Here is a 444,976-nt window from a genome sequence, read left to right on the forward strand (position 1 = left end):
CTGTGACACTTCCACTGTCTACAGAGAGGGATTTGAAGAAGAAAAAACTGAAAAAAGTCAAAGCTTTATGTACACTGTCCTTTTCAGCTACTTCTAAAGACTGTTCTTCAATCATTCTATACAAGTGTCCACACTCACATATTCGCATATATATATACCTGGATATATATTCCTCCCGCATTCAAGGACGGTAACTAACTTTTAGAAAATATTAATGTGAAAATCTGAAGTACAATGTGAAATGTGATTTGCATTGTTGTAAATGTAAGGCACATTAAGGCACCAAGTGCACATTTATAATATCACACACTGTAATGAATAATCTCAATGGATGAATTGTCTTATATTAAATATAAGTGTTGCAGTAATTTTACCATATTATATGTATGCATATTTTGTATATCAAGTTCAAGTTCACTTTATTTGTATAGCACATTTACAACAGCCACTTGACTGACCAAAGTGCTTTACAGAACAACCAGATTAAAATATAGTAAGACCTGCATAACAACACATAAAACACAAATAAGAGCAGCAAAGCTAAGCAAAACCTTAAAACCGGAGTGACAAAGCAGTATCAGACTCAAATATAAAATAGTAAAACGGGAGTAGCAAATATTGTCAGACTCAAATATAGAATGGAAAAACAGGGGTGGCAAAACAATATATATTTATTTATGTATATATATTAATCATGTTTTTGCCTTCATTCATTGACTTGACCTGCAATGACAAATTCATTTAGAAAATTAATTGTTATATTCCATGCAGACTCGCCATTAATATAAACAGAACCGCTACATGCAAACCATTAGCAAAACACGGTTTAAAATAATTCTAGATAGTAGGACTTTATCTTCTTACAAATGTCTCAGTTCATGAGAAATTCATGATTCTTTCTCTAGTCTGATGTCATTTTTCCCTGCGTTCACTCCTACACTTTTAATGAGACACATTTCATCTCCCACTGACATCACAGAAGCTCAATCAACGTTCATTATTTTCGATCTGCCTTTTTATCATAAAAATGAAAGTTATCTCTCTATTTTCCCACTCGTTTGCTCTCATCTCACTCCTTCATTGAGGGGAGGAGAGTGAGATGGAGGGACAGATTAAGCTCCTGATGTGGGAATTAGCTTGTGATGCGATATCTGGGCTTGTGAGATCACAATGGTTACGTTATGTGCGTCTCTGTGTGTTTTTCAGAGCCGGCTTGTAATTGGAGCCTTGTGCATGGGATTCCTGATTGATGCACAGGGTGACTCGTAAAACAAATTAACCTCTGCAAGGTCATGCCACCCTGACAGTGACAAGAGACGGAGATAATGGGAGAGGGAGAGGAAACTGATTTGGCTGGAGCCTTTTAATTAAGTTAGCACACTCTTGATGTATTATTGTTTTAAACATTTATGCTTCTGGCATATGTCTTTATCCAAAGTGACTTTAAGAACATGTGTATTCCATAAGAATCAAACCCATGACTTTCTGTTGCTAGCGCTGCACTGTACCAGTTGAGCTACATGATGAACTTTCGGCATTGTGTCTTTAAAGAAGTAATTCATCAAAAAAAATGTATTACATAATTATTTTCTCAGCCTCATTGTTTGATATTTTTTTTTTTGCTGTTTAACGTCACTGATCACGAATGCATTGGCTCTTTATTTGCATTGCTATAATTTTGTAAATTATAAGGGATGCAATAAAATAGAATTTATTGAAATATGGTTAAAATATATATATTTATATAAATAGTAACTGATTTTATTATACAATGATTGATTGGTTTAATTTATTACAAACGTTATATGTAAATTATATTTAACCCAATTATATATAATTATATATATCCCTAAGAATATTCATTACATTCATTGATAAACATTAAATAAATTTTTTTTATTAAAGTTAATTTAGTGGAGTATATATATATATCCTTAGAATTAATTACTTGCTTTTTTAAACTATATAAACAATATCTTAAAGGGGTCATGAACTGGATTGTTTTATTATTTTATAATGTTGCCTGGGGTGCCCTTATAATGTTAGTATGATTTTTACATCAAAAATTGTCATAATTTATAAATAAAAGCCATTTTTCCAAGCCTGATTTATCCTCTTTGACGTCATAGTTCCCCACTTTGAAAAACGAGTCGTTTGCTGAGCCTGATGTCTATAAAAGCTTTTATTGGACTAACAAAGTAGTTTTCAGTTCTGAAACTTACAGGATATTATTATAGTATGATGATCTCTTATATGTCAAAAGCTCAAGGAAATTTTGATTTCTCAGTTCATCACCCCTTTAAAATACATTTAATAAAAATATATTTTTACTCTTTAATTTTGAGTCACTATATGCTATTGTATGCTTTCAGAAGCCTTGGAGCACAGTGCGCTCACGTGGACCGCTTTTTGTATTATATTATATTATATTTTTTTATAATATTGTATCTTAAATCTCATTTTGCGTTCCACCGTCATGAGGGTGAGTAAATGACTATTCCTTCTACTTCTCTTTTTTTAATCATCGCTAAACATTTTCCTCACCATTAATCAGGTGCTTTAACACAAACTATTGGCAATTAGTATAGCAGTGAGAAATCCACATTAACTAAACGGCCGAGATGTACGACACTCCAGGGAGGACCCACAATGCAACAGGGGTCAGCGTATGAGACTGGCACGGTGTTCGTAATTGACCACCGTGGCGGCCGAGAAATGTTCTCTAATAACCGGTGAATATACATAGAACGACCCCGCCACTGGAGACAGATAGACCTAATGAAACGTGGATAAAGATAGAAACACAATCTCGCAGGAGTCGGGAGGACAGAGGACAATGTCTCTGACTAAGGGAGAAGGTGAACCTTCCTGTTGAAAGAGAGAGAGAGAAAATCACAATCTTTCTGTGAGGGAGAGCTGTGTGTCCCCGGGGGTCTCTGGTATTGGTTAAGCAGTAAGAGGGTGAAATATGGGCTGTTTGGGGTGTTAAATTCAGGAGTTTTCTTCTTCGGCTCAGCCCATAGCCCAGGGATGAAGGACACCTTGTGACGAGTCTTAGTTAATTAGCCAAGTGAGTGGATGTGTGTTAGAGCTTCCATTAGATACTATCACTAGAAGAACTGATGTGTGAGATTAGAGTAGAGAGAGAGAGAGAGAGAGAGAGAGAGAGAGAGAGAGAGAGAGAGAGAGAGAGAGAGAGAGAGAGAGAGAGAGAGAGAGAGAGAGTGACCGGACTAGTATCACAGCCTCTTCAAAAGCTGTAATCTCACTTGTTTCCACTGAATATTAAATTCCTGCTGAGGTGGTTGGAATTGGTGCAATTTCATTAGCATTAAATGAGATCATGGACATATATATATATATATATATATATATATATATATATATATATATATATATATATACATATATAACTTAAAGGTGCTCTAAGCGATGTCACACGTTTTTAGGCCAACATTTTTTTTTGTCACATCCAGCAAACATCTCCTCACTATCCGCTAGCTGCCTGTCCCATGAACACACTGTAAAAAAACACAGTCTCTGTAGACAGCCCAGGCTCCACAAACGGCAAGAAAAACAAATTGGCCCAGCCTGGACCACGAAACATAACAAACTGTGTTCCAGCCAATAACCGACAAGAATGATTTGGGGGTGGGGGTTGGGGGGTTAGTGCGCGTGCACATGAAGGGGGGTGTGTGGGGAGTGGAGGAGCGAGAAGCATGAAGAGGGAAGTTAGTTAGAGGAGAGATGTCCTAGACAACGACAACGACTAACGTTAAAAATGTATATTCTTGAGAATTTTGATATGGCCGACACATGACCAGAGAGACGACGTTCCGATGATCAAATAACAAAGAAGAGGGAAAAGGAGAAGGAATGCGCGAAGTCCCGAATTTACATCGGAAAAGCGTTCAAAAGGTGGCGAGAACTCCGCCGGCAGAAGGGCTTCCAATCCGACATTCAGGTGGCTCTGTTTTTGCTGGACAGGTGGGTAAATCCAGTTTGGTTTTTCTAAATGGTTCATGACTGTTTCAGGAAGCACGGAAGGGAGGGGGAGGGGACGGGATGAGGAGGAGGGAGGGTCGTGCTAGCCTCCGTTTTGTTTGACAATACTTTGAACGTCAACAAGAAGTGACTTCACCCAACATCGCTTAGAGCACCTTTAACATCTGCAAAGATCATCTGCAAACATCTGCAAAGATTGAAAACTGGTGCAGTAAATATGTCCATAATGTTGGAGGTGTGAATGAATTCATAAATATGTACAATGTAAATGCTGAAAATGTCCCGGCCCCAAACTGAAATTAAAACAATGATTGGTTGTGAAGCAATCCCACTCCAGCTGTCTTGAGCACGAGACCATGTACATCAAAAGATTAGTCGTGTAGTTTGGCTTTTTTTCCATGTCGGCATCATCTTCAGTGCTTCATGTGTTTGTTTGATTTTCATTCATTGTGATGACAGGCGTCTTACTAGCGACTAATCGCTGGTCAAATAGTAGCTGATTCTTTGTGTTTGTTCCTGTGTGTGCGCACGCATGCGTGTGTGTGTCTGTTTGTGTGGTGAAGACTGAAGAGTGAGACCCCGTCGCTCTTTCACCTTATTTTCAAAGTTCGAGTATGTCTAATCAAAGTCTCTTGAGCACAATAGGCATCTCTCTCGGCTGATGCATAAGAATTGTATTATACTTTTTTTCTCATGAACAATTATTAGTTGATTGCATCACTGAAGAGCTTTTTATTTTATTTTTTATTATTATTATTATAAAAAAATTGTATTACTATAATTTTAGTAAAAAAAAATATTTTATTGTATTATTGTATTTTTTTTATTTATTTAAATTTTTTTTATTTAATTATTTAATTACTTTACTTTACTTTACTAATTGATCTACCTTACAATCGTCTCTGTATATTACTGAGTTGCAGAAAGTATTTTAACATTGAAAATTACACACTTCAGCTTTAAGAAAGTCTTAAATATGCTGCTATTATATATTTAGTTTAGGTACAATTCTCACACACAGCATGTGCACACACACACGGGAGCGAACGCTCGTGGATTGCGAATGTGAATGCTGGAGTGGGAGATGCCTGCTGTTCTGACGAGAGAGTGTGTTTCAAAGAAACATCTTTTCTCTCTGATTGTCTGAATACTGATGCACAGAACTTTCTCAAAGGCTTTCGCTACAGTGTGATGTGTTTCTTTAATGAACCAGTGAGACATCACATGCACTTCGCTTTATGTCAACCAGTCACATTCAGACTCATTTTCAGCCTGTTGAATATTTCAACTGTTGCACTAGTACAGGAGTGTCAACTATAAGTCAACAGTAAATAGTGCTATTAGTTTGACTTAACTTTATTGCAGGAAGTTTGTGTCCAAGATATTTCAGCAGTGTTACATGAGGTTTACGGACCAATAATAATAGTTGAGTCAGCACTCCAGTTCTGTATCAGAGTTAAAAATGACGCAATCATCAGAAAATGCTGTTGGACTGCAGAGATCTTCCCTGTCCACAAACATGATTCAATATAACTCCATTTCCGATACAGATGACTCTTATGACCTGGTTCTTTTAATTAATAATTCCAAAATAAGTAATTTTGCTCTGAACATTGCCCTGAATGTTTAAAAAAATTACAACTTTAGTTGAAAGTTCTTACATGTGACAGCAAAATTAATATTATAACTGAAAAATAATAAAAAATGTAATCAATAACTTTCAAATATAAAAAAAAGAACATAATACTCAAATGAATCAGTATCGAATTAGAATTTAATTTAATCAGGGAATTAACAAATGAACAGTATAACTGAAATATACACAAATCAATCAGAATCAAGTGAGAATTGAATTGAACAAACTTGTGAATCAAAACGAACATTATCACTGAAATATTCTGAAATGAATCAGAATCTAATCAGCCTAAAAATCAGCCTGAAATACAGCCTACCTAAACGAATAAGAATTGAAACACTAATTGAATCAACAACTTGTGAATCAAAACAAACATAATAATTGAAATAAACTTAAATGAATCAGAATCAAATAAGAATTTAACTGAATCAGGAGCTTGCGAATCAAGATGAACATAATAAATGAAACAGTCTACCCAAATGAATCAGGATTGAAACACAATGTAATTGAATCAAGAACTTGTGAATCAAAACAAACTCAGTTTTTTATAACTGAAAGATACCAAAGGAATCAGAATTTAAGCAGAATTTAATTGAATCAAGAGTCATAATAGTCAAAGCAGGAAATCTGTGACTCAAGTTGTGTTTTCAAGTTGTGACTATTTTTTTTTAGAATAGCAGAAGCTGGTAGATGCTGTGACTACCATTCTGCATCTTGTTTCTCATTTGATGGCCATTTAAAAGTAGCTGTATTGATTTCTGACATTTTCTTTGAAAAGCTCTAAAGCGTGAAATGGACTCATGAAGTCTTTGTATTTAAAACTGAACGACCACTTGAAGGAGGTTAAAGAAAACCAGCATTGGTGATTCAAAAGCTGAAAGGGTTGATGTAGGAATGGAGAGAGAGAACAGGAATGAAAGGGAGAGATCATCAGTAACTTCTGTCAACACCAGTGTCTAGGGACGCACCAGTAGAGAATTTAAATCAATAAGGGCAGTTTCTTCATGCACACAGAAGCTTCTAAGATATTGAGTGGTAATTCGTACCAAATCTCTCAATGGGATAGGGGTTTCGATTCTTGAAAATCGAACCCTTCACAAGTCTTTTCGTTTCTCGCTGACTAATATCTGAAAATATCTCTTCCAAATGTTTTGGCCTCCCACCCACAGCTCCGTTTCTTCAGCAGCTGTCAAAAGTTGATGTTGTAGTGCATTATGGGAATGAGGTAAACAGCAGAGCTGATGTTTACAACGTTAGCTGCCACGCTAGTTTGGTGACAGCTGCTGTCCCCGCACTCGTTACTGAGCGCTTAAGATACAAACTCAGTAATTCACCCTATTTTCACCATTTCCTGAAGGAAAAAATATCTAAACATCTAAAATGACGAACAGCCAAACCATCCGCATTCGTTGTAGCAACACCATGCCATCATGACTGTTCGAGGAAAGACTGACAAAATTTGAGGGGCACCTGATGCCCGTTCAGTGTGTGTGTGTGTGTGTGTGTGTGTGTGGGTGAACGAGGAGGCGGAGGTTTTGTTACTATCACCATTTCTTCACAGTGGACAAGTGATTAAAGTTAATGCCCCATTCAAACTGCATTCATAAACTATAAGGTGCATTAAACATCTGCCAGTTATGTGTTTAGGCTGTGATATTGACATTATACTTTAAATTATCTGCCGATTATACAGTCTTCAGATGACAGAAAATTGAAATCTCAATATTTCAGCACATCATTCAGCTTTTAAAGGTTATTCCTAGTTTCCATGATAGTGCCTTTGTTCTGGATATGGTGAGACGTGACACTGTGAGTGGGTTTGTGATGGTGTACTTGGAAATTAAGTGTACATGGCAAAAAACTCTTTCATAATTATTTTAATAAAAATATAAATCAATATCTGTGAATTAACAACTAAAAGGAATAGGACAGAAGAATGAGGGGCTGTCAGTGAAGCTTAACTTGTATTTAACCCTGGATATTTCTTTAAGAAAAAGTGTTTTTAACATCCAGTTGACATTTACCTGTATGTGTGTGTGTGTGTGTGTGTGTGTATATATATATATACAGTATACACACACACACACACACACACACACACACACACACACACACACACACACACACACACACACACACACACACACACACACACACACACACACACACACACACACACACACACACACACACACACACACACACACACACACACACACACATATATAAATATACATATATATATATATATATATATATATATATATATACACATATGTGTGTATGTTATTTATTTTATTATGTATTTATTTGTTTTGTATTTAATACATTTTTTTATTAATATTTGTAAAATATTTGTTGTGTTAAGGAGCGGTCACACTAGACTTTAAGCATGATACATTTCTTCGGACAAACCAACGGTCATATTGCATCATGCTCAAACAGACATTCAACAAATAATAATATATCCAAACTGTAAAAATATACAATCTCCTCCACTTTCCTGCAGCGCTATGCTACGATCTTCTGTCGGTCGCACATCTTAACGTTAAATGACTTCGCAGGTCAGAGTTCACCAAACTTGAGCTTTGCAACCCTGCGAAACTTCTTTGAATGAGCTTGCGTTTCCGGTCCGTTATGAATGGAGGTCAATGGAACAAAAAGTATAACCGCATAATTGTGTCTGATAATTGACTCAACAGTGTGTACGATGATTTACATGTCTTTAATCTTCATTAAGTCTTGCCATTTGTGTCTCATACTGTTTTTTTAAAGCTTCTTATGCCTTCAGGGTTACATTTTTAGATATTCTGTTTTAAAGAACCATGTTTTTGGGGGGTCAGATGAAACCAGCATAATTATTCAGCGTTTCCTTTTCATTTAGTCAAGTAATAATTCAGGAAACTCAATGACTAATTGACTTTGAATATATCTATAGGCTCATCCCTAGTAGATGGGCTTGAAGTGCTGGAAGAGAGATTGAATGATCTGTGCTGAATTCATTTGAAAAGCATCAGCCTGTTCTGAGAGGTCTGACAGAAATAAAGGGTCCACTTTTTTGTTGTTGTCATTTTCACAGGCAGAAATGAAGTGGAAAATAATGGTACGACATTGGATAATCCTTCAAATTCAATCTAGTTCCCCTCTTAAAGCACTGTACAATCCTGGCGCCGTATTAGTCCTGTCAAGGGCCATCACATTTACTATACCATACATCCCTGTAGAGGAGAATTGTTTTGCAATCCCTCTCTCTTGTTCATTCTCTCTCACCCCTCTGGCTACTAGTGAATAACACCAAGGGAATTGGATGAAACGAATGTCTTTTTTCTTTTCTTATTTGTTTCATCTGGCACATTTGTACTTTTCGAATGATGGACGCTTCCTGTCTCTTTCAGTCCTCCTCCTTTGTCATTTGCCCACCCTCCTTTTTCCAGTCGTCAGCTTTTTTGACAGCTTTCTGAAGATTTTTTTTTTTGCTTTGCACAGTGCGTTGATGGCGAGGCAAAGTTCAGGCGTGCAGAAAGGCAATATTAGCTGGAAATTGGAAAGAATTCATCCGTGCTGCTTCAGAATGAATTGAAACCTAGTCCCCTCTGCCGTATTGATTTCTTCTCCTTTTTGGCACAGCCTTTTTTGTTGTTTCCTCTCACCCTTTTTTTCTTCAGACCACCCTAACCCTCTTCCCCCCTGCCACAAAAACATTTGTTTGTCCCACGGACACCATAAGGGCACTGGCACTAGTTCACAGATTGACGGCTGGACCACTCAGAGTCAGGATAATACAAAAAACATGTTTGAACTGAACTCTTTCTTTAGTTGAAGCAATATTTTGGGTTAAACTCAACCGACAGCAAACCCCTAGGTTACAGTAAAGCACTTATAATGGAGGTGAATGGGGCCAATTGGTAAATGTTAAAATACTCAGTGTTTTAGTTTAGCTACAAGATTTAAACAATGTGTTAACATGATTTTTGTGTGATTTTTGTGACATTTCTGCTTTTAAATCATCCAAAAATTGGCCCCATTCACTTCCATAGTAAGTGCCTCTTCGTAACCTTGATATATATGACACACACATGTGCAGGCTGATAGGTCCTTAACTCTGCTTACAATCACATCATTCTCTATAGGACACAGCTGATTGGTTCCTGCTGTATCAGTAGCCAATGAGCTCGCTGCTCAGCATTTGCTGTAGCAGTTGCAGCGTGCTTTCAGAAACCCTCCACCTTCCCCAGCTCCACCTGTATAGATCTGCTACGGGTAATTCACGTATGCTATATTGTACAGCAGCAGCATGTCTTACTTGCTCACAGCAGCGTGTTGTGTGTGTATTGGCAGCAGCAATAACAACAGTTGCAATAACAGCAGCGTAGCGGATCTCTTCCGCCAAGACCAAACATATCAACATTGCCATATCCATTACCATGCCAAACACTCAAGAGAGCTGTCATGAGAGAGCCCACAGTATTCCTTTAATGCCAAAAGACACAACTACCAGCACACAGTTAACCTTAAAGCAGTAATTTGCATGATTTATTTGCGCCACATTGCATGCTGGGAACCAGAGTCCTGCTGTGTAAAATGAGCGAATAATATAGGCTCAGTTGGAGGTTTCTGGCTTCACCGCTGGTTTATCCCAGATGATGAAGTACAAAGAGTCTGACCTTTGCTCTCTGACTGACGGTTCAAGTGCAGCCAAAGCGTGATATATTGGGCTTATTTTTAGCTGTGCCTTGACAGTGGAGGTGACCAGATGAAGGACACAGCTCATCATTACAGTGGCACTGCTGTTGTTGATTTCTCCTATTAGACTCCACCGTCTGCCTGATCTGCCGTGATGGAGAGGAGCGGAGCTGCGTTTACCACTCATTCGCTTTCTCATTTCAGAGATGGACAAATTCCCCACAGTACGGCAGATTGCCGCTTCTTTTTGGAGGGCGAAAGATCATCTTTCTTTCTCTGCGCTTTCTCTCCTGTGAGCTCTTTCCTTCTCGCCCTCTCGTTCTGTCTCTCTCTCACCCTGTATTTGAATGAAAGTGAAAAGCTATTAGCTTAATAGTTTAATCAGGTAGTTTAGGTACGCCGGCTCCTTCATGGTTCACCTGTGGCCTTGATTAAGCATTGTTTACCTGCGTTGAGGCTAGCGTCGGCAGATTGGAGGCTGTCTCTGATGTCTAAATATAGCGTGTCGGTTCACGCGATGTCAGGCTGAGAGATGCTTTGTTCTCGTCAAATGTGCCATTTTGAAATGTAATGGCAGGTGACTGGCAAATCTGAGTGTTTTAATAGTCATTTGCAGATGGTTGGAACATGAAGAGCATTCATTCATTTTGTAGACACATGTTTAGTAGGAGTGTAGCTGTACCCATCACGGTACGGACGTCACGGTTCGGTGCATACAGTCACTCACAGGCGATCCATACTCCAATCCAGAAGGGGGTGCACGCGGTAATGCAACGCTGTTTGATAACCGCCACCGCAGGAAAAAGATCAGAAGAAGAAGAGATGATCTATGCACCAATCAAAAACAAGAGTTGAGATTGCACGCAAGAGCTTGCTAGTAGCCTGTAAGCTGAGTTTTGATGAGTTATTGTGACGCGCTCCACAAGCTTCGTTCGTTTTCTTTATTTTATAAAAGCATAATGTTTTGTTTTTATTGTGTGTGTCATCGAAGGATGTCTCACTCTTATCTGTATGACCATAAATGAGAGAGTATTTTAAGTTGTATCCGCAGTTTTGTACTACACATGAGATGCTTTTCAGTTTTGTAGCTGATTGTGACCAAATACCTTTTGGTTTTTTTCAACCCTACAAAAAATATGACCTGTGCAAGAGCGCATTCTGTTTACTGCTTAGTGCTTAATACACTAAACGAGGCTGTACTGTACCAATTAGGGGGGACTGAATGCCGCTAGGTGGAACAAACTGTAATTTGCACTACTGTCTGTTCAAAATGTATGAAAAGAAATAGCATTAAGTATTTGTTGCTTTTTCCTGTTGTACCGAACTCGTATCAAACCGTGACCCCAAAACCGAGGTATGTACCGAACCGTGACTTCTGTACCATTACACCCCTAATGTTTAGCCTTAGCAAGAAAAAAGAGTCAGCCTTTTTTATCTTATTGTTTGCGCTGTGCCGTGCACTCTCTCTCTCATGATCTATTGTTTGCATTATTCATTGTATTTATACAGTTGAGGAGCATAAAAAATCACAGACAACATTGTGACTTATACTGTTATACCCCTAATGTCTAGCCTATTGCAAGAAAAAAAGAGCCAGCCTTTTTTCCCCCCTAGAAGTGCTAAAAATATAATTTTGACCCCTGAATGCTAATGTGGATGGAAATGATGATGCCTTGGGAATTTTAATATACACTGTTGACAAATTAATCTAGTGAGAATTTAAACAGTGGGAATGTATTTTTTCTAAAAGTTCTCAGGGTCAGAAGTGCCCGTACTTGAAGAAACACACTTATGATGAAATATGTTACTTGGTTCTGAATATGTGGCTACTTTTAAATGACCACAATTCCCATTAAATTGTGTAGTTACTGCATCAACCAGCAGGGCCTAACAGGGCTATGCTAACCCTCAAAACCTTGACTGCTTGATCTAAACTAAGATTAGCTCCGAATTGTTTCTGTGAACTCTGTTTGCTTACATGGTCGTCATTTGCAGCTGACAAATGGGGTATTTAGCGTGACCGTTCTTAACGCAGTCCTGCTCATAAGGAGCTGATGTATGGGATAATAATATCAACAGGCGGAGGAATAAAATACGCCTCTTTTCTCATGCTCTCTCGCTCACAGAATCATAAGATATGTGTATCGAGCCAGGCTGTTATTACAGGCTTAATAATTAAGCAATATTTTCCAATCAGCCAAAGCTGACAGTGTCTGGCTAACGATTTAGCCGCTGAACTACCCTGACTGAGGTGTGATGCATCATGGGATATGCCATAGTCAGGATTAGAGTGAGTTAAAAGATCTGTGAAATTATAATTGGCATACGGTGGGGTGGAGGGGGGGACAGGAAATATGTGAAGGACAAAAAAACATTTGAGGACGGGTGCAACATGGTTTAACCTGGACATCCAATATTGATTCTTATCTTTATTCTCACCCACACTTACATTTGCAAACATTTTGCAGCTTTTTAGCAACCGCAAAAATGCTTTGAATACACAGCAAGGTCAGATGTCTCGGCGCATTCTTCCTTTAATCCAGCGTCTGACCTGACCTTTTCCTGTCATGTACCAGAAAATCGATCCCTCCAGCGTATTTCCACAAAAACTCCATCATATTCGCTTTGTTATTGCCTGTGCGGGGCTTTATATATGTGTGGATACCGGCTACAACAAGCACTGTGGTCCGTGTCAGCATGAGATCTCTGTAAAGCTCTCATTTCTGTTGTTTTACTGAGAAAGAGATGAGAAGGGATCTATGGCTCGTTCATGACCCCAGACAGTGAGCCCGCCCTGGGCTTCAGCACTTGAGACGGACCCTTAAGCTCAGAGCTGTTTGCTGGAGGGCTTGGAGATAAAATGACAGATTACGAGAAGCTCTCACACATGCTGTCTAGAGGATGGTGCTTAAAGCCAAGAGTCATTCTGACCAAACCGGCAACGACATCAATTTATCATCCAGTAATTTGTTTTATTTTATTCTCAATTTGTCACGTGAGTTAAATTTTGCATTGTTTAGTTTATTTCAGAATGTTTCAAGTTTGAATATTTTAGCTAAAATGAATGTGGTATCTGAGCAAGTTTTGTCATGCCCCAGTGCACATGTTGAGTTAGTCTCACAGAAATATATTCACTACAGTCTGAGGACTGTTATTCATAATTCTTCGTGCGTTTTCACTGTCAATGAATAGTCTCTGTTATGTCCTGGTGCATTGTGGGAAATGCACATGCTGCTTGGTCGTTGTTTCATCAGCATTTCAATTCAGCATGCCAGCCCCCCTGAAAATGGTTATTTGATTCAAGACAATGCGAGAATCCTTTTGAGTTTGTCAAGGTGAATGTGGCAGAGATCTCATTGTTTGCGCTGTGCTGTGCATTTGGCTCTTTCTCTCATGATCTATTGTTTGTATTATTCATTATATTCATACAGCTGAGGAGCCTAAACAATCACAGACTACATCGTAAGCCCCAAAACAGTCTTCCCAAAAGGGTTTCGCATGTCAAGGACATCTGAGGTCATTATATCAAGATTGTCAGTTATAAAACAAATGTAACTTATAACAATAAAACATGCATAGAAGAAAGTGGAAAAATATATATAAATATATATATATAAACCGTGCTGGGTGTAATGTATTTCTAAGTATGTTCTAAATAAGTTCTTAATTACTGTAATTCAATTACTTTTCCCTTAAAGTAAGGGATTACTCTTAATTTTTCTGTAATTTAATTACTGTTACTTCTGATGTAATTGCATTAAATTCTGTATAGACGACAGAACAGTTCTATATAAAACAATAGTGGATTTAACATAACAATTTAACCATATAATTTTATACATTATACGTGAATGAGGGTATAATAGATTCATTGATATGTGAATATATCCAGAACTGACAGAGCCTATCTGCCTGTCTATTGATGTAAGGGAGAATCCTAGCTTGAAGCTTTTAATATGAACCAGTGACCTGAAGAGCAGGTCCACTATTAGTGATGAGGGTTAAAAGGCCGGGAGATGACAAGGAATAAAAGCACTTATGGCAGCCCTGCCTGTGACGTGACGATCAATACATTGAAAAAGAGGTGTTTAGTTTCACTTTAGTTCAGAGCCAGGAAAAAATGGAATCAATCTTTGGACAACAAACCTGCAGTTTAAAGAACATTTGCAATTAAAGGAACAGTCCATCCAAAATTGACATCCATACATCTCTCCTGCACTATATTGCAAGTCTTCTGAAGCAATATCATATAATTTAGCGAGGAACAGGCTAAAATGTTATTCTTGGAAAATATTGACAGCGACAATTCGCGAATAAATCATTATTTTCAGTCGGATCTTTTTAATGAATCGTTGTATCCAGCTTGCAAAACCAATCAAAGTCCTTTGTTCATTTATGAATGGTTGTTTTGAGTATGACCGTTTCAATGAATTGTCACAGAAGAGTGGAATTCTCGCACTCCTCTAAGTGGACTGTATTGGTGGAGTAATGTAAGGAATAGTGAATGAGGGTATAGGGGGTGATTTCAAACACAACCCCAGTTTACTTAACCAGTTTTGTTTGTTCCTGAATCAGACTCATCCAGTTCTTAACTGACAAAGTGACTCAATTTGGCTATTACTTTTATCCACAATTATGCCTTCTGTCCGTTTTCCCAAAGCATCTGGAGCCACCAATACCAGCGTTCCCAGAGATTCAACTAATCACACTTCGATTAGTGCACAGTGAGTCTTTTTGTTAATAGATGTGGGTGCGCAGTCCACTGAAGGTCTTGTTTTTGTTCAGCTTGTCAAAATATAACAGTAAAACGAGAAAAAAATATTTAGCAAGAAATGAACAAAGCAATAGCTCAATTTTTTTTCCAGCTCTGTCTCCCCAATCCCCCCCTCTCTAATAAAGTATCAGTATTTACCACAGAACTGTTGACAGAGGTAGGAAAAGCTATATTTCTATATAGCTATATTGCTAAAGCAATTTCGTCTGGCTAGTGAAAGGTGGGCTTGTCACGGTTTAAAATATGACTGCAGAGACCATAGCCCCACATCTATTTATGAAGCCCGATGGTAACAAGAGATGGTGGGGAATGTCACGTTCCACCCTACAGAGTACAGACAAATATGCGAGTTGTAGGTGTAAAGGTTGTTGTAAAAGACTGTCAGACGTAGGAGTATCGTTAATAATTAGAGGCAGGAAGTTTGAAGGTGAGGGATGCAATAACTGAGGTTTGAACTGAATATGTGGCATGTAAAATTAGCAGTGAGCTATGAAAGAGGTTGAAGGGCATTTTCAGAGACAACTTTTGTGGAGAATATAAAGAGACTGCGATTCTTTTCATCTCTGGTCAAACTTCAACAGAGGCTTTCATGAACGACAGCTTTGATTATGCGCTATATAACATGAATTTTCGTTTTATTGTAGGCTTTATTGACCTTATATATGCAGCTGCTGTGAGTTTTGTAATGTTACACATAATCAAATTTTGTCTCATTGCTGGACCCTTGAGAGCTGAATAGCTTCTGGTCTTTGGCATGTGTTGGAATGTAATTAAACAAGCCACAAAGCTTGTTCTGTTCTTTCATGTTCCCCTTTTCTCAACGGATCACATACTTTGACAATCGGCGGACATGTTTTGCTGCAACATTCTGCACTAAGGTGTATGATTTTGCCACAGATGTCAATGGCAAGTGAATCGATAACATGCATTATTGTTAAAAAATTATAATAATTGGAACAAGTCTCTTATGCTCACCAAGACTGCATTTATTTGATCAAATATGCTGTGATATTGTGAAATATTATTAATTATCTTTTTTTTATTTAATATCTTTTAAAATGTAATTTATTCCTGTGATGGCAAAGCTAAATTTCCAGCAATAGTCATTCTTGCACACAACTGGCCTTTTATTTTGGACATGGAAAGTCACATTTGATAAACAGCATATTAATGACCATATGTACTGTACCTATGTAGCCACGGCCTAGTGGTTAGCTTGGATGCAGTGACACATCGAGTAGTGTGTGTTCCTGTGGCAGTTTGAGTTTGAGTCCACCTTACATCATTTCCATCCACTCTATGAAAGTGTCCAAAAATACCCCCCAAAAATCTGTTTTTTTTTTCTCCTGGAAGACAGATCAACAGACAGATAGACAGATTGGTGTTAAGAGTTAAGCTGTGTCCTATTATATCAGGATGTAGCCTCCCTTGCAGAAGTTGTAGTAATGAGCGTGTATCTATAGTAACGGACACAGACGTACAGGCCTTTGGGAATGGACTTGGTTGCATTTGTGCCGAAATCATGTTCCTCATTATGGCACTGATTGAACGAGTGCTGATTGTGGAAATGAAAAATCAATACGACTAGAGGATTGAATAAGGGAGGAACTGAAGAAGACGAGCTACAGAGATCCTACACAAATCAGATGTTTCTGATTCAGTTGTGATTCTAATTAACGTGAGTGTTTGAAATGTGTATGAAAGTGCTCCGAATCGCAACGCTGGGCCGTTGCAGGATTAATGACGTGACCTTTGAAGAGCCGGGCTGTGATTTCCAGTGTATTTACGATCATTAGGGTTTCACTTCACGCCCGCGCTCCCAGAATAGATGCAAAAAGACTGGAAAGAAAGGAATGGGCAGGGTTAGCCATATCAAGATGCAAATCCCACAATAATAATTTCTCATTGCGCAAAAGTAGCAGCTATGAGCACCTCAGCCGTCCATCCCATGATGCACTGCAACCTTCCACTAACAATAACGACCCATTTGGCCTGGCTCTTTCACCCAGCTCTGCCCACATTAGCCTTAAACCCTGACCAACACACAGCGCTCTGATCTGGTCTCAGACGGTGAAGCCTCAAGCTCTCGGCAGTGTGTAAAGAGAGGCCTCCATGTCTGGCACGAGTCATGTTTTCTCCTGACCTGGACATGGACCTTTGAGCAGTTATTAAAAATATGCAAAGATTATTCTTGCTTTTATTTTCTCCATCTTTTGTGTTTTATTTCCTTCCTCGTTCTCTGTATTGCTGTCTTGAAGTCATGTCAGATTGTTTTTATTTATAAGATGAACGGTATCATAATGCGGTTCTTACCAGTAGCCTTTTGTGTCTATGTCAATTAAAGACTCATGGAAGAAGCTAATTGATATTGGTCCTCCTAATTAAGTTTTAATTGTCTATATTGACTATACTCTAGTTTTATTAGGAAAATACCACTCATTTAGCTGTTTTCACAACAAAATAATTTCACATCATTCTCTGAGGCTTCACGAGAAAGGCAAAATACATAAATCATCAGCTGCACACTTGGCTAATGCACTTTCTTTGCTCTTCAGGTTGTCATATTAAAACTAAGACAACTCCTATTTTGTCAGGAAGTGAAACAAATAGAAAGAAACTCAGAAAAGGGCGCTTCAGAGCATGAGAACTTAAAGCATGTTTCCTGTCATGTATTATTCATAAAAATGGACTTTTGAGATTGTTGTCTTTTTTCAGGATATATTTGGGAACAGATGTTTTTCTTCACAAAGTTACACCTTAGATTAATGGATTAAAACTTGACAACATGAAACGTCAATGATTTTATTAAATGCTATTCTAGCTTCCATGTTTTCAATTTAAGCTTCTGCCCAGATAGATAAATAGATAGAGAGCAATTAAACCATTTATTAATATAAAAAATGTATGCAGCGTTCTCTCCTTACTCCTGAACTGAGCTGGTTTCACTCATGAAAAAATAATTCCGAAACCCTGTCACATTAGTCGTGTAGAGCCAAATGGACTTGGCAGCTCTCCACTATTGAGCACCAGGCTGTATTTGGTGCAATACAGGGCCTTTTGCATAATTGGGACATATTTTAAATGCGTATTTGTTAACACCCTCATCTCTGGCATTTAGCGATTGTGAATCATTCACTAGATGAATACAGGCAGTAATTTCTGAAAGTCTTTCTCATTTATTTACCATCGTTGGCTCCTGGCTCTCCTCCCGGTGCTCTATTGGCCGCTGCCAGTTTCTTAATTTGTATTTCTGCGCACCAGTGCGTTTTTGGCTGGTTTGGGTTTGTTATAAATAAAAATAAAGAAAGAAAAGGCAAATTGGCAGAAAGTGAGGATCCATCTAATTATAGATCCCTTTTTCCCCCCTTTCTTTTTTTGTGATTCACAGATTGTTTCTCTCCACACACCACCACCTCCTCTTGCTTGCTCTGTCTGTTTAACATGCTTACCTGAAAAAACACCCGCTTTGATCAGATCTGTCACTTCAGTGCTTTAAGAGTATCCTAGTGTGAGAGACTCCACTCTGTTTGTTTCTATTTTTAACACAGCTTGATAAAACTGTTAATTTGTAGCACATGCAACAACCTCTAGGGCCTCACACCTCATCCACACGGAGAGTGGAGTGTGTGTATACAGTCATATTATATGTCAAATACAGAATAAACAGGATCACTATAATTATACAAACTTCAATGCAGATTGATTCTATCAGTAGGGCCGTTTCGCAAAGAACACGCTTTTGCTGTTAAAAACATGAGACAGAGGTCAGTGGAACCTGAAAAAGAAAGAAAGAAAAGGCAAATTGTGCATACTTTTTTCTAAAGTACATACTTTTTTTTTATTTGAGCGCTGCTTTTTAGAATGGCGTGTCATGCGCAGTATGCTGACAAAAACGTGAGACGCAAGAGACCCATCTAGCGCGTGTTTATGGAAAGTAACGCAGTTGAATGTGTAAGGGTGGATCTCCTGCAGGGGTTCAGTCTGCAAGACTGCCGAACGACTAAAGAAACGTTATTAGCAAGATGGTAGAAAACTGTACACTTCTTGTCTATTACCACCCACTGCTACTTATACCAACAACGGAAATAAGCACAGATACAATAGATTAATATGTAGGAGAGCATTGCTATAGAGCGTGACAATATTGTATTGCAATATGTAGCACTTCAAAGTCAATACCAAATCAAAACTAATTAGCACATTATTTGCAATTGAAAAGTTTTAATGACAAAATATGGTTATGGTTACACTTAAAATAGTTATATATAAAATATATGTATGAGATGATGATACCATTAATCTTACCCAGCATATATGTAAAATGTTACCAGAAAAAATGAATTTTTGCCTCTTGTTAAATTCAATGAATTAAAATAAGCAAAAGTAACACGATTGTTTAATATTTTGTCACAACTTAATTTAATTGTGTTCAATCAACCTAATATACACTCACCTAAAGGATTATTAGGAACACCTGTTCAATTTCTCATTAATGGAATTATCTAATCCACCAATCACATGGCAGTTGCTTCAATGCATTTAGGGGTGTGGTCCTGGTCAAGACAATCTCCTGAACTCCAAACTGAATGTCAGAATGGGAAAGAAAGGTGATTTAAGCAATTTTGAGCGTGGCATGGTTGTTGGTGCCAGATGGGCCGGTCTGAGTATTTCACAATCTGCTCAGTTACTGGGATTTTCACGCACAACCATTTATAGGGTTTACAAAGAATGGTGTGAAAAGGGAAAAACATCCAGTATGCGACAGTCCTGTGGGCGAAAATGCCTTGTTGATGCTAGAGGTCAGAGGAGAATGGGCCGTCTGATTCAAGCTGATAGAAGAGCAACTTTGACTGAAATAACCACTCGTTACAACCGAGGTATGCAGCAAAGCATTTGTGAAGCCACAACACGCACAACCTTGAGGCGGATGGGCTACAACAGCAGAAGACCCCACCGGGTACAACTCATCTCCACTACAAATAGGAAAAAGAGGCTACAATTTGCACGAGCTCACCAAAATTGGACTGTTGAAGACTGGAAAAATGTTGCCTGGTCTGATGAGTCTCGATTTCTGTTGAGACATTCAGATGGTAGAGTCAGAATTTGGCGGAAACAGAATGAGAACATGGATCCATCATGCCTTGTTACCACTGTGCAGGCTGGTGGTGGTGGTGTAATGGTGTGGGGGATGTTTTCTTGGCACACTTTAGGCCCCTTAGTGCCAATTGGGCATCGTTTAAATGCCACGGCCTACCTGAGCATTGTTTCTGACCATGTCCATCCCTTTATGACCACCATGTACCCATCCTCTGATGGCTACTTCCAGCAGGATAATGCACCATGTCACAAAGCTCGAATCATTTCAAATTGGTTTCTTGAACATGACAATGAGTTCACTGTACTAAAATGGCCCCCACAGTCACCAGATCTCAACCCAATAGAGCATCTTTGGGATGTGGTGGAACGGGAGCTTCGTGCCCTGGATGTGCATCCCACAAATCTCCATCAACTGCAAGATGCTATCCTATCAATATGGGCCAACATTTCTAAAGAATGCTTTCAGCACCTTGTTGAATCAATGCCACGTAGAATTAAGGCAGTTCTGAAGGCGAAAGGGGGTCAAACACAGTATTAGTATGGTGTTCCTAATAATCCTTTAGGTGAGTGTATTTAAAACTGAAGTTTACTTAATTAATTTGTGTGAAAACTACATGAATCATTTTTTTTGACAACTAACTGGGCAGTGGATCTGTAGTTCCCAGCATGCTTTGCAAGGGACTGCATTAGGAGGGTAAATTTAGGGATTAAAGTGTTATTTTATGTGTTTTTCTGTAAATGGAAAGATGTTGTTAGTTAATGTTAGTGTTTAATATTCAGTTATGTTAATGAATTTTGTGGTTACCATTATGCAGAAGAGTGGCGACTGTGTTTAGTTTAGGGCTGTGAGCACTCAGTCTACACTATATATGCATTAAACCTCACTGGAAGACTTGCATAAGTAATATTCAATATTACTATGTAAAAAGAGGTTTTAATTAAATTGAATACCTAGTGACTATCATTGGAAATAACTGTATAGTCAAATTATCTAAAATTCTAATGTTGGTGATTTTAGGCCGGGCAAAGATTAATTGTAGTTAACCTGATTTTGTTGGAAAAATGTCATTCATTTTCGTGGAAAAGTTTTCCTTAATTTAATCAAGTTTGTTCAACAGCTTATTTTTTGGAGAGAGAGAGAGAGAGAGAGAGAGAGAGAGAGAGAGAGACAAAGAAAAGAGGAGGCAAAGGGAGAGAGCCCCAAGAAAGGGACCCAGAGAATAAAAGAGGCAGAGCAACAGTTACAATCTTGTTTTATCCTTTCCCTGACCATGTGACTTTAACCCAAACGTTCACCGTTCAAACTGACCAGTCAGATAATTACAACTTTCCCCATTGTACTAAAGGTGTGACAATTCATAGACCCCCCAAAGTACACACATCTTGGCCTATAGGCCTTGATCGCTATCATCAGCCCCTCTGTGTCTTTAGGAACTCCAAATGGTCCTTGTGGTAGAAAGAGGGGGTGGAAAACAGTAAAGCAAATGTCTTCGTTCATTTCAAATATCTTGGATTATTTTCAATCCTACAAATGGAAAAACATGTTCTGTGAGAACGGCCTCTTATGTCTCTGGCTCGCAGTCCTGAAGCTTTCTTGTATGAGTCACAGCAACATGCACCATCCTAACGGGAAGCTCTTGCATTTAATAATGCATTTCATTTGTATTTGCAGTGAGTGACCCGTGAAGAACCGTGCAAAAGGTTGTTAATGTTTCAATGGAGATCACAGTTTCATATTTCAAGTTCTGAACTGAATTTGCATTCCATATTATGACAGAAACAGTTTAATTACAGACAGCCTTTCAGTTTCCCTTTTATTAATTCCTTCAATTACCTTACAGCTGCTTTCTCTTTGATCACATTAGAGCCGACAACAAAATTATCAGCTCTTTTCTAGCCCTTACAAACTAGGTCGTACGGTTAAAGAGTGTGTGCTTGTTGGGTGTAAGAGCCCTTTAACATTTGTCTTTGAAAGTGAAGTGTTTAATATCTTTTGATATTACAATATTTTCTCCTGTTTCATCTTATGCAGACTAGTAAGTGCTTTTTTATTTTTTTTAGGCTCATTCCCCTGAAGAGTGTGTACAGTGTGATGCTTTTGAAACATGGGGATTACACCTATGTATTTTTTTTAACCAATTTTAGGATTGTATTTGTGAAATGCATGCCAAAAAATTGGTTTTATTTTTTAGTTATTTGTTTATTTGTTTCATAATTTTTTTTTTTTTCACTCTGCAATAGCTAATTTTGATTTCTTTTTAAATAAACATAATATTATTTAGCCTATATATATATTTTAATATTACACTTTTTAATATATTAATTTATAATAAATATTTTCATTTTAATATTGTACACATTTTAGTAATGTTAACATACTAATTTATTTGTGGCCCTTTTTATTTTAGTTAGTTTGAGTCATAAAATGTATTTTAGTTAAAGTTCAGTTTTTCTCAGTTATGATAATTGTTGAAATAGGTGGAATTATAGTTAAATTGTTGAAAGATTGTCTCCTCTGATTTTTATTAGTTGTCCATGTGAACCAAAAGTTTTTTCCTCAAGAACCTCTACCAGGTTTGAGTATAAGAAAACCCCTTCTGCTTAATATCCGCAGGCTTTGTGTCTGTAAGATGCACTGCTGCAGAAGCTGTAGGATTTCTGTGATGTATGTGAGAGTGTGTGTGTTTTTGAGATGGGGTAGTCGGCTCTTTCTGGCCCCTGTGGTGGCGGCTCAGCGGGCCTGGGACATAACAGATGTAGTCTTTATGTTTACATCTCTGGAGGCCGCACACACATACACAACACGCCGACTGCACTGTCAGTAGAGAGAGAGTGAGAGAGAGAGATAAAGAGTCCACTGTGCTTGTGCTTATCAGTCCATGTGCATCCGTCTCACCGCTGACAGCCGGAGTAAGATAATTAAACTTCTCCCAGATAACTTCAATGCGTCACACTCGTTTATTTTCCTTCTGATTCGTTGTGATACGTCTGCATGTGCATAACACGTAGTGCTGCGAGTGTGCTGAAGTCGTGTTTAGATTTGTGTGTGTGTTATTTGTGTAGCAAGCAGATCTAGTTTTGTTTTAAAGCCGTACGGTCTTTCTGCACATGCCGGGACAGTTTTCTTTTTGATGCGTTGCTCTCTCTCTCCCAATTATTTTAGGCCCACCTCATGCCGCATATTTCGTTTTATGTGTCCATATTAAAGCAATAATTCATCAGTTTTCCATTTAATGGGATAATTCATCCCTAATTCATTTACTTTCCCTCATGTCCTTTGAAACGTGTGTGACTGGCTACTACAGTAGCGCATCAGTGCCAAAAAAAAAAAAAAAACCCATTAAAAAGTATTTGAATGGAGAATAACTTTTTAAATTAGCTGGTAGGAGTTACATTAGCGCGTAATTAGTTTCATTAGTAGCTTGCAGTAAAACATTAGATTTCTCATTATGTAAACGTACATTTAACATATGGTGTATTTCCAAAAACATTTAAAGGTTATTGATAATCAATGTGTAAAATACCGCCTATAGACATTTGTGTTAATTTATAATGTTTACATCACTGTTAATTTAGTTTTATTGATATACTATTAAAGTGTTTAATATTTTTAATTATATTTTTTTATATATATTTTAAGTTTTCATTTTAATATTAGTAATTTTATGTGATTTTGTCATTTATAGTTTTTTATTATTTCTATTTAGCTATTAATTTTAGATTTAATTTAAGTACTTTAATAATTTTTGTAATTTTAGTACTTTAACTAATTTTATTTTGGTTATGTGTATATATGCATATATGCCATGTGTGTACATGTACATATATATGTACATACATATACATATATACATATACTGTATATGTACACACATGTGGCATATATACATACAGTATACATAACCAAAATAAAATACAAAAATGAAAAACTTAAATGAAAATTATACCACAAAATGGTACACATATATTGTACACACTTAATTTCCCAGAATGTCCCCCAGTCTTTAACCCTTAAACTGGCAATGTGATCTGGGTGTAACATAGTTTTTGTCGTCTTTTTTGGGGCGTAAGAATGATTTTTTTCATCAAATCCTTTTATCATTTATCACAGCCTGGTCTGTCTTGAGTATGCTGGTCACATGATTTGTTTAAAAAAAAATTGTGATTAATTAGTCAGCCTGACCTAAATCCAACATGGCTGCCAGTGGTGCAGGACATTCAGATTTTGAGATAAGTTAGTAAATATATATTAAAATAACTTTTCTTTTGAAAAAATAATACTAACACTGCTAACATTAATTATGAACATTGTCTTAAGGTGCTGAAAAAGAAAATTTATAAAAATTTTGTTCATGTTGTTATTTAGCACGTTTTGAAATATATGTTACACCTGAGTCACATTGCCACTTTTGGGTATAAAAAAGGGTTTAACTTTGTATTCATTTTTGTAACAATCTTTGTATTCTGAGTTTTTATTTTTATTTTTATTTTTTTTATTTTTTTACAAATTATAAAATGTACAGGTTAAACTGATACAGCCTGTCTGTCTTGAGTATGCTGGTCACATGATTTGCTTCAAGTTATCTGTGATCAATTAGTCAGCCTGACCTAAATCCATTTTTTTTTTACCATTTTACCAATTTTTTTTAACCATTTTTATGGTAACGCAAGGTCCGATTTCAAAACGGTTTTCACAGGCTGAATCTTGAGTTTGTCAATGATATATAATATGTCAACATTATATGAGTTGAAGTATAGGATATAATTGTTTTAAACATGCAATGGACATGCAGTTACAGTTATAGATTTGGTCCTTTTTTTATACCCTACAGGCAATGTGATCTGGGAGTCACAACTCATAAAATCAAAAATACATAACATTTTTCAAAAATTATTTTGGATATGATTTACTTAAGTCCAGATGATATAAAAAATGACATGAAATTATTTGTTGCTTATCATTTTCTATTCTTGCCTGTTTAACGGTTAAAACTGGAGCCACTTACAAGAAGTAACTTACAAGTTGTTTTGTGTTGATGAAATCAATTCAGATTCCAAACTCATGAAATGAACTGAAAGAGTTGGTTCTTGAATTCAAAATTTTGACCCTGCGGTCGATGTGGTTGCCTGTAAAAGCTCTTTTTTGTCCATTTCATACTCACCCCCCCTCTCGTATTCACTATACAAAAGTATTGATCTGTTTTCTGTAGTTCTTGGCAGGGGTGAATGTTACAACGACAGATGCCACTCTCTGTAAACACTGAACAGTTCATGACGCAGAGACAGAAAGGAGGCTCTGCATGATCTATTCACACATGCTTGTATATGTTGGCTTGCATGTCGGCGAGAGAGATTTACAGAACTGTAAAGCCACATCATCTGCTGTTTATAGCCAAGTTCTGTCATCCACAGATCACTTATCTGTGAACTCTTATCTGTTATCTCTGAACTCTGTGCTCCCTGTGCACTTCTCTGTTTGTCGGTCAAACCATCTGGCTTTCTGTAATCCTCATCACAAACTTTGAAAAACACAACCAAGGCCTTTGACAACCCTTCTGATGGCATTTTCCGTTTGTACTCTTTGCAAAAAGGTCAGTCATATTTCCCCATGTTTCCCTTCAGCCAATCAAAGTTCTCTGAGAATCCATTAAACAACAGATCAAGTTTAAAAAACTTAGAGAGAGTCATTAAAAGAAAAAACGTATAGGCTTTCATCATATTAGTCAGAGAAACAAACACTGGCTGCGCACAAAGAGAATTAATGGAAGAACAAGAAGGGGTTTTATAAAATAAAGGGATTTTTATTAAACTTTAAAGGGGTCATATCATGAAGAATCCAAATTCCTTGTTCTTCTCATAAAATTTTTTCAATATTTTGAAGTTTGAAACTGCTGAAAGCTGCTAAGACTTTTGACAAATGGATGTTATCGCTTCGGGTTCTGGCTTCAAAATTATGTGAAAATAGTCTTGCTTTATCGTTCACATAAAACAGTACATTGATTTAAATTGTGTAAGACAGGTTTTGCTTGGAAAGCCAATATGCGAGGGGGGCGTGAAGGAGGAGTGGTTTACACCTGAGAATACAATGTCCCACCCACTTTGCATAATTAGCCATTCATTCAGGTGTGACACTGACTGAGCCACAATGCAAGGACAAAAGATATATTTAGAAGAAGGCTTTTATTGACCATTTAAGATTTTGCTTACATCTATCTTGTAAATATGTTTTGCTATTTTATTAAAAAGGTTACAATTACAACAATAATTACAATTTCAACAATATTTCAAGTGTACTCTTTCTTTGTAAAAAAATGATTATAGGCCTACATTTTATCATATGTATTCATTAGTTTGAATATAGCCAACATTGGAACAGCTAACATCTTAGTTGATGACGTTATTTTTGACAAAAATAGTATTATATATATATATATATATATATATATATAGAACATATGAGCAGAAATTGCTAAACAAAAGCTTATTTGATGTGGCTGTATATTCTACAGTAAATAAAAAAATAATCAGTCGGCTATAAACAAAGCAATTGTGAGCGATAAATAAACAAAAGTAAAGGCAGGTATCTCACAGTAAATGCTTATGCCCCGTTGATGCGGGCTCTAAGCAAATCAAATGTGAGCAAAAAAAATCATAAAAAATCATATCAGAATGATTTCTGAACTCTGATGGTTAGTGGAAGGTGGTCAGCAGAGCACACACATCTGAACACAGTCACACATCTTTATGCCACTCTTGAAAACAGTTCCTGTTCAGTTGAAGACATAAGTGAACATTGCATGCCTGGCATTTCCATGGTGTTAATTGCTTTTTACCACGCACTGCTTTGCAATGCACACATGAGCGGCGACCAACTGTGGCAACATCCCTGTCATCTGAAGTCAGCTCAGCTCCTGGAACCGGTACATGGTCAATATTGGTCCGTTTTGGTGCCGTTTTCTGTGATACACCACAGAGCTCTGTGATAAGTTGCTCCATAAACTCTTTATGGGACAAGTTACCATGTAGCTCTTTGTGCACAATGAAAGAGTTGGTGGAAGCAATGTCCAAGAAGTGTAGAAAAATCTTTCTGTACCACTTCATGGTTTTGTGCTGTGTTGTGTAATACTGTATCAGCTGATCAGACAGGTCAATTAGTTGTTGTATTCAGTCACAGGTGCAGGACATGGAAATGTCTTTGTCCTCCATGTATCTTGCGTTTTCACCCTCCTCTGCGCAGTGTCTCCTGTATAAGCAGGATGGATGGTAGAACAGACAGATACCTCTCGTGTGTCCATCCACTTCACAAATACAAGAGGACCATCGCGAATCCACCTGATGGATCCCCTGGCAGATTTTTTAGAGAGTGAATTAGCTGCATTCCGAGGGCAGTCCTTCCTGTTGTCCCTGTAAGTCCCACATGCACCAAACTTCATTGCAAACAAGTCTTTGAGGAGCTTTGGACTTGTATAAAAATTGTCCATGTACACATGGACCATGGTACCCAGAACCCAAAAATGTGTGGTCTAAAAGAGATGTTACAGCATCATATGAAAGTCCATGGCCTGTGGGAAAGTTGTTCTTTCCTGTGTACACAGAAAAGTCCACAGTGTATCCATTCGATGAGTCTGCAAGAACAAACAACTTGAAACCCCATCTGGTTGGCTTGGCTTTCATGTACTGCGTCATACCTGTGTGTGCTTTGCATGCCACCATTCTTTCATCCACAGCTAAGGTTTTTAGGATGATAGATGGATTTACAAGCCTGACGGATCGTGTCCATGAGGTTTGACCCTGCAAAGACGGTCATGTTCAGGTGTGCCCCTCTTTCTGTCATTATCCATATCTGCATCTGGGTGACTCATGTGCACATTCCATGAAATGATGCGGTATCTGTCCCGGGACATAACTGTAGCTGGAAAGGGTACGGAGAAAACACTGCTTTGCCGCCAGTAGTCGCTGATGGAGCTGACCTTCACCATGGCCATGTAAAATAGCAACCCAATGTATCTATACATCTCACTGATGCTGACATCTGTCCATTTATATTTGCTGCCCTTTGCAGTTGCCTTGGCAGCCTGAGCATTGGTGTTGTGGCACAGAGTTGAGACAGCACTTTCTGAAAAAAATTGTTTGAATAGACTCATGGGTGAATGTGAGTCAACAGGGCTCAGTTGTGGTCCAGTGTCCCGTGCAGGACGGAAGCGCACAGTCTGTGGAACCATGTCAACATCAGTCTCTGTTTTCCATGCCAGAGTGGACTGCCTGTTGCTTGCCTGCTTGTTTGCCTTGGCTCTCTTCGGGACAGGTGCTTGGACATGTTCATTGTCACATCTGTAAAAAAAAACACACACAAAAAAACAAAAAAAACACGTGAGCATGCTGATAACACAATCAAAGAAATTGTATTATCATTATCGATCACTAATGGCCATGGATAAAAAAAGACAACGTTTTTTTGTCATTTCACACAAGAATAGGTAGGCTACTTTTATATTATGACGCTGTAAACACAATCAGGCTACATTTCATCTGTAAAATATTACGTCTATGCACTTACTCAGTATGATTCTCGATGGCACTGAGAACTGAACGACACCTGCGTGCCCCTCTGCGGGGTGCTGGAGAAGGAGAGCTTGACACATTCCTAAAAAAACAACAACAAAGTAAAAATTTGGTGATCTGAAACTTGTGGTGAGTTAATACGGGTGAAGTATGAGGGATACTATAGTTTCTAAACACGAGAAGAACTAACTAAAGTAAAAAACAGTGAAAAGTTGATGCTGTTCCTGGCTGTGTAGCACCTACAGCTCTGTATTTTATTCTAAAGAATGATAAATGAGCAGCTACTGAAGTTTAATTTGATCTTTAAAAAAAAAAAGTCATTATATTTCAGTGCAAAATGTTTCATGAATCTGTCACAATATAATTTATTTAATGTTATTGAAGGATGAGCCAGCACAAACCATACTTAAGTCATAAAGATGCTTCCTAAATATGGCCTGTTTAATTGTATCAATCAGTGAGAGGGTGGAAAACAGTCATTTCAAACAAAGTATATGACCTCAGTCAAATCAGTACTTAAAAATGTGCCATATCCTTTTAGAGGAGGCATTTGTGCTAATCATTTGCAGATCATGACCAGATGTCCTGCAGGACAGAGCTGTCATTCTCTGGGGGAAGATGGGTCGAACGCTGGTTCAGTGCTTCGGTGAGGAGTGAATGATAAATGATGACTTTCAATGGAAGAGAGCAAATCAATCCAAATCATTTTAGAAACCTTTCATCGGCGTTTCATCAACGTCTCAGAGGGCAAAGGCGGAACAGACAGAGAGAAATGGAGGGCTGAAAACAGCTAAATCACAGCCCGAAAATGCTCTTTATTGCAAACCCAGAAGGGTCAACAAGTTCTGGATGAAATGCATTGTTCCCCGATTAGATTCCTCAGCTTGAATATGATTGACATAGCAAAGAGAGTAGAAGAAGGGGAGGCCAGGAACAATTGTGATGTTTTTCCACGTTTTCCTCTATAACTCTATTGTTTTGGGGGCATTTTAATCTCTTTAGTGAAATATTAACCTGCTGCATCTCATAAGAAAACACCTCAAAGTAATACTATCAATTTTAATACTGAGTAGTTTTCTCTTTTATTTGGTAGGTATAATTTTACCTGTCATGAATACTGTGTGTTTAAAGCAAAAGTGGGACCTACATTACAATTATTAGCCAATATGGATTCTCATTCCCAGCTCATTTTGATGTCATATTTCAAAGTGAAACTGGATTTTCAATAAGAGATGAAAAAGCAGCATTTAATAGATTTATCCACCAATAACTGACTGGATGGTGAAAAGTGGTGGTATACCTACCAAATGTTACAGTGTATTAGAGGGACAAAATGTACATAATTTAGAGAAAAAGTAAGATATTATATATTTTGGTTTTAAAGATTATGAAAAAAAAAGGAAAAAAAAAAGAGTAATCTATGTATAAATATTATTATGATATGTTGATTTAGTGCTCAAGACATAGAACTTAAAATGTTAAGTTCATTGAAGCCCCTTGAATTTAAACTACATTAAACTGACTTAAATCGAGTTGAATCTCGTATAATTTATTTAAAAAAGGTTGAAATTGCTTGACTTATTTTGATCAGTTCAAATAACTTAAACGATATAGATTTTTTTTTTTTTTTTTTTACAGTGTGAGCACCAAATGTCATTGTTGAAAATGTTTTGCTGTGTTGCTTAATATTTTTTTCAGGAATCCAGGCAATTATTTATTTAGGAAGCAATTGGATTGCCATTGAAGTCCAGCAGTCTGGATGTTTTTGGCAGACCTGTTTTGCTAAATAAATCATGTTTTAATCTCTTATGAATTGGGTGAACAGGTGTTTGTGCTGATGTACTGTATGAATATAGAATAACGAACTCTGCAGGAAACACTGGTCTGCCGTGCAGGAATCGAGCCACATTCACCAACCTCTGCCAGAGCTGAAACCCGCTGCCATAAAACCACTGAGAGCTAAGCAGCTCTATACTTTCATCTTCTCTTTTCCCAGTCTTAACTCCCTCTTTCTTTCTTACGCTCTCGTTGCCCAGTTGTTTCTACCACGACACACAGTTCAGGCTGTTGTTTGTGTGGATGAGTAATACTGGTCATTGGAGGAAGGCCAAAGAGTGGTTATAATTAAGAAAGCACAGCTCATGACACAGACAGCACTGCTGGCACACATCCTCGCTCCTGGATCCTCCGGGGGGCTCTTCCTGAATGTGTTTTCTTGACTAATTGCCCAAAACTCCTGTATAGGAGTGTTTTTCTATGTGCTATGGGCATGTTTATGTCCTAGGGATTGCTTACTTACAGTATATAAATTTAACAGATATCAATCTTGTTGTCGTCGATGGGCTTGGAAACTTTAACCATGCGAGTCTCATTTATTTTTTGGTACTCTTTAAATGCCTTAATGACTCATCATTGTTTATCCTTTTAATCTTTAATTAAAAAAATAATAAAATCACAAAAATCTAACCTCTGTATATATGGATTATTTTATATAGCGAAAATAATCGCTATAATCGCTTCAATCACATTATGAAATAAATGTGGGGTTTTTTTCTAATACACGTTGGCCACAATTCTTGGTACACTTATAAATTATTATAAGTAAAATATATCTGAATTATATTCATCTTCACATTTTTTAACACACCAGGGTGACTAGGAACAAAGGCACATTAGGTAAAACCAAAGAAAATAGTTCTAATGTGCAGCAAAAGATTGTTGAGCTTCACTAAATGGAAAGTGGCTGTAATTGCAAAAAATTCCCATTTACACCATCATGCCAATAATTAAGAAGTTCCAAACATCAGGAAATGTTACGAATGTGCCTGGAGAGATGATTTGTGTCTATATTGTCTTAATGCACGGCAAGGAGGAAAGTTTAAATGTCGACCAAAGACTCTCCAAATATCATTCGGTTATTTGAATTGAATTGATACTGGAGAATTGCAGAAAATAGCTGAGTCTTGGGGTCAGAAACCCTCAAATATATATCAAACAGCACCTACATCACCACATGTTGTTTGGGAGGCTTTCAATAAAAATCCTCCTCGCTCATCCAAAAACAAACTCCAGCATATTCAGTTGTCAGACACGACTGGAACTTCAAAAGGGACCGGATTCCACAGTCAGATGACAAACTAACAAAAGAGCTTTTTGGCAGCAAACCCACCAGATGGGCTTGGTGCACACAGGGATAAAAAGTATCCCATGCCCACTGTTAAATATACAGCTGGATCTTTAATATTTTGGGCTTATTTTTTTTGCCGGACGTCCTTCACATCTTGTTCAGATACATAGCGTCATGAATTCTATCAAATAGTAGTATGCAGTAGTAGTTTACAGTGATAGTATCCTGCCATGTACCCGTTTGCATGTACAATGGACCATAAGTACACAATGAACAATGCACTGGCACAAACCACCAATGATGTATGAAAATTTTATGTGAATTTTATCCAAAAATCCCCATTTTTGGTGTGTGCAAAACAAGACGGAGCTAAACAATATATGCAAAGAAAGAAAACAAAAGAAGAACAAACTGCTCCAGTGTGAAGCGGCAGCATTAAATAAACTTGCATTTATGTAATAGGTATGAGTGTAAAGTCCCGGTGATAAACAACAGTCAGCAAAATAAACAAGAACTAGGGATGGAACAATAGTTAAGTGTTTTTTTGATCTGATTCAGACATGTTTCACTAATGTGGAAAGTTGGTATTATAAAAGAAATTATAAGACTGTTTTTTGTTTTATATTCATTAACAATAATAGATAATTTGATCAATCATTTAACAACTTCATTTAACATCATTAGTTTATAATAAATGTCACATCTAGCTTGGTCCTTATTTAATGAAGTGAAATATTTCCAGATGATGCCGAATTTTTCTTTCATTACCTCTGATCTCTCTCCGACTGCTTGACTGCTTTTCAATGTTTCCGCTCATGTGAAGGAAAATCTTACATAACTTTGCAGACAATTTCCCCACACTTTAATGCATTCATTTTAATGTTTGAAAATGAGTTTAAAAAACACATGTAGGATCATTCTTCTTCTTCTTTTTTTTTTTTTTTTTTTTTGATTCAAGGTCGACGTTCCGGCCTGATTATGGAGGTCTTGTATTATTTTGTTAGTTCTCAGTGGAAATCACAACTTGCGGAGTTAATGCAGACAGTATTCTTGCATTAGCATGGCAGATGTGTACTTGATACTAAGAAAGAATATGAGGAAGGGGGATCCTCTGGGAAATTAAACATTTGTTTATGATGTTTACTCTTTAGAGACGTTTTTTTTCATATCTAATGTCATGAATATATTTATGTGAAAACCTGTTGTGTGTGTTTGTATTCAGCAATGACATGTAAACACAATGGCAAAATGTTTGTCCCTTACAACATTTCTTTTATGCTATTTTATGTTGTTCATCCCATCAAAAAAAGTTATTTTTCAAAAACTAGATGTCATTGGCTGCTGCCTACATACTGTATGCAGCTACCTTTTAAAGTCGAATGGATTTTGATTGGCTATCAATATTTTATCATCAGAAATTGTTCTGAAAGTGATTTAAACATATCGTATCATATCATATTCCTTCCATCCATCCATCCATCCATCCATCCATCCATCCATCCATCCATCCATCCATCCATCCATCCATCCATCCATCCATCCATCCATCCATCCGTAATCACGGATATAGCTTGAATGTACATTATATCATACATATCATATATTTTTTACAGTGATCGTCACAATGTATTATATATAATCATGTATAATGTTCCTTAGAGTAGTGTTAGTACACAGTATAATTAGGCCCAAGTAAAGACTTTGTTAGTCTATGTGGTTCAGTTGGTTTTGGAGCAGAGCAAATGTGTCTCATGACCCCCCTCCAAGGTCCTGTTCCATATTTTCTAATTAATTGCACTTTAGTTTGTGTTTGCTCTTATAAATATTGCATCTATACTTGTTTCTGCTAGTGAGCTTATTAATGGATGCTGCTATTTACAGAGTTATGGGGTCTGGAGTCGTTTGTTGTTGTGTTTCTGTACACAATCTGATCCACACAGACTGTGGAGTGACCCACTAACACATCTATGGCTAAGAATAGCATCTTCGTGCTAAAAGTGGTCTCTCTTGAGCAGACACACCGCGGCTAGACTAGCTGAACCTTGTTCTGTCATGTGGACTTTGTGGGATTTAATTAATGAGAAGTCGGCCGTGTAGATCTCGCAGATTGAGTTAGACAATTAAGACAGACAATGCTCTCTGGATGGATTGGTATCTGTACATGATTCACCGTGATCTTCTATATGCGCCGCATTCAGGTCGACCGTAAAGGCTCCAGTTCTACCCATAATGCATTCAGGGAGGATGAAATTTTAACGATGCTCATTCTCCCGGCAGACTTTCCCCTTCCATACACACACACTTTGAAGTTTGGCAGGTGTTGTGTGTTGGAAAGTTGTCTGAATGCATGTCTGTGCCTGAATGTGTCCTGTCTAAAATCACACAAACACACCATGTACTGCTGGTACTACTGTGACAGTCTCTGTTTCCATTTCTTTTCTCGTGTACATGAATCTCTTCACTGCTCTCGGGTATAAATGGCCCATCTGCTCATCCTCTGGGATCCAACACTGGTTCTCTGTGAGATTTGTGTCGGTGTCCGTATTTCTGCGCCCCTGAACAGCAATTTTCATTCTGTATCCTGGACAAAAAGGAATTGATAGTCTTTCTGGAGGGTGGAGCACTGAGTGCAGGCTGCGCATGTTATTATCTGCCTATACTGAATTGCATCTGTACAGTTCGTACATTTCAACAATTGAAAGTGGAAGAATGGTAGATGCCTTTATAGACAGTATGTGAGGTGCTGTTTTTACACAAACATACCTGGAAACACTTTTGGATTCAAGCAGAGAGGTTCAATTTATTTTGAGCTCAATCCAAATGGATCTAGAAGCTTACGGTCCATAGGGTCACAACCCTCCACACTCCGTTCGTATTCTCAAACCGTCGAAAGCAATATTGTACGGTGACCGGGAGGGGACATGTTCGGTTCACTTAGTTTTGTCGTGGCCACAACATATAAACTCGTGGGAACGTCATAATATCTCGTGGGCACGAGATCGTATGTTGAGCGAACGACATCCGTTTATCGTGGCCACGACTTAATATGTTGAGGGAACGGCATCCGTTTATCGTGGCTGCCAGTTTTATAACATGTGGGAACCGAATCTTCACACGCGATACGGGCTCCTCCTTTTACCCTGGTCATAATTAGGGCCCGAGCACCGATGGTGTGAGGACCCTCTTGGAATTGCTCTGTTTATTATTATTATTCTTCTCCGCATTTAATTGCATTTTTGAGGGCCTAAACATGCTCGAAAACTCACAAAACTTTGCACACGCGTCAGAACTGGCGAAAATTTACATCTGATATAGGTTTCAGAATTGGACGGGGCAAAATGGCTCGATAGCGCCACCTATAAAAGTTCAACGGAGTGCGCCTCCCGCAACGTTCCACGTACGTGCACAAAATTCGGTACATACATGTAATGACCTAATACCTACAAAAAAGTCTCTTGGAGCATAGCCCTAAACACAACAGGAAGTCAGCCATTTTGAACTTCCTCTCAGATTTTTGTGCAGTTTTTGCCATTTTCAGGCCTCGTACTTTAACGAACTCCTCCTACAGTTTTAATCTGATCATCTTCAAATTTGGTGAGTGTAATCTTAAGGCCTTTGCGACGTTAAATTGCGAAGATCTTGAGTTTTCGTCGAAGGGCGGGTCCTCGGCGGCCTGACAAATTTCGATGTTTCGCCATGAAACAGGAAGTTGCTGTAACTCAGGCATGGAATGTCCAATCTGCCCCAAACTTCACACGTTTGATAAGCGTTCTGTCCTGAACACATGACCATGCTCATATTCAGTTACAGTCATAGCGCCACCTGCTGGCAACAGGAAGTGACATGTTTAACACTGTTATGGACTCCTAATAACATATAAAAAAGTGCCAGCAAGTGCTAAACATGCTAACAACATACTAGAAGCATGCTAAAACATGCTAGCAAACTCTTAGCTAAGTGCTAAAGCATGCTATTATTGCAATTAAATAGGAAGTTGCTGTAACTCAGGCATGGAATGTCCAATCTGCCCCAAACTTCACACGTTTGATAAGAGTCATGGCCTGAACACATCTACATGAGAATATTCAGTTATAGTAATAGCGCCACCTGCTGTCAACAGGAAGTGACATGTTTAACACTGTTGTGGTCTCCTAATAACATATAAAAAAGAGCCAGCAAGTGCTAAACAGGTTAGCAACATACTAGAAACATGCTAGTAAACACTTAGCTAAGTGCTAAAGCATGCTATTACTGCAATTAAATAGGAATTTGTTGTAACTCAGGCATGGAATGTCCAATCTACCCCAAACTTCACACGTTTGATAAGAATCATGGCCTGAACACATGTCTATGCTCAAATTCAGTTATAGTAATAGCGCCACCTACTGGTAACAGGAAGTGACATGTTTAACACGTTGATGCCGTTCTAGCAACATGTTAAAAATGCCATTGAGTTCTAAACATGCTAGAAACATATTAAAACATGCTAGCAATACTTAGCTAAGTGCTAAAGCATGCTAATTCAATGAAACAGGACTTTGTTGTTACTCAAGAAGGCAATGTACAATCTACCCCAAACTTCACACGTTTGATAAGAGTTATCTCTTGAACACATGTCCATGCTCATATTTAGTTATAGTCATAGCGCCACCTGCTGGCAACAGGAAGTGACGTTTAACACTGTTCTTGACTCCTAATAACATATAAAAAAATGCCAGTAGGTGCTAAACATCCTACCAACATACTAGAGACATGCTAAAACATACTAGCAAACACTTAGCTAAGTGCTAAAGAATGATATTACTGCAATTAAATATGAATTTGCTGTAACTCAGGCATGAAATGTCCAATCTGCCCCAAACTTCACACTTTTGATAAGCGTTCTGTCCTGAACACATGACCATGCTTATATTCAGTTACAGTCATAGCGCCACCTGCTGGCAACAGGAAGTGACATGTTTAACACTGTTATGGACTCCTAATAACATATAAAAAAGTGCCAGCAAGTGTTAAACATGCTAACAACATACTAGAAACATGCTAAAACATGCTAGCAAACTCTTAGCTAAGTGCTAAAGCATGCTATTATTGCAATTAAATAGGAATTTGCTGTAACTCAGGCATGGAATGTCCAATCTGCCCCAAACTTCACACTTTTAATAAGAGTCATGGCCTGAACACATCTACATGAGAATGTTCAGTTATAGTAATAGCGCCACCTACTGGCAACAGGAAGTGACATGTTTAACACGTTGATGCCGTTCTAGCAACATGTTAAAAATGCCATTGAGTTCTAAACATGCTAGAAACATGTTAAAACATGCTAACAATGCTTAGCTAAGTGCTAAAGAATGCTAATTCAATGAAACATGACTTTGTTGTTACTCAAGAAGGCAATGTCCAATTTGCACCAAACTTCACACGTTTGATAAGAGTTCTGTCCTGAACACACATCCATGCTCATATTCAGTTATAGTCATAACGCCACCTACTGGCAACAGAAACTGACATGGTTAACACAGTAATGCAGTACTAACCACATAATTATTGTGTACTAAGCATGCTAGAAACAGACTAAACATGCTAGCAACACTTAGCTGAGTCATGAAGCATGCTATTATCACCATTATACAAAACATTTTGTAACTTACTTTGACATACTCTTACTATATATACCTCCTTAAATGTACATTTCCCAACCATGCTCTGTCTTCCTAAAGCCACCGAGTGTTGATGGCACGGATGCGAGGGCCCTTTCATCGCTGCTTGCAGCTTTAATTTACTTTGTTATTTGTTAATTTAAGTTTCTCATAATTTGTTTTTGTTTATTGCCTTAAACGGGACTTTATTCGTGACCCGAGTATTTCATTCAAGCCGACGAAAAAGCCCATTCAACTTAAGAATGCGCTTCAGGTGTCTTTCACTTACGTACCCATGTCTTAAAGGGATAGTTCACTTTGAAATTAATTTTTGGTATGTTTTAGCTTACCTCAAGGGCATCCAAGATGTAGGTGTCTTATTTTCCGCAGTAGTTTCAATTTTTATATTTTTAGGTCAAACCGTTCTTGTCTGTCAGTCATATAATGCAGGTCTATGGTCATTATCTCAAAACACAAGCACAGAGTCCAAATTAAAACAATTCCCCGTCGTCCAAATTAAACAATTCCCCATCGTAAGTACACATTGATGGCCTAAGACACGAAACGAGCGGTTTGTGTGAGAAAACGAACAGTATTTATATCGTTTTTACCTCTTATACACAGCCATGTCCGAGTGATCTGATCTGACGTGTGCGCAGACGGGTGCATAGATATATACACACTAGATGTCGCCTTGTCTACGGCAGTTCATTGGAACGAATGTCTTTAAGGCGACATCTAGTGTATATATCTATGCACCAGTCTGCGTACACGATATAAATACTGTTCGTTTTCTCACACAAACCGCTCGTTTCGTGTCTTAGGCCATCAATGTGTACTTACGATGGGGAATTGTTTAATTTGGACGACGGGAATTGTTTTAATTTGGACTCTGTGCTTGTGTTTTGAGACCGTGACCATAGACCTGCATTATATGACTGACAGACAAGAACGGTTTGACCTAAAAATATAAAAATTGAAACTACTGCGGAAAAAAAGACACCTACATCTTGGATGCCCTTGAGGTAAGCTAAAACATACCAAAAATTTATTTCAAAGTTAACTATCCCTTTAATGCCAGAGACTGCAGTTTATCTTTATATGACATTCCTAATTCAAAGTAAAATGTTATTTCATCAGTCATCTCCATCTCCGACTGCTCTATATGGTTACAGTATTGACCGGTGTGGCCATCAACATAACTTGTGGCTTCGAGAAATATATATCGTTCCCTCAACATATGATCTCGTGGCCACGACTTTACATCGTGTGGCCACGACATAATGATGCCACGATTTATTATCACGTTCCCGCGACTTAATATGACGTTCCCACAAATTAATAACTTGTGGTAATCACATATTATCACGTTCCCACAAGTTTATATGATGTGGCCACGACAAAACTAAGTGAACCGAACATGCCCTCTCCCGGTCACCGTACTATTGCTGAATTACATAGATGGTCAATTACTGAGATTGATCGCACATGACTTGATGTTCTAGGAATATTCCTTGTGAGAGAGCTTGAGGCACTGGGTCACATTTACACTTTATCCGCAGTGACAATTTTAGTTTATACTGTAGATTATCTGCACGTTCACAGCCGATTGCATGGAATATCTTGGAGCTTTGTAGCTTGACGTTGAGTTTAGAAGACACTCTGAGAAAATGCTTGTAAAGATTTATGCAGATCTTGAGTTGTTTTTAAGCATTGCTGATGCAGCATACAGTGTCAGAATGTTGAATGTTTCTCACAGGATAAAATTTATTGCGACTATTTTAATTCCAACACCAGCTCTCATTTGTCATTTGTGGTTGAGAGCTGTAACGAGCGTAACAACTCTCAAGCGAACTGTGAAGGACGCTGATCAGCGTGTTATAAAATCTGACATTTTAGGAGCAGATAAGTGTCTGTCTTTAGCTTTTGGCTTCAGTGGTGATCTGAGGCTGCCTTAAACTCTAAATTAAAGGAGTAGTTCAGCCAAAATGAAAACTGAATGAAAATTGTGAATTGAGACTGGGACTGTCAAGCTCAAATGACAGAAAAAGCAGTGCAAACTATAGACTACTTTTATGATGCTTTTTAAGGAACTTCATGCCCCAATTCTCATTCATTTCATTATATAGAAGAGTGGCCAAGACAGTCACTAAAATTGTTTAAACCTATTTAATTTAATTTTGTTTTTTTAGTTTTTTTTCACAGATGAAAAAAGTTACAGGTTCAGAACGACATGTTTCTTTGGTTGGTTTTTTTTTAATAGCTGATTTTCATCAAATAACCAAACTCTGGTTCATATTTATTTATTTGTTTGTTTATTTATTCATAGCTGATTAACATCAAATAATTAACTCTGGTTCATAAGCAAACCAAGTGGAAAATAGTATATTTAATTTATTATTTTCATTCTGGTTTATTAATTAATTAATTTGATTGTTTTTATAGCTGATTGTCATCAAATAATCAAGCAAACCAAGTGACAAAAGTCGAAAACAGTATATTTCATTTATTATTTCAATCTGTCATTCATTCATTCATTCATTCATTCATTCATTCATTCATTCATTCATTCATTCATTCAACCAACCTGTGGTTCATATCAAGCAATCAAACCAAGTGAAAACAGTATATTTATTTTATTTTAATGTGTTATTCATTAATTTACTTATACTTTCCAACCTAATTACTTTCCAACCTACCTACTGTACTTAGATATTATTTTCTATAACAGATATATAGCACATTTTCTTTGACTTCAAGTGTGTGTACCCAGCAGTCAATCCTAGTGCAGCAGACGTGATTTTGTCAGTTGAATGTTAGTTTGATCTCTCTCTCTCATCAGCATGCATACAGCAGTAGAGGCATTTCTCTGAGAACAGCAGCGCTTATGCGGCAGTTGTTCTAATTTTTGTCTCCAACACGTTTTTTTCCACAATCTGGCTTCATTATTTTATATTCTGACAGAGGTCAGCCTTAGCCTGTGGGGAGAGAGCTATCTTTTGCATGCCAACCGTATCATAGCCTGGCTGGGCACTCTGAGAAAGGATCCAGGCTCGTACACTAGAGAACACTGCTAAGATGTGAGACTCCGCCAGCGGCTGTGTTTGTGCTTTGCTGCTAAGCTAGGTGGCTCTGAAGTGTGTGCACATGCATCTTAAAGCGTTTGCCAGTGTGTCGGGGTATGTGAAAGTGAGAGCAAATTGCATGATATATACAGACTGACAATGAAACAGAGGTATTTGTTTGGGTTGCCCAAAGAACCTTTCAGTGATTCGAGACCAGACATTTTTTTTTTAATGCAAAGTATTAATATTCTATAGTATCTAAAAGTATTTAATATTCTATAGAAAACTGTCTCGTAAAAATGGTTCAAAGAATGGTAAACAAAGCTAAATACATTTTTATCTTAAATATGTTGATAGTTGTTTCTTTCATTTCATTTGATTTTATCCCATCCCATTCCATCCCATCCCATCCCATCCCATCCCATCCCATCCCATCCCATCCCATCTCATCTCATCTCATCCCATCTCATCCCATCCACTGATGGTTGGGTAAAGCCAGGCAGTCATATTTGAACTGGCAGTTTTAGCCACTATTTGCTACCTTTGTGTACAGTATGCATCAGACCTGGTTGTCTGTATTCATGCCATTTAAGTCTGAGACCCACTGTACATCTTCACCACATTCCTGCAGTGGTTTGTTGCATCTTTATTGTTGTGGTTTTGCAGTTTGTCTGCAGTCAACAGTTCTGTAAGCCTGCTGTTTCTGCACTAGATGGGAGGTCTCTGCGGTGTGCTGTACTGAATTAAAAGTTCACCACGGGGAGAAGCTAACGACTTCCCCCAGCCTGATTTGACCACAGGACGTGGCCTACAAAGCCTCCAGGTGGGCAGGGTTTCCTCCTGGGCCTGCAGGTGTAAGGCAAGAGCTCGAGCTCTGGGAACTGGGCCACAGACCAGAACCCAGCATTACAGAAACATAGCAGCCAAATCAACACCTTTCCCCCTCCCTAGTGTGCCTATCATAGAGTGGGAGACGAAATGAAGAGAGAAAGCATGAAAGAACAAAGAAAAGCTAAAAAGAAAACCAGTAAAACTTCTTTGAAGAAGATCACGACTCACAAAGATTGATTCATAGTTTAGCAGAAAATAGAGAAAATGAGGGGATGAATCAATAATATTCAAGGAACAGAAGAATATCAGTATCAAAAGTCTTCAATGAATGATAATTTGGGAGATGAGTTGGCAGCTTTTCTATTTTTTGGCTAAAGCAAATGCCTGTGTAAAACTGTGATCTCGTCAAATTGAGCATCGTTGGCCTGAAACTAGTTGGCAGATAATTGGAGGCGAAACGGCTTGCGTTTGAAGTACACACAAATGTTCATTGTAATTAAATGTGCGATACTGCTGCGCCTCCATAGCCCGTGGCATATTTACAGTGTTTTCTCTTGCCTTTTTGGTGCTCTTTCGCAGCCTTGACATTTTTTTAATGTCAAACTCTAATTCAAAAAGATTTCTTTCTGCTTTTAGGCATCGTAATCAGAAAATCAAAGCAGTGATATTCTCACTGTAACACCGGGAGGGATGAAAAGCCGCCCGTTTCCCCTCTAACTACAGTGTGATGGGACTGTTTATTGGCTTAAGCTGTGAATAACTTCTTACTTGCTCTTTTCTTGTATAAATATGTAATATCCTCATTCGTCATTAAGCTTTTGTGATGGAAAGGCACTTGCTGATTGCTCATTTGAGAATGACGTGTGTATTTCTGTGATTACATGCGGTGTGTTTGATCAGGGCACTCGCGGGATTGGTGAATTGTGCTGTGATGCTTGTCTGTGTTGATTTACTCTCCATTCGTTTGCTTTTGAAGAGAGAAGAGATAGTGAGAGATACAGTGAGTACATGATACATCAAATGTGCTTCATTGATGTTGTAAGTTAAATAAATAGATAGACAAAAAGAGATAGTGATGGATGGATGGATGGATGATACGATGGATGGATTGTTGAAATGATGGATGGATGTATAAGATGGATATGTGATGATACGATGGATGGATGGATGGATGAATGGATGGATGGATGATACGATGGATGGATGAATGATACAATGGATACGATGGATGGATGGATGGATGATGTGATGGATTGATGATAGATATGATGGATGGATGAATGATACGATGGATATGATGGATGAATGGATGGATGGATGATACGATGGATGGATGAATGAAACAATGGATGGATGAATGATACGATGGATGGATGGATGGATGAATGGATGGATGGATGATACGATGGATGGATGAATGATAAGATGGATACGATGGATACAATGGATGGATGGATGGATGGATGGATGATACGATGGATGGATGAATGATACGATGAATACGATGGATGGATGGATGGATGGATGGATGATGTGATGGATTGATGGATAGATATGATGGATGGATAAATGATATGATGGATGGATGGATGATACGATGAATGGATGGATCAAATAATGCGATGGATGAATGGATGGCTTGATGGATGTTACAATTGATGGATGGATGGATGCGGATGGATGTATATGATGAATGGATGATAATTAGATATTTTTTGCTATTATTATGGACAGATTTGATATTAATAAGGAGCCTCTGTTTATAACAGCAATAATTATATAAATTTCAGTAATAATAATAATAATAATGATTAAAAATATAAATTATTGTTGTTGTTTGATTATTTATCGGTGTTGATTTACTCTATTCATATTTTTCATTATTGGTTTTTGTTTTCAGTTTTTTTGTTTTATACTGTAACATGTAACAAACCAGGGACACTGTAGCGGATCCTGTGACACAACATTAATGCAGAAGATGATGATCTGTGCAGCATGAATGAGTTTATATAATTGAACGACATATTGTCCATCTAGTCCAGGCCTGTGGTGTTTTGAACTCTTGCCTTTGAATATTACTGCATTATGTATTAGCACCGACCATAAATCAACAAAGGCATAAATTATTCCCCGCTGTCTTTTACCTGAGCCTGAATGGTGTGATGGAAAGCAAATGGGATAACAGAATGATTGTTTCATCTTATCCTCCAGTGGGAGTGTGTGTGCGTATGTCTGTTTTTCCAAGCCATTAAACAGTGAAAATAGGGCTGCAAGCTGATAAACCTCCTTTCATAATGAAACCAAATGGACGAAATGTCCGCAGGTGAGGAAATGGCTTGCATAACGAGGAGTGAGAACAGTTACAAATGGGGAGTAATAAACTCATACGGTGTATTGTTTCCCTCCCTCGGGTGGTGGGCAGAGTGCCAGATGGAGGTGATGATGGTATGATGGTTCGTCCTGTGGAGGGATACGCATTCAGGCCTCAGTAACAGAGACCGATGATGTGTCAGCAACTTTCTCCTCTGAGACGGTGGATTTGACCGTCGCTGCCTGATGTTCAGTCACGTTTCTCTAATTATGACACAACATGGAAGATTATGGCTAAGCTCTCATCTCTATTTGATGATGTAATTAATTCATTTAATTGTGTGATTATATTGAATTTCTTCTTGTTCCCTTCTGTGCCCAGATTTAACAATCACCAAGCACCAAATGCGAGTGAAAAGAGCTGACTTGCCGCAAACACTGATAACTTTCAAACTTGCTTGAATCTAACTTTGAGACCACATGCTTTTGTCTTGTAGTGCCCTTCAACCTAACAAACAATCAAACAAACAAACAAACAAACAAACAAACAAACAAACAAACAGACAGACAGACAAAAAACTCTTAAACCAGTCAAATACTGGTCTAGTTGGTCTCTCAGCCTGGTCAGATTGATCTGGTTGCTGGTTTTAGGGCACTTTTGAGCTGGTCAATCTGGAAGACCAGCTGTCCACCCAGCTAAACCACTTAAAAACCAGCTTGCCCAGAATGGGAGACCAGCTAAGACCAGCAAACCAGGAGCCTCTGTAAGACTAGCAATTAGACTAGAGGAAATCTGTCTCACTTTTCGATTAAAATGAGACCAATCTACCTTTTTATGTAATTGACTTTAAACTGCTGGGACCATGTCTTGAAGAAGAAGAAAATAAAATGCATGACTAATTTTTAAGACTAGTCTAAGCAGTTTATGCAAACGCAGCTCTTAAGTGCTTTATAAAGGTACCAACACACAAAGTACGCAGGAATCTCGACACACAATTGATTCCAATAGAGTTTGCCATTAGCATGATGCTAAGCTAATGACACTGTTCTTTAAAAAGCATAAAACATACAAATACTGAGTAAAATAAACAATTTTATAAAATGAGATTAGAGTATATAACTATATATATATATAACTTAGCTGTTAACAGCTAGCTGTTGTAGTTACGCTGTTGCTTTGCTTATGCGTGTGTGAAACTGATTTAAATGGCATCACAAATGTCTGAAACTGTAGTAGTTTCTAAGCCATTGCTAAGAGCTGGCTAACTTCAAAGTAGGTTTCACTTGATGTCTGTAAAGAGATCCACTTTCATCTTACCGGGAGAACATTTCCTTTTCTTCTCTCCAATATTATCTGTATGATATAGGACAAATAAGTGTAGTAGAAATGATAAATGTAGCTAAATCTGAGACTTTTCAGTTGGTTTTGATTTATGCACATAGTTCAAGGGTTTTGTTATATTTTTATGCCTGTCATTTCAATTTAGTTTTTCAAGTCTTCACATTCGAGATAAAAAAAAAAAAAACACTTTGGTGTCACTCAAAGGGGGGAATGAGCTACTATTATAAGTGCAGCAGACATTAGTATTCACAAGCTATTTGTGTGGCGCCCCAAATTTAGCAATACGCAGGGAGCGCGCGGTGAAAACATCCATGCATGAAATGGCTCTCTAATCCTACCATTAGGAGAATTTATGCACGCAAATCTGAGAAATTCTTCACAGGTGTAATTATCGCTAATTAGCTATAGATATTATTTAGTTGCAGGCAAGGTAACGAGGACACAAATGCAAAAACACAGTATGACTGGAAAAACATCAATAGATTTATCTGATAATGCTGAATATGTGCCTCTCTCTGGCGCTCCACTGGGGACAGCAGTCATTAGTAGATATTAATCTTGCTTTAATAACTCGCCATTTCCCACAGGCCGCAGTTCTCCTGATGGTCTAACATTTCCCTCGCTCATGCCCTCTGCTAGGGGCTTTCATCAAATTGACATTTACTCGGAAACACAACTTGTTTAATCACTTCTGATTGGAAAAAGAACATTTTCCAGAGGCCGTTTCTTTATTGCAGTGGAGCAAACAAACGCAAACGCTGATCGGCTGACTCTTCTTATAGGGGAACTTTACTGTATCTTTGTATGATTTTGATTGTGTAGATTTTAATAGCCTTCAACTTTTCTTTTATACTAATATTAAAGTGCAAATCATTTTTTGTCTTCTATAGACTTTTTAACTTCCCCTCTTTTGGAAATTCAGTTTATTTCTTTATTTCTTCTTCATCCTAGCGTATTTTCCTCTGGTGTGGAGTCCTCTCTTCAGATCGAGCGGTCAAGGACACCATTTGGGTCTAGTTTGCCGATCTTCATATCCGCTTCGATCGCATCCTGCATTCCATCCTTGCATTGGTTGTCCGTGTGAGCGTTTGCCATCCGCCATGAAGCTTCCATACTACTTGTGTCATTATTATTGTAGAAAAGTCTGTTCAAATTCTTCACAATATTTGTCTAAGACAGTTTTGAACTAGACATTTGAACTTGTTCATCAGATTGGACTTCTGGTTCAAAAACCTCATATCTACTGCCTTTTTGATGACAAGTAGAAAAATGCATTTACTGCCTGTTCTGTAGAGGTTCTTCAAAGGTTTTGTCACAATGTTATTTCTTGCATTGACATTTTGTGTGGTTCGGCATGCCTCAAACTGCCATTTAAAGGGTAAATTATGAAGAAAGCTGTTGTTAAAAAAAGGAAAGATGAGATGAGTGACGTGAAAGATACACAGGAACAGTTGGAGGAACTTAAGATTCAGTTCAGCTGAGGTTAATCCTCCATAATCTGCAAAAAAACAAACACTACAAATTAAGAAATGTAAATGGCAGGCCAATCCTCTCAACGACCCTGCTGTTTCCATGGAGTGCAGGCATTATGGGTAGTTTACATAAACCCAAGTGTTCAGTCAAGAGCAGACTAGGTGAAGACTGAACATAAATGTTCAAAATGACGTGATATGAGGATGCTACTGTTTGTTCAGACTTATAGTCCCCTTTCTCACTTTTTTCCCCTTAAGGTTTCGGAAAGAACAATGGTCGCTCATACATTACAAGGCTTGTCAGGCACAGAAAAATCTATTTTTTTTGGAACAAGGTGACTTTATAAATCATAGAGTTTCTGACTATAACATAAGCGCTCTCTCAGTTTTTCATTACATTTGAAGGTCACTGTGTTCCTACATTGAGAGAGGCCTCTGATCTAACCTTAGCATGATTCGATTAGAGCAGAAAGTGTGTGTACATCCCTACACCGTGCGATTTGACGTGATAAAGCTTGAATTTCAGCTGTACACACTATTTTGGTCATTTTGTGATTAAATCTAAAGTTTCAGGGCATGTTTCTATTGTAACAATATTTTATTCTAGGAAATGTTGGTGGAGATGTGAATGGCACCGATGTAAACTCATTTATGACTAGTAAAAAGTCCACAGGTCTAGTGTAGATAAAGTATCAGCATCAACATCCATCAGCAAGATGATGATGATGATGATGATGATGGTATTTCCTTGTTTACTTGGCAGAATATATTAGCCATATAACAGTCATATAATATATGAATCTTCCAAGTAAAAGAGAGCTGATCTTGGATCAGGGCCAGACCATTTGTTTGAAACAAATCATGCCACTTTAACACAAAATTGACTACAAAATTGTATTTGTAATCTATTTAGCCTTCTGATGAGGCTAAATATAATTTAAAATAAAAAATAATAATACCATTGTATTTATATGTGTATCCATCCATACTCATGTTTGTGGTTTAAACCATATGGATACACATACATACAAATTATTTTTTATTATTGTTGTTGTTATTGTTATTATTATTAAGAGGCACTCATATGTGTTTGTGAATGAAACCATATTGTCACTAATTCTACTACTACTACTACTACTACTACTACTACTACTACTACTGCTACAACTACTACTACTACTACTACTACTAATACTAATAATAATCATAATAATATGAGATCAGATTATGCTTCAGATGTGAATGGAGTAACATCCAGATGCAGTAATTCTGTTGCTTATTTATACTTTATGTGTGTGTGTGTGTGTGTGTGTGTGTGTGTGTGTGTGTGTGTGTGTGTGTGTGTGTGTGTGTGTGTGTGTGTGTGTGTGTGTGTGTGTGTGTGTGTGTGTGTACGTGTGTGCGTGTGTGTGTGTGTGTGTGTACATGCATCAGTCTATCTGAGGAGTGAGTCAGTGGTTCTCATCTCAACACCACAGAGAGAGAGAGAGAGAGAGAGAGATTTTCTGTGGTTTGGAGTAATTGGTGGATTCGCTCAGTTTTGTTGTGTGTGATAGAGGGATGTGCAGCTGAGAGAAGAGATATCTGAGATGATTCCAGAGGGAGAAGTGCCGTCCATGGCACATCGGTCATTAAACATCACTGGTGATGACACTTGCTCAAGCCTCTCTTTACTGCACATTTGTTTGTCTATATATGTGCGGCTCCATGCAGATCCTCAATGGCCGCCTGCACTGCAGCTGCTGAGAGCCACGGCATACGGATGATGCCCGTAATTGAGTTTGTGCGAGGCAGCAACAGACTGTGATTTGGAGAAGAGAGGCGGGACGTGGCGGATACCGGGGTCTCTCGGGGGATGTGGTGGGCTTGGAGAAAGCCATATGCACCTTAAACTTTCCAAGAAAATGTTCTGCGTTTATAAGCTGTGTGTAAATCTTGAGAATTATGGAGACTAATTTAAGCTTTTAATAAACATTTCAAATGGGCTGGATGTTTTTCAGGAGGCAGGGAAAGTGTTTGAATGATGGCGCACATCAAATCTCCAGCTGGGCAGGCTAGTTTGAGAAGAGGTTTTGCACTGAAATGAAAACTTTTCACATTTCCTTGGTCTGTATCAGGGGTTTTCAAATTTTTTGATGTCAAGGACCAGTTTTGTGTGTAACACGTTACAAAGTAACGCGTTACAGTAACGTAACTACTTTTTTGGGTAAAAAGTAGTGTAACGCGTTACTACAAAAAATTTGGTAACGAAACGTAGTAGAAAGCTTGAATATGTGTACTTTGAAACAAAATTTTTTTTTTCTCTCAAAATCTCTTTTTTTTCTCCTACTCCCTTGATAGAGTGAGTCGTATGTCTGAAAACTAAGCTTATGTCTTCTATATCATTTTGTCCTATGTTATCAAGACGCGATTCGCACCGGTGTTAGAGAGCAGGGAAGCTTTATTGGCTGTTGCCGGAATTTAAAGTTCGGTGGATAGGGGAAGCGGAGCGGAGAGAAGTGGCGCGAGCACGCGGCTCATCGCGGAGTGTCGCACTCTACCCCATGATGCAGAGCCGGCTGAGAATAAAAGTTGCCGCACACAGCAGCGCCAATGAGAAGGACTTTTTTTCTTTTGAAATTGATACTATTTTTTATAATAAAGAGCACAAAATAATTACCTGTTATGTCCTCCATTGTATAACTTTATGTCTACATATTTAGGAACAGATATTGGGTTCTGCCCAAAGTCAAGCAACATAAAAGTAACGTAAAAGTAACGAGTAACGTAAAAAGTTACTTTCCAAACGGGGTAACTAAGTAAAGTAACGGATTACTTTTTTAAAAAGTAACGAGTAACGAGCAAACACTACTTTTTAAAAGTAACTTCCCCAACACTGTCAAGGACCTAACAATATGATGATCTCCTAATAAAGGAACTCTTTCCTAATATATTTAATGTATGCATAAACAAAATGTTCTGCATAAAGGTAGATGTAATAAATGTAACAGATGTAATTATAAAAAAAATTTTTATATAATGTATTTATTTATTTAAATTAAATTAAAAATTTTAATGGCTCAACCAATAGCATGAGTTTGGAGGCGGGGCTTTCTGTTTTACTTACTAATGTCCATACTTGATCGTCTTTGCATATTAGTATTCAAGCACCAGCTTTAAAGTGTGCTAATGTATTTCTTTACTTATTTTGAGAACTCCAGTATCAACATCTAATATGTATTGACAAGGGAATGTGATTTAGAGCTCTTAAAGATTTTGTCCTGACCCTTCATTCTCAAAAACAGAGTAATAGACACCCACAGAGAGGGCTGCTTCTCTCAGGCATACAGTATCCCTGATCCTGGCAGACAGACTAACCTCGTACCCTCCCCTTCACTCCTTCTCGCTCTCATGTCCTTCCTTTCCTCTCATCTTCTGAGAACAAAGGAAGCACTAAAGGAAGGAGGGGAGAAGGGGAGTAGGGCATTGGGGACGCGAGCAGGTCGATCAGCTGAGATGGAAAGGTTCATGAACTTTTGGAATAGGTTATCATAGAAGTGCTGGCTTTAAAGGCACACTATGCAGTTTCCGTTTTTCTGAAACAGCGCCCCCTAGAGTCGCTGTGGTGTACTTGTATTTTAACGTTACTGTCGTAAATACCACTCACGAAGAGCCGTCTCTGCACTCTTCCGACCGCGCTTTCTTCGTTTTCTTCGTCGACTCTGCCATGATTCACATCTGAAATGCGTGCTAGCTTCTTCCATAGAGGCTGCTTCATATGTTGTTGATGCGACGTCGTGCCGTAAAGCAAGTCGTGATTCTCGCAAGGTTTGTCGGGATGCCACCTCTCAAACTTGCATTGCTGGTTTTGCCAGAGGCCCCCCCCCCTGCTTTGCTATCGGGATGATTCGCCCTTCTACAGGTTTGTTTACCATCGAAATGATTTCAAAGCTGTTATATTAAGATACAAATCTTGCAAAGTGTGCCTTTAAACACATCAATCAGCTGCGCAACAAAAGACGCCTGAAAACAATCATAACTGTCAGTAACTCTTTCAGTCCACTGACTTTTAATGTTGAATTACACCTCACTGAATTCTAAACTGTTTTTGGAGTTTGAGGTTGTGCGATTGGCAGATGTCAATTAATTATTGATATGAGCTAGTAAAATTGGTTTTCTGTTCTTTCAGGTAAGTTTTATCGAGTCGGTGAGAGTTTTGCTGTGGGTTTCAATGTCTTTTCTACATCATTGGGTGACTATAAATGAAAACGATGCTGATTAGAACGCAAACTTTCCACATGCGTCCTCCAAGGTTAAAGCCCTGTGTTAGAAGATCTGCAGATTATTTATTTATCGCTCCTTCAGTTATGAACCAAAATGAAATCTATAAAACTATATTGCAGCACTACAGAAGAAAATAGTGTCGTTATTCAGCTAAATTTGGTTCAGTGTTGATTCAATTCAGTTAGGTAACCGTGTCAATGTCGCAAAGTTCATCAGTGATCGATTCAGCTATAAAGCAGCTCTACTGAAAACAATCCCAGCCCAAGTTTTGTTCTCATAGTGTCAGTGCAGTCAAATTGATATTACAGAATATTAGGGGTGTGTTCACACTTTGCAGGTTTGGTTTGACTAAAACAAACTCTGGTCCGATTGCTCTGTTAGTGTGTCTCATTTGAACAAGTGTGAACGCTGCCATCAAGTTCCTTAATTAGTTTTTTTTTTTTTTTGCCAACTCCCACAGCAAGCGCAAGTATTAGCACACCTGCTTGTGTGTATGACCGTATGTCGGCATAATAGACTACAACGTTGTCTGCTACTTTTGAGCCTATGATTAATGTAACTTTGAAAGTGAAGACAGAATTATATATTTTGTTTGGTCGTGGGGGAGCGTTTTGTCTGCTCCAAATCTCTGTAGTCAAAGTCTTTCTCCCTCATTGACTTTGTTTTGGAAATTAAATGTATTTCATTGTCGCCCAGTTGTTAGCATTTAATTGTTTGCAATGAGATAAACAGATGTCAATTATGAAGACCCAGATTCAGTTCATTTGTCATTTGCTAAAGGAACAAATGATGGTAATGGCAAACACAAACTTCTGCAATGATTGGTTGAGGAGGGGGATGTAGGGCATTCCTGTTATGTAGTTTTAAACTCTTAAACTTGACAGAAACATGAGTGTTGTTGTCCTGTCAAATATGGTGTCACTTTCTGGATAATTGTCATTATGAAACTAGCTTAATGATGTCATTGAGAAACTAGCTTTATGGTATCATAGCGGAACTAGCTTTAATGATGTCACTTAGGAACTGGCTTTATGATGTCATTGAGAAATAGTTTTATGATGTCACTTAGGAACTAGCATTATGATGTCATTGATAAACTAGCTTAATGATTACACTTAGGAACTAGCTTGATAATGACACTGAGAAACTATCTTTGTGATGTCATTAAGAAACTAGTTTTTTATGTCATTAAGGAACTAGCTGTTATTCAAGAAAAATTACAAAAGACTAACTGGATGAAAAGTGAAATTGAGGACACAGGGAAATTATGCAGGTTATAGAAAGGAAAAAAAAAGATAAAAGCACCTAGAATATTTATTATTTAATAGGTTTTTCATGTTAGAATAACCCCTGACAAATTGAGAAATATGGTGAAATAATTTAAAATTCACCTTGACATGAAAATTCACTTAATATCTCTTAACTGTGATAGAAAACCAATTATGTTTTCAATCATTAAAAAAATGTTTTCTTATTTTATCCAGTATATTAAGAATTTGTATTTTTTTTGTACAAATACTCTACATATTCTCTTAGGAACACTGTACCTGTGTATGATGTATCTAAAATGTATCTAACAGCAGGAGTGACCCAGGTTTGAGTGCATGTGTCTCCCAGCAGAGGATGAAGGACATCAATCCATATCCGTGTCATTTAATCCGAGACTTTCTCTGTCTGACGTGTGCTGACGGAGCGGTCAGAGAGGATTACCCAGAATCCACAGTCCCAACGCTGCTCTTTGCTGTCTGGCCCACAGTTCACTTTCAGGTGACCGGTCTTCTGTGGACGGGGAGTTTGTGTGGCGTTTAGTGTGTGTTCACAACCGCAAAGAAACCGTTAACACTCGTCATGCGACCAGCAATGTACGCGCTGTGGTTTAATGAATGATATATGAGGGAACAGATGTTAGCTGCTTGCTGGACAGAACTCTTACAGAGTGACCTTGGCCCATACGGACAGAAATCATCATCATATGGCTAAACACACATATGCAATCTGCTTTAGCAGCGTGAATGCAATTTCGTATGTAATTTCCCTCAATTCCAAGATTAATTAGAACATTTTTACATATCTGATAGATTAATTGGGTTAATATGTGTATCTAAACCCAAGCAACTCCCTATTCACATTTATTTACACAGCTAATTTAGTTTTTTCCCCATAATTTCAGCCGTTCTGCTAATTAACAATCACTTTAATCCTTCCATTTTGCGAATGCGATAATGTAAAACCGTTCATAACATTTGTTCTCCCTCCTGTAAGTCTCTTCTTCTTCCGCCATAGGCGATTCTCGGTTTTATCTAATGGCTTAGGCAAATGGGAAAACTCTGAGGGGTGAGATTTTTGCAACACTGGTCATTAAATCGTAGTTTAGCCATCGAGAGCAAACTTGAAAAACTCTGGAAACCAAGTGCCGTAGTGACGAACTGTTTAACAAAAAGCTGTTGTACGCATAGTGCTTTGCTCTTCGCCTAGAAATCAGGTCTGGTAACACTGCTCTCTGCGTACACTCTCATTTTCGTGAAAGTGTGTGAAGATGATTATTTCAGATCTTGTACCCGGTACAGTTGATGTTCAATAAGAACATTGGTGACCCCTGTGATTAGATCAACACACCAACACGTCTTGTTGATTTAATGAAATGTCTGGACCTGGGTCAGGGTCATATAGCTAAAAAGACTGGATAAGACTGAATACATTAGCACTCACTGAATCCCTTAGAGAGAATAATTATTGCATAACATCTGTAAAAATACATGAAACATCAATCATATCATGCATGCTAACCTTTCATGTGATTTTTGTTCCTCTTTTGCACCTATATTAGCTAACAAACTTCCTTGGCAAGACCTTACTGTTAAAAATGTCAGTGGTTTCTTGATGCGCCGAACCTCCCTTTCCCAACGTGGTTTCCCTACACCTCCTCAAGCTGTTCTTCCTCAGTTTTTGAGCTCCTTCCAAGAATTTATTTTTCCTCCCTTTCAATTCTGTCATTATTTACTCACCCTCCTGGGTTTTAAACATTTACAACTCTCAAATCTCATTTACACCTCTGCATATCCATATTTGGCACATCATGTTTGCCTATGTGAAAACCTATGAGAACCACAGTTTAGCATCACTGGCATCAAACCTGGCACGTATTTTAAATGAGTATCTTTCCTTTTGTTTTCCATTAAGGAAAAAGTCAAGCAAACAGGGTTTTATTTTTAGTGCCAGCTCATGAATATTAATTAGGATATGCACATTTTTTTTAAAAACATGACTTTATACTGTCTTGATAAATACCTATTGATCCTGAAACTATTTTAACTCTAATCCCAACCATTTGCTCATTTCCAAGTCAAACATTTTTTTTTTTACAGTATCATTACAATTAGAAATATCCAAATATATAAAAAAAAAAAAAGTAGCACATTGAGTTGAGTTTTATGTCCAAAAATTTGGTACACTTCCACATTTTTTTTTACTGCCATCTAAACTGTTACAAAATATTTCTATTTCAAATAAATGCTGTTTCTATTCAACAAAAATTAAAAAAAAAAAACTGTCACGGTGTCCACACATATTAAATAGCAAAACCGGTTTCAGCATTGCTTTTTCAATATTTCTTGAGCACCAAATCAGCATATTTCTGAATCTCATGTGACACTGAAGACTGGAGTAAAAAAAATCAGCTTTGCCATCTGAGGAATAAGTTGCAATTTAAAATATATTAAAATAGAAAAGTTGTTTTAGATTGCAATAATATTTCACAGTATTACTGTTTTTACTGTATTCATCAAATAAATGCAGCCTTGGTGAGCCTAGAAGACTTCTTTCTGATAGATTAAATGTCACAGCAACTGGAGAAAAGTTGCGTAAATTAGATGCGTTCGTGCCGCAAGCTACTTCATAAAGTGGTGGGGATGAAATCAGCCATGGCAAAAAGTACTGTGACACGTCCAACACGTCCAGTCAGTAAATGACGCCTTTGTAGGAATTTCTCCAAGCAAATGGCTTTCATTAAAAAGCAATCGAGATCACACATGATTCTTCTTCCAGCAAAAAAAGCCCCAGCTCTCCACACAACTCGACAAGCCATAAATCCAGTCCACAGCCTGAGAATGTTCGTTAATGGCGTCCAAACAAAGTAAAACAGTGATGCTGAGACTCAACAGGAGGAGTGGGATAAAATCGACCATCTCAATTAGAACCAATACCCCGCAGTAATGGATCAGATGAACTTCATCCAATCCGAGAGCAAATAATTACACTGAGAAACATTCATCCTCCTCTGAAAGCAAAAAACCCCACAAGAAAACAAGGGGGACAGATAATGAAGATTCTGAAATGAGATGGCTTTATGCATAGGGCTCAAATGAATGAGATTATTAAAGAGAGCATGCATTGCTTTAATAGCCGGCCTTGCAAGGAGAAATATGCCTCTTTTATGGCAAGCAAAATTAACTAATGAAGAGAAGATGAGCTTCTCATAACATAATGATCTCACAGCGCAGCTTCAATAACATTTTAGGATGCAAGTGTTTCATTGTTTTCAAGATGCATTTGTTCTCAGAGCCATTTCTCTTCGGGACGAACAGCGAATGAAATGCAAGAAGTGATGCAACCTCTTGCAATTATCATTTCTTAATTATATATTCTTTGAAAGAGCGATTTATCTATTCCCAACAAGTTGAAATGTTCAAATATTCATTTAAAACATCATAGCATCAAGGACAAGTGCTAGAACGTTGACGTCAGCTTACAGCATTATAACTGGAAGTTTACTGGAACCCTTGCCGAATGGCATTGGATTGTAGCTCTTGCCTAAATATAAATGTCTTATCTGCCCTGAAGTCTGTGTGCCGCTCGGATCAGTGAATCTAAATAGAATCTCAGAGCGCTTGACACTGTGTTGATGGTTTTTATTGAGAGGGCAGCAGAGGACAAGGAATTGGTATGACTGTATGCTTTGACTTTAGCACAGTATATACTAATATTTGCTTCTTTTGGATACTGTATATTGAAAAAGACAATAGGTCTCATTCACTAATAAAGAATATAACTATAATAATACATATCTATTTGACTTATATACAACACTTCAAGAAACAAATAAAGGGGTCATGAACTGCATTTTTTTTAATTGTATAATGTTCTCTGATGTCCACTTATAATGTTATCAAGATTTTTACATACAATCCTATTTTAGAAGTAATAAGCTATTTTCTATCCTGTTTTTGACACACTCTGATGCTTCCGAAAACGTAAGGATGCTGAAAAATATACCACTGCATAGGATAGTTGAACATTTATTTGGTTTTGGTTGCACTGTCGCTCTAATAGGCTATTCATAGTTCATCCTTTTCGATAAAACGTATACATTGTCATTTGCAGTTTCGTGTTTTAAATAAAATGAAACGTTGTAATGTCTACTGATGACAAATCCAAAGATGTTGCTCACTGAAGCTTTTATTCAGGGTTACAGTGAATGGTTTAGATCTAAACAATAACAAAAGCGGTTTTCTCTCTGTGCTTTCTTCTGTACATGGGAATACCCTGCATTAACCCCATAAATGCCGAAGCTAAGAACAGCAAATCACAACTGTCACAACTATTCAGATTGACAGTGGTTCTATTGAATAGCAGTACGTATAAAACGATCATATCAGACAAAGCAATAGTGACACATGGCTAATGAGGAAATGATGTAGAAGTAGGCGTAGTCTTTTGTCGCACTTTGACGTAATAATGCGACAAAATCTGAAACAAGTTGTTTTGGCAGCTTGGTTTAAATAAACTGTTTTTGAACTAGCGAGGAAGTTTAAAGTAGACTACAATATGTCAAAAGATCAGGGACATTTTGATTTCTCAATTTGTGACCCCTTTAAAGGTGCATTAAGCAACTTTTCATGTTAAAAATACCCGTTTTCTAACCCATACATGCTTAACCAATTGCCTGATGGGCTGAATGAGCCCTTCTCTGATCACTGAGATTGTCTCTATAATCCTGTAAAGTAATATAAATAAGAGGGATTCGGGCCGGAATTTTAGACTGGGCGTGACGTCATGCGCGTTCACGGCACGCTCACATAGCTATGTCTGGCAGGTTTGTGTATTCGCCGGCATTCTCCGTAGAAGATGGATTGTAAGAGACCTGCTTGTAGTTCATTTCAAACACCAACACAAACTCCACGCAAGATAAAAAAAAGAAAACTTGTCTCTAGTGCAACCAAAAGGGCAAAATTGGACTCAGACAGGCGTCGGAATAAGACGAGAGTAAACATAGGGACAGCAGTTGAAAAGTATTGACACATTTCACATAAATGTTCATCAGTGTGTATTGTCCCTGGCAAAATATCTACTAAATAAATCTGCACTACATGTAGTTTAATGATTTGCTATTCGATTAAAACAGTTCAAATATCTTGAGTGTGATATAAAATGCTGATATATAAGTTAGATAATTAGACACAAATTTTGAGCAAATTACTGCTTAATTAGGATGTATTGCTATTGGAATATGCTACTTAGCAGATCAATAAAACAGGCTAAACCCCCGCAAATCTTCGGCGGATTAGCCTGTTTGGCTTTTATGGTAACGTCATAGTGCCATTTAATTGTTTATTACCTTGAGACAATTGAGTGTACTTTTTTGACCGACTGTACTTTGAGCTTTTACAAAGTAACAACTTATATTGTTCATGAACGTGTTTCCATAATAATACAATCATAAGTGGATACAGTAAACACATAACACAGTTCAACATGGAGATAGATGGAAATAAAAAACGAAGTTTTCTACTACCCCCGTTTTTCCCTCACACATAAGTGTGTAATTTACTCAATTGCCTTTCCTTTCACATATTTAAAATGACTTGCAGATTTATAACTTTATTACCTCTGAAGACATTATGATTGTAAACAAAAGATTTGCGGCTGATGCTCCTTTGGTTATGAACAGCTCGTGCAAGCGTGTGTGTGCGTGTGGTCCATGAGCGTGCACATCTCTGGCTGCAGTTTCACTTGCCGCCAGACTCAGAGGTGGCATAGTTCTGCAAAAACTCAGAATCTTGCTTAATGCACCTTTAAAATTGAGTAACTTATTTTAGACAAACTATGGCCAGTTTTTCATATGTCTGTTTTTGCTTTGCCAACGAAAATCACATTCGCTTCACTTTTGTTTCCGTGCAAAAGCTTTTTTTTTTATCGATTGGGATCTGTTATTTTTGCATACATGTGGTTTCACTTGTTTGTACATGTCCTAAATTTAGAAAGTAAAAATATGAATTTATTTATGAAGAATGATTTCTACGTGAAAACATAATATGTGTGTATGCAGTTAGTGAATGAGACCCAATATCCTCATCTTTTACGAGCTAGCAAACATTCATATGGGTGAATTAGCATGGTTAAAAACTGATTAGCATGATTCTGCTAGAGCTGTCGAAGCTGCAAAGAAGCACTCAGATTCAAAGGCCCTTTTAAAATGTGACGTTATCAAATAAATATAATACGTGAGATATATGTTAAGGGCACTATGTCATACTGCAGTATGAAAGAGAGAGAGAGGGGGGGAAAAGAGAGAGAGAGTGAAAGTCAGTCCGACCAAGTGTTACAGGTTCTCTCTTAATCCCCCTCTTCTAATACCTGACAGCAATACAAACGGTATAATATTATAAGTTATCACCATGGCAACATCCATGTTCTCAGCCACAGCTCCAAGGTGAGATGAATGGATGCATTTTTCATGGATATTTCCAGTATTCACCAGTCCGGGATGCTCATGGGAGCTACATCAGAAATGCAACATGAATGTGTAATCATGTTGGAAAAATTAAACCAAAAACCTTTTAACACACATGAAAACAGTACAGGTTTACATCCAGTTGGTTAATTCACCACCTAGTGTTTAAAGTAACATGCAGTTTAAACACGACTGCAAGCATAAACCCAGCCAGACTGACTATTACCAAAGGATTTGCAATCTGGAGAATATTGAAACAGGATTTTATAAGTAGGAATAGAAGCAAGGATTATACTGTGTTGTCATGGTTTTCTTACAGTGTAGACAGACTGTACATTACTTTTTAAATATCTGATCTGCCATACAGGCGAGAAACACGTGCACAATCCTTTGCGTCTGACAAAGTGGGTTTTGGCCCTTACTGTGAAACAGGACATGCAAATGAAGGAATGATTATGTCTGTTTATTTTTAGTCCTTGCTGTCCTACACTTTAGTGTAGAGGGCCCTCATTTCCTAAATTATTTACCTTATTTAATTCACATAATTTATGTTCTATATTGTCTCTTTCTGTATTGTATATATAATTTATATGTGTGTGTACTCCATATCCTTTGGCAGTATTGTAAATGTCAACAATCATGGCAATAAATCTTTGTTGACTTTGATTTGATACTGACAGAGACAGATTTTTTAATGATCTCTATATGAACTTTTTGAAGCTTCAAAGTGGTAGTTGTGTAGCTGTCAATGGAGGGGCAGAAATCACTCAGATTTCATCAAAAATATCTTCATTAGTGTTCTGAAGAGTAATGACAGAATTTCCACTTTTGGGTGAACTATCCCTTTAAGTTTTCAACCAAAAAATAAAATAAAAATGTCACGGTACCATGAAAATAAAATGTTTACATTGTAGTAAAATCACTGTAATGCAACTGCCTCTCATGTCTTATTGTTTTTATAAATCAACAGATATAAAAATGTATTAACATTGATAGCTGGAATAAACAATTCATCCTCCAATTTAGTTCCTTAGAATAACTATACACTGTTACCAAGAAACATATAGTAGCAACTTGGTGCATTAATATAATTTACAATCGATATGCTGACTCATCCAATCAGAATTTAGATTTAACCTATCCATTTTAAAATTTAAGTTTACCTCTCCCAGATTCCTACAAATCGGACAGTTCCTTCCAATGATGTAACTTAAAACAATTATTATCTATTTTTCAATCCATTACATTTCCTGATTACTCCAGTCCAAAGTTTTAGTTTGATCCAAACTGTTCTAGCTTATTTAGAAATGATTTAGTCCTTACATTTAGTTATAACCTAATGTATTTAGGGTGCAGCTAATTGTTAAAGTCCCCCTGTGGTGAAAATTAAGCTTTTAATGTTGTTTATATGTCTATGTGCTGTTTTTAATATGCTTTAAGACCTACCATGTGAAAATTCATAACTCAGCACCATTGCTGAGTATTTTCTCTTTAAAACTGCAGTGAACTAAAGACAGTCTCAAAATCGCTGGTGTTTCTGACGCCACAAACTACCTTGTAACCAATCAGGTCAACGTGTGATCTTCAACGTGGATCTCTGAGCTGATGTGAGTGAGTGGAGGCGGGGCTAATTTGCATATTCATAGAACCACGTATATTAAATGAGGCAAGTGTGTTACATTTAAGCTATTTTAAGGCATGAAGATTTTTTTTCAAGGAAAAAACTTTTACATGTGTAATTTTGGTGATCAAAGGTGAGTTTTATGGGATAAAATTATTGACTACAGGGGGACTTTAAATAATATTTTTGACTTCAAATTGAATTCATTTTCAGTGATTGTATTCTCTCACAAAATCTTTAAAGTTCATGTCATTAAGCCAAAATCAGCACATGGGTTCAGTCGGAATCATTTCAGGGCTCAGTCAAAACCAATTGACTTAAGTGAAATGGTTTTTCCATGTACCCTTCCCAAACACGAGTGTAATGTTGACACAGTGCTTAATGTTCTGTAGAATATTCCCCGACTCTATAAACAAACAATGATTTGACATTTAACAAGCTGATGTTTACATAATGAATGGCCCCTGCACAGCTGCAACAGACACAAAGTTTTTACAGCGGTTACGGTCCCCTCAAGAGAGTCGCATGCACGTTTCCGCGTCTAAATGTGTTCATGTTTGTGTGCGTTCCTCCTCCAGGGTGTGTGTTCTGTCATTCTGATGAAGTTTGGGGAAAGTGCGGCCCTACTTACCAGAACACAAGCTCTAAAATGCTGCATCATGCCTCAGTGTGCTCACGCTGACATAATGCTCGTAGGAAAATAGAGATTAATACTAATGCGTTCTCGTTTTTTTTAAAGGAACAGTCATGCTTAAAAGTCTAGAGTGTACTACACTGTAAAAATATGTCAAATTTACAACAAAAATTGGCAGCTGTGGTTGCCGGAACTTTACTGTATAAATTACATTGGCAAGATTTTAAGCTTTACACATTGAAATTAATTTTACAGTAAAAAACAACAACATTTCATCAACTAAAATCATGCTAATCTACCGAACGTAGCAAAATTGTAACGCAACTTAAAAAATGAAAACTTCCCAACTTCCCTGACGTCCTAGGTGTCTATGAAAGTCTGTAGGCTTGTGAAGGACTCGGGATGTTTTTGTCAGGAAAATCAAAAGGATGTGACGTTTACACATGGAATGAATGCTTATACAATGTTCAGGATAATGCCGAAAGAGCCATTCTGTACTGCAATATCAATGTGTCATATAAAGAAAAGAGTGATTAATTCAAGTTCAGTCTCTTGTATGTTATGGCTGCAGTTCAGTTAACAGCCACCGGTGTCACTAATAACAAGGGTTTCTGAATTCTACATGTAGCCCCCTTAAAATTTACTGAAAACCATCCTCATGAATCACATTTCATCATAAGTAGCTTTTACACAAGCTGAAGTAAATCTAAATATAGAGGTTATACACACAAATGCAAAGCACAAAACACTAAAATAATGCAATCAACATTCATTTAACAACGTAAGATTCACTAATATACATAAGTGAAATGAAAAACTAAGAAGAAACGGTTATTTCATTGAAAAACCATCAAATGTAAGCTGTCGCACAGAGAATTCTGGAAATGTCCTTTTTTTACTGTAAACCATAAGATGACTTCTTTTTCACTATCAAAAAACTGTAATTGTATTTTACTGTAAAATTACATGAAATGTCCCATTAGATCTATTACAGTTTTTCACCAAATGGAGTAAATAATATTTCCAGTAACTAATGAACAGGTTTTTACCGTAGGATTTTTACGGTCTTTTACTGTTAAAATTATAAATTCTTTACAGTGTTGCATAGCTAAAAAAAATAAAGAAAAAAAATTAGCGCAATTTTATAAAACAGCAGAACAATCAAAAGCTGATGGTACTGTGATGGGATTTACCGATATTGATCAAGTTTGTGTGTTTGCATATGATTGACCTCATCATATGTAGCCGAGAGAGAAAAGCACAATCAATATTGTATTACAGGAAGCTTCAAAGTTTTTGCTTTTGCTCTGTTCTTTGTGTAAGACGCTAAGGCACAGCTGGTTCCGTCAGGGGAAAGCTTTACATCTCTGAGCAATTTTAAGGTTCAGCCTAGGGGTCACTGCAGGGCTTGGGCGGGCTGTTTTTGCTGTTTGTTTTTATTATCAAACTCCGTTCTGTTTTACCGATTCGAACAGCAGCACTCGGGAGCACAACAGTCGGCAGTGGAGTATCAAATCCCTCAGGCCTTTCCACCCTCCCATCTGTTTCTTTGCTTGAAAAGAAGGGAAGATGTGTCACCTCAACATCACCATAAAGCGCTGCTGGCGGGTTGCTGCCTGCCTGTAGCTGTATTGCGGGTGTTATTTTTCTTTTCTTCCGGTGCCGAGACGCAGTATGATTACATTTCTCACTACGCATCTATCTGCTTTGTGAGTTTTTACCTGAAGGATGTAATTTGGAGATTGTTTGCTTATCTGCAGCGCACTACTAAACGCTCCCTAACAGATGTTACGATGACGTTCAACAGATGTTTTTTGCAAGGTTTATGGTTTTGAATGTTTAAATTGGTGAATTAAAAATGCAGCATGATGAGGTCAAGTGATTAATGTAGTTAGGTCATCTGACAACAATATTGAACACTATTTTTTTTTTTTTTTTTTTTCAGTGTAGTTTATGAATTTTTAAGAAGGTTATTTTATCATTCAACATCAGACTCTGATACATCAGATCAGATCAGATATATCAGATATAATTTGATCTATTTTTGACAAAACAATGTTAGTTCAGGTTTTAAAGTAAAATTTCAAGTGGTTTAAGCTTTTCAAAACTGTATGAGAGTAAATGTAAATTATTAACTTGGCACATGTGTTTTTCCTTTGTGAACATCAGTGTAATCAACCCATTATTTTCTGTTTATTTGTTATAATGAAAATGCTTAAGTACGCATTGCATTGTGGGAGGCAGTACTCCATGCAGTGTTATGTTGTATCCTGCTTGTTCATAGAAAATTTGCATTCTGTATATACATAATTTACAATATACATAATATCCTGAAATAGTATATGGTTGCATGCTGTCCAGAATCCAGGCCATGCACAAACTCACACTGTGATTACACTAGAATAAAAAATAAAATAAAAACGAGATTATGAGGAAACGTCCTCATTCTCTGAGAGAGCCGTAGCCACGTATGTGCAAAACCCCTAAAAGATTCATGATGCCTCATTTTTAGTGTAACATTTAAATTTTTTAAAGGGGCCCTTATTAATGTTTGGTCCCAGGGATATTCTTAATGAGATGTTAATATTTCATCAGAAAAACATCCTCTGTTCATCTTGCGGTCAGAATGATTTAAATTAGACTTAGAATTAGCATATTAGATGTTATGAGCACTTCCACACATGGATGTCAGTGTTTGGACACATCAAATTTGGCCGTGTGAATGTTTTACTTATAAAAAAAAGTTTCAGGGGGATTTTTGAGAGCTGTTTTAGTTTTAGTTTTTTTAAAATGTGTGCTAAACTTAGTTCATAACTTGAGCCTTTCAGTTTCAAAATGGCAGCCATGTGAAATATGTCAATATATTTACTGAGAAAGAAGCTGATTTATTTAATTTAATTTAATTTATATATTTTTTTATCTTTACTTTTTATTTCTTATATATATTTTGTTTTTGTTTTGTCTTTTTACTATAATAATATAATAATTCTGTATTATAAATTTTTAAGGCCAGACAAGTAGTTTGTTGAGGGTTGATTTGTAAAGAAGGACTACGCGCCTGTGCACATATATTCCTATGGACTGAACACGTGATGCACGTGTGATGTTTGTGCAGAGGTTGCGTAGGTTTGCGCAGAGATAACTGATAATGGTTTGCACCTTGGAACCTATTTCCGGGAGTGCGTTCTCGAGCCACCTGGCACTATTTTGTGCGGATGGGCGGCCGGAGCACGTTGAGGGTTTTCCTGTTAGAACGGTGTCGTGTTAGCGGCCCCTAAGTTAATAACTAATGATCTTCACAACTGAAGTAAATCAATCAATCAAAACTAACTTTAGCTGGACAATAACTTTATTCTAGAGCTGCTGTAAAGCCAAAACAATCTCTGTTACTGTAATTTCCTATTATCACTGTAAAGCTGCTTTGAAAAGCTTTAAAAGCGCTATATAAATGAAGGTGACTTGACTTGACTACTAAGGCAGGAGTCAATTATTTTCTGTGGAAATCAATTTTTTTTTTTTTTTTTTCAGTAATTAACATTGTGAAATTCCATGAACATGGAATATTGTTTTAAGATAGATTATTTTACTTTGTGACCTAGATCTAGCCTAGAACAACTTTTATAATATGAGACTCATGTACACATGCTCTTAAGCCTTCATAATTAAATTTTGTTTCCCAGAACGTTCTAGAAGCGCCTGAAAGGTTCTGGGCAGGCTGTGAAATGGTGCAGTGCTATAGGCCTCTCTGCTCTGCCCTCCTGTCATGTGCGAAATGCTTGAGTGTGTTAGTCGGAGCCCTGGGACGACTGGTAATGATCAGGTTTTAATTAAGACCCCCTTACACACTATATCAGAGCTCCCCTGCTCACTGGGGAAGTGCCCGAGCTGAAATCTCATGCTTTAGAGGAAAAAAGGAGCGAAAATATTTGATTAAATGAAGAGATCTCAACAGACTGTCAGATTCAATACAATCCAGAGATGGTTCTTATTCTGTGTTTTAAATGATTCTGTAATTAGATTCCTCTGTCACTTACATTTCATTTGAAAAGAGAAGATTTAACAGCCTTGGAGTTCAGTTACTGCACTTACTGGCCTGAATTACAACAAAAGCTCTTTGTATAAAAAAAACTAAAACAAAACAAAAATCAGTTACAAATAGTTTTCTAATTTACTCTCATCCCAAAATACAAAAATGTCATGGAACTCTAGATAGATGCTGATAGATCCTTTGCATGCAATATAATACATACAATTACATCATTACTGCATGGCACAAGCTGATTGGTTTCTGCTGATCCTGCAGCCAATGAGCTTGCTCAACATTTAAATAGTCTGGTGCATTGCTTGGAGTAAACTAGTCCTGCGGCGCCATCAGAGTTCCTCCACCTCCCTCAGCTCCACCTGCCTAGATCTCCATCCATCCATCCATCCATCCATCCATCCATCCATCCATCCATCCATCCATCCATCCATCCATCCATCCATCCATCCATCCATCCAAAGATGTAGCGTTTTCACATTTTATTTCTGATGTCATGCTGCAATGCTTAGCTCGAAATACGAATTTGATTCAATTGACCGTTTTGAGTGACAGCAGCTCTAGGAGCGTTTTTTTGTCTTCAAAATCTGGTATGAATAAAGAAAACGAGTTTGTAAATGATAAAGTGTCAATCATTCAGAATTGTTAATTGTTTAAGGCGAAATAAAGCCTATAGTGAAAATGGGAGAAATTAGCTGTAATGAGAGACTAGAATTGTTCTCCCGTACTAAAAGACCAAAAGTGTTTCTAATGAAGGTATAATAACCAATTTCACGTACACACTGTGCATGAGTGCGTACTTTATGTAGACTGAAGTCTGTCCTTGACGGAGTTGCTCGTCTCATGTCCAGCAATGGAAACGAGGGCAGCTCTCCCTCAGATAACCCCTACCGTCATTACAATTCCTCTCACAGTGTGTGCGCGCGCTTGTACATGTGTGTTCACTGCCCTGTCACTTTGACTGATGGATGCAGGTGGACGTATTGAATATGGGTGTGAGGTCATAACTCAGATGAGATGGGAAGGTGGAGCGTTGCACTTTTTCTGTCAGGAGGTAGACAGACGTGCAGATGAGCGTGCGATAGAGAATGCAGATGAAAGGTTCATCAGATAGCTGGAGTGTGACTGTGATGTTGCTATTGCGGCATTAAAAAGATGTGTGCACTCGCTCATGAAAAACAAACGTGCGGATGTGTGTCTGCCAAGCTTTAAAATGGTAATTTACAAAGAAATTACACCAGCAGTCCATTTCTTTTGTCATTCTCTCACACACTCACTATATTTGCGAGTGTTATCACAACTCTATATTTCTTGAGCCGAAAACCATTTCCTGCCCAAATTGTTCCTATTCTCCGGATGATGAAATGTTTTTCCATTCAAGTTTTCTGACATGGATATTTTAACATATCTCTTCCGACTAAGAATGAAGACATTTTTAAGCTCATAGATTGTAGGGATGAATTTCCAAACCTTTACGTTCGGGAAACAATAGCAATTGTCACTTGCGAGTTTCCAATCCTTGTTTTTCTGTGACATTTTTTCTGGCGCATAATGTCGTTTTATTCTTCTTTGCTTCACCAGGTGCACGGTATATGTGCATGTATCTGTTTGTTGGCTCATTTGCATTCAGATTACTCTTGTTCTGTGTCTTCTACATCTAAAGCTAATGCAGAAGAGGAAAAGATTGATTGCGGAGACTTTGGCTGAGTCCATGAGCATCAGGAAGGATTGAGAAAGCTTTCCATCTCTGTTTGCTTTCCCATCTCTCCCAACAGGAGAAACAGCACAGGTCATGCAAAATTCAACAGCCACCAAGGGCACACTGTAAGAAAGAGGTACAAAGAGCATCAAATACAGACACACACTTCTGTCCTTGAAAATATGTTTGGCATAGACTGTACAGAATAATTTAGATTTTGCCTGGCGCGATTATGCAGACTGAATACACTGTAAATTTGGAGTTAATATGGGAGATTTCAAGGGATGATTCACTTTTATCTTTAATCTTTTCATTGGTTTTTTAAGCATATAAAAGCATAAATTAAATCTAATTTATGATCTCTTTATGAAATTTATGAGGCGTCATAGATTTGGGCTAATTGACTTTCAATGGAGGGACAAAAATCTTTTAGATTTAACTAAAAGGATCTTTATTTGTGTTCTGAAGATGAAAGAAGACTTGTGGGTTTGAAACGACATGAGGGTGAGAAATTGATAACAGAATTTTCAGTTTTGGGTGAACTATCCCTTTAAGTTCAAGACGTTTCTCTACTATACAAAGCAATATAAAAAATTTTTATAAAAAAAAACATTTAAACATTTATGTCATATACACTCACCTAAAGGATTATTAGGAACACCATACTAATACTGTGTTTGACCCCCTTTCGCCTTCAGAACTGCCTTAATTCTACGTGGCATTGATTCAACAAGGTGCTGAAAGCATTCTTTAGAAATGTTGGCCCATATTGATAGGATAGCATCTTGCAGTTGATGGAGATTTGTGGGATGCACATCCAGGGCACGAAGCTCCCGTTCCACCACATCCCAAAGATGCTCTATTGGGTTGAGATCTGGTGACTGTGGGGGTACATTTAACATATGGGGGGGCCATTTCAGTACAGTGAACTCATTGTCATGTTCAAGAAACCAATTTGAAATGATTCAAGCTTTGTGACATGGTGCATTATCCTGCTGGAAGTAGCCATCAGAAGATGGGTACATGGTGGTCATAAAGGGATGGATATGGTCAGAAACAATGCTCAGGTAGGCCGTGGCATTTAAACGATGCCCAATTGGCACTAAGGGGCCTAAAGTGTGCCAAGAAAACATCCCCCACACCATTACACCACCACCACCAGCCTGCACAGTGGTAACAAGGCATGATGGATCCATGTTCTCATTCTGTTTACGCCAAATTCTGCCTCTACCATCTGAATGTCTCAACAGAAATCGAGACTCATCAGACCAGGCAACATTTTTCCAGTCTTCAACAGTCCAATTTTGGTGAGCTCGTGCAAATTGTAGCCTCTTTTTCCTATTTGTAGTGGAGATGAGTTGTACCCGGTGGGGTCTTCTGCTGTTGTAGCCCATCCGCCTCAAGGTTGTGCGTGTTGTGGCTTCACAAATACTTTGCTGCATACCTCGGTTGTAACGAGTGGTTATTTCAGTCAAAGTTGCTCTTCTATCAGCTTGAATCAGTCGGCCCATTCTCCTCTGACCTCTAGCATCAACAAGGCATTTTCGCCCACAGGACTGCCGCATACTGGATGTTTTTCCCTTTTCACACCATTCTTTGTAAACCCTAGAAATGGTTGTGCGTGAAAATCCCAGTAACTGAGCAGATTGTGAAATACTCAGACCGGCCCGTCTGGCACCAACAACCATGCCACGCTCAAAATTGCTTATATAACCTTTCTTTCCCATTCTGACATTCAGTTTGGAGTTCAGGAGATTGTCTTGACCAGGACCACACCCCTAAATGCATTGAAGCAACTGCCATGTGATTGGTTGATTAGATAATTGCATTAATGAGAAATTGAACAGGTGTTCCTAATAATCCTTTAGGTGAGTGTATATGACATATAAACAATGGTTAAATAGTTTACCTCAGTAGGTGCAGCACATTTATCACTTTAGTGTATTTTAGTAATTTAGTTCTAAAATTAATTAGTACTAAAACCCCTATGGTTGGATGCCTTACAACCTCTAAATTAATTTGATTCTTTATTTAAAAACTCTTTCAAACACCCTTGCGTTCTCACTTACAAAATCCCCGATCAGAAACTGCACACTTCTGCTAGCTGAACGATAACAAATTATTGGATTTCTTCAGGGGTTTGGTAAATCCCCCGGTCATCCTGTAGTGGTATTATCCTCCGTTGCCGTGGAATATCCTCTCATTTCTCTACGGACCACCGTCGGATTGGACGGCAGTCAGAGGGGATGAGTGAGAGATGAGAGGAAACGAGAAGGGACAGAGGAAGAGAATGAGAAAAGGACATGATAAAGGAGACGAGATGCAGAAGTGATAGGGTATTTGTGGGAATGGTAAAGAGTGTGTGTCTGCATCAGTTCAGACCTTAAGGGCAGGTTAGGTATTGTTGGAAATGCAGTTCTCTATAAATAGTGTCAGTGATAGTTGGTCCAAAGGGTACTTTATGTAATTGATGCTCAGCTTCAGAAATAGATCTGTACTCTGATCAGAGTATCGCTGCAAACACTGTTTCCTGCGCCACATGAGAGGGGAATAACAGCTTTAGGACGTCACACTTGGATAGTCCCAATATATCCTAACACCATATGTGAACATCTAGACACCAGTTCTGTTATACAATTTCATGAGCTGCCTACCTATATACAGCATTTTAATCTTAGGCACATCCCTATGGAAGTAAATCGTTCGATTTTCAAATTCTCTTTCTCATGCTTCCAATGTTACTTGTGACGATTTCTCTTAATCGAAAACCTTATATTTCACAATTACAATTTTATACCTCATGATTATGAAACTTTCTCATAGTTATGACTTATAACTGAGCTGAGCTGTAATTTAAATTATATCACTATTTTAAAATCTTTATAAAAAAGCAACAACAACAAAAAAAAACTTTTGCATATTTATGACTTACTGTATGAATGGTGTGGGGGACTGACCATGTGAACTAATACCTCACAATTGTGAATGTTTTTCTTGTAATTGTGGCTTTGATCCCTAGTGAAAAATAAATATACTAAAATTTATTTGAAATGCATTTATTTTATGCTTAGTATACTAAACTGCAAATACATTTACATATTTATGTACTTAATATAAATACCCTGCAGTATTCACATACTAAATTGATATACTTAAAGTCTGCAGTTGTGTGGAAGTAGTGCTGAGGTCCAACTAAAGATATACTTAAGTATATTTGATTGTGCTAAAGGGGAACTATTGCAAGTATACTTTAGGTTCACTTTAAATATCTTGCATTGAAATACTGATATTATACAGTGATCATACTATCCTTACTAATAGTGATATTAAAACCGATTTTAGGCTTAATATTAAGAAATATACATTGTGCAATAAAGAAGTGCTCCAAATAAAGTTTAATTATAATATTATAATAAAGTCTTAAGCGATATGTCAGTAAATATGTTAATGGGTTTGTAGTATAGTATGAAATAAATGTTTGTTTTTTTCACTAGAGATATTATAATTTTTATTATTATTATTATTAAAAATAGATAAAATACATTTTACATTTACATTTAGTCATTTAGCAGACACCTTTGTCCAAAACGACTTACAAATGAGGACTAAATTACGGGAGTCATCATGAAGAGACAAAAACAACGCAAGAAGTGCTCAAAATACAAAGTTCAGGCATTGCTCAGAGTAGCATAAGCCAGACAAGGGAGGATTAAAGGAAAAGGAAATCCTTTTTTTTTTTTTTTTGGTTAAGTGCTCACCGAAGAGATGAGTTTTCAGTTGTGTTTTGAATGTTGTCAGGGATTCTGCATTCCGGAGGGTGGGGAGAGCATTCCACCATCATGGAACCGTGAATGAGAATGTTCTGGAAAGTGATTTTGTGGCTCTCTGTGATGGTACCCCGAGCCGTCGCTCGTTGACCGATCGTAGGCTTCTGGTAGGGATGTAGACTCGTAGGAGCAACTGAAAGTAGGAGGGAGCTGAGCCTGTGGTAGATCTGTAAGCAAGCGCCAATGCCTTGAACTTGATGTGAGCAGCGAGTGGCCAGTGCAGAGAGATGAACAGAGGAGTGACGTGGGCCCTTTTGGGCTCGTTGAAGACAAGACGAGCTGCAGCGTTCTGAATCATTTGTAGAGATTTAGTTGAACATGATGGAAGTCCCGCCAGAAGAGCATTACAGTAAACAAGCCTAAGAAATGACCAGGGCCTGGACGAGAAGTTGTGTTGCATGCTCAGTTAGGAAAGGCTTGAATGTCCTGATGTTGTGCAGTGCAAACCTGCATGATCGAGCTGTCTTTGTAATTTGGTCTGTGAAGGTCAGCTGGTCATCAAATATTACTCCAAGATTTCTGACCCACCTTGATGGGGTGATTGATGATGAATCTATCTGGACGGTGAAGTCGTGCTGTAGAGACGGATTGGCAGGGAGGACGAGAAGCTCAGTCTTTGCCAGGTTGATTCATCCATGCCGAGATGTCCGCCAGACAACTTGAGATCCGTGCAGCTACTGTGGGATCATCTGGATTAATAGATGGATTAATTTAAGTTTAATTTACAGTGTAATTATTTCTCTATTTAATTCTCTACAATGTTATTAATCTCAAATTAAAATAATAGTTATTGCAAATATAATTTATATTGAGTGAATTTAGTATTTGATCGGTACTGAAAAAAAGTACGGTAGATAAAAAATATTAGCTCAGTTTAATAAAAAATTTACTTTATAAATTGAGAAAGATGTCAAATCTGCAGTCACTCTCTCAGCCGTTGTATTAGAAACACCCTCGCAGCAACATTAATTAAAAACTTTTTTTTTTTACTGAAAAGTTAATACAGCACAATATATTAAACAGTACATGTGTATTCTTTTTTTTTTGTGAAAAATATAATGAAAATATAAAAATAATTACTAGATTTGATAACTGTGAAAACACATCATCATGGTCTGTCAAAAGGGTCCATTGAATCAGTTGAGCTATTTGAGTTGATTTTTGTAGAGTATTAAACAAGACAACTCGCTTGGGGTTTTAACAGTACTGTTTTTAAGTCATGTCCTAAATTCCTTATGTTTGTTGTAGTGAATTATGAAATCAGTGTAGTGAATCAGTGACCTGCCTCCGTTTTAGTCCACCTGTGCCGTGGCCTTATGTCCTTCTCCCTGGAATGGCTCTGTCCAGGTCACTGGAACAAATCCATGCCTAACAAGTGAGAATAAGCCCAGAATCCTGAAGTGCACTTGTGAGAGTAGAAAGAAGAGAGCATATCTTTCAAGATAATTACTTCTTTGCACTTCATAATGTGTGTGTGGGTGTGTGTGATGGTCTTTTGAGAGTAGATTTAATATTGCAAATCAGTCTGCTATTAAGAGAATGTCAAGTTTATTTGTTGCACAGTACAATCTGAGAACAATCTAATGTCCTGCAGCGCTGGGGAAGGTAAAGTGTTCAGGGTGTGTGTATGTATATGTATGCTGAAGTCATGATATTTTAAGGTTGTCTCACAGGCAGCCACCATCTGTTATCAAGGGCTCTGAAGCCTCAAAGGGACAGCAAATGTCACGACTGTCTCTGCAGGGGGTGTGTGTGTGTGAGACAATTCCCCTCGCACCATGACTTGCAGGTAGGTTATGGAGAACGGTAACCTTTGACACCTCTCCTACCACATCATGTACTTCTTTGAAGTAAACATATAGATGCGTTAGTCGCTCCATAATGACCTGTGTGCTGGAACAAAAAAAAAAAATATATAATTTATTCAGCCATCTTAAATTTGTAGAAAGGCACTGCAAAATTATATAGAAATATAAATGGACATTAGCCTGGCAAGCCAGACCTACATCAAGATGTTGGGTCTGGCAACTCACCATAGACACGGCTCAATCCGAGGGGCGGGATAAACGGCTGTCTTTCAAATTCCCTCTGCACGCAATAGGACAGCGCTTCAACCAACCAGAGCGTTTTCCCAACAGCGGAGCTAGTTGATACAGTAGATTCAACTTTTGGAAAAACACATCTTCCTTTTTTTTAAGAATGACTTAAGTGCCGTTCTATGCTCTTTTCTCAAAGAAAAACCTAACTCCAAGTCCTCCAGAGTCGCGGACAAAGCCGATTCGAAAGATGTTCGCCAGCAGCATCCGTCATTCTTTGTTTTCAAGTGGCAGGTAACCGTCGCAACTCTGTCGTCATATGTTAAGCCCGCCCCGCCTACTCTATACACGACGTGATTGGCCTGACCCAATTTAGGTTTTTGCAGCTCGAAAGTCAATGGAGAGTTGCTAGACTGCCCTGGCTACAAAATACATTTTGCTGCCGCTAGGGTGCGTCTAGATATCTAGGCTAAATGGACATAGTTTTATTTATTTTTCTTACACTGTAAAAAGTGACCAGTTGACTTAACTTAAAAAAAAGTGAGGAATCCCGTTGCCTTAAAATTATCAAGTAAAAAAACTTCATGTGTAATTGAAAAGATTAAGTTATGTGAACTTGACAATTCCACAACTTAATTAATCAACTGATCCCATTTTACGGTGTATACAGCGAAGAGCTGAACTGAAAGCACTAGGGGCCGTTTACACGACACCGTTTTCAACTAATAACAGAAAACTTTGTATGCATTTTGGCCCTTCATTTACACAACGACTGCGTTTTAAGGCAGCTATTGAAATCGGGTTTCAAAGTGCATGTTTTTGAAAATTATAGTTATCATCTGTAAACAACAAAAATGTGAATTTGTGAAAATGCTCATGCATATTACGTGTTCAGTCTACATTTGCGTAGTTTTTCTTTACACAGTGACATCGCCAACTACTGGCCTGGCATGAATAATACAGCGTGTTTTTTTTTTGTTTGTTTTTTTAGATCCATGTGAACGGGGATTGTTTTGACAATGTTGTAGTCTGTATGTAAAAAAAAGCTTAGAAAAACCTTTTCCTTTTTTAGTATGCTTTTAGGATTGTGTAAACAAACCCTCAGCCTGTAGTTGTCGGTTGTTGCTTTAACATCATTTGAAAAGCTGTCTCCTGTGTTTCCACTGTCATCTTGTTTGGATTAATGCCATTGGCTCATAGTTTAAATTATCTTTGTTTTTTTGTTTTGTGTGTTTATTAAATAAAGACTACATGTTAGTAGATCCACACCTCTCTTTGTCCCTGTGTGTGTAATCCTGAAGAAATGTTTCAGTTTCATAGCCACAGCCATCATGAAAACTAACACTACCAGCTCTGAGTCTTTAAATATCTTTTGCACACGTTTTCAAAAACGATATCTTGGGAATATTTTTAGATTGTCTTTTGATAACTCACAGGAAACGCATCATCTTTTGATCTAACACCCAAAAAATTGCAACCCTAAAATACTTCACAATAGATTGCGCTCTAAAATTAGAAATTCGAATGAAACCGATGTTTTATAATTTAATTAACACTTTAAATGATTATGCATCCAAATCAAAGCATTCATTTCCGTATCACTGATGTCAAATATTTTTGAACAAAGAAACTTGAAGTGGTTATTAAATCGCCCACTTGTGCGTGTGCATATGAGAATGTTATTTTACAATATTCAGCCTAAAAAAGGCTTTTTTTTAATGTGTGCTTGTTCATTTTTTCATTCATTGTGAACTACTGTAATATCTGACAAATCTAAGACAATCATTACATTTGTTGTTTCATTGAATGAAAGAGTCGAGACAATGTAGATTCACACTGAACATGCAAAGCATTATGGGTTGGTGCATTCATATAAACAAATATTCATACTTGACCTGAAACTGATGCTATCCACTAGTCTGTTTTTGTGTATACCAATCCGAGCGTGAACTGCCAAACTGAGAGAAAATGCAGGTCATTTTGTTGATGCATCCATAAACAGCCATTTCTGTGTGTATTTATATCTGTCAGGGCTCAGATGTCTGATACACACAGTTCTCCTTCCCTAAGACTCTATAAGCAGAAAGATTAAATGTGACATCTAAGTGTTACGTGTGAGCCGCTGGGAGATCATTTGCTGTAGCCGGCGCTTACCTGTGCCGGGCGGTAACGAGCCTTCAGCTGGATCACAGAGGATCCTGAGAAAAATGAACCAGGAAAAAGGTAGTTATTTCTCGTCAGTGCACTTATCAGACCACACACACGGAAATGATACGCACTCTTCGCTGAGATACTGACACACTATTAGCTAACCTTCAGAATTCCTGCTCCGTCAATCTGATTGAGTTATAATAGTGTTGACGTTATTTGGTGTCGTTCCCGAGTGTTTTTTATGCGTTTAGTCTTCAATGCTCGTGTTTTGTATTCCTCTCCAATTAGTGGATGGCAAACAGAATGACGTGTTGTCTTGTAGTAATTGCTGTTTGATCCCGACACATAGGTGTTTTTGAGGACTGAGTCGGATCCTGAGTTTCTCCTTAATTGCTCAACCGTAGGTGTATCGGGGCCTGTCTTCTCAGATAGGTTTAATAACACAACACTCCGGCTGTACTCGAGTGCATTCATTAAAGGGTTTGTTCACCCAAAAATGAAAATGTTTTCAGTAATTACTCACCCTCATGTTGTTCCAACCCCCGTAAGACTTTCGTTCATCTTCAGAACACAATTTAAGATATTTTTGATGAAATCTGAGAGCTGGCTCACTGCTTCATAGGCTGCTAAATAATTGATATCTGCCGGCCCAGAAAAGTTAGTAAAGACATCGTTAAAATAGTCCAAGTGACTACAGCAGCTCAAACTTAAGTTTATCAAGCGACGAGAATACTTTTTGTGCGCAAAAAAACACACAAAAATAACGACTTTATTCAACTATTCATTTTCTTCTGTGTGGGCCTCTGAGTGAGTTCACATAGTGTAACAGCGCAGCGCTTCTGGGTTGTACGTCAGAACGTAGGCTCACTATTGGCCGACGCTGGTCGTGTGTGTGATGCGTGTGATGCTGGCCAATAGTGAGCCTACGTTCTGATGTACAACCAAGACACGCTTGTATTATACTTGAATACCCCATTATACTTGTATGAGGCCTATTATGAAACCAACATTCCCAAACATTGCAACTTTTATGACTTTATTCTTTAAATATTGTACTATTATTTTAGAGTGCCACTAAAATATCTACTGTAGGTTACATTTGTGATATCGGACTGGCAGAACTGTTTTTATCTTGTTGGTGTAAATAAAGTTTTATTCATGAAATATTTAAAAAATACACTTTTCTCATGCTTACCTCGCACACGCACACACACGCACTCCATAATGTTTATTATACTGTATAAACTGTATATTAAACACAACCCTCACAGAAAACATGGTAAAAATGGAAAGAAAGATGTATAGTGAAGTCCTCATATTTATTTTGAAACAGAATAATTTGACCTTTATTGCCAAGAAAGAAACTATTAAAACATTGACATCTCAAGCAATTTACTGACAAAATATGTCTCTCTTCCAAGAAATAGTCGATGAGGGCTTGGATATTGATGGAAGCTACAGTAAAGGTCAGTGGAGATAATTCATTGATGATGCAGGAGCTGATTTATGTTGTATTGAGATACTCTAAATGGTCAAAGCATGTGAACCAACTCTCTATTAATTCCAACTGCTTTGAAATTAAATATTCCACAAGCGCATATTGGTTTAATATTTGTGTTCACATAATTTTGGCCAAATACTGATGACAACAGCTCTTTTTTGTGTTTTTGTCACCGTGATCGACTATTCATGAGGCGGGATATCCTTCACACCCACAGGCCATTGCATGAAGCATCTTATAAAAAACACATCATGAAAATTCAATCGCAGGAACCTATATATATTACTTCCTACTTTTCCTCACGTACCAAACAAAAAGCCCCAGAGTCCCCACCACCGAAATAGACTATATTGCACAAGTATTCTATTAAAATGAGCTGCTCTTCTTCAAGCTCGTGTGTTTTAAAATATGATAACAGGGTTAAAGCACTAGTCAAATCAAATATGATTTGAAAGCTTTAAAATACTTTAGAACTCTCAAAATACAGCACATGAGTCATATGGACCACTTTTATGTCTCTTTTTGAGCTTGGAACTGGAAAACAGAATCGCAGATAATTTCACCCAAGATAAAATGGTTTCACAGAAGAAAGAAAGTAATATTAGATTGAAGTGAAGGGGTTTAGCTGGTTAGCATTCCAACTGCCATAGGAAGAACGGCGAATTCTGATTGAAAGCTTCCTGCAGTTATTATATATCTCCTTGGAATGACATGAGGATGAGTAAAGATTGATTTTGAAGGAGACCTATACTGTGTCGTTTTTCAAAGTCCTGATTTGTTTTTAGGGTCTACTAGAATAGGTATTCAAGTTTAAATATTTGAAAAACACATTATTATCCACATATTGTATATTATTGCATCACTTCTGCTCCCAGTCTGTCAGTAATGTTCTGTTTAGTCTCTTTTTATTCATTTTTTTTTTTTTGCGTATACCTTGGGTGGGAATTATTTAAATGAGTAATTTTGTGACGTGTATGTTCACAAAAGAAATCTCAAGACTACAATCGAGGCGTTTCAGGGAGTTCAGAAACTGCGCACTGATATAAAGAAGTGACTTTGTGCTTTGTAACTTTGCAGATCTTTCTCATGCTCAAACTGCAACAGTACACACTCAAGAAAGTTGAAAATAAGAAACACATAATAGGACCCATTTAAAGAGAGTTTTATTGGCTTTAAGAAAATGCATTCTAGCTTTGTCTGTAGATTTGCGCTTGTTATACCACATTTCCAGTGTTGTCACACAACATGATGCCCATCTCGTTCCAGAAGGGTGATGGCCAGATGTTAGATGGAGTTTTGATGTTTTCTTTCACCTGAGCAATGAGATTTGTCCTCTGTCTTTCCATCTCTTTTCTGTCTCCCTTTCTCTCTGGACAGTCGTGTTGGCCATCTGTCATCTACACCTAAGGGTATTTTTACTTTTTTTTTGTGTGTGTGTCAGAGTGAAATATGGTAAACACTCTGTCACAATCTGTCATGGACTTGGGAACAATAGTTAGTGCCGTAGGGTTTTTGTAGTTTCCGTAACACAAAAGTGGTCTATGGAGCTTTCTGTTATGTCTGTCCCATAATGCAGCACTTGTTTGTTATGGAAACTGTCTGTCTGGTGCCAATGATAATAACACACCCTCACACAGCGACCTTCACACTCAAGCACAGCCATGCTGCACTCGACCCTCTCCAAGGGTGTAGGGTGGCTCTCGACAGGCTGAGGGCATCACTCCTGATGAGGTACGGGCTGCGTTCCAAATCACAGGGTCCCTACACAGTGTTCACTGCTCCCTGCACACTGCACAGGGTATGACTGTAAGAGCTCTCTTCTCTTCACTTCATTCATTTTGAATAGCCAACAATATCACACAACACATTTGACAATCATACATATTAGTGGTTTTGATGTGGGATGCCATCATGCTCATAAATATGATCACTATACTTTCACAATTATTATTTTTTATTTAAGTTTAATTCAATATTTTTTGTTTAATTGTTTAATATTATCTATTTAATAGTTTCAAAGAATTCCCAAAAAGTATATTCCAAAAATATTGCTTTAATTTTGTTTTCTATGTAGTGTTTGTGCAACTTTAATTATAATTATAGTTCATTTATTCAGTATTTTATTTTATTTTAATTCCAATTATGTATTTAATCTCCATGACTATTTTCGTATTATTAAATGTATTAAATTATTATTAAATTACATTTAGACTTTTCCTAAAATTACTTTAATCTTTATTTTTTTATTTTTTTTATCTAGTATTCATACAACAACAACAGTTGTTATTATTATTATATCCCTATTTTCTCATTTTACTCACATTTGGCATCCTTTGTCAGAGGGTAACTCATACAAAATAAAACTTAATATTTTAATATATGTATTAATATTTTTTTATATTTCTTAAAAATTAAAATGTTTGAAAAATAAACTTAAATATAAATAAAAATCCATAAAAATGTACTGTTAAATGACTGCTGCAATGTCTAATATGAATATAAATGTTTAGTTAAATGACCTTTGGATTCAGCATATACAAAAAGCCTGCATTATCAGTCAATTGTAAGCTTTTCTAGATGTGTTGTAGATGTTTAGTTGGAAAGGTATAAAGGGAAAGTTGTTTTAGGCCGAGTCATACTCCTGTAGTGGAACAACGTCATGATAACCTTGCGCCAGAAGTTGTCTTCAGGGCCATTCAGGGTATTTATTCTCTTTCTCAAACTCATTACAAAAAAAAATCAGTGTTGAAACGGCTCCAAATCTTCTTTCCCTGATAAATACATGTAATCCTTCCTTCTCACTATCTCGTCTGTGTGTTCAGACGACTCGAAAAGCCGCGCTGTCACGATTCTAATATTAGCAGCTTCTGTTGAGCGTGTGTTTTCTGTTTATTGGCCAACGGCCGATGTGTGATTAATGACTGAGTTAGAAAGCTATTAATTGTGTGTTATCATCACCGAAGTAGCATTTGTATCAGTCTCTCTCCTGTTCCCTGTCTGAGATAACTGATGAGACCGAGATCAATTGTGTGTCTGTATGTGTGTGTGGTGGAGGGTCACTTTATAGGGAGTATAATTAGATGTTATTGGAATCCAGATGTTGCCTGGCTTGGTCACACCTGGAGGGAGACATTTCAAGCACAGAGATGTGAGAGTTCACACCCGCGAACATCTGTGTCTGCTATCTCATGTGTGTGTGTGTGTGTGTGTGTGTGCTCAGTGTGTAACAGTTGTGAAATAGCATCTGCTGTTGCTATGTTTAGAAAGCCTTCATATTATGACGTTAGCAGCTTGATTTTTTTGTCTTTTACTGTCGATGTGATTGTGTGTATAACACTTATTTAGTGCTTATAGTGGAGTGTCACTTTTTTACTACTGCTACTAGAATAGGTTTGATTTGTTGACCTTTTTATAAAAGAGTGTGCAACAAAACCTGCAAATTCATTGCATAAGGGAACACCCAGGAACACGTCAAACTTGCCAAAATCAGGATGTGCCTTAAAAACTTAACTTACTTAACTTTTAAGTTCATGCATTTTACAACAACGATGAATGGATGGATGGAACGATAGATACTGTAGAACAATAGATGGATGGATATGAAAAGAGCTGCTCAGCTAACAGTTTTTAGACAGACAGACAGATAGACAGACAGATAGATATTCAGATAGATAGATAGACAGACTGACAGATAGATTTAAAGAACAAACAAACGATAGATGGATGGATGGATGGATGGATGGATGGATGGATGGATGGATGGGATGAATGGATGGATGGGATGGGATGGATGGATGGATGGATGGATGGGATGGGTGGATGGATGGGATGGCTGGATGGGATGGATAGATGGATGGGATGGATGGATGGGATGGGTGGATGGGATGAATGGATGGATGGGTGGATGGCTGAATGGGATGGATGGATGGATGGATGGATGGATGGATGGATGGATGGCTGGATGGGATGAATGAATGGATGGGATGGGATGGGATGGGATGGATGGCTGGATGGGATGGATGGATGGGATGGGTGGATGGGATGAATGGATGGATGGGTGGATGGCTGAATGGGATGGATGGATGGATGGATGGATGGATGGATGGATGGATGGGATGGCTGGATGGGATGGGATGGATAGATGGATGGGATGGATGGATGGGATGGGTGGATGGGATGAATGGATGGATGGGTGGATGGCTGAATGGGATGGATGGATGGATGGATGGATGGATGGATGGATGGATGGATGGATGGATGGATGGGATGGATGGATTAGATTAGATTAGATTCAACTTTATTGTCATTACACAAGTACAGGTACAAGGCAACGAAATGCAGTTTAGGTCTAACCAGAAGTGCAATAGCAGCAAGTGCAGGATATACAGTGGTTCCATAAGTGCAGAACATGGATATGTACTGAATAAATATAGAGTTGAATACTATTATAAACAAAAATGTACAGATAGATTTGTCCTATGAATATAATATACAGATAACTATTTCTGTGAACAGAATTTACAGCTAGATATGTACTGAATATAATATACAGATGGCTATTACTATAAACAGAATCTTTACAGATAGATATGTACTGAATATAATATACAGATGGCTGTTACTATAAACAGAATTTTTACAGATAGATATGTACTATGAATATATATACAGATGGCTGTTACTATAAACAAAATGTGAGCATAATATACAGATGGCTATTACTATAAACAGAATTTTACAAATAGATATATGTATAAGTTAGGCTAAAATGAGCAGTATAACAATGGATTTAAAGTAGTGCAAATAAGTTTGGACAGAAGCTATCCGAGTGAAAGTGCAGTGGAAAGTAATTGCATATTACAGTTAAAGTACGGTATTGCAAATGTATAGCCTATGTAAACAGTCGGTACTGTAAATAAACAGTCGGCAGTGCAAATTGAGCATATTACAGTCAAGGTAGAAGTGCAAGATGCATATGTAAACAGTTGTCACTATAATACAGTCAGCAGTGCAAATGAACATTATAGTATTGCAAATAACAAGATGGAGGCAGGTGTGAGGAGGGAGAGGAGAGTCAATCAGTATATGAGGGGAGTGGGATCAATGAGGGTTAGAGTTTAATAAAGAGACAGCTCTGGGGAAAAAAATGTTCTTTAGTCTGCTGGTCCTGGTCCGGAGGCATCTGAAACGCCTGCCGGAGGGCAGGAGAGAAAACAGTCTGTGGGCTGGGTGAGAGGAGTCCTTAAGGATGCTGCGAGCTCGATGCAGACAGCGTTTCCTCTGGATGTGCTCGATGGCAGGTAGTGGAGTCCCAGTGATGCGCTGGGCGGTTTTCACCACCCGCTGCAGTGCCTTGCGCTCTGCAACAGAACAGCTCCCATACCACACTGTAGCACAGTTGGTCAGGATGCTTTCTATTGCACAGCGATAGAAGTTCACCAGGATAGTGGAGGAAAGCTGATTCTTCCTCAGTGTCCTCAGGAAGAAAAGGCGCTGGTGAGCCTTCTTGACCAGGCTGGAGGTGTTGGTTGTCCAGGTCATGTCCGCCGAGATGTGGGTCCCCAGGAACTTGAAACTGGAGACACGCTCAACAGCCATTCCATTGATGTGGATGGTGTCGTGTGTGCCTCTTGACACTTTCCTGAAGTCCACGATGAGCTCCTTCATTTTGGTGGTGTTGAGGAGCTGGTTATTTTCAGTGCACCATGTGGCCAGGTGCTTGATCTCCTCCCTATAGGCAGTCTCATCGTTGTTGCTGATGAGACCAATCACCGTAGTGTCGTCCGCAAACTTGACGATGGAATTAGATCCGTACACAGGCTTGCAGTCGGAGGTGAAGAGGGAGTAGAGAAGGATGGATGGATGGATGGATGGCTGGATGGCTGGATGGGATGAATGGATGGATGGGATGAATGGATGGATACACAAATGCATATTTGAGAAAAAAAGTGCATCATTCAGACACATTCACAATATATTGTTAGTATTACAGGTAGTTCCCCTGATGGTGTATTGCCAATCTATTTTTTTGTAATTAAACCATCTTTGATAGATCTTTTCAAATCAACTCTGCAATAGCTGAAGTTTCCTCTGGGAGAAGGTGTTGATTTCCTTTTATATCCTCCAATAAATGCTACACAGGGATTTCTTGCCGTCAGCGAACATTAGCGGATATCAGCAACAGACTCGGGAGAGGGGAAATGAATTGTGTTGCTGTAGATTCAAATCACTTTATATAGTTCATAAAATGATTTGACTGTAATAAAATGAGTGAAAACAGATCTGGCAGTGATTTTCATTCAATATTAGATGTCTGACCACCAGGGCTGAATAAAAAGGCCAATATTGTGAGCCAGATTTAAACCTTATCATTGCATTTGCACCACTAAGACACGGCTCCAGGGTTAGTTATGGGTTAAATCCAAAGTGTCAGTATTTCTTGTTGAAAGTGGGCTGTGACTGATCAGCCATGCACAATCTGTACCTGTATCTGTAGCCCTGAGATAACAACGGAGACGGGGGGAGTGGAGAATGAAGGGCTGGAGAAATGATGTGGGGTCAAAGGTTGATTGCTGTCAATAGATATCAATATCAACAGTGTATAGACCAGCATTTGTGTGTATTTGTGTGTGTTGGAAGCATGCGACACTCAATTTGTTGTGGTGATGTGATGGGTGTCATAGACTGACACATTGATGTGCTGTCATAGCCAATCAGAGCACAGAATGAATGACAGCATTCAAACATGGGGACTGTCAAAAATGTGCAAGATGCTTTTTTTAAATGATTGCAATGATTGTAAGGCATGTGCACACCATTTATGTGCGTACTTATCAGGCACTTTCAGACATCTGGCCCTCATTTAATTCCCACCTTTCCCCCATGACTATCCTGACTGTGTTTATACTGGAAGCTGTGTCTTGAGGCTATCTACACTGGGAGTTTGTTGAAGCTTTACACCACATCAGAATAAATTAGCAACAGCTGTAAGCTCAAGGCTATACTTCAACAATAGCAGGACACAAATAACAATGCCAAAAAACTTTACTTGCTTTATTTAATTACATACAGAAATCCATTAGTCGTATATATATATATATATATATATATATATATATACATCCATTCATCCATTATATATATATATATATAAGTGAATAGTGAAACATATAACTGCAACTGCAGATTCATATCATGTTATTTGGATCTTTCCTCTAATAAGGTTCAAAAAGTGAACAAATGTTTAGTGAAAGGAAGTGCTTTTAGATAATGTTGATTGTCAACCTCTGAAGGTCAAACTAAATATATATGAGCTGTTTGATTTTCTACTAGATTTATCATTTTTACAAGATTGTGTCCTTGGGAAATGTCTAAAATCCCTAATTAGATTTTTTATTTTTTTATTTTCTAGCAATACTATTCATTTATTCATGTTAATGGTCTGTTTTGATGTTAGTTCATACGGTTCTTATTGATGTGTATCATGGTTTCCTCAAAAATATGAACAGTTTTCAACGTTGAGACTAAGAAATGTTTCTTAAGCAGCAAATCAGCATATTAGAATGATTTCTGAAGGACCCTGAAGTGACAAGTGACACTGAAGACTGGACTATGCTAATTTATAGTTATTGGTAATCTTTTATTTCCCATTAAGTGAAGCAAATATTTGATTTGCCCTTTTTTGTTCTCTTTTTACAATAACTGAATTTTTGAGCTTGGCAAATACCATCACTACAATTTTGTTGAAAAAGTATTTGTGAATAAAAAAAATTCCAATTGTTGGTAGAAGAGAATAAATTGGCTGGAGGGCAATAGGGTCACACACAAGCTCTTCTGTTTATGGAAAGTATGGGAGAATATTAATAAAGTCAGCTCACCCGAGGTTTTGACTGCTCCATGGACACCTGCATTCTTCAACACAAATCTCAAATGTTTCTTTTCACTAACCCAAGGGACTAATACACACGCGTATCAACACATGCCCCTTTCCCAAGGGATGGTGTCGTGGGAGGGTCCTGGAACTCAGGGGTCGATGAGTTCCCGACATGCGAGGCAGGTTTTAGTGTTTTAGGGACAGCTGTTGGCATGATGCTTTATGAGGCTCATTTGAGAAAGAATGAATGCTGGCACGACCATTCACACAGAGATTACTACCATGAATAAATAACGACTCTAATGGAGAAGCCAATATATAAAGCAACTACCATTATTACAAATGCTCTAAACACTTATTAGCCATTGTGAACCTTTATGTCGAGGGAAGTAATGCTAGACAGCTATTTTAGTGAATTTTGACTGGATGACATGATAAGTATTCGCGTTAATTTTTTTCATGTTTACAATACGAGTCCTTCTGCATTTAATTTAACCCTTTCCTCTCTGGTGTATTGATTGCGAAAACAAGTTTAGAACATGATTCTTGAGTGTTTTAGCATAGTTCAAGATAGTCAGTTGAATATTTGTAATAAAACAAAGGTAAAAAAAAAAGTAATACAAGTATAGACACGCCCCCAGGGCCCGCCCAAGGGCCGATGCTAGTTAACAGGTTAAGTGCTAAAAAGTATTGAATTTGAAGTTGACATATATTAGTACAATAAATGGAAAAACTTTTAAAAAGTAATTTTTTTTAACTTTAATGGCTTATAGTTTCTGATTTTCCAGAGGTTTTTATGAAAAAGGATTCAACGTGTGGGAGGAAGATTATGATGTTTGTTTGCTCTCAGAAACAAAACTCCGTCTGTCACACGGCCCTAGGGGTGAGATAAAGACTTCTGCCACTCACAGAGACTGACAAAGAACTCTAACAGAGATGGAGAGAAAGGGAAGGAGGAATATAAAATGAGAGAATAGGCTAATAATTCACTGAGGAGTCTGCAGTACCTGGTCCGCTCATAAAACTGCCTCGCGGAATCAGCATGCACATCATTTCAATCCCGTCAAGACAGCAAGGTGTCCTGACGCGCCCATCCACTTTTAAATCCATCAGCAATCCCCGAAATACATCTCGTTGACTTGGACAGGTGTGGGTTTTGTGGGGACACTTCCAGTGTTCACTAAATACAAGTAATCCACATAAATAACTGAAACATCTGCTAAAAAAATGACGATGTGTGATCGGATCACCCGAGATGGATCTTAGATGTTCACTAAGTAACACCCTGCATCTGAAATCGAACACTTCCCTACTATATGTATTAGAAAAACAGTACGCCAACAAAGTAGTATGTACGAATATATAGTATTTGAAAAACGCATTCAATGGATGCATGCACATTCAATGGATATTTTACTATCCCATGAGGCCACAGGAGAGGATTTATAAATGGCGGGGAAGCGACGCAACTGATGCTGGTAGGTCACGTGACACTAACAACATGGTGAATGCAGTACGTCCGAATTGTATTGATACTACCCATATCCATACTTTATAGAACCAACTTTTTTTAACCGTCGAGAAATAAGTTCAAATTCAAATGTAGTGGGCGACCTTCTCATATTTCGGACGCATCGACAGTAACCAAACGAAATATGCAAGTCTTATCCCACAATTCCTTGCATATTTCAATGCTGAATTGCAATGCTATTTTTGCATCTAGATGAAACAGAGAGTGCAAATGAAGCCGAATACTTCAAAATGTGTGTCAGCATAAACTCTGATGGAGAAAATCATCATATTTGTGACAAAAACCGTCCTGTTTCTTTTCTTCCTGGGGATAGACATCACGAGGAGCGTGGAATGAAAGCACGGTTTGCTCTTTCTGACAACAAAGACGGATATAACTCATCCTGAGCTGCACTGAATAAAGTTTCCTTTTGTTGCCGCGCTGTCGCATCGTTCCAGATCTCTCAGTGGATCGAAACTAATCGCTTCCAGGAAACACTTGATAGCGGCGGCTGTGCAGGACGTGTGCGAGGCAAAGCGAGGGATTGAGTTTAAGCAGAAGAGGATGAGAGTGGTCAGGTTTCAGTTCCAATGCAACAAGCCCTCTATTATATGACACATTCTGAGATTGAATCCTTTTTTTTTTTTAGCTCGCCTTAGCTTATATCAGACTGACCATTCTTCCTTTAATATTTTCCTCCCCACTTTCGTTCCATCATCTCAAATCCTGTTTCCCAGTTCCAATCTAATTTGTTCCTCTATCCATTGCGAGCACATGCTCAGATATGTGGACTTGTATGCTGTTTTAGGTCCCTTTGAGCCCAGGACTGCCTGGGGTCTCTTTACAAGAATAGGAGTTCTGCCGAAGGACCCGGAGCTTTCTCTGAGGTCTGTGTCTCATACAGACTGAATTTACAAGCGTTCAGTAATGATCACAACACTGCTGCTTCTGGGACCACAAGGAGTCTTAAGGCATGGTGTCAACTGATGACTAAGGGACTGACTTGCTCCTCGTGGAGTTTTAATCCGCTGCACAACCAGTCATAAAGACATACAAAGACAACAGGAAGTCTAGGATATTAAGGGACAATCCTGATGGGTTATCTGAAGAGATAGAGAATGAAAAGTGAGGAGGAGGGAGAGAGGGAAAAGCTAATTTGACAGTCAATCAGCACATAAGGCTAACTAGACTTCCTGTTTTTGAAGGTATTCACGTTGGAGGGAGAGGGTTTTGGATGATGTGAAATGGAAAGATACCAGACAGATACGGGTAGAAAGGGATTAATGGAAAAGAAAGACCCATTTTGCCACTTGTTGTCCGCTGACATCATGCTTTAGCTTCACGCTAGCTTTAAGCTGGTGATGAAGGGAGAGACTGGTGTGTGTATGTGTGTAAGAGATTGAGCATGATGATGGAAGATGACACACTCCACACGTTATGCAGACAGTGAGAGATAAGGGCCAGACAGAGCTTGGCTGTTGTCAATGCAATTACCCTCTCTGCCAAACACATGCTACACACACACACACACACACACACACACACACACAAGATGCACCACTCTGGGGCCCTTGAAGCACAGAAAATTACCCTGGTTTTTACACCAGCAAGCATTGCGTTAGTGTCCAATACATTTGTAGTTCTGTACATTTCTGTATCCCAAGCCGTGAATCAACCCGAGGAAAATTGTATTGCTCTTTCATAGCTCAAGAGGATCTGTTATTAGTTTCTCCTACAATTCCTGAGGAGAAATAAAAACAGAAAGAAATCAATTGTTGAAATAAAGGCCCGTTCACACCAAGAATGATAACAATTTTATCGTCCACACCAACACACAATAACGTTTTGTTTATTTTGAGCATGTTGTGCCATGCAGAACCTGATTTCACCAAGTGCAAAATGTTCCTGGATCAACATCTTTGTTGATCCTGGAACAACATTCCAATCAGCCCATCAGATTTGAGGGACAATTTTATAGTTTGTGTCCAGTTTAGACTTTCAACCAGGGTTCTACATCAGTGTTATTCACATATCATTTCCCTCTGATTTTAGGGATAACTTATGGCTAGGTAGGTATAGGGTTAAGACATTTTCGGACCAGAATGTTGCAGGAACGTGTCTAACTTGGCAAAATCAGGACGTGCGTTACGTCATCTGTTGCTTTAAATGATCGAGCTCTTTAAAGTCAGGTGGATTCTGATTAGTTCTCAATGTTTTTATCATTCATCAGCTGGAACATAAAAAAAAATAATAAACGGAAAAAAAAATCATTCTGAAAGCGATTCCAAATATATTGTTCCTCTGTGCTGTTATTGTTATAGTTGTGTGCACTTCCCTAATCTCATAGAATTGGAGCGTTTTCATTTAGATTCATTAAGACTATAGAGCTATAAAATGAACAATGTTGGACAAGTTACACTTCTGAAAAATTAGCTAAGCTAAACTGAAAGCTACCATTTAGAGAACAAACTGTAGCTAGTCAAGTTACAAGCTACATAGCAAAAGTATATATATGAAATATTAAGCTGTAATTGTTCTAATGGCCTAAAAAATCCATCTTTACCTGTCACATTTTAGATTCCCAGGGTCTTATTCTCAGAAGAACAATCTAAAAAGCAAGAGATTTCAGCCAGTGTTTGAGTTTTCATAATCTCATTGCTATCTTGGAGAAACAACTGAAATATTAAGACCGAAATACCACACTTTTTGGATTGTACAAAATCCATGATGGTTACGCACAGTAGTAATATAAGGCAGCATTAAGGGAGCCATCAGAAACTTTTATTCGACTCTGAATGGTCGCTTCAATGTCCTACATAAAGGTCCATCTGGCTGTGCAATAGAAGTGTGGAGAAGAAATCTGTTGGGTGACACACTCCTACACACAATTCTAATTGATTTAAAGCATTGAGTTGTAAGTGTTCTGAATATAGAATTTATAGATAAAAAAAATTACAAGTGTTATAAATTGAACGCTGCGTATTTTGCAATAATGATTATTTTCGAGATATTGGACACTAGCAGAGCGCATGATATCTAGGAAAATGTAAAGTCCTACATTAGCAAAATTTTTGCTTTTTATCATGCAAAAATATACTGTTTGTCTAGTCGAACTGAACACACATCCACGTAACCAATAAAAGTGAGGACAAATGCAGGCATGCACATGATGGTTTTTAGCATTTATGCAACAAAATGAACAGCAAAGCATGTGCATTGGGTGCAGAACTGATGCTTCATCTGTGTTTTACCCAGAGTTCCGCAGCCACAGAGAATGATAGGAAAGTAGTTTGTCACACACGTCTCATAAAACTGGCAAACTGAGAAGCATTTTCTTGCAAGAGTGAGTTTCTCACTGGTGTTTATTCCAATGTGGCTTGAAGGTAGTGGTGAATATTATTAGGCTGGTCATGTGATCTCAATATGGCCGCCACCAAGAGAAGTAGCCAAACTCAATAACTTTTCTTAGGCCACTGATACTACTGGAGTCTTCTTCTCATGTGAGTATACATTACTTGTATTGTTTTCACTGGTAGTTTCTTAAGTTGTACAATTATTTTTAATGAAAAAAATGCAACTTTAAATTACACATATTATGACCACATTTTTAGGTTTTTCAAAATTAATTAGATTAATCTAAAATGCTTTTTATTAGTTGATATCTTACTCATAAGTCATTTATAAGAGGTTTTTGAGAACATTTTGCCCTCACACGTATAGCTAAAGAAGATGACACACACACACACACACACACACACACACACACACACACACACACACACACACACACACACACACACACACACACACACACACACACACACACACCTGTCTTTACGGTAGCCTGGTCTAATTCTCCACTCCCTGTGCCCGGGTGCCAGCTATGACATAGATACTGGGTTTCCTACCAGCACCAGGGACACGCCATATGCTACAGGACAGCAGCATATGTGAACCTCAGAGTTATTGGAACACTCCCACACATGTTGCCTACAAACCATACCTGTCAGTTCAGTATGCATTGCTTCTGCTGAGCACTTCATTTCAACCGGATACAAATGATTGTTAAAGATGAAGTGTGTAACTTCTGAAAGTAAAAAAAAATTAAGTTGAGAAATGCTCAGATTTATGCAAATGAAATGCTAAAAGAGGGTGGAGTTCGTGGTGCATTTAGTGTTAAATATGTTATGCATGCAGTTTTCATTGTGGCTATAATGTGGCTTGGTTTTTGACATTTTTTAACTCTAATCATGTATTTATATGATGACATTTTGGACTGTGTATTGAAAGTGATCCTTAATTATAATGAGGAATGAATATGACTACATTTGCTGTGTGTATGTGGTATTGTATGGCGCTGTCTTCAGGAGTGTGTGTATTTGAGTGCTTTAGTGAGTATATAAACAGATGGTGTTGGTGACCGTAGAGGCCGGAGGTATCAACGGGTGGGCTGATCTCTTCCCTCGTGTCCCGCCTCTGCCCACCTCACCTTGGGCCAATCGTGTTTGTCTGCCTGGTCATGACAGGTGATGTCACCACAATATGACATCAAGAGTGTGACTTATCTTTTCCTCTGTCTATTCCTATTCATTTTCTTTCCGTCTATTCCTTATTTGCCTTTTTTTCTTTCTTTTTTCTTCCCCACTGTGATCCATCAGTTGCACAAAAACACAAGATGATTGATACTGGAAATTCATTGCACAGAAATGTTGTTGTTTTTGGAGAAATTTGCATAAACGACAAAGTTGACAAGTGCTTAAACAGTAGAAGAAAAAAGTCTGTTTATTGTCTGACGTTGTAATCTGAAATAAAGTGTTTTAGATGTGCATTTTCTTTATCTGAAGCGCACAGACAATGATCCCAGAATAGCCAAAACATGCACTTCTAAAAAAGCATTTGATTGTGGGAGAACTTAAAATGATTCAAATTGATAAATTTGTTGTGTCACATTTAAGTCCTTATTTTATTGCAAGAATGCATCACAAACAGATTAAAGTTTGATGATACATTTATGTCCTTAACAACCTTATAGAAATCCTATATGATAATTGCATCGAACTCCTTAGTGACAATCATGCGATCTGAAATTTTCTTTCAGGATATGGATTTCAGGATTTCAAGATATGATAATGTTAACATAAATGCTTGTGATGTAGCAAGAAAAGTAAACATCAGAAAACATTATACAACCGTGTGATGCTTCTCATGAGCGAACGGTTAGGCTATAGTTGTGGAAATAGACAGAAAATGGCCGAAAAAAGGTGGGAACATTTCAGAAGACAACATGGAGTTAAACTTCAAAGATGCTAGAGGAGAGGAGGAGGACACATGTCAAACATTGACAAAGAGAAGCTTTGGCACATTAGGGCACTCATAGCAGAATCTCTGGAGCCCAAAGCCTTGGTGTGCGCGAGTGTACGAGCTCTCTGTAGTTGATTGGCATGGCCGAGGTTATTTTGGGCGGCTCTAGGATGCAGCTGTCTTTAGCTGAGGAAAGAAGCTGAAAGGTTTTAGATGGAGATCTAACTCTGTACCCTGCTATACACACACACGCACATACCCATCATGCATCGGTCAATAAATTGAATCATACCTCACGTCTATTCCTGTCTCACATCAAGGTGAAATTTATCAGATTAAAGGAAGGAGACACAAACAGAGCTTTATGTAGGACGGGCAACGCTGAATGACAATCAAATCCAGTTTGAGATGTGTGCGCGTGTGTGTTTTTGTCGATTGCCAATGTAAGCGATCAGGGTGGAGGGAGAGTCGTGCAGATGGCCATAAGGTTGCTGGGAGTACTGATCCTCCTCTCTTATGCGGGCTGTAATTGCATGTTGTGCGCTGCATCTGTCCCGTCGCTGATGAATGGGAGGAAGAGGAGATGCGGTTGGGAATATGAATGTCTTTTCTCTGGCTCACATACGCACTCAACCCGCCCTCCTCTGTTTGCCGCACACACACTTACTTCGGAAGTCTAGACACTTCAAAAGAGCACATAGCAAATTATAGTGTACTCAAAAAAAAAAAAAAAAAGTCTTCAGTACTTTAAAGCCAACAATAATATGTTTGTATATAAATTGGATATATTCGTATATCGCAAATTGGTAAATAACAAAATTCGTATATCGCAATTCTCCCAATTCTAACTTTATATCTCACAATGTGGCTTTAAGTCTTGCACTGCAAAACCAACTAAGTTACGGTAACTCAAATTATTTGAGGAAACCATTTGCCTTAAACCATTTATGTTTAAAACTAATATTTACAAGTACTGTGAACTTATTTCATTAGAGTCCACAAAGAGAATATTATTTAAATTAAACAATAAATACATTTAAATACTTTGTGTAGCTAAAGCTTAACTAAATTGCATAAAGTCAAAATAACCACAATATTCAGATTATCTCGAATCTTTTACTGTTAGTTCGCAATAGTACAAGCTCACCTACATGTTCTATATTAATGTAATTATCACAGATATTATCATTGACATGTGCACAGCCTTTGATTTTAAAATTAAGCAACATAAAGTTTTATTGATACTCAGTCCATCCACCACAGGCTCTTTTCTTTACCACAATGGTAACACCAAAATTCAGACATAACATAAACCTTTTTAAAATCCAACATAACAGAGCATTAAACACTAACAGATCACCCACTATATTATTCTTGAGCAAAAACACATATAATAACACATTTAACTTTCACTCTCCTTTGACAGTCGGAAGCAAAGCATGCTGGGACCTAGAAATTTGCTGTAACTTATTCAGTTTGAGTTCTGCTTGATATAATTAGTTATAACAATTAACTTTGCAACTAAATGTCAGCAAACTCTCATTAGAGTCGTAGAACTGTTAGGGTTCAGGTTAGTAGAATAAGTTGACATATACTTGCAAAGTTACTTATAGTCAGTAGAATTGCTGTTGGTGGACTATTAAAAAGTGTTAGATATTAAGCAGACAGTACTGATACTCTGAATACTAGTTGGCATGTAGTTGCAAAGTTACTTATACTGTAGTTTGTAGAATGTCTAAAGTGGACTATCGAAATAGTGTTGGCCAATTTTCAAGCAAAAAAGTTTTGTAGGTTTTAAATCATAAATATACTGCTCAAAGTGAAGTCAAAAAATAATTGGGATACTTTGCAGTTGTCATTGAGGAACATGTTCATGTGTTGGTGTGATGAACTACACCTGTGGTTACTCTATTCTACAATAAAAAAAAAGAAATCATTACAAAAATGGCAGAGAAAAGTCAGTTCTGAGAAAAGCTCGAGCTTTGTGATTGCAGATGCCACTTAGTTCCAATAATGCAACGAGATTGATATTTTAATCTGTGCCTAAAGTGTTCAAATACTTTTTGTGGCCATTGTAGATCATTTTCTAAATAACTAGAGAATAAAAGGTTATTTGTAGATGTGAAAAAGGCTCTCCAATGGCCTCAAGCTGTGAAAACCCTATATGGTTGAATGGGAACCCTTAGCATGAAATCACATGGATCGGTCTGAGTGGGTGAAATCTTCAGTCTATTCAAAGTTGAGATTGAAAACAGGTCTTAATGATTTGTTGTGTGTTTCCATCAAGCTAGCACAGGACCAGACTATAATTTGAGTTTTGATTGACTCTTGGACAGAAGTATCACGATTTATTTGGTTTTAAATGTGCTTTCTCTCCCTCATTCCTCCCTTTCTGTTCCTACTTTCCCCCTCACTTTACTGTGTTTCAATGACTTTTAAGAAGGCGCATGCATTAAATTGGATGGAACGGTAATTACGGAGTTCTCCGACTTACATTTGCTCAAGCTGTTTTGACATAAGTTATGATGTGCCGCCAACACGTTTTAACGCGAACAAAGCACCATTTACTCAATCTGTCAGTTGTTTGCAATTTTTCATAATGTGTTGTGATGAGAAATTAATTGTTAATCAGCTTCACAAAATGCAATGTACCTTAGCAGTGTCTTCTCCGCCTGAGAAACTGAAGGATGAGGGTCTGGAAGAGTCGCATGCTGAACTTCCTGTGTTTTGCATTAGCTGGCCAACCATTCGAGCCCATTTGAAGTAAGATTCAAAGGTTTCCATCCTCCACCCTATTGCCAATTTGGGCAGGAAAACCTTGAGGTATGAACATTGTGGAACACTGAACCCATGGACAAACCAATGTAGGGTCCATACATCAAGCTCATATCCTACATTGGCAATGTCAGCTGGGTTAGGGTCTCTCAGACCCCCAACAAAACCACTGAGGATTCTTAAATCGTCTTGAAAGTTCATTCAGTTCAGCTTTTTTCCCCCACCTCACAGTCGTTTTAAGAAAATGAGTGATTCATTCCCTACACAGTCAACACGAATGCCAAACCTGAGTCAGACTCTTACCTCTTCATTTCCCACAAATCGTTCCCTGCCAAGCGCTGGGTTCTTTATGACCTCCTTGAACACGTCTAATGTGGGTCCCATTAAATTATCATCCACCTTTTAATAAACCTCCCAATGAACTTTCATGTGCTCTGATTCTCTATAGTCATGCTGCGTAAGGCCTTCAAATCTGTGCCGACTCCATTCTCTTGAAACCTAGCTGCATGAATTATTCACAGTATTTCCTCCGTTTCTATGATGGGTCATCTCCATATGGGTTTTTTTTTCCAGCTCCACGTTTCGACACCTTTAAATATGCGCAGACAAAATATTTATTCATCAGAGAGACCGAGCAGAAAAACGGAAAGATTGAATTATCCAGATCAGCGAAGGCTAAGAACAGGCACTCGTAAGAGAGATGTTCAACTGGGCTTTTCTTTCTTTCTCTCTGGGTTTGGCAGCGTGGACTTTAATGAATGCCTCAAGGACCTGTCTGAAGACTATTTCGGCCCCTTTGCGTGCCCAGGACAAGCCTCCTAAATTGGGCTGTAGCTCATCAGTCCGATTCCTGGCTTCCGCGGGGCTCCCAGGTAAAAGCAGAGAAAAGGAAAATAAAGCAATACAAGCTCCATTGAGTTTCTAAACCACACTTTTATCATTCCGAGGGATAACTACATATAGGAAACACTGATCTCGATGTCATTCTCTAACCTAGCTGCTGAAATTGTTCTTTTGCAAAATAAAACAACGGTGCGAAGAGTAAAAACTGAGCTTCACTTCTGTCTCTGAAGACTCTTTGACTTGGGCTCCTATTCAGTTCACGGATCAGATCCTAATCCTGTTAGGCAAGTCCCCGAACGCAGCGGATCTGATATTGCAGCTGACCTCAGTTCAGTTGTACAGGGAGCTTTCAGTCTTCATATCTTCCTGAAGAAAAAAATTTATAAATCATGTTCAGCTTTTGTATTTTTTAGTAGAACATTTTCAGCGCCAAATCTGTTTATTCAGAAATTGATGAACTGGCTTATTAGCGAGCAAACATGAACCGCCATGTCTGACAGATACTGGTAATATGAATATTTCATACTGATTCTGCATTAATATTCATCAGCACTGTTTTAATCATGCAGGGAGGCTCTGAAATGCATCATGAGTTGTTTGTCTGCATCTCAAAACCTTGTGGCTCCAGCAGAAGGCCCTCGGTCCAGTCCAGGCGGGGTGATGAACGACCGGTGTGGCGTGCTCACTCTGAGCGGCATTGTCAGGTATGAAAAATGACATTATTACGGTTATACCGTTACCATGGATCCTGTCAAAGGGGTTGAAAAACACCACCGGCGTTCACGATATTGTGTCACTCACAGCTTGGCTTGTATATGCGTGAAGCTTGATGGGAAAACCAGACAGAATCCAGAGTTTTTTTTCTCTGTCTTTCTCCTTCTGGATTAAGATTTATGGATGTTATTTTGCGTAATTTTATGCGTGTTCAAAACGGTTATGCAGGATTGCATTCCCTCTGATGCTGAATGACTGACTCATGGGTAGTTTTATTACATATTTAATGTAGTTTTACAAGTGAGAGTTGTACTATACTCCTCTACATTTTATATGTATGAGTAATGGTCAAGGCAATGAAGCAGGTGTTATTTTGTTCAACACTGAATGGCGTACTGCAGAGATAATGAGTGTTTCAGATTGCTAACCTTCTCCACACAAAGGCACACATAATACACCAATGAAAGAAAGATATAGTCCGCTTTCTCGTTCTTTTAAGCATGAAAATAGGATTTTTTTGTTACAATCGCAATCATAGTTACCTTGTAGTCATCTTTTCACCATTACAGTCTTCTGTTCTAATACCTGGATTTAAACTTATGTAATAATGATACTTGTTTGCTAGACATTGTTTGCTTTTTCTTAATTTTACGGTCTAATTTAGACCAAACAAAGTAATTTCTCCACACAACTAATTTCAAGCATTTAAGTGGACAGTTTAAACTTTAAAGGGACAGTTCAGTTCACTCAAAATTGGCATTTACTCTCCCTCATGTTGGTCTAAACCTGTAGGACTTTGGTGAAACAGATTTTAGCAAGTGCAACATGTTCCTGGATCAACAACTTTGTTGATCCTGGAACAATATTCCAATCAACCAATCAGATTTGAGGGACAAGTTTACAGATGATGTCATGTTTAGGGTTAGGTGCTTCTACATCAGTGTTATTCACCTATCATTTCCCTATGACTTTAGGGTTAACATATAGAGTTAGGTTTAGGGGTAGGACACAATTTTCAGACATCAGAAATGATATTCCAGGATCAACAAAATATGTTTTACTTGGCAAAATCACGGTGACAGAAGAAGATTTTGAAGAATGTTTATCTTCCATATAATGAAAGCCAATGGTGTCTAGAATGACATGAAGGTGAGTAAATGATGACAGCATATTAATTTATCATTCATATGAAGAAACATATATTTAGTCAGGTGTGTCCTGCCCATAGACCCAAATCAAGACCTTTCAATCATTCATTTTGATTCACTGCAACATTCCTGCAGGCATAACATGAGCAGCAAAATAATGTTTGGCCTGAGAGAGAAGTTGAACATAATAAATGTTGAAAAGCTCCACATCGACCGTGCAGAATTTCAAATACACTGATCACGCAGTCATTTAAAGTCATGTCCAACTCCCATGCATGCTGAAACAGCCCTTCTGATGTCCTCGTAGTCCAGTCTCCAATGATAAGGATCATTTCTAATAAGCATGTCTCTGTGGTTTGACCTAGAGCGTAAAGAGTTTGAATAAAGATGTTCCTTTTCATTTTCTGTATAGATTTATAAATATATCTTCAGCTGTGGTCTGACACTTATACCGGCCGCCGTGGGCCGATGCAGCACATCTAACCCGAGCTCAAAGGTCCATCGCAGATTCAGAGTGTTATCCCAGTGGTAAAGTTAGATGTTCTAGATTTCAACCGAGGCGTGAGTTTTGTCACGCTAACGCGATGAACTGTAGGGGTGAAGATTCTCCAGAGTGGCATGCAAACGCATGCATCAACACTGTCGGGTTTAGCTCACGGGACTGAAATATATGTGACTGGTAACCATGGTGACATCAGCGCCTGTCATATTTTGGCGCCATTTCTCTACAACCCGAGGCAGTGAAATGCTCTGAACAAAAGTCACTAAATTGACTATGATGGCGCAGAACACTACTATTCTGGTTCATTCAGTTTAAAACATAGTGCGTGGTCACGGTACAGAATGCTCAAATGAGGGAATCCTGTAAGCTTTGGAAATTAATTAAGTTTGCCATGGTGTGGTTTTGTGAAAAGGCGAGTGTGGGTTTCCCGTGACATTCATAAAGTAGATTTGCTTTTCTTGAAGGAAATAGCACTGCTCGCAAGGCAGCAAGAGAAAAGTTCTGTTTAATTAAAATACTGAATCACAGGCATTTTGATGGTCGGAAAGTAAAAGTATTATTTGGAAAGAATTATTATTATTAACTGGAAAGATTGTATATAAAGACTGGAAAACCAGTCCCAGCAAGCCTTTGAGATTAAAAACCTCTCTCTCTCTCTCTCTCTTTCTCTCTCTCTCTCTCTCTCTCTATATATATATATATAAATTGTACCTTTTTTTTTTTGGTAACATGTTGAGAGGTTTAGCTTGTTGAATGCATATAAAAGTTGATAACATGTTTTCCTGCCATGTTGCAGAAATGGTCCAGATAATGTTATTTCTTGTAGATATCAAGAAGTGTTACTTTTACTAAGGGGTGAGAAATGTGGGACAGTTTAATATAGCATTTTTGATCCTTAAAATTAGTTTATTCAGTGCTGTTAATAACATGCTGCTAAAATTATATTCGAATATAGTTCATCTAACATTTCTAATCAATCTCACAAGAATAGACAATGGATTTGCGCTTCATTATTTATTTAAGGAAAATAAATGAATGTTTAAAGAAATACAAGACCAGGCGCAAAATAATATGCAAATATTACGATAATCTGCTTATTCTGAGATTTTCTTCCTAATTTATTTTACATTGAACATTTAAAATTTTAGTAGGCTATAACTTGAAACGAAAAACTAGGTGAACAGAATGTGCATTCTGTTTTTTGTGCTGAATTGCAAAAAAAAAGTGTGTAGAGAATATTTAAGGGTTATCAATGCAGATCTGCATTTTAAACACTGTAATAAAGGGGAAAGAGAGAAAGGATACAAACCCTAAAGATAATGGAAATTGGCTATTAGCACTCGAATCGCGTTAGCAATAATCAATAAGGCGGCAGTGCAACTGTGGTTTGGTCGCTGGCCATGGTGCTGAAAGGAAACCAGTCCCAGCAAGCCTTTGAGATCAAAAACTATTTTTTTTTTCTCTCGCAACATTTAATCTGTGATGCGTCTACGTGACTAATTTGGAAGGCAATGGAGAAGAGGGAGGCCCTGCGCCAGGAAATTCATCACGGGGGCGCGCAGACAAACACGCATGGCGCTCTGAGCTGCCGCAGCTGTTTTGGTTCACTAGCTGAAATCAGTTTTTGGCAAAGTCGATTTTGTCAGAAGATGCGCCGAATGGGATATTACCTCAGAAATCACAGTCCTGAAGGATAAATATTATACATTTTTGTCTGGATCCATTCGAGTTCTTATTTCAGTGAAGCGATTTTGTTTTAAGTATGTAGGATATCTTAAAAACTTTTGTCCGTTAAATCGATGTCAATGTGGATTAATCACATGATTTGCCAAATTTCTTTTTCTTATATTTGAATGAGTTTGTTTTGTTAATGCCCCAGTCGACGCAGTTCCTCACAAAACCACACGGCTATAATATATAAAACGAGAAAAAAAGAAAAAAAACTTGCCACGTACAGCATTTCTCCTTTTATCGACTAAAGCATCCTTATTTGTCATTGACCCATGTATAGAGAGCTGCAACATAGATAATCGCATTTTGAGCTTGCTGATTGTGATTGTCACAGCAAGAGACCTTCACATGACTCGAATCCATTCGCTCTTACAGGTCTGATCTTCCCTCACCTTTGAAAACTGTCTCCATCTAGCGGCTTCCCCCACTGCACATCTAGCAGCGCTGGATGTGTGAATCAATAACCTGAGACGTGAAAAAAAATACCCGCAGCGCTTTGCCCCAGTCTCTGAGCTCGTCATTCAACACTTCACTGAATGCAGCGAAACTCTGTTTAATAATAATTCAAAGAAAGCCAATGAATAACTTTACACAATGCGCTATATAGGGTTTATAAGAGAATAAAATGCTACAAATCAGCATTTAAACGTAACACTACTCATGGCACATTATGCACCATTCACACAGGCTGTGTTACATTCATTTGTGTTAACCGATGCCCGTAGCACGTGACACGCCTCCAATGCGCCGTGAGCAGAAGCAACTTGGGCTCCACCGCAGACTCACAGATCTTCATCGGTAGCGGATGAAGCAACTTCCAGCGAATCATTTGTTGCGGGTTCACTTTTTGTTCTGGTTACAGGCAGACCCTGCGGAACAGTTCTTGGCTCATTGGATTACATTTAAGAGAAGCGGATAGGAAAGTGACATTCTCTGCTTTTGAAACACCGAGCGCGCACTCGCCAGGGTGGTCTTCTCTTCCTATGAAAGGACCACTGTGGCAGGTTTCTTCAAGAGCGTCAGTGTGAAACACAGAAGCTTTGACCGCTAAAAAGGATGTCCTTGGACAACGTGAATCATCTACCTGACTTCTAAACTTGTTGCATTTGCTCTAGAACAGATCCGAGAGCGCATTTCGGATACTTATTTGTGCGTAACGGCAGAAGAGCGATTCAAAGTGGACTGTAACTGATGATCTGTGTGTAAAAACCTGCACTTTTGCATCAAAATCCATTTATGAGGAGGTAAGTTGTTTCTCTTGCTCATGAGCAATAGGTTACATAGTAAAAAAAAAAAAAGGTCCATTCTCAGCCAGTCGTGTTTGACCGAAAAGGAGCCTTTTCATGCATACATACACCACCATTCCATTCTGCGCTCACTGTAATTCCACCTTGCCATTCGAATGCTTTGATCTTGATAAATATTATGGCTCACTGTGCAGTGTTCTGCTACGCGTGAGAAATAGTCTTCCTTGAACTTTACATCAAGTAATAGCGCATTGTGTCTCTCCAGATGTCCTTTCTGTTCGTGGCGGATCTGTGAGCGCAAAACCTGCTTCAGTCTCACCGGGTCGCGCACATTGGGTCAGCATGGCAGCCGGAGTCGCCGCGTGGCTACCGTTCGCGCGCGCCGCGGCCATAGGATGGATGCCCGTGGCGAGCACCCCGATGCCGCCGCCTCCACGGGAAAAGAGGCGAGGTCAAGACGGCCTGATTATCTTAAACGTCAGCGGCACTAGGTTTCAAACTTGGCGGAATACTTTGGAGAGGTACCCTGACACCTTACTAGGAAGCACAGAGCGCGACTTCTTCTTCCACGAGGAGTCCAACGAGTACTTTTTCGACCGCGACCCGGACATCTTCAGGCACATCCTCAACTTCTACCGAACCGGGAAGCTGCACTACCCTCGCCACGAGTGCATCTCCGCCTATGACGAGGAGCTGGCCTTCTTCGGCATCATTCCTGAGATAATAGGGGACTGCTGTTATGAGGAGTACAAAGATCGCAGGAGGGAGAACACGGAGAGAATTCAAGACGATGAGGAGAACGAAAACAGCAAGGACATGGTGCCGCCGGATATGTCGTTCCGCGAGACCATGTGGCGCGCGTTTGAGAACCCGCACACGAGCACCATGGCGCTGGTGTTCTATTACGTCACGGGATTTTTCATCGCCGTCTCCGTTATGGCCAACGTGGTGGAGACGGTCCCGTGCCGTAGTGAGCACAACCGGGCAAAGGAGATGTCGTGCGGGGAGCGCTACGCCCTCGCGTTCTTCTGTTTGGATACGGCCTGCGTCATGATCTTCACTGTTGAGTACCTGCTGCGTCTGATCGCCGCGCCCAGCAGGTACAAGTTCGTCAAGAGCGTCATGAGCATCATTGACGTGGTGGCCATCATGCCTTACTATATAGGCCTGGTCATGTCGGACAACGAGGACGTAAGCGGGGCCTTCGTCACCCTCAGGGTCTTCAGGGTCTTTCGGATTTTCAAATTTTCGCGGCACTCCGCGGGACTGCGCATCCTGGGGTACACGCTCAAGAGCTGCGCGTCCGAGCTGGGCTTCCTGCTCTTCTCGCTCACCATGGCCATCATCATCTTTGCTACCGTCATGTTCTACGCAGAGAAGAGCTCCTCCTCCAGCAAGTTCACCAGCATACCGGCGGCTTTCTGGTACACCATCGTCACCATGACAACGCTGGGGTGAGTCGATGTTGTTGTGATGCGCAAATTTAGGGAATGAGCTTGTGCGCATGATCTTCTGTCATGACTGCTTCAAAGCAGCCCTTTTACACCAACGCGTCAGAGAGGTTGAGCTGGAGATAGAATACATCAAGGGCAGGGGGAGATCAATAAAAGTGAAATAAATCAAAGAAATAGACTCCCTCTAGACTGTCTCTCTCTTTTCTCTATCTGGCCGGTGAGACAGAGGCCATCCTTTACTGCCTCATTGCTGGAAAAGACAAGAGCTATAAAGCTTTTTTTCTTCTTCAATATTTAGTGCCATATGCACACACAAGTATATAAAAAGTTTATATATATATATATATATATATATATATATATATAAAGACTTTTGTGTAGTTTATATACTTTTTATTTTCTATTATATTTTCTATTGCAGCTTTAATAATAAATAAAATAATACACTAAATATAACTAAATACTTTATAATGTATTTTTACAAAAAATTATAAAAACTTTTTTTTTGTATTAATCTAGTTATTAATATAAAATACAATATGAAATGTATAAAAACTTTCAGCAAGATGTTAATGAACATTGAACATGTTAATGAAGACCACAATGCTGTGCAGACAATGAATACACAAGTGAGCATGGTGACTAGAACATACATCGGCATCAGTTTAGCTGTGACAGCTGTGTGAATGCCAGTAACAGTTTCTGACAGTTTAGGGAATACAATTTTAGAGTTTTTAATAGGATTTCTCTCTTATATCTCAGAATTTAATCACTGTAAAGGAGAAAGTGTATCTGTCATATGACACCTCGCCAGTGTCAGACTGAGCACAGACTCTTCCTTCCTTTGGAAAGCCTTGCTTGTTTATAACTAACCATCTCAATGCGCCTTTGGCAGAATGTTGTAATTTCCACACAGTCAATGAACACACAGAGAGACATGGCTGATTCATGTGACTTTAAGCACTGAAGGCGATTACAATAATGCATTCCCTATTGATGTGTTATTTATTCATTAATCCCATCACTCGACACCTCAGCATGGCTTCTCTGAGCCTCCCACCTGTGCTGAGCGGGTGCTCTCCATGGTGCTGAATTTGCCCTCTGCATGTTGCGGTCGCCCCACGGCTGCACTCTGCTGCTCGGGAGACGACCAATTCTTTGCTGGCGGGCCGACACGGTCCTGATTCACACTCGAGGGGATTAATCAAGCTGCATGCTCCAGTACACATCCCGTGCTTTGATCGGCGTGCCTTTGAAGTGCATTACTGTGTGTGTCATAACGTGCATTGCGAGCGTCAATCTGACGCCTGCACCTGGCTGATATGATGCACCTTTCAGACTTAAATATGATCGGGAATCTTTTGGTTTTGAGGTTTTTAGTTTTGAATTAGGTGTTTGGGACTCGTTTTATACTCTAGTTCAACAATGTGTGGTTCAGAACAACTGTCGGCTTCTCTTTTATATATGACTTCGTGTCTGAATATACTCTTTAACATACTGAATGTGACTAATGTTGTCTTTGAAGTCAGAAGTTCTTCCTTTAGACACCATGAACCTTCAATAATAAGAAAATGAGGTTGTCAGAGGTTGTGCATGTTCTTGTGATATATAAAGAGTTATGGCTCACAGACTTCAATTCATTCCCATTCCCCCTCTGCTTTACTGTCAGGTCTACATTGTCCTATAAAGAAAATATGAGGTTTGGAGACAGCAGGAGTGAAGGGGGGAAAAAGAGATCCAGTATGAGTGAAAGAAAGAGCAAATCGCACATCTTATTGTGTGCAATTTGTGTCCTGCAGTTTCTTGCCTGTCAAATCGGATGACATCAATGAGAAAATGAAATTACGGGCTGACGCTCAGCACTGTCTTAATGTTAGGAATGCAGTGTGTGTGTGTGTTTGGAAGAGATGATGACTTGTTGGAGCCAGCTGGTTATGAACTGTCTTCCAAACAGACCCACAGCTGCAGGGCTTCAGTGATGCAGCCCATATACTCATCTCCTCTCTCTGCAGGCAGGCATGCTGTTCCTCATTTCAAATTTTATTGCATTGCCTCAGTGAGCCTATCAAGAGGAGCACGCAGGGGGGCTGTCGCTACAGCAGAGATCTGACCTGGCAAAGTCGACTTCATCCTGTGATGAGCAATAGCCAAATCTTGGGATGTCAAATCGGGCTTTGCCTTGAGACCATTTCATGTTTGAGTGACCACAGTTTGATCTGGGAAAAAAAAAAGTTTCACGTTGTAGATGTCACAGTTTCATTTTAAGAGAGAGTGGGGTAAGGAGAAACCTTGCCTCTTAGGTTTGAGATCTCATCCTCTCTTTGTCTTTGTCTTGCTTGTTGAGTTCATCCATTACCCCTTTGTCATGTCTGAAATCTCATTCCCTTCCCATTTCTCCTTAAACACACACTTGAGTGAGAGGCCAGTCCAGGCATTGCTAAACGACTTTACCTGCACTGATTGAACAAGAGCCTGGCTCTGTAAATGTATGCATCACTTTTTAATGCCTCATTTCCCAGACTGGATGACAGGGATGGATCCGTGGTTCAGAGAGCGAGGGAAGGGATTTACACGAGGCGGCTGCTTTAGATTACGTGAACCTGGTTTTGGGTTTGGATTACTAGTAATGAAGCCATGTGATGTTCCTTTACCAAAGTGCAATTGAAGTCTGAGAACATTTCGACTATCAGCAAGGTTTTCACGCTTGCTAGATTATACTCAACCCTCAGGCGCCTTCAATCTGTCTGCATGAGAATGATTGAGAATTTTAATTATCCGTAAAGATAGCCTCTATCGTGCAGAACTCCGCATAAGATACCTGAATGCCTCAACCAGATTTAGCCCTCAGAGTTTTGGGTATATGCACCAGGGACTGCTGCTCATTTTGGTCTCATTTTGATATAGATAAAGTGACTTCTTTTATCTCTGGCTGTGCTTAAAGTATGCATAGAGCTTTGCTGCCTGGTAATGTAAGATATGCTGGTTATCTCCAAATTGGCGTAATGTCATGATGGTGAGAACAGAACCTGCATTGATATTCTGTTAAACCTGGCTCAGAAGTGGCAGAGATATTTATTCAACAATATGTCATAATGTTCACCTACAGTGAACCATGACATACCTTTAGACCAGGGTTGTCCAATTCTGCACCTGAAAGGACACTTTCCTGCATACTTTAGTTCCAACACACCTGCCTGAAAGTTTTTAAAGATCCTAGATACCTTGATTATCTGGTTCAGGTGTGAGCTTAACTCTGCTGGACTGTGGCCCTCCCGGACCAGGATCGGATACCACTGATTCTGACTAATTTGGTGAAGAGACTGAACAAATCCATTAATCGACTCTAATTTGCCTGTAATTTGGCATCAATGTTCAGTCCTCACAGAGTTCTGCTCTTCCCAAATGGGAATGCGCCGAGCAGAGAGGGAGGAGACAAGGGACGGGATGTGACTTTGGTTCACAGCACGAATGGCCTCCGCTTCACTGGCCCCTATCGCCTCTTTAATGGACTCATTTTCTGGCATAGGCTGATTTTGCCCAGCTCAATTAAATCAGCAGCATTTTAATTGGCTTATGCACTGTCAAACGGGATCTATTAAGTGAGCAGCTGTCAGAGCTGAAGACATGCAGATATGAGTGTGAGGGAGAGTGAGACCGGTGGAGAGGGGTAAATACATCAGCTTTAAAGCACTCGGGTACAATGAGAATGTCTTGTAAATGAAATGCCCCCATGATCCTCCACACAACCCATCATTCTTTTCACTGAAATGCACTTCTCTCGGTTCATTCTCCCATCTTCCAATCCTTTTTCATACTCTCACCCCCCTCCTCCTTCGGGGTTATGAAGGCACATAAAGAGTCCTACGGAGAGGTTGTAAAGTGATTGATGGAGTAGCTTGGAGAGTCTATTAAACTCTCTGAAGTCACCCTGCATCAGGTCAATTAAGGCCAGAGGCTTCAACGCCCTCCAGCTATGTATCCCCTCCCCAGGATATGTCACACAGAACAGGGTGGATTAATCTTCAATGTTCATCGTGGTCACCGCAGGTTAAGCAATAGGCTTAATTTCTCCTAAGGGAAAAGATCATAAGTTCATAGTGCATGACAGAATAGGCTTTAATGGGGTTTTCGACACTCTGATCAAAGCGAAAAGTTGGATCTTTGAGAGGTCATGCCTGCAGGGTTGTGGTACGGTCAGGCCATGGTACAACATGTGAAAGGGACTCATTATTGTGTCTGAAAGAGCATGCCGGGGTGGGGTTACCCTGATAAGCACACCTTGAGCAGGCATCACACAGCAAAAGGACGGCCCCAGAGAAATGCAATGGTGCAGGTTTATTATTGATGATCCCGGGCCTCTCAAATGCGTCCACCTAAGACACAACTGGATGCCTGCAAAGAATTAATGCCCCTGTGCTGGTGGAACCTATAGTGCGTTGTAAATGATTTACATGACACAGGTTACCGTTAATTATTGTATTTTGTTTAAAGAAAAGCACAAACCAAAACAGAATCTATTCACCTCCATCACTCTCCCCACGAATGCAGGGCTTTGGGAAACCCCAAACGTGGGTTTTGAAGGAATATACACCCAGACCATAACACTGGGCTCATTGAAGGGACAGTTTATCCTAAAATTCTGTCATCATTTACTCACTCATGTTGTTCCAAACCTGTATGACATTGAACAACCCCATTGGACCCCATTGACTTTCACTGTATGAATGAAAAGAAACTGAGATATTTTGTTACACTGAAGAATGGAAGTCATACTGGTTTTGAATTACATGAGGAGTGTGAGAAAATATTTCCTTTTCGGGTGTACAATCCCTTTAAACACTTTAGGTGAGAAACACTGTTTGAGGTTGTGCAATTGGCCACAATGAACTTCCTCTAGCTTGTTCAGCAGACATCCAGTTTATGATCGCTGCATTCCCTCAATGTAATAAGTACACTCAAAAAATGAGTGTTTTGACCAACATTTTTTGTTTCACAGATGTGCATGACATGTTTCATGGCTCAAATAGAAGCACAAGAGAAACGCTGTATTTGAAAGATTTACACAGTGGCACAGCCACGGGGAAATAAAGAGCCCAGAATGAGGTAATTAAAGGCTCTTTGTCATGTGGAATAACCCCTGTGGTGTTGCTGTAGAGGCGCTAACTCTATTCATCCATCCATTTCATACTCGCACTATTACTCCACACCGAGAGGCTAATTGGACTACTGTCTCTCTCCTTAACTCTCGTTCTGTGTCTCCCTCTTTCTCTACCATACTTTTTCTTCCTCATCCCTTCCTTTATTCCTCATTTTTATTCCTCTCTGTCTTTGTTCTGGATACGTTCGCCTTCTCTGTGATAGTTCAAACACCATAAAAATGCATTGAAAGTGGAACAAGCTCTCCTCAGATGGCTGCCTTTAATCACTTAAATGTAACAGACTGGGGGCTTTCTTCCTCCTCCTCTTCCTATTAAGTATTTTTAATTACTTGGCCTGTCTAAAAAAAAAAAAAAACAGTGGTAGCCGTAATGGTTCTAGCATTAGAAGTTTTAAGCGCTTTAAATCTCACACACATGTCTTGGCACACATCAAAACATTGTAAATCAAAATACGCCCTTGTTCAGTGGTTGCTCGAAATGACAGATATTCTGAGAGTGAGTGTAATGTAAAACTTCGAAAGTATAGACCTTTTTCTCCCCAAGATGATTAATGTTCGCTTGAATGAGATCCAGGATTGAGATTCTGGAATCAGATCAGCTCTATGTTTAGACAAATTCACATCCAGATACAGGGGATTAGTGACACTACAATGATTAGAAGTTTCACTTTTGTTCCCCAATCCCTACGATTTTTTTTTTTTTGGAGATACAATTTTAGACAACTAAATTTAACCCTTCACTAATGTCTTATGTATATATATATATATATATATATATATATATATATATATATATATAGTTTTTAACCCTTAATACCCTGTTCCATATTTTAGACTGTTCATACTTGACACCATATATCTTTGGCACCACAAAGCAAGGTTATACTTTTGTCACAAGAAAAAAGGGAGAAAATGTAACCACACACTTTCAGATCATTCTTCCACTCAAGTCCATGTACAGACACAGCCTTGATCCCCCATATTTGCTAGATCCAACATTGTATTAATCTGTCAATCAGAAGCACAGTCATAAACATGAAATTCTTCCCTGTTCACTGCTCATCTCCTCTTGTTCTACTGTACGTGTCTGTTATCTTCTCCAGGTCATGACTGATTCGATTTGTGTGCAATTAAGATTGTGGACTCTTGCTTTTTCCTATTATGTTGCTCTCTCTCTCTCTCTCTCTCTCTCTCTCTCTGTGTGTGTGTGTGTGTGTGTTTCCTGTGTAGTGTTCTGGCCTGCACTGGACTAATTGAATTAACGCATTCATCTGTGTAGCGCTTTCTTTTTCCTGTCTCGTTCTTGTGCACGTTCATTCTCTTTTATTTTTTCATGAGTAATTCTTTTTAATAAAATAATTTAAAAATTCATGACACCTTGAGAAGTCCTGGATGAATGTGATGATTTGATCCTCTGTGTTGAAAACGAGTGAGCGAGAGAGTTTGTGTATTTTCGGTGAAAATAATAATGAATTGGCTGAAATTCAATAGGGAGCTGAAGTGTTTTGCTAAAGCCTGCTAATACCGTACAAGAGGCTCATAAATAGCAGAAACAGAGTGAAGTGGGGTAGTGAATACAAATTTGGCCTTTCATATGGAGATCTCCTGTGATAGATGGACGTGTCTTCATTACAGCCCTACTGAATTGTGTTTAAAGACAGAAGGAGAGACGGCCATCAGTCTAGAGTTGGCTTTTTGTCAGTGTACATTGATTATGCCTCACTAGGTACAGAAGAGATGACCTGCTGAAACTGATCTAAAAGCCGTCTTTAACTGCTTGCAAACATGTTCGCAGCATGCAGAAAGACAGGAGAAAGACAAACTGAGAATCAATGAGCCTGCAGTATCCTGTGTGCGCGTGTGTGTGTTTCTGAACTCAATTCCTTTAGACCTTTTACCTTGACCCATTTTCACAAAATCTTTTAATGCAATGCCACAGATGTTAACTTTGCTGGATGATATATAGTAAATAACTAGATTTTTGCATTTTCCAAAGAAGCTGTGAGAGGTGCAAAGTCATTGTAGGAGGTAGCCAGGTATTTAAATATATATCAAGACTATTACAAGCAATTTATGTCAAAACCTCATTTCTGTTCGCCAGCTACAATGCCTCTAGTACAAACAGTGCAGGATGAGCTATTAATATAATATTACATTTAAGATATAGTAATAGAGACGCTTGCCTTAAACAATTTTTTTACTTTCATGCATATGTGTCATTTAAAAACATATTTCTTTCTCAACTGACCTTTGAATGCTGACTTGATCTTCTTCTTGAACTCATGTGAACATATAGCTGGAACAGGCTGAACGTTGCTGTCTGTTTGGAGTTTGTCTTTCGTTCATTGCGTTATGTTATTAGGCAGTTATGATCTTCCGGTAGAGAGATGCTGTACAGTCCAGTCTGAACAGATCACTTGCATTACATTTTTCCCTGTCAGTGAAGAAGGCCGGTGGGAAGGCCATTTGTTGGTCTTTGCGGTTTGGACTCAAATGGAGTGAATCAGTGGGAGGACGCCATGTAACTGCTGCAAGTCAGGCAGAAAACTAGGGGAGACGCTGATTTTATGGTTTGTGATACAAACACTTGAATAGGCCATTACACACCTTATAACACACCTGTCTCTCTTTTCCTTATTGTCGCCTTATTTTCCCCCATTTTTCTTCTGTTGTTCGTTTCTTTGCTTTAAGGCACAATAAAAAAAAATTCAGCTCAAATTGGAGCACCCACAGATTGAAAAGTCAGCAGTGCTAATGCATAAATCCTTAACATTTCCCAATTTAGATTTACTTGCCGGTCTTGAAGCAATATTCTGGGTTCAATGCTACAATTGGACACGTTAGAATCTGTAAAAACTGTGTTGACAGTAATGCAATTAATCATTCCTGGAGTTTAGATTGTTTGACATAGACATATTTCCAATAAAAAAATGTGTTACTTGAGCTTCAAAGTTTCGAAATGGTCCTTTTAGCTGTTCCACTATAGTTCTTGCTGTGGGTGTTTTTACAATGATAACAGTCTATTGACCACTGACCAGGTTTACTTTACATGGTCTTGACTGCAATCCAGGAAAAAATCTGAATCACGTTCACGTGTTTCATGTTTTAAACTTGTTGTTGCTACACTTAACAATAGTGTGTATTTGAACTTTTTGACCTGTTCCCTATAGACTTTCACTGTAAGTACATTACTGCACACATGGTTATTTTGTTTGTTTGTACAAACTGAGGGAGGAGGTGAAATTATTTTCTGTAGCAATCAACAGATGATGTTAATAATAAAATTGTATTAAACCTGGATCATTCCTATTGGATATTCTTTAAAAGAAAGTACTCAGAGGAATGTTTCTTTATCATTCCCTATACCTCAAGATAACTTTAGTACTGGGGAAGCGCACACAGGAATACTTCTCAGGTGACTGGGTTCAGAGAAACACAAGCTGTATTGGTAAACTAACAGGTCTCATTACATTACGGCTCAATGTCCTGAACTTTAAACACACGCTTCATCATCTTTGACATTTAAACCTGACACACATATCTAATATTTCCTCTGAATCTGAACAAATACATTTGCTTTTTACATGCTTTTTTATTGAATTAGAATTGCATCATAGAATAATCCCCAAAATGACATGATTTTAAAATGTTTATGGTCAAACAAAGTGCATTTTCTTTGATTTAAAATCATAAAGATTTAGTCTTTGCATTTCTAATGCTCTATTTTGACAGTAAAGATTCCTGCTGCCGTGAGATTGACATTTCTGACCAATCACATGTCGCCTTATAATGATGCATTGGAACAGCCAATGAGAGATGGTGAATTATTTGATCAAGTGTGTTTTCTAGAAATGCCGTTAGCAAAGCATTTGATACATCAGGTATTATTATTTTGAAAGTGCAAAGTCATCAGATTGCTTCTGGAATTGCTTATTTAGGTCCAATCGAGCGATGAATGTAATTTATTTAGCGCTGATACAAACTGTTGTACACTGTCACCAGAAAATCAAGCTAAAATTTAATCCAGTGTTTTGGTGTATATTGAGAAATTACCGAGTGAGTATGCTAGAAGTAGCCGTGGATATCTAGGTCATTGAATTTGACGCTCTTGTTAACTGTTTCGGGTGTCCTCCTCAGTGTCCTGTACTGTAGATATAGCGTTGTCGCTCCAGTGAAGGTAAACCGGTGAAGATGGACAGCTGGGGTCAATGTGGACAGAACGACGGTAATCGGAGAGTGACAGAGAGAACGGGGGGAGGGTGGCGTTTAGAGTGTTACATGTGACCATGACACATCATTGGAAAACACAGAATCTATTTACCATTGACTGTCCTCACTCTGCTTCTGTCGTTTCCCCAGACAGGCCGTAATCACTCCGCTCACACACATCTCTGATGCCGTGTTCAAATATACACACCTGCATTCACAGGAAATGAGCAGAATGAACTGCCAGTCAGGAAGATAGAGTGTGCGGTTGTCTTAGAGGCAGTGGTGGTCAAACCGCGTTGAAACCTTAAATTACGGGATGTGTATTCGCAGTTCCTTGCGGACAGCACTTTCTAAATATGTGAGGACAGGTCGTGCTCTTTAATCCAAGATTGGTGAGATGGAAGATGGCGAGAGAGAACAGGAAGTGTGGACTGCGGCGGTGACCTCATGTTTTAAACATCGCAGCCATTCTCTTCACCGCCTGACATTCAGCAAACTCTCCGTCTGTCCGGCCTTGATAGTGTCTCCCGCCAGGACGATCACTCCTGTAAGCTAATTATCATACACACACATGCATGAATCACCTTCAGAGGATTTCTTTTTTTGCAAACGTTCACTCACACAGTGCTCTGTTTTGTTCATTCTGGCTCGTGATTTTGCTGAGGCGTAGGGGCCAAATAAATGTTTTTCACAAGAAATATCCGCAAACTTTTTGAGTGCTATTCACGAGAGTGCAGTAATTAAACTACGCGTGTGCGAGTATGTAGTAAACACTGCGTAATTAGAAAGTTTGATGTTTTCAAAGAGAAAATCTCTGTTTTGGTTTTACCCATATCCAATCGCATCAGTCTTGATAATAAACGACATGCTGCATAGGGAAGCGATGTGTGTGTGTGTGTGTGTGTTTGTTTGTTTATTTATTTATTTCAACAGGGACAATGTGCAAAAAACATTAATTAAAGATGCTTTGCACCAGATTTAGCTTAAGCTAGTTTCCATCTGGAGTCCCCGAGCAGGTGAATTACAATACAAAATATACAATATAAAATATAATTAGTCACTCAAATACAACTATTAATTAATTAATTCAACCATTCCCCATTACAACCATCAGTCCAAGTAAATCATACCAAAATTACTACTATAAAACATCACTAAAAGTCATATTTACATACACAGTTATCTATGCTGACACGACTGGTTTTCCAATAGCACTTTCCTTGTATTGCGAGAAAAATCCCTCAGGTCTAAGTTAAGTTTCAGACTCTGAGGGAGTTTGTTCCATTCTTTGATGCCTTTAAATGAGAAGGCCGTCTGTGCAAAGGCCGAGCCACGTTTAGGCAGTCTGCAATCATTGCAACTCGTGGACCTGGAGCTCCTAGTCATCTGTTCCGAACAGAGCTGGACAAATGTTTTCAGGGGAGGAGGCGCAATATTATTTAAAATTTTAAAAACTAATCGCACATTGGCATACACAATTATATTATCAAAATTTAACATGCTGTATTTTTCAAGAATCAGACAGTGATGATATCTCAGTGGCTTTTTGTCTAATACTTTAACAGCTTGATTATATAAAGATTTTAAAGGTTTTATTGCGGTTTCACTCGTCTGTGACCAACAAGAAATACAGTAATTAATATGAGGAATTATCATTGCCTCCAAGTAAATTTTTGCAGCATCATGAGTCAATGTATTCCTAATATGTCTAAAACCAGACAAACTGTATTTTAGCGTGCTGCAAATTTTCTTAACATGTTTTTTGAAAGTAAAGGTTGAATCCAAAACAAGGCCTAGATATTTAAATTCCTTCACTACTTTTATTTGACTCTGATTTGCATAAATGCATGGAAAGAAGGACTTCAGTCGTTGAGTTTTGGTAAAATACATAGCTACTGTTTTATTTACATTCAGTGTGAGTGAGGCAGAGGAAAGCCAATTCAAGATGTTTCCCATAACATTGGTTAGTTTATTAGCTACACTGGTCGCGTCGCTTCCATGCACGTAAACTACAGTATCGTCCGCGTACATCTGCATGTCCACCTCACCGCACACCGAAGGAAGATCATTTATGTAAAGTGCGAACAGCAGATAGTGTGTGTGTGTGTGTGTGTGTGTGTGTGTGTGTGTGTGTGTGTGTGTGTGTGTGTGCATCACTTGAAATGAATCTGCTGTATATTTTGCGGCTAATGCATTACGCTGTCGCTGCCCTCAGCACTCACATTGTGAAGAACTAAATAGTGATGTTTTTTTCTGATCTCTATGGTATCCATCAAACTAATAGAGAGAGAGAGAGAGAGAGAGAGAGAGAGAGAGAGAGAGAGAGAGAGAGAGAGAGAGAGAGAGAGAGAGAGACTGCTGTGATCTAAGGGAACAGTACTGGTCTTTGAGGCTCTCTTTGTGTGCCAATTCGACCATTGGGGAAAGCAGCCACATCTGTCACATATTTGATCTAATAGTCTACATTTTCAACATTCTGCTCCTAGTATTACACCTATTAAAAAAGTTGTGCACCCAGTAGGGTTGGGTATCATTTGAATTTGAACGATTCCGATTCCGATTCCTTGTTTTGATTCCGGTTCCTAACGATTCTCGATTCTGATTCTTTTAAGAGGCCGGGTCAAAAAAGTTTAGATAAATTTAAATTCTATGAACTTTTTACTTTTTATGAACTTTATGAATTTCTCACAGGGCTGTTTTCAACTACAATATAAATATCAAATCTATTTTAAACAAAAATGTTTAGGATATTTTAAATGAGCTAGCTAACCAACGGTCTTTCTGAAGGAAATAGTCTGATCTTCTCCATCAATTGCTATTTTCACAGCTAAAATGGGCTATCAGGTAAAATAGGCTAAATAAGGTTGTTTACACTCATGTGTAAATGTGTTTTCATGAATTAAAAAAAAAAATTTTTACGTTCGCCGGCATCGCGTGCAGCTTTCAAACGGACGAGCAGAGGACGAGAGAATAAGGTTGCAACTTGTTGTTACTTCAGTTCAGAATAGGGCTAGAAATGATCAAATTGGTAACTTAGACAGCGGTTTCTTCTTCCGGTCGGCGGACTGTGAATCGAAACTAGGAATCGAAATTCCCGGTTCCAATCAATACTCGATACTCGATACCCAAGCCTAACACCCAGGGGCAAAGCAAGAATTATACAGTAACTGTATATATTTATTTATTCGCCACCCTTACTTTTGGTGAATAATCAAGAATATAATCATTATGTCCCAAAAATCCCCCCCCCCCCCCCCTTCATGTTTTTGTGCATTTAATTAATATATATATATATATACCGGTAGTTATATTAATAGTATTGTTGTTATAAGTAGTAATAATATAACAATAAAGTTTTATAAAATATTTTATATAAATAATATGCTATTTCATATTGATATACATAGCAAGATTGTTGTTCCAAATAGCCTGCTGTGAGTGTGATAATGCTTTTATGCAAAGGTTCAGTAAGTTAATAGTGAGTAATATATATATAATTTTGCCAGTTACTTTGTCTGTTTTTGATCCACCATCAAAAACAGCTCGAAACAAAGCCACATTAGAACCGTTGAACATCTCTGAGCATCAAACATTAGTGGTGTTCCTGAAAAAATCAAGGTTTTTGAACAAATGATTTGAATCAGTGATTCAATAACTCACTCATAAAGGCACTAGTTTCATTTGTGAATGAATCAGCATTTTCAAACAAATCGATGGCATGAATGATTCAATGACTCTCAAAAAAAGTAATTTGTTTCGTTCTTGAATGAATCATAGTTTTCGAACAAATCTGTTGAACGTATGATTCTGACCTACTGGTGTATCGATGTGACCTACAGAAAGAGTTAGGAAGAGACTGATTCATCAATATTAAATAATTTTTTTGGGTAACACTTTATTTTGAAGTGTCATTGTTACATATGTTACATGCAGTTACTATACGCTGATTTCATGCAGCCGTTATTTTGAAATCGAAAGCGAGGCTCCGGTGGGAAGAAAACCGGAAGTGTCGCCTTTAATCACAGGAGAGTCGTGAATGCGATGGCGTATTGTTGTGTTTAATGTATAAAATGAGTTATTCTAAAACTGTACATTCATTTCTTTCATACTTTAGACTATATACAGTTAAAATTCATTTATAAATAAAATATTTTTTTATAATTCAGAAAGTAAAAAAAGAAGCAGGAATGAACTATACATATCCTATATTGGATATTACCATCCAATAGTGTAAATCGCGGCAGCAGCTTCAGGTTGGTAGTCCAAGGCATTGTTGTTTATCTTTACTTCCGGGGTTCTTCCCACCGGAGACTCACTTTCGATTTCAAAATGGCAGCTGCGTGAAATCAGCGTATAGTAATAACTATAAATTGTGCATGCAACTAACCCTAAACCAAATCCTAACCCTAACTCTATAGTAAGTACATGTAGTTACTTAATATTACTCAGTCCTTAAATGTATAATTACAGTGTTACAGACACCCTATAAAGTGTAACCTATTTTTGACCTAAATAAAAACAGTTAATTTGAATGTTACAAAATAAAGCACATATTTTACCTGACAAATTATTTATGCCCTGATGTTCCCCTCGTTGCCTGTTTTGGAGCTCAAATTGACTCTCTTATACAGTATATTTATTTCAAGAACTGTGATTAATGTGTATTGAAGGTTCTGACTGGTTTCCACACTCTTACACCTGGTAGATTCCGATTGGCTGGTTGTGGATGGTTGTAGCTTTGTATTGGCTGAGGGAGAGATCATAGCTGCTGTTATTGGCTCAGGGTTTGTGCCATTGTGTGAATACTGATGTGTCTGTGTGTGTGTATGTGTGTGTGTAGTAGGTATCTGTGCTTCAGTGCTTTAGCCCACACAGCGTCTTTGAGACGACTCAGCCAAAACGGGCTCAAAACAATTTAGCTGAATCCTCGATACGCCTTTTAGATACAAGAAATGAAATAATAGCAAGACTGCCAGGGATCATTGATCCACAGCCGGCTGTGAATATCAATGAAGTACCATTACACAAAGATAAATACGGTTTCAGAGTGTTGTGGCGCACCCCTCGCACACATAAAAGCACTCCAGCTTTTAGATAAAAAACCAGCAGACTGAAACGCGGGGTGACATGAAAGCATGCGCGGGAAACAGGTGGAGCTGCAGTCCCTAGAATCAGCAGAAAAAATTTGCTCTGGATGACTTGGAGAATCGAGTTTCTTACAGGTGAAACCTACAGATGAAAACCATAGCTGCAACTTTTAATTAGAAGAACTGTCTTTACGCAGAATGTCCTGGATCTGATTTCATTAGAGCTCAACTGTTGGGTTCCAGAAAGAAAAATCTCCTTTATTTTGCCCATAGAGATCACTTTTTTTAAGGGTGCTGTAGAAACCTTTCAAGAAAAAGCTATTGTGTGCTCAGACAATCGGTGATATATGCTTCTGTTGAAGCCATCTGTCAGCGTTAATTCAGCTTAATTTCTACAGAATCATGTTTAAAATAGCCCAATTCGAATGATGAAATATTCACTGATATGAAACCTCAACAGTTGCCACTGTATCCCATGAAGCATTGCAGGCAACGTAAATCACCTCCACTCTTAAACTGCCTATGTATGTGTATATCTTATATAAACTTATTGTAATATTGACGTAATATGTATATATCTCATGAAATAATAAAATTCTATAAACAATACAATCATGCATAGTTAGGTTAGCAAAATAAATGAGCTTATCATAAAAGGTTCTCACTGAAAAATATTTAAGGAATTATTCATACCCAGTCCCTCTTGTATGATTCTCAGTATTCCCTAATTGGTCATGTTCGTGATTACCTAATTTACTAATTAGCTGAGCGTGTTTTACATGTGCACTCTGAGGGAGTTGATAGGAAGGATATAAAAGTTGTATCTCTCTTTATGTGCAGTCACTGCAGGAGACTGTTTCTGAAATAAAAAGATTTTTTTTAAATTTGCATTATTCTAACTGGATAACAGTATGGTGATTTTCAGTGTGAGTGTCTGTGTGCAAATGGTGGCAGAGGTGTCAAAAGAAGTGAGGAAAAATTCATAGACGTGTGTGTGTGTGTGTGTGTGTGTGTGTGTGTGTGTGTGTGTGTGTGTGTGTGTGTGTGTGTGTGTGTGTGTGTGTGTGTCGTCAGGAGAGGCTGATGTAATGGTTTTATAATGGATTTAGAGCGGTCACGCTGATCAGCACAGGATGACATATTTAAATGTCGTGCGCTCCTCTCATCCTTTGCTGGAGATGAGGCATAGAAAAGGATGAGGGGAGAAAGCGAACGGATATTTCACCACTGTCACTCTTCACTCGCCGTTTCTCCTGCAAAGCTTAGACTGGATTTACGGTTCTCTGAGAGAGCTAAATCTTCATTCGAGTCTAATTTCAAGTCTTTACTGTTACATGACAGAGAGGGCCAAGGCAAATATCACCTGAAACGAATGGAAGGGAAAAAGGGAGTGATAGAGAGGCTGGCAGAAGGTATCATCTGGGGCTGGCTGTGAGTTTCTATAAACGCTGAAAAAGAAAATGCTATTTCACATACTTCAACTTAAAAACTTAAGTTCAGTTGCTGCCTTAAATTTTTAAGTAAAAGAAGGGCCATTAAGAGGCCTCCGCAAACTTCCATGCAAACTTCCATGGCTTAAAATGATTAAAAATAAGACAAAACAAGCATTAAAGTGTGTGTTTATTATATATATATATATAATGAAATATATAAAAATATATATAAAAAATGAAATATATAAAAATATATATATAAAAAATGAAATAAATAAAATATAAATTAAAAATTAAAAAAGTAAAACCAAAAGAGTAAAATATTCATTTAATATTTAATACATTAAATTCCCTTTCATTTACAAATTATTTTTTTTACTTTTTTATACATTTGCCATTACATTTTTTAAAATGTTGGTCATTTTCCTCTTTTATGACTAATGTATGCCATTAGCAAAAATAAATTGAAGTGTATTATTTTTGTACATTAAATATTTAGTTTTACATTATGCATTTGACAAATTTACAGTAAAATACATTTTATATTTTTATGAATTTAGCATTATTTTATTTTTTATTCTGGACAATGGAGGGCTGTGGAGTCAAAAGTTGAAAACTATTGTCTTAAGAACTTTTTTAGTTTCCATGATGTCATTAAAAAACAGCATTCTAATCTAAGGAACATTATGATGCATCCAATAAAATTTTTTTTTTTTTATTTTTTTTAAATTCCTCTCGGAACCATCTTGCCAACTGAAGAATGGTTCTTGATTAGAAGAGGGTTCTACCACATCTGCATATTAATAATCCTAATAATTGACATGCTGTGCATGTTTGTGAACACGTCCCTGCTGTTCCACTGGTTGGCGGTCAACGAGCTGAAAATAAGGGAAGTGAAATATGAAATACAGCCAGCCATCTCTGTAAATCATATGACTGAGATGGAAATGAGGAGATAAGAGAGAAAGAGAGAGAAGAGAGTCCTTTGAGACAGGTAGATGATGACGCTACTCTTGATCAGTATTTATGATCATGGTCACAGCGTAGCGATCTCAAATATAAACCCATTCAACACACACAGGCAAACCGCGCTGAAGTGCTGACGACAAGTAAACAGCCCGTTGCTGTATGCAAAGATGTGAGTAATGAGTTCTAAAGGACAGGAGGAGCGGAAATGGGCCAGCCCGGCGTTTGATGACTGGGGTAATGTGGCACAGGAAGTGATGAATATATCGGTGGGCACCATTTGGCACGACTCAGCGCTTTTCTCCTGACGCTGGTCTTTAAGACAGCCAGATTAATGAATCTCACTGAAATTAGATTAAAGACTTATAGCCCTCGTTTCTCTCCGGAACCAGACACGACGTCTTCTGAAATGTACACACGCAGATAAACGACAGATGCGTCATGGGTATTACTCATGTTTTTGCTCTTTATCTGGAATGTCACTCCAGATGCATCAATGTTTTGTGCTGAAATGTGACATTTCTGAACGGTCAAAACTATATTATTTGTGGAAAACACCATTTACTATTAGTCACTAACAGCAGGGGAAATTGGCTTCGGTTGTTCTCGAAAGTGCGGCGTGTCAAATTTGAGCATGTTGGAACCGACATTTGCCTTAAAAAATTGACAAAAGTAATATTTAATATAAAATGAAAGAATGTAATTAATAATTTTTTCCTCTCTAAGACTTATTTATGCTGTTTTGGCAAAAATGTATTGAAATTTACAATTTTTTTCTGCTTTTTTGCATTTATATATTTAATTATGCATTTGAAAATGCATAAAAATGAAAAGATTTGCATTTAGCATAAAATAAACATTTATAACTTTTTTGATTTACATATTTACTTGTATACATTTTGCATAGAAAAAGTTAAATATATATTAAATATTTTAATGAATTAAGCATCAATTTCATTTATGTATTTACTTTTTACACTTTTTATAACTAGTTTATGCCTTAGCAAAAATAAATTGAAGTGTATTATTTCTTGTACATTTTTGCATTTAAATATTTAGTTTTACATTATGCGTTTGACATAAAAATGAAGTTACATTTACGTTATATTTTTATTCATTCAGCATAAAAATATTCTTTATTACTTTTTTTCATATGCATTTTGCATTTTTTATGCATTTTTTTTTTTACATAATTTTTTCAAACGAAAAATGTAAACTGCTTAAATTTGCTTTTGTTTTACATTTTTATGTATTAGTCTTGGTTTTTTTTTTCATCTGGAATGCAGCTTCATATGCATCAATGTTTTGTGATGAATGTTACATTTCTGAACAGTTAATACAATATGAGTGTGTAAAACTCAATTTACAGACTCTATTAGTCACTAACAGGAGGGAAAATTGCTCCGGTTGTTCTCGAAAGCGTGGCGTGTCACATTTGAGCATGTTGACACCGCTGTGCATGTCCATTTATTTGTGGCGCATGTCGCAGGTAAGCAACTGAAGGCTTGTACGCGGTCATACGTGAATGGAATACAGCAGAGCGGGGTTGAATCTCAGCCCAAAACGCTTCTGATTTGAATGCAGCAAACAGCCACTGTTGCACACACACACTCGAGATGAGCTTTTCAAAAGTGAGCAGACAGTTGAGGTGTTCAGGAAAGCAGAGCGAGCAGCTCTGAAGGGGTGTGTGACCTTTAGCTTGCGGCCTTGCGCCACTTTTTTCTTCCTGCGTGCGTCTGAAGAGCGAGGTGGAGAGGAGCTTGGATGAGAGTACCACTGGGATATGACATTTCTCATTCTTTCAGTTTGGACACAGCAAGGCTCTGGCAGAAAGCGTGTGAAGAGGAGGGTGGGATTCTGGAAGGATGCCCGCAGATGTTAACCCTCGCCCGGGGACTGGAAAAACACCCCTGAGGGGCTTTCTGGACGAGGTCCGATTGCTTTTCAGACCTCAGTCATTACTAAACCACTTACATTCTGTATTACATTCACTCTCTCTCTCTCTCTCTCTCTCTCTCTCTCTGTCTCTCTCTCTCTCTCTCTCTCTCTCTCTCTGTCTCCACACCCTGAGACCAAACAATACAACTAGAATGTGTAGCATCCTCTGAACTTAAAGGGATAGATCACCTTAAAATGAAAATGGTCATTTAGGCTAGTCATCGTTTACAATAGTTTCAGTTTTATTTCATATTTTCCCGGTAGAGAAGTTGCACTCACATATTTTTTTATGAACATTTTTATGCATTTGTCATTAAAAGGAGTTAAATTTACACATTACATTTGTATGGTAAAAGACTTTTTGTAAAAATTTGCATTTGGCATAATGAAAAGAACATGTTTTTGCATTAAAATGGGGGAAAAAAACTTCTTTTTTTTTAATGCATTTGACATAATGGAAAAGTACAATTTAAAGTAGCACATTTTTATGTATTTTTTTTACCCCCCACCCACATTCACATTTTTTTATGTAAAAGTAAAGCGTAATGTACTATAAAGAAGACCTTAAACCTAACATACTCAAACTTTTTTCAGTATGTGCACTTATGTGTACTTAAAGTGTACTAACCTAAAAAAGCATTGGCTAATTTAAGGGTAATACATGGGTTAAGGTTTAGGGGTAGGTTCAGGTTTAGTACCTATTAATCACCCTGTTATTGCAATTACCATAAAACTACATAGTATGGACATGAGTAATATGACTGTAAAATAAAGTGCAACATTTGTTTTCTCCCTGTCCAAGAACCCCTTCCTCGACCGTTTAAAAACTGAAGGCTGTGGTTCCCTCTGTGCCAGCGACTGCTCACTCTCTCCCTTTCTATTTGCACTTCCTGTACGATATTTTACAGCACTCCTCCTACAAGTGCCTCCTAAAATAGTGATTTTCCAGCTCTGGGCAGGACCTGACCTGTTCAAATCAATCCTGCACAGAGCTTTTCCAACAAAATCACATTACTTATGTTGATCCTTGAGCTCCATCTTCTCAATGTGCCCTCCAGAAGCTCGCGTTCTGCGAGTGAACGGCACCTCGTGGTGCCATCCCAAAGAGGCACAAAATCACTTTCACGGACCTTTACCTTGACTGTTCCACGCTGGTGGAATGACCTGCCTAACTCAGCTCGAGTTTCAAGAAACGGCTGGAGACACATCTTTTTCGTCAACACTTGACCCATTAATAACACTTACTAATCTATATATCTATATCTTTTTTTAAATCCTTGCTACTGTACGTGTACTGTGCTAGACTAACTGAGACTAGTCACAGCACTTGCATATTGTTGCCCTATTGTTGGTTTGATTGCTTCTATTGCTCTCCTTATTTGTAATTCGCTTTGGATAAAAGCGTCTCCTGAATTATTAAATGTAATGTGTTTTTAAAGGCGAGCAAGACGCGGCAGATAGAATCTACTGCAGTTGTTTCAATATGAGCTTTCCAACAGCGCTGACTCGTCACTTGCTTGGATGTGAGTGACAATCTTTTTTAATGAAGATTTTGAAACGGCATTCATGGCGAGTATTTATTAATTTTTTTGACATTTTGTCTCCATTTAACAACCAGAATTACCACCAGAACACCTCCAAAACCCCAACGTTGTGTTGAATATTGAGCAGACGCACTCGTCAGCAGTTGTGAGTGTGTTGTGCGTGTGTGTGCATGTAGACTAAAGCATTACAAGCACGGTTTATTTAGTGCTTCTCTCTGCATGATCTATCATCATCATCATAATAACCACATTGTTTATGGTGATGCTCTCAGCGTTCATATATTCAGGCCAAGCGCTGGATGATGCATCTCCCAAACTTCACTCTTCACCGGGCAATTACAGTCCGATCTGGTAAGCATAACTCACCGCAAAAGGAGCCAGTGAAAGGCTCTTCATTTGCGCTTGATTTGGAGAGAGAGTGAGATGAGAATAGGGAGACTGGGGTTGGTTGGCACAATTTAATTTTTTTGTTCAATATCTGTGGTAGAGCAAACATTAAAAAAGCTAAAAATGGCTGTAGTTTGAAGGGAGAAAGCAAACCAAATGAAAAATATAAAATAAAAAGATTTATTTTAGTATTATTTATATACTGTTATAGTATTTATTAATGTTTTAATGAGCTTTTAATCTTTTTAGTTATATTTTATTTAATTTTAAGTTTTAGTTATTTTGATATCTGCTTTATTAAAGGGATAGTTCACTTTGAAATTAATTTTTGGTATGTTTTAGCTTACCTCAAGGGCATCCAAGATGTAGGTGTCTTTTTTTCCGCAGTAGTTTCAATTTTTATATTTTTAGGTCAAACCGTTCTTGTGCAGGTCGATGGTCATTATCTCAAAACACAAGCACAGAGTCCAAATTAAAACAATTCCCCGTCGTCCAAATTAAACAATTCCCCATCGTAAGTACACATTGATGGCCTAAGACACGAAACGAGCGGTTTGTGTGAGAAAACGAACAGTATTTATATTGTTTTTACCACTTATACACAGCCATGTCCGAGTGATCTGATCTGACGTGTACGCAGACTGGTGCATAGATATATACACTAGATGTCGCCTTGTCTACAGCAGTTCATTGGAACGAATGTCTTTAAGGCGACATCTAGTGTATATATCTATGCACCAGTCTGCGTACACGTCAGATCACTTCGACATGGCTGCGTATAAGTGGTAAAAACTATATAAATACTGTTCGTTTTCTCACACAAACCGCTCGTTTCGTGTCTTAGGCCATCAATGTGTACTTACGATGGGGAATTGTTTAATTTGGACGACGGGGAATTGTTTTAATTTGGACTCTGTGCATGCTCTTTGAGGTGGTGACCATAGACCTGCATTATATGACTGACAGACAAGAACGGTTTGACCTAAAAATATAAAAATTGAAACTACTGCGGAAAAAAAGACACCTACATCTTGGATGCCCTTGAGGTAAGCTAAAACATACCAAAAATGTATTTCAAAGTGAACTATCCCTTTAACTGGTTATCTGCCATTTTTATTAGTTTTTTTTGATTTCTATTTCTATTTCATTTATTTGTAAGTTTTATTTGCATTAATTGTAGAACTTATATATATATATATATATATATATATATATATTCTTTTATAATGCATTATTTAATCATTTGTAATTTGTCAATGGAGAAGCTTAAGATAGAAATATTTTTCAAATTTTGATTTATATTTTGATACTGTATGTTTATATCTCACACACAATCTTTTACAACACTATACACATTATACTAATCTAATTGTAGGTATGTTAGCATATACATTTTTTTATTTGACAAGTTGCCCTCGTGTTGACATGTTTTGACTATTTATTATCTTTATGCATGCAATGAGCTTCAAGAGGGCAGACAATAAACTTTTACATGTTCATGGCAGCATCCAATTATAGACCGCAAATGAGAAATAAAGCATGTAGTCAACCGACCCCAGCCTCCTCTAACCAGTCAAACGGAGTCTTTAATCAGAGCTCTCAGCCCGGCTGCAGCGTGGCAGGCGCATCTCTAAGGAAAGTAATAAGACACAAACACAAACTCTCTCATCGGCCTTTATCTTACCCAAGACAGCTGGGGGATTTAAAAGAGCCACAGTCATTGAAATTCGTTCAGCTGTGCGCTCACACACATGCAGGTATGCACTGGTTTTTCTTGGTACTGAACTTTCTACCAGGTCCACTTGTGGAGACCACTACCTCTGGTGCTTTCAGTTACCCTGGCAACAGCATTTCCCTAATAATCCCCGCCTTCCATCACGAGAGAGAGAGAGAGAGAGAGAGAGAGAGAGAGAGAGTGGGAGAAGCTCTGTGATAAAGGGGGAACAATGCACATTCTTTCATTCAGACAGCAGACACCCATTTGTATTTTTCTAGTGAAAGCGAATACCTACGCAATCTCTCTAATAAGGGTTTATGAGATCGAGAGAAAGAAAGAGAGCAAGAAAGATGAGTCCTGTAGAGGTTCAGGGTGGAGATGTTTTCTTACGACCCATAGTTTCTATCTGTAATAAAATCACATGCATTGCATTGTATAATGGAGCTAGTGAACATAGTAAATCATCTAGCACCAGCCAAGTATTAGCATAGCAATGCATAGCAATGCACTTAAAAACACCCAGAACAATTTGCCAACTGCATAGCAACACCCTAGAAACCACCGTCAACACTTTCTGTAACCAGGTTCTTTAGCAATGCACTAGAAATATCGCATAGCAACACCCTAGCAACCTTCCACAACAACCAAGAATCATGGTTGTGACTTTAGTACACTTTTGTGAAAATGTATAAATCCAGTTTATCCTGTACAGCTATGTGTAGATACTGTCTTCTTGCTGTAACCAGCTTCTTTAGCAATCCACTGAAAAACACGGCATAGCAACACCCTAGCAAAAATGTACAACACCCTAGAATCATGTTGGTAACCTTTGTACTTTTTTTTGAAAATGTATACATTTTGTGTCTCTTGTATGTGTGGAGGTTGTCTTCTTGCTGTAACCAGCTTCTTTAGCAATGCACTGAAACACTGCATAGCAACACCCTAGCAACCAGCCACAACAATCTAGAATCATGGAGGTGTAAATGTCTGTTTCTCTTGTACAGTATGTGTAGATATTGTCTTCTTGCAGTAACCAGCTTCTTTAACCCGAGCTCAGACAGCAAAGACATATCGGATTTAACCACACATGCCCCGTGATCATCTAACGAACGCTACTATGTTACTGAGAAGTATCGGGTGTTGAACAATAACCTACAGCAAGCATTACTGCAACGTTTCTCAAACATTCCCACATGCGTAATCCACAGATTACTGCTACGTGACACTGGCCTTCGCCAACGTGCTCGACGTGAGGGGATTTGATGCCGGAAGAGCGCACCTGAAAACATTCGTATGCATGATTAAACACACATACGTGATCACACTCATGAGCGGAAACGGCCTGATGCTTTACACATGGGCACAGTTCCTACTCGCCTGCTTTCAGATAGCCCTCTATTTGACTAGGCTTGATACAAACATGTTTTATTTAATTTTCAAGGCATACTGTAACATCAAAACGAAAACATGCCGTAAACAAATAAACGTGCTATAAAAAGTGCATTTGCATGCAGTGAGCTGTATAAAGCATAATGCATCTTTATAGTGCTACTAACACAGTCTTTATGAAAATTTGCCATGGTTTTATATGGTGTTATTTATTTATTTATTTATTTATTTATTTATTTATTTACTTATTAATAAAAGACAGGCTGAATGTTAACTGATTTCCCAGCTAAAACCACTCTGCCATTGGTGGATGCAGCATTGGCTGTGCTCAGCTCCACTTTAACAGCTGTCTGAGTATTTTTAGCAGGCATTGTGTATCTGGCCTGTGTTTAGTCAGTGATAAACATCTATAGAGAGAGAATTACTGTATGTGTGGCACCAAACCAAACCGGCTCATGTTAGTCAGAAGCATGTATGGAGTGTGTGATTAAATGTGATGTTGTTGATACTTCCCAAAGAGCCAAATTTAATGAGCATCCAACCATATAACACCAGATCACTTCCTAAAGGGTGTCAGGTGAACCCTGGGTAAAATGATCACTCCCGAGACATATGATTTAATGAGGATCAAAGCGCTCTCATCATGTGTGTGTGGGTGCATGCATGTTTAATGTTGTACAGATGCTCCAGATAATGCCGCCAGTGTAATACACTTAAATAAGTTTATCTAATTGTGCCACGTGCTATAAAAAGGCATTAAAGTACTCTGTGGATGGCTCATCCAGAAAAGTAAATTGGATTTTTGATTGCGGAAAGTTAATAGTTTGCTCAGTAAGCTCTCTTTCTCTTTAGCACACAAACACACACTCTAATGCACCTGCGAGTGAAAAAGAGGGAAAAGTAGGACAGATAAAGACTTGAGAGCCCAAGGCAAAGGACTGACTCTAACGCACACACACACACACACACACACACGCACACGCACACACACACGCACACACACACACACACACACACACACACACATACATACACACACCCACACTCGCAATCACAAAAATACCGTTCGGCCACCAGCAACACTTTCTCACAGCCTATTTAACACATATTGCACAAACTGCCAAAGAGCAACATGTCTCACGTCAGGCATGTGTCATGGCTGCAAGTCAAGAGCTGGGAAACTCAGAGTTTCACTTATATCCTGCCTGTAACCGCTGATCCGAAGCCTCAAGACTCTTGTAGAGTGGGAGGGGAAGTCATCATGGCGAGGGGCGAACTGTAACCATAGTAACATGACCTTAAGGGTGAATTTGTAATCGCAGGGCCCTGAGGGTGTGCATAATAAATGTACATGTTAGAGAGTGTACGAGTGTCAACACGTTGTAAGTTTTGTCACATTTGGACAAAAATGCATCAGGATTTTATTATGATATCATTCTGAAAGAGAAACCCTTATGTTGTTACAAACCCATATGACTTTCTTCAGCTTTTTTCTCCACCCCCATACACTGAAAGTCAAGGGGGGTCAAAAACAACCCCTTTGGACCCCAATGACTTTCATTATATGAATAATGTTTTTTATTTATTTATTTATTTAAAGTGTTCTGCAGTCATACAGGTTTGGAATGACATTGGAGTAGATATTGCCCTGTCCCTAAAGTTTACATAATAAATTAATACTTTTATTCAGCAAGGATGCATTAAATTGATCAAAAGTGACAGTAAAGACATTTATAATGTTTTTCAGGGATTCATCAAAGAATCCTGAGAGGGGGAAAAAAAATCAACATTGATAATAATAAGAAATGCACCAAAATCAGCATATTAGAATACTTTCTGAAGTATCATGTGACACTGAAATTGGAGAAATTGTGCAGAAAATTCAGCTTCTGGTGTCTTTGACAAAATGTGTTGTGAATAGTGTAGAACATGGCCTGGCCATGTTGCTCCTGCTAATGTGATCAGATATAATTAATCATTGATGGTGTTCAAAGTGTAATTAGCTGCAGTTGTGATCCTGGGGTGTACTTTACCCAAACAATGAGTGCAGAGAGACACTTACAGAGAGTCATTGGCATATTCAGCCTGAGGGATACATTTACCTGAGCAGGTGTGAAACACAGCGCAGTCCACACAGAGCAGGGAACGCATATCCGCGGGCAAGGACAAAGCACACGCTGGTTTTATTGTGAACAGGCATTAACAATTAAAATGAAACCGGGATCAAAGACTGGATCTTTTAAGTGGCTATACGAGAGCGTGTCTGAGCTGCGTTGAAATGCAGACGTTGTAGGGAAAGATTGCTGCACTTTGCCAACAACCCATGTAGGTTCTGAGCTACAGAGCCCTCAATCGCTCGGAGAGAGAAAACAGCACTGAGAGAGAGACATTCTGGGGAAAGAGATGAACGAAAAGGTCAGATGGGTGTCTGCCAAAGAGTACAGAAAGGTACAGCCTCTTGGGAAATATTCAAAAGACCTTGGTGTCCACAGTTCTCTGTAATATGCGTGTTTCACACATACACACTCTCCTCTCTCTTTCTTTCTCAAGGCTGTCTAGTGATGAATGGGGCTTGACTTAATGGTAAATGAGAAAACGTAGCCGATCCAAGTACGGGGATATCTACCTCCATTACATCCCACTATACAATCACAAAATCAGCACAAATCTAGTAAACCCTGCTAGCAGCGAAACACACGTCAACGCAACTCGATCGTTTTTACAATCAAACAACCCCTGTAGCAATTTATCGGCACTGTGAAGGATATTCATTGTGCTTTAGATCATTATTTTACCATTAATGACAAATGCATAAAAATGTAATCAAAGCAAATGCAAATGCTAACATTAGCTTTGACAACACTGTGCATTGTAAACAAAAGTATTCAAACTGTGTCCTAACAACACGCAACACAAGAAGTTTCTAGCGTTTTGACATTTTTGTCCACATTTTAAATGTAATTGTCACAATGCAACAATTTTCATTCACAGCTAATCAGAAAATTAAATGTTTAATTAACAGTAATTTGGAGCAAATTCTTGTCAAATGTGATGTCACTCTTGGCGGAGCTGCATAGCAAAACGCAACAGAAAATAGTTCGTCTTGCCGCTTGTCTTGTTAGGACATTATTGTTTGTTCTTGGTTATTAGCATTGAAAGCTAACTAACAAAAGCTATTAAGAAAGAATGTTGCTTTCATGCCATATCGTAATTATGAAATGACAACACATGACATTCTAAGTCAGAGCTCAGAAAATTCAGAGTTTACAAATAATTACTAGTTATTTGAGGGCATGAACACTTTTTACAAGTCGTAATCTCGTAATTATGGTAATTCCGACATGGTGTGAACCTTAACTTTAAGAATAACATTGCTATGTGCACTTGTAAAGTTATTGTTCATACACTGAAGCAAACCACAATGAAATAGCAACCTGTACCGTATTATAAAACACAGCTTTTTAGTTTCCAAACACACTCAGTTAACCTCTATAAAAAAATAAAGCAAATGCAATAATATCTCATTAACACAGTGCTTCACTTGTTCAGCGTGATCTAAACCCCATGCGCTCAAGCTCGCTCTCCCAGCAGGGCCATGTACGTGATTTCAATAAGCACTTATGATATATTGGCACGCAAAGCCAGCGGGAATCACCTGCTATTTTTATACGCTGCAATAATGCCATCCAATAACACGACTCTCTACCAACATGCCATCCGCAACAAATGCAGCGATGCCGGGAGAACAAAAGAGGCCTGGTGTGCATTCTTGCCACATGCCATGAGACGCTGAGTCTGAAAATGAACATCGATATCTGTCATCAGACGTATTGGTCGTGATTAAACGCTGCAAAAGTTAGCGGCGAGAGGGCTTTTTACAGACATCTGTTGTGAAGTCAGTGTTAATTTGCATGTCTGAAAGGATTTTGATAACGTTTCTAATTATTCACGTTTTGATAATGATGATAATGATTTTGTCTGTCCTTGTTATGTGACCAATTTGTCATTTTTCTCAATAACATGTTGCTAGTCTAGTTTCTGCATTGCCTGTGTGTGTTATGAAGACATCCAGAAATCCATCCAGAATAGGGATGACTAAGAGCAAATGGAGTTACGAGGGAATTTCGTACGTGTTTTGTCTGTCATTAGAGCGGTCATCTGAAGCACTAAGTGCATTGCATTAAGTGTTTATCAACTTATAGGTTATGAAGTTTATTATAGCTTTGTTGCTCAGTTCTTTTCTGTCATTTGGCCAAAAGTCCATGTTTATTAAAGATGAAGTGTTACACACAGACTATTTAACAGTATTGCCTATGACTCAGCGACAAATGCTAGACTAGGAAAACGCTGTACTGATTTAAACATGCAGTTTTTTATTAACCCTTGCATTTCAAACAAGCAGAGACAGCCCAAACTGTGAGCGACACTTCATTCACGATTGAGGTGGGTGGAGCTATGAGCTTTGACTGACAGTTTGAGGATCTGGTTTAGTCACAAGCACTTTTTAACACGTTTCATTGGTTAGATATTTGCAAAACTCACAGACAGACATAAAGGGTGTCCAATAGTAATGATTTATGGGGAAAATAAAAATAACGAAATATGGAGATATGAGGTTTTCGCCCCGACAGCGACTGTGTGTGTGTGTGTGTGTGTGTGTGTGTGGTTTTGACATTCTTGCCCAGAGCATGATAATTACTCAGTAGAGCCGTGTTGTCCAGACCTCTCACACTGCCCTCTGCTCATATCGTCAAGTGCAGGGTGTTTTATCCAAAGTGACTCAGCATTTGTCCACAGTCGAGACCTTCCAGTCAGCCAGTATCTTTATCCTGAGCAGGACAGCATGTCCTCACTTTATTCCAATCGGAAGAGAAGCGTATTCACTACAGGCATGAATAATGTCGAAACTAATGCCTCATTTATTTCAATTTGAGTAGAAACTGCATTTCTCCAAATCTTCTAAAGTCATTTCTTATTCGTTTATTTTTTAATGTCATGGTCAAAACAGGCTGTAAAACAGCCTACGTGGCTTATATTCCTCTTCAATTTATGAAGTCGTAATTTGGAAGTGTCGGATCATAAATACCAAGAGCGTGTGAAGTTCAGCAGAGCTATTCCAGACACACAGGATAGTTTTTAGTAGAACTAGTGTTTATTTACAGTAGGAAACAAATTCATATGGAAAATGAATTCATTTGGAGGGTGGAATCCAACTCTGATTCAGACCGAGCAACTGAACCTGGTGTTTAAACAGCCTCGTTTTATATTCCTCTCATCCTTCTGTGTTTATCTAACACATCTTTCTGTTTTTAAAGGCAGATGACCTGCTTTTGTCTGGACAGAGTGTGAATGAGTAATGTTATTCCAGCGACAGATAACCACACAGCAAGTGACTCGTCGTTTTCACCTTGAGTGTGTTTTGTGCAAGTGTTTGTTTGGGTGTCCATGACTGATTTGTTCATCAAAACCCCATGATAATGTGCTGGAATTGTCAAGGATGAAGGGACATTTGCAAGTAGCACTGGCAGCTTTTTCACTGTATATGTATACGTAAGAGTGTTTGTGCTGTTTATGAGAATTTAAAGGGCTGCCAGAAGACTCACAAAGACGTTGTCACTGGAGATTAAAATGTCAAAGGAAGAATGGCAAGAAACTTTGACAGTTTCTCATATCGCTCTTCTCCCTTTTATCTTTCCTTCTTTTATCTTCTCGTCTTATCTCTTACAGTCAACTTCACCGCACGTTTACTGTATTTTAGGTTGATTTATAAATTCAATTAAAAATTCTTATTTTCAATTGACCACTTCATAAAAACAGTGTTTTTCATTCATAAATCGGCTTGACTTTCATTATACTTTTACTGCATTTACAGATTTCATTTTTGTTACAGCTATATCCTGTCCTTTTGAGTCAGACATTTTCAATGAATTGGTTAACCCGGCTAATAAAACCAGTCTGAACGATTTGTTCTTGACTTGAATCCTTCAACTTCACTGCAGAATATGGTCTGTATTATTGTTCTTAATCTGGTTTGTGAATGATTTGTTCTTTTGAGTCAGAACTTGTTAATACATTTGTTGAAACAAACATAAATTATTATTTCTTTTGAGTTCAATATTTTCAGGGAATCCTTTAAACCAGTTTACAAAACTAGCCGGAATGTTTCATTAATGAATAGAACCCCTTTCCAGGACTACATTTTAGTTACAGTATGTTCAACTTGTGAATGATTCATTCTTGTCTGTAAATCATTTAAAACAGTTCACAAAACAGATTTTGAACAATTCTTTCATTACCATGTCAGGTGGATACAAATTGCATTTTAATTGTTCGATTTATGAGTGATTCAATAGTTGAATCTTTTGATGATTCTTTTCAGTGAATCATCTGAACCAGTTCATAAAACTAGTCTGAATGTTTAATTCACAAATTGGATCGACCCCTTTCCAGGACTACATTTTAGTTATGCTCACTTTGTGAATCATTCATTTTTGTCTGCATCATTTGAAGCGGTTCACAAAACCGTTCTGAATGTTTCATTCACAAATTGGATCAACCCTTTCAACTACATTTTTAGTCATGTTTGATTTGTGAATGATTGGTTCTTTTGAATCAGATTCTATTCAATGAATACGTTGGTCTGAACCGGAGTAATTGATATATCTTCATATATTATGAATGTTATTCATATATCTTCCCCCTCGAGCTGAATAACACATTTACCATTATATTCGATTTTTAGTGAATCAATTGAACAAGTTCACAAAACTGATCTATATGTTTCATTCATAAATTGAATCGATCCCTTCAACTTCATTTTACATTTTAGTCACGTTTGATTTGTGAATGATTGGTTCTTTTGAGTTGGATTCTTTTCACTGAACTAGATTCATTTATATATGTTCATATTTTATGAATGTTATTCATATATCTTCCCCCTCCAGTTGAATAACACATTTGCCATCTCATACACATGACAGCTGTAATAGACCAAATGGACTGGCACTTGCATTGGCTTGAAATATTTCACCGTGACACTGGCAAGCTCGCTAAAGGCAGTTTGGTTGATTTGTAGTAATTTCTGTTGGTTGGTGCTTTGTGCTTCCAGTGCTTTGTATTTTCAGAAGGGGAAATATTTAATCATCCAACATCTTGCTGGTTAAACAAATATAAAGAGTTTTTTTGTAGTGCAATTATCTGAATTATGTAAAGCATCTATTGTATTTGTACAGGCGGGGTTGGAATTTCAGATGTAGTTATATGTGCCAGAGGGAGAAGCAACATTTCTTTTAACATTCTCCCGTATTGCATTGCACATTGAAAGGCGTTACTATGAAAGGGCTGACTGAGCGGCCTGTAGACAAATCCTGTTTATCATTAATCAAACAGGACATAGCCTGTCAGATAAAAGATGTAATTCAATTTGCGGATTGACTTTCTCTTTTAACGCCATCAATATCACCTCCTCTTAACATGCCAATCATTCCCTCATCGTCTCTTTCATTTTCTGTCGCAGTCCAATTTACTCTGTCATCTAGTGGGGATTGTGATGTCATAAATAATAAGAGCTTCCTCTTATTGGCTACTGATCAGCCAATCACAGAACACGTGTCACAGATTATTCATGCATTTCTGTTCATGTTCCATTACATTGCAACATTCGGGAACAGATATGGATTTTCAGTATGATTTGGGACTTTTGGTCGCCACTATATTACAGCATATTGCACATGTAAGCAACGCACATATACATGCAAAATTCAAACATTCCTCCAATGCCACTAAATCTACATGCAGCTGACATGTCTGCACAAATGTATGCTCTTTATTATGGGCCATTAGTGAGCCGAAGAGCACGGGACAGCTGCCATGATTTATAATACATATGTTCAGCATCATGTAAGGGCTATATATAGTGGTATATCCATGGTGAGTTCATCTGCCCTGTTCTGGTATTTCATTCATCATTCAAACCTCTACCAAACTGTCATCTTGCTAGTCTTTTTTATTTATATCTAAATGCACCATCTGTCAAAAGTTTGGTCAATTGTATGTTTTTTTTCCCCGAAGAAGCTAGAATGTTATATTATATTGCATTGTAAAAAAATAAATAAAAAAATTAAATAATAAAACATTACATTTATTGTAAAACAAAACTGCCAGCTGTACTGGCCAGAAATTCACTGTAAAAAAAGAAATAAATACTGTGACAATATTTCCAGTTTTACAGGCAAAAAAAATAGGTTGTGTAAAATAAAAAAATAAAAAAGTGAAAGACTTTAGGTGAGATATCACTCTTAAAGGTAAAAGGTATAGACTGATGTATCTTCAAATGCATATAAAAAGTTAGACCTGTTTCTGACAATATCAAAAATCACAATCACGGTATCACAAATATGACACTCTGACTCTATGTATTTACTAATAATTTTGGCTAGAAAAGAAATAACCACAAGGTATGCAAGGAGCATGAATGCAGCTGTAATAACCGTAAAATAACACACTATTCCATTCGGCTTGTTTTTGTTTTTTGTGCGTTTGATATTTTACTTGCTTGATTGGTGATATTTTGGTTATTTCATAGGCTGATGGTTTATTTTATTAGTTATATTGCCTGGTTCTGCTTGGGTATGTTTTGTGTGTGTGTGTGTGTGTGTGTGTGTGTGTGTGTGTGTGTGTGTGTGTGTGTGTGTGTGTGTGTGTGTGTGTGTGTGTGTGTGTGTGTGTGTGTGTGTGTGTGTGTGTGTGTGTGTGTGTGCGCACACATATGGTTGCCTCCATTAGGGAGTAATAAAAATAGAGTTGCGTAATCCTGATGTGGATGCCTCCAGGAAAGTGGCTAGATTCCTGGTGACACAAGATTACAACAAATGAGAATGTTCTTTTCTCTCTTTCTCTCCCACATCTCCTCCCCCTACACTCATTTTTCTTTTCTGTTTCTGCTTCCTTCCAGGAGGTCTGTCACATATCCATTCCTTTAGTGTTTTTGACTGTAATGATTGTGTTCGAACTGGCACCTCTGACTGTTTTAATGCATTTTCCCATCTCATTCAAATTATTCTAACAGCTACACTGGTTTATGTGACATGTCAGATTTGTCTGTGTTGGAGTCAACAAAGATTTAGATCCATTTGTTTGTTACAACAATATTGCAATCCGGTTTGAGAAAATTACAGAATAACACTGAGAAAAATTGTGTGTGTGTGGTTTTTATTACATTTTTTATTTGTATTTTTTATATATATATATATATATATTTTTTTTTTTTTTTTTTTTTTTTTTTAAATGGCATAACGTAATGTGATTATTTTGTTCTTGGAACCTGATGGAAACAGACCAAAAAATAAGATTATTCATGACAAAGTTTGGCAGCAGTACAAAAACATCTTTTAAATTATGTAACACTTGATTAGACAACAAAAGATTCAAAATAGTAACATAGTTTGAATTCTGACTGGATAAGCCATGTTTGAAATTTTTGACAACATAGCCGATGCACCGATCCATGTTCCACAGTCAGATATACTATGGTATAAATTGTACCCATCCATGTTCCACAGATATACTATGGTATAAATTGTACCTCATCTCATCTGATGATTGACAGGACATTTCTACCTGCTGAGTGTTGAGTAGCGCTGCTGTAGCGTGTGTTACTTATGGATGTACTGTTCATTTATTCTCTTTACATAACTGACTGATTGTGTCTTCTTCGTCTTGTCTCGTGATTACTGTAGTCTCCATTAGTGTGTGTGTGTGTGTGTGTGTGTGTGTGTGTGTGTGTTTGTGTGCCAGAAATGTCTAGTATTCTCTTAAATGTTGTCAAATATTCAGCTTTCATATCATCTATTTCAGCAGAGTAAATGGAAAATAATTTACGTATGTACTGGATGTATGGATGTACTGTATGTATATGTGTGTATTTTTGGAGGAAATTTAGAATTTAAATATTTCATAATTATTTACAGACTAAAAACTGTAAATTAAATTAAATAACATGAATGATATTCACGAGGAGAAATCGGAGCTGTGTTATTAAAACTATTTTTAAAAGCTGCTGCAGAAAATGCAGCTGTATATGCTGTATAGCGACATCTGTTCGGATGTTTTGCTACAGTGATCATTCGAAGGCAAGTCGCACAATAAAACAGCTATTTAGGGGATGATTTACAGAGATCACACCTGCATTGTATGCTCAGTAAATACACCAGTGTGATGAGAACGAGCTCAGGATGTAATCACATACAAAACACGGCTTGCCACAAACAAAAGCCTTCAGACGCACCAATGACACTGCTTTTGTAAACTATATAAACTAGACCTTAAAAGGTGCCGTTTGTAATATTAACTGCTAGCGGTTGAAATGGTATCAAATATAAAAAATATTGGAGAGAGTTGTTTCCCCGTTCCCTCCTCCTCAGACTCGACACTTACCCGGGTTGCCAGATTGAGGACACGCAACAGGAACAAGTGAAATGGAGAGCGACGAGCCTTAAGGCCCGTTTACACCAAGAACGATAACTATAAAGATAACTATAACGATAACTATAGCATTCAGACTAATGCACAATATCGTTCTGTTTATTCTAAGCATGCTGCAGTTTGGTCATCTGTCTCTTTAAATGCTCAAGCTCTTTAAAGCAGGACAGATTCTGAGTGGCTGTCAATGTTTTTATCGTTCATCAACTGGAAAAAAATCTATTCTAACAATATAATTTCTCGGTACGGTTATAGTTACACTCATGTTCTGGGCTCTGCTATTCTTTTATATTTAGAAAGATTTTTAGAATTATATTTTTATCGTTATCTTTTATCGTTCTTGGTGTGAACGGGCCTTCACACGGTGTAGTTATCCACATTTTAATATGTGTTTTAATATTCCTCTGGTCATAGAGCTTTATAGATGGATGCCGAGGCTTTTTAGGTCGGGTAGAATCTGCGATCTCTGACCCAGTTCGTTTGTTGGCTTCCATTGCTGCAATACGCTGTGTTTTCTACCAACTGGCAACCCAGAGTTTCAAAATGCCATTGGGTAAATTGGCAGTGGGTGAGATCTCACGGACCAAAACAAAAACAGACATTCCGACACGGAACGCACATTCAAAGTAGAATATCTGGCTGTAGAATTGTTTTTCGGAGAAACATGTATTTGAACTTAGCATGAGAAACTATTTGCATACAGCACTTTTACGTTGTTGTTTTTGGAGCTCTATCGATTTGATTTATAATTCTTGATTTTTCTCTTTAAACTCACTTACAACGAACATTTTCTACTTTTCCTCACTGAGAAGCACTACTGCTCAAACCTCATAGTTACAACGCGGACTGTTGAGCAGACGCGTCTCAAGCCTTTAGTGATCCAACTCCGGATACTCTTATAGGTTACTCTAGTGGATCACGGCTGAACGCGTCTTCTCCACACTCATTTACAAACAAACATTTTTTCGCCTATCGTGCGTCTACTCTACACCCGTACCACTAAAAAGACGGATTATATCCAAGACTTCAGTCATAAATTAGTATTAATATTGATAGCATCACTGGTAGCTTCGTTGCTAACTCACTGTCCATCTGTTAAAATGGCGAATATATCAGATGTAAGTAGTCTACCTTTTGGTGCAGGTGAGGACACATTTGAGCTGCACGCACTGCAGTCTGAGCTGGAAGCTGTTGAGAAACAGATCCACGACCTTTTATTGAGACAGGCCGAGCTGAGAGACCGGTGTTTAGCTCTTGAAACATCATGCGCCGATGCACACAAATCAGTGTTTAACGTTACTAACCCGCTGACTCCGACCGCGTCTACTCCGTGCGTTCCTCAGCATCGGTCGCGATCAGCCATGGTCTCGTTCACTCCGGCTCCAACACGCCACCACGAAGCCTGGGTGGTTCCGCAGCGGAAGACGCGAGTCAGGTTTAGACCAAGACTCTCTCCGACCCTCCCGGTTTTCGAGTTATCCACACAAAACCGCTTCTCCCCTCTTCGCGAAACAGAACGCGATGCTGTGATCATCGGCGATTCCATCGTTCGGCACGTACACGCTACGTTAGGTAAAAGTAAGGTGCACAGTCACTGCTTTCCTGGTGCTCGTGTTTCTGAAATCGCTGCTCGCGTTCCCGAGATCCTGAACGGTGACGAGCGCGTCGGAACTGTGGTCCTGCACGCGGGAGTGAACGACATCAGGCTGCGCCAGACGGAGATTCTGAAGAAAGACTTCAGGAATCTGATCGATACGGTACGCAGCACATCGCCTGAAACAACGATCATTGTGTCAGGACCGCTTCCCACGTACCGACTAGGGCATGAAAAGTTCAAAAGATTATTTGCGCTAAATGAATGGTTAATGTCATGGTGCAATATGCAGAAACTGCTCTTTGTAAATAATTGGAATCTGTTTTGGGAGCGTCCTAGGCTTTTCCGTGCTGATGGCTTACACCCAAGCAGATTCGGAGCCGATCTTCTGTCGGATAACATCTCCAAAATGTTAAATACCCTTTGACTAGTAACCAAAAGTCCAAATCATAGTCTCTGCTGCACCAACTTAACTGATATAAATACTAGTGTAGAACATTGCATAGAAACCGTGTCTATTCCTCGTTTAGTGAGATCAAATAATAAATCTACTGCAGGATCTAGGAAAAATCTAATTGTTATTAAAACAGAAAATGTTGCTATTAGTAAACAAAAACAATTTCTAAAGCTAGGTCTTCTAAACATTAGATCACTCACACCTAAGGCTGTTATTGTAAATGAAATACTCACAGATAATAGCTTCGATGTACTTTGCCTTACTGAAACCTGGCTTAAACCAAATGATTATTTCGGTCTAAATGAGTCTACTCCATCTGGATACTGTTATAAGCATGAGCGCCGTCTGATTGGCCGTGGCGGCGGTGTTGCAACAATCTATAGAGATATTCTCAATGTTACTCAGAAAACGGGTTATAAGTTTATTTCATTTGAAGTACTTGTACTAAATGTTACGCTCTTAGATGTTAGAAAAACATCCCTATTATCTCTAGCCTTGGCTACCGTATATAGACCGCCAGGGCCTTACGCTGATTTCCTAAAAGAGTTTGCAGATTTTCTCTCAGACCTATTAGTCAATGTCGATAAAGCATTAATTGTTGGAGACTTTAACATACACGTAGATAATCCAAATGATGCGTTAGGGGCTGCGTTTACAGATTTATTAAATTCATTTGGGGTCAAGCAAAACGTCACCGGACCAACACATCGTCTTAATCATACACTCGATTTAATTATATCACATGGAACCGATCCAACCGATATCATTCCACAAAGTGATGATGTCACTGATCACTACATGGTAACTTGCATATTACGTACTGCTGTAATATGTCATGCGGCGCCGCGTTATCAACCAGGCAGAACAATCCTCCCATCCACCATAGATAATTTCTCAAATTGCTTATCTAATCTGTCTCAGCTGCTGCCTGAACCCAAACAAACAGATGAACTAGAAGAACTAACTAGCACTATGAGCACAATTCTCTCTAGAACATTGGATGTGGTTGCACCTACTAAATTAAAAAAGGTCAGAGAGAAAATTAAAGCTCCATGGTACAACAATACTACGCATGTTTTAAAGAGAGAAACCCGTATTTTAGAGTGTAAATGGAAACAAACTAATTTAGAGGTCTTTAGAATCGCGTGGAAAGACAGTATGTCACGTTATAAAAAGGCCCTAAAAGCGGCCAGGGCTGAGCACCTCCGCAAACTAATAGAAAACAACCAAAACAATCCAAGGTTTTTATTTAACACCGTGGCTAGACTAACAAATAAACAGACGTCACCCGAACAAAATATCCCGTTACAGTTCAGTAGTAATGATTTCATGAACTTCTTCACTGAGAAAATAGAAAGCATCAGAACCACAATTGTAAACGTTCAATCTTCAATTGCGCCTTATAATTCAGCTTCAATTATCACCCCGCAAGAACAATTACAGTGCTTTACAACTATAGAACAAAAAGAGTTAAATAAACTTATCACTTCATCTAAAACAACAACATGTTTATTAGATCCTATACCAACTAAACTATTGAAAGAAGTGTTACCTGTAGTGGAAGAGCCTCTCCTCAATATTATTAACTCGTCTTTATCTTTAGGTCATGTTCCAAGAATATTTAAACTGGCAGTTATAAAACCTCTAATTAAGAAACCACAATTAGATCATAATAACCTAGCAAATTATAGACCCATTTCAAATCTTCCATTTATGTCTAAAATATTAGAAAAAGTGGTGTCCGCTCAACTGGGCTCTTTCTTGCAACAAAATTATATCTATGAAAAGTTTCAGTCTGGATTCAGACCGCATCATAGCACTGAAACTGCGCTCGTTAAAATCACAAATGATTTACTTTTAGCTTCTGACCAAGGCTGTATCTCAATACTAGTTTTACTTGATCTTAGTGCTGCGTTCGATACTATAGATCACACAATACTCTTAGATCGACTACAAAATTATACTGGTGTTCAAGGACAAGCATTAAGCTGGTTCAAATCATACCTATCTGACCGCTACCATTTTGTCTATTTAAATGGAGAAAAATCGATCATAACTCCAGTAAACTATGGAGTGCCGCAGGGATCTGTGTTAGGCCCTCTGTTATTCTCAATATATATGATGCCACTTGGAAATATTATAAGGAAACATGGAATTAGTTTCCATTGTTATGCTGATGACACTCAAATATATATTTCATCACGGCCGGATGAAAACGCAAAATTTTCCAAATTGACAGAGTGTGTTAAAGATATAAAAGATTGGATGACGCGTAATTTTCTTTTATTAAATCCAGACAAGACAGAGGTAATACTTATCGGTTCAAAAAAACGCCCACAAAACCTCGCACAATACAACTTTAACATCATAGGATGTCCTGTTACTTTATCCTCTACAGTAAAAGACCTGGGTGTTATACTCGATTGCAACCTGTCTTTTGAAAATCATATTTCATATGTTACAAAAACTGCCTTTTTCCATTGCTAAGCTACGTAATATGCTATCAGTTTCTGATACAGAAAAGTTAGTTCATGCATTCATGACCTCGAGACTGGATTACTGTAATGCTTTATTAGCTGGTTGTCCTGCATCCTCAATAAACAAGCTACAGTTAGTCCAAAATGCCGCCGCTAGAGTTCTTACGAGATCAAGAAAATATGATCATATAACACCGATTTTATCATCATTGCATTGGTTACCTATAAAGTTCCGTATTAATTACAAGGTATTGCTACTGACTTATAAAGCCCTAAACGGCTTAGCTCCAGTCTATTTAACGGATCTTCTATCACCCTATAATCCATCGCGCTCTTTAAGATCACTAAATTCAAGGCTTTTGGTCAAACCTAGGATATCCAGAACCACTAAAGGAGGAAGAGCATTTTCACATTTGGCTCCAAAACTCTGGAATAGTCTTCCTGATACTGTTCGTTGCTCAGACTCGCTCTCCCAGTTTAAAACTAGATTAAAGTCGCATCTCTTCAGCCAGGCATTCATATAATATTTTTAATCTTACAGTTCAAAATACAATCCGGTCTTTAGCTCATAAATGCCAGAGGAGAACTGGCCCCCGACTGAGCCTGGGTTCTCCCAAGGTTTTTTTTCTCCATTAGGTCACCTGATGGAGTTTTAGGACACCATTAGGTCACTTGATGGAGTTTTTCGGTTCCTTGCCACTGTTGCCTTTGGCTTGCTCAGTTGGGGATATTTTGGGGATATTTAATTTAATTTTATCAATCAATAAATTCCACTTGAAACAAACCTTGTTGTATTATTTTAATTTAATACTGTGAAGCTGCTTTGATACAATCTGTATTGTGAAACGCGCTATACAAATAAACTTGACTTTTAAGCAGTGATCTTTTTAGTTATAGTCAACAGTTCTTATACAGATGTTATTCACTATTAAAAAATGCCCAAGACTCGTGAGCAGTCTCATGGTGTTTTGTATTGAAATAATCTTATTTCTGGCTACAATCGAATCAAATCATTATTGCACCATGACCACGGGCTGGTGGAATATGTTTCTATGTCTTTCATTTGATTTTGCCATTAACCAGCAGCATGAACAATGGGCCTGGAGCAGCACTGGTGTTCAGTGGCTTGCTAATGGTCTCAGTGTTAATGGCTCATGGCTCGCTTCTTGTGGGTAATGAACCAGCAACTTTCCAGTTACCAGCCCTGAGCCTTAAACACCACACCAAAAAGTTGCATCATATGTCTTGCACTGAAACCTCAAGCTGTTATTCAAGAAATTTTTTTATTTATTTTTTTTTACAATAAATGGAAGAAATAATTCTGTACCTTAGCAAATATCCTATGGTCAACAATACCACTATTGGGGTAAGATGACCACTACCAGGCATTGCCATCCAATCTTAACATCTGATGTAAATTGTATTATTTTATTTTAAATTTGGTATCCCTTGTAATATTTTCTGTTATTAATGTAATACTATGTATTTTTTTATTTAGTCAATGTGATTCATAAATTATGCATACCAAAACTGTTCCAATGAAATAAAGTCAAGGATAACTGCCAGATTGCAGCACAAAAACAAAACAAATAACAAAACTACTGAGTGCCCCTTTAAGGTGTTTTGAGGGACATCTTACGCCCGGTAGCATCTTGGCTCATCTTATCTAATTTTGCTTCCAGTTCCCTCACCTCCATTTAGCTCTTGTATGCATACAGCATCACTGAAGTTGGCTGAAAAGAGAAGTTAATGAGGAGAAGTGGTGATCGACTCTTAGATAATCTCAGTGAAGCCCAGAGAGAGAGAGAGAGGGAGAGAGAGAGGGAGGGAGAGGTGGAACACTTATGGCTCTTAATTCTCCACTTGGGTTTGAAAGAAGAGCTCCCAAAGACTTTCTTATCGCTTTTGACAGCCCTTTGTTCTGGAGTGAGGGAGGTGACAGAGGAGAGATCAAAACGAGAGAGAAAGAGAGAGAGAGAGAGAGGAGAAGAGATAGACGTACTCAGAGAAAGCAGAGCTCCACATGAGCAAGTGCTAGAAAAACCTGGGACTCTGAACTGCAGTGTACTGAAAGAACAAGCGTTTATGTCACCCAAACGCTTATCTTCTCCTCTCACTTAATCCAATTGGTTAAAACGGCAAAAGATATGGGGTATGAAATATAATCCTTATCTTTACCCCCTTTTCAACCTCTCATCTTCTCATTCACAGTTTGCTTTGGCACTGCAAGCACAACATATTTAGTGGCTGCTGTTTAATAATATTTTTCTCTTGCTGTCTAACATGTGGTGAAACTGTATTTCCCTTACGTGCCAATTGAACCAGAAAACCCATCTTATTCAGCTTTGGTAGGCTGTTTATGTAGTGATTATGTCATCCTCCTGCCCTCTGCCTCTTCACGTAACTCAATGTCATTTTCTCCCTCCCTCTCACTCACTTGTTCTTTTCTGAACACACTTTAACTGCCACTCAGGGTGAAACAGATTTGCCTGACCTCTGGCTTACTGTAGGATGCATTAGTGATAAAACAGTGAGTGTGAATGAGTATGGATTAGATTCATACATCTGTATTGAAGTATATTAAAGTATATTGAAGTATATATGTATATATAATATATATATATATATATACATATATTTAATTTAACCTATGTTCTTCTTCAAGAAGAAAAAAAATGTTTTAGTATTACAAGATATGCTATCATTCAATATATTGTTTTCACATAAAGAGGAATTTCTGTTGGGAAAACGCATTTGCTCGCATATCTTTAGTGATTAGCTTGCAGTAACTGATGGCGATGATATTAGCATCGATTATCTATAAGAGCCTTCCCACTATAGATTGTCAATAGAGCAGCATGTTATATTAATTAAGCGACCTGACGGCTGAGCACTCGTTGGGGAGTTAGCCGTTAAACTGCATCATAACCAATGTCGCATCGACCAATCACGCGGCCACAGAGCAGTTAACGTGTGTGTCAGCAAACTGAGCCGCGATCGATCGAGCGCTAATCGATATCTGTAGGGTTTTCTCTCTCTCTCTCTTTTCCATCATCTTAACATTACCATCTCTCTGTGTCTTCCTCAGAACGGCTGGCTGAATTTCTCCATTGCTTAATCTTGTCTGCTTTCAAAGGAACAGTAGCCTACCATAAACAGCCTGAATCGTCACTATGGCCTTGGCAATAACATTTCTTTGGAAACCTTAAGCGCAGGGGCTGGGTGATTTTCACCTAGATAAGGCTTCACCGGTGGCGTGAGTTATACTGCTGTTGTTCGAGTGTGTAAATCTGAGCTCTGAGCTTCGCTGTAGAGCTGCTTTCTCTGCAAGTCCAATAGCCTCTGAGAAAAGAAAGATGTAAATAAGCTCTGTTAATTAGCCCTTGCTATCAGCTCCCTCTGGGCTCCGGAACACAACTCGTGCTCAAATAAGGTCTTTATCAGTCCAACGGCTCCTCAACACTGCAACACTTAACAATTGTACTACCTTATGCATATATGCAAAGTAAACCTGGTGTGTTTCGGGATGGATTGAGTCGGTTTTACATGTAGAACTTTGGGTTTGTGTCCACTCCAGGATATATATACGATTGTATGTATGTATGTATGTATGTATGTATGTATTAGTGTTGCACGGTGTACCGATACTTCAAAAGTATCGCGATACTCGGAAATTAAAAACGTCACGATACCTAAATTTATCAGTATCGATACTTTAAAAAAAAAAAAAAAACGCCTCCCATATGGACGTCTGTGTTTTTTTCCTGACGCACGCAGCAAAGAACCTGCCGCTGTCAGTGTCATGTGACAAAACACTACAGCGAGATGGCTGCATGTGCGAGCACAAGTGGTCCACGACTCGTAGAAATAGATGACGCGAGGAGTGACATATGTAAGTACGTTGCCTACCTTTCTCTGTTGCACGGTGAACCGATACTTCAAAAGTAAATCGGAAATGAAAAACGTCACGATTCCTTAATTTATTAGTATCGATACTTCTAAGAAAGACCGCCTTCCAGATTTGTAATGCCGGCGAGTGTATGTATGTATGTATGTATGTATGTATGCATCTATCCATCCATCCATCGATCCTAATGCATGTACAGTGCACAGAACCTAGAGGAAATAAAAAAAGGGAACTTTACGAGTTCTTTGTTAACATACTTTAGTTCGATGTCCTATTTACAATGTTTTACAAGTTTTTAGCGCACAAACAAAATGAGGCTGTGAGGAATAGAAATGCAGTTTGTTCACTGTGTCAGACTATCAATGATACAGTCAGTGAGACATCAGTGTGTCATAAAATACAGTGGGTGGAAAATCAGACGTCATCTTGGATCTAAGAAGACATTTCTATCCGTCATAGTGTGGTTTTCGTTTGCGTCAAACGTATTGCCGTCTTCTCTGACTCTGTGTTATAGAAGGTCAGGGTGTGTTTCCGAGTTCGCACGTTCACATGCGTCTGTGTGTCGTCAACTAAAGAGCTTCTTTTCCAAACATGGTAACGGAGTCTCTGTCTCAGGTGATCTTCTGTCTGCAGTGATATCAGGTTTTGATTTTCTTTGTCTCTCGTTCTCTCTCTCTCTCTCTCACTGTTTGGTAACACGTGTTAAATATTCATGCGCTGTTTTGTGTTGTAAGTAGAATCTTTTATCGGCGTCGCTCTCTCTCCTGTCTCTGAGGGAGACGCTATGTGAAGACAGATGATGAAAAGAGACTTCGTGGTTTCTCTGAGTGCTTTCTACAGAGTTCACACTCAGCTGTTAAACACTTCAGCATCGAGCTGATGCCTCAAGGTTGGTTCAGTGGGGTCACGGGAGCGGAGATTTGATGCCTTAGGCACGTTAGATGTCTTAAAAAGCATGACGGATCATCTATGTGGAAAAACAGGGATTTCAGCTTCAGATTCCAACTTATTGAAAACTTTCTTTGGTTCAATAATTGGACTTTCCTGTTTGCCATAAAAAATCCAATCCTTTCTATGTTGCAGGTTTTATATTCACAAAATTGTCCTATCTATCTATCCATCCATCCATCCATCCATCCATCCATCCATCCATCCATCCATCTCTGTCTGTTTGTCTGTGTTTTTGTCCGTTTTTGTCTATTTATTGTTCTGTATTTCTATCTAACGTTTTGTCTGTCTGTCTGTCTATCTATTGTACTCATCCATCCATCCATCCATCTATCTCTGTCTGTCTGTCTGTCTGTCTGTCTGTCTGTCTGTGTCTATCTATTGTACTCACCTATCTATCTATCCATCCATCCATCCATCCATGATTTCATTTTAAATTGGCTACTGTAAGTTCTGTCATTCATCCTCGTTTGTCTCACTGTATTACTTTAGTTGTACACATTTGAGAGCTTTTAACATCCACATGCTTTCCTTTTAGGTATCATTTCTATTTTTGTGGTCACGTCTGTCAGATGTGTAAGTGTTAAAGACAGCAGGAGATGGATAGGAGAGAGAAGAGTTGGATGTTTTCCCAGACATTGGGTTTGCTGTGCGGCTGAAGATAGATGCGTTTGGCACGGTGACGACTCTGGGAGGAATTGTCTGTTGCGGGGCGGTAGGGACACATTGAACAGGCGTAATCACCACAGAGATCACTCCTGATCCATCAGCAAAACAAAACAAACTGCCCAGTTATTTAGGATCAGCAATCTCTTTGACGTGTTTTCTGACATGTCATTTGATGAGATTGCTGCTGGACATCTTCCAGCGGGATACCTCCAACATATGCCACTAACACTGGGATTTGGAAAGATTGGAGAACAAATATCTGCTCACACTCTGTCGTCTCTTGCTCTTTCTATTTCTATGACATTCAAAGTCAAACTGCAATTAAAGTTGACTCCACTTTGTGTACTTTAATACACGTCTAGGTCTTATTGTGTACAGTTCACATTATTACAAAGATGTTTGTCTTTGTAATCCGTCATCAAAATGTAATAACCTACTCTGACTCTAAAACGACTTTGCCTTTCCTTTTCCTAACACACTTTTTTCTCTTTGAATATTCTGTCTAACTCAGAAATGAGTCTTATTATGGATGTAAAATGGGGTGGGAATGTCATTTCATGTTGATATTTTTTTAATACCTGTGCCATAAAGATATTTATCATTTAATGCTCAGACCCAAGTTCAGGAAACAGGAAATTGCTGCTCTTGTACTTCAAGTGCACCCAATTTAATGATTGCCTCTCATTCCCGTCCCATTTTTTCCTTGAAATCTGTTCTCATTACCGTTTAACTACTTTCAAAGAAACCTTGATTCATGAACCCAATTAATTTTAAAAAGATCTCTGCTTAGTTGTCCGGTTACGGAGGATCTTTAGCCAGAATGCATCCGGTGCATCAGTTCTTGAGATGTGTATTTCAGCTCACTGCAGTGATCTGCAGTCTAGCAAATTACAACTAGCCAGTGGGGTTTAGAGCGAAAGTGTGCGGAGGAGGGAAGGGCACAGTGTGTTGAATCGGTACAGTGGTGTTTCCACAGGCCCTCGGCGGCCCATGAGCCCACTGTGGTTATTACCAGACCAATACAATCAGCCTTCACTCAGTCTGCTCAAATGAGGCTGCAAATGCAATTACAACACAACTAGCGAGGGGGAGGGTGTTGGGGAGGGTAGCCCTGGCCTTGGCAGACAAGAAATTTAATTAAAATGGGACAGATTTGACTCTCTCTCACTCCATCTAATTTTATTTCTCAAGGACTTTCCAGCTCAGATCCAACGAAGAGATGAAGTCAGGCAAGCAGAACTCAAAAACCTTGGGTCAAACCTGGGGGGTAAAAAAAAGCTCCAGATCTGCTCTCCAGTCATTTGGAAGACCACCGTATCTCAAACCGCTGACCTTTACGGCACAGGATAGACCGTCCTGGTGTCAGCACTAATATCTTACAAACACACTACACCTTGGCATTCAACATTCAACCTCATGGGTGCAGATGCATTCTCTCAAACTCACACACGGATAGTACGACTACTCTTTACAGCCTCAGAACGGTGTTGTTCTTGTGTTTGCTGTGCTCAATCCCACTGTGATGTTGTCTGCCTTCCTATCTAAAGTTTACTGTCTGTCCACATAGCATTCTGTCTGTCTAACATTATATCGCTTCTGTTGTTCTATCAAATGTTTTCAGTCGTTCTGTCTATCTGTCTTTCTATCTGTCTAACATTCTGTCTGTCTTTCTGTCATTCTGTCTGTCTGTCTGTCCGTCCATCTATCTAACATTTACTGCCCGTCTTTCTATATAACATTCTGTCTGTCTGTCTGTCTATCCATCTATCGCTTCTGTTGTTCTATCTGTCTGTTTTTCTATCAAACGTTTTCTGTCTACTTAGCGTTCTGTCTGTCTATATCTATCGTTCTGTCTATCTGTCTAACAATCTGTCTGTCTGTCATTCTATCTGTCTAACACTTACTGTCTGTTTTTCTATCTAACATCCTAGGCCCTATTTTAACGATCTAAGCGCATGGTCTAAAGTGCACGGCGCAAGTTCACTTAGGGCGTGTCCCAATCCACTTTTGCTAGTTTAATGATGGGAAAAATAGTCGGCGCGTCTGGCGCATGGTTTAAAAGGGTTGTCCCTATTCTCTTAATAAGTAATGGATGTGTTTTGGGATTTACGTGCGTTAAACCAATCAGAGTCTCATCTCCCATTCCCTTTAAATGGCAGTTGCGCTCGCGCCATAGCAGATTCGCTATTTACATGGCGAAATTTGATAGTGGACAGACCGAAGCCGTAAAAGTGCGCAAGCAGACCATCTACGGGACAAGCCGGATTCCACCATATCTTTATGTCTGTCTATCTAACATTTACTATCTATCTTTCTTTCTATCTAACGTTCTGCCAGTTCAGTCTGCCAGTGATCTGCTCTTGTGATAACAAAACATTTTGTTTAGATAGTAGTATTGCTACATTTAGTTTATTGCCATTGCACAGGCAAGTACAACTGCTGTTTTTCTTTCTCAGACACATGCACACATGAAGACTGACAGTAAGATTTGCATCAAATCTTTTATTGCTGGTGTGCTGCTGATGTGTCTTTGTATTTGTATTCTCTGAGGAGATTTACATGAGTAAACTGTCTTTCACACAGTCACAGAGGAGCCGTTGAGAGGATGATACAGCATAACGGTGTGGGTTTGTGTATTTTTGTGTGTGTGATAAAGACAGCTTGTAATTAATTTTGTTTATTGGCTCACCTTGCCTACGTCTAGATGTAGAGCAAACTAATCTGTTTTTATAGCACCACCAGGCAGTGAAAACACGCACACACAGTCTCTCACACACACGCATTTTCAGAGATCATCCTTTCAAAATGTTATGGGCACATCAGAGTAAGGCCTGGGACAGCAGCATACAGCAAGACTCAGTTAAAATCAAACAGGAACACATGCATTTATACATAAACACAATGTCTGGTAAGTGGAGCATGCTAAGCTAGTGAGTAAAGAACAGAAAAGAGTTAAAAAACAAACTATAGTTGGAAAAAATAGGACTTTTTTCCTGTCAATAGCAGTATTTCTGTAAATGTGACCCTGTTCACACCTTGTCACAGCCACACATCTCAAACCCATCCTCCATATATTTCATCCACTCAATATTGTACCACAGTCTCTGTTGGCTTGTCACATTCTTTTCTTCACTTTTTGTCACAACTTGCTTTTTTTGTACTTATTGTTTGTTCATATTGTGCCCAACAGTCCCTATATGAAAACAGCTTAATAAACATTCTGAATATGATAAATTAAATGCTAATGAAAATGTAAAAGTGAAGGTCCATACATTAAGGATTATGGAAAATAAATGTTTTATTAGCTTAGTAGAAAAAACAAAACAATAGAAGTCCCCCACCATGATAGAAAAACAATTGTGTATGTGTGTGATCTGCGTAGATCCTCCAAGTTTTATTATTCTGTGAAAGTGGTTTATGAGCAGTCAGTCTTCTGTAAGCAATTATTCATGGACTGTGATTCCCTTTAAGCCAAGTGCAACAGCCCGTATATTGCAGATGTAGCTTGTACAGTCTCGTTTATAGAAGTGCAGGACCTTTTATTCTCTGAATGCTGCTAATGGATTTTTAACACATAAACTTACATACACACAGCTGCTGTTGCTCAGAAACCATCTGCAATGTCTACTGTACGCTGGAACAGCAGGTGAATTAGGGTTCTCCAGCCCAATTGTATCCTAAGTCTTTTATCATAGACAAAGAAAGAGAGAGAGACAGGTCTTAATCTCACTATAAAGCTGACCCTCCTTTACTGCGGCTTTATTTGTAGTGACTGGATCCATCTGTGCTCTCTCTCTCTCTCTCTCTCTCTCTCTCTCTCTCTGTATCTGCCTCTGTGTTGTGAGAGCTAATTTGTCCTTCGTCTTCATCTCTAATAGGAAGTCATTTGGGCCACATAAGGATTCATTATCCTAACAAGTCTTAGAACAGATGGGCTCACATTACCAGGCTAGAGCATTCACCTTGTGAAAGAAAATACATTTGCAAAGGGGGATACCAAATAACAGACAAAACTATTAGAATATTATGCAGAAGGGAAGGGAAACAAAGAGGGAAAGAACAAGAATAGGGCTAGAAATGTAGACGTGAGGCTAGAAATGTGTTGAAAATAAAGTGTGATCTTGCAATGTTGTGGTTATGTGGCTCTTTTTTTGACTGACTCAGGTGTATTGGGGGGTATTCAAAATCACTTTTAAGAGAAAAGGAGGAAGTTCACTGTAGAGCCCCTTGTGGTAACACATACTGGTATTGCTTGTGAATTGCTACATTGCACATTTCAGAACTAAACGGCTCACAAAATCAAGTATTTTTCATTGGCTACAGAAGTCTTATAGGAAGACTGAAAGTGGGAGGAGAAAGGGTAGAATGAAAACAAGAGCCTGAGAGGGAAGGTGAGATGCATCTGGGAGGTAAAGCATGAAAGAAAGAAGTGTAGATCTTTTTCAGGCCTGTATTGACTCTCCACTCACATAGCTGATCGATTGCTCAGGCAGTAAGAGGTGCTTTGTGATTGAGGCTTATGGTTTGAATGAGGCTTAGAACGGGTTTAGAAGCTACACTACAGTGAGAGAACACTATTAAGAGTATCCCAAATCCCTGCTGTCTAATAACACTTCAGGGTCACAGGTCAAAATCAGATTTTATTAGCATTAGCATTAGCATTGTGCTGACTCTGCCTTTGGTGTACTCAACAAACAGGGATTGGCTATTTTATCGGTTTCCACTCGAAAGAATAAGGGTTTTTACCGAACAATGTTTGGTAATGTTGCCTAATTTTGCCTTCAAGTCATCCTATACAATTTTTTTTTTTTTTTTTTTTTGTATATTAAACGATATATAAAACATTTGTTGCTACTACTGTAGGTGTTAAAATATATTTGCATAATTATATTTGCATTGTTTTAGTTATTTCCTTTAATATTTCTTTTGTTTCTTTTTTTTTGTCTATATTTCTACTGTCAAAAATGTATTTTAAAAAAATCTAAAAATGTATTATATATATATATATATATATATATATTTTTTATTTTTTTTTTATTTTTTGGGGAAATGTTTTTTCTTGCCTCTTGAATTACATCTTGTAATATATTTTGCCCTTTGAGTGTTTAAATAAAATATATTTTTAATTTGATATATTTTTATTTTCTGTTTACAACACATATTTTAAATGTATTTTGGCCAGATTTTTTCCCCTAGTGTGAAATGTTAAAATGACTGGATTTACAAAATAAACACTCAAAGTATCCATGGACAATTCTGGATTTTGTACGAGTGCTGACTTTCTCAGTTTAGGGAGTTCATTAAAGAATTGTGGGTTAAACAAATTAGTATTGATCAAAAGCTTTTAAAGCACCTCATGAATGTTGGATATAACAATTTAGACAGTATGTGATTTGTGCACTGTTGATTAAAAATAGCGATAAAACTATGAAAGCAGGCGACAGGTGTGTGAGGTCTGTGGCTGCATATGAACTATAAAACACATCAAGTAGACTTCAATCACACAAGCATTGAGCATGCTTTGCTCTTGTACTAGCACTTCCTGCTTTTGTTAGAAAGTGAAAGAGAGAAACAATCTGAAAGCCCAATGAGTCAATTTAATTCCAAAGTCATAATGATTTCCAAAGTTATAAGAACCTCCCAGGAGGACCTGAAGGCAACACTGGTACTGTATAGCAATTTACCACTTTTGCATCAAGGTTCTGCCTGGTCAGACTCTAGAGATTTACACGTTCGCCCGATAAATGTGTGATGTGCCCATAAACACGAGTAGTGTAAGGCTGACGCATCACATGATGAATAGCTGGCAGTCAGCACGACTCTTTTGTCATGGGGTTTGTGTCAATAAAATGGACTCTGTGCGTCAATTCACCAGCTAATCAATCAACGCCTATAAACCATACTGTCACTTTACTGGTTTACTCTCTCGCCCTGTTTCTCTCTCTCTTTTATGTCTTCTCTCTGCATAAATCAAACTTAACGGCCTATAATAATCACAACAAAATGCTTACATGCACCGTTTTCTTTCTCTACATTTGTAAACATGGCAAAGCTAGCGTAAATGCTAATGCTTGTGCGATAAGATTCCTGCCTTGTTTTGAGGAAAACAAATAACAACGGCAGAGTAAATGTAGTCATCATCAGGCTGATTTATTCTTATACAGAAACATGAAATGGGAGATAAAAAACGGAATGGGATGAGGGTGTCAAGGACAGTTGGGAAATCATAGTCAGTCTCTTTAGCTATGATAGCAAGTCTTATTTTTCCACCACTCGAGGGTTATTTAGCTATACTCAAGTTTTGGATTTATTCCATGAGCTCATCTTCCTTTCCCATCCTAGGAGGAGCTGAAGTGTTTTGTCGGAAACGGCATCTGGTTTGTGTAACCATAGCAGCGGTGGCTGAGGGGATATTCCTCAAAGGGTTTGAGAAATGAGGTCTGAGTCATTTATGTGTAATCTTCACAGTCTTTTGTTAACGTGTGAATGTGTAATGGCCAATGGAGGGCCTGTCATCTGTTTTTAAAGTGGAACATAGAGAATTGTATGAAACAACAAACGGCCCACGGCCCACTTCAGTCATTGCTGGTTCTTTATTGTATGATCTTTTGCTATTGAGAGCCCACCTTTATGGGCCCACAGATGAGGGAGCTCTCCAACCCTTGAATTATATATCAGGTTTTGAGTATATAAACCAGTATATAATGGAGCAACTAAAAGTCGCAACTGTAGACAAGTTTTTTTTAAGACATTTTAAGTTGCATTTCAGATCGTATATATTATAGCAAAATATTTAGTTATATGATGCTGATCTTTGCTAATTTCTATAACTTAGAGTGCATTTCATTTTTTGTAAAGTTCTGTTGAATTTCCATGCTGACTTCTGAAAATGTTATATATATATATATATTATATGTGTGTGTGTGTGTGTGTGTGTGTGTGTGTATAAGTATATATTTATAAAAAAGGAAAATAAATTTTTATATTTTTTATATATATATACATTTTATTTTGTTGTATAAAATATATTTTTAATTTATATATAATTTAGTCAGAGAACCATTTGTCTAGTAATTACATCAACAGATGTAAACATACAGGCAAATGTATATGAATGAAAGCATGTATGAGACCTAATACTGTTGATCAGCGTAGAATTTGGCTTGAGAAGAGGTTTGTCGTTCATAAATGCACATATAAATTCAAGACCACCATCTGACTGCTAAAAGCATCTGAATGTGTGTGTGTGTGTGTGTGTGTGTGTGTGTGTGTGTTTGTGAAACTTTAGCTGCTGGGGCAATTTGTCTAGCCGTGTGCGTCCCCTGGAGTGGAGGTGGAAGTGAGTGCAGAGAGAAGAGAGATCTGTTCAGGTCTCCCACCGAGTGAACCGACCTCCAGAGCACATTCACACTCTTGTACCTCAACACAAACACAATGTAATCTATGGAAATAAATAGAGAGGGGCCAAGAACGCAGACAATAAAAAAAAACAGTGAAGAATGGAGTGTGTCTGAAAGAGATGAGGAACAGCGTCTTCACTACTTTGATGCCTCGCACCACTGTGGTTCCTCACCTCGTGAATATTAATAAAAAAAAGTCGCTTCTTCACCATAGGTGCATTTCTCTTCTTTTCTTCTGGCTCCACCCCTTCAGATCTCTTTATGTAGACCTGATAAAAGGCAGAAAGGATTGTCTTTTGGGAAAGATTTGCCATCTCGTTCCCTGCACAGCAAAGAGAAAAAGTGAAGTCCCTTTCACATGACCTTTTCAAGTTAAGTCATTTTTATTGAATGATGGTTAAAGTTGAATTAGTTTGAACTTTGATTGTTTGATGCTTCACTTGTTAAAAATATTGAAAGGGCTTTAAAGTTGAGATAAAATGAAAGTAGTGACAGATCTTTTCTTCAAGTATGATCTACATCCAAGTATAACGGAAAAAGAAAAAATGTAGGACAGGGACTTGGTTCTATGCATTGATTGTTCACTGGATTTTGAGATTTGTTGTTTTAACCAGAAGTTTCACAAGGTCAAAATAAAAATAAAATAAAATAAATTAAACATATGCACTGATATACATATGGAGCCCCTCATAGGACATGGAGACGGTAAAAAAAAATGAGATTGGCTCTTGCAAAACTTTTGCGTTCCCCCGAGAAACTTTGTAGGCGCTCAAAAAACTTTTGTGATGGAAATAATGAAATGGAAATAAAAGGTGGGAGAAAAAGCTATATTCAGTACTTATGCAACGGACGCAAAGTTTCTCAGGGGAACGCAAAGGTTTTTGCGAGTGAACGCAAAGTTTCACACAAAGCTTAATACTTTTTGCATTTAGAATACAGGTACAATTTCTTTTCATTTGACTTTAAAGATGAAAACCTGAAAAGAGATGACTTAATACAGCAAAGGGCGAAAGAGGAGAATAATATAAAGATGACAGTATTAAGACGTTTTTTGTTTTGTTCCGCAAGAATTCTCTTGTCATCTATTTTCCTCTGACGGGCGTTGGCCGGTGTTATTGCGATACCCCGCGACGCTGCAGGCTTTTGGAACAACTGTGGAGCCGGCAGGCTTTTTGGGTTGAGTCCTGCTACTGTTTCGAGAAAACTGCATCAGACAGTGCGTAGGCGTTCCTGTCTACTCTCCTCCTCTCTTCTCTAACTCTTCTTAGCTATTCCCTTTCTATTCCTAAAGAGGACCAGATGCAAAGAAACAAGCCAGCTTTCATCTTAGTCTCTCAAAAAAGCCTTTCATCCTGGTATGACTGTGTGTGCGTGTTACAGGGAGAGAAACATGCTAGATGTTTCTGAGCCATTTCCATCAAGATTTCAATTGTCATCATCAATGCTGTTACTTACGGAACATTCTGGATGGGAAAAAAGACAGACGAGCACCTACAATCATCTCTTACATTTCAGAAGGGCAATTTTCATTATCCTGAGAGTACATACTGTCTTTGCACACACACCGATACACACATCTGCAATCTAGAACTACTCAGAACCCTTCCTGTTGCCACAAAATACCTGCTTTGCCTAAAAGCATTGCAGGTAATTTCTGTTATTGTCTCTCACTTGCTATTTCTCGCTTTCTGTCTCTCTTTCTCCCTGTTTATCTCTCTGTTCTTGTTTTTTTGTGAGTGCAGAAAGCTTGTTGAGATTGCAGGAGTATATGTCTGCTGATGCAGAGATGAAGGGTGATCAGTCCACAGGAGCGTCACCGGTAAAATAATGGCAGATAACAGGGTTCTGATGAAAGTTTCTGGACCGTGCCCCGCTGTCTTTGGCGTAGAGTGCTGTCAGGGTCTCTGAGGGTCTACACTTTGGGTTTTATCGCCATGCTGGAGAGTGGAAACTGCAGAAAGAAGTATCTCACTCCAGAAGGAATGCATGTGCAAATGAAACCAATTCATCTTGAATGAGTTGACGTTGATTCACAGAAATGAGGAGAAAGTAGGCTCTGGGACATCGTGCCATTTGTAATTGTGCTTTCTGTATATTTTCGTCTGGAAATATTAGGGTTTTTTATGTTAATTGTATTTCTGTAATTGCAGAATACATTTTGGCTTTGCAGTACTGTGGATTTTTCAGCATCTGTGCCAATTGTTTCTATATGGACCTGAAATCACCTACTTGGGGCTTATAACCCCTACCCAGAGCACCCTGAAAGCCATGTTGCAAAACTACTTCTCTCTTGTTGCTTTATATAATATCTATAGTTTCAGTTAGAGAGCCATGTGTTATTGATTTCTTTGCCTGTTCTCCATCTGGGCCTTGGGAACCCATGTAAGAATGTTATGTCTATTCTGATTATCCTAAGAGGATAGTAAAACCTGAAAATCACACTTGGGCTTATGGCTTGGGCCTGTAAAGTCCCACTCTAGAATCATTGGAAACTGCATAGCAATAGCATGTTTAAAAAAAAACCTTTCAGAATGCGTTTTACCAACACCAAGATTTTTATACTAATTTTATTCAGAAAAAGTCAAATCTAGTTCTCTCCTTTTGCAATATATTATCGCTATAGGTTCAGTTAGAGAGCCCCTGTCATCTCTTCTTTTGCCTGTTCACCATTGGGACCTTGGGAGCCCATGTAAGACTAAAGGGAATGAATTATATTCTGACCTCTCTGTCTTCCTCCTCTTTCTTGATGCTAGAAGAAAGCATAAAGTTTGAGTTGTGGAGGATTCTACGATGGTGCTCTGGAGAGCTGAGCTGGCCTGATTCAGATACGCCACCCAGGAATCATAAATCTGCTCCTCGCGTCAGTGCAGCGATCGGCTCGTAGGCTCCTTTAGTCTCTCACTGTGTAGATGTGCTGGAAGTAGAGACGGAGAGCAGGTTTATTGCCTGCCTTATGGAGATTAGCTCTATCCCAAATGAGTCACTTATCCTATGCCTGACACTTCAGTGAAGATAAGCAGTCTGTCTAGGGGACAGCGGCATTTGCACACTTTGATTTCATGGTAGCACTGCAGAGAAAAAACGATCACAAATTCTAAAAAGTGTTTACAGACTCCTCAGTGAAAGCCGCCATTGTTGTGTAATGTTTATTTATTGTCACACTTTTTGTCTAATTGTTGTAGTAAAATTAAACCTAAGTACACATTCCTGTGAAAGATTAGTCAGAGCACGTTATTCTTGCATGTTTATCTTCATAATTTTTTTATATATGTATATATTACAGTGGCTGAGAGAGCTCAACGCACTGCAACTAAAGAAAACACATGCAAATAGAAAAAAAAAACAGGATATTAAGAAAACATCTTAATCATTTTGACATTACATGTGCTGCAAATGCTCACAATGCAACTAAATTAAGAAAACACGCTGCAAAAACTCACAACGCAAACAAATACAATAATGCACTGCAAATACTCACAATGCAAACAAACACACGAACATTCTGCAAATACTCACAACGCAACCAAATACAAAAACGTGCTGCAAATACTCACAACGCAACCAAATACAAAAATGCGCTGCGAATACTCACAACGCAAACAAATACAGGAACATGCTGCAAATACTCACAACGCAACCAAATACAGGAACATGCTGCAAATACTCACAACGCAACCAAATACAGGAACATGCTGTAAATACTCACAACGCAACCAAATACAGAAATGCGCTGCGAATACCCACAACTCAAACAAATACAAAAACGCGCTGCAAATACTCACAACGCAACCAAATACAAATATCGCGCTGCAAATACTCACAACGCAACCAAATACAAATATCGCGCTGCAAATACTCACAACGCAAACAAATACAAAAACACGCTGCAAATACTCACGATGCAACTAAATACAGAACTGTGCTGCAAATACTCACAACGCAACCAAATACAAATATCGCGCTGCAAATACTCACAACGCAAACAAATACAAAAACACGCTGCAAATACTCACGATGCAACTAAATACAGAACTGTGCTGCAAATATCACTCATTTCAATCTGAAATGCATTAATTATGCAAGTAAAGCAGGTTCCAGACATCATTTCATGTTGACTGTAAATGCACATTAATTTAGTGCCGTTGCCACCGCTCAGTCTGTTTAGGAAAAGGTGTAAACAAACAGACTCTGTAAACAGCTTGATAAATAGTAACACTGCAGTTATCTCTTGTATGGCCAATTGAAAAAGTTACCCACTCTTGGGAAATGAAATGCATTCGCACACACGGGTGGAAAATCCTAACCCTTCGCTTCCCCCAAGGACCCAACCCTACCCCACTTTTCTCCGAGCCACTCTGTAAATGAAAAGACCCTTTCTCTCTGCTCAGCACTGATGGAGAGATACGCTTGTCACTGCAGACCAGGATATAAACTGGCAAACCTCGCTCGTGCTCATCACTTTAAAACCTATGAAAATGGAGGATCAGAGCTAATCTCCTCCACCCACTAATAGCGCTGCGTTTGATTGGATAATCTGTCAAGCGGCAGATAAGCTCAGCTCTTTCTCTGACTGAGGGAAGAGGATGTGAGACAGCTCATAATTCTGACCCGGAGCAAAAAAAAGTCACTCCTCTCTCCTCAACTCTTCCAATACATGCTGGCTTATTTCCCTTGGTGTGATGGGTTATGGCTTACAGATCCATAAAATTAGCATATATGACTTTGTTTTTGTCTCATAGGCTTTTTTAAAGGGTTTGTGTAAACCATATGAATTGCAGAAACCAAGTGGCATTTAACAAAAAAAAATTGTTAGCACAATCACACTTCTAAATCCCAACATTTCACAAATATACGTTTTGATGCTATTTGAAAGTTGTTATCATTTACTCACCCAATTTTGAATAATAAGATATTTTGAAGAATATTTCAGCTGTTTTGTCTGTACAACCCAATTGATTTATGTATGTGGCGCATGCATGTGCATTATTATTATTATTTTCTATCTCTGCTGCTTTCCTAATCCTGTCAGGTTGGGCTTGTTAGTGTGGCTTCTGTCTGAGCAATCAGAGCTTATTGTTGGAACTGACTGAACGTGAGCACCTGCTCTTAACCTGGCTGGAATATAAATGAGGGATTAACATAGCCGCTCAAGTGGCTTCTGTTCTCCTGATATCCCCAGTTGTGTGTTTCGAGGAAGGCCCAGTCCGCTCTCGCGTGAGGAGTGAAACCCACCTGCTCGCTGTCTGCTCTGGTGTTTGGCTCCTGGCCAGTCACTCATGTCGGGAGAACTGGAGCTATGTGCTAACGTCTCCCTGACAGATTCTCCCACAGAAGCTCATTTGGGGTTTGCTCACGCAGAGGGAGCACAGGAAGTGTTGGAGAAAAGAAAGATGGAAGAGACGGAGAAAGGCAGACATGTTGCGGAAAAAAGAAAGGGACATGAATGAATGAACAAACAAATAAAAAAATGAATGATTCAATGGAAGAGAAAAAATTAGCACATTTTAAAATGTTAAATATATAATATTTATTTTAAATATTATAGAATAATAGTTGTTGTTATTATATAGTTATAATATAACAAAATAATAATATTTATTTTATAATTTATTATATGTATTTGTCATTATATTTATTATATATTACATAATTAATAACTTTATTATTATTATTTTATTTATTACATATACAATAATATAATACATGTTGCATATTAATAATGATTAATACATTTTTGACTTTTTATTAAGTGATGTTCCTGCGGACTTTTAATGGAGCCACTGAACAAGCGATGTAATTAAACGCAGAACAGGAGGGAGAAATGTAGCATGTTCATCCAAATGACAAAATTTACATGAAATATCCCCTCAACTCTAACCGACCCTTGGATCATATCTGTCATCGTGCTGATCAAAGTCATAATGGCACAGTGTTCACAGTTAGTTCACTAATTGGGCTGGATAAATTATCTGTCATTATTCCATCCCTTTAAATGTGTATTAACATGAAGAGCACACTTGTTCGGTGACCCCGCACTTGTCCTATCGTTCTCCTCACTGCCCTGCTCTTGTTCTAATTTTTGTTCCAGTAGAACTTAGTCAGAGTTGACGCCATTTAATTTGACATGAATGAAAATGAGGCAGTGAGGGATAGAAGTGCAGACTGTTGAATTTACTGCGTTTTATTCTCTTGGGTAATGTTTCATTTTCATAACTCATGTTTTTTTGTTTTTTGCCACCTGAAAAATGTGCATAAAATTAAAAATCCTGTTTACTCCGAGATCATATTGGATAATATTTAGTGTTTTATTTCTGTACTCAGACATAACGCCCCTGCTTTGGTTATAAACAGCCAAATTCTCACGCAGATGCTGACTTGTATTTCTGCCCATGTACTTCTGTCTGTGCCGTATCTTCTGTTGTGTGTTTGTGTGGGAGTTTAAAGGTGTCAACAAGCTATCAGGCGCCCTGCTTTAACAAGCTCAATCAGATGCTTCACCAATCATATCTGTGAAGTCTCCATCTCTCAGTGTAGTTAGCTGTCCAGCAATGTAGCCACGCTAAATTTCACATTTGATGCAAGTTGATGCAACAATTATCAGTAATCTCTCTTTCGCTGTGGCCAGAAAGCACTTATCTCAGTTGAAGTCTGTTTCGGTTCAATTGTCTGCATTAGAGTGCAGCAAACAGTATTGAACTCTTGACTGAATTACCCTTGATCTAGATAAGTGCCAAGCATGAAACAAAATGACAACCACAGTCTTTTATCAGCCTGGGATGTGGCAGGTGGTAAAGGGACCAGTGGAGGCCAATGGAAAAACACATTAGCTTAGTATCTGATGGTTTACAAGAGTAAAATGTAAACGCAGCATGAGATAAACTTTGACTGTATTCCTTTATGTAATAAATGTCTGTGGTCTTATTGTGCATGGTTTATCAGTGCACGTTTTTACAAAGAAAATCAGGAACAAATAATATCAACCAGTATTTTTGCACGGCACTTGAATGCTTGATTCTGATTGGTCAATCACAGCAATTTGCAGCAGTGTGTTTGTACAGTGACCACTGAGTGACTGCTGTCATTCAAATAAAATGAAATAAAATAAAAAAATTAATTCAGCTTAAAACATTTGTCAGTGTTTCAAGTCTCTCGTAACATTCCATGGTCTCTTTGTTCTCATAAATAAATAATAAAATAAAATATTAATAAATAACAAATTCAGCTTAAATCTTGTGTCACGATCACATTCCATGGTCTCTTTCTTCTCGTAAAGTAAAGTACAATAAAATAAAAGGATAAAATGAAATAAAAGGATAAAGTAAAATCAAAAATGAATGAACAATCAATTGAAATTAAATAAAAATCCTGAGGTAAAATACTTTCTGTGCTTCGATAATCAAGAAAAACTACAATATATGGCCATTATGGATACATTCATGTGCTTGAGGAACATTCATTTTAATTTAAGGCTTTTAATTCTCTAGAATGTCATATAATGTATGCCGAAGCATTAAGATTTGGTCTTCCCTGGATTTAAGGATCCTATTCAAACACTTTAATTAGAAGGAAGTGTCCATATACTTTTGGCTCTGTAGAGTATCTCAATAGTCTGTGCCATTACAGGATTAAATCATAGCCTACATTAAGCCTTCGCTATCCTGACCGACCGTGTCCTTCACTCACAATTATCATGTGATCTCTGGCGGACTTGTAAATTATTCAACACTTCATGTACTTAGCCGCACTCGTTTACTTTTGGTAATGGCATGCAGTGAAAATAGTTTTCTCAGCTTTCTGTGTGTGTATGTGCGCGTATGCATGCTTTATATTTTATGCATAGTCCTTTCGCTGTTCAGCTGTAATGAACATTTAGGTCTTTATAAATGTTACACAAGCCCTTTCCATGCGCCTTTTAATATGTCGTTTACAGAGCAAAAATATCAGTGTATGTGCACAATGTGTATTATGTTTGTGCGCATTTGCCTGTGTGTTATTATTCATATTCATCTTCTGCACTAATCTCCTCTTCGCTGGAAACCCTCTATATTAAGTTTTCCGTGCCCAGCGGGCTGTTTAAAACCGAGAAAGGGAAAATAAAGAGGTAGTGTGTTTAATATTAGTCTGCTTGAACAATATATGCTTGACATGTTTACTTGAAGAACAAAAAATCAGAGGAATCGCTATTCCAGTGCAACCCAGTCAGCCAATTACAAGCGGAATTCCCTAGAGAAAGAGCAGTTAGCTTGAATTTACCTTCTTTTCGCTTGATTGCGCCATCTAGATATGTGAAATTATGTCTCTCCAGAGTTGCTCGGGGGTAAAGATAAATTGTATATTCTCAGTTAGAGGAACAGAGGGAGAGAGTGAGAATAAGATTTATATTCCTGCACATGGGAGAAGGTTTTTTTATTTTTTTCATGCATTGATCCTCAGCACTGAGAGATTCAAAACAACAGTTGGCACTGAATTCATATCATCCCTCTTCAGTTTGAGATGTAATGACCAAATTAGAATTGTAGTGAACTAAGACACCAACATAAAACATTTTTTTCATAATATCAATTCACTTACATTGTGTAATGTGTTCCCTTTGATGGTGTTTGAACGGATTAGCATTGAGATGTTTGGGTTTACATGTGAACAGATTCACGGATTTGTTTGAGTCATCACTCAAAAGTGTTCACAAAACGTGCTCTCTCTGAAGGGCTCAGAAAACGAAATTTTTTACCATTACATATTTAGTTAAATACTGCTGTTTTTCGTGTAGTTGTCGAATGAGAGTTTTATTTTAATCGGCCTCATGTCATTTCAATCCAATATGCGGTTCTTTTTTTTCTATGGATTTTTTTTCTTCACCAAATTCAAGTTTTTGAAGTATTGTTGTGCACACAATAAGACTGTATTGGTACCATATTGGCTATTGATTTCTGTCTGTATATATATATATATATTAGTGCTGCCAAATCTATAAAAATGTTCATGTTAGATGCGATTAATCGCATGTTAGATGCGATTGAACATTTTTGTTTACATAATATAATGTGTGCGTATATTAGCCATATATTGTATTTTATATATTGTATACCTGTTGTATAAACCAGTTATGATGCTTTTATGGTGTTAATAATTGTAAATATTATGTAAAAGTAGTAAATAATGGCAGGATTTGCATTGTGGTTGAACAGTCTCTTTAACTAGTCTTGTTTCGAGTTGAGTTATTTGCAAACACTTTGTGAATCAATGTAAGAACTTGTCAAATCTAACATCACTAGAATTTATGAGAATTTAACCATAATCACTGTGGGATGTGTGTACGTGTGTTTGCATTTCCCCTGATGTCTTAAGATTCGAGTTCATTCCATCAGCGAGTCCTTAGTGTTTAATTAGCCAGCTTATGGAAGGCCCTCCGGATTCCCACAAACTGGGCATCTCCAAAACACAACATCTACACACACACACACACACCCTGGAGACATTTACTAACCCTCACATACACCAGCCGATATTAGTATGCAACAGTGTTTGCGGAAGAGAATGTTTCCATGGCTAGGGGGAAACTTTAGAAACATAAGCTCAGTTTAACCAGCCATTAAACCCAGATGAGGGCAAAAACTGTTGCCTTCAGCTACGCAGCCTGGAAAAATGGCACGGGAAGAAAAATGGAGGAAGAGGAAGATTATGCAGTGTTAAGAAGAGTGAGATTTTAATATCAGGTTTTTTTTCGGATTTGAATTTGATTTCAGCTGTCCAGACTTCCAGTCCAGCGGCGTGATGAAAAACATGAATGAAAGAAAAGCAAAGAAAAGGCATCAGTCTGCCGTGTATGGGTGCAGAAAGGCGGATCGAGTGAGCTGAGGATCTTTCTTTTGAATGACCTGAAAGAGGGATGTCATAGAGGAATAAAAGGCATCTCTTTCATCGGCCCAGATGAGATAGAAAGCTCACCGCTGAGAGAAATAAAACATACACAAATAGAGTCCCGCTCTGTTTGTCCCACCCTTGGCATCAGTGTGTTTGTGAGAACATACTGTGTCAATGTGCTTGTTTCATCAAAAGGGATTGGTGCTGCTTATGTGGGCAAAGGAGATTAGTTTTGGACATTTTGCTTTGTGTTTCCAAGTATTACAAGAAACACATGTGGGAAGCCCATGTAATCTGTCTTTATTTTTTATGAGCTTAAAAAACACAGTTCAGATATCATAATGAAGGAGTACATGACTATAGTCGGTCAGGTATTTTATAATGGTGTCTTGTCTATATTGAGATATATTTACATGCGGTCTCGTGTAACCAGACGTTTGACTGTTTATACGTATTCCGCCCACTAAGACAGGACGAGATGTTCAAAGCGTCAAACAAAATTACTCTACAGTTTCTACTTCAGATGCCATTTTAACCATTCCACCAACTTTTTTTTTATCGCACACACAGGATGTGAGTTCATCAGGAAAGTGACCAAATGAAGGCATTTGAATGTAAGCAGAAATTATTGAAATATAGGATGGATGGAGGGAGGGAGGGATGGAGGGATGGATGGATGCACATAGATAGATACATGTATGGATTATATATTAAGAGTTCAGATGCAAAAGCCTCTAAGTGCCATCTGAAATTTTCTTCTAGAATGATCATTTTTATAAAGCTTGTATATTTAAGTTCAGTAATTTCACTTAAATAATAATTAATAGGTAATTTGCATTGCCATTTAAGTGAAATTATTGAACTTAAATATACGAGCTTGATAAAAATGATCATTCTAGAAGAAAATTTCAGATGGCACTTAGAGACTTTTACATCTGAACTCTTCATATTTTGTCATATTTTGTCATTTTTTCAGGAATTAATTAGTTTTTTTCAGGTTTCAGACACAGCCAAAGACTCCCTAAATCCCATCAGCCATCACTTCCTCCTGTAGGAATACCCAATGTGTGTTTGAGATTATGTGGGATAGTGAATGAACAAAATTGCCTTTGGCAGACGCCGGTATTGAGTGGAGCACAATCGTGATCTGATTCAGGTACTTCTGGCCCTCTGATGAGGATCATCTTTTATGAGGGAAAGATCGATGTGTGTCTCTAGGTCCCCAGTGTTTAGCATCTGTCTGGCTCGGAGTTGTAGGTCTGCTCCATAAACTGCTGTTTGATAGAAGCGAGGGTATAAAACGAAAATGCTTTCTCTCTCGCTTGTTCTCCATCTCAGTTATATTCCTCTATAAACCACACGGCTTGTAGAAAGAGGTCCTTATTACTCCGATGATGAACTAAAAACCATGATTAGGGTTCATTTTCACGGCCCCAAAGGAGCCACAGCTTGTAAAGACGTCTGAGTTCCATTTTGTTTTATGGCATGTCGTCTGCTAGGTTTACAGTTTGAAGCCCCAAGAGCATAATAATCCTTTCTTCAAAGGTATGATGCCAACAGGAAGTGGAGAAAAGGAGGTTATTTCTGTCCTGCATTCCTCTTGTTTATGTGGTTTTGTTTGACTTGAAAATGCAGGTGTGCATCAACTCCTTTGAGTTACGTTTAATGTCTTGGTACGTCTGTTGTATATTTCTGTCTGAATTCATTCTTTATCACCTAAGTCTGGTAAACTACCACTTTTTTATGGTGTGTTATAAAGTTTCAAGCATGATCACAAACTATTATATTTTTTGAATTAAAATAGTTTTAAAAGCCAAAATGTTAAAATACTTAATCTTAAAATAATTGTTGATCATTAACAGCTGATATTCAGTCCAATAACACGATTGTGAGAGTGATATTGCTTTGTTTTATACAATTTTGTACTTTGTGCACAGTTAATATTAACAAATTAAGCTGCTAAGATACTTTCTAATGTTCATAAATTACAATGGAGTCGAGAATCAGATTTCCAGATTTGGATGTGACTCCCTAAATCAAAACTGAATCATGAGGTGCTTAAAGATTCTCACGTTTCTTTGACTAAATGAAGCCTCTCCCATCTCTTGAGTGCATTGCTGTAAATATTTGAATCTTCAAACATCTTTATTTAGAGAAGAGGTCTGCAAGCTCCTTATTACACATCTCAGTCACACTTGGACTAAAAAAAGAGAACATGAGAGACTGAAGCTAAACGCCCACAAGGCCTAGTTTGACAAGAAATATACGAGAGAATGTGCCAGACAACTAAACCACAGACAGATCCTGATATCTCTCTTTTCTCTTCCTCCTAAGTAAATGACACTATATTCCCCTGATTCAAGTTAGAGACACAGATCACAGCTTTTAAGGAAGTTCTTCGGCTTAATCTTGTCACACATCACCTTATGAGTGAGACACATATAAATGAATGAAAGACACACAAACCTAATAAAGGCACCTTGTGATTCAATTCGATTCAATTTTGACTCACCTGAAATATTTGTTAAAAATGTATTAAATGTATACTTTAATATTATATTATATTATTTTATGTAATATTATATTTTACATTATACTAATATTTATAGTAATTTATTATGTTAATTATAATTCAAATGGACTCTTATTTTTTTATACAGAGAAAGCAGTGACCATGGCTGTCAGTCTTCAAAAAGGACAAAAATCCTCCATGAATACCATCAAATTATTCCATATGAATCTTCCCTTTCAGCTCTTAAATCTAATTTTCTATATATTCAAGCCTGATATACAATACACATGTGAATAAATGCCATTTGGTATTTTTAAACATGACATAATGTGTCCTTACGGTCGAGTTAGATGTGTTCCTGGGGCAGCATATTTTGTTGATCCTGGAACAACATTCCTGTCCGAAAATGTTATATTCCTACCCCTAAACCTAACCCTACCCATAACTTATCCCTAAAATCAGAGGGAAATGATATTTGAATAATTTGGAAGCACCCAACCCTAGTTGTAAGCCTAAACTTGACATAAACTGCACACTTGTCTGTCAAATTTGATGTTGATCCAGGAATATGTTGCACTTGGTGAATCTGGTTCTGTGTCTTTACTTGCCAAGTTAGAAAATGCAAAGAAAATTTGAGAGCAGCTTTGGCTTTAAAGACTTATAAAATGTAGTGCATAAGTGTAATGGACCACTTTTATGATTTTTTCCCGTCTTTTTTGAAGCTTGACAGCCCCTGGTCACTATATGCTTTCATTGTATGGAAAAGAGCAGCTCTAAGATAATATGCTACATGTTCATTTCTGTATTAACAATTTCTTGAAATCCAGGGTTTTCAACCAGGAATCAAATAATACGATATACAAGACATTAAAAGTTCTTATGATGTATAACTTTTAATTAATTCCTGACTTTCAAGCTAATTGTTACGCTTAACATAATTTACTGCTTTACAAATTATTGTAAAATGTTCAAATGAAAAAATAGCACTCGCTCCCCATTTGAAAACCCTTTAAAAGAGCAGAAAACAGGAAGAAATGTTCTGGCAGAATTACACCAATACAGCACATTGTAGGCACAGAACACATTAATTCAGTTTTCAGTTCAGTTTATTTGAACAGCACTTTTTACGACACACATTGTTCCAAAGCAGCTTCATAGACGAAATAAAAATAACGAAGATAAAAGGAAAATAAAATAAAAAATGGCTCATTTCAACCACACTTTTTCCCGATTATGCAAACAGACTGCGGAGTGTCTGAAAGATGAAAGTTCGACTGTCACTTTAGTGCTTGTCTGGTCGATTCCTCAGATCTGATTCTCTGGAGAGCTGGGAAAAACAACAGGATCAGGTTTGGTAAAATGTCACAGACAGAGCAAATAACCTATCAAAAATTGTGACATTTACATGTCCCAGCCGTTTGCTGAATACTCAGGTCTGTTCGGATGCCACGGCAAGGAGAATTACTGCCTTTGTGATGGAAATTAGCAGAATGAAAATGAACACAGTCATCTGTGTTAACTCATTATCGGCAAATAAGAGCGCTTCAGAAAAAAGACGGATGATTAGGAATATTGTTTATCATGCGAAGTGTGTGTGAGTATGTCTGCAGGTCAGTCTGTGACAGATTCAGACCCTTATTGCACCACTGTCATCATTTGGTTCACATTACACTGATGGACGCAACAGGACGTGCATTGCATTTCAATGCGTCGACCACTGTGATTTGGGCAGGAATCAAATTCAGGTCTAATTATGAGTGCCGAGAGGGTGTGTGTGTGTGTGTCAGTCAGACAGCATCAGTCGTGATGAGAAGTGAGTCTCGTGTTGCCCTGGGTGACAGCCAAAGATGTTGGCAGAGCATGTGGTGTGGAAGCCACTGACAGCTCCAGGAGGAACAGAAGTGTGTGTGTGTGTGTGTGTGTGTGTGCGCGCGCGAGGGAGTGTGGTTATGCACTTTAGCATGCATACCACAATTGAATAGTAACAAACAGGTAATTTGATTATATAATAAGATTACAAAACGTAACTGTAATGAGGTTGGGCTGCAATAAGAAAAAGCGTAATTTAATTATAGTTGTATTCACAGAGATGGATTTGTGTAATTACGTTCTTGAGGAAATATTGCAGTCCTGAACAGTGCAATCAAATCATTTTTTTGTGGGATAAAAGGAGGATTTTCTCAATGGAATACTTGTGTAGTCTGTATACTGTATACTGACTACCAGGGCAGTATGTATAACATAGTACTGGTTATGAATATACGATCATATAGAAGTATTTTATATTGTTATATACATTATTTCTTTACTTGTACACAAAAAAAAGTTAGTTCTAGTAAATTTCACAAATAAATAAAATAAAACGGCAAGTAACAATACATTTTAAGTAGAAAAACTGAAATATAGTATTTTCTTGTAAAATTAACTCCAATAATCTGTTTTATTTACTAAATAATTTTTTACAGTGTACGTTTAAAGTCGGCATGAAGCGGAAATTGTGTTATTTTCTTCCATATTGTGATGTATATTCAAGTGTAATGGATTCTTGAACAAGAACAAATGTAGGGCGGGACTTGGTTTTGTCCATCGGAATTGATCGAATGGTTGTGGTTTGCTATTGGTCGATCTCATGTGAGTGACAGGTTGCTCCATCCTATTGAATAAAGATTATGAGGGCACATGAATTTAAAAAATGTGCATGGATAAATTATTTTCAATGAAATACTGCAATATTCTTTATTTATATTATATATTAATATTCTATTAAAAAAAATGATTGTCCATTTTGGTGACTGTAATTCAGTGAGTGAAGTCAAGCAGGGCTGGGACCTGAGCCCAAAAAGAATAGATTCTTTAATTTCGAGGTGGGAACCAAAGGTAGGAGTCAAATCCACTCATGTTTTTGCGACCGTGTTCCTTATGTTAATTTCTAAGCTATTACTTGTTCCCGAAAGAGCCTTTAGAGCTTGAGATTTTGATTGACTTGAGCTTTTTATTCAGTTCACTAAAAAGACTCATCAAGATTTGTTCTCTGATTCACTCTGTGACTCTTTCTGTAGGTTGCATTGTTACACCAGTAGCGACGAGTCAGTGAGTGTCTCTTTGAGTAAAGTATTATGAGTGATTCTTTCTAAACAGATTAAAGGGATAGTTCACCCAAAATATGTGAATGAATTAGAACTCTTTGTGAACTTTTTTCAAAGTAGTAGTTGTGTACAGTAGCTGTAATTGGAGGGACAGAAATTGCTCAGATTTCATCAAAAAGATCTTAATTTGTGTTCCGAAGATGAACGACTGTCTTACAGGTTTGGAACGACATGAGGGCGAGTAATTAATGACAGCATTTTCATTTTTGGGTGAACTTACCCTTTAAGTCAGAAACCATGAAACCAAGTTCATGACCAAATCATAGGATATATTGCTTTATATTGCACTTTTTAAAATATATAAGATCTCACCTCTTCTACCTTCTTTTTCTTTAAAATAAAGAAGTCTGTAATTAACTCTTGGAATCAACTCCATTGATTCTGTAAATGTATATTTGTATATTTTAAAATATATATTTATATTGTGTAAAAATACCAGTCTAATAAAAAAACAGTCATGAAAAGGGTGTTTAAAATTGCGGGACACAGTATTCCACACAGTGTGATCTGTACTACACATCTGGGATTCATGGAATACACAAAATGTGCTTATATACATAATATTAAGAGAAGTCTGGTGATATGTTGCTATTTTTCCAAAGGAAGTTTGTACAGCACAACTGTAATATAATAATTTGCAATTTAATGCAAAATCATGTCAACTAAAACCCACATCACATTTAAATTAGTGATCTTTTTGTTGTTGTTGTTGTTGTCTGCTTATTCATTTATTATTATTATTATTATTTATTCAGTGGAGAGATGCACTGGGAATACATGCAAAGTCATTTATCAAAAACAATCCCTTTTGTAGAGCTTATGTTTCTTATTTTGATAAACGCTATTAGTTTATGAATATTGAATTTCAGCCATAGTCAGAATAAATGAATATATAAAAGCTATGAATACATTACCCAATTTTCTTATGTAACGATCTGTGTCTCTAATCAGGAAGACTGACGTGTGGTTTATATTCTGTGACAGATTACATTTTGTGTAATCTGTTTGTGTGTGTGTATTCGATGCATTTGTTTACAAATGCAGCCTTGGAAATATTACTCATAATGCAATTGCATGCTTGGCCATACACTGTGTGTATGTGATTTGAAGGCCAGCTTTCACAACTCTGTACTTTGCAGATTAACGAACCCTGTCCGTATGTTTGTGTGTGTACGGGGGGGGGAAGCTTGGCATCTGTGGGCGGTAAATGAGGATTGCTGTAATTGGATTATACCTTATAAATGTTCTTATGGCTGACTGGGAATTATTAGGGCTGAGCAGCATGGCCAGATTAATTTAAAGCACATAGACTGTGTGTAAGGTGTGTGAGTGTGTTTGTTGTGGATGCTGGAGTTAAAGGCTTAGTGGAATGTCCTCTCTCCCTCGCTTAACATTCAGGGTCTTTCCATTTCTCATGGAGATAAACGGCTTGAGGGTAGATATTCTCATGCCATCTGAGTCTACAGTACACACACATATATAAAAACAATAAGCACTGCACATAGAAACATAATTAAGATTACATTTTGACGTGCATTTTGAGTTACAGCACATTTTCAGACTTGTGTGAAACACTCATGCTAGCACGTAGCAAACAAACAAGCAAATGCAAACTCGGAGGTCTTAGGGAGGGTGAAAGGTCAGATCAGTGATGATATCTGATGATATCTGTTTCATATCACATGCACAAACATAGCAAACTTTTGTCGTTTATGGCTGTTTTCAAATGAAATACTCAATGTATTTACTCAGAAATCGTTAGATTCTGCATCAAGCTGTGGGTTGCTCATGCAAACTGTGTAAAACAGGGGCTTTATGTTGTCTTAAACTCTACCAGTGTGTATTTCCAGTGCAGTGGGCTGTTTTGGGGTCATCCGGTGTATCTAAGTCAGTGGAAACAGGGGTATGTATAGATTCAATTAAGACGCATCCATTACATCGTGCCAGATTAAAACATGCCGTGTTCCATCATCGCGGTTACATAAACACAGCTTAGCACCAAATCCTGGCCGCAGGCCACCGCTGCCAAGAGTGGAGAGACAGAGAGAGAACTGTGACTGGCATTTTAATGACGGCTACATGGTGGCAAAAGCTATTGGGAGTTAAGCTCTGTCTTTGGGGAAAAACATTACTTTTGTGTGTGTGTGTGTGTGTGTGTGTGTGTGTGTGTGTGTGTGTGTGTGTGTGTGTGTGTGTGTGTGTGAATGCACTAGTCAGTTTTATAAAAACAAAATGTCTTGAAAAAAGGGGGAAAGGCAAGCAGCACTGCTTTTCAAATATTTTAATAATACTTTGTTTGTGTGTTTGTATATTTTGGCTTGGGTTGGTGTTGAATACATTAGATGTCTTCTTCACATTAGTTGTCATTAAGGTGCTATTATTATTATTATTATTATTATGTGTTTGCTGATCATGTGACTTTTTTTGTCTGAAAGGTTTGATTTAGTGACATAAAATGGTTGATATTTATTTATATTTATTTATTTTATATCATTTTATTATTTTGAGGGTGTACGTGCATGATACAGTGTGTTTGAATTGCCATGCTTCTATTGTGTCTTTTGCTTCACATCTATAATCCGATGCATGAAATCTCAGCCGAGTGAGAAATGTAGGACACGCATGCACATTTAATGCATGCCATACTTACATACACATTTGCTTTCAAAATCATAACTTAACATACATCATAAACGACTCTAACACTTCATGATGATGAACTTTTCATAATGTTGCTCCATTTAACTTGTGCCAGTGTGGTGCTTTCCATACTTTGTAATACATACATTTTTTCTCTCTTTTTTTTCTCACTGTAGCCCACTTTTGTTAGTCTAGTTTTTGACAGTTGTTTATGTCTGGGAATGGCTGTGATTGTCAAGTCTTAGGATGTTGTTGTGAATGCAGTCGGGTCCATTGGGGAACGCTAATGGGGTGCATGACTAATCTTGTGCATTGTGTGTTCAACACTGATATGGCTTTGGATGAAGTACAAGAGATTACGTCCCAGAAACCATCTTCAGCGACCGGCTAATCTCTGTGTCCCCTCCCTCTCGTCTCCAGAACTCCCACGTAAAATGTTATAATCCTTCTGTTTTTATTTTGAAAACACACAACACCATTTAAAAAAAATGAATCTATTAGGTAGTGATATCACAGTTAAGTGATTGATTTAACATAAGGGGTGAACTTCAAATAATTTCACTACTTTGGTTTGAGCAGATGTTGGCATTTTTGTTATGTCTGCAGTTGCCACATTTTTTTGTGTGTTTTTTGTTGTTGTCATGTCTGCATTTGGCAAATTGGCGATTTATTTAGAAATATTTCAGGTGTTCTTGCCATTTTGTGAATAACCATGTCATAATAAAGGATGTCTGAAAGGAATATATGAAAAGTCAATATTATAGAAATACTTCTTATAATGTATAGAACTGCATAATCAGCAGTAGTAATCTGCAAATGAATGTGTAAGGTAATTTAAGGTAATCGTTCACATGACCTTCTCCGGCTCTACCGTTAATGACAGTTAGAGGACTGAGAACTGCACGGATACAAGTTTCCTGGGAAAGCCGCAAAGTTATGTAAGTATGTGTCTTCTGTTATCCGAGAAGGGATCTCCTATTACCCATGTTTCCTTGCCTCATGGTCTCTATACTTCTCTCTGTCTCTTAATCAACTTCTCTCGGGCAACTCGTCTTACCTGCTGGATTAACCCTTTGTTTCCACATACCGAGCTCTGCCTGTGTCCACCTGTGGTGTTAGGGTTTCACCTGTGCATGTCAGCCTGGCTCAGGTCGGACTTACACTGTACTTAACTTGTGACGCTCAATAAAAAAGCATTGCAGCTATTACGTAGCTTCTTTTAAATAATTTCACAATTTCACAACGGATGTTGCCATGTACTTCAAAATTCTACTGACCTCAAAAAAAAAAAGGCCATTTATTAAATATATATTGCAGGTGTTTCTACATTTTCCCCTTTCTGTAATCAGATTATTTCAAACAAGACATTTTTAGGGCATAATGTTGTAATTGCTCTTTTTTCCCCATCTTTGTTTCATATGGTTGCATGCCAGACCACCAATATAAAATGTGCTATAAAAGCATACATCACTAGTGATGGGAAAACATATTTTTTGGGCGTTTAGTGTTCTGTAATTTGGGACACACTAATTCTAATCTCGCATACTGACTCACATACTGACTCACATACTGACTCATAGCGTCAAACTCACGTACTGCTATGCTAATTGGGATATAGGGCATGTTTTCACTCATCCGTGTTAGTGTTTGTTCATTTGCAGCTCTTATATTTCATTTGTTTAAAGACATTTAACCACTTATCTGATCATGCTGCGACCGAAGAAACCACTCGGATGAATGAAACATTTTTTTTCCGTTTAGCGAGTCCTCAACAGCCTTGCTGGAGAACATCAAAACTACACCTATATAGATATTTCATTAACTATCACTGAAAAGTAAATAATGAACAGTCCACATCAGAAAGTATGATCTGTAACTTTTTTTAAAACTCCTATTTCTCTTATAATCTTTGTTGCTTTTTGAGAAACATGTAAAGCTGCTTTTGTTTGCACTTTTCGCATGAATAAAATATATAGCTTGAAGCTAATGCACAGAGCAGCAGTGGCAGGACTGATTAAAGTTTCACAGTGCATTTTGGGAGAAACATCAGGCAATTCTATGAGCCCTCTCTACATCTATCATTTCTGTTGATATCTCCCGCTTTCCCTCTGTGGACTCTCCAACGTGCCGTTTAGCTAGAATCCGTCAGAAATCGATGGCGCCCAATAGAAACCCAGCTGAGATCTATCTGCTTGCGCCACATGCTGACTTTTCTCTTTATCCTCTCTGCCTGCCGTCTCTTTTTGTTTTTTTCCCACACTTATCCCATCCGGCTCTCCGAGGACGGTTCCAAGGCTCCTTCTCACTTCTTGCCTTGAGCAACAGGCCCCAAATTCCCTGTTGTGTGCCATCCTGGTCATGCAGCTTTCTTCATTTCCTGTAAATCTCCCACATAAGGCACACACAAACATGTGATCTCCTATCTCACTTCTGTCATGACACAGGAGGACGCGTCCCCCAGGGGTCTGTCCTGGGTAATCTGCTGTTCTCAGCAGGTGTGTGTTTCTGGGGGTTGCTTCTGTTAGGGGTTTTTCCATGAAGGATTGGATTGTCAGGACTCTGTTATCGCTAGATGCTATCACAACTGTAACACCATCCCTCTAGCCAGCGTATCTGGCCCTCTACTCCTTTGTGTCTTCTGAGCTATAGATGTAGCCCTATACCTCCAGCGAATTATCAGATGTCTCTGTCTATATGTGTGTGCGACTGATGGGTTTGACAGTGGTAGATGGAACGTGTGGTGTCTGTCTCAACCTTGTGCATTGTGCGTCCCATTGTTTTCTGCTTTAACAGCATACTTAATTTATATGTTAGACTACCAAACATGAGACACATCAATGCAAGTAATTGTCTTCTGTAATGTGAGGGATATTAAGTGAAATGCTTATTAAATGAGAAAAAGTTGGGCCGGGATCGATTTATGTTAATAATTGTACATTTCGTTAATATCAATGACTTTGTAGCATCAATTTGTCACAAAAAAAAAATGCAACTGAAAAATAAAATAAAGTTGGCCAGAGCTTTTTAATTAATTGAATATTGATTGTTTGGTGAAAAGTGGTCTCCTTGACAGGTGGTTGGAGGGGAGGGGCTGAAAAATGAGGGGGCTTGGTGATGTCAGCCAAAAGGGAAAGTCGTTTAAGAGGCGGAGCAAGTTGATTACTTTTTGATGAAAGACTGCAAATAACATGCACTGATTAATAGTTCAAGAATATATATTAAGAAAACATATTTTATGCTGACTTTAATGCGCCAACAGTGGTTAGTGTTACTACATAAAATTGTAAAACTAGTTTACAAACAGGTCCACTTCAACACTATGGGAAAAAAATAATCAGACTCTAAACCAAAGCATTGATTAAGATAGAGGGTAACATAGGCCATAATTGATGTGTGTTTACACTCTTCAGGAAGTGAACCAGGCTTACTTATAGTGGTCTGTTCACAAAAGACTATTATAGGAAAAAGTATCTTAACATCGAAAATATTACACACCCGCGAACCATGTCCATTTATAAGTGAACTCTCCTAATGTGTATTGTCTGTAGCACTTATTTGCTGCATTAAGTGGGTCAGATGCGCACACACGCCGCGAGTCAACCTAGATGAGACTCACAGCGAGAGTTGGTCCGAATGAGGCTGTCAATCAAAGAGAGGGATCACGTAATGTGACACCCTTCCCATCATGCAATAATGTGTCTCAATTTAGCACCCCCACATCTCTTTCTCTCACTCTCCCTCTCCAAACCTCTCTCCATCCCCAGACAGGCATTCGGCCCAGATCCCTTCCTCACAGTGATGGATGGATAAGGTACAAACAAAGGAGAAAACATTTTTTTTTCATCTAATACTACCTCGCTCTCTCTCTCTCTCTCTGCGAAATCTAATTTAAACACAACACCTCTCACCTTCCCGCCTCGGCCGTCAATATTATTTATCGATCAACACCCACGCATGCATGCGCTATTTCGCACAAACCAAAAGGCATCCCTTCCTGTCGTATGTGGGCCGCCACATGCCAGCTTCTCTGGGGATGGGGAGAGAGATGGTGTATCTAACAGTTACTGACCTGTGAGGGAAAGCTAATTAGCTGAGAAAGCGTCGCTAATGCTGGAGCGTTCCACCCGCAGGTCTGGCCAGGGGTCACCCTTGATTAACCCCAGAACGGATCACTCCAACTCCAAGGACCAAGTTAAACTGTCTGCAAGATATATGTACATGAGCAGGAGTGAAAGATGGGAAAGAGCAAGAGGTTTGAGAGGAACGTATGTTGGTGCAAAACGACATAGACCTCATTCACACAGCAACAGAATATGGTTGTCAGTCCTGTATTTGAGTCCTTAATATGGTTACATTCAAACACAGTACAGTTATTTACGAGAGTAACAACCACATTCTATAACTCACACCTTAATTTTTAGGATTCTTTGATCACTGTTGAATACTGGCTTGACTCCTGTTGAACGTTCATACAGTATTCGAGACGCTACTGTAAGTTGCTGTTTGAATGGGACATTTCAAAAATAATAATTGTAACCAAATGCGATTGTCATTTTAGATAAAAATTTTAGATAATGAAAAACGTGTATTTCGAAAAATACGATAGTCGGTCGGTAATTAACTCATCTTAAAAGGAGAATTTACTCAAAAATTTTAATTCTGTCTTAATTTACTTGCCATGTCCTTTCAAACCGCTATAGCTTGTTTTCTTCTGCTGAACACAAAATCTGTCCATTCTATGAAATTCAGTGGTGTCCAATGGGGTTGTTTTGGACCCCATTGACTTGGACATGGACAAAACAGTTTTTCTAAATATATTTTGTGTTCTGCAGAAGAATGAAAGCCATATGAGTTTGGAATGATGCGAATATAATGAGGGAGCATGAGTACATTTCAGATTTTTTGGATTAACTTTCCTTTTAAGCCACAAATTGGCTTAAAATGAAGGCTGGCTTTGGTTTACCTGACCTCAATTTAAAATATTTCTTGGAGAGTATACAAAAAACACACACATTTAAAACCAGCTAGACTCAGCAGAATGGTTCACAGGCACTTTTGTAGTATGAATAGTCAACTATCATAATCCATCTCTTTGGTGATGGATGGATGACTGATGGTTGAAATAAAAACAATTGTAAAATAATCAATAAGGGTTTCAAGGTTCAGACATGTCTAGATTTTCCTTTTTTGTGAATTGTGTATAATAAATCATACAGTTTCTGTAGTTTATGACAGCTCAAATTGTATACAAGCAATATTACATCATGTCATTAATTTACACCAACACCCCTCTCACTTTTTCTGATATACTCGACAAACATATTTTTTGACACATTGGCATGGAAACCATTCTAGGCTGTGTTGCCTCAGTTTGTATGCAGCATTTACACTTATTAAGATTCATGCCTTTGTCAGCTTTTTTGGTTTTGCTTCAGATTTAGATTGGACATTAGGTAGCCAACACAGCACCAAAATTGTTCGTAGTACAAAAGTAAATATAAATGTCCTTGACATTGAATTTGACATCAGTTCATCATCAGTTTTTCCCCTTTTTTACACAACCCTACCAGTTTGGTGCTAGCTCATTGGGTCCAGCTGATCATAATCATGTTAGCATAGTCATTGTTCATGTATGTGTATTATAATCCTGTTTCTTATAATCCTGTTTCTTAATGACTCGTAGCCTCACTCAAGCATGGTTTGGTCACGGCGTGGCCTGCATGTAACTTCTCCTCATATTATATATGTGGGCTCTCTATCATAGCTGTCAGCTCCTCCATTATTCATGCCATAGTGTTAGCCTAGCAAGAACGCCGTTGATTTATACAGGCCATTCATCTCTCCTAACAACGTCCTGACAATGTTTGCGCAATGTTAAGCAGACGCAAACAGCTCGTATCTAGCAACATGTCCAGCGTAGGTTGCTGTGTGTGTCAGTCAGGGTTATCACAGCAGATGTTTGATTAAGAAGTGAAGAAAATCGAGTCGGCCAGATCAGTAATTGGTTGAATTTTGCCTGCTCTGGTGTCTTCTGGTGTTGATGAAGCACTCAGGTTTGCTGTGGTCGATAGATCAATACATAGTTAGCTCGGCTGAATTCTGATAGCAGCCTATTGATTTGCAAACAACGGGTTTTTTCCCATGCATCAGTTTGAGATGTTAGCTTGACCATTGAGGGGATATTCAGTCATTATTGGCAATTACTTGTATTTGAGGTTTGAGGCTTGCAAATGAACATTGTGCAACTTTGGATGCTGTGAAGTGTTGTGTCTGTGCATTTATGTGAATGGTGTTATTCAAATCAATGGCAAATAAAAGTGCCCATGATAAATAAAATGAATGCTCTTTTTAAAATCTAGTTTAAAACACCCATGCTAAGTTCTTAGAAATGTCTTAGAAATGTTTCTGCTTGTTGGTAACAGCACATTGACTTTTTGTTGTTAAATAATAATATATTTATTTTTGATATACATCTACAATGTATAGATACAAAAAAACAATTGTTAAAATAATAGATCTGGACATACATACAGTCATTTGTAATGTCTTTTTTTTTCCTTTTAAGTTTTTTTTTTATTATTCAGGTGCATTTTGGTATCTTCTCTGCATGTCATGTCTTTTGTCCATCCTGCACTCTGTAAAAATAGAGTTATCTTGTATTCTTTTGAACAAATACACTCAATGTAGCTGTGGCAGTGGTAGCAGTCGTACTATACCTTTTTTATGAACACATTTCCCAGTTTTGCAGGAATGCTCTTACCAAACATTCTGAATCCTTTTCCTTATCAACAACCTACTTTTCCCACTCTCACTTTGTCATCCATAAACCTCTACTTTCCTTGGATGACGAAAGACAAGATGAGTTCCGGAAGAGTTTGCGAAAAGAAAGAAACACGAACAAACTGGATTGTCTTACTTCCGCAAAATATATGTATCTCTTTTCCGCAGACACTTTCTTAGCCTATTTTCTCATATCTCCTTAACGTCTAAGTGCTGATGAACTTGCAGGAAACCCCTGCAGCATGAGCTGAAGGACAGAGGAGGATTGGAGAAGAGAAGGGATCGGAGGGATGCCGATTTTAAGCAGTTTTCATCCTTTAATATTTCAAGAGTTTTCTCCCATCTCTACAGTGTGGATTTAAATAAGTCGTCTGTGCTGAAATTGTAAAGTGTATTTTCAGATGCATCATTTCGTTTTTATACATGTGATGTAATAACAGGACCTTAATTGCAGCATATGAGAAGCATTGAGTTTTGTGAATATGTAATGAGTATAATGTACAGTATAATGAGCCTTATTTCCATTGAATGGAGGCATGCTTGCGCTTTAATAATAATAGTGACTTAAATATTTAAAAAGTAGTGCTAATTCAGCACATTTAGTGTCTGGTTGAACTGGACTATAACTGGTTAGTGACTAAAATGCAGGTTTCTTTGTGAAATACCATGACCAATGTGTGTTTGTGTGCCAGCAGTGTTTGTGTGCTAGTCCTCATCCAGCAGTGTTTGTGTGCTAGTCCTCAACCAGCAGTGTTTGTGTGCTAGTCCTCAACCAGTAGTGTTTGTGTGCTAGTCCTCAACCAGCAGTGTTTGTGTGTTAGTCCTCAACCAGCAGTGTTTGTGTGTTAGTCCTCAACCAGCAGTGTTTGTGTGCTAGTCCTCAACCAGCAGTGTTTGTGTGTTAGTCCTCAACCAGTAGTGTTTGTGTGCTAGTCCTCAACCAGCAGTGTTTGTGTGCTAGTCCTCAACCAGCAGTGTTTGTGTGTTAGTCCTCAACCAGCAGTGTTTGTGTGCTAGTCCTCAACCAGCAGTGTTTGTGTGCTAGTCCTCAACCAGCAGTGTTTGTGTGTTAGTCCTCAACCAGCAGTGTTTGTGTGCTAGTCCTCAACCAGCAGTGTTTGTGTGTTAGTCCTCAACCAGCAGTGTTTGTGTTAGTCCTCAACCAGCAGTGTTTGTGTGCTAGTCCTCAACCAGCAGTGTTTGTGTGCTAGTCCTCAACCAGCAGTGTTTGTGTTAGTCCTCAACCAGCAGTGTTTTTTTCTAGTCCTCATCCAGCAGTGTTTTGTGCTAGTCCTCAACCAGCAGTGTTTTTTTCTAGTCCTCAACCAGCAGTGTTTGTGTGCTAGTCCTCAACCAGCAGTGTTTTTTTCTAGTCCTCATCCAGCAGTGTTTTGTGCTAGTCCTCAACCAGCAGTGTTTTTTTCTAGTCCTCAACCAGCAGTGTTTGTGTGCTAGTCCTCAACCAGCAGTGTTTGTGTGCTAGTCCTCAACCAGCAGTGTTTTGTTCTAGTCCTCATCCAGCAGTGTTTTGTGCTAGTCCTCAACCAGCAGTGTTTTTTTCTAGTCCTCAACCAGCAGTGTTTGTGTGCTAGTCCTCAACCAGCAGTGTTTGTGTGCTAGTCCTCAACCAGCAGTGTTTGTGTTAGTCCTCATCCAGCAGTGTGTGTGTGCTAGTCCTCAACCAGCAGTGTTTGTGTGCTAGTCCTCAACCAGCAGTGTTTGTGTTAGTCCTCAACCAGCAGTGTTTGTGTTAGTCCTCAACCAGCAGTGTTTGTGTGTTATCCTCATCCAGCAGTGTTTTGTGCTAGTCCTCAACCAGCAGTGTTTTTTTCTAGTCCTCAACCAGCAGTGTTTGTGTGCTAGTCCTCAACCAGCAGTGTTTGTGTGTTAGTCCTCATCCAGCAGTGTTTTGTGCTAGTCCTCAACCAGCAGTGTTTGTGTGCTAGTCCTCAACCAGCAGTGTTTGTGTGCTAGTCCTCAACCAGCAGTGTTTGTGTTAGTCCTCAACCAGCAGGTTTTTGTGTGCTAGTCCTCAACCAGCAGTGTTTGTGTGTTAGTCCTCAACAAGCAGGTTTTTGTGTGCTAGTCCTCAACCAGCAGTGTTTTTTTTTCTAGTCCTCATCCAGCAGTGTTTTGTGCTAGTCCTCAACCAGCAGTGTTTGTTTTGTAGTCCTCAACCAGCAGGTTTTTGTATGCTAGTCCTCAACCAGCAGTGTTTGTGTGTTCGTCCTCAACCAGCAGTGTTTGTGTGTTCGTCCTCAACCACCAGGTTTTTGTGTGCTAGTCCTTAACCAGCAGTGTTTGTGTGTTCGTCTTCAACTAGCAGGTTTTATTGTGTTAGTCCTCAACTAGCAGTGTTTGTGTGTTAGTCCTCAACCAGCAGGTTTTTGTGTGCTAGTCCTCAACCAGCATTGTTTTTTTCTAGTCCTCATCCAGCAGTGTTTTGTGCTAGTCCTCAACCAGCAGGTTTTTGTATGCTAGTCCTCAACCAGCAGTGTTTGTGTGTTCGTCCTCAACCAGAAGGTTTTTTGTGTGCTAGTCCTCAACCAGCAGTGTTTGTGTGTTCGTCCTCAACCAGCAGTGTTTGTGTGTTCGTCCTCAACCACCAGGTTTTTGTGTGCTAGTCCTCAACCAGCAGTGTTTGTGTGTTCGTCCTCAACCACCAGGTTTTTGTGTGTTAGTCCTCAACCAGCAGTGTTTGTGTGTTAGTCCTCAACAAGCAGGTTTTTGTGTGTTCGTCCTCAACCAGCAGTGTTTGTTTTGTAGTCCTCAACCAGCAGGTTTTTGTATGCTAGTCCTCAACCAGCAGTGTTTGTGTGTTCGTCCTCAACCAGCAATGTTTGTGTGTTCGTCCTCAACCACCAGGTTTTTGTGTGCTAGTCCTTAACCAGCAGTGTTTGTGTGTTCGTCTTCAACTAGCAGGTTTTTGTGTGTTAGTCCTCAACCAGCAGTGTTTGTGTGTTAGTCCTCAACCAGCAGGTTTTTGTGTGCTAGTCCTCAACCAGCAGTGTTTGTGTGTTCGTCCTCAACCAGCAATGTTTGTGTGTTCGTCCTCAACCAGCAATGTTTGTGTGTTAGTCCTCAACCACCAGGTTTTTGTGTGCTAGTCCTTAACCAGCAGTGTTTGTGTGTTCGTCTTCAACTAGCAGGTTTTTGTGTGTTAGTCCTCAACCAGCAGTGTTTGTGTGTTAGTCCTCAACCAGCAGTGTTTTGTGTGCTAGTCCTCAACCAGCAGTGTTTTTTCTAGTCCTCATCCAGCAGTGTTTTGTGCTAGTCCTCAACCAGCAGGTTTTTGTATGCTAGTCCTCAACCAGCAGTGTTAGTGTGTTCGTCCTCAACCAGCAGGTTTTTTGTGTGCTAGTCCTCAACCAGCAGGTTTTTGTATGCTAGTCCTCAACCAGCAGTGTTTGTGTGTTCGTCCTCAACCAGCAGTGTTTGTGTGTTCGTCCTCAACCAGCAAGTTTTTGTGTGCTAGTCCTCAACCAGCAGTGTTTGTGTGTTCGTCTTCAACCACCAGGTTTTTGTGTGTTAGTCCTCAACCAGCAGTGTTTGTGTGTTCGTCTTCAACTAGCAGGTTTGTGTGTTCGTCCTCAACCACCAGGTTGTTGTGTGTTAGTCCTCAACCAGCAGTGTTTGTCTGTTCGTCTTCAAATAGCAGGTTTTTGTGTGCTAGTCCTCAACCAGCAGTGTTTGTGTGTTAGTCCTCAACTAACAGTTTTATGTTATAGTCCTTAACCAGCAGTGTTTGTGTGCTAGTCCTCAACCAGCAGTCTTTTGTTCTAGTCTTCATCCAGCAGTGTTTGTGTGTTCATCCTCAACCAGCAGGTTTTGTGTGCTAGTCCTCAACCAGCAGTGTTTGTGTTAGTCCTTAACCAGCAGTGTTTGTGTGCTAGTCCTCAACCAGCAGTCTTTTGTTCTAGTCTTCATCCAGCAGTGTTTGTGTGTTCATCCTCAACCAGCAGGTTTTGTGTGCCAGTTCTCAACCAGCAGTGTTTGTGTGTTACTCCTCAACCAAAAGTATTTTTGTACTAGTCCTCAACTAGCAGTGTTTGTGTGTTCATCCTCAACTAGCAGTGTTTGTGTGTTCGTCCTGAACCAGCAGGTTTTGTGTGCTAGTCCTCAACTAGCAGTGTTTGTGTGTTCATCCTCAACTAGCAGTGTTTGTGTATTCGTCCTCAACCAGCAGTGTTTGTGTGTTCGTCCTGAACCAGCAGGTTTTGTGTGCTAGTCCTCAGCTTGCAGTGTTTGTATGCTAGTCCTCAACCAGCAGTGTTTTGCATAATGAAGCTCACATTAATGACATCTCACTGCAAAACAATTAGCATCAAATGCTTTTGGTGCCCATTTATCTTCAGTGGCACTTTTCAAAGGTTTTATTTAGCTGTGTGCGCTTGTGTGGGGATAGTCATAGTGTATTAACTTGAGTCACCATTAGCAGTAGTTGACTGAAGTGGGAGTGGGAGGTTGACAAGTAATATCCTGATAATTGGAGTGTGCTTTATAAGTGTGAAGGGAAGAACAGCATGGCCAATGCAGTCATTCTGTCTGACTGTGCTACTATTAAAACACTAAGATACCAAGATAGACTTTTAGAAAATTCAAAATGACCTGTTCATTCATTCAGATGAGTCTCGGAAGGCTATAAAGTATACTATTATATTTTATTTGATATATATATATATACGTATATATATATATATATATATATATATATATATATACACACACACAGTGGTGGTCAGAATTAATGGCACCCCTGGTAAGTATGATCAAAAATGGCTGTAAAAAAATAAATCTGCAATTTATCCTTTTGATCTTTCATTAAAAAAAATCGCAAAAATCTAACCTTTCATTTAAGTAAAATAATTGAAAGTGGGGAGGAAATCACATTATGAAATAAATGTTTTTCTCCAAAACACGTCGGCCACATTTATTGGCAGCCCTAGAAATTTTTTTACGAGTAAAATATATTTGAAGTACATTCCCATTAATACTTACCTTTATTTAGCACACCAGGGTGACTAGGAACATGAAATTGTCTAGCTATGACTTCTTGTTTAAATATGATGAATACACAAAGGCCTCATTTCTTTAATCATCCATCACAATGAGTAAAACCAAAGAATATAGTTCTGATGTGCATCAAAAGATTGTTGAGCATCACAAAATAGAAAGTGGCTGTAAGAAAATAGCTAAAGAATTGAAAATCCCCATTTTGACCATCAGGGCAATAATTAAGAAGTTCCAATCAACTAAGGATGTTACGAATCTGCCAGGAAGAGGACGTGTGTCTGTATTGTCTTAATGCATGGTGAGGAGGAAAGTTTGAGTGGCCAAAGACTCTCCAAGGATCACAGATGGAGAATTGCAGAGATTACTTGAGTCTTGGGGGTCAGAAAGCCTAAAAAAATTATCAAACAACCCCTATATCACCACATGTTGTTTGGGAGGGTTTCAAGAAAAATCCTCCGCGCTCCTCCAAAAATAAACTTCAGCATATTCAGTTGTCAGACACGACCGGAACTTCAAAAGGGACCGGATTCTATGGTCAGATAAAACAAAAAAAGGGCTTTTTGGCAGCAAACCCAGTATGTGTTTGGTGCAAACAGGGATAAAAAGTCCCCCATGCCTACGGTTAAATATACAGCTGGATCTTATATGTTGTGGGCCTATTTTTTTGCTGGAGGTCCTGGACATCTTGTTAAGATACATGGTATTATGGATTCTAGCAAATACCAACAGATAAAAAATCAAAACCTGACTGCCTCTGCTAGAAATCTTATAATGGGCCGTGGTTGGATCTTCCATCAGGACAACGGTCCAAATCAAACATCAAAATCAACACAAAAATGGGTAACTGAGCACAAAATGAAGCTTCTGCCATGACCGTCCCTGTCCCCTAAACTGAACCCTATAGAAAATGAGTGGGGTGAACTGAACAGAAGAAGCACCAACATGAACTTCTGAATGTGAGGGATCTGGAGAGATTCTGTATGCAGGAATGGTCTCTGATCTCTTTTTAGTTATTCTCCAAACTCAGACATTATAGAAGAAAACTCAGATCCGTTATCTTGGCAAAAGGAGGTTGCAAAAAGTATTTAATAACAGGGAGCCAATAATTGTGGCCAGCATGTTTTGGAGAAAAGCATTTATTTTATAATGTGATTTACCCCCCACTTTCAATTCTTTTACTTCAATGAAAGGTTCGATTTTTGCGCATGTTTTGAATGAAAGATCAAAAGGATAAACAATGCAGATTTTTTTTTTTTTACAGCCATTTTTGATCATATTTACCAGGGGTGCCATTAATTCTGACCACCACTGTATACTGTATATATGTGTGTGTATATGTATATGTTTATTTATTTATTGTTTTTCATTCTGAAGCTTGACAGCCCATTCACTTTCATTGTATGGAAACCATGAACCTCCATCTCTTTGTCCAATCGCCTGATTTATCTCCCATTATAAAGTACCCATTGTCACTAAGAGTTCACAAGCATAATCATCATATCTCGCACAGATTATATTTATCCTATCAGTTGCTAATTAGAAGGTTCAAATTGATTTTATCAATAATATGTCATCTATCAAAACGTTTCTCTCGCTCACACCCGCACTGTCATTTCAAGGTCAGATTTAATTGAAAAGTGCATCTAAACTGCTCTGTGCCTCATTACGTGCCAGATGGCTTTGCAAAAATTAATAGCGAAAAAATGAAAGGAGGTATATAATTTAATGGCGGTTTCCCATCAACGTTATCTGCTAATGAAGGGCTTTCTTTGTTGCATTATGAGGGGAATCTGTGTTTTCAATAAGCCCGTTATTAACCTGAATCAGTGAAAGGAGATTAAAGGAGAGGATGTTCCAGCGCTTTTGTTTATGAAGCATAATGCCAGCTAGGTATTAGAAAACACGGCTTTACAGCAGAGGTGTTTGCTATGCTAATGCTCAGAAAATAACATAAGCTGTACTTTTAATATCTTTAAGATTGAAGATATAGATTAAAACAGTAATCCATGAGAGACTGTGCTACAGCAAATTTGCCGCAGTTAAGACTTGTAAAATCAATGAGATACGATAAAATCTTTCAGTTTTCAATAAAGGTTACAATCTAATTCTAACAATTTTCCCTCAAGATGAAAACAGTATAATTTCCAAAATATGTCCCAGAGTGTAACCAGATTTATTAATAATAATCAAAATGAACTAATCCCCCACCAGTAATATAATTAGCCCAAATACTGTGTCCTAACTAAATAAATTATTAAAATGTTTAATTTTCTCCTCAATTTGTTTTTATTTAATTCAATATGAGGCAAGGAGAAGTGAGGGAAGAGTTGAAAATGGATCAATGGAAAATATATGAAATAAGATAAACATTTTCAAATGTAAAAAGTATCATCTTAAAACCAGATACAGAACGATCTGCCATGTTTCATGCATTTTATATATTATATTATATTATATTATATTATATTATATTATATTATATTATATTATATTATATTATATTATATTATATTATATTATATTATATTATATTATAAACCATAGAGTTTATGACTGATAGGCAATGCAGTAATCAAATCTTGCATTTTATTTTTATATCATATTACATCACATTATATTATTTAATGGTCTCATTTTGTTGTTACAGTTTATTATGTTTATACTGTTATGATTCTTCTCTTTTACAACGGTTTCGAACGTGACTCATCCTGTCTGTTTTATAATCATGAGACACACATACAGACACAAGGTTAAGTGGGTTGAGGCCATGAAATCTCAGACACACACACCCACACACACAGCAGGACAGACAGGCACCTAGGCCAACCTCTGCGCTCCCCCCGCAGTTCACTAACAGAGCAAGCTGTCGCTAACGCACACACACACACACACACACACACACACACACACACACTCACACGCACCTGCTATGGCTCTTCCACAGGTACAAAACCTGAGACACACACACCTGCTGCTTCATCCTAGCTGTACCCAGGGGGAAATAAGGCATAGAAAAAGAGATGGTTGGCTATTTTCAGCAACCTATGTCTTTTGTGTGTGTGTGTGTGTGTGTGTGTGTGTGTGTGTGTTTCTGTGTGTCTAAGTGTGGATACTCACCATTTCTTATTTACACCTTTCCATCTGTGCAATCACACCTCCAAAGTGTGCACCCTGCTGAGTGATGACAGAGCGAGGGAACGGAGGAAGAGAAATAGTGGTGAAAGTAGAGAAGGATGAAGGGATGCAGAGACTCCACTGTGAGAGGAGGAACGGTCTGTCTGAAGACATTTATAACAGGCTTAATGAGACAACCTGTTTGTCAGACATGCAGAGATCCGCGAGTCCTTCAGGAGCGGCCGTGATGCCTGCGCAGTGGTGTTAAACAAGCAGCTGTACACAGAGATTTTTAGAAACAGGTCTTACTGGAATACCTTAGAGGAAAAGAGTTTGAGCTAAGTAGAGTGCGAACCGCAGGATGGCGAAAGACCCGAGGACAAGCTTGATTAATAGCCAACTTCTGCAGGCACAGGGAAGAGGAAGAGTCTGACTGTGGCCATTTTTAGTGACTTTCAGGCCATCTGAGATCAGGGTTTCATTTGTATATATAGACAGTACTCAGAAAATAAGATGACAGATCTGAGTCTGGCGCACTTTATGCCGAAGACTGATGCGATTTATCTGGAAAGACGCTCGGATGAGAGGTTAGCATAACGGATGCATAATTCCACTGGGGGCCGACGCACTGTAATCACTCAGAGCAAATTTGTGGAAATGATAAATTACTCTCGGGTTTCACATTTTCCTGTATAGTGTGTCACAGTTAAAAGGGACAGCACACCCATTAATGACAGTTAATGGATTTTGATGGTTTTAATAATTTTTCTTTTTATTTGAAATTGCTTTGTTTCTAACACAAAATATTTAGTCAGTCTAGAGTTGAAAGAAGTTAATAGCCTACTTTTATTCAGGAAAAGATGCATTCAATTGATACAATATTAAGACAATAAAAATGTTACAAAAGATTTACATTTCAAATAAATGCTGTTTTTTCTTTTTTTTTTACTTTCTGTTCATCAAAGAATCCTGACCAAAAAATCATGATTTAAGCTGTTTTCAACAACAATAATAAGACGAAATGTTTCTTGAGCACCAAATTAGCATATTATAATGATTTCTGAAGGATCATGTGACACTGATGATGACTGACTATGATGCTGAAAATTCAGCTTTGCATCACAGGAATTAATTACATTTTAAAGTATTTAAAAATAGAAAACTGTTGTTTTTATATTTCACAATAGGCCTATGTTGAGCATAAGAGATTTCTTTAAAAAATATTTAAAAAAAATATTACAGACTGCAAACTTTGCAATGGTTGGAACCGACTTTCATGTCCTTCCAAATCCGGCTTTAAAAAAACGTAATTTGTGTTTAAAAAAAAAAAAGAAAAGAAGAAGAAACTTGAGTGTCCAAAGTGATCTTGAGCTCCAAAACAGCAAAATAAAAGTATAAATTACTCAAAATGATTCATTCTTCTGAAGCCATACAATAGCTTTGTGTGAAAACCCTGAAATTTGTTCTCAGACCTGCCATAGCTCTCAAAAGTAATGTGTCCAAACCTGGCACAACGCATCTTGACATGTCAAGTGAGATTTTTGAGTGAGATTTGAGAACAATAAGTCAAATTCCAGTCTGTTCCAGCTGTATAATTATAAAGGCTTTCATTAAGATGTATGGGATCAGGAATGTTGCTAGCCAGATTTTGAATGTGTCATTTGAACGAGCACCAATGACTCAAATGTGCAATCACTAAGCAGATTTAGCTTTCTGATGTCCGCCACATCTGAAGTCAGCAGTCACGCCGGCCGAATGTTTTGTATTCCGAGTGACTCTGCCGATGATTGACTGTGCAAGAGCCCGTCTTAACACCACACTCATTAATCTACATCTGTTGTCATGGTTTGATATGAAAGAGAATAAATTAGCAGGCAACAAATCTTCTCTTCTGGCTGTGTCGTGCCCCCTGTTGGCTGGGAGCAGATGGTGTACGGGAGGGGGGAGAGTTCTGGACGGGTTTCAGTGGCTCATATTGCTTTTGGGATTAGAGTTTAGTTTAGGTTAGTTCAATTTGGTTTGGACATGCTGTGTGCAGGACCTCTGAGTGTCACCAAGGTTGTGCCAAGGAGCTGCATTGTATTTGAGCGCCCCCTAGTGGTGCTTCATTGTGCTCTGGCTCACACACACACAATCACTTCAGTACACCCTTAAACACACATTCCTGCAAATAGATGAAAACAATAGAGTAGAGTTTATCAAAGAAGTACTATTCTCTGAGCATGAAACGCCACGGATCAAAGCGGATCTCAAACGCCCTTCACAGCGGTAGATCTGCGTTCTCACTTCGCTCTGTAAATCAGCTTGCTTAAGAAGCGAGTGGCTTTGATTCGAAGTAATGGCGTGTGAAGCGGCGTTGTTTACTTATAAATACATGCTCCTTTTATCTGACGAGAACAGTTTGAGAAATTCTGGGTACATTTGCTGTTTTGCTTTTTCGTGTGAGTGTGTAACTGCAGAGTAATCACATTTATTGGCGCTGAATGTGATTACAGGCTCAACGGGGAGGCTCATTGTCTGACTGTATTTAGCTCATCAAACCCTGAGCTGAGCCAATATGATCTGTCAGGTGATAATCACACAAACACTTCAAGAAAAGCTAAATTTGCACATTAACGCATTGATAAACACAGCATGTGTGTTTGAGTTGCAAATTAGTACATAAAAATGGTTTCTGCTGCGCCTTAATGGCCCCTTTGTAGGGTACCTACTTTTTTATATTAAAATCCAGATGTAAATGCACTCGAGACACTGTGAATAGATCGCCACATCCAGAGGTGGGCGGATTGTGACTACAATTGGTTTAAACTAGAATAGGTTGTAAATTTGTCCATTTTTTTTTTAATCTATCAATAACAGTATATAATTAAAATGAGAAACATTTTTATTTTTATTTGCTCTTGCGAAGATTTTTTTAAAACTTTTAACTTTTATTACATTTTTGGCTTCTAATCCCTATTAGCATAATTATGCTGTAAACATTTGTATAATCGATAGGTTATGACAAAATATGTTTTTACATTGCTTTAACTCATAAAAATAAGTTAAAGTCCCCCTGTGGTGAAAATCAAGTTTTTAATGTTGTTTATATGTCTATGTGTGGTTTTTAATATGCTTTAAGACAAACCATGTGCAAATTCACAAGTCAGCACCATTGCTGAGTATTTTCTCCTTAAAACTGCAGTGAAGACAGTCTGAAAATCGCGGTTTGAAATCGCTGGTGTTTCTGACGTCACAAACCTTGTAACCAATCAGGTCAACGTGTGATCGTCAACGAGTGGATCTCTGAGCTGGTGTGAGTGAGTGGAGGCGGGGCTAATTTGCATATTCATATAACCACGTATACTAAATGAGGCAAGGGTGTAGAGTTACATTCAAGCTATTTTAAGGCATGAAGAATTTATTTCAAGGGGGAAAAAACATTTAAATATGTATTTGTTGATGATCAAAGGTGAGTTTTAAGGGATACAATTATTGACTACAGGGGACTTTTCAACTTTTTTATATACATAAAAAATGTATATATAAGTTCTACAAGTTTTAACTTATTTTTAAGTTAGTTTTAAGTAATTTACTTTGAAATTACTTAAAAATTCAAATTAATTGTACTTAAAAATTTGAAATTTAAGGCAGCAGCTGTTTTTTCACAGTGGTGGAAATGTCTCTAGCTCTTTTTGTATTAAAAATGGCATTCATACCTACAAAGACTTAAATACACATCTTCTATGATAAGCATGTTTTTAATTTCTGAACTAAACAAATTCCCTTTGATGTTTTTGGGGGTCATGAAAAATGGCCATCATCAGAAGAAAAATGCCTCATTAAAATGATTAAATGATTAAAAAAACATACCATTTGTGTGTGTGTGTATATAAATACATACACTCACCTAAAGGATTATTAGGAACACCTGTTCAATTTCTCATTAATGCAATTATCTAATCAACCAATCACATGGCAGTTGCTTCAATGCATTTAGGGGTGTGGTCCTGGTCAAGACAATCTCCTGAACTCCAAACTGAATGTCAGAATGGGAAAGAAAGGTGATTTAAGCAATTTTGAGCGTGGCATGGTTGTTGGTGCCAGACGGACCGGTCTGAGTATTTCACAATCTGCTCAGTTACTGGGATTTTCACGCACAACCATTTCTAGGGTTTAGAAAGAATGGTGTGAAAAGGGAAAAACATCCAGTATGCGGCAGTCCTGTGGGCGAAAATGCCTTGTTGATGCTAGAGGTCAGAGGAGAATGGGCCGACTGATTCAAGCTGATAGAAGAGCAACTTTGACTGAAATAACCACTCGTTACAACCGAGGTATGCAGCAAAGTATTTGTGAAGCCACAACATGCACAACCTTGAGGCGGATGGGCTACAACAGCAGAAGACCCCACCGGGTACCACTCATCTCCACTACAAATAGGAAAAAGAGGCTACAATTTGCACGAGCTCACCAAAATTGGACAGTTGAAGACTGGAAAAATGTTGCCTGGTCTGATGAGTCTCGATTTCTGTTGAGACATTCAGATGGTAGAGTCAGAATTTGGCGTAAACAGAATGAGAACATGGATCCATCATGCCTTGTGACCACTGTGCAGGCTGGTGGTGGTGGTGTAATGGTGTGGGGGATGTTTTCTTGGCACACTTTAGGCCCCTTAGTGCCAATTGGGCATCGTTTAAATGCCACGGCCTACCTGAGCATTGTTTCTGACCATGTCCATCCCTTTATGACCACCATGTACCCATCCTCTGATGGCTACTTCCAGCAGGATAATGCACCATGTCACAAAGCTCGAATCATTTCAAATTGGTTTCTTGAACATGACAATGAGTTCACTGTCCTAAAATGGCCCCCACAGTCACCAGATCTCAACCCAATAGAGCATCTTTGGGATGTGGTGGAACGGGAGCTTCGTGCCCTGGATGTGCATCCCACAAATCTCCATCAACTGCAAGATGCTATCCTATCAATATGGGCCAACATTTCTAAAGAATGCTTTCAGCACCTTGTTGAATCAATGCCACGTAGAATTAAGGCAGTTCTGAAGGCGAAAGGGGGTCAAACACAGTATTAGTATGGTGTTCCTAATAATCCTTTAGGTGAGTGTGTGTACTGTATATATATATATATATATATATATATATATATATATATATATAATATATACAGGGGAACTTTTCAACATGTTTATAAGTTATACAAGTTTTAAGTTTTAAGTCAGTTTTAAGTCATTTACGTTGAAATTACTTAAACATTCAAATTAATTGTACTTAAAAAATTGAAATTTAAGGCAGCAGCAGCTGTTGTTTTTTTCAGTGGTGGAAATGTCTCTAGCTCTTTTTTAGAAATGGCATTCATACCTACAAAGACTTAAACACACATCTTCTATGATGTGCATGTTTTTAATTTCTGAACTAAACAAATTCCCTTTGAAGTTTTTGGGGGTCATGGGAAACCCCCCATGCTTTAATGCCTCATTAAAATGATTAAATTCTTGAAAAGAAAATCCCCAAAAATCCTAAAGATATTTATAAATGAATAATTCATGATATTTGTACAAAAAATACCTTTGACTTTTTACCTAAAATATATTTTGAAATGTAATATTTAATATATAAATATAAATATAAATCTGTATACTCACAGACATACTAACTTTATGACTGGAATTTAAAACAGTTTTAAAACGCATGAAATCATTATGAATAAAAAAGTAAATTTCTAAGAACCTATGATCGTTTTTTTTTTTTTTTTTTTTTAAATACTTTTTTCCCCCCTTTTCTTTATTCATGGTACACTTACTGTCATTGACATATCTGAAGTATAAAAACGTTATAAACTAGACATCTGTCTGACAAAAGAAATCAGCATCAATATTTTAAAATTAAGTCAATGATGGAACATCATCAGGTAAGAATCCTTTGTAATTTTAATATGTAAGTGCTAAGTAGAGATACATTGGAATGCAGCAAAATGCAATGCAGCCACACACAAAAAATCCAGATACTAATCTGGACACGAAACGCAGTGTAAAGTCGACCTGTGTGTGTGTGTCTTTGTGATTTGGATGTGATAGTGTGATGGATCAGTGTGCGAATGAGGGATTGCGTGGTTGCCAGGGGTACCACCTCTCTTCACCCCTTCTCCAAAAAGAGATGGATGACATGGCCCGCAGCACCAATTTGGCGGATGACAAGTTCAAAAGCAGACGGATGAGTGAAGCAGCCCAGGTGGGCTATTTATAGTTTGCCCGCCTTTCATCCCTCTCCATCCTTGGCTCAGTTTTCCCTCTCATTTCTTATTCCGTGAATTATAGCGGCTCTACCGGAGACACTCTTTCAGAGGGAACAGGACTGGTTTATCCGTCACGGACTCCGTAACGAGTCAGGTGTGTGTGAAGATCTTATGATGAAAGATCGTGATGATCGGGATTTAACAGTTCTTCTGCTTCCACAATGCTCTCATAACCAGGTTAACAGTCATAACCAGAAAACTCCAGCTCTGATGTTTAGAGCTCATTTCTGTCGAATGAGTTTAAACCTAGTCAATTTGTTGAATGGAGCTGCAAATACAAGACTCTTAATTGTAGATGAAAGCAGAATTGCATCATGTATGCAATCACGAATGATTGGTGTTTCTAACAAAATTGGACTGCAAAATCTGCCAATAAAACTTCTACTTCTAAATTCGTCATTCATTTTCAGTATAAACACACACACACACACACACACACACACACACACACACACACACACACACACACACACACACACACACACACACACACACACACACACACACACACACACACACACACAGAGAGAGAGAGAGAGAGACTATGGGAACCCAGTGGAGACAGTATTACTGGATTAGAGAGAAATATGGCATCTGCATCTGTCTTGCCCAAGGCCTGGTTGACTAATTGTCCTCTCTGCTCGGGTCTGTAGGTGGAATGAAATGTCAAACTGGAGCTTGTCTCTGAAAATGTGTGTGTGTGTGTGTGTGTGTGTGTGTGCATAATTTAGTGAGATTATGTGTGTGTGTGTGTGTGTGTGTGTGTGTGTGTGTGTTTAGCTCTGAGCTGAAAAGGTATGCAATAAATCTTTCATTTCACAATTGTTTGCGTTTCTTTCCTCCCCATGCGAGTGTGTGTTTGTGTTTGGCCTCTCCTTGAGGACAATCAATGGAACTGACAGAGACTGAGTCAGATCTGCATTCAGACAAATGCTGTTTTTTTTTTTTTTTTCTGACAGCTCTCAGAAGAAACATTCAGTGTGTGGGTGTATAAATATCACATCTGCTTCTATATGTTTGTGCATAATGGGTATATCTCACAAAAACTCTCAAAGACACGTCCTTGTCATGATTATATGGTGTACAATAGGAAGGGGTGAGAAGCGTCCTTGCGTTGGCAGTTATGATCTGCTCTTCTAGTATAGATCTGCTTGCAGGGACCCTAAGGCTCGTTGGAGCCAAAGGCAATCCACCATATCATCTATAGGACGGGCCGACTCTGTATGCAGTAATGAGAATCTTCAGGAATAATGGGAACTACAGCAAAAAAAACTAAACAAAAAAACCCACTCAAGATACATTACAATAATGAGTTTTTGATGGGAAATATAACAAAGTAATTGCAGATTTTTATTGTTGTAATTTTGCCATAATATTTCTGAATTGTAACTTTTTCACTCAATTGAAACCTCACTTCTTATAATAGCAACTTTACATTACTCAATGTGACTTAATGTCTAAGTTTGACTATTACTTTATTTCTCTAATTTGGACTTGTCACAATTTTATTACTTTATTATTAATATATCATAGGATTAATTCAGATTTGAATTCGTTTTTATTTTTATTCTTCAGTTTTCATTTTAATTTTAGTTTAAGATTCAGTCATTTCGTTGGTTTTCAAAATTTTCATTTGTTTTTGTTTTTATAAATATTTCATTTTAGTATTTATTAATTTTAGTACTCCAACCTAAACCTATTTATTTCAGTTAGTTGCCAAGGCAGCAAAAATGCAAAATATTTATATATATATATTCCAATATAGACAAAAACAGCTAAAACATTCTTCAAAATGTCATGTGTTCTGCAGGAAACATTAAGTCATTCAGGTTTGCAATGACATGAGAGTGGAAAAATGATGACGGAATTGTAATTTTTGGCTGAACTATCCCTTTAATTGTCTTAAAAATAGACTTCCTTTATGCATTTTTATTTTGGTGGGATGGGTGGGTGTGAAATAAAACCTGGACATATGTTCTCAGCATGTTTTTGTGAAACCCACACACTGTAAGAACAGCGGTTGTGCATGTTTATGTGTGTATTGGTGTGTCAGGTTGACAGACAGCTACATATGTTCTGTCTGGAGAAGGTCAGTTATCACAGATTGAAGCATCTTCACCCTCACTGCTGGAACCTGTGTCAGACACAGCGCTAAACATTCCCTCAATGTTCCGTGGACAATTTCCGAAACATTATTGCAGCATAATGCCGCTTGACATCAGCGCCACTCTGTGACCTCTGCTACTGCCTCAATGATGTTATATCTATTCATGTTCTGCCCTCACACCTGCTTTCTTTCTCCTACACAGTGTTATTGCACATTGGCCTTTGACATTTGATGCGGAGTTTTCCTTTGTGATAATGTCAGGGACAGCTCATTGATTTGACCTCGCTCGCTTGCCATATGCCCAAATAGCTTCCCTCGGAAATAGAGGAATGAAAAAATGAAGCCATTTCTCACATTCAGCGGCTCTCTTACGTGCCTTTCCATAGCTGCCCTGTTATGACAGTCTGAAGGTTAAATTATACGGATATATTATATGATGGATTATAGATACAAAATCACATGTTCAAGAGGCAGATGAAAAGATGACCTCTGAGTCAAGTGTGTATGTGTGATGTTTCGCAGAAGCATAACTGTAGTGGAATAGAACATTAATTATGGCATGTCGGTGGACATGTGTTAATGTACTCTTCTGCTCACACACGACCACACAAGCACCTGCTGCAGGAACTATAGTGGCACTAATGTCGTCTCATCTTCAGATGATGTCCTCTGATCATTAGCGTTGGTGCTACTGTAGCAATGGCATTATTTGCTCATCCAAATCTCAGCCCCAGCCATTTATTTTGAACTTTGAGACACGCAGAGTGTTCTGACACACTAATCAGACCCATTTTGTTTGCTTTGCATCCTGTTCTTCCATGTTTCTGAAGTAGTGTGCATATTAGCATTTATTAACCTCTTGGTAGCTCTAAACAAAATCAATTTAGCTGCATATGTTAGCATTTTACTTTCTATTTCAACAACATTAGCAATTCCAATGAGAAAAAAAACAAACATACAAAGTTGAATTTCTGAACGAGGGTTATTTGCATTCTGCCAACATCTGTGAAGGATTTGTCCTTGAGTTTTTGTAGATTCCATGTGGAGCATCTGTTGCATATGCACAATACTTATACGGTGAGAAAAGGCTGAAGGTTTTTTTTTCCCCTTTCCTCTGTCTAATGCAAGAGGCAGGGGAGACTCCCTCAGTTCGACCAGGTGGGTCATTAACATCCACACATAATAGCAGTTATGTGATCATAATTATGCAGATTAGCACTTAGTCGTGACATAAGTCCTGTTGGACCGAAAGCAGAAAATAATTACGTAAACACATTAAAATCTCTTTAGTAAACAACTAAATCACATAAAACAAACTTCCAGAGCCTCAATTATTGCTGGAAATAGTGCAATTATTATAATAGGTTATGTTTTTTTGTTTGTTTTTGTTTTTTGTTTTGTTTTTTCGCAGCAAAAGAGAACTGAGAATGGAATCTAGCATTGTCCTATAATGAAGGCCAAAAACTTGCAGAAACAAAGGTCAATTTGTGCATTGTGGCATTTCAAAATGTGTTGAAAATACAATTATTTAATGCAATTTAAGTAATCTTGCCATGCTGATTAGTTAAAGCTTGTTTAAACTTTTATACGCACCTAACAAATGATATCATGCGCATTACCATTGTCTTTCAGGTCAAGTAATGTCATTGTGGACTGTCATGTATAAAAACGCTAATTTTAATGCAATACAAGTGCGCATTGCAACAGGCACTATAAAATGCTGTTATCCGTTTTCTCTTTCAGGTCAACTATGGTGCGCAACAGTTTAAAGTAAAAAAAAAAACATGTTAGTTTGTTAAAGTTAGCTTAAACTGCTTTTGTAGCTGCTTAGCAAACATTAGCATAAACATCACCAACCGTTTTGTCTTTAAACATGCTTTGTAGCTACCTAGCAAAATTTTTTGTGTTTCTGGTCAACTGTCTTGTACACAGTAACTAGTTGACAGTTGTGTCGTAGCAACAGTTAGAACAAAATCTTGCCACGCTAATTAGTTAAATTTAGTTTAAATGTGTCATAGCTTAGCAAACATTAGTGTAAACTACCATCCCTTTTCTCTTTCAGAACTACTGTCATAGTGGAGCAGCAGTTTGAAGAAAATCTTTAACTTCTAGTAATTTAACTTCTAGCTTACGCTACCATCTCTTTTCTCCTTCAGGACAACAACTGTCATAGTGAAACAACCGTTTGAAGAAAATCTCCTCAAGCTAGTTTTTTAAAGTTAGTTTAAACTGGTGCTGGAGCTATATAGTTACCCGAATAACAGCACACTCTTTTCTTTCTTTTTCTTTTTTACTGAGGTTTGTTGCCACCATAGCTAGCACAAGATCAATCATCAAGTATGATAAAAAAAAAAAGGATCATATGCTTGATATGTATCTGCTTAACAATTACATTTGCATACTCACATTTGTCCTAAAACGAATAACCCGTTTCCTAGAGTTTTCAGCAGAGAAGATTTTAATGTTGTTTAGCCTCTTAGCATACATTAGCATCTCGACCTCTCTTCTCCATTATCGATTATTCACTCTAAGCTGGACGCAGTAGGGAAATGAGATTGCTCTAACTGATTGGGTTATGAGTGTATCATGTTTGCCCATAAAAGCTCATTCACCTTCCTCTATTTCAATGTCAGCGTATCCCAACTTACCCCCGTTCCTCATTTATGCCATCAGCGATGGCCTCGCGCTGTTCCTTCCTTCTCCATATCCCATCATGTTTCACACGCTGTTCCCCGAGCCGTGACACAAACGGAATCACCAGCCACAGCGCCCAGCTGTGTAAAAATGGCTGATCTGTCCATATAATGATCATTAAGTTTGATCTCTGGAAATTGAACACTTTGAGCTTCACGTCCATTGTGCGGTGAGAGTATTTTTTTCTTGGACACTGAGCTCAGAGCTTTATCTCTGATTGATCTGCTGTGAGTAAGAGGAGCAAGAGACCAATCTGTGGGTTTATAAGAAAAGATAAAAGACCCTTATCTTCTTTCTCTCCCTCTCCCTCACATTTATGCATCAACGAGAAGTTGCGTTTGAAAGCCAGGAGATCATCTTTCACTTTGTACTTGCTTGAGCTAAGAGCTCGGGAGGTTGATGCGATAAACTCTATGTGCCTGTCTCACCTCTACCCATGCTCAAACAGGGGACATCTCTGATATGAGTCTGAATGAGTGCCTGTCCACAAATGGGATGGAGGCAGAGAGAATGAAAAGATGTAGGAAGGTAAGATGGGATAAAACAGATTGTTGAGCATTCATGGGAGGGATAAGGAAAGCATAGACAGAATTATTGATGAGGGAGGGAGGGAGTCTCATGTGAAGCTTCCAACTGCCTCGCCATAAAGCATTCACAAAAGCCTTTCATGAAACCGTCAGTTGTGAGATTTCACCTACAGTGCTGTGCCCAGCCGTAGCAGAGGAGAATCAGTGCTCAGTAGTGCTGCTTGTGCATGACACACACATCTCGCTTGTTTTGCTTCCTTCGCTTAGATGAGTTGCGGAACAGTGTCAGTCCTTCTTGAGTTCATCTAAGGTGGGACAAATCTCAGCATCTGTCCACCAAAAATTTTATCTCATGTATTTAGGTCTATTAGTGCTTATTTTCAAGGTCTTTATTTACTGACAGCAAGTCAAACTACTTAATGCTTATACTTTTCCACAAACTTGCCCTAAGTGTAACATTTACAGGCATAACTTGTTATCCAATGTCTGTGATACAGGCATGAATGATTCCTCCAATAATATGATGAAGACAGCTGTGCTATTAATTTTCCAAATGATCAGACTAATGATTTTCGCCTCGTGGTCGATAAATCAGGTGAAAAAATCCCCTTGGTTAGAATATAAAAAAAATTGCTGCCTTAAATTAAGTACAGTTAACTTGGATTTTTAAGTCATTTCAACTTAAACTACATTAAACTGACTTTAAAAATGAGTTGAATCTTGGTACAAGATTGTCCTATTCAAATCAATGTGATAAACGAATTAGCTCAAAAGTAATCTAAAAGTGATCAAAAAAGTAGTCTGATTATATTACCATGTGTAATGTAATGGATTGCATTACTAACTACATTTTTTTTGTCATGTAATTTGGAATCAGTACAAATCTTGTAAGTAATCTACCCTGGATTGCTCCTTAGCATCATGACCGTGAACTGTTCATGGACAGCGCATGCTATTATTTTCAAGCGAAGCGGTTTTCTCATAGCAGACAAAAAAGGGCCAAAATAAACAATGTCGTTTCAACCGTTACGAACACCTTAGCAAATGCTGTGAAAGTTTGCGGTTTGTTTAGATTACTTTCAGCACTCTTACAAATTATATTTGCATAATGTCAGTATGCGAATACTGCGTGAATACGATTATTCTGTGCTTTAAAAACAGTAACATACAGTATGCACATTACAGGACAATAAAACAAGGAGAGTGACATTTCCCTCACGTGCGACTCACGTGTGAATAAGAGTTCGAAGCCCAGACGGGCTTAGTTAAATGGAACGCTCTAGTCATTAACTCAGGCTCCTAATATTCTAATGAGTGCTGAATTTGTTAGACTTGATAAGCATATTTCATCTCCAATCAGTCCAGAGCTTCATGAAGCAAGAGTTATTAAGTCAGTGAGCTCTGCGTTTTTTAATCTCACTGTCTCTTTATGTCCATCCACCCTTCTCTCATTTCACATAACGCTAGAGCCGAAGAGCGAAGATATGGACTCGTAAAGTGTGGGAAAAATAGCGTGTTTTACTGCTTTTTTAGTCACGTCAGGAGTCTTTCTGTCTCTCTGTCTCTCTCATTGGATTTCGAGCTCCCCCTGTAATCTGCAGGACTGTGTTTGGGTTTACGTGCTCTTACAGCTTTTGAGATTGTGGGTGTCTTTGATGGCCTGTTTTCTCTGCCGGCTGATTGGATCGTAATTGCTCTGTGTCCATCAAGGTGCTCTCAAAGTTTCTTGCAGAAGCAGTGCCAGTTTAATTAGCTATAGTTTGAGGACGAAACTGTCCTCAGAAATTGGACTAAACCTTGCTTTGGAGATATCCTTAAAGGTAAAAACGATTTGTAAATATTAAAAACGATTGTGAGAAAGTTTCAAATAAAGTCACATTGTAAGAGAATATAGCGAAACAAAATAAAATTTTATTCAAAGAAAAAAATCATGAGAAACAAAGTCGCAGATGTTAGATATAAAGTTGGAATCACGAGAAAAGGCCAAAATTGTGAACTACAAAGTCATATTGTGATATATAACGTTGCCATTGTGAGTTAAAGTTGCTATTATGAAAATGATGTATTTACGAGAGTCGCAATCACAAGAAACAGAGTTGCAACTGTGAGATATAAAGTTACTTTTTGAGAGATAGTCGCAATTGTAAGAGAAAAGTCACAATACTTAGAAATAAAGTTCTCTTTACAAGACATTGGTGCATTTATGTGATATGAATTTGCAATTACAAGAAATATTAACACATTAAACACATTTAAGATAAAGTCGCAGTTACGAGAATCAAAGTTGTGAGATATTAAGTTACATTGTGAGAGGTAAAGTCACAATTACAAGAAATAAATCACAGTTGTAAGATAGAGGCCCGGTTTCACAGGCCTAATCCTGGCTTAATCTAAGCCATGTCTTAGTTCAATTAGGGCATTTAAGTCGTTTTTATAAGCGTGCCTTAGAAAGAAACATTACTGGTATGCATCTTGAGACAAAACAATGGCACTGACATATTTTAAGATATATCAGTACAAGTTGCTTTCGATTAAAACAGCTAAAACATGCATTTTAGTCGACTGGGACTATCTTAAGCCTTGTCTGTGAAACTGGAGGATAAAGTCTGAATTACAAACTGAAACTCTAAGATCTCTAGAAGATGAATTTACTGACTTGTGTATACCAATATCATTAAACAAGATGTATTCATACGTGTTTTTGTGATTGCCTTTATTTGTTCTGTGCTGCAGTGAAGTGTGTGTGCTGTTCTGAACTAGAATCATTTTCTCCGTTTTCTGAGTGGCCAGTACAGGTCGGCTGGGTTAATTGGGATGCTGTCATACGTAACAGTACTGGACAGTGAGCAGCAAGGAAATGACAAACGCAGAGAGCAAATTAGAGTCCTTGCCGTCCCCTCTAGTTCGCTTCAAAACACACACACACACACACACACACACACACACACACACCTGACTGACACAGTGCAAGGTCAATATCTTTTATTACGTTCAGGCTGGCCTTGGAGAATCAAAATGCGATGCACACACACTTTGCAAATAACAGCTTAGTGTGCGGATTTGGATTAGCAGCTTGTGGCCGACATATTCATCATGTACACAAATCTAATTATGAGGGTAATTGCCTACAAGGGACTTTATTGGTCCCTTATAATAAGTCTATTGTCTGTCGGTGCAGGGGATCACAAAGCTCTCTATTGATCAGTCATGAATACCGCTATAGCTCATGCGACCATTAATATGGATATTTTTCAGGGCTCTGAATGACTGGGTCAGTGTCGTCGATAATGTCGGCCACGGTACAGAGCAGAAACGAGAGCCTCTTAACTCTTTGCGTGTCTTGTCTTTCTCTCTTTCTCTCTCACTGGCATATTTAATTACAGGCGTTTAATTGGAGAAGTCGACTCTGTGCCGTCCGTAATTATGGCTCAGTCTTTGGAGGCTTTGTCGCATCGGGCCCCTTGAGCTCATCTTCTCTTCGCCGTAATTCAATTAGATCCGTCACATAGAGCACGGAAGCCTCTCAGCACCGCTACGGCATGCTATGCTCTGCTTTTAGTATCTCACAATGCTAATTTATTTATCTTTTTAATTCTTTTAAATCATAGCATGTGTCCTTTGAGAGGAGATGAGTACCGGAAAAAGCTCTGTTGTTCATTTCAAAAAAGACTATATGGACCACATGTAAATTGCCATGATGTTTATTCAATACATGCATTTTCATCTTAAAGTGACAGGGATGTTTTACAGAATTTGTTTGTTTCAACTGTTTTGTACATGAAAAGTCAATGGGGTCCAAAACAAACCTATTGGACCCCATTAACTTTCAGTGTTGAAAGTACAGTAATACAGATTTGGGATGGGTAAACAAGTCATGCAGTTATTCTTCTAAAGACCTACAGTATATGCATATCTCACAATTGCAACTTTATCTTTCACAATTGTGACTTTATTTCTCATAACTGTGCTTTAATCTCTATGTAACAATGTAAGTCATCATTTGTTTCTCATAATTGCAGCTTTCTTGGAAATGTGACTAGTTCTCGTAATTGCAAATTTATATCATATATTTCTCGTAAATGCAACTTTGTTTTTTAGAAATGTGACTACCCAATTGAGATTATCTCTCACATAATAACCTCATATCTCACAATTTTCACTTTCTTGGATCTCATAATTGTGACTTTTTCGTAAAAGATGCATTTTTCTCTATATTTTACAATACTACTTTGTAGCTCGCAATTTTGTCTCTCGTAATTGCCACATTACTTATTGTAACTGCAAGTTTTATCTCAAATGCAACATTTGAACATGCAACAGTCATACAGGTTTGAAACGAAATGAGAGTTAGTACATTTATTTTTGGGTGATCCTGATTTTTCAACGAATGGAAGATGGAGGTCTAGCCTCAGGTCTTGGCCCCTGAAACATATTGTATATCACTTCAGTGGTCATAGCAAAATAATTGTGATGAAAAATTATAGAAGGCATATAGGCCTACCATGGTGCCGAATGATTGCAATATTTCTATGCATTTACATGCTACTTGCTGGTGATGATCCTTATTTGTTAGCCACAAGTATCAGCTAAATGAATATATGTAAATGTCATTCAAAGAATACTATGGATTTAAAAAAAACTTTTTTACAAGTGCAAATAGTAAATATCACCATCAAAATCTTAAAGTGGCGCTGCTGGAATGACAGCTTGGATACTGATGAGATGAACCATCATTCTGTTGACTAATGGCAGATCGTCTCCTGAATGCCAGTGACGGAGTTGGTTTGTCATGCGTTGGCCTGCTTTAAAAAGACGGAGAGGAGGTGGTACAACAGAAGGGGTGTGTGTGTGTTTGTTTGAACAAGAATGAAATCGTGCCAGTACTGTGTGTTCTCAAGACAGCATGTTCACATAAATGCCATTTTAGGACGACATTGTGAGGAATATGAGCGTTTTGGATCTCTGTAATGGTTATTATTTTAATGTCATTTTAAATTGAGAGTTGGGAAGGAGGTCAGAGAACTTGATCTCATAGCATGAAACTCAGCCCACACACACATGCAGCTCTTCCACCACATGCAAATAGTCTTTTTTTAACATCGAGTTAAAAGTTTGAAGTTGTTAAGGCTTTATGAGGAAAAAGCCTGCGGTCAAATATAGAGAAAAAAAAAGAGATTTTCACACAAAATTTGAGAGTGAACATTTGCCCCATGCTTTACGGTTCTCTAGTGCCCCCTAGTGCTGTCATCCGTTTCATTACCAGATGAAATCACCTGAGCTGGTGGAAATGAAGCATGAATTAAAAACCAGCTTGTGAAGGTCTACAATATTTCTGTGATTTCGGGGTCAATGAAGTGATGGAATTCATTTAGCTTATGCTTTTATCTAAAATGGCTAATGTTTTGCCTGGATCTATGAGGCTATTCAGAAAAACATGACTTGAATACACCTATTTTATGATGAACATTTTTTATTAAAATTCATTTGGATAAGTAAAAGTAAGTTAAAAAAAAAATGTGTAGGTGCTCTTATTGAGATTGTAATACAGAAAAAAGTCCCTTTGAAAGGCTGAAATTCTTGAAGAACAAAACGTTGGCAAATTTGTATGAAAATATATTTTAAACCCATGTAGACCATCATGACTGTGTGTGTGTGTGTATATATATATATACATACACAGTACTGTATGTACTTTTGCACAGTACTGTATATGTGTGTGTGTGTGTGTGTGTGTGTGTGTGTGTGTGTGTGTGTGTGTGTGTGTGTGTGTGTGTGTGTGTGTGTGTGTGTGTGTGTATGTGTGTGTATATATATATATATATATATATATATATATATATATATAATTTAAATAACTTTAAATAAATACATTGTGTACACTCAAGGCTAGTGTAAATAAAATATATTAGTACTATTTGCCTGATGGTTACACTCCTTGACATTTTTAGAGAGATAGAATATGCATCTTATTTTTATATTTTGAATTTCTTTAAACTAGTTTTTTTTTCTAAAGATTTCTGCTTTTTATCATCATATTTTTTCACTGAACTGTTGCCACTGACCCATATATATGTTGTGACTCTGTCCTTTTCTGTGTTACAGATATGGAGACATGGTTCCTAAGACCATCATGGGGAAGATCTTTGGCTCTATTTGTTCTTTGAGTGGCGTGTTGGTGATCGCTCTTCCCGTTCCTGTCATTGTGTCCAATTTCAGTCGGATCTACCATCAGAGCCAACGTGCAGAGAAGCGGCGCGCCCAAAAGGTACCCTACACCACCACGGTCCACGACCTCTGACCTCACAGCGCTAAACGGAGCTGGGCTCAAATGTAGATGTTCTCTTGAAATACAAGCTGGTCTGGCTGTGGCAAAGAGATTAGTCCCTGACAAGACCATGAACACACAAGCACATGAATGACACTGGGATAGTATTTAATACAACTTGGCACAACGTGCTTGTGACCCAGATGTCTGCACGCTGAGTGGTGTGTGTGTCTCTGTGGTATGTTAACTGCAGGTCTCTGTGGAACCATCATTTCTAGTGCATGGCCAGATCTCATCCCGTACTTCAACACAGCAGACAGAAACACAAACACACAGAAACAAGACAGACAAGCAGAGAGAAACTTTGAGAATTGCAGATAGAAAGAAATTATGAGAGAATAGAACAAAAGGGAGAACGGCCACATACACACTGCAAAGTTTAAAAGCACAAGCTTTTCCAAGTATGGAAGCTTGTATTCACCATTGAATATTTAAAAAGTCATTGCGACATTTTATCCCACAATTCAAACTTTTTTTCTTGCAATTCTGATTTCATATCTCGCAATTCAGATTTGTTTTCCCCGCAGTTCTGCGTGATATAAACTTAGAATTGTGAGATATAAACACTCAATTGCGAGGGGAAATGTCAGAATTGTGACAAAGTTGCAATTACCTTTTTTTATTTTATTCTGTGATGGAAAAAGCTCAAAATTGCAGGTTATAAACTCAAAACTGCTAGAAATACAGTCAGAACTGCGAGTTTATATCTTTCAATTCTGACATTTTTTTCTCAGAATTGTACGATATAAACTCACAACTGTGAGTTATAAAGTCTGAATCGTGATATATACGTAAACTCGCAATTCTTTTTTTTTTAAATGTCAGATTTGTGAGATAAAAGAACTCGCAATTGCGAGAAAAAAGTCAGAATTGCGAGTTTATATCTCTCAATTCTGACCTTTTCTCAGAATTGTGATATATGAACTCGCAATTGTGAATTATACAGTTGAATTGCGAGATAAAAAGCTACAATTACCTTTTTCATATTGTTTTTTTATTCCATGGCAGAAACAAGCTTCCATACTTTATAACTTCCATAAGTTAATCTCCTAAATACTTAAATTTCGTTATGCCTCGGCTCGAACAAGTGGAGAAAATAATTTTGGGTTTGCTGTTATCTCAAACTTTACACTTTATTTTAAGGTGACATAGTTGCATGTTACTGCGTGTACTTACTATAGTAATAACAGTAAATTATGCATAATTACAAGTAACTAACCCTAAACCAAAACCCTAACCCTAACCGTGACTCTATAGCAAGTACATGTAGTTGATTAATATTACTCAGTACTTATTTGAGTAAATTCAATGTAACTACGTTTCAATTAATTCCCAAACCTCAATTAATATGATTACTTTTGCAATTAAATTTAAATGCAAGTTTTACAGCCCATCTGCACAGCGACTGCCATTATAATCAACGAGAAGCTGTCCGCGCACACGCACTGCATTTATAGTCGATGCATTAGCCAGACGTTTGAATTTATTATGGCACGAGCCTTGTGATCTGTCATTACTTTTTGATATTATTCCTACCGTAAATCATCATTTCATGTGCGTACGGAAAACAGGAGTCACTTCTGAACATGCAATGATTGACATAGTGGTTTAAACCTCTTCATTAGCAACATCTGTCAGCATTTAGTAAACCAAATTCTATTGTTCATGCCATTTAAAGTAGTTTTGTACGTACTACGCACAATTATTTGGTCATCATCAAACTTCTAAATGACAGAACTCTGTGTACAAGAGGAATCACCACTGTATTTAACTGCAGTGTGTACTTGGCCAATGAGACCAGGCAAGGAACAGATGCTGTGTTCTAGCCTGTTCTCCTTTGGGGGTGATCAGAATACAGACGTAGTGATATCACATCATGTCTCATTAGATGAGTGTCTTCTCTTAATTTAGCTGTTCTTCTCCAGCCACAAGTAGTTCAGATATCCCACTGCCCCTCTGCGCATGGATAAACAGTACAAGCAGTCCACCCAAGAACAACAGTCTGTTTATCCAGTTAACTGGGAGCTGAGAACGAGAATAGAAGAGGGGAAAATGAGACAGGAAGTCAAGTTTGTAACAATACCAACATTTCAGAAGTTGATATACCAAGACCCTTATAATTTTACAATACTGAAACTTAAAGGTATAGCGGAGGATCTTTCCAAATTTTAGATAAGACCCGCCCTCTCCACTTTTTGAAAAGTTTGATTGATTCACCAGAATGATTGACAATTAGGAGGACCAATAGTTTAGACTACCCACCAGGAAGTAAAACATCCTCCGCTATACCTTTAAACAAAAAATAATTCTTTAATGAATAAAATATTTATAGCATTCTGATATTTTGACACAAATTGCAGGTTTTTGTTCTGGTAATCTATCTGGAGGATCTATACACACATACACACACTACTGTTGAAATGTTTGGGGATGGTAAGATTTGTAATGTTTTTGAAAGGCGTCTCTTATGCTCACCAAGGTTGAATTTATTTGATCAAAAGTACAGTATAAACAGTAATATTGTGAAATATTATTTCAAATAACTGTTTTCTATTTTAATATATATATATAAAAAAGGAATTTATTCCTGTGTTGGCAAAGCTGAATTTTCAGCAGATATTCTGCTGATTTTGTGCTAACATTTCTTAATATTATCAGTTGACCAGTTAATACTTAATATTTCTGTGGAAACCATGATAAAACATTTTTAGGATTCTTTGAGGAATGAAAAGCTCAAAATATTTATTTGAATTAGAAATCTTTTTTATCATTATAAATGTCTTAACTGTCACTTTTGATCAATTTAATCAATCCTTGCTGAATAAAAGTATTAATTTCTTTAAAATGAATCTTACTGATGCCAAACGTTTAAACAATTTATATATAATTATTATTTGTATATGACTGTATTTTTATATATTTTTTATTTAATTTATTTTATATATGGTGTCAAAATATTTGCTCCTTGCAATGTACATCAAGCCACATTACAGAAAGACTGGTATTGTTACAATTTATTTTTTTAGCAAAGTACTTTCAACGGAGAACATATGACACATTGCCATTCTTCATGTCAAACATGAGCATGCAAACCTCCAGTCACATTCACAGCCACATTGATCACGAGAGGAGGACGTGTTAGGCTAAACGCACGTGTGTTTGTCCACCTGAACAGAAAACCAGGCTTGCTAGAATTCATGCAGCGAAGAGCGGTGGTGCTAACGCTTATTTGCAGTACAAACGCAATGGAATGCTGGTGGACGCAGAGGAGGAGGTAACGGTGGAAAGCAATTCGCCGGGGTCTCTCTTAATGGAACGTGACATGATGGGCTGGTGCTGGTGCATGTGGACCCCTCTTCCCCCCTGGCCGTTCACCTCTCCGCCAGGGGGCCGGGGTCCAGCAGGGCTGTCCCCATCAACGCTTCAGTGGTGTTCCTCTAACTTTCTATCTTTCTCACTCTCTTTCGCTCTTTCTAACGCCTAGACCGGGTACGCCGGCACCTCTGACTGGTGGCTGGTCATGAGACCATCAATAATCGTGTGTCCTCTTTTCCAATGGCAGTGCGGTGCATGCGGCTCTGCCTTGCGGGGGCCACTCCCATCCGCTCCAGTTCCAAACGGGGCCCCCTGTTTTTTACTGCAACCCTTTTCTCCATCTACTTTATCTCTTTATTACTTTTTGTATCTTGTCTACTTGTTTTAACAGATTTTTCCGACAACTACTATTCATGCATTTTTGAGTGAATTTCTCTCCGGACTGGTTTTTGCTCGCTCTCTCTCACTCTCTCTCTCTCTTCATGACATCATCAGAACTCATCACATGGAGGAATGAAACTGTCTGAGCTGCATGTCATTGATTGGCCAGCATCTAAACGGGAGGCGGGGTTTAATGTGAGGCAGAGACCATGAGGCGTGTTGATCGAGTGCCTGCTGATCATATGCAGGTTCTCGAAGAGCAGCGCCCTAGTCCGGGGGTGTCCAGTCCTGCTCCTGAAGAGCCACTATCCTGCACAATTTAGCTCTAATACTAATTAAACGCACCTAAACCGGCTAATTTGGCTGCATCCTAAATTACATACGTCCCTACTAGTAGGCGAAAAACAGTATGTGAAGAGAATAGTATGTCCGAGTTCACGGTATTTCATAAAACGGTAGTCGAAAAGTTCCCAGATGTCCTACTACTTCCGGCGAGATTCTGAAATGCGCATCTAATGGACACTTTATCCCATAATGCCACAGGAGAGAATTTGTGAAGGGACACTGGTAGATTACATGACAATGACAACATTCCTGGATTAAATTCATACTATATAGAACATACATCGCAAAGTACGCAAAAGAAGTACCTACTCAGAGGGAATACGATTTCGGATGTGGCCTTGGGAATTGGATTGGTGTTGGGGTAGGTTGGAGCTACAATCTGCAGAACATTGGCCCACCAGGAGCAGGATCGGACACCCCTGCTCTAGTCGCCTGGTCACTGCGTCATGGTGATTCATTAAGGCTGTACTGAATTTGGGTACGGTGGCCTTCATGGTTCAAATACAGCAGACACTCATTTAGACAAACTTTTCCAAATACTGCTTATTTTTCAAATAATTTGTATCTATACACAAATTCAATTGACATTTACAGACACAGAATACTCTTGTACCTGTTGTCCACTGTTTTTGAACCTAGAGCTGTCCGTCAATGTGGTAATGTTGAGAGAACAGGACGGGGCAGTGACCTATCGCCTACCATTGTCACAATGAAGTGGTTAAACGTTCCTCAGCATTGTCTCAACGTTGCCGGATCATTGTGAGAATGCAGGCCTTGCTGTCATTGGTCTAGTCTTTTCTCTTAGCTTCTTTCTGCTCTGATAGGTTGATAAGCAGTGTTTTTCTGTTTCTCCAAAAGGCATCAAAACAGGCGGGCCAAGCTTTGGTATGTAAGACCAACCCCACTTTTGAGACCCAGCATCACCATCTCCTGCACTGCTTGGAGAAAACCACGGTAAGAAACCTATGGAGAAACCTTTACACATACAGTAACTGGAAGTTTTTCTCAGCAATTCAGCGTTGCCATTATTTGATCTTTTTGATGCACAGTTCTCCTAAAAGGCACACTAAGCACATCTGTAAGAATGTGAGAAGAGGTTCTTCTACAATTTTATATTCTTTCTCAGCTGTTTTTTTAGTACCTTAAAGAAGGTTCAATAGCTACTGGACAGGTGTCTGTATTGACTGTATTTAAAGTGGAAATGAAAATTATGTTATCATTTATTCCACTTCACATTGTTTCAATCCTGTATGACTTTCTTTCCTCATAGGATCACAAAAGGAGAAGTTTGGCATATTATCCCAGGTGCAAGAACAGACACTGTAGAGTTACAAAAAAAATGCTTAAAAGTATTGTGTAAAGTACATACAAATATTTAATACAACTTATTTCCCAAGTACAAGTGATATTTTCCAGGTTTTTCTTATAAAGATAAAAAAAATAACTTCGTGTTAACAGACTGAAATTTGAGTTGATATTAGCTGACGTGATCGGTTATGACATGATAAGCAATGCTTTTTGGCATAATTGAAATTAAACGTGGCACGATTTCATTTTCATAACGTTTAACAACCAGTGCCTGACTTTGTCTGCACCCTTGTGGGTTTGCCCTCTCAAGCTAAATCATTAGTCAGGCACTGGCATGAAAATGACAGCCACTGTTGTCCCCTGCCAGCTAGACTCATGACAGTCTAGAAAACATACTGTGACCCATTCTTGCTTTCCTAGGGCACTAGACTTGAGACATTTGAAAGGAAAATTCCAGTGTCCTGCTGAGGATGCAGGACTGTTTGAGAAACAGCCAAAACAGTAAATCTGGATTCAAGGACAACCTCTGATCTTTGTTTTGACTGGCTCACATTATCAAATGCTTGTGCAATATTTGTTTTAGAGACAAAGGGATTTGAGATTATTCTTTAAGTTCTTGTCAGCAATTACTCAAACTAATGAGAACTCAATTTAGACATAGCACTAAAAACAAATTGTGCACAAATGCATGCAGAAAATCTTCAGTATTTAATTATTCCATTCACATATATATTTCATTAATATATTAATGAAATATTTCCAGAGGTGTAAAGAATATCTGAAAACCATACTTAAGTAGAAGTACGGCTACCTTACAGTGAAAATGGCTCCATTACAAGTTACAAGTCACCAATTACAATACCACTTGAGTAAAAGTCTTAGAGAATCTGATTTTAAAAGCACTTAAGTATTTTGATCGTACTGAATGTAGGCTCATAGATGCACTAGTCCTCGTCACCTCAGAGATATGCCAGTGAAAAACAAGAAACAGTTGATTTGTGGGGAAAGCAATGACACATTTATTTTCTCAAATCAAAATCAAACTCAAGACCTCAAAATTGCAATAAATCAAGGTCGACACAACAGCCTCTTAAACATCTACAAACACCCAAGTCTCAGTTAAGCTCAAGTGCTTGGAAAGAGCATAAGTAAAACAATAAGGTTCTTCAATATAACGGATAAATAAAAATAATGTTAAGTAAAATTAAAAAGTCAAAGCCTACTTGCACTGGACGTGCTGGTTTCGGCCTCATCACCGACTGCAGTCATGTCCTCATCTCATTTATGAAACTCCTGCGATTCACAACTACCCGCTAATGCACTTGCATTCGCATAAAGTAGCCTTGTTGACAAGTTTGGGTGAGTAAGGGCAAAACGCACAAGATATTGTACCTCCAATGCCCTGTAGATGGCGATAGCACTTCTTTTGTAGCAGAAATAAACTGCTGCAGAAAAAGTTAGCACCACTCATCTCAAATGTATTGGAGTAAAGAGTACATATACTTATTCAAAAATGTAGTCAACTAGAGAATAAAAGTTGCTAATATCTTTGATACTTTAGTTAATAATCATTACCCACAATAATATAATAATCAAATACCAAAATCAATCCTTAAAGTGATAAATACTTCCTGTTTCGTTTTCTCTTTCAGAATCATGAGTTTGTGGATGAGCAAACCTATGAGACGAGCTGTATGGAGGTTTCTCTAGCGAAGGCGTCCATGTCGCGTTCTTCCTCGATGTCTTCATCTCCGCACGGTCTGTCTTCCTGCTGCACACGCAGAAACAAGCGCAAGAGCTTCAACGTCCCCAATTCCAACATGGTCGCCGGCCGCAGGGGCAGCATACAGGAGCTCAGCACCATCCAGATCAGAGAGAGACCGGTTAACAACAGGTGCTCTCACAGCACTCATGCACACTTACACACACATAAGAAGGAATATGATGATATATTGGCCGTGGTCTGAATATAAATATAGATATAGATATATAGATATATATATAGATGAGTCCGAGTTGTGTCTTATTATATTAGAAGTGTTTATAATGCTGACTTTATGAAAATGGTGGTTATCTAGAGGGGTGTGTATGTTTTTTGTATTTTACCGTCCGGTGAGCAGTTCTTGAAGATCTAGTGCATATTGTTTGTTTATTTATATTATTTATGTTAATTTGCCAAGTAAAATATTTGATCAATAACAGCAATAACAAAAAAAGCCATAATTCTGCAATCTGTTGTGCATTTTATTATGTGCACATTATACTGTATGCAGTGTTGATTGTGGAATGAAGTATACATTAAATGTGAAGTGTACATTTGTAGAATAAAGTGTATAAATCATAGTATGCAATATGTAGTACATAGGATGAAGAATGCATATTAGCGCATATATTTAGAATGTTTAATATGTAGAATACAATGCGTAATGCATAATGTGCAATATAATAGTAATCCCTACTATTTAGTATGCAAATGTTAAATTAAGTATACCATGCATCATTTGCAGTGTATAGAGCAGTATGTATGTATAGTAAATAGTATGCATAATATGTATGCTATGCAGTATAGTATATGCAATATGTAGTGCATAGGATGTAGAAAGGTTATTAGTACATATGCAGTATGTAGTATACATAACGTGTAGAATACAATGTGTAATGCATAATATGCAGTATTTAGTGCACTGTATTTAGTATGCAAATATTTGGAATACAATGTTGCATGCATAGTATGAAGTGTATAATGGTTAGTATGCAGTGTTCAGAGTGTTTAGTTCAAAGAATGTAGAATGCTGTGTACATTACATATAATTTAGTATACATAATAAGTAAAATACAGTATGTACAGCATAGCATCTAGTGCATATAGAATGCAGTGTATAGTTTATTGGTTTAGCATGCATAATAAGTAAATGCATAGTATGTAATGTGTAGTTTATAATATGCAGATTCTGTTTGGATCTGGGTATGTGAAATTGTTCCCATAGTGATTCACGCTGCTGGAATCCTGTAAAGCTCCATTTGTGACACTCCCCATATGCCAGGATACTCTGGGAACGCTATCATGATTCCCTCCAACAGCTGGGGGAATTTGCCCATCAGCTGGATTGTATTCTCACCCTCCCTCTCTTCCTCTCTCTTCCAATGCAGCCGCTCCAGTCTCAATGCCAAGTTCGAGGAAACGGTACCCCTGAACTCGGAAGAGCAGTCCTACATCACTGCCGCTGTCATCAGCATGCCTACCCCGCCCGTGACCACTCCCGAGAGTGGAGACCTGGGCAACTGTCCCGACTTCTTGCAAAGCAACATCGTCAGAGTGTCAGCGTTATAGACCATGACCACTATCCTTTCATTTTATTTTTTGGCGAGTGGACGCTGCAGCGTAAAGGATTGATGGAGCCCCCTAGTGTTGTGGAGGAGGCATTGCAGCAGGATGGGCCGTAGCTGGACCTTTTTTTTAATCAGCTCCCGTCCAGAGCTCTCAGTCTCTGCGAGCTCCATCAGCTCAACCTCTAGGCCCATACATCATGTGAGGAAAATTAGAGGAAAACAATGACCATTATGGTTGTTACCACTTCTATGATTTTTCAGTATTGTGTGTCTTTGAATTCGTTGTCTTCAATTTGATGGAATTGTGAGATATTTGGGACGAATAAGGAGTGTACCAGCAGGGGCGGGATTTTACAAGCTTTTAGACAGCTCTACACACACTTTTGATACTAAAAAAAAGTAAAGCTGGGCTCTACTAGGGTATGCGGTCGGATGCTTTTGTGCGCGTGTGATCGAAACCGATCTCTTGCATGATTTGCTTAAGTCTTTGTCTTTTTCCAATTCGGCATGAGCAATAAGGTTTGGCTCTCTCTGTCAGAATGTGCGTTTTACTTGTCAATAATTTGCCTCGTTATGTAGTATTGACCTTTCGAACCCAACGAGTGTGTGAAAACAGCTGTTTTGTTGCTCTCTGAGAGATTGGCCTGTTGATACAGGTGATAAACGGAGAAAATCCCCTCTCACACTCTGTCTGTCCCACCCATGTTGTGTTCACTCCTTGCCTGGCCTGATGGGATGTTTGTTATACTTCTCTTTTTGAGGATGGGCATAAAGCAAAGCTAAATGGAAAGGGAAATGCCTTTTGTGTTTCCACACTGACAGTAGAGGCTTTTGGACTTGAGCTCAAATACTAGCCATTCCGTTTTATACTCCAAATTTTGCGAGTAAACTGTGAAAAAAAGAAAAAAAGAACATGCTTATTTATTATCTTTGTTAAAATTATTGTGCATGTTGTCGTGGACATATAAAACAGGCCAGCCCGGACCAGAGCTAGCCGCCCGTCCAGAACTTTATTTTTTTCAGGTATAACTTTTTTTTTCCTTCTTTGCCTTCCCTTTAAAGTGATGTACTTTTATCATCAAACATCCTCACCAAGTCCTGCTATTATTTCTGGATAATGGCATCAAGTTGTGTGTGATGACACTTTGAGAATCGTCCAATCAGATTCTTAGCGCTGTTTTAGGGCTGATCACCCAAACCCGCCCAGCGTGAATCTCACAAAATCATGTTCAGGTATGTTTCACTCCAAAATCAAAAGAAAATAAATTATATTTTGCATAAAATTGTTTTAAAAAACAATATAAAAACATTTTAATGACAATTAAGCACACTTCTCATGTATTTCTCATTCTCAGTGAGGATATTTGTTACTGTAACAGTACTTTTAAAGGTACTACAACAAATGCGAAATGCTCCATAACGATTGTAAAAATACTTAAAAATGTAAATTATATCATTACATATTATATTATATTTTGCATTACAGTAATGACAGATTTGGGGGTGTAAGGTGCTTAATTGTCATTAAAATAATGCACAAAATTGTGCAGAAATATGTCTGTGAGATTTATCCAAAATGTATTATTATTAATTATAGTATTTTAAAAAAAAAAGTGACCTGAAATATGAATGATCTCTTCTCTGCCATTTAATGTCTGGAGTTAGCGAGAAATTAGTCTATAATGTTGATTATTTTTATACCAATGTCAATGCAATTTGTTGTGCTGAGGAGCTCTTAATGCACCTTGCTCACACACACACACACACACACACACACACACACACACACACACACACACACACACACACACACACACACACACACACACACACACACCACTGCCCTCCTGCTCAATGCCTGAACCCATTCTTGCTTTACCATGTAACTTATGCAACAAGATTCCTTTTGTAAAGATATGCTTTGTATTAAAGGGGTTACTTGGGGAATAGAATCTCACAAATGCATATTTTTAAAACTCAAATGGTGTTGATTATATATTATAAATGTATTTCAGTTGTAAAATACACAAAAAAGAAAAGAAAAAAATATGAAAACAGAAAACTACGAGAGTGTTGCTAGTGCACCTGTGCTGTAAATTTGTTCTTCAGTGTAGTGAAATTTATTACAGTTTCTTCATTTCTCTTAATTTCCATGGACAGAAAATTTGATGTCTCACAGTTTGCTTTCTGGATCGACGATGACAAAGGCTGGACCATCTGTTTAGGTTTGACGAGTTTATTTTTTCCTGTTTGGAGGGCAGAATAGACGGAGTGCATGTGCTCACAGACTCACAGAGAACATGTGTGGTTTTTTTTCTTCTTCTTTTTTCAGGATCCACAGGGGACTTTTAAAACAGACTTCCTGTTTGTGATATAATGTACATTTAAATGACTGCCAGGTGACGATGGTCCTTTGGAATTTGTTACAGCTTGTGTTATGGACATTAAAATATGACATATTGAAAAACAATGGAAAAAAATACAAATCAGTTGTTTAGTCCGGTGCAGTGTCTATGAATAAATAGAATTAATTAATTGTCCTATTAAAATACAGATAAAAAATTACAATGGTGTTGTGATTATTTTATTAATCTTAGTTCATCAAGGAAGCGTACATTTCCATCTTATGATATTTAATACTTCATTGCAACTGTATTGCCTGGTTTCAGACAGGGCTTAGATTAAGCAAGGATTAGGCCTTAGTTCAATTGGGACATTTAAGTAGCTTTTATAAACGTGCCGTAGAAAACATCTTGAGACAAAACAATGGCAGTGACATATTTTAAGATATGTCAGTGCAAGTTGCTTTTAGTTAAAACAGCTCAAACATACATTTTAGTTTGAGACTAGGCTGTTAGCTTTGTTAGCATTGATATGCTAGCAAACTGCTAAAAGCAGATAGGCCTACATAGTCTTTCTCTGTAAAATATTGACAATGTATTGACATTTTTGCTGTAAATTTGGCCTTTTTTTCAGGGAGCATTCATGTCCACCGAGAATACAGTTATGATCCGCACTCAAAATTCAGACAGCATTCATGTAACACAAACGTCTGGAATAAGTTGCACTCCAAGATGTAGCTAATAGTTACGTTTAGAGGTTTGTTCAAATCCCTAACCATAATTATGAGTAATTGTAAAAGCAAGTTAGCAAGGCTTCACTTGCTTCTATTCCTAACTGAGTGGCATTTTCCATTTTGCCGATTTCACGCGTTTCTAAGTGCGGTACATTTAAAGGGACCTGCTTTAATACGGGCAACCGAAGCGGTTTCACACTCTAGGCACTTAGCATGATTACGTTACACATTAACTTTCTAAATGCGATGACCGCTCAGCTTTTCTTTTATACACAGGAATCAAAGGGATGAGGAGGGCCGGAAGGCAAGGGATTGCACCTATTTTCCGAGTTCACTCAGAACAAGCCCAGCGCAGGGCTGTGGTGAGCTCCCAGAAGGCGAATGATACTGCGCATTAGCATATTTCCCATCACACCGAGGGTAATTGAGACGTTTGAAGTCGGTTGTAGGAAGAGACCGTATCTGAGAGACGCAGAAGGAGGGGGGGCCTCACCACACACCGGGGGATATTGAAGTCAGACTTCATACAAGCTGCAGCTGTCTGTTTGTGACCTCGCTATTTTTGCAGAGAGGTGAAAGGTTAATGGTTTTATTTCCCCGCTGACTCGTTTTACTGTACTTGTACAGTGATAGTACAGTCCGTGTGAAACTCTCTGTACATCTGAACCGGCGCTTAACGACGGATGACACAAAGTCACCAATCTCAATTGGTGTCTTTGGCTGAAAAGTAATACATTTTGACAGTGATTTACCACAGTATGTCACCACACAACAGCACATGCTTGAGGATGGAAGACTAAGTTATAAATCCAGATTTTATTTATCTGTCTGCAGGGCCGTAACCAAAAAGTTACAATTTTAGGATGGTCTTCCTCAGTGGTCGTCAATGTCAAAAATGTTAAATCAATGAAGGAGGGCTTTACTTTTCACAGAAGCTGAGGACGAGCAATTCCAGAGTGAGGATTCAATTGCAAGGTTAGATGTAAGTAGCTAAACATGAAATATTTGGCGACTACTCAACTTTTAGTCAAATTTAGAATGAAAAATATAGGCATTTACATAATCATTTACGTGTTTTATGCAATCAATAATTGTCTGTGATGACAAGAAACATTAATGGATCCATTTTTAGTGCATTAGAAACATGATGACCAGTGAGTGTACATATTATTGAACAAAAATATTATTTGCAAATAGTTTAAATGGATTCTTGTTCTTTTACTGCTTTTCTTTGTATTTATTCCTTCAGGGTATATTTACATGTACTAACAATGTACTAAAAATGGAAAGATTTTCCTTTGCTTTTTTCACGTACAGATGACAACATTGTCAAAACGATCCCGGTTCACAAGGATCTGCGAAAACAACTAAAAACGCTGTGTTATTGATGCTAGGCCAGTATTCGGCGAAAGTAGTCACTTTGTAAAGAAACACTTAATGCCTATAGACTGAACACGTAATATGCATGACATCACCGTTTTCACAAATTTGCGTTTTTGTTGTTTACATTAGAGACGTTAACGTATCGTTTTCATAAACTTGCACACTGAAACCTGATTTCAAAAGCTTGCGTTTTCAGGCCGGCAAAACGCCATTGTCGTGTAAATAAACGGCCAAAACGCATACAAAGATTTCCGTTTTTAGTTGAAAATGGTGTCGTGTAAACAACTAATTTAATTCCTTTAAATAAAAACATTCCCCCATAAATGACTTTGGTCCCTGTCTGTCTCTATCTCACACAGGAGATGAATAGAGAGGGGGTGTTAGCAACAAGAGAGGAAACAGTATGTCTTTTGTAAGCTTGTATGACGGCAATCCTGTGTGCTCCTCTCTGTTTCATAAATCAGATCCTGCGCTGGCAATGAGCGGCGGGGGAAAGAGGAAGCTGACAGGAGCATTTCTAGCTCTCCACAAGCTATGTGGATTAGCGTACTATCATACTGGTCATGCTATTTCTGCAGTAAACTCTGTGAATGATGTTTTCTGTATACTTGGATGACTTACTATTTGCCAAAATGTCCAATGTGCTACAGTGAAGTTAGTTTGTTTGGTGGCTAACGCTAACTTCCTAATGCTATTTTATACAATGTCTAAAATTAGCCAAGATTAAGGCTTCCTTCAAGTACACCTGTGAAACTCGTATTTCAGAGTCGGGCGTTTGTTATTACATGTCACACATTCAAGTCGTAAACATAACACAAAATTAGCCTAAACAAAGCAAAATTATTATATTGTGAATAATAAACCTAACTCACTGTGTTGAAAAATATTGATATCTGTCACTTTATACATGGTAAAGTGAAGCAGACACAGCAATAGCAAATGGCAACGATCCAATCAATTCCAAATGAACAAAATCAAGTTCCGCCCTTCCATGTTTTTTCCTGTTTGAGAGGCGTTTCACTTGGATTTACATCACAATAGGGAAGAAAAGACGAACTTTTGATGCCGACTTTAACACCATTTGCTACAATTTTATTCCAGCCACTGATCTCAGATTATATATATCAGTATTATATATCAGTGTTTCCACCATGTTTCAAGTTGACACGCCTCTGACAAAGTCGTAACATGCATCATTGAGAATTCAGTTTCCCACTCGGAAATATGAATTCACTCATTCATTCATGTGCTCAGAACTTGTAAGTACGTACGATATTTAGGACTCCACTTGAAGGGCACATTAGCATGCTACTGTTTGAAATGTTAAGTGTTGTATAGCCTATATTCTGTTTTAAAAAATGAGTAGGAAGGATATAGTGTGGAATACAGAAATTCTAGTGTCATTTCAGTGTGTCTACTTCCTCACTCTTTCTGTATACTCTCCATTGAGATGTTTTATTCATTGCTTTACATCTGTTAAAATTCATGAAGCAGGCCAGGGCTAAATCCCTGCGCTTCTCCTCAGAAAAGGATGTCTTCTATCAAGTTCAGAGAGGGGCCAAAAATTCCACCTGTGTTTCCACCCAGTAGCACTTAAGCGTGACACCCCTGGAATGCTCAAACTTAATCGCTCTGCAGAAAATCAGCCTGATTCGCCGGAAGTAACTGCGTGGTAAGAAACCAGGCTTTACTGCATGCTTCAATTGTTTAAAATGAAGCGTTATGGTTGTTACTGGGCATGAAATTGGTGAATCCTGTGTCAGATACATGTTGAAATATGCTGGACCTTGTGGTGTTATGACAAAAGTTTGGCCACTCATATGAAATTTGAGGCCTTTAAAATGTTACAGTTTAGCCCAATATAATGGGTATTTGAAAGCGTTATAAAACATGAAATCATAATTGACTGATTTTACATTATATTGTAAGTGAATTATCAGTAGACTTTTTTTTTTTAAATATATTATTTTGAAAAATACTTTTAAATGTTTATAAATGTAAATATTTGTCAAATTTTTGTGGTTACTTAAACATTTAATAATTACTGTTTAGCCTCCCTAAAATGTTATTGTGATATTCTTTGAAAGGGTTTAAGGCCATCCGTAAATCGCTCATTTGACTCACTCATAATAAATAATGGCTGAGATGTAGTGAACAAACACACTGGCTTCAAATAACATAATGTCTTCTGTGTTTAATGCACTGTGATTCACATGCAAGTTTCATAAGAGGTTTCTCAAACCTTCAACAAAGTTTAGCCCTCTTATAACCTATGCTGTGTGCAGACTATTTCTGCATAGAAAATTAATACTACTTTTGAGATCTAAAACACTCTTTAGTGCACCAGTCCATGTGAATCATATCACGGCACTGTTAAATTAAGACATGAAAATCCGCACACATTTATCCTAGTATATTCACGATGAACGTTTTCATTCCATCTGAAAAATCTCATTAAGACTCGAGCTTCTGTCCACGTGTGTGTCTGTGTGCACGTGTTGAGTGTGAGAGAGTGGAAAACAGTGACCTAGCTGTTTTTTTCAGTCCTTTATGACTGTTGCTTGTCAAATTTCATAATGTGAGCCGGGTGAGATCTTGTGTAAAAGCCAAGGCAGGCAGTTATTGTTTTGTCTTTTCCTTTAAATTAATTTAAATGCTCAAAGACAAATGTTAAATAGTACCACACACAAACTTTTGCGCTAGTAAAGAAAAATAAAGTTGGTGTCTGAATGTCATAGCTTGAATGAAAGAAGGAATTTGTGAATTTTTGTGAACAAACTTGAGGTAAATTGTGATCATAATGTGAAGAGAATGCTACATTTCGACTTACAAGATTGCAGATTCTCTTGAAAAATCTCTTACGATTCCTGATTCTTGTCTAAATAGTGGCTAAAATCGTAAAGTGTGCACCCGATTTAGTGGTCTGCAACTAGGTCAGTGTAAGTGGTGATGGCCCGTTCCATTGAGAGGAAGGAAGATTTATGCGAAAACGGTTCATTCCAGAAACCTCCCTCTGGAGAATTCAAGTCCGCAGAGACAGAGGCAATGGCTTTATTTTGGAAGAACCCAGTAAATCCTCTTCTTCTTTCCATGTAATGACCACAAAAGCCGCTTTATCCACAGGTACGTAGAGTTTTCTATAAAACCGCTCACACCATCTAAATCTTGTCATCCAGGCTCCCACATAAGGTCCATTTTCTGGTCCAGTTCACTGCTGTCCGATCCGTTTAGTGTCAGTAGAGGGCAGGAGCATCATCTTTAGTGTCTCCATAGTGTTGAAGCAGCTGATGGGTCTCCATCAAGTCTCTGCTAGGAAAGCTGCTCCATCTCAAACTGTGTGTGTCCGTTAGCGGGCGCATTGGCCCAGGCCTCAGGCGCTCGTGGGTGTGAGTGGCTGGGCTTCAGGGGGTCTTCTGCGGGGCTGTGCGTGTGGATTAAAGAATCCGGGGACGCTGGGTCAGGTGGTTTGTGGTCGTAATACAGAGCCCATAGTAGTGTCACAGTCAACGTCATGGCTAAGATCTGGGCCACTCCGATCGACACGCCCAAGAACCTCAACACCTGCAACTGCTTGGTGCCCCGGATAAAACTGTAGATTTTGGGACCACAACCCTGTTGAAAACAAATGTAGTATAGTTATGTCAACATGAAATCAAAATGGACTATTATTTTTTTATTTAAAATAATAAAATTGGTTGGAAAATTGGGTGTCATTGACTTTAATCTGTGATTGGTGGAAGATTTATCAACTTTTTAGTTAACAACAGTTTTTAGTTTTTAACAATCAACAGTTTTTATGTATTTCTTTTTTCTTTTCTTTTTTACTTATTCTTTAATTAGCTTCCTATCTTGGTCAAAATATTTTGGCCTATACATTTTTAATAATTTCTTTCCTGGTTTAATGCAGCTCTAATAACATAATTCCAAAGAAAATTTTGAAAATACTTTATTTTGTTCCCTGATATCAGCTAATTCCTACTTTACCAATAGCCAAGTGGCTATTTAGCAATTGTTTTAGCAAATTAGCATTAGCTATTTTATTAGTCTAGCTACCTTATGACATGTATGCCCACTTTTCACAATCCAAACAATTCCTAATGAATAATTTAAGTGTCCATTTACATTTTTCTCTCATTGCACTTCCTGTTTCAATATTCAGAATTCCAAAAATTCTAATTATTTATGTCAGGCCAGTAAAAAAAAACAGTGTGGGAAAAAGCCTTCTGATAGATCACTGTTGTCTCTTCACATTAACTGGGATGTGTGAAAGTAACAGTACTGCTTTAACAGTTTGTTTTCATGTAAATCTACCCTTCAACAGCTGCCACACTAATATGTGAGCAATGCGACCCGTTCATCCGCTCGCGTGTGTGCCTGCGTGTTTTTGGGTATTTCCTATGTTGGAGTGTGGAAGAGCAGGTAAACTATTTCCTGTTAGTGAGGGATTTATACTGTGGAGTAATTCCTGTATAGTGTCATCCACTCAGAAAGAGAGACAGGAAGTGTGTGAGGATCAGACTCGCCCCACACCCTCAGTCCTTCACTCCTAACTCTCCCCATAGTGATCAATGTTCCCGTCTTATTCAACAAGCCCTGCTTTCACTCTTCTGCTGTGGGACCTGTCTGAAAGGCTGGGCTCTGCTGGCTGTTTTACCACAAACACACTGTGTTTATAATGTCTGTCTTTCTGTCTATAATACTATTGTTTTATCTTTTGCTCTGTCTATCTCTCTATCTATCATTCTACCTGTCTGTCTGTCTGTCTGTCTGTCTGTCTATCTATCTGTCTATCTATCTATCTATCTATCTATCTATCTATCTATCTATCTATCTATCTATCTATCTATCTATCTATCTATCTATCTATCTATCTATCTATCTATCTAACATTCTATTGTTTTATCTTTAGCTCTATCTATCTATCTATCTATCTGTCCATCCGTCCGTCGTTCTGTCTATCATTCTATTGTTTTATCTTTTGCTCTATCTATCTATCTATCTATCTTTCTGTCTGTCCATCCGTCCGCCGTTCTGTCTATCATTCTATTGTTTTATCTATCTATCTATCTATCTATCTATCTATCTATCTATCTATCTATCTATCTATCTATCTATCTATCTATCTGTCTATCTATCTGTCCATCCGTCCGTCCGTCGTTCTGTCTATCATTCTATTGTTTTATCTTTTGCTCTATCTATCTATCTATCTATCTATCTATCTATCTATCTATCTATCTATCTATCGCTCTATCTATTGTTTTATCTATCTCTGTCTATAAGAATAAAAAAAAATGTTATCCTATAAACCTAAAAACTTCAAAGATTTTTAAACATTTATCAAAACCTTCAAAGACTTAACAATAGTGTGTCAGACGTGGTCACAGGCAGGGCATCTGAAGAGCAGGGTAGTGGATGAGACACTGTGTTGTGTTTGTCCTCGACCGTGTGTTTTAGCACTCCACACACAGGTGTGTGTCTGAGCTACGTGACTGATTTTAATTGCACTGCTGGAGTCGCTCATAACACTCACTGGCAATACAGCTTGATTAAACTCACACTCAGCAGGAAAGCGAATCTCTCCGCTGTCTCGCCTCGTTTACAAAGTCATGTTTTAATTAGGGCTGTCAATCAATTCATTTTTTTAATCAAATTAATCACATGCTATTCCACATATCAATATTTGCTATGCCCTCAAATTAAAATGAAATTACACTATTGTGACAGATGAGTAAATCAATGAATAGACATTAAAAAAAGTGGCTTTTAGAAGTCAATATTGCATTCTTTTTGTTTTCATATAATTGAACATTAGTCTAACACTGGTTCACCGCAATAATTGAGCAAAGTTATCAATCCAGGTTAGACATGGCAGTATTTTTTTATTGTTTGTCTATGTACAAATGCAGACGAACATCTTCAGCTGTTGCATCATAACTTGACATGTGTCACTTGTAAGAAGACCCCTCTTGTGAGTACATTTATTATTTCCAGATGTTGAATCAATATCAAAAATAAGCTCACCTCCTGGTAAAGGTCACTGAGGTCATGGTAGTGGGCGTTGCGGGCGCACCCTGGATATTGATTGGAGCAGCAGGAGTCAGGTGGCCACTCCATCTCTGTCATTTCCAGCCAGTCAGTGAAGTAGATCACTCCACAACACTTTAACTGTAAGGCAGGTATGAAAGTTAGCACAATGAAAGGAACTATTTTTGGTGTATACATATATTGGCCTGTGTATTCCATGCATATAGGTTTTGATATTATTTTTGCACATATTTGACATCATTGCTGCACCTCTCCTCCCTTAGTTCCGGTCTCTATGAAGTCCCTCCTCTCGCAACTTTCAACAAACTACTAACGCAACTCAACTAGGCCTTGGCCCCTTTTTTTGCGTATGCCTTAGGCGAGAATTATTTAAATGAGAAGAAAAGGTAGTTCAGAAACAGTTCTTACTGATATAGAGAATAACTCCCTAACTTTGCAAACCTTTTTCATGTTCAAACAGCAACATTACACACTAAAGTCTGATTGACTGCTTGGCTTCACTCAGCATTTTTGCTTTCAGTGACACCAATAAAATTTCTTGACACTAACTTGTCGCATTGTGTGTGGTAACGTAGGTGTTGGATGAGGTGTAATACTGGTGATGATTTTGACCTCTCACCTCAGTCTGTAAAGAGTTCCAGGCATGCGTGAGCCACTGGTAGCGCTGCAGGCCAAAATGAGGCATACGTGACTTTAGACTTATCATATCAGACCTCTGTACCATAGGCTGAAGAAAGAGAGAGAAGGGGGAGTTATGGAGAAATATTCATGAAGAAATCATTTCACAATTTTAAAAGCCCTTGTGATTTTGTAATCACATAAAAATCATTTCCCTACACTGTTATTAATGATGTTTTCTAAATAACAAAAAACAATGTGTTTTCCAGGCAGTTTAAAGGACCATCCACACGCCCACACGTCCAATTTTAGGCTCTCTTGTGACCATTTTATTGGCTAACTATGAAATACTCTATTCACAAGTGCATGCATCTGTTGTTTATATAGTAGTTGGCATTTTACAATTTAGTCCTCATGAGACATTTCTGTCTCATATGATGGGCATTTGATAAGTACCCACAATGCCCGGAGGTTAGGAGTGTCATCTCTTATTTTGGGCAGCCGAACTTGCCAAAGCAGGATAGATTGAAGTCAACATGAAATCACAATCGACTATAAAAATAAATAAAAAAAATAAAGATTTCCTTTGTATTATGTTGAGTTTTAATTAAATTAAATTTTTTACCAGTATTAAAAATACTGTTAGGTGCATAAACCTGCATAGAAATATAAAGTTGAAGGATGAATGGCTGGATGGGATGGATGGATGCCATTGGGATGGCCACTTTTCTCAGTCCAAATTAAGTCTCATTCTACAGTTTTTTCACGATAACCAGTTTCACTCTGAAATAAGTCACATTTTGGAAATAAAATGGGTCGCGAATGCCATTTCATGTTGACTTTAAGCTGAAGAAAGTTGGAATGGATGCACTGTTGATACAACTGATAACATGTAACCAGGCCAGGTGCAGCAGAATAAACAGACTCGTTGCCCTTACGCTCACAGGGGTCACATTAGCCCACAACAGCACAATAGGACCATCAAACCCAGCAAAGGTTTTGGGGTTTGTGATAAGAGCGTATCTTGAAGCAGAAGCTGTGTATGTCTGAGTGAGAGAAGCTAGATTAAAGCCAGGTGTGTGTGATATCTTCCCCTGGAGGTGCGCCTTATCTCTCGTATCCCTGGGCTAACAGAAGCAGATGCTACCTGCAATCCCTTTTCCCCTTGCTGATCAAATCTTTTAGTCTGCACAGATCCAGGACAGGTTTCTGTAAAGCCTGATGCTAATCTGGCTTTAAGAGCCAACTAGAGCATTTACATAGGTGACTCCATCCTCAACCCGCACACGAAAACACTCTGCTTATTAACTCCCCAAAAGGAAGTCTGCTTGAGTCGGGCTTTTGAAGTCATAATAGTTAAGATTAGACCGTAAGCAGGCGGTTCAGAAATCGGATCCTCATTCCATTTTCTCCTGGGAACGGCCATGTGGCGGCCGTGTTGTTGACGTGAGAGAGGGAAGAGAGTAGGCATTTCTGTTTATTCATAGCACCACACACCTCGTCATACGTCCACACTCCACTGGCCAGCTCCACGCAGAATATCACCATCAGACTGCCAAAATACTGGGAATGCACACACACATAAAAAAAGAAAAGGTTTGGTTAAAAATATCTTCTGAAACAATAGGGCAGAAGGAAGGTATTGATGATCAGACATTGAGAAATGAGAGCAAAGTGTGTGCGTGTTCATGTATGTTCGGATCGGGATTTTGAGGTCTGTTTTGTCTCTCAGGTCTTCTCTCGGGAGTTTCGAGCAATTGTGACAGGCTGTGTTCAGAATAGCATAGTAGTCATGCTATTTTTTGCAGTATGCAAGATGTATACTATACAGGATGTGTACAATATATGCAAATGTAACAGAGCATACTGTATCCAATTTTTATATATATATACATTTTTTTTAATTTTTTTTTTAAGTTGATAATTGGATGTTTGCAAAAGTAATATGCAGTATGCTCAATATGCTTGGGTGAATGGAACGAAAGAGAAAAGTTTTTTGCATTTGCACATGAACAGATTTTGTATTTAGGGCAAACTAACACATTCATCTCATCTCCTCCCTTCCTGAAGACAAAGACACTCTGTCTTTCTCAAAATCTCTTTAACGTACATAGTTCCCCTCGGTTGAACACACACTTTGAGAGAGATAATCAAGATGAATGACAGTGTTAGGAGCCGCGTTCGGAGCAGACCCCGTCTGACAGCTTGTTTATTTGGGAGAATCTAAATATTTGTGGCTATTCTACGCCTGTGTTAGCATTTCAGCTAGTTTGTCAGACGCTTACCACAAAAAAAAAAAAAGATAACCGTTTCTCTACACACCCTTCCCTGCTAATATCTGCCCTTCAAATATGTCCAGTGTGAACTTGTAACCCCTGGAAGTTCCCAACAAGCTGGCTCATCTGCAAACACACACACATTTTTCTCTGAGTAAGAGAGGTTACATTCTCTCAGCGACCTCTCGGTTTATTGATTTGTTGAGAGTTTTACTCTTCCTCTTTCACACTCACACATTTTTTGGCAAATACTGTTACAGAAAACAGGACACTGTGAAATGGATGGATTTCCTTTTGACCGGAACGATTAACACCCCCTTTTTTACTTAGTCATGCAAACAGAACGAGAGTTAGATGCATCTAGAGTCTAGTATTAAGTCGTATCAGATTTGTTTTGACAGATGGCTACTGTTAATGTCATTAAACTGGTGCTTTTGGGTGTACTTACAGTTAGAGATTTGAACAAACAATGCTATGGACACGATGGACGCCTCAAATTGTGTGTCTTATTGAGGAAAGATGTGCTATTCGTTTTTTTAAGTGATTAGGGATGCATAGTGCACCATATTGGTTATTGGCCAAAGTTAGAGAGATGTTTTTAATTATTTTTCCATATTGGCTGATATTAGGTATTAAAGATTACTCATTAGCTGGACGCCTGGACCAACCTGAAATACATTTTTATAATATAAGCAACATTCATGAGAGTGTCCATGTCAGATTTTTTTATTTATTTGAAATATGAAATGTGAGTTTGAAAAGCAGTTTTTGATATTTAAGTATATAGCAGTTGGTCTTATATGACCAAAATATGTTTTAATTTTTGTTAATTAAAAAAAAATTCAGTCTGTAACTTTTGGCGCTCTAGCGGTTAATAAACAGAACTGCATGCGTCTTGCGGAAAAACATTGTAGCCGGAGCTACTTCTCTTTGTTTATGTCTATGACGAGTCACACAGGTACTGGGCTACTCCGCAGTGGTGGCGACCTGACCGGTCTAAAATAGTCTGAATATACAATATATAAACACTTATTATAGGTGTACCATAGCGATTCAGGATAAGACAAAAACACGGTTTGGAAAATGGATTCATGATGTACTTGCTCATTACATATATTTTGTAAAATTTGAACACAAACAAAGTTACGGACTGCAGCTTTAAAACCAATAGTAATGTAATAACACTTCAATTTTACCATGGTCTGTCTGAATACTCAAATCTGATTGGCTAGACTATAAGCATTCATTTCATGTGCCGAACAGAAGAGAGTCTCTCGGTAGCCTGCTTAAAAGTCAGATCTTTTTGATTTTCCAAAATCATATTTTCCAAAAAAATCTAAATCGAGTTCATCACATAAAAATCAGTCAACAGGCTTTCAGGAAGTCAGGGAAGTTTCGTAACAAGCTGTTCACACATTGACAATTAAAAAGCAATTAATTCATGAAAATTCTTTGAAAATTGAAATCTATTCCACCGTTCAAGATGAACTCCTATCTGCTCTCCTGATCTCTCGATTGCCTCCTCCTCTTCTTTGCTCTGACAGGACAAAGAGTGTGTGAGAGTGTTCGAGTTAATGTGCATGAGTGTGTCCGGCCAGGTCGCAGCACTCAGTGAGAGGCCGGCTGGTGAATAGAGCGACCACGTAACCCAAGTGCCTCTCCTCTCTTCATGTCTTCCCGCTCTCCTCCTGGATTGGTTTACCTATTGTATCTAAGCCAGATAATATTGTTTGTCGCTGAGCCTCTGGGTAACACAAGCTCACTGGGGCAGAGAGGAGAGGAGAAAGGCTCCTCAGGAGATGAATGGAGACCCAGAGAGAGGAGGAGGAGGGGGAGAGATGGGCAAAGGAGTCCCAGAAAACAGGTCCTCAGTCTGGGTCAGCAGACGGGACCCCACCCTCTCGCCCGCCGCACACCTGGGACTGAGAGCCACAAAACAGCCCTCTGCTTACTCTCTCCTCCCCCTTCATGCTGGGATTTTGTCAATTCATCATCATAAAATAGATTTGCTGACCTTCTAAATGTTACACAATGACAGCCTTTCAAAGGGGCGATTGCATAGAAAACAGAATTATCCTTGCTCTTTTGAAATAAAACAGTCCAACATGTTCATAGACGCTGGAAAATGGTAGCTTAGAAATCACAGACATGAACGTTTCTTATTAACGTTAACTTAACAATAACGTTTCTTAAAATTGTTCTATTTTTGTTATTTGATTCTAATGTTTTCAGTACGTCATATCTTGGTTTAGATTCGATTTTTTTTTTCTTATTAAACAAAAAATATTAGTTAAATGTTTTTATTTTAAAACAAATTACAAATATTTTCTAAATTAAAAATAAATTTAACTAATTTCACTGCATGAGCAGTAAGCATCTTGAACATTGTCAAAATGTATTTATTCATGCATATTTCTTAATATAATTATTATATGTAATTACATATTATGTAAATATTAATATATGAATAAAAATGTATTAATATTAAAATATATATTAGCACAAAAACATTAAACAATTAAATTACATAAATGTTACTTTCACTGAAGGGAAAAGGAACAGTTTGGTATTATAAACGATTAATAACAAAGTATTATACTTTGTTAAATATCTTTCTTTGCGTTTCGACGTCAAATGGGTTTGGAACAACATAAAGTATTTTCATTTTTGGGTGGACTGTTTCTTTAAAGTAGAAAAAGCAGCCTGTTTAATTCTAAGGGTCAGATAGAGGGTGGATTTTCCTTCCTCCTCAAATCATTTATATTATATGTGCTAACAGCCTGTCAAGATCTTGCCATTTCAGAAGTCACAATGTCATGAACACATCTGTCTAAAAAACACACAAAAATCTCTCACAATGGATATAACTATGTGGCCTGTATTTGGCCCTCCTTGACAGTCGATCATGCTGAGTGAAGTGCAGCGCTCATACATTACTCCTGTCTAACTCTTTGTCTCAGTCGCAAGAGCTTTACGACCTCCATAACCTATAGAGCGAGTTTCTACAAGTGTCTGAGGAGGTTATTATCATCTGAAACACACATTCTGATGATACGGATAACTAGACACAGAGTGCACCATGACATCTAATATAAGAAAGATATTGCCTTGTATTATCCCAGTGTAGTTATGAGGTGAGAATATGGTTAGAAGTGACTTCCTGTGGCTATAATGTGTCATGCTAGATTTGAACACAGATATCTGTAGAAGAGAGTCAAAAACAACATGAAACTCCATTCACAATGCTTATAACTTCTATAATAAGACATATTTCCAAGTGAAAAACCATATTGGTTTGGATTTACAGTAAGGGCATTCATCAGGATTTGATAAGATGTTATGCTGTGATATTATTAGTTAACATTACTTTTTCTGCCTGCAGGGATTTTGTTACATCATAAAAGATCATGGCAAATATGGTCAATTGTAATCAACATACTGACGCAATTTTTTTTGTGCTTATTCTCATCCTCAATGCATGTTGATCAGCTTATTGTGCATGAATAATCATTGCATGTTATTCCAAAAAAGTTAAGTCTTCGTAAAAATGTACTAAACATATTAATGTTTATACTTTATCAATAAAAAAAATTAAATATATATTTTTTAATTATTTAAAAAAGCAGATTAACTTGAATTTCAAATTCACCGCATGATCAGTGAGCAGCTTAGATATTACATATCTCTTTCAGGTTAAATAGTCTTTCATCAAAAAGCAAAAACTTGCTTGACCCGTCCCACAATTTCTTCTCGTCAAACACCCTTGCTGCATACGAAATCGCATATTGTATAATAGGTACTACATTTGTTTTGAAACTAAAATCGTGAATGTTAAAAAAGAATGTTTAAAGTACATCCGCCATATTGTCACTGTCATGTGACCTTCGGCATCAGTTGCGTCTCTTCACTTGTTTGGTTACATGTCGTTTTTGCCAAAATAACTTGCGAGATGTATGATATTCCATCATGTAAGCAAAGTAAACAGTGATTACAAGGTGTTTGGTTTCATTTCTACACTCATTTCATTTCTTTATCTAATTGATGACTAGTCTATGGTTTAGATGTCTATTAAATTTTCACTGACAGCCCAAATTTTACCTTGTTTTAGCCTAGACATCTGGGCTGAGTTTGGACGGCTATTAGACGTCTTTTAAACGCAAAATTGCTTGCTGGGATAACTTGGCTCACATACTCTTGTTCGACTGCTATATAAAATGGAAGTAGGCAGATGGAAATACATCACATTACAGACGTAAAATGGGTTCAGGATGGCTTTGAGGATGCGATATCTCTCTCTACTCCCCTCTAGTGTGTGAAGTGAAGACACAGTGGTCTCTGCGGAGATGTGTGGATAAAGAAAGCAAGACTTGTTTGAATCTGGTTCGAGGGTGTTTGGGGTCAGCAACGTCAGTGCCAGCTAAACTTAAAATATTCTCGGTACACAAAACCACACACATTCCAAACCACACAATGTCCCTGCTGTGCTCGTCTTTTGTTTTCTTCTCTTCCCAGTTCTACTTACCCAAGACAGTAGGAGCAGACTGCACTTGAGCGTGCCGCAGTAGCCCACCATGGCCACGATGATGAGAAAACAGCACACGGCGATGACGACAGGATGGACGACGGGGGAGTATGTGAGAACGGCTGCCTCCTCCAGTCTTGAGGAGAAGAGAGAGAGAGAGAGAGAGGAAGAGTCATTTCTTGGCAGGCTTTTTGTTTATTTATCCGTCCATCCTGCTCGCTTGCCTCTTCCTTCTCTCATAGGGCAGCATATTTGAGTAATACACCAGTTGCAAATAAACAGTGATTATACTCTGTAGGAATGCAAACTCTTCCTGTCTCTTGCTGTCTCTACTTCTGTTTGGCTCTCTTTTGCACCGGTTTTCTGAGATGCAACAATGTTTTCACTAAGGAAGACATGGAAAAGCTACAGTTTCACTAAGGAAGACATGGAAAAGCTACAGTTTAAAGGAATATTCTGGATTCTGAATACTTTAAGCTCAGCTTTGGAGGCATAATGGTGTAATCGCAACAAACGAAATTCCATGTGTCTCTCCTTTTCTTTAAAAAAGCAAAAATCTGTTGTGCCAGTGAGACACTTACAATGGAACTGAGGCCAATTTGTAAACATTAAAATAGCATTTCAATAATATAGCCACAAGATCTAAACAATTGCATGTAAACATGATTTTAGGGGCTGTTTACATGACACCATTTTCAACTAAAAACAGTTTTTATGCGTTTTGGCCGTTCATTTACACGACAATGGCGTATTGTTTCTGAGAACGATACTGTTATCTCCGTGTACACTATAAAAACGCAAATTTGTGAAAACAGTGACATCATGCGAATGTTCAGTCTATAGGCACGTAGTTTCTTTACAAAGGGATATCGTCAACAAAGGGATATCGGCCTGGCATGTATAATACAGCCATTTTTAGACGTTTTCGTGGATCCATGTGAACAGGGATCATTTTGACAGTGTTGTTGTCTGTATATGGAAAAATGTGAAGCAAACACTTTCCATTTTTAGTACATCATTGTCAGGTAAACATACCCTTAGTGTGAGAAAAATGCTTACTAACCTTTTCTGTGTAAACTTTTATCCAATTTTACACTTTCACTATCATGACAACCCTAGACCCTGTTTTACTTTTAAGAGTTTTAAGTTATAACAGAAGAATTTGTGTTTTTATAAATTATTAAGCTTCACACCTTTTAAACCTGTCACTAATAGCGCCTCTGTGGCCCTTTCCGACCGAACACAGCGGGAACCATCACCCGAATATTAGTTCCGCCCGGACTCTTTTCTCACACGGACCCAGTACTTTTCCGTCCCAGCTGTGGCTCATCATCCCATTAGTTATTGCCTTTATAGGCGCGGACTGTCTCTTGTTCATTGCAAAGTCTTATCGTTCCCTATGGTCGTAATTCTGAGCGTTTATCTCCGTGTTGGATTTTCTGTGTATGACTCTGGACTGTGTACCCCGTTGACGAGTCTTGCTACCTGCCATTGCGACCATTGCCTGTCTATTGAACTGTGTCCCGGATTTCCTACGTTGTTCCTGTTTTCTGGTGATTATTCCTGCCTGTTGACGATTCTTAATAAAGCCTTGCAGATGGATTCGAATGTCTCTGACTCCGTGTTACAGAAGACTTTGCCACCTCAGGATCCAGCGGCTTTAGATCAAGTAGTGACTGAAGTGACACGGCAAGCCTCACTGTTGACTGTGCATCACCAACAGTTGGATCGGCTGACCACCATGACCGAGGAGTTGGTGCGGTCTATGCGGTCGCTCACACAGGCTGGGCAACAAGACCCCACTGCATCGAATCCTCCCACTGCAGCCCCCACCGTGCCGCCTTCCGCGGCCCTCACCACGGGAATGCACGCACCCCGCTTGGCACTTCCAGAGAAGTATGACGGCTCTCCAGGCAAGTGCAGGGGCTTTCTTATGCAGTGTGCCATCTATGTGAACTCGCTGCCGCCGGGCTCTGTGACAGAGGATGGCAAGGTTTCCCTCGTCTGCACCCTTCTCACCGGTAAGGCCTTGAGCTGGGCAACGGCCTTGTGGGAGGGCCAACAGATGGTTCTCCCGTCATATCAGCACTTTCTCACCAAATTCCGGGAGGTGTTCGATCACGCTGAGGATGGCAAGGAGGCGGAGGAGGAACTATTAAACCTTCGCCAGGGATCTTCCACCGCTGCGGATTACACCCTCACGTTTCGCACGCTAGCAGCCCAGGCGGGCTGGGAAGGAAAACCCCTAAAGGCCATGTTCCGTCGAGGGCTTCGCACGGACCTGCAGGCTGAGCTCGCTTGTCGGGATGAGAGCAAGACTTTGGAGGAGTATATGGAGATGGCGATCAAACTGGACCATCTGCTCCGCTCTCGCGGGAGTCGCCAACCACGATTACCTCGCACCTCACCCCAGTCCTTGGCTCACGCCCTGGAGGAGCCCATGCAAGTGGGATTTTCCCGCCTCTCTGATGAGGAGCGCGAGAGAAGGATGAGAAATCGTCTATGCCTCTACTGTGGTCAGTCTGGTCACTTCCGAGCTCAATGTTCCGCTCGTCCTCCTAGAACCACCAGCACTCGGGTAAGCCACAATTCCTTGTCACCCTCTCTCTTGTTGGATGTGTGCTTGATCGTCCACGGCCGCCACATCAAGACTAAAGCCTTTATTGACTCAGGGGCGGCCGGTAACTTTATTGACCAAGACTTTGCTAATCGCCATCGCATATCTCTTGTTCCATGTGACCCTCCTATGGCGGTGGCAGCCCTGGATGGAAGACCACTAGGTGCTGGAAAGATCTACCACATCACTGAGGCCATCACACTAATCACCAGCTCTCTGCACACCGAGACCATCCAGCTCCATGTCACCCAATCACCTCACCACGCCATTATTCTTGGCCACCCCTGGCTCACCCTCCACGATCCACAAATTTCCTGGAAGGATCAGGACATCACCCAGTGGTCCCAATCTTGTCTCCAGAGGTGTCTCAAATCCCCACAGAGGAACCATCACGTGGTTCCAGTTCCCCAACCTGAAAGTCAACCCCCGCAGGGCCTTCCCGAGGTTTACTGGGATTTCCAATCTGCATTCAGCAAGTCCCGGGCCACCCTGCTTCCACCTCATCGGGACACGGATTGCGCCATCGATCTCTTACCTGGAGCCACGCTCCCCAAGGGTCGTGTATACCCCCTGTCTCAACCCGAGACTCTGAGCATGCAGCAATACATCGACGAGGAACTCGCCAAGGGGTTCATCCGACCCTCCACCTCACCTACCTCGGCGGGTTTTTTTTTCGTAAAGAAGAAGGACGGATCCTTGCGTCCCTGCATCGACTACCGAGCCCTCAACGAAATAACAACCAAGTACCGTTATCCCCTACCCTTGGTACCCTCAGCCCTGGAACAACTCCGCACTGCCCGTATCTTTACCAAGCTCGACCTGAGATGCGCCTATAATCTCATTCGCATCCGGGCAGGTGACGAGTGGAAGACGGCCTTCTCCACGACGACTGGCCACTATGAATATCTGGTCATGCCCTTCGGTCTGTCCAACAGTCCCTCTGTCTTTCAGGCCCTTATCAACGATATTTTCCGAGATATGCTCAACAAGTGCGTCATAGTCTACATTGATGACATACTGATCTACTCCGACACCCTGTCCGAACACGTCCAACACGTACGGGCTGTGCTCCAAAGACTAGTCCAGAATCAGCTGTACGCCAAACTCTCTAAGTGTGCCTTCCACCTCTCCACCGTCTCCTTCCTAGGATACATCATCTCTGCTGAGGGAGTCACGATGGATGACAGCAAGGTTTCCGCCGTGCTACACTGGCCCCGTCCCCAAACCGTCAAGGACCTCCAACGTTTCCTGGGGTTTGCCAACTTCTATCGAAGATTCATCCGGGGTTTCAGTCAAGTGGCAGCTCCTCTGACGTCCCTCACCCGCAGTGGAGGTGGATCCAACAAGCTGGCATGGTCTACGCTCTGCGAGAAAGCGTTCCAAGATCTTAAGACTCGTTTCACCTCGGCTCCCATCTTGAAACACCCAGACCCCCGACGTCAGTTCACTGTGGAGGTGGACGCCTCCAGCACAGGTATCGGAGCTATACTGTCACAACGCCAGGGAACCCCAGAGAAATTGTACCCGTGTGCCTACTACTCTCGTAAACTCAATCCCGCGGAACGTAATTATGACGTCGGGGACAGAGAACTGTTGGCCATGAAAGCGGCCCTGGAGGAATGGAGACATTGGTTGGAGGGCTCGACCATACCCTTTCTCATTCTAACCGACCACAAGAACTTGGAGTACTTGAGAACCGCCAGACGTCTCAATGCCCGCCAGGCCAGATGGTCGTTATTCTTCTCCAGGTTTCTCTTCACCATAACCTATCGGCCCGGGTCCAAGAACGGTAAGGCGGACGCACTCTCCCGCCAATACGACTTGTCCCAATCAGACACCTCTCCGTCCACCATCATTCCCATCTCCCAGATCGTCTCCCCCGTGCAATGGGACATCATGGCCGAGATCACTGAGGCCTTAGAAACAGATCCTGCTCCTCCGGAATGCCCTCCTGGACTGACCTACGTCCCCGCTCCCCTACGGCATCGCGTACTGACACTGATCCACGAAAATCCCAGCGCCGGCCACCCCGGCGTCCAGGCGACCAGGGAACTCGTTCTCAATAAGTTCTGGTGGCCTTCCATGACTCAACAGATTCTAACCTTCGTCAAGGAGTGTATCACATGCAACCAAACCAAATCCCTACGCCAGCGCCCTGCCGGTCTGCTCCAGCCTCTCCCCATCCCAGAGAGACCATGGTCCCACCTGGCCGTCGACTTCATGACCGACTTGCCACCTTCTCACCACAACACCGTGATTCTCACCATCATTGACCGGTTCTCCAAGTCATGCCGCCTTATTCCGCTTCCCAAACTTCCCACTGCATGGGAGACTGCTCAAGCCTTGCTCAACCAGGTCTTTAGATTTTATGGTTTGCCCGAAGACATAGTCTCGGATCGAGGACCCCAATTCACGTCCCGTGTGTGGAGGTCCCTCTGGTCTCAGTTGAATGTCAACGTCAGCCTCACGTCAGGGTACCACCCGCAATCCAATGGTCAAGTGGAGAGGCTGAATCAGGAACTCACCCGCTTCCTACGAGCTTACTGTCACCTCCATCAGGAGGACTGGAGCGAATACCTCATGTGGGCTGAATACGCCCAGAATTCCCTAAGGAAGCCCTCCACGCAACTTACCCCATTCCAATGTGTGTTAGGCTTCCAACCTCCACTATTCCCGTGGTCCGGGGAACCTACTAACCTCCCCGCAGTGGACACCTGGCTACGGAGGAGCGAAGCTACCTGGGATCTAGCACACACCAACCTACGACAGGCAATCCAACGAGTTACCCGCCAAGCCAATCGCCTCCGGAGAGCCGCTCCCCCATACCAGGTCGGACAGTGGGTTTGGCTCTCCACCCGGGACCTGAGACTCCGACTCCCCTGCAGAAAGCTTAGCCCAAGGTACGTGGGTCCGTTCAAAATCCTCAGACAAATCACTCCTGTGTCTTTCCGTTTAGATCTCCCATCTCATTACCGCATCTCACCCACTTTTCATGTTTCCCTGCTCAAGCCCGCTGTGGAACCGGGAGGAGAGGGGGACCAGGACGAGGCCGCTCCGGCAGAGACTCCTCCCCTAATGGACGCAGAGGAGAGCATTTATCAGATCAACCAGATCTTGGACTCTCGGCGCCGAGGCGGGGTTCTCCAGTATCTCGTGGACTGGGAGGGATACGGCCCCGAGGAGCGGTCTTGGGTCAATTCTAAGGACATGCTCGACCCCCAACTTACTGCTACATTCCACCGGGAACACCCGGAGAAACCCGCTCCTCGTCCTCGTGGTAGACCTCGGCGCCGAGGAGGAGCTCACGTCGGGAGCCGTTCGCAGGGGAGGGGCTCTGTCACTAATAGCGCCTCTGTGGCCCTTTCCGACCGAACACAGCGGGAACCATCACCCGAATATTAGTTCCGCCCGGACTCTTTTCTCACACGGACCCAGTACTTTTCCGTCCCAGCTGTGGCTCATCATCCCATTAGTTATTGCCTTTATAGGCGCGGACTGTCTCTTGTTCATTGCAAAGTCTTATCGTTCCCTATGGTCGTAATTCTGAGCGTTTATCTCCGTGTTGGATTTTCTGTGTATGACTCTGGACTGTGTACCCCGTTGACGAGTCTTGCTACCTGCCATTGCGACCATTGCCTGTCTATTGAACTGTGTCCCGGATTTCCTACGTTGTTCCTGTTTTCTGGTGATTATTCCTGCCTGTTGACGATTCTTAATAAAGCCTTGCAGATGGATTCGAATGTCTCTGACTCCGTGTTACAAAACCCTCCAAAAATTGGCCCATTGTTAGTGCCTCACCATAACCTATTTTTGCTTTAATGAAAATGCTATTAGGGCTGTTAAGCTTAACTTGGACTGAATATTTCCTGAGGTAAATATCGAACTAAAGATCACACACAAATACACACATCTGTATAAGTCTGAAACGTTCTATTCTTGTTGATATCCTATTATGTTTCATTCCGCAGAGATGAGATTTTTACAGTCAATATAGGAGGGGCTGACTCAGCATGTTACTGCAACGCAACTCTGGTAAACCTATTTGTTGTGTACAATCAGGTTTTAACAATTTTCTCTCTGTTGATTCCCATTCATGTCATGATGTGGCCCACAGAGGGCTCAGTAATTATAATACACATCTTGGTGATAAATTGCTTTTTGTCAACACTGATTACGAATTACTTGCCTCCAGGATAATATTGGTTCTTTTGGGATTTTTCATGCAGTTTTCCTTTAATGCTTGAGATGATGTTGAAAAAAAAAACCCAAAAAACATACACAAATGAATGGTTCTCAACCCAGGCCCTGTCTCCACTGGCAACTTAATGCATTTATCTGATTTCTTCTCCAGAACTGCACACCTCATTCATGCTTGTAATTACTTCATAAGCTTGAGGCAATTTGATCCAGACCGACTGAAAAGTTGAAAAACAGTAAATTAGACCTTTACATGGACCGCTGCCCCGAATGAAAGGATTTTACGGCTCACACCTGTCCATCCGCTGCCGCTCACCTGGTGTCTGCTGTTAAGGTGAGCACATTGTTCAGGTGATCCCTGAGGCAGGCGGACACTCCCAGCACACACAGGGCCATAAGCTTGGAAAAATGAGAAGAACACAGTACTTAAGCCACACTTAAACATGCATTTTTGAAGATATCATTTACAGTAGTGGTCAAAAGTGATGTCCGGCCTATATGAAAATTGACATCTTCACCCTTTATCCAAATATTATTAAAAAAGTGTAAATGATTTTGTAAGCATATTGCGCAGTTGTGCTTGAAGTAAAATTTGTATTTGTGATAACGCAATGCAACATGCCAAATTGTGCAGATATAATTTTTGACTAGGCTGTCAGACAAATAAATTATAAACGCATGCAAAAACAAGAGAGAACCAACAAAATATTTATTAATAACTGATTATGTTGTAGTCAATGTATGGTTTTTCCTGTGAGCTGTTTGTTTTTCTTAGTTTTTTTTTATTTATTTTTTTATAGAAAAAATAAAACATGTAGCTGTAGTTTGTCTATTTGCCCAATAAATTTGGCAGATAAATACCTTAACCAAGGTTAGTGTTTTGTTCTTCCCTCATATAAAAAAAAAATATTTTTATGGTTTGATAAAAACAAATCACTTTTGGTATAATTATTTATTATATATGTTTATTTCTATATTTAAATATTATGTTGATTGATCTTATATATATATATATATATATATTTACTTTATTATTTAATATTTAAAATTAGAATAATAAAGTATTTAGACACTTTCTGGCTGCCAAACGTTAGTGGGACACCATGAACTACAGTGATACAGCCAATCACCTTTGGATCAGCTGGTAATCATAAAATTGGCTCAGAAAAGTGAAATTATAGTTCTGAGAGACAGTCTGGCACACTTTTCTTACAGATGCCACTTGGTTTGATTATGCAATGCAGTAAAATGCATGCATTTTAGTTGTCTTTGGGGCCTCTGGATATTAAAAACATGGATGGATGTTTGTGTCCATGGTTGGCTTGGAAACCTATTTAGGTGCTGTGCTATGTTTGACATGCAGCAATATTAGTGGCATGGGTTTAGTTTGCCCTACGCAGACATTCTTGGTCTAAAAACACACCCTGGTGCTTATCGCATTTAATTCCCTAAAAATAGCGGCCGCAGCAGAATGTGAGCTGTGTGCCATTCGGGCATAGCTGGGATTCAGGCTGTCCTCTACATAAAGATAACATAGGATGGGGAGGGAGCAGGGAGGGAACACAGATTGCGCGTGTGTTGGCGAGAGAGTGGCTGTTGCGCGTCTTGGAGAGCGCACAGCAGCACCGTGCCATGTAACGTGAGCGCTCGCTCGGCCACCTGCTCCGACTTGGACTCGTCTTACCCAGAAGAGAAAGTTGAGCGCGTAGAGCAGACAGCGCAGACATTTCACCGAATCCTCCCGGGCCATTCTAAGCACACCAACTGCTCACCAAAAGACCTCATTTTAACTTCTGCCACCAAGGCACCATAACCGCTGAGGAGAAAACAACAATTAACAATCACATACAGCTTGCTTGAGATGTCAAGAAGAACATATCGCTGCTGGAGAAACCATTCAAAGTTGGTTGCTGGTCTTTGTTGGTCTCATAGCCTGGTAAGGCTGGGCTCTTGGTTGGTTGTAAATGGGTTTTGGCCTCCTCATCCCATTACAACCTTCTAAACTACCTAAATACCAGTTTGATCATACCGGGGAACCATCTCAAACCACCTTAGGCCATCTAACCAGCCAAGGCCAGGTGGGGAGACCATCTTAAACCACCAAAGAAAAGTTTTTTTCCCCCAGGCAATCTACATCACAAACAGTTAAATGTTCTCCCCACTGTGCAATGATAACTAAATGCAATATCACTTATTTATTTGACAATATTTTACCTTTAATACTTGACAATTCCATAAAGACAATACTTTAATGGATTTTTTTATTCCATTCCCTGTTAATTCTACTTTATTCTATTTGTATATAGCACACCTGCACATACAAATGTGTCTATTTTGTATACGTATGTCTTATCCACATATATCTTAATTTATTTTTTTATTATTATCTGTGCACTGTTGTTGTCTCTGTTTACTGGAAGCTTATCCTGTCACCGAAAACAAATTCCCTGTGTGTGCAAACATATACTTGCCAATAAAACTTTTTCTGATTCTGAAGACCAGCTTGGTCAGGCTGGGAGACCATCATAGACCAGCTAAGTGCATCTTAAACCAGCTAAAACCATCTGAAGACCACTTTGGACAGGCTGAGGGACCAGTAAATCATCTTAGGCTATTTAAGATGTTTTTAGGGAGGTTTTTGAAATCCTACCATGTCATAAGTCCTTGTGCGTGTTCAGTGCGCATCCAGAATGTCTTGATATAAGGTTGTAAATATCCGTGGGAGGTTTAAAAAGCAACATGTGATTTTAAAAAGACCAACAGGTTGCAACTTTCTTTACTTGAAGGGTGGTTAAATTAACCTGGATCACCCAGGACACTTTTCTACACCAAAAGAAAAAAAAGAAAGAAAAAAAATTGTCTCCAAAAGAGAACAAGAAAAAGAAATTTGGAAAGAACTGCACAGACAAGCCCTTTATATTTTGTCCAGCATGAAGTTGTAGGAAACTCCTCAAACTTAGTTGCGCCTGCAATGTAAAATCATATTGATATTCCTAACGGAGCTGCGCGCAACAGTCGGGCGTGTTCGCTGCGATCCATTCACTGCTACTGTCATTCCAGGCGTTATATGCTCCATTCAGGACCAGCTGTGTGCACCTCGCCTTTCCACAAGTGTTTAACTTCTGCATGTAAGAGACTTTCACTCCAAACGCGCTGAGTGTCATCCGGAGCAGCGGTGCCTCCGGGTCCTAAAGGCAAACTCTGGGTCATCCCGATTATGGCAAGCCGATTTAACATTTATTTATTTATTTAAACACCTAATGTCTATGTTGATACTACATGGCACAAAAAACTTGTGCCATGTAGTTAACTATGTAAATATCATAAGGTTGCGTAAAGGACCCATCATCTCGCGCCATCTTTCCTTGACAGAACCTGGTATTTTTACAATAATCTATTCTAGTGTTTATATGAAAATTACATTTAAAATAATTAATCCCATATAGTTATGCCATTTCAAATAAATTAATATTTTGTTCTTTGTGAAGAAAACAAATCCCTGGATGTCTTTGTCTTATTGGAGACACTTGTACATTATAAAATAATTTAGGATCTTTACGTCGTATCTGAGCAGTTAGGGTCAACTTCTGGGTCGGCTAATTTTTGGGTGCCTCATATTATTAGCCATTCTACCTGCTTAACCAGTTTCTGTGGTCGGTCATTACATGCTTCCCAATCGCATGCATCAACAGTGCTTGGCATGTATCCAGATCCCCGCCCCTGAGATATCGTATGCCCGGGTGAAGAGGTCACATCTGATGGGCGTATTATTGTCTTGAGAGAGACCCAATCTGCTGTTATCTGGGAATGTGTGTTGATTAATTTTACTGTGCTGCAGCTGTCCTGGTAATTTATATAGGCTACAAGTATGTTACACAGGCAAATATTAATTTACAAAAGCAGTAATAATTGCAACAGTTTTTTAGGTTGTAATATGAGTCCATATTAATCATCCAGTCATGTGACTTTGAGCAAGGAAAAGACAGAAATTAAAGTGATTCCTTTAAGTGATTTTGCTTGCAAAAATAATAGACTTGCTCACTTCCATGCAATATTACTTAATATTATTACTCAACTCCCTCATTTAATTATCTTACATCAGAGCGGCCTGTTCTAACCTAATTTTAAATATTTCATTTTGTTAATAGTTGGGTTCTTAAATATATTTATTGTTCAGCACAAAAAAAAATCAAAACAAATTTTTTTTTTTTTTTAACTGTTCAGAAAAATAGGTTTCTAGTATGCATATGCAAAACCATATGCTATACACAAAACCATTATTGCACTGATTTATTTTGAGCATCCTAACTGTTTACTGACTGATAGCCTATTATTTTATATTCTACTGTGCAAATATAGCACCAGGAAACTCGAGAATAAATATAAAAAGACAACTAGCTTTCAAACGGCCACAAATGGATGGAACAGTCATCAGAAAAGCCACATTTCCTGTTTATGTTCTCAGGCATATTTTTATTTGATCCAAATTGAGAGCTGAGGTGCAATGTCACTTTGCAGAACATTTCATGTCTACAGCTGTGAGGTAATTTTGTCTTGGAAATAAAATATTTTAATGGGATGTTTTATAAAAGCCTCCTCCACCACAACTGCACCAAATCATAACTGTCTACAATAAACGTGGGGTCAAGCTGAGGTTTCTTCCTCTCAAGAGACAGCTGGGTAGTTACATTGTCTTCCACTGGCAAATTTCTAGCGGTATGTTTTACAAAAGCCTCTTACATACAGACAGCACCAAAATTACAACTGTCTAGAGCAAACGTCTGAATTGTCATCCCACATTACAGTCAGTGCTGCCCTCCAATGGCCAAAACGGCATAAAACCTGTAGTCTACTAAAAGACTGTAGGCCTACACAATGCTTGTGTGTCTCAAAAGGACTTTGGTGTCTCTCACCGGGGCGCCGCCAGCAATTTTGGGCCCTAGGAAAAAATATGAGGTCGGGCCCCATACCTCACCCATTCCATTAATAAAATCGATCTCTGGGGCCTCTAAAAGTGTATGGGCCCTTAGAATCGTCCTAACTTTAGCGGCGCCCCTGGTCTCTCATAACCATGATGATGTAAAATTTAAAGAAGCTAAGGGTAATTTTCATACTATTTTTCATTTTAAGTTTTAATTTTATTTAATAACTGAATAAAACAGACAATTTAAGAGTTTGTTCAAAACAATGCTACTGTAAAATGCTCCACAAATTTATAGAAGGAAATTAAACTGAGCAAGAGAAAAATGTAATAGTCTCTCTCTCTCTCTCTCTCTCTCTCTCTCTCTCTCTCTCTCTCTCTCTCTATGTATATATACACAATTATGATGTCATAAAATAGTTTTATATAATTTTACATTTCCATTCATTATTATACACACAAATTATGTGTGTGTGTGTATATATATATATATATATATATATATATATATATATATATATACATATATATACATACATACAGTAGCCTATATAACATGATTATATGGTACAATATGGACAAAATGCAAATGTCCTGTTAAACAAAAATGTGTTTTATTTATAAGTGTTTATGTTGATGTCAAGCACATATTTTTGTGAACTCTTCCCTCAAAGGTGAGAGGAAAGGGGGTATTTGAAATTCAAAAGAAGGACGACATTCCAGTTCAAAATGTAAAGCTTTCCATTCTATTCATTCATATTTATTCTTAGGGCAGAATTCACAAAAAAGATTTGCTTGACACCAATATAAATTTTGTGTAACTATTTTGTGTAACTGGACATTTGCATATTGTCCATATGTAACACATATAATCCATATTACATCCCACAATTTGCAGCGGTGGATGTAGTTTTAAATAGCGCAATTAAAGAACTACAAATCCCATGAAAGCAATCACAAAAAGTCAACTTCCGCGCAACTCCATCAGCGTCCAATCAAATCCCACGTCCTTCACGTAAGCCCCTCCCCTATCAACTTGTGTTTTTTCCTCCCCTTCAGTTCTCCGCTGTCTCCGACGCCATATTGACGAAAAACACCCTTTCTCTAAAACGCCTGAAACACTCTCTCCGCCAGAATGTTGTACCTTGAGGACTACCTCGAGAGTGAGTATATGAATTCTTTTAATGGTTCACGTTCGAATGAAAGCGTTTAAGTGTCTGGAAGGTCTGTTTTTGGGCGTGTGAAGGCGTCGCAGCCGTTAGCTTGTAACGCGTTTCTGTTCTTCTCCCCGGCAGTGATCGAGCAGCTACCCATGGATCTCCGCGACAGGTTTACGGAAATGAGAGAGATGGACCTGCAAGTGCAGAGTACGAATACAGTTTAAACTCACTCTTCTCCCGTAAAACATCACATCTGACCTTGACTAATGCAGAAAATCCTTCATAACAGTGGGGATTTGTTTGGTTTATTTGCATGCATAATGAGCATGTATGTGTTTGTGTTATGATGTTGCATACTGATGTGAAGTGCTTAAAATCATGTGTAAGTTAAGCAACATGAGTGTAACTCAGTTAAGGAAAAACTTGTGATTAGCAATAGCATGCATTATTCATTTTAATGCTTTTTATTTTTTACCCCCCACAAACTCTTTTGACACCGTCAATGTCCTTTCTGATGTGAATATTCTCCTAATATTCTTCATCGCTCTGATCATGTGGAATATAGTACATGCATGTATTTGTTGACCATTATAGGTTTTGCATGGAGTGTAAACCATCAGCATTTGACATACCTAGTAATTCATTTAATTTATTTAATAATTTGAACTACTTATTTAGCCATGTTTACAGTAGAACTATTAAAGCGACACAAGGTTAGAGAAATATGTCCTGGTCGTATTTCACACCAAAATCAAAAGAAAACCTTTTAATTGAAATGTATCTTTTATAAAGAAAATTAAATTAACAACTGTAAAAAAAAAATAAAAAAAATCATTATTATTTTTATTGTTCGGATATAAACACTGATGTCTACAGTAGCGGCCAAAACACAATTTGAAAGTAGCTTGACTCTTCAAATAAAGATTGTATTATTTATTTATATCGATCGACCAGTAGGTGGCGATAAGTGACTGTTAAAAATCTGTTGTCATTGAGTCAATCATTCAAAACAAGATTCATCCAGTAATGATTAATGATGACTCTTTATGAGAGTCATTTTATTTATTCAAACTGATTTCTAAAAATATATTTTTTTTTTTTATTAAATTAAATTGCAGAAATTAACATTTTGTCCGAACCTCTAGTAAATTACTCATTATTTTGTTTAGTTGTCTATTCAGAATCGTGGGGGAATTGTGATCTCTGTTTTAAACAAAAAAAAAAAAAAAAAATCATGATTCTCAATTTATCCAGAATTGTGCAGCTCTATTTTGAGGTGAATGTGACTAGGAATTTTTTTTTCTTCCTTCAAATGCCTTGCCTTCAGATGTGATGGTTCATGGATCACCCTTTGTGGGGGTTGAACCTACAACCTTTTAATGATCTTACCCAAATCGTTGATCACTAGGCTACACCACCTCCTCCATCAAAAGATTTATTTTAGTGATCTGACCATAGACTTCCACAGTAGCCAATCAGTGTGATTGTGAACTGAGTGTTGGGCTCTTGACTTACTCCTGCCTCTGTTCCTTTGTTCAGATGCGATGGATCAGCTAGAGCAGCGGGTTAATGAGTTCTTTACTAACGCCAAGAAGAACAAGCCTGAATGGAGGGAAGAACAGATGGAAATCATTAAAAAGGTAAAGAACAGATGCTATGCACCTCAGTTGTTCCAAGTAATACAAATTGTATTCAGAATAATATTGATACTGACTAGTGTTGCACGGTGTACCGATACTTCAAAAGTATCGCGATACTCGGAAATTAAAAACGTCACGATACCTAAATTTATCAGTATCGATACTTAAACATTTTTTTTTTTTAAAACGCCTCCCTATGGACGTCTGTGTTTTTTTCCTGACGCACGCAGCAAAGAACCTGCCGCTGTCAGTGTCATGTGACAAAACACTACAGCGAGATGGCTGCATGTGCGAGGACAAGTGGTCCACGACTCGTAGAAAAAGATGACGCGAGGAGTGACATATGGAAGTACGTTGCCTACCTTGCTCTGTTGCACGGTGCACCGATACTTCAAAAGTAAATAGGAAATGAAAAACGTCACGATTCCTTAATTTATTAGTATCATACTTCTAAGAATGACCACGTTCCAGATTTGTAAGGCCGGCGACACACTGTCTGCGTGTCGTGTCCGTTTTTATTTCGGCTCCCATGTTAACTGCCTGCGTGACACACGCGTCTGGGCGCAGCTCGAGACGCGCGGAAAACGTGTGCATGCTAGAAATAGAACCGACGCCTATTTTTCACGCGACACGCAAGCGTGTTGGAAGCGTTTCCAGGCAAAATAGAATAGGAAAAGATGTTTCTATGTCATTTTGACACGAATACATATTAATAAATGACATTTTGATGTTTGAAAGTTTTGACATAAATACAATATAAATGTAATTTAAAAAAATATTATCGATTTTCAAATATTGCACCTCTCAATACAGAACGAATTATTCTGTAGCCTATTGTTGTCTTTGCTGCTATATATTTATGTTTAACATGAAGTATAGGCCTTCCACAACTCTCTCCCCACATGTCAAATATATCACCAATGAGGCTTATCATATGTTACCAATATTAAACATTGTTTAATATAATCGCTGTTCATATTTTTATTCAAAGTTCAGAATCAAGATAAAGCTCTTATGTTTCTTATGATAAATGAGATAATGCTGCTAAATTTATCTTTTTTTTTTCCTTGAATGTCATTGCTCTAATTTATTTTTTATATTTCATATTTCATATTTTGTTCAAATGTTTAATATATCTGCTGTTCATATGTTCATTTATTAGTGTGTTATATGATTAGAATGTTGTCCCGGTTTTAAAATAAAGCACAGCAGTGATATTTGAGAGTGTTTCTCCCTTTTCAGGAAAAGTATTGAAAAAGTATCGAAATCGCAATACTTGACTTGGTATCGGTATCGAAACAATAATTTTGGTATCGTGACAACACTAATACTGACAGGTCTTTTTGTCCTAGAAGGAAATCCAAATGTGAAAACCATCAGTAATTTCAACAAGAGAGATAAAATGAAAGTAAAAAGCCACTAAATTAGCATTTGTTTTAACATGAGAACAGAGATATCAAGATAAGATCAGGCAAAGGTATTTCTTACTCACTGAAGTGGTCACAAAATACAATTATTTACACTCGCTCCAAGATAAACTATTATATCAATTATATATCTTCGGTGAAGAGCGTCAAAGATGTCTGTTTACAACATGTTTGTCCCATCAATGGTATAAAAGCCGAAGTGCGTCCAGACTTGGCTGGGGCATCTATTATTTTACTCATATCCCGTTAAAAACCTCTTTGTTTTAGGCTAGTTACCTTATGTTCCTCGAGGAGCCATGAAGTAGCAACCCTGGGAGCAAGGAAATCTATTTAGAGCGCCTTAAAGGGATAGTTCACTTTGAAATAAAATTTTGGTATGTTTTAGCTTACCTCAAGGGCATCCCAAGATATAGGTGTCTTTTTTTTCCGCAGTAGTTTCAATTTTGATATTTTTAGGTCAAACCGTTCTTGTCTGTCAGTCATATAATGCAGGTCTATGGGCACCACCTCAAAGAGCATGCACAGAGTCCAAATTAAAACAATTCCCCGTCGTCCAAATTAAACAATTCCCCATCGTAAGTACACATTGATGGCCTAAGACACGAAACGAGTGTTTTGAGTGAGAAAACGAACAGTATTTATATCGTTTTTACCTCTTATACACAGCCATGTCGAAGTGATCTGATCTGACGTGTACGCAGACTGGTGCATAGATATATACACTAGACATTTAAGTGTCTTGCTCAGGGACACATTGGTGTCTCACAGTGGATTCGAACCCGGGTCTCTCACACCAAAGGCATGTGTCTTATCCATTGCGCCACCACCACCAAGATCACTTGGACATGGCTGTATATGATCGATATAACAATATAAATACTGTTCGTTTTCTCACACAAACCGCTCGTTTCGTGTCTTAGTCCATCAATGTGTTCTTACGATGGGGAATTGTTTAATTTGGACGTCGGGGAATTGTTTTAATTTGGACTCTGTGCATGCTCTTTGAGACAGTGACCATCGACCTGCATTATATGACTGACAGACAAGAACGGTTTGACCTAAAAATATCAAAATTGAAACTACTGCGGAAAAAAAGACACCTACATCTTGGATGCCCTTGAGGTAAGCTAAAACATACCAAAAATTAATTTCAAAGTGAACTATCCCTTTATATTATTGATGAAAATATCGATATCTGGCGCCAGCGCATCGATTCTCGTATCGCACGGAGAAGGACAGCGATATATCGCCCTATCGATATTTTGTCCCACCCCTAGCGGCTAGTGGTTTCCTAGCTACTCAGCATTTTCACTGGCCACATAGAGATATTTTTAATATTATCTCATAATTTGGCAGCAGGTATATTAGGCTTCTGTCACTTTAAGACCTGAAGCACGAATCCATTATACTGTTACACATGTGTTTTCTTTCTCAACTGTTTACAATCACTTAAAACATAACTGACTGTTTACTTTTTGACTTCATTTTGCCTGTATTTGCCTGTTTAAGCGCAATAAGCTGTGAAAAATAACTCAATTTAGTACTGAGAGGCGGATTTATGTGCACACACTTTAGGTGTAAGTGCAAAGTCTGCAGGAGGGAGTAAAATTATGCACAATACGCACAATCCCAGAGCAAAATTCAAGCCCTGTAACACCAACAATATTCATCCAGTGCAAATGAAATGAGTGAGTGAGGAGAGGCAGGTTTGTGTGTCAACTTGCTGTAGGAGAGATGAGCGAGAAAGCGCAGCTGGTATTGTGTATCTTTTCTGTGGACAATGATTATTGGAAGCGTTACAGAAATTTCAGTATCGATATGTAATGAAAAATCTATATTTTTGACAACACTACATTGCACTTACTTCATTATTTCACATGCCTTTTTAAAAGACTACAATTGACACTGTATGTATTTAATAACAATAGTAACATAAATACTGAGAATGAAGAGCGAAGCAAAAGAAAGAGAGAGAGAGAAGAAAAAGAAAAAAAACAGTATTTTTTGATGGATAAGTTCTGAGCGGGGGATCATATGCACAGTTTTTTAAAAACAATCTCTTTCTCTTTACCAGGACTACTATAAGGCTTTGGAAGATGCAGATGAAAAGGTCCAATTAGCCAATCAAATTTATGATCTGGTGAGTACCACTACAGAATGAGGTGTGATGGTACTTTGTGTCAATACTTCATGTTTCCAGTAGGTGGCGGCACATCATTGATAGTGAATGTGCAGTTACTCACAGGGCTGCCGTTTACTTCATTGATCAACACTGATGCCTTTTCAAGTGCTTTAATTCAAGTCTGTTTTGATTTACCCTGGAGGGGGTTTATGGGAAACCTGCTGCAGCTTGAAGTTTTTGTGATGTTGGGGTCTCTATGTAGGTTGATAGACACTTGCGGAAGTTGGATCAGGAGTTGGCGAAGTTCAAAATGGAGTTGGAGGCGGATAATGCTGGTATCACAGAGATCCTGGAGAGACGTGGGTGGCACCTGTCAATCACCTTCTTTGTAGTTTTAATTAAAGGGCTAAAAAAAAAAAAAAGTAAATAATTGGTAGAAATACAATTTCAGCTTCCTAAGTCTTTGTAAAGGTACCTGATAGGAAAAATAAAGCTAGTCTGAAAATGTCTGAACACACTTTAGTAAACTGACCATATTGTGGTTTTGTGCTGATTTGAAATTGTTTGTAAAGTAAGTTTTACCTTTTCTAGGGTCGCTGGAGATGGACAGTCCCTCCCAACCTGTCAATAACCACCATGTACATTCACACGCCACTGTGGAGAGTAAGCCTGTTTCAAGAGACTGTCCGATTCCCATTTTTCTGTTCCAGTCTACTGACCTGCTTTGTGTGTTTTTTTGGACAGAGAGGAAGTACAGTGCGCCAGCCCATCACACTACTGAACACGTACCAGAAAAGAAGTTTAAGTCAGAGGCCCTGCTCTCCACACTCACGTCAGACGCTTCTAAAGAAAACACACCAGGTAAAACACACATTCTCACTCCTCTTGAGTCGCCCTATAAAAACATGTCAGGCACAAACATACACTGACATTCTTTAGAGAAAAGAAACCGTTTCAGCTGATATATATATATATATATATATATATATATATATAATATTGCTTAATTTAGTTCCAATTTGTAAGTCGCTTTGGACAAAAGCGTCTGCTAAATGACTAAATGTAAATGATATTCAGTATATATTTCAACATCTGCAAGACTGCACATATTTGTTTATGTTTTTGAAAGAATACTTACCTAAACAGCATTTATTTGCGTTTATGAAAAATACAGAACAAACTGTAATATTATGACAATTTAAAATAATTGTAATATATTATTAAATGTTTTTCAACATGTAATTGATTACTGTGATGGCAAAGCTGAATTTTCAGCATCATTACTCCGGTCTTCAGTGTCACATGATCCTTCAGAAATCATTCTAATATGTTGATTTGGTGCTCAAGATACATTTCTTATTATTATTAATGGTGAAAACCTAAACATTTTATCAAGTTTTTTTGTTGTTGTTGAAACTCATAAAAAATGTTTTAGTGTTCTTTGATGAATAAAAAGAACAGCATTTATTTTAAATATAATTATTTTGTAACATTGTATGTACTTTAGGGGTGTGCATTGGCACTGCCCTCACAATTAGATTCGATTACGATTCACCAGGTAACGATTCAATTCAATTCGATTCTACGATGCATTGCGATGCATCAAAATTCTACTGCACACAACAAGGCAAATTTTTCATCAGTCATGAGGCAATACAAGCAGTCAGATATTGAACAACAGATTTTATCGGCTGCTATGTGTGTATTATCACTCTCCTGTATCTCTGACATAAATGTCATAAAATAAAATTGAAAGGTACAGTGTATTGGATATAGTGTTGCACGGTGTACCGATACTTCAAAAGTATCGCGATACTCGGAAATTAAAAACGTCACGATACCTAAATTTATCAGTATCGATACTTAAAAAAACAACAAAAAAAAACCGCCTCCCATATGGACGTCTGTGTTTTTTTCCTGACGCACGCAGCAAAGAACCTGCCGCTGTCAGTGTCATGTGACAAAACACTACAGCGAGATGGCTGCATGTGCGAGCACAAGTGGTCCATGACTCGTAGAAATAGATGACGCGAGGAGTGACATATGGAAGTACGTTGCCTACCTTTCTCTGTTGCACGGTGAACCGATACTTCAAAAGTAAATCGGAAATGAAAAACGTCACGATTCCTTAATTTATTAGTATCGATACTTCTAAGAAAGACCGCCTTCCAGATTTGTAATGCCGGCGACACACTGACTGCGTGTCGTGTCCGTTTTTATTTCGGCTCCCATGTTAACTGCCTGCGTAACACACGCGTCTGGGCGCAGCTCGAGACGCGCGGAAAACGTGTGCATGCTAGAAATAGAACCGACGCCTATTTTTCACGCGACGCAAGCGTGTTGGAAGCGTTTCCAGGCAAAATAGAATAGGAAAAGATGTTTCTATGTCATTTTGACACGAATACATATTAATAAATGACATTTTGATGTTTGAAAGTTTTGACATAAATACAATATAAATGTATTCTGTAGCCTATTTTGCCGTCAACACTGCCGACGTTGTCTTTGCTGCTATTGCTATATATTTATGTTTAACATGAAGTATAGGCCTTCCACAACTCTCTCCCCACATGTCAAATATATCACCAATGAGGCTTATCATATGTTACCAATATTAAACATTGTTTAATATAATCGCTGTTCATATTTTTATTCAAAGTTCAGAATCAAGATAAAGCTCTTATGTTTCTTATGATAAATGAGATAATGCTGCTAAATTTATAATTTTTTTTACCTTGAATGTCATTGCTCTAATTTATTTTTTATATTTTTATATTTCATATTTTGTTCAAATGTTTAATATATCTGCTGTTCATATGTTCATTTATTAGTGTGTTATATGATTAGAATGTTGTCCCGGCTTTAAAATAAAGCACAGCAGTGATATTTGAGAGTGTTTCTCCCTTTTCAGGAAAAGTATCGAAAAAGTATCGAAATCGCAATACTTGACTTGGTATCGGTATCGAAACAATAATTTTGGTATCGTGACAACACTAATTGGATATGGCATTTTCAAACCTGAAAAATAAAACATAAATCACTGCTGTCAGTGCTTTGAATGAGAAATGTTTCTCTTCTCTCTGCTTGAGAACCATTTGAAATAAAATTTCAACTTTATTGTCCAACTCGAGGCCAGAAAATAAACAGTATGGGGTGTAACGGTTCACAAAATTCACGATTCGGTTCAATACGATACACTTGTGTCACGGTTCGGTACGTTTTCGATACAGCAAAAAGAAAGAAATGCCAGAAAAATTTCCTGGGGTTTTTTTTAATTCTTTTTTTATTTAAAACTAACATCATAAAGTATGATATTTTTTACTTTGAACAATGATGGAGCTATAATTGACTCTTCTTAGGAGCATATAAAACAAAACAGCTCCTTGGAAAAAATTAAATGTAATATTTTGTGCTTATAAACAATTTTATTTTAGTTCAGATTAACATTTTGTCGTAGTTAATCATAATGTCGAAATAAATCCGACATAACGTTACTTGAAAGCATTATAGCCTACTATTCCTGCCAAACTTCCAAAGTTGCAGTTAGTGTTACTACAGTAAATCCATGGTGAATATTGCTGATGTCACAATGTTTCTTCCTGGTTTCCACGTCAGCGCTGTTTGATCTGTTAACGGAGAAATGTGAATGTTTCTCATTAGATCTCGCAGCGATATTATTACTTTAGTGGCGAGTTCAAATGCTTTCTTCACTGGATCTCTTAGCGCTGTGTAGTATAAGATCGGCTCGCGCTGCTTTGGTCCAAACTGATAAACAGTCCGTCACGAGTAGCTCAGTTTCGTTCCGCTTACATTGCGTTTGCCATTTGATGTTGTGGTCGCGCCAGCGTCTACATTATGAGCGCGCTCGCGACACGCTTACATTTGAAATAACCGTTCGGTTTGAAAATGCGTGCCTTGTACCGAACGCTTTAATACGAACACGCGTACCGTTACACCCCTAAAACAGTGACATAATCGATTATGGCACTGTACCGCATCGATGCTGAATCGTGCATGTCCCGCATTGCGATGCGTCGCCAAATCGATTATCGTTGACACCACTAATGTACTTACTGTCACTTTTGATTAATTAAATGCATCCTTGCTATTTAAAAATAAATCAAATAATCCTAATGACCCCAAACCTATGAATCTTAGTGTGTTTGGTTTTAGATTACTTAAAAGTGTGATTTATTAATTTATTAATTTATTTATTTTTCCTGTCAGAGGAACAGCTGAAAAGCCATTGTTTCCAAAGGCCAATTCAAAATTATTTCTGTGAGAACTAAAACAATCTAAAAATGTCTAGATTAAAAAAACCTGTTCATAGTTGTTGCTGTTTTTTTTTTTCATTAAAAAAACCCCACAAGAAATAATATAAAAAAAATGTTTAACCTACATCCTCTATATTTTTATGTAAACGTTTTGACAATGGCTTGCTCAGTTGGGGATATTTAATTTAATTTTATCAATCAATAAATTCCTCTTGAAACAAACTTTGTTGTATTATTTTAATTTAATACTGTGAAGCTGCTTTGATACAATCTGTATTGTGAAAAGCGCTATACAAATAAACTTGACTTGACTTGAATGTGTAGGGAACATAATGGCTAAATAAAAAGTGCTTTAAAGTCATTGTAATGTTATATTTCCAACAAAATGATTGCAAAGCAGCCCTAATCCAAATGACAGTGTCAAGGGAAATAAACAACAGTTATGATTTGTCATAATCATGCCACCCTACGGGCACATATATTTGTGATAACTATTGAATGGTTCAGAAGAAATATTTTTTATTATGTAATGAGATCACTTATGTTGTACTGTTCCTCACAAGTGTTTCTGGTTATAAACTAAATGTGATTTTGTGCGTGTTTCAGGCTGCAGAGTGAACAGCACGTCCACCTCTAACAGCATGTATAACGTAAACTCCTCCCAATCGCTTTCCTCATACAACCTGAGCCCACTTCCTGCCGGGCCGGCTGCAGGGGCGGGTGCTATTTCCATGGCAGCAGCACAGGCAGTGCAAGCCACCGCACAGGTAAAACCACCATCCTCCCTCTAATTCTGGAGCTATTTGTCCCCCACTCTCCTCCCTTCACTTCCTGTTTCAATTATTTTTGGCTTCTTAGGGGTCTTTCTCATGCTTTTCTTCCCCTTTCTGTTATTTTTGTGTAAGATTGTTGTCCTGGCACTCAGCCCTTGTTAATTGCAGCGTTCACTACTCAGAGGCACTTTGATATTGTTCTTCGAGGGAAGTCACGTCGCCACACCCTGTCCTGTAATTTTGGGTTTTTCATTAAGCTTATTTAGGTCCAGTGGAACTACATCAGTTATTGTTTATATATATATATATATATATATATAAAATAAAAAAAAATCTGATAAATCAGGTCACAATTCTGAGAAAACACAACTTTTTCTTGCAGTTGTGACTTTATCACATTTCAGACTTTTTTCTCAGAATTGTAAGATATAAAGATAATATGAACACATTTAAAAAATAAATAAACTCACAATTCTGATTTTATAACTCACAGTTCAGTTATCTCAATTCTGAGGGAAAAAAGGTGAAATTAGTGAGGGGAAAAAACATTCTTCATTCTGGTTTCTTCATTCTCTTTAATGTGTGTGTGTGTCTGTGTTTTTCAGATGAAAGAGGGCAGGAGAACGTCCAGTCTCAAGGCCAGTTATGAAGCGGTCAAGAACAACGATTTCTTGGGACGGGAGTTTGCTCTGAGCCGGGACTCCAGCGCTTACTCTTCTTCTGCGCTGGCTAACACGCTCACACAGCCTCTCACGTCCAGCAACAGCTCAGACTCCCGCACAGGGCGCAAGACCAAGTAAGCATCACACTTGTTTCCATACTCACCTAAATGGTTCCTGAATGAACCCACCAGAGATATGTTTGTTGCTTTTGTACATTGTTACCTCCGCTATAAGCACAAAATCCCTTCCCAATTCATATACATTGGATTTTGTTTAACCGCTTTCTTGTTGTTTGTCTTTTTTTTTTCCAGAGGCAACACTAAGTCTTCCAACCACCAGTCCTCTTCATCCTCCTCTTCCTCTTCACTGTCATCCTGCTCGTCGTCTTCAGCATTAGCTCATGAGCTGGTGCAGACCACAGTCACAGAAACTGACACCAGCAGTCAGGTGGACTGGACCTACGACCCCAACGAACCCAGATACTGCATCTGCAACCAGGTGTGTTCACGTCACATCTCTCTCATGCAGCGGACTGATTCTAGTGTCACTACATTGGATTGAGCTACCATTGCATTGATTGGCTCGTACTAATTAATTTGGTACCACTATCTGCTAATATCAAAGCTTTGGTATGGCAGTAGAGATCCACACATTAAAGCTGTTGTGTGTCAGGACGAGTCGCGATTTTTCTCCTATTCCATTGTCACCATTTCTAATTAATGGAAAAAGCCTAAAAATAAAAGAAACAAATATTTTGAAATGGAAAAAAATATATATAAATTTATATATATTATATTCTAAAAAATAAAAAAATCCCATGGCACCCAGTATCATATTGTGTAGATTTTATTGATTTTTATATATATATATATATATATATATATATATATATATATATATATATATATATATATATTTTTTTTTTTTTTTTTAAGATTTATATTTATTATTATTATTATTCATCTAATTTATCAGTTTAGTCCCTTAAAATTAAAATCTCTTTTTTTGAAGAGAGCCCAGACTTTTTTCTTTTCTTTTTTTTTCTCCACAATTTTACACAATAGACCGTTTGGGTTTTTGAGCACAGCGATGATGTTTTTGTTCTTCTTCTTCTTCTTATTATTATTATTATTATTATTATTATTATTCATATTTATCAGTTTAGTCCCTTAAAATTAAAATCTCTTTTTTTGAAGAGAGCCCAGACTTTTTTTTCCTCCACAATTTTACACAATAGACCGTTTGGGTTTTTGAGCACAGCGATGATGTTTTTGTGGGCGGAGCCACCCTGGTGTCTCTAAATTACAGTAAATTCTTCTCACAATTCTGAGAAGAAAAATCTGAAATTCAAGTTTATATCCTACATTGCTGACTTTTTTTCCCTCAAAATTGTGAGTTAAAAAGTTTATATTTTTTCATATTTTTTTGACATCTGTTCCTAAATGGTCTATAAAACAAGCATTAAACAATTGACAAATATAACCAGAACAAGGAAAAACATCTCTTTTGAGCTATTTTTAATCATTGCCACTAGAGCGAGATCATACAGGAACGTCAAAGATCTTGTCTGGGAGGTGAGGTGTGTGACTCCAATAACGGTTTGCAGAAGGATTGTGTGTGTGTGTGTGTTTTTAGGTTATGTATGAGTGCAAAAGAATTGTCTCCCCCTGAATGCATTTGTTTTATGGCCTCAGTAATATTGCTTTTGTCAGAGTATATCAAAAATAGGTGTGTGTGCGTGTCTCTGAATAGACATCAAAGACCAAACTTGCACATTCTTTGTTCGCAGGTGCACGTATTGGTGACACTCGGCTGCAGGTGTGCGTGTGCGCGTTTGTCCCTAATGCTCTGTCTCATTCTCTCTCTGTTTTTGTGCAGGTGTCATACGGAGAGATGGTCGGCTGTGATAACCAAGATGTAAGTCAACCCTTCATCTCCAGAGACATACAGACACATTTCCTCTTCAAACAACACACTGTCTGTGCTCTGACAGCTATTGTGACCCTTGGGCAGCCACGATTTTGTAGAGATGACAGCAAACAATAATCAGTATTATTGTTTCAGGGACCAGCGATACACTATTATTGATATCAGAGTTGATAAACTCTGTTGATAAACTAAAACACTATTATTTTTATCATGATGATAAAAAAAATAAAAAAATGTGTATATAAAATATATATATATATATATATATACACACACTACTGGTCAAAAGTTTTAGATCGGTAAGATTTTTTATGTTTTTAAAAGAAGTATCTTCTGCTCACCAAGGCTGCATTTATTTGATAAAAAAAACAATAACAAAAAAAAAACTGTAATATTGTGAAATATTATGACAATTTAAAATGACTGTTTTCTATTTTAATATATTTTAAAATGTAAATTTGATTCATTCATTATTATTTTCAATGTTGAAAACAGTTGTGTACATTTTTTTCCAAAATTCTTTGATGAATAGAAAGTTCAAAAGAACAGAATTTATTTAAAATAGAATATTTTCTAACATTATAAATGATTTATTTTATTTCTTTCCCCCAAAAATAAAATTGACCCCAAACTTTTGAAGGGTAGTGTTTAATGTTACAAAAGCTTTCCATTTCAGATGATAACTTTCTATTCATCATAGCATCATGAAATAAAAATGTAAAAAACTGTTTTCAACATTGATGATAATCATACATGTTTCTTGAGCATCAAATCATCATGTTAGAATGATTTCTGAAGGATCATGTGACACTGAAGACTGAAGTAATGATGCTGAAAATTCAGCTTTGATCACAGGAATAAATTACACTTAACTATATGTGATGCGATCTGGGAAAACCCACCACGTGGTGAAATTTTACCTATTACAGGTTTTGATATCATATGGAAGCTGGTACCAAGCCCTTTCCAAATCTGTTTTTATTTTTATCATAGCTTGTTGGTAGCAAAAGTGATGTTTATCTGAAGTCGGCAGATCGCTATGATTTTCTGGAACGGAATTTTGAGAAAAACAGGTTTAATTTACTTGGCACTCTTTTTTTAAACAGGATTGGCGCGAAATGCGCATTAATACACATTCACTGTACATGTTTGTGGTTTATTTTATAGGTAAGCTATCTTTGTAGTGTTAAGAGACGGACAGGTGTATGGGATATACGGCGATTGTTTTTTTTTTTTTCACCTCTGCCGGGCGTTAGACGCGTTAGAGAAAATGGTCGCATAGATTGCATTAGAGAAAGAGAGTATTTTCAGCTTGACACTATCGCTGTTTTTCTGCACTAAACAAGGGAATTTTGCCAAGATATTTTCAGAGATAAGAGAAAAGATGTTATAGAATAATAATTTAATGAAAAAAAAATTTGACAAAAAACTGACATTCAAACTACTTTGGAATTTACTGAAAACGGCCCAGCGCGACATCCGACGGGTTTTCCCAGATCGCATCACATATATTCACATAGAAAACAGCTGTTTTAAATTGTAATAATATTTCACAATATGACTGTTTTTGTTTGTATTTTTAATCAAATAAATGCAGCATTGGTGAGCAGAAGATACTTCTTTTAAAAACATAAAAAATCTTACCGATCTAAAACTTTTGACCGGTAGTGTATAATATATAATATAAATATATATGTATATGTATATGTATTTTATCCTTTTTTTTTTTTTTCATATATCATTATTTGTTGGCTGTTTTGAATGATGCACAGTTGGAGAAACTGTTCATTTGACCCTCGTCTCTTCCCGCAGTGTCCGATCGAGTGGTTCCACTACGGCTGTGTGGGTTTGACCGAGGCACCCAAAGGGAAGTGGTATTGCCCACAGTGTACAGCAGCCATGAAGAGGAGGGGAAGCCGGCACAAATAAATGCCAAATCACCTGGGCCATCCTCTCTGAAATGACTGTCCCCCTCGACTGAGAGTGTACATGTTACATCACCATGTGATCGGGGTGTGTAGATGTGAGAGAGAGAGAGATCTTTGCCTGAAAGATGGTGTGGCTGCTGTGTGTGTTTGTGTAAATCACAACCAAGTTGGGTGTTTTTAGCTGGTGAATGTAAGCACACACTGCCCTCAACTTTTCCTATTTTATGTTTTTCTCTTCATCTCCATTAATCTTTATGGAGGCGGATGGGCAAGATGATATTGGAAGGCCCATTTATTTTATCATTCAAGACATTCCTCGGCTTGCCATGCGTGATGACCCTTCGCATCTGGCAGCTCCTGCTAATCCATATCGGCATAGTATGGATTGACATGATGCAGACTGGGAATTGTAGTGCTGAACTGTTTGATGAACTACACATTCAGCTCTAAAAATAAATCTTAAAGGATCCTGATATGAACAGATTACAACGGCAACAGTGACGCCCCTTTGCTTGACCAGTGAAAATGTTGTTTTGCTGGATTATTTGTGTGTAATGGATAGATGATGTATTTTGCTCCGCTTAAAGGACATGACTTTTTTTTTTATTTTAGCGAGGAGCTCTTAAGATATATAATAGAACAAATGAACAACTGTGACCTGTGTGTATGTTTGTGTGTCTGTGTTTCTAGCCTGTACTGCACTGATGTGGTGATACATTTTGAGAGATGTGGGGGTGGGTGGGGGAACAATAAAATGATCAAGAACTTTTGGTACACGCTGTCTTAAAGTGCATTGTCGATGATCGAATACATTTTACAGATTCTTTTCCAAAGTAGATATTTCTGGATCAATGACCTTTCAGTCCTGGAACAACACTCCTATAAACCAATCAGTGCCCTCTGGTTTTAGTTGGGGCGAGGGAAAAGATGCTGTTCTCTTCATATGGCCTAATTTAATTTGTGGCCAACATTTACTTTGTTATTGTGAACTTTAAAGTTCAGACTCGTGAACATTTAGCATGGCAAGTGTAAATTATATATAATATTTAAGGGTCCTTTTTAATTTCTTTATCATTAAAATTGCTGTCTCATAAATCATGACCACAATACATGTAATCATGTCAGCGGTCACTACAATTTTTTTTGTAAATGGTAAATTGGAGTGTTGCTCCTTTAAATAAAAATAAACATTCCTATTTGCATACAACTGAGATGTGTGTGTGTATGTATGTATGTATATATATATATATATATATATATATATATATATATATATATCAGAAATATATTTTGTTGCATTAGGCTATTCAAAGAGAAATGCATGTGCACACTTATCTGGGAAAATGTTGGGAATAAATGGGTTAACGCAAACCAGGTGTGCACTTAAACAAATCAAAAGAAAAAAACACACACACTTTTTTTTTGCTGGATTTAACTTAAACAGTATATCCTACCGTTGTTTCCATTTCAACAGCTGGATGAAAATGTGATCATGAGACGCGTTTTTAAAAGTTAGGGTGATTTAACTATTTTTTAAAAACCGTATGCTCGCGCGAGACCTAAAAATAGTGAGAAGCGACGCAACGGTCATTGATGTCAGTAAGACGCTCGTCTACACTGACCAACAATTTAAAAAAACATACTGTAAAATGACCGTTAACACACGTCCAGGAACGAACAGGCCTTTAAGTTCAATATGTTTGAGACACCTATTCAAATTCATACGTTTACAGCGGTTTGGTAAAGGAAGGCACTCAGGCAGGCGCGCGCTCAGCGTGAAGGAGGCGTATCATCACTCCCAGTCATGAGGTTCCGCCGCTCGGGAGTGTTTTTAATCAACCGTGGGGCTACGCAGCTTTGAGGAAAAAAAAAAAAGAAGACTTCAGAGAAACTTTTCACTGCTTGGACACCCGGACCGTTGAAACGAGACTTTACCACCAGCTCTGACGCGCGTCGAATTAGTTCAAGATTTTCCATGATCATGTCATGAAGCGTCTTCAGATTATGCGCGTTTCGGATTCCTTAACTGCGCGTTTGAGCGCTTGTCGTTTGACAGCGCACCGTGATCCTTAGGGATGATGTGGGGACCAAACGCTCATTCCCAATGGTATGTCTCTTGACTCTATCCAGGAACGTTTGTGCAGAAGTGGGAATGCTTTTCCGTGGGATCTGGACGCTCCGCCGGAGGTGCTGCACGGGTCCCGTTCTGCTGTTGGGGATAGCGGTCGGGCTGTTTTACCACACTGTGACTATGGACCGGGACAGATCCGAGTTCAAGTCCAGTCAACGGGACCGAAGGAACAAATCAGCGGTGTTTGAGTATAAACTACTACTCAAGAACCCGGAGAGACTCATATCTCTACTAGAAGCATCACAGACAGATGGTTTTGTAAGTAAACCAAAAGTTCATTATTTCATCATTGCCTATACTAAAAGCAACAACAACAATATTATTAGTATTATTATTATGTAATTAATATTACAAAATAATTGTACAAAATAAGAAAATACAAATATTTAAGATATATATATATATAACTGACAAATATTTATATTATTTATTAATCATGTAGTACTGCATTGTTTTTAAATTGATTGTATTATTCATGTATTTTTTTTATTTTTATTGTTAATCATTTATAATAGCCTACAGAAAAAAATACTCATAACAGCATTAATACATTTAAATGTAATTCTTAAATGTATTATTTATTTATTTAAAATGTGATCTTTTTTTATTTGCCTTTTTTCATACTGGATGCATTTAGCTTGATATATAGCCTTGAAATATAGAAACTTGAAATGTTATTTCCAGTGCTGTTTAATAGATGTCACTGGACTTCAGCTGTGTTACAAATGTTGTCCAAATCAAAAACTTTACTTCAAAGATCTCATCACTAGCAGCAAAGCTGTTGCATTGGGATTCTTGTCTTCCCCCCTGAAACCCCTGGTTAAAAATAATCAGTGGGTATTGTTTATTTATGATGGGTGTCTTTGTTGGTGGTATTTTAGGAGGAGAAACTCAAGGCTGGACATTCATTGGTTTAAGAGAGCTCATGAAGGAGGGGTTATTTATGAGTGCATGCTTTTTGTCCAAGCAGGGATGATTGACTTCTGCGGGGAAGTGTTATGTCAGTATGGGATAGAAAGATCTGAGGAGAGATGCCAGGAATAAAGAACGTCTGTCATGTTGGATGCCCAGCCAGTGGTTTATTTATGACTTTTGTATTATGAGGAAGAGGGTGGAGCATTTGTGCATGAGAGAGAGAAAGAATGCGCAAAACATGGAAAAGTGTGTGTGAGAGAGAAAATAGGGTCAGTGAGGCAGAAGATGAGGGCAGGAAAGCAATGAGAGGTGAGAGAGGTTTAGTTTTAAGCCATGGATGCGGGAGTATGCCTTCCGATAATCCCGCACTAACTAACTCCGAGCAGGAAGTATACACTGAGAACCATGACAGCTGTCCTCAATGTGTGTGTGTGTGTGTGTGTGTGTGTGTGTGTGTGTGTGTGTGTGTCTTCAGTCGGATAGAGTTATCAGTCTGTGTGACCCTCAGTGGCTCTCTGATGTGTTTGGAGACCGGACGGTGCCCTGTAGTGTCTGGTGCTGCCATATAAATCGTCATAAACGCATAGGTAACAGAGTTGTGCCGGAACTGAAGAATTACCTTTCTTCACTTCAAGTTTTACACTTCACAACAAGAATTAGCAACACTATAATGTTTGTATGAATGATCATAATGTCATATTACATTATTCATAATGTTCATTTGAACTAAGTGCCTATTCCCATGGTTGCTGTGCATACTGTGAAAAGTGAAAAATTCTCATCCCATAAACCACTGCTGTCTCGTCGCCCCTAGAAACTAATGGAGGACGGACATTCATGTAAGCGAAGTCACTTCTGTCTGTGCTTTTGGACCGGAGTCCGCCTGGTTGTGATCCAGAATCGCACAATTGCATTCACTCTCAGCTGATTAACTCCTAGTGTTTAAACACACACACACACACACACACACACACACACACACACACACACACACACACACACACACACACACACACACACACACACACACACACACACACACACACACACACACACACACACACACACACACACACACAGAGTGAATGTTAATAACTGCTTTGACTGCTGCCATATGTCAGGCTAATATGAACCACACTATGTAGTGTTTAGACATCACACTTTAGCAGCCAGTTGGACGGTTGTAATCACATACTAATCACACAGAATCTACATGCACTTTATTTTTTCAATATAATATAATATAATAATAGGCATATAATATAGCCTAATATAATATAAATACAGCATTAATTATTTTAAATGTTTTATTTTTAATGTATTATTCATTATTCAAAATGTAATTTTAAATTTAATGCATAATTAAAATATCTAATACTGAAAAAATATTTTGAATATTTAATACTCATAATTTTACAGCGTTAATGTATATAATTTGAATGAATTACTAATATATGATTCATGAATGCAGTATAAAAGGCGCAAGTCAAACCTCTGCTGTGACATTGCTGTCAGGAGACAGTGTTAACCTACTGTCTAGCACATGCTATTCATGTTATAGTCTATATTAGGCCTGCGGTTTGCACGAACAACTGCACTCCATCTCTGTTGGCCTGAACGCTCCCCAAAGAGACCGTGTAAGTGCGCGTTCAAGTATGCTGAGAGTTTATTGTCTGCCTTTTTGACTGTGTGGGGAGAGGACAAGTACAGGAGGTCAGCAAGTAGCGCGCACTTCTTTTCTACACCATGCGTCGCATTGTTTTGAGGGTCTTGATGTGGCATAGAGGCGTGTTTGGTATGTTATGTGTTTGATGTGGTTTGCGTTCGAATACGTCTCTAGGAGAGAGAGTAAAAAAGGGTTATTTTTATATATAGGGGCCTCTCGACAGCCATGATTAACCTCTGAACCTTATCCACGGAGCCAGTGGTAACAGAAACCCTCATCCAGAGTGGCACAGAGAGAGAGAGAGAGAGAGAGAGGTATTTGTGGAGGGGGAGGAAGAAACGAGGAAAGCGCAGAAAAACAGGGAGAAGTAGTTTGTGGTCGGGGGGTAAGCTTGAATAAAATGTTGAGCCAATGCCAAATGTTTAGCCAAGTAAACCATTCACTTTGCATGGACAAGCAGAGTTTGAGGTCTCCTTTGAATACTAACAGAACCCACATTTTGTTTTCTCTCTGCTTTCCACATCTCAAGCGGCCTCTTGAAGTCTAGGACACGTTAACCCAACCCAGCTGGGCTTCGCACTGTTTATAAATATTGAATATGGATTACAGGGGCTTTTTCTCTGTAGAAAGTTTTTTTTAGAAGAATAAAAGTAACACTTACACTAATAAGGTAACACTTTATTTCAATAGTCCACTTTAGACATTCGACTGACTATAAGTAACTTTGCAACTACATGTCAACTAGCAGTCATAGACTATCTGCGTAATATCTGCTAACACTTTTTGATGCTCCCCAACAGATATTCTACTGACTATAAGTAACTTTGCAAACTACATGTCAACTTTTTCTGCTAACCTGAACCCTAAACCTAACAGTCCACTAGCAGTGTACTAGTCTAATACTCCAATGAGAGTTAGTTGACATGTACGTAGATGCAAAGTTACTTGTAGTTAGTAGAGTGTCTGTGTAACCAAAAATAACATTGAATCCAAATGTGACATCCAATCAGATTTTTATAGGTATGATTACAGAATTTTCTATTTCGACATAAATGTTTAAATACTACAGTTTATTGTGAGAAAACCACTGTTTGTGCAAGTACATTTTTTGAAATGCCATTGCACTGATGCGTGTGAGCACTTTAATAATGATAAAATGGCCATTTTTGTTTGGCTTGCCTTTCCAAATTGAGTATAAGGAAACAGAGAAGAGTTTGAGATGATAATGTTATTTGGCAAGGACATTAACTCCCAAAGTGTTATCCTGACCACTCAAAAACTTTTGGGTGATTTACTCTGGCTTGACTATAGCACTGAATGTTTTGGTTGTCTTCACAACTAAAAATGTAGCATCTGATACCGTCAGTAGTACCAGCACACTTTCGTGTAAGGGTCATGTGTTGGATTTCTGCATATCTATCAGGGTGGTCTGTTCTTTATCATGTTTATTGTGTCAGGGGGCATGTGCGGATTGAGTTGTTTGAATTTGAGTGCAGATGTTGTGCTGCTTAGATTTGCTTCTTTGTATTGTACACACAGCACTTGTGACCCTTTTGTAGAAGAACATATGTGATTTGTTTCAGCATTACATGTGTGCACGCATGTCTTTGTGTTTTTCTGCATGTGGGCCATACAAGTCATGACCCTTTGGAGACAGTAGGATGGCCTCTAAAGATAGTAGCATTATTTTTAGTCCAAACACTTTTGGAGTTTAGTTGCACATACCAACAACACCATCCCACATATGATATCCCTTAAAAAATTAAAAATATATCTCCAAGTTAGCAAGCAAAAGCAGATGCTTTCCCACGAAAGAGCAATTTCAGCTGTGACTGTGTTTTCACAGATCCCTGCACCAGAGGACTAAATTAATATTTATGTGTATATTCATCTCCTGTTTTTATGTGGAGGGAATTAAAGCAAGATTTCCCTGAGAGGATTTAATGTTTTGTGTATAGCTGATTTAATTTCAGATCTTATTAAAGTTAATGTATCATTCTGCTCTCTCAGCTCTTTGGGTTTATATATATATATATATATGTATATATATTCATCTCCCTTCTTCCCAACTTCCTTTTTATTTCCCTCTTTCTTCATGAGACGTTTCTTATTGGTTGTTATTACTTCCTCTGAGCGCTGGGCTGTTTTAGGCAGCGCTTTAATGAAGTAATGATGTTTGTGTCTTGGGCCGCAGACACGGTGGGTGAAATGAATGCAGTCCAGTAATTGCATGTTTTAGATTAGCGTCTGCAGCCTGAGGTCTCACAGAGGGGGAAGAGAGAGGGAGCAGATTGGAGGAGGAGAGACAGACTGGGAGACGTGGGGAAGAAAGAGTGGGAAACTAAGTATGAATGGAAATGAGGTGCCTCTTGTTTCTTTTAAGTTAATGATGAAGTTGGAATTCTAGTGGGTGAAAAAAAAAAAAAAAATCGATTTAGTGGTGTCGCCCCATGCAAAACTAGCGTGTTGCTATGCAGTTAATAGGGATTTGCCTGGATGGATGTTTTTTTTTTTTTTTTGATGGTTAGCCTACTTAATGGTCAAAGTCTCTAGATATGGCATAGTGTAAATATGGATTTTTTTCACTATTTTTGTTCACCAAGTGTCTAATTGCTTAAAATAATATTATCCAATATATTGCATAAAATAATATGTGAAGGTGAAAAATGTATAAATAATGAATAATTTAAATGAATATATATATATATATATATATATAATAAATAAATATATTACTATAGAAATGTATAACTTTTATTTAATTATTATTATTAATATTTGTATTTATTATTATTATTAGTAATATTGTTGAAATAAAAAGGTTATACATTTCTAGTTATCATTATAATTATAAGCATTGTATTTACAAATAATAATAAAAATAATAATAATAATGTTGTTGTTATTGTTATTATGATTATATGTAAATATAATTCTTCAATCTAATTAGAAAATATTTAAATATTAAATATTACTTAATGTATAACTAACTCTTTTATATTATCATTATTATTATTATACACAATATTCTCTTACAATGATTTGTCAAAGTTGTTTCGTTTTTTTAAATTGAATCCTTAATTTGTGCATGAGCAATAGTACTAAATAGTAACTAAATGAGCAAATAATGGGGTGCAGGGGTTGACTTGGCCGTTTAGGACCCTTTCATTAATGTGGCTGAGCTCCCAGATGGAAACAGATACAAGCAGAGGAGGAGTGGACCACTGAGAGAGAGCGAGGAAGATCAGCACAGCACGACTGCAGAAAAAGATGAACACATACAGAGAGCAAAGAAAAGGAATCAGTATCATCCATGCTGAAGGAGAGGAAACCCCTCCCTTCCTCAGTCACACACTCTGAAGCTCTGCCCAAATAACGCTGTGTTCCTCTGAATCTGTTACGCAACATGGAACTGGATGATCGTGTGCTATGTTTAATGACATTTAATCAGACTCATGCTGTCAAACTTTCCTCTGATGCTAAACTAAACCGAATGCCACAGTTCTCCTGTGCAGTTGCTATCACCTGAAATCTGTCCTTCACATGTCCATGCATCTAAAGTCTACTCTGATCTAATCCTGCTCTCAGAGAAAACAGGGTTCAGCCCTCCTCCCTACCTGACGGCCCACAGAGGTCATTACCATGCTACACTGCATTATGGGTACTTTTGAAATGCTCGACTGCCTTTCTGATTAGCCCCTGGGGTTGTGATCCTCACATGTGACACTGTTGAGACCTGTTATATGGAGTCAAATCCATGCCACAAAGATTTGCGAAACAATAAAGTTCTGCAAAAGAAAAAGAAAAGTATCGAGATAAACAAAGTCTTTAATTTAAAAGTTTTGCAAACAAAAATAAAGATTCACAAAATAAAAATAAAATGGAGCACAATTAAATATATAATCAATTGCAAAAATCAACGACAGCTATAAAAGAAGCTTAAGAAACTCCTTTTTATTCTGCATTTCAGTCAAGTGTAAGTTCTTGAGACCCTCGAGGTTATGTCTTCAGATCCAGATGCAGATCACAACAGACCATACTTTCCAATACTTTAGTTTTTTGCAAATATTATGTGGCATGGATTTGACTCCATACTATTATGAACTTCATGGAGAATTTGTAACTTTCAACTCAAGTTTATTGTACATTTTACAAGTTGTAAAGGAAATAACCGTATATATTCAAATGTAAAAGTGTAGTTGCTAATCGGTTCCTCTTTTCTTTCTCTCCCAGGTGCATCATTCTAAACACAGCTGTGCTGGAAAAGCCATTGTTCTGACAGGCCAACATGCTCCGACGGACACTGAGGTCCAGTTGTACCAGAGAGTCCTACAGCAGCAGGGTTATCGAGTGGATCAGGCCCGTTATGCAGAGACCAGCGCCTCTCTCAGACAGGACAGAAGAGGTGAGAGAGCGACATCATGCCCTTTTGTGTGAAAATCCAGGTTAAATTACCTAGCTTACTACACAGTAAACAGTACACTGAATGCTGCCTAGTTTTGTCTTCTAGTGCAACAGTGAACACCTCAAACTATAGTAATCTACATGGTTGTCACATGACCTCATTTAGCTAGTAACATCTATTTGTCATCTCTAATATGCTGTTCTGTAAATATGTAAATGTAGCATTTTTAATTCAATTGTGTGTTAAATCATGGCTGAAAGTACTTATGTTTTTTTTTGCCGACCTGAAAATGTAAGCCCAAGAAAGTGCATTGCATTATGGGATATAGTATTCTATTGAGTGTATTGTCACTGCACATATATGTAATAGGATATCTATGTTTAATTATGCATACTGAACAATTTGTGCATATTATGCACAGAATACATAATGCATACTTAAAATGGTAAGAGTATGATGTTAATATGCTGTTCAGAACATAGCACACATATGCATGCATAAACTGTATGGGCTCAGGACAGATGGGTATGTTTGGACTGGCATTCTACCAACTTCTATTTTTGAACCTCGTGTGAGTATGCAAATTTTCTGGATGCATGGAATGTCTGCAGTGAACAACTACATTCACAAATATGTGTAGTATACAACCAAAGCACAGTGCAAAAGCAATGCACTTGACTTTTTCCATTTCTAATGTGAAGAATGAACTGGAATTAATGTCAATTGCAATTTTACTGTTTTATTTATTTATTTATTATATATATATATATATATATTTTAATATAATCAATTGTTGGTGTCTTACCTTTCTTTGATTGAACTGAATATGTTTTACGCAAAAAAATGAAAAGGAATTGTACATTTTCAAGATTGACACTTGTCATGTGACAACAATGTAGCATGCTACTCTTTGAAATGTTTATTTTTGAATAGTGTTTCACATTTTTTTAGTACGCAGTACACAGCACATATTGTATAGTACGTAGTATGCGAGTATTCCAACCTAGCCATCCGTCACTTGACTGCTGTGTGTGTGTGTCTTCATGTTGTGTGTTTATTGTGTTGAGGTATCATTGATTGGTATCCAGGGACACAGTCAAATATAGTTAAGTGTTCATTATGCAAAAATATTTGACCGCAGAATGCTGCGATTGACCAATCAGAATCAAGTATGCCAGAGAGTCATGTAATAAACTGCACTGTTGTGTGCTGCTAGCTCATGATCTCAGAGGTTTGCTGTTCCCATCCACCATCAGGTGATTCAGAGGTTAATTTGGTCTCTTTACATTCCCAGCTGGGGTCCTAAAACCTTCCTCCCCATCTCCTCCAGGTCGTGGCTGCACACAGAGAGGTGATTGAGATGGAGGCCTCTCTAGCGAACTGTGCCGTTTCGTTTCTGTAAATGTCTTTCACGTACATAGCGTCGACCATTGATACTTGGTTATGTCATAATTCATCCTGATGTTTATATTGCTGCATAAACTAGTATTATGCAACTTTATTAACACAAATTGAGGTATAGTTAAATGTGATTTCGAGCCCTTTCTTAAAAAAATAAACAATTTTTTTTTACATAACTGTTTTTTAAGTCCTTTCGAAAACCACATTTGCTGAATGAATGATGTAATGACACATTATTGTGGGTGAATAAATACAAACAATATACAGTGAGGACCAAATGTCAGTCTACTAATGAAAAGCCTCTATTTTCCATTTTTCCAATTTAGTTTACATTATATGTTATACTGTGAATGACTAATTATGGTATCAGCATGAATGAGATGTTTTGCCTAGACCTAGAATTTTTACAGGATTCTTTGATTAATAGAAAGTTCAAAGGAACAGCATTTATTTGATAGAGAAATGTTTTGTAACGTTATAAATGCATTTACTTTTATTATTCAAACTTAATTTTTTTGGATGCCACTTCATAATTTAATTTAATTTAATTTAATAAATTATTTATTAATTTAATTTATTTTATTTTTATATTAATTTTATGAGGCCATGCAAGTATGTACATGTGTATTATGTGAGGATCTGAGCAGGTGTTTGTTTGCCGCTGCGGACTAAGACAGGTTGTCAACAGCTGTCCGTGAGATTTACAGCCAGGCCTGCCAACCACATCAAGAACTTTGAGGTCATCAGGCCAACAGCTCCACCCAAACAACTTTACCAGAAACATACACAGATGCGCTACCGATACATACACTAATCTTAATGCCAAGAACGCTGGAGGCATCAGTGTCCTTTCCAGTGCTATTCCATTACTGGCACATTAAACATCTAAGATAGTGTATGTGTGCAAAGTGTCTGCTATAGGCTGTTTAGTATGCAGCAGCCACAGGCTGTTGTCTAGGCTTTGGCCTGGAACTCCACTGGAAACCATGGGAAAACCGTGAAACAGAAGAATTCAAATGTATGGAATTGATTAGAAATGATGTGTTGTTAACAGCATTATTTGTATAGAATGAGCTGAAATTATCATGATCATATCAGGAGGGACATGAGGGCTGATTTGGCTATAAACAGTACTTCCTGTTGTTTGGGCTGGGACGGCACTCAGGCACAAATGTTTGGACTTCATGCCAAATACACACCAGCCCATTTCCTGGAGCACTGCTGACTACCACAATAACTACCAGATGTGCTTTTTCCAGTCTCTCTCTCAAAGAATTTAAAGAAGTTTTATTAGCTCAATAAACAATGGTTCAAATTTCTAAAGCTTTAATGAACATTACAAATGCACAATCGACTTGATTTAACCAAGTTGAAGGTTCCTGGATCAACATCCTTTTGGACTTGGAACAACATTCCTATTAATCAGTCCAATCCCTATAATTGTTCGTAATCCTAACATTAACCCTTAATCTGATTGGATGGTTGCAATTTATTATTATTATTATTATTAACAATAACAACAATAATAATTGTATATATTTATTTTATTTATTTATTTTTGGTCGGTTAATGTAATGTAATGAAGCTCAGGATATGACCCATTATGTGCCTTAATAATATCCTGTTTCAAGTGGGCCGACCATGTTGTGCTTTCTAGATGGCTAATTGGACATCTGAACCTCTGGTCTAGCATTTGGTGAATTAAAAACGCCACTCATAAATCATATATGTTTGCATGCAGAGAGATTGCGTACACCGTATATGGGGGCTACATGTCTTTGATGTCTTGATCGAAACCATGAGCGTCTCTCTTTTAATTCAAAGCTGTACAAAAGAAATAAAAAAAGTTAAAAGAATGTCAAGTATACACAAAGGCAATCTTATTCCAAATGGAAAATTGGCTATGTCTCATTTTCTTCCTGACTGCGCTTAGTGTTGCCACAGCGTTATGTAATCCACTTTTGTCCTCATTTTTAGGACTGCAAAAGGACTTCACAACTATTGGCCGCCTTTATTATTAGAACGAAGATTTTTCCAAGCCTTAAGCTTTCTTCCTTATCTCAATATAATGAAAATACAGACAGCTTCACTTAAGTTTTTGTGTTCTTTTTCAGTGTTTACTCAGCTATACTTTGGGGACCATTGTCCCTAGAAGTGAGCTAAATATGACAAAAGCTCCCTTTAGGGACATTCAGGGATGTTCTCTTTACTCAATTACATTACTGGTCATTTTGGTATTTCGACATTTACTGTGAAACCGAAATGTATGTATTGGGCCACACAATTTTGAATTCATGGGGCCTTATTATTATAATAAAAAGTTGTTTAGGAATAGGGTTTGGATTCATCTACAGTAGTAATAAATGATAATATTGAACTTTATTTTTAAAAAAAACAATAAAAATGTATGTCCTTATTTAGATTTAGCCCCAAAAAAGTGTGTGCTGAACTGCCTTAATCATCTCTTTATGGCAAACTGTCATCAGCATATATCAGTGCTGATCTTACCATCTTTTTTCTTACTTTATTTCTTCATCTAAATGCTAAATACACTCTCTCTTGAACACAGATGGAAGAGACTGGTCTGTCTTGATATGTCTAAAGGGCTCTGAAAAAAGTTGCCTGCGAAAAATCAACTTTGCCCATCCGCATCACCACCAGAGGGTAAGACCACCCAATCCCTATAGCTGACCGAAATCACATCCAGCGCTCTTCAAAAGATTCCTGTTTATGATCAAATGTAATGCACAATCATTTAAAAAATATGGCCTGTTATTGATCTGAAACTGAGAAGGAAAATCAAACACAAAAGCCAAGTGCTTATGCCAAATGCTTTTTGTTTGAAATGCATATGAAATGAGATCCGGTCCAGAGGTTCAAAGGGAATGTTTATAGAAACCAGGACGCAGTAAAACATTCCAACATCTCGACGACTCTGAGCTCACTCTCTAAATGCAGAAAGCTTGAGCCATTCTTGTATTTTACTTACAATTCATTTTAAACCTGTATTTAGTAATGCTAATATAATGATCAGATTTGCTTAAATATCCCAGCTGTTGCGAGCTTCTTGGGTCAGTTATAGTTCTGGAATTGATCCAAGAACAACTGCTACTTACTGTCAGTTATTAAATCTCTCTCGCTCGTAGGCCATTAGTCATCTCACAGGATCTTAAGGCATTGCAGAAAGACGGTTTTAAAGGTTTTTAAACTATCCATCAGGGTGGTCTTGGTTAAACTCTGACCTCTTCACACAGGTTAACATAATACCAGCCTTTGCCGGAGCGTTTCTGGACATGGGCGGAGTCTGCCGGTTTTTGACGGACAGCCAGTTGTCAGGTGAGCTGGAATGTTCCAGGCATTTTAGTTTTTAACACTGATACTGAGACATTAATATTTGCAGCCACAACATGATATGAGTTGTTTTTAAAGTGTTGACTGAGTTTGTTCTGTGGAACACAAAAGGAGACGTTTTGCAGAATGTTCTCATAAAAATGAAATTTCTGTCATTTACTCAACTCATGTTGTTCCAAACCTGTATGACTTTCTTTCATCTGTGGAACACAATATATATATATATATATATTTGAAAGAGTGTTAACCATTTTTTTTTTTCATCTAATGAAGGTCAGTATTAATTATATACTATTGTTGAATTTATTTATATTTTGAATTATATATTTTTCATCTTTTCAGTTTTCATTTAAATTTAAATTAAAGTTTTAGTAATTGTATGCGCTTTTGTTATTTTTATAAGTTTTTGTAATATTTATTTTTACAATTTAATTTAGTACTTCATCTTAAACTTATCAGTTAGTTACCAAGGCAACATTTCTCATTTTTGTTTAAGTTTATGTTTATGTTATTATTTTTGTCAAATTATGTTATTTTTGTAATACTTTATTTTATTTCAGCTTCATTTAAATTGCCAAAGTTAACAAAAACAACACTGGGTCAAAAACAATCCCTTTGGAGCCCTTTGGCTTTCATTAGGATTTCGAATTCCTTATAATAAAGCTTCATCATTTAAATTGGTTGGAAAAACAAAGTCCATTCTCAATTTAACTGACATCTCTGACAGCGCTGTGTGTGTGTGTGTGTGTGTGGTGTGTTTGTGTGCGCGCGCGTGTATGTATGTGTGTGTGTTTGTGCATGTGTTTGTGCGTGTGTGTGAGTGAGTGAGTGACGCACTTCTGTCAGCAGTGTATTGGAGTGTTTTAAGGTTTTCTCTGTAATTGCTTATAAAAGTCAGTGTCAAGGGTGATATGTTGCATGGCTATTAAAAGGTAAATGCAAATAATAAATGACATTTAATTTCAGCAATAGTGAATTTTCTTAAATGTCAGAGGAACGCCGTATTTACAAAGCTCTTTGAACTTGATCATGCTTAATTTAACTACTTTAAACCAATTATGGGCATCACCACTGAAAGACCTCAAAGGAGGAGGATAACAGTGCCTATGTTTTGTGACAATAATGACCGATTTTTCACCCGCTGCCCCTGTGGCATCAAGACCGCCCTGCTTCAGAAAAGGAGGCTTTGTCTCCGGCTCTGAAACAATATTGTCCTTCCTGTTGGCCCGTCGCCCACAGAAACAAGAACGATTGAGTCCTGGTGTTTGGGGTTTGGCTAGGCAAGGTTGTGTCCTCTTTATAATCATATCTGAAGGCAGGCGTACAGTAGGGTGCACAAATATACACATGACATGGACGGGTCAGTCACCAAGTTGAATGTAAACTCAGCATAGCTCACACATTTGGGTTGGGAGTGACCAGGACTTTGGCAGAAGCCCGAGTTACAGAGATCCTGATGTTTTTCCAAGTGTTTCATAAGGGTTTGGGGTTTGAAACGGGGCCCAAGGCTGGTGTGGTGTGGGTTAACAGAACAAGGTTTGGAGATGTGTAATGTAGAGATGTTTGAGGGTCTTAAGCATTGCTTCAGTTGTGTGGTATGGTGGCATCCTTTCTCACGTGTGTGTTTCTGATTTAATGGTGACACAGGGACTGGAATCAGTGAAGGAATTTATATTCGCACAGCAGTGCCAAATCACTCTCTCACTCAGAAATGCTGAGTGCATGTGTTGATATGAAGCCTATAAACACACATTTGCACACTGCACACACTTTGATTTCTATTGGTCTTCAAGTTAGTTATAATTGCAATCAAATGATCCTATACAATGCAAATGGCCTCACAGGACCGTGATCTGGCTCTAGCAATGGAGCCTTGTGCACCACCACAGAAATACAAACCGAAGAGACTGACAAAATGAACTGAGACTCATCACTTGTTGTGAATGTGGCTGCTTTGAAGAGGAAGCTTTTATCGCTAGTTGTTTTGTCGTGTCACGTCTGGCACATGTCACTCTAAAATGCAACTTCTGGCAGTTTCAGAAGTGAATGAAGATATGTAGTCTCTTTGTTAACAATGTTTCCATTGAGAATGTGTCCATATTGCAAAACACATACTTCCGTTCAAATTCAGCAAGGATGTTTTACATTTATCATTAGCTGTTACAAACAACATATTTCTGATAAATGCTGTACTTTCGAACTTTTTATTCATCAAAGTATCATGAAAAAAATGTATCATGGTTTCCACAAAAATATTAAGCAGCACAATTATGTTTAACATTGATAATAATAATAGGAAGAAGAAATGTTTTTTGTGCATTGAATCAGCATATTGGAATGATTTCTGAAGTTATTCAGTTATTTTTAATTGTAATATTCACAGTATTGCTGTTTTTACTGTATTTTTGATTGAATAAATTCAGGCTTGGTGACCATAAGAGACCCACCTTGTTTTAACCAAATTCTGAGGCAGAATTGCACACCTTTTCATGGAGAAAGGAATGCATTGCGACATTGAAAGTCATTCTAACATGGCAGATGAAGCGAGGAAAACGTTAATTACTTTTAACTTAACTACTTTAAATAAAAATGTACTTTTTTTTACCTAATATTTGTGTGCAGTGAAATTTTCTGACTAGCTTGCTGTTAGCTTAGCACCATGCTAATGTCAAATTCTATTTAAATAATCTGAGATTAAAGTCTCTTTTGCGCTTCATGTTTGTTTTGCACTTTCTGCCTATGTAGTGCGTCCAAAATCAATCACTTATGAGGTTATGAGGCTGCTTTGTGTCGACGGTTAGCAGTAAGACAGGCAGCTCACTATGTTTTGGAGCAGAGCTTCAGTTTATTTATCACAGAAGCAAAACCTGCATGTGAGAAACATGGTGAGACTCAACGATTCACTAACGTGGGATCTCTTGACAGATGTCTGGAGGTCTTTGTGGAAAGAATTGAAGTAGTTTTGGCCTTCATGTCGATGCATGTGCTATGCGTCTTCCTCACAGAGGAAATCAATGTGCCTGACTCTATTCTCCTCTGCCTTCTGTTTTTCTTTTCTCAGGAGTGACATTACCCATACACCCTTCAGCCTGTGCTTTTTCCACATCTCCACAAGAGGGAACCCCTAACACTGCAGAAGATCAACAGTAAGTCATGCCACATCTGAGGGAAATGGCCAACCAAAAATGTTTTTCTTCAGAGTTGTTGTGATTGTATCCTACAGGAGGCAGCCAATCACACGCTCAGACAATCAGGGCCTGAATGCTACTGTAAATGTATACGTCCTGGTTACCTCTGCAACACCGCTGACCGCTTTCGTCCACCGCACAGCCTTGGTCAAAACCCACCTGGATAAAACTAGTTATGCTATTGAGGTAAGGAAACATTTTCCTTAGAGTGAGAAAGCTGTAAAACAATTACAGTTTAAATAAAACAATATCTGCATGTCAAAACTCAAATGAGCTTAGAAATCATTATTAGGTGCCTTTTGGCTATTTTGATAAGCATTTATATTTTTTAAATCAGATCAGATGCGATTTTTCTAGTCTTAATATTGCAGTGTGTGTCCCTGTGCTGCAGTTTACTGATGATGAAGGCTTGGCTAAGCATTTATTCCTCATGTGATGTTTATTAGGCCTCCACGCAGCTGTGAAACACTACTCTCATTGGTGTGTGTGTGTGTGTGTGATGCCAGATTACTTAAGAGGCTTCAGTCAGAGTCTTGTAAACAGCTGGAGGGCACATTGAGATCTAATATGAGACAGATCATGTTTACTGAGTTTCAAAGGTTGATAAAAGAGTCCTGACAAACAAGCAGATCACTATAAAGCCTTCATAAAGGTCTGCTCGTTCCCCTCTGGTCCTGTGTGTGTGTGTGTGTGTGTGTGTGTGTGTGTGTGCGCGCCGTGTGATATAGATCACGATCTTATGCAAAACTGTCTTAGACCGTTTGTGTGCAACAATGTGTCCTTGTGACAAAATCTCTCCTTAGTGTCATCTTCATTAAAAATAATGTTAGGGTTAGAGTTATGTCTATGGTAGCTCCTAATTAAGATGGTTTAGTACAGGTTTTGTGTGGTCTAGTAATGTTATTTCACAAGCATAAACAATAGTTCTTCTATTGCCCTCTAACGGTACTGCTCTGTCATTACTCTTCAGGTGGGTTCATCAACTTCCTCTGTCTGTTGCACTGCTGTGTACAGTGGAATGGTTTCTCTCATGTGATGATACTGTGTACAGATCACTCACAAAGTTAGCGTGCCAAATACACATTTAATATTTTTTACTGTTCGCAAAGATGTTCATGAAAACTCTGGGATTTATTAAAGTTAATATTAAAGGGACGGTTCACCCATAAATGAAAGTTGTCATTATTACTCACCGTCAAGTTTTTCCAAATCTGCATGAAGTTCTTTCTTCTGTTGAATATAAAGGAAGATATTTTGAAGAATGTTGGTAAACAAACAGTTTCTGGTCCCCATTGACTTCCATAGTATTTTTATTTCTATACTACGGAAGTCAGTGGGGACCAGAATATTTGGTTGAACTATCCCTTTAACTGCATAGGCTAAACACTATGCAAATTTTTTTTTTTTTTAAATGACACAAGCTGAATAGGAAATGTTTCTGACTTCTAAATAATTATTTTATAGTTATGTAATTGGTTCACCCAGAAAAATGTATTTATACTGTAAATATCCTTTATAACTCCACTAGGTGGTGACAACTCATACTAAAACTTGTTGACAGTTGAAGCCGGTTTTCCATGTGGGAGAGCATGTCACTGGTAAATCCGTATTGATGAACAGGTTTTGTAGTGTAGAATTTGCAGTGTTCTACTCAGTTCGTTTAGAGAGACTGAACGGATGCTGAATGATGGAGTGATGAGATCTCTCTGTTATTGATGCTCTTCATCTTTAGGTTTATGTACTGTGTCAGACCTCTCTCTCTCTCTCTTTCAGTTGCAGGTATTCTTTAGAGAAAGACTGGGTCTTTTGCTCTCTCAACAAGCCATTGATCACATGAATCATGTTATCAGCGACATCCTGAAAGCTGCTCTATTATCCACAAAGGAGAGCAGCTCTTCACCAAGGTCATAAACACACATCATCCAGAAAGTGCCCACATACTGTAATATTAAAAAAGTGTATCTTTTGTTTTTTATATAACAACAGATTATAAAAGGTTACACTTTACAGTAATAAAATAAAATCATATAATGCGTTGGGCAATATATTTGTTATCAGTGTTGAGGAACGTTACTTTTAAAAGTAATTCATTAAGTAACTAATTGCATTACCTAGTTTCTTTTTATGGAAGGTCATGTTGCTTTTCTTTTGCATTACTTTTTCTCATCTGAGCTGGGCATGCTTGTTTGTTTTTAATAAACTAATAAATAATAATAAAAAGCCTTAGGTTGAAGGAAATGTAAATTCACACCGGTACAGTAGAGGGCGCAGCTCAAACTAACCTGGATTGCAGAAGAATAGGACAAATACTAATGTTGACCTTATTTTAAAGTGTTACCAAAATATTTAAACCTGATAAATGTTTTTTTATTTTTTATGCATGACTAAAACTGTGTTTGTCCTGTATTTAACTTGAAAGCCATTGATTTAATCATTTGTTTTATTAATAATACTTTTGGCTATACTGTATATATAATTTTATAATATATATGTTGATCAGCTCAATGTATAAAATCTTGATTATTTAATTTTTTTTCTTATAGGTGTAAGCTGTGTTTTCAGTTAATGACCTTCTCATTGCACTATAACGCTTCTCTTCGTCCAGTGGTGGTGAAGGTAAGAATGAACACCCATCCATGATCTCCCTTGCAAGCTCTCAATATGACCACTAGAAGGCAGCATATCAACACACACACTTTCTGTCTCAGCTTCAGACTGATCTACACTTTGATGGAATGAAGGACCCTCACTTTGACGGACAGATAGCCAAAGAGTATATGCTGGAGGATGTGCTGAAACTGCTTTTCCCAGTATGCAACAGTGAGCCCAGTTCACCTCTTAGCACGCAGGAAGAGACCCAAAAGGTAAAACGGACGTCCGTCTGTCCTTATGTTTTCAAAGTTAATTAATAAACACAGTTCTCTTTTTTTTATGTGTCCTGACTCACTCCTTTTGGAGTGGATGTAGGCACATCCCAAAAAATTTTTCAGAACATTTATTCTGTGAGATGAATTAAAATGTCCAATAACAGGTTTTACCGAGATATATTCAGACATATTATCTTACCATATTTGCCCCGATGAGGCAACTTGGTCCATGTAAAATAAAACCGCCACTGAGTTTGTGGGATTTTAAACATATGTAAATTTAAAAAGACATTTATGAAACACGAGTAGAACTAATTTTATGAACCCATTCTTGCAATAAATGCATTCAATTCAGTCCAAAATAAAAAAAATTCTGCTTGTGTTTCATGAATGAGGCCTATTTAATAAAAAGGGAATTAAAATGTCAAATAAGTCATTTCCCATGCCTTACAAAGTCAATTTTTTATTTAGTTCAATTTCCTTGTCTTCTTTTTTTCATGCACATCGATAGTTTTTATCATTAATCATTAATTGTGGCCTAATTATTTGAACTCGTGCTGCAGTACGGTGACTGTGAGGGGCCAAACGGTCTGTGTCTGCCTCCAGATGAGATGCATTTACTGCGGCAGTTTAATCAGCACCTCAAAAGACCAGGACCCTTCCAGCTGGTAAAGACACATTTTATGTACTTTTAAAAATGCTCATATTAGCTATAGTATATATGCCTATTAATATGGACTAACAGGCATAAATGTAATTGAATTTGACATGCAAACATGCATAATGTTTGAAGGATTTTCCATGTAAACTTATCGCATAATAAACCTGTATGTCCCTGTTGTGCATTTTTGTCTGTTAAATAAATCAAGTGTGTGTGTGTGTGTGTGTGTGTGTGTGTGTGTGTGTGTGTTGGCAGCTGTACCCTATATCTTCTCCTCCTGATGATCTCCGCCATGATCTAATCCAGGGAGAGTCCCTCAGCGCACATGATTATGGATGGAGACCAGCTCTCATGGCCATGCTCCAAGAACTCAGTCTTTACTACATGAGAAGACATCAGACTGAAAGGTTACACACATACTTGCACATCATGACACATTTGCAGAATCCCCGGGTTATATCATCAAGCCTTATCCTTTCTCCAACGATGAGATGAGTTATGCTGCAGGCGTGCAAAATTCTGCAAGGGTCCGGAGATAATTTCATACAAATTGTTTTGTATTCAATCATTCTTAGTGATGTCCTGTTTTAAGCCTGTGGTGCATTAGGTCATCTGCAGTCCAGTCAAAACATTTGTTTTTACAGTATTTCTCACACAATATCTCCCAAACCTCCTGATGTCTTACTTTTATATATTACCTTTTTTTCCTTTTAATTTTCTCATTCTCGCACATCATCTGTCACTGTAAAAAAAACTTGAGAAAAACCAAAGCCCTATTGAGTGAATTATCCTCTTTTAGTTAATATTATTATTATTATGTAATGGCAATAATTCATTTGAAATGGTTTACAATAAAAAAACAAAACCTGTCAAATACACTTTTGCATTTTCAGAATAGCATAATTTCACATTCTTTCATTTAAAAATGGTTTAAAAAAGCTCTTTTGTACAAAGTTATAACAGTCTTTGAGCATCTTACTACATTGAGGAATAATTGCAGCAAGGATCGTTATCATGTCATGTCCTTCAAACAAATTAAGACACCTTTTCTGAACACTGATTGTTTTTATGTTAAAATGAGGAGGGGAAAGTCATAAAATGCTTGCTTTTGCTATTCCTGGAAAACAACCTGCTAACGTACCATTCTTCCAATCACCTGCATTAATAAAGCATTTTAGAGTACTTGTTGAGTTTTCGACTTAAAATCGCTGTACTTTCTATAATTCCAACAGCTTGGATGAGCCAAAGAGCCCAGAGGCATCAGATTCACTGTCAAGAAAAGGCAAGTACCATGTGGTAACATTATCCTGACTATAAGAATTACAAATAAACATTTGTTTTTATAAAGCACCTACTGTTTTTACTTAATAAAAACACATGTATCAGTGTAATAACTGCACTGTAAACCCGAAGTTGGCAAAACTGAAAAAAATTAGGCAATCAGTTACATACAAATTTTAAGTGAAGAAATTCAAAGTTTAAGAAAGCAGAACTAGCAGATTTATATTTTGTACTCATACTTTTATTTGCTCTTAACTTGAAAAATTTGAGTAAGTTAATTCGTACATTTAACTTAGCTTAGCAAAACAATAAACACTTCTAAAACTCCCACTTAACAAAAATATATAATACTTAATTTTAGCATTTACTCACCCTTTCGAGTGTCATGGTAAAGCATGCTGGGAAATAGAAATTCCAGCCCTGTTTCAGTCAAATTTAACTGTCTAAATTAAATGAAACAATTTATGTATTAAAATGTGTTAGTTTTGTGGACTTAAAAGAAAAATAAAGTGTTAAATACTCATAAAAGTTAAAAGTTAATTTGATTGAACTAATTCGTTTAATTGAAGTTTACCCTACGCAAACCAATTAATTATTTTGACATTATTTTGACAATTATTTTTTACAGTGCACTGGTAATCAGTATAAAACCATTAAATGCGCCTTCTGTTTTAAGGGAGGTGTGTTGATCCTCACCTGAGGCAGTTGTACACAGACCCTCCGATGGCCCTGATGCCGACGTTTAACGCATGGACGAAGGAATATCGAGCCGAGGTTCCATTTGATGTGATCACCATTCATATCTGGCCAGAACCAGTCAGTCCACACTGTCACATTCACCTGGACGAACATCGTGGACCCAGGTAGACCAAACCTTTATGGCATAACCACACACTCAATGGCCAGATTGTAGAATTAATTATTGTGGCATTCAAATGTACATTTAAGAGATTAATGTTATGTGCATCAAATCACAGAAACTTTACTGTGTGGACTGAGCAGCCATGCAGTCAGTGTTGTAAAACACTGCAGCTTGAGCTGGGAAACAATGAACAAAGGGCATGCGGTACGTTTAGTGCCGTCGCTGCTTTTTTCTTGGTAATCAGATCTAGCTTCTTATGTGTCAGCTCAAACTCACTTCACCGTTTGATTGATTTATCAGATTAATTTCTGAATTTGCTTTCCCATGCATGGCGAGACACACACACACACACACACACACACACACACACACACACACACACACACACACACACACACACACACACACACACACACACACACACACACACACACATTTAAATTCCCTGATTACTGTCTACTGGACTCCATTACAGCCTATGATCTCTAATACCCACAGAGGGGGAAAAAGCGCTTTTACACATTTAAAGCTGACCCTGACCCAAGATTATAATAAGCAGCTATTGGGCTTTTAATTGGTATTTAATAAAGATTTTTTTAATGATAATAATAAATAACACAGTCAACAAATAACATGGATATGAATTATTTTTATAATGTTCAATAATGTATATTTTACTAATAATATTTATGTAATATCTATGGATCAAAACCTTTCATCAAAGTTATACATTAATTTTGAACAATACCCGTTCTTGTCTCAGGACAACTTTGATGAACTTTTTTGATCCACTTCAAATGTTGACTACTGTATATATATCAACCTGACTTCATTAGATTATATCAATGAAAGTAATTTTATTGGTTAGATTACATATAAATAACTCCTTGAAATAACAACTGCAAGTTCCCACTTTTTACAGTGAAGCCTTTCAGAGAAAGACTCAATTGTAAGGTTATTAGTTCTACTCATAGAAAGCAGAGGGTTGATGGATCCGTCTGAAATCAGTCTGGGCTGTCTCTTTTTCTCAAGGTTTTGTGAAAGCACAGACTTATTTGTCCACGAGTGAGGGGTCACCTGTTGACTGGGACCCAGTTTTAATCCACAGTAATCCTCCTCCCCTGTCGCAGCAAGAATAACCCCAAAAGTGAAGGGTGTGTGTGTTTGTGAGTGTGTGTGCGCATAAGTGATCGGGTACACTGAGTTTCTCAGAACTTTCCCCTGTTTCCTTCAGAATGGCAAACTATCCAGTTGGCCTGGGCAACAGCAGAATCAACATTCTGGTGATGGACGAATCAGAGGCCGAGCCTGTCGTCATGACGATATACACTCTGCACATATACCGCGAAAGCAGGCCCAGTCTGCCAATGTTTGATGAGTATGTGATGTGCAGCTTTGTGCAGGTATGCAGGACAAACACACACACTCTCACCAACTCCTGCTCTAAACTCAGACACTAATACACACATCTGTCTAAGAGGAATTTGTCGGCTTACATTCCTACACTCTCAGAAAAAAGGTACAAAAGCTGTCACTGGGGTGGTACCCTTTCAAAAGGTACACCTTTGTTCCTTATTTACCCCTAAACGGTGCATATTAGTATCTTAAAGGTACATATTAGTACCTAAATGGTACATACCGCCCCAGTGACAGATTTTATACCTTTTTTTCAGTAGTCTTGAATCTTTAGAACTGGTTTTAAACCAAGAAACTCTCAATTTGAGGATGTTTACTTACATCTTGGATTCAGTCCATCTAACACAGTCACTTTCTTTCTTGTGGATGTTCAGGTTTCAGTGCAAGCTGATAGTACTGATCGTAGACTCAGAGTTATACTGGATCACAGCAGGTTTCTGTCACACAGTGTTGACTCATGCTCGTGTGTGTGTGTGTGTGGGGGGGTTATTAACACATTGATAAATAATTTAATCATTGCCATTTATATGCAACAACATTTACCTACATGTATTATTTTTTTACCAAATTATTGTTAAATGTAAAAGCCCACACAGCGAAATCTATGAACATTTTGAGTGGGATGCAAATGAATGAAGGGACCAACAATAAAACACTAATTTTGTTACTGAATTAGATATGTTTTAAATATTATTCCAAAAAGTATTTTAAATCGTCACTACTCAATGGTTTCTTTGTATGTCATGCTTCTCTGGATCAAAGTGATGCAACAGAATGGGGGGGGAAAGCCAAATGAGTGAACAAGAAAAAGAGAAAGCGACAGTGTTCGTGACTCTGTGGATCTCTAGCTCATTATGAAAGTGTTTTATGGTGTATGTCTAGTGATAATGAGCTGATGACAGCATAATCCTTAGGGATTCCTGTTTGGTTGGAGCTTCAGTGAGCATCAACCACTTTTGGATTCAGGCATCATAAGTTAAGCATAAGTTACTGGAGTGTTCTCTGAAAAGATTCAGGACTTCAGAACTTACCAAGTGATGAGCTGTGAGTTTTCTTAATGGGTCAATCTCATTCTCTAGCTGTGTTTTTGTAAAATTAACAGGAGATAAACAAATTCCTCTGTATGTTCTCAATTATTCAGATCTATGCTATCCAACTATTGAATACCAGAGGCTTGATGTTAACATGCACAAAGCATGTTAATGTGTCTGGGCTGACCACTTGTGATCGGATCACCCTAGACTAATATTATTGTCAGGTGTAAACCGGGCTTTTGACTGAATATTTGGGATAGTTGTTACCAATTGGACCAATTGGTAAGACTGTGTCCTGTCTTGGAGGACTTATTTTGATCTCCAATCTTCAATGTGTATGAGAATTGCAACAGCTCCTTTCTTACATATGACATTCCTTCATTTATCCCATGATCCCTTGAGGGGAGAATGGGCTGGAAATCGAGCATTTTATCACTTTCCTGTTCAAAGACAAATCAAAAGGTTGTCTGAGGCTTTATTTACAGCGAGACAAACATATTCATAACTCTTCTCTTTGTGTGTCAGGGACACAATCCTAAAACCATAAGCAGCATCAGAATTTACTGACTAGCGTTCACATGGGTATATTCAGAAAGCAACATTCTGTTGATGGAGTGACCAAAAGATATCCATATGTGTCAAAAGATAATTCACCATGTGTACCTCATTAATACGCACATGACTTCCTGACCTCATCCAGCATATAAATACGAGCACTAAGCTTGATGAATTGTCCGCTGTTTTACATCCAGCTGGAAAAGTTTTGTTTGCAACACATCATCTCCTTTATTCATTCACTTATTTAAGGGTGACATGAAGCATTACCCAACATCCCTGATGATGATTTAGGGTTTTAGGAAATTTCTGTAGTATAGTTTTCATTAAAATGAACAAAAGTTGTTTATTTGTGTGTGTGTGTGTGTGTCTGTGTGTGTCTGTGTGTGTCTGTGTGTGTCTGTGTGTGTCTGTGTGTGTCTGTGTGTGTTTGTGTGTGTTTGTGTGTATGTGTGCTCCTCCAGGTTATACGATTTAAGTTTAGAATACATATTTATAAGATTTGACTATACAAAATACAAACCTGACCTTTTCTTCAATAAAACGTAATTGTGTGGTTTGTAAAATATTACAGACATTAGTTTCTTCAGCACAAATTAGACACAGTTCACCCAAAACTACAAATCGTTATTTACTCTCCTTGTCATTCCAAAACGATGACTTTCTTTCTTCTGTTGAACAGAAAGGAACACATTTTAATAATGTTTCAACTGTTTTTGTCTCTGTTTGTCTCTGTCTCTCTCATCATTAGTCTAAACCATTAAAAGCAATTTTTTAAATGAAAGTGGGTGCTGTTTTCTGACTTTCAGGGAACGTTCTCCCCATCTCTGTGTTGACATATGGCTTGTGATTGAATAGGTTTTGACTAGGAAGCATTTTTTTTTCTGAGCAGAAGCCACAATGTGGTTTTATAATTCTGGAGCTGTTCCCCTGCATATGATGGGTGTTTTTCAAGCTTCGAGGTGACATTCAGACATAACGGATAAGATTGGCTTGTTGGCGTCTGTTCTGTTGATTTACATAGATATTGTTATTTATGAACTTTTCAAATGTTGGCACAATCTAAAGTCAACTCTTTCGTTTTCCATTTTTTTGTATTTCTATCTCACGCCAAGACACATAGGGTGGTCTTGAGGGAAAACGATGCAAGAGATTTTAATTCTTTCCAACTGCATATGCGCATCTTTTTACACCACAATCCTTCTATGGAGCGGTTCACACAAGCGTTAAGACAGCAGTGGAACAGAACGCATGGGTCTCGTTTTAACTTGACACGCCGTCATATAAACATGCCGCGAGATGTTACACAACTGCAAAGACATTCGTATTCAGACACTCAGAGCGTCTCTTTGTCCTGCTTTAGGTGGATTACTGTGGAAAACATTAGCGCAGAAGGGACAGGGGAGGCAAGGTGGCAGCTCACAGGAATTCTTTTGAAGCTACAGCATGTCGACATCCACGTCCACCATCTGCCCTCCCTCTCCTCTTCTCAACGCTCTCTCTGTTTGTCATTACAACCCTCATCATCCATCAAAGCTCTGCGGTGGCAAAAAAATCACCCCTTTTTTGACTCTGATGCTAAAGCAATTAGTTTAGCATAGATTGGACTAGTAAAGGAAAATTTCACTCAAAAAAGGGAAATCATTTACTAATCCTCTTGTCTTTAAAACCCAAGCCTAAAGTCTTTTGTTGTTGTAGTTGTTGTTGTTGTTTTTGTCGTTCATATAATGAAAGTCAATGGGGTCCAACATTTTTTGACTTCAAGATCATCTTTTGTGTTCTGAAGAATATATAAAGAGTAGTACAGGTTTGGAGCAATAAGGGTGAGTAAATAATGCCACAATTTTTTTTTTGGGGTGATCTATCCCGTTAAATGATTGACCCTATATTCCTAATTCTTCAGAATACTTGAAAAATCCATTACAAGTGGACGACCTTTATGATACATTTATGGTGTTTTTGAAACCAAATTTGAATCTTGAAACCTTCTGAAGATCTCTTCTCTGAAACATGAACCTCGGCTTATTAGATATGGTGGATTGTTATTTCATTCTCTCCAGTCTCTCCATTCTGAGGCAGTTAAAGTGAGTTTGTCTGTCTCTCGTTCCTTCGTCTGGTGTTGTCGTTAGTCAACTGACCCCTGCTTCCTAAAGCCCACTCCAGCTGAGAAGTGTACCACAGTGTGTTTGGCACACTGGTGTGTGTATGGAGTCTTCTGGGTTTATGGAGTCGGTAATTAGGAGAAGGGACGTATTCTGTGTCACCCTGGCACTGTAAACATACAGATGAGGTCTTTTTAAAATAGTGTGACCTTTTCAATGCTGTTTGGCTTATAAAACCAATGAAGTGCTAAAGAATGTAATGGTCTGTTAGGAGTGAGATTATTTCTGTAGGGAAACTGGCATGTGTTGGACAATCTGATGAATGTGGTTTTTTTAAACCATGATTTGTCTGACTTCAACTTAAGGATGAAGAGAAAACCAGTAAAAATTAGTTTATAGTTTAAATTTTCAGTAGGGATGGCGAAGTTAGTATGTTAAATTACGAAATTATCAAAAAAGCAAACTTTTTAGCACATTTATCTGATTTATATCATACAATCATGTATTTGAATCTCTCTTGTTAGTATAAGATGTTGAAATGAGATGTTCTTTGCAGATAATTTGTCTAAATCAAATTCAGTGCAGCTTTTAACGGAAATCATTAGAGGTCTTTGTATGGAGGAATTTATTAATCATTATGGTTCACCTGTTCATACCTGGTGATTTAGGAAATCTATCATCTATGTACCTATGTTTTTTTCTTTTATATTTGACCTGTTTTTACTTTTCCTTAAAGGAGATACTGAATAAATTGTTTAATATATATATTAACATATAGCATATACACGACAGTTCAATGGTTTTATTAACATCTTACTGGCCCAAAAATTTGTACAGCAGTGTAAATTGTAAAATTATTTATATAAATTATACAAATAGTTTTTTTGCATAATTTATATTATAAACAAAATTCACAAAGAAATGTAAGTATTTATTTTAAAATAATTTTACTTTTCTGCGTGTTGCATATTCTCTAAATCTTGACTTCAAGCTTTTGAGGCAGGGAAGACAGTCTGGGAACTGAATTTTCAGTGTATGAATGTTGCTTCAGTCCATTTAACTAACTCCCAAAAACCACCTGGACTCTTTTCCTATACCAAGTGCTCTCTCATCTGTTCTCTTTTCATGTTTTTCTCTCATTTCTTCCCCCTTCACCTCAATGGGTCAGCGAGAGTACCATGATGGTCATAGCTGGATGTCTGTAAAATGGGCGGGGGGTTTGAGGACCACCAGCACCCCCTACCAAACACAAGCTCCATTCACCCTGCTGGGCTTTGAAGTCCTCTCGAGTGTCTCTGGCCACTGTATTGTCAGGCTAATGCAGAATGTTGCCCCAATTGTTGGGGCAATTTGATTTTTAATTAGTTGAAGATGACACAGGCAGGATGGCAGGTATGCAAACAGTTATTACTCCCACCCACAATGGGTTGCATCAATGTATCGACTCCCATACACGCATCTTCCTCCTCAAGCTTCCTTTATTTCTGTGTGAACACCTGCTTTCATCTTGTAGTGAAAACAAACACACCAAAGACAATTATAAAGCACTATTGTAATGGTGCCAGTGACCATGAACATAAACCTTTTATTCTCAAAACCCAAAGGAGCCATAGGTTAATCTGCCTTGTTAATCTTTTCTCCTTTTGTTTTCTTTATTTTTTTTTTGTTCAAATACTTGCACAATCCTGGAACTGTAGCCTAGCGGGTAATGCATGTGTCCCAGACGTGTTGAGCTGTAGATATGGTTCTCTCTCACCTTTTTTATCGTCCACTAGGGGAAAATATGTGAAAGTGTGAATAAAGCAGTTTTAAAAGTTTAAAACTCAGGTTAGCACTACTAATAAAATGTGGTAACGTGTTTACAGCTACCTTTGACCTAAGTGTGAGTCATTTTAAACCGCATTTAAACCAGTCTTTAGCGCTGTCCACTTATAAACGGATCAGCCGAAACTGATCTTAATGCCAGCTGTAAAAAAAACTCGAGGAACAGTTAATGAGGCATGGATGATTTCCTAGGCTTCTTTGTAATGTAGTATTTTTATACTTGGCCATCTTGTTTCTCACAGATTGTGTCTGACCGCCAGTTCACCTGCTAATGTGACGCTGCCCTCCTCACTTTAAAACTCAAAAGAAACTACTCATTCCACATACTTTGCCGGTCGGTATGGCGATATAGAGTAATGTGCTCATTTCTTTAAATTGTCAGGAGCTCTTAATCCTTTTTGAAGTGCAGCAGCTTGGAGGATCCTCCACCGGGAGCCTCAATCCTATTTATTAGAGAAAACTGCCTCTTGTTTGCCCAGAGAGAGCTATTGGCTTGCTTACCCGCAGTCTGTTCGTGCACATCTGGACTGGCTAGCTCACCACAGAGAGCGAATGACCACAATGACAGACTTCATTGGCCTTATTAGTGACGGACTGAGTTAGCACCAGACAGGGGAAATGCCAATTTGACACAGTGTGCCACATTCACACAATCTTAATAAGATACAGCTGTTTTCTAGCTGATCTGATTAGGGAAAGACGTCTTATTTTTTTTGTCTGATGGTCACAAACAGCTGTTGGTCATATGCGACTTAGCAAAATTCAGGTGATGATGTTTTACTTTTTATTTACCAAGCTAGCTATGGTGTCTGCCAATTACATTAAAATGACAAAGATTTACGTTAGCTGTATTGATAACATTGTTGTTTTATTGTAGTGACCATGAATGTCCTTTGAAAAAAACTCTTTTGGCTGAAACTTCTATGGTTAATGTTTTTAAGGGCTAAAATGGGTCCTGATTCATCAATACTTATTTTAAAGAAAAAAAGTAGAAGTCCTATTTTATTATCTATCTATATAAATTTTTTTTTACAATTTATTTTCATTGAATATCCTGTTTAACAATGAAATACATCACATTTTTATTTCATTACAAAAGCAGATTTTGTTACCATTTTATATCTAGTCATTCTCAGTCGTGTATTCATAAAGAAGGCTATTTATTATTTTTATTTTTTTATACTTGCAGAATCCTGAGCTGTGGCCTAGTGTGCATGATCCATATTTTATTTTAAGGATTCTAACTAAATATCCTGTTTCACAAAAGTAAAACTCTTGCTATGTCTTTCTAATCCTACTCTCCTAGAACAAACTTGCTCTTTTTTTGCTAATCCTTCATCCTTCAGTTTTTCTTCTGCATTACTGGTCTTGAGTTTCAGTCAGGTGATGACAGAAGGGTTTGATTGGGATGATTGACGGAGGTGGATATATGGAGAGAGACAGGAGAGACCTCCTGAACCCACCCACACCTTTCATCTTTCTCTTTCCCTCTCATGCTCTATAACCTCTTCTTTTTTTCACTCTCTCCAGCTCAGGCTCTCACAGTGGGTCTTGAGGCATTTATTTGCCCCATCAGGATCTGTGGTTGAATCTAAGCGATTATGTAGCGGTCCACATGCGCGCGTGATGGGGAGCTCTGCTTTTGAAGTCTGTCAGATCAGACCCACTCACACACGGATTAAGCTCTTACAGCACCGTCTGGGTCAGAGCGGGGCGCAGGACAGTGAATGCTCATGCATGGTCTCCCACCGGTGCACTTCTCCAAAATGTTGGTGGTGTAATGTTTGCTGTGTGTTACCTCTTACTTCTGTGTGTGAGAGAGAAAAATAGCTGGATTTTGGGCCAGGGATAAATCAGAAAACAAGCCTCCTCTCTGTTTGGTAATTTACATCTGGTATCTGATCGCTGAGTCAGGGCGTTTTTAAATCAAGGAGAAAAGAAAGACTTTTTAACACTTGCATTGCCTGTTCTCCCCCCCCCCCCCCCCCCCCCTTTTTGATACACACCTGTGTAAGCATGAGGGGAATTGACTTCATACATCCACTTAAAATTGGTTAAAAGTCAATGCAGAAGTGGTTCAGTCAGTTCTGGAAAAAAACAACTCTACACTATTAAAAAAAAAAAAAGGTTCCAAAAGGCCAATGTTATAGAAGAACCACTTTTGGGTTCCCCAAAGATCCTTTCAGGTAACCTTTTTTTTCTTAATGTAAAGAACATTTTAATAATCTAAAGAACCTGTTTCTACTATAAAGAAACGTTTGTGCAGTGAACAGTTTCCATGAATGTGAACGTTATTTTTTTATGGAACCTTCAATGCCAATAAAATCACCTTATTTTTAAGTGTTGAGCATAATTTCTTTGCAGATGCCTCATTGATTGTTTTATTATCTAATGCTATGGCATTCAGACATGTTTATTTAAGTTTAACTTAAATGTCCAAATACGGTTGTGAGCAGTAGAAGTCTGGTAACAGAAATGAGCAAGATGGCGAAACTGGTTTAGGGTCTGAGAAAGATTCCCCATGCATTCTACATTATAACAGAAATATGAACCATGTGGTAACTTTATGACCTGACTGCTGGTTTTCATTGAACATTTCTGCGGTCTGGCCATAGCCCACTTTTTGCTTTGTACCTAATCAGCTCACTTGTACCAGAGAATTGAGTAAATGTATCCGTTCTGTTCTTAATCAGTCCCTGTTAAAGAAGGGATCGAGCTAAAAGCTGTTTGCCGAACACTCAGAAGCTGACTGCTTCCTGCTCTGCCTTGGGTTTTTGTGGTCCAGCGGTACAATTATTTCACAATAACAAACCGCTGGTGGTCCACTATTAGCAGTCAGGCTTCGGCTTATGCTTCAGTCAGTTTGTGTGCTGTGTCATGAATTATACAGTGTTGATCATTCATTGTTTTTTCATATTTTATTATATTGTTTTTTGTTGTTTTTGGCTTGCTTAATGTTGCCTTTTTGAAAGGAAATTGGGCTACACTTTATTTTTAATAGTCCACTTTAGACATTCTAACTATAAATAACACAACTACATGTCATTTGCAAATACACATCAACTAACTCATTGAATTTGTAGACAGGTTAGAGTTCGGGTTAGTAGAATAAGTTGACATGTAGTTGCAAAGTTACTTAAAGTCGGTAGAATGTCTGTTGAGGGACCAGCAAAGTGTAGTGTTAGCAGATAATAAGAAGTCTCTCAAATGAGAGTTAGTTGATGTATAGTCGCAAAGTTACTTATAGTTATTATAATGTCTAAAGTGTTACTATCGAAATAAAGTGTTACCAAAAATGTATTCATTAAATTGATCAAAAGTGACAGTAAATGCATTTGTAATGTTACAAAAGATTTCTACTTCAAATGAATGCAAAGAATCCTGGGGAAAAAAAAAGATTACCGTTTCCACAACTGTTTTCAACATTGATAATAAATGTTTTTCTTGAGCAGCAAATCAGAAGGGTTTCTGAAGGATCATGTGATGCTGAAGACTGGAGTAATGATGCTGAAAATTCAGCTTTGTTAAAACACTTGTTAAATATATTAAAAGAGAAAATAATTTACTAAATATTTCACAATATTACTGTTTTTACTGTATTTTTGATCAAATAAATGTAGCCTTGGTGAGCATAAAAACATTTTGAACAAACTTTTGAATGGTAGCGTATATGCATATTTCTTTTTTTTGTAAATAGATGTATATTTATATACACAAAAAAAGCATGCATGGATGTATTCTATGAAAGTCCTGCCATTGAGATGAATGAGAATGATGACAGATAGCTCAAGTTTTACAGACCTCCTTGCCCCAGGCAGTTAAAGAAAGATCTGCTTTGGCGGTGCTTCATTCTGGCCAAAGTAAAGATGCAACATTTTTGACCTCAGTCCAATTTGTCTTCAAGAAATGGAAATTTACTGCTGTTAAATCTCACACTTACGTTCCTGAATGACTCAGGCCTGTTTTCATTCTTCAGCTCTCCTACAGAGAGACCGATCAGGGAAGTAAGAGCAGCTGTGAGTGAGTGTGTCCAACTGAGTCTTTTTGCCTCTGCTTCTAACAGGACTGGAAGATCACTTGATTAAAGCCAAGCTGTGTGCTTTTGACTTTCTTTAATGCCCGTGTGTGTGTTTGGTGGGGAAACGAGGGCCATGAGTGTGTATCACAGGTGGTACAGGGCAGTATCGTATTACAGAGGAAGTTAGTGTGTGTGTTCTGAAAAGATGAGACTGGCAGCTTTGACTTCTGCTCATTTCCTCACTGTAATTAGTAAATGCTTATCTGATGCCATGTTTAGCCTGGGAAAGTGAAAAAGAAAGAGAGAAACAGATGAGAAGGGAGACATGCATGCAGCAAACTCATAAATGGGGCAGAACGGGGCAATTGTAATGGACACAATTATAACACTACATTTCAGTAATATACAGAGTAAGTGTCATGACTCAGTGTAATTAGCAAGTAGCCTAATTAATACAAATTATTATTATTATTATTATTCAGCTATTTTATTGCATACATTATTATTAATAATAATAATAATAATAAAGAAATATAAATATATATGTATTCTTGATTTATAAATTATATTAATAAAAATAATAATAGTAACAAGGAAATAAAATATATAAAAATAATATTATCATTATTTATATATTCTATTTAAAAAAACTGAATAATAATGGAATTTGTATATTTATATTTCTTTGCTATTATTACTATTATTATTACTAATATATTTTATAAAAATAACTGAATAATAGAAATAGTATTTTCATATTTATATTTTGTTATTATTATTATTCAGACATTTTTGTATAGATATATTAATAAAAATTATAATAATAACACAAAAAATTAATATAAAATAACTATTATTCAGTTATATATTCAGTTATTTTTTATAAAACATATAATTAATAATATTAATAATAACAATAACAGTTACAAAGAAATATAAATATAACATTTTTATAATATAAAATAAAACTTTTTATAAATGGCAAAAATTATATTACACATGCATGTTTAATTAATGTTTAAGAAATACATTTTTGAGGTTTCTATTTTATATTATTTTATTCCATTTGTGTGCGTGCGTGTGTGTGTTTTGCAAAGTCCGTGGTCTTCCTGCAGAATTGGGCAACTTTTAGATTGTTGCCGCAAGTTGATTTAAAAAAAAAAAAGAATCCAGAGTTTAAAAGACGTACAAATTCGGCTTTCCGACCCATGCTCTGGCTGGTAGCCAGTAGATTTGTATTAGTTGGACTTTGTACAAGATTTTTTTTTTTTTAAATGCTTCATATAATCCCCTAATCCCAAGACTCGTCATGCCATCAGTTATTATGACTGACACAAAAAGGAAAGGAAGAGATAAAGAATTTTACTTTCTTCTCATTGCATCCTTTTTGTATTTTCTAGATGATGGATCCCTATTTGTATTGCTCAGATCCTTTTATAGAGCTTGACTAGACACCAGATTCCATCTGTCATCTTCCATTACAACTGAAATTTGTCAGAACCGCAGCTGTCGAACACCACTTCAGTATGACTCAGAAAAAAACCAAGCCTGCGATGGCAGTGTTCAAACACGTGAACTCCAAAGCAAACCATGTGAGCTTAGATCGGACCCCCACAACAGATGATGCTATCAGAGGTCATGAACCCCTGAATCCTGCAGCATGTACAGTGAACATAACAAATAAGTATTCGGAAGATCGTTACAAACATCAGTAGATATACTGTATGTTTGTGTTTACTCATGTGGTTTGTATTAACAGTCCACAGATCTCATGTCAGATACAGACTTATTCACTATTAGCAGTGGCATCAGATCTTAGACCAATATGAAATGGATCACCAGAGGCTCGCAGGAAAAGGCTATGGCTGTAATACCAGTATATTACAAATTTTGTACTGTGCATTACTCTTTATATCACAAATATTTTTTTATTTGCTCTTAATTAATTTATATGCCTATTATTTATTAATTTATTTATTTTCCAATTTTGTTTAAAAGTTTGGATGTATTAATTTTCACACAGACAAGCACTGTACTGCTGTATGAAAAAATTTGCATACTCAGCTCTTTATAGCACAATACTAAAATAGTATGAGTACTGTTAGTAATATAGTGTCATGCCACTATACCAGCATTCACTATTTTTATTAATTGACTGCAAAGAGAAGGACATGAGCAGGCTTACTTCCGTGAGTAACATCCTCTTGCTTTTTTATGTTGCCTCAGATTTATCTGCTCAAGTGTGTGTGTTTGTTGCGTGTTGTTTAGTGTATAGCTGGCAGTAGCTCTGCATTCAGCTCTAATAGAGATCTACTGTATGAAAACAGAGAACAGATGTGGCGTAAAGCTCCTCTTCAGATAACCTGACCTTATAAGAGCAAGTCTATAACTTTTTTTTCCAAAAGCTTATATGAGCTTTTTGGCTTGGACCGGCTGCAGATGATTGCATCCATGTGTTTGTTCATGTATGTTGTGTAATTATGTTTGAAGACAAAGAACTTCAGAACAGAGACAGTTTGACAAACAATCATATTCTATCATATGAAGTATATCAAATTGCTTCTTGATATATTCTGCTTCTTAGTAAATGATTAAGTGACTTGGTCCGTTGTTGCCTCTCTGTTCATCTATGTCTAGGAGACACATTCCGAGGAAACCATGCTATTTATTTATTATTTTTCTATTCTTTTCTTATTCCTTCATCCAGAATATTCTCCCTCGTAGTCTGTGATCTTTCACTTGCTAAATGCGAATGCTAGAATTGAACGTTCGAAGTTACTCTAACTAAAACCTCTCTTTCTGTTCTCTAAACCGATTAAAGGATTCAGTCAGAATACCTCTTTTATATTCTTTCAAATAAAAGTTTTTGATGCCTGCTGCATATGCTACTTCTGTTTTCACCACCCTAATTGAAAAGAAACCCAATAGCCTGTCTTATAGTGTGAGGGATTTTCTGACAGCATGACAGTTCTATATAGGATTACAATCCACAATCCACAGGATTACATTAAACACTCTCAGTAATGCCACTTCAGGCTTTCATAACAAAGGCCGTATTTCATTGAGCAGATGGGACATCTGTACGGCACTTCTCACAATGCACCCAGTTTAATTACACTTTCTTTTCGCATTGATCAGTGGTGAAGAAAGCATGGCACAAATGCATCAGCTTATCTGCCACTTCTAAGTCTCTTTGTTGGTTGGACACTCACACTGACCTGTAATACAACATCTGTCCAATCAAGTTCTCATCTGACAAAATATCATGTTTTTTTTCAGGCCAACAGAAGAAAGGGTTATATTTGAGAAGAGCCTTTAAAGGTGGACTTATTTGCAAGGTTTCACAATAATAAATGTTTTTAAGTAAATAAATTCCTCATGATGTAATCTATGCTAAATTATCTAATGAATAAAATGGCCAAAAAAAGTTTAATATCCCAAATTGTTAGATAAACAGTCTAACTTTCTTTTATCTCAATTTTTTCTGTCAAAGTTTCATTTTGATTGTCAACTGCTTTACTTTCACTGCGAGACTTGATCCCGCTGGAATGGTTTTACATGTTTGATCCTCTACAGAAAGCTGCTAATCTCCTGCTTGTAATTTTTTATGTCTTTTAGTGCACTACAGCTGAGGGCTTTGTCTCCAATGTCGGCTTATTAAAACAGCCCTGTTAAGTATGTGTCTTTCCCCTCAAAGGGCTTAAGACTCTCACTTGAAACAAACTTTTAATGATAGAAGCTAAGCAGAGAGTTCTTGTGGAATCTGAAAGGGTTTGTGAGAGCTGGTAGTAAGGCAGAGACTTGACCGTGTTGGTCGCTGAGAGTAGGATGTGATTTACGGCAATAATCCTGGCTTTTCTATCAGCGCGGGTTATTCACTTTGATCAGCGGAGATTACACTGTCGTTTCTGTTGGTCTCTCTGCACCTTGTAACCAACACTAATGGTTCAGTAAAGCTTTCAAGCTTAAATGTTCACACACTCCCTGAAAACATGCAGTGCATACATGGCAAAATTATATAGCAATACCACTTACATCCCTACAGTTGAAGTATATTTTATATCTGTAACATAAATGGTGCACACAGAGTTTAATTCGAAGAGTTAGGAGTCTCTGAGTATGAAATATCACCAATGAGTTTCACAGAACCTGTAAAATGACTTAAGAGAATGAATAAATACTGTCAAATTCCCTTTCATCAACTTTAAACTGTTCTAATTTTTTATTCTACTCCCCAGTTCCTCATATTCCTCTCATTCATTCTGGTTTTGTGAAATCGTTATTAACCAGGTGCTCTTGATTCATTATTCTCTTCACCCACTGACTCCCCTGCTAAACCATCACTGTAAAATCCTGAGAGTACCTGACCTTGGATGAAACTCTTTAGTCCATCATTTTCTTCTCCTGGGAATGGAAAAATGACAGATGAGAGAGATAAAATGAAGGGTTTTTGTTCTTTCATGTTTTCTTTGCCCTCCGAATGTGAATTAATTACACGCATTTTCCTTTCCGGAGGGATGCTAAATTTTCGCCGGCTCTGATGCATAAAGCGCTAGATGGTCTCCGCCAGGCTCGGATGAGCCTTCTGATTTATGCTGGGCTGCTCAGAATCAAAAGCCCGCTCGTGTTTGCACGCACGCACTGTGTGCAGGTACGAACAAGAAAATCCCTGTTAAGTTGTCTTGTGGCACTTTGTCGAGAACAGCGGCAGGAACTTGGGGAATGTTACGTGGCCTCGAGAAGCCCCTGTGCAAAGTGTTAAGGAAGGGGGCAAGCAAAAGAGTCAACAGAGAGCCGGTCTTCTGAAGTGGAGCCAGACCCGATGGCTCCCGTGAGGGACTTCAGGGGTCGGCGGAGCAGGCTCGCTGCTGTCATTTAGCCTGTTTGGTTTGTTCGACCCTTGACCCATAACAAGGGGCAAGGCCGCAGGGCAGGCGTCAGGCGGCGCGCCTGCTTTAATTTGTCCATGAGGAACCTTGTGTATGCAGACACATGAAAGCGAAGGGGAAAGCTGGGGTGGAGAAAGCTATGGAAACTTCAAAACAACTCAATCTTTATCCATCAAAGGGCGATTTTATTGTCTTGAGTGCTTATATTTTTAACACAGGAGTGCAACCAGCATCTCAGAATATCTTTCCAGACTCAAAACTCACCTGTTTGCCTTTCTTTTTCTGCAGGACTGTGGCCTGGTGGTCAGACCAGATCAACCCTGCGGTTTGGAGCCCATTCCAGGGTCGAGATCTTCAGGAGAGGCCCAGGTCTCGCCTCGGCCTTGCCCCTCAGGAGATGAACCTGGTAGGTTTCTTCCAGGTTTTGATCATGGACTTGTAGTAAAGTATCTGAAATTTGAATCAGAAACTTGCTGTAAAATTTACAGTCCTGTTTTTTACATATAAGGTAGTAACTCAGAAAGTCATACCGGTCGGTCACAGATTGTCTGTTATGTTGACAGATGATTCATTTTCCACCTATTTTTCCTCTGAATGACAGTGTTGGCCCTAAAACCACATTTCAGTTGCAAAGTAGTTAATCGTGTGTTTGGCCATATAAGCACGAGATTCACGGTTTATTAGCCGCTCCACTCGAGGATGGGAAAGGTTTGCTAGTGAACTCAGAGTTTGGTAATTTATGTCTGGTTTTACAGTGTGATAATGTGATTCACTGCTGAAGTTGAGTTGAATCATAGCTCAATTATAAGGTTAGGGCCTCAATGCTGTCTTTATGGGGGAAAATAATCATTTCATACAGGTTTTTTGAGTGAGCTGTCCTTCTGCGGGTTTCGCTTCAGTGAGTGTATGTTCAGCTGCTAGGCCTTTTAGATGTAAAGCCACCAGGTTAGAGTTCAGAGGAGGTTTTCAGTCAGTGCTATAAAAGTAAAAAGACCGTCCTCAGCAGGGTAGTGCATCAAAGACAGCGGGGAACTACTTTAACTAACTGTTCGAGATGGAGTTATAAACTTTGTTTGTGTGTGAGAACCCATCTAATTACATTTCCTTCTGAAACTCGAAAATCTGAAACATTCAAGTTTTCAAATCACTTTTTCTGAAATTAATTTGCACACTGAAGTTAAATCAAGGTGTATTTATTAAATGCACAACAATACAGAATGCAACCGTAATCTCCAAATAAATGACAATAAAATTATGCGAGCTAAATACATTTTATGGATAAAAGGTCCAATGAAAAAGAGCAATTAAAGAGAAAAATATGTGATTTATATAACCGGCACAATGAAGTAATCATGTCTAGCTGCAAAGTTTCCCACCTAATTCAGCATTTTATGGTACATTTTTGATATACAGCTGTAGAAGACTTAAAACTTTACAGAGATTCACTCCACTGTGAATCACATGCGAACACTGTAATATGAGTAGATGTTGTCATAGAAATGTATTATAGTGCACTATAAATAATATTTTACATCTCTGTCAGGTCGTTGGGTCGTCCCTTGCCTGAGCTGCTCAGATAACAGGACTTGTGATTGGAGAGAGGTTGCCTGGCAACCCGACAGATGTTATCACCCCTTGCTGGACCAACCTCAGTTGCAAACCTGCATGATGGACCGGAAGGTGAGGAACCAGGAGCCAAAAACAGATTTGTGTGTGTGTGTGTGTGTGTGTGTGTGTGTGTGTGTGTGTGTGTGTGTGTGTGTGTGTGTGTGTGTGTGTGTGTGTGTGTGTGTGAGTGTGTGTGTTTGAAAGAAGTCTCTTATTCTCACCAATGTTTAAAAATATTTTAAATAACTGTTTTTTGTTTTAATATAATTGAAAATATTATGTATTTCTGTGATGGCAACGCTGAATTTTCAGCATCATTACTCCAGTCTTCAGTGTCACATGATCCTTCAGAAATCATTATAACACGCTGATTTGCTGCTCAATAAACATTTCTTATTATTATCAGTGTTAAAAACTAATATTTCTGTCGAAACCATGATACATTTTTTTTTTTCAGGATTCTTTTTCAGGACGAAAAAAAGTTTAAATGAACAGCATTTATTTGAAATAGAAACCTTTTCTAACATTATAAATGTCTTTACAGTCATTTTTGATAATTTAACAATTTCTTAAATTTTTTTTTATTTTTACTGACCCCAAACTTTTGAACGATAGTGTAAAGGCCCATTTACACCAAGGATGATGATAACTATAAAGATAACGATAAAGATATAGTTCTAAATATCGTTCTCAATATTAAAGAATAGCTGAATTCACACCACAGCTATAACGATAACACCACAAATAAACAATATTGTTGGAATCACTTTTAGAACGATTCTATCTAGCCGATGAACGATAAAAACTTTGACAGCCAATCAGAATCCATCCTGCTATAACGAGCTCAAGCATTTAAAGTGGCAGACAAGCATGCGCTTAGAATAAACAGAATGGTATCATCCGCAGAAATGGATGCTAATATAGTTATTGTTATAGTTATCGTTGTTGGTATAAACGGGACAATATTTGAATGACTCGTTAATGGAAATGATCATAAAGTGTTTACAGTACTCAGTTTAAATCAACTGTTTGAAATTGCTCTCTTCCTTGATGTTAAAATACATTTCACTGGTTCTTCTGCAGCTGACAGCTTTGCCATATGTGTGTATACCGTACTGAAGAATAAATTAATGTGGAAGGCAAATAGCATTGAAGTTCCTTTGGCAGAGAGCAGCTGTTTATCAGAGACTAACAGCAGGTGCTGAGCTCACATCAGCCGCATGATTCAATTACACTGCTGCTTTTAAATATGTGCGTATAAGTATGCTGTAAATTCCTCAGAAAGAAGAGGGAAAAGGATTCTGGGAAAGAAAACCATACTCTCTTGTGTTCTACATTTTATTTTTTATTTTTTATTAATTTTTTTTTAGCTTAATGTGATCTGCTCACCTCCTGTGTTTTGGGTTGTTTTTAAATTATTGCCTAAAGCCCAACAGGGGTTTTCAGAGCCGTGTGCCAAGCCTACAGTCTGTTCCCCCTTCAAACGCTCCCTCAGCGCTCATCTTGACAGCATGACTCTTTCCACTTTTCTCGATATAAGACTCACAAGATCAGATCTGACACAAAAAATAGCCACATTACACAAGGGCCCAAGCTCTCGCTATACAGACAAACCACAACCTTCTGACTGCGAGCCCTTCCAACAGGAAAACAGTGACTCTTCAGGAAAGATTGTTTCAAATAAAAGAGCTTTAGATTGTCAAGGACTAGAGTTACACTCATGAATTTGTTTCATGTTAAATCCATTTCTGCAGTCTCAAGGCAGCCCTGTGCTTCGTTTTGAGTTCACAGTGTCATTTCAAATTTGTATGTTATTAATTTTCCTGTACAAAATACATTTATCTTATTTACAGCCTCTGGACACTGTATGAACTGTTGTTATATGCCATAAGTGAAAAAAAAACAACAACTTATTTTGTATTCCACTGGGGAAAAAAATACAGAATACAGGTTTGGAACAACATGAGTGCAACTTTTGACTTTTTGCTGAAAGTATTTGTCCTTAATCTTGTAAGTAAGTCTCCAATGCCCGCTCCCTGAGATCTTGTGATTTAGACTGGCATTCCTGCCAACTTCACTCCAGAAGCGCACACACAGACGAACATCCAAGCTTATCAGACTCTTTTGAAGTGCTTCGTGGCGACTCGGCAGAGCATATTGTAATTATTACCCTTATAATGGCATTATTTATTCACTTCCTTGCATTTGGGTTGACTGCAGTCTGGTGCTCATAAGGGACTTTTTAATTATTTGAATAATCATAATTATGTAGGCCTATTCATTTAGCATTCATTAAATAATATTTTTTTCAAATTTTGCATTATTCCTTTTTTTTTTACCTTTCTTTCAGTGATTTAAAAAAAAATAATAAAAAAAAACTGTTTTTGAATAGGTAAAATTTATGCCAGTCTAATACTATAAATATGCCGTATTCATTACACAAATATGAAGTACTTATACTAGAAGCTTCCTGAAAAAGAAGTTAGTAGTATTTTGGACCAATGTGTTTGGAAACATAAATCCTCACATGAGATAAAGAGACTAAAATCAGTGGCTTAGAAAAAGCTGTTTCATTTTACACAGGAGTGGGCCCAGTGTTGGGTGTAATTAATTACTGTAATTTAATGCAATTCTTTTTAGAATAGAATAGAATAGAATAGAATAGAATAGAATAGAATAGAATAGAATAGAATAGAATAGAATAGAATAGGTCTTTATCGTCATTGTCACAGGTACAACGAAATTTAAAGTGCTCTCCAGTCAGTGCATCATTCATTGAGTCTATAAAAATATAATTTAAGTGTTAGTGCTAGTTTTAGAACATATAACAGCATTAGCAGCATACATAAACACACACAGTCATAGCATAAAAAAGAGAGACTAGATAGACTAATAGAGAGACTTTTAGAGAGACTAATTAGCACAGTAATCAAATTGCATTGTTGAATATGTAATTAGTAGCTAGTAATTAATTACTTTTTTAGAGTAACTTACCCAACACTGGACCCTCTTGGAGGCAGCCATGCTGAGAACACATGACCAGCAGAATAATAATTTGGTAACCCCGCTATTATGTTTTGAAAACCTTTTGGAAAGATCTGCATAAAAGATGCATAAAGACTATAGACATAAAGACTGACTTGTGCCTTTTAAATGGAGGATTGTGTGTATTGTGCAGTCTATTTTTTGACTTGACGAGATCTGGGTTTAAGAAGTCAGTCCATGTCTTACAACATCTGACTTATGTGCATGTTTTCACCCAGGTCCTGTTTATCGGTGACTCCACCAATCGAGGGATGATGTACTACCTGATGGAAAGGGTGAACACCACGCTGGAGGACTGGGACAAGGCCCACGACACCATCGTCTACCACAACCTGAACCAGGGCCGAACTATCGTCAGCTACTCCTACTACCCGCAATTCTGGCTGCCAAAGTCCCAGAGACCCACCTTCCAAAGAGCTCTGCAGCAACTTCTAGAAAGGTGTGTGTGTGTGTGTGTGTGTGTGTGTGTGTGTGTGTACGTGCACGCTGGAGGACGTTTGTGGCTGTGGCTGTGGCTCCATGTGGCTGTGGATTGCACCCATTAAGCTGTGAATGTGAGGGTTTGGTGTCGGTGGTAAAGGCCTTGTTAACACACTGAATGACTCTGGCAGCGTGTTTGATGGTGGGATGTGGGCTGTATGTGGTTGGGAGTCTGTGTGTCAGATCAGAGTATCTCAGCAGGAACGGTAACCGCTGCTGGCTCAGCGAGCTGTTGATCTCACACAGCTACTGATGTGGGCAGAAGGGTGGGATATGCAGCACAGATGTGATTGTGTTTGTGTTTGAGTGTGTTTTAGTGTGCATCTGTTAGGGACGTGTTTTGGGAGCTGCTTGAATGATCTGACACTTTTTGTTTTTGCAAAATGAAATTAATAAGCAGGATTTCGATTTGTTTTAGTGGTGGAAAACAAAACAGTTTGCAGTTTGAATTTATTTGTATTTTTATTTTTTCTTGGAATAATGGGTCAGTTCTTGGCATCAATTGATCGTTGGTTATGTTTTCAGAACGTGGTGTTGATCTTTAACCTCTCCTTTAAAACCACTTCCACCGGGACAGGTCACAACCCCTGGAGAACTCACCTCAGACAGTGCTGGTCGCTGGAGGGGTGCAGTGGCTGAACCTGAACCATTTGAGGACCATTCAACAGGTTTTACAGAGGTAAACATGTACCCAAATGCCACACAAATGCCACAGCCTGTTCATTATTAGCTTGAGTTGACCACATTTTAATTAACAAAGTTCCAATGGCAAATACTTTAAAGGTTTTAAAGGTTTTCAAGGTTGCTGGTTTTGCTTTGTGTGGTTTACTACCAATCTGACTGTGTGGCTTTTAATACTTAACATCATATCTCTAATTTATCTCCAAGGGAGGGTCTTGAGAACATCATGGTGGTGGTGAAGTCTTTAGGAATGGGTTTCCATCTGCCTGTGGATGGTATTCGCTCCCTTCCACTGGTAAGGATCACTGAAGACCATGAGAGGTCCTTGGATCTGGTCTGTATTCATTCATTTATTGACAGTCTTTATCATCTTCATTCATTGGTTCTAGAATGGAGTGCAAGAACTCTATACTGTGAACAAGAATATTCTGGAAAGTGCCAAGGATCTTGGATTTGAGGTCATTGACACTCTCAGCATCACTATGGGTCGTTATAAGGAGTTCCTGCAGGGACGATGTGCCTGCCATTTTCATGAGGTAAAAGAAAAAAGAGATTAACACTACCGTTCAAAAGTTTGGGGTAAAAAATTATATTTTTATAAAGCGAGAACTCATTATAAAAGGATGCATTTAAAATATTACAAAATATTTGTATTTCAAATAAATGCTGTTCTTTTGAAGTGCTGTTCTTTTTAATCACCAATAATCTTTTCAAGGATCAAGGGACACTGATTACACAATCTTACAGGCCCCAAACTGTTCAATAGTAATTCTGTACTACAGTAAAAAGTGATATACAATGATTTAAAATGAATTAAAGTCCAGTTATGCTGAATAAAGACCTGCCTCGCATAAACACTTCTATTAATTTAAAGCCATTTTGAATTTTAAAGCCAACTTATTTTAATAACCATGTTGTTGAACTTGGGTCTCTGTGCTAATTCTGTAAATTTGTATCTGTAGTTATATTATTATGGATGTAATTCACTGCGCAGAAGGCACATCTAATTGACATTGTGTTTTTTAGATCCACACATACATGTGTGTGAATGAAACAGTTCTACCAATCGCACTCCCAGATCCTGCTAGAAACACTTTTCCAGCCTTCCAGTCCCATAAATCTTTTACAAGAGAAGCCATTCCTTTTTTTACTTCACCCTAAATGTGATTTGCGGATCAGTTAATGAGTAATTAGCAATTAGGCAGGTTTTTATTAGCCAATAAAGAGCAGGTTGGGAACAGATGTATTAGCTCACTGAGTGTGTGAAGTGGTGGTAGAAACACCAAACCTGCTCACATATGGGACTGATATCACTGTAGAGCGGCCACATCTGACAACAGGCCAGCAGATTTAGACCAGACAAACTTAACGACACATAAGGGTCTTTTGCTTAAGTTTTAAAGGAGCCATTATTTGGTTTTTGATTTATTTTTTTTTTTTTGTGTTATTTAGTGCTCAGAGGAACAAGTTCTTAGCTGTTAAGTATTTTGTAGAGCAGGGAGCTAATAAGAATTGGCCATTTAAAGAGGATATAAAACTGAAAGGGGATAAAGACTAGATTCCTAATTTAAAAAATGTGTCCCATGTCAGAGAACGGAGCCACACACACAGATTTGCTTACATGACCAACATCTCTCATTCCCTGTGTATTGGGTGCAAAGTCGGGTTCTAGAAGTAAAAACTGTCCATTTTCTCCATTAGGAAATAGATTTTTAACAATAACTTATGAATCATTAAAGACAGACCTAATGTGAGCTTCAAAGTTGTTAACCAATGCTATATGCTTTTGTTGAAGCCATCAACCCTCATTGTTACAACTTATTTTTTAAACAATTGTTTAACAGCTGAATTTGTGGGGGAAAACTACATTGCCCTTGATGAAAATCCCACCAATCACGGAGTCGCGAACAGGCTATTTTTTCTATAGATATATTCATCAACTGTAAATGAATACTTTTATATTTCTCCATTTTTAATTAGCTTGTTGTTCGCAATGCTTCATGGGACTGTAGATTTTCCCTCATTAAAGCCATTAAGTACACAGCCTTGTACCTTTGTCTTTTTGTCCCATTTTCAAATACTTTTTTGCTTCAAATAAACTTTGTGTTGTTGTGATTTTGTGATTCACCTTGTTGCTGGTTGGCTTGGTTCCTGACTTATAAATCTTTAACAAAGACTTTTTTAAATTCCCATTGGGAAAAATACTTCTCAATGCTGCTGAAAAAGTGGATGAGCACTAATGCTTTAATATGGCAAAAATCAGGGGGTTTTAAACCTGTGTTGGAGCACCCCACTGCACATTTTGTATGTCAACTCCTCACCTCATTAGTAGAGACTGCAAGACCTGAATTGGGTGTAGATAAGGGAGACGTACAAAATGTGCAGTGCTCCGGGACAGGGACAGGTTTGAAAACCCCTGGCATAGATCATCGATTAGTTCAGATGATTCTAAAGAAATCAGATGTCCTTGGAATTTCCAAAGAAATGTCTTTGAAGATCATTTTACTTTGTTTGCAGGTCTATAAGCTTCCCTTTCCAACCGCTGCTTCCCAAAGAAATTTGAAGATCTTGAAGCTTGGTGGAGAAAGTGGGAACCCGGCCAACGAGCAAACGGGGCTTCAACAGCACGAGGATCCATCGTCTCCACCTGACGTGTCCTACCACGTAAAGGGACCAGTGAACGCGGTGTACTCGGAGATCTTCCTCAGCAGGATATGTGTGAATCACGCCGTCAACGGGACCATTCGCCAACAGTGACAAAAAGACATTTAGCGGCTGGTGACGCTAACCTGTGCTTGTTGTTCAGGTGTGTGTGTGTCTGAATGAGCTATATGTATATATATATATATATATGTGTGTGTGTGTGTGTGTGCGCTTAATGTGTTGAGAAAGGGCTAAACTGTGCACACCGATGGTCTAAATCAGTGGTTCTCAAACTTTTTTCGTTGTAAACCTTAAACCTTTAAAAAAATCCCTGGGGGGAAATCCCTCACACTTTGAGAACCACTGGTCTAAATCTACTAAACCATATGCTGTATCAAAGTGGTAAATTGGAGGGCGAGTTAGGTAGGTGTCTGTTTGTGCATGTGTGTTTCTGTGTAGAGTGATCCAGATGGAAAAGGGGTGTGGAGGGTTCAATGAGACCCCCTGAAGCCCTGTCAAAATGACTTTGGCAGCTGTGGCTTAAGGGCAGGCAGTGGCTGCAGTGCGATGCTGATGAAAAAACTGTGAAGACAGTCTTCAAACAGCCTTTCAAAAACTTTCCTACAACGCTCATGCAACATTCCCACAATGCTGCTACTGCTGAACCATGGGCTGAAATGTTCCCAATATGTTTTGGGAACATTTTGCGGCTGCTATGGAGTGCCTTTGATGTCACCCTGCCTCACATTGTCACTTTTATGGAAGCTCGGGCAATGTTTTGAAGTCTAGCTTTACACCCCCTTTCCTTCACATGCCAGGTTCATCAAGTATTTATGAAGTATGTTCTATGCCAAAGGTCTTATGAAGTATATTTTATGTTGTAGTATTACTGTCTTATGTTCCTCACACATATTTCTATGTTTATTTTCTATTTCTACATTTATTTTTCTACCAGTGTTTTCTAGTGCCTTTAATAATAATCTGTGTAAAATGTTATAAATGCTGTTTACAAAGAAGAGGTTATTTATACTTTTTTGATGGTAAGAATTTTTATATTGTTGCTGGATTTACTCTAAATTGCTGGAATGCATGATGTTTCAGTTGTCCATAATTTACGTTAAACAGGAAGTGGTTTGTGGAGAGAAAAATTAGCAGGATTTGTTTGAAATATCTTATAAAATAACTTATCTTCCCACCAGTTACTTGAAGTAATATAAATGAACCCATGAACCCGCATGAGGTGACACGTAAAGATTCCACAGCGCGTGATTACTCTCTTATTGACATGAGTTTTAGGATCAATTTATTACATATGTTTTGAATGTTTATAAAGGGCTGTGCCAAGGTATCTGTCTGGTTGTAACCTACATGAAATGTGTGATTCCAACAATCAACATGAAATGTAACTTAACATCACAAACAATTAAAAATTTATATTTTCATCATTTAAAACAAATTGGTTCTTGAATTTATCAAATGTGGTTTTTTTCTTTCTTCTTCTTCTATTTAATTTGATTCTACCATTTAGGTCATAGGCAATTTTAGCAGAAAAAGAATTTGACGTGTAGTGTAGTGTAGTTCATGCAAACATAAAACTTTTGCTGAAAAAGAACCCTTTTTATTAAAATGTATTCAAAAAGCCTTTTTATAGCATTATCATTGTCCTTTTTATGATATAATTACATATCAACTTTTTACTTTAGACTCATGTTTTTTGTTTTTTATTATTGATTATATCTAAGACAGTTTTTCCCAACTTTTTTTTTGTACCCCCATTGTAAGACGCAAGTCCCCCTTAATCGACTTCAAATCAGAAATTGATGGTGGTTTCGACTTATATATTGGAAATCATTATTAAAGTTGATTATCAATAACTATGGGTGAAAACAAAGTTGCATGTCAAAGTATAGCAAATACACTCTGTGCTCATTGTTTTAGTTATTTCTGTTTTATAAGCCAGAGTATGTGCGGAAGAAGATGGATGGATGGATGTTTTATAAGCAAAATCGAAATCCTTAGTAGCCTACCCCCATTTGGGAAGTTTTAACGTATATAATGTATGTATATATAAGTTTCACTAATAATAAAATATAGATTTAAATTATTAATTTATTGAAGTTCATTTATAATAGTCGACGCTTTTGAAAGTTATTGTATTATTTGAACACTGTGGGCAGTTGTTAAATCTCAACATTTTTTATTTTAAATGGTTTTACCCTGTCTAAGTGTCAGCGTTTCTGCTGTTCAACCTTTTATTTTAACCTTTTTTTCTTATTCTTTTTTTTAAAAGTATATGTTAAATATGCTCAGTTAAATACTAAAGTCCTTTTTATTCTTAACACAGTCCTTTCAATCTCACAAAAACCCGAGTGTACTTGATTCTCGCTTTGCTCTCTCACCGAACTCCAAGCCAACATCGCTTTGTCCAATCAGTGTTGACAACGGTCGTACCTTCTGAATATTAATGAAGCTTTCCAACCAATCGCGATGTGGGAGCGATGCACATGAGAGTGTTTAGTTGCGCGCTTTCCAACAGCAGTATATAACTGTTTGTGTCTATTTGAGTTCGCAGTGATGGCGAAGGTGACTTCTTGGTGGTTAGATGTTTTTTTTTCGTACCTGCGACTTCATGGATACATGAAAGGAGACTTGTGAATTTTAAAGCACCGTTTGTGGATTACATACGCTAGATATTAGATGTAGTGGACCGGTATGAGTCGTCTTTGTCCTAACGTTCAGTTCGGGACTTGTTAAATGAAGTGGACATGGATAAAACCGGTTGTGGAATACATGCAATTTACCATTTATTCATTATATGGCTCTCAGTTTGCCCTCTGTGCTCTCAAGGGAGTTGGATGTAAGTACATAAGTGCTGTGTCGTTGTTGCTGTCAAATATTGTTTGAATAAAATGTTTGAAAATTGTCTCCTTTTCCTCGGGCCTGGTTATGGCATTTCAATCCAGGCCGACAGGAGAGGAGAACCGCTTCTGATCTTTGTGTCACACTGCTCCGCATCACAGGTGGTTGGGCATCACATCTGTAGGAGTGCCCGAGAAGTTGGGTTGCGCGCATTTGCCCCTGTCGCACAAGCAGAAGGAGCTGTGCGCGCGCAAACCGCACCTTCTACCGAGCGTTAAAGAGGGCGCGCGCCTGGGCATCACCGAGTGCCAAACGCAGTTCAAACACGAACGCTGGAACTGCTCGACCCGACGGGACCCGAACGTGTTCGGCTACGAGCTCACCAGTGGTATGCATGCAATGTCACACTGAAATAGATTTAATTTGAATGTCCATTAATTATTTAATTTTTTAACTATGCTGTTAACTTTATCAATGATATTAAATAATACAATTTTGACCAGCACATCTATATAAAAAAAAAATTTCTCGATAAAATAGGCCTTCTAAAACTTTTTTTTTAACGTTTAAAAAAAGTGGGAATGAAAATGTATATTAAAAACATTCACACAAATCATTACATCGATATAATGATTGATACATTAAAAAGGGTAGAAATATCGTCAAACTTTAAACGTTTGATGATCACTGTATTGCTAGTAAATTATTTCTTTCAATATTAGTTTTAAAGCAGGTTATTCACCTTCAGATTTCAATGATAAAATGATGTCTAAAAGCAGAACAAAATTTTAATTAAAATATGTTATGCATATATGTGGTTACTGGACACTTCAGTATCAGTATTTTCAATTATCATAAGAAAAACAAGTTTCTGTCGTATAATGAGAGATTATCACTTTGTAATTGTTTAAAGCATCTGAATGTATTTAATTGACTGTCAGTCCGTTTGACCATTTAATGACTGATTTGAAATGCTGATTCATGTGCTGATCAGAGATTTTATTTAGGAAACAGCTGTGAACCCACATCTGTTTTAGGTTAACAATCTCTAATACTAAACTTACTATGGTCTTCAGCTGGCCCTGAATTTAATGCATACAGGATTAGCATGATTACAAAACAAAGAGTCGAACTGACATGCTAGAACGTGTTTCTTGATTTTTGTGAATTCATATAAGATTTCCCCCAAGTTTCTGTCACAGCATTTCAAATCCAAGCAAATAACCTTTAAACACAATCCATCCATGAAATGTATATCAGAGATATTTACTTAATGTGCAAAACAGTGACTTTAAAAACCACATCTTTTCAATAGGCTGTTCAGAATTTGATTACACTTTATTTTAGTGTCCTTGTTACACATGTAGTTGACTGTAAATTTTGCATAATTACGTGCAGCTAACCCTAAACCAAACCCTAAATGTATAATTGCATTATAACAAGGACACCTTAAATATAGTGTAACCCGGAATTTTTATAGCATCATCTGTTCTCACAACAATAAATTAAAAAATAAAAACTTCAGCCAAACATTTTTGCTCATTTTTATAGTGGGAAATCAGTGTTTCTCTGTATGAATGTAAGTAATATTCCCAGACTCCTCTGCTCTGATACTGCTGCACTGAGATCCTTTTCACAAATGTCCTGTTGGGTATCTCACATTCCCATATTTTCTGGTTGTTTCAACATTTGTAAGTACTAGATCGGCATCTTGCTTACATTCTCTCTTTTTTTTTTTTAAGGGACAAAAGAGACAGCATTTATCTACTCGGTAATGGCTGCCGGGCTGGTTCACGCAGTCACTCGCTCTTGCAGTGCAGGAAATATGACAGAGTGTTCGTGTGATACGAGCCTGTTGGGCAGCGGTTCGCCTACAGAGGGCTGGCACTGGGGCGGGTGCTCCGATGACATCGCCTTCGGGACTTTGTTCAGCCGCCGCTTCATCGAAAATGCGGTAAAGAACACATCAGCCCGTGGTGAGGACGCCCTGCTCACTATGAACCAGCATAACAGCGAGGCTGGGAGACAGGTGGGTGACACAGAACTAACCTTTCTATTGTGCATTGTTCACTAGTTAGAATAATGTTGAAAGAAATTAGATGCACAACAGTGACTGCTCGCTTATTTTTTTCCCCTTAATATTCTCCTTAGAGATCTCAAAATAGACTTTAATAAAGGCTTTAATAAGAAGTCATGGACTTAAACCAACCAACCCTGAGAGAAATAATAACATTCCAAACTTTATTTGTAACAAAAATGTATATTAATTTAACAAATCGACAAAGATTCAAGACTTTGTACTTATCGTCTTTTATGAAGGCATAAACTAAAATCCCGAAAGTATTGCAAATGATGTAATCAATTCACTGCTTCATGGGAGTGTGTGGTCGTTGCTTTTGCCGTAATTTCGGTTTCCATCGGGACTTCTTTGATCTCTTTTGAGATTTTTAAGTTGAAATCTTGCTTGCAGCTTTTACAGAAGCAAATGTCATTGCTTTATATAGTTATCATCAAATGATAATCATGGAGAAAATGGGATTTTTAATTCTGAATCGTGGTGGTTGCCCTTCATTGACATACTGAGATAATTTCTTGCCTTTCCATTCACATTTTGAGTGACATATGTCAAGTTAAAGCATCAATGTGTATGTGAATTTGCTTGCCTGCTTTAAAAAGACAGCAAAAGACCTAGCAAGCTTTCATAGTTCAGGGCTATGTTTCCCTGTATAGATGCTAATTCACTCTAATTGGAGAAAATATGAAAAGTGTGATAGTGGAGGAAATGTCCACCCTCAGACAGCATTCTTGCAACATTCATAAAGCATTCAAGGTCTTCTTACAGCCTCGTTTATAAACGGCCTTGTATCCTCTTTAAAATTCAATACTGAAGGTCCAACACAAGGTTTCCTCAATCACCTCAAGGTTTTATGCAAGATGACAAACTTGCATGTATTTACCATTTAAAATATGACAGTTTTCTCCAGCAAAGGAATCTTTGACTTGTTCTAACTGACAATAGAAACTATTTCAAAACAACCAAATAAGAACAGAAATAGTAATGGGCTGCTCCAGCTCTGGCAATTTATCGTTCAAATGAGTTACATCTCCCCACATGTTCTTGATTAATCTAAGAAGCTGATGATTTGCACGGAATTCCACAGCCTTGACTGAAGAACACTTGTAAGTGTTTGGAGAGCCTAAACCACAGCTCTGGTTGGAAACCACCAAGGAGCGTTCAAGCGAGACAAAATTCCCCTCAAGTCAGCGTAGGGCCCCTGTAATCCTTCACCCAAACGAATGCTCCTATTTTATGAAAGTCGTCAGCTCACAAAATGCTCCTTCCACTTACATGGTGCAGAACATGAAGGGAAGGAAGGACATAAAATCTCCATCTTTCAAAATTATATAGTCCTTGGAAATGTGGTTTATAGTCAACCAGGGTTAACTCTCCCGGAGATTTACATTAGTTCCGCGTTTTTGCCTGAAGTCCAGAAAGTCTGTCAAAATAAATTGCGAAAATGTTGGAAGGCTGAAATTGAATCAGATCACATGTCTGCGTGCTTACATAGAAAAACAAGCTGCTCTCCTGATCTCAGCTTCTTTCTATTGTCGATCAGATATATAATGCTCTCCGTATCCTATTCCTCTACAGGCGGTGGCCAAAACAATGTTGACAGACTGCCGCTGTCATGGCGTGTCGGGTTCGTGTGCGGTAAAGACGTGTTGGCGCACAATGGCCGCGTTTGAGCGTGTGGGTGCCTACCTGAAGGAGCGCTACGAGACCAGCGTTCAGGTGGTGGAGCGTTCCAAACGTAAGGTGCGACGCAAGGACAAAGACCAACGCCACATGCCTATCGCCAAAGAGGAGTTAATATTCCTCAACAAATCACCAAATTACTGCTTGGAGGACCGACGGTTGGGCGTGACGGGGACCAGGGGCCGCAGGTGTAACAGAACTTCAGTCGGGCCGGACGGCTGCAACCTGCTGTGCTGTGGGCGGGGCTACAACACACACGTGGTACGACACGTAGAGCGCTGCGAGTGTAAGTTCGTCTGGTGCTGTTACGTTCGGTGTCGGCGCTGTGAGACGATGAACGACATGCACACTTGCAAGTAGAGCAACTACTTGGGGAGGGTTGGAAAGATCTCCTGAGACAAGGCCTTGTGAGAGGAAGTGGACCTTCTTTTCGCCGTTGGGCCTATCAAACAAGTATGTTGACAAAATATCCATGGCAACCAGCAATCCACAGCGAAAACCAGGGAGAAATGGTATAATCCCCTTTAAGTACACATGCGTAACTCTTGGGCTTCAAATGGGAATCAAGCCATTTTGTATATAATGACTGTGGAATATAACTGGAACATAAAGGGAACTGAAATTCTGAACTGCAGAGAAAAGTGTAAATAGATGATTTTTTTGGGGGGGGTTATATTGAGGGCTCCTTCAGTTAATGATGAATTATAATGGGAATTATGTAGATAATATGCCAGGATATTTTTGATATGTAGGTTCCAAATGAGAATCCCGTAATAAATAATTCCCAAAGGATGTATTCTGCAATTTTAGCTTTGTTTTCTGCATTTAACTGTATATATTAAATTATGAACAATCGACATATGCGATTACAATTACACCTCGTTCTTGAGTTTGAAAAACTTAAATAAAATTAGTTTTTTAGAGACCATGAACATTCTTTTTGCCTGTGACTGTTGATGTTTCTCCTTCTGCTCTTTCCATCCTAAACAAATAAACGTGAATAATTCCCGAAAGTGTAGATAACGGGGGTGTTCAGCAGTTGCAGCTTTATCGATTTACAATTTAAATGAATATTCCACATTACAAATCATGGTTGTTGTCTTTCTAGTTCTTATTTCTTGTGACTGATGTTTGTGTCTCATTCGTTTCCTCTTAAGCTGTAATCCCACACACACATCTCTGAAAAAGTAGTGCTTTGCTAGAAGTAACAGAGTTGTGCCAAATACCATGGTTGCATTCTCTTAAAAGGTTCTTAAATGCTAATGCGAATGGCCCTTTTATGTAGCCACATTCCAAGCAACGGGACGGTGACAATTTACGGATGCATACGCAGAACATATCAGAGATCTTCTGTCCAGTGACAGAAGGAAAAATTCCTGTGAGTTCTTGCACATGCTGGCAAATCTATTAAAGTCGGTGGAAAATCTCGCTCACGTTGCATTTCGTGATTTCACTCTGAATGCCTTCTTGTTCATTCTCATGTGGTTGTATTTACCGCTGAGTGGAAGTTGCATCAAGCTTTCTTAAAAACTGTAAAGTCACTTAAGACTATTCTCCACAGTGATTTTCACAAAGACTTTCAACCCAATTCCATCCAATAAATGAATCCCTTTTGGAAATGTTGCCTTTTCACACACTGTTTTAACAAAGTATGTTCCCCGAAGAACATATTTATTGATATCTGTAAAAATCTCTTCATTCTTCTTTCCAAGAAAAAACACGTTGTTCTTTGTAAGTTCTAGTTACGAATCATGTCATAATTTCGACTAATTGTTCGCATTGTGGGCAACACGTTGACCAATCACAGACAGCATCCATTGAAATCTAGCATTAATCACTGCAACTCTCCAGGTACATTTTCAGGAGCAGCGCTGAGACCTTCAGCCCTGGAAACTTGGTGGCAACCCATTCTGGAGAGAGACGACATGCAGACGAAAGGAGTCCACGTGTACGCATCTGTTCTCTCTGACGTAGCCAACAACTCAGGTGGCTGCCAGACTTTCGGTGCCTTCTTTCACCCCCTCATTCTTTTTAGTATGTGTTTAATGGTTAAATCATGATTTGTCAAATCAAATCTGCTGTTCTTCACTATTGTCTTTTCAGGGTTTGTTCCGCCATTGCTAATGAGCTGAAACTGTTTCTTAATGTTCTGGAAGTGTAGTTTGGTGAGGAAAAAGCAGCTCCACAACTGTTAAAACAAAGACAAATATTTCTGCAGATGAAATTCAATAATAATCAGTAATTGAAGAATATCCGTATACTTTAATATAATGATTCAGCCTTTTTTACTGTTTGCTGAGCCCCAGAGGTTTTTGAGGCATGTCCATGCAATATTTTACATTTCTTTAATGTAAGATGAATATGTTTTTTTGTTTTTTTTGTGTGTGTGTGCTGTTGAGTAGATACTGAAAGCAACACAGTGGGTGGTGCGACCACATGCACACACGCACAATATATTTTGGATGTAAGTTTGATCCACGCTGCCCTGTGGAGACCGGGGTCATTGCTCTCTTCCTGATCATCGTTCATCTTTTGTCTCATATGTGAATGATCAGTTATGTCCATCCAAGCATAGCATTACATCCGAAGCCAAGAGTCACGCTTTTTCCACTGGCCCATTCCTGCACGCTCTATGGGTGGTGCCATGCTCTATACGCCTTCCCAGAAGTCTGTAGGGGCTCGTGGCTGTGTCTGGTTGTGTTGGTTAAGGCCTGAGGGGTTTTGGATTGGCGGCACCGTTTTCCTGCCAATAACTGTTGCTTGAATGTCGAAAATTCCCACAACAACTGCTGTAGTCAATGTTAAGATTCTACACACGTCCTTTAGTGCTTGCTCTGCCTTAATTCGTTCTGTATGTTTTCTTTGTTTCTTTTTTTTCTTACTATATCTCACCATACTGCTATGAAGTGATTGTTTAAAGCAATTCATCAGTCATTCTGATCATATATGAAATGGGTTAACTTTTCTTGTCTTGTATAAGTATGGGAGGAATATGAACATAATGGATCTATCCATCAGTGACATGATGGTATCTGCCTCCATCTGGTGGATCACATTGTCTTGCCAGAGAAGACCACAAGAGAGAGATGAAGATCATTTTTTCAGCACCCACGCTCTTGTTTAACTTTAGGCTATACTCAAATATATTTAACTTTGTTTTGCATTTGTTCAGAATACTGCCTTAAATAGATGAGGCAAAAAGTTAATGAAAACATAAACACGCAATTTTTCTTTTGCATTATTATTTAGCTACACATATGACGTTAGTTAGCACGCATGACGTTGCCCTATATATGACAATTTTTACATTAAAATTAATATAAAAATGTAGCCTTTTACAGTTGCTTATATTTTTTGAAAGGAGGTAATTTAGTAGCACTAGCAGGCGATTCACAGTATCATCACGCAGATGGTGCTTATGTTTTTCCAACATCATTTACAAACTGCATAAGATGGTGCCGATCCTGTCCTGGGTATTTTAATTTCCCAAAATATTCGCAGACAACGGACTTCAAGTGCTCATACATGCGGTTCGCACATCTGGCTTCTACAGTTGAGTGAATTACAGAATATATGCCTATTTATACCACGGGCCCGGGGCTGTTGAATAAATGCTTGAATATGATTGGTGGTCGATGGATAAATGTTTTCAGGGTTGCTATTATAAAAAAATATATATTACACGTTCAAAATTCGCCTTAACATAGTAACAATTATGTTCGTGCCTACTAAAGAAACAAAATTGTTGCCTTAACACGGCCAGAACGAGCGTGGCTATAACTTACTCTTTCTAAAGAAACTCGTTCAAAATTGCCGCCTTTGACACAACCTACAGATTATTTCAAACTTTCGCGTTCCCTATTCGGAGTTAATGTCCCCATTCGCACCTCGAATTAGCACATTTGCCACTAAAAACAACAAAAAAAAAAAAAAAAAAATGGAGATCAGAAGGTCCCTGCGTTTGTACATGGTAAGTATCATATCTCTTAAAAACCCAAATTTAGCTTTCTAAATCTGGCATTGTGCACTCTCACTATTATTGGCTCCGTTGGCAAATTGCTTTTGTCCCTCTATTGTTTGTAAGCGTCTTTATGAACAGTAATAAACTGACTTGGTCGAATATTTCTTATTGTTAGTAGGCCTGGCCTATTGATGCCATATTGTATAGCACATTGTGTTCTTGTGGTTGGGCCGGGGTGTCAATTACAGTTTAAATGGGATAAAACCGTGTACAGCTGGTTGGGAGTCAGTCCATTTAGGGTTGTTTCCAGATAACCATTTTAAATATCTTTTGGATGGTAGGCTTCTAGAGACAATTAAGTGGGTGGTCATGAAGGTTTTAATTTGTTTTCATAAGCAGTTGAAAAACAACAAGCAACACATGAATAAGTTGAAAAGCATTGTATATGCGCACTCACAATTATAAAACATACTAACCTCCCTATATCCAAATATATGCAGTCCACATGCTCGTAATTCCTATGAAAGTTCTGGAACTATGAAAGGAAAGTCATGATGCAGCATTACATACAGGAAGTGTGTGTGTGACAGGGTATCTTCACCTGACCACTTGGCTTATTTATGAGTGAGGACATCCTGTCATTCTTCTGCCTTCAGCTTTATTTGTTCAGTTCATATAAACATGTTGTTAATCGGCAGGTTTTTTTCCGGCATTTTCTGGTTTTCCAGTAAAAATATGTAGACATCTTTCAAATTAGATTCATTTACTTCAAAGTCATAAATGTGTATTTCTTGAACAAATTTTATTTTTATTCCCCTATTGTTTTTGTTTTTTCTCTCTCTTTTTTATCATAAGCCTCACTATATTTAGCTAGATTATGTAAGAAAAACAATATTCTTAAAACAAGAGGGGAAAAAAAAACTATTTACGACAAACATTAAACCATTCAAAATAAACGTAAGTATATATTAAGACCAACACATTAATAATTTAGAGGGAAAAAAAACACCCCCTCAAAAAAAAAAAAAAAAAACTCACTGGAAACCATAACTATTTTACAAGGTGGTGATTTTGTATGAATTCATACAATGAGAATTGAACTGCATAAAAAAGAACTGCATAAATAGGCTATTGATGCGGATGCTTTGTAACCTAGAAATTAGGAGAGTATGAAGGTTAAGAATGAGTAGATAATTGTTCTGAAAAAAAAAGTGAAATATGATTTTCTTTTCTTTTATTCTTCATCTGCAGTGCACTTGTCATCTCAACACAACATCATATAAAATCTTTCTCTGTTTAATGTTTTTCTCTGGTCTAAATGTTAATGAAAGAGTGAAGGATTTATGTGTAATATTAAATGGATTTAGATATGTGTCCGAATTTTTAGGGGAAGGTGTCGCCCTCTGACTCTCGTGTTGCTGTAGTACAGGAAAGAGAGAGGGAGGGATTGTTGAAAAGGCAGAAGGCCAGCTTGTGTGGCCACAGTCTGGTGAAGGACCCCAGAGAGACAGAAAGAAAGAGTGAGTGAGACAGAAATAGAAAGTATTATTACCATGAAGTTCCTCTTAAACTCAATCTGTGGAGGTCTGATCCTACTGCTGGGGTCTGAGATACTCTGGGTGACTGGTGCAACATCACAGGTGAGATTCACACACATACTCGTGCAACATGCGTATAATATGTGATTGCTTGTAAAAAATCGTATTGTAATGTAACATTTTTAACAAGTATTTTTGAAGGAGTAACACCGCACTCACGAACAACAAGGTGCCAGACAAACAAAACTGAAGATCTCAAAAAATAAATAAAACTGTCTGCATACTTGAATCCTTTCAGCAAATTTAATAGCCAAGCTTTCGGTCAAACGACCATCCTCAGGGCATCCTCAGTTAACAAGTATTTTTGAAAATCAAGTATTTTGAATAGGAAATATAATTAGTTTGTTTTGGACTACTTGCTGTTGGACAATTTGTACTTGTACATATGCTTTCCAGGGTTAATTGGCAGAAATCTGTCTCATTTGGGAATATCAGCTCGCTCTATTACCATTTCCTGTTTACATATAGTAGATACCACTCAGTCTACAAGCTGGCAGAACAACATAAACATGCAGTTTGCTATGATATTAATGTTCATATCCGTTTCCAGGGATACTTTCTCTATATTTAGTAAGAGAATGTTTACATTTCTGTGGTTGCAGTTGAAAAATGTAGTACATGTATTGCTTTAAGATGCATGAACTATATAAGCAAATCTTCAGTTAGAAATTCCCTGATTTGACATGTATCGTTTGACATGTCCCGTGGAATGCTGGGTAAAATAATCCTGAGAATGTCATTGGCCAGCTGTAAAGTCATGAACGAATCAGGTAAATCTCCTTGGAAAATCAGTGACAGGTGTTAAGATCCAGCGTGTTTTCCAATTCATATGATATACCATATGAATTGTTGCCTTTCTGTAAGAGTCGGCACTGAAGACTCTTTTTTTGTGAAAACTAATGTGCTATGGATGTGTGTGTGTGATTGTGTTTGTGTCTGTGGTCAGAACCGTTGTGATAAGAACATCCAGGTGGTGACTAAATCGACCTGTCATTCCTGCTCGATAACGCTTTTGGTGAAATGTCCCTCTGGCTACACCAAGAAACCACCAGGGAAAAGCACAAAAGACTGCAGGTACAGTATATATGTTTCAATCATGACAACTCACTGAGTGAGTTATTTAACCTGCATTTATTGGCATGGGGAATGGAATGTTCATATGCTTGATTTTGGCGGACGAGATCTGCTGAGCAAATAGAAGAATTTGTTCAGCTTATTTAAAATAACATGCATAAAGGTCATGCTGCTGCAGGATCATATTAAACCCCCTGTGGCAGATTTTTACAGGTGGTGCTGGGGAGAAGGAGGGGTAAACAGAAGTTTTCATAATCGTGCAGCAGGGCAGTCGCAGGCTGGGGCACGAAATATATGGTTATGTGGATTGATTAGGAAGTATGTCTAGATGGTGATGATAGGGGAACCAATCAGCGCTCATGAATGAACTATTTATTTGTGTGTGTCTGTCAGGTTTTTTTGGGAACCACATGTGTCCACAAGGACAGTAAAACCTTAAATCAGCTACACTGTGTGGAACAGCCAGTCACTATGAGGAAATGAGGCTGCATTTTTAAAAATAAAAAAATACAGTAAAAACGGTAATATTGTGAAATATTATTATTATAATTGTAATATTTAAAATAAAATATTGCCATCAGAGATCCAGACAAAGAATATTCTGCAATTTGTTTAAAATCTCTTTGAATTATCCTGAATTAAATACCATACTTTGATATCAGACCAAAAAAAAAAAAAAACTGCTTTCATGACAAGATTAGGTGTTTCACTTGTGCATAAACAAAGGGTTATGCTATATAGCATGAATACAAAGGCGATAATTACATAATAATCTCTCTATTTGTGTCTAGGTATGAAATCCCACCTAATTTGTCTGTGGCGGGCTGTTCGTATGAATGCTACAAAGACACAGTGGAACCCCAGTGCTGTCCAGGTTACTGGGGCAATGACTGTATTGGTGAGTTTCAGGTCATTGAAGAGGAATTCTGTTTTTGTGTAGAATTGTGTTTGAATTCTGTTCCATAGAAGATCTATGACGTCAATAACCTCTAAAACCAGATAAATATGGCCCAAAAGTGATTGTTGTGTTCTTATCTGATTATCTAACACATTTTAAATGGCATTTGTCATTTCCGTCATTCTGTGAGGGAAGATGCACTGAGGGAATATTTTGAACGGAAGAGTTAGACAGGAACTATCTTTATGTGACCGCAAAGTCTGAAACTCAAGTAAGGGGAAGCATGGCTCCTCTTGGAGAAAGAAGTGGAAAAACATAACTTTAATATTATCATTCCTACTTAAAAAAATCCTATAGGAATGCCAATAAATGTTACTCATAATTCATAATTGTGTTTTTACGACGATTCAGCATAATTCTGTCAAAACCAATCCCAATGTGTTGTAATGAGATAAAATTACCATTAAAAGCAACCATCCTCTAAAAATAAAATAAGATCCCACTGGATTAACTGAACTTCCGGAAGAAATAAACTAGAGAGTAGGAATTTTAGTTAATCCAGCAGGATTTTATGTGACTCTTGAAGAATTCTTATTTGATCCCAATAATACCCTTTAGGATTGCTTCCAGATTATGATAGGAATTCTATTAGCATTATTTTGGGGAATTTTTGACTAGGGATATAAATCCTATATGCATGAATGTGACCTTCCACAGTTGTTGATATTTTGGAGTCACACTTTATCCATTTTTAACATTTTATGTGGTTATGAGACCATGACGGACTTGTTTCTCACAGTTGTTTTTCCTGTGGGAGCTGTACAGTCAATAAGTATAAATTGGCATGTGACATATTATTGTGTGTCTTGTCACACACTATGAGAGGAAGTTTTGAGCCGCTGTGGAACAAGGGATTTGTGTCCTTCCTTCCCTCTGTGAGGGATATGGCAGATCTGTGCCTCCGTACCACTGGAATGTGCTGACCAACAAGCTGTGGAGGTCTCATTTCCAGTATTTCCTCTGCCTGTCAGCACTCACACAGATCCCACAATGAGTTCGCTGAGTCAAGCACTTAAGTTAACATGCGTTGTCTTGGTTTCTTTGGTCTCTTATCAGCAGAACTTCCTGCATTGTTCTTTGAAAGTTAAATGATTTGACCTTTGCGTCTATGAGACCGGTCAGCATTATGAAAGCTTGGTGAAGCATTATGAGAGGAAATGCATTTTTCCCTGTGTCTGATTTCATATTTAACAAATCCAGAACTAAATTTATCTGAATGGCAGAAAGCATATTTATATTGAACCTGTTTATTTGAAGATTGGTACTTAGATCTATCAACACAATCTCATGGTTCACCATTGGTGGCTAATTCCTATGAATTTGTACGAGCTCATTTTTATCTGCTGCTCCCCTGTGTTTTACGGGTGAGGTTTGGGGAGGACCTTCATGCTTATCTTTTGCTAAAAAATCATGCATTTTCATCCGATTCACATTGTATGAATTCATACAAAATCACCACCTTGTAAAATAGTTATGTTTTCCAGTGAGATTGCATTGGATCCACCCACAATTCCTCAAAATGTCTGTTAACAAATGGGACCTTATTGTAAAGTGTTACCGATTTTTCTTCAGAGTAAGTGCAGAAAATGTAAAGAATGTGCTGAAAGTGAGCCTGCTCATGAGGAACTGTCTGCATATGCTGCTAGTGTGATTTTTCTATTTGTGTTGACACGTCTGTGCATGGAGTGTCAATGTGTGTGATGTGCCGGGAAGGATCTGATCCGATGAAGGCCTAAGTGGTCAGACTTACAATGGCGGGAAGGAAAAGAAGAGTGAGGGTCAGTGGACGAGACGAGGGGCTGTTTGAAGAACAGAGGAACTCTGCTAACTCATATCCTCTTGTACTGTGGACATGCAGACATGTCTGAGATATGAGGGTAACTCATACCCTACCACCCCAAACCCACTGACCCCAGATCAGTCCTAGAAAACAGAATGATCTCAAATCCGTGTCACTCAAACTGAACACAGAACAGTCATGGCAAACATTTGCCCTCAAATCAGGTTCATGCAAACTCGCTGATCTCAAATCAGCCTCAACAAAGCTCAAAACTAAGAGGAACTACATTAGATAAATACTACTTCTACAGCATTTATTAATCTTAGTTAATGTTAAGTTCTTCATTTATTAATAATTTTTTTAAAATCAAAAGTTGAATGTTAACATTAACTAATGCACTGTGAACTATAAATGAAGAATTGTTTACAATAACTACTGTTAACAAATGAGACCTTATTGACCTAAGTGTTACATTTTTTTCCCCATTAAAGGTAGGGTAGGTAATCCTGTTCAGAAACACTTTTTTTTATACTGGGTGAAATGGTCCTTCCATCCTGATAGTAGTCAATACATTATGTGTTTAGAAAAAGGAATGAAAAAAATCAGACCTCTGTAGCAGCTGCAGGACAGTAAAAACTCTGACCAATCACTGCCATTCGGTGCGAATGTAAAGAACCAATCAGATGCCTTCATGTCTCGTGCCCGCCCCGAGCCCCACTGCGCGCGCTGCCCGGCGTGCACTCATCACATGTCACCGTTCCCGGAAATATTCAGCTCAAAGCACCTGCATATGCAGTCAGCGAAGGCAAACAAGGCAAAAACTACTTCCTCGGACCCTGCCCGCACTCTTGAACGACCTCCTCTGCTTCGCCCTCAACCCCGGACCTGTCCTCGAACCGACGATGCGGTACTTGTCTCCGGACTCGGAGTGTACGTTAGTCTTCATTAGAGTCAACAATGTTTTCATCATGGAAACTCTTACATGCAAAACACCGTATATGTTATGAATCTTACACGAAATTCATCTTCATCACAGTGTAACTGATGGTAATGGAAAAACGTGTATCAATGCAACCTGTTTTTAGTTTTGCCTTATAAATATAGCTCGTTACCGAATGAAACTTTACCATTATCGATATGCTAGCTTGATAGTGAGTACTAAAATAAATCGTATTTGTTTATATTCATAGTGATAAAGTTAGGTATTTTATTACATGTGATTCTGACATGATGTCACTGTATGTACTGCGCTCCTTCCTCTCCACTCGTCTCAGGTAATAAATGCGTCTTGTTCCAGCCTGAGCGTTTGGCGTCGCGCGTTCATGTGTTTTGGGGGCGTGGCTTTGGAAGGAGCTCAGAAGGGAGGGGGTGGAGTGAATGGAAATAATGAGCTGTGTTTATTGCAGATTAAAAGGTCTACAGTCACTCGATTTTTATATTTTCTTTTTCAGAGTACTTACATTTTAATTATGTATTGGTATATAAAGACAGTTTAAACAAATTTGGAATGTTTTTTTTTTAGAAAAATGATTACCTACCCTACCTTTAATTCCCCGGGAATCAAATCCATGATATATGAGTTGTTAATGCCATGCTCAACTGGTAAATGTGTGATTGACATCTCCAAATTGGCCATTTTATCTGATTGAAAGAGAAGTTAAAAGAGATATCTTCATTTTTAAACGTCACAAAATCGAATCCTTTATTCTTTCAATAGAGTGTCCAGGATCAGCGGCGAACCCATGCAGCAATAATGGAGCCTGCTCTGATGGTATAGGGGGCAATGGGACATGCACATGTACAGTAAGTTTAATTTCCTTCTCTTGCTCTGTCTGAATCAAGCACATAGTTATTGAGCACCCATTGAGACTTTTGGGGTAATTTTGCAGCGAGGGTTTAAAGGAACAGCTTGCGAAGAGTGTAAAGAGAACTTATATGGACCCACATGCAACAATGGTAAGAAGCCCCACCCCCTTTTATTCTGTAGCAGGATTCATTGATTTTTTATTTTATTTTGTTGTTGATACCATGCTCTGACTGCCTCATGTGCTATTCAGTGTGTAGCTGCAAGAATGGCGTGTGTGACAGCGGCATGAAAGGCATAGGACGGTGCACATGTCTGTCTGGGTACACTGGCATAGACTGCGACCGAGGTAAGGCCTTGGATTATTATTCTGGGTGTATACAATACATGTGACATTGGATATTAAAGCAGCATGAGTGAATGTTTTTTTTCTCTCTTCAGAGATCCCAGCATGTGCTGCTTTGCGGTGTGGGCCAGATTCGCGTTGTGTTGAGGACATGTCCACAATGAAGCTTATGTGCAGATGCAAACCTGGTTATCAAGGTGATGGAGTCCAATGTACATGTAAGTACTGCACAAGCAAACAAAGGTTTGTAAAGCTAAGCTTGATTGAGGATTGGGTTAGATGTGACATTTCATCGATAGTAAGTTATCTATAAAGACCATTTGAAACTAGTCTATATTCTTTTGATTAAAAGAATGTTCAAAAGAACAGCATTCATTTAAAATAGAAGTTATTTGTAACATTGTAACACACACACACACACACACACACACACACACACACACACACACACACACACACACACACACACACACACACACATAAGTTTATTTGGTCAACTTGTATTGGTTAACAGGCTACTAAAAGCAACAAAATTCTAAAACTCTATATTTTGCACCAAGCCGCCAATAAACACTATACATCTCAGTCCAGCATAGAAATGTATTCTGTACTGGTTTAATCTGTTCATTTCAGCAGATGAGGCCTTTTGATCTCACAAAATCTATTGTTTTCCTTTGTTGCATTGTCTATGCAGCAATTAACCCCTGCTTGAGAGGTGTGTGCCATGCAAACGCAGTGTGCGCGCATACTGGGCCTAACAAGCATGTCTGCACGTGTACAGAAGGCTACAGTGGAGACGGCCGTGTCTGCATGCCCATCGACCCCTGCCAGACTAACCTGGGCAACTGCACATCTCGTTCTACGCGCTGTGTGTATGACGGCCCTGGAAAGGTGTGTTTGTGTGTGTGTAAACATTGTAACACACTTTGCACTTATCTGAGCCACTTAAATGTACAGATTGCTTTGATTATGGTTTGCCCATCTTCACAATCCTGCTGTTTTCCACAGGCTCACTGTGAGTGTTTGGAGGGGTTTGTGAATTTTGTTGAAGGGGTGGGCTGCAGCATAAAAGAAATGTGCAAACCAGACTCTTGCCATAAATATGCCGCCTGTGCCACAGTGGAACCAGGAAGAGTCGAGTAGGTGAACATTTCCAATTGTTTTATTTTTTTATGGATTTTGTTCACACTCTTTCTCACATATTCAAAACCACGGCTTCAATTCCAAACATTTTAGATGTAAGTGCCTTGAAGGTTACCTTGGAAATGGAAATATATGCTTTGGGAACATACTTCAGCAGTTGCAAGACTTGAATTCAAAGCCAGGAGGGGAGTGGACGGGTCAGCTCTCCAGTGCCATCACACTGTTCAGTGAGTGACCTATTGGGTTTTCACCATTTTTTTAAGATATTAGGTGTGTTCGACTTCATGCAGCATTGCACAGAACAATCAGCTTCTGACTTGAAGCGGTACATGCCGCATATAAACTTTTTCCGAATTGAGATGTCACTGATGCCATGTTACTGGGACATATGAAATCAAAGTATTGCAAGAGCAAATGAAGAGCAGTAAGCTGGCTCAGTCAGCACCGCTTCTTCAGAGTAGCTGCACGAGCTCCGATGACAACACAGCTGTTTCACGATTGGCTGGATTCACCAATGAGAACACTGACGTGTGTTTCATGTTTATTCTGACACTGTTAGTTCTGCTAATGCACACAAATCCGTGCTTTTATAACAGTAAAAACTCTTTTCATGTAATCCAAATGTTATATTGTGTCATGGTTATCAAAACAAAACTGACAAAAAATATATACCCCATTTTATTGGTATTTAAATAATATAGGCTTATGTTGAATTCTTTTTATATATATCTTTGGGGATTTAAGAAACACTGCATAAATGCCATTGCATTAGATAGTAAAATATTTATCAAAGTGGGATTCATTTGGAAGACAGACAGCACAAACACACTGTTTAAGCATCTAATCCACTTCATTTGGGATAAAGTATGCAAACAATGCATGAGCAGAAAGTATTCGACTTGGCGTCTCCGTTCCCAGACTGCAAGCGACAAATCTCGCAGATCGGTTAAATGTAGTCGAAGTCGAACACACCTAGAGTATCAAAATTACCTGAGAATTAGGTAGACATACAGTATAGTGCTCATTTTATTTCTGCTGTTTCAGATAAAGTAATGTCATGGCCGCTGACCTCCCTTGGACCGTTTACTGTGTTTGTGCCAGTGAACAAGGCTTTTAAAGGCACATCTGTGAGTTAGACAGCACAAACACACCCACATATGATACATCCATCTAATACATTCAAACAAATGCTAAAAGCACGCTTTTGTTCCAGGTGAGAACCCTGCTGGCTGACGAGATGAAAGCTCGCTATCTTGCTAAGCTGCACATGGTTGCGGGAGAGGTGAACTCTGACTCTCTGAAGAAGGGAATCCTCCTCTATACTCTGACCGGCATGGCTGTCGAATCAATGACAGATGTAGGTGATTGAACCCAGGTTGTGTGTGCGTGTCCCAATTGTTTTCAAGGATGTGCAAATGCAGGATACAAGAGCGGAATCATCATATCCTGTTTCTTTCCTAAACTCTTTCCTGCTCAGATCTGTGTGTGTGTGTGTGTGTGTGTGTGTAATGATGACAGAGAATCATTAGATTGTGTCTCAAACTGGCAAACTTTTATTATAAAGGCAGAGCAGGTAAAGATCCGTCTCCATGGTAGCCGTAAGAAAGCAACGCTTGTGGAGCCAGACATCTTTGCCTCAAATGGAATAATTCATTTGGTTGATAAGCTGATGGATGCAGTTCCTTCTACTGTGATAAGCGATAAAGAGGTTTGTGAAGCTGAAGGATTTCTTGGAAATTTGTGCTATATAAATGTCATACACTGATATAACATGCATATGGGAGTTGTTTATATTTAGGAGTGCCAACTTGTTTATTTCTTATTTTCAGGAAAACCTGTTGCAGATTCTCTCAAAAAATGGAAAGTTCTCTCAGTTTAAGTCTCTGCTTGAGGTAACAGAGTTTTAAAGTCGATTAAAACCTAAATTCATGCACTTTAAGACATTTGATATTTTTTATTGCCTTTATTATAGGGCAAATATTTGCTCACAAGATTTTTGTAATGTTTTCGAAAGAGGTCTCATAAACTCTCAAAGGTTGCATTTATTTGATAAAAAATACAGTAGAAACAGTAATGTTGTGAAATATTATTACAATTTAAAGTAAGTGTTTTCTATTTGAATATATTTTAAAATGTAATTCATTCCTTTGATAGCAAAGCTGAATTTTTAGAAGCCATTACTCCAGTCTTCAGTCACATGATCCTTCAGGACATTTCTTATTATTATAGGTGTTGAAAACCGTTGTACTGATTAATATTTTTGTGAAAACATTTTTGATTCTTTTTTGTTTTATTTAGTTTTTTTATATTTCTGACCCCTTTGATATTTCTGTTTCTCAGAAAACCAATGTGGCAAAAGTTTTAGAAGAAGAAGGACCTTATACACTATTTGCCCCAACAAATATAGCCTTTATGTTGCTAAAGCCTGGCTATTTAGACTTTCTTACTTCTGCGGAGGTACAGTGCAAATACATCATTTCATTGTTTTCTGTCCAGTCACAAAACCATCACTTTACATTTTTTCTTTTCATTTCTCCCAATTTAGGGCAAGACAAAATTACTTGAACTGATGCGCAATCACATAGTGTCCACTTCTCAGGTTTGTGTGTGGATGTCTGCGAATATATGTGTTCAAATCCATTTCTAGATCATCATTGATTGGGTACTGTCTGTTGTATCGTGTGCAGCTGAGTGCCAGCTTCATTGTGTCGAACCCTCGTGCTGTGACCATGGCCGACCAGGTCCTGACATTTAATGTGACGACTGCTGTGAGTAGTGATCATTTATTAAAGAGAAAATATTTGTGCATTGCTCAGACATACTCCTAAATCCACATGTGTCTTTAATGAAGTAATATCATATTGCAGCAAGTTTATTTCAGGGGCCATCAAAAGTATTTGTGCATTTAAGAAACACTGCATGAATTCCATTGCATTTTTAGATAATAAAATGTGAATCAAAGTGGGATTAATTTGGAAGACAGACAGCACAAACACACTGTTTAAGCTAAACAAATGTGTTGCAAAATAAAATTGTACTGAACTATTATTAAAGGTAACACAAACATTTTGCCTATTTGTACACATTCTAGTGGTCAAACGTTAATGTTCATAGTTAATGTGATGAACTACACCCGTAGTTACTCTAATAGGACACCTGTATGAATTTGAGAGTAAATTACCACTAAAAATAATGTTACTGAAAACAATGCAATGAAATTGAGACATTTTAATTGTGATTTAGGGGTCAAAATGCTTGGATTACAAAACCACTGATTCTGTCACACATAGGGGCAGATCCAGGTCAATGGGGAAGCTGTGCTGGAACTGGATGTTGAAGCAAAGAATGGCCGTCTCCATTCACTGGAGGGGCTGCTGATCCCTTCGTCCATAGAGCCCATCCTACCTCACAGGTGTGACACCAAAGAAACCAATATTTACAAGGTAAGCCGTATCTCCACTTGTATTGACCAACCATAGCTGTAGCAATACACCTTTCTGTCTTAAAGGTATTTCTATGTCAGAAATCCACCTACTGTCCCAGTTTTATGTATAAAGACAACTACAAATAAGCCATTCAGAGGATGATTTGCTGTAAACGCTGTGGTGCTAATTGAACAATGGCAGTGGGGGGATATTAGTGTTCAAAACACCTGTTTGGAAACAACAGAAATTACACACTACATCTTTAAAGTTGTTGTTTGCACTTTTACATATACAATAGATAGGCCTTTCGTTTGCAAGAAGTGATTGGCTGCATCCAGAATCACATACTTCCTTATTATACAAAAGGCAAAAAACATTATGTGACTAGAGTAGGAAGTCTGAATTCACAGTACTCATAAAAGAGTATAGGCAAAAAGTACCTAGATGACCTACTTCTTCCTGTGAGATTCTGAAGTGTGCATACTATGGACACTTTACTATCCTTTGAGACCACGGGAGAGTTGTGAATGGCAGTGAAGTGATGTAACGGACACTGGTAGGTCACATGAAAATGATAACATGGTGAATGTAGTATGTCTGAATTACATTCATACTACACACATTCATACTATATAGTACATACCCTTTTTAACGGTCGCAAAGTAATTACTTATTCAAAATAAGTACCTACTTGAGAGTATTGAATTTTGGACGCAGCTCTAGTTACCATACTGACACGAGAGTGTGTGTCTTCTCTTCTCTTCTCTTCTCTTTGTCACAGGGTTCATGCGTTAGCTGTACACTTGTCTCCAAAACTACCTGTCCAACTGGTGAATCACTGGTAACCTGTTACATATAATACTATTAGTGCATGCTATAATTTAATACAGTAAAGCTTAAGTTAAAATATGTAACCTTACCTTTAAGTCTCAGTAGAACTTTGTATCGGGCTGGCGTTAAATTGGAGTGAAATTGTACACTGATTTTTTTGTTTTTGTCTTCTCATACTCAGGAAATATTCTCCAGAGGCTGTGTGTTCAGAAAGAGTGCTTTTGGCATGACCATACCCACCCATGGCTGTGCCCTCTTCTGCAATGAAACAAAGACTGTGAGTATTTGTTTCTCTATATTTAATACATTCAAACCAGGAAATGACATAATTTGCAACTGCATCTAGTTTTGCTGGTCAATCTGATCCGGTCAAATTAGCTATTATTTGTCTTAACCAGACCCCTCGCTGCTGTAAAGGTTTTTTTGGACCAGACTGTTCCCCATGCCCCGGTGGTTTCACCGCCCCCTGTTCCTCTCATGGGAAGGTAAACCGCACGCACATAATGCTCATACTGTTACAGTATGCTACTTTTTAGGTGTCAAAACTTTGTCGTTTTTTCTTTTGTTGTAGTGCTCAGAAGGCATCGATGGAAATGGCACGTGCCAGTGTGAGCCCAATTTCAAAGGATCACACTGCCAATACTGTGCCGACTCCAACAAATATGGCCCGTTTTGTGACAAAAGTATGAATTGATTTTACAGCACTATGTTTGGGAATAATTCAAATGTTTAATAACAATATTTACTTTGCGTCCCTCTCATATACCAGCTTGTGGATGCATCCACGGAGTGTGTGATAACCGTCCAGAAGCCAGCGGTAAATGTAAGCAGGACTCCTGTAAAGACGGTTATGCCGGAGAGTTCTGTGAGCTGCAGACCCAGTCGTGCGGGCCCAACCAGCCCTGCCATGCCCACGCCAACTGTGTGTCCAATAGGGAAGCGCTTATGTGAGTGTTCTATGTCCTTCCATGTTTTAGAGGGAGACAGTGACAGAAATCACCTGTGCTTAATTTATTTATTACATTTTATACTTTAGGCATAGGGATTTCAAACTGGGGTTTGGAGACCCCTGTGGTGAAAGGCGGCCAAAATTTCAAAGAAGAAAATATTTAAAAATGTAAAGAAAATGCAGTTTAGATTGATATTTATTGTTAAAAAGTGCTATACAAATAAATAAATAAATAATAATTATTATTATTATTATGTCCAGATTTAATTATTTAATTATTAATATTTCACTGTTTTCTAACACATTGAGTTTTTCAAATAAAAAAATATTAAAAAAGGAAAAAGACCAACATTTATTGTGAAAAGTTCTATACAAATAAATGTGAATAATAATAATAATTATTAATCATAATAAAAATTTATATTTTTATGTAGAGATTTATTTCATTTTTAACATGACACTGTTTTTCTAACACATTATGATTCTTTTAAATATATATATTTTTTAAAAGTAAAAAAGAAAAAGTTACTTTAGACCATTACTTTAGAGATATTTATTGTGAAAAGTGCTATACAATAAATTTGAATTATTACAAATATTATAAATTAATATTATTTCCAGACTTTATTATTTAATTTTGATCATCACACATTAGAAATGAGTCTTACATGTATAGCTGTTTTTTTAATTGTGGGAAGGAAGTCCTTTACACGGGGACCATCATATTAAATTTTTTATTTATTTTTTGCAGAAAAAAAAAAAGAATTTAAGAAAGGGGAACATGTATGGCATATGGCTTGCACTTGTTACATTGTTTTATTTTAGGTGTGTATGTAAGCCTGGTTACCAAGGGGATGGATACATGTGCATTGAACGTGATCCTTGCGCTTTACCACATCGCGGAAGCTGCAGCGTCAATGTAAGTCAAATGCATATCTGTGTGCTTGTGTTTTATGTAAGCATGCCATGATAACATGTTTATTCTCGCTTACTCTCAGGCCAAATGCATAAAGACCGGTCCAGGCACACACACATGCCAGTGTCTGAGTGGTTGGAGGGAGGATGGAGATGAGTGCCAGGCCATCAATAACTGTCTGGATCCATCCAGAGGAGGGTGTCACCCCAATGCCACCTGTATCTATGTGGGCCCAGGACAGGTGAGGGGGTCGTTGTGATTCCCAAACCCCGTCTTCCTAGATTTAGCCTTTGTTTATATAGCACTTTATACAATACAGATTGTCTCAAAGCAGCTTTACATTGATAACAGGAATGCATTTATGCATTTCGGCTGTTGTTCAGCTGTGTTGATTCAATTCCGTTGTAAAGATCATCAATAATTAAATTAGTTCATTTCATCTTTAAAGCAGTTCTGCAAAAAATGATGTCATCATCCAGCTCAGTTCAGTTCTCATACAACAGCATCAGTTCAGTCAGATCAATAATATTGTTGAATATTAAGTGTCCCCAACTAAGCAAGCCAGATGCGACAATGGCAAGGAAATCAAACTCCACTGGTGACAGAAAGGAGAAAAAAAAACATGGGAGAAACCAGGCTCAGTCAGGGGTCCAGTTCTCCTCTGTCCAACGAATGAACAGTGTGATCATGATTCAGGCTGCATCAAAATATTTACAGTATTTTTGATGATTGATATTCTCCCTAGAGTGATTGTGCTTGCAAAAGTGGTTACCACGGAAACGGGAATCAATGTGAACCTGTCAATCAGTGTGTGGATCAGAAGGGTGGATGCCATTTCCTGGTCAGTGTTCGAACAAGTCATCACACACCTGCACAGATCTTTACATACAATATATACATGTATGCACATCAGCTGCTTCCTTTCATTTTTGACGTTCTCTCATAGGGTGCATGCAAGTTCCTGACCCCAGGTGGATGGCAGTGTGTGTGTGAGGACGGCTACGATGGTGATGGAAAAATTTGTTATGGTACCCTAGCACAGGTATCGTACATGACTGACTGTATGTTAAAGTTATAGTGTTATAGTTTGATGTGGTTATGCAGAGGCAAAACTAAATAAAAAATTAAATGCAATTTTTTGAACTGCTAATACTTCAAACTGTATTTGTATAACCTATTTACTTGTTATTAGTAGAACCTATTTGTATTTATGATTTGTATTATCATAAGTATTCTTAAAGTTGTTTAATTTTGTTTTTGTAGGAGGTGGCAACAAACCCAAATCTTCAAGAATTCAACCTCTGGATTGCTGTAAGTTTTAAATTTGTGTTCTAAAAGTATTTATGCAACAGCTTGTTCGACTTTATTTGGCCAAGCAGAGACTAGTGATATTCAGTCCTCGGATATTTTTTTTTTTTTTACTTTTCACTGTTTGTATCACTCCACTTGTCTGTGTTTGCACATTCCTGACAGGCTGTTTACATTTAGTGATGGGGAGGTTTTTCTGCAGGTTACATCGTACACCAGCAGGTGGCGACAATTGACTCTTTATTAATGAGTCAATAAATCATTCACTCAAGGGATTTGCTCAAAAAACACTGCCTGCTTCTGAAATCGCATACTCTCTTGAGTAGGTAGTTATTAAAAAAAACGTACTTCACTAGTGCAAAAAAAAGTATGTTATTTATAGTATGAATGTAATCCAGATGTAATACATTCGCCATGTTCTCATTGTTAGTTGTCCCTTCACTACCATTCACTAATCCTCTCCCATGGTCTTATGGGATAGTAAAGTGTCCACCATATGCCCACTTTAGAATCTCGCCGGAAGTAGTAGGTCATCCGGGTACTTTTTGTCGACTCTTTAATGTCAAATACTGTTTTTCGCCTACTATAAGGGAAGTATTTGATTTTGAAGGCAACCAACCACTGATTCATTCAGAACCTAAATGAGTGAGTCATTGAATCATTCAGTCCTTCGATTCATTTAGATAAAGAAAAAAAACACACTGATTCATTCAGTAATGTCACTACTAAATGTGCAACAGTTCTGTTGTGGCTTCGTTTTGGAGCAAAAATGTATAAATGTTGTTTGAGTTCCTAATAAGTTCTGGAATATTCCATAGCGAGCGGATCTTTCTCAGCTACTGTCAGAGGCAAAAAATTTCACGCTCTTCGTGCCATCGGCTCAAGCCACAGAGAAAATAAATAAAGAAGACAAAGACTTCTGGATGACCCGCAGTAATCTTCCTAGTCTTGTAAAGTAAGTGTGGTCATGCAACCACATCAGCTAATTGTCATATTGCAATATTTTTGGTAACAATTCATTCTTGTTTCACTCCTTTACTTTAATACAACTTGCTGTTTTTTTCCCCACAGAAATCACTTAGTTTCTGGGATATTTGCTCTAAACGATCTTTGTACCTCCCCATCCCCACGACTGGTTTCCCTTTTGAAAAGGACACTTCCTGTTTACACAACCAATGATGTGAGAGGGAAACATCTTATCTTTACCATTAGTCCCAGTGCAATTTTGTCTGTCTTTGAACTTTGCTATGAGATTTTGTTTATCATTCTGTGTTTCTCTCTTTTTATCCAGACAACCAATGTTGCGGGAGGAAATATAACTTTTGGAGATATGGCAGCAAAGAATGGAGTTATACATCTTATTGACAAAGTAAGCCACTAGAGTCTTTCAATATTGTTCTCAAATAAAAACACGTACAACTTTGGTTGTCATTTTTTTTTCAAATTGTATACAGGTTGCCTAATTATGTTGTTGTGCAAAAAGTGTGTGGTTTCACATTTTTATCCTAAATTTAAAATAAAGGGCAAACTTATTGATGTAATGATTTTGTGTGAATATGCATACACAAATGCAGAACAAATACATATGCACAGATTGAAGAAATATGCCACTGCTGTCCTCTCCAGGTGTTGATTCCTGAGCGACAGATGAGTGAAGGTTTACTGGAGGTGTTGAGTCAGAGGTCTGATCTCTCTCTCTACCGCAGCTTTCTTTTGGTGAGTGTCTAGTCTTGTAGGCCTGCCACACCTCAAATCACAATAATCATACTCTGGATATGGTTTGGACTGCTGTGAATTGTGTTTTTGAATTGTACTTATTTTGCCAGAAATATAACCTGACAAACGAAATGGAGGAGTCTACAGGCTATACTGTGTTTGCTCCGACAGACAGCGCAATCCAAGAATACCTCAGAAGAACGGGCAAGGAGTCACTGGTATCATACAAACACACAAATACACAAAGCCTTAGTGGTTACAAGTGATATTAAGTATATAGTATCTCATTCTTGTGTAATGGATTTTGTGTGTGTTTGTTCCCAGGGGTTAAACGTGACCCAGTATCATATTATACTGAATGAGACTTTAAAAGATGGAGATTTGGTGGATGGACTATATAAAGATACTATGCTTGGCTTCTCGTACCAACTGGGAATTTTCCGACAAGAAAAGAAAGTAAGTAATGGGTACATTTTTAAGTAAACCTGTTACAGTAAATTAAATGTTTAGTCATGGATATATAATGGATTTCTCTGTCTTAGTTGCTTGTAAATGAGGCTGAGGTGAACGTGACCGATATAGAGACCAGTAAAGGGGTAATCCACACAGTGTCTGCTGTCCTGAACATACCCAACAACCGCTGTGACAGAGCTACCTCCAAAGTGTTCCGGGTGCAGTATATCTATTTAGCTTGGTCATTTTCTTCTTTATCCTTTGAATATCCATTTTAAATATGTATATTGTGTCTGTAGGGACAGTGCATGGAATGTATCCGACCAACTAAGAACCCTTGCCCTTCAGGAACAAAAAGACTGGTGTGTGCACACATAAAGTGGTCCCAAAAATGCTTATGTCGAGATTTCATTTTAAGATATGGTCATTTTCACGATTCACTTTTGTTCTCAAACTTAAAAAATATCAAATCTGTTATTTTTAAAAATGCATTTATAATGTCTGATATCAGTTTGATTGGCTGAGACATTCAAGCAAATTGATAAATTACACATTTAGATTTTTCCACAAATGCATATAATTTTATCAGATTATTTAATTTATTTGATCAATTGTAATCTTTATTGATATTTAAAAAATGACAATTATTTTCAAGTAACTTCTGTTTTATAGATTTAGCAAAGCGGTAGAAATCTGTCCACATTCCCCTTTGTGGTGCACTTACTGGGTTGGGTAAAAATAATGTTTCCTAATAATTGTTTATTCTCAGATGAGGCCAAAGACAAGATGCATGTACAGTCGAGCATATCATGAAGAGACACTGCTGGCCATTGGATGTAAATATTTTTGTGAGAAAGTCAACATTGTATGTACATTATACATTCTCTTTTCACATTTATTCTTGCATTATTCATAAGCGGCATGCGCTTTCTGGATTCCAGAATGGAAGAAATGTTAGTTTCAGTTTGAAATTACTTATTCTCTCTGTTTGCAGGAAAGAAAGTGTTGTGAAGGGTATTATGGTATCAACTGCGAGAAGTGTCCAGGGTCAGAAGGTCAGCCCTGCTTTGGCAATGGTGTGTGTGTAGATGGGATCAACGGCACAGGGGTCTGTCAGTGCAACCAGGGTTTTAACGGCACTGCATGCGAATCTTGCCAGGATGGCAAATACGGAATTCACTGTGATCAAGGTATCAGAGATTTAAAAGCACATACTTGAACATACTGCATACTCTGTGAACAGTGATCTCATACAACATGCACTTTCTTTCTGTTTAGAGTGTAAGTGTGTCAACGGACGCTGCAAAGACAATGTGGATGGAGACGGCAGCTGTGCCTGTGATCTGGGCTGGAGAGGAATAAACTGTGCCATTGGTATGATTCTTATCTTTCCCACCCTTACATTCACTGGCTCGAAGTATTTGGATGCCTTTCAACATTAGAGTATATATAAATATATTGTAATCCGTAAATAAAAATGAAGATATGTTAACTGTTTTCAGCTATTACATCAGATATGTGCGGAGGAAAGTGCCACAGCAGTGCAAAGTAAGTTTGCTTTCAAAATACCCACTACCAAACAGGTAGCATGTTACCTTTTATAGACCATAGTGTAGGAATATGGTAATCATTCAGTCATCAAGTTCTACAGTACTACCATCTGTATCACAGAAATGGCACAGTCCCAAAGCATTCTTGGGTGAATCTCATGAAATCTATGAATAACATGTCATATCAAAATTAAAGCTAATAAACTTGAGCTTTAAAATAGTTTCAGCCACCTTCAAGGCCTTAACATCAAGAGCTTCTTAGGCAAACAGTGTCTTTTAATCTATACAATTAGCAACAGGTACACCCTCTAACTGAGGGAGTGGTTTGAAATTAGTCAAATTGGTAAATAAATTATAATTGGTTTCTTGGGAACAATGTATCTAGAAAAAAAGGTTTTCTAGACCTGCTTCAGAAAAGGCGTACACCTGTTGCTAATTTTCTCATCTACAGTTGGTTGAGCACTTGCTTTTTAATGTTTTTGTGACCCATACATTCTATGGTTTTTAAATATTGTATTTACATTGAGCTTGAGTTGACTTGTTTGTGCGTTGTAGCTGCTTGCTGAACGTAGTGGACAGCACATATTACTGTAGTTGTGCTGCAGGATTTCAGGGCAATGGCACATATTGTAAAGGTAAGCATCTCAAGAAACCTTCAAACACTTAAATAACTGTTGTAGCCAATGATTTAGAATGGTGATTTTACAAAATCTGGTGTTATCTCCAACTCAAGCGGTAGATGCATGTGCAGAGAAAAATGGTGGTTGTTCTGTCCATGCCGTGTGCAAGCGTACTGTCCCAGGACGGAGAATATGTATGTGCCTTCCCGGTTATGCAGGCGATGGACGAGTATGCGTTTGTAAGTGTGCGTTTAATACTCAATTTGTAGGTTAATGTACTCAACACCATTGTCCTAGGTTTAAATGTCCAGGAAACACAATTTATATTTTAAACACAAATACAGTGAAAGTACTTTTGTGCATTTTAGAAGGAAGGTAAACAATTGTATTTGTAATGTGTAACTGTGTGTGTCTGAAGCCATCAATCCATGCCTGGATGGTAATAATGGGGAATGCCATGCAGATAGTGACTGCATTCATACAGGCCCGAATAAGGTAGGAGGCTAACATAAAGACCATCCACAAAGCTAGCAAACAATCAAATACAATTGTATAAGTGAATCTCTCAAAACCATGTCCACAACACATTTCACTCAAATACAAAGATAATAATAAAGGCCTTCTGAAGTGAAGCGATTCGTTCGTGTAAGAAAAATATCCATATTTAAAACTTTATCGACTAAATTAACTAGCTTCCGGCAGACGGCCGTACGCGAGTCGGCTTCATGTTTGTTGAAAAGTTAGACTTCAAAAAGTTCATGTTTGGGTGAAGATACAATGGCTTGATTTAATTCAGCTTGAAGTAATGACCGTACTAATACTACCATGACGTATAAACAATACATTTTCTTTTCTTTATTGCATTAGTAAAGAGAACTGGACAAAGTCTGCATTAGTATGAAAGTGACAGAAGATGAAACGCATAATTAAGACCAATAAAAAACACATTAAATTTGATTTTGGATTGTATAATAACCTGGACATGATTTTGAAAGACTCACCCTTAGAATAACTTTGAATTGATGCAAAGATTATTTTATTTTTTTTCCCTCTCCCAGTCAGCATGCTACTGCAAACCAGGCTTTTCTGGGAATGGAAAGCAATGTGAAGCCATCAACGTCTGTAAAGAGGTACATGATTTTTTTTTATAGCTGTATTAAAATGACTATATTAGTTTTCAACTGGTTTCACTGCACAACCTTAAACCACAATCGTCCTTTAAGTCAAAAGATTTAATCTATCATTGGTTACTAAAGGTTTAGGAATGTCAATGGTTTAACTAGAACACGCCTACTTCTACATTAATTTCGGAGTCAGAACCCACCAGTTGACAACCACTGTATTTCATTAACTTGACATTGTGTCAGCTTACAGGATAACAGAATAGCATGAATAACATGGCACACAATTACTTGTTTTGTCAGAAAAATGGAGGATGCGACAGTTATGCCTACTGTACCATGACAGGGCCCCTGGAGAGGAACTGCACTTGTAGGTTTGGCTTTATTGGCGATGGAGAGAGTTGCAAAGGCACCCTGCAGAAGGTTAGAAGTACAGAAAACAAACAGGCACACAAGTGAAACAATACCTTAACAGTCAGTTCAACTCATTTTTCTTTTTAGGAGATGCTAAAAAGAAATGCTGAAAATGTTTTCGCGGGACTGTTGGTAAGCTGAATTTTAGTCATTTACACAAACTTGTGTTTTACCCTGAGATTGTGATCTGACTGAGGATTCTCTCTTTTTTTTTAAACAGAGGATTAATCCTGAACTCGGAAATCGTGGCCCTTTCACTGTCTTTTTACCCAATTCAAAAGCTTACAAATCACCAGAGGTAAGACTTTGAGTGCTGCACTATAATGGAAAGAAAGTTAGTGAACCCTTTGAAAATCTGATTTCTGCATTGATCACTCAAATGTGGTCTGATCCAAGTAAGTTTAAGACAAACACAATCTCACTTAACTTGCGCACAAACAGTTGTACTCTATTCTATTGAAGACGATTGACAGGCTGGAAAGTGTTACAACTTCACCAAAAGCTAAGTGGATTCAATTAAGGAGCTGAGATTGGACATGTGGGTTACCCTGCCCTTTAAATAAAGGCACACAAAGCCTTTTTACTTGCAGATCTGTTCTTAAAGATCGGTTAGAGGGAATCATACAGTGATCACAAATGCTTTCACAGGATCTCTAGACCTTGATGGGACAATGACCTAAAGCACACAAGTAAATCAAAAGAACGTCTGAAAAAGATGTGTCCTTAACCTTAAAGAAAAAAGTCCTGACCTTAAGCCAGTTGAGATGTTGTGGCATAATCTAGAGAGTTGTGCCATTTAGACAACCCCGAAATATTGGTAACTAAAACACTTGTGGGGAGGGGAGGTCCAAAACTAGTTGAAACCACTAAAAAAATATAATAGTCTAAGTTTTGCTGTTAAAAAGTGATTTACAAATCACTAAATCCATGAGCTCACATACTTTAGGGGTGTCCAATCCTGTAGAGTTTCTCCAACCCCAATTAATCAAGGTCTTCTGGATTAAGTGTGTTAGGGCAGGTTAAAGCTAAACTCTGCATGACATTGGCATCCTCCAGGAGGGCCAAAGAGTTTGTCTAATTTACAGTTTAAAATAACATCAGTCCACATTTTAGGAGTAATCAATGCAGAAATCCAGATTCACAGGGTTCACAAACCAATGAGACCATGTGAATGTTAGGAGCTTAATTTGATGATTTTATATTGACTTAATTTATATAAACACTGCACAAAATATAGTATAATATAGCATAACTAACTTATTGACTTGCTATGTGTCTGGCTGCTAAACCAAGTGGCTTAAATATAGAGTATTTAATTAAAGGGATAGTTGAACAGATGATATTTTAAAGAATGTCAGTAACCAGACAGTTGTCGGCAGACTCGGCACCATTGACTTCCATAGTTGAAAAAAAAATATATATACACTATGGAAGTCAATGGGTGCCATCAACTGTCTGGTTACCAACATTATTCAAAATATCATCTTTTGTGTTCAACAGAAGAAAGAATCTCATTCAGGTTTGAAAACTTGAGGATGAATAAGTAAAGAATTTTTATGTTTGGGTGAACTATCCCTTTAAAAGGACTTCTATACGACATTAAAGGGATACTTCACCGTTTTTTCATATTAAACTGTTATTCCCTTAACTAAGACGAGTTGATACATGCCTCTCGTCTCAGTGAGTGCACTCAATTGCTCTGGCGCGCGGCGACACTTTGATAGCACTAAGCTTAGCCCAGTTCATTCATTAGGACCCAAACAGAGATGAAGTTAGAAGCGACCAAACACCTCCACATTTTCCCCATTTAAATACAGTTACACGAGTTTACACGACCAAGTATGGTGACAATAAAACGTGGTGCTTTTCTAAACGGGTAAAAAGGATAACTATAATGTATGGCGGAAAAGCCTTAGAAAAGCGCCACTTTTTATTTTGTGTCACCATACTTGGTCGTGTAACTACTTGTGTAACTATTTAATTGGGGAAAACGTGGAGGTGTTTGGTCGCTTCTAACTTCATCTCTGTTTGGGTCCTAATGAATGAACTGGGCTAAGCTGTGCTATCAAAGTGTCGCCGCGCGCCAGAGCGATTGAGTGCACGCACTGAGACGAGAGAGGTATGTATCAACTCATCTTAGTTAAGGGAATAACATAGTTTAATATGAAAAAACAGTGAAGTATCCCTTTAAAAAGCCCAAAGTTTACCATTAGAAAGTGCAGAATATCACAAGTTAAAAAAAAGATAAGAGAAATTTTACCTCCTACAAAACAAAGACAGGAAAAATATTGAGCTTTATTGATGGATTCAACATTTTAAAATAAAGAGGGAAAAAATCCACTTACTTGAAGTCGGTCCATGAGCAAGAAAACTGCTCACACACTGCAGTGAACCATCTTATAGCAAATGCCTGAAGCTGGCTAATTACTTACATGGTAGCAGTATTAGGAGCATGCATGCTCATTGGCTGAACAATGACATGCCTATTAGCTTGTTTGCACAGGATGCAAGCTCATTGGCTGACAAATGACATGCCTATTAGCTTGTTTGCACAGGATGCAAGCTCATTGGCTGACAAATGACATGCCTATTAGCTCATTTGCACAGGATGCAAGCTAATTGGCTGGCAGATTACAAGTAGTTGACCTATCAGCTTGTGCCATGACTGGCTGGAAGATTATACATAAGTGATATGTCAAAGAATGTTCTGGACAAAGAATATATCCAGAAAAATCCAATTAGATTGTCACTGAGCCAAACTCAAAAAGGAAAATATGGTTAATTGTCATTTAAAAAAATGTCCCAATGCTCTTAAAAATTCTTCGGACTTTAAACAATATGACCTGGTCATGGACAGGTTTTCTGAGATTCACCTAAATGGCCTTTGACTGTACATTATATCTGTCTCTTAATAAGTGTCAAGAATAGTAAGAGGATATTGTGATGTGAGAGTGAGTTTCTTTAATGTTACTGATTAGTCCTGCTTTTATTTAGTTGCCGGACATTGAAAAGATGATTCGCTCTAAAAGGGCCCAAATCCTGAGTTACCACATAGTGGCCTGCCGTGCCCTCCTGCCAGAAGATCTAATGCAGCCTCGTAACCTGACCACACTTACTGGTGACATCCTCACCATTACGTACTCAGAGGTACAGTGTACCTGATGCACACTCAGTATGATGACTACATTAGATATATATTTAACTTATTATTTGTTTTCAGGACACTATTTACATCAATAACAAAGCCAAGGTGGTGTTCAGTGATCTCGAAAGTAGCAACGGGATTTTCCATGAGATTGATAGTGTCCTAGTGCCTCCCAGTTTCCAGATTCTGAAAGACGGGGATCAAGACAGCTCACCGGTATGTCCCCACAGAATAACTCTGACAATATTCATCATTTATTTTATGATTCATGCCAGTGGTAATAAGGCAAGCATAAAATAATGAAATAATAATGATAGAATTTTATTGTCATTTTCCTTTTTTTTCTTTTCTGAAAGCGTAACCTCTCAGAAGTGGTCAATATCCATGGCTTCAAGACATTCTACAAGCTTCTCGAGGTTAAATAAGCAAAAATATCCTTTTTTTCTTCTTTTCTAAATGCTCTTCAGTCTACACAACTTGGCTAAAGTTCTTATCCTTTGTATGCCTTTTTTGGAATATTATATTACATGAATTGTTATTTTTAAGAAGAACCCTATATTTTCTAATGAAATCCACCAAAGTTTTATATAAAGCTTTGTTTGTTTAAAGGACACAGATACATTGAAGTTGGTTATGGACCCAATTCATCAGCCTGTCACCCTGTTCATGCCCACGGACACGGCAATGGCCGCCCTGGCCCAAGAGCAGAAAGATTTCCTGTATGCGATGCATAACCGTGATCAGCTTGCCGAGTATCTTAGATACCACATCCTGCGTGACACAAAGGTTGGTCTCTATCGAGTGTATTTAATTTTTTTGGCAAGGCCATGGCGGTATAAGACTAACTCACCATTATAGGAAATTCAGTGTTCACTCACTAATGCATCATTTAAATGTATTACAATTTATTGTGTGTCCACTAGCTCCTGCCGGCAAAGCTCCCGCATGCCAGCTCTTTAAAAACACAACAGGGCTCAGATCTGTCAGTGGCCTGCATGGGGGAAGAGCATATAGTGAGTACCTTTTGAGATAAAACGATTTGCCTTGGGTATTCACTTTTCTATTTTAGTTTATTTATTTTTAATTAACCATGCATCATGTTGTGTATATTTATTATTCAGGGGGAGCTTTATGTGAACGATAAAAGCTGTCGGATTGTAAAGAGAAACATTGATTTCAATGGAGGCATGATTTATGGCATTAACTGTCTGCTGAATCCTCCAAGCCTTGGGGGGCGCTGTGATTATAAAGACACACTTGATTTCACTGTGAGTCCTAAAAAAGTTCAAATGATTTTTTACTGTTTACATCTAACAACATTGGCTGCATTTAACTCCACTTTTAGACATGCACTTGCAAACATACGGAGCCCGGGAAGTCACCTGTGTGAAAAAAAATAAAATAAATCCGTGGTGACGGTTTTGCAATCCGTCCCCTCAGTTTATAAACCATACTCACGAATTCTTAAACTGTTCCCTTGGTTTAACAAATCGTGCCCACAGATTAATACACCGTACCCACGAGTTCTTAATCCGCGCTGACAGATTTGTAAACCGTGCCTTCAGTTTTTGCAATCTGTACCCACAAATTCATAAACCGTGCCCACGCTTTTGCAATCCGTCCCCACGGGTTTGTAAACTGTACTCATGGATTTGTGGCCCCTCCCCCAGTCTGTGCCGGCTGTCCTGGCATTTAATTTACCCCCAACCACATAATACTTTTAGCTACAGTACTTTAAGATGACCTTTTTTTACACAGTTTCCTTTTCAATTGTGTAATTTTTTATATTTCTCCAACAGCCCAAGCATACATACAGGCCAATATGGTGCATAAAACAAATTCATAAGGGAAAATAAACGTAAATAATAAAATCAGCTCCACAGCGGATTCCAAGTGATCAAGGGCGTTAGGGCGTTACATTTAAACACATTGCAAGAGTTCCGCCAGTAGTGGTCACTCGTGCAACGTGAGCAATGACATACATACGATACGAGTGATCGAGATGTAGGAAAGTTAACAAGGGAGACTTAAATTCAGCCATCATAGTGCATTGTATGATTTGCATAATATGTACTGTGCAATTTGCATCAATGCTAAAGTGATCAGTTCAAATCAATCTACCTTTTTGGTTTCTTGAAAAACATATATATATATATATATTTTTTTTTAGTTGGCTTGCAGGTATTGTGGTCGCTCTCACTCGGAGTGCCCGCTTGGAACCAAGCCACAGGTAAGTTTCTTGAGCAGCAAATCAGCATATTAGAATGATTTCTGATGGATCATGTGACACTGAAGACTGCAGTAATGATGCTGAATATTCAGCTTTGCCATCACAGGCATAAATTACATTTTAAAATAAATTAAATAGAAAGCAGTTCATAATGTTTTACAATATTACTGTTTTTACTGTACTTTTTTGTGAATGTGGCCTTTGTGAACTTAAGAAAAAATCTAATTCAGTTAATCAGATAATGCTTTTTTAAATCCAGTTCAATTGTGCTTTCAATCTAGGGGGAACAAAAGTGTGTCTTTCCAGATCTTATGATGTCTAGGTATCCAGGATGTCAGTCAACATGTAGAATGTTCGTATGGAAGCCTAAGTGCTGTACAGGGTACTACGGCAGGGACTGTCTTGGTAAGCAGTGTCTCGCTGTACTATTCACAGTAAATTGTTGTCATATATCCCAGTTCGAACTATTGCTATATGCAGATTTTACATCTCAAAAACCTCATTTTAACTGGGTGTGTAGACTTTTTCTAGCCACTGTATTTAGAAAAACAGTTATTTTGCCAGTTGATGAGCATTATCCTGTTCTGTAGCATGTCCTGGGGGTCCAGGATCCCCTTGCAGTAACCATGGCAAGTGTGACGAGGATCATTTAGGCAATGGCACCTGCACTTGCAATGCTGGATTTATAGGTGTAGCCTGTGAACTTTGTGTGGATGGCCATTTTGGACCGGATTGCAAAGGTAAACTTTTTCAAAACAATTATATGTATATGTGTGTGTGCGTATGTATGCATGTGTGTATCGTTGGTTTATTTCCTCTCTTCCTTAGCCTGCAACTGCACAGAACATGGGTCATGTGATGAGGGTCCTAAAGGTACCGGTTCATGTTTTTGTGAAGAGGGCTGGACTGGTCCACAGTGTGAGAACAAATTAGGTACAGATCTTCTCATTACTCTTTTTGTTTTGGGGAATATAACAGACTACAGAAAGACAAGCATTACTTTATACTGGCAAGTCTAGTTAACTCTGCATGTATTTCTGATGTTACAGCTGATGGTCTTGTTTGCAATCCGGCTTGCCATGAGAAGGGCGTCTGCATGGAGAATAATACCTGTGTCTGTAAACCCTTCTATGAAGGAGATGGTATCACCTGTACAGGTACATACACGATGATCTCAATAGCAATAGTAATAGTGATGATAAAACAAGAGTAGAAACTGTCCACTAACTTCTGTTCTGCAGCGGCCAATATGTGCAAGTACTGGAACGGCGGCTGTTCTAAGGATGCTAAGTGCAGTCAGAAGGGGGAGAAGGTCAGCTGCACGTGTTTCAAAGGTTATTCCGGCGATGGGTTTGTGTGCTCACCCGTTGACCCCTGCGCGGATGGTGAAAATGGCGGGTGTCACGAACACGCTATCTGCACCATGACCGGAGCTGTAAGCAGAACTTTCTCCTTCATTTAAGCTCTTTAAACTGAATGTGGTCTTTATAAGTGGGGTTTACACATCCATAAGCATATGTAATGCGTGTTGGTCACTAGGGCAAGAGGAAATGTGAGTGTAAAGACAACTACATCGGCGATGGGACTGATTGCGAAGCAAAGCTGTTGCCAGTCAATCGTTGTCTACAAGATAACGGACAGTGCGGATCAAATGCTAAGTGCACGGACCTGCACTATGAGGGTGTGTATTCTGCATATAACTCCTGCTTTTATAAAAGTTACTTTATTTTTCATTAAAAAAACTAAATAAAAAAAGTAATTCATTCATGTGATGGCAAAGCTTAATTTTAAGCATTATTGCTCCAGTCTTCAGTGTCACATGACCTCTTAGAAATCATTCTAATACGCTGATTTGGGAATAATATTATTGTTTTTGCTGCTTAATATTTTTGTGGAACCTGTGATACACTACCATTCAAAAGTTTGGGGTATGTGTTTTTTATTTATTTTTTATTTAAAGAAATTAATACTTGTATTCACCTAGGACGCTTTAAATTGATCAAAGGTGACAGTAAAGATATTTATGATTTTACTAAAGATTTCTATTTCAAATAAATGCTGTTCTTTTGAACTTTCTATTAATCAAAGATCTTGAAAAAATATTTCATGGTTTGTACAAACAATATTAAGCAGCAAAAACTTTTCAACATTGATAATAATAATCATTATTAATAACTTAATCAATCAATTAATTTATTTAATCAATCAATTAATTTATTCATTACCTGAAATTAAATGTAATACATTTTAAAATAATGATCAAATTTAAAAATAGTAATTTTTAATAAAAGCTTTTTCAATACTGAATGAAATATTTATAATCAACAATTCTCTCAACCTGTATACCATATTCTCGACCAAGAATACATGCAGTGATGTCTGTCTATGAAATTAGCCTAAACAAAGTACCTCATGTTTGTGGAATAGACTTAACTGGGTGTGTAGACTTTTTCAAGCCACTGTATTTAGAAAACAGTTATTTTGCCTGTTGAAGAACATTATCCTGTTCTCCAACATGTCCTGGGGGCCCAGGATGCAGTAACCATGGCAAGTGTGATGATAATGCCTGTTGTCTAGGTAGGCAGCTCACTAGGTTTTGAAACAAAGTTAACGACTTTTTCCTTTGTTTAGATAAAACATTAGGGGTTTTCCATTATCGTCCCTCAAAGGGAGTATACAAACTCAACTACACAATGGCGCAGGAGGCCTGCAAAGAGGCAGGAGGAACTATCGCTACCTACACACAGCTGTTATATGCCCAGCAGGTAAAGTCCTAAAGTAACACAAACATTTTAGGCTGCTGTACATTAGGGCCCATTGTCTGAATGTTTAATTAAATTAATGAAATTAAATTTTGGTATGTTTTAGCTTACCTCAAGGGCATCCAAGATGTAGGTGTCTTTTTTTCCGCAGTAGTTTCAATTTTGATATTTTTAGGTCAAACCGTTCTTGTCTGTCAGTCATATAATGCAGGTCTATGGTCACCACCTCAAAGAGCATGCACAGAGAAGTCCAAATTAAACAATTCCCCATCGTAAGTACACATTGATGGCCTAAGACACGAAACGAGCGGTTTGTACACTAGATATCGCCCTACAGACATTCGTTCCAATTAACTGCCGTAGACAAGGCGACATCTAGTGTATATATCTATGCACCAGTCTGCGTACACGTCACACGCCAGGATGCGCGCGTGCCCTCAGATCACTTGGACGTGGCTGTGTATAAGAGGTAAAAACGATATAAATACTGTTCGTTTTCTCACACAAACCGCTCGTTTCGTGTCTTAGGCCATCAATGTGTACTTACGATGGGGAATTGTTTCATTTGGACTTCTCTGTGCATGCTCTTTGAGATAGTGACCATAGACCTGCATTATATGACTGACAGACAAGAACGGTTTGACTTAAAAATATAAAAATTGAAACTACTGCGGAAAAAAAGACACCTACATCTTGGATGCCCTTGAGGTAAGCTAAAACATACCAAAATTTAATTTCAAAGTGAACTATCCCTTTAACGTGTTTCTTTTCTCTTACGCTTGTCCTGCAGGCAGGTTATAACTTGTGCGCAGCAGGCTGGCTTGACAAAGCGAGGGTAGCGTATCCCATGAGCTTCTCTAACCCAAAATGTGGCTTTGGACATGTGGGTATTGTGGACTACGGCATTCGCAATAACCTGAGTGAGACGTGGGACACGTTCTGCTATAGAGTGAGAGGTAAAAGTCCTCAATGGGATATATGTGAAGCTGTTCTATCAGTGTATACAGGCAGGGACAAGCTTGGGTTTAGACTGATTGTGTGTGTTTCAGATGTGAAGTGTGAGTGTAAAACTGGCTACATTGGTGACGGATACTCCTGTACAGGAAACTTGCTGCAGGTTCTCTCAGCCAGACCAACCCTGTCTAACTTCATGTCTGTGAGTAGAGCTTCAGCTGTTGACAGAATTACCGTCGATCGTTTTTGACTCAACCCTCAGTATGTAAAAATAAAAAATTACTACTTTTTGCTGTAATGGACTTACAATGGAAGTCGATGGGGCAAAGCTTTCTCGAGGGTTGAAATGTAAAGCTTGTTTTTTTGTTAAAGCATACAAATGATTTATTTATGGGCATAGTGAATCTTCTAGGGTGTAGCTATCTGACAGCTCTGTCTTTTTCAGCAAATCCTGAATTATTCAACTTCTGCATCAGGAAAAAAGTTTGTCAATCGCCTAAGTAATATTACTGTCCAGTCCACTCTGTTTGTACCTGATAATGATGGCCTCTATACCAACCAGGTGACTCACACATCCACCAATTATACTTTTAATTTTTGTTGCCATTTGTTTTAAATTTAAAGTTAAATGTAAAATAAACTTTGTACAAAAAATGTAATGTAAATGTAAAAAAGTAAACTCCAAAATGTTCTGCCAACCCTCTTGGTTAATGTCCCTTATGTGTTCAACAGACTTTGAGCGGCAGAGACATAGAGCACCATCTACTGGATGGGAGGGCTTTGGTACTGCAGGCACTTATAAACATCACTCATGTCCGAACACGACTGGGACAAAGCCTGACCATCACCGGCATCCCGGATCTCCAGAACCCTCAAGTAATGGTGAGGATATAAGTTACTTCATTACTTAATTTGAGTTATATGGACACACTCTCTTTGATCTGCTTGTCATCACTCTCTTGCCTTCTTTAGACCTCCTCAGGATACATCAATGACCGTTATGTCATAGACTCCGACATTTTTGCATCCAATGGAGTCATCCATGTTCTCCAGGGCCCATTAAAAGCACCTCCCCCTCCACCTCCATCCATCCACCCGGCTCATAAGGCTGGGATGGGCATCGGCGTCCTGGGGCTCATCATCCTCATCATAGCAGCTGGATTTGTGGGATACAATTTCTACACACATAAAACAAAGCCATTCCAGTTCCACTACTTCAAGGTAATCCTTGTTTATGCATCTTGTTTGTGTTCACGTCTATATATTAGGGCTGTCAAAGTTCACTATTTATGGAAAAAAATAAATCGCAAGGTTTAGAAAAAATATTCTTCTGTAGTGATGGGAAATTCGGATAATTTTACTGACTCTCTTGTTCGATCTCATTCATCAAAACGAACAAATCTTTATTCGAGTCATTTCGTTCATTTAAGTGGCTTTAAATGTTATACTTTTACCAGCCAAATTCACCGAACACATCCACCTATGCAATGTTCATCATATTCTGAATAAGAAATCATTATAATGCAGTCAAAAATAATTTACAGGGAACATAAATAATTACTTTACCTTCCGAGTCTTTCGTTCATTTGTCACGTGACATACGAATGAATCATGAATCACCCATCACTATTTTTCTGAACATTATCCACACAAATTATTTTGTGTATTAGATTAATTGCGATTAAATATTTTAATTGATTGACAGCCCTATAACATATACATCCTTTTTGTCTAAATGTGGTGTGTTTATATATAATTATTTGAATTATTATAATGTTAGGAGGATGAAGGGGAAGATGTGAACCCATCAGAATCCAGTCCAAACATCAGTAATCCTCTATATGACTCTGTACCTGCTACAAAAGAACAAACTCCGACAGTCAGTGATTCAAACGTGAGTAAAGCAGCTTTTTACCCAGAAAAAACATTTTTACCCTAACATTTCCCATATGGTCACTGTGTTTTTGGGGACAATATAAGAGTGTTCAGGAAACATTCTCTGTAGGCTAGAAAGTAGCAGGGAGTTTATATTATATATATATATATATATATATATATATATATATATATATATATATATATATATATATAATATATATATATAATCTTAAAATTAATCTATACATAACTTTCTCTAATGGTTTTTAGGTTTTATTTTTATGACCATAAACTAACCTCCCCAGAACCTTGAGGGTGTGTGTGTGTGTGTGTGTGTGTGTGTGTATGTAAAAATTCTCAGAACATTCTATACTTATTTATCTATACTTGTTTTTTGTTTTGTTTTTTAAAAAGAACATATACAAAACGTTCTCTAGTGGTTATTTTAAGGTTGAAAATTACGTTTCAAGAACATTTTGGGAACCAAAAATTGTTAGCTGGCTATAAGTTTATGGTTGGTTAAATGCAGGTAATTTTTATCATGTTTTACAAGAATATACTCTTTCCTTGAATAAATGTGATCACATTGATGTTCATTAAAAAATGGATCTGTTTCGTCTTTTGCAAAAGGGTGAAGACAAGCATCAAGTGATTTCCAGTGGATCCTATGACCTTCTACAGGACAGCTGAAATCTCAAAGCCAAACATATGATATGTAATTATTTAAATCTCCAGCAACAAAGCAGTCAGACGTTCCTGGTGCAGTTCTCTTTGAGAACACTGAGTCATGGGACAGTGAAGTGCTAACATAGACTATCAATCAATTCAGAAATCAATCTGAATCTACTGAGGTTGTGTATGCATGTTAAATTTTGGATGTGAGACAGGAATTGAATATGTCAATGTTTTGAACTTGTTTACTAGCACTCTCTAAATTCTTTTGTACTACAGGCATTAATAATGTCCAACACACAATTTTTTTAATAAAAAAGCATAAATGAAAAAATATATATATATTCACAAAACGTTTCACAAATGAAATAAAACAAAAACTGTGAAGGTTCTTTCTTTGTACTACTTGAAAAAGTATTTTGGGGTAACAATCTTTGACACATGCTTAATTATCCAAAGGACATTAAAGTACATGCACCTGAAAATCATTTTCTGTTAAGTAAAATGCTAAGAACTTGCATGCTTAGGAGATTACCTGTGTGAAAAGTTTGTTCAGTTTGGATTCTTGACAAAAGTTGTACACTTTTAAAATAAAAAGTGCATATTACCATAAAAAAAATCTCAAAAATCATTGCCTTTTGGAATTTGAACCAGAAGCCTTGGAAGAAGGTAAGAGTATGCTTTAAGAATTTTGTGAAGATTGTCTGTTATACATGATTTGCGGTGTAACTAGTGTATTTTTACCTTTCCTTTTATGAAAATGTCAGCCTCTTTACTCACACGTTGCTCTCTTTTCTTTCTCAAAATGCTTTAAGGAAGAAAAAAAAATACAATTTATACTTTGGGCATGTGACTGAGTTGAACACATCAGACATTGTATATGTCGTCTTACCCCATCATTTGCCAGCTAATCTGGATAATTTACTGAAACTATGCTGTTAGCTGGTCGAGACCTTGACAAAATCATAATTTTGTCTTCACATACATGAATTTAAATCTCAGTCCTCTCACCTGACTGACCACCTTGGGTTTATCGTTTCATTTAATGATGGTGATAAGCTAATTGACCACAAGAGGGAGCTGACGACCACCTATTTGTTAATTGCATAGGTAATTGCCATTAAAATTGTTAAAACATAAAATTGTTCCGCCCTCCTGTGGTGCTTTGTGTGAATTACACCGCTGTAAATCTTTTATTCTGTCCACTTTGTCCTAGTTTGTTGTTAATATTTCAAGTTGTTTAATGTGTTAAAATGCTCTCTATAAGAATCTTATTTCTTTAAGTTTGGCCTCCAAGCAAAACATGTGCAATAAAAACTATATTTAGTGTTTATTCATCAACATTTAATCAAATGAAACCGTTCTGCTAATGTTTGTGTTGGTCGATCTAAAATGTCTTAGAAACTCGCTTGTTTTTTTTTTTGCTGAGTGAAGCAGGGGTTTTAAACTATTCGACTCAACGAATTATTGGATGAGTGAGACAGTCATTTGTTATGAAACATTTTACATTTGTGAAAATAATACATTTATGTGCATTCTAACTCTTAGCTGAGGTTAATTCACTCATCGGGTTAATTTACAAGAACTGGTAGTTCCATGTTGCTATGCTGGTTGAGACCCTGACGAAATCAGATTTGTTGTTAAATATATACATTTTTAATCTCAGTCCTCTCACCTTCGACTGTCTGCACCTCGGGTTTGTCGTTTTATTTATCAAATGTGCTGATACACTTATTGACCACAAGAGGGAGCTGATGATCAACAGTTCAAAACGGTGGTTCAAAATATAAAACAAGGTGTGTGTGACCTTTCAGAATAGTAAATAGTCAATAACACAATCTGAAGCAACGCTGAGTCTGTTGGCATTATGAAATAAACTTTTGTAAATATTTTTCGTTTTTCATCCGCACCACTAGGCGGCGTAAGCGGCTTCACGTTCAGTCTGACATTTGGATGCTTGACCGACAACATGACGCTTGACAACAGCAACATGTGTAGACTTTTGTATAGGTTTAAGTTTAGATTCTGCAGATGACAGCTCAGTGACGGTATTATAATGTCACTAAACCACGCATATTACAGCCCATAAACAAACATAACTGATACACGCTGCGATGAAGTGCAGGAATCGAGTGTCACTCGACTTATCTGTAAGTATCCATCATTGTCTGAAAGCCACATAACTTTAGTTCTGATGGGGTCTTTCACCTAAAGTGTTGTTGTTGTTGCTTGACAACTAAGTATCTATGAAACTAGCATGTTTGTCACATCTTCTACTGTTTATCACAGACTTTGTTTACAACCTAACGTTACTCTCTTGCTGAACTCACTGTCAGACCTTTAGATAAACAAATGAATCGGTAGTTCTTGTGTTACATGTATAAGCTTTGAATGAATCGTCCTCTGATGTATGTGTAATGAAGTAGAATAATGGGGAATCGTGGGTTTTGTCTCTGTTGTTGTTGTCGTGCTCTATATAATGGTCCAGTTTGTTAATAGAAATAGTTGGTGTTGTCATATACAGTCCAGAACCAGGCTAAAACCATTAAACCAGTCTTTTAGCATTACTCGCGTTTAAAGTCTCCTCTTAATTTTAATTGAATTAATAGATTATTGTTGATACAGCATTACTGAAGAGGTATAATATAATCAGTAATATATATTTTTTTTACATTGTACAGCTTTAGGCTTTCAATTTATTCCATTTCCATCTATTAACTAGTCTTTAGACAAAAGCCCTAATCAGACGGTAATTGTTTCTCATTGGGTCTTAAGGTATTTTCAACATTTACAGGGGTTAGTCTGTGATTTTATTGCCGTCCGAATATCTAATGTCTGTGTTTTTCTCCCACCACCCGTGTAAAAATCGGCTCCACTATCAATAAATCGTTTTATCACTGAGGACCATGCAACTAAATTTTTTTTTTACAGACATCCACATGAGAAACAATTACCATACCATCCGATTATAGATTAACTTTCACATTCTCATTTGAGATGTAGAATATGGAGTAATGTCTTTTTTTATGTCTTTCCTCACAGAAGGAATGAGTTTGGTCCATCACATCCAGTCATCAGAAGCAGAGCTCTGGGACGTGTGGACAGACACTGGCTGTAATGATGGACTTCTGCTTATGGACAGGTAATGTATATGTGTGTTTTACTGTGCGTAAACATGTAGGTTCCCATCATTTTCTTTTTGAAGGGTCTCCCCCTTTGAAAAGCAAATGATGAGAACCTAAGCGGGTGGGGAAGGGACGTGGGGAAGGGACGAGGGGGAGAATTTTTATATAACTAAATTTTTTTTCTCGTCTGTCCAAAAAGTATAACCCCTGCTGGTGACTGTGACGGAAGCTCCGGGGGGAGACCGTTCTGGTATCCCCCTCCTTTGGGCATGCCACTCACACACCACATTCACTCATATCGCGGAGATCTGGCTGGGCTCGAACCAGCAACCTCTGAAACCATGAGGCAGCGCTCTTACCTGTGAGCCACAGATCTCTTGCTGAGACATGTGCTGGAACTTATATTTGACTTTTCACCTGGATGAGGCCTGTGATTTTACAATAAATCATGCTGAGGTTGGGTTTGAACTCACATCTCCAGCACAACCTATCAGCCGAGAACATGTGCTTAGCCACTTGCACCACTGTGGCTTTCACACTTATTAGTGGTGTTCAGGGACTTTTCTTTGATATAACAACTAACGATAACAATTTAATTTAAATTGTAGGGAGATTTGAACCTTAACTTCAGCACACTCTTACCATCACAGAATGTGTGTTTAGCCACTTGCGCCACTGTGGCTTTCACTCTGAGAGCTCTTACCTGTGAGCCACAGATCTCTTGCTGAGACATGTGCTGGAACTTATATTTCACTGTTAACCTGAGAGTTTCCAATAAAGCAGTTAAAGTGAGATTTGAACCCGTGTCTTCATCACAGCCTTGTCCTCAGAGAGTGTGTGTTTATCCACTTGCCCATCATGGATTTTGTGACAATGACTGCTTTTCAGGACACAATGTCTAATGAGAACTATTGAAAGTCAGCAATAGTGGGATTTGAACTCAGGATGCTATGATTGAAACACAACTCTTTATCTCCTGAGCCACTGAGGCAGCTGATATGGTGAGTGATTTGAACAGGTTTTATCAAGAGCTTTGTGTCAAATGATGAATAACTTTAACAAACATGGGATTTGAACCAGGACTTTCTGGTTGGTAAGGGAGACAACTATCCACTGAGCCACAGAGATTGTGATGCAATGATATTGTTTTAGATTTAAAGTGTATCTTAGCGTATGTTTAAGCTGGGTTAAAGATGATCATCAGTGATTGATAATTCATTGAGTACTCAGTCCAGAAATAAACACACAATAAATCTTATGAAGTATTTCTTTAGATGTATTATTCAGTTATGACAAAACCAGATCTATTCTTATAGAAATGTTTTTTTTTATTTCTATAGGAGTCATGTGTGAATTACTATTTGACATTGAAATATGCAAACTGATATATTCGCTAAATATACGCTGTAATAAATTTATTGTTATCATTTAAGTTATTCTTTGTATCAACTGTATCAGTATCTGTGTGTGAATTTTGTTGTGTCCTATTGTCCTTCTAAATAAATAAATATGCACAAAAATCAATCTAAGATGATTTTCGCCCTCCTGTGGTTATTTGTGTGAATTACACCGTTGCAAACCGAGTCTAATGAACTTAAAAGAGTTCGCCCTCCTGTGGTGATTTGTGTGAATTACACTGCTGCAAATCGAGTCTTATAAAATTACAATTGTTTCGCCCTCCTGTGGTGATTTGTATGAATTACACCACAGCATATCTAGTCTTATAAAATGATTTTTTTTTCGCCCTCCTGTGGTGATTTGTGTAAACTACACTGTTTCAGATCGAGTCTCATAAGATTAAAATAGTTTCGCCCTCCTGTGGCGATTTGTGTGAATTACACCAAATCAAATCTAGTCTTATAAAATTAAAATTGTTTGGCCCTCCTGTGGTGATTTGTGTAAACTACACCGCCGCAAATCGAGTCTAATAAACTTAAATGGGTTTTTTCTTCTTTCCTCTCTATTATTCTATTAAAATACACACACACACAAAAGATCAGGCTTTCTCATTCAAAGGCAAACCATTATTTTCTGCGCCACAGAGCTTGTCTAATGCATCTGTGGGATTTAATCATGTTTCTGTTGCTGCTTCATGATCCAAAGTCTCAGATGTGATCTCGCCACTATAATCCGACAGTAAAGTGCAGTTCTTCATCCGCTCCACTAGGCGGCAGAAGTGGGTTTCTCCTTCAGTCTGACGCTTCTGCTGCTTGACAACATGACGCTTGATGACAAACACAACAACACGTGCAGATCCTGCAGATGAGAAGATGACAGCTCTTAATGTCACTTTAACAGCACATATTCCAGCTCAACTGCAAATAAAACCGACTCACAGACGGATAAAATGAGGGAACCGAGTATGACAGAAGACTCACCTGTAAGTAACTTTTAGCATTAAGTTAATTTCTCTTGTCAATTGACTTGCACGCACTATATTGCAAATCAATCGCTAGTTGTAGCGTTAACGTTACCTTTTTAATCTTTGAATGAATCGCCCTCTGATAGTCACACTATAAAGTGGAATAAGAAGGACTCAGTTGATATTGCAGTGTTTTCTGGATGTATGTGAGAGTCAGCAGGAGTTGTGTCTTGTGTGAAGCTCTGATGTTCTCCTGCTGCTTCATGCTTTTCTTCTTCTACTTCCTGTTATGACTGGCATATGAGAGTTAAACACAGCCTTTAAAATGGTATTTTACTTGAAATGACATAATATTACTACAAGCATGAAACAAAGTAAAGAGCAGTGACTAGACACTTTGCAATTGGTTTTCTTTGTATAGCATTTCTAATATTGTTCTGATGTTTTGTAAGTCTGGCTTTCTTTGAATGTTAGTTTTTCGTTCTATGTGTTCAGGGTTTTCATAGGGCCTGTAAGACAGTAATTGAATTAATAGCATCATGAGATGACTTTGTTTACAACCTGCACTCTTGCTGGACTCATTGTCAGAACTTTAGATAAACAAATGAATCGGTAGTTCTTGTTACGTATGAAGTAGAATAATAAGGAATCGTGTTGTTGTTAGTTGTCTTACTGTATGTAATAATCTAGTGGATTGATGCTTGTTAATAGAATCAGTTGGTGTGTGTGTGTAGTGTATGTCAGGGATCAGTCCATGCGCAGGGAACATGTCTTTTAGGATTACTGTGGTTTGAAGGAAGGTTTCATCTCAAAGTTATAACTCCACTTGGGCAGTTCTTTACAATTATTAAACATTTTAAGCATCAAGTGTCAGCTCTCACACTCAAGGGTGGAAAGTTTTCTATTCAGTGTACTTCTCCTTTTATGGCCTGTAAAACTGTAATTCATCATTTAAACTGAGAACAAATCATTTTCATATACTTTGCAACATATTTTCACACAGCTTTAAGATTTTTTTATTTTTTTTGTAGTCAGTTTACATTTATTTAGACTAACTTAATTTGAATGTTTTAGATATACTATATGTAGTAGGCTAATGTTTGTGTTTATGTTTCCTCTACAGAATACAGGATGTGTTTGGAGCGTCCAGTCATCAGAAGCAGAGCTCTGGGACGTGTGGACAGACATTCACTGTAATGCTGGACTTCTGCTGATGGACAGGTAAGATTTCTAACGTGTGAATGTTGTTGTTTGGCGCTAAACATGTAGGTTACCATCATTTTGTTTTTGGAGGGTCACCCCTTTACAAAGCAAATGATGGGAACCTAAATAGGTGGGGAAGGGACGGCGGGCCAAAATTTTGAGTCAGCTTTAAAAAAAAAAAAAAAAAAAAAAAAAAAAAGTTTTTCATTGTATCAAGAAGCATAACCCCTGCTGGACATTGTGACGGGGTTCGGGGGGGGGGGACCCGAAACATCCCCGCCCCTTCATACATACACCATTCACTCATATTGCGGAGATCTGGCTGGGATTGAACCAGCAACCTCTGAACCCGTGAGGCAGCGCTCTTACCTGTGAGCCACAGATCTCTTACTGAGACATGTGCTGGAACTTATATTTGACTTTTCACCTGGATGAGGCCTGTGATTTTACAATAAATCATGCTGAGGTGGGGTTTGAACTCACGTCTCCAGCGCAACCTATCAGCCGAGAACGTGTGCTTAGCCACTTGCACCACTGTAGCTTTCACACTTATTAGTGGTGTTCAGGGCCTTTTCTTTGATATAACAACTAACGATAACAATTTAATTTAAATTGTAGGGAGCGCAAACTGAGGTGAGATTTGAACCTTAACTTCAGCGCACTCTTACCATCACAGAACATGTGTTTAGCCACTGTGGCTTTCACTCTGAGAGTTGGTGTTTTGGCCACTTTGTTTTAAATAATCACAACTATTTAACGCAAGCAAGAGAGGGATTTGAATTCTGGTCTCCTTGATTAAAGACCAACGCTTTATCAACTGAACCACTGAGTCTGTTGAGATGAAAGGTGTTATGGATGGATTTTTATTGAGAGTTTTGTTTTATTTGATGGAAAAAATCAGCAGGTCTAGGGTTTGAACCCAGACTCCAGCACAACCTTGTCTACAACTAACGTGTGTTTAACCACTGGCTTCCACATTTATTATTGGTGTCTGGAGCCTTTTCTTTGATATAACAACTGTCAATAACAATTTAACTTACCGGTAAATTGTGGGGACAGCAAACTGAGGTGGGATTTGAACCCATTGTTTTGAACTTGTTTACTAGCAGTCTCTAAATTCTTTTGTACTACAGGCATTAATAATGTCCAACACACAATGTTTTAAATAAAAAGCATAAATGAAAAAAAAAAAAAATTCACAAAAAGTTTCACAAAAACAGTGAAGGTTGTTTCTATGTACTATTTGAAAAAGTATTTTGGGGTTACAATCTTTGATATATGCTTAATTATCCAAAGCACATTGAAGTACATGCACCTGAAAATCATTTTCTGTTAAGTAAAATGCTAAGAACTTGCATGCTTAGGAGATTGCCTGTGTGAAAAGTTTGTTCAGGTTGCACTCTTGACAAAAGTTGTACACTTTTACAATAAATAAATCTCAAAAATCATTGCCTTTTGGAATATGAACCAGAAGCCTTGGAAGAAGGTAAGAGTATGCTTTAAGTGTGAAGATTGTCTGTTATACATGATTTGCGGTGTAACTAATGTATTTTTACCTTTCCTTTTATGACAATGTCTGCCTCTTTACTCACACGTTGCTCTCTTTTCTGAAGTCAACAGAGTGCAAATTTTAAAAAGAGGATAACACGGTGTAGGCAACACCGATTTTTGTCGTTGTTCTCTGTATTGACAGCACTCCAAATTGACAAAAAAATTAGCTCAATGTTAAAATTGACCGGAGTTCTCCTTTAAGGAAAAAAAATATATATACAATTTATACTTTGGGCATGTGACTGAGTTGAACACATCAGACATTGTATATGTCGTCTTACCCCATCATTTGCGAGCTGATCTGGATAATTTACTGAAACTATGCTGTTAGCTGGTCGAGACCTTGACAAAAATCATAATTTTTGTCTTCACATACATGAATTTAAATCTCAGTCCTCTCACCTGACTGACCACCTTGGGTTTATCGTTTCATTTAATGATGGTGATAAGCTAATTGACCACAAGAGGGAGCTGACGACCACCTATTTGTTAATTGCATAGGTTAATTGCCATAAAAATTGTTAAAACATAAAATTGTTCCGCCCTCCTGTGGTGCTTTATGTGAATTACACCGCTGCAAATCTTTTCTTCTGTCCTCTTTGTCCTTCTGTTAAAAACTTTCATAAACATGAAAGACCAGACTTCCTTGTTATTTCTTCCTTCCAGAAATAATTTTCTGCACCACAGAGCTTGTATCTAGTGTAGGTGTATGAAGTAACTTAGGCTCAGGCTTTGTAAAAGATCTGTATCTGTGGGATTTAATCATGTTTCTGTTGCTGCTTCATGATCCAAAGTCTCAGATGTGATCTCGCCACTATAATCCGACAGCAAAGTGCAGTTCTTCATCCGCTCCACTAGGCGGCAGAAGCAGGTTTCTCCTTCAGTCTGACACTTCTGCTGCTTGACAACATGACGCTTGATGACAAACACAACAACACATGCAGATCCTGCAGATGAGAAGATGACAGCTCTTAATGTCACTTTAACAGCACATATTCCAGCTCAACTGCAAATAAAACCGACTCACAGACGGATAAAATGAGGGAACCGAGTATGACAGAAGACTCACCTGTAAGTAGCTTTTAGCATGAAGTCAATTTCTTTTGTCAAATGACTTGCACGAACTACATAGCAAATCAATCGCTAGTTGTAGCGTTACCTTTTTAGTCTCTGAATGAAACGTTCTCTGATAGTCACACTATAAAGTGTAATGAGAAGGACTCAGGTTTATTGCAGTGTTTTCTGGATGTATGTGAGAGTCAGCAGGAGTTGTGTGAAGCTCTGATGTTCTCCTGTTGCTTCATGCTTTTCTACTTCCTGTTATGACTGAGATATGGGAGTAAAACACAACCTTTAAAATGGTATTTTAATTCAAAATGTCATAATACTACAGGCATGAAACAAAGTAATTGAATAAATACTATCATCAGAACTAAAACGAGACGATTGATACAGCATTACTGATTTATAACATTTCATTTTAGACCATTTATAAATGCAGATTTAAAAAAAAATGTATGTATATATATATATATATATATATATATATATATATATATATATATATATATATATACAGTGTTTAATGATGTCTTTGTTTATGCCGTGACTCTACAGAATCAGTGATATGTTGTGGAGCGTAAACGCAAATGCTAACGCAAACGCTAGTGCTACGGACACTGCAGACCACTGCCAAATCAGGCGATCGCAATCCATCATGCACACTTCTCTGAGGGAGGCCGAAAGTGCGAAAACCACCACATTCAAAACTAGCTTACCAGCAAACGCTAATCCTGACGCCCGCACTATGGACACCACAGACCACTGCCAAACCAAATCAAGCCCTGCACCAATTTTGACGAGTGCTGAAGTCACGTATAGTGATTTTAACAGCTATGGCGGCAAGAGCATAACATTGAACCCCTCAATGTCCTTTAGGACTGAGCATGTCTCAAGTTCGTTACCCAAAACAGAGGCTTCGGAGATCCATCTCAACAACTTTGGCGGCAGATCAAGAATCATGTGTACACCTGAGCCAATCCACAGAGCCCGATCCAGAACCTTCTTCACGGTGAAAGAGGACAACTCGAGTTCGAACAGGATTGCAAAGGAAGACTTACCAAAGAGGAAAGCGTCGCTCTTGGAAGCACCCGTGAGCAAATCCAACGCTCATCCGCCCACTGAGGCTCCAAGACCCCGGTGTCACCCGAGTCCGCTGAGTCCCACCGGGTCACGGTCTCCGGAGATACGCCCCAAATCCTTGCCAAAGCCATCCTTCCGTGCTCAAGGAATAATGGTCCAGTTTTCTGGGAGAGGAGCCACAGATGAGGCCAGGTATAATGGAATGCACTTAGCAAACTAGGACCTCTGAGGGACTCATCTTAACGCTCACATGATGCTGTGGCTCTGTGGTGTAGACAAGCATTTGAGAAGTTATAATTCAACCAGTGCTGGGTTGTAAGGAATTCTTACTGGAATTTTATAAGATTACTTACAATATTTAGTCTGCTACTGAACTACTTTTATTGAACTAACTCGTCAAACAGGTTGATTTGAACAAGATAAACTTATACCATATTGATGGAAAAACTCACAGAGAAAGGAAATGTGTCCCATTACATTATGTTAGGGTTTCCCAAACCAGGGTTCGTGAAGGAATTTCAGGGAGTATCTAAGTTCATGAAAATTGTATAGTTTTTTGCAATGGGGATTGAATAATTTCGATTGCAACTGTATACACACACACAAACAATATTGGCATTACCTTGTTTGCAAGATGTCTTGTGTTCAGAAGGTCCAGATTTATGACCATCTGTTGGACAGCAGCAAGTCTTTTTGATTGAGTTTAGAGGAAAAAGTCACAGCTAACACTTGTTTGGACTGAGCTTGTTTTGTCTGCTTAGAGGAGTTTTGAATCAAAGAAGTTCAAGAATCCAATAAGTTCTGATATCTTTAACAAACACAAACTCAGCATTCACATTCATCTCAGAGGTAATCGCTCAAGTTCTACATGTTGCTTTGGAAGCGCATGGCCTGGTTTCTGCCATCTTTGCTTCATGGTCACATGGTTCCAGAACATTGTTTTGAGCCAATCACCTGAGTCCTAATTGTCATGTGACTAATCACTCCATATTTGAACTCCTAAAACACTGTTAAGATTCCTATACATCTACTATAATGTCATGATGACATATACTTTTTATTATAGACTAATTTTATTTCGAAAGATAAGTGTGCCAGGAGAACTGTTGGAACTGAGTCGTCTTCGGTGGTTCAGTGGCAGTGGTGCCGTTGCTAAAGTAGAAGGTTACTGGTTCTATTCCAACTTCTTGTTTTATACAATTTCAGACTCAGTTTCGAAAGATAAATGAACCAGGAGAACTGCCAAAACCGTGTTGTCTTCAGTGGCTCAATGGTAGCGGTACTGTTGCTAAAGCAAAAGGTTACCGGTTACCATCACAAGTTTTAGTTGTTATAGCAGTGATTAGTTTGTAGATTACATATAATGTATGTCAACTGTCATTTTGATACAGGCTTTAATCAAGTATATTTATTTAATCAAATAACCAATAAATGCATGAAGAGTGATCAATCCCTCCGTCCAGGACAGCCACGGTTTAACGTGTTTAAAAAAAGTCACATTTGTCTTTCTATAGATCAGTTAGGCTGACTTAACCCCCTAACATCCAAGTGGTGAATATATTCCCCTGCTCACTGTCGCCCTCCTCCATATCCACAATAAGCCAGAGCTTCAGATAGAGACATTAACCGCTCAGTATCAGATTCTCCTCAAGGAGGAGCTGGTGAATCCATCTGATCTCCTGCTGTGATAATCTGTTAAAAGATTTAACAGGAGGAGACACCTTTAAAAAAACATTAGCATTATGTTATGATAATATGTGTCATTTTATGTCATTTAACAGTCATTTTGATGCACATTCATTTACATAAACAAAAACAAATTCACATCTACTTTGCCCAACCAAAAGAGTTTAGGAAGATCTTTAGTCCTGTGATTACCTTTGAGTAACGCTATGTGCTTTTGAGTTCAACACAACAGTTTTACCCTATCAGTTGAGAGCTGATCTGGTTCATCTGCTGAAACTCATAGACCCGTGTTTCTCTGCTGGTCAAAGCCCTGACAATCCGATAAATTTGTTGAAAAATACATTAAATTAAATCTCACTCTAACCTTCGACTGGCTGCCTTGTTCGTCGACTCGTTTCATTAATGTTGATACACTTGTTGACCACAAGAGGGAGCCTTTGGTAATTTGCCTTATACACATTTAACACAATAAATTAGGACTTTTGCTTGAGTATGAATATGTTAAAGTATTTACGAATTGTTTTAATATAGCCATTGACCAAATTCGAAACAACTTTGAAACTGCTGGCATAATAATTCTAAGACGATTTGTGTGGCAGAAACTGAAGCGCAGTTTCCCCCCGCTCCACTAGGCGGCGTAAGCGGCTTCACGTTCAGTATGACACCTTCGAATGTTTGACGACATGTCGTTGTTTTGTTGCAACAACACGTGGAGTATTAGACCGTTTTAAATACATATCCTGAGGATGACAGCTCTGTGATAGTGTTTTAATGCTACTAAACAGCGCATATTCCAGCCCATCAACAAAATAAAACCGACACACGCTGCGATAAAGCTGCAGGAATCGAGTGACACGCGACTCACCTGTAAGTAACTAACGTAACACACAGTGCACTGCATGTCTCTTGCATTATGCTTATTAAGTCCTTATTCTTTGCACTTGCACTTGTACTTGTTATTTAGTTTTAGTTAATTAATTAAGCATAGGTCATTCTGCCTTGTGAGATGGTATTTCAGGCCTCTGTGCATTTATTCATGCTATGACAAATTCAATGTGTTGTTGTTGTTGTTGTTAATGCGTTTCCACGCGAACACTAAAAGCCAGATTTCCAGATAATCCCGATGGTGTCTTTTGCCTAAAATCGTGTTTTAAAAGGCTGCTCGCTTAATGACAGTTAGTAATGAATGAAGGCAGTCGCATCTTCTATGAAGTTTATCACAGAGTTTGTTTACATGCTGCTCTCTTGCTGAACTCACTGACAGCTTTAGAAGTAATTAATTGTTGCTTTAACTTTATAAGTGTTCAAATAATCACCCGCTTATGTTCATGTTTTAAAATAGATCTTTGATGTTCCTGCTGTTTGTTGCTGTGTGCAAAATATTTAGATATGTCAATTAGGCAGTGATAACATACATGTCATCTTATATTTATCAACTATAATTTAGACTAAGATTAAAATTCTGTTTTCTTAAAAATTCTTAAAATTCAAAACTTAGATATACTATATGAAGTAATAACTGTGTTTATGTTTCCTCTACAGAATAATGGATGTGTTTGGAGCGTCCAGTCATCAGAAGCAGAGCTCTGGGACGTGTGGACAGACATTCACTGTAATGCTGGACTTCTGCTGATGGACAGGTAAGATTTCTAACGTGTGAATGTTGTTGTTTGGCGCTAAACATGTAGGTTACCATCATTTTGTTTTTGGAGGGTCACCCCTTTACAAAGCAAATGATGGGAACCTAAATAGGTGGGGAAGGGATGGGAGGCCAAAATTTTTAGTCAGCTAAACATTTTTTTTTTCATTGTATTAAGCATAACCCCTGCTGGACATTGTGACGGGGTTCGGGGGGGGGACCCGAAACATCCCCGCCCCTTCATACATACACCATTCACTCGTATTGCGGAGATCTGGCTGGGCTCGAACCAGCAACCTCTGAAACCATGAGGCAGCGCTCTTACCTGTGAGCCACAGATCTCTTGCTGAGACATGTGCTGGAACTTATATTTGACTTTTCACCTGGATGAGGCCTGTGATTTAAAAGCCGAACTGGGGTTTGAACCCTTGCCTCTATCACAGCCTCATCACCAGAGCGTGTTTAACCACTGCACCACTGTGGCTTTCACACTCAAGGTTGGCGTTTCGGATGCTTTCTTGGTTATAATGACAACAATTTTATGTAAACAATAGTGGGGTTTTAACTCAGGTCTCTGTGATTGCAACGCTTTATCCACTGAGTCTGTGTTGGAGGATGTTTTGGATGGTTTTTTAATGATAGCTTTGATAAACTTAAGCAGTTGTAGGATATGACCCAAAACTTTCATTTATAAAAGGCAAATAATTCTACTCTAACCCACAGCGTTAGTGGGGTATTTGAAGGATCACTTAGATTTATGGCTATCAGCCTAACAATGTACAGGTTAAAGAATATTAATCTAATAATTTAATCTACATGGACATGGACATGGAATAACTTTCTATTCTGCATATAATTAATTGAAAAACATTCTTGACCCACTGAGCCAGAGATGTTATTGGCAATGTTATTTTAATGCATGTATTGGTAAAGGAGGCTACAGCATCTGGTCCCTATATTCTCTGTGTGACCTTTTTTTTTCTTCAGTTCTGCATTGCCGTGGACCTCCCTCCAGTGGGAAAGCGGTTTGAAGAATGGATTGATGGATGTCTCTCTTACATCCTGACTTAACACTTAGACAGGTATAGTAGTTTCATATTTTTTTAAGATTCTCACAGATCGTTTTTGGCACATAAGCAGTGTAAATGGCAGAGATCCATAGATAATATTCTTCCATTTGAGTGAATTTAATACAAACTAACTTGCATCATCTAAAAAACAGAGATTGGATTTGGAAAAAAAATAATTTTAATTGAATTTCTTTGACACTCACACACAAACACACACATGCATAAAACAGTACATAGTACATGGTATTCACTGATATGGTTATAGCATAACAATATCAAGAGTTTGCAGGCAAAATAAACAACATTTCCCTCCCAATAAAATGATGTAACCACATAGAAAAATGGTGAAAACATGCAGCAAATGGTCACATAATAATAGCCTAGAGTATAAAAGACAAATTGTTTTTTTAAGAACTAACAGCTGATTTTCTATGTAGTCTTTGGTCTTAGCTTGGTGAAACACTTATAAATACTGTTTGAGTTACGGTATATTTATGGTGTAACTCTTGAGTTTCACTGTGAATGGAGCTTATTGCTTTCATTGTAAAATCAGTGTCTTGCTGGAGGGTTTCAGCTTGTCGGGAAATTTCACAGCTACAGACTTGAGTGATGATTGTTAGTCTTCCTCATAGGTGCTTGTTTCAGGTGAACGGGAGGATGCTTCCCTGAAGGATTCATCCTCTTTTAGCATACTCTGGAGAACACAGGAACTGAGGTAAGGGCAACAGAGAACACAGCAGTAATCATACAGTAAGCTGGAGTATTAATGTGATTGTCTTACAGTCAGGCTGTTGATTCCCTCCGAGAAGGCACCAATCTGACGCACTGTGCCCTCAGAGTCCTCCATCTGCACAGAGATACACAACATCATTTAAACAACAGCAACAACATACAGCTATGACCAGAATAGTTATTAATAATAAAGGCTGCCAATTTAAACAGATTTGCAGTCTATCTGCATTGCATCCTGGTCAATGGAATTGCCTATACCTGCTCCAGCTGATCCAAGCTGCCCTCGTATATGCAGAGGCCTTTATGAAAACTGCTGCTCTGAGGCATCTGCACATCCATGGGGCAAACATACTCTTCTGTCTCCTCCTGTCGCTTCCTCCTCAATGTCCCGAAACCTCCAAATGACAGACGTCTTGGCTAAAAGAGGATGGGAAAGAACAGGTAAAACTTCACAAGGTATCAAACAGGTATTTAGTGTTGTATTCCATATATAAGGGAAGTTCAGAGGCAACCTCGCTTACGGTTACTTGCCTTAACTTTGGCTGTGGCCGTGAGGACAGCGTAATCTGGGTTTTCGAGATACTCCTGTTTCAGGTTTTGTGCCTCTGAGCCGATCAGGAGATGGAAGTGAGTCGCAAGGTGACGTCTCAACAGTGTTTTGTTTGGTGGGATGTTAAGAAGCAGAGCCATTGTCTCAACATTGAAACGAGGCTCTAAAACCTGAGAAAAGCAAGTAAAAATAAATAAATAATATTATAAAGGAACTTGGAATAGAAATTTCCTGCTTGTTTCTTCCCCACTGTATGTACCATTAGGCCTCCGTGGACTCCGCTTCCTCTCAGGTTGGGTGCGTACTCTGCCAGATCCACTGAACGAAGCCACTCCATCACTCTGTGATTGGTCCATTGACAGATTTCCGCTGGTGTGGCATTATTCTAATCAAAAGGAAATAAAATGGAGCAAAAGTCAGTCATATTGTAAGCGAATGGAGCTAAGTGTGCATGGTAGCATGATGTCAGGGTGTGCTACCTCTGTCGGTCTGCGCCGGAGACAGTCGGGGTCATAGCAGTTGATGCGTAGCACCTGGATGGCCCTCTTAATACTGAGATGGTGAAGCACACTGCCTACTTTCAGACCCAGCAGGTCATCCTAACCCGAGAAATGTTGAGAACCTTAGAATTGCTGGTTCCACAAAAATGTTCAGCAGTAAAAACTGTTTACAACATTAGTAATAAAATCAGCATATTAAAATAATTTCTGATCATGTGACACTGAAGACTAGCATAATGTCTGCTAAAAATTCAGCTTTGCCATCACAGGAATAAAATTTAAATATATAGAACTAAACGAGATTTCTTACAAAAACATTAAAAATATTTTTTTTTTTTAATGATTCCAAACATACACACACACATATATATATATATATCTGACACCTACCACAGTCATATAGTGAAGCATGCGCCCGTCCACTCTGCCCTCGTCAAACTGAGATTTATACTGAGGCAGGCCGATGTCATCCAGCCATCCTTTTACAATATTAATTTTAGTACTCGCAATGTAATAAAATGTTATTGGTGCATCCCTACTACTAGGTCTATCAGTCCTAAATAGCATTTGTAATTAACTGCATTCAAAGACATAAGGCTTAATCTTTTTAGTTACAGCAAATGACTGATTGTTGTAACTTACGTGTAACCCAGTTGTAGTCCAGTTTACCCATGGCATCTTCCTCTGAGCCCAGCGAATGAAGAGCCAGTTGCAGTTTCTTCCTGTGTAGAGGATTTCTGATGGCCAGTTCCTGAAGCACAGAGATATCATACAGCACACAGAATAAACTGTGTTACATAAGTTACATAAAGAAATAATTGACAAGAAAAGTCAAGTATGTGCAAATTAAAAAATGTAGGGCTGTTTAGGAGACCTTTTCCAAATCATGCTGAGACGCCTTGAGTAAGGTCTGTCCAGAGCTGATCCATTGCTGAGCATGATTTATATACAAGCCCAGTCCCTGTTCCTGCAGCCACTCGCACACCTGCTCTTTACTCCAGCGTGAAAATGGGCTGACCAGCTCGCTGAGAGAGACGTCAACAATACATGTTATCCGGCCTCGTGAACAAAAGAAAAAACTCCAACGATAACTTCCTTAACAAACACACTGTATGTACTTGTTATTGCTTCGCTGCAGATCACGTGACCACCCCAGCCTGGGTCCCGCTGTAGCTCGGACTCCACCTCTCCTAAACTCTGACTCTGGAGAGTCGTCCAGGTCAGAGGATGTGGACTGGCTTCTCTTCATCCTGATGCAGGGATTAAGCATGTGCATAAGAGTTAATATCCTCATAACCAGTGCAGCTTATTGTTAGCATATTAACAAAGACATTAGAAAAATACCTTCCAAGAAACTTCATGATCCCCTTTGATTTCTTCTTCCCTTCAGGAGAGAGTGTCTCTAATGCTTTCGGCTTACGAGTTTGTGCTCCTGCCAAATCCAAGTGCTCTGTCCCCTTGCGCTCTCCTTCAACTGCCAATAATTCATTAATAGGGTTAATATTACAAAAACAGTGCCAAGAAAGGTGCATAAGTTTACTGTAATGTGAAAATGTTTTTCTATATTATTTCAATTATTCAAGGAAAACTTTATACTCACCCAGATTGGGGGTGCTGGTTGTCTTGTTTCCTCTGCTCTTGAAAAAGCCACGTCCAAAAGAGGAACGCGTTTTTTTAGAGCCAAAACTCTCACTCCCCCCTGAGCTGGGCTGAGTCGGGGAGACAGATGGAGAGCCTCCATTTTTACTGGCTTCATCCTAAAATAGTACAAGCAAAAGTTTAAAAGGTCTTGGTTAAGATGTTGTACATTTTGACAATTGATTTTATAAACCTCCTAAGTGATTATTGTACATAAAAACAAATTAGATGCTTCGTAATCAGCATCATTCATAAAATGTGTCCAATGCAGTCAAGTGGCTTATTTATTGTAAATATCTGTTTTTTGTCAGACTCATGTTGAACTAATTTCACAATAACCTACAGTAGTCAACATTTGAAGAGGATAAAACAAGTTCATCAAAGTTGTCCTAAGACAAGAACAGGTATTGTTAAAAATTCATGTATCGTTTTGATCCACTTCAAATGTTGACTACTGTAGTTAAGTACACTTGGTTAGATGATGTAGGGGGAGCCATTGTGCTCACCATGAGGACAATGATGCTTTTGTGTGCAAAAAAGAGTTTTAAACAACAGGGGGCGCCAGAAAGCTGAATATGCAGTCTACAACATTTTTACAGAACCTCGCAACATTTTATAATTTCTAAAATAGATTAAGTTAGTACCTCATTATTGCTTGTCAAATGAGAACTTTCAGGCTGCTGTACTGCAGAGACACTGAAAAAGAAAAATGGAAAAAATAAATCTGTCACAAACAATTCAGGTAATAAAAATACATAAAATAAGAATAGAGTACAAAAAGGTATCCATTACTCTTTGAATAAAGGCACTAAATCTCCCAGAAGATCATACTGTAATAGGATGAATTTTTTAATTGGCAAATTTTAAATTCTTATATTTACCTTAGATGTATTTTCTTTATTATTTATGTTTCAATCAACATAGTAATACCTTTTTGTATAAACACACTTTGAATAAAAGATGTGTACAGTAAGTAAACACACCTGTCTGTGGGTCCGAGTGTGGTCACTCCGATGAGCTGGACTTCAGGGAGCAGCTCTGAACATGGAATGAGCTGAGGCTGTGAGAGAGACAACAACACTGATGCACAAGAGAACAGCAGCGAGGACGATTTTCCCTGAGGACTCAAATTTCAATGAACAAGAGGAGCAGGCAGGGTTGAAATGGCCTGGAATCACAGGATGCTGCTCCCAAACAAAAACAACAGAGACGTTCCCCGTCAAAGGGTTATGGTTAAATTGTTATTCTCTGTCAGACCATCACAATAAAAGTACTGCAAGAAGGGGGTTTAAGAGGAAGTCTGAGGAACATCCTGTGATCATAACTGTGTGTGTGTGTGTGTAAGACCCTTCATACTTCATCAGTTTCCTCTGTGCCTCCTGTGGAGACTGTCTCGGTGTCGCACTCTCTTGTGTCCTCTTCCCTGGGTTTGTCTGGGAAAACAGCAAAGTCATGAGACAGGGTAAGTCAGCCAAGCTATTAGACTGGGATGTCGACAAAAGCTTTCTGAGAAATATTCTGAATAGCTAAATAATCTTTTGCCTAAACGTCATAGACACACCAAGAAAAGTAGATGCGAGTGATACAAACTGAGCAATTTCACATCACTCTAGACCAGTGGTTCTCAACCAGGGGGCCTCAAGATTACTTAAAATTAATTGAACAAAACCAGGATTAAAATAAACTACAATGAGCAAAAAGATATTTCTCTCTTTTTTTGTGTTTTTATAATGAATATACATCTTTATGGTTATTTCAAGCTCCAAAATATTTTACTGGATGGAAATTATGAGGGGGGTATGTTTAAATATTGCTGTGGACAATGGAGCGTTCCTTGAAGTCAACAAGGTTGAGATCCACTGGTATGGATGACCTCGAAGACTGCATATATTTTCTTTGTTACTCAGCCGTTGTCATGAAACAAACTGCTTGTTGACACTGTACAATAACACTTTAAAGGTAAAAAAGAAAATATAAAAGAGCTGATTTACCTTTTTTAAAATATTACTAACAACAAGTAACTTGTAAATGGTAACAGGAGATTCACCTACTGAAAACCAGTGGTTTCACATTATAGCAGAAGGAAATCATGTATAATCAAAAGAAAGCTATGGAAACCTCACCTTTCGATCCCTGCAGTGACATCACCATATCCTGAACTCTATTGTAACGGATCAGAGACTGGTGCATCTCTTTTATCTTAAGATCCTAAAAAGATTCAGATTAAAACAACATGAAACTTAATATCAACTATGACTAAATTCTATATATTAAATGATAGTGTATATAACATCTTCTACATACATGCATCTACACAAATATCGTTTAATTAGAAAGAGCGTGGACATGGTTTAATTAGAAATGAAGTAATCTGTGTGCTGGCAGGTGGTTGATGTGATCGTCACAGAAAAATAGCAGGACATCATTTTGTTTCTACCTTCTCTTCATTCGCTGCCTTCAAAGACTCAACAGCACGCCTCATTCTCTGCACCTCCATTTCTGAACACACACAAAAACAACATCTTATGTCATTCAACATGCTAAACATTTCAGAACACGACTGAAGCCTTTGACAACCTTGTTATGCCTCTGGAAGCACTAAAATAAATACCCCCGAGACTGCACTGTTGTTCTACCCAGCCTGCTGGAAGTAAAGATGATTTGCAGTGTTGAATAAATATTGTGAGACAATACAAGCACACCCAGCAAAGCACAGTTAATAGAGCAGGAGAGTCTGCAGCCAAAATCAGGTCACCATCAATCAAAAAGCATGTCTAGACATGCGTTATACAAACCTTCATACTTCATACATTCCAACACAATGTTTTTTTCTTTCTTACAACATGCAGGGGTTGTTTCTCCTTCATTACGCTGAAATGTTTTTGTTTCTGTGCCATTTAAAGTGTATAGCCTCAGCTGCAAATGGATTTATTAGCTGTAAAATGTGTCTGTGCAAGGCTCAATTTATATAGCGTATACAGTGGGCTCCAAAAGTCTGAGACCACGCTTTTAATTTACTTTATCTGCTTTGGCCATGTGACTTTTTTTGTACATCCACTATATTTGTGTCCATCAGCAGGTCAAAATAATGATTAAGAATACAAAATCATGAACAGAGACAGTAAAAAATATGTCGATCATTGGATTTGATTCATACCGATCACAATTTAGCACAGAATCTATAAATATTTTATATATGTATATATTTAAAAATATAAATGCATCTCTGTATACAGAAGAAAGTGCATTATTGGACTCTCCACTGTATATGGAGATTAAATATTTATTATTTATTATTCATCTTCCCATTCAGGGTTAAATTTGATTTTGAATCCACTCTAGTTACACTGCAAATGAACGTTAACATGTTGTTGATAGCAGTATGGTCATATTGTACCTTTTTCTCTGCTTTGTGACCGTTCTGTGTTTGGGCTTTCTGGGAAGGCCTGGTCCTGAAGTCTTCTAAGTGCCTGCTCTTTCTCTTCCAACTGCATTTGTAGTGATTTCAGCTCCACCTGATCAATAAAACCCAAATTAACATCTCCCAGCACATCCAATTTAAGAACTAAAAATAAGCTCACTCTGTGCCAAACCCAAATTGACTTAGTTCTCGATTTAAAATGCAGCACAGAAAATGCATTAACTAGAAAACAATGGGTAACTGTAATGTAGTGTGAACAAATGCCATTTAAAGGGTCTAAGAAAAAAAAAGACACTGAGTGAAAAAAAAAAAAAAAAAGAGCAAGAGACATGATTATATATGAATTTGTACAGCTTTGAGCATAACGATAACGTTCATTAGCTTGGCACATTCCAGTGGCAACTCTGTTAAGTCAGGGTGAACTACACAAGGATTTCTCTTTTGTGGTTAAGTGATTCATGAACAAGTGCTAGCTGTTACACTTCAGTGCTGTTAATCTTATGTTGTGTAAATTATCACCTGACCATGAGGCACTCTTACTTTGGTAGAGTTGAGGCTTCTCTCATGTTCTTGTCTCTCGTTCTCCATTAAAGTCAACTTAAAATGCATGTCTTTCACATCCTGATAAAGACCCTGAAGAGACAGAAGTCAAAGAGTCAAGAAGAGTTTTGTACACAAATGGAAAAGCTAAAAGACATGCAATGCTAAATGCTTTGAGTTTTGTTTGAATGATAGGCAAAATACGAAAAAACAAACGGAGAACTTGATAAAGTATACTTAAAATGAAATCTATATTTTCATCTAACGTGGAGGAAACCTATCCCATTCTTTTGGTCCACAGTGGATTTCTGGTTTCTGAAACTGAATCTCTCCCTGGGCTCATGCAAGTAAAAGAAAGCTGAATGAGACCAGTGTAGTCTGGACTCAAACGGGCAAAAAAGTTTTATAACAGGAAATGGCTCTGGCACTTAAGAGTTTCACTCTCACCCTGAAGCTGGAGGCTTAAGCAGCAATGATAGCCACTATGGAAACCACAGGGTGGTCAAACCATAATAGCCAGGTTTAATTTCATTAAATGTTCACGTTGTCAGTACAGTTCATTCTGTTTTGAATTGAGTGCACTTTTAAGGTTCTGATTAATTACTGGAGACTGTAATTTATTAGGCCAGTGGGACTCTGTCCCTGAAATTTCACAGTGGCGAAGGTACAAATGTGTGCTCATTACCTCACTTTCTCTGCAATCCCCTTCTGCAGCGGCTAGCTTTAGTTTCAGACTCGATACCTCGGTCAGCAGTTCCAATTTTTCCGTCTCTAAAGCACTCCTACTAAGCAGCTCCTACACAATACAAGTTAGATATTAGTTTTCTGGGAAATGGATTTCTTCAATACTGATCATCACCCCTACAAGAAATTGCTTAAATGCTGTGCACTTTTGTTATTGGACATAGGTTGTTATTGCATAAGATTATAAAACCACACACCTGCTGTAATAACTCTTCTGTAGCACTCAGTTTCATGCGGTGTTCCTCAAGGCTCGAGTCTAGGTCCCTTATTTTTTCTCCTTGAACTTCCACCTGGTCAGTCAGAACACTTACCTGAGGGATAAGAGTGTATATTTATTGAGTTTTGTGTAATGATGTGTGACATTTAGAAACCAAAATGGCTGTATTCAGACTGACAGCCAGGAAAGTAGCAGTGCACAACTTCAAATCCAACAAGAAAATCCCACACAACCCATAAAGTCTCTGGACTTGGTTTTGACGACACACCTGGAGCACTAGACATTCTTTGTCGCTTTCCAAGCGAGAGAGTCGCTCCTGGTAGACCAAATCCCCTGCTGCAGATCCATGGCCATTGGTCTGGAAACATAAATGCTTAGAGTGTTAGAAATAGATTTATTCTACATAAAACATGTAGAAACGCACTCCCAAATAAGGTCTGGTGTGCATCCTTGAATTAGCAGGCTCTGTTTAGAGTCTAAACAGTCAACAAAACACAGTTAAATGAACTGAAATGACCATATACAGGAAAATGCCAGTGGGACCTGGAAGAGAAATCACATGCTGCCATCTGTGAGTCATGTGGGGTTCATACGGATGATACTCTGCTATATGAGATGCATGTGAAAGGTTTTCAGGAGTGGAAATTTTGTAAAGCAAGCACGCTTCAGGTTGAAAATGGAAAAAGGGGCTGGGGAGCTACAATGTGCTTAATCCCAATGAATCATGGCTGGAATAAAGGACGGAAAACGCAAAGGGAGAAAAAACGTCAGACATACAGACGAATACATTTTATATTTACAAAAAAAGAGTCATTGGTATTGTTCTTTTCAGAGCAAGTTTTTGCATCAAACAGGTAGAGTTTACAAAACTACTGGCAAAAATTGCAATGCTTATTCTTGAATAATAAAAATACTTATATATATATATATATTAGTGCTGGGCAAAGATTAATCGCGATTAATCGCATCCAAAATAAAAGTTTGTGTTTGCATAATATATGTGTGTGTACTGTGTATAATTATTTTGTATATATAAATACACACATATGCATGTATTTATTTAAGTAATTTATTTAAATATTTGCATGTATATACTGTATATGTATTTATACATAATTTATATTATATATAAATATAAATAATTTATATATAAATAAATAATCTTAAATATATACATGCATATGTGTGTATTTATATATACAAAATAATTATACACCGTACACACACATATATTATGCAAACACAAACTTTTATTTTGGATGCGATTAATCGCGATTAATCTTTGCCCATCACTAATATATATATAAAACTCTATTAAAGCTTTTTATTTTAGGTAATCTCATTTGGATGAAAATAAAAGACTCATAAGTAACAGATCATTGAAGCCTTCAGGCTGACAAATCAGCACTGACTTTGTACCACACAGGTTATCTCTGGGTCAGGTTATATAAATGAGTCCAAATTTACTCAAACTAGTTATGAAAAGAGGAGTGAGGGAGAATATTAAAAATATAATATGTGTAGTCTTCAATATCCAGGTCGGGTCACGGTTTGAGAGAGATTTGAAGAGGATTTTGATACAGTACATGATTTTTGTTTCCACTTAAACCGAAATTAAATTGTATATTAAAACATACATGTCAACATAACTGTTAAGGTCTATATTTGTAGTAGCTCCTAACAGTTGTATCTTTTAAAAAAATCTAATGGAAACCCACCAGTCGTCCTTGCAGCCACTCCATCAGACCCTCAGCTGTGGTTTCGGAAACCTGACTGCGCAGACTCTGCTTTTCCTCTGGATCCATAAGGTCCAAAGCAGCCCTCAGGTCCTCCAGGAGATGCAGCACCCGAAGGCTGCCCAGGAATGGCGAAGTTGGTGACTGACAATCAAACAGGCCGTTGGTGTAGTTCATGGCCTTAGAACCTGAGACAAGTGCAGGAATGAGGATCAGTAAAGGGATTTAGAGATGAGTGAAATCTGTTGGGCAGTTGACGATAAAAATGTATCTTTACCCAGCAATGAATGACCCTCATCTTATTTTATTATGGGAAATTTGAATAATCAAACAAACAAAAAATTCTACCATTTTTAAATTCTAAAGTAACATCACTGGTCCTAACCGAACGTCATGATGTCGAATGTCAAACCTGGAGTATTAGAATAATACTAGATGAAGATTATCAGTGATTAATGACTGAAATTTGCTGGTTCATCACACAGAGCTTTTGTCAGAATGTGATTTTTGTGTGTCCTTTTTGGAATGTATTCAATCAATAAAGTGGAAAAACAAATGTAAAACCTGGGGGAAAACCAGCATATATGTTTGAAACAAAAAAGAATAGGGTGAGTAAATAACTGAAATTATTTTATTTTAAATGCAATTTTTGGGAGAATTCACCTTTAAATCTATATGTTTTGCTGTCGCCACTCTTAGCACTTTCCCCCAGAAAATAAAAATAATACTACACAGTTTGGATGACTGTGACCGCACAACTCGGATGGCTTATTGCAAGATGATGAAAACAGAGGGACGTCCGCTGCCATAATTATAGAGTGAATGGGAAAGCGTAACCTTCAAGGTTGCTCCAAGCAAAGACATTCATTTTCTCTGAAGTTCCCAGAGATGGACAGTATTGTGGTCGCATACTGAATAAGCATTAGATTTCATCAGTGCTGAAATAGTGGAAAAAGCTTGTAATGTAGCAATAATCTCACTCTTACAAATCTGCAGAAACACTCACAGTGCATATGCATTCCCTTCGTGGGTTTATGTGCATTGTTCTTAAAATTCCTTCAAATAATTTGTTTCTCTGTCTATTGTAGTATAAACATGATCACAGTTGATTTCTGTGTAAAGCTGCAAATAGTACACATAAGAAAGAAGAGAAAGAATAATTTTTGTGCATAGTATTTTTTTCCATTTATTTAGTTGTACCTGCAATGATGCCATCCATCTGCTCCAGAGCAGCTGCCAACATTTCACTGGCATCACACATCATGATCACCTTCTTTGAAACCTACAAAATGAGACATTCAAAGGAAAGCAAGGACACGACTCTTCAAATGGCATTAGTGGTGCAGAAATTTGATCTACAGTATATATATATATAATTGATCAAAAGTTGATCCATAATCAGTACAGTATATACTACATCTTATAACAATTTTAGTAAAAGATAAGGGAACAAATCCATCTATCTGATGTTCTCTCTCCTCCCTGGCACTAATATGATGAGTTTCTGTCTTACTACGCAGAATGGGGGGACCAAGTGTGTGGGATAATGGCACAATTCTCCCAGGACTTTGTGCACTGTGTGTTGGAATGCTTGGAATTCCAGACCATCAAAGTCCCACAGCCTTCATGACCAACATGCTCGTGCCATTGGCTCACAGGCCAAAAGAAGCTTCACTACTCCGCCCAAGAGGTTGGATCCCTGAATGAATCATGGAATCACCATTCCAAAAGGAATTTATATTAGCAAGGCAAATTAAAATGAATAGATGGATATGCCTCACTTATGATGAATCTAAAAGTTTGTAGCAACAAATGTCCAAACATGCATGTGCAGCTGCTCACACGTGCTAACAAGTACTAAACCATACTATGATTATTAAAGTATGCAGGACAGTGTTGTTATTGTTGTCAAAAACTATTCAGTCATTTTTATTAAATTGAAATACAGCTAAAAAAAAAAAAAAAAAACTTAAAAAACCTTAAATTAAAAAACTACGTTTAAAATGTTGCCTTGGCAAATAAACTGAAATAACCTGAAATATAACTAAAATTACTCAAATAAATCTGAATAGAAATACGAATAAATCACTTTAATATTGGCATAAGAATAGGTGAACTTCAGGCTTATATGACAAGGGATGTGAAAACAGAACACAGGGATCTTCAGATACATTTTATTTTTCCATTTTATTAGTTGCATTGCATTGTTATGATCTTCTGGAAGGAAATAGAGATGCAACTTTATGGCCAAAGACGTCCTTCTAAATATGTATGGATGTTACAATGGTGATTCAAAGGTTGATGAACAACTTTTCAGTTTTACCAAGCAAACAGCTTAAGCTTAGCATTCTAAAACAATATAAGAGAAAAAAAAGAGAGAGAAAACTTGTTAACCACTAGGGCTGGACCCGAATATTCGTTAGGTGGGTTGGTATTCGATTTGAAAATTTGGCATTTGAATATTGTTTGTTTTTTTACACCTGGCATCCCCCTCGAAACGGTTCTTATTTGCGCTTGAACATGTTCAACACTATAAAATCTGACGAAATACAATACTCTTTTTTACAATTATCTTATATAGCCTAGCCATTTTTAATAGGGTGGACAGTTGAAGGAACCCAAACTCGTTATACTTAATAAATACATTTGCTTCTTCTTGGCCTACTAAAGTGTTCCTGCAACGGGAGTGTTCTCGGGCTAGAGCGCAGAACAGCGGAGTTTGTATGGACAGAAGTGCATGCCTGAGTCAGTAATTTGTTAGTGAGAAAAATATTAGACTACCTTATTAAAAGTATTGCTTAAGTTAACAGACCTGTGTGTGTGTGTGTGTGTGTGTGTGTGTGTGTGTGTGTGTGTGTGTGTGTGTGTGTGTGTGTGTGTGTGTGTGTGTGTGTGTGTGTGTGTGTGTGTGTGTGTGTGTGTTACGTGCGAGTGTATTTACTTTGTGTTGTTCATGGGGAAGATGTTTAATATCACTAGTGCAGTGTATTTTCTCGGAGCATATAACCCCTGCCCGTGTGATGTTCGCCGCTTCCCGCTCGTGTTGTTCTGTAGTTTATTAAAAGTTTATTAATTCTGAACGTGTCGCGTCTCGCGTGTATTCTATATTGCACCAAATGCGACACTGCACTCCCTTGTGAAGTCGATTGGATGAACGGTTCTCGAAATAATCAAAAATGCAAACGGACAGACAGACACATAGAGAATACTGCCTTTATTAGACAGAAGAATATGTTCAACCCCCCTCTCTCCAAAGCTTTGAATATTCGATGTCCATTACTACCGAAGCTTCGAAGCTCAAAAAATGGTATTCGGACCAGCCTTATTAACCACTATTAAACTATACTGACCCATCCCTATATAGGACAAGATGCTGTGCACTACTGTTCACAAAGACAAGCCAACACAGAATAGGGTAAAAGACTCCAAATTACCCTTTTAATTTTGTTACTGACTGGGCAAGAGAGCTGAAAATCTCAACAACTAAACACAGAAGTCATTGTTTGTCTGTTTACCACCAACCCCCAGAGAAAGAGAACAGATACAAGCTACATTCTCATTCTAACACGAATCTATTCAGTTATGCACTTATCTGATCAACGAGGACTGCAGAAAGGGCAAGACCGGCCCACGTCACTCACAGTTTTTATTTAGCAAGAGAAGTTGGCCAGGGCGTTGTTTATGGACATCAGATTTGATTAAATCAATGAGTCCTTTGTGTACAATGCTTGTTCAAAATACACGATATGGCGAGTAGCTTTTTTCTAACCAAAGTTGTTTTAGAGCCCACATGACAAAGTCAAGCTTCTGACCACAAAGCAACAACTAGCCTAAATCCTCACCAGAAACTTCACTGATTAATATGAAAAAGTGCTAGGGTAAGTTATGATCTACTGGATTTGAACTGACATCCAGACCCATTACCACCTGTAGAAACACTGGCCAAAGTAAAGGTCCGCCCCAACTTGAAATCCACGGCTTTTCAAGTTACTTTTGGCTAACGGAAAACATTCTTCACATCCCTGGAGGGAAAAGGAGCTGTATTTAGTCAGCTGCCTGCATCACTTCCTATGGGGAAGCCCTGGACTTCTGGCAGCTTCTCCAAATAGTGCAAGGAGAAACTCAAAAAAACTGATTATTTGCTTTAGAAGTGTAAAAAAATGTATCAGGGATGTAATTTGGCTAGTTTAAGAATACACAATAATATTTTTTTCAATTCAATACTACATGAAACCCAGATGCTTTGTACAGTATTTTTTACATAAAAAAGTGTTAGGTATCCTCTTTACCTTCTCTGCATTCACATTCTGACCCAAGTATGACCACACATATTGTGTTTCCATCTCTGATGAGAACCAGCTCCATTCTGTTCATCTCATGGATATTTTGATTTTCCATTTTCTAAAGCTTGGACGGAAAATCATATGGATAAAAGCGAGCCCCTCATGATAGTGTGGAGAGATCTTTGGCTCCGAGCAACCTTTTGAACAATACTTTCCAGTAGTGAAAGCAGCAGATTTTAATCACGCACAAATGGAGTGAGGAATTACATTTCCATGCGGAAAGAAGGGGGAAAAAAACGTTGGATTGACTTAATTGGCCGTAGCACTAAATGTTTTGTTTCAGCTTCTTAACAGATCGGGTTCACCACTCTATATACGAGTGCCATGCACCAGTCGCTCCATGACCCAGATGACCAGCTCCATCAAGACCCTGACCCTCCCCCTTCTCCCAGATGCCTGAAAAACTCCTCCAGATGTGCACTCCCTCTCACATACCTTCACAATCAGCGCTTCCTCTAAACATAGATACCGTACAGTCCGCCCTCAGGCCAAATTACTGTCAGATTAATTCACATGTTTTGCTAGTAAATCAGCAGACCGCATATTCCCTTAAAGGGTTGTTAACCAAAGCACTGTAGGAGGGACACTAATGATTGGCTCAGTGCCCAGACAGGCCTATGCGTACAAAGGTAGAAGTCGTTTTTATTTATTTACATACTCTGACGTTGGCCAGATGTGGAGATAGGGGATGGAGTGGGGGTAGTCTGAAAGAAAAACAACCCACTGCTCGTGCCGTTATCCAGGCTGAGCCTAGTCCTAAATACAACCAACCCCTCAGATGGGTCGTGCTACTGAGCTATACAAACACACTGATGTGACATGTATTTGGCCTTCAGCATTCAAAAAAGCTCCTAGTGTTGAGATCCCATTCGCTACTAATCATCGACTGGATGTGGGAGTTTAGATTTCCACATAGAAAATCCTATGCTTTGAGTTCCTGAATGCAAGTAAAATCTTATCCCATCTCTTATCACTTGGTTTGATAAAGTGCTTTAAAGGTAAGGAATGTTAGCAGCATCCCTCTTAAAGAGAAGTGAGCTGTCGGCTGATGAAGAGCAGAGACACCTCACTCCCCATACATCAACCATTTAGGTCAAATCCAACCCACAGTCCTGTCAGTAAAGCCTTTATTCAACGATACAGAAATGCATTCTTACTCAATATGGGAACATTTAGCATTATCAGTAGTATTTTTAAAAATAGAATCGATTATGGAGGTAAAAAACTCATTCACACAAATTTATAAAACGTTGAAAATCTGAGTTGTTTGAATCTATTATAGGTTTAATAAAAATGTATACTACCCTTAACTTCACACACGCACTCCGCGCTTCTGTGACTTGGAGAAGTGATCATATGTGTGATCATGATGGCCAACAGTGCTTTCTTTCAATCACTCACAACAAAGATTTTGAACATTACATATGGCTTCGATTCTGACCTTTTGTATCTGGTCTGTCGTTTGTTCAAATGAATACAAGGAAACATGTGGAGGACAAGATAGGAAACATCTGACCCACACTTCAAGCCTGCATGGGAGCAATTTGGGGTCTTTTATTTGAAGAATAAAAAAAAAGTCCCTGATGTCATAGCTGACCTTTTTTCACTGTGAAAGGCCACAGTTCCACCCTGGAAGTCACAGTAAACACAGGATATACACAGACTCCAGGTTTAGTTTTACAGTACTACCCAGAGTAAGACAGCGCTTTACTTTACTGTGTCTACAACCAAGAGTCACACCCACAAGCAAATTCTGCTCTACAAATGAATGTCTACATTCACAAGTTTTTTTAAAAAGAGGTCCTCTCTTTCACTCTCGGAAAAAATGTTTTGTTAAAAAATAAAATCATACCTTTATGGGTACAACAGCTTGTCAGTGGGGCAGTAGCCATAAAAGAACATCACTGTACCTTATTTACCCCTGAGAAGCCCATAGTAGTACCTTAAGGTAAATATTGCTACTCTAAAAGGTACTAATATGCAACTTTTAGGGGTAAAAAGGTACAAAGACGTTATTTAAGGGTACTGCCCCAGTGACAAGCTGTTGTAGGCTTCCCATAAAGATAAAACAATTTTTTTTTTATTCTGAGAGTGATAGCATTAACTCACAAAAAAGTGGAAGATCTTTAGTGATCACTAAGGTCTTCAAATGTGAATAGGTAAAAACAGACATTAAAATTTTGAGTTTTGTACGAATGCTTTTATAAAATAAGTGCATTTAAAATGTTTGCAACCCATAATTAGGTAAGATAAAAAGAAGACAAAGAGTGAGTAAACAAATGAAAGCCTTAAACATCATTCTAATTTATCTTAAAACGAGCAAATGACTCTCAGGTGCGATACTGATGAAGTGCGTTATTATTATTTAATCGCTTTTTCAAATATCATAAATGACTTACCTTCAAATGTAACGAGGGTCCGACTCCTAAAGTTATTTGAAATTATAAACTTCCTTCAACAGATGTATGTGTCCGAAATCAACAGATATTCCCCAGCGTCCCTCATATTAATGTGTTCATCTGAGTTGAACCCGCGTCTCCTCTCAAAAAGCAGAAGTGGAACTTTCGGACTTGACTTTAGAGTTGTGCGCTCGAGTGCGCATGCGCAAGGACAACCAATCACAACCATAAACGACCCAACCGTTGTTAATTACCTCCAGAGCTATGTGGCTCTGATTACCTCCAGAGAATGTTCATGTCGATGAACGGTTTTTTATTTATTTTTATTTTTAGATAAATTAAATTATTGCTGCTGAAGCAGTAAGCAGTCGTCTTATCACGTGGTATCTGTTTCCAGAGCTTCTCAGGCTTGTCCAATAAGGTTTTAGTTTTAGTACAATACCTTCAACAAGACAAAAAGCTTACTGAGATTTAAATGGAGCTTAAGGTTAGAGATTGAGTTCAAATTAATTATTATCCTTATCCATTTGGTTTGTTATAAACAGATTGATATTTTTGATAGCCTAAATAAATAAAATAAACAAAATTACCTGAACCTTTTCCTAATTAGAGCTTTCCTCCAATTTTGTTAGCTATTACATACACAATATTGCTCACACAAACCATATTCCTGTTAAATCCATTTTATTTACTAAATGTTTCACTTTATAATAATTTTCATAAATAATTCATTAAACATCATTCAGTGCTAGCAATCAAAAAGTTACTTATTAAAGTAAATTAACATTTATACACTGTAAAAAATGTCTAACCTCTCCAAGTCAACATTTTCTAGTGACTGGTCACATCTACATTTTTTATATTGGCCCAAGTGCAATTCTTGTTGCAATAGTCTGTTAACATTGGCTCAATGAGAAATAATACGTCAGACTAATTGAAAAATGTAGATGTTATCAGTCACTAGAAATGTTTGACTTGGGGATGTAATTTTTTTTTTACAGTGTAACTATTTGAATATATAGTAGGCTACTACACTGTAATGTTTTGTAATGCCAATGAAAGGTTACAAAAAGTTTCCAAAATGATCTGATATCGACACAAAGTAGTCTATGAGCTCCCGACAAAAAAGGTGAACGTCGCCCTCTTGTGGATATATAAGGAGTTGATCATTTTTACATTTTTCAATAACAATATGTTCAAAAATAAATAAAAATATGTTCAAATGTTAAAAAGTCTTTGTGAGATTATGGTACTTAATTTTCCTTATTGCTGCCTTCATTATCACAATATGCTATTATTTTCAAACATTTCACACTAGATGGCAGGCAAATGCAAGCTTTTTACAGTTGAAGTTTGATGAAACAGCTGTTTCTTTCTTTCAACTTTACACAAATGTGACTGCTATTGTAATACATTGAAACCATTAGCCTATCTATATGATCAATTCATAATAAATATATTTTTTTGTATCTAATGTATCCATGTGGTAGCTATGCCTGGGATGCTTAAGGATGCTAAAACATGACCTTTTCATCACCACTGTTCAAATATTGTTCTTCCCAGACAGACTCATGGTTTTAGGATCTAGAGATTTGATGTTCTCTCTTTGCAGTCTGAATCCAATGATTTATTGTCTTAAGTGAAATTACTTCCACTAACCTGTAATATCTGTTCTGTTTTCTCTGCCTTTTGGATCGAGACACTTCTGTGTCCATGGCAACTAGGCTCAGAGGGAATCATTTTTAGTCCTGGTTCCTCAATGGCACAAACATCACACTTATTTAGCCCACAGGGACAAGAGTTTGTACCCTGTCTGGGTCAAGTTGTCACTTTCGTAACAGGAGAAAATGGACTGCTAAAGCAAAAAGCTAATGAATCTGGAAAGTACGAATACGGGACCCATATCTTAGCATTCAAAGTAAATCCCATGTGAATCCCAGCAATTTTGAGTAGGCAGAGGTATTGCTGAATTTAGCCAAAGCGAATACTGTAGAGGCAGATACCTATAAAATCCTCAATAACAAAAAAGGAGACATTTTAAATCCATCTCTGAATGAAACCAGCGCCTCAGAGGACTCTCATTACAGCAAACATCCCCCATCAAAACTGGAACATAAAGGGCTTTTTATGTAATCATCTTTCTATCCTGGTGTCACAGTCACAAATATGACCTTTGTTTATTTCATTCACTGTGTCTAAGGACACAGCATGTTAATTAACGGGAAGGAGAGCAGCAGTCTCTTCCTCTCACCTGGACAACTGCACTGCACTCAACGCATGCAAGAATGTCATTTTCACACAAATAGAACACTTGTTCAATGCATGTGATTAAAAATATGCATAACATCCATGCATGCATGATAATGAAGTGTGCAGAAGTCAGGTACAAGCAATAACTTATATATTTGTTAAAAAAAAAAATAATAAAAAAAAAAGCTATTAATAATTTATTTATTTATTTTATTATTATGTTACATTAAATTAAATTCTTCAGTGCTGCTAAAACATAATTCTGGAAACAACAAATTTATTTGAGCAAAATAAGCAACTTTATTATTTAATTATTCATTTTAATGATCCGTTTTTTTGTTGTTGTTGTTTTTTTTACTAACCTGTCTTTAAGGGATAGTTCACCCAAAAATGAAAATTCTGTCGTCATTTACTGACCCTCATGTTGTTCCAAACCTGTATGAAGTTCTTTCTTCTGCAGAACACAAAAGAAGATATTTTGAAGAATGTCAGAAGCCAAACAGTTGATGGACGCCATTGACTTCCATAGTATTTTTTTTCTTCCATACTATGGAAGTCAATGGGATCTATCAACTGTTTGGTTACCCATGTTCTTCAAAATATATTTTGTATTCTGCAGAAGAAAGACATTCAAGAAGGAGGAAAAAAATAGTCAGCAATTACTCACCCTTGTGCAATTCCAAATCGTTCGTTCAATGTTTATATGTGAATAAAAGCCTATTCAATCTGTTCATCATATAAAGCAATCAAGTCTCTACAGAAAATTTGGACTAAATATGGATGTTTTATGATCCCCTTTTGACCTTTTTGAAGCGTCAAAGTGGTAATTGCGTGGACTGTCAATGGAGGGACAGAGATCTCTCAGATTTCATCTAAAACATCTTTTTGTGTTTCGAAGATGAACGAAAGTCTTGCGGGTTTGGAACGAGATAAGGGCGAGTAATTGATGACAATTTTTTTCATTTTTGGGTGAACTAAGCCTTTAAAAATAATTCACAAAGACATGAATAAATGGCCGATGTATTCAGCAGGAAATGCATTAAAAGAAAAGTTCTGTCACCATTTACTCATCCTCATGTCATTCCAAACCTGTATGACTTTCTTTATTATGTGGAACATAAAATATGATTTAAAATGTTGTTTTGGACCTCAATGAAGTTCTTTGTCTTCAGAATATCTCCTGTTGTGTTCCACAGAAGAAAGAAAGTTTGGTACGCCATGAGATGATGAGGCTATATATAGTGATGCATTGCACACGATCACAGAATGTTCTTTTGTGGGTGAACTTTCCCTTTAAAACCTTAGCGTACGAAAAAGGGAGAAGTCTACAAATAGCCTTCCGTATGGAAGGCCCTGTGACTTTCAGTAATTATTTGTGGTTGCTGGAAGCAAGAAACAAGGAGTCCATGGATCAGTAGGGGAATCGCCATTGGGGAGCTACTTTGTGACACCTAGTAAAGAAATGGCCATAAAGTCGCTCTTATAGTCAGATGGATGAGTTGAATCTTGGGCTCCATAAGAGAAACACAGTTAGATTGCTCTTTTTGAGTCAAGCCTTTTCATATCCCAGAGGTTTTCAGCGCCATTATTTATTCATGGTCCTGCACACTTTTGTTTTTCCTCTCTAAATATTCTCGAAATAACTTTAAATGCTGTAGAAAGTTCTTAGAAAAATATGTTTTTAACTCATCAATGTTATTTGTTTGTCGTGAGCGTGATGGAGACGGAATTTATGATAATAAAGACCGTGTATTGATGGTCATTCAAGACTTGTTCCAGCTCTGAATGACTCAAGCAGTGACTCATGCATGGACTTGTTTGCACCATGGCAAATGTTAAAGCATCAGTATCTCTCTTTTTTACCATTGGGTGGAAATATCATATTTACTTGTTTACTTTTAAATGAAACTATGGAAATTACTATCAATTAATCATGCAAACTGCTCACTTTCACAAAGTAACCCAACATGGAAAAAAAGAGACAATAATGGCAGTATAAATTATATTCAGTCTCTCAATTTTCCTATTTTATTTTTTGGAGCTATGCGAAGCTAATAATAATGATATAGACATTGCACATCTCTGTTCTAACAGGTCACCACTGACCAAAATGTAAGCTGAAGGATAATGGCAAAGCAGCTAAAGGTGTTTGGATAATGAAATTGAAAAGCTAATCTCTTAATGCTACATGTATGTACCCTTTCGTCTTACTGGTGAAAGCGAGACAGAAGTGTCCTTGTACAGTACGTGAAAAGCCATTTTATTCTGGGTGCACACAGAACACCTAGCAACAAATAAACCAGACAGAGTTGTCTGTTGATAACAATAACAAACACACACTAATAATGGTTTAAAAGAAAGAAGCTGAAGAAAAAAATAGACAGTCTCTCTGTCTATGTATGTTTATATAAACTCAACCTATAATGTACATGAATTTTAAAAACATAAAATGAAATGCACAAAATGTGCATGTGAATTTTTCTTCAAAAACGATATGGTTTCTTAGTGATAACAAGCAAAGGCACCGTTTCTCCAGTGTCTTTGGTGTTAATTCCGCTGTTCCTTTTTTCATTTTCTTTGCTCATAAGTCTCCTTGACTTCTTTTGCTCAAAACTGCATAATACTTTTGTGATAATAATGATTTGTCCTTTGAAATAAATGAGGTCGACAGACAGCCTCTCAGACAGTCCAGCTCCTCTGCTCCGCTACTCTGTGTAATTACATCATTTCTGATGATGTGCAAGAATAAAGAATAAAACTGTCTATATTCTTATGGAACATAAAGCTGTGGGGGCTGGTGAGATTTATAAGTCTGATCCTTTATTCATTATTCGCTTTAATAACTTTCAATCCGTTTGTCTTGAAGTTGCACTGTAATTAAGTAACGCCTGTCTTAAGAGAAACTCAAATTAAATGCATGAAATATAATCTATCCATACAAATTTCAAACACAATATGCTGCCAACAGGTCATCTCACTTATCTGCCTAATTGCCACATTGAAAACAAAATAAAAATGAAAAATACATACAATATTGACGAATTAATTAATCCAAGTCGTTTTCATGTAAATGAAAGGAATTCGATATCTTTGTACGGTGGAGTTTGCTGCCTCTACATCTGAGGGGAATATTCATGCCGTTGGGATGGGCTAAACCAAATCACTCCTCATTTTCATTCAGCCTGAGTTTTGCAAACTGACAGATCTGCAAGATAAATAGAATTATGCTTACAGAAGGACTCACATTAGACCACCTGTTCCCGATATCATATCACTCATTAGATCAGTTGTCCAGCACTCCAACAAATGAGACTCTGATAGAATCTGTAAATCATACTGTCTAAGTGGCTGAAGAGCTGAGGGAAATTTACAGAGGTCTCTTTCACGTGGGTATGGGCTCAGATTTGTTTTTATTTTATAGAATTGTGAAGCATTTATTATAAATGATTTATCTGCGCACATCATTTTCTTTTTAATTTGTGTGTCCTAGTAAACTTTCATTAAAATGACTTCCCCTCTCCATCTCTTCTCTGATGACGTGTTCACTGGCGTGAGGGCGAGACAACGTGCCAGTCACGTGAGATCACAGCAATAGCAAACCACAACTCAATTCCTGATGGACATAATCTACATTTTTTCTTCTTCAAGAAGCCGTTTCAATCAAACATACGTCACAATATGGAAGTAACAGTTAAAAATGTTTACAGTTACCTTAGGTTTCAGACACAGTTTTGTCATTGATGTTAGAGTCCAATCTGTGTATAGATATGTCATCAATCATTCACAAGCATCCAAACAAAATGCCTTCTAACATTTGAATGAGTTATGGTACTGTGCTGATGATTCTTACTCAACTTTGAATTTGAATGGCATGATTAATTACAGTATCTGTAAAAACAGAGCAGCTTTTAATTCTAGTGTCAGCCTGCAAGCAGGCGATATGGGGGCTCAGCTTGATAAGAAATAGACTTGATAGTGATTTTCTGCAGAGAGTGTTTGTAAAGCCTAATCCTCTTTAGACATCCCACATCCTCCTAAAGAAAACAATGTGAACATAAAAACAACATCCGACATGAGGCTCCTCTGTAAACATTTGTAGTGTTTAATGACTGAAGCCGATTATGTAACAGCGTTGGACGCTGTTTGGCTCAGGTGCTGGTGGGGGGTATGGCAAGGAGACGATTGCCTGTCAGTATTATATAATTACTTTAACCAAGATCATTATATCCTGTTCAAATGCTCATTTGAAGTTGTGTCAACATAGCAACCACCTTGAAGGTTAACCGTTACATAATGATGGTTCTGGCTAACCTGTAAAGGCCACAGGATCCAGCTCGCTGCTGCATGCATATATGAGCCAGAAACACTGAACTCACTGAAACCATTACATTTCTACCATCTAAAAGGCTTGGGCACAATCCCAAGTTTAAATATCCAATAATTAATCAGCAGAACTGGGAAAAAACATGGACTAAACAAACCTCAACAAAAGGCCAATGTAAAAGTATGCAATTATGCAACGCTGAAATTGCAATATGCAAAAAAGTGCATAAGAAATGCACTGATGTTACAAATCTGTCTGTAAATTAAATATCTTGCTCAGTCATGAAACTTTAGAAGGTGCAGGTTGATAGGTCCTTTACATGCATCTACAAGCAAGCTCCACCTGTATAGATCTGCTATGGGTAATTCACGTCTGCTATATTGTACAGCAGCAGCATGTCTTACTTGCTCACAGCAGCGTGTTGTGTGTGGATTGGCTTTAGCAAGTCCTGTACTTGCTCTGCAGCAGCAGGAATAACAACAGTTGCAATAACAGCAGCGTAGCGGTTCTCTTCCACCAAGACCAAACATATCAACATTGTCATATCCATTACCATGCCAAACACTCAAGAGAGCTGTCATGACCGAAATAGTTTTAAATGATAATGTGACTTTAGGCATCACATAATTTTAATGTGCACTGTACAGTATGAAAATAAAATTACATACTGAGTTTTGCTAAAGATTACACTAAATCATGTCAGTAGATTATTAGTGTTTCTGCAGATTAACTTTAAGTGAGAGTTAGCACAATTAAATATCCAATAATGATACATTTTCAAAATCAACTGATATCAAATAAAAAACGCACTGATAATCATCTTACTCCCAATATATTATGCAGGCTTATTGAGAATTGTCATTAAATATAAAGGCCTGGTTTCACAGACAGGTTTAGATTAAACCAGGATTAGGCCTTAGTTCAATTAGGACATTTAAGTAACTTTTATAAACGTGCCCTGAAAAAAAGAAGAAAAAAAACATTACTGAGACAAAATAATGGCACTGACATATTTTAAGATGTCAGTGCAAGTTTCAGTTAAAACAACTCAAACATGCAATTTAATCTGGGACAATAGGCTTAAACCTTGTCTGTGAAACCGTGGGATAGAGTAACTTTAATTACCTTTTGACTATAGCTGATGAGCATTGCTCAATAACTGAAGATCCTGTTTCAAAGGTATGTTATCCTATAAAAAACATTCTGTGAAATGTATTGCAACTCTTAGAAGGGGCAATTTGCATCTTCAAGGTTAGGATTTGATTATCCAGATTTAAAAGGAAACTGAAGGAAATTGGTTTGCTGTGAAGCACAATTGATCATTTATGCTTTGAATAAAAAACATCAAATTTGTGATTTTGTGAGGAAGCAGAGAAGATCGTACAAAGAAAGGCATATTAAGCCATGCTTAAGGCTTGTTGTGTCCTATGAAAGTTATTTCAACATTCAACATAAACCATCACTTTGCAAAATTTGCAAACTGAATAGTTTTAATAAATAATATTTATCTACAACAGCTGATAGTACTCAAAAGATGAGATGTTCTTGTAAGGGTAAGCAAGTACTTGTAATCTCAAAGTCAACCATACCACAAGACAAGACTGTTGTCTAGCAGGAAAAGGTCATCCATGTGCACGATCGTCAGCGGCTATGCTAATACTGTGCCAAATGCTTTGAGGTCTAACCCAACAAGAACTTCATAAAGGTCAGGCTATGTCTAGACATCCTCAGCATTTCGTCGTCTTAACCAAATGCCAGCAAAACAAACTAATTTTTGATAAAAATTATGACAACGTCAAAACATACAAATAAAAAAGGAAGATGAAAATCGAATTACTCTTTGATCATGCAAGACATCTTCACAAAGCAGATAGTCTTCCTGAGCTCAGAGCAGTTTCATAAATCCAAAATTATATAATTCATTGATTTAAAATAAAATGATGCTATTCTAGTCTTCTGGGATATTGATTGATTGATTGATTGGTTGGTTGGTTGATTGAATGAATGAATGAATGGAATCAATCAATCAATCAATCAATCAATCAATCAATCAATCAATCAATCAATCAATCAACCAATCAATCAATCAATCAATCAATCCTCTGATTCATTATCTAAATTGCTTTAAGGTTTGTCAGGCATTGCCTATATACTGTAGTAAAAATATTTAGTAGTGCATGCACAGTACTAGCTGAAACTAATGTCAGGGTAAACTTTCCTACAGTGATCATCAAGTGGAAAGTAACTCATTTCCCAAGCAAATGTTCAAGGCTTTAAGCACTTACATCTGCATATGCACACAAAGAACCACACTTGATTGAAGAGCAGTGACAGAAGGCTTGAAGTGCTTTTGTTCCTTGTGTTGCTGAAAATGGTAATGACTTCAACCCTCAGTCTGTCTGCCCTGCACTGTAATCTCTGAAAGTCCATTACCATAAATCTGTTTTTGAGGAATATGCTATTGACCTCTGAATGAATTTCATAACTTGACCTTAATGGCAAGTTGAAATCTTAAGTGTCTCAGTATACTCAATTATACTTAAGTAATCTCAGTATACAGTATATACATTGTATTCTTTGTATATTTGCTTTGTTGGTAAATACTGTAATTGCAAAGGTCAAGCTGCTGCTTCACTTCAGGAAGCAAGTATTCATTTCTGTTTGGGTAAACTGGCAGACTTCTAAGGTGATGTGCGTTTATTTTTTTTATGAAAAATAATTTCTTCTATTCTAGATTAATGCCATTGAAATCATTCTTTATAAATCTGGCTGATCATTGACACGATCGCGGGCAGCAGCGCAACATTGATTCTGTGCTAATTGGATCTAATATTGTAATTTTTTTTTACATTTGGGTTGCAAATGAGAATCGCTAAAATTATTGACTATATTTTGAGACAAAGGTCTTCTTAATTATTTTCAGTTGTGTTCAAGCTAATTAAAGCAACAGTTTTTCAATAAAAGAAGAATATGCAATTTGGGGTAAAAGCACACATGCTGTTGAGGCTAAAGGCACAATAATTACCTTTTCCATTTGTTGACATGGTTACAATCATATGGTAAATATCATATTTTTAAGTTGGGTGTCCACATTAGAGATAATCAATGTATTTATAATGAAACTGTCACATTTAAAAATATGATATTAATAATATCATATAATCAAATATTATTTATTGTTACTACTGTAAGTCTATATTAAACTATTATGGGATCTTCTTCAATACTTTCAGAATCTCTAGTTTCTACAGAATCTTAATCTCTACTTAAAATAATTTTTTAAATGTATTTTTTTGGAATATATTTTTATATTAAAACATTTTAATGGCAATTTATTTATTAAAACAAACAGAAAATAGTAAACTTTGCTAAAGTGATTGTTTTGAACAAGAATTAACTTAGACATTGTTATATTTAAAATATAATATTTATGCAAATATTTGTATAAATAATGCATGCCTTTTGCCCCATGCTGGTGATACTTTTACTCAGTGTGTGGGGTAAAAGGCCCATCTTGCCACCTCATAAATTTGTAAGATTTTAAACCATTTATTAAACAAAATAAACCACTTTTTTTTATTTGCACACAAACTCTGTTGCTCCCGTGTATGAGGACAGAATGTTTTTCAGGGTTTTCATTACTCGTCAAGTAAAATGTTTGTTTTAATCATCCATGTAAAAAAAAGTTTTTGTAGCCTTTACAACTTTTACTTTTCAGACTCTAATTAAGTTTTGTAACTAATTATTAATAATGTTGCTTTGTAGCACACACCATGTCAACCACTGAAAATGGTGGAACATCATTTTGTAAACTGTTTTTCACAGAGGAGAACAAAACCCAGCTTTTTGAAGTAAATAATCCATTTCAAGGCCATTAGAAAGACTTTATTAGCTCTGCGGCGTGCAAGCCGTCCTCCGTTTATGAGGAGAGAGAGCACATAGTGACTGCGCCACTTTGAAACCTTTTCAATATCCCTTCTGTCCTTCATTACTCATAGAGAAACACTCAAACTGACAGACACCAGGACAAATAGACACGCACACGCACGCACCCCCACACACACACGCATGCACACGCACACACACACGCACACTGTTTTTTTCCTGTTCTTTCCAGTAATGATTTCTTATCTCTTTTTTTTTTCTTTGTAATCTCTCGCCTGCTCCGAGTCCCCTAACACACACACACCTCTTTTACTCTCCATCCTCAGGTATTTTCTACTTTTTTACACTTGGTTTAATCTTTGAAAGGTAGCAAAGTATGATTTTTGTTAACTCATTTCACACTCTTACACTTTTCTCCTATCTTGTCCTTCTGTGTGAGCGAACAGCTCTAACAAGGAAGGTACCATATTAAGTGCACATTCACAGAACCATTCAAGACCTACTGTGCATCTACAGATAAGTCCTGGCAAGACACCTAAAACCTGCTGAGTCTTAGACAACATATCCCGAGGACAAAGATGGATGTCTGCTCTTGGTTTTCTAAAGGCAGTTGTGGCCATATTGGCACTCTTGCATTTTTATCAAACAATGCAGACGAGACAACAGCAGTCGGAGGGAGCAAACCCTTTAAATCTAAGAGAAACATTGCATAAATTATTTTGCATTCTTTTCTGCACTTAAATGTGGAATGGATTTAAACAGGGTAAAAAGTGATAGGTGAAAGCTTAATGAAATCAATTAAAAAAAATTGTTTTTAAATGGCTGGGAAATGTGAAAAACTGAAGTTCAAGTCCTATGCTTGTAGATTCCCATGCAGGCCTGCCTCAAACACACGTACAAATGCAAAGACAAATAAAGAGAAAACAGCAATTAAATGCTGAAATAGAAGCCCCGTTTGGCCTGACCAGATGTTTCTCTGCTGGATGTAAGAATTAAGCGCTCGGATCCATCTTAGAGGTCACTTCCAAAAATCCAATCAGAACTATTACATCATGAAACTAAGAAGAAGAAAAAAACCCAAGACTGTTTACCCATAACAGAATGCATACAAACATCTAAGACACATTGTTTAGACATCAGCAATATCAGCGAGAAAAAACCTTGTATCTAGAAATTAAAGTTGTCACACCAGAGTAGTTTAAACGCCGAAAGTATATTATCCTGTCACATGTTGTATCATTACACAGTCTCATCTGCCCCCTGCTTCTCTTGTGTTGATATAGTAATGTAGATCTCAGCTGCCGTAATGGGTTTCACAGACAGATTCACATATGAGAACTAGTCTGCTATTAACATCTGACCTCAATCAGCTCTAATAGCTCTGAAGGCTGAACTGCAGCTATGCAACAGAGCAGCTCAATGACCAATTAAAACAAAAGTAGAAACCTATTACGTTAGTTACAGGGGTCCAAAGGGGACAATCCCTGCTCCCACTGACCTGCAAAGGCCAGAATTGGTACTTCTGTGGTATAAAAGTGAATAGACCCCATTTACTGTATATACTTAAATGCAGTAAAATCAGAATGAATTGTCCCTTATATGCCACAAACACATTTCTGCCACCTCTAGCCTCACAAACCGGATGGGTGTTTGTCAAGCAATCAGGAAGTGCTGAGGGAGAGGCAGCCAATCATGGAAGGGCTCTGAGAGGAACCATAGGTTATCCGCAAGACGGTCTCAGCAGTGTGAATTGATTTAAGGGTGGACTGGAGGTTAATTAAAAAGGCGAGACAAGGGCAGAGAAAGGAGAGAGAAGGAAGATGTCTGTGTGTGTGTGTGTATTTGTGTGACTGACATTATGCTGGCAGGACTATCAGACCGGTTGGCAGTGAGAAGGGTACAAACAGACCTACACAATATTTGCCCATATCCGTTCTCTGAATGATTCCTTGAAGGCAGAATATTTGGCTTGAAACTCCTGCTGTAGTTAAAAGTGCTTTGATTTTTTAAACTTCATTTGTATAGGGACACAAAAGCATAAATAAATGAATAAATAAATACAATAACTAGATAAATAAAAGTATGCATAATTACTCGCATAATTATTAGGCTTTTTAATAGAGTTTGGCCTTTGTATGTAAAATTAATTGTTAAACATACATTAGCTTTGATTATATTTTTTATTTAAATAGTTTGTTTGACAACAAAAAGAAAAAAGATGCATTGTAAATGTAGCAATATAGTTTACTATATGTACAATACACACACACACACACACACACACGGTTTCTCTATCTTTGTGGGGACTATCCATAGGCGTAATGCTTTTTATACTGTACAAACTGTATATTCTCTCCTCTTACACAACCCTACCCCTAAACCTATCACACAAAACTTTCTGCATTTTTACATTTTCAAAAATGATAATAATTTAGTATGTTTATTAATCAATTTCCCTTGTGCAAACCGCTGTATGGTCCCCACAATGTAGGTGATTTCAGGTTTTACCATCCTTGTGTGGACATTTGGTCCACAATGTAACATAAACCTACACACACACAGACGCACGCGTGCACGCACGCACGCACGCACGCACGCACACACACACACACACACACACACACACACACACACACACACACACAGACACAGACACACACACACACACACACACACACACACACACACACACACACACACACACACACACACACACACACACACACACACACACACACACACACACACACACACACACACACACACACACACACATATATAGCCTACACATACATATATATATACACACACACAAAAATGATTCTTTTTACTTTTTAAACCAAACCTGTTATACATTAGCTTGATCCATGAAAGAATTAACTTTTACATAGATCCTAAAATGTGAGGAAAGTTATAATGAAACGTTTCTAAGCGCCAAGAGCCACGAGCCAAACAAAATAATATTAATTGACACAGAAATATTTCCCTAATACCCGAAGCGTTTTGCTAGATGGCTTAAGATGGACCTGAATCATTAGCATGCGTACTTCCTGCTGTTTTAATGAGTTTCAACCAATGAACTGAAAAAGAAAAATGTGTTAAAACCATAACAATCATAATGTATTCTTGTCCAAATGCTTTTTTAAACGCTTTGTGCCATCATTATGTTAAGAAACAAATCACATATTTTTCAGTGCCACTAAATGATGACAATGTGGGGCCAAGAACACAAGCTTAAGCTCACCTGTTGTGAATCTGATCTTGGTTTGAATGGCCTCCTGCCATCTGGCCTTGCGCAGAGGGTTGTAACAGTTAAGATCATGTTGTGTGCATGGGCATTGATTTCAGCTGATAGGATCAATTGAATGAAGCCACTGCCACTTTGTCTTCATCGCAGGAGACCCAGAGGGACAGCTGTGTTTGTGTGTTACTCTACAGTAGAAGCTGGCATTCCCTTTTCCAGCATGTCAGTCAAGCTGAATGTCAACATCTGAATGCGGACGTCTCGTGGTTATTGACTCGGGTATCCTGAGCACAACGGAGCGTAACCTCAGACTTCGATACTTATTACCTGTCAGCCAGCGGCTGCTTTCTTCTTCCATGCTTGATTTCTTTTTATTTGGCCCCTCCGGTCAGCTACTAGACTTCTGTTTCCATTCGTCTTTGTTTTCTTCTGCCACTGAACTCTCTGTAGGGTCACTGGATTTGTAAGCCATCTCAGGGCAGAGAGTCTAACGCTGTGAGAGCTTTTAAGCCAAAGTACTGCAATTAAAGTGCAAATATGCTGCCAAGAGGGATGCATTTTTATTTAATTATGGATTTCAAAAACATTTTTGTGGAAAATCATCTGCATATGCCATTTCACATATAAGGTAGTTAATGTGATGATGGCGTAACGAATGTGATTGGGACTATTAAGGGTAAAGTTTAGCATATACTCTAACATTTCTTTCTTTCTTTTAATTCAGTGGATGCATTAAATTTATCAAAAGTGACAGTAAAGACTTGATTGTTTTTACAAAAAACGACCGTAAATGCTGTCAACTTTTGAAGAATCCTGGAAAAGCGTTTTACGGTTTCCACAAAAATATTAAGCAGCAAAAATGTTTTCAACTTTGATAATAATACACTGAAAAAAATTTGGACTAGGATTTACTTGAAAAAAGCTAGGCAACTTTTTCCACTCAGAAAATGCTAGTAAATTTACAAAGATTTGCCAAGTAAAAACCTAAACATATTTATCAGTAGCTTTAATTAGAAATCTTTAAGTTAAATTAACTTGGAATATGGAATTAAGTAAACTTTACTTACCCTAGTTAAGTGAAAGTAACAAAGAAAATAAGTCATTTTAACTTGGCTAGTAAAAGGTTGATTATTATCGATTTAGTTGAAATTTCCTTTGCATTACATTTCACTTAAACAATAATATTGAATTATACCAGTCATTTATAGTATGTGTTATACTTAGATTATCTAAGTAATTTATACTACATCATGTCAGATGTTAAGCATCATGTGAATGCAAAGACCTCAATACTTGGTAGACAATACACAATGACGGTAACATTTGATGGATCGTTTTTGTGTTTGAATGTGTCATTTTGTGCAGAAAATTTACTCAAAATGTCACAAAATGGCACGTTACTAATCCTGACAACAAAAGCAATGATAAAACAGTGTAAATACAGCTGGAAACCAGTGAAAAATGAACCTCATTAATTATTCAAGGTCCAGTGCATGATGGGAACCCCAGTATCAGAAAAGTTGAGTCATTTTTACTTAATTTTATTGAGTTGATATTTACGCTTTCATTTCTACTCGCTTGAATTAAGTACTGATATGGAATTTACTTTTTTTTTTTATTCTTGCCTGAACTAACTTTTTCATGTAAATTACATTGTTTTTTTCAGTAGTGTTTACTTCACCAAAAAATATTTTTTTACAGTGTAAGAAATGTTTCTTGAGCATTGAATCAGCATGTTAGAAGGATTTCTGAAGGATCATGTGACACTGAAGACTGGAGTAATGATGCTGAAAATTCATTAATATAATTAATATAATGATTCAAATAAAAACAATGCATTTCAATTTCAATAATATGTCAGAATATTACTGTTTTACTGTATTTTTGATCAAATAAATTAATCTGGTGAGCATAAGAGACTTTTTTCAAAATCAAAAAATAAACTATGCATTACTTTTTTTCCCAAATAATATTGCTTTACCAGTGCTAAAAACAATTCAAAGAATGCAAAAAAAATTATTTTATACATTTTTTCAGTGTTAACCTTTCTTGACAGTACTACATTTCCGAGGCCAGTTCATTTTAGACGTTAGGCCATTTTAATAATAATAAAAAAGAAAATATAGCAGTTTTCTTTTAAACTAATATCCATGATTTAACAATCCGTGTTTTAAAGTGAAGTGAAACTGGCTTGTAGCTAATGAGGTTACGCAAGGCTAACTCTGTAGCCACCAATGAAGACATGAGGAAAAACAAGACCCTGGTGATGTCAAATGCATCAAAGCATGTCAAAAGGTATTATGCCGCTTTCCACTTCACATTTGCTGTAACCCATGAGACCGACCCAGTCTCTGTCAATCTCGCCGGCGGTGGAGCGCTGGCATGTTTCTTCCTGCTGTGCTTGATCATGATGGCAGATCGCTTATGCAACCCATGATGCACGGCCACGCTGCTGCTACTGCTGCTGTCAGCCAGGAAATCAATTTGCCTGGTGTTTCTGCTAACTAGCCCGTCATCTCATCGCTGTTGCCTTCCTTTTGAGTTCCGTTCAAAAACCTCTTTATTGGCTCCCTTCATTTAGATTCAGACTTGATGCTAAAGATTGTTGTGTAGGTGTATTTGATTTGCTAAACCCAGACATTTTGATTCTCTTGAACCGTTCGACACATTTTGTGTGAAAGAGTCACCACAGGCATTAAAGTGACACCAATCGATCTGAGCGGACCCTGCAAGGGCAATGGCATAGATTTGCCCACCTGCTTGCTGACTGACTCAAAGCAGGTGAGAGAAGCACGCAGCAGGTGAGCAAGAGCGTTGCAAGACCAAACACGCAAATAGAAGTCCTCGCTTTAGTTTAGGAACCTTGTTCATGACATTTATTTGACCCCAGGCAGAGTATTACTGGCCGTGGTGACCTTTACTTTGTGGCCTGAAGGATAAGATTTTCATCTTTCATTATGTGGCAGCTCCCCGGTGAGATTGAAACCTCTTTTGACGGAAAAGGAACATGCAGTGTCTGCCCTTTACATGTACTCTATATTTGCATAGAACTTATATATTGCTAAGCTCCCTGAATAATCAGAAAATCACTGCATTCTCACTTCAAAAAGTTTTACTTCTAAAAAATGTAGTGATACTTTTGACCAATAAGTAAAAAATTATATACTCACACATGAGACGAAACCTTGAGTCATCAGTGGCTTTCATTCCATTCCCTCATTCGGTGGCCGCCATTTTGAGATCACATACTAAAATAAACAAAAAAACACTTAGGACAAAATGTTCCTGAATTATCTTTTTTTTTTTTATCACAACAGCCTCTTACAGGAAGATAATCAGCTTTTTGTAACTTCTTGATAAGAGAAATGGCTTGAAAGTAAAAAAAAATTATAATTTTTTTTTCTAAAAGTTCAGTTTTTCAAGTAACATTCCGTACATATTTTTTCATATTAATTGTTTTTGTTAATTGAAATAAAGCTGAAATAAAATAAAATATAAATATTAGATGAAAAAAAAAGACGTATAAAACATTGCCTTGGCAGCTTACTGAAATAAAATAAGTTTAAGTTGAACTGCTAAAATTATAAAAGGTAAAACTGAAATAAAAATAGAAAGAAATAGATTTTTAAGGGGGGGGGGGGGGGGGGGGGGGGGGGGGGGGGATAACTGACGACGGGCTATTGAATTATTGAAAAATAATGCGTGCCCGAGGTGGTAATGCATTTTTTTTTTTAACAGACCTGGAGCTACTTCATAGCAAAAAGTTTACACTTTTTTTTTCAATAGTCCACTTTAGACATTCTACTAACTCTAAGTAAGTAAGTAACTTTGCAACTATATGCCAACTAACTCTCAAAAGAGCTTTAGTAGACTGTTAGGTTAGGGTCAGTAGAATAAGTTGACATGTACATGCAAAATTATAATAGTTAATAGAATGCCTGTGGGGAGCATCACAATAGTTAGATATTAAGCAGATGATCTACTAATACTCTAATGACTGCTAGTTAACATGTAGTTGCAAAGTTATTTATCGTTAGTAGAATATCAAAAGTGGACTATTGAAATAAAGTGTAACACACTAAATGAATATTTATTTAGGTCAAATCATGATTTAGCCAGCATATTGAGGATTATAATTCTTTTTTCTCCACCCCCTCAGAGGAAACGTCTGTTTTACATGATCTTGACATAATACACAGATGATCTGCACGATTCACCAGGTGTGTCGGCACCATTCACAGTCCTGCTCTATTATTCATGTCAGTGTTCCGGAGTATTCGGTGCTCAAGGGGAGAAATCAATTAACCTTTAGGGCGATAGGAGAGACACCGCCCAGCTTGAGAAATGGAAATTAATCCAAAGGTTAGAGGGGTGAAACCCTCTGGCACAGTCACCGTCATGCTCTTTCATGTTTGCATGTGTTTGTGATTCATCTGTGTGACAAAAACAAAAATGAGTATCACAAATCATGCCACTCACTAATTTCTATAATTGCTTTCCCTATGCTTCACCCACATTGCAACACATCATAAAAAAAAATAAAAAAAAAACTTCTTTTGGTTTTGATGTTAATATGCAATATGTTTTCTTGTAGGAGCAGAAGCTCTATGCATACTGTTCCTGCACTAGACATAAGGCAGTTTGTAAAGTAAATACCTTGCAGCTCAAAAACACCTTGAAAATAGGCCATTTTCTGCTTGGCTGTAATGAATAACATCTGGCTATGGGTCACCGCCACTGTTTTGAATATTAGAGGGTAGCCAAAAGCCAGGACAAAAGCTGTTTATGTAGGTTGATGCAGGATGTATGCAAAAGCAGTTTTGATCCAATAATGAGAGGAACTCGGGGAGGAGGCTGGCTGATGGAGAGTGAAACTCTGCTAGACTTGGCATGATAACAAAGAAAGTAGAATATGACATTTACATTTACATTTACATTTATTCATTTAGCTGACGCTTTTATACAAAGCGACTTACAATTGCTATATATGTCAGAGGTCGCACGCCTCTGGAGCAACTAGGGGTTAAGTGTCTTGCTCAGGGACACATTGGTGTCTCACAGTGGATTCGAACCCGGGTCTCTCACACCAAAGGCATGTGTCTTATCCATTGCGCCACCACCACCCCTGTTAAACAAGCCAAATGAAAAGTGACCATGATTGCACTCACCCGAGAATTAATTATATAATGGCCCCCACAACTACATTATCAGCGAAATGTAGGAAAAACAACTTGTCTATGGGGCAGAACCCTCAGAGGTACACCTTTGTACCTTATTTACCTCTAAAGGGTGCATATTAATACCTTAAAGGAGTAGTTTACTTTTAAATGAAAATTAGCCCATAGGTGTGTATGACTTTCTTCTTTCAGACGAGTACAATCGAAGTTATATTAAAACATATCCTGGCTCATCCAAGTTTTATAATTGCAGTGGATTGCAACCAACAGATTGAAGCTCAAAAAGCTCAAACTCCAAATGGCTCCAGGGGGTTAATAAAGGCCTTCTGAATCAAAACGATGAGTTTGTGTAAGAAAAATATTAATATTTCAAACTTTATAAAGTAAAATAACTAGCTTCCGGCCAAACGAACATACGGATTCCACTTAAGCGTAAAGCGCAGCTTATGCGAGTAATGCGACGTACTGATGATATTTACGCTACGCCATGACGCACTACACTACTTCTGACGTCATAAATTTCGTAAGTTTCGTAAGTTGCGCATTAGGGGCAAGTAGACTGCGTATGGCCGTTTGGCCAGAAGCTAGAATTTTACTTTGTTACATGTTAAATATGAATATTTTTCTTACACAAACTCACCGGTTTGCTTTAGAAAGCCTTTATTAACCCACATGAGCCGTTTGGAGTTCGTTTACGATGGATGGATGCACGTTTTTGAGCTTCAATCTGAGGGTGGTCAGATTGGGCTTGAGGGTGAGTAAATCATGGGCTAATTTTTATTTGAAAGTTAACTAATCCATTAAGGGTGCATTTTAGTATTACCTAGTAGCTAATGTTCTACTGTGCACACTTTAGGGGTAGATAAGGTGTAGGTCTTTGAGGGTACTGCCCTAGGGACAAGTTGTTGTACAAGAAAGATTGAGAGTATAAGAAGAACATCAAAACACAGTACTATTTTAAAAATAATATAATAAATAATAATGAAGCGTTTTACAATTTTACCATATTTGGGTTAATTGGCTAGTGGAGTGCAGTGCGATTATTTAATTGTAGTGCTCTACTGTTAGAGACAGTGCTCTATTGTTAGAGAATTTACAGCCAAATTCTTGTTAAACTTTTTGCCTGCTAATTTTTTATAAATGCCACAGTTTGATATTTCGTTATCCAATCCAATGACAGTCATTTTTAGTGTGGTTTAAGTGGCTTAAAGAATGGAGCATTCACTAACTGCACGTGAAAGCTTCACTTTGGAAGCATTGTCATATTTCATATTTTAAAAATAAAATGGCACTTTTGAACAACAAATGGCTCAAGAAATCTGTAGCCGTTATCCAGCTAGTCCCATTCAGGTTTATTCTGTTTCACTATGAGCTTAAGTGTGTGCTCAGGAGCTCTTGACATTATGCCGGATTTGAGAGGGTAATCATACTGTGGATAAATCAGATTACTTTTTGGCACTGCTAAAATAAAGAATTGATGCATTGAGTAGATGTATCTATGGGAATGAATACTAGAGCGCTGTATTTCCCCTCTGACTCACTTCAGCCAAAGACATGACCATGGAAAGGGTTGCTTTTCACCACATAGTTTGATAATTTGATTCACAGTTTAATGAGAACAGATAAAGTTTGGGTCTTTACATTACTAGTGGCACACTGACAGAATTAATAAATGCAATTGATATCCTATGAAGGCATTTAGCATGGGAATACAGTAGCATTGTGAAAGTTACTGTAGCTTGTCATAAATGTCATAAAATCATTTAATAAGAAAAACCTGACCCTTATTCATGAAACCCACTGGATTTAATTCAACTACACTGTAAAAAATGTCTAACCTCTCCAAGTCAAAATTTTCTAGTGACTGGTCACATCTAAATTTTTAAATTGGCCCAAGTGTAATTCTTGTTGCAATAGTCTGTTAACATTGGCTCAATGAGAAATAATACGTCAGACTAATTGAAAAATTTAGATGTAACCAGTCACTAGTATATTTTTTTTTTTACAGTGTATCTATAAGAACATAAGACCATAATTATGAATGAAATGTACAGAAAGTCATTGCCTTTGTGTTTAAAGGGGCTATATGTAAGAATTTGCACGTATTAATCGCTTTTTTATAGCCAATGTGTGAACAGCTTGTAAAAAACAAGACCTTCCCCGTCTGTGGAAGCCTGTAGATTGATTTTTACGTAAAGGACTCGGGACGTTTTTGCCAGGAACATCAAAAGGATGTGACATTATTTTACGCACACACCTAAGAGACTTTTGTCCGTTCTATGACACATGAAACAAATGCTTATACAATGTTCAGGATAATGCCGAAATATCTATTCTGTAATGTATCATGCAAAGAAAAGGGATTAATTCAAACTAGTCGCACATAGCCAGATATATAGTCTATAGTCTCAAACTATAGTTGCTGGCTGCAGTTCACTTATGGCGCTTTTCCATTACCAGTACCAGCTCAACTCGACTCGACTCAGCTCGGCTCGCTTTTCGCTCCGTTTTCCATTGCAGATAGTACCTCCACAATAGAACCTGGTCGTCATAGCGACGCCGCAGGAAACTGCCGTGACTTAATCTTTTACGCGAGACGCGCGAGACACACCCGCTACCCAAACACACAGGACAATGGAGGAAATCGAGTGTATGCTGTTTTTGGATGTTTTTGTTTTTGTTTTTGCTGTTTTTATTCAGGATACTCCGTCTGGCGCGTGCAATGATGACGCAGTGAATAGTGACGATTCTCTCTGACCAATCAGCAGTCTGCTGTGTTTTCACGTCACATTTTAGTATCGCCTCAGCTCGCTCAGAACCGCGCCGGAGGTGGTACGAAAAAAAGTACCTGGAAGCAGGTACAGGTACAACTTTTACACAGTGGAAAACCAAACAGAGCCGAGTCGAGTCGAGCCGAGCCGAGCCGAGGCGAGCTGGTACTGTGTAGTGGAAAAACGCCATTAACGGCTAACAGTGTCGCTAACAACAAGGGTTTCTGAATTCTACAAATACTGTAGCCCCTTTAAACTGCTTGTATACAAGGATATGGTCATAAGATCATGTCACAAAAACTCAAATTGTATGCCTCTAAGAGCCCCTCCAAAGAATTGGACATTGGTAAAACATATGATTCAATGGAAAATATGCGATTTAGATGTTTTTGGCATAGTTTTTCAGCAGAATGCATGGCTACTTTAGAATAATCGTCATATAGATAAATGCTTTTTGGGCCCAGATGTACAGTTACGACATGTAGGGTCTAACCAGGTCATGCTAACCAGCAAAACTTTGATCTCTTGGTCTACCCTGAATAAGGTCCATAAGCTGTTAGCATCTTACTGTAAATTTACTACATTTTTGGCAGATATCTGACAAATAGGAGGTTATTCATTATCTTTTGCACAACACGGAGTATTATCTCTTTTAAAAATGGGATTGAGTGTCAAGCCAGGCACTGTAATGTGGGCACATAATACAAATATCAAGCTGTGAAACCAGGTCAGCTTTCATAAACCAGCCTTATTATAATGCATTGGCTCTGAGCATAGAACAATTCTCTGACTCACAATCTTTGCCATTTTAAGCATGTTTCATGACCCAAATATGATTACTGCTTTATCCATTGGAGCAATTCATAAACAAGACCCCTTAGAGGGGATGAGGCTGAGAAACAAGAGCTCATGAAATTCAAACTTCATCATCATAATGACTCACAGTGCTGATCCGAATCTCAGAAAACCCTGAATGCCTTTTCATAAAGACTGATAGTGGACTGTATGAAAAAACAAAATCACACAAAGTCCTGTCTACCAATAAATATTGTTATAACTATTACATAGTAACAAGGTTTGTTTTGTGTTTTATCACATTACGCTGAGTGTCAAGCTCTTGAGTATCCTCTAATCCACTAAATAGTCCAATTAAAGCAGTGAGAAACTCACTGTCGCTAGAGGAAAAAGAGCAAACACTCCATGCTAAAGTCTTTTTTGGAGTAGCTATCAGAGGCCATTATTGATGTCACGCTGGCTGCCTTTTTCATGTTTGCAATTCTCAGTCGACACACACTTTTGCTGTTTCTCAGAATGCTCTCCTGTTGCAAAACCTCCCCCATGCCGGAGGTAAAGTTAGGACTTCTATCGTATCATTTTCTAATCAGTTCTCACAGTATGCTGTTTTCACCAGACATTGCATTGAATGCTTTTATGAGGCAATGATGCAGTCTTTCCTGTACATATCATGATCCATCTCTTAAAGTACCGTATTTCAAATTGATTTTCACTTAATTGGAGTATTCGCTTTTTATCTCTCTGTTTTCGCTAGAAACCACTTATGTGTAGATAAAACATTATTGATTTTTTTAGCCTATTATGTAGCACATTTTGATTTAAGAGATTAAGGAAATGCGAAAAACAAGGAACCAAAAGAGCAGGCCTAGCGTTAAAAGTTCAGAATAAGCTAAGTTTTAAGCCAAATATGCATATATGGAGAAAGTTGTACCAAACAAGTATAGCTCTAAGTCTCTATCCAAGTCAAGTCTCAAGTCTATGGGGTCCAAATCCAAGTCAAGTCTCAAGTCTATGGGGTTCAAGTCAAGTCTCATGTCCAGGTAAAGTCTAAAGTCTATGGGGTCCAAGTCAAGTCTCATGTCCAGGTCAAGTCTAAAGTCTATGGGGTCCAAGTCAAGTCTCAAGTCCAGGTCAAGTCTAAATTCTTTGTTCTATTTTTAGCAACAGTTATTTCATCTAGTTGTGCTCATATAGTAACTGTAAATATCAAAACTGATTACTTCTACTTCAAAATTGTTAATAAAGCACACAAAGTATTACTTAAATCAATCATTTTAAATTTAAATATAATCATTAAAACCCATACCTTATTTTATGATGATTGTGATAGTTATTATGATGATGATTATGAATAAGTTTGGGTTTGGGTTTTCTTTACTGGGATATACAGAGAAATATATCACAAAAAAATCTGTAGTCTTTCTCCTTCTGATTTCCTTCCGAACGATTACTGTATGTTTATGGCAAGCCGTTTTAACATTTAATCCTTAAAACCTACTAGTATCTATTTTCATGCTACTAGTACTTATTTTTTAGATACTAGTATCTTTTCCATTAAGTACTAGTACTTATTCATTAGCTACTAGTGCTTATTCTTTAGGTACTAGTGCCTATTTGTTAGATACTAGTGCTTATTCTTTTGGTAATAGTACCTTTTTAAAGATACTAGTACTTGTTCATTAGATACTAGTTCTTTTTTATTACTATTACCTATTAAAAAGACACTAGTACTTATTCATTAGATACTAGTGCCTATTAAATTGGTACTAGTACTTATTCATTAGATACTAGTACGTATTCATTAGTTACTAGTATTTATTAGATACTAGTATTTATTAAATAGATACTAGTACTTATTCATTAGATACTAGTGCTTATTTCAATAGTTACTAGTAACATTTTTATTTTTTTTGCTATTGACTTCTATGGGAATCTGTCATTCAGATATCAGCTTTTTTTAGTTCTGACTAGTATGTATTCCAACTGTGACTAGTACGTATATATATTGGATACTAGAAGTTATTTATTAGGTACAAGTACTTATTTTTTAGATACTAGTACCTATTACTAGAAACTAGTATTTATTCATTAGCTACTAGTACAAAGTCATTAGATACTAGTACTTATTCATAGTTACTAGTCACTATTGAAATAAGTACTAGTATCTAATGAATAAGTACTAGAATCCAATGAATAAGTACTAGTAACTAATGAATAAGCACTACTAATAAATAAGTACTACTACCAATTTAATAGGCACTAGAATCTAATGAATAACTATTGGTATCTTTTAAAAAGGTACTAGTATCTAAAGAATAGGCACTATATCTAAAGAATAAGCACTAGTAGCTAATGAATAAGTACTAGTACTTAATGGAATAGATACTAGTGTCTAAAAAATAAGTACTAGTAGCATGAAAATAGAGACTAGGTTTTAAGGAATAAATGTTAAAACGGCTTGCCATAGTGTGTTCCTTGCGCATCTCGATGGCCTCTTTGTATCTGCATGTGCTGTTTCTGCATGGACATGGTGTTTCTGTCAAGGGGCACAGAATGAGAGCGTCCTGTCCTGGACGTTTTCTGACTGACACTGTCTGTAAATTGAAAGCCTGGTCCATTTATCTCCTGTCACCAAAAACCTTCAAATTTGACCGGATGCGAGTTCAGAGAAAAAGCGAGAGCTGAATACACTGACTGTGGGATCACTATCAGATCCAGATATTATTTTTTTATGTTGCATTCTGCCTGAGTGAGGATTGAGAACTTTACCTGAACTGTTGGTACATTCTGAAATGTACCTATAATTTTATTGTATTGATTTTGTGCTGTTGTGCCACTCTGTCTGACTTGGTAGTGATGTTGTTTTGGTGACCTCCTGACATACAAACATCCGTATAGCCATCGATCAACACGACAGCTTATGACATTTATACAGTGACCCACTAGATATAATATCATGTTTTAATGCACATGTCCAGTCAAAGGTGTCGGGACATTTTTGTAGACTGATATGAAAATGTACATTTTTATTTCTGGACTAGATAGTTTTCATGACATTACTATCATTCTAAAATGTAATGGTATATACATAATAGTAATAGCAATACAAAAAGTGTAGATGTGTAAAGTTTACAATAAATGTACATTTACATATATTGTAAATATTATTTAATTGAATATTTAATGTATTAACAATATTAATGCTAATATTAGTACTATATATATATTCACTCACCTAAAGGATTATTAGGAACACCATACTAATAATGTGTTTGACCCCCTTTCGCCTTCAGAACTGCCTTAATTCTACGTGGCATTGATTCAACAAGGTGCTGAAAGCATTCTTTAGAAATGTTGGCCCATATTGATAGGATAGCATCTTGCAGTTGATGGAGATTTGTGGGATGCACATCCAGGGCACGAAGCTCCCGTTCCACCACATCCCAAAGATGCTCTATTGGGTTGAGATCTGGTGACTGTGGGGGCCATTTTAGTACAGTGAACTCATTTGGCCCTATCTTGCACCCAGCGCAATTGACTTTGTACACTTTGTACACTTTGTACATACGCATGTATCATTCCTATTTTGCTCCCGCGCAAAGCGGACTTTACCCTCCTCAGACGCACGTCGGTAAGTCAGGAAATACACTTGCGCTCCCCAGGGCGGTTCAGTGCAAAGAGGAGGCGTGTTCCGGCGCAAACGTTCCTTCATGCTATTTTGCAGGTTTAGAAAACAATTGCGCCACTAACCAGGAAAAAATAGTTTAAAGTCAGTGGTGCGTTGCGCATGTTATTCATATGCTATTTTAAGGGCGCATGCTTGGCCATAATCAATGTAGCGCGTGCACAACGCGCACTTTGATTCTCTCATCTACACAGAAGCAGCAGTTTTCATTTTTGCAAATCATACATTATTACGATAGATAGATAGATAGATAGATAGACAGACAGACAATATATTATAAAAGCACACATCTAGCTTACACATTTACCCAAATTTTCATACGCCTGTTTAACCGAAGTTAATTTGGGTGGGTTTCTCCATCCCCAATGTCCCTGACGAGAACGTCGGTCTCCTCGGCTGTGAACCGCTCCTGGCGTGCGCCTGGCAAATCCGCCGTTATAATAGGAATCCGCTTTAGAACAAGCGCGCCTGCTCTTAAAGGGAATGTGAGATGTCGCTCTGATTGGTTTATTTCATGTTACGCCCAAACCACACCTATGAATAATGAAGCTACTTCAGACCAACCCCTTTTAGATTAGGCATTTATCCCACCGAGAAAATAGCAACAGCGCCGAGACCTGCCCACAAAGTTACTTGCGCTTTGCGCTTGACACTTGCGTTTCAGATCGTTAAAATAGGGCCCATTGTCATGTTCAAGAAACCAATTTGAAATGATTCGAGCTTTGTGACATGGTGCATTATCCTGCTGGAAGTAGCCATCAGAGGATGGGTACATGGTGGTCATAAAGGGATGGACATGGTCAGAAACAATGCTCAGGTAGGCCGTGACATTTAAACGATGCCCAATTGGCACTAAGGGGCCTAAAGTGTGCAAAGAAAACATCCCCCACACCATTACACCACCAGCCTGCACAGTTGTGTTCACAGTTGTGTTCACAGCTGCAAAGCTGGTTCAAATCATACCTATCTGACCGCTACCATTTTGTCTATTTAAATGGAGAAAAATCTATCATAACTCCAGTAAACTATGGAGTGCCGCAGGGATCTGTGTTAGGCCCTATGTTATTTTCAATATATATGATGCCACTTGGAAATATTATAAGGAAACATGGAATTAGTTTCCATTGTTATGCTGATGACACTCAAATATATATTTCATCACGGCCGGATGAAAACGCTAAATTTTCCAAATTGACAGAGTGTGTTAAAGATATAAAAGATTGGATGACGCGTAAATTTCTTTTATTAAATCCAGACAAGACAGAGGTAATACTTATCGGTTAAAAAAACCGCCCACAAAACATCGCACAATACAACTTTAACATCATAGGATGTCCTGTTACTTTATCCTCTACAGTAAAAGACCTGGGTGTTATACTCGATTGCAACCTGTCTTTTGAAAATCATATTTCATATGTTACAAAAACAGCCTTTTTCCACCTTAGAAACATTGCTAAGCTACGTAATATGCTATCAGTTTCTGATGCAGAAAAGTTAGTTCATGCATTCATGACCTCGAGACTGGATTACTGTAATGCTTTATTAGCTGGTTGTCCTGCATCCTCAATAAACAAGCTACAGTTAGTCCAAAATGAGTCCGCTAGAGTTCTTACGAGATCAAGAAAATATGATCATATAACACCGATTTTATCATCACTGCATTGGTTACCTATAAAGCTCCGTATTAATTATAAGATATTGCTACTGACTTACAAAGCCCTAAACGGCTTAGCTCCAGTCTATTTAACGGATCTTCTATCACCCTATAATCCATCGCGCTCTTTAAGATCACTAAATTCAAGGCTTTTGGTCATACCTAGGATATCCAGAACCACCAAAGGAGGGAGAGCATTTTCACATTTGGCTCCAAAACTCTGGAATAGTCTTCCTGATACTGTTCGTTGCTCAGACTCGCTCTCACAGTTTAAAACTAGATTAAAGTCTCATCTCTTCAGCCAGGCATTCATATAATCCTACAGTTCAAACTACAATCCGGCCTCTAGCTCATAAATGCCAGAGGAGAACTGGCCCCCGACTGAGCCTGGGTTCTCCCAAGGTTTTTTTTCTCCATTAGGTCACCTGATGGAGTTTTAGGACACCATTAGGTCACTTGATGGAGTTTTTCGGTTCCTTGCCACTGTTGCCTTTGGCTTGCTCAGTTGGGGATATTTTGGGAATATTTAATTTAATTTTATCAATCAATAAATTCCTCTTGAAAAAACGTTGTTGTATTATTTTAATTTAATACTGTGAAGCTGCTTTGATACAATCTGTATTGTGAAAAGCGCTATACAAATAAACTTGACTTGACTTGACTTGACAGTGGTAACAAGGCATGATGGATCCATGTTCTCATTCTGTTTACGCCAAATTTTGACTCTTCCATCTGAATGTCTCAACAGAAATCGAGACTCATCAGACCAGGCAACATTTTTCCAGTCTTCAACTGTCCAATTTTGGTGAGCTCGTGCAAATTGTAGCCTCTTTTTCCTATTTGTAGTGGAGATGAGTGGTACCCGGTGGGGTCTTCTGCTGTTGTAGCCCATCCGCCTCAAGGTTGTGAGTGTTGTGGCTTCACAAATGCTTTGCTGCATACCTCGGTTGTAACAAGTGGTTATTTCAGTCAAAGTTGCTCTTCTATCAGCTTGAATCAGTCAGCCCATTCATTCTCCTCTAGCCTCTAGCATCAACAAGGCATTTTCGCCCACAGGACTGCCGCATACTGGATGTTTTTCCCTTTTCACACCATTCTTTGTAAACCCTAGAAATGGTTGTGTGTGAAAATCCCAGTAACTGAGCAGATTGTGAAATACTCAGACCGGCCCATCTGGCACCAACAACCATGCCACGCTCAAAATTGCTTAAATCACCTTTCTTTCCCATTCTGACATTCAGTTTGGAGTTCAGGAGATTGTCTTGACCAGGACCACACCCCTAAAACCAACTGCCATGTGATTGGTTGATTAGATAATTGCATTAATGATAAATTGAACAGGTGTTCCTAATAATCCTTTAGGTGAGTGTATATATTTATTTCATGTAAATATTACATTTACATTTAAATTATACATACAAATGTAAATATTAATATAATATTTCAGTGTCTTCTTTACAAGAAGATTATGTTTTTTTTTATTCATAAAGATGTAAACAAAAATGATTTTATGTTTTTGCAAGATGTCTAATCACACACACACACACACACACACACACACACACACACACACACACACACACACACACACACACACACACACACACACACACACACACACACACACACACACACACACACACACACACACACACACACACACACACACACACACACACACACACACAAAAAGTATTAAACAAATGTGCATTTTAATGCAACCGGCTACAATGTTTACTCACTCTTTCTCAGCTTCTGTTTTTTTTTTTTCACGAAGAATCCATCTCAGTGGGAATGTGTGAACAGATAAACCTGTGTGAGCAAACAGATAACGTTAAACAGGAAACCACAAAAGTCAACCATGATAACAGTCTCTGCACACCTTTGGTCTCCAAAGTATTCAAAAGTGTCTCACTGTCAGGTGTGACAGGGCAGGTAGAAGGAAAAGGTCTGATAACATCGACAGTGGACCCAAAAGGGCAGTGAGCACATAAAGGCTCGCGGTGGAACATGTACAGCTGTTGCCAGTGGTTATTCTGGTCACAGATCATCCACAGAGTATCAGCACAACACATTACACGCATACAAAGAGAAAAGCTCCAGTGTTTGCTACTGCATCTAAAGACAAGAGCAAACTGAATGCTGTGTTATTTTCATTTAGTTATTTTGCACATGGTTTTGGAATCATGGCACACATTATGGTTTTGGAATCCATGTTTCTTCATGTTTTAATGGTTTACAATCATGTTAGAGCATTCTAAATGGAATTCTCTGTGAATACTTTAATTATCAATTATAAAATGGAAAGTTCTGGTCCTAGCTTCTAAATGGTCAATACAGTGTTTCAGCTGTGCTAAAAACCAATTATATATGATATAAACAGCTGTGAAAAGAAACTGTATTCAAAATAAAGCACAGCCTCTCATACCTAATTAAAAAAATAAGAATTATTATTTAATTAAATAATAATGAAACAAATGATTGAATGACTGGATGTTAAAGTTGAAAGAAAGAAAGAAAGAAAGAAAGAAAGAAAGAAAGAAAGAAAGAAAGAAATAATTTTTTATTTACATTTATTAGATCAATTAGAAGATCAACAGCATCATCTTTTACCTATTTAGTTACTCCCATAAACTACTTATAAATTGTTAAGATGAATACCTGTTGAACCCACTGTTTCATCCAGATGAGGAAAATAGACAGAAAAAGAGCAGAAAGGGCATTCACTATACATTTCTTAAACCCCAGTGTTTACAAGAGGGATGTGCAATAGAACATTGTGATCAGAATGTCAATCCTGATCATTCACAGAACACCATTCACTCCTGTCCAGAGATCTTATTTAAGCCCCTCTTATATAACCCAGTGCACCCGATTACATAAGGTGTAGAGATAACTTTTAAACAGTCTCAGAACCACCATTAAAACATGCACCCGTCTGTCACAGACCTGCTCTCACAATCCTCTACTGAAAGGAAATGATTGGGCTGCTTTACATCCATGAATAGACTCTCTTGGTTGAGATGGTGGGTTGGTATCAGTGGAGAATGAATGAAAATCTCTTTCAATATTTCACCCCCATAAACTGACGCTGAGTGAAGGTTTTATGTGGTATGGATTTGTTAGTCATGACTCATGCTGTAAAAGCAACACAACCCTCTGATCTGAATCAAGCTTGGTCAAATGTCTCACTGGTGACTGTTTCAGGTATTTACCTGAAACAATCACTAGTGAGACATTCTGTCAGATATCTTTCTAAGAGAGCTTAATTAATTCACTCAACACTCAAAAATGTGTTCAAGTCATCACTTTTTATAACAAAATATCAAACCAAACACCATTTAACTTTAAAGAAAGACAACACATGGCATGCCTCCAGGAGCTCTGCTGTTTTCGGAAAGAATCGGTACTGCACATCGGTCTTTTACAAATCTGATCAAACTAAAGACTCTTCGGAGATATGAAGGATGCTATTCTACTCCATAAGTACTCAAGATTAACAGGAGATTGGCAGAAACTGTGTGTGTTACGTACCCTTTAACTCCTTAATCAAGATGAAGTTGTTACTCTTGATTAGCTTTCTTAAAAATCAGATGCTGCGAGGATAATAACTACACTTGCCAGCAACTTTGAAGACTTCAGTCATCTAAGATATTCAAGAGATGCAAAGCCTGTTTCATACTGAACATGACCCTGTGAATGATTCAATCTTCTCTGATTTATTACTGTTTCCAGAGTCATATGAGGACACTATTAAGGCGAGACACTACAGGTGAATAGGGTAAAATTTTAAAATAATAGATATCACCATGAAACTTCCTCAGTTCATTACTTACACAAGTTCATACAAAAAATGTTTTACAAGTTTTTGAAATTTTTATGTTTAATTATGCAAATTAGGTATTATCTCATTAAATATGTGCAATTTTACATATTTTTTCAGTAGATATATCTGAAAATATGATAAAGCCAGACGCAAAATTATTTTTTCATTTTGATTACACACAAGATGACAAAAGATGTTCAGAGGGATTTCAGGATATATGCTTTCATTACCTAGGAAATCAAAATTTACTGTCCATAGCCTTAAAATATCGATTTTTCGAGTTTTTTTTTAATTAAAATGTCACATAAATCAGGCCAGGAATGATTTATTAACAAATCCCTCTGAACAGATCTTCAGAATACTGCTAAGTGTATAACTGGAAAGTTTGGTGTACATAGGTGCTACATAGGCTGAGATGTTTCTACTGGAGAATGACAAAAAAACGCAAAAAAATTATTTTGAGAAAACGGCAGTTAAAGATTTAAATAGCTCTAAATGAGATTTCGTCGTTAGCTTTAAATCCCCCTTTGGACATTCACGATTGGTTACTGATAGAAAGGAAATGCCCATATTTGGTTTACATAGCGTTGTGCATGAGACTCAGAGCTTTACAACGATCCCGGACATGACAGACTTCAGTGAACAGACGGAGCTCGGCATGTCGCGATGGAATACTAACTTCCTGGTAAATTCGGGAGAAACTTACTGCCGCAAGTAAACAAAATGTAATAAAATAAACATTGTAATGTATATTTTCAGCGTTTTCTTTATAGCAGCTTGAAATAATACATATTGAAGGAGTAAACTCGGCCAAAATCTCAAAACTGACCACTGCATGAAAAATCGATGTTTTTGCCTGCCGTGTCTCGCCTTAAGAGAAACATGTGAGAGCGCAAATTAACAAGCAAATTTACAAGCTGTTTCTCCAGCATAATAAATATGGTGATGTTTGCCTTCGAGTCAACGATCTGGACAGCAAGCTGTAAGGATGAGGGTTTAATCTCTCACTGACTGAGAGGGCTGAGAGAGTCGCTGGAGAGTTACTGCTCAAAGACATCTTTTTTTCCATCATGTTGCCTTTAAGCTTCAAGCTAAGCCACTCCATGAAGGTCTCACTTTGCAACCGACTGGCCACATTAATAATCGATTTATATAAAAGCAGCAAATGGCCAATTTGCCCAAATTTCCCAGTTCCTTCTGTAAATATTTCCGTTAACCTATCAGATGCAGTGCAGGGTGATTGCCGCTAGTTTAATGTGGCGTGTAGGGCTCGTCCACATCCATTAAGCACACTATAGCAGCTGGACTGCTCATGATGAGACACTCCTTTCTATCTCTGACCACCGCATTGAACGAAAAGCCGGTGGCGGAGATTAGCGGTGGAGGCTTGGTCTAATTTTAGTTTAATTATAGCCTAGCTAGGCGGTAGGGAAGACCTCCACCAGCAGTCCCCAACCAGTATTGACTGGCGACAGGGTTGCCTTGGCAACCGGGCAATCAAAGAGCAAGGCTGATGAATGGTGAATGTCTGTTTCAGAGGAAAGCATGGTGATATTCACAAACACACATGCACACATGTTAAGCCTTGGTGTGTTTTGGGAGACTTGTGAGGGTACTTTATATTGACAACATCACTATATGATGTCATTGGGCATCATTTTAAAACATTGATAAGGATATCTTCAAATGTAACACCTACATCTGTTTTTTTGTTTGTTTTAACAAATCTCCAAAATAGAAATTTCCAACATAGTTACTATAAAAAGCATCTTACTGTCATTTCAATCACACATTGTTAGAACAATCAAGATATTCGTATACACTGTCAAATATAAACTATTAAACAACCAGACGTGGTTGTAACGGTCTGTACACGGTTTCCAATTTGCTCTGTTTTGACATTTTAATGTCATTTGTTACCATGGCGATCCTTGAAATGATAGCACCAACAAGAGGATGCAAGATTGATTTTTATTAGTCAAGCGCTCTCCTTTTGATCAAATCCTCTTGGACAATGGCGGAAGCAGGAACGTGTGTAATGAAAATGAAATATTTGAGTATTTGTCTTTGAAAATGGCAAAACAATTAGTGCACTCAGGTAATTATGTCAATTATGAGAATACTATATTGGCTTCTGTAATGGCTGTGCTATCGCATTGGCACATTTGCAATAGTAACTGGCTGGAAGGAACGCTTTTAAATGAATCAGGCAAACATGTTGGTCTGATAATGGCATGACCATGAATGATCAAAAGAAACTGAAGGCTGCAGGAATGTCAGCCTTCAAAACATTATTTCAGGGATACTAATAGCTTACAAGAAGCATATTACCAGCTAGTAGCTATTATACATTTTATTTCAGAATATAACTGATAGACATGCAGCATGTAATGTTATAGTCCTGTGAAAACCACCTCTTTTATGAATACTGACTTCCCAGGGGGTGTCCGGAGGGTTAGCCATGCAGAGGTAATCACTCAGAACAGCCCAGTATGAGGCTCTCACTAACCGTCTTTAGATGTGCGAGTGTGTGTGTGCATGAATATGTGATCTGAAATTTTAGAGCTTGTTTGTGAATGTGCACTTCTCTAGGTTCTCCATTGATAGACAAGCAGCAGTTATTCTGAGAGGACAACTAACATGCTTTTACTAATGTATTTACAGTACAGTTTTTCAGGAATGTGTATTCAATGTGTAATTGTCCTTTTTTCACTGAATTAGCAACTGTTAGCTAGGGAAACATAAAAATGATGTCTAAAAGATCATTGTAAGCTGTTACTTCGGTTTAACAGGGATCACTTCAACAATTCGACAATGATTCTTGGGCAGTGAACCATTTCACAGATGAAGAATTAATTTAACCTTTAAAGGAATGAGAAGTGATGAAGCAAATTATACACGTGGCCCTAGGATAGTGTCTGTTAAGCATGTGATTAAAGGAAAACAACAGCTTGTAATTAGTGTTCCATCAGTTGCAGGAGAAAAAAGTACTTGCATTTGATTTGGTTAAAGGTCAGCATGATTTTTTTTTTTTTAAACACACCAATCTAATCTTTTTCCACCTCTTATACTGTACAACAAAAAACACATCATCACACTTCAACATGCCTTTGCTGTATACTTCGTTCAAACACACAAAATTATCTTGCTGCTCATTGGCTACAAACACAAAACCCTATGAAGAAACGTCCTTGTATCTTAATCAGCGGAGTATGATTGCACAAAGGAAGTCAGAAAATTTGATGTTTTTGCGGAGATGCGAGCCATGGGAGCATCTGTTCTTAATGGCGTGCCATAGGAACCGTGCCACTGAAATGAATGAAAAACATCATAATATACTTATTTAAGAAATGATTTCAAATTATGGAATTAGCACACACGGCAGAGGCTATGATCCATAAATGCAGAAGACAAATTCCGAGTATAGGTTATCATACGTTGCCTTCACGTCACTTCACTTCACTTAATAATATTCAATGACTATTGAGAACAATGGCCATTATTCTTGACTTGACTACCAATGTGGTGAGACACCTGCCATTATCTATGCTGATAGAATAGTAGTAAGTGGTGCATTTATTGCATTGGCTTGTGCACATTAACATTCATCTGAACTCTATGCAGCACAAGAGTGGCTCTCAGCTGTAAGTACAGCCTGTTATAATTACATTTCAGCATGGACAGCCCCTATTGCTAGAACACTGAGGAGAATTCACGAGCAAATAACATGCCATTTAAGCCTGAGAGTAAGTAATGTTTGATGGCAATCTTTTTCATGGTTGTCATTCCTGGAAAGAGACATTCCCAGCACATGGCGCACACACACACTCACTCATGCACCTCTAAGATACTAGCCCTCGGTTTAACAGACAAGGCTTAAACCTAGTCCTAGACTAAAATGCATGCTTGAGCTGTTTTATCTGAAAGCAACTTGCACTGATATATCTTAAAATATGTCACAAGATGCACACCAGTAATGTTTTTTTTTTTTTAAATAGGTTTATAAAAGCTACTTAAATGTCCAAACTAAACTAAGGCCTAATCCTGGCTTAATCTAAGCCCTGTCTGTGAAACCGTGTCAGTTGTGTTGCTTCACTTCCATTCATAAATCCTATCCCATGGGCTCATGGGATAGAAAAGTTTCCATCAAACGCGCACTTCAGAATCTCGCTGGAAGTAGCAGGTCATCCGTGAACTTTTCGCCTATTTTTCCCCCGAATACTATGTATTCAGACATACTACTCTTTTGCTGTACTGTTTTTTGCATACTATATAGAAGGGAAGTATTCGAAGTCCATGAACATGAAACAGAAACCAAAACTGAACGTGACAATATTAAATTCATGTTAAAATGTACATTGTTTAAATGTTAATTACAAGGAGAAGAAAACAACAACAATAGACTGTACTGACATGTGTGTGAAGATTTACTAAACTTTAAATTATGGTAGCCTATTTAATTCGTTTTTTTTTAGTTTTTTTTTTTTAATGGGACAAAATAAATCTGCCAAGTCCACATGCTGTGTCAATCAGTGTTTGAGGGAACCCATTAACTTTTCTGTATCTGTATTCAGTCTGCCTACATAATCACTCAGGCAAAACTCTGCGCACCTGTTTAGCATGAGACAAACGCATTCTCTAAAGCCAGTGGTTTCACAGGGCAAAGCCACATGCACATGGGTCTGCATGAGGATGATGCCTCAACTGCTCCCCAGTTTGCGTTTGGTTGTCAAGGAGATTGTCAGACTCCATGAACAGCACTGAGCCAAGTACATAGTGTTCTCTCTTTTATCAGACGAGCGTTCCCCATCCTCTTTTGTTCTATTAAATTCAATGTCTACTCATTTTTGACTTGTTTTCTACATCTGACAACACAAGTGTACATTTGAAAAATCTGATAATGGAATGATTAAAGGAAACAGTTGCCAAAAAACTATTCAGCAAAACTTATTTAAAGAGCTTTAAAAGAAGAATGTGTGCACAGATGTTAAGACAGGTACAGTTAATTATCTGACAACTATTTGATTGATAAACAGATATACAATTTTAAACTGCAAGACGAGTATATAAATATATATATATATATATATATATATATATATATTTATATATATATATATATATATATATATATATATATATATATATATATATATATATATATAAATTATATGTGTGTGTGTGTTGTAATTCTTGCAGCCATACAGCTTTACGGATTCATCACAAGTTTGAAAGCCATGGACAATAACTGTTGACAATACAACATAGTGTAAGTAGTGTACAGCTCAGTCTCTTTGTCATTTTATGATAAAGCAAATCCATGTTCTACTGTATAAGAACTTTGTTTTTTCCTAAATAATGAGAAAGTATGATCCTCCCTCTCTAGACAACGCGTGTCTCCTATTGGGCAGTGTAGATGTGCCCCTACAATGTTCCACTGCGCCAAAGAATCTGGTGCGCCTTTGCGCGGAGGACATGGACTTGAACGCGTCACTCTTTCTCCATTCCCTTACGCATCAGCTGCACTCAGCAGCTCACATGGTGCCCCAATGAACCCTCGCCCTCACGCATCGTCCAACATACAATGGATTAACAGGAAAGACATGAATGTCCGCACAGAGGACGGCGTCAGCCTGTGCCAAAGGGCTCTCCAAATAGTGACGGAGCTGTGCCTCGCGGGGCACGTCGACCGGGAAAAATGCGCGGATATATTTCCTCTGGAGAGCAACATACCAGGTAAAGGAAGTTCAGGTAAATTTAACATAAACGACGCTCTATCATCCTCTCACAAACATATTTTCTCCAGGAACTTTGGTTAGCCAGTTAACGAGAAAACTTTTTCAAAGCACGAGTGCACGGATCCAGAGCACTGAAAGTTTGAATAGTTCGCTCGCAGTCACAGGAACATTCTTAACATTCATTATATTACCTGAAATCAGCCAGCATAACATCAGGAAACGGTTCTACTTGTAGCGTATCATGCGCAACAAGTTTGAAACTCCGTTCGTTTACTCGCTCGCGAGTTTTCCCGATAAAATCACAGTAAATGGATAACTGTACGACAAACTGAGACGTTAAAATAACGCACACATTTAATCGACAGAAACGTGCATACACATTTTGTTACAACGTTTGTAACTCAGGGAATTTGTTGGCAACAAATTAAAGAAGGGTTACGCTTTATTTTAAGGTTTCCTTTTTAAGTAGTACTGAGTAATAATAATTAGGGCTTACTACATGTACTCACTATGGTTAGGGTTCGTTTTAGGGTTAGTCGCATGTAATCATACATACTTTATAGTTATTAAAACAATAACTACATGTGACGTGTAACAAGGACACTGTAAAATAAAGTGTTAACGAAAGTGGTTTCTAAAACTTAGCCTATCTGTAAACTGTGCAAATTAGAGCAAGTAACACTACTGCAAACTATGGACATTTTGTGCATGAATTCATTGTGGAAATCGGTTTAAATCTGTCAGTATGTTTTGTTTTACATATGCAATCCAGAGAAAATGAAACAAATACAGAAATACCTATGTCATAGGCTAACAGCTTTCAAAACATATCAGACAGTACAGGCTGTGCTATATTGTGTGATAATGGCCCTGAGTGCTGCAGAAGCCAGAAATTAATTACATGAAATGACCACATGCTGATGCAGATGATATGTTATCACTGTACAGTCATCTCAAGGGGGTGGTGGTCATGTATGAGATTGATTCCATCCCTGTAGCTCATTTCTTATTGGTTAGTATCACCATTAGCAGTATGGTGTTAAAACTCACTCCATAATACACCAAACAACTATAATTATGTGTTGCATTGCGCAGTGCATTAGGCAGCTGAAACTCTTGCACGTTGAACACGTGACAGTTCAACAGTGCCACTCATTAGGAGGCCTTTTTCAGCATCAACACTGTGACATAATTCATGTTTTATGCAAAAAAGAAAAAAAAGTTGAATCAGGTTAGTTGAGTGCCTGTGAATTTACTTTTTATGCTCTATTTTTCATTCTATATTAACTTTGGTTGCATGAAAAGGCGAGCAAAATGACTCTGAACTTAATTCACATTTCAGTCTTATTTTTCTTATACCTTGCCCTCTCTTTCTTTTCTTTTTCTCTCTCCCTCTTTCTCCTGTTTGTCTGTCATGCATCATTTATTGCTGCTGGTGCTCTCTGTCTGCCCGTCTGGTGTTCATTTATCTCTTTACCTATCCTCGTCTCCTTTTCCCTCACCCTCTGTTCTTTATGATCTCCTCAACACACTCTATCTCTTTCCAATCTTCACATACTTGCCTCTTTTTCTTTGCTCTCTCTCTTCCTCTTGTTGCCTGTAGACATCTCTGTAAGTCTCCTAGCTGTGGTCGTAGGTTTCTGTGGGCTCGCCCTTTTGGTAGTCTCACTCTTTGTCTTTTGGAAGCTGTGCTGGCCCATTTGGAGAAGCAAGGCGCTCTCGTCCAATGCTGACCGCTGCCCGCCGGGGGTGCTGCCTGAGGCCCCCCCGGCCCAACCTCCACTGTCTCGTTCTGTTTCTCCTCATCCTGAGACCAAGGCAATTGCAATGGTGGGAAGACAGCCATCGCAAGTCCAGCAAGAGGATGAGGACGACAAGAGGAGGAAGGTACCAGAAGTGAAGGTCAATGGCCGCAGCTCGGTTAAGATCCTGGAGGCGGCCATGAAGATCAGCCAGACGTCACCAGACATCCCTGCTGAGGTGCAGCAGGCTCTGCGTGGGTGTCTTACCAAACAGGCCAAAATCCAGAGGCAGACCACTGAACCTACCTCGTCCTCCAGGTGATGCGCCAATTACATCATGAATTACATCTACTTTTGATGCTTGATTGCACGTTGAATGACATTATAGACGAGGGATACTCATTTCATTACTAATACTCGAGTTAACTCAAATCTAGTTTGGAAAACAGAACATTTACTTGGTGCTTATGAAGGGTTGCCTTTACTGAATGTTAAACACATACTGAATGATTTGTTATCAGTGTGTGCCTTTAAATGCAGGAAATGACAGAGCAGCTGTTTTTATTTTTATTTTTATTTATTTATGAAATATCCACATTTATGTTTTTCATGGCTGACTTCCAGCTAGAAATAAATCAACCAGATCTAAGCCAAGGCAGTAGATTAAGCCCCACAAACATGTACAATATAGAGCATTTATATATTTATAGAAACAAAAGAAAAATACAGCGTATATACTATATTTCGGCCAAATTTTAACAATTAATATGCACATTTTCAAAAACAAAACAAAAAGTCCATATTTTAAACAATTAACAATTTACCAATAACAATTAATAATAATAATGTCCAGCATTTCAATTAATGGGAATTATTTAGGGCTTCTAATTCTAATTATTCTATATTTTGGTGTTACTATTATCACATCTCACTTATTTTCACATATTTACCCCGCTGACAGGATTATGGCACATCTCCTGGTTGTTGCACACGCCCATTAATCACTGAAGCCCACCAATCAGAGCCCTAGTGTCACATTGCCATGGCAACAGCATTAAGTTATCTTAGCAATTAAACAATCAGCTCTTCTTCTCTTTGTTTCGCGTGGCACCGTGTTTAAAGTAAGCAGGGATGTAATTAGTGTTGCACTGACATGCTGCGACTGTTTGTCCGACTGGGGAAAGGAGGAACAGCTGTGCTCAATTCCTCGTAGAATCCATTATTGACAAGCTACAGAAATATCATTAAAAAACTTCAATGCAGCGTAACAAATGAGGTGTCTTCATGTTAATGAGTTGCACGGAAAGGCCAAATAAAGCTGCTTAAATGTCAATGTGAAAGACCGTTTAGGTGTACTTGTTGGCACATTTTCTTTTTTCTTTTTCTATTCTTCCATCATTCCTCTAATATAACTTCCATTATATCACTTTGGAAGTACATCACTTTGACTTGTCTATTTTCACTCTAAGAAGAAATATAGTAATTAAATAATAAATAGGCCAATATGCCATGAGATGATGGCCTTGATCTAAAGTCTTTAAAAAAGGCTCAAATGTGAAGCTAGTTTCTCTGAAATGGTCATTTCATGGTAGGTTGATCACTAAAGTGAGCTGAACTAGACTGAAGAGAGGATAGTTAAACTGTTGCTAACGAGTTAATGCACTACTAAGAGGTTTTTAAATCATTTAGCTTTCTGGGGAAGAAACTGAGGATATATGAAATGCTATTAATATTATATAACTCTTTACTGTTTTACAGTGCCTCAAGTGAAGATTTCTTAGAAACGATTTGCAGCCACAACCCATTGGGTGCTGTAATAAAGTGCATTATTTCCCACATATCAAAGTAATATATCTATTTAAATGCCTTTAGTATTTAAGCTGGAATTCAGGTTTGTTTCTATAGTGCTATATCTCAAAAGCTTTTATTGAAGAATGCACAATTTAGCTATGCATGAGCATGTGTTATGATACTCGTGCCTGCAAAAATTAACTGCCTTCTGCTGTAATATGATAAAACACTATTGTTAGATAGCTTACATGAACTAAAACCAAGATCAATTGAGCTGAGAGGATAGTTTGTAGTTCAGTGTATTCTGCAACAGGTGACTGGCTAATAAGACTTGAACATTTCCACCTTTTCTTTCATCTTCTGTAATCTCTTATGGGAGAGTAGAAATACAAATTGTGAATTCTGGCATTGACTCGCAGACTCATTCATTACACTTGGCAAGATATTTCAGAACCACTGCCATCAAATACTGGATTTTGAAAGAAGTGCTCTTCAAAACGAAAGACAGCAGTTAATTACTCTGTCTCTCTTTAATTTATCATCACATTGTTCTGGGATGTATGTGCAAATTGCAAGGCGTAATGTGCAGGTGATAGACAGAGTTGGACAAAGTAGAAAGAGAGATAGACAGACTGACAGTGATGATAAGAGACCAAGTGAGAAAAATGGTGGAAAGATTCATTTGGAAAAACAAATATATTAATCATAGAATTTAGCAAATTTGTATATCACAAGTCAGTTAAATGATACAATCCATGACTTTTTTTTAACACACTGTCATTGTCATATGTTTGTTGTCATCATCCTAAAGGTGCTAGTTGCTAGGAAACACCAAGGATAAGTAGAGAACCATGATTTCCTCAGGAGTCAAGACGAGTGTTCAAAATAGGTTTTCTAGTAAAAAAAAAAAAAAAAAAAAAAAGAAGAAAAAAAAAAGATCCAGGCCTAACTATTCTGATTTTCTATTGTGAAGTCTACAAAATAAAAGTTGCTAAAAATGGAATAAAAAAGTTTGAAGAGGAACACGATGGACCCTTTTTCCACGTTTCCGGGGTTTTCAGAAGCGGAAGTCTTCACAGTCAACTTTATTTAGCGGTGAATGATCGAGAGACGACAGCAAAAATAGATTGACTGATAACAGCGGTCAGAAGAGAGAATGAAGAGAAATCTGCCATCACTCCCTCAGCCGTTGTAGTAAAAGCACCCTTGCAGCAGTTATGTAAGCCTATATTCAATTTAATAAAAATGAATATATGAAAAACTTTACTAGATTTGCAATGTTGATAACTGTGGAAACGCGTCCTCACAGTGTGTGAAAAGGGTTCATACTAAAGTTCTTGTTGTCCACTCCAGTGCTGAGGAGTAACTATAACTAAAAGAAGCATTGCTACTAACTTAACATTTTTCACTAGTGACATCCTCTCTTGCATACAGTATATAGTTCCCATTCATTTTAGTGAGTCACTTAATTTAGATGAATCTGTAAATTATTTAATTAAAAAAATAATCAAATTGATTCACTGATTCAAGTGCCTCAGTGATATTCTTTTTTATTGTGTTTACTAATGTTTATCTGTTTAAATGTAATGCTATCACCCTCATTGATTGATTGATTCAATTCATTCAAAATCCCTCATAAATACTGCTTTGATTATATTTTAAAATGCATTGTTCTTAGCTACTTTTTGATAGTAGCTTGTATTCTAAGTTTTTAAAAGAGCAGTTTGACTAGTATAGTTTTAGAGTAATTTCCCCAACACAAGGTGCAAGACCAAACTAATATTTTTTAATACATTTTTTCACAAGTAACTATAAAAGTTCTCCTTCTTCATAGGCACAATTCTTTCCGCCGACACCTGCCGCGGCAGATGAATGTGACCAGTGTGGACTTCACCATGGACACTCTACCCGTGCGTCAGTCTTCTACAGTCAGTATCGGTCGCATCAAACCTGAGCTGTACAAGCAGAAGTCTGTGGACTCTGAAGAAGGAAACAAGGAGCCGGTGGAGACGTGCGGAAAGCTGAGCTTTGCCCTCAGCTACGACTATGAGGAACAAGCTCTTATGGTTCGCATTCTAAAGGCCCTGGATCTGCCGGCCAAAGACTTCACAGGCACCTCAGACCCTTACGTGAAGATCTACCTGCTTCCAGACCGCAAAAAGAAGTTTCAGACGAGGGTCCACCGCAAGACGCTCAACCCCATGTTCGACGAGGCGTTCCGCTTCCCTGTGGAGTACAGTGAGCTGTGCAATCGCAAGTTGCACTTCAGCGTGTACGACTTTGACCGCTTCACAAGCCATGACATGATTGGTGAGGTGGTGGTTGACAACCTGTTTGAGCTGTCTGACCTTTCCCGTGAAGCTGTGGTTTGGAAGGACATCCTTGCAGCTACTACAGTAAGTTCAGTCCTTGTGCGTATAGAAACCATAATTCATACTTTCCTCAGATACCTCAATAAGACCAGATTCTGGCAGGGTTGTTCGTCATTCAGAGTTGAATTGAGAATGCCTTTTAAATGAACTTTCTTTAAAGTCAATTTCTGAATTTGAATTGTTGCAAACAGGTTGCAAACAGGATGCAGACTTGAAATTCAAATGTGAACGTAAGGAAATAGAAATGAAATTAATTGAAATTCAAAGAAATTCATATAACGTTAAACTGTAAGCTCTGAATGATGGCTTGACAAGAAGAAAGTCTTGTTTAAAAAGCCTTAGAGGTTTAAGAATGAATGATAGAATGATAGAACAATAGATAGAACGATATATAGAATGATAGATAGAATGATAGATAGAACGGTAGGACAATAGATAGACAGAACGATAGAACAATAGATAGAATGATAGAACAATGGACAGAACGATAGATAGAACGATAGAACAATAGATAGAATAGATAGAATAGATAGAACGATAGAATGATAGATAGAATAGATAGAATGATAGAACAATAGATAGAGCGCTAGATAGAACGACTGAACAATCGATAAAATAATAGAACGATAAATAGAATGAAAGAACAATAGATAGAACAACAGAATAGATAGAACGATAGAACAATATAGATAGATAGATAGATAGAACAATATATAGAATGACAGACAGACAGATACAGTACATAGATAGATAGATAGATCATATAGAATGACAGATAGATAGATAGATAGATAGATAGATAGATAGATAGATAGATAGATAGATAGATAGATAGAAAAAGGTGGAGGAATACTTCAATACTCATGTTCTGAATTTCTTTGAAATTGAGAACCTGTACATTTCAGTAAATTCCTCTTCCTGTCATTCCAATTCATCTTCCTATGCACTAAATATTAAAAACTATGGCTTAAGTATTACTAGTGCCAACAACTGTCTATTATACCATCGAAAGAACAAGGACAGTTGTATTCACATCTGTACTAACTGGTCATACACTTCAAACCAAACAGAAAAATTGACTGCATGAGTGTGAAGATCTCATTAACAGATAGATCGATCTGTTATGTAAAGCCAGGTGTGGGGGAGAGCTCATCTCCAAACTGACTCACCCTTTCAGGGCACCCACATACCCCTTCCAAAAATAGATCCAATTGCCAGTTTCCAGACCCACAGGAAGCATGATTATCAAGCCAGAGCCTTCAAACAACAGGTGTGGAATTGAGTTTGTCCTACCGTCCCACTGACTTCAGAATACAATTAAAAAAATGTTACCGGCACTGCATTTCAGGACTATGACAAAAGAACATTCGCAATTTCCGCCCTTTTTTTAGGTTTCTTAGTCAGATTGGCCCTCATGATAATGACACCCACTCATTATGCCTCAGTTAATATATCAGAGCTTATGTAACTGCTTCAGTCATGATATTTATGGGGGATTTTTAAGGACAGCACTTCTTAAAGGGATAGTACACCAAACAATTCATTATTTACTCACTGTCATTCAAAACCTGTATGACTTTCTTCTGCAGAACAAAGAAGATATTTGAAGAATTTTTCAATTGTATCATAGAATGAAAGTCATTTTTGTGTGAATATTGAGAAGTTTATCTTTATGTTGAGAATATACTTCAAGATATCTGATTGGAGGATAAAGAAAAAAGGTTTGTGTACTTAGTGAAACAGGACCTGGAACATTAAACTCTAGTTTAAGTGGTATTCTGCACACTTTTTCAATAACTAGACGATCTGTAGAGGTTAAAGGCATTGCCCGTCATACCCACGTCCGTACAGTGATTCAGCTGCATTAAGAATGACGTTCCACCGGCTTCCTGCTGGAAAAATAAAAGTGAATGGTGACAGCGTTTCATTTTGTTCACCACAGAGATTCTGTGGTGAGTCATTCCTGTTTGGGAAAAGCAATCTCTTCCTCCTACTTGTTTGACGCAATAGTCTCTTTCAGGCTCATTAATTTCATGATTGTGTTGTTTTCAACATATTAATTCATTTTCCTGTTGTGTGGTTGACATATCTGCACCTGTCAAGTTACTTGTGTTTTGCTATAACATTTGGATCACTCTCATGTTATTTCTTACTATGGCTTTCCCTCATAGCTACAATATAAACATATTGATGTGTAGTGTTGGAACAGCAGTGCGAGTTTTCGACCTGTTGTTCTCAGTTATGAGAGTATCACAACTGCCCTTTAGGGACAAAAACCGACACTCAGAACCAGACCAGCTGCTCTTAGGCCCCCGACTGTGTAAAGAAACTAGTAACTCTCAATTCCTAAAATAGTCGGAGCCATAGATTGCAGGCTTGCTACGTTACACTTCCGACTGCACACTGAAACCCTCTATTTTATCTTACTCTGACGTTTGGAGGTCTAATTTTGTTCTTTGTTTTTGGAGCACATTGCTGCGGTGGTAAGGCCATTCAGATCTGGAGGAGGGGAACTTGGACAGTCAAAACAGGAAGGGTATTATAGCCCCAAAAAGATTTGTGAATTGTTTCGGACACGAACGCCAATAGGAGACGTGACTCCTGAACTAGCCCGTGGCTCTCTGTACTCAGCATTTGTAGTGCGGATAACAAGAGATGTGGAAAGAGAGGATAGGATGTGACAGAGAGGGTTTTGACATCAGACTACACAGAGGCGGTACCACATCGGGGTTAATCTCGTCAACAAAATTTCTGACAAAAATGTAAAACATAAAGACTGAATAAAGAAATGCACAACATGACTATGAGAATTAAAATATATTGTTGGTGAAAATATGAGAAAAAAACCAGTGCACCACAAGATATTAATATCACACTAAAGAAAAAAAATCTAGAATTAATGATATTTTTCAAATGAATCAATGAAAAAAAATTCAATAAATGTCAGACATTGACCTGCTTGAGCTAAATCTGTACAGTAAATGTAAAGGTGTGAATGTTTTATTGTCTTTTTTTCAGCATTCATCAAGTCCTGAAAAAAATAATAATCACGGTTGCCACTAAAATCTGTTTTCAAAGCTAAAACAGCATATTAGAATGATCTCTGAAGAATCACGTGGCACTGAAGACAAAATGAAACACTGAAAATTTAGCTTTGCATCAAAGGAATACATTTTATTTTAAAATATAATAAAATAGAAAACAGTTATTTAAAATGGCAATATTTCACACTATTACAATATGTATACTGTATTTTGATCAAATGAATGCAACCTCTGATGAGCACAAGACACTTGTGTAGTGTAATTGTAGAGTAAAATTGAGTAAAACTAATACATTTGATGAAATATGAATTAAATGTTATTCCTTCAGAACACAAACACTATGTTTAAAAAAAGAAACTGTGTAAAAATAAGACTATGGTATTGGAAAAGGCATGTGATTTGGAGGGCTAAAAAATAGGCATGTGCTACACCTGAAATTTAAACACAGTAACTACAGTATGGCAGTGATTAAGTATGTACGTTTCTCTCTATTACGCAATCTGTTTTTAATCTTTACTTGGACAGATTAATCACTATCTTTAGTTGCCTTTGAAAGAATAATGGCCGTCTTATTCCAGTACTGAGAGGCTGTAAATACCAAAATACACACTGGCCTTTTAGAATAATCTTTACCACCTCTGCAAAGCTAATAAAGGTCAGGGAAGCTAGATTTGTCTCATTCAAAACTGAGAAAAAGAACCAGCCACCCAAAACATACGTCCCACAGTAACACTTCCACACAAACACAGCCGTTATGAAAGTCTTCTTGGAAACAGCTCAATTTCTTAGAAGAGCCATATTTCTGTACACAACTTTGTTTCTGAGTCACTGTTTTTTTTTCCGCTAAAGTTTTTAAAGGAGATAAATATCCACTCTCTAGATCTAATAAAGAGTAGATCAGGTTTAGACCTGATGGGCAAACATTAGTCCAATATTTCACATGCTACGAGTTGTTGTCAGCGAGGCAAACAGAAGTCTATTTGGTCAGTAAATAAGGGTTTTGTTTGAAGTCGTATAAGGGCTCTCTGAAGAGACTCTCAAGAGGAAAATCATATTACAATATTTGCTAAAAGGATGATACCTGCAGATCTTTTAATCAATATTTTGTAAAGTTATGTGCAGACATTGCTTCAGGCATCTCTTGGCATCATACAGTCAAATCTACTTGTTTTCTATTTGTTTTTATATCTAACTTTCCTTCCTTCCTATCTTCCTTCTTTCCTTCCTTCCTTCCTTCCTTCCTTCCTTCCTTCAGGAGAGTGTGGATCTGGGTGAAATTATGTACTCCCTTTGCTATCTTCCCACGGCTGGACGCATGACCCTCACCGTTATCAAATGTCGCAATCTAAAAGCAATGGACATAACCGGCTACTCTGGTCAGTGTTAACCCTCATAATCTGTCGAGAACGACTTTACCATCTTAATGTTTGGGGACTTAGAGCAGGGGTGTCCAATCCGTCTCCGATAGAGGGCCAATGTCCTGCAGTTTCTCTCCAACCTACCCCAAAACACACTGTAAAACTGAGATTTGCTGCATGTTAAATTTACTTAAATGTGATTAAAATGAGTTAAAGCAACACAATTGCTAAACGTGTATTTTCTTAGTTTTATGGGGTCCAATCTACTTAAAACTGAAGTTTCGTTAATTTACTTAAAGGTGCAGTATGTAAAATTGACAGCTAGTGGTTGAAATGGGTACTGCAGTCTAAATTCAAAATATTAGAGTTGTTTTCCCCGCCCCCTCCTCCTCAAAAGCTCAACTCAAAGCTTATGCAGGTTGCCAGATTGAGGATATGCAACAGGAATTAGCGCAATTGACAATGGAAGGTGACGAGTATGACACCGTACATTTATAAGTTGATTTATCCGCGTTTTAATTTGCCTCTGGTCATAGAGCTTTTTAGATGGATGCCGAGGCTTTTTAGGTCGGGTAGAATCTGCAGTCTATGACCCAGTTCGTTTTTTGGCTTCCATGGCTGCAATACGCTGTGTTTTCTGCCAACTGGCAACATGGGGAGTCCAACTACTATTGGGTAAATGGCAGTGGGTGAGATCTCACGGACCAAAACAAAAACAGACATTCTGACACGGAACGCACATTCGAAGTACTGTAGAATAACTGGCTGTAGAGTTGTTTTTCGGAGAAAAAAAGAATATGCACTTAGCATTTTTGCTAAAGAACTGCAAACATATTATGGTATTTTTATGCTTTTCTACAGTCTAAAAATTACATACAGCACCTTTACATGAACTTGCACTTGACTGCAAGTTTTTATTATGGGTCAAAAGTGTATTTAATTAGCATTGAAGGATACAGTGGCCCTCCAGGAGCAGAATTGGACACCCCTGACCTAAATGATGATGAAAATAATAACTGTAATGTTTTAACCACTTTTCTCCTCATGTTATATAGACAAATAATGTTGAAACTTTAACATTGTATCGCAAGGTAGAAAAATGTCACTGGTATCCAATATATTAGTATTTTAAATACAAAAATGTATTGTAGAAAAATAAAATAAAATAAATCCAATTAGACTATTGGCAAGAGTTTCCTTCTACAGTGTGTACGTAAATCAGAAAATCTCATGTGAAAATGAAGTGCATTTTGTTTTATGCCTATATAGGGTCTCTGCAACCCCAAAAAGCTGTAACATTTGTCATAGAGGACATATGATGCATGTTATTAAGTTAACATTTTGTACATAATCAGTTTGCATAAGAGGAGGCATCAACCTGACACATTAATGCAAATATGTTATTTTGAGATATTAAAACGCCTGTGGGGTCTGTCAGATCGCAAGCAGAACATGAGGGTTAAGACAGCTAAAAAGAAAATACATGTAAATGTAATTCTTCTATGCATAAAATATTACCACGGTCTTAAAAGAATTTGGTTGTGGAATATGATATGATGGAATTTTTTTCATAAAGCTTATTTTTTGTGTGTTTTGAATCTGAAAAGCTCCAAACTTATTCGCTTTGCTTTTTCCCCCCCACAGATCCATATGTTAAAGTCTCCCTCATATGTGACGGTCGGAGACTGAAGAAGCGGAAGACAACCACCAAGAAGAACACACTCAACCCCGTCTATAATGAGGCCATCATTTTTGACATCCCACCTGAGAACGTGGAGCAGGTCAGCCTGTCAATCACGGTGATGGATTACGACAGGTCAGTCCCTGCCTTTTAAGATAATATCAAAACAATTACCATTCAAATTCAAAACCTCCATCCATTCATCTTCCAAACCGCTTGTCCAATGTAGGGTCACGGCGATACTAGAGCCTATACCAGTGCAAACGTACAACATGCTGAAGATAAATTATTCTGACATGAAAGATGATGATAAATATAATATTAAGTCAGATAACATGCTTGGCAGTTGTTATTCAAATATTTGCAGCAAACATCTTAATTGAGAACATTCAGTGACAGTCTGATTTTGTAAAACTCTACTGTGCACCTTTATTAAACCAGACAGACAGCATCTACGCTGTAATTAAAGACAAATTATGCCATTAAAACCATGAAGAGGTGAAATATATATGCTGATGAATGTGGGAGCATTTATGCAATTGTCCTATTGATCAAGTATGATCGCTAATAGTTCCACTGGTTTCCTTAGTCTTTGTTTAACCATTATTTTGCATCTGGATCTAAAATATACCTCCTTTTCAGGCTAGCAAGCTACTCACCAATGAAAACTTTTTTCTAAAACAAAGTCTTGCGATCTGTTTCTCTTTCAGAGTTGGACACAATGAAGTGATAGGGGTGTGCAGGACAGGGCCGGATGCAGAGGGTCTTGGAAGGGACCACTGGAACGAAATGCTAGCTTATCCACGCAAGCCCATCACCCACTGGCATGCACTTTGTGAGGTGAGAGACTAGAAATCCGAGGAGAAAGCAGGGCGCAAATTAGGGATGCACCGATACCGATACCAGTATCGGTATCGGTATCGGTCCCGATACTGAGCTCATGTACTCGTACTCGTAAAAATGCTCCGATACCAACAACCGATACCAGGCAGCGTTTGTACACTTGTGTCCAGACAAAGAAACACTGACAACAGAGAGGATAATGGGGATAAAAAAGAAGGCTGTCTATGAAGTAAATGTATCTTATTAGTGGAATATTAAATTAAATATAGGAACACCTATAGCTGTGGAGCGCAAGCTGATAAGAGAAAAATGTGCAATGGACAGACGCACAAGCTGGTCAAGCGCATCCCTTTTTCACAGACGTCAGTGGAAAGTTTGTAGTTCAGTCGGATGTCAATGGCAAAGAAAGTAAAACGAGGCATGTAGCTTATTAACGTTATTAACATTAACTGATGAGAGGAGAGAGAGGGCACTTGAGCGCACTTCTGTTGAATGCTCTTGATTGCTGATCGTTCACTCAGTACGTGTTATTTGGATTAAAACTAAATTGTATATGTAAGTAAAACATGAACCGTTACCTGATTTATGTATAACGAGTGGTTCCCTACATTATTACTTAAAGGATGTTTGCAGGCCAAGAAGTGTCACATACAAGAAGTTCCAACACAAACATCCCAAAGCGCGTGCCCAGAAAACCAACATATCAGACAGTGCGCGAATACTGAATTGAATTGTCTTTTACGTCTTGCACTTGAACGGACGAATTCACACAAAATTATGTAAAACCATCTGTCTTGGCAAGTATCCTAGTAAACAAAGTCGGTTATATCTCAAGTGAACGTAGACAGTGTATTCAAATGGGGTATGTGTGTTCAGTCTTAAAGGGGCAGCAGTTTAATAAACATGCTGCTCTGTTTTAATGTTCAAACATTGTTTAATGTTCAATCAAACAAAGGAGAAATAAATTACTCACTGCTATTGACTAAATAAAAAGATCCATCTATATTTAATTTATACAGTAATGAATATGCAGTGTTTTTTTCACATTTGATTGATTAGCCTACTGTAGTTTTTGTTGTAGTATCAAAATTGGAATAAATAATTGATATTTCACTTGTGTCTAAACATTTGTACATCTGACCCAATCCTCAACACTGAGCCCTTCTGGAGCAGCTCTAAATATGTGCTGTACTGTTAAATGAAAGATAAAATATGACAGAGCAAAATGAACAGTGAAAGTAACAGAAGTTCATACAAAGCATTTTAGCAGGCTTTATTAAGCATGAAAATAACTTAGCCAACTAAGTTAACTTAGCCAAATAATACGATTTATATTATTTTGGTTTCTCTACCAATACATTTAAAATACAGGTATCGGTTACGGTATCGGCGAGTACCAAAAATTACAGTATCGGACTCGTTCTGGAAAAAGTGGTATCGGTGCATCCCTAGCGCAAATGCCACTTGCCCATAAGGAAAGTGATGGAATATTATGCTGTTTTTATGCCATGCAAAATGTAAACATTTGGACTTGCAAGTTTTATTAAATGTTAATGATAAGATAACAACACCATGTAACAGACAAAAACGCATCTTAATACCAGGTGTAAATAGGGCCAATTTTATGTAGATTTAGCCCTGATGTGGTGCTTTGGGCTCATTCAGATCCAGATGCCAAGTGCACTCAAGTCTAATATGTCCTAAACTACTCTTCTGTAATATTTTGGTCTCATCTGTCCCTGCAGTGGCCAGGAAGAGCATCCAGTTTTGAGAGTCAACGATCATGTCCGTCCCCAAAACCCCCACTGACCCCATAATATCCTGGAATCCACACAATCCTAACTGCAAAACACATTTGGTTTGTATAATTAATACGGTATATTTTTCTCTAGTTATAGCCTGTAATGTTGCATTTTAATTTGAAAAAAGGACTAAACAGTACTGGTATTCCTGCTACAGACACAATCATGTATCCAAATCTCACAATTTCTCTGACATTTTGCTTTTACTGGTGCTGAGTTTATGAGCTCCTAAAACAATAGTTTTCAGGTCACTTTGAAGCTGACAGTGAAATAATGTGAAGCTTCTTGCTGTTTGACAGTATAATGATGCTATGACATGTTACAGACACATGAAATGACAGTGCTTATCATTTCATATTCTTGAACGTTTCAGTTACATAATCTCCTGTCTGGTGAAAATATTTGACAAATTTGAGGCAGGGTTAGGAGAGTGAAAAGAAGAGGTGTTTGAATATGAAATCAAGACCTTTTTGGTATGGAAAAACAATCACGTGAAAGCATTTGCTTGTTAATTGATGCTTCTAAAGAATCTTTATTTGAATAAAACTGTTGTGGTATACTGATTTAAAGACATTAAAATTGAATCAAACTTAATTAAATGATATATTAATAAATATTTAATGATATGCTCATTGAACTTGAACGTCTCAAATTTGTTAAATAAATGGAAAAGAATCAATTACTCAGCTGTAATACTGTATATGTCCACAGGATAAGAAGGTATTGACATATAATAAAAGAGATAGGCCTACTGTACATAAAGGCACTGAAATCTAGCAGGCAAATGTTTTGGAAGGTCACTAAAAGTTAACTTAAATTTTTCTTCTTTTTTTTTTTTTTGTGAAGAATTAGAAACTAAATAAAAAACTAAATTATGTTCAAAAGGGACTTAGACAGTAGCCAAAGATGTAGCGTGTTTTGTTGTTGTTTAGAAGGATGGTTATCTCAAGTCAAAGTAGCACAAACATCATAATAAAATTGTTGATTATGCCCAATATTATCAACATACAAGATAATATTTATATCAATTCACATTAAGATTTTTTTAAATATATGAAACACTTGCCAAACATCAAATTCTCAAATCTAAAATGAATCAATCATCCCTCTTCCACCCCTGTTCTCCAGTCCTAGAGTTATTGATGTATTATTGGACTGTCAGTGCCTACAGGCAAAAATATATATTGCCTTTGCAATGATTTCTGAAACTACTACTAGCAAGAAACATAATTGTGCCTGAAAAACTAGACAAAGTAAATTAAAATGTGATGGTGTCTGGCACTGCACACTGTAAGTAAGTTGTGTGTAATTATTTTAAGGTGCTATAAATAATTAAATCAAGCTAATATACTACATTATATGCAGATCCATCTTTAGATGACAGTCAAAAGGAAATCAAAGTTGATGGATCATTAATGAATTTTTTTTTTTTTTAAGATGTTTAGCATTCTTCATAAAGGGTCATGGATAAATTGGTTCAGGGGAATTTTTTTTATTTTTAACCAAATTAATAACATCTAAAGCAATTAAAGCCACTGAAACTTCTTTCTTTCTCTCAACTGTGAAATAACAGGTGAAGCACTGCCAACCACACAAACTACAGGCTCAACTGATACAATATTCACATGTTGTGGTCATTTAAAAAGAAATGGACAATATAAATTTGCCTGTTGATTAATAGGTGTTGTAGTCGAGTTTTCTTATATCAGAGAATTAGTATTCATTGAGTGAAATCATCCAGCATCTATTCAGTCAGTATGCAAATAATATGATATACCATGGTAATCATGGTACCATGGTAAACACTCCTAACTTTTTAAAGCTGGTATTCTGAGTGGTTTCTGGTGTGTCCATTAAGTAATAATGCAATCATGGCAATTACACAAACGGCTGTGTACTGTTAACTTTGATTTGCACATGAAGACAGTGCTTCTGCCCCAGAGCTCAGTCAGAGTGAAAGAACAAAGATTAAGTATTCTTGTAGCATGCTGATACCAGTACATTAAATATGGTTTAGAAATGTAGACTCCTATTATATCTGAGAGGTATTTTTATTTAAGTTAACTTGCCAGTGCTGGCATGTGTGTATATACTTGAATTCTTTGAATTGTTATCTTGTTGAAGTGCATTTCTATGGATCGTTTGGTGGTTGGTTTGTACTATGGGTTCGTGATCTTGAATAACTTTATACACAATTTGCATATATTGTGTAATGGCTTCTAAAAATTGTACAACTGTTTTGATTAGCACTCAACTTCCTGAGATGATTTCTTGTGGAGCTATTGATGAACTGCTTCTCAGTGATTTTTTGTCATATTTGCACCAGACAACTAAAACGATCGCTATGTATGTTGTTATGATGTGTACAGTTTGTGATAACTTTTGTAAAAAAAAAATATATATATATAAAAAAAAAGGAAAAAAAGAAAAGAAAAAAATGCAGTAAATATTTGAAATATAATTTTACTGGATGTTTCAAATGTATTTTACTTAAATAAATTCTGAATTGTTAAAGTGTATTTTACAATGTGTTGTATATTGAAGCTGCTTTATTTGTAGCTTAGAGTGTAAACTAAAAAAAAAAATCGACAGATGTTACATCATTTTGCAACCAGTAGTGGCCTTTGCTCTGTTTCACTCGTTTCACTTGAACGGGCCTCGCAACAGAAGGGGTCTCCGCTTGAGCTCGAAAAACATAATTCTGCACACACACCAGGGAAAGAAATTAAAGGAAGCTTGGAGCAAAAATGCTACCAAAATTAATAGAAATGTCCCCAAAATTCAAAAGTTCTTGTTTTTAATATTTATGACAGGATATAGTATAAGCAATACCACACAATCCAGTGTGCTGTTTTCCCGAATATGATTGCAAATGTGATAGGCCTATTCATTTTATGTAACAGTTCAATAAACAAGAAGTTAATATTAGATTAATTATATTTTAGAATATTTTCTCAGAATATTGTCGATTTTTGCTCTATTTCACCAACAAAAATAGTTCCAAAAAATCCACAGTATAGCCATTGCGTGTCTCAGAGCAACACATTTCATTACTGAATGAATCTGAGTTTTTGAACAAATTAGTCTAATGAAAGATTCATAGACTCATAAAAATACTTGTTTTGTCCCTGAATGAATCAGTTTTGAACAAATCATTTGAATGAATGATTCAATGACTCACTTGTTAAGACAATTGGTGTGTCCGAAATGTCTGAGTAGGTACTACATTTGAATTTGAATTAACTTCAAAACCTTTAAAATAGTACATTCTATAGTATGCATATGGGTAGTATAAATGAAATTTCCAAGTAATACATCCACCATGTTGTTTCTGTTATGTGACCTAGTAGAGTCATTAAAGTAATTGCAGTCGCATTGCACACGTTTTTTTTTTGTCTGTCTTTTTTGTTTCTTTGAAACGGGCCTCTGAATTGCAAATGTAGAAAGTGGTCCATTAAGAATTATACTGTATCTTCAGAGAGAAGATGGAAGAAGCTCTGTATGCTGCGCTGTAGCAATTTTTCAGACAATTTACTTAATGGCGTCACACTGTTCAGATGTAATTAGGCTTTCTCTGATATTTAATAATTAATGACACAGACAGAGTGGGAAGAGAAAGAGAGCATGAGAAAGAAAGACCTCAAGCCAATTAAGGAGATGAAAGGTAAGATGTTTGTCAAAGCGCCTCATATTTGATCAGTTTAAAGTGAAAAATGCTTCGACAATATGATGATACAGCCCTACTGTGTTTATGGATTTACTAATTTTTTTATATACTATATATACAATTCTCAACATTTAATGGCTGTGAAGGAGACGTTGTGAACAATTCATGTTCAGATACATGTGTTTGACCCACATCAAGGCCCCATTTAACAAGAGACCAGAGCTAAATGGCTAAAAGAGAAGATAGAAGCACCAGTCAAATGATGCACGTATTGAAGAGTAAAACACAAAAGGAGATGCTGCTGAAAGAGGCAGTGCTTTCTATCTTACCTTTGAGCCTCGAACTGCTAAAAGGTGCTTCATCAAAAGCCTGGTGCACCTAAGAAAACCTTGATCTGGCTGACAGGCAACTGCCATTTCCTTCATCTCTGTGGATATCAAAGAGTCGTCTGCCTCATCGGTCTGCATCCATTCGGTCTGTTGGAGAAAGAGAAGGTAGAGAAAAAAAACAATTGGTCCTAATGTTGAGCTTACATCTTTGTTTCCATGCATGAGCAATTAACTGTGAAGACCCAACAGTCCCAAGGCAAGTTTATTTAACACATTAGGCTGTTGATCGGCCCATTAAAATAGAAAGAGTGGCATAAAATCAGCCGGTCATTATCGCAAATAAACCCTGACAGAGCAAGCAAGTGGGGTTTATTATGTTATGCGAAAATGTTCTTGATTACACTGTTAAATGGATTTGAGCTTTTTTATACAAGTAGAAAATGGCATGAGATTGACCACCTGGGTCAAATTTTAGCGTCATTATACAACAATCTAAACACAGAATGCCACAACTGACCAATCACAATCAAGTATCCAATTTTACATTCTAAGAAAAGACAGTAAAAAAGGGTCCAATGCAGCGTGTTAATATTAAGACATTTTCCAAATTGAAATTTTCAAATGTCCATAAAATTAATGTCCTTGGAGAGAATGACCAACCCCTTTTCTGTAATGAAGTTTTTATTACAATGTAATAATGCATGATAATCCAGTGTTTTGTATCTTTTGTTACAAGACACCATCAGATTGTGTATTATTTGGTTCCGACTGTATATGCTTTACTATCACTTTGAGCTCATTACTTGTATGACAGAGCCCACATTATGCAAGCTTTTAGCTCAAAAAACATCCTAGCTACAGTACAAAATGTGAGAAATCTCAGTTTTCATTTTTTTTCTCTATAATGCAATGCCTCTCTTCCAGCAGGTTTGGAAAGGTGGTCACATGATATATCTTACTTTTTCCTACAAACTGATTGAAAAAAACAAAAACAAAAACACAAAAACATCTCCATTAACTGCTAGACCTCTCCAGACTGAAAATAGCATAATACCGGTCTGCTAAAAGAACAACAACAATGACCGAAAAACAATTAATGTTGAATTCGGAACAGCATGCTAGCATTCTACTCTTACTATTTTTTGCTATGAAAGCTATGGTAAAAGTAGTAAGAGTATAGTATACTAGTATGTGACTGCAAATTCAGCATAAGTCTCCATCAATTATTCTAACAGCAATCAAGAATAATATTACAGGAAGAGTTTCAGGGCACTGTCATTACAATGCACCCTTGGCTCCCATTATACGAATGATTGGACATCTGAGTGGAAAAAGCCTGCATGCTGTTTGCATCTTGTAAAATCTACAGTGCATTTAGTCTCCTAAGATAGAGGCTGCAGGGCCAGCGTGTGTGAATGTGTTCACCTTGTCAGTTTAATTGTTGAACTGTCACTCAACAAGGCAACAAGGGTCCATTTGTATCCCCTTAGGCTGACGTCTGACATGTTCTCCATTCTAGCCATTTCTGGAAACTAATGAAACTAGCTGATGATTGTGAACTACTTGTGCCTTGTTGTTGTCTGAGAAACTGGTTTAGAGTGAGAGTGAAAGTGTTAAAAAGAATTTTCATCATAAGTCCTCCTAAACTTTTTTCTTATATTGCTCAATTCTTCAAGGGTTACATAACTCTAAAATGAAAAGTTTGTCATCATATACACACACAAAAGAAGATATCTTAGAGAAGGATAATTATATCACAGAATTTATTAGTATGTTTACCTAGATTTTATTATTATATTATCCGTTTTTATTGTAATTTTAGTTTAAGTTTAGTTTTTTGTTTCTATTTCTTTTTAGCTTTAATTTATTTTTTTGTAAAATTTCAGTTTGAGCGATTTCAAAAAAATTTAAGGCATTTGATTTTTTATTTAACTTTTTCCATGTAATATTTAGCTTATGACTTTATTTCAGCTTTATTTCAATTACCAAAAAAGTTTTTAATCATTGTAGTTAACGATAACAACACTGAAGTGGACCCCCATTAACTTCAATTTATGGACAAAAACACTTCAGCAAACATTCTTCAAAATATCTTCTTTTGCGTTCAACAGAAGAAAGTCAGTCAACAATTCACGGTGAAAAAAAAAATGGTTTCAACTTAAAAAAGTAAGTGTTCAGCCTTCAATTTTTAAGTTTAGTCAACTTGAAATGTGAAGTTGTACTAAGTGACAATTTGGATATTTGAGTTGACTAAACTAAAATATTAAGGCAGCACAAACACTTACTTTTAACATGAGTGTGATTAAATGACAGAATTTCCCTTTTTTAGGCAAACTATCCCTTTAAACTCAATATAACAATGTTATTTAGGAGAGAGTCATAATAGTTGAATTCACTCTATATCATCAGTCTGAACGGTTTGATTAGTTCCCTTAAACACAGAGTGATGACGACTGAACATCTTTAATTGCTTTGTGTTTAGGTAGCACTCAAACACAATCAAGACCTTTTTAAATGAGTATCGGGCCTGTAATTATGCTTCTATTGCATCTAATAACACATCAGGTGGTAGTCAGCTGCACTGTTTTGGTGTAGGTATGATGAGGACTTCTCACCAATGTCCTTAATACTGAGGTCAAAATAAAGAAAACTTTCTAATGTGCATGTCTGAACAATCTGTTTGTCAGACTGTACATTTTCAGAGCAAGAAAGAACAGCTTCAGTCCTAATTGGTATTTGAGCAGGTCACAAAGACCTCGCACAAACTTCAACTGCAACGTTTTGTCTCATATGGTTTGAGTTTCTAATGCTTGTTGTCATATTTATACTCCAATTTGCATTTATCCTTTTCACTTTCACACATAAACTCGTAGCCTACTTTCTACAAACATTTAGAGCTCGTTTTTGTTGAGTGAAGTAATCCCTGAGCAGGATTTGAGCGGACAGCATTTTAGCTCAGCCGAAAACCTATCCTGTGTTGAATCTGTCACGCTGCCCTGTCTTTGATTTTGCATTAGCGCTGTCCTGATCGGTGTGAGCCAGAGGTTATTCTGTGATATATGAGTGTTGTCATGTTGAGGGGACGTAGTGGACAGGGAGCTCGTCTCTCATTAAGAGGGTCGTTACAGTCACCCTGTAATGCTTCACAGATATTGTGGTTCATGGATCAATCATGGAGCTACAGATGATTTTAATGCTGAAAACGTGTGGATGGAATAATAAGCGGAAAGATAGGTAGCAATGCTCTACTCATAACACCCCCAGAGAAAATGTGAACACAATGCTTCCATATGCATGTGACTCAAACACCGCATGTCACCTTCTATAATCATCAGCTAAGAGCTGTCATGTCATTTGAAGGTTTAATTATTAGAGGGCATCACACTTCTGCTTCATATATTTCACACATTCTGGTTGAGAATTCACTGTCTGTCAATGTGCCTTATCTGACTGCTTGCCTGCACTGACATTATCCATAAAAAATGCATTGAATTCCTCAGGATAATCTGCACATCCTATCTATACGCTTCAATCTATATTTTCAAAACATACGCTCACATAAGCATGAAATGACTAAATAACAGGCATGAAAATACTATACATTCTGCCAAATAACAGTCTAAAGCAGATAAAAAGTTTTCTACATAATGTCAGTATATATAGGCTATATACACATATATATATGAAGAGTTCAGATGCAAAAGCCTCTAAATGCCATCTGAAATTTTCTTCTAGAATGATCATTTTTATCAGGCTCGTATATTTAAGTTCAGTAATTTCACTTAAATGACAATTTGGTAATCTTCATTGCCATTTAAGTGAAATTCTTGAATTTAAATATACGAGCATGATAAAAATGATCATTCTAGAAGAAAATTTCAGAACACACACACACACACACACACACACACACACACACACACACACACACACACACACACACACACACACACACACACACACACACACACACACACACACACACACACACACACACACACACACAGTAGTACAGTATAATTGATATCTTCAGCCTTTATTCAGTTATTATTATTATTAAGATTTTGTAATATTGCATAGTTGTGCTTGGAGTCAATTGTTTTATTTATAATAATGCAATAAAACATGCTAAATTGATTGTGCTAGCACATTTTTGGCCTGGCTGTCATTCAAAGAAATTATGCACAACACATGCACAAAACTTATTGAGTAATGCCAAGGAAGGAGAACTGCTGCTGGAATCAAAAAGTGAAAGTGAAAGGGACACGTGACGGCCAAGTATGGTAACCCATGGAATTTGACCTCTGCATTTAACCCATCCAAGTTAATGCACACACATTAGGAGCAGAGTAGTGAGTAGTTAACACACACACACACTGCAAACATGGATACACACACCCAGAGCAGCGGGCAGCCTTGTGTGGAAGCCCGGGGAGCGATTAGGGGTTAGGTGCCTTGCTCATGGGCACCTCAGTCATTTCCCACCAGTTCTGGAATCGAACCAGCAACCTTTGGGTTACCAGATCAACTCCCTAACCACTAGGCCATGACTGCCCCAAGGGGATATACAAAATATTAATAACTGATTATACTGTAATCAATGCATGCAAATGTTTGCATAGTTAAATAAAACCCGTATTCCATAAGATGTAGTTTGCCTTGTTTTTTTGCCAAATCATTTTGTCAGATAAATACTTTAACAAAGTCCAGTGTTTTGTTCTTCCCAATATAACATACTCATCATATTTTGATGGTTTAATCAAACTTGTAGGGTCATTAAAAACAAATATCCCAAATATCTCCTATGGACATCACTTTTTGCCATCTGTATACATATATACGTAATATATTTTATACTGAACATACAGTATATATAATATATTGAATATATACTAAGTTAATTTTACAAATAAAAGCCGTATTTTTTATATATATTTTTCAATTAATAAAGCTACAACCTGTTTTTTCAAGTATTATTTTTCACTACAGGTTTTACCACTATAGTGACTGCTCAGAGAATCTCTATAACTGTTCTCAGTGGACATTCTGCTGTTTGTTGTAAACAACTTAATCCATTACTGTTTTTATTTCTTGAAACTCTGGCAGGAGCCCTTGCACACATAAAATGCAGCGCCTACTTTCCAAGCCACTGACAGAGGAGCCGGAGGTGGATGTGTATTGATATGAGGAACCAGAAATAGCCATTTTGCCCCTTGGATCAGAGAGCAGAAATCATCTTTCATTAGAGCTCTCTTGGCTGATGTCCTTTGACACACAAACGCACACATATAAACTCATGAATAAACAAGACGGGTTCATTTGTGTGTGTGTGCATGGAGGGTGAAAACAGTTCAAATAGGGATCCAGTGCAAACAAAGGGCGTGATCAAATATACTGTATAATGGAATCATCATCTAGCTATTTGAAAATGATCGACATATTAAAATGCAAACTTTTTAAAATCCCTTTTCATAACACTGGCACTGAACTAAGGCACATTTTAGAGCAATACCTTAGATCTTAAATAGGTTGTGTAGATTGGGGCAATGGGTTTAATGTTGAAATATTCAATATTTTTAGTGACACACTTAATGATGTTCTAGTAAAGCAGGTAGATTTTTCAAGACATCTCCAAATTGATTTAGCATGTGCCCTGATTCCAGGCTATACTTCTCCTGGATTTGTGAAAGCATCCACCGTATGTGTTATGACAGCATAGCTATCACTTACAGAGCTCCAGCTCTAATTCCCCAGAATTATCCATTTGACTCTGACTCGCAATCACTTCACGTCGGCAGCACTAAAACCGGTTTTTAATCCAAACACGTTGCATTCATTCAGTCAGTATAGTCTTGGATTTAAGCATGGTTGTCTATTCCCGTTACCGAGTCTAATCTGAGAATGCTAGGTCGTAAATTGCAAACAAGAACAAAGAAACGTGATGGTGAATTTTAATGATGACATTCATTATGTGATCGATGAAGAGTAAGCCATCATGGTAAATACAGCCCCATGTTTCTCTCCTGCTGTCTGCACACACTGTCCTGCTGTCAGAAGCACATAAATGGGCTATTTGTAATACTAAATGGTAGTGGTTTAATGATACCCTCATGTCACGATTCGATACATATCACGATACTGATTACTGAACTCACCATACGATATTATTGTGATACTCCAAGACATATGATAAAAGGTTAACAAAAAAATGTACTGTTGATTAAAATGCTAAATTTGATATTAAATTGTGGGTGTACATGAATGGGCTTGGACTTGGTGCTGATAACCCATGCACAGGACAAGGTTGACACCAGAATACAAATGATTCTTTAGATGAAAATACAGAATTATTTTAGACAAATATGCTTGCACTCTGTCACAGACTAGATATATTTAAAATAATGTAGGCCACATTTTACTGGTAGCATAATACATTTGGAATTATCAGGACCCACATATATTCCCCCATTGCATTATTCAACATTATATTCAACATTATACATGGTAGTTTAATGTAGTACTGACACTAAAACTCTGAAAACTTGATTTTTTTTCTCACACAGTAATTTTCATTTTTGGTGAATTATACACAATACATATTGTCACTATCCACGATATATATTGTTGCATTTTTGTATTGCGATATAGAGTATTGTGACACAATATATTGTTACACCCCTACTAAATTGGATGGATGGATGGATGGATACAGAACGACAGACAGATTCATGAAAAAAAAAAAAAAAAAACGTAATAAATATTAAAATCTTTTTTTTCTCCGTATGTGAATTGCCCAGTGGCACTCAGTATAGCTAAGCTCTGACCATAGGCAATGGTATTTCTATGAATGAATGTTCGGACGCCCACTCCACACATCATGAGTCATTGACTGGGACTTGATGTTCTCAGAGTCAGTGTGGGAGCAGCCAACTGTGCACAGTTAGATCACTGTTTGCGAGACATAATCCAAGTTTGCTCTCACAGACATGCACACCAAAACACACACACACACACACACACACACCCCATTAGACAGATGTACCAGAATTTGAAAAAGCTAAAATCGATGCTTGAAATTAAAGTAGCATTTATTTTTGATTAATCTTAACATTTGGCTGTTTAATACTCCTTAAATAAAACACAGCAAGTCTGAAATTATTCATTACATATATAACTTCCATATATATACTCCATATATATATATATATATATTTATATTTATATATTCCATAGCCTCCTTTCTCATCCATCGGTGCATGTGACCCATTGCAACAACACTACAGGCCATCACTTTACCTACTCTGCAAACTCCTAATTTTGTCTCTAATCTCATCTAAATAAAAAAGCTGGTGATTCTGAGGCCTTGAAGTATTTAGCAAATATCTTTAGCATAATATGCCCTAAAGTGAGACTGCTAACCATCTGGCACATAATCATCAGGCTTTTAACAGCATGCAAAACATCTGTGGTCAGAGTTTGATGTCCATTACGGGAAGGCAAAGCTCTACTATTGGCTTGAGTGGTGACAGGCTGGGAATCTGAGAATAAGGACCATCAAGGGGGCGGTAGATTGATGCCCTCATGGTCAGGCTAAAGCTGTTTGATACTGTCGGCTAGACACAGGTCCCATCTCAATTTGGTGAGCAGCGGAGATAAGCCTGCCAGTGGCGTGTGCTGAGCCGGTCCATCCGTAGGTGCCAAATAGAACGATAAGAAGGCCAGTGTGAGCTGGAGGGTTACAGGCATATCTTGCCTGCACTGTAAATTTTAGTATATGGTAGCAATGTGCAAAACAACCTTCCAATATAAGACGGCACAACAAACTCCATTTCCAATACAAACATAGACACATAATTAAGTCTCTCTGCAAATCACTTTGAACTTTGAAATGTCATGAAATGAACAGCTGTTTATAAATCCTCCATCCATCCATCTATTATTTCATTACAGGCTGGGAAGTTTAATGGAATGTTTAAGCCGCGGGGTGTAAAGAT

General features: G+C 37.9%; 9 protein-coding genes and 1 long non-coding RNA gene across 18 annotated transcripts; 7 read left to right on the forward strand and 3 right to left on the reverse strand.

The window, feature by feature from the left end:
- The first annotated feature begins 99,606 nt into the window (after positions 1-99,606).
- Positions 99,607-219,065, forward strand: kcnd2 (potassium voltage-gated channel, Shal-related subfamily, member 2). Of its 6 annotated transcripts, XR_014205090.1 has the most exons (9): positions 99,607-99,684; positions 99,953-101,141; positions 203,688-203,850; positions 207,086-207,184; positions 208,810-208,905; positions 210,912-211,153; positions 212,410-213,822; positions 214,750-214,814; positions 214,922-219,065. XR_014205090.1 is itself a non-coding variant. In XM_082166253.1 (7 exons), the coding sequence occupies exons 2-7, from the start codon at positions 100,030-100,032 to the stop codon at positions 212,588-212,590; spliced, it is 1,893 nt and encodes a 630-aa protein (XP_082022379.1). In that variant the 5' UTR covers positions 99,607-99,684; positions 99,953-100,029; the 3' UTR covers positions 212,591-219,065. The 6 variants fall into 6 exon arrangements, 3 of the variants coding, with proteins under 3 accessions (XP_082022379.1, XP_082022381.1, XP_082022380.1); XR_014205088.1 differs by having other exon boundaries at positions 212,410-214,814; XR_014205089.1 differs by having other exon boundaries at positions 214,750-219,065.
- A 151-nt stretch (positions 219,066-219,216) lies between these two features.
- On the reverse strand, positions 219,217-240,492 carry tspan12 (tetraspanin 12). Its single transcript, XM_082166279.1, has 8 exons — positions 239,974-240,492; positions 239,008-239,139; positions 237,640-237,722; positions 230,510-230,645; positions 225,209-225,274; positions 223,713-223,820; positions 223,070-223,213; positions 219,217-220,660 (listed from the first exon to the last, which is right to left on the reverse strand). The coding sequence occupies exons 2-8, from the start codon at positions 239,071-239,073 to the stop codon at positions 220,358-220,360; spliced, it is 906 nt and encodes a 301-aa protein (XP_082022405.1). The 5' UTR covers positions 239,074-239,139; positions 239,974-240,492; the 3' UTR covers positions 219,217-220,357.
- A 2,764-nt stretch (positions 240,493-243,256) lies between these two features.
- Positions 243,257-258,933, forward strand: ing3 (inhibitor of growth family, member 3). The gene is made up of 12 exons (XM_082166270.1): positions 243,257-243,407; positions 243,540-243,611; positions 244,944-245,044; positions 248,546-248,611; positions 248,856-248,952; positions 249,185-249,256; positions 249,338-249,454; positions 253,474-253,634; positions 254,246-254,436; positions 254,614-254,800; positions 256,181-256,219; positions 258,044-258,933. Exons 1-12 carry the CDS (start codon positions 243,380-243,382, stop codon positions 258,158-258,160), a joined length of 1,248 nt encoding a protein of 415 aa, XP_082022396.1. The 5' UTR covers positions 243,257-243,379; the 3' UTR covers positions 258,161-258,933.
- Positions 245,236-251,447, reverse strand: LOC309496313. The gene is made up of 2 exons (XR_014205106.1): positions 251,067-251,447; positions 245,236-245,875 (listed from the first exon to the last, which is right to left on the reverse strand). It is a non-coding gene; the product is annotated as an uncharacterized lncRNA (long non-coding RNA).
- Positions 258,934-259,814: 881 nt separating the features above from the next.
- cped1 (cadherin-like and PC-esterase domain containing 1) lies at positions 259,815-306,625 on the forward strand. Its single transcript, XM_082166246.1, has 21 exons — positions 259,815-260,548; positions 267,105-267,276; positions 271,247-271,341; positions 271,932-272,013; positions 275,090-275,174; positions 275,252-275,402; positions 276,990-277,120; positions 277,760-277,832; positions 277,925-278,080; positions 278,647-278,751; positions 279,000-279,151; positions 279,977-280,030; positions 280,706-280,888; positions 282,122-282,290; positions 297,014-297,131; positions 298,269-298,405; positions 301,597-301,817; positions 302,436-302,537; positions 302,747-302,834; positions 302,929-303,075; positions 305,057-306,625. Exons 1-21 carry the CDS (start codon positions 260,264-260,266, stop codon positions 305,294-305,296), a joined length of 2,946 nt encoding a protein of 981 aa, XP_082022372.1. The 5' UTR covers positions 259,815-260,263; the 3' UTR covers positions 305,297-306,625.
- Positions 306,626-307,212: 587 nt separating this feature from the next.
- wnt16 (wingless-type MMTV integration site family, member 16) lies at positions 307,213-313,561 on the forward strand. The gene is made up of 4 exons (XM_082167027.1): positions 307,213-308,039; positions 308,203-308,429; positions 309,784-310,070; positions 311,694-313,561. The coding sequence occupies exons 1-4, from the start codon at positions 307,948-307,950 to the stop codon at positions 312,156-312,158; spliced, it is 1,071 nt and encodes a 356-aa protein (XP_082023153.1). The 5' UTR covers positions 307,213-307,947; the 3' UTR covers positions 312,159-313,561.
- A 3,670-nt stretch (positions 313,562-317,231) lies between these two features.
- stab2 (stabilin 2) lies at positions 317,232-350,025 on the forward strand. Its single transcript, XM_082166332.1, has 68 exons — positions 317,232-317,399; positions 318,304-318,431; positions 319,223-319,329; positions 322,887-322,972; positions 323,059-323,125; positions 323,227-323,322; positions 323,415-323,537; positions 324,014-324,210; positions 324,328-324,458; positions 324,556-324,689; positions 325,507-325,589; positions 325,676-325,819; positions 326,027-326,170; positions 326,292-326,354; positions 326,803-326,919; positions 327,008-327,061; positions 327,150-327,230; positions 327,753-327,905; positions 328,669-328,728; positions 328,900-328,995; positions 329,117-329,203; positions 329,290-329,401; positions 329,488-329,665; positions 330,493-330,586; positions 330,666-330,824; positions 331,329-331,424; positions 331,530-331,625; positions 331,847-331,894; positions 332,710-332,846; positions 332,963-333,071; positions 333,183-333,260; positions 333,518-333,607; positions 333,718-333,825; positions 333,932-334,063; positions 334,150-334,278; positions 334,360-334,422; positions 334,830-334,925; positions 335,055-335,250; positions 335,339-335,434; positions 335,563-335,608; positions 336,166-336,245; positions 336,344-336,469; positions 336,649-336,725; positions 337,289-337,360; positions 337,655-337,774; positions 337,853-337,897; positions 337,986-338,063; positions 340,760-340,912; positions 340,986-341,126; positions 341,267-341,326; positions 341,520-341,696; positions 341,834-341,923; positions 342,032-342,178; positions 343,081-343,140; positions 343,422-343,545; positions 343,731-343,880; positions 343,969-344,073; positions 344,190-344,297; positions 344,382-344,575; positions 344,680-344,821; positions 345,772-345,905; positions 346,693-346,858; positions 346,952-347,058; positions 347,302-347,418; positions 347,589-347,738; positions 347,829-348,077; positions 348,637-348,750; positions 349,365-350,025. Exons 1-68 carry the CDS (start codon positions 317,313-317,315, stop codon positions 349,422-349,424), a joined length of 7,647 nt encoding a protein of 2,548 aa, XP_082022458.1. The 5' UTR covers positions 317,232-317,312; the 3' UTR covers positions 349,425-350,025.
- A 9,249-nt stretch (positions 350,026-359,274) lies between these two features.
- Positions 359,275-364,965, forward strand: LOC309496288 (uncharacterized protein; the record flags this gene model as incomplete). Its single annotated transcript, XM_082166284.1, has 4 exons — positions 359,275-359,981; positions 363,018-363,115; positions 364,102-364,196; positions 364,817-364,965. 2 exons carry the CDS (start codon positions 359,275-359,277, stop codon positions 363,106-363,108), a joined length of 798 nt encoding a protein of 265 aa, XP_082022410.1. The 3' UTR covers positions 363,109-363,115; positions 364,102-364,196; positions 364,817-364,965.
- Positions 364,345-381,164, reverse strand: ppfibp1a (PPFIA binding protein 1a). The gene is made up of 25 exons (XM_082166247.1): positions 381,005-381,164; positions 375,463-375,544; positions 374,245-374,450; positions 372,795-372,884; positions 372,507-372,620; positions 372,251-372,361; positions 371,566-371,658; positions 371,002-371,119; positions 370,042-370,103; positions 369,728-369,812; positions 368,961-369,037; positions 368,588-368,664; positions 368,249-368,300; positions 367,567-367,723; positions 367,311-367,440; positions 367,085-367,216; positions 366,841-366,991; positions 366,609-366,717; positions 366,357-366,445; positions 365,946-366,065; positions 365,726-365,851; positions 365,448-365,636; positions 365,175-365,333; positions 364,966-365,031; positions 364,345-364,878 (listed from the first exon to the last, which is right to left on the reverse strand). The coding sequence occupies exons 2-25, from the start codon at positions 375,524-375,526 to the stop codon at positions 364,801-364,803; spliced, it is 2,655 nt and encodes an 884-aa protein (XP_082022373.1). The 5' UTR covers positions 375,527-375,544; positions 381,005-381,164; the 3' UTR covers positions 364,345-364,800.
- Positions 381,165-418,044: 36,880 nt separating this feature from the next.
- On the forward strand, positions 418,045-435,505 carry syt10 (synaptotagmin X; the record flags this gene model as incomplete). Of its 4 annotated transcripts, XM_082166259.1 has the most annotated exons (8): positions 418,045-418,351; positions 419,957-420,413; positions 423,721-424,282; positions 428,558-428,678; positions 430,305-430,476; positions 431,052-431,181; positions 432,930-433,042; positions 434,560-435,505. In XM_082166259.1, the coding sequence occupies 7 exons, from the start codon at positions 418,045-418,047 to the stop codon at positions 432,999-433,001; spliced, it is 1,821 nt and encodes a 606-aa protein (XP_082022385.1). In that variant the 3' UTR covers positions 433,002-433,042; positions 434,560-435,505. The 4 variants fall into 4 exon arrangements, with proteins under 4 accessions (XP_082022385.1, XP_082022384.1, XP_082022387.1 ...); XM_082166258.1 differs by having other exon boundaries at positions 432,930-435,505; XM_082166261.1 differs by having other exon boundaries at positions 418,076-418,408; positions 432,930-435,505.
- Positions 435,506-444,976: the final 9,471 nt, after the last annotated feature.

Source organism: Leuciscus leuciscus (assembly GCF_965113295.1).
Source record: "Leuciscus leuciscus genome assembly, chromosome: 4".
Taxonomy (NCBI): Eukaryota; Metazoa; Chordata; class Actinopteri; order Cypriniformes; family Leuciscidae; genus Leuciscus; species Leuciscus leuciscus.

Bases quoted from the DNA above. Each gene is read 5' to 3' on its own strand.
- kcnd2 (XM_082166253.1), top strand. From the start codon at position 100,030: ATGGCAGCCGGAGTCGCCGCGTGGCTACCGTTCGCGCGCGCCGCGGCC. The intron at 101,142-203,687 runs GTGAGTCGATGT...TCTGTGTTACAG, and splicing joins GTCACCATGACAACGCTGGG to ATATGGAGACATGGTTCCTA. The intron at 207,185-208,809 runs GTAACGGTGGAA...TTTCTCCAAAAG, and splicing joins TGGTGGACGCAGAGGAGGAG to GCATCAAAACAGGCGGGCCA.
- tspan12 (XM_082166279.1), bottom strand. From the start codon at position 239,073: ATGGCCCGGGAGGATTCGGTGAAATGTCTGCGCTGTCTGCTCTACGCG. The intron at 223,821-225,208 runs GTGTGTGGTGCT...CTCTTTCTTCAG, and splicing joins GAGTGTGGACGTATGACGAG to CCTATGGTACAGAGGTCTGA. The intron at 220,661-223,069 runs GTGAGCTTATTT...TGTTTTCAACAG, and splicing joins TCAGTGACCTTTACCAGGAG to GGTTGTGGTCCCAAAATCTA.
- ing3 (XM_082166270.1), top strand. From the start codon at position 243,380: ATGTTGTACCTTGAGGACTACCTCGAGA. The intron at 254,801-256,180 runs GTGTGTTCACGT...GTTTTTGTGCAG, and splicing joins GATACTGCATCTGCAACCAG to GTGTCATACGGAGAGATGGT. The intron at 256,220-258,043 runs GTAAGTCAACCC...CTCTTCCCGCAG, and splicing joins TCGGCTGTGATAACCAAGAT to TGTCCGATCGAGTGGTTCCA.
- cped1 (XM_082166246.1), top strand. From the start codon at position 260,264: ATGGTATGTCTCTTGACTCTATCCAGGAACGTTTGTGCAGAAGTGGGA. The intron at 301,818-302,435 runs GTGTGTGTGTGT...CCACCGGGACAG, and splicing joins CTGCAGCAACTTCTAGAAAG to GTCACAACCCCTGGAGAACT. The intron at 302,538-302,746 runs GTAAACATGTAC...TTTATCTCCAAG, and splicing joins ATTCAACAGGTTTTACAGAG to GGAGGGTCTTGAGAACATCA.
- wnt16 (XM_082167027.1), top strand. From the start codon at position 307,948: ATGGATAAAACCGGTTGTGGAATACATGCAATTTACCATTTATTCATT. The intron at 308,040-308,202 runs GTAAGTACATAA...TCCGCATCACAG, and splicing joins TGCTCTCAAGGGAGTTGGAT to GTGGTTGGGCATCACATCTG. The intron at 308,430-309,783 runs GTATGCATGCAA...TTTTTTTTTAAG, and splicing joins CGGCTACGAGCTCACCAGTG to GGACAAAAGAGACAGCATTT.
- stab2 (XM_082166332.1), top strand. From the start codon at position 317,313: ATGAAGTTCCTCTTAAACTCAATCTGTGGAGGTCTGATCCTACTGCTG. The intron at 333,072-333,182 runs GTGAGAGGGAAA...CTTTTTATCCAG, and splicing joins CTGTTTACACAACCAATGAT to ACAACCAATGTTGCGGGAGG. The intron at 347,419-347,588 runs GTGACTCACACA...TGTGTTCAACAG, and splicing joins ATGGCCTCTATACCAACCAG to ACTTTGAGCGGCAGAGACAT.
- ppfibp1a (XM_082166247.1), bottom strand. From the start codon at position 375,526: ATGATGTGTGATGCCAGTGAAATGTTGGCAGCTGCTCTGGAGCAGATG. The intron at 367,441-367,566 runs GTGAGTATAAAG...AATTATTGGCAG, and splicing joins AACCAGCACCCCCAATCTGG to TTGAAGGAGAGCGCAAGGGG. The intron at 365,852-365,945 runs GTAGCACACCCT...CCTTTTGATTAG, and splicing joins TCCGGCGCAGACCGACAGAG to AATAATGCCACACCAGCGGA.